This window comes from Pristiophorus japonicus, chromosome 3, assembly GCF_044704955.1.
Source record: "Pristiophorus japonicus isolate sPriJap1 chromosome 3, sPriJap1.hap1, whole genome shotgun sequence".
Classification (NCBI taxonomy): domain Eukaryota; kingdom Metazoa; phylum Chordata; class Chondrichthyes; family Pristiophoridae; genus Pristiophorus; species Pristiophorus japonicus.
The window spans coordinates 61202231-61778946 of record NC_091979.1 but is presented as its reverse complement, the minus strand read 5'-3'; the positions used below and the strand labels follow the sequence as shown (position 1 = coordinate 61778946).

General features: G+C 45.4%; 1 protein-coding gene across 1 annotated transcript; it reads right to left on the bottom strand.

Moving 5' to 3' along the window:
* Positions 1-90262: 90262 nt before the first annotated feature.
* Positions 90263-536450, bottom strand: LOC139259736 (von Willebrand factor D and EGF domain-containing protein). Its single transcript, XM_070875369.1, has 31 exons — positions 536214-536450; positions 435235-435419; positions 430205-430439; positions 419305-419370; positions 386127-386359; positions 366510-366599; positions 360959-361103; positions 354044-354261; positions 340783-340856; positions 325988-326261; positions 320959-321173; positions 318608-319566; positions 290356-290492; positions 281091-281255; positions 276417-276521; positions 264307-264421; positions 263927-264177; positions 255517-255736; positions 214408-214545; positions 139676-139840; positions 119879-120427; positions 119027-119122; positions 118787-118882; positions 110003-110098; positions 109187-109282; positions 107334-107429; positions 105066-105161; positions 102610-102705; positions 101459-101554; positions 94065-94162; positions 90263-92436 (listed from the first exon to the last, which is right to left on the bottom strand). Exons 1-31 carry the CDS (start codon positions 536311-536313, stop codon positions 92416-92418), a joined length of 5526 nt encoding a protein of 1841 aa, XP_070731470.1. The 5' UTR covers positions 536314-536450; the 3' UTR covers positions 90263-92415.
* Positions 536451-576716: the final 40266 nt, after the last annotated feature.

The following is a 576716-nucleotide window of genomic DNA, read 5'->3' as shown; positions in this document are numbered from 1 at the left end:
TCTAGCCCCTCGAGTCTGCTCCGCCACCCAACAAGATCATGGCTGATCTGGCCGTGGACTCAGCTCCACTTACCTGCCCGCTTCCCATAACCCTTAATTCCCTTATTGGTTAAAAATCTATCTATCTGTGATTTGAATACATTCAATGAGCTAGCCTCAACTGCTTCCTTGGGCAGAGAATTCCACAGATTCACAACCCTCTTGGAGAAGAAATTCCTTCTCAACTTGGTTTTAAATTGGCTCCCCCGTATTTTGAGGCTGTGCCCCCTAGTTCTAGTCTCCCCGACCAGTGGAAACAACCTCTCTGCCTCTATCTTGTCTATCCCCTTCATTATTTTAAATGTTTCTATAAGATCACCCCTCATCCTTCTGAACTCCAACAAGTAAAGATCCAGCCTACTCAATCTATCATCATAAGGTAACCCCCTTCATCTCCGGAATCAGCCTAGTGAATCGTCTCTGTACCCCATTCAAAGTTAGTATATCCTTCCTTAAGTCAGGTGACCTAAACTGCACGCAGTACTCCAGGTGCGGCCTCACCAATACCCTGTACAGTTGCAGCAGGACCTCCCTGCTTTTGTACTCCATCCCTCTCGCAATGAAGGCCAACATTCCATTCGCCTTCCTGATTACCTGCTGCACCTGCAAACTAACTTTTTGGTATTCATGCACAAGGACCCCCAGGTCCCTCTGCACCGCAGCATGTTACAATTTCTCCCCCTTCAAATAATATTCCCTTTTACTGTTTTTGTCCAAGGTGGATGACCTCACATTTTCCGACATTGTATTCCATCTGCCAAACCTTAGCCCATTCGCTTAACCTATCTAAATCTCTTTGCAGCCTCTCTGTGTCCTCTACACAACCCGCTTTCCCACTAATCTTTATGTCATCTGCAAATTTTGTTACACTACACTCTGTCCCCTTTTCCAGGTCATCTATGTATATTGTAAACAGTTGTGGTCCCAGCACCGATCCCTGTGGCACACCACTAACCACCGATTGCCAACCTTAAAAGGACCCATTTATCCCGACTCTCTGCTTTCTGTTAGTTAGCCAATTCTCTATCCATGCTACTACATTTCCTCTGACTCCGTGTACCTTTATCTTCTGCAGTAATCTTTTGTGTGGCACCTTATCGAATGCCTTTTGGAAATCCAAATACACCACATCCATCGGTACACCTCTATCCACCATGCTCGTTATATCCTCAAAGAATTCCAGTAAATTAATTACACATGATTTCCCCTTCATGAATCCATGTTGCGTCTGCTTGATTGCACTATTCCTATCTAGATGTCCCGCTATTTCTTCCTTAATGATAGCTTCAAGCATTTTCCCCACTACAGATGTTAAACTGACCGGCCTATAGTTACCTGCCTTTTGTCTGCCCCCTTTTATAAACAGAGGCGTTACATTAGCTGCTTTCCAATCCGATGGTACCTCCCCAGAGTCCAGAGAATTTTGGTAGATTATAACGAATGCATCTGCTATAACTTCCGCCATCTCTTTTAATATCCTGGGCTGCATTTCATCAGGACCAGGGGACTTGTCTACCTTGAGTCCCATTAGCCTGTCCAGCACTACCTCCCTAGTGATAGTGATTGTCTCAAGGTCCTCCCTTCCCACATTCCCGTGAGCAGCAATTCTGTAGGTAAAAAATGAAGGAAAGAAAGGAAACTTATTTTTGAACCGTTCTATCTTTTTCTGCACATTAGGAAAATAGCATACTGCCACATTCTGATGTTAAGTTCTATTTAAATATTAATTTCTTTGGGTTGTTAATCTTAGAATATCCCTTGGTGTGACAAGTGGCTACAGAAATAAGCATAATAATTTCAGAAAGGGACAATATTTGAAGCACTGCATCAAGCTTTAGCTATGTTTTTTAAGCCAGTTTGCTTTACAAATATCCCCGATTGACCTCAACAGTTTCCACGTACCTCATCATCATAGGCAGTCCCTCGGAATCGACGAAGACTTGCTTCCACCGTTAACATGAGTTCTTAGGTGGCTGTACAGTCCAATCTGAGAATCACAATCTGTGTCACAGGTGGGATAGATAATCGTTGAGGGAAGGGGTGGGTGGGACTGGTTTGCCGCACGCTCTTTCCGCGAAGTACCTACAGTTACATTTAGTTGCCTATTTAGAGTAAAGGCCTTAAAGATATAGGCCAAGTCAACATCTAAACATCACAACTGTTTGTTAGACTCAAGACCAATGTCACGGGTGATCTGCCTTTTGCTTTGACTATTTTTGCATTGTAAGTTTGAGACTGAGCTTGAGTTTGAAGGTCAAACAGTAGTTACTGAATGGGGAAAATATGGATCGTACCATTTTGTAGTTTTTCTGTATTTATTTGAAATTGTGGACCATCCACAAAGCTTGTCATCCTGGAAATTTTAGATGAGCCATCATTTCCTCTAGCTAAATATTGGGAAGACTGAAACATTGTTGCCTACCTTCACCATTGACTCCATCCTCCACCCCATTCACTGTCTCAGATCAAACCAGACAGTTTGCAATCTCGACATCCTATTTAGCACTGAGCTGAGCATCCAACCTCAAAAGTTTTCCATCACAGAGACAACCTAGCTCCACCTCTGTAACAATGCCTGCCTTTTTGTCCACTTTTGGACCTAGTGCTGTTTGCCGGGTCTCTCCGGCAAGTCCGGCACTAGGCATGTCTTTGCTGCTGCAGCTTAAAATGTCGTCGGAGTCTGAATGACATCATCAGAATGACTTGGGAATCTCAATGAGGCTCTTGCCTGATTGGGACGAGGGTCTCTCACGCTGCCTGAAAAACGCTCGTTAAAATGGTGCGTGTGCCAACTTTTTTTCACACTCTTGTACAGTAACTTATAATGAAAGGAAAGTACCTCTCACTACACTACAAAAAGAATTGGTCATCTTACTGAATGAAAGCTGCTTTTATATTGCCACCAATTCTAAACACTGTTGATCTCAGCAGCTGGCAGCAATTCCAAAGTAAACTTGCTAGGCTCAATAAAGTTGTCTATAAAATGGTTCTTCCTATCCACCGACCGTGGCAAATCCTGTAGGTTTACTTTGGCATTGTCATGCAGTGGGAGCGAGCATCACGAGTCCAGCACTGTAGCAATACAAAAGCAGTTTGACACACGCAGTTCATATTTTCTTCCAGGTGAAACAGTGATTTCCTTTAACTTCCTTCAACTTAGTACACTGCATTGTCTTTTCACGATGCGGTCTCCTCTATATCGGCAAGACCAAACGCAGATTGGGTGATTGCTTTGCTGAACACCTCCATTCAGTCTGCAAGCGTAACCCTGAGCTTACCATTTTAATTCTGCATCCCACTCTGACCTCTCTGTCCTTGGCCTCATGCACTTTTCCAATGACGCTCAATGCAAGCTCGAGGAACAGCACCTCATCTTTCAGCACTCTTTACAACTTTCCAGCCTCAACATGAGTTCAACAATTTCTGATCATAACCATACTCCCATTTTTCTTGGACAGTGGGTGCTGGTAATGGTACTGCTATTGCCATTCACACCTCCTCCAGATTCATCTTTTGTTCCTTTACTTCTCCCATTGCCATTCCGTTTTGCCTTGCACGCTCATTCCTTTTGTTATTTAATCACTCCTGCCACTCTATCACAGACTTTCCCTTTTGTTCTTTCCTTTCACCCCTCCCCCCTTTACCCCAGCTCTGTACCTGTTTATAAACTGTTAACTCTCTAACCTGTTTCATTTCTGATGACAGGTAATCAACCTGAAATGTTAACTCTATTTCTCTCTCCATAGATGCTGCCTGACCTGCTGAGTATTTCCAGCATTTTCTGCTTTTATTCCATATGTCCTAACTCGCACCAAGTCCCATTCATCCATCTTCCCTGTGCTCACTGACCTACATTGGCTTCTGGTTAAGCAACGCCTCAATTTCAAAATTCTCATCCTTGTTTTCAAATCCCTCCATAACCTCGCCCCTCCCTATCCCTGTAATCTCCTACAGCCCCACAAACCCCCGAGATGTCAGCGCTCTTCTAATTCTGCCCTTTTGTAAGTGGTTTTGCCCTTGGTAGTTTCGATTCACCCCCCTTACAACAGTTCTAGACACCGGAATTATAGTGGTGAACAGAAATACACAGTTATAGCCTGATCATTTGGTCTCAACCGTCACAATGCTTTTATTCAAGTTAAAGCACGCACCTGCACCCAGTAAAACACACCCTGTTGGTGTCAAACAAACAAACACAGTACAACACACAACCCTGGCCCATCTGAACAGGCCCCTAATGCGAAGTACCCACGACTAAAACACCGGTGCTCGGATTCAAAAGTGCACCACCGAATCTATCCAACAGAATGTGCATATGCCTAATGATCATTGCAGAAAATCACCCCATTAAACCCCTAAGGCTTGGTTGGGACACACAACACTACTTCACACTATGCGGTGGTCTTAAAGATGTGTGGGCTGGGTTAAATGCTCACCAATTACCCCTCTGGCTTACTCGCTCCTTCTCCCGATGAGGTTCTGTACCAATCTGTGGTATTCAAGTTCAGTCTCAAGGTCAGCTTCCCAGTCGAAATAGCGAGGCTCTCTTTGCTCGTAAATGGTGGTTTCTTCTCTCCATCCCAGAAGGAGTGCTCAGTCCTTGTGCATTGAACGAAACGAGTAAGTGTTGAAGAGGAAAGAGAAAGAGAGATGGCAGCCAAAACCTACCACTCTTATACCTGCAAAATGCTTCTTCTTGCGCCAAAAGTTCAACTGTCCTTTCGTCTGAGGCAGTACAACTGAAAGAGCAAAATCATGTCTTCGGCCTGTTCCTTTGTTACTGGGCTGTTTCCTTGATAAGGCTCCAACCAATCTAGGTGGTCGAAAAGCTTTCCTTTGTGTCTTTAGCACTGACCAATCTTGTTGATCTTTCACTGATCACATGACAAAGGGGTCTGTCCATCAACCATCTTCCTGCCATTTCAGCCATTGATTCCATTCCACCTGATGTGTATTCCTGTGGGACATGTTTGGACCTGTCCCATTTCAGGCTGCCTGCTTCTCTGCAGTAACAGTAAATGTGTCCAAGCAATGTCCAAAAATTTAAGTCCAAAAGTATATGCTTTTGCTGTCGATGTTTATGCCGAATTCTTACACTCTTGAGCATCCATGATTATAATCGCTCAACCATTGGTGGCCGTGCCTAGGCCTTAAGCTCTGAAATTCCCTGTCTAAACCTCTCTGCTTCTCTACCTCTATTTCCTCCTTCAAGATGCTCCTTAAAACTTACCTCTTTTATCAAGCTTTTGGCGATCTGCCTTAATTTCTCCTTATGTGGCTCGGTGTCAATTTTTTTTTTGTCTTATAATACTCCTGTGAAGCACCTTGGGACATTTCACAACACTAAAGACACTATATAAATACAAGTTGTATTTGTTATAGCTTAGACTTCCGCTGCAAATTCCCAGCTTCTAATCAAACATTGAAGTGATAAAACTCTGGCCCCCATAACCCTGGCTGAAATAAAAAGCAAGGAAGAGAATGTTTAATTGGTATCACGTTATGTGACTGTCCCGGTAGCAGGAGTCTGCAGAATGTACTTTTTTGTTAAAAGTGTGCAGTCAGCACGGAATGTTTAATCTTTCTTTCGTCGGCTACAATTGTAAAGTTAAATAGCCTGACCATCATTGTTCGAGCTACCATCATAGGGTAGAAGGATGGTAGCACAAAATGGACGGATTGAATTGGTCGCCTGTGTTATGCCCCTCGACCAATATTCAGCCTGATTGATGTCAATAGAACTGGGGTACGGTAGCATAGTGGTTATGTTACTGTCTAGTAATCCAGAGGCCTGGACTAATGATCCAGAGACAGGAGTTCAAATCCCAGTTAATTAATTAAATCTGGAATTTTAAAAAAAGCTCGTACAGGTATCAGAAACTAACGGATCATCGTAAAAACCCATCTGGTTCACTAGTGTCCTTTTAGGGAAGGAAATCCGCTGTCTTTACCCTGTCTGACCTATATGTGACTCCAGACCCACAGCTATGTCATCATCATAGGCAGTCCCTCGAAATCAAGGAAGATTTGCTTCCACTCTAAAAGTGAGTTCTCAGGTGGCTGTATAATCCAATGCTGGAATTACAGTCTCTGTGATAGGTGGGGCAGACAGTGGTTGAAGGAAAAGGTGGGTGGGAAGCCTGGTTTGCTGCATGCTCCTTCCGCTGTCTGCACTTGCTTTCTGCATGCTCTCGGCGACAAGACTCGAGGTGCTCAGCGCCCTCCTGAAATGCTCTTCCTCCATTTTGGGCAGTCTTGGGTCAGGGATTCCCAGGTGCTGGTGGGGATGTTCCACTTTATCAACGAGGCTTTGAGGGTGTCCTTGAAACATTTCCTCTGCCCACCTGGGGCTTGCTTGCCGTATAGGAGTTCCAAGTAGAGCACTGGTTAGGGAGTCTCGTGTCAGGCATGCGGATGATGTGGCCCGCCCAACAGAGCTGGTCGAGCGTGGTCAGTGCTTCAATGCTGGGGATGCTGGCCTGAGCAAGAACAATGACGTTGGTGTGTCTGTCCTCCCAGTGGATTCGCAGGATCTTGCAGAGGCAGAGTTAATAGTACTTCTCCAGCACTTTGAGTTGTCTGCTGTATATGGTCCACGTCTCTGAGCCATGTAGGCGAGTATCGCTACTGTCAAGATGACCGCTGGGATGGCAGCTCCCTACGGAGCTCTCCCTGAACAAACTTACCCCTGGCCATCCATTGCCATCCTTCACTCTTTATCCCCCAATCCCCTCTCCCTCCACTGTTTAAGCTTCCCCTGGCCCTAATAGTGGGTGCATTTCTTACCCCTAAAATATATTCCTTACCCCTAAAATTCCATACTGTAAGGGCAGGTACCTGAGCCCACTGCCTATCCCTCAACCATGCCTTATCTCCATCTGTGAGTGCTGGATTTACCTTCCAAATCGACCTTCCTGCTACCAAGATTCTTCACCTGGACCTTCCTGCTACCAAGACTTTCGCTCCCCCACTGGATGTGACCAACTCAGCTGCTCCACTTGATCCCCGACAGCATCCGGTGAGCCTCCGACCAGCTCCGTCCACAGGTTTGGACCCGTGCTTCTCGCTCCACCCTCAAGTTCTGGCCTTCCAACGACAACGTTCTGGCCTCCCTCCGGCGACGTTGCTGACCTCCCTATGGCAACATTCTGGCCCCATCGCCTGTGACGTTCCTGACCTCCCTCTGGCGACAATCTGGCCTCCCTCCAACCGACAACCCCAGAGTTCTTTTGGCCAGCTCGGTGCCAGCCTCGGTGACGACCCCCACAGAAATGTGGTTGACTCTTAACTGCCCACTGAAATGGCAAAGAAGTCACTTAGTTGTAACAAACCACTATGACAAAGTCAGCACTGTCGGAGTACCTTCACCACACAAACTACAGCGGTTCAAGATGGTGGCTCACCACCACCTTCTCAAGGACAATTAGATATGGAGCAATAAATGCTGACCTTGCCCACATCCCATGAATTAATAAATTTAAAAAATGAATATGGGGCATATTACAAGTGGCATTTGCGACACTGCCCATTTAGCGGGATCAGCCAAAATGAATTTTACCCTGTTTATAATGTATGCACATGTGAGTATGCTCACGGGCTGGTGGAAACATAGAAACACAGAAAATAGGTGCAGGAGTAGGCCATTCGGCCCTTCGAGCCTGCACCGCCATTCAATGAGTTCATGGCAGAACATGCAACTTCAGTACCCCATTCCTGCTTTCTCGCCATACCTCTTGATCCCCCGAGTAGTAAGGACTACATCTAACTTCTTTTTAAATATATTTAGTGAATTGGCCTCAACAACTTTCTGTGGTAGAGAATTCCACAGGTTCACCACTCTCTGGGTGAAGAAGTTTCTCCTCATCTCGGTCCTAAATGGCTTACCCCTTATCCTGAGACTGTGACCACTGGTTCTGGACTTCCCCAACATTAATAAGAACATAAGAACATCAGAACATAAGAACATAAGAATTAGGAACAGGAGTAGGCCATCTAGCCCCTCGAGCCTGCTCCGCCACCCAACAAGATCATGGCTGATCTGGCCGTGGACTCAGCTCCACTTACCCGCCCACTCCCCACAACCCTTAATTCCATTATTGGTTAAAAATCTATCTATCTGTGATTTGAATACATTCAATGAGCTAGCCTCAACTGCTTCCTTGGGCAGAGAATTCCACAGATTCACAACCCTCTGGGAGAAGAAATTCCTTCTCAACTCGGTTTTAAATTGGCTCCCCCGTATTTTGAGGCTGTGCCCCCTAGTTCTAGTCTCCCCGACCAATGAAAACAACCTCTCTGCATCTATCCTGTCTATCCCCTTCATTATTTTAAATGTTTCTGTAAGATCACCCCTCATCCTTCTGAACTCCAACGAGTAAAGACCCAGTCTACTCAATCTATCATCATAAGGTAACCCCCTCATCTACGGAATCAGCCTAGTGAATCGACTCTGTATCCCTTCCAAAGCTAGTATATCCTTCTAGTAAGGTGACCAAAATTGCACGCAGTACTCCAGGTGCGGCCTCACCAATACACTGTACAGTTGCAACAGGGCCTCCCTGCTTTTGTACTCCATCCCTCTCGCAATGAAGGCCAACATTCCATTTGCCTTCCTGATTACCTGCTGCACCTGCAAACTAACTTTTTGGGATTCATGCACAAGGAGGGGGCACTGGAAAAAGGAAAAAATGTGATTTTAGTGCTCAAAAAAAAAACACAAAAAAGAAAAAAAAGGGCCTTGTAAATGTCTGGTGTGTCATCCAGGTCGGGTGGCATGGATAAATGTTTTATGTTTTTTCAGATGGATTCCAAAAAGAGTTTCATGCACAAGGACCCCCAGGTCCCTCTGCACTGCAGCATGTTGTAATTTCTCCCCATTCAAATAATATTCCCTTTTACTGTTTTTTTTCCCAAGGTGGATGACCTCACATTTGCCGACATTGTATTCCATCTGCCAAACCTTAGTCCATTTGCTTAACCTATCTAAATCTCTTTGCAGCCACTCTGTGACCTCTACACAACCCGCTTTCCCATTAATCTTTGTTTCATCTGCCAATGTTGTTACACTACACTCTGTCCCCTCTTCCAGGTCATCTATGTATATTGTAAACAGTTGTGGTCCCAGCACCGATCCCTGTGGCACACCACTAACCACCGATTTCCAACCCGAAAAGGACCCATTTATCCCGACTGCCTGCTTTCTGTTAGCCAGCCAATTCTCGATCCATGCTAATACATTTCCTCTGACTCCGCGTACCTTTATCTTCTGCACACCATTTGTGTGGCACCTTATCGAATGCCTTTTGGAAATCTAAATACACCACATCCATCGGTACACCTCTATCCACCATGCTTGTTTTTTCCTCAAAGAATTCCAGTACATTAGTTAAACATGATTTCTCCTTCATGAATCCATGTTGCGTCTGCTTGATTGCACTATTCCTCTCTAGATGTCCCGCTATTTCTTCCTTAATGATAGCTTCAAGCATTTTCCCCACTACAGATGTTAAACTAACCGGCCTGTAGTTACCTGCCTTTTGTCTGCCCCCTTTTATAAACAGAGGCGTTACATTAGCTGCTTTCCAATCCGCTGGTACCTCCCCAGAGTCCAGAGTATTTTTGTAGATTATAACGAATGCATCTGCTATAACTTCCGCCATCTCTTTTAATACCCTGGGATGCATTTCATCAGGCCCATGGGACTTGTCTACCTTGAGTCCCATTAGCCTGTCCAGCACTACCCCCCTAGTGATAAGGATTGTCTCAAGGTCCTCCCTTCCCACATTCCCTTGACCAGTAATTTTTGGCATGGTTTTCGTGTCTTCCACTGTGAAGACTGAAGCAAAATAATTGTTTAAGGTCTCAGCCATTTCCACATTTCCCATTATTAAATCCCCTTTCTCATCTTCTAAGGGACCAACGTTTACTTTAGTCACTCTTTTCCATTTTATATATCGGTAAAAGCTTTTACCATCTGCTTTTATGTTTTGCGCAAGTTTACCTTCGTAATCTATCTTCCCCTTCTTTATTGCTTTCTTAGTCATTCTTTGCTGTCGTTTAAAATTTTCCCAATCTTCTAGTTTCCCACTAACCTTGGCCACCTTATATGCATTGGTTTTTAATTTGATACTCTCCTTTATTTCCTTGGTTATCCACGGCTGGTTATCCCTTCTCTTACCGCCCTTCTTTTTCACTGGAATATATTTTTGTTGAGCACTATGAAAGAGCGCCTGAAAAGTCCTCCACTGTTCCTCAATTGTGCCACCGTTTAGTCTGTGTTCCCAGTCTACTTTAGCCAACTCTGCCCTCATCCCACTGTAGTCCCCTTTGTTTAAGCATAGTATGCTCATTTGAGACACCACTTCCTCACCCTCAATCTGTATTACAAATTCAACCATACTGTGATCACTCATTCCGAGAGATTCTTTTACTAGGAGATCATTTATTATTCCTGTCTCATTACACAGGACCAGATCTAAGATAGCTTGCTCCCTTGTAGGTTCTGTAACAAAATGTTCTAAGAAACAGTCCCGTATGCATTCTATGAATTCCTCCTCAAGGCTACCCCGTGCGATTTGATTTGACCAATCGATATGTAGGTTAAAATCCCCCACGATTACTGCCGTTCCTTTTTCACGTGCCTCCATTATTCCCTTGATTATTGTCCGCCCCACCGTGAAGTTATTATTTGGGGGCCTATAAACTACGCCCACCAGTGACTTTTTCCCCTTACTATCTCTAATCTCCACCCACAATGATTCAACATTTTATTCATTAGAGCCAATATCGTCTCTCACAACTGCCCTGATATTTTCCTTTATTAACAGAGTTACCCCACCTCCTTTCCCTTCTTGTCTATCTTTCCGAATTGTCAGATACCCCTGTATGTTTAATTCCCAGTTTTGGCCACCCTGCAACCACGTTTCTGTAATGGCCACCAAATCATATCCATTTGTAATGATTTGTGCCGTCAACTCATTTACTTTATTTCGAATGCTGCGTGCGTTTAGGTAGAGTGTTTTAATACTAGTTTTTAAACCATGATTTTTAGTTTTGACCCCTCTTGCAGCCCCTTTATATTCATACATATTGTCCCTTCCTATCACCTTGTGGTTTACACTTACCCCAGTGCTACTCTGTTCTGTTGCCTCCTGCCTTTTGCATTCTTTCTTGGGGTTCTGTTCATCTGAGCTCTCACCCACTCTAACTAGCTCAGAGCCCTCTCCTGGGTTCCCATCCCCCTGCCAAGCTAGCTTAAAACCCTCCCAACCGTACTATCAAAACCACCCGCGAGAACATTCGTCCCATCTCTGTTGAGGTGTAACCTGTCCGACTTGTACAGGTCCCACCTTCCCCAGAAGCAGTCCCAATTGTTCAGGAAACTAAACCCCTTCCTCCTACACCAACGGGAGAGTGGAGAGCACCAGTTCCAACTGTCACAGGACGGGAGAGTGGGGAGCACCAGTTCCAACTGTCACAGGACGGGAGAGTGGAGAGCACCAGTTCCAACTGTCGCAGGAGAGAGAGTGGAGAGCACCAGCTCCAACTGTCGCAGGAGAGAGAGTGGAGAGCACCAGCTCCAACAGTGGAGCTGTTGAGTAGGGAGTTGCTTAGCCATTCATGTGATGTTCAATAAAACCCCAGCCAGTTGGGTTCAGGGAATCCATGATGAGGCAGGTAGGTGTGAGCCTGGTGGATGAACTGGCAATGTGTAGGGTGATTGATAAACCTTTTGCTAATAAACCAACTAGTCCTTAATAGCAATGCATTACTATGAATTCTTAAGCAAAGAACCCATGAAGCAAATACATTACACCATTGTCGTTTATAAAAAAATAAAAGCCTAAAGCCGGATTCCCTTTCTTATAGTAATTGAAATTGCAATTTGGCTTCTTGCAGAAGTGGCATCACCAGGTAAAATAAATAGGAGTACAGAGCACCAAGGTTGCAGATCTCTTTTTGAGTGCTGTTCCCCTGAGCAAATATAAAACTGCCTTGAGTTGTAGGAGTACAGGTTCCCCATCCTCCATTCAGAGAGATGGTAGTGTCCTGCACTGGTGTCACTTTCCGACAGCACAGTTCCAAAGTAATGAGAAATCACTTAATTTCCCTTCAAGAGTAGAGAAAGGCTTTTTTGATTACCCCCTGGGGCGCCTGCAATTATTTTTAAGTGCTGTATTGTAGGCAGACCATTCACATAATACCTCCCTTATTAGCTGTTAAAATGAACTCTGGCTTTCAACAAAAACCTTTTTGCTTTTGAGGTAATCTTGCTATCTTTCAGACCACACAATTGGAAACTGCAGTTGGCAGTTAAAAGTCAATTTGAGCACCTCACATACTTTTAACATTGTGGCAGATTAAATTTACTCCAGTGTTAACATTACATTTTACCTGAGTTGCAGCTGTTAAATCATAATGGAGGATTGTTTTTATATATATTGCACTGATCAAACCGAATTGTTGCTCAGACTTACTGATAGTTGATTGTTTTTTTACACCACACGATGGCAGTAAAGGCAGGCAGTATAAAAGTGCAGTTGCTTTGATTAATTTCCACTGAGTGCCAAACATGAAAATCATGGTTTACGACTACAAAAAATTATTTTCATATTTTACTTTTCTCTCAGCATTACAGGTACTTGTGCATCATAAAGATATTCCTTATCATTATTATCTGGTTTCTTGGCTCAGTGATCACAAATATTCAAACCAAATATGTGTACAAAAGTACCAAATACATTTACAAGCAGGGCAGGCAATATTTAAAGTCAATCATATCCTATTATGTAATATTCTATTAATGAGACTGAAGATGTTAATTTGCTTGTTCTTTACAATAAAAAATGTAGAAGCATTTGTGTGAGGAAACATGTTTCAAATCTGAGCAAATGTAAATACACACTTGGTCCATCAAGATCTGTAAAAAGAAGAGATAAGTTAACACTCTTGATGAAACTCTTCAATTACCTGCTCGATTTTTGGCTGCTGCCCAATCCGTAGCGCTCCATAGAGCACCGTGCTGGGACCGCCTGTGAAAGCTGTAGCACTTGCAGTGAGGTAAGTAATGTCGACCTCAGGTAAGTGTGATTGTTTTTTTTGTGATTTATGTTGTACCCCACCATGAATCACAACCTTTGAGAGGATGAGTGTGTGGCATGGGGGCGGAGGGGGGGGGAGAGGTGGGGGGGTGGTGCAAAGAGGAAATGAAAACAACTAACACACTGCAATAGCTTCTCTTCCCATGCCCGTATCGTTACCTTTGGTGTCCCCCAAGGATCTATCCTTGGCCCCCTCCTATTTCTCAACTGTAAGCTGCCACTTGGCAACATCATCTGAAAACACAGCATCAGTTTCCACATGTACGCTGACACCCAGCTCTACCTCACCACCACTTCTCTCGACCCCTCCATGGTCTCTAAAATTGTCAGACTGCTTGTTCGGTATCCAGTACTGGTTGAGCAGAAATTGTTTCCAATTAAATATTAGGAAGACCGAAGCCATTGACTTTGGTCCCCACCACAAACTGCGTTCCCTAGCCACCGACTCCATCCCTTTCCCTAGCATCTGTCTGAGGTCGAACCAGAATGTTCGCAACCTAGGTGTCATATTTGACCCTGAAATGAGCTTCCGGCCACATATCTGTGGCATAACTAAAACCGCCTATTTCCACCTCCGTAACATTGCCCGTCTCCTCCCCTGCCTCAGCCCATCTGCTGCTGAAACTCTCTTCCATGCCTTTGTTACCTCTAGACTTGACTATTCCAACACACTCCAGGCTGGCTTTCCACATTCTACCCGACATAAACTTGAGGTCATCTAAAATTCGGCAGCCCGGGTCCTAACTCGCACCAAATCCCGCTCAGCCATCACGCCTGCGCTAGCTGTCCTACATTGACTCCTGGTTAAGCAAAGCCTCGATTTCAAAATTCTCATCCTTGTTTACAAACCCCTCCATGACCTCAAAACTCCCTATCTCTGTAATCTCCTTCAGCCTCACAACCTCCTGAGTTGTCTGTGCTCCTCAAATTCTGCCCTTTTGAGCATCCTTTATTATAACTGCTCAACCATTGGTGGCAATGACTTCAGCTGCCTGGGGCTTAAGCTCTGCAACTCCCTCCATAAACCTCTTCGCCTCTCTACCTCTCCTTCCGCCTTTAAGCTGCTCCTTAAAATTTACCTCCTTGATCAAACTTTTGGTCATCTGCTATAATTTCTTATGTGGCTTGGTGTCAAATTTATTTGTTTTATCTTATAACATGCCTCTGAAGCACCTTGGGATGTTTTACTATGTTAAAGACGCTATATAAATACAAGTTGTTGTTGTTGTTGTAAGATATGAACTTTAGTCGTATCTAATTGACATCTTTCTCAAATGTTACTAATCATAGAATCATAGAAACTTACAGCATGTACGGAGGCTATTTCAACTCATCATGTCCGCGCCAGCTGACCAAGAACTATCCACCCTAATCCCACTTACCAGCTCTTGGCCCATAGCCCTGTAGGTTACGGCACTTTATTTGCACATCAAATACCTTTTAAATGTGGTGAGGGTTCCTGCCTCCAACATCCTTTCAGGCAGTGAATTCGAGACCCCCACCACCCTCTGGGTGAGGAAATTTCTCCAAATATCTCCTGTAAACCTCCCTGCAATTAATTTAAATCTATGTCCCCTAGATGTTGACTCCTCTGTCAAGGGAAAAAATTCCTTCCTGTCCACTTTATCCAGGCCCCTCATAATTTTATACACCTCAGTCACGTCTCCCCTTAACCTTCACTGTTCCAAAGAAAACAGACACAGCATCTCCAATCTTTCGTCATAGCCAAAATTTTCCAGTCCAGACAACATTGTTGTAAATCTCCTCTGCACCCCTTCCAGTGCAATCACATCTTTCCTGCAATGTGGTGACCAGAACTGCACACAGTACTCCAGCTGAGGCCTAACCAGTGTTTTATACAGTTTAAGCATAACCTCCTTGCTTTTGTATTCCATGCCTTGACTAATAAAGGCAAGTATTCCATATGCCTTCTTAACCACTTTATCTACCTGGCCTGCTACCTTCAGGGACATGTGGACCTGCACTCCAAGGTCCCTTTGTTCCTCTGTAATTTTCAGTGTCGTATCATTTATTGTGTATTCCCTTGCCTTGTTAGACCTACCCAAATGCATTACCTCATACTTCAGTGGTGTTGCGATCAGTGATCAAGATTTCGTCTTGGAACACCACGATGCATGGAACCGATTTCAGCAGACTCTCCATGTTCCTCTGGAAGATGGCCACAGCTGAGCGAATCCCAAAGGGGCATCTGTGGTACACAAACAGTCCTTTGTGCGTGTTGATGCACATCAATTTCTTTGACGGTTCAGCCAGCTCCTGTATCATGTAAGCAGAGGTTAGATCTAGCTTGGTGAACGACTTTCCCCCTGCTGGCATTGCGACTAGGTCCTTCACTTTAGGTAGTGGGTACTGCTCCTGTAACGAGACTCAGTTGATCATTACCTTGTAGTCCCTGCAGATTCTGACCGTCCCATCGCTCTTTAGCACCGGCACGATTGGACTGGCCCACTCGTTGAACTCGACTGGCGATATAATTCCATCTCGTTGAAGTCTGTCCAGTTCGATCTTGACTTTCTCTTGCATCATATATGGGACTACTCGGGCCTTGTGACAAATGGGCCGTGCCCCAGGAAAAAGATGAATCTGCACCTTGGCACCTGTGAAGTTGCCGATGCCTGGCTCAAATAACGCCGGGAATTTGTTTAGCACCTGGGTTTACGAGGCGTCATCCACCGAAGACAGTGCTTTGATGTCGTCCCAGATCCATCAGATCTTTCCTAGCCAGCTTCTACCGAACAGCATTGGGCCTTCGCCTGGTACAATCCATAGTGGTAAATCATGCACCATTCGGTTGTATGATACTTTCACTGCTGCATTGCTGATAACAGGTATGAGTTCTTTGGTGTAAGTGCGCAGTGTTGTGTGAATTGGGCTCAGTTTTGGCCTCTGGGCCTTGTTGCGCCACAGTTTCTGAAAAGCCTTCTGGTTCATGATTGATTGACTCGCCCCCGTGTCCAATTCCATGGAGACTAGAATGCTGTTAAGTTTGACTTTTAACATTATCGGAAGGCTTTGGGTAGAGAAGGTGTGTACCCCATACACTTCCTCTTCATCCTCAGGTTGAGTTGCTTCTCCTGCTCGTTCAGCGTGATTCGCGCTGGATCGGTCACTCTCTGCTGACTCTGCCACTTGGTGAGTCAGAGCTCATTTGCACATTCGCTGGAGGTGCCCCATTGTTCCACAGTCCTTGCACACATAGTGCTTGAATTGACATTGATAGGCTCTATGACTGCCCCCGCAGCGCCAACATGGTGTTGATGGATACGCATTCACACCTCACAGCGGCCTCTGAGTCACCCTAGGCCTGGCCTCTGTGGTCGTGTAGGCCCTGCCATGTACAGTTATGCCTGCTGAAGGCATTCTTTTATGCGCAGTACTTGCCAATGAGCTTCGATTCTGTGAAGCTATCTGTTTCGTGTTGTAGCTTGTGGATATGAAAGCCTGAGCTATCATGGTGGCCTTGCTCAGATCTAGGGATTCGGCAGACAGCAGTTTGTGAAGAATTACCTCATGGCCGATTCCAAGCACGAAAAGGTCCCGCAACATTTCCCCCAAAGACCCAGCAAATTTGCACTGTCCCGCGAGGCGTCTTAGGTTGGCGACAAAGCTCGCCACGTTCTGGCCCTCGGAGCGATGGTGCGTGTAAAAGCGATACCTGGACATTAGGATGCTGTCCTTCGGCTTGAGGTGTTCCCGAACCAGTGTGCACAGCTCTGTGTAAGTCTTGTCCGTTGGTTTGACCGGTGCCAGCAGATTTTTGATGAGGACATATATCGAAGGCCCACATATGGTGAGGAGAATTGCCCTGCACTTGACCGCCGTCTCCGCCATGTCCAGCTCATTGGCCACGAAGTACTGGTCGAGACGCTCAACAAAGGCTTCCCAATCATGCCCCTCAACAAATCTCTCAAGAATACCAATGGCAGCCATTACCACATGAAAGTTTGTGATCTGTAACTCGTCGCCAATTATTGTGTTCATAATAACTCCACAAGACTGTTGTAAGCTCAAACCATTGTGACCTTGGTCTCTATAATGTAACTCCAAAGTGAGGAAGCAGCCTGGTGGATTGCCTTTTATATCTACTTGCACAGGTGACCCTTAGATCTCCCACAGGTGTGCCCCCTGGTGGCAAGTCTTGCACATTGGTGAGGTTTGCATACATAACAATTTTATTTTCAATTTTTGTCATACAAGAACCATTGCATTGCTGTATAAATTGTGTAGTTTAACAAAATGTACATGAGCATTTTCCAATTGCAATGTGCAGTGAGCCAAGATCGTGCAGAATAGGTCTACGAGTATGAAAACCAAAGATTGCAGCTAGACTCCTGATATGCACGTCTTCCCTTATGAGGTTTCCAGAAACAAGTTTCTGAGTGGTGAGGTATTATAGTGACAGTTAAGGCAGTTGTCTGTATTATCCACATAACGTGAAAACCCACATGATTTACAGTTAGTTTTTCTCTTGATTAGGTGCTGACAGACAAGTCATCTTCCTCAAGGTTGACAGCAGTGACTTAATGATTCATCTAAGCTTTGCATTTTAAATAACTGCTATTCCATGTCAGACAATCTCTTTGTTCCTGGACATCAGGATGAACAATCATGGGATGGAGTGAGAAGTAAGTGATGCAAACATAGAAACATAGAAACATAGAAAATAGGTGCAGGAGTAGGCCATTCGGCCCTTCGAGCCTGCATCGCCATTCAATAAGATCATAAGAACATAAGAATTAGGAACAGGAGTAGGCCATCTAGCCCCTCAAGCCTGCTCCACCACTCAACAAGATCATGGCTGATCATTCACCTCAGTACCCATTTCCTGCTTTCTCTTCATACCCCTTGATCCCTTTAGCCATAAAGGCTATATCGAACTCCCTCTTGAATATATCTAATGAACTGGCATCAACAACTCTCTACGGTAGAGAATTCCACAGTTAACAACTCTCTGAGTGAAGAAGCTTCTCCTCATCTTGGTCCTAAATGGCTTGCCTCTTATCCTTAGACTGTGACCCCTGGTTCTGGACTTCCCCAACATCGGGAACATTCTTCCTGCATCTAACCTGTCCATTCCCTCAGAATTTTATATGTTTCTATGCGATCCCCTCTCATTCTTCTGAACTCCAGTGAATATAGGCCCAGTCGATCCAGTCTCTCCTCATATGTCAGTCCTGCCATCCCGGGAATCAGTCTGGTGAACCTTTGCTGCACTCCCTCAATAGCAAGAACATCCTTCCTCAGATTAGGAGACCAAAACTGAACACAATATTCCAGGTGAGGCCTCACTAAGGCCCTGTGCAACTACAGTAAGACCTCCTTGCTCCTATACTCAAATCCTCTAGCTATGAAGGCCAACATACCATTTGCCTTCTTCACCGCCTGCTGTACCTGCATGCCCACTTTCAAGGTCTCGTTGCACCTCGCCTTTTCCTAATCTGCCGCCATTCAGATAATATTCTGCCTTCGTGTTTTTGCCCCCAAAATGGATAACCTCACATTTATCCACATTATACTGCATCTGCTATGAATTTGCCCACTCACCTAACCTGTCCAAGTCACCCTGCAGTCTCTTAGCATCGTCCTCACAGCTCACACCGCCACCCAGTTTAGTGTCATCCGCAAACTTGGAGATATTACACTCAATTCCTTCATCTAAATCGTTAATGCATATTGTAAAGAGCTGGGGTCCCAGCACTGAGCCCTGCGGCACTCCACTAGTCACTGCCTGCCATTCTGAAAAGGACCCATTTATCTCGACACTCTTCTTTCTGTCTGCCAACCAGTTCTCTGTCCACATCGGTACATTACCCGCAATACCATGTGCTTTGATTTTGCACACCAATCTCTTGTGCGAGACTTTGTCAAAAGCCTTTTGAAAATCCAAATACACCACATCCACTGGTTCTTCCTTGTCCACTCTGCTAGTTACATCCTCAAAAAATTCCAGAAGATTTGTCAAGCATGATTTCCCTTTCATAAATACATGCTGACTTGGTCCGATCCTGTCACTGCTTTCCAAATGCGCTGCTATTTCATCCTTAATGATTGATTCCAACATTTTCCCCATGTCAGGCTAACCAGTCTATAATTACCCGTTTTCTCTCTCCCTCTCTTTTTTTAAAGTGGTGTTACATTGGCTACCCTCCAGTCCATAGGAACTGATCCAGAGTCGATAGACTGATGGAAAATGATCACCAATGCATCCACTATTTCTAGGGCCACTTCCTTAAGTACTCTGGGATGCAGACTATCAGGCACCGGGGATTTATCGGCCTTCCATCCCATCAATTTCCCTAATACAATTTCCCGCCTAATAAGGATATCCTTCAGTTCCTCCTTCTCACTAGACCCACTGTCCCCTAGTACATTTGGAAGGTTATTTGTGTCTTCCTTCGTGAAGACAGAACCAAAGTATTTGTTCAATTGGTCTGCCATTTCTTTGTTCCCCATTATAAATTCACCTGAATCCAACAGCAAGGCACCTACGTTTGTCTTCACTAATTTTTTTCTCTTCACATATTTATAGAAGCTTTTGCAGTCAGTTTTTATGTTCCCTGCAAGCTTCTTCTCGTACTCTATTTTCCCCCTTCTTAATTAAATCCTTAGTCCTCCTCTGTTGAATTCTAAATTTCTCCCAGTCCTCAGGTTTGTTGCTTTTTCTAGCCAATTTATATACCTCTTCCTTGGCTTTAACCCTATCCTTAATTTCCCTTGTTAGCCATGGTTGAGCCACCTTCCCCGTTTTATTTTTACCCCAGACAGGCGTAACATTCAAATAACATTCCCTACTTGAGTTTATTTCCCTTTGAGGAAAGATTGGAGATGCTGGGTCTGTTTTATTTCGAACTGAGGAGGCTGAGGGGGGACCTGATTCAGGTGTATAAAATTATGAGGGGCCTGGACAAAGTGGATAGGAAGGACCTGTTTCCCTTGGCAGAGGGGGTCAACAACCAGGGTGTACAGATTTAAAGTAACTGGAGGGAGGTTTCTTCACCCAGTGGGTAGTGGGGGTCTGAAACTCACTGCCTGAAAGGGTGGTCGAGGCAGAAACCCTCACCACATTTAAAAAATACTTGGATGTGCACTTAAAGTGCTGTAACCTACAGGGCTACGGACCAAGAGCTGGAAAGTGTAATTAAACTGGATAGCTCTTGGTCGATCGGCGCAGATACGATGGGCTGAAATGGCCCCCTTCCGTGCTGTAAATTTCTCTGATTTGATGAAGTCTGCAATCCCCCATCGGAGAAGTGGTCTCTTCAGCTTTATGTTCCTTGCTATGATCCATGCACAAGTCAGGAAACACACAATACGTTTGTTCATTTTAATTCCACATTTATTTCTTGATGTTACATTTTACAACAATATATAGACACCCCACCCCATAACCCAAGACCATGTGATCTCCTGGGAGAGGCAAAAAATCAGACATAAAAACCCAGGCCAATTTGAGAAAAGAGAATCTGGGAAATTCCTCTCTGACCCCCTTAGGCGATTGAAACTAGTTCTGGCCCTGATAAGACCATGCATTTTAAGACAACTACTTTTCTACTTCCACTCTTAAACATTCACTCCCTCCATCATTGGTGTACCGTGGCTGCAATGTATACCATCCACAAGATGCATTGCAGCAACTCGCCAAGGCTTCTTTGACAGCACCTCCCAAACCCGCGATCTCTACCACCTAGAAGGACAAGGGCAGCAGGAGCATGGGAACACCACCACCTCCACGTTTCCCTCCAAGTCACACACCATCCTGACTTGGAAGTGTATCGCCGTTCCTTCATCATCGCTGGGTCAAAATCCTGGAATTTCCTCCCTAAAAGCACTGTGGGAGCACCTTCACCCCACGGATGCAGTGGTTCAAGAAGGCGACTTACCACCACTTTTTCAAGGGCAATAAATGCTGGCCCTGCCCAGCGATGCCCACATCCCGCGGGGCAATTTCCCTCGTGGGGTGGTAAGGGGTCGATGCGTACCAGTATTATTTCTACAGGACTCCTTTGATGCAGCATTTGAACTAGAGCTGTTGAACCTGGGAGCACTGTGCTCTCCAGGCATTGGTGCTACAGCTATCAGTCTCTTCGGGTAATGCTTCAGCATATGGGTGGGAGCCGCACTTAGGATGAATGGTCCTCTAGACAAGTGCGTTCACTTGACATTTCAGCAGGCTCGGGGTGTGAGCAAGGCCTTACCACCCATTACCGCATCTTAGAGGCGGTAGTGGAGCTTAAGGAGGGGGGTCAATTTCAGTCCTATTGACTTACCCCGCACTGAATCTGAAAGCGGAAAATGTCTTATAATACCGCTCACACCCCGAGTCTGCTGAAATGTCAAGTGAACTCACTTGTCTAGATTATCCAATTCCCTTTCGAAGGCCACTATTGAATCTGTGTCCACCACTCTATCAGGTAATGAATTCCAAATCCTAACCACTTGTTGCAGAAAAACGTTTTTCCTCATGTGGCCTCTGATTCTTTTGCCAATGACCTTAAATCTGTGCCCTCTCGTTCTCAATCCTTCAGGCATTGGAAACAGTTTATCTTTAGTTCCTCTATCTAAATCCTTCATGATTTTAAATCAAATCTCCTCTTAGCCTTCTCTGCTCCAAGGAGCACAAGGCCAGCTTCTGTAGTTTATCCATGTCCATGTTGGAACCATTAGGAGCATTTGCTGAGCCCTTAATGCTCTAACAAAGCAGTGAAAGTGACTTTTTAAGACCCCAATATTTCTCTCTATGGCTATTCTGATAGAAGCGTGTACCTTATGGTAGCACTCCTTAGCTGCTACTTTTGGAACTCTTGGCGGGAGGCGGGATAGGGAAGATCGGGAATCATTATCCATGGCAGGACAGGTTACGCCTGGATTCCCAAAAGCCATCTGTTGTCTTGACTATCTTTTATGAAGAGCTTGAGAATGGCAGAATTCCTGGGGGCAAAGGCATCATTGCAGCCCCCAGCAAGTGTGACACTGACATAGAGGGTTCTTCATGGCCTTGAAATTCCAGTCAGAGGCTTTCTTTGGACGAACTCCTCCAACCCAAAATTTCTCTCCGAATGTACCTGGTGGTTCAGGAGGCGTCTTGTATTCCGGTTGGAGGCCTTCTTTCCACGCACTTTGCAGCACGTCCCTATCTTCTGGATGCGGATGGAGAAGCTGGAGTCACTTGGGCTCGGACAACCAATCAAGGTACAATATTCTCATTGATAGTAATGGGAACTCTGATTTTATGAGTTCCCATTAATATCAATGAGAATAACCCTCTAAAACACCCAAACATAACATAATAAATAAAAAATATATCATCTCATATTTAAAATTAATTGAAATTAAATTTAATTAACTGTTTTAGAAAAAAAATATTTGGGGTATTTTTTTTAATGTGTTTTAATAGGGTTTAAAATAAACTTACCTTAGTTATGTTTTTACTGTAAAAATGTGTATTTAAATTTTATTTTTATATATTTTAAAACTAACGCTGATAAAAGTAGGCTATATGCCTGCATTTACCAGGCGTAAGAGTTTGAAGGACATTCGCTGGACAAATAGCATAATCTCGCCTGTGCGGATGTCCTTCTCTCGGGAATGTGGAAGATCTGTCAAGAGATATCTTGACAGATCTGAAAAGCTGGTTTTCGGCGCATGCGTATTGCGTGCCAAAAAATGGCTTTTGTGAGGCCTCGCCGGGTCCGTACGTATTCCGTACAGACATGGCGAGGCCGAGATTTCAGGGCCAATATATTTTCACACACAATCTGGACATTGTGAATGGTATCCTTTTATATTCAGAAAATTGAGTGGGGATCAACTACATCATTTTCACAGTCACAGGTAGCATGTTCGGGCAGCTGATCTTAGTGACGGATTTTCATGCAGAAGCTAATACAGCTCTTCTATTACCTTTTTGGTCAACTCAAGTAAACCACACTCATCTCAGGTAGAGCTTATTAAAATCTTCAAAGGATCTGCATGTCTTGTAAATTGTTTGGGGGAGGGGCATTATCTTGTAGGGAACATCTTTGAAACACGCTGCTTCACTCTCCTTACCTCCGTCATATACTGCCATTCCTCCTTCTCCATTATAATTGCAAATTAAAAGATGCCCATTGGATATTCAGGACCTCTTACTGTGGGTGGGGGCAAAATATCTCTGTGGTCTTTCAGGTTGTCAGAGACAAGTGCAGCTCTGCCGAGGTAGAAAGCAAAAATAAATCACTGCAAAAGATTTTTTTTATAGCTCCAGCAATCAGTGTTTATAAAGTAAAATCTCCTCCTCCTCCTCCTTAGATCATTCCTTCTCTCAACCTCAAATTATCGGGTTCTTGTGCATTCCTCTTCTCTTCTCGACACCATCATTTGTGGTGATATCTTCAGCTGCTTAGATTTATTTTTGCTTTCTACCTCGGCAGAGCTGCACTTGTCTCTGACAACCTGCAAGACCACAGAGATATTTTGCCCCCACCCACAGTAAGAGGTCCTGAATACCACTTTCTGGAATTCCTTCCCTAAAGTGTCCACCTCTTTACCTCTTCATCTTTAAGCACGTGGCTCAAAGACTGGTGTGGGAGAAATGGGTTTGGGTTTGTGGGACACTGGCACCAATACTGAGGTAAGAGGGAGCTCTCCTTTGGAATGAGCTCCACTTAGACCGTGCTGGGCCTAGGGTCCAGACGAATCGAATAACTAGGGCTGTAGGGCTCAATTTTGCCCAAGTCTGTTTTCTGGCATATTGTCAGAGTTACGCCTATTCTTCTTGGCCAGAAATACACCAGAAATATTTTGCCAAAATTTCCCCAATGTATAATTCAAATTTGGCAGCGCGCAGCACCTCGAGGGGTGGAGCTTGCTGTCTGCGCCGAAAAACCAATGCCGCACCTTCTGCGCAAGCGCGACAAAAAAAGTGATGTTTTTGATGTTATTTCAATGGACGCCCATGCGCAGTACAGCTCCGGATTGGCTATTGACCATTTTTAAAGAGCCAGTTGTGTGAGAAGGAGTACTGTGTGAGAGCAATGGAAAAATCAGATCTGCAGCAATACAAGATGCAATGTGGTGCAAGGACCAAGAATTTCTTACAGGATGAAGTGGAGGCACTAGTTACTGTGATTGAGATGAGATGTCAGGAACTGGACATCAGCAGAGGTCATATAAAAGTTCCACCCAAAGAAATGAGGAAATGCTGGAACCAAGTTGCAGAAGAGTACTGTGCAATGGTGACCACTCCGAGGTCTGGAGGTCAGTGTAAAAAGAAGTGGCAGGACCTTGGTCAAGTAGTTAGTGGAAGTAATATTTTAATTTATTCAATGGAATTGCAAATATAAATGTGACCATCTGTATGTTCCACTCAGCAGAAAGACACCCTCTCTAAAAAGTTATATTTTCATCTTTACAGAGGAAGGTGCCACATAATAAAAGGGAAAGAACTTGAACAGGAGGAGGCCCAGCAAATCTGCACCGACTGACACCATTGAAAGAGAGGGTTGCAGCTTTGATGGGTCCTGCCTGGAGAAAAGCAACCGCCACTGCACAAGCTGGGTCCACACTCAAGGGAGAGGGTAAGTCCTGCAAATTCCAGAGTCTGGCTTTGCTAAATATTAAGTACTGCGCAGGCTAGCCATGCTTCGGAACATGGGGATGTCTCCATCAGCTATGCTTTGGTTGATGCAATGTGCTATCATTCATCGTGGTCCTTCAAATCAGCCTGCTGCCTGCACTGTGTGAGCCTACTCATGCCACCCACCCTGCCCCCTCCTCTGCTGCTAACTATTTGTCTGTGTTCTGTTATATTTTGCAGAACTTGAGGCCGACCCTGATGATACAGAAGAAGATTCAGACGAGGATGAGCCTGAAGAGGAGAACATAGAAACATAGAAACATAGAAAATAGGTGCAGGAGCAGGCCATTCGGCCCTTCGAGCCTGCATCACCATTCAATATGATCATGGCTGGTTATGCAACTTCAGAACCCTACTCCTGCCTTCTCTCCATATCCCCTGATCCCTTTAGCCATAAGGGCCACATCTAACTCTCTTTTGAATATATCCAACGAACTGGACTCAACAACTTTCTGTGGTAGAGAATTCCACAGGTTCACAATTCTCTGAGTGAAAAAGTTTCTCCTCATCTCGGTCCAGTGGTGTGGTGCAAAGAAGCACATCCAGGGCTCCACCTTCCAAGGCTGAAGATTCCAGTGGTGTGGTGCAATGAGGCACACACAGGGCCCCACCTTCCGAGGCTGCGGGTCCTAGAAGGATGCTGCAAGTCACACCCGTGAGGAGAAGGGGAAGGAGAGCTCGACCGTGCTCTTCTGAGGTGCAGGATTTAACAGATGTGGTTCAGATGATGGCAATGAGTGGGGAGAGCATTGACCTTATGCAATCACTCCTGGAAACATCATCAGTGGGGTGTGTGATGAGGTAGCGGGACTGTCGGGAGAAGTAACAGCAATCTCACGAGAAATGGGAACGGTGTCAGTGACCATGAGGAAGGGAATGTCACAGGTTGGTGATGCGCTGCAATGAACATCAGGGAAGAAATGCCAGAGATGGTGCAAACACTATCACTGAACATGAGGGAGGGAAGGTCACAGGTAGTTGAGACAGTTTTGCTCAACCTGAGGAAGGGAATGTCGTTGAGATACTGTCAGGGCTCATGAGGGACGGCATGTCGGAGTTAACTGCTGCAATAAGGGAACACGGCCAGACCCCGTGCCCATTGACAGAATCAACTGCCACTCCCACTCCAATCCTCACACCAGCCTTGTTAGAGAGAGAGATTTTCCAATAAAGCAACAGCACCTGTAGCATAATGTTAGAACTAAATATGTAACTGTAGTATTAAATGTGTAATATTAAATGTGTGTGTAAAATGTATAAAGGTGGCTGCTCGTGGTTCAGCAAAGCCTCAAGGGATTTCAGCCAGCAGAAAGAGACTGTATTCCTAGTTACTGATAACTGCTGTTTCCCACACAGGAATACACATAAAAAATGAGTTCTGCAGATGTCCCTAATCAATGGGCTTTCAGGCCTCAGACAAGATGTCCTGGTCCATGTTAGAACAATACAACTCTGTAACAGGACTAAGATCAGTAGACTGCCCAGAGACAGCACCCAAGGACAGTAAGATAAGGGGGGCCCCAGACCATGTCACAAGACCATGAATAATTCTTTGCAACACATGAGGCAATCACGCAGCCACCTAATGTTCAGAGACCACTTCTATTGGTCTATTTGAATCTATATGTAATCTATAATCAATATGATTGGATAGTGTCCGGCCGAAATGGGCTGATATAACTGTAGTAAACTGTTGTAAAACACCTAAAAATCCATGAAACCCTTTGTTTGGCGGAGAGAGGTACCTGGACTCACTAGTGGCTTCATCTCCTCGCCGGCGTAATAAATCGTTTTGATGTATGGACCGACCCTGAGTGACGAGTGATTCTTGGAGGGTACATTCGCACTAACACTCTGAAGAACCCCAAGCCGGGCACTCCACATTGCCGCCTGGGCCCTCCACATTGCCGGCCCCCTTCCCCCTTCAACAGGTGCACAATACCTGAGATCTTAGAAAGAATAAGGTTGGTACCAACACTAGAAACACGGGCAGGGGTGCTGGAGTCTCCAAGAACAAGCGTGGTGGACAGTCTTAGAATAAGGTCGAGGAGAGATGGGTGCAGCTTTTCTTTGCTGCTGCTGCTGTTGTTGTTGTTGTTATTATTATTGTTACTGTGGTAACTGCTTTTCTCAAATTAAAAGATTTTTGTAAGTTATGTAAATTTACAAGTTTAAATGTTAGTAAATGATCTTAAAGTTTTGAAATGATCTTAGAGTTTGTAAGTGATCTTAAAGTTTGTAAGTGATTGTAACTGAAAACTTTAAAGTTTGAAACAAGAATCATTTTATAAAGTTAAGTTAAGTACAAAGAACTGTTTGGTAAACTTTTGAATAAAATATATTGTACATTAGATCTGAATCATTTTCATTATTTGTTCAATTATTAACAAAGCAGGTAGGACAGGTTCTTTGTTCTCTCTCCCCAATGTCTTTATGGATGGATCACACTCAGGTCTTGTGGTTTCTCCTCCCCCCCCCCCACCCCCACCAACTCATTGCAGTCATGTGACTTCTCCATTATCTGAATGGCGGCAGATTAGGAAAAGGGGAGGTGCAATGAGACCTGAGTGTCATGGTACATCAGTCATTGAAAGTTGGCATGAAGGTACAGCAGGCGGTGAAGAAAGTAAATGGTATGTTGGCCTTTATAGCTAGTGGATTTGAGTAAAGGAGCAGAGAGGTCTTACTGCAGTTGTACAGGGCCTTGGTGAGGCCTCACCTGGAATATTGTGTACAGTTTTGGTCTCCTAATCTGAGGAAGGACGTTCTTGCTTATAGAGGGAGTGCAGCGAAGGTTCACCAGACTGATTCCCGGGCTGGCAGGACTGACATATGAGGAGAGACTGGATCGACTGGACCTGTATTCACTGGAATTTAGAAGGATGAGAGGGGATCTCATAGAAACATATAAAATTCTGACGGGACTGGACAGGTTAGATGCAGGAAGAATATTCCGATGTTGGAGAAGTCCAGAATCAGGGGTCACAGTCTAAGGATAAGGGGTAAACCATTTAGAACCGAGATGAGGAGAAACTTCTTCACTCAGAGAGTTGTTAACCTGTGGAATTCTCTACCGCAGAGAGTTGTTGATGTCTGTTCATTAATATATTCAAGAGGGAGTTAGATATGGCCCTTACGGCTAAAGGAATCAAGGGGTATGGAGAGAAAGCAGGAAAGGGGTACTGAGGTGAATGATCAGCCATGATCTTATTGAATAGTGGTGCAGGCTCGAATGGCCTACTCTTGCACCTATTTTCCATGTTTCTATATTTCCCCTTCTCCCTTAAACTCATTGCAGTCTTGTGCCGAGTGCAGCAGCCTTCCGATCGCCACCTCCCTCCCCGGGCACAGTGCAGAAGCCTTCTGATCACCACCTCTCCCCCTGGGCTTGTTTTCCAGTCGAGCCCCGAGCCCCTGTGTCTGGGCGCGAGACCGATTCTGATGGCCGACGCTACGACCCTCCTCCAGCCTTGCTTGAAGATGTTCAGAGGTAGAGTGTAGGTTAAAAAAAAATGAAAACTTCAGATATCCAAGAAACCTCCATGTACTCCGTTGAAAGGTTAAAAAAAGTTGAACTTTATTATGGATATTTCAAGTGTTAGAGACTCCCTCCAAAAACTTTGATGAAAAATAATGGCGTCTTTCAGCACCGATTTTTCAATGTGCGCTGCTTTCTGTTAACTCACCAGAAAGTTTTTTGTGAGTGGCCAGATATTCCGACCTAGGATAAAAACCTTTTGGGCAAACTGCAAAAATGCTGAAAACTGGTGCCCCCAATGACGCTAAAATAACCTAATGTAGAAAATTCGTAACTAAACAGATTCCAGGGGGAAACTGCGAATTAAATTTGAATTAAATAATTACGCCAGAAAAAATGGCGCAAATGACCTGGGAAAATTGAGCCTGTAGAGAGGGCTTTAAAATGTTAAAAGTCAAAGATAAGGTGAAGGTAATAAAGCAAGGTAGCACAGGAATGAACAAAATGTATAAACATAAAAGTGTATCAGAAAGTGGGTCAAAGTAGGAAACCTTGGTTAAAAAAACAAATTTAAAAGCTCTTTATCTGAATGCACGCAACATTTATAACAAACTAGATGAATTGACGGCACAAATAGATACAATGAGTAAGATCTGATAGCCATTACAGAGATGTGGTTGCAAGGTGACCAAGGCTGGGAACTAAATATTCAGGGGTATCTGACAATTTGGAAGCACAGACAGAAAGAAAAAAGAGGTGAGGTAGCACTGTTAATAAAGGATGAGATCAGTGCATTAGTGAGAAACGATATTGGCTCAGAAGTTCAAGATGTTGAATAAGTTTGGGTGGAGATAAGGAATAATAAGGGGAAAAAGTTGCTGGTAGGCATAGTCTATAGCTACACTGTTGGATGGATTAGAAATCAAGAAATAAGAGAGGCTTGTAATAAAGGAATGGCAATAATCATGGGTGATTTTAACCTTCATATTGATTGGACAAAACAAATTGGCCAGGGTAGCCCTGAGGAAGAGTTCATAGAGTGTATCCGGGATAGTTCCCTTGAACTATACATTGCAGAACCAACCAGGGAGCAGGCTATCTTAGATCAGGTACTGTATAATGAGGCAGGCTTAATAAATGATCTCCTAGTAAAGGATCCTCTAGGAATGAGTGACTATACCATGGTTGAATTTCAAATTCCGTTGGAGGGTGAGAAAGTTGGATCTCAAACCAGTGTCCTAAGCTTAAACAAAGGAGACAACAAAGGCATGAAGGCAGAGTTGGCTAAAGTGGAATGGGAAAATAGATTAAAGTGTGGAACGGTTGATGAGTAGTGGCAGACATTTAAGGAGATATTTCATAACTCTCAACAAAAATATATTCCAATGAGAAGGAAAGACTGTAAAAGAAGGGATAACCATCCTTGGCTAACTAAGGAAATAAGGGATGGTATCAAATTGAAAACAAGGGCATACAAAGTGAGCAAAATAAATGGGAGGGCAGAGGATTGGGAAACTTTTAAAAGCTAGCAAAGAATGACTAAAATAATAATAAAGAGAGGGAAGATAGATTATGAAAACCAACTTGCATAATATATAAAAACAGATAGTAACAGTATCTACAGGTAGATAAAAAGGGAAAGAGTGGCTAAAGTAAATGTTGGTCCCTTAGAGGATGAGACTGAGGAATTAATAATTGGGAACAGGGAAATAGCAGATACTTTGAACAAATATTTTGTATCGTTCTTCACAGCAGAAGACACTACAAACATCCCAATAGTGGATAATTAAGGGGCTATAGGGAGGGAGGAACTTTATACAATCACTATCACTAAAGAAGTAATACTTGGTAAAATAATAGGACTAAAGACAGACAAGTCCCCTGGACCTGATGGCTTGCATCCTCAGGTCTTAAAAGAAGTAACTGCAGAGATATGGATGCATTGGTTGTAATCTACCAAAATTCCCTGGATGTTCGAGAGGTCCCAGTGGATTGGAAAACCGCAAATGTAACACCCCTATTTTAAAAAGGAGGCAGACAGAAAGCAGGAAACTATAGACTGGTTATCAGGAAACTGAAAGCAGGAAACTATAGATTGTCATTGGGAAAATTCTGGAGTCCATTATTAAGGAAGCAGTAGCAGGACATTTGGAAAAGTATGATTCAATCAAGCAGAGTCATGAAAGGGAAATTATGTTTGACAAATTTGCTGGAGTTCCTTGAGGATGTAACGAGCAGGGTGGATAAGAGGGAACCACTGGATGTCGTGTATTTGGATTTCCAGAAGGCACGCGATAAGGTGCCACATGGAAAGGTAGAAACATATAAACATATAAAATAGGTGCAGGAATAGGCCATTTAGCCCTTCGAGCCTGCACCACCATTCAATATGATCATGGCTGATCATGCAACTTTAGTACCCCATTCCTGCTTTCTCTCCATACCCCTTGATCCCTTTAGCCATAAGGGCCACATCTAACTCCCTTTTGAATATATTTAACGAACTGGCCTCAACAACTTTTTGTGGTAGAGATTTCCACAGGTTCACAATTCTCCGAGTGAAGAAGTTTCTCCTCATCTCGGTCCTAAATGGTTTACCCCCTTATCCTTAGACTGTGACCTCTGGTTCTGGACTTCCCCAACATCGGAAACATTCTTCCTGCATCTAAACTGCCCAATCCTGTCAGAATTTTAGATGTTTCTATGAGATCCCCTCTCATTCTTCTAAATTCCAGTGAATATAAGCCTAGTCGATCCAGTCTTTCTTTATATGTCAGTCCTGCCATCCCGGGAATCAGTCTGGTGAACCTTCACTGTACTCCCTCAATAGCAAGAATGTCCTTCCTCAGATTAGGAGACCAAGGTGTGGCCTCACCAAGGCCCTATACAACTGCAGTAAGACCTCCCTGCTCCTATACTCAAATCCTCTCGCTATGAAGGCCAACAAGTCATTTGCCTTCTTAACTGCCTGCTGTACCTTCATGCCAACTTTCAATGACTGATGTACCATGACACCCAGGACTCGTTGCACCTCCCCTTTTCCTAATCTGTCGTCATTCAGACAATATTCCGCCTTCCTGTTTTTGCCACCAAAGTGGATAACCTCACATTTATCTACAGTATAGTGCATCTGTCATGCATTTGCCCACTCACCTAACCTGTCCAAGTCACCCTGCAGCCTGTTAGCATCCTCCTCACAGCTCACACTACCACCCAGCTTAGTGTCATCTGCAAACTTAGAGAGATTACATTCAATTCCTTCGTCTAAATCATTCATGTATATTGTAAATTGCTGGGGTCCCAGCGCTGAACCTTGCGGTACGCCACTAGTCTCTGACTGCCATTCCTACTCTTTGCTTCCTGTCTGCCAACCAGTTCTCTATCCACATCAATACATTACCCCCAATACTATGTGCTTTAATTTTGCACACTAATCTCTTATGTGGGACCTTGTCAAAAGCCTTTTGAAAGTCCAAATACACCACATCCACTGGTTCTCCCTCGTCTACTCTATTAGTTTCATCCTCAAAAAATTCTAGAAGATTTGTCAAGCATGATTTCCCTTTCATAAATTCATGCTGACATGGACTGATCCTGTCACTGCTTTCCAAATGCGCTGCTATTACATCTTTAATAATTGATTCCAAGATTCCAATATTTTCCCCAGCACCGATGTCAGGCTAATCAGTCTATAATCCCCTGTTTTTCTCTCCCACCTTTTTTTAAAAGTGGAGTTACATTAGCTACCCTCCAGTCCATAGGAAGTGATCCAGAGTCTATAGAACATTGGAAAATTACCACCAATGCATCCACTATTTCTAGGGCCACTTCCTTAAGTACTCTGGGATGCAGCCTATCAGGCAGCAGGGACGCAGCGGCCCTCAATCCCATCAATTTCCCTAACACAATTTCCTGACTAATAAGAATTTCCATAAATGGTCACTGCACAAGATAAGAGCTCACGGGGTTGGGAGTAATATATTAGCATGGATAGAGGATTGGCTAACAAAGCGGTAAATGGGTCATTTTCTGGTTGGCAAACAGTAACTAGTGGGGTGCCGCAGAGATCGGTGCTGGGGACTCAACTATTTACAGTATATATTAATGACTTGGATGAAGGGACCGTGTGTAATGTTGACAAGTTTGCTAATGATACAAAGATGGGTGGGAGAGCAAATTGTGAGAAGGATACAAACAATCTGCAAAGGGATATAGTCAGGCTAAGTCATTAGGCAAAAATTGGGCAGAAGGAGTATAATGTGGGAAAATGTGAGGTTATATACTTTGGCAGAAAAAACAGAAAAGCAAATTACAATTTAAATGGAGAAAAGTTGCAAATTGCAGCAGTATGGAGGGTCCTGGGGGTCCTTGTGCATAAAACACAAAACGTTAGTATGCAGTTACAGCAAGTAACCAGGAAGGCAAATGGAATGTTGGCCTTTATTGCAAGGGGGATGTAGTATAAAAGCAGAGAAGTCTTGCTACAACAATGGTATTGTTGAGGCCACATCTAGAGTACTGCATACAGTTTTGGTCTCCGTTTTTAAGGAAGGATATACTTGCATTGGAGGCTGTTCAGAGAAGGTTCACTAGGTTGATTCTGGAGATAAGGGGGTTGACATGAAGGTTGAGTAAATTGGGTCTATACTCATTGGCGTTCAGAAGAATGAGAGGTGATCTTATCGAAACATATAAGATAATGAGGGGACTCAACAATGTAGATGCAGAGAGAATATTTCCACTCATAGGAGAAACTAAAACTAGGGGGCATAGTCTCAGAATAAGGGGGCACCCATTTAAAATTAAGATGAGGGGGAATTTCTACTCTCAGAACATTGTAAATCTGTGGAATTCTCTACCCCAGAGAACTGTGGAGACTGGGTCTTTGAATATATTTAAGGTGGAGAGAGACAGATTTTTCGCGATAAGGGAATAAAGGGTTATGGGGAGCGGGCAGGGAAGTGGAGCTGAGTCCATGATCAGATCAACTATGATATTAAATGGTGGAGCAGGCTCGAGGGGCCAAATGGCCTACTCCTGCTCCTATTTATTATTAAGACCTTCCTTAAAATCCACTTCTTTGACCAAACATGTGATTACCCCTACTGGTCACTCCTTTAGCTTGGCATATATTTTCCTTATGTCTCTGTGAAGTGCCTTGCAATGTTTTTCTATTTTAATGATGGTATATAAATGCAAGTTTATGTCTCTTTTCTTCAATAGCCCCATAACTCCGCTCCCCTCCCATCTCATTCTTTGGCAATTCAAAATAAAAATGCTCTGTTTAATCAAATTTGCAAGTTAATTCTGAAGTAAGCTGAGGACCTGGATGTTTCAAAAGTTCTACCAAGACTCCACGTTTGCCCAAGACCCACCTCAGACATTTTTCTTACGCCTAAACAAAATTGGAAACCAGTTGAGGCATATTAGTATATTAAATGGACAGGTTGGCTCCATTGTGCACCTGCATGCCAAACCAAATAAAGCAAAGAAGGCTTGCAATTATATTGTACTTGTATAACCTCATGATATCCCAAAGCACTTTACAGCCAATGAAATACTTTTGAAGTGTAGTCACTGTTGTAATGTAGGAAACGTGGCAGCCAATTTGTGCACAAGGTCTCACAAACAGCAATGTGATAATTGTAAAGTCCTTACTCTACAATATGAAACCACACGAGGCACATTCTGGGAACAAGGTCACTCTGTGATCTTAACTCTTTATTCACAGGACCTCAAGTGATGACCCTGCGTGGGACCACCCTTTTTATACCTGTGTGATCAGGTAAGAAGTGTCTCCCACAAGTTCACCCCTTGTGGTCAAGGTGTTCATTTAATTTGAGCGTATACAGTAAAACAGTGGCCGCAGATGGGGCTGTGGTTGTTGGACACAGACGTGAGTATCTGTCACCTGTGGTGACTCCAGCCTGTCCGGGCTGACCGCAGGGATTGTGCATTCTTCTGAATGCTCTTGTTGCTCATTCACTAGCGGTGTTGTGAGCTCCATCTCATGGTCTTCTTCAGGTTTCTCCGTGTCGATGCTGAACCTTTTTTTTAACCTGGTCCAGATGCTTACAGCATATCTGACCACTGTTGAATTTTACCATGATGACCCTATTCCCATCTTTGTCAATTACAGTGCCCTCAAACCATTTGGGCCCCATGGCGTGATTGAGGACGAATACAGGATCATTTATTTCTATACATCTCCTCCTTGCATTACGGTCATGGTAATCGTTTTTTGACTTGCGCTTGCCCTCAACTATGTCGGTGAGGACTGGGTGAATGAGGGACAACCGAGTTTTGAGTGTCCGTTTCATTAGCAGCTCTGTGGGCGGACTCCCTGAACGAGTGCGGTCAGGATCTATAGGCCAGCAGGAGGTGCGATAGGTGGTATTGTTGGGAGGGTCCTTGATTCCTGAGCATACCTTGCTTAATGATTTGGACCGCACGTTCCGCCTGGCCATTGGAGGCCGGCTTGAACGGTGCAGTCCTGACGTGGTTGATGCCATTGCCCAACATAAACTCTCGGAATTAGTAGCTTGTGAAACATGGGCCATTATCACTAACCAGGATGTCCGGCAAGCCATGGGTTGCAAAGATCGCACGGAGGCTTTCCACGGTGGTGGATGACGTGCATGAATTCAAAATGATGCACTCGATCCATTTCGAGTAGGCATCTACCACGATAAGAAACATCTTACCCATGAACAGGCCCGCATAGTCAACATGAATGCGTGGCCATGGCCTGGTGGGCCAGGGCCACGGGCTGAGCGGTTCCTCCCTGGGGGCATTACCCAGCTGGGCACATGTCGTGCACCTGCGAACATAGTGTTCCAGGTCTGAATCAATTCCAGGCCACCAAACGTGTGACCGGGCAATGGCCTTCATCAGCACAATGCCTGCATGCTCGCCTGATGAAGGCCTCCCTGCCCTTCTGGGGCATAACTACCTGGCTGCCCCATAGTAGGCAGTCGGCTTGGATGGAGAGCTCATCCATCTGTCTGTGGAACGGTCTGACTTCCTCAGGGCATGCTCCGTGTGCGGGCGCCCAATCCCCAGTCAGGACACATTTCTTAATCAGGTATAGGAGGGGATCTCTGTTTGTCCAGATTTTGATCTGGCGGGCTGTGATGGGGGAGCCTACACTGTCAAAGGCATCGACAGCCATGACCATTTCGGCGCTTTGCTCCACTGCTCCCTCAGTGGTAGCCAGTGGAAGCCTGCTGAGCGCGTCAGCGCAATTTTCGATGCCGGGCCGGTGCCGGATGGAGTAGTCATAACAGCCAGCGTGAGAGCCCATCGCTGTATGCGAGCTGATGAGTTGGCATTGATAGCCTTGCTGTCTGACAACAGGGATGTTAATGGCTTGTGGTTCGTCTCGAATTCAAACTTCCGACCAAAGAGGTACTGATGCATTTTTTTTATACCATAGACACATGCAAACGCTTCCTTCTCGACTATCCCATAGCCCCGTTCTGCTTGAGAGAGCGACCTGGAGGCATAAGCCACAGGTTGTAGTTGATCCTCAGCATTGCCCTGCTGCAACACGCATCCAACCCAATAGGACGATGCATCACATGTCAGAACCAATTTTTTACAGGGGTCGTACAGGTTCAACAACTTGTTGGAACAAAGTAGGTTTCGAGCCCAATCAAAAGCCTGTTTCTGACAGTCCCCCCAAAACCAATCGCAACCCTTACACAGGAGCACGTGTAGCGGCTCCAATAATGTGCACAAGTTCAACAGAAAGTTTCCGAAATAGTTCAACAGTCCCAGGAATGAACGCAACTCCAATGTGTTGCAGAGCCTGGGTGCTTGTCGAATCGCCTCTGTTTTGGATTCGGTGGGCCGAATCACATCTGCAGCAACCCTCCTGCCCAGAAACTCAACCTCAGGAGCTAAGAACACACATTTAGACTTTTTGAGTCGCAGGCCTACCCAGTCCACTCGGCGTAGCACCTCCTCCAGGTTGTGGAGGTATTCCTCGGTGTCTCGACCCGTGATGAGGATGTCGTCATGGAATACAATCGTTCCAGGAATGGATTTAAGCAGGCTTTCCATGTTTCGTTGAAAAATCGCGGCCGCTGATCGAATGTCAAACGGGCACCTGTTATAAACGAACAGTCCCTTGTGCGTGGTGATGGTGGTCAGTAGTTTAGATTCGTCGGCCAGTTCCTGGGTCATATAAGCTGAAGTGAGGTCCAACTTGATGAACAGCTTGCCGCCTGCCAGCATGGCAAAAAGGTCCTCCGCTCTCGGGAGCAGGTATTAATCTTGTAGGGACACCCGATTGATGGTGGCCTTGTAGTCGCCACAGATTCTGACAGAGCCATCCGCTTTAGGACGGGAACGATGGGGCTCGCCCAGTCGCTGAATTCAACAGACGAGATGATGCCCTCTCTCAACAGCTGGTCCAATTCACTCTCAATCGTTTTCCACATCACATATGGCACCGCTCTGGCTTTGTGGTGCACTGGCCTGACGTCCGGGGTGATGTGTATCACTACTTTAGTGCCTTTGAAAGTCCTGATGCCAGGTTGGAATAGTGAATCGAATTGTTGCAGAACTTGTGAGCATGAACTTCGCTCCACAGATGACATTGTATGAACATACCCCCATTTCCAGTTCATCTCGGCTAACCAGCTCCTCCCCAACAGTGCGGGACCATTGCCCGGGACAATCCAGAACGGCAGCCGATTCACTACCCCGTTGTGTGTGACAGCCAACATTGCACTGCCTAGCACCGGAATGATTTCTTTAGTGTAAGTCCATAATTGTGTTTCAATACGTGCTAATTTTGGTCTACTGGCTTTAAATGGCTATAGTTTCTCAAATTGCTGAATCCCATCAGTGACTGGCTGGCCCCAGTGTCCAGCTCCATGCATACAGGGATACCATTTAACAAAACCCTCATCATCATGGGTGGCATTTTGGTGTATGAACTGTGAATATTCGCCACATGGACCCGCTGAACCTCGGCGTCCATCAATTCGCTCCAAAACCCTCTTCTGGTCCATCCGCCTCATATATTAGTCTGGTTGCAGACTTCCTGCACATTCGAGTTAAATGGCCACTGAAATTGCAGTTCCTGCAGACAAACTGTTGAAATCTGCAAGATCTAGCTGAGTGCTTTCCCCCATGCCTCCAGCATGAGTTAAAGTTTCCATTGTTGGGAACAAAGAGACTATGGCGAGGCATTCCGCACTGACTGTCCCTTGGACTGCTCTTTAGTACCCTATTAGCAGGTGTCAATGGCCCCATCCTGGGCCGCAATGTCTGCTATGATGGCGTGAATGTCCGTTCAGCCTGCCATTGTCTCTGTTGAAGTCCTACTCTGGGGTCTATTGCTGCTTGGGGGGGTGTCGAACTTCCCCTGCCTGCCTGCGGGGCTCTGAGTCGCATTGATGATGTTGACTCCCTGATCCATCGCCGCATTAGAGGCAGAATTGCGCGCATATATTATTTTCGTCTCTTCCTCCCCTGCCATGAAAGTTTGAGCTAGCAACGCCGCCGCTTCCAAGGTCAAATCCTTGGTCTCAATTAATTTGTGAAAAATTCCTGCATGACCGATGCCCTCGATAAAGAAGTCCCTTAGCATTTCCCCCCTGCAGGTGTCTGTGAACTTACAGAGGCTGGCTAAACACCGGAGGTCCGCTACGAAGTCTGGTATGCTCTGTCCTTCCTGACGTCGGTGGATGTAGAATCTGTGTCGGGCCATACGTATGCTACTCGCCAGTTTGAGATGCTCCCCGACCAATTTGCTAAGTTCTTCAAAGATTTTGTCCGCCGGCTTTTTGGGTGCTAGTAAGTCCTTCATGAGTGCGTAAGTCTTTGGTCCGCAGCTGGTCAAAAGATGAGCCCTTCGCTTGTCAGCCGCTGTATCCCCCAGCCATTCTTTCGTAACAAAGCTTTGCTGAAGTCTCTCGACAAAATCGTCCCAGTCTTCCCCAACACAGTACCGTTCCTCTGTGCTACCGGTGGCCATTCTAGTGGGTCATGAATTCCCGTTTCTCAACGCCAATGTAAAGTCCTTACTCTACAATATGAAACCACACGAGGCACACTCTGGGAACAAGGTCACTCTGTGACCTTAACTCTTTATTCACAGGACCTCAAGTGATGACCCTGAGTGGGTCCTCCCTTTTTATAGTTGTGAGATCAGGTAAGGATTGTCTCCCACAAGTTCACCCCTTGTGGTTAAGGTGTGCATTTAGGTTGAGTGTATACAGTAATACAGTGGTGTTACATTGTGGTTACATACATGACAATAATGATCAGATAATCTGTTTTAATGATGTTGGTTGAGGACACCGGAGCGAACTCCCCAGCTCTTCTTCAAATAGTTCCATGGAATCTTTTACATCCACCTGAGAGGGCATCGGTTTAACTTCTCATCCAAAAGATGCCATGTCCGACAGTACAGCCCTCCCTCAGGGCTGCACTGGAATGTCAGCCTAGATTTTGCATGAATATACTATACACCCCTCATTTCCTCTCCATAGTTTCCTCCATCCTTTGAGCGTTCTACCACCTTTGTCATTTCAGTGCATTGTTGCAATATATGTAATAATGATTCTGTTTCCTGACTATTGGCCTACTCCTCTCCATCAACTTTACCCATTTGGAAACCTCCGAGGCAGGGTCTCCTGTATTTCACAATCATTTGGTACAAACTTTTTTCTAGGTGTCTTGATGATTGCCTCACATAATTCATTCAAACATCTTCATACAAAAATGGTTCTTTTTCAGTTTCATCTGTATTTGTTGTTTTTCTTGTTGTGCACCATTTTCTTTTGTTCTGAAGATTTCAATCTCAATTTCTGGTGCTTAAAAAAGGCTGAATGTAATGGGTATAAATTTGAATGCATTGTGCCCATTTTTGGATGTAAAATAGATGCAGAGCACACCAATTTAGCTCCAGATCTATGCAAGCGTTGGTCCCATTGTAAAATTAGTGGGGGTCCTTTTTTCAGGCATCCCGGGCAGATGCCTAAAACAGGCATCAAGTCTCTTAACTATCTGAATTATGCTCCATGGTTGACTGCATGGTCGGAATGCCTTGCTGGATGACCCCACACAAGTAAGAGCTGGACATCTCCATGCTCTGTTCTGTTGTATGTAAATATGTAAGTTCTCTGGTAGGCTTTGTAATTTGCAATGTTCTGGTGTGTAAGGATCAGTCTCTGGGACGTCCACATCCCCTGCCCATGCTCCTGCGCACTAGTGCTAGGTGAGTCTCCCAGTACAGACTCCTCTAGCCTACTTTCTACAGTTTGTGAAAGTCAGATCGAGTGACGCTGTGTCATCTTGGTTGATGCCTTCTGCCATCTCCTCGGCCTCTGGATTTTATTGACCTGAAAGGGAAGAGAGGGACAATGATTAGCTTTTAGTGTGAAGAATACGCAGAGACAGTTGAGTGTCTGCTGAAGTAGCTGAACTTTGTCATGCAACTTTGTGAGAATGTGAGATTTCAGTGAGAAGGGACAGAGCCAACATCCCTGCAGGGTGCATCCCCCAGCCTCAATACTCGCGTTGACCCTGAGGTGACCCATCTCCACAGACTGCATTACTTGCTCTTTCATTGGCGAGAGGACCTCAATGGATGCTTTCCCTTCTCCTGTCCTTGTCGCCTTTCAAATTTTGTTTACCAGCTTTGGCTGCAAGAAAGAAGGGAGTGTGTTAGATTTAGCCTAGTGAGATGCATTGTCAAGGCCGAATACTGATGGTGGTGTGTGAAGGGTGGCAGAGGTGTGAGGAGGTGAAGGCAGTAGTAGTGAGAAGAGTAAAGGGCACAGAATGTGATATTAGAAGCCGAAGAAGGTGGAGTGGAATGTGCTGCAGTGCATGGAGAAGAGAGCTGGTAATCGGATAAGGGAAGTTTTGTGAGTGCTGGGACTTTAGGTAGTGCAGGGTTATGTAGAGAGTGATGCAAGATAGGAGCTAGGAGTCTTACCCAGGATTCTTCAGTGACACTGGTGATTGACAAAGGCAATTAATTGTTCTAAAAAATGCATTCCTGTGAAGCTTGGATGAGCAGGAGTGATGGCCCTCCCCCTGTAGCTCACCCCAATTGCCCCTCCCAGGACTTACCTGAGGGCCTTTGCTGGCAGATGCCTTCGCTTGGGCTAGCTGCCTGTGGAGACATGACCAACCTGAGCCGCAGCTCCGATCAAGTATGCTGATGAGGCCTGCGAACCAATTTCTAATAAGCCTTGAACCTCTTGGTTCGGACGTGAGTATTAACAATGCTGAGTCTGTGCTTGAAAATGGGCCCAGTCCAGCATTTACCCCACTAAGACTGAAGGATTATCATTGCTGAGACGTGAGTCCGGGGTGGTATGGCCTATAGAGGCCGCGAGTTCAGCAGTCAGGAGGTGCGTCACTGAGGCGTGAGTCTGGGGTTGGAGAGTCCTTTAAAGGCCGCGAGTTCAGCAGTTGGGAGTTGCGTCGCTGAGGTGTGAGTCCGGGGTCGGCGAGAAGCCTATAAAGGCCGCGAGTTCAGCAGTCGTGAGGTGCGTCGCTGAGGCGTGAGTCCGGGGCCGGCGAGAGGCCTATAAAGGCCGTGAGTTCAGCAGTCGCGAGGTGCGTCGCTGAGGCATGAGTCTGGGGTCGGTAAGGCCTATAAAGGCCGTGAGTTCAGCAGTCAGGTGGTGGGTCGCTGAGGCGTGAGTCCGGGGTCGGCGAGAGGCCTATAAAGGCCGCGAATTCAGCAGTCGGGAGGTGCGTCGCTGAGGCATGAGTCCAGGGTCAGCGAGAGGCCCATAAAGGCCGCGAGTTCAGCAGTCGGGAGGTGCGTCGCTGAGGCGTGAGTCCAAGGTCAGCGAGAGGCCTATAAAGGCCGCAAGTTCAGCAGTCGGCAGGTGCGTCGATGAAGCATGAGTCCAGGGTCAGCGAGAGGCCTATAAAGGCCGCGAGTTCAGCAGTCAGGTGGTGCGTCGCTGAGGCATGAGTCCGGAGTCGGCGAGAAGCCTATAAAGGCTGCAAGTTCAGCAGTCGGGTGGTGCGTCGCTGAGGCGTGAGTCCTGGGGTCGGCGAGAGGCCTATAAAGGCGGCTTGTGCAGCTACAGGGAGAAGGCAAAAAGGAAGTAGAAAGAAATAGAAAGGTGACGTCACAGCCAAGTGGGTAAGTGATTGGCTGGTGATTGGTAAGTAGTTTTTCTTTGTTCTTTTCTATATCAGTGAGTAACATTTAGCATTGTTGTTGCCAACTTAAGTGTATCAAAGGGTTATGTCATGGCAGGAGAGCTCGGACACGTGTTATGCTCCTCCTGTACTATGTGGGAAATCAGGAACGCCTCTGGTGTCCCTGACGACTACGTGTGCGGGAAGTGTGTCCGCCTCCAGCTCCTGATGAACTGTGTTGCGGAACTGGAGCTGCGGGTGGATTCACTCTGGAGCATGCACGATGCTGAGAATGACGTGAATAGCATGTTTAGTCAGTTGGTCTTACTAGCAGGTAAAGGGTACACAGCCAAATAGGGAATGGAAGACCAACAGGAAGAGCAGTGCAAGGAAGGTAGTGCAGGGATCCCTGCGGTCATCCCCCTGCAAAACAGATACACCGCTTTGAGTACTGTTGAGGGAGATGACTCATCAGGGGAGAGCAGCAGCAGCCAAGTACATGGCATCGTGGCTGGAAAAAGAGTGGGAGAGCGATAGTGATAGGGGATTCAATTGTAAGGGGAATAGATGGGCGTTTTTGCAGCCACAACCGAGACTCCAGGATGGTATGTTGCCTCCCTGGTGCAAGGGTCAAGGATGTCTCGGAACGGGTGCAGGACATTCTGAAAAGGGAGGGTGAACAGCCAGTTGTCGTGGTGCATATAGGTACCAATGACATAGGTAAAAAACGGGATGAGGTCCTACGAGGCGAATTTATGGAGCTAGGAACTAAATTAAAAAGTAGGACCTCAAAAGTAGTAACCTCGGGATTGCTACCAGTGCCACATGCTAGTCAGAGTAGGAATCGCAGGATAGCTCAGATGAATACATGGCTTGAGGAGTGGTGAAGCAAGGAGGGATTCAAATTCCTGGGACACTGGAACCGGTTCTGGGGGAGGTGGGACCAGTACAAACCGGACGGTCTGCACTTGCGCAGGACCGGAACCAATATCCTCGGGGGAGTGTTTGTTAGTGCTGTTGGGGAGGAGTTAAACTAATATGGCAGGGGAATGGGAACCTATGCAGGGAGACAGATGGAAATAAAAAGGAGGCAGAAGCAAAATATCGAAAGGAGAATAGTAAAAGTGGAGGGCAGAGGAACCCAAGGCAAAAAACAAAAAGGGCCACATTACAGCAAAAATTCTAAAGGGGCAAAGTGTGTTTAAAAAAACAAGCCTGAAGGCTCTATGCTTCAATGCAAGGAATATTATTCGGAATAAGGTGGATGAATTAACTACGCAGATAGCAGTTAACGGATACGATGTGATTGGCATCACGGAGACATGGCTTCAGGGGGACTAAGGCTTGGAACTCAACATCCAAGGGTATTCAGCATTTAGGAAGGATAGACAGAAAGGAAAAGGAGGCAGGGTGGCGTTGCTGGTTAAAGAGGAAATCAATGCAATTGTAAGGAAGGACATTAGCTTGGATGATGTGGAATCGGTATGGGTGGAGCTGCGGAATTCCAAAGGGCAGAAAACGCGAGTGGGTGTTGTGATAAGACCACTAAATAGTGGTAGTGAGGTTGGGGACAGCATCAAACAAGAAACATAGAAACATAGAAACATAGAAAATAGGTGCAGGAGCAGGCCATTCAGCCCTTCTAGCCTGCACCGCCATTCAATGAGTTCATGGCTGAACATGAAACTTCAGTACCCCCTTCCTGCTTTCTCGCCATAACCCTTGATCCCCCGAGTAGTAAGGACTTCATCTAACTCCCTTTTGAATATATTTAGTGAATTGGCCTCAACTACTTTCTGTGGTAGAGAATTCCACAGGTTCACCACTCTCTGGGTGAAGAAGTTTCTCCTCATCTCGGTCCTAAATGGCTTACCCCTTATCCTCAGACTGTGACCCCTGGTTCTGGACTTCCCCAACATTGGGAACATTCTTTCTGCATCTAACCTGTCTAAACCCGTCAGAATTTTAAACGTTTCTATGAGGTCCCCTCTCATTCTTCTGAACTCCAGTGAATACAAGCCCAGTTGATCCAATCTTTCTTGATAGGTCAGTCCCGCCATCCCGGGAATCAGTCTGGTGAACCTTCGCTGCACTCCCTCAATAGCAAGAATGTCCTTCCTCAAGTTAGGAGACCAAAACTGTACACAATACTCCAGGTGTGGCCTCACCAAGGCCCTGTACAACTGTAGCAACACCTCCCTGCCCCTGTATTCAAATCCCCTCGCTATGAAGGCCAACATGCCATTTGCTTTCTTAACCGCCTGCTGTACCTGCATGCTAACCTTCAATGACTGATGTACCATGACACCCAGGTCTCGTTGCACCTTCCCTTTTCCGAATCTGTCACCATTCAGATAATAGTCTGTCTCTCTGTTTTTACCACCAAAGTGGATAACCTCACATTTATCTACATTATACTTCATCTGCCATGCATTTGCCCACTCACCTAACCTATCCAAGTCACTCTGCAGCCTAATAGCATCCTCCTCGCAGCTCACACTGCCACCCAACTTAGTATCATCCGCAAATTTGGAGATACTGCATTTAATCCCCTCGTCTAAATCATTAATGTACAATGTAAACAGCTGGGGCCCCAGCACAGAACCTTGCGGCACTCCACTAGTCACTGCCTGCCATTCTGAAAAGTACCCGTTTACTCCTACTCTTTGCTTCCTGTCTGACAACCAGTTCTCAATCCACGTCAGCACACTACCCCCAATCCCATGTGCTTTAACTTTGCACATTAATCTCTTGTGTGGGACCTTGTCGAAAGCCTTCTGAAAGTCCAAATATACCACATCAACTGGTTCTCCTTTGTCCACTTTACTGGAAACATCCTCAAAAAATTCCAGAAGATTTGTCAAGCATGATTTGTCAAGAAATAAGGGATGTGTGCAATAAAGGTACAGCAGTAATCATGGGCGACTTTAATCTACATATTGATTGGGCTAACCAAACTGGTAGCAATACGGTGGAGGAGGATTTCCTGGAGTGTATTAGGGATGGTTTTCTCAACCAATATGTCGAGGAACCAACCAGGGAGCTGGCCATCCTAGACTGGGTATTGTGTAATGAGAAGGGAGACTAATTAGCAATCTTTTGTGCGAGGCCCCTTGGGGAAGAGTGACCATAATATGGTAGAATTATTTATTAAGATGGAGAGTGACACAGTTAATTCGGAAACTAGGGTCCTGAACTTAAGGAAAGGGAACATCGATGGTATGAGGCGTGAATTGGCTAGAATCGACTGGCAAACGATACTAAAAGGGTTGACGGTGGATAAGCAATGGCAAACTTTGAAAGATCACATGGATGAACTTCAGCAAATGTACATCCCTGTCTGGAGTAAAAATAAAACTGGGAAAGTGGCTCAACCATGGCTAGCAAAGGAAATAAAGGATCGTGTTAAAGCCAAGGAAGAGGCATATAAATTGGCTAGAAAAAGCAACAAACCTGAGGACTGGGAGAAATTTAGAATTCAACAGAGGAGGACTAAGGATTTAATTAAGAGGGGGAAAATAGAGTATGAGAGGAAGCTTGAAGAGAATATAAAAACTGACTGCAAAATCTTCCATAAATATATGAAGAGAAAAAGATTAGTAAAGACAAACGTCGGTCCCTTGCAGTCGGATTCAGGTGAAATTATAATGGGGAACAAAGAAATGGCAGACCAATTGAACCAATACTTCGGTTCTGTCTTCACGAAGGAAGATACAAATAACCTTCCTAAGGTACTAGGGGACAGTGGGTCTAGAGAGAAGGAGGAACTGAAGGATATCCTTATTAGGCAGGAAATTGTGTTAGGGAAATTGATGGGATTGGAGGCCGATAAATCCCCGGGGCCTGATAGTCTGCATCCCGGAGTGCTCAAGGAAGTGGCCCTGGAAATAGTGGATGCATTGGTGATTATTTTCCAACAGCCTATCGACTCTGGATCAGTTCCTATGGACTGGAGGGTAGCTCATGTAACACCACTTTTTAAGAAAGGAGGGAGAGAGAAAACGGGAAATTATAGACCGGTTAGCTAGATATCAGTAGTGGGGAAAATGTTGGAATCGATCATGAAGGACGAAATAGCAGCGCATTTGGAAAGCGGTGACAGGATCAGATCAAGTCAGCATGGATTTATGAAAGGGAAATCATGCTTGACGAATCTTCTGGAATTTTTTGAAGATGTAACTAGCAGAGTGGACAAGGGAGAACCAGTGGATGTGGTGTATTTGGACTTTTAGAAGGCTTTTGACAAGGTCCCACACAAGAGATTGTTGTGCAAAATCAAAGCACATGGTATTGGGGGTAATTTACTGATGTGGATAGGGAACTGTTGGCAGACAGGAAGCAGAGAGTTGGGATAAACGGGTCCTTTTCAGAATGGCAGCCAGTGACTAGTGGAGTGCCGCAGGGCTCAATGCTGGGACCCCAGCTCTTTACAACATACATTAACGATTTGGATGAAGGAATAGAGTGTAATATCTCCAAGTTTGCAGATGACACTAAACTGGGTGGCAGTGTGAGCTGTGAGGAGGACGCTATGAGGCTGCAGGGCGACTTGGACAGGTTATGTGAATGGGCAAATGCATGGCAGATGCAGTATAATGTGGATAAATGTGAGGTTATCCATTTTGGGGGCAAAAACACGAAGGCAGAATATTATCTGAATGGCGGCAGATTAGGAAAAGGGGAGGTGCAACGAGACCTGGGTGTCAAGGTACATCAGTCATTGAAAGTTGGCATGCAGGTACAGCAGGCAGTGAAGAAGGCAAATGGTATGTTGGCCTTCATAGTTAGGGGATTTGAGTATAGGAGCAGGGAGGTCTTACTGCAGTTGTACAGGGCCTTAGTGAGGCCTCACCTGGAATATTGTGTTCAGTTTTGGTCTCCTAGTCTGAGGAAGTATGTTCTTGCTATTGAGGGAGTGCAGCGAAGGTTCACCAGACTGATTCCAGGGATGGCTGGGCTGTCATATGAGGAGAGACTGGATCAACTGGGCCTTTATTCACTGGAGTTTATAAGGATGAGAGGGGATCTCATAGAAACATATAAGATTCTGACAGGACTGGACAGGTTAGATGTGGGAAGAATGTTCCCGATGTTGGGCATGTCCAGAGCCAGGGGACATAGTCTTAGGATAAGGGATAGGCGATTTAGAACTGAGATGAGGAGAAACTTCTTCACTCGGAGAGTTGTTAACCTATGGAATTCCCTGCCACAGAGAGTTGTTGATGCCAGTTCACTGGATATATTCAAGAGGGAGTTAGATATGGCTCTTACGGTTAAGGGGATCATGGGGTATGGAGAGAAAGCAGGAAAGGGGTACTGAAGGAATGATCAGCCATGATCTTATTGAATGGCGGTGCAGGCTCAAGGGGTCGAATGGCCTACTCCTGCAACTATTTTTCTGTGTTTCTATGTTTCTATCTTCCCTTCATGCAGTTCACTCATGTCAGTAGACATCTTTTCTGCAAAAGTTTTGTTCTTTTGAAAAAAAGTCACATTCCTTTGTTATCTTCCTGTGCTTATTGTCAGTTCTCATTCTAATTTTGACCCTTATCTTTGTCGATATAGAGGAGCAACTTAAGGTGTATCAATTTAGCTCAGTAGCAGCTCTCTTGCTGCTGGGTCAAAGATTGTTGCTGAATGGTGATGGTTGGCTCACAATCTCGGCTAGCACTCTAATACAGTCCTATAATGAATGACTGTTGCATTGTTGGAGGCAGCTTACCTCGGACACTGAATGAAATGCCCACTGACTTGTAGTTTCCCTGATGGATGTTAAGCCAAGAAGAGCAGGTAATCCTCCTGAAGTCCTGCTTAACATTCTTCCCTCAAACAATTCCACTTTACAACATGCTAACTGGACATTCAAATCATTGACATTTACTGAATGTTTGCCTGTGTAAGATGCTATATAAATGCAAGTACTATTTAATGCACTGGTGACATGCTCAATCAGTATGAAGCCTAAAACATGCTCACAAATGAAGTGGTCCACATTACACACGATTGGTAGGGAACATGATCAAAGTGACATCTTCACTTCCTGCTTACAGCCATTTACTTGCCTGATAAACCACTTCAGGGTAATTTACACTGATTGTTGTCATTGAAAGAAGCAGGGTGTTTACTGTATATTTTATTATTCTGCACAGCTAACGCTTGCTGTGCTCATCCTATGGCCTGTACAACCGCCTTGCTTTTGTTTTGTGTTCTGCTGAACAAAAGCAATGTGCTGGAACAGCTCATCTTATCATGAACTTTTTAATCCAAATGAGGTGGAAAGAATTATCAGCGGCACCAGAAACAGAAGTGCTCAGTCTATTCACTAGAAAAGCTTATTACTTGACAACTATTTACTTCTTTTCTTAATTCTGACCTGAATCCTGTTCCTGTCTCTGCCTGGGGTAGACAGCAAGAGGACTGTTCATGCTGCAAGTTAGTAATGGCATCACTTTAGATTTGAAATAGCACATGTATTGAAACAGAGCAGAAGTAAAAGATGGTATGTTTGACTTTGAAGAAGCTGTCATCCGACAAAGTGGCTTGCAAGACATTACCAGGATAGAAGGGAGGTGGGCAATGATGTGAATAGTGATATGATATCCTTCCAGCAACAATCATAAAGCTGAGTTTAAAAAAAATGACAAGGAAAATATTGTACTCTTAAAATTATAGGCTGTGAAGTAAGGTAAACATGACTTTGAGAAGAATTTTTAAAACTGCTTTCTCAATTAGTGACACTACAAAGTACATTGCAATTATAAGAATACATGAGATTAGTCTGTTATCATCTCCAGCCAGAGATTTAGGCATTTTGAGCTCTCGGATTAAAAGGCTGAAGCTGCTATGTTCTGTAAGATATGATATACCATAGATATGATATAGGTGGAGCTATATTACAATAGATATATCTCTTGAATGAGATACTTTCTGCACATCTTTTTTCTCGGTCTTTTTTATGGCAAATGAACCCCTGGGTATGAGATAATTTTGTAAATTTAAAATGGAGCCATCATCTCGTTACAAACAGCATGACTGTATGTTGACAGGTGTGAAAGATACTACAACAGTTTACATTCGGATCAGATTCAGCTACAATGGTGATAATTGTGCAAGATGTCGGGAAATCAATACAAATTTTCATTCAAGGAAAAACCTTATGATTATGGCTTGAAAACCTTCTTTAAAAAATAAACTGCCAACTTTCTTAGGTTCTTGAAGATGTTGGGATTACAAAGGTCTTTTGACAAGTTTAGTGTGATCTTGCCTTTTTTCAAAGAGCTAGGGGCTGGATTTTCAGCTTGTTGCTGCCTCTGTTTTCACCCCGGAGGGGCGGCAGTGGCACGGTAAGCATTTCTGGGCAGGCGGCCAGCCTCCAGCGCCCCGCCGGGACTTTTGGTACCGCCCGGATGAGGCATGCCAGTGTGCCACGCCCCTGGTTGCAATACCGGCTCGATTTTTGGTTGCCGCCCGATCCGTAGCGTTCCATAGAAAATCACCTGCAATGACTTATCTTCCCACACCCACATCGTTACCTCTGGTGGTCCCCCAAGGATCTATCCTTGGCCCCCTCCTATTTCTCATATATATGCTGCCCCTTGGTGACATCATCCGAAACTACAGCGTCAGTTTCTACATGTACGCTGACGTCACCCAGCTCTACCTCACTACCACTTCTCTCGACCCCTCCATGATCTCTAAATTGTCAGACTGCTTGTCCGACATCCAGTACTGGATGAACAGAAATTTTCTCCAATTAAATATTGGGAAGACCGAAGCCATTGTCTACGGTCCCCGCCACAAACTGTGTTCCCTAGCCAGCGACTCTCCCTCTCCCTAACATCTGTCTGAGGCTGAACCAGACTGCTAACAATCTAGGTGTCATATTTGATCCTGAAATGAGCTTCTGGCCACATAACCGCGGCATAACTAAAACCACCTATTTCCACCTCTGTAACTTTGCCCACCTCCTCCTCTGCCTCAGCCCATCTGCTTCTGAAACCCTCATCCATGCCTTTGTTACCTCTAGACTTGACTACTCCAACGTATTTCTGGCTGGCCTCCCACATTCTACCCTACATAAACTTGAGGTCATCTAAAATTCGGCAGCCCGTGTCCCAACTCGCACTAAATCCCGCTCACCCATCACCCCTGTGCTCGCTGACCTACATTGGCTCCAGGTTAAGCCGTGCCTCAATTTCAAAATTCCCATCCTTGTTTACAAATCCCTCCATGGCCTCATCTCTTTCTATCTCTGTAATCTCCTTTAGGCTCACAACCTCCCGAGATGTCTGCTCTCCTCAAATTCTGCCCTCTTGAGCATCCCTGATTTATAACTGTTTAACCATCGATTGCCTTGCCTTCAGCTGCCTGTGCTCTAAGCTCTGGAACTCCCTCATAAACTTCTCCACCTCTCTACCTCTCTTTCTGCCTTTAAGACGTTTCTTAAAACTTACCTCTTGACCAAGCTTTTGGTCATCTGCTATAATTTCTTATGTGGCTCGGTGTCAAATTTATTTGTTTTGTCTTATAACACTCCTGTGAAGCCCCATGGGAAGTTTTACTATGTTAAAGGTGCTATATAAATACAAGTTGTTGTTATTGTTGTAAGATGTGACCTGATAGTCGTGACTAATTCATATCTTCTTCAAATGTTACCAATATCAAGCCTGTAAATTAAACTGGACTTTCTGATTTTATGGTTAGTGAAATATAACTTTGAGCCATTAATTCTGTTGCAAATAGGATATAGGGATACAATGAAGCTTAAACAGTAAGATTTTTCCACCATATAACCTTTTACTTTAATCCACAAAGCCATTGTGACAATCACCGGAGCTGACCCATTACTACTAAATAGCACAGTTTTAACGACTGTTCTTGTTTATTCAGCACTCTAATCATATGAAATGCTGAACAGATCGTATTTTTCTGAGGGTTTAATTGATGAATAAGCTTCCTTTTATTATTTCAGATTCTATTAACTCTGGATGCCAAGGGCTGTTTTGAATGTAGAGCATTCTATGGGGCCGTTTCAGGTGCACATCCGGCAGGAGATGGGCAGAGAGTTCTTTGTTTAAACAAGGAGAGCTGCTGATCCAAATTATGACCATAAATGTTAATATTTTATTTTCTAATTTTTTCATACAAGAACCATTGCATTGCTGTATAAATTGTGTAGTTTAACAAAATGTACATGAGCATTTCCAATTGCAATGTGAAGTGAGTCAAGATCGTGTAGAATAGGTATGAATAGTATGAAAACCAGCGTTTGCAGCGAGGCTCCTGATATGCACGTTTTCCCTTATAAGGTTTCCAGAAACAAGTTTCTGAGTGGTGAGGTATTACAGTGACAGTTAAGGCAGCTGTTTTATCAACGTAATGTGAAAACCCACATGGTTTACAGTTAGTTTTACTCTTGATTAGGGGTGTTGACAGACAGGTCATCTTCCTCAGTCAAGCTTGCCAAAATTCACTTAATGATTTGCCTATGCTTTGCATTTTAAATAGCTGCCTTCCATGTCAGACAATCTCTTTGTTCCTCTAATAGCATGATAAAAAGTGTGAGAGGGGAATTATTAACTGTCTGTTAAAATCACAGTACTATCCCTTACAAGTACTTCAAAGTATCCTGTTACTGTTATCAGCTGTGTTAGGTCTGAAAGATTTTGAGTTAGTGTTTTCAAGTGGCAGCTGCAACTTCAGAAACGTTTTAGATGATATGCACTGTATACTTTCTTCTGATATTTTTGAGTCAATTTGGCACAAGCTGTTTATAATAATTTGTGTGGTAACATTGGTATCTTAAGCATTGAGCGAAAAATGTTGAAACAGAGCTCATGAATTTCCTTGGGCTTGTCCCACTCTCTTGCTTTAACTTTGGCAGGAGATCGGTGGATCCTCTGGAGAAAATGTCAATTTTTGGCAGTTTACTCCATTTCTCCAGGATTCCAGCGATCTCTCACTGAAGAATGCTCAGGAAAATTCCAAGCGATAGTATCAAAGAAGATGTGATGAGGATCCCTGCCTGAACTGCACCTACCTCTTTCCCTCCCACATACTATTAATCATCATCATCATAGGCGGTCCCTCGTATCAAGGATGACTTGCTTCCACGCCAAAAAGGGATGAGTTCACAGGTGTTTCAATGAAGGACTTAATATTCCAGATACCGAACTACATCTTGAAGGGTGGAAGATGCCTGTGCGTGGATTTTTTTAATGTGTGGTGGCCGTTGCACACCAGCCGCCACAATGGCTTGACAGAGCTAGGTCTTGGTCCAGTGACAAGGATTAACCAAGACGACTGGAGAGCAGCTCTGCTGCACGGACCTGGTGCACACACATATTGCATTGTGAGCTGGCCCGTGCTGCCCCTGGGCCATCACCTCTTCTGGGCCCCGAACTCACGCCTCTCCTGGGCCCTGATCACGTCGCTCCTCGATTACTTACTGCTCCTGCGCCCCAACGTCGCTGCTCCTGTTGTACCTGCCCATGCTCCAATCAGCGACCTGGACCTTGGTGACCCTCAATCCAGACACCCTATTCACAGCCATCGCCCTCCAGAACCAGCTCGCGCTGTACCTTGAAGTGATATGTCTCCATGCTGCTCCCTTGAAGGCCCCGACCTGCTGATTCCATGCAGCAGTCCCGAACTGCAAGGACCATACTATTAATAGGTCATTTTCATCTGACTTATTCTCTTGCAGTTATGATATCCATTGGTCTGCCTCAAACACATGCTGCTTTTGTTAAACTTAATGTTTGAAGTCCTTAAAATCACACCTCAGTGTTAATGCCATGACTTGTCCCAACCACTTTTGCAATAGTGGATCGAAACAGGCCTCTCATGGTTCTTTTTGGCTTAAGTCTTTGGCTTGACTCTTACCACGATATCGCTTGTCTTGATTCATTTCACCATACCTGCTGCCTCTGACACAACTGCTTATTAATTGACTCACCGTAACTTCTAGTTTCTGATCTTCTGTCTGACCAATCTCATTATGTGTGACTGTCAATCGGACATAAAAATCAACAAATTTTAGGGAATTTGTCTTTTGTCCAATTGCATCAAATAGTGAAGCCCAAAATTCTATTCCTTTAAAAGTTTAATTATTTTTTCCCAATTTTATTAACAATACATCTCAGCTTATTAATTTATGTTCCCATGTGATTTCAATAATAGGCACAATGTATTATCTGAAAATTGGTGAATTTTCACTACGTGTACAGATGCTCAAATTTTGCCAATCTGCATCCCAATAGGATTTGTGTAATACATTTACTTCAGTAATGTGTGGCAGTGCTAAGAGCTTCCCTGGTGGCTCAGTGAGTTTATCTAGCGAGTGACTGAGCCATATAGAATATGAAATGCCGGGTTTGTGCTGATATAGCTAATCTCAGGCTGGGCAGTGTTAAGAGAGTTATAATTGGACTCATGTCCCAGGGTTTGACTGCAAAAAATGTTGCTTCTACATAGAATTACATAGAATTTTACAGCATAGAAACAGGCCATTCGGCCCAGTAGGTCTATGCCATTGTTTATGCTCCACACAAGTTTCCTCCTACCTTACTTCATCCCACCCTCGCAACATATCCTTTATCTCACCCTATCAACATATCCTTCTATTCCTTTCTCTCTCACTAACTTATCTAGCTTCCCCTTAAGCATATCAATGCTAACTGTCTTAACCATTTCATGTGATACAGAGTTCCACATTCTCACCATTCTCTGACTAAAGAAGTTTCTCCTGAATTCCTTATTGGATTTCTTAGGGACTAGCTTGTATTTATGGCCCCTAATTTTGAACTCCCAAAAGTGGAAACTTCTTCTTTAAGTCTACCCTTTTGAATCCCTTCATTATTTTAACGACCTCTATCTGATCATTATCCAGTAACTCCAACTGGAAATGTGCATGTAGGACACCTGCCTGCCCTTCATGAAATTCCTGCCTACATTTATTGTCAAGGCTCAAGTTATGTATTTAATCTTTTGTAACCTGCATGACACCTGACCACAAAAGGGCCCACCTGTCGGCATCACTTGGGAGCGCAGTATATAAGCAGACCACCCACGAGGTACTTGCACTCTGGAATCTTATTAAAGGAGCTAAGATCATACTTGCTCATTACAACCAAGACTCAGCCTTACCTTTTATTATGAGTGTAACAATTGGCGATGAGGTACGAACAACTGCGCAAAAATGCAAAGAACAGTTGGCATCCTGGAGAAGTTCTCAGAAGGGGACGATTGGGAGGCCTTCATGGAGAGACTCGACCAATACTTCATGGCCAATGAGCTGGAAGGGGACGAGAATGCTACCAAACGAGAATGCTACTGTCTGTGGGGCAACAACCTATGGCCTCATGAAGAATCACCTGGCCCTGGCAAAACCAACAGAGAAATCCTACGAAGAATTGTCCAAGAGACAATCCTTCGCAAATTGTTGACTGTAGAAACTCCGAATCTAAGTAAAACCATAACGATAGCCCAAGCATTTATGTCCTCCAGCGACAACACCACATAGATTTCGCAGAACAAAGAAGTTTTGGGCCAGTACTGTGAATAAAGTAACATCAGTTTTGAGCAGAAATGTACACGGCAGAACATACATGCCGGCTGCTGTGGCCCGATCTCAATTGACTCAGAGTCCTCCATCAACTGTTAATGCGAGGCAGTTAACACCCTGTTGGCGCTGCGGAGGTAATCATCGGCCCCATCAATGCTGCTTTAAGCATTATGTTGTAATGGTTGCAGAACAATGGGACACCTCTAATGAATGTGCAGGCGAGCTGCAAACCCTGCAAACCCTGCAAACCACCACGTTGCAGAGGAAGATCGATCTACAGTGGATCAGGCTGAATTGGAGACTTACTGAGGACGCAGAAGTGTACGGGGTACACATGTTCACTATGAAATGTCCACCAATAATGTTGAAAGTTGAACTGAACGACATTCCAGTATCTATGGAGCTGGACACGGGAGCAAGTCAGTCCATAATGAGTAAAAAGGCCTTCGACAGGCTGTGGGGAAATAAGGCACACAGGTCCAAGCTCAGCCCCATTCACACCAAACCAAGGACAGTGGCTGGTGCAGGTCCTGATCTGGTGGGCCGTAACGGGGGACTTCTCATTCTCGAATGCCTCCATGACCATGAGCAAGTCCACTGGCTGTGCCATTTCCACCCCAGTGATGGGCAATGGGAGCTGACTGAAAGCATCTGCACAGTTCTCTGCGACCTATTTGAGACCCTGGCTGGAGGGAAGACGTTCACCAAGCTGGACCTGACCTCGGCCTACATGACATGAGTTGGAGGAGTCTTCGAAAGGCCTCACCTGCATCAACACACACAAAGGTCTGTTTATCTACAGCCGGTGCCCGTTCGGGATTTGGTCGGCTGCGGCAATCTTCCAACGGAACATGGAAAGCCTGCTAAAGTCAGTTCCTTGTACAGTGGTCTTCAGATGACATATTGGTTACAGGTTGGGACACCGTGGAGCAATTGAAGAATCTGGAGGAGGTTCTTAGTCGGTTGGATCGCGTGGGGCTCAGGTTGAAATGCTCGAAGTGTGTTTTCCTGGCACATAGCCAGATCCCATGTGTGATGGCCCAGCATCGACTCAGATTTAGAGTCATGCATACGCCAGTGCAAAACTTGCTTTCAGCTGAGCAATGCACCCAGAGAGGCTAAGTTTGTGGTCATGGCCATCCAAACCGTGGTCGAGGATCCATGTAGACTATGCGGGCCCATTCCTAGGCAAAATGTTTTTGGTTTTCGTGAACGCTTACTCGAAATGGATTGAATGTGCAATAATGTCTGTAAGCACGTCCACGGCCACCATTGAAAGCCTATGAGCCATGTTTGCCACGCACGGCTTGCCTGATGTCCTAGTCAGCGACAATGGACCGTGCTTCACCAGTGCTGAATTCAAGGAATTCATGACCCGCAACAGGATCAAACATGTCACATCTGCCCCGTTCAAGCCCCCATCCAATGGCCAGGCAGAACGGGGCAGATGTGACATGTTTGATCCCGTGTGTCGGAATGCTCCCTGAAGACCAGGTTGTCCCAAGTGCTGCTCAGCCACCGCACCAGACCCCACTCACTCACCGGGGCTCCCCCAGCTGAGCTGCTCATGAAAAAGGTGCTTAAAACAAGGCTCTCTCTTGTCCACCCGGATCTCCATAATCACGTGGAGGGCAAACAGCATCAACAATGTGTGTACCATGATCGCGCAAATTTGTCACGTGATATTGAGATCAATGATCCTGTGTTTGTGCTCAATTATGGACATGGTCCCAAATGGCTTGCTGGCACGGTCACAGCCAAAAAGGGGAGTAGGGTGTTTCAGGTCAAATTGGCCAATGGACAAACGCACAGAAAACATTTAGACCAAATCAAATTGCGGTTCACCAATAGCTACGAACAGCCCGAAGAGGACACCACCAACTTTGACCCTCCAACACACACACAAGTGGCAACTGACATCATGGTTTACCACGAAACCGAACTCATCATCCCCAGCAGCCCGACAAGGCCGGCTGCCCAACAGTCAAGTGAAGAGCTGACCAACCCACCCACACCAGCATTTGTATCGAGACGATCGACAAGGAAGCGTAAAGCCCCAGATCGTCTCACCTTGTAAATAAGTGTACTGTTGACTTCATGGGGGAGTGATGTTCTGTATTTAACCCTTTGTAACCTGCATGACACCTGACCACCAGATGGCCCATCTGTCGGAGTCCCAAGGGATCCCAGCATCCTTTGGGAGCACAGTATATAAACAGGCCACCCACGAGGTACTTGCACTCTGAAATCTTATTAAAGGAGCTAAGGTCACACTTGCTCATTACACACAGTACTCAGCTTTACCCTTTGTTATGAGTGTAACAGCTCACAAATGAAAAATGGCTATTTGGTTAAGATATTGGAGGGCAACCAGTTCCCAAGGAGCCAAAGAATAGAAAGTAGGGCAGGCAGGAAAATTGACAAGGGGTAAAGTAGCAGCTTGTTTAAACTAGCTGCAGAGCATCTAACAATTTGCCCTTAGGGGTGTACAAAGAGAAGAATCTGTGTGGCACCTGGAATTTTTGTCTTCCTTCTGCTTGGCAAGGAAATGCTTCATCATCATTGCAGACGTTTACAACAATCTGAAGCCATTTTCCTGCTTCCTACCTTGACATTTAGCAGATAATCTGATTAGTAGCTTGATCTTTAATTTTGTTTATAATATTTCTAGCAATAGAAATTGGTTGATGCCACAATCGTTTTACAGGCTTCCAATGGGCACGAAAGCATCCAATACTGTCATGCTTGACAAATCTTCTAGAATTTTTTGAGGATGTAACTAGTAGAGTGGACAAGGGAGAACCAGTGAATTTGGTGTATTTGGACTTTCAAAAGGCTTTTGACAAGGTCCCACACAAGAGATTAGTGTGCAAAATTAAAGCACATGTTATTGAGGGTAATGTATTGACGTGGATAGAGAACTGGTTGGCAGACAGGAAGCAGAGAGTTGGAATAAATGGGTCCTTTTCAGAATGGCAGGCAGTGACGAGTGGGGTGCTGCAGGACTCAGTGCTGGGACCCCAGCTCTTTACAATATACATCAATGATTTAGATGAAGGAATTGAGTGTAATATCTCCAATGACACTAAGCTGGGTGGCAGTGTGAGCTGTGAGGAGGATGCTAAGAGGCTGCAGGGTGACTTGGACAGGTTAGGTGAGTGGGCAAATGCATGGCAGATGCAGTATAATGTGGATAAATGTGAGGTTATCCACTTTGGTGGCAAAAACAGGAAGACAGAATATTATCTGAATGGTGACAGATTAGGAAAAGGGGAGGTGCAACGAGACCTGGGTGTCATGGAACATCAGTCATTGAAGGTTGGCAAGCAGGTACAGCAGGCAGTGAAGAAGGCAAATGGCATGTTGGCCTTCATACCAAGAGGAGTTGAGTATAGGAGCAGGGAGGTCTTACTGCAGTTGTACAGGGCCTTGGTGAGGCCACACCTATAATATTGTGTTCAGTGGCGGATCAGCTGTTAAATTTAAAATGATTGATAGCGGGTCAGGACCCCGCTGTCGGTTAACACTTGAACAGATCCAACATGCAGCGGCGGGGGAGGCAACTTAGGTCATTATGAGCGTGTTAAAAGACTATTAAAAAGAATTTTGAGCTTAACTTACCATTTTTCCACGTTTTCCACAAGTTTCCTGCTGCTCGGGGATTGCATCAGGTAAGGACATCAGGAGTTGTGTGAGCATGAATTCATTTCTTTACCTGATAGCTGCAAGTGTGCTACAAAAGCTCCCATAAGAACAAAAGAACATAAGAAATAGGAGCAGGAGTAGGCCATTTGGCCCCTTGAGCCTGCTCTGCCATTTAATAAATTCATGGCTGATCTGATCATGGATTCAATTCCACCTCACTGTCTGCTCGCCATAACCCTTTATTCCCTTATCACTTAAAAATCTATCTCTGCCTTAAATATATTCAATGACCCAGCCTCCGCAGCTCTCTGGGGCAGATAATTCCAGAGATTTACAACCCTTTGAGAGAAGAAATTCTTCCTCATCACAGTTTTAAATGGGCGACCCCTTATTCTGAGACTATGCCCTCTAGTTCTAGTTTCCCCTATGTGGAAATATCCTCACTGCATCCACCTTGTCGAGCCCCCTCATTATCTTATATGTTTCAATAAGATCACCTCTCATTCTTCTGAACTCCAATGAGTATAGGCCCAACCTACTCAACCTATCTTCATAAGTCAGCCCCCCCATCTCCGCAATCAACCTAGTGAACCTTTTCTGAACTGCCTCCAATGTAAGTATATCCTTTCTTAAGTACGGAGACCAAAACTGTACGCAGTACTTTAGGTGTGGCCTCACCAATACCCTGTACATTTGTAGCAGGACTTATCTGCTTTTATACTCTATCCCCCTTGCAATAAAGGCCAACATTCCATTTGCCTTCCTGATTACTTGCTGTCCCTCCATACTAACTTTTTGTGTTTCATGCACAAGGACACCCAGGTCCCTCTGTACTGCAGCACTTTGCAATTTTTCTCTATTTAAAAAATAATTTGCTTTTCTATTCTTTCTGTCAAAGTGGATAACCTCCAATTTTCTCACGTTATACGCCATCTGCCAAAGTTTTGCCCATTTACTTAACCTGTCTATATCCTTTTGCAGATTTTTTTGTGTCCTCCTCACAATTTGCTTTCCCACCCATCTTTGTATCATCAGCAAACTTGGCTACATTACACTTGGTTCCTTCATCCAAGTCATTAATCTCACAGCTGTTCACTTTCCAAGATCAAATACTCTTGCCTACTGTATTTAGAAGGCCCATTGAGCTTTATGCAGGTTGCAAGTCTTTGGAGCAATCTCTCTATCCAGTATCACCTCATTGGAACAACCATGGAAGATCGCTTCTGTCATCTCAAGTTCACTGACCATCTATTAAATTAGCATGGGTGCCTTGAAACTATCTCAACTTGGTCCTCAGAATCCCACCATGATCAGCGCCAACACCAGCAGCATCAGGCACACCAGCAGCACCAACAACAACACCAACCTTCTCCGCAATCAACTGATGCTGCACAGGACAAAGAGCATCAGCACCAATTAAATTGCTGCCTGGGTGCCAGGAATGTCCTCACCATGGCCAGATTTACTTCACTTGAGGCTGTACACCCTGGCTGCCACATGATGCGCCAGATTGGCATCATACCACACCAACAACATAAAGCATCACTACAATGTCCAAAACATTCCTTTCACAATCATTGCCATTAAAGGGGTATACCGTTATGTCTCACCATTCACTGAAGCTCACTAAGCCACTTCCAAAAGTGCATACAAATCTGTTCAAGAATGCAAAGTGTTGAAAATAAAGATTTCAATGTTTGATAGCACATTAACAGAAACTTTGCATGAACATTGGCTAAAACACCCAAGTGCCTACCCTTGCGTGCTGTTAGTTGGTATGATCGGACTAGGATGAGGGTGAGTGTGAGGGGTGGCTAGTGAGATGGCTAGCAGGAGTAGAGTAGGAAAGGCAAAATGATGGGGATGTGATGAGTGGCACAGTAGGATGAGATTGAGTGTGACTTTGCAGTAATGTTTTGTGATCTACTGAGATCATTGAAAGGTTAGCACCACTGGAGCCTAGTCCTCCTGATGATATCCCTGCTTCTGTCCTCCTGTGAAATGTGCAACCAGGTTGCGTTGGTCTTCTGGAAAAGTCCCTTCCGCCTACTGGAAAGGAAGAGAACTTCCCTGTTTGTTGTAACTCCCTCCATGAACATATGGAGGGAGTCATGGAAGAGCCTGGCTGCAGCTGTGCTCCTTTGTGCAGTGCTTGTCGGTGTTTGCAGCACCTCAATGCTGTAGAACCATAGGCAGTCCCTCGGAATCGAGGAAGACTTGCTTCCACTCCAAGGTGAGTTCTTTGATAGCTGAACAGTCCAATATGAGAGCCACAGACCCTGTCACAGGTGGGACAGACATTCGTTGAGAGAAGGGGCTGGTGGGGCTGGTTTGCCATGCGCTCCTTCCGCTGCCTGCGCCTGACCTCTTCATGCTCTTTGCGTTGAGACTTTCTCCACCTCGGGCGATCTTCGGCCAGAGTCTCCCAGGTGTCAGTGGTGATGTCGCACTTTACCAGGGAGGCTTTGAGGGTGTCCTTATAACGTTTCCGCTGTCCTCCTTTGGCTCGTTTACCATGAAGGAGCTCTGCATAAAGCATTTGCGTCGGGAGTTTCATATCTGGCATGCGAACTATGTGGCCAGCGAAGTCGATCGAGTGTGGCTAGTGCTTCAATACTGGGGATGTTAGCCTGGTTAAGGACACTAATGTGGTGCGCCTGTCCTCCCAGGGGATTTGCAGGATCTTGCGGAGACATCGTTGGTGATATGTCTCCAGCGACTTAAGGTGTCTTCGATACATCATCCATGCCTCGGATCCATGCAGGAGGACGGCTGTTACTACAGCCCTGTAGACCATGAGCTTGGTGGTAGATTTGAGAGTAGAAAACTGACAGAACAACTGTCAAAATCAATTTGTATACGGTCCCTTTAAGGAAACCGGCTGATGATGCGTCTTCAAATGACGTAGAAACATAGAAACTAGGTGCAGGAGTAGGCCATTCGGCCCTTCGAGCCTGCACCGCCATTCAATGAGTTCATGGCTGAACATGCAACTTCAGTACCCCATTCCTGCTATCTCGCCATACCCCTTGATCCCCCTAGTAGTAAGGATTACATCTATTCAGACCCGCTTCCTTCAATTGGCTCGGGAAACCCTCTGGACGGGCTCAATAAGCTCAGTCAACGGAAAATCATTTACACACAGTAGGCTGGAGCCAGCAGCTAGGTCGGGACCCCGGCCGCACCGGACCCATCGAGGTCGAGTAAATTGCGGCCTTTGTTTCCAGCTATGTAACACCAACATGGTGTATATTTTACAGTTTATTTTACAAGAGTGCATAAATGAAATTGCTCCTTTGACAATTTGGCGAAGACAATAAGCTTTTTTAAAACAAATCGGGCAACGCTTCTGTTAACCAAACAGGGGAAGAAATTTCATAGATTGTGTTAAGTGTTCACATGCTATTATCTCACAACTTGTTTCAGAGCTGCAGAAAGTTCACATTAGTGTTTTACCCAGAGAATGTAATACTGTCACTGCTTTAGATTTTAAGTTGCTTATATATCAGTCAAAATATCCAGTAGTTAAGTGGAATTATACAAATGTAGTTGTTTTGTCCTATAATAATCACTAGTTCATATAATTGATGATCAATCTTCTGCACAGCTCTCTGTGGTGTAGGATGACAAAGTAGAGGTGAATGAGTCTCCATTCATGCCTTCAGGATGTAGAGGCAAACATTGGGCGGAAAGTAAGGCCTTCATTATTTTAGGACTGAACGATCAGCATGTTAGTTTTAAGCCATCATTATTAGAGGGTTCAAACATTCCATGCCAGTGTTTAGTCAGTAGTTGATTCAAAACACTCATTATTCTCCCTGTTTATGTTTTATCTAGCAAGTTGCCCTTCGGGCTATAGAAATAGAAAATTCTGTGTGCCACATGGAATTTTTTTGTCTTCCTTCTGCTTGGCATGGAAGCACTGTTTTGGATCGATAATAATAGAGCCAGGTTCGGGATCTGGATGAATGTTAAATAAGAGACAAGACAAATGAAGTAAAGAATAAAACACCGTTTACTGAGAGAAAAGAAATATAATAATACAGTTTACGAAGAAAAGAGAAGTATGATAAGATGCAACAACGCTCACGGCCTTCAGCCCGTCGGGAACTCCACAACGACGGCTGGTCTGGAACCTTGAGGGTCCCGGCACCGCTCGCGAATCACGGTCCAAGGTGAAGTTCGAAGGGTCACAGGACAGTGCTGCTCCTTTATACTATAAAACACACATACTATTGAACAAAACATGGGTGCATGTGGCTTATGGCCAACTCCTAATCTGTAAGGCCCCAGGTGCTTGTCCACAAAGCATGAGATCTCGAGGCGCCGACCATCTCATAACAAGCTGGTGTGCGTCCCAAGGTCGCTTCCCTCTCTCTCTATAGCAACAACATTCTACGGGGCATGGGACAGAGACACACTGTAAATGTCTAAATATCATAATTAACAGTATGTGATTAACCCTATACAATACAATCCACCCTTGATATTTAGACATTCTAAGTAATATAATCAACTTGAAGGCGTAATGCATCAGTTACACGTTGAGTATGTGCAAGCAACGCCCGCAATCTACACCTAAGAATACATACAAGCAGTAATAACGCGATGAGTAAAACAACGATAGGATGTATTAACAGCTTCAAAGCGGCGGATGTTTTTGGGGACCATCCGTAAAAAATGTTCCACCAATACAATCCACCCTTGATTGTCTTGCATATGATCAGTGTTAGCTAACCACCACCCTGTACGGCCATCCCATTCTGTGTTTGAGGATGGAAGTAGCACAGTCACAGATAACGAGACACAGAGACTTACCAGCATGAGTTGGTAAGTCACCATTTTGGCAGAATTCCTGTGGGAGGAAACATAAGTATATTAATTCAGCCCCGTTTAGTCAATTTACCCTTGTCAACACAGAGAGGAATATCTTGACCAGTCAGGAGCACCCAATAAGTGATTCCCTCTCCTTTCACTAAGAATTCTGCTTGTAAGGATTTCTGGGGGTACTGCACCCACACTTTTCCTCCTTCACAAACTGTGTCCTGAGTCTGATTTTCTTTTTCAATAATAGGGACACTAACTTTGCCTAACATGTGGCTTATGGGAGTCCCCCCCCCCGTAATGGTCGGTGATTCAGATTGCGCACTGCTTGTGATAAGACCTTTAACCACCCTTGCAATGTGTTAGTGGGAGTTAATATTTTAATCTGTTGCTTAAGTAGTCCATTCATGCGTTCTATTAATCCTGCAACTTGCGGATAGTAAGGTATGTGGAACAGCCAATAGATCCCGTTGTCTACCGCCCATTGTTGCACTGTTTGACCTGTGAAGTGCGACCCATTATCGGACTGTACTTCTGCTGGCTCACCGTAGTATGTGATTAAATTCTCCGGTCCTTTAATCGTACTTCGTTGATTCACTTTAGTCACTGGATAAGCTATCAAAAGTCCTGAATAGGTATCAACAGCAGTGAGCAAATATTGGAACTGTTGTTGCAATGGTAAAGGTCCTACATAATCAACTTGCCATATTTGTGCTGGTTGAGTCCCTCTCTTAATATGGGCACCGGGTTGTCATTGTAGGGGAAAATGCTTCACCTTTTGACAAATTTCACAGGTGTTTATGATCTGTTTAACACCGTCCGTAGTCAAATGTATTTTGTGCCCATTGTATCATACCCTGAATGCCCAAATGTCCAGATTTGTGGTGTGCCCACTTGCCTATGCCATATTCTTCCTCTTCCGCCTCTTTGACAGCCCGTACCCGGGCTATATTATCAATGGTGTTGTTATATTCAGAGGTCTTTGAAGTGTTTTTCATGTGAGCGTCCATATGATATACAGTTATTTTCATCTTCTGGGCTTTGGACCATATTTGTTCCCATAGGTGCTTTCCCCATAAGTCTTTCCCAGTTATTTGCCAGTTATGTTCATGCCAGTTTCACATCCAGCTCGCCATGCCATTGGCTACTGCCAATGAGTCAGTATATATGTGTACTTGTTGCTGTTCCTCTTCTAACGCAAGGACTACAGCTGCTAGTTCTGCTAGCTGGCTGGAGCCTCCCACGCCCTCATCATGCTCAATTGTCTGGGTTTTTGGATTGAAGACAGCGGCTCACCATCGCCGAAAGCCGTTTCGCCAGACCGCTGAGCCATCTGTGAACCAGGCATGGCTACGTTCTTCAGGTGTTAACTGTTCAAAAGACACGCCCCAGGAGATCGGTGATTCTTGGGTTAAACTGACAGACGACTGCGTAAGTTCACTCTCAGCTGTTTGTGAGTATTCAGCCACATGCTCATGTAGTCGGGTGATTCCTTCTTTTCCTTTACTTGCTCTGTCTGCGAATACCATTTCCAGCGCACTATGGAGCTTTGCTGCACTTGCCCGACCTTGTGTGTCTCATTTTCTGAGAGAACCCAGGATAATATGAGTAGGTCTGGTCTTAAACTGACTTTGTCGTCCCCTGTCTGTCCTTCTGTTTCTGTTAGGGCCGAATAACATGCTAGTAATTGTTTCTCGAGTGGAGTGTAACGAGTAGCAGCATGTGTCAATTTTCTAGACCAGAACCCTAACGGTATACGTGTGCCATGTTGAACCAGCCACAAACTCCATACTGCAGTATCATTGGTAACGGATACCTGTAGCTCAAAAGGCTGCCCAGGCACTCGCGAGGCTAGGGGTAAAGCTTGAGCTACGGCTTCTTTGGTGCATCAAAAGCCACCTGCTGTTCCTTTCCCCACTCGAAGTGGGCCTTTTTTCATGTTACAGCATACAGCAGTTTTAATAACATCGTGAGGTGAGGTATGTGTCTCCTCCAGTAACCCAATAGTCCCACGAACCGTTGTGTCTCAGTTTTATTCGTGGGGGTGGCCATTTCTTGAATTTTATTCTTCACAGGCTCAGGTATGATGCGCTCACCCTGAGACCATTGGATCCCCAGAAACTGGACAGTCTTGCTAGGGCCCTGCACCTTCTTCGGATTTATCTCCCAGCTCCTGTCTCGCATGCGTTGGACTAAAGTAGCTAGGGCTTCTGACATCACTGCCTCGGTGGGACCCCTTATTAGTACATCATCGACGTAGTGTGCCAGTGAGACATTAGGAGCCAACGTGCACATGTCCAGGTCCCGAGCCACCAATCCGTGGCATAGGATAGGGCTACGTAGGTAACCTTGAGTTAGGCGTTTAAACGTGTATTGCCTCCCTTCCCAAGTGAATGCAAACTGGTCCTGGGATTTTTCCGCTATTGGAATGGAGAAAAAGACATTGGCCAGGTCGATTACCACTTACCATTCCACACCTTCTTTAGACAGATGCTCTGTCATAGTTACTACATCTGGGACAGCGGTTGCCAGGGGAGGGGCAAATTTGTTCAGTTGTCGGTAGTCCACAGTCATCCTCCAACTTTTGTCGGGTTTCTGCACAGGCCAAACAGGGCTATTGTCGGGGGACACTGCATGTCTAATGATACGCGCCTCCAAGAGCCCTTGTATGGTTTCCCCTGTTTCTTTGTGTCCCCCAGATATTCGGTACTGTTTCATAGTCACTATACGCGATGGCCGTGGTATTACCACTGGTTCCCACTTTGCTTTCCCTGCAATCACAGTGATCGCCCATATCCCAAATGAGAATCGCCCGAACGAGGTGTTGTGTGTGGTTCCCTTTAAAAGGTCCATCCCAATAATATGTTCCTTTACTGCCGATATTAAGACTGTTACCCAGCGCAGAGGCCCATTTCCCAACCCCATTCTGATAGTTGTTCGGACAGTGGCCGTTTTTGCCCCTCCGAACCCATTAATCATCATACGGGTTCCTGTGTGTTTCCTAGGATTTCCATGGATAATAGTAACCTCTGCCCCTGTGTCTAGTAAAGCAACATCTCTTTGTATGTTCCCCCACCGCCAATGTATCGGAATCAGAATGTGTGGCCTCAGATCCCCGGGAGCTTGGGTTGATGTGGTTCTAACAGGGAGTACTCCCGGATCCCGGCCACATCCCTAGTTGAGGGGATTACTAGCCTTCCACAACTCTTCTACGTTGGGGTATAGGCTAGCGGGAGGTGGTTTCTCCGTGTCTGCAGACTTATCGCTATCCGACTTAGTCTCCCTCACCTCCCTCCTTTCAACCTTCTCTGTTCCCGGGACGCAGTGTTGCTTCCACATAGAATACATCGCTCCTGTTGGGATTCCATCAATTTTTTCCTTGGAGACCCTTGCCTTCAGTAAAGCTGCAAACATGTCCCTCCGCGTAATTCTTTTTTTTGTCTTTCCTGACCCTGTACCTTTCCCAGAGGTTGAACCTTGTTGCTGGTCCCAATCCCCCTCTACATTAGCCGTTCTTGACTCTCGCACACTATCTTCTGCATCCTCTAACTGTCCAAACAATAGGCAGGCATGCCCCACCCGCTGCCCTTGGGCTGGTCCCAATAATGCGAGTAGCGCACCCCTCATCATAGGAGGGCCACTCTTCATCAGCCTGATCCGCATTCCTGCCGTAAAGAGTTCCTGATCTGGCCCCCCCATATGGTTGGTGATATCTTCCTCCCTGTGTTGCCATGTTACGCAACTGTATCGCACCCTCCGCCATAGTATTCCAAGGTTTTACCTCCCCTTCCCAATCAACGGCAGAGGGATATTTTTGCCGGACCCCTATTGTAACCATGCCCCATAGTGAACTTGTGCCCTGGACATTCCGTAGCACTGCTGTGATATGGTGGTCCGTAGTCATAGTCCCCATTTTTGTTAACTCTTCGGGGTTAAGTATTACGCCTGATGCTCCCTGGTCCCAAATCCGGGTTAGCCATTCTGACAATTCTTCCCCGGGTTTTTGGTGAAATCGAGACCCTATTTCTTGTATCTCACTAGTGGTGAAGTCATGCACCCCTCTAGTGGTTACTGGCTGTTCCCCATCTTGCTGTTTCATCTTATTTGTCATAATGGGTCTAGCTTCTGTGCTCGGAGAGTATGGGGGAGGGTTTTTAATTTCCTCCCGTTCCCCCCCTCTCCATCTCTTCCAGTTAGTATACATTCCCCACATGATTTTGCATTGGCTTTTAAGCACTCCCTGGGGTCTGATTGAGCAAGTACAAACCACATGCAGCAGCAAATCAGTGCAGTACAAATGATATCTTTCAAATCCATCTGTAATTTCCGTGGTCTAGCTTTCTTTTTATTTTGTACTGTCGCCAGACGGCATATTAAAGTTTCTGATTGTTCATTGACCTTGTCTGCCCGCTCTCGTGGACCGCTTCAGTCAGGGTCGAGTTTTGACTTTCCAAAACCTTAACAGCTGTTTCTAACTGTAGGTTTTCTGCCTCACTTTCCTTAAGTTAAACACATCGCCCTTAATGCTGTCAACAAAATCCATCCCATTTGTGGGGGACTATTTTTCTCCTGTGGGAAGCCCGCTTCCTCCAGGAGGGACAGTACCGCGTGGGGTACGGTTCTATCTTTGCTCTGTTCCAATAACTGCATATCCCAGTGTTGCGGGGGTCCAAACTGGGCTAGCACATTGGCAAGAGAGCCAAAACCCTCATCCCTCGTGCTCCACCCTGGTATTCTATACTTCTCTCCTGCAGGAGGAGACTGCTTCCTGTCTTTTCTCTTCAACATTTTACCAGATCCTGTTCGTGACACCGAAATGTTTTGGATCAATAATAATAGACCCAGGTTCGGGATCTGGATGAATGTTAAATAATAGACAAGACAAATGAAGTAAAGAATAAAACACCGTTTACTGCGAGAAAAGAAATATAATAATACAGTTTACGAAGAAAAGAGAAGTATGATAAGATGCAAAAACGCTCACGGCCTTCAGCCCGTCGGGAACTCCACAACGACGGCTGGTCTGGAGCATTGGGGGTCCCGGCACCGCTCGCGAATCACGGTCCAAGGTGAAATTCAAAGAACTATGGGACAGTACTGCTCCTTTATACTATTAAACAAACATACTATTGAACAAAACATGGGTGCATGTGGCTTATGTCCAACTCCTAATCTGTAAAGCCCCAGCTGCTTGTTCACAAAGCATGAGATCTCGAGGCGCCGACCGTCTCATAACAAGCTGGTGTGCGTCCCAAGGTCGATTCCCTCTCTCTCTATAGCAACAACATTCTACGGGGCATGGGATAGAAACACACTGTAAATGTCTAAATATCACAATTAACAGTATGTGATTAACCCCATAGCGCCTTGTCACCGGGTAAAGTTACAATCATCCGATGTCAATTTAATGCTTCCTACCTTGACATTTAGCAAATAATCTGACTGATAGGTTGATCTTTAATTTTGTATATAAAATTTGTGATGCTTTTAAAATGATCATCAAGATAATGAAACATTGGTTTACAACTCTTTTGGAGTAAAACATAATTAACATTAAATCAAGTGCCCCCTAATCTGGGGAACACTCCAGCCACTTTTCAACTGCCCTTTTTAAAAAAATTTTTTTTTTTTTTTGTGATTTTTTTTTTGGGGGGCAATAAAATCATAAATTTTACAAGTGCCCCCTATAAAAGGGGAGGGGGACGCTAAAAATCCAGCAATTAAACAAATTAAACTTTAAAACATACATTGGTTTACATTTGGGTACAAAAACCACAGGTGATCACAAGATAATTATGGGTGAGGTAGGCAAATTAGCCCTTTTTAGTTAATCTACCCAGCCTGACCCTCTTGTGCCTCAGTGAGCAGAACTGGACACAGTAATCAAAGTGTGGACTGAGCTGAGCACTATATAGTTTTTAATCATGCTTTCCTCTGACTTTTATTCTACTGTTCTGGCTGTGTGGTTGAACATTCTATTGGCTTTGTTGATTGATATAATCATGTTATATGAAGCATGTTTCTCGGCATCAGTAATTTGGCCAATGACCCACTGACCACCAAAAACAGCAATAATGTGAATAACAACGAAATCAGTTAGTGTGGACATGATTACCAGTTTAAAATATTACGTGATTTTCCAAAATATGTTTCAGAAGCAGCAATTCTGGCTATTGTTGGGTGGGTCCAATTTATTTTAACTATGCTGCAATTCCCAAATACTGGAGAGTTACAAGTTAGAAGTAGAGCTAACTCGGTTACAAGTAGAGCTGGTAAAAATGGGTTGTGTAAGTTAGCAAATCTAGCAAGATGAAAGCAATGTGCATTTTGTCCTATTGCACCCTATGTTAGTGGTTAAAGTGGACCAGAACACTGCAACATCAGTCTTGTTTTTAATAAGCTTCCATTTCTTATCTCAAATTCCTCATGATTCATAGCAACCTCCTGAGTTCCAGAGCCTCTAATATTCCTGTGCAGCTGCCTGCTTCATGTTTCCTCATATTCTTATGCTGCTGCATCGCAGATGTTCTGCTTCCAATATCCCTTGACATCTAGGGTTGCCAACCCTCCAGGATTGTCTTGGAGTCTCCAGGAATTAAAGATTAATCTCTTGGACACTGCTGTGAGCAACCCAGGAAAATAATAATAGGGACGTTAAAAAACAATTTTTTTCATCTTGTTTGAGCACTTTTGTTTATTATATATAAAAATCTTGCAGGTGTGAATTGGAGATAAATCATGGCGGTTGGAGATGAAAGGTCATGTGACAAAACCTCCAGTAATACGGTCAACTAGAATTGGCAACCTGACTGAAACATGTTGAGGAGCCGAATAAACTGCTCTAAGTGCTTTTCACTAAGTGGATAAATAGTATTAACTATTAGCAATTTAGAACTGTCAAAGTTCATCGTGCCTGCATTACAACTTTCAGCTGCTTTGACATTACATATAGCCCTCATTAGTGCAGCTGGTTTCCAAAATTTCGATCTTCTGCAGTTGGCTGCAGGTCAAATATCAAGCTTCTGGAACCCCATAAGGATTTTAGTAAGTTGCAGAAGATTTACTATTGTCGGCTGTGCGAGGCACAATGCTTCAGGCTGCATGAACGTGAGTCTCACGCTGTGATGTATTTAATCCCTTGCAACCTGTATCACACTACCACCAGAGGGCCTACCTGTTGGAGTCCCAAGGAATCCCAGCATCCCTTGGGAGCACTGTATATAAGCAGGCCACCCACGAGGTAATGAGCAACCGCGCGAAAATGTAAAGTGCAGTTGGTATCCTGGAGAAGTTCTCAGAAGGGGATGATTGGGAGGCCTTCGTGGAGAGTCTCGACCAATACTTTGTGGTCAACGAGCTGGAAGGGGATGAGAACGCTGCCAAATGAAGGGCATTCCTCCTTACTGTCTGTGGGGCAACAACCTATGGCCTCATGAAGAATCTTCTAGCTCTGGTAAAACCAACAACTAAATCCTATGAAGAATTGTGTACGCTGGTCTGGGAGCACCTAAATCCTAAGGAAAGCGTTTTGATGGCGAGATATCGGTTCTACACGTGTCAACAGTCGGAGGGCCAGGAAGTGGCGAGCTACGTCGCTGAACTAAGGCACCTCGCAGGACATTGCGAATTTGAGGGATTCCTAGAACAAATGCTTAGAGACTTTTTTGTACTGGGCATTGGCCATGAGGTAATCCTTTGCAAACTGTTGACTGTTGAAACTCCGAATCTAAGCAAAGCCATAACGATAGCCCAGGCATTTATGTCCACCAGCGACAACACCAAACAAATTTCGCAGAGGTTTTGGCCAGTACCGTGCACAAAGTAACGCCATTTTCGAGCGAATATACATGGCAGATCATATACGCCGGCTGCTGCTGCATGACCTCAGATGGCCCAGAGTCCGCCATCAATCGTTAATGCGAGGCAGTTAACACCTTGTTGGTGTTGTGGAGGTGATCATCGGGCCCATCAATGCCGCTTCAAGCACTATGCGTGCAACGGCTACAGAACAATGGGACACCTCCAGCGAATGTACAGGTGAGCTCCAAACCCTGCAAACTTGCAAACCACCACGTTGCAGAGGAAGGTCGATCCACTGTGAATCAGGCTGAGTTGGAAACCCGTACCGAGGAGGCAGATGTGTACGGGGTACACACATTCACCCGAAATGTCCACCAATAATGTTGAAAGTTGAACTGAATGAAATTCCAGTATCTATGGAACTGGACACGGGAGCGAGTCAGTCCATAATGAGTAAAAAGGCCTTCGACAGGCTGTGGTGCAACAAGGCACACAGGCCCAAGCTCAGCCCCATTCACAACAAACTAATGACTTACATCAAGGAACTAATCCCTGTAATTGGCAGTTCAGAAGTCAAAGTTTCCTATGATGGAGCAATACACGAACTCCTGCTGTGGATCATGCCAGGGGATGGCCCCACACTGTTTGGCAGAAGCTGGCTGGGAAAAATCCGCTGGAACTGGGACGACATCCGAGCGCTTTCGTCCGTCGACAACACCTCATGTGCCAAGGTTCTGAGCAGATTTCCATCATTCGAGCCAGACATTGGAAGCTTCTTGGGGATGAAAGTGCAGATCCATTTGGTTCCCGGTACGAGAGCCATCCACCACAAGGCACGGACGGTACATTATATATGATGCATGAGAAAGTGGAAATTGAGCTGGACAGGCTGCAGTGAGAAGGCATCATCACACCGGTGGAATTCAATGAGTGGGCCAGTCCGATTGTCCCAGTACTTAAAGAGGACGGCACGGTCAGAATTTGTGTGGACTTTAAAGTAATGATTAACCGTTTCTCGCTGCAGGACCAGTACCCGCTACTCAAGGCAGCCGGTCCACGGCCACCATTGAAAGCCTACGAGTCATGTTTGCCATGCACGGCCTGCCTGGTATCCTAGTCAGCGACAAATGACCATGTTTCATCAGTGCTGAATTCAAGGAATTCATGACCCGCAATGGGATCAAGCACATCACATCTGCCCCGTTCAAGCCTGCATCCAGCGGCCAGGCAGAATGGGCAGTTCCGACCATCAAGCAAAGCTTGAAATGCGTGTCGGAAGGCTCCCTGCCGACCCGACTGTCCCGAGTGCTGCTCAACTCCCGCACCAGACACCACTCACTCACCGTGGCTCCCCCCAGCCGACCTGCTCATTAAAAGGGTGCTCAAAACAAGGCTCTCTCTTGTCCACCCTGATCTCCAGGATCACGTGGAGGGCAGGCGGCATCAACAAAGTGTGTACCATGAATGCGCAAATTTGTCACGCGATATTGAGGTCAATGATCCTGTGTTTGTGCTCAATTATGGACATGGTCATAAATGGCTCGTTGGCACGGTCATAGCCAAAGAGGGGAGTTGGGTGTTTCAGGTCAAATTGGCCAATGGACTAATGTGCAGAAAACATTTGGACCAAATCAAATTGTGGTTAACCAACAGCTACGAACAACCTGAAGAAGACACCACTAACTTTGACCCTCCAACACACACACAAGTGGCAACCGACATCATGGTTGACCACAAGGCCGAACTCACCATCCCCAGCATCCGGCAAGGCCGGCTGCTCAGCAGCCCAGTGAAGAACTAACCAACTCACCCACAACCGCATTTGCACGGGAGCAAAAAGCCGCAGATCGTCTCATAGAAACATAGAAAATAGGTGCAGGAATAGGCCATTCGGCCCTTCGAGCCTGTACCATCATTCAATAAGATTATGGCTGATCATTCTCTCAGTACCCCTTTCCTGCTTTCTCTCAACTTGTAAATAAGTGTGCTATTAACTTTACGAGGGAGTGATGTTATGTATTTAACCCCTTGCAACCTGTATCACACTACGACCAGAGGGCGTACCTGTTGGAGTCCCAAGGGATCCCAGCATCCCTTGAGAGCACTGTATATAAGCAGGCCACCCACGAGGTACCTGCACTCTGAATCTTATTAAAGGAGCTAAGGTCACACTTGCTCATTGTTCACAGTACTCAGTTTCACCCTTTATTATGAGTGCATCACACGCAATATAAAAACAGCTTCATCGGAGAATGTCATTGTTTTAGGTGAGGCACTGCCTCCTTCAGAATTGTGTGCATGCGCATGCGAGCTGTCTTCGCTCCAGTTTAGAATTAGCAATCATCCCAGATTGCTCAGGAGCCTCCCGGAATGGGATGTGGATCTAACGGGCACCGCTTCTAGCAGCCCGGGAGATCATCACGATTTAAATTTCCTGCTGCAGCAGCGACCCCCCCATCACCCCCATCATTACTCTGTGACAAGACCTCTGGCTTGTGACGTCACCCCCATCCTGCCGCCGCAGAGAGCAGGATCGACAGGTGTTCTGGAAACAATTGGGAGTCAGGGATCAGAATGGGGGTGGGTGGAGTCCTCGGGAATCCGGGAGGGCATCAGGAATCGGGCAGGGGTTTAGGAGTCGGGAATCAGTGGGAGATCTCAGGCATCAGGAATCGGGAGGTTTTAGGAGCTGGGAATAGGGGGAATAGGGGGAATAGGGGCCTCAGGTCGGGGAGTGAGAGGGAAAGGGGTTAAGGAATGGAGCTTAGGAGAGAGGGAGACTGTAAAATGGGGGCTTGGGGAGATAGAGAGACTGGGGATGGAAGCTCAAGAGAAGCGAAAGGGATAGGGGGTCAGGAGGATTGGGGCTTGAGCAATGGGAGACTGGGGAATGCAGTGGGAATGGGGGCCAATATGGAAGAGCCAGTAAAGGACTGAATGAAATCTGGGGCTCTTACTGTGATTAAATAGTGAAAGATTGTTTCCACTGGTGAGTGACTGTGGAACTAAGGGATGGAGACCTGGAAGAACCAAGGGGGATGGAAGATTTGTGAACTTAGGGCAATTAGACCTTGGGATGCTTCACCACAAGTGGCTATTGAGGCAGACTAGAACATCATTTAAAACGGAGTGGGATAAATATTTGAAAAGGAAGAATGTAAAAGGATCTGAGATGAATGAGGTTCTCGAAACGAATGCCAGCAGTGACACAGGCACCGAGACCATAAGTACAAACTATAAAAAGCCATGTTCAGCATTGATGTCAGGAAGAACTTCTTCATACAAATGGTGACTGATACTTGAAATTCTCTTCCAGATAGTCAAAATCTGAAATAATTCGAGAAGCAGATGGCCGCTGTCATCATGAACATATCCCATAGATAGATGAGCAAATGGCCTTCCTAATCTGTACTTATCTTTGAAACCTCTCTGATACCAAATTGCAATTATCTGCTGATTGATATCATTCTTAGGGAGGAGGAATGGGATGAATTAGAGATTAGGGAAAAAACTGATTGTCACCCATTGCAGTTTACAAATATATCAGCCGTGGCACAGTGGGTAGCACTCTTGTCTCTGAGTCAGCAGGTTGTGGGTTCAAGTCCTACTCCAGGGACTTGAGCAAATAAATCTAAACTGACACTCCACTGCAGCGCTGAGCGAGCGCTGCACTGTCAGAAGTGCCAACTTTCGGATGAGACCATAATCTGTTCTCTGCTTTCTTAGGTAGATGTAAAAGATCCCATAGCACTCAATCAACATAATAAAAACAGATTATCTGGTCATTACCACATTGCTGTTTGTGAGAGCTTGCTATGCACAAATTGGCTGCTGTGTTTCCTACATTACCACAGTGACTACACTTCAAAAGTACTTAATTTGATGTAAAGCATTTGGGATGTCCTGAGGTTGTTAAAGACACTAGATAAATTCAAGTATATTTCTTTTCTTGAAGGTGGCTCCACTGACCTCCATACTTCCTTGTCTTATCAGTTTTGTACTTGGGTTGCATTTACCTCTTCCATAAACTCTGAACCAGTTGAGGTAGCCAGACAAGAAACATTCTTCCCCAGTCTTGCTGGTATCAAATCAGATTAATGGACCCCCTCAAATCAATCCTACATCCAAATAAAAGATTACACGTACTTAGTGTATAGGAACTGCCATTAAGATTTAATCCATGGCATTGCATATATCAGAGGAGGAAGAATGCAGGAATGGATCTTGGAGATAGAGATATTCACCTTGGAGATGGACAACTGCATCATATTACAAATAGTAACTATGTTATTGTGAATATCTTGGTGCTTCAGCACTCTTTCCAAAATACCATGGGGGCAAAATTGCCCCATTTTTAGAGGCCTGTTAGCCACCGCCCCCCCCCCCCCCCCCCACCAGAGGTGCTAATAGGACAGAGGAGAGTTTTCACCCGGGGGTGGGTGGGGGGGGGTCGTGCTGCCGGCTCTCGGGAAATTGGTGGAGCTATATTAGAGGAACAGAGTGTTCGTGCAGGGGCATACAACTGAGGAAGATCTCTGAAGTAGGGACAGACAATGTCACTGAGGGCAAAATTACTCCTTGTTTGAGGCCTGTTAGCAGCTCCAGGGGAGAGTTTTTGCTCCGGAGCGCGGAGGCTACCAGCAGTTTGCGGAGGCACTCTGTTTTGGGTGCTGGGCTGCCGGCCCAGTCCCATGCGGCCCTGGTGATCGAGTGGAAGCCATCTGGGGCCTTGCTGAGTGCATAGGGGAGGGGCGTTGAAGCGTGTCAGCGGTACGTGGAGCATTCACGTAATGCATCACACCCCGTCCTAGTAGCACTCTGGGACCCACCCCGAAAGGAAGTGGAGTGCGCGAGATTGCGCTCCACTTCATTTGAGGGCCAGTAAACTCAATTCAGCAGCGCAGCGGGACTTCTGCGCCATGCGCAGAAAGTCCCGGCCCCAGCTGGTTACTGCCCCCAATTGGGGCACAGGGCAATTTCGTCCCCCATATCACTGTTTATAACTTGCTGCACAGTCTTGTTTTACTCTACCTCTGTGATCTCCTTCATCCCTGTGCCCCAGCCCACATGCTTCACTGTTAGAATTCTGATACACTCACAATGCTCCTCCTTCCTTCCTAACCTTCGGTGGCACAACTTTTAGCTATCCGGTTCTACACTTCGGAATATTTGCCTTAAACTCTTTTCCTTGCTATTTCATTCTCCATATTCAAAAGCTTATGTTCGCCATCCCTAAATCTTTCCTAATGCTGGTCAGTGTCTGCTTCTCCCTAGCTTTTCCTTTGTGAAGCACCTTAAAGGTGTATGACAAATGCAGATTGTTGTTTTTGTTGAAGAAAGTGTTCCCCCTTCTGAACTTTGACTTCTCAATCTTTCAGTCTTGGCCTTGGGACCAGATGTCCCCGTTACTACCTTGCCAGGTGAACATACTCCAAGTTTAATGATTACCAATGGTGCACTAGCTTTGGGAAATGCAGATGGCTTAATTTATGCTTTTGTCTGGTACAGTGATGGTGGTTCGGACATGGATTAGGTTTGTTGTGGATCCGTTGTTAAGGATCACGGCCTGCATGACGTCGTGGAGCAGGCGGAGGATGGTGACGAACTTTTGGGGGCATCCGAAACGGAGGCTGCAGTAATACCCGCCCTCCTGTATGGCTCAGAGACATGGACCATGTACAGTAGACACCTCAAGTCGCTGGAGAAATACCACCAACGATGCTGCCGCAAGATCCTACAAATCCCCTGGCAGGATAGACGCACCAACTTTAGCGTCCTCGACCAGGCCAACATCATCAGCATTAAAGAACTGATCACACTTGATCAGCTCCGCTGGGCAGGCCACATCGTTTGCATGCCAAACACGAGACTCCCAAAGCAAGCGCTCTACTCGGAACCCCTTCACGGCAAATGAGCCAAAGGTGGGCTGAGGAAACGTTACAGGGACACCCTCAAAGCCTCCCTGAAAAAGTACAACATTCGCACTGACACCTGGGAGTGCCTGGCCAAAGATCACCCTAAATGGAGGAAGTGCATCCGGGAGGGCGCTGAGCACCTCGAGTCTCATCGCCGAGAGCATGCAGAAATCAAGCGCAAGCGCCAGTGACCTCCCACCTCAGCTTCACAGACGAGGTCTAGGCACAGTGGGAAACCGGTGGGCGACCTGTCAAATTCAAAAAGCTGGGAAAAAAGCATTGTTCAGTGGCTGTAAATGAGCCACTAATGACCTGGATTGCCTCCCCTGCTGTTGCGTGTCAGGTTTGCTCAGCGCCGACAGACCCAACATTTGGTAAAGGCACATGGTGTGGGTTGACAGCGGGGTCCCGACCCGCTGTGAAAAAAAAATTCTTTCCCACCTGACCCGCCACTGATCATGCCCACTGACCCCCTTGGAAAATTCCTCCCTTGGTTTCCTGCAGGAGGTTAACTATCCCAAGTGAAACTTTCAAATGGATAAAATGTTAACATTTCTTCTTCGTCTCTGAAGATACTTGAACTAAAACTGAGGATATGACCACCTACAATAATTTTACCCTGATCCTCTATTTCCATATGGATGGATGATATACAGGGTTGTTACACAAATAAGCAAAATGTAGAGCAAGGTAAGGGGCAAGGTTTATTATTGAGAGCTTGGGGGAGAAAATCAGCCTGGTTTGCATCTCCCATGAGCGACTGCGGAGGGATGATAACGGGGCGATAAGGGGTTACCAATCAGGCGAGGAGAATTCACCGATGCCCGCAAAATTCCCTGGCAGTTTGTCGCTGGCGCTAACACTTGCTGCCTTGCTCTCTTGCGCCCCCTGGACCGTGACGTCATCCAGTCCCTAACAGCATCACCGGGCGTCAACAACGGTAACTGCAGGAGGCATTTTCACCTTGGCTGGCCGCTTGAGGAGCGATATTTAAGGAGAGTGGCGGTCAGGTAGGGCAAACTTTATAACTCTACCCAGTCTAGTGCTTTCTGATTGCTTTTGACCCTGCGATTCCTCAGCCCTCCGCTTTCTTAGAGTGCTTGGGGCTGTTGTGCATGTAGCGCAGGTCCTGTGGCTCTACAGAGACAGCATGAAGATTGATTGAACCCATCATTGGCTCTTCCCTTTAAATGAGGGACGGAGCCTCCAAAGACGGCAGCGATTCACTGAACATTGTTCAGCGCTCTGCCGCTACCGTCCCTCTCAAACACTTTGACGTTCTAAGAGAAGTGATAGTGCTTGAGTTAGCGCTCCACTTCCCTCTTGGAGTGCAAAGTTGATGTTCCTGGGAGCAGCAAATCATTTTCACCTGCCAATACTTTTGCGCTCCTTCAAAAGTTATCCCCCCAAACGGGGCACAACGCAATTTCTAGCCTTTACTTCTAGATGTGACAGATCATTAATTAAACCTTGTTCACAGGAGAGATACAAATTCTGATAAGTAACAATGTTATGTTGAGTTAATTAGCTTAATAAAAATATAAATCCTCCATTGGTTTAAAAAAAAAATCTCCTTAGTCCTTGAATTCAAAAGCTGCTTTAAATGAATTTGAATCCCACTGTTCTCATGTTCTGCCTAGGAGCAGAGACCATGAATCAGCTGGAAAATTTGACACTGTCCAGCAGATGTATTGTTTTGGGACCAATGTTGTGTAAATCCCAGGGTGATTCAATTTGGTCTCCCAGTGTAACTGATGTGTTTACCCATTATTCCCTCTGATTTTAATAAATGTGTTAAAGTTCTAGAGTAGTAGTATTGCTTTCTCTATATTTGAATTTTTACCATTCCGATGTGGTGATGTCTTCATTGACTTTAGGCCATGTGTGTGTCTTCAGTTTAAACCAGGTAACACTGCAGATGTAATGTTAAACATATTCCATGGTGTTACAGACTATGGTCAGACATTAGTCGTTCATATCTTGATTGTAAAACCCATTTAAAATGTCCTTTTGTAGCTGTTTCACCATGGGATTAAAACTGAACACTGTTCTTTCTCTGTTCTGCCATACACGGCTATAGTGAATATAATGACTTCCACTGAAGCATCTTGTGAACCACAAGAGATGATGGATTTATGTGAAGAGGATTAAATATTCTTTAGAAGATAAGCAATAAATGAACAAACAGATAAAGCAGGAGATATGGTAGACAAGGGGCTGGATTAGTGGGATTAATAGGAATAACAGTTGCTGTCTTTATAATGATATGTTTTGTGCTTTGTATTAGATTCACTACTGTTTCGAGCACATAAATACTCCTTATGAAACCAAATGCCAACTGAATAGGAAAAGAGATCCTCTCACTTTGATCTCTCCTATCCCACACTCAGTGGGAGGCTCAGTCAGCAATGTTTGGCTTATGTGCTGGTTTTCCAGTGTTTCTCTTCTTTACATTTGTACACAGGCTATGGTCAGGAAAAAGAGTTCTTGCATATTCAAAATAGATGTATTTTATACGAAAGACAATGTTTTAATTTGCAGCTCTTTTCGTGCATTCCGTTAAAGTAAACATTTCTAAATAAACTTAATTTTACACCTATTTCAACAAAATTACTTGAAAGCTATTCAAATGTAATTTTTAAAAAGCTATACTGATACTAGCTTTACTCAAGCAAAGAAGGAATTCAATTAAGTTCCTGACTGGATGGTGGAGGGGTAAACAATTGATGGAAAGTACACTGAGCAGGGGAAACCTAGAAATTCAGTTGTCTCAATTGATAGCACTCTTGCAGCAGAGTCAGAGAATTGTGGCTTCCAGTCCCACACCAGGACTTGAGTACATAATGGTCCATGTTAAGAATAGCTCACTGTTATTACAGCAACTTCTGGCATTTGCACATATGCATTGAAATGTGTAAATCCAGACGTTGCTGTCAGAGATACACAGGCTGCGTTGCTGTCAGGGATACACAGTACTCGCCGACGGATTCGGTACAGAAATCAATGTAATGGCATGAAGTTGCGGTACTTATCCACTACTTACCCACTAAACATACCAGAAAATCCAAGGAGGTTTGGAAGGTTGTGGCCAGAGCCTCCACAATTTCCATCCTTACTTCCTCACACGAGCAGGAGCGGGAGGATCGAGAAACCTATAAAAGGGGCCCGAGAGTCGGAGGAGCCACAGGGGCAGGAGCGGGAGGATCGAGAGGCCCATAAAAGGGGCCCGAGAGTCGGAGGAGCCAGCTGGTGCAGGGACAAAAAGTTTTAAAAAATCAAAATCAAAGTGTGACATCACAGCCAAGCGGGTAAGTGATTGGTTGGCGGATTGGTGAGTATTTTTCTTTTTCCTTTCGGTAGGAAACCTTTGGCATTGTTCTCAGTAGCATCTGCCAGTAAATATACCTAAGGAGAGCTGGTTAATTAAATAGGCTATTTGCTGAGTAGCAGCTGAGTGTGTTGTGCTAAGGTTTAGAATTTAGTTGTACTCGAGAGTTGCGAGTGTAACTAGAAGGATGGGAGGGCAGCTCAGTCTCATGGATTCCGCATCCTGTGGCATGCGGCTTCGCGCGGCCGGGGCGACCACATGTGCGGGAGGTGTCTCCGGCTGCACCAACTCGAGCTCTGAGTTTTGGAGCTTGAGCGGCAGCTGGGGTCACTGCAGTGCATCCGCGAGACTGAGAGCAACGTGGATAGCACGTTCCTAGAGGCAGTCACCTCACAGCTTAAGGCAGAGAGGGAGTGGGTGACCTAGGCAGGTAGTGCAGGAGTCCACTGAGTCCATCTTGCTCTCCAACCGGTACTCTGTTTTAAGTACTGGTGGGGGCGATAGTGGCTCTGGGGAGTGCAGCCAGAGCCAAGTCCATGGCACCATGGGTGGCTCAGCTGCACAGGGGGGGGAGGAAGAAGAACGGAAGAGCTATAGTGGTAGGGGATTCAATAGTCAGGGGAGCAGACAGACATTTTTGCGGCCACATACGTGGCTCCAGGGTGGTGTGTTGCCTCCCTGGTGCCAGGGTCAAGGATGTCACTGAGCGGCTACAGGGCATTCTGAGGGGAGAGGGTGAACAGCCAGAGGTCGTGGTCCACATCGGTATCAATGACATAGGTAGAAAGAGGGATGAAGTCCTGCAGGCACAGTTTAGGGAGCTAGGTGGATAACAAACAGGGTGGATAAAGGGGAATCAGTGGATGTGGTGTATTTGGACTTGCAGAAGGCATTTGACAAGGTGCCACATAAAAGGTTACTGCAAAAGATAAAGGTTTACGGGGTTGGGGATAATATATTAGCATGGATAGAGGATTGGCTAACTAACAGAGAACAGAGAGTTGGGATAAATGGTTCATTCTCTGGTTGGCAACCAGTAACTAGTGGGGTGCCCCAGGGATCAGTGCTGGGACCCCAACTATTTACAATCTATATTAACGACTTGGAAGAAGGGATTGAGTGTAACGTAACCAAGTTTTCTGATGATACAAAGATGGCAGGAAAAGCAATGAGTGAGGAGTACACAAAAAATCTGCAAAAGGACATGGACATAGGCTAAATGAGTGGGCAAAAATTTGGCAGATGGAGTATAATGTTGGAAAGTGTGAGGTCATGCACTTTGGAGAAAAAAACAAAGAGCAAGTTATTATTTAAATGGAGAAAGCTTGCAAAGTGCCACAGTATAGCAGGACCTGGGGGGTACTTGTGCATGAAACACAAAAGGATAGTATGCAGGTACAGCAAGTGATCAGGAAGGCCAATGGTATCTTGGCCGTTATTGCAAAGGGAATGGAGTATAAAAGCAAGGAAGTCTTACTACAGCTATATAAGGTATTGGTGAGGCCATATCTGGAATACTGCATGCAGTTTTGGTTTCCATATTTACAAAAGAATATACTTGCTTTGGAGGCAGTTCAGAGAAGGTTCACCTAGGTTGATTCCGGGGATGAGGGGGTTGACATGAGGAAAGGTTGAGTAGGTTGGGCCTCTATTCATTGGAATTCAGAAGAATGAGAGGTGATTTTATCGAAACCTATAAGATTATGAGGGGGCTTGACAAGGTGGATGCAGAGCAGGTGTTTCTACTGATGGGGGAGACTAGAACTAGAGGGCATGATCTTAGAATAAGGGGCCGTCCATTTAAAACAGAGATGAGGAGAAATTTCTTCTCTCAGAGGGTTGTGAATCTGTGGAATTCGCTGCCTCAGAGAGCTGTGGAAGCTGGGGCATTAAATAAATTTAAGACAGAAATAGACAGTTTCTTAAATGATAAGGGAATAAGGGGTTATGGGGAGCGGGTGAGGAAGTGGAGCTGAGTCCATGATCGGATCAGTCATGATCTTATTGAATGGCGGAGCAGGCTCGAGGGGCCGTATGGCCTATGCCTGTTCCTATTTCTTATGTTCTTATGTTCTTATGTTCTAAATGATTCGGGCTAGTGCATTCAGGGACTAAGTGATTTTTTAACGGCGTGATAATTACTGCCAAACAACCTTTCTGGCTCTGAAAATTTAATTTTACAAGTGTGTCCTCTCATTCCTTCAGAATTTAATTCATGTTGGAGATTTAAAAAAAATTACAATATATACTTTTTACTTTTTCCGTCTGTCTCTTTTATCTCTCTCTTAATCCCATCTCTCTTTCCCAATCTTTATTTTGCTTTCTGTACATGATTTTACATAAAATTAAATCTAATTTAGACTTCCTGGTTTATACTTCCTGGTTTATACTTCCTGGTTTAGACTCTGTGGGCTAGAAATTCATTTGGACAACACCCCTCACAAGGTTTGGAACAGGGGCGCTAAAGGGTTTGCAGCCGTGAGCACTGGCATTCGCGCTGCTCGGCAAATTCAGTGTGCCGGTACCGGCGGCGGTAAGGAGTGTCGCCCGGGAGTGTAGCGTTGGTATGCAACGTCCCCGGTATCGATAGGTTTGTGATGTAACCGTAGCGCCCCGTAGTGACACGCCAGAGAAAGCTGGTGTTCAGAGCTGCCCTGGGGTGCTCAGGGCATGAGGTAAGTGTGAGTGATATATATATATTTTTTGCAGTTTTACTTTATTTCGGGTGCATGAAGTATAGGGAATGTTTTTTGTTTTTGTTGCAGGGAGGCCTCTCTTAGGCTGCTATGAAGCCAGCTCTTTAGCATGGGATATTGGGCTAGAACCTCCACTTTTGTGGATATCGCCCAAAAATGGACATTATTTCCAGCGTGGGCAGTTAAAAAATGGTTTTCAGATCATCGGCTTCTCACCCATTCTCAAATCACCTAGACTCCATTTTTGAAAATGGGCGTTACCGCGAGTGATATGAAATGGGCGGTAGTGTTAAATTTTTCTGACCTTCTGCCTTAAAGTGTAGCCGTCCTTAGCAACGGCATGGCAACGCTCAATTTCCGCAATTCTGGAGGTTAAGGGTCATCATGAAATGCGCAGAAGCGGAGACAGAGAGAGAGGGAGCTCAGAGGGACTGAAGGCGTGTCTGGGTGTGGTGTGGCTGCTTTGGGAGAAAGGAGGGAGATTTTAGAACTTCACAGCAAGTAGGCAAACAAAAGTAGGTGTTACCAGCCACATATTTGACCGACTATAATGGAGAGAGAGGAGGCATCACAGCACGCTGTGGAGATTGATGCTGGAGAGAGCAGTGAGCTGGGAGAGGAACATATTGGAGGGCGCAAAAGAGCCAGGAGGTTCTCAGTCAAGGCAAATGCCTCCTTCCTGCAGGAGGTCGTGTTACGCTGGGGTAATTTGACATGGAGGGCGTGGGAAACCCACCCAAAAGGCCTACAAGAAGATATGGACCGAGATAGCAGAGGTGGTCTCGTCGGCGACCAATGCCGCAAACGATGGAACAACCTTGTGGGATCCGCAAGAAATAAACTATCGACGAAGTTTACAGATAGTTACAGAGGCGAACGGTTGGGGGGCCACCAGTCTCCAGCGACATCACTGACATGGAGGAGTGTGTGCTCACACTTGTGGGGAAGCACCCCCGGACAGTCACGGATGCATCTGCAGACCCTGAAGTGACGCCACCTCAGCCAGCAGCGCGGCCCCAAGCAAGACCACAGAGGCCAGAAGGTGGGGGCATGGGGCAGGAGTTGGCGGACGATCCTACTACATCTGGGGCTGAAGAGCTCCGATTCTCGCCCGTCAATCCGCTGGGTCCGTTCTCCACGGATGAGGGCATGGAATTCGAAGAACCTGCATCGCCACGCTCCAGAAGCCATTCCACCCCAAGGTCCTCCGGTCATTCCCGCCTCCACTCTGGAGGTACCGGCCCCAAGCACCTAGCTACAGGGCACCCCACTTGTCCCCTGAATAGTGCCGACCCCGCGGAGGCCTCATGGACGCGGCAGGTCTGTTCCACGAGCGCGACATGAGAGCGGAGAGATGGTACAGTTGTCCAGGAGTACTGTAGACACTGGTGACCAGCTCATCGAAGCATTGATCCTGACAGTTGGCCACCATGACTGAGTACATTCCATGGATGGTAGAGGCCCTGGATGCGATAGTCAGGAACACTGCTGCCACAGACTTCCCAGTGGTCCCCGAGTGCAGCACTCCACCCCAGGTTCTGCACCACCACTGCAAATGACAGATGAGAGCATGGACCAAGATCCTGCTTCTGCATCAGAGAATATTGCCCCCTTGGCATCTCCCGCTCCTGTACCCATCCAACCACCACATCTGCCTTCATCCTCCCCAATGAGGCACCGCCTGAGGAGCTCCTCGGCCAGGCGCCATGGAGTGAGGAGGGGAAGGGATAGAGGTGGGGAGAATAAGGGGAGGGGGGAAAGAAAGTGAGGTGCATGTGCGCAGGTGAAGGGTGTGTTGTATCTCTATCTGGGTTTATGCAATTTGTTGTAATGTATCGGGACTGGGGACCATGCTCCTGCTTTGCCTTTGTATTCTGTGTTGCTGGACATGTTGAACATGTGATTTATGTCAATGATGGAAAAAGTGGGGTGTGGGCGGGGGTTGGGTGTTATTGACTGTGATGCTTATGATTTCAGACCAATGTTGGTATTAACTTTTTGTTATTGAACATTGTTGCGCATTGTCTCAGGTAGCTGGACCATTACACACTGGTGATTCCTTACCATGGAAGGGTTAAATACAACTTAACATCAATCAACGTAAACTTTAACTGGCACCAAGGTGATGGGCACCATTGATGTCTGAGCTGCACACACACAGCAGTGTGTCAGCGTTGTCACTCACATCAGCGCTCTTTCAGACAAATCGTTCGGATCTCAGCTCCTCACGTAAGAGTGGGATTTAACAAATGCCAGCCACACGCAGATGCTTGTTCTGGTTAGTTCCACTTTTTGTGGGCAGTTTTTTGGGCGAGTGATATTGTGGCCGATATGTGTGTGAGGTGGTAAAATTGACGATGGGTAATCTCCATGGCCGCTAGTTTGGGTAAATATGCTCTTAACGACAAAAAAAGTGGGCAGGCATTAATATTAAATCTCGGCATTAATTCCGTGCGGAAAGTAACACTGGGCGATATTATCGGCGTTGATTTTGCCCATTCTGCTGATTCTGCCCCAAAAAAGTGGGCGGACGGTAATATTCTTTTCCCAGCGTTAAGCATATGGGGAAATTAACGCCCGGTGATAAGTTTCCTAAAAATGCCCGTCAGTTTCCATTTTGTGCCAAAATGGGCAATATATGGATGTTATACGACATTTCAGCGGTAAAATGGGCATTAAGTGGGCATTAAGCATGCAAAAAAAGTGGATGTTCTAGCCCATTGAATTGCTCACCCGGCCTCGTGCCCTAAGAGAAGTGTGGAACGCTTTCCTTTGCACTCCACTCCACTCAGGGTGCAACCACTGAATTCTTTGGTTGCCGTACCATTTTCCATGCTAAACTTAGCAACCGCCCAACATTAGTGCTTTAAACCTTCAACCGAATTTCCAGCCCTGCGTGTCTCAGTGTGGATGCTTCAATCTGATTCTTATCCTACTCACAGACACCCAGATCCCTGGAGAGGGTCCCATGCTGGAAATTATCTCTAACTAGTGCAAGTTGCCACTCAAAAGCTTACCAAAGGTTTATGATCAACTGTCAACGTGATGAACACTGTTCCTTTGCCGCTGACCACAAGATCCGGGCCAATGTATCAGTGCAGTATTGACCATCGAATGGATAAGATGTTAAATCAACATCCCATCTGAATGTCCAGGTGGGTGTTAAGATACTATTTGAAGTTTTAGGCTAACGTCTTCTCTCATCGAATACAGATTAACTGGTCATTCATGGCATTGTCTTTTTGTGGGGAATGGCTGCTGTGTTTATCTATATAACAGTCAGTATTCCAAACTAATTCACTGTGTAAACTGTTCTTAGACATGTTGGCATGGTAAGGTGCTACATAAAACCATGTGGTGCTAAAATAAGTTTCTTGGTGACACTGGAAGGGTCAAGAGCACGTCAGGCCTGCTGGAAATGTGTGCTATGACAAAGTGGCACATGTAGGACATTATTGTTGGAAACATTGGCCTCTGAATTCAACTAATTACTAGATGTATGTTCTTTTTTACTGAATTAATTTTAGAATAAATTATAAGAACGTAAGAACATAAGAAATAGGAACAGGAGTAGGCCATATGGCCCCACGAGCCTGCTCCGCCATTCAATAAGATCATGGCTGATCTGATCATGGACTCAACTCCACATTGGCTTGTGTTGAAACCCAATGGAGACCTACAATATTAATTATATTTCTGAGAAGCAATGATATCAATTATATTTCTTGTGAAGAAATGCCCTAAAGTGTATAATATTTGGTTTCCACCAAATCAAATTCACCTGACTGATCCTTCAAGTGTCTTTTTACACTATTGAGTTGATAGTAGATCCACTCTGCACTATCAGGGCTGGTGCTGTTCAGGCTTCCTTGCACCGGATATGATTGAGCTAGCCTGTCCTCATGAGGCAAAGTTGGACCAATTAAATATTTTTCCATTGCACCTACCATTTAATACATGAAGTACTGGGAGATATGTGACAGAATTTCAGGCACCTACAAATTGCTCGCTGCCTGAACATTGCTGCCACTTTTCTTTTTAGCTGCTCGAGTCTTAAGTTGCCTTTTGGTATCTGGCCATTCAAGACTGAAATATACTAAGTGTAATCCATCTACCCAAGGACTCAGCTTTAATTTGACTAACCTTAGGACTACAGGTCAGTGTTGAATTTGATGGAGAGAGACAGTTTTATCTGAATAGGTCAGCATCTGAAACTTTAACAGTTAGTGGGAATAGTAGATGCTCATGAGACAGAAACAAGGACATGATGCAACTTGAATATTAAATCAAGCAATGGAGTAGTCAGCATATAGGAAGGTTAAAATGGATACTGAAACTCAATTTGATAAATTGCAATTTAACTGCTTGGTTCATTCTTCCATTTTCAGCCTATTGTAGGTCTCCATTGGGTTTCAACACAAGCCAATGAGGGTAATATGTTGTGTTCTATGTTAAACTGGTTTACAACCTTCATCTTGCAGTCTACCTGACTTATGCAGATTTAATATTAACGGTTGCTGAATTGCAACATTATCAGAGGCTGCTTGTTAGGGGAGCGTTTATAAATGCTTACACTGAAAATTAATATGAAATATTGAGCAGTTATTTCATTATCTATAAATGTTCAAATGGTATCATTACAAATAAGTTCACTTTTGACAGCTGAAACACATCAAAACTTTATGGCTCATCGTGGCTTAATGGATGATGTTCTTGTCTCTGAGTCAGAAGTTTGTTTGTTCAAGCCCCACTCCAGCCTTGCATACATAATCTTGGCTGATCCACCGGTGCAGCACTGAGGGAGTATTGCATTGCTGCAGCTGCCATCCATTGGAATGTTTAAACTGACGTCAGTATTTAAAGAACATCAAGGTGTTCTCCTGTTATTATGGCTAGCCTCAGCAAAAATAATTACCAATCCATTCAACTGCGGGATGTTGCTGTGTGTGAGATGGCTGCTGTGCTTTCCTGCATAACAGTGACTGATGTATGAGAAGCACTTTGGAATGTTTGGGAGAGATATGATTTATTTCTCATAGAAGTGGTCTTGTTGCAGTTGTGAGGTGTTGCTGGCAGCCAGCCCACTTGCCATGAAAGAACATAATAAAAATTAGGAATCAGAAAAAAAGCCATTCAGCCTGTCACTGTTCACCCTCAAGGTTAGGCATACCACTTAAATTTCCTTGATAGTGCCAATGGTGTGCACTGGCTTGTATGTGGAGGAAGTTAATGATCTGGTGAATTTTTACTTTGTTAAATGAGGGCTTCCTGGACATTGTGTTGATAATGTTAAGAATATCAGAAATGTATTAAAAAAACTGCAGAGAGGCAAATGTTAGAGAATTTCATAATAGTCATAAAATATTTTAAAGCTTAATATCTGAAAGAAAGTGTCCATTACAAGCATTAAATATTGTCTGAGACTTTTATCCAAGAGAGCTGCTAAAATGCTTTAATGCTGCTTTTATATTGAACCTTTTGGTGCCAGTGTCGTGAAATGTGGCAGGATAGTACTTCAAAAAATGAGACTACCTCCCAGACATGGTACTATTGAGACTACCAACCAACACAAGCCCAACTACTGCCAACGCAGCCCACATTTAACTTAAAAAAATGAAGCTAAGGCTTTCTCTTGTATATTTGCCAATGAAAACTGCAAACTGCAAATCATTCCATTTCATTGGTAAAAGTTTCACTGGCAGTCAGTAGCTACGACTTTGTGAGCATGGATCTTTGCCATCCCTCGCTCCACAATTATGTTGAGTGGACAGTGTAACCACAAATAATGTTAGTGCTATAAAGTTATAATGCAGCAAAGGTGTCATTAAACACTCATTGTCAAAGTTACAAAGAACAAGTTACTTTGTTCTTTTAGCCAAGTGTTTCACAATTTTATTATCTTGATACATGTGACAAAACATGTACAAGTTTTAGGGTCTGCAGCCTTGAACAGTTATAATCAAACAGCAAAGGACTTGGCTGCCATTCTGACCTGGGGGTGGGGGAGGTTCTGCCACAGTTGTTATTTGTTGTAGTACTCCATCCTTCCTGACAAGTAGTTGGTTCTACAATTGTCTGAAATGCTTTTAGGGAGTGGACAAACTATTGTAAAAATAATGATAGCAACTTCTAGTTTAGAGCGGTAAACAACTGATCTGAGGATTATGAAAAAAGATTTGCATTTATATAGCACCTTTCACATGCTCAGAACCTCCCAAAGCAATTTACAGTCAACTAAGTACTTTTGAAGTGTAGTCACTATTGTAATGTCGGGAACACAGCAACTAATTTGCATATAGCAAGCTCCCACTAACAGCAATGTGATAATGACCAGACAATCTGTTTTAGTGATGTTAATGAGGGATAAATATTATCCAGGGCACAAGGGATAACTCCCCTGCTCTTCAAAATAGTGCTGTGGGAACTTTTGTGTTCACCTGAGAATAGACTTGGCTTAACGTCTCATCCGAAAGATGGCACCTCTGGCGAGTGTCAGCCTAGATTTTTGTGCTCAAGTCTCCTGGAGTGGGACTTGAACCTACTGAGTCACAGCTGACACTTCGATGAAAGGAATCAATAATATATTATAATAGCAAAAACTGGAAGTGGTGGTCATTATTATATACTTTCAGTCAACTCTATGGACTGAGGCAATACTTCATCTTTTATTCTGAACATTTGTTAATATTTGCTCTTATGTTTATCTTGAACACACGATTTTTCAGCTTTTCTATGCAGCCTATAGCCAGCAATTAATGAAAGCATCAGGCCAGAAAATAGTCTATGTTCTGTCGCCTACAGATGTCATTGATTTAAGAGTATTGTCCACTGATGTGAATTATTGGGTAATAGTCAAATCTATTTTCTCACACATGATAGCTCTTCAACATTTGAATCCAAAGATAAAGTGTAATACAGTAATGTGAAGTTACCCCGAGGGCTGAGCAAGCTAACCTCAGATGGTTTTCATGTCCGCTTGATTGTCCTCAGCCCATTCATCACTAACTCCAATGCAAACCACTAAAATTGCAAAGTCAGTAATTTGGAAAATTTAAACTCAGTTCTTTATGTTGGATGTGTTTGGTTTTCTTGTTGAGCGGAGAATTCTGCCATAGTTCAGTAAGCATCAGTCAGGATGTTTAGTTCAGTAAGCATCAGCACTATCCAACCAGCCTCAAATAAATAAGCTCCATTTTTTGACCTGGCACTGCACTTAACACTAGTTCTTCCCCACAGTAATTGGAGCATGTGCAGACTGTCTTGATATAGCCAGTAACTTGTCTGAATTCTAGCTTCTGTGAAAATAATGAATCTCAATTTTAGAAAAACAATTCATGTTGAATTGCTTTATATTAATATATCATCTCAATTAAGCTCTAATAATAACATTATCTGGTCATTATCACATTGCTGGTTGTGGAAGCTTCCTGTGCGTAAATTGGCTGCTGCGTTTCCCACATTACAACAGTGACTACACTCCAAAAGTACTTCATTAGCTGTAAAGTGCTTTGAGAAGTCCAGTGGTCGTTAAAGGTGCTATATAAATGCAAGTCTTTCTTTCTAATTAAACTTCTAGCTTGTTTTCCCAGCATATTTACTATGGAATGGTCAGAAATAAAGCCTGCAGCCCTGGTAAGCCCACAATCATTCCCGTGCATTCTGTAGAACACCTTTTGGTAACCCCAACAATAAGCCTGATGTATTTAGAAATTCTTGTATTATCAAGGACACAATTCCTCTGTTTGCCATTCAGGTTCATTTTTCACTTCAAATTGTGATACAGTGCAGGAAATAAATTTAACTGAAGAGCTGTTATTACTGTTTAGAACAGGACACTAAATTGTGGTGGATATGGATTTGCTGCAGTCCTTTAACAAGCTCTTCAGTGAACAGGGCATTTCCAATTATATCGACGTAAATTGCTAGCTAGCTAGGGTGATGATGAGCAATGGGCTATTGTGGTCACCTGGAGCCCTGCTTGATTGCTTCAGAGGAGAACTTGCCTATTTAAGTAAACTTTGAAGGTAGAAAATTAATTAAAGAATACTTTCTGTCATTTTCCAAAGCATTTTATTAAATTATATGAAGGGTATACAACTATTTTGGCACCAGGTCTATATACATTCAGAACTCAATAATAGCATTCACAAATGAACTAGAAGAAATATTACAAATATGATTTTACTTAAACAATACCATAAGGATACACTCAAAATTTCTTGTTATTATATACAAAAGTAAATTGTACAAAAACATTTCCATAAAACTAATATTTTCATTCAACCAATAATAAGTTAGTTATAGTTACAAAAGAGTGGAAAGTGTGGGAAAATATCCATGTATTGCTTTAGTCCCCACAATTGCTGTTGAAAGCTGATGGAGAAGCTGTATCAAATTCATGAGGCTGCCTAATTTTTCAGCATTAGTCCAGTCAGCAGTGAGTAAATGCAAGGTGAACACTCGGATGCAATGACGGCTTGCTTCCAGTACCCCTTATGTAATGAATAACATACATCAACTTCCATGTAAATCTTAAAAACTAATAACCAGTAGTCTATTGATGAAAATCGCAGCATGGCAGTCACTATGCTTAGAAACATAGAAACATAGAAAATAGGTGCAGGAGTAGGCCATTCGGCCCTTCTAGCCTGCACCGCCATTCAATGAGTTCATGGCTGAACATGCAACTTCAGTACCCCATTCCTGCTTTCTCACCATACCCCTTGATTCCCCTGGTAGTAAGGACTCCATCTAACTCCTTTTTGAATATATCTAGTGAAGTCGAGGATGATTTGCTTCCACACTAAAAATGAGTTCTCAGGTGACTGAAGAGTCCGATGCAGGACCTACAGTCTCTGTTACAGGTGAGGCAGGCGGTGGTTGAGGAGACATTGGTTGAAGGGGTCGGTGGGTGGGGTGTTTGGGTTGTCGAGTGCTCCTTTTGCTGTTTGCGCTTGGCGTCTGCGTGCTCCCGGTGAAGAGACGCGAGGTGTTCGGCGCCTTCTTGGATGCTTCTCCTGCACTTTGAGTGTATTATGGAGTGTATGAATGCTGGCTGCTTGAGTTGACATGGTTCTGTCTCTTTTTCCTTGCACTTTTTTTTTTGATGTGTGACATCTAACCAACTACTCCTTATAAGTGCTTCCCTATGTGTTGGTTGGTTGGCTGCAGGGTTCTCACCGACTCTCTGGTAGACCACCATAGGTTATGAATTGCTGGGGACCACCACATGAATGAACCAGATCTGGGACTGCTGGTGGCTACTTTGAGCTACCCTCTCCAATACCTGGCACAGCAGTACTTCGGGTGGGGGTAGGGGACTTACTTAGTATATTGATAGCAATAGGAAAATAAAATCACACTTAACCCACTACACTTCAATGTGGTGCCATTATGATGCCTTTAATTCACTGCCTCAAATTTCTACCTGTGACAGAGTTGTAAGCATCTGTACTTTACCCTTGTGTTAAATACCCCAAAATTGCCTTTTCCAGCCACAAATTTGGAAGGATAATGTGCCTTACTTCCATTACTCTTACTGTACCAGACTGACATTTCAATTTCTCCCATGACATCTTTTTGGCCTTTTTGGATATGATAGTCCAAATTAAGAGCAGTTTTGTGCTGTGGAAATTTGAAGTTGAAATACATACAGGGAGAATAACAAAACAGGGACACCTACTGCAATGTTAGTTGCATTTTATTGGAATAAAAATCAGCATGGGGTCTAACGTATTAGCGCCGATGCAATAAAAGCAAAGAGCAGAGTGGTGTTATGATACACAAATATAATGTAAGTCAACGGTCATGTGCTGCAAGATACAACTTGTAGACACTGCAGTGTGAAGTTTAATGGTCTCAGCTGAGAACATAGGTCCCATGAGAAAGCAACAATCTATATTTATGAGGTAGTCAGACTACAGGGGAATACAGGCAACAGTGATGTGGAATGAACAGTACAGTCTACCATCCTGTAACATGACTGGAAAATTACATTTAATTGAGATATATATATATATATATATAAATTATACAATAACTTACAGCAACATCTTTAATTCCTGCAATTACTATTTTCAGTTATATCATGATATATATTTTTTTGTGGAACAGTTCCAAACCACTTCTTTGAGACATATTTATGTGAAAACGTGGACATAGTGATGTTTTCTTCACACCATTTCACTGTGCAGCTTCGTGAATGCATAATCCACCACAGTAACTGATCACAGGTCAGAATAACCAGCTCCGACACTTCTGGCTCATTATCCTCGTCCGACTGGAAGCTACAGTACATACAAATTACAATGGTAAGAATAGTGTTTCAAGCATTCTACTAACACAGGAGGCTACATGATGGTTGGCATGCTAACAACACAGAGTAAACTGTCAAGAAAGTGCTTGGATAGCTGAAAGATGTTAAAGGGGCCTCATTTTAATTTGAATTAACTGGTGAGTGCTTCTGGCACCAGTGTAGAGCCCAACTGTAAAATCAGATGGGCGGTAAATATGCGGGAGTCTCGTGTAACGGATCCCCGCCCATTGTCTCATTGATTATGCTGACTTCATGCCTGTTAATTGGGCATAACTGGTTGGAAAATAAACCCTCAGGTGTTTCTTCAGAGCAAGTCATCTTGAGTCATTGTCCTACACATCCTATAGACTGGATCAAAAGACCGGCTTGGTTACTGAGATCTACAAGGAGTGATTTACACTGATTTTTTTATAATATTGAATTTTGTTGAAATGTTTATTTTATTCCTGACTTCGTGTGGATAAGCCAATCAGCAGAGGTCAGTATGCAATTGGTGATCTGGTGAGAGTGGTGGAGGGGAATGCTGAATCCACATTACCTTGTGCGATTAAAGCATTGATGAATATGGGGTGGGTGGGGGGGTTGGAGTTACAGAGTAGACGGCTGGTTATTGGGATAAATTTCCTGATACTCAAAATTCAGAGCCAGAAAGTGAATGCTTGTCACCAAACACTTCAAGTACATACATTATCAAACCTGCTGTAAAGATAAAAATAGTTACCACATGTTAGATATGTGTGGGTAAAGTTTCCCTGGATACTAGTTTGGATGTTAACAAATATTGCAGGCTTGTCAAGTCTCATTTAGTTGGAAACTCAGTAAGAAAAGGAAATGTGATTCCATGTTGCTCACTGTCTGAACGCAGCAACATTATACATATTGTGATTTACACTGTTTTAGCTATATGCCTCACTGCTGGTAATGCATGAATATTTGCAGCTCTGCTGTGATTTTTCTTAATTAAACATTAAGTAATGATTAACTATAATCTTCAGAAAAAGATTATTAAAAATGTACTTCTTAATCATGGTGACAAAGTTTGGCAAATAACAGAAACAAAGGTTCTATACTATACATTTGCTTCATGAGGATTTAATTTGGATTTAAACACCCAATAAGGCAGTAACTTTGCTAGACAATCAGTTTAGTGGGATTTTTCTTGGCAGACTTTTCTTTCTGTTGCCATTAATGGTAAATTCCATTGTAGCATGTGTTTTATCTACTGGAGCCTGATTTTTTTTCAATGGATTAAAACAACAATTCCAAAATGTTCTATCCCTCTCTACTAAAGTCAGCGAGCCATACACATCTATGGCTCTGGGGTACTTGTAGCCCTCCAGTACGTCACCCAACTGGCTCTTCTTCATTGGTGAACTGAGCCAGTGAGTGGTGTGCAGCATGGGACATGGGCTACATATAGAGGTACCAAGTAAATTAAAAAGTGGGAGAAGAATAAATGGGACCGCTAAAAATTGCGTAAATCATGGTGATTTGCCGTTTATGGAACCCCAAACATTTTAAACCCACCAGTGGGATGGAGATTCCATTCAGAACTCGGTTATGTCTAAAACACTTTCATTAAGTGATTTCCAGCTTTACCTTTTTGGCGCAGGCCAATCCCATGTATCCTCTCCTGCAGGCGCACACATTCGGTCTGATGCACTTACTTCCAAACAAACATTTCTGCTCACAGATAGCTGGAAACATAATTAGGAACAAAAATGAAGCTAAGCTTCCACATGGGAGAGGGTTACTTACACAGTTAGATCAGAAGACAAGGAATAAAACTTTCTACTATTCAAAATATATTTCAGACACAAATGTATCACAAATCTTACTAAGACTTACTTTGGGTACAAATTAATAGGGACAGATTGATTGTTGTTTTGTCTGATTGGTTCCTCTTGTTTGTCTGTTTTTAATCTATTGCTCCTTAAATTTGGTCTTGTGTTCTCTGGGTTTAATCAGTGCTTCCACCCTCCACCGCGACAGCATGATGCTGATAGTCGTGAGGGGAAAATTTTTGAGGATTCACATATTCCATTGTTCAAATTATACAACCTCCTGATTATTACTTTATCCTCCCTCACTTTTAAAGAAAAGTATTTGACTTCCTTACTGCAGTATTGTTCCACAGTGGGATACTCGCTTTCCAGCACCTCACTTAAGTTACGTGTGAGGCTAGACTGTGAGTGCCGGCGGGCTAACTGTAAGACTCTCTCAGCTGAGCCTGATCCTGTCGTCATCCGGTGTCCGCAAACCTGCATTGTCTGCAATTATTGTAGTACAGCGTTCACGAAAGAGAACCCTGGCCAATTTTCCCTGCCATCGTGTTTCTATCACTTGGTTGAAATCAACTGACAGACTGGTGACCAAACCTGGTCTGTATCGCTCAAATATAATCTTCAATATGTTTGATAGTTACTTTCATGGAGAGGTTGGGGTGTGTGGCCTTATAAACACAGGCACTGAAATTCATTGTAGATTTGACATCCATGTTCCTGCTGCATTGGGAACCCACTTATACCAGTTGCAGTTCGGAAAGCTGTGAGTGGAGAAAGAGTAGCTGCTGCTTCCCTAACAGGACCTGCTCTCCCAATAAAAGATTCTTCCCAGCACTTTTCCTCCTATTTACTTTCACTAGTATTAGTACTGGCTAAAGAAATCCAGAAATTAAAAAATAAAACTTTTTAAAAAGTTGTGTGTAAATAATGTATCCATTGCACAGTCATTTTAGTTACATGAGGTTTTGGTGTCACACAGTAAGGTTGTATTCTCCATCTGTCATCAAAAGGGTTCACGACTTCGACTGCAGCTGAGTTATCAGTATGGGAGAGCGGTGAATCAAGTGCTGTGCCGGCATTTTAATGTACACCTCTTTGACCTAGCCTATCCCCAAAGTGGTACAAGAGCAAAAAAATACTGCTGGTATATTACTGGCAAAGTGTATCAGTAAAGTTCACAAGTGCTCACATTTTAATGAGTTTCTTAAGCACAATGAAACACTTGGCCAATGATGGAACTACATTTTAGAAGCTTAGTGCTGGAGGCTATGTAAAATAAAAAATAAAAACATGACACCTATTGAAAGTCCCAAAGCAATGCTCTCAGGAAGCACTGTAGCTCCAGATCAGGACAAACCCTGAAGTTCTGATTTACAAAGTATCATGAACTATTACAACTTACTTACAGCACAGAAACAGGCCATTCAGCCCAACAGGTCCAGAAAGAAAGAAAGACTTACATTTCTATAGCGCCTTTCATAAGCACCGGATGTCTCAAAGTACCTTACCGTCAATGAAGTTCTTTTGGAGTGTAGTCACTGTTGTAAATGTGGGAAATGTGGCAGCCAATTTGCGCACAAACAGCAATGTGATAATAACCAGATAAACTGTTTTTGTTATGTTGATTAGGGGATAAATATTGTCCAGGACACCGGCATAACCCTCCTGCTCTTCTTCAAAATAGTGCCATGGCATCTTTTACATCTACTTGAGAGGGCAGACAGGGCCTCTGTTTAACATCTCATCCAAAAGAGAGCACATCCAACAGTGCAGCTCTCCCTCAGCATTGCACTGGAGATTTATGTGCTCAAGTCCCTGGAGTGGGACTTAAACCCACAACCTTCTGACTCAGAGGCAAGTATGCTACCACTGAGCCACAGCTGACAATGTGTTTATACTTCACATGAGCCTCCTCCCACCATTCCATTGTGAAGCGGGAGTAGAGCGAGAGCGGCAGCAACGATAAAAGGAGCGTGGAGTGCAGGCCCGAGACCGGAGGAGGCAGCGGACCTGAGCGAGATCTTAGTGGGAGCAGAGCAAGAGTGGCAGCAGCGGTAAAAGGAGCGTGGAGTGTAGGCTGAGCTGGGAGCAACTCAACAGAGGCAAAATTCAAAAGTGACATCAGAGTAAATAAAGTGACATCAGGACAAGGGAAGGAGCTGATTGGTGAGTGTTTTTTAAAAAAGTTTTAAAGTTTATTTCATAGTCAAATACTTCATAGTTCATAGTTTAGTTCTTAGTCTATTAAATATAGGCATGGCAGGGCTGTTCACTCCCACGGTGTGCACATCCTGTGCCATGTGGGAAGTCCTGGATGCTTGTCGCTGCCTGGATGACTACATGTGCAGGAAGTGTCACCAGCTACAACAGCTTGAGCTCGGGTCTTGGAGCTTGAGCGGCAGCTGGAGTCACTGCGGTGCATCCGCGAGGCTGAGAACTTTATGGATAGCACAGTTCTAGAGCTGGCCACCCCGCAGCTTAAGAGTGTGCAGGCAGAGAGGGAATGGGTGACCAACAGACAGAAGAGGAGGACCACGCATATTGTGCAGGAGTCTCCTGAGTGCATCTCGCTCTCCAAACAGTATTCTGTTGTATTCTGGTGGGGGCGATGATTACTCTGGGGAGTGCAGCCAGAGCCAAGTCCATGGCACCACAGGTAGCTTAGCAGCACAGGTGGAGGAAGAAGAGTGGAAGAGCAATAGCGGTAAGGGATTCGTTAGTTAGGGGAGCAGACAGGCATTTCTGCGGCCGCAGACGTGACTCCAGGATGGTATGTTGCCTCCCTGGTGCCAGGGTCAAGGATGTCACTGAGCGGCTGCAGGGCATTTTGTGGGAAAGGGTGAACAGCCACAGGGCGTGGTCCATATCGGTACCAATGACATTGGTAGAAAGAGGGATGAGGTCCTGCAGGCAGAGTTTAGGAAGTTAGAAGAAAGATTAAAAAGCAGGACCTCAAAAGTAACCTCTAGATTACTCCCGGTGCCACATGTTAGTGAGCACAGAAATAGGAGGCTAGAGCAGATGAATGCGTGGCTGGAGAATTGGTGCAGATGGGAGGGCTTTAGATTCCTGAGGCATCAGAACCATTTCTGCGGGAGGTGGGACCTGTACAAGCCGGACGGGTTGCACCTCAACAGAGCCTGGACCAATACCCTCGCGGGAGGGGGTGGGGGGAGGGGGGGTTGGTGGGTTTGCTAGTGCTGTTGGGGAGGGATTAAACTAGCTTGGCAGGGGGGTGGGAACCTGAGAATAGATTCAGAAGTGAGAGAAGCAGAGCTGAAATTGGAAAGCAAAAAAGTAGAAACTGAATTTGAAAGACAAGAGGAAAAGAGGGCTAGAAAATAGACAACAAGGGAGTTTGGCAGTGCTAAATGGTATATACTTCAATGCAAGGAGTATAGGAAATATGGCAGATGAGCTGAGAGCACAGATATACACTTGGGAGTACGATATTAGAGCCATGACTGAGACATGGCTGAAAGAAGGGCCAGTATGGCACCTCAACATTCCTGGTTACAGGGTTTTCAGATGGGATAGAGAGGGAGGGATCGCAGTATTGATTAAAGAAACAATTACAGCTGTGAGGAGGGATGTTAGAAAGATCATCAAATGAGGCCATATGGGTTGAATTGAAGATCAAAACAGGGACGATCACACGACTGGGTGTACTGTAGACCCCAAACAATCAGAGGAAGATAAAAGAGCAAATATGTAGGCAAATTTCTGAGAAGTGCAAAAACAATAGGGTAGTAAAAGTAGAGGATTTCAACTACCCTAATGTTAATTGGGATAAATGAGTGTGAATGGTATAGAGGGTATGGAATTCATAAAATGAAATCAGGAAAACTTTTTTTATCCAGTATGTAACAAGCCCAACAAGGGAGGGGGCATTTCTGGATGGTTTTAGGGAATGAATCTGAGAGCATTTGGATGCTAGTGATCATAATTCAGTTAAATTAAGGGTAGTTATGGAAAAGGACAAAGATAGACCAGGAATAAAAGTTCTCAATTGGGGAAAAGCCAATTTTGTTGAGTTGAAATGGAATTTAGCCAAAGTGGATTGGAAACGGCTACTAGAAGATAAATCAGTGTCAGGCTCCATTTAAATAATAACTTGCTCTTTGATTTTTTTCTACCAAAGTGCATGACCTCACACTTTCCAACATTATACTCCATCTGCCAAATTTTTGCCCTCTCACTTAGCCTGTCTATGTCCTTTTGCAGATTTTTTGTGTCCTTCTCACACATTGCTTTTCCTCCCATCTTTGTATCATCAGCAAACTTGGCTACGTTACACTCAGTCCCTTCTTTCAAGTCGTTAATATAGATTGTAAATAGTTGGGGTCCCAGCACTGATCCCTGTGGCACCCCATTAGTTACTAGTTGCCAACCAGAGAATGAACCATTTATCCTGACTCTCTGTTTTCTGTTAGTTAGCCAATCCTCTATCCATGCTAATATATTACCCCCAACCCCGTGAACTTTTATCTTGTGCAGTAACCTTTTATGTGGCACCTTGTCAAATGCCTTCTGGAAGTCCAAATGCACCAAATACACTGAGTCCCCTTTATCCACCCTGTTCATTACATCCTCAAAGAATTTCAGCAAATTTGTCAAACATGACTGCTCCTTCATAAATCCATGCTGACTCTGCCTGACCGAATTTTGCTGTTCCAAATGTCCTGCTACTGCTTCTTTAATAATAGTGAGAGAGGAAGTACTAACGGGCTTAGCAGCTTTGAAAGTGGATAAATCCCCAGACCCGGATGAAATGTATCCCAGGCTGTTAAGAGAAGCAAAAGAGGAAATAGCAGAGACTCTGACCATCATTTTCTAATCCTCTCTGATGCTGGAGGACTGCTAACATTGTACCTTTCTTTAAAAATGGAGAAAGGGATAGACCAAGTAATTACAGGTTAGTCAGCCTAACCTCGGTGGTGGGAAAATTATTGGAAGAAATTCTGAGGGACAGAATAAATCTTCATTTCGAAAGACATGGATTAATCAAGAACAGTCAGCACGGATTTGTTAAGGGAAGGTCATGTCTGACTAACTTATTACCCATTTGCTAATTATATGCCGAAAGAAGACTTTTGGATTCCTTTTATGTTTGCTGCCAATCTGCTCTCATACTCTCTCTTTGTCCCCCTTATTTCCTTTTTCACTTCCCCTCTAACTTTCTATATTCAGCCTAATTCTGAATTGTATTCTCAACCTGACATCTGTCAGACATGCTCTTTTTCTGCTTCATCTGACTCTATATCTCTTTTGTCCATCCAGGGAACTCTGGCTTTAGCTGCTCTACAGTTCCCCCTCGTGGAAATGTACCTCAACTGTACCCGAACCATCTTCTCTTTAAAGGCAGCCCATTGTTCGATTACAGTTTTGCCTGCCAATCTCTGATTTCAATTTACCCAGGCTAGAACCATTCTCAACTTATTGAAATTTGCCTACCACCAAGTATTTTTACTACAGATTCTTCCCTATTCTTTTCCAAAGCTAATCTAAATCTTCTGATACTATGATCACTGTTGCCTAAATGTTCCCCTAATGAGACTTGCTCCACTTGACCCACCTCATTCTCCAGAACCAGATCCAGCAATGCCTCCTTCCTCGTTGGGCCGGAAATGTAATGACCCCTCCAGAACATCCTTTCTCTCCAGCACTGTAACATTCTCTTTAACTAATACTGCCAACCCACCTTCTTTCGTTCCTTCCCTATTTTTCCTTATTTAAAACCCAATCCTGCCCTTTTTTGAGCCAGATCTCTGTTATCGCAATGACATCATATTCTCAAGTAGCTATTTTCACCTGCAGCTCACCAATCTTATTTACCATGCTTCATGTGTTTAAACACATGCACTGTAATCCTATCTTAGACCTTCTTGTATTCTCTCTTATTGTGACCCCATCTAATACCATACTATTTCTTACTCTATGCTATCTGTCCCATCAATCCTTTGTGCAATTTGTTTCTCCTTTCTACATCCTGGTGCCCATTCACCTGCCAAATTAGTTTAAACCCTCCCCAACAGCACTAGCAAACCTCCCCCCCATGAGGACATTGGTTCCGGCTCTGTTGAGGTACAACCCTGTACAGGTCCCACCTCCCCAGAATCGGCCACAATGTCCTACGAATCTGAAGCCCTCCCTCCTGCACCATCTCTCCAGCCATGCATTCATCTGCTCTATCCTCCTATTTCTACACTCACTAGCTCGTGGCACCGGGAATAATCCGGAGATTACTACCTTTGAGGTCTTGCTTATTAATCTCTTTCCTGGCTCCCTAAAATCTGCCTGCAGGATCTCATCCCTCTTTCTACCTATGTCGTTGGTACCGGAATGGACCACGACCTCTGACTGTTCATCCTCCCCCCTCAGAATGTTCTGCAATCGCTCAGTGACATCATTGACCCTGGCACCAGGGAGGCAACATATCATCCTGGAGTCATGTCTGCGGCCGCAGACGCCTGTTCCCCTAACTATCGAATCCCCTACCATTATTGTTCTACCCCCGAACCCCGTACAGCTGAGCCACCTGTGGTGCCGTGGACTTGGCTCTGGAAGAAACTAGTTATGAGGAGATTTTGGATACTGGGACAATTTCTACTGCAGTGGATGATAGGAAATTTAATAGAGATTTGTAAGAGCTTTAATAGTGAATTGGGAATTACTATTTCCACTGGTTGGGGAGTTAGTGACAAAGGGTCATCAATGTAAAATTATTACTGAGGAGTGGGGTTAGGAGAAATTTCGATGGATCACTTCACCACAGCGAATGGATGAGGCAGAGAGCATTGCTGCTTTTAAGGGAAAATTAAATAAATATTTGTAATGGAGAAGAGACGTTACTATGGAAAGAGAGCAGGGCATTAGGATTAATTTAGAATTGTTAGGGCAAAGAGTTCGTATCGGCAAGATGGTGATGACTGACATTCTGCGCTGTAAGCTTCTATGGTTCTGCAGGTTAGGCAGATTGGATCCATGAAAATTGCAGAGACCGACGAGTTTAGGTAGACTCGAATCCACACTAAGTACTGCAGGGATTAATAAGAGTCAGGCATCCAGTTTTACAGAGGTTAAGGATCTTTTTTTTCACATCACAAAGATATTAAGAATCTATGTTCAAGGGTTGTTACATGAAAAACAGGCAGCACTGGTGACACAAAATGCTATTACATTGATTGTAGACTAGTTTCAGCTACTTACAGTTCTGACACAGCATTCCTTCCCAGCCTGGCTGACAATGACAGGTACTCGGTCCCACACATTCTCCATCATTCTGGCATTTTTGCAGACAAATCGCTGTGTGCACAAGTAGTAATTGAAAATCCATTCAATGCAGATTAAAAATATAAACTCTGGTGCTATTGAGCGAACCCAAAATCTGAAGTTATAAACCCACTTGAAAGAGTTAGGCCTTTTTCACTGGAGCTGAGAAAATTAATGGTTGACTTGAAAAAGGGCTTCAAGGTTATGATAAGTTAAATAGTGGTACATTGATTCCACTAGTTGGTGAGACTACTACGAGAGCTAACAAATCACAAATAGAATTAAAGGGAAGATTAGAAAACTGGGCGAAATTGCCCCTTTTTACAGCCCCGTTAGCGCCTCTGGGGGGGAGGGGGAGGCCGACCCAGGCCGCCATTTTTTTTGTTGGTGATTCTCAGGTCGGCTCAAAGATGGCGGTCCTACCGTGGTCCGGGCCGCCATCGTGCAGCCTGGCACTCTGTCTTGGGTGCGGGACTGCAGGTCCGGTCACATGCTGCCCTGGTGGCCTATTGAAGGCCATCAGAGGTCTTGCAGAGTGCGCAGAGACCCTCCCCTTTAATCGAGGGGGAGGGGTGTTGAAGCGCTCCAGTCGCACCCCGGTTACCGCCCCCAAAGGAAGTGGCGCACGCGAGGATGCGTGCCACTTACTTTGAGGGGCGGTCAGGGCAATTCCACAGCAGGGGCGGGACCTCTGTGCCGGGTGCTAAAGGTTCCGGCCCCAAAAGATTACCGCCTCCAATCGGGGCACTGGACAATTTTGCTCCCATTACACAGACGGTGGTGAGATATAGAATTCACTGCCACAGAACAGTTGTTAAAGCAGACTTTATAAATTATTTTGAAAAGGAATTTGAAAAAGAAGGATATAATATGGTACGCGGAGTGAGAAGGTGAGTTGGATTGGACTAGATGGCTTGTGCAGAAATAGACAGGCGCAGGTTGGATGGGCCGAACAATTTGTTTCTGTGGTTATTAAATTCCTGAATTTTTATCACGTTCTACCAAATCAATTGCAGTTTTAAAAATCTGATTTAGCTTAATCAAATCCTGTGTTATTTATACTCCTACCCATTCCAGGGTGTACTTACGTCGATTGCATCGCTTCCCATTCCACCCTGATGGACAGTCACAAATATCTGGGCTCACACACTTCCCTCCATTCATGCACATTGGCTCACAGATACCTGCAGGAAGGAGAGTTTGGACAAAGGTTTCAAATTGTAAAAGACCATTTGTCTCCCAGGTTTGCAATGTGGCTGGATGTCAATCTGTTTACCTGGTCTTTGTAAAAGAAATGATAAGCAGCAAACGCAATGGCATATCAAAAATAAACTGAAGTAAGTGATTCCATGCATCCAATTTGGAGTGGCACTTTATCAGGCCGATTTTAGTCACTGTTCCAAAAATAGGCAGGAATTTCATAATAATATTCAAATGTGCTGGAACAACATCATATCACCTCTTTCATCATTTGCAGCCCTATCAGTAGTACAGTACCAGGTCGTAATGATGCCCTTATATAATGGCTGTCTCGGGTTGCTCGGTTCTGATCTAATTATGGAAGATTGAAGTCCCTAGTTAAATATTCATTCAATAATTTTAAGGTCATTTCTGCATTCATTATTTATGTTTGTTTTGCCTGCTTCAACTTAAGCTTTTATGAGCCTTTGTGATAATTGCTCTGTTGCCTTTTTTACCCCCAGTTTGATACTGTCACCACTGGAAATTCCTCCACCTGAACATTTTGGAAGAAGGAGGACCGACAGATGCATGCCAGGCAGGCCATGTTCTGTGTTCAACCGTTGGTACTTGCAAATTTGCATCTGCAGACAGAGGTGCATACACCTCGATTTGGCAAACGATGAATGCTCCAGTGACTCCTATGCTCAGGGGAGGCTGTGATATCAGATCTGATGTTCCAGGTATGATGCAACCTGGTTGGATGGTTCTTTGCAAACACCCCAATCATCGTACATTGTATGCTGACAGGTTGGCCATCAACCTCCAAAGTCTGATTGGTCACACCTGCCAAGAAGCCAATAAATTATTCAAAGGCAATGATGTACCTATCATGGGAAACTATCTTCATAGGGTCTGGATTACCAGAGAGAAAGATATAGAGCGGTGTCATCAACTATAATTGCTCCATCAGGTAAAACCTCTTCCTTTGTATTGGAATTGTGACCTCAATAAAGCTCTTGCACATTTTGTGTGAAACCACAGCCTAAGGCACCAGCAAGAAAATCATATGCAGCACTAATGTAATTGGGATTCACCAAAAGGGATGCCAATCTCCCATCTTCTTCATGACTTTTCAGTGCCATACCAGTGGTACAAATTGCATGGCTGGAAAATCTAACCTTTGGTATCGTGGACACCTAATGCAGAAATCCAACTGGATTACCATGTGATATGATTCAAATAGTATTCAAATGCAGAGTGTGAATAGTTCTGATTGGTCTTGAGGCTGAGACAGGAGGAGCATGCGCCCCTTGTCCGTCACCAGAATGAGAGGCAGTCGACACAGGAGGAGCAGCACGATCCTAACCCCGAAAGCTAAAGGGAAGGCAGGCACTCCTTTGTTTAGTAAAAAAATAAAATGCTAAGGGGGAGAAATTGGCTGCCTTTGTGCCTCCCATTAGCGCCTCCGTGGGGCGGTAACGGGGCGCTAAGGAGTTACTGACAAAGCGTGGAAAAATCACCAACGCCCGCGAACTTCCCTGTCGGATTTGCTGGTACTAAAACTAATTGCCTCGACCTCCTGCGCTGCAGAGATCGTGACATCATCTGGTGCGCAGTGCCCCGGATGTAAAATTTGCTTCTGCCCCCTTCAGCATCGCCAGGTGTCAACATCGACAGCTGCAGAAGGCATTATCACCTCGGCTGGCCGCTTGGGGAGTGATACTTAAAGGCAGTGGTGGTCAGGTATGCCAAATTTTATTTATGTCCCCAGTATGCTGCATTTTGATTACTTTGAAACCTGCGATTGTTCAGCCCTGCACTCTCGGAGTGCTTCGGACTGCTATGCGTGTATCGCAGGTGCCGTCGATGAAGATACACAGTCTTATCCTTCATTGAACGTAGCATTGACCCTTCCCTTTAATATCACGCATGCTGCACAGAACATTTTGCAGCGCTGTGCCGATACCGCCCCTCTCACTCCCTTTAGCACTCTAAGGGAAGCGGTAGCACTTGATTTAGCGTTCCACTTCCCTCTTGGAGCGCAAAAGTGGAAGTTCCCGTCAGATTCAAATATTTAGCGCCTGGTGATACTTCTGCGCCCCCGCAAATGTTATCGCCCCAGATGGGGCACAACACAATTTCTAGCCTTTAATGTCTTTTGACATTGCTACAAAATTGCATCAAAATGAGATGAAAGCAAAGAGTATGATTGCAACAAACAAGTATTACCAGCTCATCTTTTGCTATTAAGCTGACCTATAGTTTTAGATCAAAGATCAGATTGTTAAATCTTTCTGATGGTATAAAAGCTGATTGACTCTGTCTCTAAAAACATTTGGCATAAGAGGAGAGTAGAACTCACTCTTCTGACATCTTCTTCCTGTGTAACCATCGGGACAGGAGCACACATTGTTTCTCATACAGTGCCCACCGTTCTTACAGGGGGGATTGCAAACAGCTGCAAAGGAAGAGATTGGATTTTACTGTTACCATAGGTACTTCCATTCAGACTCCTTCAGTGCTATAAAAATACATTTCAGACAAAGCAATACTGTTACACAATTATTATTTATACACATTAAAATAAGCATATTTTAAACCTCCGACTTTCTATTGCAGGTGGATGGATTTGTTCTGTGGCTCGGAACTGGACTTTCATTGTTCAATTGTGGCTTCACCGTTCCAATTCAAACTCAGAGTTCGATTGCTTGGTATGTTCGCTGTGCTGATTTTAAAATTCTGAAAGTTTGTTATGGAAAGTAACGGAGCTAATGTTAAAAGGTGATTTTTCATGTGTGGCGTTGTTGGCTACCGCCCCTGAAATAATTCCTTTAAGCAGCCTCACCCTAGTTTCTAAAAAAATGGAAATGTACACTGGATTTCTATAGAAGTTACTCAATGACATATCAGCATTTCATTCCCACTGAGACCAGATTATTTGAAAATGCTGCATAAACTGTGTTTTCTAAAACTTGCTGATACGAGGAAAAAACACAAACCAGGAGAAAATACAAAAGGGAAGTTAAACATAGAAACATAGAAACATAGAAAATAGGTGCAGGAGTAGGCCATTCGGCCCTTCTAGCCTGCACCGCCATTCAATGAGTTCATGGCTGAACATTCAACTTCAGTACCCCATTCCTGCTTTCTCGCCATACCCCTTGATCCCCCTAGCAGTAAGGACCTCATCTAACTCCTTTTTGAATATATTTAGTGAATTGGCCTCAACAACTTTCTGTGGTAGAGAATTCCACAGGTTCACCACTCTCTGGGTGAAGAAGTTCCTCCGCATCTCGGTCCTAAATGGCTTACCCCTTATCCTTAGACTGTGACCCCTGGTTCTGGACTTCCCCAACATTGGGAACATTCTTCCTGCATCTAACCTGTCTAACCCCGTCAGAATTTTATATGTTTCTATGAGGTCCCCTCTCATTCTTCTGAACTCCAGTGAATACAAGCCCAGTTGATCCAGTCTTTCTTGATAGGTCAGTCCCGCCATCCCGGGATTATTTTTTTTTAAATAACAAAAAAGTTTACGCTTTTCATACAAAGTAAATCAACCAAGAGTCTCTGTTCGATTGCGTTGTTTTTTTTGGCACACTCCCCTGATATCATGTAACTGGCGCAAAAGATTGCGGAATTTTAAACGCAAATTGTGTCCAGCGCAACTTGAGTTTCCGCGTTCTTTTGCGCTAGTTTTAAAACATCACGGTAGAAGCAGGCCCTGCCTACAAAGCTGGCCACAACCCTAGGGTGAATTAATCACCATTGGGAGTTTCTGCTAATTCGGCTAATTGTGCACATTTGCAGGTCTTCGAGGAGGCTCCAAAAATTAAGGTTAATCATTTGGGCGCAAGAACACTAACAGGTACATTTTAAAAGGTTTTGAATTAATTTGTTTAAAAACTTCTAAGAGACTGACCACTGTACTCCAATTTAACTAGAAAATAGTTTTGTATATTTTAAAATAATAATTTTCAATGATTTAAAATCGGGTTACTCACAGGTGGTAGCTTGACACTGATTTAAAATGCTTATTTTTTGTGATAAACCCATTTTCAGCTGTATTGATCAAATTTTACCAAGTTATCACTCTTAAATTTATTGAGGAATATTTTTGATAGCAAAAATTAAAAATTAAAACGCTGCTCGATTGCATGGGTTCACATCAGATTTTGCGCTTGTCGACATGCAAATAAGTTTAAGTGGAAACGCGACAGAAAAAAACACTTTTCAAAATGGGTGCAATTTGGGGCACAATTTGCGACGGAATTGCTGATTGCGCCCAAAGTGGAAACTCTATCCCAGATTGTTTTAAAAAACTAAGTCAGGTTCTATAGCCGGATTCCCTCACTCAAGGGTCTGAGCTAAACGGGACCGTCGGACAAAATTCTAAGATTGGATCTCGAGGAAAGCTTTTTTTCCAGGATCGACACAATCCCCCTACCCTTAACCCAGTCCATCTGCATTAAAATGATCCCCCCACATTGATTTTCCAATCTCAGTCATGACCAAGCATCACCTTGTAGGTTGAAAGGAAAGGCACACAACGCCACTTGGCTAGATCATTTGCAGCAACCCCGTTGCATGGTGCTAAACAATAATTAATAGCCATAGGGAGAGAACTTACCATTCTGACAGTGAGGCCCATAGAAACCATGAGGACAGATACATACGTTGTGTCGAATACAGCTTCCGCCATTGAGACACACAGGGGTACAAACAGCTGCACAAAATGAGGAAGCCAGTTAATTAGTATATTACTTGAGTTGTCTGAGAATATACATCATACCTTTAAAAAGGCAGAACATTGGGCCCAAGTTTCCACATGATTTGCGCCTGATTTTTAGGAGCAACTGGTGGAGAACGGACTATCTTAGAAATCGCAATTCTCCACATTTTTTTTTCTGCAGTTCTAGTCAGGTAGAACAGTTCTACTTTGGAACAGAATTTTTTCTTCAAAAGAGGGCGTGTCCGGCCACTGACGCCTGATTTCAAAGTTTCCACAGTGAAAACGTACTCCAAACTAACTTAGAATGGAGCAAGTGAAGATTTTTGGAGAACTGAAAAAACCTGTTCTACACATTAAAAAATCAGGCGCAGGTTACAAATTAGGCGTCTAGAACGAGGTGGGGGGGGAGGGGGGGGGAAGGGAAGTCATTAAATTCTACAATAAATCCTTATTTATACTTCTACAAATATTATACAAATAAATCCAACCTGAATAAACATTTATAAGCAAAGAAAAGATTAAATAAACCATCTTCCTACCTGTGTGAAAGTGCTTCAGGCACGGAGAATGCTGCAGTCAGCCTGAGGCCCTCGTTCTTCCCGCGGGGGGGGGAGAGGAGGCGCCCGTTCTTCCCGCAGGGGGGGGGAGGAGGCACCCGTTCTTCCCGCGGGGGGGGGGAGGAGGCGCCTGTTCTTCCCGCGGGGGGGGGGAGGAGGCGCCTGTTCTTCCCGCGGGGGGGGGAGCGGGGAGGAGGTGCCCGTTCTTCCCGCGGGGGGGGGGGAGGAGGCGCCTGTTCTTCCCGCGGGGGGGGGGAGGAGGCGCCTGTTCTTCCCGCGGGGGGGCGGGGAGGAGGCGCCCGTTCTTCCCGCGGGGGGGGGGGGAGGAGGCGCCTGTTCTTCCCGCGGGGGGGCGGGGAGGAGGCGCCCGTTCTTCCCGCGGGGGGCGGGGGAGGAAGCGCCCGTTCTTCCCGCGGGGGGGGAGCGGGGAGGAGGTGCCCGTTCTTCCCGCGGGGGGGCGGGGAGGAGGCGCCCGTTCTTCCCGCGGGGGGGGGAGGAGGTGCCCGTTCTTCCCGCGGGGGGGGGGAGGAGGCGCCCGTTCTTCCCGCGGGGGGGCGGGGAGGAGGCGCCCGTTCTTCCCGCAGGGGGGGGGGAGGAGGCGCCCGTTCTTCCCGCGGGGGGGGGGGGGAGGAGGCGCCCGTTCATCCCGCGGGTGGGGGAGGAGGCGCCCGTTCTTCCCACGGGAGAGGGGGGAAGGAGTCAGTGAGAAGGCTGCAAGAAGCCTCAGTGCTGATGGCAATGTGCTTTTATTAAAAAATGTTCAAAAATTAAACAGCTACAAAGAACTACAAAAATGGCCAAGTGCCAATGTTTCCTTCACACTCCGTGTGCGCGAACGCTCCAACGCGCTCGCGCAGCGTTGCCGGCAGGAAAAAAACTAATTTAAATAGTACCCGCCCCCTCCCACTTACAAAATCGGCACGAGTGTAGGCTCCGCCCCCCTGGGCGCCGCGCCAAACAGACAAGGAGCTGCAGGGCTCTCCAGAATCGCGAGTTTTTTTTCCGGCGCCGTTTTAGGCGCGAAAAACGGGCGCCCAGCTCGGAGGGGCGCCCGTTTTTTATCGTGTGGAAACTTGGGCCCATAATGTTTAATTGAACCTCACAAATGTTTTCTTTGCAGGGACATGTAAAAGTTCAAGTTGACTTCACAAATATATACTTCCAGTTTAATATTCAAGGTTCTAGTTCATTTACCTGTTTCACAGGAGGGTCCCGACCACCCAGCTTTACATTGGCACACATCAGGGGAAACGCACTTTCCACCATTTTGACAGTGTCTGTTGCAAACCACTATAAATATAAAACAACCTCAGTTTCAGTTGCATTCATCATATCTATTGCCAAGAAGAAAATGAAGGGCTTCACAGTTTCACAAGAATAAACACTTTCAGCATCTCAAGATGATGGAAAAGCAAATCTGTGTCATTGTGTAGTTTTAATGGATAAGAACAGAAAAATACAACAAACTTTGGAAAGAAAAAAAGGCACACAGCCCATTGAGTCTGCTCCTTCCAGAGTCCACTGATGACTATCTCAATCATCCACCCCTGTACCCCCAAAATTTCTGTTTTTTTAACCCCCATATGAATCAAACAGGCCAAGCAATATTTCTATAACTCGCAACCCCCTTTCTTGACAGGCATCTAACCAATTATTTTTTAAAGGTATTAATTGACGCAAATGAACAACTTTTTCTGGTAATCTCTTCCCTCTGCCGTAGGATGAAAAGATTTTCTGATCTTGCTTATGGCTTCATGTTTTATTGGAACAAATGACCAATATTACTCCACCACAGGGTACTCCTGAGCAGTCATGTGATGTGCCAGAGTGGAGCACAATGGCCAAGTGCTAGCATGCAATACCAGATTGACAATTGAGAGACTAGAAAATTGTGTAAAGAGGATATGATTTGCACTTTATCCTCTCCTTAATAAAGCCCACCTTACATAAAATTTCCTAGTGAAATGTCTTAGGTGTGCAGAATAATACCAAACCAAATAATGCACTTACTTGTTTCACATCTTGGTCCTACAAACCCATAATGGCAGGAGCAGGTATTTCTGGTTATACAAGATCCATTATGCTCACATGGTGGAATGCAGAGGGCTGCACATAAAAGTACAAATCATCAATACAGGGTAGAATTTGTAGGAATCTTTGACTTGCATTACACTGTCACATATTTCACTGGTCTCACTAACTTCATCAGTGAAATTAAATCCAGAACAGAAGGCCTTCAGCTGGAACCTATCTTTTAGCCTTTTAGTTGCCTGCTGGAATATTATTTGTTAAGGGAATCAGTTGGGGGCTGTTGGTAATAAAATGATACACATAGATTTTTTTAAGTGTTATTTTCAGCTGAAGGGATTACAGTGGCTCAGTAGTTCTGTGACCTAACATTACACTCCCGAGCCATTTAAAATCTCAGGCTACACATTGGATGGCTTTAGTCAGTTCTATGGCTGCAGGTGGATTGTGAGCAGTAAAGACTGTTGGAATTGGTCCCACTGTGTGGGGCAATCACACGGCAGCAATCACGGAGACATCGATGTCCTGTCAATCCAATGTCAATTTGACAGGTAGCATTTACTCATTCCAAATCTCAGTAACAATTGCCTCTCTCACTATCCCATACACAAAAAATCATTTTCGAAAAATTTGAATTTGGCCGATCTAATGTAAATCAATAAAGCACATGAAATCTATGTGCAACTGCTAGTGTAAAACTTGTTCAGAATCTGTTCATCTCTTCCGGCTTAAAAAAAATAAGCTGAGCACCCAGTTGAACAAAACAATCTTATTTATTTTCATCGACCGCTGACTGCAATGTTATATCTACATTTACAAATGGTGAAATGAGAAGAGTGAATTTAGAACAACCAACAGAAAAGAAAACTGAATACACAGAAGTTGCTAAAGGTAAGAAGGCTCATTAATGCATCTGACTGAATTGCATCGGTAGCCAAACTTCTTGGCACTGGTACAGCTTGCTGGCTTTGTCTACATCAGTGACACATTGATGCGTGTAAGATTACTGTATTGGTGAATGAGCTGCACCAAGGCCAGCAAGTCTGCAATGGTAAAATAATGAACACATTAGAGAGTAAAAATCATCCTCACTTTCATTATTTCCATCTGTTCATGTTTTTCTTCTATTGCCAGTTTTTGCTCGAGTCGCTGCACGTTTTGGACTGAACAAGCTGTCACTTAAGTTGTACAATTTTCAAAATTGCAGGTCTTTAATATTAACTTATAGGATGTTACACTCTAATTGTCAATGACCTGACATGAGAAACATAAAACCTACCCACAGCTCTTATCATTAGCCAACTGAACCACAGAAAGACTCAGGATGGACCATCGGATCCCTGCAGTTAAGACACGTTACAGGAACAAAATCTACTCCTTAGTCTTTGCATTCTTTGTCAAGGGGAAAACAACTTGTAATCCTTCAGGCAGAGCTGCAACAGGAGGCAGCGCTCAAAAAGTTCAGACTTCTAATTCCGTGTAAGGACAACACATTGTGAATCCTGGGAAGTGTCATAGACGGAGAAGTAGGTAGGCACAAGAAATTCTTTTCCTGTTAGTCTAACATCTGTCATTGGGAAAATGCTGGAATCCATTATTAAGGAAGCAGTAGTCATCATCATCATAGGCAGTCCCTTGGAATCGAGGAAGACTTGCTTCCACTCTTAACATGAGTTCTTTGGTGGCTGAATAGTCCAATACGAGAACCACAGTGTCTCTCACAGGTGGGACAGATAGTCATTGAGGGAAGGGGTGGGTGGGACAGGTTTGCCGCACGCTCTTTCTGCTGCCTGCGCTCGATTTCTGCATGCTCTCGGCGATGAAATGCGAGGTGCTCAGCATCCTCCCGGATGCACTTCCTCCACTTAGGGCGGTCTTGGGCCAGGGACTCCCAGGTGTCAGTGGGGATGTTGCACTTTATCAGGGAAGCTTTGAGGGTGTCCTTGTAGCGTTTCCTCTGCCCACCTTTGGCTCGTTTGCCGTGAAGGAGTTCCAAGTACAGCGCTTGCTTTGGGAGTCTCGTGGCTGGCATGCGAACTATGCGGCCTACCCAGCGGAGCTGATCAAGTGCGGTCAGTGCTTCAATGTTGGGGATGTTGGCCTGGTCAAGTACGCAAATGTTGGTGCATCTGTCCTCCCAGGGGATTTGTAGGATCTTGCAGAGACATCGTTGGTGATATTTCTCCAGCGACTTGAGGTGTCTACTGTACATGGACATTTGGAAAAGCATAATACAGTCAAGCAGCGCCAACATGGTTTTATGAAAGGGAAATCATGTTTGACAAATTTGCTGGAGTTCTTTGAGGATGTAATGAGCACTGTGTGGTGTATTTGGATTTCCAGAAGGCATTAGATAAGGTGCCACATAAAAGCTCATGGCGTTGGGGATAAAATATTAGCAAGGAAAACGGATTGGCTAGCTAACAGAAAACAGAGAGTCGGGATAAATGTGTCATTTCCTGGTTGGCAAACGGTAACTAGTGGGGTGCCACAGGGATCGATGCTGGGGCCTCAATTATTTACAATCTATATTAATAAGATGGATGAAGGGACCGAGTGTAATGCAGCCAAGTTTGCTGATGATACAAAGATGGGTGGGAAAGCAAGTTGTGAGGACACAAAAGATCTGCAAAGGGATATATATAGGCTAAATGAGTGGGTAAACATGTAGCAGATGGAGTATAATGTGGAAAAGTATGAGGTTATCCACTGTGGCAGGAAAAATAAAAAAGCAAATTATTATTTAAATGGAGAGAAATTACAAAATGCTGCAGTACAGAGGGACCTGGGGGTCCTTGTGCATAAAACACAAAACATTACTTGCTATACCTGCATACTAATCAGGAAGGCAAATTGAATGTTGGCCTTTATTACAAAAGGGATGGAGTATAAAAGTAGGGAAGTCTTGCTACAACTGTACAGGGTATTGATAAGGCCACACCTAGAGTACTGCATACAGTTTTGGTCTCCTTATTTAAGGAGGGATATATTTGCATTGGAGGAAGTTCCTCAAGGTTCACTAGGTTGATTCCTGAGATGAAGGGGTTGACTTATGAAGAAAGGTTGAGCAGGTTGGCCTCTACTCATTGGAGTTTAGAAGAATGAGAGGTGATCTTATTGAAACATACAAGATACTGAGGAGGCTCGACAAGATAGATGCAGAGAGGATGCTTCCTCTCATGGGTGAATCAAGAACTAGGGGGCATAGTTTCAGCATAAGGGGTCGCCCATTTAGAACTGAGATGAGGATGAATTTCTTCGAGGAATTTCTTCTCTCAGAGGGTCATAAATCTGTGGAATTCTCTGCCCTAGAGGGCTGTGGAGGCTGGGTCATTGAATATATTTAATGTGGAGATAGACAGATTTTTGACCAATAAGGGAGTGAAGGGTTATGGGCAGCAGGCAGGGAAGTGGAGCTGAGCCCAAGATCAGATCAACCATGATCTTAATAAATGGAGGAGCAGGCTCGATGGGTCAAATGGCATACTCCTGCTCTTATTTCTTATGTTCTTATGTTTCTTCTCTTATGGTACCTTGCATTAAATTGTCACAAAAATGTAACATAAAATCCTCATGTTACTCCTTCTACTGAAAGTGTTGAGAACTCTGCTCCTCAGGAAACCATTTTAATCTGTCTTTCTTCTTTCCCTTCACTCAAGCTGCCAGAGCAAGAAGCCTCTTCACCTCCAGCACTTCACAGCACATACCATCACTCATTCTATTCCTCCCAGCTCGCCAGTGTTTACCTTGATAGGATTCAAGGAGTGAGCTAGAGGGAAGTGGACTGTGTGATGCTGAGCACTAGTATGTAAAAGTAAAAGCAGTGACACATGTGGAGGAGAGCATTGCTAACTGAAAAGTCAGGAGGTATTGTCTTTCAACTGAAGAGAGTGGTGACTTGGAGCTTCTGGGCTCTCTGTTTAAAAGAATAATGCTGGTATAACCTCATGCACTGAGGGCTGTATTAGACAATATCTAATGGCAGTCAGTGTTTCCTCTATGGATGCTCAGACTACTGTCATACAGGTCTGGCTTGGCAGATTGGAGAGGGTTGTCCTTCCCAGTTTTGAAAGGCTTGCTGACTGGTTTGATACAATCATCACAATGGGAGTACAAGAGGTCCATTTTGGAATTTAACTGGATGAGATGAGCGTCACCTCAGTCCCAAGAGAGTTCTAATGGTATGCAGCAGTCAACTAGTTTGCACACTACTGCCTTCATTTGGCAGTACCCGGCATTTGGCACGGCGGCAAGGACCATCAGCAGGTTGGGGCCTTCAAATGAGCATACCACTTCAAGGTACAGCGCATGCTGGAGAGCAACGGCTGTGAAGAGGACGACTGGACTGGACGTCACCAAGGTCCAGGTTGCTGATTGGAGCGTGGGCAGGTGCAGCAGGAGCGGCACGGTTGGGGCGCAGGAGTGGCGAGTGATCGTGCAGCGACGTGATCAGGGCCCAAGAGAGGTGTGAGTTCAGGGCCCAGAAGCGACGAGCGCCTAAGGGCAGTACGGGCCAGCCCACATTGCAATATGTGCGTGCACTAGGTCCGTGCAGCAGAGCTGGTCTTCAGTAGTCTTGGTTAATCCTTGCCATGGAACCAAGACCTAGCTCTGTCAAGCCCGTGTGGTGGTTGTGTGCAACGGCCACCACACGTTAAAAAAATCCACGCACAGGCATCTTCCACCCTTCAACATGTAGTGCGGGACCTGGAATATTCATTGAAAAACCGATGAACCCATCCCTTTTTGGTGTGGAAGCAAGTCATCCTCGATACGAGGGACTGCCTATGATGATGACGATGATGACCACTACTGCCACACACAGGTAGCACCTAGTATTATGAGTATTCGATGCAGTTTAAAAGTTCATACATCACACACTGACACTAAGGGAAAACACAGCGGTAAGTAGACAAGATATATACACACACTGTCAATAATATTATGATGGCACTAAAATTGCATGTTCAGACATGAGGGTAGACTTTTGACTTCATTGCCTGGATGGTAATCTGGCGAAGCGGAGCACAGAGGCCGCCTGAATTTCATTCTATTGCCCAGGCAGTGAGGTTGAAAATGTATCCCATTTTTTTGATAAGGTCTGGAAGTCGCGTTCATGAATTTGCATGTATGGGAGCTTTGTGAGTTATTGTGCATGCAAAAGAAAAGCAATTGATGGAATATTAATGAGGGGAAGAGGGGAAATATAGACTTTTAATGCACTTGCCAGATTTGGAAGTTATGAGGTATTCTGTACAAAGATTGCATGAATATATCTTATAGCCAGTAACTGTTAGTCCTCAGCATCTTCTTCAGGCTGCTGTTGTGCTTTCGGCTGATCCCCTGCAGCCCTCGACACCCTTCAATCTCTAAGCCTCCATGATAATCCTCTATGTAAGGCAAATTTGTGCTTACAACAATCCTCAAGACCATAGACAATCTGTATTGCAGGGTATCCCCAGATCAATCTAGACACCTGAAGCATGCCTTCACAAGATGCAAACCATATGCTTAATCAATGCATGTGAGAATGGGACATACGGGCATTATGACCTCAATTTGCATGTGCCTGCCCAACTATGTGTGAATTGTTCCACTTTCCACTCCATCTCTCCTTATGATCTCTCTGAATTTAGGTTGACAATTTGGAGCTATATTTAAGCAAAAAAAGAGCTGTAATGCAAGTACAAAGCACCAATGTTCTATTCATCCATGTTTAACACTACTCCGAGAATTCCTACCCATCAAAAATAGGATCAACCGCTACTCACAAAGCGTGAAGGGAAAAATAGCCGCTATTTGCTTAAGAAAATGTTGGAATTATTAATAGAGAACTCATACAGCTTTCTTTAACTACAGTTAATTGATTCATTCACTGCATGTATGGGGTTAGTCAGTAACCTCAATCAATGGGAAGATTTCAAAGACAGCAGTGCCAAAAATTAAGACATACAGCCTTGTCTGTAAAGTAGGATTTTTAAAATTGTAGGTGAGATATTTACAAAAGAAATTGTACACTTCCCAGCTGGATTAACAACTTTCTAACCTTTATCCTGGTTAACTGGATCATTAATGTTAAACGATCATTATTACAGGTGCAATGTAACGGACGGTTATATTTTTATTGCTAACAAAACCTTATTCTCAGGATGCGCATATTTCAAAACCACATGTTCCCACAATTTCATTAGTTACATGTACGTCACAGTGAAATTCATCATTCCAACTGGATTCAGGCTGTCCAAGCTCATTTTGCATTACAGCTGGCAACTTCAATTTGAACACAAATCACAGGGGTGAAAGGGCAATGCACTGACTTACTGGGGGCGATTTTACAGGTGGCTGGGGTTGGTGTATGGGGAGACCGGGGGCAAGTGGAAAGCTCGCATGTTGGTGCCGTGCCTGACATGGAGAGATTTCAGCTCCCAGGCCACATTTTCACGTTATTTTCATCGGACACACACCCGATCCTGATGGAATTCACTACCTGGACGTATGGGCAGGAGAGCAATATTGGACGGCAAAGTAATGGTCCCCCGGCACTAAGGTAAGTGGTCAGTGATGGTGGGTTGCCGGGGGCGTGGGGAGGGAAGGGGCAAGCTGTAAAAGAAAACTTACCTTCCTGGGCCTCTTCTGTCCGAGATCCACTTCCAGACAGATTTGGCCTGGTAAGGAAAGCACAAGTGCTCTCCCCACACAGGGCCTAGAGTTAAAATTGCAATCAGGCCCCAATGATGTCACTGGGACCTGACAGAGAAATTTTGGGTAAATTTATAGCACGGAAGGAGGCCATTTCGGCCCATCGTGTCCGTGCCGGTCGATCAAGAGCTATCCCGCCTAATCACACTTTATAGCTCTTAGTCCATAGCCCTGTAGGTTACGGCATTTTTTGCGCACGTCAAGTATTTTTAAAATGTAATGAGAGTTTCTGCCTCTACCACTCTTTCAGAAAGTGAGTTCCAGACCCCCACCACTCTCTGGGGGAAGACATTTCCCCTCAATTACTTTAAATCTGTGCCCACTGGTTGTTGACCCTTCTGCCAAGGGAAACAAGTCCTTCCTATCCACTCTATCCAGGCCCCTCATAATTGTATGCATCTCAATCAGGTCGCCCCTCAGCCTTCCCTGTTCCAAAGAAAACAGAGACAGCATCTCCAATCTTTCCTCATAGCCAAAATTCTTCAGGCCAGGCAACATTTTTGTAAATCTCCTCTGCACCCTTTCCAGTGTAATCACATCTTTCCTATAATGTGGTGATCAGAACTGCACACAGTACTCCAGCAGCAGCCTAACCAATGTTTTATTCAATTCAAGCATAACCTCCTTGCTCTTGTATTCCATGCCTTGACTAATAAAGGCAAGTATTCCATATGCCTTCTTAACCACATTATCTACCTGGCCTGCTACCTTCAGTGATCTGCGAACCTGCACTCCAAGGTCCCTTTGTTCCTCTACACTTTTCAGTGTTGTACCATTTAATGTGTATTCCCTTTCCTTGATAGTCCTCCCCAAATGCATTACCTCACACTTATCCAGACTGAATTCCATTTGCCACTGTTCTGCCCACCTGACCAGTACATTGATATATTCCTGCAGTCCGCAGCTTTCTTCTTCATTATCAACCACACAGCCTATTTTAGTGTAATCTGCAAACTTCTTAATCATACCCCTAACATTCAAGTCCAAGTCATTGATATATACCACAAAAAGCAGGGCACTTAGCACTGAGCCCTGCAGAACACCACTGAATACAGCCTTCCAGTCACAAAAACACCCATCAACCATTACCCTTTGCTTCTTGCTTCTGAGCCAATTTTGGATCCAACTTGCTTCTTTTCCCTGGATCCCATGGACTTTTACTTTCATGACCAATCTGCCATGTGGGACATTATCAAAAGCTTTGCTTAAAATCTATATACACTACATCATACGCACTGCCCTCATCGACCCTCCTGGTTACCTCCTCAAAAAATTAAATCAAGTTAGTCAGACACAACCTTCCCTTAACAAATCTATGCTGACTGTCCTTGATTAATCCATATCTTTCCAAATGAAGATTTATCCTGTCCCTCAGGATTTTTTTCATTAATTTCATTAACTGAGGTTAGGCTGACTGTCCTGTAATTACTAGGTTTATCCCTTTCTCCCTTTTTAACCAAGGGTACTACATTAGCAGTCCTCCAGTCCTCTAGCACCACACCTATAGCCAGAGAGGACTGGAAAATGATGGTCAGAGCCTGTGCTATTTCCTCTTTTTCTACTCTTAACAGCCTGGGATACATTTCATTGCAAAGTCTGCAACGCCCTCTCGTTTGTGAAAACAGATGCAAAGTATTCTATGTTTCTGATCTCTATATTGAAAGAAGGTTCCCGCTGATTTTAGACGGTTGTCCAGGGCACCTGCAATTTAAAATTGCAGTCGGCTGATCAGAACGCTTGGCCTGCGGGTAAATTGCTCACATCATTTTAACTGCCCCCTAACTGGTTTCATTGGACAGGGGCGGATGGAGGGTTACAATTGCCCCCATTTTATCTCCCAGGATGGCCCACTAACAGTGTTAAAAAATTGCTGTCGACAAACACCACACACTATTATCAGAATACATTCATATTTTTTATCCAAGAACACGAAAATAAATTTATTGAAAAAACATCCAGTTTAGTGTTGGAGAAATAGACTAAAATTTGAGAGGTGCACAAACAGACAGGCACACAACTGATATCATTTTTGCAGATGAACAGGGAGACGAAACAAACTGCTCCTACCATCTTCACAGGTCAGGCCGTTGTATCCCCGGGGACACTCGCACACATCTGGTTTGATGCATTTTCCTCTGTTTTTGCAGTCAGGCCGACAGATCGCTAATAAAGGTCAACAAACATAAGATTAGTGCTTGCATCAATAAAATATTCTGCAGTCAATCAGTCAGAGACAGTAACACTGCAAAGTTATGAAAAACGTAGACATTTTTTAGAAGTTTTTTTTAAGCAAATAAGAATTCCTACCTATGTGACAGTTGTACCCAGTGTAGCCAGGCTTGCAGCGACATGTATTGGGAGCGGCACATTCCATATTCTTTCCACAGGGGTACCTGCATATAGCTAACAAACATCACAGTTGTGAATTGGGCACTTCAATCTTTTAATGTCAAGCACAATTGTTACCTCTGTAACACATATCTGAATAGTCAAGGATAGAAGGTGGCATTATGAAGGTATGCAGCCAGCTTTGGTAGGACAGGATTTTCTGGTGAGAAAATATAACAATATTCTTGATCAGGAATACGTGGGTGAGGAAGAGGGTGAGATAAGGGGGGAATGGGATGAAGTTGAAGTGCAGATGGGCTGGAGATCATGGTGGGTGGAGATTTCAGGCGAGATTGGGCATGATATAATTTTACAAGGTGGTGAACAAAGAGTGGACACTGAGCAGAAGGGAACTGAGGGGAAAAGGGGGTTGGGAGGGCGAAAGCATAGTTGACAAGAAAAGAATTAAGGAGGTGTTTGAAAGCTGTGAGGGCAGCTGCTGAGGGAGGAAATTCCAGAGGGGTGGACCACAATGGCTGAGGGAGAAACCACCAATAGTGGAACTGAGTGAACAGGGTACAAGTAAGATGCCAGTATTAGAGGAGCAGAGCAGTCATGCAGAGGCATACAGCTGAAGAAGATCTCTGAAGTAGGGTCGGACTAGTTCATAGAGAGTGAACACTATTTCCACAGCCTTGAAACCACTTTTGCGGTATTTTGTGGATTTTACTCTATAAGACTAGTTGTATGGAAGGCTATATTTCCAACATGGTTGTGAACTATATGAACTCCCTCCGATAGTTTGCAGTGAATTGCAGTCAATGCATTTACCTTTACATGTTACACCATCACCAGTGTATCCAAAAGGACATCGGCCACATTTAAAGCTTCCAAACTGTGTGGGCTCACAGGGGACTCCATTAAAGCAAGGCATGTCAGCACAGGTGACCTCTTTCTCAGTAGGAACCAACTCATTACTGATGTGGGGGACAGAAATGGCTTGAGATGCTGTCACAGCTCGCAGTGCAGAGGCAGCAGGTCTCCAAAACATTGTTGTCTTTTGTGGAGCTCTGGGTTGAATAGCCACTTGGGATATGGTTCTAGAGCTCAGAGCAGCGGTACCTGTGATAGCCGTGACAATGTCCTGTGACGAAGAGGTGATGGAAGAAGATAAGCTCAAAGTCGTGTATGGCTTATCTGTCCTGGGAGCTGGAGGTGGTTTGGCTTTAGTAACTGCTCTCTCCATTGTCACTCTGCCAAACATAGGAACATGCGCAGGAGTGGTTTTTTGGCTAATTGACCGCAGCCGAATTGGCCCGTTGCTTGGTCGTGTAGTGGGAACCCAGTGTTGATGAAATCTTGATGCAACATGTGGAGAAACTGGAGGAACAGAGACAAAAAAAGGACATGAATGTACTGCAGCATCTTCCAAATCATCTGAGTTAATGTTTCACCCTTTGAGAATTCAAGAAGGCAACAATTAATGAATATGATATAATTGGCATCACGGAGACAAGGCTCCAGAGTGACCAAGGCTGGAAACTCAACATCCAGGGGTATTCAACATTCAGGAAGGATAGACAGAAAGGAAAAGGAGGTGGGGTAGCTGTAAGGTCCTTACTCTACAGTATGAAATCACACGAGGCACCTTCTGGGGACAAGGTCACTCTGTGACCTGAACTCTTTATTCACAGGACTCCAAAGACAGTGACCCTGTGTGGGACCTCCCTTTTTATACCTGAGTGATCAGGTAAGGAGTGTCTCCCACAAGTTCACCCCTTGTGGTCAAGGTGTGCATCTAGGTTGAGTGTATACAGTCATACAGTGGTGTTAGATTGTGGTTACATACATGACATCACCTCACCCTCCCACCCCCCCACAAAGACTTATTGGAATCATAGGTTGAGTCTTTCAGGTGGTCTACACTCCCTCGTGGAGCGCCGCAGTTGGGGCTCTGGTTGTTGGATACTGACGTGCGTGTCTGTCACCTGTGGTGATGCCGGCCTATCCGGGCTGACCGCAGGGACTGTGCATTCTTCTGATTGCTCTTGTTGCTCATTCACTGGTGGTGTGGTGAGCTCCATCTCATGGTCTTCTTCAGGTACCTCCGTGTCGATGCTGAACCTTTTTTTTTTACTTGGTCCAGATGCTTACGGCATATCTGACCATTGTTGAGTTTTACCACGATGACCCTATTCCCCTCTTTGTCAATTACAGTGCTCTCAAGCCAGTTGGGCACAATGGTGTGATTGAGGACGAATACAGGATAATTTATTTCTATACATCTCCCCCTCGAATTCTGGTCATGGTACTCGTTTTGTGACTTGCGCTTGCCCTCAACTATGTCGGTCAGGACTGGGTGAATGAGGGACAACCGAGTTTTGAGTGTCCGTTTCGTTAGTAGCTCTGCGGGCGGGACCCCGGTGAGCGAGTGCGGTTGGGATCTAGAGGCCAGCAGGAGGCGCGATAGGCGGCATTGTAGGGAGGGCTCTTGAATCCTGAGCATACCTTGCTTAATGATGTGGACCGCACATTTCGCCTGGCCATTGGAGGCCGGCTTGAATGGCGCAGTCCTGACGTGGTTGATGCCATTGCCCGACATAAACTCTTGGAATTCGTAGCTTGTGAAACATGGGCCATTATCACTAACCAGGATGTCCGGCAAGCCATGGGTTGCAAAGATTGCACGTAGGCTTTCCACGGTGGTGGATGATGTGCATGAATTCAGAATGATGCACTCGATCCATTTCGAGTACGCATCTACCACGATAAGGAACATCTTACCCATGAACGGGCCCGCGTAGTCAACATGAATGCGTGACCATGGCCTGGTGTGCCAGGGCCACGGACTGAGCGGGGCCTCACTGGGGGCATTACTCAGCTGGGCACACGTCGTGCACCTGCGAACACAGTGTTCCAGGTCTGAATCAATTCCAGGCCACCAAATGTGTGACCGGGCAATGGCCTTCATCAGCACAATGCCTGGGTGCTCGCTGTAGAGTTCCCTGATGAAGGCCTCCCTGCCCTTCTGGGGCATAACTACCCGGCTGCCCCATAGTAGGCAATCGGCTTGGATGGAAAGCTCATCCCTCTGTCTGTGGAACGGTTTGACCTCCTCAGGGCATGCTCCGTGTGCGGGTGCCCAATCCCCAGTCAGGACACATTTCTTAATCAGGGATAGGAGGGGATCTTTGTCCAGCTTTTGTCCAGATTTTGATCAGGTGGGCTGTGATGGGGGAGCCTGCACTGTCAAAGGCATCGACAGCCATGACCATCTCAGCGCTTTGCTCTGCTACCCCCTCAGTGGTGGCCAGTGGAAGCCTGCTGAGTGCGTCAGCGCAATTTTCAGTGCCGGGCCGGGCTGGAGTAGTCATAAGCAGCAAGCGTGAGAGCCCATCGCTGTATGTGAGCTGATGCATTGGCATTGACAGCCTTGCTGTCTGACAACAGGGATGTGAATGGCTTGTGGTCCGTCTCTAATTCAAACTTCCTACCAAATTGGTATTGATGCATTTTTTTTACACCGTAGACACATGCAACCGCTTCCTTCTCAACATCCCATATCCCCGTTCTGCTTGAGCGAGCGACCTGGAGGCATAAGCCACAGGTTGTAGTTGACCTTCAGCATTGCCCTGCTGCAACACGCACCCAACCCCATAGGACGATGCATCACATGTCAGAAACAATTTTTACAGGGGTCATACAGGGTCAACAACTTGTTTGAACAAAGTAGGTTTCGCGCCCGATCAAAAGCCCGTTCCTGACAGTCCCCCCAAAACCAATCGAAACCCTTGTGCAGAAGCACATGTAGCAGCTCCCACAACGTGCTTAAGTTTGGCAAAAAGTTCCCGAAATAATTCAGTAGTCCCAGGAATGAACGCAACTCCGATGTGTTGCAGGACCTGGATGCTCGGTGGGCCGAATCCCATCTGCAGCAACCCTCCTACCCAGAAACTCAACCTCAGGAGCTAAGAACACACATTTAGACTTCTTGAGTCGCAAGCCTACCCGGTCCAGTTAGCGTAGCACCTCCTCCAGGTTGTGGAGGTGTTCCTCGGTGTCTCGACCTGTGATGAGGATGTCGTCCTGGAATACAATTGTTCCAGGAATGGATTTAAGCAGGCTTTCCATGTTTTGTTGAAAAATCGCAGCTGCTAATCGAATGCCAAACGGGCACCTTTAGAAACGAACAGTCCCTTGTGCGTGGTGATGGTGGTCAGTAGTTTAGATTCGTCGGCCAGTTCCTGGGTCATATAGGCTGAAGTGAGGTCCAACTTGGTGAACAGCTTGCCGCCTGCCAGCGTGGCGAAGAGGTCCTCCGCTCTCAGGAGCCGGTATTGATCTTGTAGGGACACCCGATTGATGGTGGCCTTGTAGTGGCCACAGATCCTGACAGAGCCATCCGCATTTAGTACGGGAACGATGGGGCTTGCCCAGTCACTGAATTCAACAGGCGAGATGATGCCCTCTCTCAACAGCCAGTCCAGTTCGCTCTTGATCTTTTCCCGCATCACATATGGCACCACTCTGGCTTTGTGGTGCACTGGAATGGCATCCGGGGTGATGTGTATCAGTACTTTAGTGCCTTTGAAAGTCCCGACGCCAGGTTGGAATAGTGAATCGAATTGCTGTAGGACTTGTGAGCACAAACTTCGCTCCACAGATGACATTGCGTGAACATCCCCCATTGCCAGTTCATCTTGGCTAACCAGCTCCTCCCCAACAGTGCGGGACCATTGTCCAGGACAATCCAAAGCGGCAGCCGATTCACTAACCCATTGTATGTGACAGCCAACATTGCACTGCCTAGCACCAGAATGATTTCTTTCGTGCAAGTCTGTAATTGTGTGTTAACACGTGCTAATTTGGGTCTACTGGCTTTAAGTGGCCATAGCTTCTCAAATTGCTGAACGCCCATGAGTGACTGACTGGCCCCAGTGTCCAGCTCCATGCATACAGGGATACCATTTAATAAAACCCTCATCATCATTGGTGGCGTTTTGGTGTATGAACTGTGAATATTCGCCACATGGACCCGCTGCACCTCGGCATCCATTGATTTGCCCCAAAGGTCATCCTACCTCAAAGAACCCTCTTCTGGTCCATCCACCTCATATATTAGTCTGGTTGCAGGCTTCCTGCACATTCGAGCTAAGTGGTTACTGAGATTGCAGTTCCTGCAGACAAACTGTTGAAATCTGCAAGATCTAGCTGAGTGTTTTCCCCCACACCTCCAGCATGAGTTTAAGTTTCCACTGTTGGGAACAAAAGGGCTGTGGCCAGGCATTCCGTGCTGACTGTCCCTTTGACTGCTCTTAAGTAGCCTATTAGTGGGTGTCAGTGGCCCCATCCCGGGATGCATTGTCCACTGTGATGGCGTGAATGTCCATTCAGCCTGCCATTGTCTCTGTTGAAGTCCTACTCTGGGGTCTATTGCTGCCTGCGGAGTGTCGGACTGCCCCTGCCTGCCTGCGGGGTTCTGAGTCACATTAATGATGTTGACTCCCTGATCCATCGCTGCGTCGCCAATGTAAATTCTTTACTTTACAGTATGAAACCACACGAGGCACCTTCTGGGGAAAGGTCACTCTGTGACCTGAACTCTTTATTCACAGGACTCAAAAGACAGTGACCCTGCATGGGATCTCCCTTTTTATACCTGAGTGATCAGGTAATGAGTGTCTCCCGCAAGTTCACCCTTTGTGGTCAAGGTGTGCATCTAGGTTGAGTGTATACATTAAAACAGTGGTGTTACATTGTGGTTACATACATGACAGTAGCGTTGCTGGCTAAAGAGAAAATTAATGCAATAGTAAGGAAGGACATTAGCTTGGTGATGTGGAATCTGTATGGGTGGAGCTGCAGAATATCAAAGGGCAGAAAACGCTAGTGGGATTTGTGTACAGACCACCAAACAGTAGTGAGGTTGTGGACAGCATCAAAAAAGAAATTAGGGATGCATGCAATAAAGGTACAGCAGTTATCATGGGCGACTTTAATCTACATATAGATTGGGCTAACAAAACTGGTAACAATACGGTGGAGGAGGATTTCCTGGAATGTATTAGGGATGGTTTTCTCGACCAATATGTCGAGGAACCAACTAGAGGGCTGGCCATTCTAGACTGGGTGATGTGTAATGAGAAAGGACTAATTAGCAATCTTGTTGTACAAGCCCCCTTGGGGAAGAGTGCCCATAATATGGTAGAATTCTTTATTAAGATGGAGAGTGACACAGTTAATTCAGAGACTAAGGTCCTGAACTTACGGAAAGATAACTTCGATGGTATGAGTCTTGAATTGGCTAGAATAGACTGGTGAATGATACTTAAAGGGATGACGGTGGATAGGCAATGGCAAATATTTAAAGATCACATGGATGAACTTCAACAATTGTACATCCCTATCTGGAGTAAAAATAAAACGGGGAAGGTGGCTCAACCGTGGCTAACAAGGGAAATTAAGGATAGTGTTAGATTCAAGGAAGAGGCATATAAATTGGCCAGAAAAACATAGAAACATAGAAAACATAGAAAATAGGTGCAATGAGACCTGGGTGTCATGGTACATCAGTCATTGAAAGTTGGCATGCAGGTACAGCAGGCGGTTATAGAGAATTGGTTGGCAGACAGGAAGCAAAGAGTTGGAATAAATGGGTCATAGAAACATCGAAACATAGAAAATAGGTGCAGGAATAGGCTATTCGGCCCTTCGAGCCTGCACCACCATTCAATAAGATCATGGCTGATCGTTCACCTCAGTACCTCTTTCCTGCTTTCTCTCCATACCCCTTGATCCCTTTAGCCGTAAGGTCCATATCTAACTCTCTCTTGAATATATCCAACGAACTGGCATCAACAACTCTCTGCGGTAGGGAATTCCACAGGTTAACAACTCTATGAGTGAAGAAGTTTCTCCTCAACTCAGTCCTAAATGGCTTACCCCTTATCCTAAGACTATGTCTCCTGATTCTGGACTTCCCCAACATCGGGAACATTCTTCCTGCATCTAACCTGTCCAGTCCCGTCAGAATTTTATATGTTTCTATGAGATCACCTCTCATCCTTCTAAACTCCAGTGAATACAAGCCCAGTCAATCCAGTCTCTCCTCATGTCAGTCCTGCCATTCCGGGAATCAGTCTGGTGAACCTTCGCTGCACTCCCTCAATAGCAAGAATGTCCTTCCTCAGATTAGGAGACCAAAACTGAACACAATATTCCAGGTGAGGCCTCACCAAGGCCCTGTACAACTGCAGTAAGACCTCCCTGCTCCTGTACTCAAATCCCCTAGCTATGAAGGCCAACATGCTATTTGCCTTCTTCACCGTCTGCTGTACCTGCATGCCAACTTTCAATGACTGATGTACCATGACACCCAGGTCTCGTTGCACCTCCCCTTTTCCTAATCTGTCGCCATTCAGATAATATTCTGCCTTCCTGTTTTTGCCACCAAAGTGGATAACCTCAAATTTATCCACATTATACTGCATCTGCCATGCGTTTGCCCACTCACCTAACCTGTCCAAGTCACCCTGCAGACTTTTAGTGTCCTCCTCACACATCAGGAAGGTTGTGAATGAGGTATGCCACCTCACACATGAAACCCTGCAGCGACTGTCAACCACCTGCCAGTGGCAGTGAAGTTCACTATTGGTTTCAAAGTTTATGTTATGGGGACCTTGGAGCCACCTCACATCAGAAACTTTCTATATTTGACTTCTGGACATATGGGCCCTAGAATTCCATGTGGGCTGTCCCCATCTTCCACTCTAAGTTTATCCTCTGCAAAATAAAGGATGGATAGACTGCAAGATACAGTAAAAATTAATTGTGTTTTGCAGTGCTTCTGATGTACATATTTCATGTTTTGTTGCCTTGTTTGCCCCTTCTGTGTTGGAACTTCTGTCTTCCCCTCACTAGGTGAGGCAGCAGCACTGGTGGTCAATTTCATATCCAACTGATGAGCAGTGGCCAATAACAAAATGGCCACTATCTGTATTTGTGTCCAACCCTGATTGAGCTATACCGATACCATGTTTGTGCTTCTCTAAAGTTGCTGTGAACACACTGCTTTCAGAGCCAGCACTTAATATCACTTTTGCAAGGGTACAAAATGGCCCCAAACTGCCCTTGGCATGAAAGCTAACTGGATACTACATGCTACTCTAAACATGACACTGCATCTCACTCATGATGCCCACTCATCTGCCTTAACATATAACAGTGAATATCTGTGAGGACTCTCAATCCTTCTTTCATGGCTGCTTGCAACCACTCACCAAGCAAATTGAAAGCAGCATTGAGTTTGGACCCCCAAGACACCACATTAGCAGTGGAAGCATTCATGATAGGTTCACTAGATTGATTCCGGAGATGAGGGGGTTGACTTATGAAGATAGGTTGAGTAGGTTGGAACTATACTCATTGGAGTTCAGAAGAATGAGAGGTGATCTTATCGAAACATATAAGATAATGAGGGGGCTAGACAAGGTGGATGCAGAGAGGATATTTCCACTCATAGGGGGAAACTAAAACTAGGGGACATAGTCTCAGAATAAGGGGCCGCCAATTTAAAACTGAGATGAGGAGGAATTTCTTCTCTCAGAGGATTGTAAATCTGTGGAATTCTCTGCCCCAGAGAGCTGTGGAGGCTGGGTCATTGAATATATTTAAGGTGGAGATAGGCAGATTTTTGAGTGATAAGGAAATAAAGGATTATGGGGAGGGAGCAGGGAAATGGAGCTGAGTCCATGATCAGATCAGCCATGATCTTATTAAATAGCGAAGCAGATTCGAGGAGCCAGGTGGCCTTCTCCTGCTCCTATTTCTTATGTTCTTTTTTCTTATGTAGTCACTTGTTCATTGGCTGACAAATGTTGCTCTATGAAACCAGTCATGTGGGAATCAGCAATCAATATCTGAAGCTGAACTCATCACACAAGCCAAGCTATCTTTCAGTGTACTGAGAGGTTCAATAGATCTGCAATATTGTGCTGCTGCTTTTACAGCATGGCCGCTAAAGTCTGTGAATAGGAAATGCCACAAGGGTTCCACAGGTCACCTGTCAGAGTTATGGTAGACCAGGCATGTGGAACTCCCATGGAATGTCAACCCCTGTATACCAGAGTACTTAGAAGAGGCATTCAGAATGCTGGATCTCCTCGCTCACCAGCTGTCTTCTCAGTAATATCAGAGATAGAAATAAATGGGCTAATAGCCATTACAGAGATGTGTTTGCATGGACACAGAAAGGATCTTAGTTTGGAGCTAAGAAAGAGCAAGGGGCAGAAAACACTTGTGGGAGTAGATTATATGCCCCCTAACAGTATTTGTCGTGTCTGGCACAATACAAGTCAACAAATTAGAGGTGCATGTAACAAGGGTAATGAAGTAATCATGGGGGATTTTAATCATTACATACACAGGGCAAACCAAATTTGCAGTAAAGTGCGGAGGACGAGTTCATGGAATGCATTTAAGATAGTTTTCTAGATCAGTATGTCGAGGAACCAACTAGGGAACAGGCTATTTTAGATCTGGTATTATACAATGAGACAGGGTTAATTAATAATCTTGATAGAATTTTATATTGAGATTGAGAGTGATTTAGTTAGGTCTGAAATTAGGGTCTTAAATCTCAACAAAGCAAACTACATAGATATGAGGGGCGAGTTGGCTAAGGTAGATTGGAAAACTAGATTAAAATATATTACGGTACATAAGTAATGGCAAATATTTAAGAAGCAATTTATAATTCCCAACGCATATACATGTGTAGTCGGGTATCGGGGAGGTCAGGGATTGGCAGGTGCTGGGGGATTGTGGAGTGGGGCGGGGGGGAATCGGGGATCGCAAGTGGCAGGGGGAGGGGGTGGGGGCGGTGAAGGAGGTCGGCCAGGGATTGGAGGCCTCGTGCGGGGCAGTAGGATCGGCAGGGACAGCCATCCAACAGAAGATCATGGCTGGCCTCATCATCAACGTTGGGCAAGGGAGACCTGGGGCTGGGGGTGGAAGGTCTGGGAATGTGATCAGAGACCTTGTTGCGGGGGTGGGGGAGGGGTCTCCAATCATAGAGGGTGGGTATGGTAGAAGCCCTGGATCATGGAGGCAAGTATAAAACCACTTACTTCCAGGATGCAGCAGTCCCCGCCTTGGTTTAACTGCCTGTTTTTCCAAAATGTGTGAAACTCGTCCAGAGTCAGTTAAATTCAAAATGGAGGGGAAAATATACAGGTTTCCAGCTTCATTACAGTATTTAAATTGAGGTAACACCCCCTGGGAGCTTGTTGGTCCCCCGCCTCTGACAAAACCAGATGTGGGTGGGGCTTGGAGCAGGGATCAGGTCGGAAATCAGTGGCAGTGGCAGCCGAGGTGAAGGGGAGGCTCCTCCTGAAACACCATTGCGAGGCCTGGAGGAGACCCTTAATGAGAATGATAAGAGATCTACATCCTGACGGCATTGAGGACACTGAGGGCTCCAGCCTTGCTGACACCCTGGAACACACTCCATCTTTTGGGGACATGACCAATTTGGAAGAGGAAGAGGAAGACGAGGACACTGCTCGCGGCACCGCGTCACTGCTTGCACTCACACACACCAGCTCAGATACTGGGAGTACGCGGTCCGATCTAGCTCAGATTGTACAGGGGTCTGCACTGGGTGTTGCACCGGGGCCTAGAGGGCTGCATTATGGTGACGGGACCAGGCAAGTCCGCGACGGAGTTCTGCTGAGGAGGATTCAGACGAGCCCATCGAAGTTCGGGCTTATGAAAGAAGGGTGGAGGCCATGCAGTCCTAGATATTGGGTGCACTGGCGAGGTTGCTGGAGAGGCTGTCGAAAGTAATGAAGAGAATGGAGGATTCTGCCACTCGCATTGTCGACAGCTCTGCGCACTCCATGGAGCCCATCTTTGCCAGTGTGGATTCCTAGAGAGACCGTGCAGATCCTGCTGTGAGGCCGCAACTCGCAGGTGATGTGGCAGCTGCCATTTCAGCATAGGCCTGAGGGAACGAGTGCATCGGTGCTGCTTTGGAGAGGATGGCCGCAGCTCTGCAAGAGTCGACGGAGCGTCTAAGTGCTGTCATAGCTGGTGGCATTGACGCTCTGGCTGCTCTCATGCAGTCTCAGCTGGATGCCACCTAACACCTTAATGTTGCCTTTGCAGCTGGGTCCACCGCGGGCCATGGGAGACCTTCCAGTGTGGCGTCACAGCACCGACCTGAGCTGCCTCAGATTGGTGGTGGTGGGATTGTGCTGTCCCCAGTGAGTGACTCAGGCTCCTCGGACCAGGATACGGATGATGCACTCCCTCAGGATCGCAGCATTCCTGGCCCCAGACCTGTCACTCCGCCAGTGCTTCCAAGCATGGAGGTGCCCGAGCCAGGTCAGACTGAACCCTCCCAGGAGGGTACTGACCAGTCTGCAGCCGGCCCTTCCAAGGTCAAAGCTGTTCTAGGGCATCCTAGAAGGACATCTGCAGCTTCCACACAGGGAACACAGCAGCCTTCCCAGACCCATGAGGCAGCCACAGGGGAGACACTGAGGCGCAGTAGGATAGGCACGCATAAGAAGGGTTATAAGGAAATACATGTTTCAGAGATGTGGACCATATACAGTAGACACCTCAAATCGCTAGAGAAATTCCACCAACGATGCCTCCGTAAGATCCTGCAATTTGCCTGGGAGGATAGACGCACCAGCGTCAGTGTCCTCGATCAGGCCAACATCCCCAGCATCGAGGCACTGACCACACTCGACCAGCTCAGTTGGGCGGGCCACATTGTTCGCATGCCTGATACAAGACTCCCAAAGCAAGCACTCTACTCGGAACTCCTACACGGCAAGCGAGCCCAAGGTGGGCAGACGAAATGTTTCAAGGACACCCTCAAAGCCTCCTTGATAAAATGTAACATCCCCACCGACACCTAGGAGTCCCTAGCCAAAGACTGCCCTAAGTGGAGGAAGTGCATTCGGGAGGGCGCTGAGCACCTCGAGTCTCGTCGCCGAGAGTGTGCAGAAATCAAGCGCAGGCAGCGGAAGGAGCGTGCGGCAAACCAGTCCCACCCACCCTTTCCCCAACGACTGTCTGTCCCACCTATGACAGAGACTGTAATTCCCGTATTGGACTGTTCAGTCACCTGAGAACTCACTTTTAGAGTGGAAGCAAGTATTTCTTGATTTCGAGGGACTGCCTATGATGATGATAAGGAAATGCACACGGGTGGTAAATAATATTTTTGTGTTACTTTTATTGCACTGTTTTTTGTTGAGTTAGTTGTTTGCAATGATTTTTGTGATGTATTAAATCTTTATTTTTTGCACCTATATCTGGGCAGGTGTATAATTTGATGTTGAGCATTTATGAATCAAGATACTCATTGGGTTGGCTATGGAAAATAGAAGCTGAAGGGTCATGTGGGCATGAAATTATCTGAATCGAGCAGCACTGAGAAGGGTCTGCACTTCCCTTGCAGGGTTGGGACGGAGACGACGCAGATCCTGGTCCTCTTCCTCCTGTGCTTCCTCCTTCTGCTGCTGCACCTCCTCTTGAGGTGGTATTGCTGGATCGACCTCCAACGACTGTTCCCTCATGACAGCCAGGTTATGCCGCATGCAACAGATGACCACGAAGATGGAGACTAGTTCAGGCGAATACGGCAATGCGTCACCAGACCGGTCCAGACAACAGAACCTCTGTTTGAGGATCCTGATGCAGTGCTCAATGATGCACCTGGTGGCAGAATAAGCGTCGTTGTCGGCATGCTTGGCTGCTGTCCTGGGGTTCCGAAGGGGAGTCAGCAGCCAAGTGAACAGGGGATATCCCTTGTCCCCAAACAGCCATCCACAATCCTGGTTTTGCCTGGTGCAGACAGTGGGCACAAAGCTCTGGTGCAGGATGAAGGCATCGTGGCTGCTGCCTGGATGCCTGGATACCTGGCATCAACTGGTATATTGCACTCTTCAGTCACATGCCGGATGGAGCAATGGGCGGAGAACTGTGATACATTAGAAATGTCTGCAGTTGAGTTGCAGACTGGAAAGAGCCAGTAGCGTAGAAGTTGAGAGCTATGGTCACTTATGTCTCAATGCTGAGAGCTGTCCTCAGCCTTGTATGAGGCTCCAGATCTGGCTGTGGAACATTGCACAGCTCTCTCAGGATGCCCAGCCTAAATCACAGCCTTTGCACACATTGCTCATGGCTGAGCTCCAGGAAGGAAAACTGACGTTGGTACACCCTTGCATGGTAGGGCTTCCTTGCCGCAGGTCTGTGCTGGGAAACTCCGATGGCAGCTAGCTGATTGCCTTCTCCCTCTTCCTGCTGATGTTCCTCAGCCTCTGCAGGCTGCTTCTGGCAAGGCTCCTTGCCCAGGGTGGGGGTCAGTGTACCTGACCCTCCTCCTCACGCCATCTCCCTCCTGGCCAATCTCTCTACGTTGAGATCTGCAGCCATCTCCAGGCCCTTCTCCATGTTGGGCAGCCATGGCTGCTGCCTCCCTTGCCCACTGCCTCTGGACTCATTGCTGACGGCGTCGCCTTCTCCTGCGTGCTTCCCTTTCTCTCACAATGGAGACAAGACATTCCCCTGCCAACACTGAGCCCATTAAGTCTGCAAGCTCGACTCTTACTAGGTGGCCTTTGTGGAGCAGAGAATGACGCCCACAGGCCACAACTAATCACCGTGAGTGAAAAACTTTTCCAAACTCTCCAAAAGTTCTCAGAAGTCTGCGCAAAACTTTGGTGCGAAAGAACCCAATCCCTCCAAACCTCTTTTCTCCTCCGCTGGCGATCTTGAGCAGCCCGGCAAAATGCACCAACTCAAAAAGCTGGCGGGAGCACTGTCATGAAACAGGCAGGCTTTTTTGTACTGAATAGGGGTGTCCTCCGGTGGAGCGGCAGCAGTGCGCACTCTGATTGCGTCACCATGGCCGCGGAAGTCGGGGGAGTGTGGCGGAAGTGGCTATCGCCCCAAAAACTCCCGTGCTAAATATTGGTTGTAGTGGCCATTCGACTGCAAAGCGGTGGTCATTGGATTCCACCAACTGGCCGCCGCATTCCGGCAGTAACGGGCCTTATCGTGACCCTTAATTTTGGCCCCTGCAAGAAATCGTGAATTGGAAGAAATAATTTGAGACAAAAAAATCTCCTCAGACTGGTGTTAGAATTGAAGGATTCTTTCCATGGTAAAATAGCTAAAGCTACATGAACAGCCTGAACAAAAATAACTGATAACAGGCAGCTACAAACATCTGAAGGCCAAGAATGGCATGTCTGACTCCAACCTTGGGAGGATAAAGACAGGAAAGATGGGCCTTCAGAAAGTATAAACAAGAAAAACACGTGAAGAGGAGTTTCACCTTAGAGTTGAGACAAAGAACTCGACGAGCTATTGGTTTGGGAAGAACCCTTATAGGTTAAATGGTCCTGTCCATCATTTTACCCCAGACCCACTCCTAAAAGGAGAATAAAAGAGCTACCTAAAGAGCTTTTCAGAGCAAACGGTGCAGAGAAGAACAGTTCATGCCACCAGATGTCTGCCCAATCGGGACTAATACCAACTACTTGTCATGGTCGTATGTATGTCTACTATGTCTATCCTGATTGTGTATTGTGTTTGACTATATTTGAACTACCACTCCTCAATAACATGCCTTATGACTCCTAAGACCCTTTGGGAAATCTGTGTGTGACCTGTGATCCAAATCTTATAAAATGTTACAGATATTTCACAGTAATACCTTGGTTCCATTTTCTAATGCAACTTCTCACAGAGCACTAACCGGGAGCAGTTAACCGTGTTCACTCGGGGTGACACACTGGTTCATTTGTTGTCTCTTTACATATTCGTGGCTGTCCTCCTCTACCAAAAATCTCAAGTTTCTCCACAATAGGGGTCATGAGCATTTGCACAGCCTGCTTAGTAAATCTACTTGGGAGTTCAGCCAATTTCCTCAAAAACAGAGCAATTCACACCTGAATGAAACTTTGACATTTTATATTAGTTAAGTGGCTCAGCTGCTTGAGAAGCATTAAAGGATTATTGTAAGTGTGTTGTGGTTGGCTGTAGTTTCTAATTATCATAGCTAGTGAAATTACATTCCTAGTCATACCATCCTGCAATTTCACCAGTGTGTCATTAAACAAACATTTCTTCCATTTTTCATCAGAAGAGGAAAATTTAATCCTCAGTGTTTTCATTAAAAATAATTTGTAGTGTATTCCTGTGCAATTGTGCTACATATATTTTGCTAAAGATTGTTATTATGTTCAAAACTATTTGCACAGTCGCTTAGCAGCCACCGCAAACATTAAGATGTTTTAATATATAATACCACCCAAAAGCAGTGGGATAGCTGCAGAGGATGAGGGAAAAAAACCCCGACAGCAAGGGCTACCACCCGACGACAATCCCTCCCCAACCCCCCACCCTTGCGCCAGCTACTCTTTCCCTGCTTGCTGTAAACGAGCATCCTTTCCCTCAGTGACTGTCTGTCCCACCTGTGATAGGGACTGTGGTTCTCGTATTGGACTGTTCAGTCACCTAAGAACTCATTTTTAGAGTGGAAGCAAGTCTTATTTGATTCCGAGGGACTGCCTATCATGATGTATGCAAATGACATTGAGGGAGGAAGGGTGGTGTCTGGGATTTTGTGGCACCTGCTCCGCTTCCCAGAGCCACCATTCAAAAGAGAGCAGTAGCCTCGGTGAGTGGTGATAACTGCCCAGGGTCAGGAAATGGAGGTAGAGGGATTAAATGAGGCTGCATCATCGTCACGACTGTCCTCTTCACACTGATCGCACACTTTGGGAGGTAGGAATCCTGCTGGATTCTGCTGTGCCGTGACCCAGGGAAATGGGTCGGGAATGCGGTAGATCTGGAGGGGTGGGTCTCGCTGGACCTACATCTGGAAAAGTAGAATCCAGCCCAAGATTTGAGTAGGGAGCCTCAATCGACGAGAGTGCATATAGAAAATTCAAGCATCAACTACCCATAATTGTTCGAGCTTTTCAAGTAATGTGCCTGAACAATCATAGGTAGTGCAGGCAATCTGCGCTCTTGGCAGACAAGTCAAATCTGAAAAGGACCACATTTCAGATAGGCAATTCACTGGCACAACTGGTATCGATAAATTGCTATTTGCTGAAAATAGTGGATTATTTCAGTGGATTTCTTTTGAAATATTTCCTTGAATTTCCCATTAACATTTAAAATTTGAAATAATTTGAAATATATATATAAAGGGTATTGATCAATCCTAAATTAATCACTGAGTTCCCTACATGAATATTTCAATAAGACAATATTTTAATGTCTCTATGGTCAACTCTGTTGCATTTGAACAATGTATCCGTTCATTGATAAATGAATATTTATCTACTGCTATGTTATCCTAACATTGACTTTAATAAATTACTAAAAGAGCCATCAGTACCAGCTGCTAAATGCCCACAATTACCAAGATGTCAGGAAAAACTGGTAGCACTATAGGTAAAATGGTTGTGCCCAAGTGTTGAGAAACAATTTGTCATGTGACTGGATAGTAACATGGTAAAAAAGGGTCAGGTATGTTTGAACTCTAGGAATGAAATTCCTCTTTTAATGAAAACTGTGAGAATATCTATATTTGTTGTTGATTAATGACCCACTAACAAAATTGCATCAATATGTGGCTTTGAAATTAGTTCTTTCTCAGCATGTGCTTTCATTCGTGAATTGTGAATTGGAAAAAGATCGGCATTCTTATTTTTTATTAAAACAGTAATTTCATCCACAATTACCAAGTGCGTTGATTTAGTCTGAAGCAATCCAATTTAGGACAATCCACTATAGGAGCTCCCTATTAGGCTGTTAGCTTATTAAAAGCTAATTATAAGATAGTGAATGTAGATCATCGTGACTATAAAAAAGAATGTGTGGCACACAGAAACAAAAGCATATCATATTACTACAGTGAGTGGATTTAAAACACAGATGGTAAACATCTGCAAACAATCCATCCTGGAAGAGGTTTTAATAGGCCCAGTGAGTTCCAGGTTTACATACACTTGCAACTGTGCCATTTTGATTCAAGGTCCCTGGGTCATAGTAAAGTTGTTATTACTAAAAGCTCTACCTGCATTGTGGCTTTAGGAATCTAGGCTTAGTCAAGCCATGTAAAAATTCCTATGTGACCATTAAAGTAAATTTGTATTTAATTTATGTTTTACTTATTGTAGCGTAGAATCATAGAATAGTTACAGCATGGAAGAAGGCCATTTGGTCCGTCGAGCTCGTACCGATTAGCCACACACCCCTGCCCTTTCCCCGTAGCCCCGCAAATTCTTTTCCTTCAGATACTTATCCAATTCTCTTTTGAAAGATAAGATTAAGTCTGCCTCCACTACCCTTTCAGACAGTGCATTCCAGAATCCAACCACTCGCTGCGTAAAAAAAGTGTTTACTTACATTTGGTTCTTTTGCCAATCACCTAAATTTGTGTCCTCTGGTTCTCGACCCTTCTGCCAATGGGAACAGTTTCTCTCTGTCCAGACCCCTCATGATTTTGAACACATCTATCAAATCTCCTCTCAATCTTCTCTGCTCCAAAAAGAACAACTCCAGCTTCTCCAGTCTATCAACATAACTGAAGTCCTTCATTTCTGGAATTATTCTTGTAAATCTTTTCTGCACCCTCTCTAAGGTCTTCACATCCTTCCTAAAGTTTGGTGTCCAGAATTGGGCACAGTACTCCAGTTGGGACCGAACCAGTGTTTTATACAGGTTCATCATCATTTCCACACTTTTGTACTCTGTACCTCTATTTATGAAGCTCAGGATCCCGTAAGCCTTTCTAAGTGCTTTCTCAACCTGCCCTGTCACTTTCAACAATTTGTGTACACATACCCCCAGGTCTCTCTGTTCATGCACCCTCTTTAGGATTGTACCATTTAGTTTATGTCCTCTCCTTATTCTTTCTACCAAAATGTATCACTTCACATTTTTCTGCATTAAATTTCATCTACCATGTGTCTGCCAATTTCACCAGCCTGTCTATGTCTTCCTGAAATCTATCACTATCCTCCTCACTGCTCACTGCACTTCCAAGTTTTGTATCATCTGCAAATTTTAAATTGTGCCCTGTACACCCACATCCAAGTCATTAATATATATCAAGAAAAGCAGTGGTCCTAGTATCGAACCGTGGGGAACATCACTGTTCCCCAGTCTGAAAAACAATCGTTCGCCAGTACTCTCTGTTTCTTGTCACTTAGCCAATTTTGTGACCATGCTGCCATAGTCCCTTTTATTCCATGGGCTTCAACTTTGCTGGCAAGCCTATTTTGTGGCAATTTGTCAAACGCGTTTAGAAATCCATGTACGCTACATCAACTGCATTACCCCCATCAACCCTCTCTGTTACCTCATGAAAAATATCTATCAAGTTGGTTAAACATGATTTGCCTTTAACAAATCTGTGCAGGCTTTCCTTAATTAATCCACACCTATCCAAGTGACTGTTAATTTTGTCCCTGATCACGATTTCTAAAAGCTTCCACACTACCGAGGTTAAACTGACTGGTCTGCAGATGCTGTGTTTATTTTTACACCCTTTTTTGAACAATGGTGTAACATTTGCAATTCTCCAGTCTTCTGGCACCATCCCCGTATCTATGGAATATTATGGCCAGTACCTCCGTGATTTCTGCCCTCAATCCCCTCAGCATCCTAGGATGCATCACATCCGCTCCTGGTGATTTATCTACTCTAAGTACAGACAGTCTTTCTAATACCTCTTCTTAATCAATTTTTATCTTATCAAGTGTCTCCACTACCTCCTCCTTCACTATGTTTAGGGTAGCATCCTCTTCCTTGGTGAAGTCAGATGCAAATTACTTGTTTAGTACCCCAGTCATACCCTCTGCCTCCATGCATAGGCCTCCTTTGTGGTCCCTAATCAGCCCCACCCCTCTAACTATTTATATGCCTATAGAAGACTTTTGGATTACCTTGTATGTTGGCTGCCAATCTATTCTCATACCCTTGTATGTTAGCTGCCAATCTATTCTCATACCCTCTCTTTGCCCCTCTTATTTTTTTTTCACTTCTCCTCTGAACTTTCTATATATAGCCTGATTCTCAGATGTATTAGCAACCTGACATCTGTCATACGCGCTCGTTTTCTGCTTCATCATATTCTTTATCCATATCATCATCCAGGGAGCCCTGAATTTAGTTGCCCTGCCTTTCCCCCTCATGGGAATGTACCTCAACTGTACCTGAACTATTTCCTCCTTAAAGGTAGCCCATTGTTCCATTATCATTTTGCCTGCCAATCTTTGATTCCAGTTTACCTGGGCCAGATCTGTTCTCATCCCACTGAAATTGGCCTTCCCCCAGTTAAATGTTTTACACTAGATTGCACCCTGTCCTTTTCCATAGCTATTCTAAATCTCATGATACTATGATCACTATTCCTTAAATGTTCACCTACTGACACTTGCTCTACTTGACCCACCTCATTCCCCAGAACCAGATCCAGCAATGCTTCCTCCCTCGTTGGGCCGGAAACATACTGATCAAGAAAGTTCTCCTGAACACACTTCAGAAATTCTTCCCCCTCTCTGCCTTTAACTCTATTACGATCCCAGTCTATATTAGGATAGTTGAAGTCTCCCATTATCACTACTCTATAGTTATTGCACCTCTCTGTAATTTTTCTGCAAATTTGCTCCTCCATATCTTTCCCACTATTTGGTGGTCTATAGAATGCACCTAGTAGTGTAAAGGCACCTCTGTTATTTGTTACAGCTGAAAGTAACAATTGAGTGATTGATGAGTCTTCAGGGGTACTCATCAGCACTGAAGGATTTGTTGATCATTCTCTTTTACTCGAGCAACTATATATTTTGTTACACATTCTTACGATGTGTGTGTCGCTGACAAGACAGGCGTTGAGTGTTCATTCCTAGTTGCCCTTGAGAAGATGGTGGTAGGTCACCCTTTTCAACATTATATCCATAAATCTCAAATACAGGAATGATTTTGATATTCAGAGTGGATGACTTATCAAATGGACTGTCATCTAATAACAGTGAATAATGACTGTTAAAACATTCAAAAAAAGAACTGCATTGATTCCTGAATCAGCAAGGGAGTGAAGGGATTTCGATTTGGGTTGAGATGAAGTATGGTCAGATCAGATCCTGATATAAATATAACATTTATTCAGCCACAAGAATACGACACATTTCCATTTCATTATTTTTTGACATAAAATGCTTTGAAATTTAGATAAGAAAGATTACGCAATATTCCTATCGATTTAAAAAAAAAACTCTTTCCACGTAAGAAACACTTAGGACTGCGAGATGCAAGATCCAGCCCATTCAAAATGTATTTTTATTCTTTGATAAAACTTATCAAATAATCTTTATTTCTTTTATCTAAAAGCATTAAAACAAATAAGTTTTTAATAGCATTTTAATGAAAACAAAGTAATATCAGTTTAGGTGAGGATGATCAAATGTATCAGTTGCAGCACATAAAGACCTGAATTTATCATCAAAACAGTATTATATCAAGTACAGTTGCTCTCATATATTCTACTCTCATGTATTCATGGGTTTACAGTGCTAAAATCACACTCACCAAGTCGCGGGATCTTCATACATGTCCGCCCGGTGCCAAAGAATCCTGCAGGACAGCGACCACAAACAAAACCTACATAAGGTGGTTTCCGATTGAAACACTGAACTCCTGGGAAGCAAGGTTTATTTGCACAAGAAATTGTGTTCTGTGGGACAGTGGTTAAACCTAAATAAAAAGCAGAAAGCTGGTTTAGAAATCAGAACAGCTCATTATATTGATATGCCTCAGTTGCCAAGCCATAAAACATACAAACAACTGGATTAAACTTTTTAAAAACGTGTTTATATTAATTATAAGAACAGAAAATGCTGGAAATACACAGCTGGTTAGGCAGCATCTGTGGAGAGAGAGAGAGAGAGAGAGAGAGACACAAAGTTCATCAGAACTGGAAAAAGTTTGAGGTTTTAAGCAAGTACAGAGGCAGGGACAGGAGGGATGTGAGGAAAGAACAAAAGGGAAGGTCTATGATAGGGTAGAAGGCAAGAGAGATTAAATGACAAAAGGAAGGCAAAAGGGCAAGAAATGGGACAAGTAAAGAAACAAAAGATGGGTCTAGAGAAGGTGTAAATGGGAATAACAGAAGCATTGCCAACAGCTGTCTGAAAAAATAGGAGCGGTGGTGATGATCTGACATTGTCGAACTCAACGTTGAGTCCAGAAGGCTGTAAAGTGCCTAATCAAAAGATGAGGTGCTGTTGCTCAAGTGTCTGTAGAGCTTGATTGGAACAGTGTAGGAGTCCAAGGACAGAGAGCTCAGAGTGTGAACAGGACGGAGAATTAAAATAATAGGCAAACGGAAGCTCAGGGTCAGACTGTGGCCACAGCCTTCCTACCATCACAACCAACACTAACCCATAGAAACATAGAAACATAGAAAATAGGTGCAGGAGCAGGCCATTCAGCCCTTCTAGCCTGCACCGCCATTCAATGAGTTCATGGCTGAACATGAAACTTCAGTACCCCATTCCTGCTTTCTCGCCATACCCCTTGATCCCCCGAGTAGTAAGGACTTCATCTAACTCCCTTTTGAATATATTTAGTGAATTGGCCTCAACTACTTTCTGTGGTAGAGAATTCCACAGGTTTACCACTCTCTGGGTGAAGAAGTTTCTCCTCATCTCAGTCCTAAATGGCTTACCCCTTATCCTTAGACTGTGACCCCTGGTTCTGGACTTCCCCAACATTGGGAACATTCTTCCTGCATCTAACCTGTCTAAACCCGTCAGAATTTTAAACGTTTCTATGAGGTCCCCTCTCATTCTTCTGAACTCCAGTGAATACAAGCCCAGTTGATCCAGTCTTTCTTGATAGGTCAGTCCCACCATCCCGGGAATCAGTCTGGTGAATCTTCGCTGCACTCCCTCAATAGCAAGAATGTCCTTCCTCAAGTTAGGAGACCAAAACTGTACACAATACTCCAGGTGTGGCCTCACCAAGGCCCTGTACAACTGTAGCAACACCTCCCTGCCCCTGTACTCAAATCCCCTCGCTATGAAGGCCAACATGCCATTTGCTTTCTTAACCGCCTGCTGTACGTGCATGCCAACCTTCAATACTGATGTACCATGACACCCAGGTCTCGTTGCACCTTCCCTTTTCCTAATCTGTCACCATTCAGATAATAGTCTGCCTCTCTGTTTTTACCACCAAAGTGGATAACCTCACATTTATCCACATTATACTTCATCTGCCATGCATTTGCCCACTCACCTAACCTATCCAAGTCACTCTGCAGCCTCATAGCATCCTCCTCGCAGCTCACACTGCCACCCAACTTAGTATCATCCGCAAATTTGGAGATACTACATTTAATCCCCTCGTCTAAATCATTAATGTACAACGTAAACAGCTGGGGCCCCAGCACAGAACCTTGCGGTACCCCACTAGTCACTGCCTGCCATTCTGAAAAGTACCCATTTACTCCTACTCTTTGCTTCCTGTCTGACCAGTTCTCAATCCACGTCAGCACACTACCCCCAATCCCATGTGCTTTAACTTTGCACATTAATCTCTTGTGTGGGACCTTGTCGAAAGCCTTCTGAAAGTCCAAATATACCACATCAACTGGTTCTCCTTTGTCCACTTTACTGGAAACATCCTCAAAAAATTCCAGAAGATTTGTCAAGCATGATTTCCCTTTCACAAATCCATGCTGACTTGGACCTATCATGTCACCATTTTCCAAATGCGCTGCTATGACATCCTAATAATTGATTCCATCATTTTACCCACTATTGAGGTCAGGCTGACCGGTCTATAATTCCCTGTTTTCTCTCTCCCTCCTTTTTTAAAAAGTGGGGTTACATTGGCTACCCTCCACTCCATAGGAACTGATCCAGAGTCAATGGAATGTTGGAAAATGACTGTCAATGCATCTGCTATTTCCAAGGCCACCTCCTTAAGTTCTCTGGGATGCAGTCCATCAGGCCCTGGGGATTTATCGGCCTTCAATCCCATCAATTTCCCCAACACAATTTCCCGACTAATAAAGATTTCCCTCAGTTCCTCCTCCTTACTAGACCCTCTGACCCCTTTTATATCCGGAAGATTGTTTGTGTCCTCCTTAGTGAATACCGAACCAAAGTACTTGTTCAATTGGTCTGCCATTTCTTTGTTCCCGGTTATGACTTCCCCTGATTCTGACTGCAAGGGACCTACGTTTGTCTTTACTAACCTTTTTCTCTTTACATACCTATAGAAACTTTTGCAATCCGCCTTAATGTTCCCTGCAAGCTTCTTCTCGTACTCCATTTTCCCTGCCCTAATCAAACCCTTTGTCCTCCTCTGCTGAGTTCTAAATTTCTCCCAGTCCCCGGGTTCGCTGCTATTTCTGGCCAATTTGTATGCCACTTCCTTGGCTTTAATACTATGCCTGATTTCCCTTGATAGCCACGGTTGAGCCACCTTCCCTTTTTTATTTTTACGCCAGACAGGAATGTACAATTGTTGTAATTCATCCATGCGATCTCTAAATGTCTGCCATTGCCCATCCACAGTCAACCCCTTCAGTATCATTCGCAAATCTATCCTAGCCAATTCACGCCTCATACCTTCAAAGTTACCCTTCTTTAAGTTCTGGACCATGGTCTCTGAATTAACTGTTTCATTCTCCATCCTAATGCAGAATTCCACCATATTATGGTCACTCTTCCCCAAGGGGCCTCGCACAATGAGATTGCTAATTAATCCTCTCACATTACACAACACCCAGTCTAAGATGGCCTCCCCCCTAGTTGGTTCATTGACAGATTGGTCTCGAAAATCATCCCTTATGCACTCCAGGAAATCCTCCTCCACCGTATTGCTTCCAGTTTGGCTAGCCCAATCTATGTGCATATTAAAGTCACCCATTATAACTGCTGCACCTTTATTGCATGCACCCCTAATTTCCTGTTTGATGCCCTCCCCAATATCCCTATTACTGTTTGGAGGTCTGTACACAACTACCACAAACGTTTTTTGCCCTTTGGTGTTCTGCAGCTCTACCCATATAGATTCCACATCATCCAAGCTAATGTCTTTCCTAACTGTTGCATTCATCTCCTCTTTAACCAGCAATGCTACCCCACCTCCTTTTCCTTTTATTCTATCCTTCCTGAATGTTGAATACCCCTGGATGTCGAGTTCCCAGCCCTGATCATCCTGGGGCCACGTCTCCGTAATCCCAATCACATCATATTTGTTAACATCTATTTGCACAGTTAATTCATCCACATTATTGCGGATACTCCTTGCATTAAGACACAAAGCCTTCAGACTTGTTTTTTTAACACCCTTTGTCCTTTTAGAATTTTGCTGTACAGTGGCCCTTTTTGTTCTTTGCCTTGGGTTTCTCTGCCCTCCACTTTTCCTCATCTCCTTTCTGTCTTTTGCTTTTGCCTCCTTTTTGTCTCCCTCTGTCTCCCTGCATTGGTTCCCATCCCCCTGCCATATTAGTTTAACTCCTCCCCAACAGCACTAGCAAACACTCCCCCTAGGACATTGGTTCCGGTCCTGCCCAGGTGCAGACCGTCCGCTTTGTACTGGTCCCACCTTCCTGTCTGAGAATCAGCCAGACTGTTTCCTACATTGCAAAAGCGACTACGCTTCAAAAAGTACTTCATTGGCTGTAAAGCGTTTTGTGAAGTCCAGTGGTTGTGAAAGGCGCTATATAAATGACAGTCCAAGGACACAGCCTGTGAGGGAACAACACAGGCAGCGAGGATATATAGAGGAGCCAGCCACTGCAGGGAGCAGCGGGAGCCAGCCTGAGAGGGCGACAAAGACAAAGTGGGTGACAAATCGGACGTCACGGCAACCCAGGTAGCTGATTGGTGGTGTCTCTTGGAGCGAGGTCGAGCCTAGCGGCACGGTTGGGGCCTAGAAGAGGTTGGCAAGCAGCGGGAACAGCGGGAAGCCTAGAGGTCAGTGAGCAGCGGGAGGCCCAGAGGTCGGCGAGCAGCGGGAGGCTCAGAGGTCGGTGAGGAGCAGAGGTTGGCGAGGAGCGGGAGGTCCGGAGGTCAGCGAGTAGCGGGAGGCCCGGTGGTCGGCGAGGAGTGGAAGTCGGCGAGCAGTGGGCGGTCCGCAAACCGGCGGGCAGTGGGAGGTCTGGTGGTCGGCAAGGAGTGGAAGTCAGGATCGGCGAGGCCTGGAGGTAGGAAGCAGCGAGGAATGGAGGTCAAGGCCCAGGAGTGGTGCAGCGTGGGCCAGCAGAGGGGTCATGGACCAGGGAAGGAGCAGCACGGGCCAACAGTGAGTTTGTTAGGCCTACACTGCATCCTGTGAAACCCAGGGAGAAACGACCTGGGAGAAAGAGAAAGGAGGGCAGTAGGAGTATGTGTGTGTGTGTATGTACTAGACCCATGCAGCGGAGCCTGGTCTCCAGTCGTCTTGGACCCCCCCTTGCCACTGGACCAAGACCTTGCTCTGCCAAGCCCGTGTGGTAGCTGGTGTGCAATGGCCACCCCACGTTAAACGAATTCACGCACAGACATCTGCCACCCTTCAAAATTAAGTTCTGGACCTGGAACATTAGGACCCTCATGGACAACCCCAACAGCGACAGACCAGAAGGCCATCCTGCTATTGTTGTCTGGGAGCTCAGACGTTTCGACATTGACATCGCCGCCCTAAGCGAGACCTGGCGGGCAGAGGAAGGCAAGCTCAAGGAACAAGGTGGTGGTTACACATTCTCCTGGAAAGGTAAACCAAAAGAAGATCGTCACCTCCATGGAATAGGCTTCGCTATAAAAAATGAACTAGTCGGCCGTCTCAAAGTCTCTCCTTGTGGGATACATGAATGCCTCATAAGTCTTCGGCTCACCCTATCCCGGAACCATGCACTATGGTCTTCAGCGCATTCGCCCCAACATTGGAAGCTACAGACGAGACCAAAGAGGAGTTCTATTCCAGCCTCGAATATTCCCTATCCTGATTACCAACGGGCGACAAGCTGATCCTCCTGGACAACTTTAACGCCAGAGTTGGAAAGGACACAGACCTCTGGGGAGGTGTGATTGGCAGAGAGAGGGTAGGGAAAACCAACTCCAACGGTCCACTCCGCCTGACAAAATGCTTAGAACATGGCCTTGTCATAACCAACACACTTATTCTATCAGAAAAACAACTATAAGGCTTCATGGCAGCACCCTCGCTCCAAGCAATAGCATCTGTTAGACTACGTCATCGTCCGAGCGAGGGTCCGCAAGGATGTGCGCATTACCCGCGCCATGACAGGAACTGACGACTGCTGAATGGACCACCGCCTGATCCGTTCTGTCATCAACATCAACGTAGCCCCAAAACACCAATGGCAGCAGAAACAATGCCGCAGGAAAATCAATGCTGGAGCACTCCAAGACCCTGCTAAGAAAGCCCTAGTCAGCCAGCACCTCACTGCCAACCTGACGACTCCCAGCGACCCAGAGATGTAGAAAGTCCATAGCGCCTGGTCTACCCTCAAGGTCTCCATAATTAGTCCCTGCGAGGAGACGCTCGGTCACTCGACCAGAAAACACCAAGACTGGTTCGACGAGAATGACCAGGACATCCAGGAGCTAATTAGCTGCAAGCAGAAGGCATTCTTGAACTGTAAACAGCAACACAACTCGAGAGCAAGAAAGCAGCTCTACAGACTTCAAGGCTGAGGTCCAACAAAAAACCCGCGACCTAAAGAACAGATGGTGAAAAGAAAGAAACACAGGAGATCCAGCAGCTGGCCGAAAACCAGAACGTGCGAGGATTCTTCAGCACAGTCAAGGCCACGTATAGCCCAAGCACCTAAAGCCCTACTCCAATGATGGCCAAGAATGGAGAGGTACTCATCAAGGACAGAAAGGCAGTCAATGCCCGCTGGAAGGAGCACTTCAAAGATCTCCTCAACCCGAGACTCTATCTTTGACGTGAGTGTCCTCGACTCCATTCTGCAGCATGCTACCCGCCACCATTTCAGCACAACCCCAGCCTGGCATGAGGTAGAAAAGGCCATCCGACAACTGAAGAATAGGCCTCAGGAGCAGATGGAAACATCGCCGAAGCACTAACACATGGTGGAGAAGCACTATTGGCGTGAATACATGATCTCATTTCTTTCATTGGAAGGAGGAGAGCATGCCAGAGGATCTCAGAGACGTGGTAATCATGACCATCTTCAAGAAAGGCGACAAGTACGATTGCGGGAACTATAGAGGAGATTTCCTGCTGTCTGCCACAGGGAAAGTCATCGCAAGAATTCTCCTCAATTGCCTTCTCCCTGTGGCTGAAGAGCTCCTCCCAGAGTTGCAATGCAGATTCCATCCATTAAGGGGCACAATGGACATGATCTTCACTTCGCGGCAAATCCAAGAGAAATGCAGGAAACAGCACCAACCCCTGTATATGTGTATATGGCATTCTTTGACCTCACAAAGGCCTTCGACACTGACAACCGTGAGGGATTATGGAGCGTACTCCTCAAATTCGGCAGCCCTCAACAGCTTGTCACCATCCTTCGCCTGCTTCACGACAACATGCATGCTGTGATCCTGACCAACGGATCCACCACAGACCCAATTCACGTTCGGATCGGGGTCAAGCCAGGCTGTGCCATTGGGCTCAATTTTCCCCAAAGCATTTTTTTGGCGTACTTGAAGAGTTATGCCCGATTTTTGGGGGCCTAAGGACGCCCAAAAAAACTATTCTAAGTTTCCCCGTTGGATCTCTTCATTTTGGCGTGGCGTAACCCGACCTTTAGTTTTGGAGGTAGAGCCTTGATCTGTGCCAAAAAAGATTGGGCTGCCATGGTAACCAGGGACACAATGTGAGCTGAGGCTGCAAAATGAAGCATACAGCCAGCTCCCAACACATTAAAAGAATTGAAAAACACATAGCAGCAACTTAGCTCCAACCCTGTTGGAAGGGCTTGCTGGTCCGGTGCCATTCTCCCGGCCTGGTCCCATTCTCGATCCCCGGATTTCTTTCTCTTTCTCTGTCTCTCACTCTCTCTCTGTCTGTGTGTGAACCGAGGACCGAGAATGGGACCAGCCAGCCTTCGGGCGGGGTTGGAGGTAAGTTGCTGCTATATAATTTTCAATTCTTTTAGTGTGTCCGGGCATCTGCTGCACTGATTTCCTTAACTCTCCGGAAGGTTTTTCTGGAGAGGCCACATACGCTGGCCGAAGCAGAACTGGAGTAACTCTCAGCTGGCTAAACTTCCCTAAATGACCAGAATTGGCATAGTTGGATGGTTACGCCCCCTTTTGCTGAAAAAAAAACTGACCTAAAAAAATCGTAACTGAGTTATGCTGGTGCAAATTGATTGGGGAAATTGTGGTTTTTCAACTTAGGTCAAAAAGAGCAGCCTGCTCAAAAATAACGGGCAAATCACTGGGGAAAATTGAGCCCATTGCACTAAGGCTCTTCTCAATCTTCCTTGCCGCAATGCTCCATCTCACCCTCAGCCAGCTCCCCGCTGGAGTAGAGCTAATCTACAGAACAAACAGGAAACTGTTTGCCTCCAAGGCAAGATCCAAGGCCATCTCATCCTCTGTCATTGGAATACAGTATGCAGACAACGCTTGCATCTGCGCACACTCGAGGCCGAACTCCAAGCTATTGTCAATACTTTCACCGAAGCGTACGAGAGCATAGGCCTTACATTAAACATCCGTAAGGCAAAGGTCCTCTACTAACCTGCCCTCGCCGCACAGCACTGCTCCCCAATTATCAAAATCCACGGCGAGGCCTTGGACAACGTGGACCATTTTCCAAAACTCAGGAGCCTACTGTCAACAAGGGCAGACGTCGATGACAAATTCCAACACCACCTTCAGTGTGCCAGTGCAGCCTTCGGTCGCCTGAGGAAGAGAGTGTTTTAAGACTAGGGCCTCAAACCCGGCACCAAGCTCATGATCTACAAAGCAGTAGTGATACCGGCCCTCCTATATGCTTCAGAGACATGGACTATGTACAACAGGCACCTCGAAGCACTGGAGAAGTATGACCAATGCTGCCTCCGCAAGATCCTGCAGGTTAGGCACGCCAACGTCAGCGTTCTCGCTCAGACCAACATCCCCAACATCGAAGCACTGACCACATTCGATTCGCTCCGATGGACGGGCCACATCGTCCGCATGCCCGATACGAGACTCACAAAACAAGCACTCTACTCGGAGCCCCAGGTGGGCAAAGGGAATATTTCAAGGATACCCTCAAAGCCTCCTTGAAAGAGTGCAACATCCCCACCGACACCTGGGAATCCCTGACCTAAGACTGTGCAAAGTGGAGAAAAAGCATCTGGGAAGGCGCTGAACACCTCGAGTCTCTACATCAGGAGCAAGCTGAAGCCAAGCATAAAACAGCGGAAGGAGCACGCGGTAACCCAGGTATCCCACCCACCCGTTCCTTCAACCACCGTCTGCCCCACTTGTGACAGAGACTGTAGGTCCCGCATTGGACTCATCAAGTCACCTGAGAACTCATTTTTAGTACGGAAGCAAGTCATCCTCGACTCTGAGGGACTGCCTAAGAGAGATATAAATGCAAGACTTTCTTTCTTTATTACTTTCTTTCTTTCTTGCTTATCCTGTTTAACACTGGCCACCTACTTTTACCTCTATAACATCGTCCACCTACCTCAGCCCATCTGCTGCTGAAATTCACACCCATGCCTTTGGCACCTTCAGAACTGATTACTCCAATACTCTCCTAGCTGGCCTTTCAGTGCCCTCAGTCCATTCTGTGGTATTTTCTTGGACTTGTTTACAAAGCATTTATTGCAAATGCTAGGAAACAGATTGCCTGCCTACCAACTGAGAGGGGGAAACGTGACAATATGGGAGGAGGCAGAGTCAGAGAACTAACTTTAAATAGGAGCACAGAATTAAAAATAAAATAACAGAAAATAATTGACTGGGTTTTAATACAGATCATCTTCAAAGCAGAAAAGCTTGTTAATCCTATGTATGTTTCATGCCTATTGACAACATAGTTGTTAAAGACCATGACCAGATGCTTTAAGGATAGCTCTTTTATTTGGATGACATACAGAATGTGGTGTACAATTAACTCAAAGCATAGTAACTTAAATACATACTTATGAGAATTACTGATTCTATTTATTCAACACATAAAGCCAGCGAGTGTTGAATCATCTTGGAAAAATAAAGTGATGAAGAAAGCCAAGAGCTGAACCCAATGAGAGTAACTTCAAGAGACAATACGATCCTGTTGAAATCTTTTCCCACATGCCACCTTTACATCATTGGTGGAAAAACAAACAAATATAAATACGAAGCATTCTGAGACCAGCTGGTTTCACCCAGCACCTTTTAATAAACCAAAGTATGTGTTTTATGCTTTCTTGTTGTTTTGGAATTTCAGCAACTAATACCTACACTTCCTTAAAATTAAGTTTGCCTGGTATTTGACATGCACAAGCATGGAATTGGATGAAAATTCCAACTTTTATATGCTGGGATTCAAGGAAACAAGTATTTTGACACCGTGCTTGGGAAGGAGTGGAACAATATCAGGTACAAAGTTGGTGATTAAAATAAATTATAATTTCCTGATTTTTTTCCATGATTGCCAATATTCAGGCACATATAATGTAGACTGGAGGGACAGGAGAAACTTTTTAAAATTGAGTTATTTGTTTGCAATTGCTATGTATTGGGAGCATCAACATCCAACTCCAGTTTGTGCCCCATTTCAATGAGATTTCTACCTCAATCATGCTATAGAGATGATGCTTGGTGGGACTGGGCAATTCACTGAAGGAGAAAGGATAATTGGAATATACGTCCGCAGCAAATTGCTATTTTTTTCTCTGATTGTTGGTGAAGAATACAAGAACATAAGAAATAGGAGCAGGAGTAGACCATTTGACCCCTCGAGCCTGCTCCACCATTCAATAAGATCATGGCTGATCTGATCATGGACTCAGCTCCACTTCCCTGCCCACTCCACATAACCTTTATTTCCTTATCGCTCAAAAATCTGTCTATCTACACCGTAAATATATTCAATGACCCAGCCTCTACAGCTCTCTGGGGCAGAGAATCCCACAGATTTACAACCCTCTGAGAGAAGAAATTCCTCCTCATCTCAGTTTTAAATGGGCAGCCCTTATTCTGAGACTATGCCCCCTAGTTTTAGTTTCCCCTATGAGTGGAAATAACCTCTCGACATCCAACTTGTTGAGCCCTCTCATTATCTTATATAGATCACCTCTCATTCTTCTAAACTCCAATGAGTATAGTCCCAACCTACTCAACCTATCTTCATAAGTCAACCCCCTCATCTCTGGAATCAACCTAGCGATCCTTCTCTGAATTGCCTCCAATGCATGTATATCCTTCCTTAAATACAGAATAGCTTTGTGCACAGATGGAAAGCAGGCTCTCTTCTGTGCATTCTTGTCCCCAGGAGCATGTGGACTGAGGAAGGACCTGTAGGTGGAGAATTAGGTAAATGGTCGCTTGCCCTTCATTAGAAAGTAATGTACTCTCACTTGTTTGTCCATTATTTTAATCACTATATTTGTTATAAACTCAACTTAGTTAGGCTTTTATAGCGTTTTTTTAGATATGAATACTTGTTATCATTTGTTTCCCACAGATTGAATGTTCAGTGTGAGGTTGTTGGAGTGCACTCTTGCTCACCAATTGTTTAACTACAATTCATAAAATCCTGCAGATTGCTAGCATGCAACTCCTAACAGATATTACAGTCTGAAATATCCAGGAGGTCACGGCCATGCAACTCATTCTGCCTCACTATCTAATGCACTGCACTAGATCGGAGCATCTTGACGACTTCTAGCAGGTGATTTCCACTGGCCAAATAACAAATGAACTGCTCAGGACAGAAGGATCCTAAGAATCATTGTTGTACAGTTTCCAATAGACTGATTTCTAACACAATGCTGGTGGGCAAAAGGATTCCTGATCATGTTGGTATGTGAGTTCTTGCTGGGCCAAAGTCCAGCGCAATTACCAAACACGCACTGTATGGAACAGAATCATAGAATCTTCCAGGAGAGGGCCATTTGGTCCGTAGTGTCTACGCCAGCTCTTTGAAAGATCTGTCCAATTTAGTCCCATACCCCAGCATTTTCATAAGGACATAAGAACATAAGAAATAGGAGCAGGAGTAGGCCATTGGCCCATCGAACCTCATCCGCCATTCCATAAAATCATGGCTGATCTGAACTTGGCCTCAATTCCACTTCGTTGCCTGCTCCCCATAACGTTGACCCAGTTATTATTCAAAAATCTGTCTATCGCCACCTTAAATACATTCAATGACCCAGCCTCCACAGCTCTCTGGGATAGAGAATTCCAAAGATTCACGACCCTTGAAGAGAAGAAATTATTTCTCATCGTTAAGAGGTCAAGTGAGAAGGAGGAACTGAAGGATATCCTTATTAGGCGAGAAATTGTGTTAAGGAAATTGATGGGATTGAAGGCCGATAAATCCCCGGGGCATGATAGTCTGCATCCCAGAGTACTTAAGGAAATGGCTCTAGAAATAGTGGATGTATTGGTGATCAGTTTCCAACAGTCTATCGACTCTGGATCAGTTCCTATGGACTGGAGGGTAGCTAATGTGACACCACTTTTTAAAAAAGGAGGGAGAGAAAACAGGGAATTATAAACCGGTTAGCCTGATATCAGTAGTGGGGAAAATGTTGGAATCAATCATTAAGGATGAAATAGCAGTGCGTTTGGAAAGCAGTGACAGGATCTGTCCAAGTCAGCATGGATTTATGAAAGGGAAATCATGCTTGACGAATCTTCTGGAATTTTTTGAGTATGTAACTAGCAGAGTGGACAAGGGAGAACCAGTGGATGTGGTGTATTTGGACTTTCAAAAGGCTTTTGACAAGGTCCCGCACAAGAGATTGGTGTGCAAAATCAAAGTGCATGGTATTGGGGGAAATGTACTGACGTGGATAGAGAACTGGTTGGCAAACAGGAAGCAGAGAGTCGGGATAAACAGTTCATTTTCAGAATGGCAGGCAGTGACTAGTGGAGTGCCACAGGGTTCCGTGCTGGGACCCCAGCTCTTTGAAATATACATTAACGATTTAGATGAAGGAATTGAGTGTAATATCTCCAAGTTTGCAGATGACACTAAACTGGGTGGCGGTGTGAGCTGTGAGGAGGACGCTAAGAGGCTGCAGGGTGACTTGGACCGGTTAGGTGAGTGGGCAAATGCATGGCAGATGCAGTATAATGTGGATAAATGTGAGGTTATCCACTTTGGGGGCAAAAACATGAAGACAGAATATTATCTGATGATGGCAGATTAGGAAAAGGGGAGGTGCAACAAGATCTGGGTGTCATGGTTCATCAGTCATTGAAAGTTGCCTGCAGGTACAGCAGGCGGTGAAGAAGGCAAATGGTATGTTGGCCTTCATAGCAAGGGGATTTGCGTATAGGAACAGGGAGGTCTTACTGCAGTTGTACAGGGCCTTGGTGAGGCCTCATCTGGAATATTGTGTTCAGTTTTGGTCTCCTAATCTGGGGATGGACATTCTTGCTATTGAGGGAGTGCAGCGAAAGTTCACCAGACTGATTCTCGGGATGGCTGGACTGTCATATGAGGAGAGACTGGATCAACTGGGCCTTTATTCACTGGAGTTTAGAAGGATGAGAGGGGATCTCATAGAAACGTATAAGATTCTGACGGGACTCGACAGGTTAGATGCGGGAAGAATGTTCCCGATGTTGGGGAAGTCCAGAATCAAGGGACATAGTCTTAGGATAAGAGGTAGGCCATTTAGGACTGAGATGAGGAGAAACTTCTTCACTCAGAGAGTTGTTAACCTGTGGAATTCCCTGCCACAGAGATTTGTTGATGCCAGTTCATTGGATATAATCAAGATGGAGTTAGATATGGCCCTTACGGCTAACTGGATCAAGGGGTATGAAGAGAAAGCAGGAAAAGGGTACTGAGGGAATGATCAGCCATGATCTCATTGAATGGCAGTGCAGGCTCGAAGGGCCGAATGGCCTACTCCTGCACCTATTTTCTATGTTTCTATGTTATAAATGGGCGACCCCTTATTCTGTAACTATGCCCCCTCGTTCTAGATTCCCCCATGAGGGGAAACATCTACCCTGTCAAGCCCCCTCAGAATCTTATACCTTTCAATAAGATCACCTCTTATTCTTCTAAACTCCAATGATGCAGACAGGCAGGCTGACAGAAGGCAGGGAACTATAGACCGGTTAGCTGAACATCTGTTGGGAAAATGCTGGAGTCCATTATTAAGGAAGCAATAGCAAGACATTTGGAAAAGCATAATTTAATCAAGGAGTCAGAATGGTTTTATGAAAGGGAAATGACGTTTGATAAATTTGCTGGAGTTCTTTGAGGATGTAACAAGCAGGGTGGATAAGGAGGAAACCAGTGGATGTGGTGGATTTGGATTTCCAGAAGGCATTCGATAAGCTGCCACATAAAAGGTTACTGCACAAGATAAAAGTTCATGGGGTTGGGGATAATATATTAGCATGGATAGAGGATTGGCTAACTAACAGAAAACAGAGAGTCGGGATAAATGGCTCATTTTCCGGTTGGCAAATGGTAACTAGTGGGGTGTCGCAGGGATCAGTGCTGGGGCCTCAACTATTTACAATCTATATTAATCACTTGGATGAAAGGACCGAGTGTAATGTAGCCAAGTTTGCTGATGATACAAAAATGGATGGGAAAGCAAATTATGAGGAGGACACAAACAATCTGCAAAGGGATATAGACAGGCTAAATGAGTGGGTAAACATTTGACAGATAGAGTATAATGTGGGAAAATGTGAGGTTATTCACTTTGGCAGAAAAAATAGAAAAGCAAATTAAAATTTAAATGAAGAAAAATTGCAAAGTGCTTCAGTACAGAGGGATCTGGGGGTCCTTGTGCATGAAACACAAAAAGTTAGTATGCAGGTACAACAAGTAATCAGGAAGGCAAATGGAATGTTGGCCTTTATTGTAAGGGGGATAGAGTATAAAGCAGTGAAGTCCTGTTACAACTCTCCAGGGTATTGGTGAGGCCATACCTAGAGTACTCTATACAGTTTTGATCTCCGTATTTAAGGAAGGATATACTTGCATTGGAGGCTGTTCAGAGAAGGCTCACTTGGTTGATTCCGGAGATGAGGGATGTAAGGGGATAAAAATTTTTCACTAAAGTGGATACTGAAGGTTGTGAATTGATCTGACACATGGTCCAGATTGTAGGGCTTATCAGTATTAGGAGGTTCTGAGGAATGCATTGACCCTTAGCATAGATTGATAGAAGATGAAAACATATACTCAGTACTGAATAACACATCCACCAAGGGCAGTGGAGAGTCAACAGTCTAGAAACACAGAAAACCTTGGAAAGCAAGGTTACTTCACTTGTCATGAGGAACTGAGGCAAAGTTGACACTACTGAGTAACACATTCCAGAAAGGTGACATGTGATGGGAGATGGACAGGTGGGGAAGAACCATTCAGAGCGAGTCTGACAAGGGTCAACATATCAATGTAACTGCGCTGATAGCAGATCGCCAATCGATGGTTTTGTAGGAGGGTCGCACACCTCGAAAAATGTATAACTGTAATTGGAAAACCTTTGTTCTGAGAAGTGTTCATCGGAACCCTTCCATAGCATGCTTGAATAAAAACCGGTTAAACCAAGATTTCGTTTGAGTGATTCCATGGTCGCTATACGGGCAGGCGGGTGTCGATTCCTTATATCAGGGAGTCCACCTTGAGGAAGAGAAGTCTTCCTTTTTACCCCAACAAGGGGGTTGACTTATGAAGATAGGTTGAGTAGGTTGGGATTATACTCATTGGAGTTCAGAAGAATGAGAGGTGATCTTATCGAAACATATAAGATAATGAAGGGGCTCCTATTTCTTATGTTCTTATGACATGGTGGATGCAGAGAAGATATTTTCTCTCATAGGGGAAACTAAAACTAGGGGACATACACTCAGAATCAGGGGCTGCCCACTTAAAACTGAGATGAGGAGGAATTTCTTCTCTCAGAAGGTTGTAAATCTGTGGAATTCTCTACCCCAGAGAGCTGTGGAGGCTGGGTCATTGAATATATTTAAGGTAGAGATAGACAGATTTTTGAGCGATTAGGGAATAAAGGTTTATGGGGAACAGGCAGGGAAGTGGAGCTGAGTCCATGATCAGATCAGCCATGATCTTATTAAATGGCGGAGCAAGCTCGAGGGGCCAAATGGCCTACTCCTGCTCCTATTTCTTATGTTCTTATGATCCCTGGGAGACCCCACTGCATAATTCTTTCAAATCAGAAAAATATCCATTCACCACAACCCCCTGCCGCCTATCCAACAACAACAACTTGTATTTATATAGCATCTTTAAAATAGTGAAACGTCCCAAGGCGCTTCACAAAAAAAACATGAACATTAAACCGTGCCACCCGCCCTGGATGACACAGCAGACATTTTCAAGGCCCCTTTTTTTTTCTTCCTTTTTTTGTGTTTTTTTTTGTTTTTCTTTTTTTGGGTTTTTTTTGGGGGCGCTAAAATCACATTTTTCCAAGTGCCCCCTATAAAAGGGGAGGGGTACACTAAAAGCACCGGCAATTAAAACAAATTAAACTTTAAAACGTAAAATCAAATTAAAATTTGGTTGCCGGGCGTGATGATGCACTCCAGTCCCTCCGGTGCCCACCTCTCGCGGAAGGCCGCGAGCGTACCGGTGGACACCGCGTGCTCCATCTCCAAGGACACCCTGGACCGGATGTAAGAGCGGAAGAGAGGCAGGCAGTCGGGTTGAACGACCCCCTCGACCGCCCGCTGCCTGGACCGGCTGATGGCACCCTTGGCCGTGCCCAGGAGCAGTCCTACGAGGAGGCCTTCGGACCTACCCGCTCCCCTCCGCACAGGGTGCCCAAAGATCAGGAGAGTGGGACTGAAGTGCAGCCAGAATTTCAGGAGCAGCCCCTTCATATAATGGAACAGGGGCTGCAACCTTCCTTGTGCACGAATCCCAAAAAGTTAGTTTGCAGGTGCAGCAGGTAATCAGGAAGGCGAATGGAATGTTGGCCTTCATTGCGAGAGGGATGGAGTACAAAAGCAGGGAGGTCCTGCTGCAACTGTACAGGGTGAGGCCGCACCTGGAGTACTGTGTGCAGTTTTGGTCACCTTACTTAAGGAAGGTATTTCTAGCTTTGGATGGGGTACAGAGACAATTCACTAGGCTGATACCGGAGATGAGGGGGTTACCTTATGATGATAGATTGAGTAGACTGGGTCTTTACTCATTGGAGTTCAGAAGTATGAGGGGTGATCTTATAGAAACATTTAAAATAATGAAAGAGATAGACAAGATAGAAGCGGAGAGGTTGTTTCCACTGGTCGGGGAGACTAGAACTAGGGGCCACAGCCTCAAAATACAGGTGAGCCAATTTAAAACCGAGTTGAGAAGGAATTTCTTCTCCCGGAGGGTTGTGAATCTGTGGAATTCTCTGCCCAAGGAAGCAGTTGAGGCTAGCTCATTGAATGTATTCAAATCACAGATAGATAGATTTTTAACCAATAAGGGAATTAAGGGTTATTGGGAGCGGGCGGGTAAGTGGAGCTGAGTCCACGGCTAGATCAGCCATGATCTTGTTGAATGGCGGAGCAGGCTCGAGGGGCTAGATGGCCTACTCCTGTTCCTAATTCTTATGTTCTTATGTTATCTATGACTTGCACGGTAAAATAATTTTATAAATTTGTTGGGAATGAAAAATCAAATACAGGTTTAACCTCACTTATCCACTGCCCTCGGGACCTGGCCTGTGCTAAATGGGGGATTTAGCCTGATGAGGGGAAGTCATCAGCCCGAGGCGGGGGTGGGGGTGGGGGGGGGGGGAGGCGGCCCGAGCGGGCCCAGAGAAGTGTTGGTGGGACGGCGGGCCCCGAGAAGTGATGGCAGGCCGGCGGGCCCCTGAGACGTGTCTGCGCATGCGTCACCCGGCAGCCGGGAATAGTGCCGAATGAGGGGTGGTGCCGGATAAGGGAGCCCCGGATAAGAGAGGTTCAACCTGCAATCAGTACATATAGATTATTATCAGGTTAGTAATAGTGCTACCAAGTATATGTAGTAAGGTTGATTTCCAGTCAATGGAAGTGCAATCGGCTGCTACCTTTACCACATGAGCTGAATTTGTACGTTAAACTACATGCCCTGAGCTACAAATATCCTTGGCAGCTTTCCAATTTGGTGAGAGGTACCATAATTGGCTACCAATAAAAAGGTGAAATCTGAATGAGCTGTGTAAACTAGCACAAAATATAAAAACAGATAGTAAGAGTTTCTATAGGTATATAAAAAGAAAAACAGTGGCTAAAGTAAATGTTGGTCCCTTAGAGGACAAGACCGAAGAATTAGGAATGGGAAACATGGAGGTGGCAGAAACTCTAAACAAGTATTTTGTATCAGTTTTTATGGTAGAGGACACTAACAATATTCCAACAGTGGATAGTCAAGGGGCTATAGGGGGGAGGAACTTAACACAATCACAATCACTAAGGAGGTTGTGCTCATTAAGATAATGGGACTAAAGGCAGATAAATCCCCTGGACCTGATGGCTTGCATCCTAGGGTCTTAAAAGAAGTAGGGATTGTGGATGCATTGGTTGTAATTTAGCAAAATTCCCTGGATTCTGGAGAGGTCCCAGCAGATTGGAAAACGGTAAATATAACGCCCCTATTCAAAAAAGGAGGCAGACAAAAAGCAGGAAACAATAGACCAGTTAGCCTAACATCTGTGGTTGGGAAAATGTTGGAGTCCATTATTAAAGAAGCAGTAGCAGGACATTTGGAAAAGCAAAATTTGGTCAGGCAAAGTTAGCATGGATTTATGAAAGGGAAGTCATGTTTGACAAATTTGCTGGAATTCTTTGAGAATGTAATGAACAGGGTGGATAAAGGGGAACTAGTGGATGTGGTGTATTTGGACTTCCAGAAGGCATTTGACAAGATGCCACACAAAAGTTTACTGCACAAGATAAAGGTTCACGGGGTTGGGGTAATATATTAGCATGGCTGACAAACAGAAAACAGAGAGTCGGGATAAATGGTTCATTCTCTGGTTGGCAAACAATAATGAGTGGGGTGCCACAGGGATCAGTGCTCGGACCCCAACTATTTACAATCTATATTAACGACTTGTTACAGCTGTACAGGATTTTAGTGAGGCCACACCTGGAATACTGTGTGCAGTTTTGGTTTCCATATTTACAAAAAGATATACTTGCTGTGGAGGCAGTTCAGAGAAGGTTCACTAGGTTGATCCCAGGGATGAGGGGGTTGACTTATGAGGAAAGGTTGAGTATATTGGGCCTCTACTCATTGGAATTCAGAAGAATGAGAGGTGATCTTATCGAAACGTATAAGATTATGAGGGGGCTTGACAAGGTGGATGCAGAGAAGATGTTTCCACTGGTGGGGGAGACTAGAACTAGAGGGCATGATCTTAGAATAAGGGGCCGCCCATTTAAAACAGAGATGAGGAGAAATTTCTTCTCTGAGAGGGTTGTAAAATCTGTGGAATTCGCTGCCTCAGAGAGCTGTGAAAGCTGGGACATTGAATAAATTTAAGACAGAAATAGACAGTTTCTTAAATGATAAGGGGATAAGGAGTTATGGGGATCAGGCAGGGAAGTGGAGCTGAGTCCAAGATCAGATCAGCCATGATCTTACTGAATGGCAGGGCAGGCTCGAGGGGCCTTATGGCCTACTCCTGCTCCTATTTCTTATGTTCTTATGTGTCAGATTTGTTCAGTGTAAGACCAAGGGATTAATGTCTGTAGAAGGATTTGTATCTCTCAGTTTCAACTGTGTCTCTGCCTGCCCTGTGTAACCATTATTATACACTGAAGTGGTTCAATTTTACTCATCCTGATTAAATTTCCATCGTCCCAGCCAGAATTCCTAAAACTTTGATCTGGGCAAACAGCCATAAAGATATTTTGCTCGACTCATCCAAAACTCTGCTGCCCGTATCCTCAAGAGCTCTTGTAGGTTTAAGCAGAGACAAACAAGCAAGCTAGCTTAGTTAATTAGGCAGCTAGTAAAAACTGGTTCCCTAAATAGGCCAGTGAGTCAGCCAGGAACAGTATAAATAGAGAGAGCTTGGTGCAGTCTTGCTCAGAGTGCAGCGGCAGGTCAGAGTGCAAAGGTAAGAGTTTGGTAAGTGGGAGAGTTTGGGCAAGTAGGAGCGGGGGATGTTGCTTTGTCTTGTTTTCCCCACCAGTGCTGACTCCCCAACCTGGGAGGAAAAGAAAACGAAGTGTGACGTCACAGCAAGAGGTTCGGGGACGTCGGAGCAGCCTATAAAGGTCAGCTGGTGCAGCTGCAGCAGGGAGATAAGGCACAAAAGAAGAAAGAAATCGAAAGGTGACGTCACAGCCAAGGGGGTAAGTGATTGGCTGGTGATTGGTGAGTAGTTTTTTCTTTTTCTTTATCAGTAAGTAACCTTTAGCATTATTGTTGTCAAATTAAGTTAATCTAGGGGTTAAGTCATGGCAGGAGAGCTCAGACACATGTTATGCTCCTCCTGTACTATGTGGGAAGTCAGGGACGACATGTGCAGGAAGTGTATCCGGCTGCAGCTCCTGACAGGACGCATTGCGGCACTGGAGCTGAGGGTGGATTCACTCTGGAGCATCCACGATGCTGAGAATAACATGAATAGCATGTTTAGTGAGTTGGCCTTACCGCAGGTAAAGGTTACACAGCCAGATAAGGGATGGGTGACCAACAGTAAGAGCAGTGGAAGGAAGGTAATGCAGGGGTCCCCTGCGGTCATCCCCCTGCAAAACAGATACACCGCTTTGGGTACTGTTGAGGGGGATGGCTCATCAGGGGAGGGCAGCAGCAGCCAAGTCCATGACACCATGGGTGGCTCTGCTGCACAGGAGGGCAGGAAAAAGAGTGGGCGAGCTATAATGATAGAGGATTCTATTGTAAGGGGAATAGATAGAGGTTACTGCGGCCGCAACCGAAACTTCAGAATGGTATGTTGCCTCCCTGGTGCAAGGATCAAGGATGTCTCGGAGCGGGTGCAGGGCATTTTCAAGGGGGAGGGTAAACAGCCTGTTGTCGTGGTGCATATAGGTACTAACGATATAGGTAAAAAAACAGGATGAGATGCTACAAGACGAATTTAGAGAGCGAGGAGCTAAATTAAAAAGCAGGACCTCAAAAGTAGTAATCTCAGGATTGCTACCAGTGCCACGTGCTAGTCAGAGTATGAATCGCAGGATAGCTCAGATGAATACATGGCTTGAGAAGGGAGGGATTCAAATTCCTGGGACAGTGGAACCGGTAACCGGTTCTGGTGGAGGTGGGACCAGTACAAACCGGACAGTCTGCACCTGGGCAGGACTGGAACCAATGTCCTAGGGGGAGTGTTTGCTAGTTCTGTTGGGGAGGGGTTAAACTAATATGGCAGGGGAAATGGGAACCTATGCAGGGAGACAGAGGGAAGTAGAATGGGGGCAGAAGCAAAAGATAGAAAGAAGAAAAGTAAAAGTGGTGGGCAGAGAAACCCAAGGCAAAAATCAAAAAGGGCCACATTACAGCAAAATCCTAAAGGGGCAAAGAGTGTTAAAAAGACAAGCCTGAAGGCTCTGTGCCTCAATGCAAGGAATATTTGGAATAAGTTTGATGAATTAACTGCACAGATAACAGTTAAAGGATTTGATGTAATTGGCATCACGGAGACATGGCTCTCGGGTGACCAAGGCTGGGAACTCAACATCCAGGGGTATTCAACATTTAGGAAGGACAGACAGAAAGGAAAAGGAGGTGGGGTGGCGTTGCTGGTTAAAGAGGAAATTAATGCAAGGGCATTAGCTTGGATGATGTGGAATCCGTATGGGTGGAGCTACGGAATACCAAAGGGTAGAAAACGCTAGTGGGAGTTGTGTACAGACCATCAAACAGTAGTAATGAGGATGGGGACAGCATCAAACAAGAAATTAGGGATGCGTGCAATAAAGGTACAGCAGTTATCATGGGCGACTTTAATCTACATATTTACTAGGCTAACCAAACTAGTAGTAATGCAGTGGAGGAGAATTTCTGGAGTGTATTAAGGATGGTTTTCTCGACCAATATGTTATTTGTCTCTTCTAATGAGAAAGGACTAATTAACAATCTTGTTTTGTGAGGCCCCTTGGGGAAGAGTGACCATAATATGGTAGAATTCTTTATTAAGATGGAGATTAAGACTAGGGTCCTGAACTTGGGGAAAGGTAACTTCGATGGTATGAGACGTGAATTGGTGAGAATAGACTGGCGAGTGATACTTAAAGAGTTGACGGTGGATAGGTAATGGCAAACATTTAAAGATCACATGGATGAACTTCAACAATTGTACATCCCTGTCTGGAGTAAAAATAAAACGGGGAAGGTAGCACAACTGTGGCTAACAAGGGAAATTAAGGAAAGTGTTAAATCCAAGGAAGAAGCATATAAATTGGCCAGAAAAAGCAGCAAACCTGAGGACTGGGAGAATTTTGTAATACAACAGAGGAGGACAAAGGGTTTAATTAGGAGGGGGAAAATAGAGTCTGAGAGGAAGTTTGCTGGGAACATAAAAACTGACTGCAAAAGTTTCTATAGATATGTGAAGAGAAAAAGATTAGTAAAAACTTGCAGTCAGATTCAGGTGAATTTATAATGGGGAACAAAGAAATGGCGGACCAGTTAAACAAATACTTTGGTTCTGTTTTCACGAAGGAAGAGACAAATAACATTCCGGAAATACTAGGGGACCGAGGGTCTAGTGAGAAGGAGGATCTGAAGGATATCCTTATAAAGCGGGAAATTGTGTTAGGGAAATTGATGGGATTGAAGGCTGATAAATCCCCGGGGCCTGATAGTCTGCATCCCAGAGTACTTAAGGAAGTGGCCATAGAAATAGTGGATGCATGGGTGATCATTTTCCAACAGTCTATCGACTGTGGATCAGTTCCGATGGACTGAAGGGTAGCTAATATAAGACCACTGTTTAAAAAAGGAGTGAGAGAGAAAACAGGTAATTATAGACTGGTTAGCCTGACATCAGTAGTGGGGAAAATGTTGGAATCAATTATTAATGATGAAATAGCAGCACATTTGGAAAGCAGTGAGAGGATCGGTCCAAGTCAGCATATGAAAGGGAAATCATGCTTGACAAATCTTATGGAATTTTTTGAGGATGTAACTTGTAGAGTGGACAAGGGAGAACCAGTGGATGTGATGTATTTGGACTTTCAAAAGGCTTTTGTCAAGGGTCCCACACAAGAGATTGGTGTGCAAGATCAAAGCACATGGTGTTGCGGGTAATGTACTGACGTGTATGGAGAACTGGTTGGCAGACAGGAAGCAGAGAGTCGGGATAAACGGGGCCTTTTCAGAATGGCAGGTAGTTACTTGTGAAGTACCGCAGGGCTCAGTGCTGGGACCCCAGCTCTTTACTATATACATTAATGATTTAGATGAAGGAATTGAGTATAATATCTCCAAGTTTTCAGATGACACTAAACTGGGTGGCGGTGTCAGCTGTGAGGAGGATGCTAAAAGGCTGCAGGGTGACTTGGACAGGTTAGGTGAATGGGCAAATGGAAGGCAGATGCAGTATAATGTGGATAAATGTGAGGTTATCCACTTTGGGGGCAAAAACACAAAGGCAAAATATTATCTGAATGGCGGCAGATTAGGAAAGGGGGAGGTGCAACGAGACCTAGGTGTCATGGTTCATCAGTCATTGAAAGTTGGCATGCAGTTACAGGAGGTGGTGAAGAAGGCAAATGATATGTTGGCCTTCACAGCTAGATGATTTGAGTGTAGGCGCAGGGAGGTCATACTGCAGTTGTACAGGGCCTTGGTGAGGCCTCACCTGGAATATTGTGTTATATTCTTATGTAGGAGACCAAAACTTAAGAATTAGGAACAGGAGTAGGCCATCTAGCCCCTCGAGCCTGCTCTGCTATTCAACAAGATCATGGCTGATCTAGCCGTGGACTCAGCTCCACTTACCCGCCTGCTCCCCATAACCCTTAGTTCCCTTGTTGGTTAAAAATCTATCTATCTGTGATTTGAATACATTCAATGAGCTAGCCTCAACTTCTTCCTTCGGCAGAGAATTCCACAGATTCACAACCCTCTGGGAGAAGAAATTCCTTCTCAACTTGGTTTTAAATTGGCTCCCCAATATTTTGAGGCTGTGCCCCCTAGTTCTAGTCTCCCCGACCAGTGGAAACAACCTCTCTGCCTCTATCTTGTCTATCCCTTTCATTATTTTAAATGTTTCTATAAGATCACCCCTCATCCTTCTGAACTCCAACGAGTAAAGACCCAGTCTACTCAATCTATCATCATAAGGTAACCTTATCTCCGGTATCAGTCAAGTGAATCGTCTCTGTAACCCCTCCAAAGCTAGTATATCCTTTCTTAAGTAAGGTGACCAAAACTGCACATAGTACTCCAAGTGCGGCCTCACCAGTACCCTGTACAGTTGCAGCAGGACCTCCCTGCTTTTGTACTCCATCCTAATCTGAGGAAGGACGTTCTTGCTATTGAGGGAGTGCAGCGAAGATTTACCAGACTGATTCCCGGGATGGCGGGACTGACATATGAAGAGAGACTGGATCAACTGGGCCTTTATACACTGGAGTTTAGAAGGATGAGAGGGGATCTCATAGAAACTTACAAGATTCTGACATGACCAGACAGGTTAGATGCGGGAAGAATGTTCCTGATGTTGGGGAAGTCCAGAACCAGGGGACACAGTCTTAGGATAAGGGCTAGGCCATTTAGGACTGAGATGAGGAGAAACTTCTTCACTCAGAGAGTTGCTAACCTGTGGAATTCCTTACCGCTGAGAGTTGTTGATGCCAGTTCATTGGGTATATTCAAGAGGGAGTTAGATATGGTCCTTACGGCTAAAGGGATCAAGGGGTATGGAGAGAAAGCAGGAGAGGGGTACTGAGGGAATGATCAGCCATGATCTTATTGAATGGTAGTGCAGGCTTGAAGGGCTGAATGGCCTACTCCTGCATCTATTTTCTATGGTTCTATTTTCTATGTCTCTCAATCGCGACAAGTCCTGTTCACCCATCACTCCTGAGCTTGCTCACCTACATTGGCTCCCGATGTGGCAATGTCTCGATTTTAAATTTCTCATCCTTGTTTTCAAATCCCTCCATGGCCTCACCTGTCCCTATCTCTGTAGTGTCCTCTAGCCCTACAACCCTACGAGAAGTCTGCACTCCTCCAAATCTGGCCTTTTGCGCATCCCTAATTTAGTCGCTTCTGCCTAGGCCCTAAGATCTGGAATTCACTCCCTAAACCTTGCTGCCTTTCTACCTCTCTCTCTCCTCCTTTAAGATGCTCCTTGAAAAGGATAGTATGCAGGTACAGAAAGTGATCAGGAAGTGATCAATGGAATCTTGGCCTTTATTGAAAAGAGGATGGCGTATAAAGGCAGGGAAGTCTTGCTACAGCTATACAGGGTATTGGTGAGGCCACACCTGGAATACTGCGTGCAGTTTTGGTTTCCATATTTACAAAAGAATATACTTGCTTTCGAGGCAGTTCAGAGAAGGTTCACTAATTTGATTCCGGAGATGAGGGGGTTGACTTATGAGGAAAGGTTGAGGAGGTTGGGCTTCTACTCATTGGAATTCAGAAGAATGAAAGGTGATCTTATCGAAACGTATAAGATTTTGAGGGGGCTTGACAAGGTGGTTGCAGAGAGAATGTTTCCACTGATGGGGGAGACTAGAACTAGAAGGCATGATCTTAGAATAAGGGGCCGCCCATTTAAAACTGAGATGAGGAGAAATTTCTTCTCTGAGAGGGTTGTAAATCTGTGGAATTCGCTGCCTCAGAGAGCTATGGAAGCTGGGACATTGAATAAATTTAAGACAGAAATAGACAGTTTCTTAAATGATAAGGGGATAAGTGGTTATGGGGAGCGGGCGGGGAAGTGTAGCTGAGTCCATGATCAGATCAGCCATGATCTTATTGAATGGCGGATCAGGCTCGAGGGGCCATAAGGCCTACTCCTGTTCCTATTTCTTTATGTTCTTATGTTCTTATGTTAAACCTACCTCTTTATCGGGCATAGTAGCATCGTGGTTATGTTACTATGTTACTGGACTAGTAATCCAGAGGCCTGCACTAATGATCGAGAGACGCGAGTTCAAATCCCAACATGGCAGCTGGGGAATTTAAATTCAATACCAAAAACAATAATAAGAATAAAACCGGATGGACCACCTGGCATTGATCTAGGCACTGACAATGGCACACCTAGCACAGTTGACCCTGCAAAGTCATTCTCACTAACATCTGGGGATTCTTGCCAAAATTGGGAGAGCTGTCCCACAGACTTGTCAAGCAACAGTCTGACATAAGCATACTCACAGAATCATACCTCTCAGCCAATGTCGCAGACTCCTCCATCAGCAGCCCTGGATATGTCATCTCCCACCAGCAGGACAGGCCCACTAGAGGAGGTAGCACAGTGGTATACAATTGGGAGGGAGTGGCCTTGGGAGTCCTCAACATTGACTCCAGACCCCATGATGTCTCATGGCTTCAGGTCTAGCTTGGGCAAGGAAACCACCTACTGCCCTCCCTCAGCTGATAAATCAGTACTCCTCCATGTTGAACAGCATTTGGAAGAAGCACTGAGGGTAGCAAGGGCACAGAATGTACTCTGAGTGGGGGACTTCAATGTCCATCGTCAGGAGTGTCTCGGTAGTACCATTACTGTCCGAGCTGGCCGGGTACTGAAGGAAATATCTGCCAGACTGGGCCTGCGGTAAGTGGTGAGAGAAGCAACACCAGGGAAAATCCTCCTTGATAGAGTCTTCACCAATCTATCTTTCACAGATGTGGAGACGAAATCCCATCTTTGTGTTGTGTGGCACTACCACCGTGCTAAATGCGATAGATTCAGAACAGATCTAGCAGCTCAAAACTGGGCATTCATGAGGCGCTGTGGGCCATCAGCAGAGCCAGAATTGTACTCTACCACACTTTGTAACTTTATGGCCTGGCATATCCCTCTCTCTACCATTACCATCAAGCCAGGGGACCAAACGTGGTTCAGTGAAGAGTGTAGAAGAGCATGCCAGGAGCAGCACCAGGCGTACCTAAAAATGAGGTGCCAACCTGGGGAAACTGCAACACAGGACTACATGCATGCTAAGCAGCAGGTGCAGCATGCTATAGACAGAGCGAAGCGATCCCACAATCAACGGATTAGATCAAAGCTCTGCAGTCCTGCCATATCCAGTTGCGAATGGTGGTGGATAATTAAACAACTAACGGGAGAAGGAGGCTCCTTAAATATTTCCATCCTCAATGATGGCAGGGCTTAGCACAAAAGTGCAAAAGACAAGGTTGAAGCGTTTGCAACCATCTTCAGCCAGAAGTGCCGAGTGGGTGATCCATCTCGGCCTCCTCTTCACAGAAGCTGGTCTTCAGCTAATTCAATTCACTTCACGTGGTATCAAAAAATGACTGACCACACTGGATGCATCAAAGGCTTTGGGCCCTGACAACATCCTGGCTGTCATGCTGAAGACTTGGGGGCCAAAATTCAGCACTGCTGGAAAGCTGGTGCTCCTCCTGATTTTTTGGGGCCATTAGCGGCAAAAACTTTTTTGCCGTATTCAGCTCCAAAAGTGAAAAAATGGGTTCCAGCGCTAAGGAACCCTTCCCAAAGTGGATTTTTCAGCGGTGTGGCTGTGTTAATTGGAGCGTTATTACCACGGAGAAATTCAGCATGCGGGTAAGGGTTTCTAACGAGCCAGCTGTTCCCTGGCCTTTTTAAAGGCTTAGGTTTGAAGCAAGGCCCTGAGGGGGAAAGGAGTTTGGAAGGATGGCTGGTGTAAGAGGTGCAAGGAGAGCCACCAGGTTCACTGAGCTGGAGCTGGAGACACTGATGGACGAGAGAAGACTATTGTTTCCAGACGTGGGGAAACCTGGCAGGCAGTAAATAATGCATGGAGGGAGATTGCAGGGGAGGTGTCAGGCACCTCCATATATGAGGACACCTGTGCAGCGCAGGAAGAGGTTCAGTGAACCGGCTTCATCCGGCTTGTGAAAGTGAGTACTTCTTCCACCAACTGCTGACCTTGCATCTGCGAGACTCTCCAACATGCTCTTATTTCCAATACTCACTGTTTAGTCACTCAAGCTGCATCTCATTGTTCACACCTCGATACATATGTGTGTGTGTTCTCGCAATGGAGGCTCCCTTTCATCTCACTTTCAGCTGCATGTTACAGACAAACACTTGGGCACTCATTTCTCACATGTCATCACAGTGGTACTCACCAACCATGCTTTCTTTTACAGGCCAAACTGGCACATAATAGAGCTGAGCAAATGATGACCGGGGGTGGAGAAGCGCAGACACAGGTGCTCACACCTCTCGAGCAGAGGGCTCAAGCGTTGGTCGGTGACCATGCTGCATTCCCTGTGGCCGACGGTAGTACTGACACCGACACCTGGGAGTCCCTGGCCAAAGACCGCCCTAAGTGGAGGAAGCGCATCCGGGAGGGCGCTGAGCACCTCGAGTCTCATCACCGAGAGCATGCAGAAATCAAGCGCAGGCAGCGGAAAGAACGTGCGGCAAATCTGTCCCACCCTCCCTTCCCCTCAATGACTATCTGTCCCACCTGTGACAGGGACTATGGTTCTCGTATTGGACTGTTCAGTCACCTGAGGACTCATTTTAAGAGTGAAAGCAAGCCTTCCTCGATTCCGAGGGACTGCCTGTGATGATGATGAGGCTAAGTGAAGGCCCTCCGTGAATAACTCTATCCTTCAATGCACCAGCGTCTACTGTTCCTTACCTTCATGGAAGTGTGCTAGTTGCATCCTCCATGCCTTCATCCCCCACTTCCCCCTCACGGCAGCCCTTCTCCCATTTCTGCTTGCAGATGACAGGCTCCCCATGGGCAGTGGGAACTGGCAGCAGCGATGAGGGCAGCATTGACAAGTGAGGCCGTCATTGAATGTGCTCGCTACTTGAATGTGCCAATGCCTACTGTGCTTTTCCATCCAAAAGTGTGCTAGTTGCAGGCTCCATGCATCAATTCCCCACCTCCCCCTCATTGCAGTCCTTTTCCCATTTATGCTTGCAGATGAAACACCACCAAGACAGATACCTGTGAGACCACATGCAGACCTGAAACATAGACTGCCTGATATCTCCCCAAGCAGCGATGAGGACACTGAGGTCTCCAGTGATGAAGGCATGATATTCAGCACTCCCGGCTCATGCCAAGAAATAATGAGGAAGAGGAGGATGAGGATGAGACGGATAGCACAAGCGTGTCACTGCTTCCACCCATACGTGTCAGCTCAGATACTTGTGGGAGTGCGCGGTCTCAAGCTCATCGATGTTGCGGCTTATGAAAGAAGGGTGGAAGCCATGGATTCACAGATGTTGGGGGCACTGACAAGGATGGCAGAGAGGTTGTTGAAAGTGGTCAGGAGTGTGGAGGAATCCGCCTCCCGCATAGTCGACAGCTCTGCGCACACCATGGAGTCCACCATTGCCAGTGCGCAGGCAATGGTGGACTCCCAGAGTGACTGTGCGGATCCACCTGTGATGCAATCTGCAGGTGATGTGGCAGCTGCCATGTTGGCACAGGCGCGGGCGAAAAATCGCATCAGTGCTGTATTGGAGAGGTTAGCTTCAGCACTGCTCTTATGCATTCTGACCAACAGACCACGGAGCATCTCAGTGCTGCCATGGAGTGTCCAACTGCTGCCATCACTGGTGGATTTGAGAATCTGGCTGCTCTCATGCAGTCTCAGCTCAATGCCACCAGACACCTCAGTGTTGCATTCGCAGCTGGGTCCAACACGGGCCGCGGGGGTTCTTCCAGTCTAGCGCCACCGCACCGACCTGACCTCCCTCAGTTTGTGCTGGTGGTCAATATGCAATCCCCAGGGAGTGACGCAGGCTCCTCGGACCAGGATCCTGGTGATGTGCTCTCTCAGGATCACAACATTCCTGGCCCCAGACCTCCCACGCTGCCAGTGCCTCTACGCACGGTTCCACCTGAGCCAAGCCAGACTGCACCCTCCCAGGAGGGTGCTGGCTAGTCTGCACCCAGCCCTTCCAGGCTCAGACATGTTCCAGGACAGCTGTAGGTCCCATACAACAACCACAGCAGCCTTCCTGGACCCATGATGCAATAACACTTGGGCATGGTATTAGGGTAGTCATGCCTAAGAGGTGTTATAGTGAGATGCACAGGGATAAAAAATGATTAGAGTATTATTATATTGTTGTTTATGTTCTGTTTTTGCACTGATTTGGATAATTTGACAAATCTTTATTTTTGGCACGTATATCTGGCCAGGTGTTTCATCTGGGAGTGGGCAATTCTGCGTGAAGCGATGGCCATTGAAAGTGGGAGCTGAAGGGTCATGTGTGGATGGGATTATCTGAAGCGAGCAGCTATGAGACGCAGCTGCACCTCCCTTGCAGTGATAAAAACAGATAGCAAAAGCTTTTACAGATATATAAAATGGAAAAGAGTGACTAAAGTAAATGTTGGTCCCTTAAAAGATGAGAAGGGGGATTTAATAATGGGAAATGTGGAAATGGCTGAGACCTTAAACAATTATTTTGCTTCGGTCGTCACAGTGTAAGACACAAAAACCATGCCAAAAATTGCTGGTCACGGGAATGTGGGAAGGACCTTGAGGCAATCACTATCACTAGGCGGGTAGTGCTGGACAGGCTAATGGGACTCAAGTTAGACAAGCCCCCTGGTCCTGATGAAATGCATCCCATGGTATTAAAAGAAATGGCAGAAGTTATAGCAGATGCATTCGTTATAATCTACCAAAATTCTCTGGACTCTGGGGAGGTACCAGCGGATTGGAAAGCAGCTAATGTAACGTCTCTGTTTAAAAAAGGGGGCAGACAAAAGGCAGGTAACTATAGGCCGATTAGTTTAACATCTGTAGTGGGGAAAATGCTTGAAACTATCATTAAGGAAGAAATAGCGGGACATCTAGATAGGAATAGTGCAATCAAGCAGACGCAGCATGGATTCATGAAGGGGAAATCATGTTTAACTAATTTACTGGAATTCTTTGAGGATATAACGAGCATGGTGGATAGAGGTGTACTGATGGATGTGGTGTATTTAGATTTCCAAAAGGCATTCGATAAGGTGCCACACAAAAGGTTACTGCAGAAGATAGAGGTATGCGGAGTCAGAGGAAATGTATCAGCATGGATAGAGAATTGGCTGGCGAACAGAAAGCAAAGAGTCGGGATAAATGGGTCCTTTTCAGGTTGGAAATCGATGGTTAGCGGTGTGCCACAGGGATCGGTGCTGGGACCACAACTGTTTACAATATACATAGATGACCTGGAAGAGGGGACAGAGTGTAGTGTAACAAAATTTGCAGATGACACAAAGATTAGTGGGAAAGCGGGTTGTGTAGAAGACACAGAGAGGCTGCAAAGAGATTTAGATAGGTTAAGCGAATGGGCTAAGGTTTGGCAGATGGAATACAATGTCGGAAAGTGTGAGGTCATCCACCTTGGGAAAAAAAACAGTAAAAGGGAATATTATTTGAATGGGGAGAAATTACAACATGCTGAGGTGCAGAGGTACCTGGGGGTCCTTGTGCATGAATCCCAAAAAGTTAGTTTGCAGGTGCAGCAGGTAATCAGGAAGGCGAATGGAATGTTGGCCTTCATTGCGAGAGGGATGGAGTACAAAAGCAGAGAGGTCCTGCTGCAACTGTATAGGGTATTGGTAAGGCCGCACCTGGAGTACTGCGTGCAGTTTTGGTCACCTTACTTAAGGAAGGATATACTGGCTTTGGAGGGGGTACAGAGACGATCCACTAGGCTGATTCTGGAGGTGAGCTTATGATGATAGATGGAGTAGATTGGGTCTTTTCTCGTTAGAGTTCAGAAGGATGAGGGGTGATCTTATAGAAACATTTAAAATAATGAAAGGGATAGACAAGATAGAAGCGGAGAGGTTGTTTCCACTGGTCGGGGAGACTAGAACTAGGGGCCACAGCCTCAAAATACGGGGGATCCAATTTAAAACCGAGTTGAGAAGGAATTTCTTCTCCCAGAGGGTTGTGAATCTGTGGAATTCTCTGCCCGAGGAAGCAGCTGAGGCTAGCTCAAGTCACAGATAGATAGATTTTTAACCAATAAGGGAATTAAGGGTTACGGGGAGCGGGCGGGTAAGTGGAGCTGAGTCCACGGCCAGATCAGCCATGATCTTATTGAATGGCGGAGCAGGCTCGAGGGGCTAGATGGCCTACTCCTGTTCCTAATTCTTATGTTCTTATGTTCTTATGCTCAGGTATGTCCTGTCCACAAAAAGCAGGACAAAACCTGCCATGTATGTAACCACAATGTAACACCACTGTATTACTGTATACACTCAACCTAGATGCACACCTTGACCACAAGGGGTGAACTTGTGGGAGACACTCCTTACCTGATCACAAAGGTATAAAGAGGGAGGTCCCATGCAGGTCATTGTCTTTGGAGTCCTATGAATAAAGATTTAAGGTCACAGAGTGACCTTGTCCCCAGAATGTGCCTCGTGTGGTTTCGTACCTTAGAGTAAGGACTTTACATTGGCGACGAGAAACGTGAATTCATGACCCACGAGAACGGCCACCGGTAGCACAGAGGAACGGTACTGTGTTGGGGAAGACTGGGATGATTTTGTCGAGAGGCTTCAGCAAAGCTTCGTTACGAAAGAATAGCTGGGGGATGCAGCGGCCGACAAGTGAAGGGCTCATCTTTTGACCAGCTGCGGACCAAAGACTTACGCGCTCATGAAGGACAAAACCTTTGAAGAACTTAGCAAATTGATCGGGGAGCACCTCAAACCGGCGAGTAGCATACATATGGCCCGACACAGATTCTACACCCACCGACGTCGTGAAGGACAGAGCATACCGGACTTCGTAGCGGACCTCTGGCATTTGGCCAGCCTCTAAGTTCACAGATGCCTGCAGGGGGAAGATGCTAAGGGACTTCTTTATCGAGGGCATCGGCCATGTGGGGATTTTTTACAAATTAATTGAGACCAAGGATTTGACCTTGGAAGCGGCGGAGGAAGAGACGAAAATAATATACGCGCGCAATTCTGCCTCTAACGCGGCGATGGATCAGGGAGTCAACATCATCGATGCGACTCAGCGCCTCGTAGGCAGGCAGGGGCAGTCTGACACTCCCCAGCAGCAATAGACCCTAGAGTAGGACTTCAACAGAGACAATGGCAGGCTAAACGGACATTCACGCCATCAAAGTGGACAATGCGGCCTGGGATGGGGCCATTGACACCCACTAATCGGGTACTTAGGAGCAGTCAAAGGGAAGTCAGCGCAGAATGCCTGGCCATAGTCCCTTTGTTCCCAACAATGGAAACTTTAACTCATGCTGGAGGAGTGGGGGAAAACACTCAGCTAGATTTCAACAGTTTGTCTGCAGGAACTGCAATCTCAGTGGCCACTTAGCTCGAATGTGCAGGAAGTCTGCAACCTGACTAATATATGAGGCGGATGGACCAGAAGAGGATTCTTTGAGGTAGGATGACTTTTGGGGCAAATCGATGGAAGCCGAGGTTCAGCGGGTCCATGTGGCGAATATTCACAGTTCATACACCAAAACGTCACCATTGATGATGAGGTCTTTATTAAACGGTATCCCAGTACGCATGGAGCTGGACACTGGGGCCAGTCAGTCACTCATGGGCGTTCAGCAATTTGAGAAGCTATGGCCATTTAAAGCTAATAGACCCAAATTAGCACGTATTGAGACATAATTACGGATTTGCATTAAAGAAATCATTCCGGTGCTAGGCAGTGCAATGTTGGCTGTCACACACAATGGGTTAGTGAATCGGCTGCCGCTCTGGATTGTCCTGGGCAATGGTCCCGCACTGTTGGGGAGGAGCTGGTTAGCCGAGATGAACTGGAAATGGGGGGATGTTCACGCAATGTCATCTGTGGAGTGAAGTTCGTGCTCACAAGTTCGATTCACTATTCCAATCTGGCGTCAGGACTTTCAAAGGCACTAAAGTATTGATACACATCACCCCGAACGCCAGGCCAGTGCACCACAAAGCCAGAGTGGTGCCATATGTGATGCGGGAAAAGATCGAGAGCGAATTGGAACGGCTGTTGAGAGAGGGCATCACCTCGCCTGTTGAATTCAGCGACTGGGCGAGCCCCATCGTTCCCATCCTAAAAGCGGATGGCTCTGTCAAGATCTGTGCAGACGACAAGGCCACCATCAATCGGGTGTCCCTACAAGATCAATACCCACTCCCGAGAGCGGATGACCTCTTCACCACGCTGGCAGGCGGCAAGCTATTCACCAAGTTGGACCTCAATTCAGCCAATACGACCCCGGAACTGGCCGACGAATCTAAGCTACTGACCACCATCACCATGCACAAGGGACTGTTCGTTTATAACAGGTGTCCGTTTGGCATTCGATCAGCAGCCGCGATTTTTCAATGAAACATGGAAAGCCTGCTTAAATCCATTCCTGGAACGATCGTATTCCAGGACGACATCCTCATCACGGGTCGAGACACCGAGGAACACCTCCACAACCTGGAGGAGGTGCTACGCTGACTGGACCGGGTAGGCCTGCATCTCAAAAAATCTAAATGTGTGTTCTTAGCTCCTGAGGTTGAGTTTCTGGGCAGGAGGGTTGCTGCAGATGGGATTCGGCCCACCGAATCCAAAACAGATTCGACAAGCACCCAGGCCCTGCAACACATCGGAGTTGCGTTAATTCCTGGGACTGTTGAACTATTTCGGGAACTTTCTGCCAAACTTGAGCACGTTGTTGAAGCCGCTGCATGTGCTCCTGCGTAAGGGTTGCGATTGGTTTTGCGGGGACTGTCAGAAACGCGATCGGGCGCGAAACCTACTTTGTTCAAACAAGTTGTTGAACCTGTACGACCCCTGTAAAAACTTGGTTCTGACATGTGATGCATCGTCCTATGGGGTTGAGTGCGTGTTGTAGCAGGGCAATGCTGAGGGTCAACTACAACCTGTGGCTTATGCCTCCAGGTCGCTCTCTCAAGCAGAACGGGGATATGGGATGGTCGAGAAGGAAGTGCTTGCATGCGTCTATGGTGTAAAAAAAAAATGCATCAGTACCTCTTTGGTAGGAAGTTTGAATTAGAGATGGACCACAAGCCATTAACATCCCTGTTGTCAGACAGCAAGGCCATCAATGCCAACGCATCAGCTCGCAGACAGCGATGAGCTCTCACACTGGTTGCTTATGACTACTCCATCCGGCACCGGCCTGCCACTGAAAATTGCACTGATGCGCTCAGCAGGCTTCCACTGGCCACCACTGAGGGGGTAGCGGAGCAAAGCGCTGAGATGGTCATGGCTGTCGATGCCTTTGACAGCGCAGGCTCCCCTATCACAGCCCGCCAGATCAAAATCTGGACAAACAGAGATCCCCTCCTATCCCTGATTAAGAAATGTGTCCTGACTGGGGATTGGGCGCCCGCACACGGTGCATGCCCTGAGGAGGTCAGACCATTCCACAGACGGATGGATGAGCTTTCCATCCAAGCCGACTGCCGACTATGGGGCAGCTGAGTAATTATGCCCCAGAAATGCAGGGAGGCATTCATCAGGGAACTCCACAGCGAGCACCCAGGCATTGTGCTGATGAAGGCCATTGCCCGGTCACACGTTTGGTGGCCTGGAATTGATTCAGACCTAGAACACTGTGTTCGCAGATGCACAACCTGTGCCCAGCTGGGTAATGCCCCCAGGGAGGCCCCGCTCAGCCCGTGGCTCTGGCCCACGAGGCCATGGTCACGCATTCATGTTGACTACGCGGGCCCATTCATGGGTAAGATGTTCCTTATTGTGGTAGATGCGTACTCAAAATGGATCGAGTGCATCATTCTAAATTCATGCACATCATCCACCACCGTGGAAAGCCTACGTGCGATCTTTGCAACCCATGGCTTGCCAGACATCCTGGTTAGTGATAACGGCCCATGTTTCACAAGCTACGAATTCCGAGAGTTTATGTCAGGCAATGGCATCAACCACGTCAGGACTGCGCTGTTCAAGCCAGCCTCCAATGGCCAGGCGGAACGTGCGGTCCAAATCATTAAGGAAGGGATGCTCAGGATTCAAGGACCCTCCCTACAATGCTGCCTGTCGCGTCTCCTGCTGGCCTATAGATCCTGACCGCACTCAGTCATGGGAGTCCCGCCCTTAGAGCTACTAATGAAATGGACACTCAAAACTCAGTTGTCCCTCATTCATCCAGTCCTGACCGACATAGTTGAGGGCAAGCGCAAGTCACAAAACGAGTACCATGACCGTAATTCGAGGGGGAGATGTATAGAAATAAATGATCCTGTATTCGTTCTTAATCACGCCATGGGGCCCAAATGGTTTGAGGGCAAGGTAATTGACAAAGAGGGGAATACGGTCATCGTGGTAAAACTTAACAATGAGATGGAGTTCACAACACCGCCAGTGAACGAGCAACAAGAGCAATCAGAAGAATGCAGTCCCTGCGTTCAGCCCGGACAGGCCGGAATCACCACAGGTGACAGACAACCAGAGCCCCAACTGCGGCGCTCCATGAGGGAGCGTAGACCACCTGAAAGACTAAACCTATGATCCCAATAAGACTTTGGGTGGAGGGGGGGAGGTGATGTCATGTATGTAACCACAATGTAACACCACTGTATTTCTGTATACACTCAACCTAGATACACACCTTGACCACAAGGGGTGAACTTGTGGGACACACTCCTTACCTGATCACACAGGTATAAAGAGGGAGGTCGCACGCAAGGTCATCGTCTTTGGAGTCCTGTGAATAAAGAGTTAAGGTCACAGAATGACCTTGTCCCCAGAATGTGCCTCGTGTGGTTTCATACTGTAGAGTAAGGACTTTACAAAACCAATCTGGTCAACTTTACAAAACCAATCTGGCCAATTACCGCCCCACCAATCTACTCTCAAGCATCAGCAAAGTGATGGAAGATGTCATTGACAGTGCTATTAAGTGGCACTTACTCACCAATAACCTGCTCACCGATGCTCAGTTCAGGTTCCGCCAGGATCATTCAGCTCCAGACCTCATTACAGCCTTGGTCCAAACATGGACAAAAGAGTTGAATTCCAGAGTGAGATGAGAGTGACTGGCTTGACACTAAGGCAGCATGTGACCGAATGTGGTATTAAGGAGCCCTAGTAAAATTGAAGTCAATGGGAATCAGGGAGAAAATATTCTACTGTCTGGAGTCGTACCTAGCACAAAGGAAGATGGTTGTTGGAGGTCACTTAGCTCAGCCCCAGGTCAGCGCTGCAGGAGTTCCTCAGGGCAGTGTCCTAGGCCCAACCATCTTCAGCTGTTTCACCAATGACCTTCCCACCATCATAAGGTCAGAAATGGGGATGATAACTGATGACTGCACAGTGTTCATTGCCATTTTCAACTCCTCAGATAATGTATGTAGCAAGACCTGGACAACATTCAGGCTTGGGCGGCTAAGTGGCGAGTAACATTCGCACCACACAAGTGCCAGGCAATTATTATCTCCAACAAGCGATAGTCGAACCACCACCCCTTGACATTCAACGGTATAACCATCGCTGAATCCCTCACCATCAACATCCTGGGGGTCACCATTGACCAGAAACATAACTGGACTAGCCACATAAATAACGTGGCTACAAGAGCAGGTCAGAGACTGGTATTCTGTGGTGAGTGTCTCTCCTGACTCCCCAAAGCATTTTCACCATCTACAAGGCACAATTCAGGAGTGTGATGGAATATTCACCACTTGTCTGGATGAGTGTAGCTCCAACAACACTCAAGAAGCTCGACACCATCCAGGACAAAGCAGCCCTCTTGATTGGCACCCCATCTTAAACATTCACTCCCTCCACCACTGGTGCATTGTGGCTACTATTGTGTACTATCTACAAGATGCACTGCAGGCAGCAACTTTCCAAGGCTTCTTCCACCACCTAGAAGATCAAGGGCAGCAAGCGCATGGGAACATCATTAACTCCAAGCACCCCTCCAAGTCACAAACCTCTTGACTTGAAAACATATCATCGTTCCTTTATTGTCACTGGGTCAAAATTCTGGAACTCTCTCCCTAACAGCACTATGGGAGTACCTTCACCACACAGTCTGCAGGCAACTCACTACTACCTTCTCAAGGGCAATTAGGGATGGGCAATAAATGCTGGCCTTGCCAGCGACGCCCACATCCCAGGAACAATTTAAAAAGCTTTTGGTCATCTGTCGTAATATCTCCCCATATGGCTCGGTGTGACATTTTGTTTGATAATGCTCATGTGAAGTGTCTTGGGATGTTTTACTATGCTAAAGGTGCTATATAAATGCACATTGTTGTTTAATATGGGCTGTATCATTCACCCACTTCATGAGCAGAGTCTCAGCCCTATAATCAATCTGTAATTTGCGCAAAGCAAACTCTATTAGTAAAGCACATTAAATATTTTAAGTATTACTCATACAAAATAATGCAGCTATCGCGCTCAATGCTTGTTGCCATTTCACGTTGCTCATAAATGAAGTGAGAAAGTCGTCAAATAGGAGCTCCTCCATATTTCAAAGTACTTATTAAAAATTAATAACATATTCCAATCATTTACAGACTAGAATAATTCTGTCTTTCCAGCATTTAAAATGTTTTATTAATTATTCTGCTAGCATTACTTTATTAAATGTATGTCACTGGAAGATTATTTAAATGCAAAACCAACATCTTTATTATTAGTTGAATAAAACAATAATCATAGAATCAACCATTTGCATTTGAAGAATTCTAATACCAATGTCTGCACCATAGCCTATGAAATCAAATTAAACATTCCTGTTGTTTTCTTAATGTCTTTTCTAGTATATCTGATTGATATGTTAAAAAAGGAGATTTAATATTTATAACGTCAAAAGGTCTCTGTGTTTCAGTAAAAAAAAAATCAACAGAACTTTGGAATTAGATTATATATTGCAGCTGGAAGGATACACTATGGGGATGCATGCTGGGAATCCAGCCTGTAACTACATTGCTGGAATTCAGTTAGATGATTGTGAACATACTTAAGTTATACTGAAAGGCAGTGATTAATGGCAAACTGCAACGCAGGAGATAGTTACAGCTGTTTTTGTAATGCACTAGGACAAAGCAATATTACACTCGACTAGAGGCAGATGGTTTAAGGACAGATAACATCACGCCCAATGAGTTGTCAGTATCATCTATTCATTCTTTAACTCTTTCCATCATACAGTTTCTTCAGTAAACTGAGGCTTATTCTCAATACTTAGACAAATTAGACCTAATGGTGCTCTGCATTTTATGCTGCAAGTGAAGGTAGAGTTGGGATTTAAAGAATCTTTGAGTGCTGAGATGCTATCATAGCAACCAAGGGCCCGAAATTGAAGAACTTACCGCTCACTGCCACCGACTGCCACCGACATTGCTCTTGTCGAACCGCCCAGTGCCACTTTCAATGTGGCCTAGAGCAGGCGGGAGGGGAGAGCTGTCGGGAAGCACCCGCTGACATCAGCGAACGGCTGAGTCGCGCAACTGACCTCCTGTCCACCGAGCTGCGATATTGATGCAGAACGGAGGTGGACCGCTGGCTGGAGGCTGGTCTGTCCCCAATGGTAGGTAAGAAGATGGGGGAAAAAAAGGTTTGTACACTTTTTGTAATTTTTTTCTTTACAGGGACTTACCTGGATGGGGCCCCTGAATGTCTTTAGATGGTTTTTACGTTTTTTTTGATGCTTTTGCTTTTCAGATCTTCGACTCTCCATGGGCCCAACTCCATCCTCGGCGGCACTTGGGCGGCAAGCGTCTTTGCCGCCGAGAATGAGAGCTCCCGCCGGCTGCCGCCCAGATTAGCGGTGTACATCGCTTATTTGCCGCCCACCTAACGTCGAGGGACTTCGCCGATGAAAACCCCACTTAAAGTACTGTCAGGTACCTTGGTGGCCATCGGTGGTCCTGGGGTGGCACTTGGTGGGAGGAAGCCTTCATCAAATTTGGGCCCCAAATAACTAACTAATCTAAGTGGGTCTGACATAATTAGACAGCCCTGTTTGTGTCAACCCCTTTCTTGTAATGGAACAGGTCCTAAATTGTGCATTTCATAATTAATTACTTGGTATAAATTATTGGAACAGCAGAAATGTAACTCTAGTGCAATGACCCAGTTTGGAAATAACCACTTCGTAGAACATTTTTCACACCTTTAATTTGTGGTTCTATTTTTTAAAGTGATTGATGGCTGTAATTGATAGACCTGATTTTGAGGTGTTAAAAGAGATTTTGTTTTTATGATTACAGGGCAGATTTTAATTATTAGGCAGCTGACCTAGCGAGAGCACCAGCTGTCTGGTCCCTGAGGCAAGGTGACTAGTCTACTTCGATGGCCATACCTCATTAACATGCCACTAACAACCCCCAAAATGGCGTTGCGCTGCAGAAACATCAGGAAGCCCAGAGGCCGCCCCGGTCAGCAAGAAGGGAGGTCCGAGAGGGAACGAGGGGGTGGGGATAGGGGGTTTGGGTGCCTGAGATGGCAGCAGCCCACATTATTTTTGTGGAGCCAGGAGGAGCATTCCTGATCCTCGTGGCCCCACAAAAATAACTTTAGCACTTCACTTTTCGGGCCTTTTCTGCTGCAATGTCAGCTTTTACTGAGAGGAGTGCTCGTGGCGCACGCCCCACACAGTAGGCCCGTAAAATTTGAATTGGGATCCTGTGTATGTTATTGTAGCTTGATGAGGCCTCCGTCTGATTCAGTTGGGTGTCTCAGTCACCTAGCACAAGGCCCACGGAAAATGCCGGAAGAGCAAGAAATGGGCATGAGGTCCACCACCTCTATTTTAATTCCACTACTGTCTCGTTTCTACCGAGTGGAGGGAGTTCAAATCTCCCCTTACATTCTATTAAGTAACCATTTTCCCAATATTTAACTATCTACTTCGTATAGTATCTTCTTGAACTATTAGATTATTTTTGCATCTTTCTATTACTATTTCTCATGTGGCCTTGCTGGCATTTCTTTTGCACTACTTCATACATTCTATATTCAAAAGGGAGCTAGATGTGGCCCTTACGGCTAAAGGGATCAAGGGGCATGGAAAAGAAACAGGAATGGGGTACTGAAGTGCATGATCAGCCATGATCATATTGAATGGTGGTGCAGGCTCGAAGGGCCAAATGGCCTGCTCCTGCACCTATTTTCTATGTTTCTTGATTTTTGGTCTTTTTAAAAAGATCTCCTTTTTTAGGCTCCAGCATTGTTCTGCTTCTTTTGACGGGATATTGGATGAGGACAGACGGGCTAAGTTTTTACACACTCCTTGATCATATAGCCCGCCAACTCTCATGGTCTGAGCTTATTTATGAAATATGAACACTTGACTGAAGCAGCAGAGGGCTTCCAGCTGTGCCTCCCCAAGAGCTCATGTCTTCAAGAGGTGGACCAAAAACTGGAGGAGAAAAAAAGGGTAGTGCACCATTGGATTTGTACCCTGCTCTTTAGTCTTGAGGCTAGAATTCCAATCCCGCTGCAGTTCCTCTCGGGGGAGGTAAACCCAATATAACGCGCGGGTCGGGACTTCCGTGCCTGGCGCAGGAACTCCCACCTTGCAGCTGTTACGGGTACCGAATTTCGCCCCATCATTCTCCTCCATTTGACATTCCTACATGAAATTAATTGAACCAGTCTCTCAATTATTTCTTCGTGGGCATGAGTTCACACTACAAATTGTCAATCTCTCTTCCAGAGATTGTAAGGAAATGCAGCAAGGGAAATGCATCTGGCTAAACTATACCTTATCTTGGAGTGTTTGATGTTGGCACTGGTTTGATGTTGGCACTGGTTTGATGTTGGCACTGGTTGAATTACATGTCTGACCTTTAATAAGTAAGTCGCTGCAATAAAAGGATAATTACATTTTGCAAAGATCACTCAGTTCACTTTTGCAGTTGTGCTGAGACTCGTAAAAAGGCTGCACCATTTGACAATGCTCTAAGATCATGGTTAGCCATTTTGTTGTTTAGCTTTGATGATTTTGTTTGTTTATTTTGGCCATTTTCATTTGTGTGTTTCCCCAGCACTTTTCTTTTCCCCTCGTCTTAAGAGAAAAATAAACAAACATAACTGAAACAAAATTGGAAACCGTATCAAACTCACGCTGTAATACAGTCTGGCCACCAAACATTAAAACAACAATCTTGGACTTGCACAGCGCTCGAGAATGAGAGAAGGATGGAGAGCTAGCATTAAAAGAATGCATTTTACCCTAAACTAGAAAACCCTTGGTAAGCTGCAGGATCCTCGCAAAGACCAGCATTGTTGCTGGTGTGTTTTTGTAGATCTAGGACAATCCCAGCAAAAATAAATCACGCATTTCATGAGCTGTTTTCTAAGCGGTCTCTAGCGGTCGGCCCCTTTAAGAACCCCTGGTCAGGCCACTCATGTTTGGTACAAATTGGCAGAGCGTATGTGATGCAGGCTCTGCACCCTTGGACCTCAAAATTGCAATCAGAGTCATAGGTCCCCCATTTGCATTTTACAAGTGGCCTCCTACCTGAAAAAGGTAGGTGCTCCAGCCACCTTATCCAGGATGGCAGTAGGTGAAGTGAAAGCATAAAACGAGGTGATTAAATGACCCAATATCAATTCTGGGCTACAACCACCCAGTTTACACTAGGGAAAGCAAGTTAAAATATCGTTCCATTGAGCAAACCAATTAAGATTAATGCCTGGCCAACCTGTTCTGCATGAAGAAAGTATTTTTTGCAAAGCGTTTTTCCCAATTGTTTACAAACACTAGGGGCTGGAAATTGGCCAGCCTTAAGCCCATTTTTTCAGTGATATTTTGCCGTTTTTGGTGGAAGAAGGAAATTCTTTATTAAGATGGAGAACGACACAGTTAATTCAGAGACTAGGGTCCTGAACTTAAGGAAAGGTAACTTCGATGGTATGAGACGTGAATTGGCTAGAGTAGACTGCCGAGGGTTGCCGGTAGATAGGCAATGGCAAACATTTAACAATCACATGGATGAACTTCAACAATTTACATCCCTGTCTGGAGTAAAAATAAAATGGAGAAGGTGGCTCAACCGTGGCTAACAAGGGAAATTAAGGTTAGAGTTAAATCCAAGGCAGAGGCATATAAATTGGCCAGAAAAAGCAGCAAACCTGAGGACTGGGAGAATCTTATAATACAGCAAAGGAGGACAAAGGGTTTAATTAGGAGGGGGAAAATAGAGTATGAGAGGAAGCTTTCTGGGAACATATAAACTGACTGCAAAAGCTTCGATAGATATGTGAAGAGATAAAGATTAGTGAAAACAAATGTAGGTCCCTTGCAGTCAGATTCAGGTGAATTTATAATGGGGAACAAAGAAATGGCAGACCAGTTAAACAAATATTTTGGTTCTGTCTTCACGAAGGAAGACACAAATAACCTTCCGGAAATACTAGGGGACCAAGGGTCTACTGAGAAGGAGGAACTGAAGGAAATCCTTATAAAGCGGGACATTGTGTTTGGGAAATGATGGGATTGAAGGCCGGTAAATCCCCGGGGCCTGATGGTCTGCATCCCAGAGTACTTAAGGAAGTAGCCCTAGAAATAGTGGATGCATTGGTGATCAGTTTCCAACAGTCTATTGACTCTGGATCAGTTCCTATGGACTGGAGGGTAGCTAATGTAACACCACTTTTTAAGAAAGGAGGGAGAGAGAAAACGGGGAATTATAGACCGGTTAGCTTGACATCGGTAGTGGGGAAAATGTTGGAATCAATTATTAAAGATGAAGTAGCAGCACATTTGGAAAGCAGTGACGGGATTGGTCCAAGTCAGGATGAATTTATGGAAGGGAAATCCTGCTTGACAAATCTTCTAGAATTTTTTGAGGATGTAACTGGTAGAGTGGACAAGGGAGAACCAGTGGATGTGATGTATTTGGACTTTAAAAAGGCTTTTGACAAGGTCCCGCACAAGAGATTGGTGTGCAAAATTAAAGCACATGGTATTGAGGGTACTGTACTGATGTGGATAGAGAACTGGTTGGCAGACAGGAAGCAGAGAGTCGAGATAAACGAGTCCTTTTCAGAATGGCAGGCAGTGACTAGTGGGGTGCTGCAGGGCTCAGTGATGGGACCCCAACTATTTACAATATACATTAATGATTTGGATGAGGGAATTGAGTGTAATATCTACATGTTTGCAGATGACACTAAGCTGGATGGCGATGTGAGCTGTGAGGAGGACGCAAAAAGGCTGCAGGGTGACTTGGACAGGTTAGGTGAGTGGGCAAACGCATGGCAGATGCAGTATAATGTGGATAAATGTGAGGTTATCCACTTTGGTGGCAAAAACACGAAGGAAAAATATTATCTGATTCGGAAAAGGGGAGGTGCAATGAGACCTGGGTGTCATGGTACACCAGTCATTGAAAGTTGGCATGCAGGTACAGCAGGCGGTAAAGAAGGCAAATGGTATGTTGGCCTTCATAGCTAGAGGATTTGAGTATAGGAGCAGGGAGGTCTTACTGCAGTTGTACAGGGCCTTAGTGAGGCCTCACCTGGAATATTGTGTTCAGTTTTTGTCCCCTAATCTGAGGAAGGATGTTCTTGCTATTGAGAGAGTGCAGCGAAGGTTCACCAGACTGATTCCCGATATGGCAGGAGAGACTGGATCGACTGGGCCTGTATTCACTGGAGTTTAGAAGGATGAGCGGGGATCGCATAGAAACATAAAATTCTGACGGGACTGGACAGGTTCGATGCAGGAAGAATGTTCCCGATGTTGGGGAAGTCCAGAACCAGGGGACATAATCTAAGGATAAGGGGTAAGCCATTTAGGACTGAGATGAGGAGAAACTTCTTCACTCAGAGAGTTGTTAACCTGTGGAATTTCCTATTGCAGAGAGTTGTTGATGCCCGTTCACTGGATATATTCAAGAGGGAGTTAGATATGGCCTATATGGTTAAAGGGATCAAGGGGTATGGAGAGAAAGCGGGAAAGGGGTACTGAGGTGAATGATCAGCCATGATCTTATCGAATGTCGGTGCAGGCTCAAAGGACCGAATGGCCTACTCCTGCACCTATGTTCTATGTTTCTATGTTTCTATCAGGTAAATTGGCCAAAGTCTTGCGCAGGTGGATTTGTAATACTGCTGAAAAGCAGACCGCCGAGTAACCAACATGCTACCAAAACTATTCTTTACAGTTATATAATTTTCCTCATGTAAAAGCATGTTTCAATGTGTGTTAAAAGGGAGAAGCATTAAACAAATTAATAAACAAAACAAAACAAAAAGTATCACACCTAAAACTACAATTTCATTTCACTGAGGAAAGTACTTGCTAATTTGGTCACTATTGCAGATCATGGTCAGCAGCCTCCTTGCGTCTATCATAGACATAGAAACATAGAAAATCGGTGCAGGAGTAGGCCATTCAGCTCTTCGAGACCTATGATCATGGCTGATCATGCAACTTCAGTACCCCATTCCTGCTTCCTCTCCATATCCCTTGATTCCTTTAGCCGTAAAGGTCACATCTAACTCCCTTTTGAATATATCTAATGAACTGGCCTCAAAAACCTTCTGTGGTAGAGAATTCCACAGGTTCACAACTCTCTGAGTGAAGAAGTTTCTCCTCATCTGGGTCCTAAATGGCTTACCCCTTATCCTTAGACTGTGAGCCCTGGTTCTGGATTTCCCCAACATCGGGAACATTCTTCCTGCATCTAACCAGTCCAATCCCTTCAGAATTTTATGTGTTTCTATGAGATCCCCTCTCATTCTTCTAAATTCCGTTGAATATAAGCCTAGTAGATCCAGTCTTTCTTCGTACGTCAGTCGTGTCATCCCGGGAATCAGTCTGGTGAACCTTAGCTGCACTCCTTCAATAGCAAGAATATCCATCCTCAGATTAGGAGACCAAAACTGTACACAATATTCAAGGTGTGGCCTCACCAAGGCCCTGTACAACTCTAGTAATACCTCCCTGCTCCTACACTCAAATCCTCTCGCTATGAAGGCCAGCATACCATTTGCCTTCTTCACTGCCTGCTGAACCTGTATGCCAACTTTCAATGACTGATATACCATGACACCCAGGTGTCATTGCACCTCCTCTTTTACTAATCTGTCACCATTCAGATAATAATCTGCCTTCCTGTTTTTGCCACCAAAGTGGATAACCTCACACTTATCCACATTATACTGCATCTGCCATGCATTTGCCCACTCACCAAACCTGTCCAAGTCACCCTGCAGCCTCTTAGCATCCTCCTCACAGCTCACACTGCCACCCAGCTTAGTGTCATCTGCAAACTTGGAGATATTACATTCAATTCCTTTGTCTAAATCATTAATGTGTATTGTAAATAGATGGGGTCCCAGCACTGAACCTAGCGGTACCCCACTAGTCACTGTCTGCCATTCTAAAAAGGACCCGTTTATTCCTACACTTTGCTTCCTGTCTGCCAACCAGTTCTCTATCCACGTCAGTACATTACCCCCAATACCATGTGCTTTAATTTTGCACACTAATCTCTTGTGTGGAACCTTGTCAAAAGCCTTTTGGAAGTCTAAATACACCACATCCACTGGCTTCCCCTTGTCCACTCTACTAGTTACATCCTCAAAAATTTCTAGAAGATTTGTCAAGCATGATTTCCCGTTCATAAATCCCAGCTGACTTGGACCGATCCTGCCACTACTTTCCAAATGCGCTGCTATTACATCTTTAATAATTGATTCCAACATCTTCCCCACCACTGATGTCAGGCTGACTGGTCTATAATTACCTGTTTTCTCTCTCCCTACTTTTTAAAAAAGTGGTGTTACATTAGCTTCCCTCCAGTCCATAGGAACTGATCCAGAGTCTATAGAATGTTGGAAAATGACCACCAATGAATCCATTATTTCTAGGGCCACTTCCTTAAGTACTCTGAGATGCAGACTATCAGGCCCTGGGGATTTATTGGCCTTCAATCCCATTAATTTTCCTTACAAAATTTGCAGACTAATAAGGATTTCCTTTAGTTCCTCCTTCTCGTTTGACCCTCGGTCCCTTCGTATTTCCGGAAGGTTATTTGTGTCTTCCTTAGTGAAGACAGAATCAAAGTATTTGTTCAATTGGTCTGCCACTTCTTTTTTCCCCATTATAAATTCGCCTGATTCTGACTGTAAGGGACCCACATTTGTCTTCACTAATCTTTTTCTCTTCACGTATCTGTTGAAGCTTTTGCAGTCAGTTTTTATGTTCCCTGGAAGCTTACTCTCATATTCTATTTTCCCCCTCCGAATTAAACCCTTTGTCCTCCTCTGATGAATTCTAAATGTCTCCCAGTCCTCAGGTTTGCTGCTTTTTTGGCCATTTTATATGCCTCTTCCTTGGATTTAACACTATCCCATATTTCCCTTGTAAGCCACGGTTGAGCCACCTTCCCCGTTTTATTTTCACGCCAGACAATTGTTGAAGGTCATCCATGTGATCTTTAAATGTCTGCCATTGCCTATCCACCGTCAACCCTTTAAGTGTCATTCGCCAGTCTATCCTAGCCAATTCACGTCTCATACCGTCGTAGATACCTTTCTTTAAAATTATTGCTGTCATCTTCAAATTGCTTGATGGCTTCATCCCAGCCTATCAAATCCTCTTTTAGCCATATATCTTCTCCTGCACACTTTAATTCTCTAACTCGAGCCTTTGTGCATTCCTACCTCACAACCACTTCTTGGTTGCAGAGCTTTCATTTGCCTCAACACTAGACTCTGAAACTTCCTCGCTAAACCCTTTCACTTCTGCCTCTGCATTTAAAAGCTTTCTTGAATTCTTTCTTAAAGATCAAGGCAAACATCAGCCAAAAGGTGTAGTTGAATGGTCTGGAACTGGTTCTTAATGAATATTTTGCATCTGTTTTCACAAAGGAGAGGGACGATACACACATTGCTATCAGGGAGGAGGAGTTTGAAATATTAGATGAAATAAACATAGTGAGAGAGGAAGTAATTATGGATTTAGCAGCTTTGAAAGTGGATAAGTCCTCAGGCCCAGATGAAATTATCGCAGACTGCTAAGAGAAGTAAAAGAGGAAATAGCAGAGGCTCTGACCATCATTTTCCAATCCTCTCTGGCTACAGGTGTGATGCCGGAGGACTGTTAACATGGTAACTTTGTTTAAAAAGGGAAAAGGGATAGACCAAGTAATTACAGGCCAGTTAGCCTAACCTCGGTGGTGGGAAAATAATTTGAAAAAATTTTGAGGGACAGGATAAATCTTCATTTAGAAAGACACAGAGTAATCAAGGACAGTCAGCATGGATTTGATAAGGAAGGTCGAGTCTGACTAATTTGATTTAATTTTTTGAGGAGGTAAAAAGGAGGGTCAATGAGGGTAGTGCATTTGATGTAGTGTATAAAGATTTTAGCAAGGTCCCACATGGCAGACTGGTCATGAAAGTAAAAGCCCATGGGATTCAGGGCAAAATGGCAAGTTGGATTCAAAATTGTCTCAGAGGCAGGAAGCAAAGATGGGTGTTTTTGTGACTGGAAGTCTGTTTCCAGTGGGGTTCCGCAGGACTCAGTACTAGGTCGCTTGTTTTTTGTGGAATATAGCAATGATTTAGATGTGTATGTAGGGAGTATGATTAAGAAGTTTGCAGATGATACTAAAATCGGCTGTGCGAATGATAATAAAGAAGAAAGTTGTAGACTGCAGGAAGCTATCAATAAACTGGTCAGGTGGGCAGAAAGTGGCAAATGGAATTCAATCCAGAGAAGAGTAACATAATGCATTTGAGGAGGGCTACCTAAGGAAGGGAATATACAAGGGCTAAATTTTGGGGATTTCGGGCATTAGTGCCTGAAAATAGATTGCACCTTCGACCGCAAGTTTAGGTGAAAAAGTAAGTTAGAGGAGCATTGACGTTAAGTCAGGTGTTGCACAACGGACTTTGTGTGCTCAAGCCAAATGCGCAGTGCTTTTTTTCCCTCCCGGTCATAAACGCTAATGCAGGACGCGGCAGCTTCCTGCGCGCATGCGCATATAAACCACTTCAGCCACTTCTGCAGAGTTGGAGGAGCGGAGGGAAGGCGGCATGCCAGGTGCTTCAGTAATGAGGCAAGTGAGGCCTTAGTCAACTCAGTGGAGAGGAGTTGGTCCTCACTCCATATTGCTGGGGGAGCCAGACTACTCCCTCCTATATTTAGGAGGCTGTGGCGGGACATAGTGCGGAGGTCTCTGCTGTAGACACTGCGCCCATAACTGGGACACAATGTTGGAAAAAGTTCAATGACCTTACAAGGTCATCAGGGTGAGTACCATTCACATTTATGTATGCCTCCTTTCCTTCTAATATGAATCACAGACACTATGTGAAGTCCTTCATGCATATGGTCCCTTTCAAAAGTCTTGCTGTCTGTGGGGTGGGTTTCACAATGCATAAGAAAGATGAAGGCTTTCTTCTGCACCCATTGCCTTCTAATGATCTATGCACATGAACTCACTAATTTACATCCTTCCTCACAATACACTCCCACTGCTAATATGGCTCTCAGAAAGATCGCTGCAGCCCTTAGGTGTTACATCCCTCTAACCTTCTAGCAATCTCTCATGAAGCTCATGCAACATCCAAACAACTTGAACGGAAGCCACTGGAACATTCACACAGTCTATGGTTAGCATATGCGCAACAAGAGACTAACCCTTTCTAAACCCTTCCTATTTTTCTCTTTGCAGTCAAAGCACTCCCACACAGGAGGGAGCAGCTGCGCACAAAAACTGGAATTGACTGATGTCGAGGAACGGGTGTTGATCCTAATTGGAGGAGCAGCTCGGGCAGTTGCCGGGGACGATGCTGAGCCCCCTTTGGGTAGTGAGGGTATGTAAATGGATAGGGCGCCTGAAGACACTGCATTGAGTGGCGGCGGCTCTTTAAATGAACGTGTACAATGCCACCTTCCTCATGTCACCCTGCCCCCTCCCTTGCTGCTAACCCCCATGTATGTGTTTTTGACCTTGCAGAAAATCAGCCACAATTGTGCCAGCCTTCCCGGGATGCATCAACCTCTGGCCATGGCAGTGATGATGAGGCAACGGACACAACCAACATCACTGAGCCGCAGAGCCCACCAGTTGCCCCGTCTCCACATTCGTCATCTGGCGGCAATTAGATTTTGGAGGGGTTTGAGTTTTCAGAGGTTCCTGGCCCCAGTGACCTACAGCAACGCAGTGCGAGAGGGTAATCTCACAGGCCAGCTGTCCGAGGGTGAGTCGGCAAAGTCGGTCTGCTCAACGACAGGCAGACATGGAACTGGACTTGGTGGAAATGTCCAGGGAAAACACAGGAATGCACTGTGAGCATTGGGTCGGATCCCAGTGAGCATCGACAAGCTTACTACGACTGTTGCGGAGGCAACGTCACGGATTGTCAATGCAACTCAGGACTCCGTCGAGGCCATCATTGCCCACACACAATGAAGCTGGTGGCCTCGAGCAGCGACAGTGGAGCTCCAGAGTGTGTGGCACGTGCCCTTGAGCACATTGCAGCATTGCACGAATCACAGGCACAAGCTACGCTTCAGTTTGGTGCTGTGATGCGGTCGATGACTGCTGCCATCCTCTCTGCATTCCCCATTGTCCAACGGGGAAGGGACAGTGCCGAAGCAGACCAGCAAGTTGTGGAGGCACATTGTGCTCCGAATGCTGAGGCCCAGCCCTGTCAGCGAGTCAGTGGCTCCCGGGAAATGGAAGGTGCTGTCCTTCCTCAGGATGACAGCATTCCGGCTCCCACCAACACACCAACCAGGCACCATTCACGGTTGACGCCCCAGCCACCAGTGACTGCTCCCACCGATGATGACGAGCATTATTCCATAGCCATGCCTTCCAGGCCAAGAGCTGATCCAGGGCATCTTCAGACACCGCCTGCATTGTGTGCTCCCCACAGACCTCTCGCATGCCTTGCTGTAGGCACTGAGGCCTCACTGAGGAGGAGCAGCAGGCATTGGAGGATGCTGACAGGAAGGATCGGAGTGGCGGGGGGAGCGGGGAAGTGTGGCTGAGCCATTAAGGCCTGGCACAAGTTTCAGCTCATGTGGAAATGTTGATATCGTAAATTGTTGTATCTTAAGAAATGGGGTAGTTTGCATTCACTTGCTGCAGGAAGCAGTTTTATGTTTATTTAGTTTTGTTTTATCATTGTATCATTTCGAGTTGTTGGGTGGGGGGGACATTGTTCATTATTGATGTTCATTAAAATGTTTCTTGGACCTTTGCCATTGGTGTCTTGTGCCCCATTGCGGAGTTCAGTGTAGATGAGCTGTAATGGTGGCACAGAGTCGCGAGTCAAAGTTGCAACACCACCTTCCCCATTCAAGCAAACCAGTCAATGATGAGCTGGCGATGTAAGGCTTTTGCTGCGGCTGCATCTCCACATTGCCTCCCCTGTGTTTGTGGTGGATCCGCAATGGGTTCCTCGCCATGCTCGTCTTCCTCATCCTCCTTGTCCTCCTGAGGTGGTCCTGCCATCCCCAATGGCAATACCTGGCCCCTCATGATGACTAAGTTGTGCAGCATGCAGCACATCACAATGAATTCTGAGACCTGTTGAGGGGAGTATTGAAGGATACCTCCAGAGCAGTCCAAGCATCGGAAACGCTGCTTGAGCATGACAATTGTTTGTTCGATGAAGTTGCAGATGGCTGCATGGCTGTCATTGTAGCGCTGCTCGTCTTCTGTGGCGAGGTTCTGGAGGGGGGTCATGAACAAGGTGGCCAAGCGTAACCTTTGTCCCCAATCAGTCAGCCCTGTCCTTGTCACTGCTCTCACGCAAGATGAAAGCATTATGTGCGCTTCCTGGATAGTGGGCATTCACTGTGAGGATGCCCTGCGTGTGGTCGCAGACCAGCTGTACGTTTAGGGAGTGGTATCCCTTTCGGAAGTGTAGAGGAACAAAGGGACCTTGGGGAAGCTGACAATTCTTCCAAAGCATAAAGCCCTCTCATTCTCGGTGTCCCTGCTCATTGGGAACTTTATGACATCCATTCTGCGTGTGTACAGTGCCCTTGTAACCTGGCGAATGCAGCAATGTGCAACGTGCTGAGAGATGCTGCATATGTCCCCTGCTGCTGCCTGGAAAGAGCTGGAGGCACAGAAGGCCATCTCCACAATCACGGGCATCGCAGTCCTGTTGGTGCTGGTAGGCTGTAGATCTGCCTGTATAAGCTGGCATATCTCTGTCAGCACCTCAGAGATGTGGAGACATGAACGATGTTCCCTGTAAAAATGTGGGGGGTAAGGCCTCCTCCCCTGCGACCGCTTTGAACCCGTGGCCCAACATGGCCAATACACCTTCTTTCAGCTTGAAGCCGCCTGCCAATAGCAACTAGCATGATATGCTGGCGAACTAGAATTGCCCCCCCACTGAAATCTCTCACTGATCTTGTAAACAAAATGTCATAGCTTAAAAGTGCCGTTTGGAACTCGGAGCCTCGCACTGCGTTCTGCGCGCAACCGAAGCAGTCGCTGACAATTGTGATATAAGATCCTCCAGCCTCTTTTTAAATATGCTGCCAATAGCGCCTGCTGCACCCTGGGACCACTTGGTTTTTTTAGGCGCTTCCTGGGATGGCGCTAAATGAGGCGTGAAGGCCGAGGCGCCAGCGGGGCCTTGCACGATGATTGATGTCATAATCACGCTGAAAATGGAGGGCAAGGCTTTACATTCTTCCAACCGGGAGCTAAATCCTGGACGCCTGGCATCATGTCCAAAAACAACATTTAATGCCCAGTAAGGGTGCTAAACGAGACGCAAATTAGCTGAAAATCCTGAATGGTAGCACACTGAGAAGTGTAGAGCAACAAAGGTGTAGTGAATGGAGAAAGAGTCAGACTGAATACTGTGAGCTCAAATTAAAGTGTGACCTTGTCTTTTATTGCAGGTCTCCAGAGTGCCTCTCCAACCTGTGAAGCCTCCTTAAATACCTGTGCTCCCAAGGGATTATGGGATCCCTTGGGACTCCAGAGGATGAGCCCTCTGTTGGCTGTACAGAGTAAATACAAGTCCACATATATAACAAAAGGGACCTTGGAGTGCATGTCCAGAGATCCCTAAAGGTAGCAAGTCAGGCAGATAAGGTGGTTAAGAAGGCATACGGAATACCTACCTTTATTAGCAGTGGCATTGAATACAAGAGCAGGGAGTTTATGCTTGAACTGTATGAAACACTGGTTAGGCCACAGCTAGAGTACTGCATGCAATTCTGGTCACCACATTATCGGAAAGATATGATTGCACTGGAAAGGGTACAGAGGAGATTTATGAGGATGTTGCCTGAACTGGAGAATCTTGGCTATGAGGAAAGATTGGATAGGTTGGGTTTGTTTTCTTTGGAACAGAGAAGGCTGAGGGAAAACCTTATTGAGGTATATAAAATTATGGGGGGCCTAGATAGAGTGGGCAGGAAGGATCTATTTCCCTCAGCAGAGGAGTGAACAACCAGGGGGCATAGATTTAAAGTAATTAGTTTAGAGGAGATTTGAGGGGAAATTTCTTCACCCAGAGGGTGGTGGGGGTCTGGAACTCACTGCCTGAAAGGGTGGTAGAGTCAAAGACCATCATCACATTAAAAAGATACTTGGACGTGCACTAGAAGTGCTGTAACCTGCAGGGCTATGGACCAAGAGCTGGAAAGTGGCATAAGGGCTGGATAGCTTTTTATTGGTTGGTGCGGACACGATGGGCCAAAATGGCCTCCTTCCGTGCTGTAAATTTCTATGATTCTATGATCTTGCTGATATCACCCTAGCGCACTAATAATGTCTTGAAACTTAACAGATGTAAAGCAGTGCTGCTCACAGTTGACAATTGGGAAACAAAGTGGTTACTGGAGTCTAGCGTCAAATCAAAAACTGCAATTAATTAAATTGGCACAAACAAGTGCAAATCCAGAGAAATGAAACATGTATACCTTGCAATGAATCCATGATTGAAAAGCAGCATAGAATAATAATTATCAGGAAAAATAAACAATCAAAAAGCTGAAGTGGTTGCATGGAATTTTTAGCTGGAATAAATTAATGCACCTCCAGAGTTGGATGTTGGACACAAGTGCTAATGAAAAGAACTGGGGCTGCCCATAGGTCCCAGCCAAATATGGGCCCCTTGCCAGGGTGCAGTTTCATTTAATCATCGTATATTGTGATATCATTTTCTTTATTATTAATGTATTGTGTATATATTCTACGGGATTATTTCTTCATGCATTTTACTACATGTTTGTGTTTTAATGGATAGGGTGGGGGATGGACGGTGGGAAGGTTGTGCAGAGGTGTTCCCTCCTGTATGTTCTTGGCACCCAGGCCCTCAAGAATTCTTAATCTAGCTATGGAAAAGAATGAGTTAGGCAGCAATAAAATGTATTTTACAGTAAAGCCACTTGTAGGATTTTATTATTAACTGAATAGCAATAGTATTTAGTTTTCAGCTAATTTTCATGGGCAATTTTTCATTTGGTTCTTAAGGGCTCCCGTTCACTTTCTGACAGTGAGATGGGACCGCAAATTGTTGTCCCTTTCTTCAAGGTTGGAAGTACAGTGAAAGTGTTACTCATGATAAAAATAACAGGATGATTTAAATAACATGGCGTATATACAGCACCTGAGAAGCAGATATAAACCTGCATATTGCAAAATGAACCACATTTTCCCCCTAAAATTTGCTTGATAGAACATTATGCTCTTGTTGTTATGTAGAAATTGGCAGCTTTTTATTTTTTGTAGGCAGGGAAGTTTCTCTGTAAATTAGAAATGATTGTATTCTTTCCCCTTTTATAAGTAATAAACAGAAAATGGTATGTTTGACAATGTGGTGACATCTCAAACATTATTGTATACTGGTCAATCTCCCGTAGCACTGCACATCAGGAGTCGTGACTAAATGTAGTCTTGAAGTGAAGCAGGGTTAGCGGGAAGGGGATAATTGGACATAATTCAGTCCCCATTTTAAAGTCACACATTCAGTCCTTAATTTCTTGCAATACTTTTGAATTAATATTATTTATAGTTAAATAGCTAAACTTATGGCAATTTAGGCAACAGAGAAGTAGTGTTGGGTGGAGTACAGGAGCTTCTCTGCAGCAGAAGCTATAAGGAGCAGTGAGATGCAAAACCTCTGATTGGAGGGTGTAATTATCGGGTGGCATGCTTAAATGCACAGTCTCCATTGTAAATGTAAATACTCCGTGTGTTCCTTCCAACAATAATTCACAAAGGAAGACATGAACAACATGCCTTCCCCCCCCCCACAAAGAAAGAGAAGACATAGTTCACGACTTTATTATAAACAACTTGGGTTCAAAACAAATAAATCCCCAGAGTTAGAAATTACTGGGGTCATTTTAACTGATCCGCATGAGAGGATTGCCAACCCATTGTTGAGTATATTCAAGACTGAGATCGCTAGATTTTTGGACACTCAGGAAATCAAGAGATATGGGGATAGGGCGGGAAAATTGAGATAGAAGATCAGCCATGATCTTATTGAATGGTGACGCAGGCTCGAGGGGCCATATGTTGAAATCAACGGGATTGAAAAGTGGGCGGGTTCTACAATGGGCAGGCGATCCACTTCACCAGGGCACCGTCCAGAGAGCTTTGCTGAAAATGACCCCTGATGTATCCCAGAATGTTGAAAGAGACTGGCGAGGAGATTGGCACAGCACTGACAATTATTATGAATGAGTCAATGAACACTGAGGAAATACCAATAGATTGGAACAAGGCTAACTTGGGTGCCCAACTAAAAAGGGTGACAAAACAGACACACATTACAGACCTGTGCACTGTGGCTCTTAAAATATTTAACTTTTTGTCAGCAAGCTGAAATCTTGAGGCAGCAGCTGAATGAAACGCACTTCAATTTGTGCATTCGATACAAGGTTACATGTCACCTGGATTGCAGGGTAAAAAAGCATAAAAAAGCACAAAGAAATTCCAACTCTCAGTATGTGGATTTTTGTAATATGTTATGTGACATCGCAAAAGAGGAATGCCAGAGAGAATTATAAAAACGTGGATGGTTCAAAATTGACCTTGTAAGTTGTTAGGAGTGCATTTGCCATGGGGGAAATGACACATCGGCTGGAATTTTTGAGCTTCTGACCCGCCCGCAGGGGGTTAATGGCCCCAACTGAAAGACACATGCGCATTTCCTGGCCCTATTAAATGGTGGATGTGCTTATTTATACTGCAAAAATGGCCACCATGCTCCACTCTTTGTCTATGATTGGTTCCCTTGGAGGATAAGCCACACCCTTAAATTTCAAAGGAATGTGTTACTGGAATGGCCCATCCCAAGGTCTCACTGACTTCGCAAATTGTAACTCAATCCACTTTGACTTTCTGAAGCGACAGAGGACAGAGCTCCCCAGAAAACAGCAAGGGCGAGCCGAAGTGCCTTACCCCAGTCCAAGTGCATGCCTCCCCTAGCTGAAGTGCCTTACCGCAGTCCAAGTGCATGCCTCCCCCAGCTGAGGTGCCTTACCTGAGTCCAAGTGCATGCCTCCCCCCCCCCCCACCCCACCATAAATGGGGCAAGCATTGTGTACGGATTGTTAACCGGTTTATTGGGTTTGAAGTGAATAGTGACAGTGTTGTGACTTCTGGATATCATCCACTCCAACGGCGTCCCTTGTAGGGGGTTGGAAGAATGTGATCCGTCTTCCCTGACTTCCCTCTCTCCCCACCGATTTCCCCCCCACCCACCCGTGTCGTTCCCCCCCACCTGTATTTCCCCCCCCCAAGGCTCTTCCCTCCCCCGTCTCTCTCTCGCCCTCAGTCTCTCACTCTCCCCCTCCCCCAGTCTCTCTCTCTCTCTCTCCCCCAGCCTCTCTCACCCTCTCTCTCTCTCTCTCTCTCTCTCTCTCTCTCCCAGCCTCTCTCTCTCTCCCCCTCACCATGTCTCTTTCTCCCTCTCCCTCCCTCTTGGCCCCATGGCCGCCACTCTTGACTGCACGCCGGCCCTCTTGGCACCCCACCCCCACCCCCGCCCAAGAGACATCGGGGTCACAGTGGGGGAGAGTCGGAGGAGGGGGTAAAGAGAGTCAGGAAGGGGGAAAGAGATTCGGGGGGTGGGGGGAGGAAAGAGGGCTGAGGGCCGTGGCCTGAGCGGAGTCTTGGGCCTCAGGTCCTGCTTCTCGGCACTACGTGGAGGAAATGATTCAGCTGGGAGTGAGGGGGATAGGGGGTGGGGCCGGCAGAGCTTAACAGGAAGCGGGCTTGACAGACACATGTCTGTCGAAAAAAGTGTAGTACAAATAGTTACACTGTTAAATGGTGAGACATCTTCGATGACTCATTTCCAGCACCGATATTTAAAGCAGTCTTGCACTCAACTCATTTGAAGGTTGCTAGAGGAGGGTGGAGCCTGACAAACAAAAGCCACAGTACTCTTAAAAATTTGGGAGGATGGATAGCCAAAGGTTGCACCACGCTTCTCAGACGCGTCCCTGCATACTCTGGTGGAAGCAGTCAGAGTCCGCAGGAAGGTCCTCATCGCTGCTGATAGGTGAAGGAGACCTCCACAAGAGACCAAAAGAACCTGGCTGGGTATAGCAGAGGAGGGCAGCAGCAGGAAGATGGTGAAGAGGACCTGGATACCATGCAGTGTGTTCAATGATCTCATGATGTCAGGAAAGGTGAGTGCAAAACCACACTCACCTTCATTCTGATGTGCCTGTCAACACATCCCTTCACTCTGCTTTCCCAAGCCTACTCCTGCACATCATTCCTCACACCAGCATACCTTGTACGCAAACCCATTCCTCTCTCTGTACATACTTACATCCCCATCTGACTAACCACCCCTCACACTCATCTGCATCCCAATGCAATCATAGCAAGTAACACCACAGAAGCAGGCCATTTGGAACTGGCACCACACTTCCTCCAAGTCACCCATCCATTCCTTACACTCATTCCATCACTCTCACTCAAACATCTCTTCTTTCCCTCCTTGCAGGAGAAAGGAACCCAGAACAACAGAGAGAGTCATTAGCATGGATAGAGGATTGGCTAACTAACAAAAAACAGAGAGTCGGGATAAATGGGTCATTTTCCAGTTGGCAACAGTGACTAGTGGGGTGCCGCAGGGATCAGTGCTGGGATCTCAACTATTTACAATCTATATTAATGACTTGGATGACGGGACTGAGTGTAATGTAGCCAAATTTGCTGATGATACAAGGATGGGTGAGAAAGCAAATTGTGAGGAGAACACACAAAATCTGCAAAGGGATATAGACAGGCTAAGTGAGTGGGCAAAAATTTGGCAGATGGAGTATAATATGGGAAAATGAGAGGTTATCCACTTTGGCAGAAAAAATAGAAAAGCAAATTATAATTTAAATGGAGAAAAATTGCAAAGTGCTGCCGTACAGAGGGACCTGGGGTCCTTGTGCATGAAAAGGTTAGTATGCAGGTGCAGCAAGTAATCAGGAAAGCAAATGGAATGTTGGCATTTATTGCAAGGGGGATAGAGTATAAAAGCAGATAAGTCCTGCTATAACTGTATAGGGTATTGGTAAGGCCACACCTGGAGTACTGCATACAGTTTTGGTCTCAGTATTTAAGGAAGGATATACTTTCAGAGAAGATTCATTAGGTTTATTCAGGAGTCAGGGGGTTGACTTATAAAGATAGATTGAGTAGGTTGGGCCTATTTTCATTGGAGTTCAGAAGAATGAGAGGTGATCTTATTGAAACTTATAAAATAATAAGGGGGCTTGACAAGGTGGATGCAGAGAGGATATTTTGACTCATAGGGCAAACTAAAACTAAGGGACATAGGGCTCAATTTTCCCCCAAAGCATTTTTTTGGCGTATTTAAAGAGTTACGCCCAATTTTTGAGGGCCTAAGTATGCCAAAAAAAAATATTCTCAGTTTCCCCGTTGGATTTCTTCATTTTGGCGTGGCATAACCAGATTTTTAGTTTTGGGGGTGGAGCCTTGATCTGCTCCAAAAAGATCGGGCTGCCATTGTAACCAGGAATACAATGTGAGCTGAGGCTGCAAAGTGAAGCATACAGCCAGCACCCAACACATTAAAAGAATTGAAAAACACATAGCAGAAACTTACCTTCTCTCTCATATTCTCACTCTCTCTCTCTCCCCCGCGCTCTTTCTTTCTTCCCCCCCACCCCCCACCCCCACTCCCCCTCTGTGTGTGCAAACCAGGGACCGAGAATGGGACTGGACCGGGAGAATGGAGACCGAGAATGGGACTGCACCAGCAAGCTCTTCGGGTGGGGTTGGAGGTAAGTTGCTGCTATATATTTTTCAATTCTTTTAGTGCATCCGGGCATCTGCTGCACTGATTTCCTTAACTCTCCAGAAGGTTTTTCTGGAGAGGCCACATACGCTGGCTTCAGCAGAACTGGAATAACTCTCAGCTGGCCAAACTTCCCTAAATGGCCAGAATTGGCGTAGGTAGCTGGTTACGTCCCCTTTGGCTGAAAAAAAAACTGACCTAAAAAAATCGTAACTAACTGAGTTACCCTGGTGCAAATTGATTGGGGAAACTGTGGTTTTTCAACTTAGGCCAAAAAGAGCAGCCTGCTCCAAAAAAAAATGGCGCAAATCACTGGGGAAAATTAAGCCCATTGTCTCAGAATAAGAGGCCGCCGATTTAAAACTGAGATGAGGAGAAATTTCTTCTCTGAGTGGGTTGTAAATCTATGGAATTCTCTGCCCCAGAGCTGTGAAGGCTGGATCATTGAATATATTTAAGGCAGAGATAGACAGATTTTTGAGTGATAAGGGAATAAAGGTTATGGAGAGCAGGCAGTGAAGTGGAGCTGAGTCCATGATCAGACCAGCCATGATCTTACTGAATGGCGGAGCAGGCTCAAGGGGCCAAATGGCATATTCTTGCTCCTATTTTTTATGTTCTTATGTAGAACCAGAGGTGGCCCTCCAGCCTTCACCCAACTAATAGCAGCAGTGGAGGGCTCTCTGGACATCTCGAAGCTTGAGAGATGCTGGCAGTGGCAAATGGAGGCGGGGTGGGACGGGGGTTGGGGGGGAACAACTCAGTAACTTGATGACAGAATCAGACCTCAAAGCCACATGGCATACAACAATCATTCATATGGTGACTGATGTCAGCAGCCTGTGAAATGTCATCATGTGCTTAATGGTAACATTACCTATTCTCATTATAACACTTCTAATTCATCTCTTTGCTATCCCACAGGTCCATCATCTGCCCACTCCCACTGACCAGCCAGAGGAGGAAGACAATTCCTCAGAGGAATCTCCAGCCTCTGAGATCACCATCAGCAGACCCATGTGCAGCCAGCACCAGCGCAGATACGCACACCTGGGTGGGTCCTTTGAGCCATGGAGTAGAGTTGTCACCTGGTGTCTCACAATTCACAAGTCAGCAAGAGCAGGTGTTTTTGGCAGGGACAGCAGTGGAGACTCCTTGCTGGAGGGTGCAGGACGCTCCAGGCTCTCTGAGCTGCATGCAGACGCTGACCCTCGGGGGCCATCAAGAAAGAGGGTGATCCTGGAGGGGCAGCAACAATTGCATGAGGCTCTGGCATCTTTGTAGCCACGATGTCTGCAAATGTGCAGAGAATGGAGGAGTCCACCTCCAACATGAGCACCACCATTTTACAGACGATGGTGACGATATGCTCTTCCATGGAAAGGATGGTCATCTGCATGGAGCAGCTAATGTGCCACTCACATGAGCATTTGCTAGCTCTGGATAACGGATGGCAGGTACACACAGACCTGCTGTTGAAGAGGGATGTCAATGTAGACCACAAGAGGTTTATTTCCTCTTCAGAAATGGTGGGAGTGAAATTGGATTAAACTCAAAAACGGGCACAGGGATCGCGATGCAAGATCTATGTGTACCTTTAGAAATTGTTGCAGGCAGCACACAAAATTTGTGCTGCCTGCTCATTCTAATGATTGGAGTGCAGTCTGCTATCCAATAACATTTTGTCGAGGCTCTCTGCACTTCTTAAAGGGGAGGTACTTTGTTGCAGAAACACTTTATTGTCACTTAGCTGCAGCAATATTGCAACAGGGAAGAAAAAGCGCACCTTGCTGCTCAAATTCAGCACTGGAGGCTTAGGTCCTGGGGGTATACAGAAGAAGCCAAATCCTCTATCCGCAAGGGGGCAGGAGGCCTTCGAGACAGAACGCCAGAAGGCAGTGAGAGGAGATAACTCACCAATTTTGCCAGCAGGACCTGGATCCAGTGCGGGAAGAAGTTTAATGACCTCATGTGAGTGGTCAAAGGGAGTGAATGCACCTTCGAATGCCATATCCCACCAACTGCATCACTAGCCTCACACACTGCTCAATGCACCACATTCCCATCACTCACCTACCAACAATCTCTACCAATCACGACTCATACCTCACTATTATAATTTCACCTCACCCTCACACTTAGCACTGCTGCAAGCCTCACACCCACATCTCACACCTTGCGCACAATGTCAGCTATTTAACCATGATAGGCACATCACCCAAAGACATTGCACCACACTCACTGCCACACTTACCTTTCTCTTGCAGGCCAAGGTGGCTCACAACTGGCATAAGCAGCAACAGACAGTCGGGGTGAAGCATGTCTGCACAATCTTACTACACTGGAGGAGACTGAGCTGGAGATCATTGGAGGGGCCGTCACTGAGGCAGTAGTGAGTGACGAGGTTGAAAGCATTGCTGATGATGGTATGCTCATACCTAATCCTTCTTCTGACTTCCCACTTCCCCCTCATCGCACAATCTCTTCTCACTTATAAACTGCTAATGGTGTAAGCATGCACATCTCACATTCCCCACCCACCCCTCACCATAACCCGACTTATGTGCCTTTCTCCGTTCAGATACCCAAGAACTGCCAGCAGCTCAGCCTGTGCAGCAAGAGGTAGAGGAGGAGAGTGATGGAGAAGAAGAGGCACGTCACTTGATCTGACTCTCCCTGGCACCAGTTCAGAAAATGGCACTGCACGAACTTGAGCGATGTATAGTGGCAGGATCTGCACGTGGTGAGTCACCCGGCATGAGTGGGCTGCAGCCAGGCCAGGAGGAAAGGATACCTCAGGATACCCCAGCTTCCCAGAGGGCGAATTCGAACATGAGTTCTGCTAAACAGGACTCAAATAAGGACTTCGATGGGGTGGCCTTCAGAGGCAGGGTGATGGGCAGGCACACAGAAATTCTTGGTGCAGTGGCAAGCCTGCCAGAGAGCATCTCGTCAGTGTCAAGGAGCATGAAGGAGTCCGGCTCCAACATTACACGGAACTTTGCACGGAGCTTGGAGCCAATGATTTCCAGGGTGGAAGTGATGGGCAATTCCGTTAGAGCACTTTTGGACCCAGCCATAATACTGGGTGTGATGGGCGATGTTGCAGCTTTGATTGCTGCACAAGTGGAAGCAACCCAGAGGAAGGTCAGAGCGCTCTCTTGCAAGCTCAGTTTACTGCCACGCAAGCTTAGGCTGCTGCCATCATGGCCCGGTTTATGAATGTGGAAAGTGGCTTGCAGGGTCTCACAGCAGTCCAGCAATCTTTGCTCCAACAGATAGCTAGGAATGCTGAGGCATCGCCCCGGGGGAGTGGTCGTGGCTCCGTGGAGCAAGAGCCTGTTGTCCTCTCTCAGGATGACAACATTCGTACTCCCACCCTTGCCACTCCGCCAGTGCCCGTTCAGTTCCCTGTCAGCCAGGCAGCCCAGACTGCTGCCGTCCATGACAAGGTGGTGCAGTTTACAGCCGAGCCTTCTAGGCCCAGAGCTGCTCGAGGTCATCCTGCAAGGCCATCTGCAGTGCCCCCCACAGAAAGTCAGCAGCCTTCCACCAGCCAAACTGCAGCCACTGGGGTAGCACTGCGTAGGAGCACAAGAATAGGCAAAGGCAGACACTAAGGGAATGCACAAGTGTGATTAGTTAACTTTATTATGTAGTATTGGACTGAATCATTTATAAATTATGTTTGGAATGTTTGTTCAGTGGTGGCTCTCATTTCAGCTTTGTGCCCAAGAGGACACTGTTACTTTCAGTGACAGAGGGATGGTAAGGTGGGGAAGTGGTGATCTGGGGTTTCATTCATTGGAACCGGAGTCTGATAAGGCGTTCGGAACATGATTTTCTGTCTGCCTCCTCCCTCCCTCGTTCCACTTCTCCTCTACCTCCTCCTCCTCCTGAAGTGGTCGTGGAACCCGTGATGACAAGGGCTGCGCCCTCATGATGGCCAAGTTGTGAAAGATTCAGCAGAGCACCAGGAAATGGGGCACACTCTCCGGCATGTACTGAAGGCTCTTCCCGAACGGTCAGGGCAACAGAATCGCTGCTTCAGCACCCCGATGGTCTGCTCAATGAGGTTCCTCATGGCTCCATGGCTGTGATTATATGATTGATGGCCTCAAGTGCTGGGGTTGTGGAGGGGAGTCATCAGTAAGGTGTAGAGCGGACAGCCCTTGTCTCCGAGCTGTCAACCTCGAGTTCGATGTGGTGGTTGGAAGGTTGCTGGCACAGTAGTTTGGCGCAGGTTGAAGGCATCATGAGCAATGTTTGCTGTAAGCATTGCCCTGTTTCTTTTAATGTATGGTCCCTTTAAATTTCTGTGGATGAATGGTATTTACAATGTAAAAGCCAGTGAGCAGCCTGCACCGGACCTTGTAAATGACTGAGTGGCCGCTTCTATGTAGCTTACGGGAACATTAATCATGACTGCTGCCGAGATACCAGGCATTCACCATCATGATGTACTTGGTGTGGTCGCACACCAATTGTACATTAAGTGAGTGGTAGCCTTTGCGGTTATGGTACATCTCAGCATTGACATGCGGTGCCCACAAAGCCACATGTGTGCAGTCGATGGCGACCTGCATCATGGGGAAGCCTGATATTCTGGCAAAGCCACATGCGCACTCAGCCTGCTTCTCTTTATTCAGACTACAAGGATCCGCTGGTGAAATAATTCAGAGCCACGGTCACCTTGAGGGTCATTGCCGTCACTCTGCTCTAAAGCTGCAGATCTGCTTCCAAGAGGTGGCAGAATTCTGTGACCACCTCTTTGGTGAAATGGAACGTCCGAATACACTGCTCCTGGCTTAAGTACAGGTAGGAGAAGTGTTACGTATGTAAACTTTACTAGTGTGTAAGACTTGCCACCAGGGGGCGCACCTGTGCGAGACCAAAGGGTCACTTGCACACCCCGGGCAAGCAGGAATAAAAGGCAGTCCACCATGCTGCTTCCGGACTCTGGAGTTACATTAAAGAGACCAAGGTCACAACAGTTTGAGCTTACAGTATACAATCTTGTGGAGTTATTCTGAACATAACAAGAAGTGTTCTTGGAAGACCCTAGACAGGTAAGGCTTCCTGTTGAGAGCCCTTCTCCACTTCCTCCTCGTGCCTCTGCAAACAGTTTGTCCTCATTTTTGCTGCCTCTGCTCCACCTCCCTGTCATGCTGCAGTGCGAGGGGGACTGCAAGTAGAGCCCCCATCACTGGGAACAAATGGTCTGACCAGAACTCTTATATTCAGAAGCAAGGCCTTCTCCACTTGCAACACCGTTCCCTGTACCTCACCAACTTTAAAGAACTCTTCCACAAATGTACACAGAGCCAGTAGAAACCAAAAAGCAAGTTACCTGAAAGTTGTTGATAATCCCTTTAAATATCGCTGGTTGGGGGGGTGGGGGGTGGGCATCCCTCGTGTGACTAAACACACGTGCAGCTGAATGCGTGCTTTTGGAGAGTTCGTGCAGTCGAGCGCCGATGTCCAAATTAGCAAGCCGTGTGAAAAATCAGTGTTGCACACTCTGTCATGCTTGGCCTCCTTTGCATTCTTCTGCTGAACACCGGCAATGGCCCCACCAGCGATCTGTTCAAAATGGCGACCACTGTGGCCCGCACCATAAGTGGCCGGAAGCAAGATTGCCGCCATTTTTCTGCCGAAACCAGCCTTAAATGCCGACGCTAAGAGGGGAATTTCACGGCCGGTGTCTCTTATAGAATCTGACAAGCAACAAGACTTGAATAAAGCAGTCAGGTTTGTCTCTTGGTAGATATTGCATATGAATGATGTGACTTCTAATTCACAAATGTAGTTCAAATACAGCCCGAACTGTGATTTGCGTCATCAGATTTCCTTCACATTACATTTTTTTTTCAGTAAGCAGTGTTGAACAGATTTTACACCATATGGGATGAGATATCAATTATTATATATTACTTCTTCCATTTCTAATGGATTTTCCTAATGACTCGTTATTCAGAGAGAACAGAATCATTTCTACCATAGTCTGCCAACCTCTATATATATATTAGCATCTGCAGATTTGTTCCTAACCTACAAAATTATTTTAAATTTTAATCTGCTCTCTTTCCCCACGGCCAGTAATTCCGTTGCTGAGCCTGCGTGTTTGGGGGCGGCTCAGCGGTAAAAATCCCAGGAACCCACCATCACCCCGCCGCCTCGTGCATTTAACTCAGGCGGCTTTGAAGGCGCAACAGGGGCCCGATCGGGAGAGGCAGGCGACTTCTTTCAAGTAATTAACTGCTTGTTGAGAGACCCTTAAGTGAGTTTATAATGACAGTTTTTAAGTTTAACTTCAAGAGCACAGGATTCAGGTAGCTCAGATACCTCACCTGTGAAGGGGAGGCAGGAGCTCAGTGGTGAGTCCATTCATTGGGCTCAAATTTGGCCAGTACAGATTTCTGGCACACTCACCGGAGGTGTGTCACTTTTGTAGACCAAAAAGGGCGCCAAAAATCTTCAGGCCGAGTTTGGCCGCTCCTCAGCCTCTCCTCGATGGTGGCGCAGCGTGGCAACTGGACTTGAGGGCGGAGTCAGATCCCGGCGCTGAAAACAGTGCTGGGACCGCTGCACATGCGCGCTAGAGTATGCGCGCATGCGCAGTAGCTCCTCGTCCCAAGAATCTGTGAGTTTGCTCTGCAGGCTGTGTGGGAAGGGCCCGAAGCGCACCGCTCTATCCCTGGCCGAATGGGCTCCCTCATCGGCGGCCCGTTGCCTTCCCTTCACATAAAGGTAGGACTTCTATTTTTTATTTGTTATTGATTGATTGCTTATTACTTTGGTCTTGGTGCTTTAGGTGCAGGGGTCCTTCTATTTTTTATTTGTTAATTAATTGCTTATTACTTTTTGTGCTTTGTTTAGTGCTTTGTAAATCTTGGTGCTAGGTGCAGGTCCTCTCAGCTTCCTTGTATTTTTTACTTGTTATTGAATGCTTATTTTTGTGCTTTGTTTAGTGCTTGGTGCTTTAGAATGCACTTACCTGCGCTGATTTCTTAACTCTCTGCAAGGGTTTTCTGTGCGGGCCACAAGTGGCCACATACGCTGGCCTAAGTTAGTTTGGAGCAACTATTAGCTGTCCAAACTGGCTTAAATGACCAAAACAGGCGTAGGTGGCTGGTAATGCCCCCTTTTGAAAAAAAAATTAAACTAAAAAAAATCCTAACTAACTCACTAACACTAGCGTAAATTAAATGTGCAGAATTGCGATTTTTAAGAGACGCCAAAAAAACCAAGTTGCTCGAAAAAAAAACAGAGCAACTCCTGGCCAAATTTGGGCCCATTGAGAGCTGAGAAAAGCATTTAAATACTGCAACATTTACACCGCGTTACTTGTCTCATGGAAAGGCTCTTGCTCACTCCATTTTGTCCACAGATTTGGGAGTCAGCAGCTTGCAGGCCGTTTCTGCAACCTCGGAAGCCACTCTCACCACATTGCTACTCAGTATTATAACATTGAGGGATTGGCTTTCTGATCTCCACTTTACCTGCCATCTACTACATCAGCATGGGTGCCGCTTATACTGTCTCACCTTGGACCTCAGAATGAGCCCCACCAACAATAATCACACCAGCAGTAGCAGCAACCACAACAGCAGCCTTCCATATTAGGACGTTCTTGCTATTGAGGGAGTGCAGCGAAGATTCACCAGACTGATTCCAGGATGGCTGGACTGATATATGAGGAGAGACTGGATCGACAGGGCCTTTATACACTAGAGTTTAGAAAGATGAGAGGGGATCTCATAGAAACTATAAAGATTCTGACGGGACTGGACGAGAATGTTCCCGATGTTGGGACAGTCCAGAAACAGGGGAGACAATCTTAGGATAAGGGGTAGGCCATTTAGGACTGAGATGAGGAGAAACTTCTTCACTCAGAGAGTTGTTAACCTGTGGAATTCCCTGCCACAGAGAGTTGTTGATGCCAGTTCATTGGATATATTCAAGAGGGAGTTAGATATGGCCCTTACGGTTACGGGGATCAAGGGGTATGGAGAGAAAGCGGGAAAGGGTTACTGAGGGAATGATCAGCTATGATCATATTGAATGGCGGTGCAGGCTCGAAGGGTCGAATGGCCTACTCCTGCACCTATTTTCTATGCTTCTATGTATGAAAACAATTTGCATTTTTATAATATTTTTAGCATAGAAGATGTCTCAAGGTGTTTTACATAGGGGACAGAAGAAAAACAGATGACAGCAATAAAGAGGTAGACATCATGCCATTATGTGAGAATTATGAGAGTTGACCGAAAGCTTGCTTAAAAAGATGGGGTCGGAGGTTTTTAAAGATAGAGAGAGAAGTGGTTGCTCCCCCTAAACTCTGCTTCTTTGGCTTGGCCTCTGCTTTACCTTGTGTCTCTGTGAAGTGCCTTGGAGCATTTTTCAACATTAACAACACTATGTAAATGCAGTTAGATGGTTATAAAGATTATGATAAAATGCCATATAAATGTAGGTCTTTCTTTGTAACATGCTTAGCTTTCTTGTATCTGACTGTAGTAACAAAATAACACAGTAATGTTTTGGGCAGGATGAGACAGGTGGATCATGGAGTATATCCTTCCAATTTTCCTTTTAGGTTCCTTACTGTGGTTCTAGAATTAAAAGCCCCAACTGTTACTTACTACCAAGAATTCCTCCAGGCCATTTAAAAAAATCTTATACAGTTTTCTGTTACACCTCACTGGAACTCAATCCCATACATCTAGAGGAAAAAAATGACTCCTAGATTTCTTATTTTCTTTGACACCCTTAAGTAAACCATGGCCCCTGTTCTTGAATCCTGCTTTCGGCAGAATTATTTTACTGGATCTAATTTCTCGATACCTCTGAAAATTTGAAAGACGTCCAACAAATTCCCCCTCATAATCTTCCTCTTCTCAAAAGTGTAAAGTCCAGGTTAGACAATCATTCTTCACAGCCCAGCCCTCTACCTTCGCGAACCAGCCTCACAGCCTCCTCTGGATGCCCTACAATTAATCAATATTCCTTCTGTAATATGGAGATCAAAACTGAACATAATACTCCAGATGCGGTCTCATCAATTCCTTTGACTTATCCGTCACACGCTTAGCTGTAGATCTCAATAATTTCCTTTCTTTATTGCCAGTAAATATGAATCAATGGTTTTAATGACCTAGCCACCAAACCTTAGATCTCTTTACGGTTCTATTAATCACATTACAAAGGAAAACAGGTATTGTTAGACAAAAAAAAAATCCATCTAGTTCGCCTTCTACCAACCTGGCGTGGCATGATACGATGTTAATGAAATTGTTGATTAATCATAGCAATCAAATAGTATTAGGCAGTCCCCTGAGGTCGAGGATGACCTGCTTCCATACCAAAAAAAAAGAATTCTTCGGTGTTTCCATGAGGGACCTGACATTCCAGGTCCCGAACTTCATTTTGAAGGTTGAAAGATGCCCGTGCATGAATTATTTTAACGTGGGGTGGCTGTTGCACACTAGCCACCACAGGGGCTAGACAGAGCAAAGTCTTGGTCCAGTGGCAAGGAGATCCAAGATGACTGGAGACCAAGCTCTGCTGCATGGGTCTAGTACACACACATTCTTCTACATAGGACGCACTGTGGGCCTCGCTGTTGGCCTGTGCTGCACCTTCCCTGGGCCCTGACCCCATTGCTGGTACACGGTGCGCTACTCTTGCTCCTGGGCCATGACCCTGCCGCTCCTGGGCCATGACCCTGCCGCATCTGGGCTACGACCCCGACGCTCCTGGGCCACGACCCCGCTCCCCTCCTGGGCCACAACCGCGCTCCGCTCCTGGGCCACGACCACGTTATTCCCCCGCTCCATGCTGTCTCCGATCGCCGCTCCCCGCCGGTCCCAACCTCCACTCCATGCTGTCTCTAATCACTGCTCCTCACCGGTCCCGACCTCCACTCCACACCGCCTCCGATCACCATCGGTCCCAACCTCCACTCCACACCGCCTCCGATCACCACCAGTCCCGACCTGTACTCCACACCACCTCCAATTGCCGCTGGTATTGTGCTCATCATTCTGAAGTCTTCTACATATGTAATATCTTCAGGTATTACAGGAACACACACACAACCTTAAGATGGCAGAATCTTCCAGAAGTCACCAGTCAGGTGACCTGTTCCCTTTATTATAAACAGCACTGACTGCAGTGCCACAGGTGGAGCTATATATATTATATTTCTCCCTCCTTAATGAAGAAGTACTTATAACAAACAATCATCATACATAACTTGCATGATTATACATAACAAAAGATATGGACTTATTTTGCCATATTTACAAATCAAGCTTAACCACTTATTTTCTGTTTCAAAGAGGAAACCTTCACTCTCGAACAGAACCTTCCAAATGTGGTGTTGAATTTAAACTCAGTCGAGGCTGATCCTGAGGAAAGTTTTCCTCCAAGGGATGCCCTTGATTTCCATTTGAACTCTCTCTAACTTCAGACTGTTTGTCTGCCTGACTCAGACTCAGACTTAAACTGACTTTCTCTTGGACTTTTTTCCAATACATTGGATGTAGAATATGCTACTGTTATATCAAAACTATCTGATGAGTCAGAAATAATTGAATCATTCTAAATTTCAACTTCTTCCACATCATTAAGTAAAATATGATCAATGTGAACAAACCTAACCTGTCCATGATCAAACATCTTGACCATATATGTGCGAGGACCACATATCTTCACCACTCTTCCTAGTAACCACTTTAAACATTTATGGTGATGGTTCTTCACACACACCTTCTGATTTAATTTCACACTTCTCTCTTTTACTCTACCTCTATCATGATTCTCTTTCTGTCTTAATTGTGTCTCTTCTACGGACAGTGCCAAGTTTGGTTTTAACACGATAATCTGGTTCGTGGCTGTCATTTGAGAAACAACTCTGCTGGTATTCTATCAGTAGATGTGTGAGGGGTATTACGATGTGTAATTAGAAAATTAGCCAATTTGTGGTCCAATGACAACTGTTGTTTCTTTGGATTTGGATCCAACATCTGTTTGATGAGGGCACATTTTACAATTTGTAAATTGTAAAATGTGCGCTCTGTTGCACCATTTGAAGCAGGGTGCTACGGTGGAACCTTGGTATGTTTCACACTATTTTTGCTCATGAACTGTGCAAATTTTTCTGAACAAAATTATGGTCCATTATCAGAAACAATTTCTTCTGGGAGGCCAAATGAAGAAAATAATCTTCGTGAAATATCTAATGTTTTACTTGTTGTTATTTTCCACATTGGAAACATCTTGACCAACTTTGAATGGCGATCAATCACAATGAACAATTGTGGTCCTTCTAGCTCAGCAAAATCAATATGTAGCCTTTGCCACACCCTGGGAAACCATTTCCATGGCTGTAATGGTACTGATGGTGGTTGCTTGCTTACCGATTGACATGTCGTACACTGACTCATGATGCACTTTATATCTTTATCAAGACCTGGCCACCATAAGTAACTGCGTGCAAAACTCTTGGTCAAGCACATTCCCAGGTGCTGGTCATGCAGGTCTTCTAATAATTTGGACCTGAATTTATTTGGTATAACCACTCTTGCACCCCACACGATACAATCTTTATCGACTGATAATTCATTCCTACCGAATGAAGAATGGATGAATATCTTTGTCTGTTACCTGGTTTGGCCAGCCATTTGCAATATAATCATATACCTTTGATATAACTGGATCACGTTTGGTTGCTCTACCAATCTCTTCAGCTGAGACTGGCAGTTCATCAATGTATGAAAAATAGAACACTTCTTCTCTATCGGGTGTAACTTGTGATGGGGAAGGCAATCTAGACACAGCATCAGCATTACTGTGATCAGCTGATCATCTGTATTCAATATCATATGTATATGCTGACATTATCAAAGCCTCTCTCTGCATTTGGGCTGCAGCTAATGTTGGAACTGGGGACTTTGGATGGAGGATTGCTGTCATGGGCTTATGGTCCATAATGATGGTAAACTTATGACCATACAAGTAGTTATGGAACTTCTTGACCCCAAAAATTAATGTCAAAGCTTTCCTTTCGATTTGTGCATAATTACGCTCACTGGCACTGAGAGTGCATGAAGCAAAACCAATTGGTCTCTCCTCCCCAGTATGTAGTACATAAGAGATCACTGCTCCAACTCCATATGAAGAGGCATCACATGCTAGCTTAATCTCCTCAGATATGTCATAGTGAACTAACATGGTGCTCTCTACCAATTTGCTTTTACACTCCATGAATGCTGTATTTCAATGTACCTGATTTTTGAATAGTTCATTCAGTGGATGTAATACTGTAGCCAAATTTGGTAGGAACTTCCCATAATAGTTCAAAAGACCCAAAAATGATCTAAGTTCAATAACATTCTTGGGTGTGGGCGCATTTTTGATTGCATCCAGCTTTCCCTTGGTTGGATGTAAATCATCTTTCTGTACCCTAAGTACTCCACGGAGTTTTGAAATAACTCACACTTGGAGCAGACACTCGTATTCTGTGCTTCTCTAGCCGTTTGAGGATTTCATTCAATATGTTATTATGAATTTGCCTATATGGTGCTGAAATTAGTATGTCATCTAAATAACATACTACCCCTTCAATACCTTGCAAAATCTGATTCATCACCCCATGGAATATGGCAGGGGTGGAAGACACTCCAAATGGTAGCCTATTAAATTGATATAAACCTAGGTGAGTATTTATAGTCAAGCATGACTTGGACTCCTCATCTAGGTTCAAGCTGTAAGTAGGCATTCGTAAGATCCAACTTTGAAAAGATCTGACCACCTGTCAGTGTTGTGAACAAATCTTCTACATTTGGCAATGTACTGGGGACATTACCCTCTGGAACTTGGATTATGGTTACTTTATAATCACCACACAATCTTACCTTACCATCGGACTTAGGTACAACAACAATGGGTGTAGCCCAATTACATCGATCTATCTTAGAAATAATGTTCTCAGTCTCTAGTCTTTTGATTTCTTGCTCAACTTTCTCCTTGAGTGCATATGGTATGGAACGTGGCTTGCAATAAACCGATCTAATGTCCTTCTGTACCCTGACACTCACCTCGAAGCCTTGGATGGGACTGCCTGTTTCGCAGAACACCTTCAGATAATTCTTGATGACATCATCCTTTGACGCAAATCTCATTTCAACACGAAAAATCTCACTCCAATCCAGCTTCAATAATTCCAACCAATTGTCTCCTGCCACTACTATTAGAGGCAAGCTATGAAATTGATCCTTGTATTTCACCGGTACGGTGATGCGACCTACCACAGGAATGTTCTCTCCCGAGTAGCCTCGCAGTTCTATTTTGGATTTCTCTAAAGGGAAATCCAGCAATTTGTCGAGGTATAGCGACTCCGGTACTACACTCACAGATGCACCAGTGTTGATTTCCATGGGTAACTTAATTTCTGCAACATCTATGTGGATTATTTTCGAATCGCTGTTAGTTAACCTCATGCTCCTGATGATGTTTAGCTTGAACATCTCCTCGTCCTGTTGTTTTTTTTCCATGCTATGTAGTTTCTGGGGATTTCTACTCATAACTTTGAAAGCTGATTTACCCTTCAGTTGGCATGCCTTCGCAAGATGCTCAGTTTTCCTGCAGAAGAAACACTCTGCCTTCACATATGGACAACTTTGAGCAATGTGTTGTCCCAGACACTGATAGCAGGACTTCAATGCCCTGTTACCATTGCCAGTTTCTGAGACTTTGGGGCCCAGCTGCCTTTTACTTTTAACCTGCAGGCGATTCACCTCAGTTGTCTGACGACTGAAAATAGTATGAAATTCTCGGGAATATTTGTCAGCCATGTTCATTGACATAGCTGTCTGACACGCTAAATCAAAAGTCAAGTTAGGCGTTGTCAATAACTTTCTTCTGATCGCATCATTTTTCATCCCACAACAAACTGGTCATGCAATGCTCGCTCCTGAAAGTTTCCGAAATTACAGTGAATAGATAGCTTTTTTAATGCTACAATGTACTCACTGATAGTTTCTTCGGTTAACTGATCTCGTATTCCGAAACGATAACTTTCAGCAATTTCCAAGGGCACAGAGCTGTAATGCTGTTCTAATTTAGTTAGAATCTGCTTAAGAGTGGTGTCCTTTGGCTTGTCAGGCACAAGCAAATTTTTTAAGGTCTCATACACCTCAGGTCCTGTTTCAGTTAAGAAAATAGCCCTTTGTTGTTCCAACACCACCCGGTTATGGTTTTCATCATCGGGGACTTTGATGATATTATTTGCAGTGAAAAACATTTCTAGCCGCTCTACATATGCTCTGAAACTTTCACGGTCATGTTGAAATTCCCCCAAATGCCCTAATATTCCCATAGGCATGGCTATCTGGACTCTGACAGTTCAAACAAGCGCGCTTGTAATTTATCTTGGATTTGTAGCTGTTAATCAAAACAGAGAAGCTCTCAAAGTCACTCTGTAGGCTGGCTGAATCCTCCACCAACAAAAATTGCAGCTTTGTTTTATCTGCTTAATCCCATCTTCGCCGCCATGGTGATATTTACAGGGAGCTCACAGCACACACACAGCCTTAAGGTGGCAGAATCTTCCAGAAGTCACCAGTCAGGTGACCTGTTCCCTTTATTATAAACAGCACTGGCTGCAGTGCCACAAGAATTCACAGATGGAGCTATATATATTACAAAATAATTTCATGATTTTATACTAATCTGTGTTGAATTCCATCTGTCCATGTCTGCTCATTGATCTAACCTGCCCAGATTGGTTTGGCTTTTGGCACATTACTTTGGCGTCATCCACAAAATCAAGGCACTAATATCCCATCCTCTAAGTCATTTCTAAAAATTATAAACAACAGCGACCCCACTGGCAACTGGTTTCCGCTCTAATAACTGTCCACTTACCACCATCATTTTCTGTCTACTTTCCAGCCATTTCTTCAATCCAATCTAACACCTTGATATCTATTCCATGGACACATATCTTGCAAATGAGTTTGTTATGGGGTTGTGCCAAATGCCTCTCTGAAATCCAGATAGATGACATTTACTGCTGTCTACCAGATGTTTTTGGTTAAAAAAAAAATCCAGTAAATGGGTGAAAACACAAACTCAGCCCATATAGGCTCTCTCTAATCATTCCCAGTTCTTCCAGATGATCTCTTACACTATCCCTTATCAAAGTCTCAACACATTCCCGACAATCAAGGTACTGCTCACAGGTCTGTAACTTGAGACTTCCTCCCTTGTTTGTTTTACAAAGATTATATTCTCTGCTTTCCAATGGGATGTTCTGATATGCTTTGAAAGATATTGTAGAGTACCTGTAATCTTCTTAGCCACGTCCACTAAGACTCTTGGATAGAAAATGTTAGACCCTGGTGGCCTGTTTATCTTAAGATTTAACCTATCTAATATGCCTCTTTGTTCCAATGATAACATTGAGTCTCTGACGTCTTGTTATCCATTTGCTAACCACTGGAAGCAATCTTTCACTATTTACCCTCTCAAAAACCTTTTATAGTTTTGAAGATATCTAATTTTGTGGGAAGTTTAATTTATCACTATTCATATAACTGCACAGAATAGCCTTTCAAAGTTCGGTACAGATGCTGTGCAGATGTTTTACATTTTACAGACTAAAGAAGAAACAGCAGTCAATCTAAATTACAATAACAGTGATCACATTTATATCATGAATTTGATTACAGGAACCAAAAGAATTTGGATGGCACTTTGCCTATAAAAATGTCAGCTCTTTGTGAACTTCAATTAAATCGGTACAATATGATACTCACGTTTGCAGGATCGACCGTCACCCTGCATTTTGCCTGGGCAACTTCCACATTTGTATGATCCAAAGTTATTGAAACAAGGGACTCCAGGAAAACACAGAGTTTTCTTGCATTCATTAACATCTTCTTGACATGCAATTCCTGCAATACAATATAGACCAGATGAGGAACTGAGCATTTGACAAAATAACATATGGGAACAAAAACAGATTCTCTCCCAGCAAGAAAATTCACCAATTATCATTTTTACATTGACACACAATTTGTTCAAGTCAGAATAATAATAGAACTTGTTGGAAATACATAGTCCGTCCGTCAGTATCTGTAAAGAGAAAAGATAGGTTGTTTTGTGTCTTTTTAGAACTTATTTGGTCATTGTAGCTAGTGTGACTCCACTAGTCAGAGTGTAATATTTGGTGAAACAAAAGCAAAATACCGAGGATGCCGGAAATCTGATCTAAAAACAGAAAATGCTGGAAATACTCAGCAGGTCAGGCAGCATCTGTGGTTATATTTGGTGATTTCATTATCAATTCACTCTTCCTTTGCATTTGCCCCAAGTAGCTCCTTATCATCAGTGATTATAACCTTCACCTATATTCCATTACCCTTCTCTTCTGATTACTTTACCCCTGCTCTACAACCTCATGCAGTGCTTGGTCCCTGTCTGTGCTCTGCAATTTTCCAACCCTGCCCTCCTGTGGACCCCCCTTCTCACTCTGTCTCTCTGCTTCAACATCACTGGTTGAGTCTTCAGCAATCATAGCTCTACTCTCTGAAACTCGCTCTTTAAAGCCCACTGATTTTTCTGCTGCCTTTAAAAGCCATCATAAAACTTTCAGCCATGCTTTAAATCACCTCTCCTAACTCTCCTCTACTACTCCATTTCTCCTCTGATATCATCTTGAAGTGTCTTCACTGTTAGAGAAATTATTGACGTTGCGGTTGTTGTAGTACAGGAGCAATTGAGTGCTCCCTCGAATCCCCCAGTATTCTTGCTCGTCATTCATGCTAATAATCAAAAACTAAAGCTACTCGGGGGAAAAACAGAGCTTGTCCAGAATTGGCTTGGAAGTTCCCATTTCAAGGGCTGTATTTTTCTTTGTGAATAGCTTGCCCAAAATGATAACTATCAAAGTGTCTCAATTTAAACTGCAAGGAAACTTGACACATAAAATGGGAAATTTTTGAAGGAAACTCATAAACCTGAAAAGGTTTATAATAGCAGATTCCTAAGCAAATACAAAGAACTGCCCTGTACTAATAAGTACCTGGGAGGCACTGCTGGAACACAGCACTCTGTAATCCTGACCCGCTCATACTTTTCTCTGGTGCAATTTGCATCATATTGTATAATGTTCTCATACTGACAGGACATGGCAAAGAACGATGAGCTTCCACTTCTGATATTGATACTGTCAGCAGAGATCAGTCAACTTTATCCAGCTTCTCTTCAGCTTAACGTTTAAATATTAAAGCCTTTGTCACCTCTAGATTTGATTATTCCAACGCACTCCAGGCTGGCCTCCTACATTCTGCCTATGTCCCAACTCGCACCAAGTCCCACTCACTCATCACCCCTGTGCTCGCTGACCTACATTGGCTTCTGGTTAAGCAACGCCTTGATTTCAAAATTCTCATCCTTGTTTTCAAATCTCTCCATGGCCTCGCCCCTCGCTACCTCTGTAATCTCCTCCACTCCCACATCCCCTCCGAGATGCCTGCGCTCCTCTAATTTTGCCCTCTTGAGCATCCCTGATTATAATCGCTCAACCATTGGTGGCCGTGCCTTCTGTTGCCTAGGCCCTAAGCTCTGGAACTCCCTGACTAAACCTCTCCGCCTCTCTACCTCTCTTTCAAGACGCTCCTTAAAACCTACTTCTTTGACCAAGCTTTAGGTCACCTGTCCTAATTTCTCCTTATGCAGCTCGGTGTTAAATTTTTTATCTCATAATACTCTTGGTACTTTTCACTAATTTAAAGGCACTATATAAATACAAGTTGTTGTTGCTAATTCCCGGTGTGGCTCCATAACAGAGACGTATAGGTAATTACAGCTTAAGGAGGTGCAAGCTACACATTTAACACCAAATTAACTGGTGACACTGTAATTGAGAATAATGGTTATTGAAATGGCTTGCGCTATTTATCTGATTTAAAAGGTGGGCAGTTTAAGTGGTGGGGACTGTACTTTGTTTTCCTTTATAGATTTTATATCATGTTCGATTCCCATTACCTATTGTATATTTACATTCCTACCCATCTTGCTTTAATAAGGCAGGTTTAGCACATGGTTGTGCTAATCAGTGTAAAATGTTAACTGATGTGTATGAACATCCAGCCTTCTCGAGCTCAGATTTGGAAGCTTGTGTTATAAATGAATACCTCAAAATAAAGCACTTAACTCAAGCAGTTAGAAATCTCCCATCCACATTTAGGTTGACATTTTGTGCAAACTTGTATTTTGTAAATTTTAATCGGCATTTCCTTGCGAGTGTGTAAATAGAAATTGATGTGACATATGCAATGTTCATTATGCATGATTTACAGATTTTCCATGGTGTATTGATGCCCGTTGCAATGATGAAAAGGATAATCAATGAGAGTCAGCAGAAAATCTGTGACATACTGGCATGCCTTCCATGCACACTGTGTCACTTTTGCAGAGATAATGGAGGAGTCCAGCTTAAGCATGAGTGCATTGATCTCGCACTGCAAAGAAGTCTTTTTCCATGGAGTAATTGGACAACTCTATGCAACATCAATTGCAGCAATCAAATAATTCCATGCAGGCCTTGACCATGGCTATACAGAATTTCAATACCACCATGTCTGGTGCCTTAAATAGGATGACAGGCACCTTAGTCTTTGCCTTATAGCGCATCATTGATCTCCTCCAAGCTGCTCCCCTGTAAAGTGGCAGGAATGAAGTGTGGCTGGCCCATGAGAGGGATGATGGCGAAAGGGGACATGGAAGTGTGGACTCCTGTCAAAGCGCTCCCACTTTCCATACATTACCCCACTCCTCATCTGACAAAAGGATATAGATAGGCTCAATGAGTGGGCAAAAATTTGTCAGTTGGAGTATAATGTGGGAAAATGTGAGGTTATCCACTTTGATAGGAAAAATAAAAAAACAAATTACTATTTAAATGGGGAGAGATTACAAAATGCTGCAGTTCAGAAGGATCTGGGGGGTTCTTGTGCATGAAACACAAAAAGTTAGCATGCAGGTACGACAAGTAATCAGGAAGGCAAATGGAATGGAATGTTGGCCTTTATTGCAAGGGGGATGGAGTATAAAAACAGAGAAGTCTTGCTCCAACTGTTCAGGGCGTTGGTAAGACCAACCCTAGAGTACTGCGTACAGTTTTGGTCTCCTTTTTTGAGGAAGGATATACTTGCATTGGAGGCAGTTCAGAAAAGGCTCATGAGGTTGATTCCTGAGATGAGGGGTTTGTCATATGAAGAAAGGTTGAGCAGGTTGAGCCTGTACTCATTGGAGTTTAGAAGAATGAGAGGTGATCTTAAATGAAACATAAGATTCTGAGGGGTCTTGACAGGGTAGATGCAGAGAGGATGTTTCCCCTCATAAGGGAATCTAGAACTAGGGGGCATAGTTTCACAATAAGGGGTCTCCCATTTCAGACAGAAATGAGGAGGAATTTCTTCTCTCAGAGAGTCGTGAATCTTTGGAATTCTCCACCCCAGGGAGCTGTGGAGGCCGGGTTATTGAATATATTTAAGGTGGAGATAGCCAAATTTTTGAATGATAAGGGAGTCATGAGTTCTGGGAAGCGTGCGGGGAAGCAGAGTTGAGGCCAGGATCAGATCAGTCATGACCTTATTGAATGGCGGAAGAGGGTCGAGGGGCCAAATGACCGTCTCCTGCTCCTATTTCTTATGTCCTTATGCGGTTTCTTCTCCCGATGGCCAAGTCTGCCCCTGCACAGGTGCAGGAGGAGCTGTCTTTGGCGGGGCCCCCATGGGTTCCAAGACCCAGAGTTCGTCGGACAAGAGCATCTCAGTAGTCAGACCAGGGATTTGAGCAGACTGCCTCTAATACAGCTGAAGCCACAGGGGTTACACCATGCACAAGTGGTAGGAAAATGAAGAGTAAAGCTTTGAAGTTTAACAAGGATATGCACATAAGTTTTTGAGAAAATGTTAGGTTGTTAATTTTCTGTTATTTAATAGAATCACATAAAATGTATTACTTTGCATCACTTTCCAGTGTTGCATGGTTGCCGAGTGGCAACTCGTCTTTTTATTTGCTTGTTGATGGATGAGAAGACATGAATTGCCGAGGACCAATGGGGGATGTGCAATGGTGGATGGTTGGTTACAGGTCTGCTTTGTGTCAGTGAGGCTGGTAGGAGATGGGGGATTGCGAAGAAAGAGCGTGGCCGCTGGATGGAATTGTTAATTCTCTCCAGTGGTAGTAACAGATCCTTACACTATAAGGGAATCCCTGGCCTCCCGGGCAGCAATGTGAGCAGCTGGTGCGGCATTTTCATCCTCGTCCTCCTCTTCCTTTTCATTAGAATCGTCTGCAGGCGATGTGTGCTCAGCACCTTGTTCCTCCTGCAGCTCCAATCGTCACTGCTGCGCAATATTGTGCAGAGCGCAGCACACCATGATCATGCTGGAGACCCTTGCTGGCGAGTACAGAAGGGCACCTCCAGATCTATCCAGGCACCTGAAGCGCATCTTGTGCACGCCGATCGCTTACTCATCATATCACTATCGTTGTGCCGCTCTTGAGCGTCATTGTCGGGTTCCTCATAAGTTTCATCAGCCAAATTTGAAGGGGGTATAATTTGTCTCCTTGCAACCACCCCTTAAGTCTGCTTGCAGGCCCAAAGAGGTCAGGGAGCTTGGACTGCCACAGGATGGAAGCATCATGGCAGCTCCCCAGGAATCTGGTGCACACCTGCATAAATCTTTCCTGTGGTTGCACACCAGCTGAACATCGATGGAATGGAACCTCTTGCGGTTTATGAATACTCGTGGTTGATCTGGTGGTGCGTGGATTGCCATGTGTGTGCAGTCGATGACACTCTGCACCTGTGGGAAGCCATTGGCGGCCATGGCAAACAATCCATCAGTCACCTGCCTTAAGCATTTATCTGCAGCCGACTGAGAGATCCTTGATATATCTCCGGTAGCATCCTAGAAGAATTCAGAGGCAAAAAAGTTGAGTGCGGTGGTCACTTTCACAGCTACTGGCCACCAGGTCCAGCAGGTCTTCTCGGCGACTGCAGATGTCTGCTATCATTTGATATGACAAAGAGGTCAAGGTAGCTGAGCCTGTATCTGTACACCCTGTTATGTGACTAGTGCCTCCTGCGAGCGCAGTCCCCTCTGCTGCTTCCCTCTTTGCTGCTGCTTTCTTCTCTGCTCACCACATCAGGCTTTTGTTGCTGGTGATGGTTATTTTGCTTCTCGTCCGAGGTCCAATCTAAGATAGCCATGGTGCCCCACCCATCCTGATCTTGTGAGTCTCACGATCTTCAAAATCTACACATTAGCCGCTCAACACAAGTACTCACAACAAACTCTTTCACACTGAGAGGTAAGAAAGTAGCTTTGAGCACTAATTATTTATTGATGTCCATATTCATGTCTTTTACTCAGCCCCATTTTTATGTTCAGAATAAATCCACAGGACTATATCGCAAGCTCAAACTGTTGTGACCTTGGTCTCTTTATTCAGACTCCAAAGTGGAGAAGCAGCATGGTGAATCACCTTTTATACCTGCTTGCTCCAGGGTGCACAGGTGTGCCCCCTAGTGGCAAGTCTTACATTTTGGTAAGGTTTACATACATACATAACATCACTCCCCCCCCCACCCGCCAAAGTCTTATGTGCAAGTTATTTGCAAGTTGAGGCGATCTGGCGTGGTGGGTTCATCCTCGTGGTTGACGGCAAAGTTGATCGTGTTCGTGGGTCGCTGGGAATTGTGGGAGCACAGTCCCACATTTCTGAACTCTTTGCTTCAGCACACGGTCTGAAGTTTGGATTAAGAAAACAGAAAGATTGAAGTTTAGATTAAAAAACAAGAAGATTGGAAGTTTGGATCGAAAAGAGACCGTTAGACAATGTGGCACCTTCCAGCCATTGAGATGAGTGACTGGTCATTATCTGGATGTTAATAGATAGAATAGAATAGAAAATAGGTGCAGGAGTAGGCCATTCGGCCCTTCGAGCCTGCACCGCCATTCAATAAGATCATGGCTGATCATTCCTTCAGTGCCCCTTTCCTGCTTTCTCTCCATACCCCTTGATCCCCTTAACCGTAAGGGCCATATCTAACTCCCTCTTGATTATATCTAATGAACTGGCATCAACAACTCTCTACGGCAGGGAATTCCACAGGTTAACAACTCTCTGAGTGAAGAAGTTTCTCCTCATCTCAGTCCTAAATGGCCTACCCCTTATCCCAAGACTATGTCCCCTGGTTCTGGACTCCCCCAACATCAAGAACATTCTTCCTGCATCTAACCTGTCCAGTCCCGTTAGAATCTTATATGTTTCTATGAGATCCCCTCTCATCCTTCTGAACGCCAGTGAATAAAGGCCCAATTGATCCAGTCTCTCCTCATATGACAGCCCAGCCATCCCTGGAATCAGTCTGGTGAACCTTTGCTGCACTCCCTCAATAGCAAGAACGTCCTTCCTCAGACTAGGAAACCAAAACTGAACACAATATTCCAGGTGAGGGCTCACTAAGGCCCTGTACAACTGCAGTAAGACCTCCCTGCTCCTATATTCAAATCCCCAGCTATGAAGGCCAACATACCATTTGCCTTCTTTACCGCCTGCTGTGCCTGCGTGCCCACTTTCAGTGACTGATGAACCATGACACCCAGGTCTCATTGCACCTCCCCTTTTTCTAGTCTGCCGCCATTCAGATAATATTCTGCCTTCATGTTTTTGCCTCCAAAATGGATAACCTCACATTTATCCACATTATACTGCATCTGCCATGTATTTGCCCACTCACCTAATCTATCCAAGTTACCCTGCAGCCTCTTAGTGTCATCCTCACAGCTCACACCACCACCCAGTTTAGTGTCATCCACAAACTTGGAGATATTACACTCTATTCCTTCATCCAAATCATTAATGTATATTGTAAAGAGCTGGGGTCCCAGCACTGAGCCCTGCGGCACCCCACTAGTAACTGCCTGCCATTCTGAAAAGGACCCGTTTATCCCGACTCTCTGCTTCCTGTCTGCCAACTAGTTCTCTATCCGCATCAATACATTACCCCCAATACCATGCGTTTTGATTTTATACACCAATCTCTTGTGCGGGACCTTGTCAAAAGCCTTTTGAAAGTCCAAATCCACCACATCCACTGGTTCTCCCTTGTCCACTCTTCTAGTTACATCCCCAAAAAATTCCAGAAGATTCGTCAATATTTGAGTGCCTTGCTATGGTGGGAATAATGGAAATTCATGACTAAATGATTTGATGATGTCTATATGTTAAGTATTTGAGTGTAACTTTGTTACTATTTAATGACATCTGTAGGTTAAACAAGCAATGTTAAGTATTTGAGTACCTTGTTACGGTGGGAATAATAGTCTGTATGTTAAACGATTCAGAAAGCAGTTAGTCATGATTGTCTAAATGCAAAGAATAAGAGTTCAAAAGCTTTTTAGATATAAAGAGACTCTTATGGACTGTAGAGACACTGAAATCACAAAAGGTGCATTACTTCTTGAAGAGCTGCCTTTGCAAGTAGAGTTGTTGGCTTGTGAATGTCTGAATGTCTAAATAAAGAACTACAAATGAGTGTGCGCGGGTAATTCGACGTTAAAAGCAATGAAGCGAAAAGAGCAAGACAGCCGTTTACAACAGGAGCCAGGTCCTTTCACAGTGGTTCCTGGTTATCTGTAGTTCGCAGTTTGGTCTTGTCCAATTGCATTGCTCGTTAGCCCGGTATGTGGTTTCACAATCAAATGCTCCGTTTTCATCACATACACTCCATTCGCCCCCCGCCCCCCCCTTGGCGAATGTGGTGCTAGCGGCCCATCTGGGGCCCTGAACATGGTCTACATCACTTATTCTGATGTCGTGTGCAGGAGCCGTGCGATCATGGTACATTCTCTGCTGATGGCATACGGAAGGCTTGGTTCTGAGTGATTCTGTCCGGTGACTGCACAGCACCCAGGATAGCTGGATCTGTGGGGAGTCTATCGTGACACGCGTGGTGCTAGGTTTAGTGATTTGGGCTGCCTGCTCCGGGCTATTGTCACTGACCCCGAGGTCTAGCAAGTACAGAATGGCCGCAATGGCCTAGAGACTTTTGGTAGTGGCGGGAGGCCTAGTGGTCCCCATGGATCTAGGGCCGTAGTAAGGGGGCCCCGGACCACCGAATGTGTGTAGCCGCCTTGCCTTACGTTGCAACATTGAGATGGGTCTTTCGTCTCTGCGATGGATGAGTTGCCATATTCCGTTTAGCAGTTCACCTTTGGCAGACGGTAGCGTGGGATCCTGGCTTGTCCAGGTCCTAAGCTGGGTGGGCCGTTATGGTTGACCCCTCGTTTTCTCGCACATTCACGACCACGAGTGGGTCTGCAGGCTGTGCCGTTTCCACCCCGGTGGTGGGCAACGGTAGCCAACTGAGGGCATTAGTGCCGTTCTCAGTGCCTGACCCATGGTGGATCATGTTACAGTGCACAGACAGTGTTAGACATTCTCGAGACAATGCATCGATAATGGTGCCTCTGCTCTCCCAAGCTCGTGGGATGAGCAGCTTGTCTGACTCGAGCACATATTGGGACACTCTTTGGTACGTCTCTTTAATCCCGTGAACACAGGCTGCTGCTTTGTTTAACTTATTGGATACGTGTTCAATCGTTTGGGACTCGCCCGCTACTTTGGCTTGCTGTACAACACTCCTGACCCCATGTGATAACACATCACTTGTTACAAGTACTTTGTCAGATGCATATACGACCGGTTGGTGTTCGCCCACTGCTTTGGCTTGTTGTAAGGTTCCCCCGACCCGATATAATGGTATATCATTGGCCGCGAAGGACTGCTCACATGGGTTACATAGTGTAAACAACTTATTGGAACGTGATGGTTCCTGACCTTCTCAGCGGCCGTCCCTTTACCTTTGCCCCAAATCCAGTAGTCTTCCTTGTTGGGCGACACATTGCCCTGTTCCGTTGTGGTGACCTCCCGTGGTCTGGACGTTCTCTCATCCCATGGTCTATACGCTCTCTCGTCCCATGGTCTGGATGCAACTTCGTCCCACGGTCTGGATGCCTTCTCGTCCCGTGGTCTGGACGATCTAGGGCCATAGTATGGGGGCCCCGGGCTCAATGGCAGCAAGAGGCGGCGGCAGTCCGAGAGGCGGGAGTTCCTGGCGTTGGTGAGGCCTATAAAGGCTCAGCGGCAGCGAGAGGCGGCGGCAGTCCGAGAGGCGGGAGTTCCTGGCGTTGGTGAGGCCTATAACGGCCCAGCGGCAGCAGTCCGATGGTGAGGCCTATAAAGGCCCAGCGGCAGCGAGAGGCGGTGGAAGTCCAAGAGGCGGGAGTTCGTGGCGTTGGTGAGGCCTATAAAGGCCCAGCGGCAGCGAGAGGCGGCGGCAGTCTGAGAGGCGGGAGTTCGTGGCGTTGGTGAGGCCTATAAAGGCACAGCGGCAGCGAGAGGCGTACCTGTGCAGCTGCAGCGGGGAGAGAAGGCAAAAATGTAGAAAGAAATCAAAAGGTGACGTCACAGCCAAGGGGGTAAGTGATTGGCTGGTGATTGATGAGTAGTTTTTCTTTTTTCTCTTCTATAACAGTGAGTAAACTTTAACATTGTTGTTGCCAATTTAAGAGTATCTAAGGGTTAAGTCATGGCAGGAGAGCTCGGTCATGTGTTATGCTCCTCCTGTACCATGTGGGAACTCAGGGACGACACCAGTGTCCCTGATGACTATGTGTGCGGGAAGTGTATCCTCCTCCAGCTCCTGACGGACCGCGTTGCGGAGTTGGAGCTGAGGGTGGATTCACTCTGGAGCATGCACGATGCTGAGAATGACGTGAGTAGCACGTGTAGCGAGTTGGTCGTACCGCAGGGAAAGGGTCCACAGCCAGATAGGGAATGGAAGACCAACAGGAAGAGCAGTGCAAGGAAGGTAGTGCAGGGGTCCCCTGTGGTCATCCCCCTGCAAAACAGATACACTGCTTTGGGTACTGTTGAGAGGGATGACTCATCAGGGGAGGGCAGCAGCAGCCAAGTTCATGCCACCGTGGCTGGCTCTGTTGCACAGGAGGGCAGGAAAAAGAGTGGGAGAGCGATAGTGATAGGGGATTCAATTGTAAGGGGAATAGATAGGCGTTTCTGCGGCCGCAACCGAGACTCCAGGATGGTATGTTGCCTCCCTGGTGCAAGGGTCAAGGATGTCTCGGAGCGGGTGCAGGACATTCAAAAAAGGGAGGGAGAACAGCCAGTTGTCATGGTGCACATTGGTACCAACGATATAGGTAAAAAAAGGGATGAGATCCTACGAAACGAATTTAAGGAGCTAGGAGCTAAATTAAAAAGTAGGACCTCAAAAGTAGTAATCTCGGGATTGCTACCAGTGCCACATGCTAGTCAGAGTAGGAATCGCAGGATAGCACAGATGAATACGTGGCTTGAGCAGTGGTGCAGCAGGGAGGGATTCAAATTCCTGGGGCATTGGAACCGGTTCTGGGGGAGGTGGGACCAGTACAAACCGGACGGTCTGCACCTGGGCAGGACCGGAACCAATGTCCTAGGGGGAGTGTTTGCTAGTGCTGTTGGGGAGGAGTTAAACTAATATGGCAGGGGGATGGGAACCAATGCAGGGAGACAGAGGGAAACAAAAAGGAGGCAAAAGCAAAAGACAGAAAGGAGATGAGGAAAAGTGGAGGGCAGAGAAACCCAAGGCAAAGAACAAAAAGGGCCATTGTACAGCAAAATTCTAAAAGGACAAAGGGTGTTAAAAAAAACAAGCCTGAAGGCTTTGTGTCTTAATGCAAGGAGTATCCGCAATAAGGTGGATGAATTAACTGTGCAAATAGATGTTAACAAATATGATGTGATTGGGATTACGGAGATCAGGATGATCAGGGCTGGGAACTCAACATCCAAGGGTATTCAACATTCAGGAAAGATAGAATAAAAGGAAAAGGAGGTGGGGTAGCATTGCTGGTTAAGGAGGAGATTAAGGCAATAGTTAGGAAGGACATTAGCTTGGATGATGTGGAATCTATATGGGTAGAGCTGCAGAACACCAAAGGGCAAAAAACGTTCGTGGGAGTTGTGTACAGACCTCCAAACAGTAGTAGTGATGGTGGGGAGGGCATCAAACAGGAAATTAGGGGTGCATGCAATAAAGGTGCAGCAGTTATAATGGGTGACTTTAATATGCACATAGATTGGGTTAACCAATCTGGAAGCAATACGGTGGAGGAGGATTTCCTGGAGTGCATAAGGGATGGTTTTATAGACCAATATGTCGAGGAACCAACTAGGGGGAGGCCATCTTAGACTGGGTGTTGTGTAATGAGAGAGGATTAATTAGCAATCTCGTTGTGCGAGGCCCCTTGGGGAAGAGTGACCATAATATGGTGGAATTCTGCATTAGGATGGAGAATGAAACAGTTAATTCAGAGACCATGGTCCAGAACTTAAAGAAGGCTAACTTTGAAGATATGAGGCGTGAATTGGCTAGGATAGATTGGCGAATGATACTTAAGGGGTTGACTGTGGATGGGCAATGGCAGACATTTAGAGACCGCATGGATGAACTACAACAATTGTACATTCCTGCCTGGCGTAAAAATAAAAAAGGGAAGGTGGCTCAACTGTGGCTATCAAGGGAAATCAGGGATAGTATTAAAACCAAGGAAGTGGCATACAAATTGTCCAGAAATAGCAGCGAACCCGGGGACTGGGAAAAATTTAGAACTCAGCAGAGGAGGACAAAGGGTTTGATTAGGGCAGGGAAAATGGAGTACGAGAAGAAGCTTGCAGGGAACATTAAGACGGATTGCAAAAGTTTCTATAGATATGTAAAGAGAAAAAGGTTAGTAAAGACAAACGTAGGTCCCCTGCAGTCAGAATCAGGGAAAGTCATAACGGGGAACAAAGAAATGGCGGACCAATTGAAGAAGTACTTTGGTTCGGTATTCACTAAGGAAGACACAAACAACCTTCCGGATATAAAAGGGGTCGGAGGGTCTCGTAAGGAGGAGGAACTGAGGGAAATCCTTATTAGTCGGGAAATTGTGTTGGGGAAATTGATGGGATTGAAGGCCGATAAATCCCCAGGGCTTGATGGACTGCATCCCAGAGTACTTAAGGAGGTGGCCTTGGAAATAGTGGATGCATTGACAGTCATTTTCCAACATTCCATTGACTCTGGATCAGTTCCTATGGAGTGGAGGGTAGCCAATGTAACCCCACTTTTTAAAAAAGGAGGGAGAGAGATAACAGGGAATTATAGACCGGTCAGCCTGACATCGGTAGTGGGTAAAATGATGGAATCAATGATTAAGGATGTCATAGCAGTGCATTTGGAAAGAGGTGACATGACAGGTCCAAGTCAGCATGGATTTGTGAAAGGGAAATCATGCTTGACAAATCTTCTGGAATTTTTTGAGGATGTTTCCAGTCGAGTGGACAAGGGAGAACCAGTTGATGTGGTGTATTTGGACTTTCAGAAGGCTTTCGACAAGGTCCCACACAAGAGATTAATGTGCAAAGTTAAAGCACATGGGATTGGGGGTAGTGTGCTGACATGGATTGAGAACTGGTTGTCAGACAGGAAGCAAAGAGTAGGAGTAAATGGGGACTTTTCAGAATGGCAGGCAGTGACTAGTGGGGTACCGCAAGGTTCTGTGCTGGGGCCCCAGCTGTTTACACTGTACATTAATGATTTAGACGAGGGGATTAAATGTAGTATCTCCAAATTTGCGGATGCCACTAAGTTGGGTGGCAGTGTGAGCTGCGAGGAGGATGCTATGAGGCTGCAGAGTGACTTGGATAGGTTAGGTGAGTGGGCAAATGCATGGCAGATGAAGTATAATCTGGATAAATGTGAGGTTATCCACTTTGGTGGTAAAAACAGAGAGACAGACTATTATCTGAATGGTGACAGATTAGGAAAAGGGGAGGTGCAAAGAGACCTGGGTGTCATGGTACATCAGTCATTGAAGATTGGCATGCAGGTACAGCAGGCGGTTAAGAAAGCAAGTGGCATGTTGGCCTTCATAGCTAGGGGATTTGAGTACAGGGGCAGGGAGGTGTTGCTACAGTTGTACAGGGCCTTGGTGAGGCCACACCTGGAGTATTGTGTGCAGTTTTGGTCTCCTAACCTGAGGAAGGACATTCTTGCTATTGAGGGAGTGCAGCGAAGGTTCACCAGACTGATTCCCGGGATGGCGGGACTGACCTATCAAGAAAGACTGGATCAACTGGGCTTGTATTCACTGGAGTTCAGAAGAATGAGAGGGGACCTCATAGAAACGTTTAAAATTCTGACGGGGTTGGACAGGTTAGATGCAGGAAGAATGTTCCCAATGTTGGGGAAGTCCAGAACCAGGGGACACAGTCTAAGGATAAGGGGTAAGCCATTTAGGACCGAGATGAGGAGGAATTTCTTCACCCAGAGAGTGGTGAACCTGTGGAATTCTCTACCACAGAAAGTTGTTGAGGCCAATTCACTAAATATATTCAAAAAGGAGTTAGATGAAGTCCTTACTACTAGGGGGATCAAGGGGTATGGCGAGAAAGCAGGAATAGGGTACTGAAGTTGCATGTTCAGCCATGAACTCATTGAATGGCGGTGCAGGCTAGAAGGGCCGAATGGCCTACTCCTGCACCTATTTTCTATGTTTCTATGTTTCTTCTCTCGTCCCGTGGTCTGGACGCCCTCTCGTCTGTGTCCGTGATGCCAACTGCCCTGATCTTCCTCTCCAGGTATTTTGCCTCTGGCATCAGGAAGACGCATTTGGAGCATTTTGGCCGGAGTCCCACTCCGCATGGTCGACCTGGAGCCTCTTCCATTGTCGCAAAGAGGTCGTCGGCTTCGGGTGATCGGTACCGCACCTGTACCACTGCTCGGTTGATCTTAACCTCATCATGGTCATGATGAGTGGCCTGTGCCTCAGGGATCTGCAATTGGATCTGCACTTCGATGCCTGGTTTAGCTGAAGGTGGGGGTTTGCTCAGCCTTTGAGAAGGGGAGACCTTGTTCACCAGAGAAGGTACACAGAGGTCTTCCCAGTTCCATCACATCTTCCCCATCCACCTCCTGCCAAGCAGCGTTGGCCCATCACCTGAAACAATCCACAGTGGTAATTCGTGCACTGCTCCCTCATGGAATACTCTTATGTCCGCACTACCAATAACTGGTATCATTTCCTTGGTGTAGGTGCGCAGCTTTGCCTGAATCGGGATCAGCTTGGGTCGCTGTGCTTCATCGCTCCACAGCCTCTCGAATGCCTTCTTGCTCATTACTGATTGACTCGCTCCAGTGTCTAGTTCCATGGAGATTGGAGTGCCGTTAAGTTCAACTTGTAACATTATCGGAGGGCTTCTGGTGGTAAAGGTGTGTATCCCATATACTTACCCTTCATCCTCAGGTTCAGTTGCCTCTCCTGCTCGTTCATTGTGATCCTCGCTGGATCAGTCGTCCTCTCCTGACTCTGCCACGTGGTGAGTCAGAGATTGTTTGCACATTCGCTGGAGGTTCCTGATTGTTCCACAGCCCTTGCACACATAGGGCTTGAATCGACATTGATGATTTCTATGGATGCCCCCACAGTGCCAACATGGTGTTAATGGATACGCATTCACGCTGCACGGCGGACTCTGAGTCACTCTAGGCCTCTGTAATTGTGTGGGCCCTGCCCTGTGCTGTTCTGCCTGCTGAAAACATTATTTTATGCACAGTGCTTGCCGGTGAGCTTCGAATTCTGTGAAGATATCTGTTTCGTGTTATCGCTCGTGGATATGAAGATTTGGGCTATCGCGATGGCCTTGCTTAGATCTAGGGATTCAGCAGACAGCAGTTTGTGAAGAATGACCTCGTGGCCAATTCCAAGCACGAAAACGTCCCGGAACATTTCCCCCAAAGATCCTGCAAATTTGCACTGCCCTGCAAGGCGTCTTATGTCGGCGACAACACTCGCCATGTTCTGGCCCTTGGAGTGACAGTGCGTGTAAAAGCGGTACCTGGCCATCAGGATGCTCTCCTTTGGCTTGAGGTGTTCCCTAGCCAGCGTACACAGCTCTGCGTAAGATTTGTCCATTAGCTTGACCGGTGCCAGCAAATTTTTAAGGAGGTCATATACCGATGACCCACATACGGTGAGGAGAATCGCCCTGCGCTTGATTGCTATTTCAGCCATGTCCAATTCGTTGGCCACTAAGTAGTGGTTGGTGCACTCAATGAAACCTTCCCAATCATCACCCTCAACAAATCTCTCAAGAGTACCAACGGCAGTCATTATCGCATGAAAGTTCGTGATCCATTACTCATCATCAATTTGTTATGTTCAGAATAAATCCACAGGACTATATCACAAGCTCAAACTGTTGTGACCTTGGTCTCTTTATTCAGACTCCAGAGTGGAGAAGCAGCATGGTGAATCACCTTTTATACCTGCTTGCCCCAGGGTGCACAGGTGACCCTTAGGTCTCCCACATGTGTGCCCCCTAGTGGCAAGTCTTACATTTTAGTAAGATTTACTTACATACATAACATACATGAACTGCCATACAACCTTCTCATCTTCCTTTCAATGGCAACTTTCAGGAAGTCCGGGAAACCCATGAATGCGATGTTAAATTTAAACGCCGGTCAAATCTCGTTGAAATTGTCTCATTTAAATATTATAAGCAGTAACTTGTCTCTCTGGACAGGGTTATGCACACGCATCAAAGTTAAACCCACAAACTGGTTTCCGGATGAGGTGGCATTTTCGCCCATATTAACAACTCTCTCAAACCCTCCAAAAAAAGCTCTTCACTCTTAAAATGCCCCCCAGTGTCTCTGTGAATTGGATGTGGAAGAGGTACAATACCTCTGTGTCTTGGGCGGGGGTGAAATATGGGAATATGTATGTTGAGGTACCTTATGTGAGTAAGATGCTGGTTCACATTATAAACTTTGACAGGATGCTAAAATGTTAATGCCAGTGGATAATCAGGAGAAATTAAACTAATTATTGGAGAATGGGTCCAATAATCTTTTGCAATTTCTAGTTGCTAGGAGGCATACTTAGGAGTTTTTGTATTTATATAAAATTTGGTATGGTTAGAAATCAGCTTTAGTGCTTTACTGCAACAAAATGTGTCATATAAATTCAGCGGAACTGGCAGCAGTTCAGAATTTAGTCCCGGTTGTAAAACCACCTGGAGGAAATTGCATCAAACCACTTCAGGTTCACTTTGGCTGCAGTATAACTGCAACCAATATGAAGTCAAATTTTACACTTCAAAATGTAAGTTTTAAATCCCCACACATCTGCATCTGATTGTCCGAAAAGTTTTCCTGTTAGATAACAGCCAGTAAGATAGCAGCGCAGGCACCACATAATGTTCTCCTCTTCCGATGATTAAATCTGCTTGTATGTGAATTATTTTGCCTGCCCAGATCTGTTGTATGTTGTAAGGTCTCCACTGTAAAGTTTTACATCACCCCACGTATGCACTGTAAACTGAACTATTATGTTTAAAGACCTCTGTTTCTGAGAGGAACAGATACATTTTGCTGAAACATTTATGACAGCATTCCAGAATTCCTTTTCTATTCCATGCCAACGGTGCAAGAAACTACCATTGGAACACGTTGAATTTTGAACCCACTAGAATACTAATTGACTCATAATAGTTATGAAGAAAGGCACAATTCTTTTCCCCAGCAGAAGAGGAGTATGAAACATTTCAAGAAGTGAACAATTCTTTTCACTGGTTGGCAAATCAATAATAAGGGATCATAACCTCAAGAACCCCATTAGAAATGTCAAGGCGAAAGGTAAAAGATTTTGTTCACAGAGGACTAGTGGAATATGGAATGCTTTTACCACAAGTAACTATATCATTTGAGATGGAATCCGATAAATTTTTGAAAAGGACGAATATAAAAGGATATGGGGAAAGGGGAGGGGAATGGGTTTGCAGTAGACAGCAGCAATTGAAAGGATTAGTTTGCACAACTTCAATTGAAGAGATAGCACCAGGCAGGTAGTGTGAGCTGAATGGCCTCCGCTTTAACTGATCATTCTATTATACACATGAATAATGCTACACTATTATAATTACTTTTGATGCTTTTTGAGGCCATAAGGTTATCCCTAGTGTCAGAGTTATGATGAAAGGTTAGTAAAACTCGGAATGCCCCAGCCTTAAAAGGTGCAAATGAGAAGGGACTTTGTATAAGTAACTCATGGAAAAGGTCAATCCAATGCAATATTTCAAGTTAAACTATGTCTGTAGGACAAAGGGATGTGGACACAAACTGGCAAAAGACAAGTTCAGTATTGATGACAGGGAGCCTGTCACACACAGAATCATGAATACATCGGAATGTGCTTCTTCTGCGTGGGGCAGTGGATATAAACACTCAAGAATCATTCAAGAAGCAGTCAGATGTTGTGATGCGGGGGGGAGGGAACTGTAAGGAAGAATATGAGCTCGAGGAGCCAAATGGCTTACCTAATCTGTACTTATTTTTGTAAAACTTTTTCTTCCTGTTGTGGCAAAGCCTAATATGAAGAAAGTGCACTGCAGCTTTATGAATCTGACCGCAGAAATTTAAAATAATACCCTGAAACTCTGGCAAAAAATGATAATTAAACCTCAGGCATGCCGAGCAATTGGAAACAGGCTGAGCAGCTGCTGGCAGTTTTTGAAGGATGTGAATGAATTCTCAGCTGTCATCTGTTGCTGCAGGTCTCCATTTGTCCCAGAATTCTGCCACAGATTATTACATTTTTAATAAAGACAATCTAACTGCAGGGATTTGCAAATATTACCCAAAATACCCTTCAGTTTCTTCAACCCTGTCAACACAGCAGCTCTGCCCTATTTTGCCGGCAGTTACTGCTAATCTGTGTTTGTTAAAGGGCTATAAGTATAGCTTAATGAGTTGTTTTATCTATGTTCAAGGGCACGGGTACGATTGGGAGTGATTTTCAGCCCAATGAGCCCTTTCTAATGTTAGTTGTTATTGAATACCTTCAATTACAGCCCACACAGGAACACAATATTTCCTGATGAATAGTAGCTTGGCTTACCGTAAGTGGTGAATGAAGACATCCAATTAATACAGTCTCTTAATCGACATCATCATCACCTTCATCATAGGCAGTCCCTCGGAATCGAAAAAAACTTACTTCCACTCCTGAAGTGAGTTCTCTAGTGGCTGAACAGTCCAATACGAGAGCCACAGACTCTGTCACAGGTGGGACAGATAGTTGTTGAGAGAAGAGGTGAGTGGGGCTGGTTTGCTGCACACTCTTTCTGCTGCCTGCGCTTGATTTCTGCCTGCTCTCGGCGATGAGACGCGAGGTGCGCAGCGCACTCCCGGATGTACTTCCTCCACTTAGGGCGCTCTTTGGCCAAAGACACCCAGGTGTCAGTGGGGATGTCACACTTTATCAGGGAGGCTTTGAGGTTGTCCTTGTAGCATTTCTGCTGCCCACCTTTGGCTCGTTTGCCGTGAAGGAGCTCCGAGTAGAGCAATTGCTTTGGGAGTCTCGTGTCTGGCATGCGAACTATGTGGCCTGTCCAGCGGAGCAGATAGAGTGTGGTCAGTGCTTCAATGCTGGGGATGTCAGCCTGGATGAGGACGCTGATATTGGTGCACCTATCTTCCCAGAGGATTTGTAGGATCTTGCGGAGACATCGTTGGTGATATTTCTCCAGCAACTTGAGGTGTCAGCTGTACATGGTCCATGTCTCTGAGCCATACAGAAGGGCAGGTATTACTACAGCCCTGTAGACCATGAGCTTGGTGGCAGTTTTGAGGGCCTGGTCTTCAAACATTCTTTTCCTCAGGTGGTCGAAGGCTGCACTGCCGCATTGGAGGCGGTGTTGGATCTCGTCGTCAATGCGACTATGTCATCATCCGAGCCAGGGATCGCAAGGATGTGCGCATCACCCGCGCCATGACAGGAGCCGATGACTGCTGGACAGACCAACGCCTAATCCGAACCATCATCGACATCAACATAACCCAAAGTGGAGGGGGCAGCAGAAGCAGTGCTGCAAAAAAGTCAATGCCGGAGCACTTAAGGACCCAGCTAAGAGAGCCCTATACAGCCAACGCCTCACAGCTAACCTGGTGTGCCTTGACGACCCAGAGACGCAGAATGCCCACAGCGCTTGGTCTTCCCTCCAGGCCTCCATAACCAGTGCCTGCAAAGAGATGCTGGGTTACTCAACCAGGAAACACCAGGACTGGTTTGATGAGAATGATCAGGAGATCCAAGAGCTAACAGATTGCAAGCGCAGGGCAATTCTGAGCCTTAAACAACAACCCAATGCGGGAGCAGCAAAGCAGCATTACAGACGGCTCAAGGCTGAGGTCCAACAAAAAACCTGGGACCTAAAGAACAGGTGGTGGATGGAGAAAGCACAGGAGATGCAGCAGCTGGCCGACAACCATGATGTGTGAGGATTCTTCATCGCAGTCAAGGCCACCTACGGTCCAAACACCCAGGGCCCCACCACACTGCTGGCCAAGAATGGGGAAACACGCATCAGGGACACCGCGGCAGTCAGGGCCCGCTCTAAGGAGCATTTCAAAGATCTCCTTAATCGAGACTCTGCCTTAATCGACATAACACACCAAAGTAGACAGTAGAGCAGAAGTGCTGATTGGAAAATTTAAATCTCGCATGTCTCCCAGAAGCTGTAGAGGATCAATACCGCTGCAATGGATGTGGCAGCCATTGGAGCGAAATTCAAAATTTTTGCTGAAAAAGGAGCGGTATTGGTAGTGGTAATTGGCTGTTTGCAGCGGTGTGGGTGTGGAGTGGCCGATTAGGCCGAGAAATTCAGTTGTTGCCGATTTGCTGCTAATGAGGCAGCTGCTCCCTGGCTTTCTTAAAGGGCTGGGTTTGCAACGAGGCCCTGAGCAGGGAAGCAGTTTGAATCAAGGCATGGCGAATCCAGGAGGAGCAAGGAGGACCAGCAGATTTTCGGACGCGGAACTGGAGACCCTCATCGAGGCTGTGGAGGGAAGGAGGCGCATTCTCCACCTCGACACAGGCAGACCGACTTGCACTGTCTTCATTAATGCCTGGAGAGAGATCGCTGTGGAGGTGTCGGGGATCTCCATTCATGACCGCACCGTGGCCCAATGCCGCAAAAGGCTCAACGGCATAATTTGCCTTTGAAAGTTAGTACATGTTCCCCCAACTCCTCACCTTCCATCTACGAGCCTCTCCTTCACCTTCTGTGGTGTATTTGGATTTTCAGAAGGCATTCGATAAGGTGCCACATACAAGGTTACTGTACAAGATAAAATTCACGGGGTTGGGGGTAGATAGAGGATTGGCTAACTAACAGAAAACAGAGAGTTGGAATAAAGAAGGGAGAGAGAAAACGGGTAGATCGGTTAGCCTGACATCAGTAGTGGGGAAAATGTTGGAATCAATTATTAAAGATGAAATAGCAGTGCATTTGGAATGCAGTGACAGGATCGGTCCAAGTCAGCATGGATTTATGAAAGGAAAATCATGCTTGACAAATCTTCTGGAATTTTTTGAGGGTGTAACTAGTAGAGTGGACAAGGGAGAACCAGTGGATGTGGTGTATTTGGACTTTCAAAAGGCTTTTGACAAGGTCCCACACAAGAGATTGGTGTGCAAAATCAAAGCACATGGTAATGGGGGTAATGTGCTGACGTGGATAGAGAACTGGTTGGCAGACAGGAAGCAGTGAGTCGGGATAAATGGGTCCTTTTCAGAATAGCAGACAGTGACTAGTGAGGTGCCGCAGGGCTCAGTGCAGGCACCCAGCTATGTACAATATACATTAATGATTTAGATGAAGGAATTGAGTGTAATATCTCCAAGTTTTCAGATGACACTAAGCTGGGTGGCGGTGTCAGCTGTGAGGAGAATGCTAAGAGGCTGCAGGATGACTTGGATAGGTTAGGTGAGTGGGCAAATGCATGGCAGATGCAGTATAATGTGGATAAATGTGAGGTTATCCACTTTGGGGGCAAAAACACAAAGGCAGAATATTATCTGAACGGCGGCAGATTAGGAAAAGGGGAGGTGCAACGAGACCTGGGTGTCATGGTACATCAGTCATTGAAAGTTGGCATGTAGGTGCAGCAGGCGGTGAAGAAGGCAAATGGCATGTTGGCCTTCATAGCTAGGGGATTTGAGTATAGGAGTAGGGAGGTCTTACTGCAGTTGTACAGGGCCTTGGTGAGGCCTCACCTGGAATATTGTGTTGAGTTTTGGTCTCCTAATCTGAGGAAGGACATCTTGCTATTGAGGGAGTGCAGCGAAGGTTCACCAGACTGATTCCCGGGATGGCAGGACTGACATATGAGGAGAGACTGGATCGACTGGGTCTGTATTCACTGGAGTTTAGAAGGATGAGAGGGGATCTCATAGAAACATGTAAAATTCTGATGGGACTGGACAGGTGAGATGCAGGAAGAATGTTCCCGATGTTGTGGAAGTCCAGAAGCAGGGGACAGAGTCTAAGGATAAGGGATAAGCCATTTCGGACGTGGATGAGGAGAAACTTCTTCACTCAGCGAGTTGTTAACCTGTGGAATTCCTTACCTCAGAGAGTTGTTGGTGCCAGTTCAATGGATATATTCAAGAGGGAGTTAGGTATGGCCCTCACGGCTAAAGGGATGAAGGGGTATGGAGAGAAAGAAGGAAAGGGGTACTGAGGTGAATGATCAGCCATGATCTTATTGAATGGTGGTGCAGGCTCGAAGGGCCGAATGGCTTACTCCTGCACCTATTTTCTATGTTTCTATGTTTCTAAATGGGTCATTTGCCGGTTGGCAAACAGTAACTAGCGGGGTGCCACAGGGATCAGTGCTGGGACCGCATACTGTTTACAATTTATATTAATGACTTGGATGAAGGGACCGAGTGTAATGTAGCCAAGTTTGCTGATGATACAAAGATGTATGGGAAAGCAAATTGTGGAGGACACACAAAATCTGCAAAGTGATATAGGCAGGCTAAGTGAGTGGGAAACATTTGGCAGCTGAAGTATAATGTGGGAAAGTGTGAGGTTATCCACTTTTGCAGAAAAAATAAAAAAGCAAATTATAATTTAAATGGCGAAAAATTACAAAATGCTGCAGTAGAGAGACCTGGGGTCCTTGTGCATGAAACACAAAAAGTTCGTATGCAGATACAGCAAGTAATCGGAAGGCAAATGGATTGTTGGCCTTTATTGCAAGGGCGATGGAGGATAAAAGCAAAGAAGTCCTGCAACAACTGTACAGGGTATTGGTGAGGCCCCACCTAGAGTACTGCGCACAGTTTTGTTCTCCTTATTTAAAGGAGGGATGTACTTGCATTGGAGGCAGTTCAGAGAAGGTTCACTATGTTGATCCCTGAGATGAAGGGGTTGATTTATGAAAAAAGGTTGAGCAGGTTGGGCCTCTACTCATTGGAGTTCAGAAGAATGAGAGGTGATCTTATTGAAACATATAAGATAATGAGGAGGCTCGACAAGGTAGATGCAGAGAGGATGGTTCCACGCATGGGGGAATCTCGAACTAGGAGGCATAGTTTCAGACTAAGGGGCCGCCCATTTAAAACTGAGATGAGGAGGAATTTCTTCTCCAAGAGGGTTGTAAGTCTGTGGAAGTCTCTGCCACAGAGAGCTGGATCATTGAATATATTTAAGGCGGAGATAGATTTTGTTGTGTATCTGTAAAGCATGCACTCCCATGTTCCACCACCAGGGAGCGCATCCCCTAAAGTCCCAAGGGATCCCAGCATCCCTTGGGAGCACTGTATATAAGCCGGCCCCTAAGGCCTGTTCCTCATTCTGGAGTGTCTTAATAAAAACTGAGGTCACTGCTCCTTAAACCTCCCTGTGTGCAGTCTCATCTGTGTTAGGAACACAATTACTGGTGACAAGTATACGAATCCAACACAAAGATACAGCAAACTGTGGGCATCCTGGAGAAGTTCTCGGAGAGTGAGAATTGGGAAACCTATGTCGAACGGCTAGACCAGTACTTTGTAGCCAACGAGCTGAACAGAGAAGGAAGCGCTGCAAAAAAGAGAGTGGTCCTTCTCATGGTCTGCAGGGCACCAACCTACAGCCTCATGAAGAATCTTCTGGCTCCGGTGAAACCCAAAGATAAGTCGTATGAGGAGCTGTGTACACTGGTTCGGGAGCATCTTAACCATAGGGAGAGCGTGCTGATGGCGAGGTATCGATTCCACACATGCCAGTAATCTGAAGGCCAGGAAGTGGTGAGCTACGTCACCGAGCTAAGGTGACTTGCAGGACAATGTAGGTTTGATGGCTTCCTGGAGCACATGCTCAGAGACTTTTTTGTACTGGGCATTGGCCATGAGACCAGCGTATGAAAACTTTTGACTGTACAGACACCGACCCTCAGTAAGGCCATTGCGATAGCACAGGTGTTTATGTCCACCAGTGATAACACCAAACAAATCTCTCAGCAAGTGCTAGCAATGTTCATAAATTAACTGGAACTGTGTTTACGAGCAGAAATGTACAGGGCAGAAACCACGAGTCTGCAGCTGCCAGCAGGCCTCAGATGACCCAGATGACTCAGAGTCCCCAACAAAGAATGAATGCAAGGCAATTCACACCTTGTTGGCGTTGTGGAGGCTTCCATTCAGCCCATTCATGCCACTTCAAAGGGTACGTTTGCAAGAGTTGTGGAATAATGGGGCACCTCCAACGAGCTACCTGCCAACCTGCTAACCACCACATGGCAGAGGAAGATCGGTCCATGGTGGATCAAAGCAATTTCAAGCCTCAGAGGAGGCAGATGCTGAAGTACATGAGGTGCACACATTTGACGAAATATCCACCCATAATGCTAAATGTAAAATTGAATAGCTTACCCGTAGCCATGGAACTGGACACTGGCGCGAGCCAATCCATCATGAGTAAAAAGATGTCTGACAGACTGTGGTGCAACAAGGCATTCAGACCAGCCCTGAGCCCCATCCACATGAAACTGAGAACGTACACCAAAGAGCTTATCACTGTCCTGGGCAGTGCCATGGTCAAGGTCACCTACGAGGGCACGGTGCACGAACTGCCACTCAGGATTGTCCCGGGCGATGGCCCCACACTGTTTGGAAGGAGCTGGCTGGGCAAAATCCGTTGCAACTGGGATGACATCCGAGGGCTATCACATGTCGATGAGGCCTCATGTACCCAGTTCTTAACAAATTTCCTTCCCTTTTTGAGCCAGGCATTGGAAACTTTTCCGGGGTGAAGGTGCGGATCCACTTGGTCCCAGAGGCACGACCCATTCATCACAAGGTGCGAGCAGTACCTCACATGATGAGGGAGAGAGTGGAAATAGAGCTGGACAGGCTGCAACGCGAGGGCATCATCTCCCCAGTGGAATTCAGCGAGTGGGCCAGCCCAATTGTTCCAGTACTCAAAAGTGATGGCACGGTCAGGATTTGCGGTAATTATAAAGTAACTATTAATCGTTTCTCGCTACAGGACCAATACCCGCTACCTAAGGCAGACGACCTATTTGCAACGCTGGCAGGAGACAAGACATTCACCAAGCTTGACCTGACTTCGGCCTACATGACGCAGGAGCTGAAGGAGTCTTCGAAGGGCCTCACCTGCATCAACACGCACAAGGGACTGTTCATTTACAACAGATGCCCGTTTGGAATTCGGTCGGCTGCAGCGATCTTCCAAAGAAACTTGGAGAGCTTACTCAAGTCGGTACCACACACAGTGGTTTTTCAGGACGACATATTGGTCATGGGTTGGGACACCGTCGAGCACCTACAAAACCTGGAAGAGGTCCTCTAGCGATTGGATCGCGTAGGGCTGCGGCTGAAGAGGTCGAAATGCATCTTCATGGCAACAGAAGTGGAGTTTTTGGGGAGAAAGATCGCGACAGATGGCATTCGGCCCACAGATGCCAAGACAGAGGCTACCAGGAATGCGCCCACGCCACAGAACATCACGGAGCTGCGGTCGTTCCTGGAACTCCTCAACTATTTTGGTAACTTCCAACCGGGGTTAAGCACCTTCTTGGAGCCCCTATATGTGTTATTGCGTAAAGGTGAGAACTGGGTATGGGGAAAAAAAACAAGTAATTGCTTTTGAGAAAGCCAGAAACATTTTAGGCTCCAACAAACTGCTTGTATTGTATAACCCGTGTAAAAGACTTGTGCTAGCATGTGATGCGTCGTCGTGCGGAGTCGGGTGTGTATTACAACAAGCTAACATTGCGGGCAAGTTGCAACCTGTCGCCTATGCCTCCAGGAGCTTGTCTAAGGCCAAGAGGGCCAACAGCATGATTGAGAAAGAGGCATTAGCGTGTGTGCTCGGGGTAAAGAAAATGCATCAGTACCTGTTTGGCCTCAAATCTGAGCTGGAAACCGATCACATGCCCCTCATATCCCTGTTCGCTGAAAACAATGGGATAAATACTAATGCCTCAGCCCGCATACAAAGGTGGGCACTCATGCTATCAGCGTATAACTATACCATCCGCCACAGGCCAGGCACCGAGAACTGTGCGGATGCTCTCAGTCGGCTACCATTGCCCACCACGGGGGTGGAAATGGCGCAGCCCGCAGACTTGTTGATGGTCATGGAAGTGTTTGAAAATGATAAATCACCTGTCACGGCCCGCCAGATTAGGATTTGGACCAGCCAAGATCCTCTGCTGTCCCTCGTAAAAAACCGTGTACTACATGGGAGCTGGACCAGCATCCCGGTTGAAATGCAACAGCTAATCAAGCCGTTCCAGCAACGAAAGGACGAGCTGTCCATTCAGGCAGACTGCCTGTTGTGGGATTTCTGCGTAGTGCTACCCAAAAAGGGCAGGGAGACGTTCATCTCGGATCTCCACAGCACACACCCGGGTATAGTAATGATGAAAGCGATAGCCAGATCCCACGTGTGGTGGCCCGGTATTGACTCTGACTTAGAGTCCTGTGTACGGCAATGCAGCGTTTGTGCTCAGTTGAGCAATGCGCCCAGAGAGGCACCACTAAGTTTGTGGTCCTGGCCCTCCAAACCATGGTCGAGGATCCATGTCAACTATGCGGGCCCGTTTCTCGGTAAAATGTTCCTGGTGGTGGTGGATGCTTTTTCAAAATGGATTGAATGTGAAATAATGTCGAGAAGCACCGCCACCGCCACCATTGAAAGCCTGAGGGCCATGTTTGCCACCCACGGCCTGCCTGACATACTGGTCAGTGACAATGGGCCATGTTTCACCAGTGCCGAATTTAAAGAATTCATGACCCGCAATGGGATCAAACATGTCACCTCGGCCCCATTTAAACCAGCCTCCAATTGGCAGGCAGAGCGGGCAGTACAAACAATCAAACAGAGCCTTAAACCAGTCACAGAAGGCTCACTCCAAACACGCCTGTCCCGAGTACTGCTCAGCTACCGCACGAGACCCCACTTGCTCACAGAGGTGCCCCCGGCTGAGCTACTCATGAAAAGGACACTTAAAACCAGACTCTCGCTGGTTCACCCCAACCTGCATGATCAGGTAGAGAGCAGGCGGCAGCAACAAAATGTAAACGATGGTCGCGCCACCGTGTCACGAGAAATTGATCTGAATGACCCTGTGTATGTGCTAAACTATGGACATGGTCCCAAGAGGATCGCGGGCATGGTGATAGCTAAAGAAGGGAGTAGGATGTTTGTAGTCAAACTAGACAATGGACAAATTTGCAGAAAGCACCTAGACCAAACGAGGCTGCGGTTCACAGACTGCCCTGAACAACCCACATCAGCACCATCTTTTTCGAGCCCACAAAACACACCCAAAGAATCAACGACACCACCCCGGACCAGGAAATCGGACCCATCACGCCCAACAGCCCAGCAAGGCCAGGCTCACCTCGCAGCCCTGCAGGGCCAACAACACGCCAGCCCAGCAAGGGCACAGCCAACACACTAGAACAGACATTTGTACCGAGGCGGTCCACCAGGGAAAGAAAGGCTCCCGACCGCCTCACCTTGTAAATAGTTTTCACGTTGAACATGGGAGTGATGTTGTGTTTCTGTAAAGCATGCACTCCCATGTTCCGTCACCAGGGAGCGCATCCCCTGAAGTCTCAAGGGATCCCAGCATCCCTTGGGAGCACTGTATACAAGCCGGCCTCCAAGGTCTGTTCCTCACTCTGGAGTGTCTTAATAAAAGCTGAGGTCACTGTTACGTTAAGCTCCCTGTGTGCAGTCTCATCTGTGTTCGGAACACAATAGATTTTTGAGCAATAAGCGAGTAAAGGGTTATGGGGAGCAGGTATGAGCCCATGATCAGATCAGCCATGATCTTATTGAATGGCGGAGCAGACTCGAGGGGACAAATAGCCTACTCCTGCTCCTATTTATTATTAAGACCACGGGGGACCTTTCGGTGTTGCGCCACACCATCAACCTGTGCTCCCTCAGATTGGTGGCGATGGTGAGGTGCTGCCCTCGGGGAGTGGCGCAGGTTCCTCAGACCAGGATGATGATGATGTGCTCTCTCAGGATCACAGCAGTCTTGATCCCGGACTTGTCACTCCGCCATTGCCGACAAGTATGGACTCGCCTGAGCCAAGGCCGACTGAATGCACCGAGGAAGGTGCTACCCAGTCTGGAGCCGGCCCTTCCAAGGCCAGAGCTGGCTGAGGGTGTCGGACACCTGTAGTTTCGACACTTGAAATACAACAGCCTTCCCAGATCCATGATGCTGCCACAGGGGAGACACTGTGACATAGTTCGTGAATTGGCTGGCGTAAGAGGGGTTATATGATGCACAAGGGTGAGAAATGATTGAGTGTATGTTTTTTGCACCTTTATTTCTCATGTAATAAATCTTTATTTTGTGTTTCCATATCTGTGGAGGTCTCTCATTTGACTGTGGGCAATGACGTGTAAAAGGGCTGATTGGGATGGCCATGGAGATGCAAAGATGACGGGTGAAGTGGGCATGAGTTCATCGAAAACTAATAGCAATGAGACGGTTCTGCATTTCCCTTGCAGCGTCTGAATGGCAACGCCGCCTACTGTGACCTCCTCCTGCACCCCCTCCTCCAGCACCTCTTCACATGGTACTGGTGTCTCGTCCTCCAATGGTTGTGCCTTCATGATTGCCAGGTTGTGAAGCATGCAGCAGCTGACCACGAATAGGGAGACCCACTCAGGTGAGTACTGCAACACTCCACCAAAGCAATCCATCCAACGGAATCTCTGCTTAAGGATCCCGATGTACTGCTGAATTAAGCACCTGGTGGTTGAATGAGATTAATAAAAGGCTTGCTGCGCAGCAGTCCTGGGTTGCGAAGGGGAGTCAACAGCTAAGTGCACAGTGGGAAGCCTTGGTCTCCAAGGAGCCAGCCGCAATCTTGGTTTGGGCCAGCAAACACGCTGGGCACACCGGTCTGGCACAGGATGGAAGCATCGTGGCTGCTGCCAGGATACCGGGCATCAAGTGCCATGATTTTGAGATGGTGGTCGCACACCAGCTGAGGGAGTGGAATCCCTTGCGGTTTCTGAACATCTCAGGATTATTTTGTGGCGCCCTCAAAGCGACATGGGTGCAGTCGATTGCGCCCTGAACCCTGGGGACGTCCACAATTTACACAAAACCGGTCTGCCACTCCAACTGCTTCTCCCTGTTCATCGGGAAGGAAATGTAGTCATTCCTTCTCTTATAGAGAGCATCTATCACTTGACAGATGGAGCTATGTGTGTCGAACTGTGAAATGTTCGATATGTCTGCTGTCGCAGATTGGAAAGAGCCAGTGGCAAAGAAATTGAGTGCTATGGTCACTTTGGTTGCGGTGCTCAGAGCTGTCCTCCGCCTTATCTGAGGTTGGAGGTCTGGCTGTCGGAGATTGCACAGCTCCCTGATGATGTGCTTCTGCAATCGAAGTCTACGGAGACATTGATCATCCATCAGGCCCATGAACAATAGAGCCTTCTCCCCCCATGTCTATGGTCGGGTCTTCCTATGACAGCTGCCTCACTTCCTTCTCACTCATGCTCTTGCTGTTCCTCACCCTCTGCAGCCTGCTGCTGATAGGCATCTGCTTCCTGTGCACCTGCCGTCTCTCGATTTCACCCACTATCTGGTGTGGGGGGTCAGCGTACCTAACCCTGCTCCTGATGGCAGGTCCTTCCTGGGCCACCTCTCTGGGTTGAGGTCTGTCGCCATTTCCATGGCCTTGTGCATGTTGGGCAGCCATGTCTGCTGCATCCCTTGCCCACTGCCTCTGAAGCTGTTGGAGACGGCGCTATCTTCTCCTGCGTGCCTCCCTGCTGTGCACAATGGGCTGGAGGCATTCCGCTGCCAGCACTGAGCCCATTGCGTCCGCAAGCACAACAAGGCCTCTGTATTGGACAGATTGAGGACCCTAGCCCACTAGCACTAAATGCTGCTCTGCAAGCACAACCTGCATAATGAGATCTCTGTGTTGTACAGATTGAAGATCCTAGCTGATGCACGATGCTGAGAATGACGTGAATAGCACCTTTAGTGAGTTGGTCTTACTGCAGGAAAAGGGTACACAGTCAGATAGGGAATGGATAACCAACAGTGCAAGGAAGGAAGTGCAGGGGTCCCCTGCTGTCATCCACCTGCAAAACAGATACATCGCTTTGGGTACTGTTAAGGGAGATGACTCATCAGGGGAGGGCAGCAGCAGCCACGTTCATGGCACCGTGGCTGGCTCTGCTGCACAGGAGGGCAGGAAAAAGAGTGGGAGAGCTATAGTGATAGGGGATTCAATTGTAAGGGGAATAGATAGACGTTTCTGCGGCCGTAACCGAGACTCCAGGTTGGTATGTTGCCTCCCTGGTGCAAGGGTCAAGGATGTATCGGAGCGGGTGCAGGGCATTCTGAAAAGGGAGGGTAAACAGCCAGTTGTCGTGGTACCAACGATACAGGTAAAAAAAGGGATGAGGTCCTACGAGACGAATTTAGGGAGCTAGGAGCTAAATTAAAAAGTAGGACCTTAAAAGTAGTAATCTCAGGATTGCTACCAGTGCCACATGCTAGTCAGAGTAGGAATCGCAAGATAGCTCAGATGCATTCGTGGTTTGAGGAATGGTGCAGCAGGGAGGGATTCAAATTCCTGGGACATTGGAACCGGTTCCGGGGGAGGTGGGACCAGTACAAACCAGACGGTCTGCACCTGGGCAGGACCAGGACCAATGTCCTCGGGGGAGTGCTTGCTAGTGCTGTTGGGGAGGGGTTAAACTAATTTGGCAGGGGGATGGGAACCTATGCAGGGAGACAGAGGGAAGTAGAATGGGGCCAGAAGCAAAAGATAGAAAGAAGAAAAGTAAAAGTGGAGGGCAGAGAAACCTAAGGCAAAAAGCAAAAAGGGTCACATTGCAGCAAAACTCTACAGGGGCAAAGTGTGTTAGAAAGACAAGCCTGAAGGCTCTGTGCCTCAATTCGAGGAGTATTCGGAATAAGGTGGATGAATTAACTGCGCAGATAGCAGTTAACAGATATGATGTAATTGGCATCACGGAGACATGGCTCCAGGGAGACCAAGGCTGGGAACTCAACATCCAGGGGTATTCAACATTTAGGAAGGATAGACAGAAAGGAAAAGGAGGCAGGGTGGCACTGCTGGTTTAAGAGGAAATTAATGCAATAGTAAGAAAGGGCATCAGCTTGGATGATGCGGAATCGATATGGGTGGAGCTGCGGAATACCAAGGGGCAGAAAACGCTAGTGGGAGTTGTGTACAGACCACCAAACAGTAGTAGTAAGCAATAAAGGTACAGCAGTTATCATGGGTGACTTTAATCTACATATTGATTGGGCGAACTAAACTAGTAGCAATGCGGTGGGGGAGGATTTCCTGGCGTGTATTAGGGATGGTTTTCTAGGCCAATATGTGGAGGAACCAACCAGGGAGCTTGCCATCCTAGACTGGGTGATGTGTAATGAGAAAGGACTAATTAGCAATCTAGTTGTGTGAGACCCCTTGGGGAAGAGTGACCATAATATGGTAGAATTCTTTATTTGGATGGAGAGTGACAAAGTTAATTCAGAAACTAGGGTCCTGAACTTAAGGAAAGGTAACATCGATGGTTTGAGGTGTGAATTAGCTAAAATAGAGTGGCAAATGATACTTAAAGGTTTGACGGTGGATAGGCAATGGCAAACATTTAAAGATAACATGGATGAACTCCAGCAATTGTACATCCCTGTCTGGAGTAAAAATAAAATGGGAAAGATGGCTCAACTGTGGCTAACAAGGGAAATTACGGATAGTGTTGAATCCAAGGGAGAGGCATATAAATTGGCCAGAAAAAGCAGCAGACCTGAGGACTGGGAGAAATTTAGAATTCAGCAGAGTAAGACAAAGGGTTTAATTAAGAGGGGGAAAATAGAGTACGAGAAGAAGATTGCCGGGAACATAAAAACTGACTGCAAAAGCTTCTGTAGTTATGTGAAGAGAAAAAGATTAGTGAAGACAAACGTAGGTCCCTTGCAGTCGGATTCAGGTGAATTTATAATGGGGAACAAAGAAGTGACAGACCAATTGAACAAATACTTTGGTTCTGTCTTCACGAAGGAAGACACAAATAACCTTCCGAAAGTACTAGGGGACCGAGGGTCTCGTGAGAAGGAGGAACTGAAGGATATCCTTATTAGGCGAAAAATTGTGTTCAAGAAATTGATGGGATTGAAGGTCAATAAATCCCCAGGGCCTGATAGTCTGCATCCCAGAGTACTTAAGCAAGTGGCCCTAGAAATAGTGGATGCATTGCTGATCATTTTCCAACAGTCTATCGACTCGGGATCAGTTCCTATGGACTAGAGGGTAGCTCATGTAACACCACTTTTTAAAAAGGGAGGGTGAGAGAAAGCGGATAATTATAGACCGGTTAGCCTGACATCAGTGGTGGGGAAAATGTTGGAATCAATTATTAAGGATGAAATAGCAGCGCATTTGGAAAGCAGTGACAGGATCGGTCCAAGTCAGCATGGATTTCTGAAGGGGAAATCATGCTTGACAAATCTTCTGGAATTTTTTGAGGATGTAACTAGTAGAGTGGACAAGGGAGAACCAGTGGATGTGGTGTATTTTAACTTTCAAAAGGCTTTTGACAAGGTCCCACACAAGAGATTGATGTGCAAAATCAAAGCACATGGTATTGGGGGTAATATACTGACGTGGATAGAGAACTGGTTGGCAGACAGGAAGCAGAGAGTCGGGATAAATGGGGCCTTTTCAGAATGGCAGGCAGTGACTCGTGGAGTGCCGCAGGGCTCAGTGCTGGGACCCCAGCTCTTTACAATGTACATCAATGATTTGGATGAAGGAATTGAGTGTAATATCTCCAAGTTTTCAGATGACACTAAACTGGGTGGCGGTGTGAACTGTGAGGGGGATGCTAAAAGGCTGCAGGGTGACTTAAGACAGGTTAGGTGAGTGGGCAAATGCATGGCAGATGCAGTATAATGTAGATACATGTGAGGTTATCCACTTTGGGGGCAAAAACGCAAAGACAAAATATTATCTGAATCGTGGCAGATTAGGAAAAGGGGAGGGGCAACGAGACCTGGGTGTCATGGTTCATCAGTCTTTGAAAGTTGGCATACAGGTATAGCAGGTGGTAAAGAAGGCAAATGGTATGTTGGCCTTCATAGCTAGGGGATTTGAGTATAGGAGCAGGGAGGTCTTACTGCAGTTGTACAGGGCCTTGGTGAGGCCTCACCTGGAATATTGTGTTCAGTTTTGGTCTCCTAATCTGAGGAAGGACGTTCTTGCTATTGAGGGAGTGCAGCGAAGGTTCACCAGACTGATTCCCGTGATGGCTGGACTGACATATGAGGAGAGACTGGATCAACTGGGCCTTTATACATTGGAGTTTAGAAGAATGAGAGGGGATCTCATAGAAACATACAAGATTCTGACGGGACGGGACAATTTGGATGTGGGTAGATTGTTGCCGATGTTGGGGATGTCCAGGACCAGGGGCCACAGTCTTAGGATAAGGGATAGGCCATTTAGGACTGAGATGAGGAAAAACTTCTTCACTCAGAGAGTTGTAAACCTGTGGAATTCCCTACCGCAGAGAGTTGTTGATGCCAGTTCATTGGATATATTCAAGAGGGAGTTAGATATGGCCCTTACGGCTAAAGAGATCAAGGGGTATGGAGAGAAAGCAGGAAAGGGGTACTGAGGGAATGATCAGACATGATCTTATCGAATGGTGGTGCAGGCTCGAAGGGCCGAATAGCCTACTCCTGCACCTATTTTCTATGTTTCTATGTTTCTAGCTCACTAGCACTCAATGCCACTCTGAAAAGAGCAACTGACAAACTTGTGAGAAGTCCGAAAAATTCTCGGCCCAAAAAATGGCGATGCATGCAACACGCCTTTAAAGTCTGCTGGTCGTCTTGAGCCGGCACTGTGCACCGACCCAAAAAACTGTCGGGGGCACCGACAGGCGACCAGTAGACCTTATGACCAGAAGACTTTCCTTCCGGGGCGGAGCCGCTGCGGTGTCTCTGATGGCGTCGTTAAGGACGCATCCGCAGGAAGTGGGGGGGGTGGGGGGTGGGTGGGCAGCGGGGTGGATCTTTCGAGGTCAATTCCGCGAATGTCGGCCAGTCCACCGCAAGTCGGCGGCCATTCCGTGCCGCCCCGTGGCTGCCGCTTTCAGGCGGCCAGAGGCCTTACCGGGAGGCCGAATTTCAGCCCCAAGCTCTAAAAGAGGTATAATAGAAAAAATTGTGTTCCATCTATGAGGTCGGGACGATCACAGACAGATAGTCACACAACGAAACACCCTTACAGAGCTGGAAAAGGCAGAAGGTTTCATCGTGGGAACAGGAGGGGTGATAGTGACAGAAGGTGATGAGCTATCTACAACTGTATCATAATCACCTCCCCTTCTATCTAATGTCTTCTGATATCAACTAATATGAAGCATATATGTACAACATGTTAGCAACCTATGAGTGCTTTATGTATAATATCTGCCCTTCAATATTTAAACATATGTAATAATTTTGACTGTGAGGTAACATTTCTGTGGTATATTGTTAATATATATCCCTTTCTGCCCTAAAGATCAATTGCAGCAAACAGGACTGCTTTATCATACATCCCAATACAGGTCACATGAAACCACTCATCATCATAGGCAGTCCCTCGGAATCGAGGATGACTTGCTTCCACTCCTGAAGTGAGTTCTTTGGTGGCTGAACAGTCCAATACGAGAGCCGCAGACTCTGTCACAGGTGGGACAGATAGTCGTTGAGGGAAGGGGTGGGTGGGACTGGTTTGCCGAACGCTCTTTCCGCGGCCTGCGCTTGATTTCTGCATGCTCTCGGCGACAAGACTCGAGGTGCTCAGCGCCCTCTTGGATGCACTTCCTCCACTTAGGGCGGTCTTGGACTAGGGATTCCCAGGTGTCAGTGGGGATGTTGCATTTTATAGCGTTTCCTCTGCCCACCTTTTGCTTGTTTGCCGTGAAGGAGCTCCGAGTAGAACACTTGTTTTGGGAGTTTCGTGTCTGGCATGCAGACTATGTGGCCTGCCCAGCGGACAGACACTAACACAGATACAGATACAGTACTTCCAGCAGTCAATGAACCAATAGCATATGAGCACAGGAGGACATAACCCATCCACCAATTAAAGTGCCTTGGACAAGCCACAGTTCTGATCTGTGTTTATTATTGCAGGATGTATGTTAAGAATTTTTTCCCTTGGTGTCTTTTGTGTTGGACTTCTAGTGCCGCTAGTCTTTGCTCTGGATCTCTCTGGCTTTTCAGTACCCTACACATCTTGGTTGAGGAGATGGCAATAACATGCCCCTTAAGAAGTGTTTTGGTAGCTTCTCAGGCTAATGCTGGGCAACTATTGGGTCTCCAACAGTACAGCCGAAAATAGATGAGCAGGATTCACAGGGAAGATGTATAAATTCAGGGTCGCCAAAAAGTGTGGGAGTTAGGCATCAGTACTGGAGATGGGGTAGGTTACAAAGGCGAGCTGAAGGGTAATTGATGGATGATCAGGCATGATTAAGAGCCTGTTATAGCAGCAAAAAAAAACAAGGTGTTAGGCTGACTCTCAGGATACAAGCTTAAATATTACTAAACCATGTGCAGATACCTCATTGAAAATACCCCTCCTCTCACTCACACACGATCAGGAATCGTACTGATTTTCATAGTGAAGATCTGACTTTTAATACCTGTTGGGTTATACAAAAAAATTTTGGCCCAACACTGCCCTAGCATATATGTTGATCTAGATAGATGGATGCTCATACTCTTTCTGGGGAGAGAAAGCACAACAAATATGAAAGTACATCTCTAGCTCCCCTACATTTTTCAGATGTTGGGTCAAGTCAATTCAAAGACATGAATGGGCCCATCTTCATGTTCTTATGATCAGGCAGGAAAACTGAAAGGGGCCGAAATGTCCTTGTTTTGCACCTCCTGTTAGCGCCTCCGGGGGCGCAAAATTGTTTTCGCTCAGGTTGGGGGCAGGGTGAGGGGAGGGGGGTCGTTACCGGCTCCCGTGAAACTGTGTGGGAGTTAGCAGAGGCGCGAACACGGCAGTGCCGTGCCCCACTGGCAGCGTCCCGGGCTGCCATGACTCTGCTAATGATGTCATCGCCCTGCGTCGAACCCTTTCCGCCTCGCAGCTGAAATTGGCCAGCGCCCTGCGAGGCTGCCGTGGGCGATATCAACGCCAGCCTTGTGGGTCACGAACTAGGCCGACCTCCGCTCGTGGGGCAGACATTAAAAGGGGAGGTAAGCTGCACCGCGCACCGCCATTTTTTTTCTTGGGCTGACTCACCTGTTGGCCTGTGTTGCTTTGCTGTCGCATAGTCCGGACCACCATCGTGCAGTCTGGCACTCTGTCTTGGTGTCGGGCTGCGACCACTACACTATGTAGCCCTGGTGGCCCAGTGATTACATAGGATTATATAGGATTTATGGCACAGCAACAGACAATTTGGCCCAACCAGTCCATGTCGATGTTTATGCTCCACTCGAGCCTCCTCCAGTCTTTCCTCATCTAAATCTATTCCCTTCTCCCACATATGCTTGTCTAGCCTTCCCTTAAATGCATTTATACCATGTGCTTCAACCACTCCCTGTGGTAGCTAGTTCCACATTCTCACCACTCTTTGGGTAAATAATTTTCTTTTGAATTCCCTATTGGATTTCTTGGTGACTACCTTATATTGATGGCCTCTAATTATGCTCTTCCCCACAAGTGGAAACATTCTCTCTGTATCTACTCTATCAAAACCTTTCATAATTTTAAAGACCTCTATTGAGATGAAAGAGACTCAGCCTGCCCATCCTTTGCTGATATATATACCCTCGCATTTCTGGTATCATCCTTATAAATATTCTCTGCACCCTCTCCTATATCCTTTTTTATAGCATGACGCCCAGAATTGTATGCAGTACTCGGTGTGGTCTAACCAAGGTTCGATACAGGTTTAGCATAACTTCACTACTTTTCAATTCTTTTTTATGGCCTTGCTAACTTGTGTTGCAACTTTTAGCGTTAGCTTTGAAATGGCTGTGCAGAGTTTGCAGCATCTCTCCTCTTTAATGGATTCCTCCCCTTTAACGGAAGGGGAGTGGCGTTGAAACGCGCCAATACAATGTGGAGAAGCCATGTAGCGCCGCTGAACCCGCCCCAAAGGGAATAGGAGCACGCGACATTGCGTTCCACTTCCTGTGAGGGGTGTTAACCGCAATTCCGCGGCCGGGACGTGACTTCCGTGCCAGGCACAGGAAGTCCCGTCCTCCTCGGTTCCCGCCCACGAATGGGGGCAACCCAATTTAGCCCCCCAAACACTCTTCAAACACCTTCACCTCTTAAACATGAAGCTCGGCATTCTCAGGCATTATTACTAGATAGCCAACTCTGGGGAAGTATGGCCTGGAATCTAGCAAGCACACACAATTCATGGCTGGGCCAGAGCTTCGAAAATAGCCCCTTTACATAGTCTGTCCTTCACAGACCCCCAGAGAAAACAAACAGAAGACCAGAAGTACCTAGAGTTGTAACAATGTTATCAGCTTGGGAAGAAACCTCTGAAAATCCTGTAAAGCCTATTGGTCCTCTGCCCAATTTGGTGCAATGGAGAATTCCCAGAAAATATTCTCAGTGGATGGATTTTGGACCTGGCACAAGAATGGCTAGGCCATGTCCTTGACTGGGACCAGATTATCTATTTTCAACAGCTAGAGAATGAATCCCACCTCCATTTAAATTTTTAAAATTTGTCTCCTGCCCAGTAATGACATCAGGCCAGCCGGTGGGAGTGGGAACGAGACACCATCAAGGTCCAAAGGGAATGGTCTATGGCATAAGGCAAGTGCTGCTGGAAGACAGGGGGGCGGATTGCAAGCCAAAGCTGGTTGGAGAGGAAGAGTCAAGGCCAGGGCTTGGGAGGCCTAAAGACTTGTTTCGGGTGCCGGAGGAGCACTCTTGCTCTTCCTAATAGATTTCCACATAAGTTTTTAAATAAAAATCTCATCTTAGCCTTTCAATTCGGCACTTTACAATCTTTGGGTCTCAACAACTGAGTTCCAACAATTTCAGATCATAACCACTGCCCTGATTTTTGAGGACAGCAGCTGCTAATGATTCTGCCATTCCAATTTATACCTCCTCTAGACCCATCTTTTGTTTCTTTACTTGTTCCATTACTATCTCCTGAGAGATGCCACTAAATTATCCGAATTCTCAAAGGATGTAGTTTTCAGCATGTGCTGAACAGTTACAACAACTTTAATGTACTGTTAGTACTGTGTAACAAACCTGTAACAATACTGCATACCATCTTTTTATATAAGCTCTCCTTTCTTTCCCTGGCCCCAAAATTCCTTAAGTTCAGGACCCTAGTCTCTGAATTAACTGTGTCACTCTCCATCTTAATAAAGAATTCTACCATATTATGGTCAATCTTCCCCAAGGGGCCTCACACAACAAGATTGCTAATTAGTCCTTTCTCATTACACATCACCCAGTCGAGGATGGCCAGCCCTCTAGTTGGTTCCTCAACATATTGGTCCAGAAAACCATCCCTAATACACTCCATGAAATCCTCCTTCAGTGTATTGCAACAAGTTTGGTTAGCCCAATCTATATGTAGATTAAAGTCGCCCATGATAACTACAGTACCTTTATTGCACACATAGTGAGAAGGAGAAACTAAAGGATATCTTTATTAGGTGGAAAATTGTGTTAGGGAAATTGATGGGATTGAAGGCCGATAAATTCCCGGCATCTGCATCCCAGAGTACTTAAGGAAGTGGCCCTAGAAATAGTGCATTGGTGATCATTTTCCAACAGTCTATCAACTCTGGATCACTTCCTATGGACTGGAGGGTAGCTCATATAACACCACTTTTTAAAAAAGGAGGGAGAAAGCAAACGGTTAACTATAGACCAGTTAGCCTGATGTCAGTAGTGGGGTAAATGTTGGAATCAATTATTAAAGATGAAATAACAGCGCATTTGGAAAGCAGTGATAGGATCGGTCCAAGTCAACGTGGATTTATGAAAGGGAAATCATGCTTGACAAATCTTCTGGAATTTTTTGAGGATGTAACTACTAGAGTGGACAAGGGAGAACCAGTGGATGTGGTGTATTTAGACTTTCAAAATGCTTTTGACAAGGTCCCACACAAGAGATTGGTGTGCAAAATTAAAGCACTTGGATGAAAGAATTGAGTGTAATATCTCCAAGTTTGCAGATGACACTAAACTGGGTGGCGGTGTGAGCTGTGAGGAGGACGCTAAGAGGCTGCAGGATGACTTAAGACAGGTTAGGTGAATGGGCAAATGGATGGCAGATGCAATATAATGTGGATAAATGTGAGGTTATCCACTTTGGGGGCAAAAAACGCGAAGGTAGAATATTATCTGAATGGCGGCAGATTAGGAAAAGGGGAGGTGCAATGAGACCTGGGTGTCATGGTACATCAGTCATTGAAAGTTGGCATGCAGGTACAGCAGGTGGTGAAGGCGGCAAATGGAATGTTGGCCTTCATAGCTAGGGGATTTGAGTATAGGAGCAGGGAGGTCTTACTGCAGTTATACAGGGCCTTGGTGAGGCCTCACCTGGAATATTGTGTTCAGTTTTGGCCTCCTAATCAGAGGAAAGCCATTCTTGCTATTGAGGGAGTGCAGCGAAGGTTCACCCGACTGATTCCCGGGATGGCTGGACTGACATATGAGGAGAGACTGGATCTACTGGGCCTTTATTCACTGGACTTTAGAAGGATGAGAGGGAATCTCATAGAAACATATAAAATTCTGACGGGACTGGACAGGTGAGATGCAGGAAGAATGTTCCCGATGTTGGGGAAGTCCAGAACCAGGGGACACAGTCTAAGGATAAGGGGTAAGCCATTTAGGACTGAGATGAGGAGAAACTTCTTCACTTAGAGAGTTGTTAATTTGTGGAATTCTCTACCGCAGAGAGCTGTTGATGCCAGTTCATTGGATATATTCAAGAGGGAGTTAGATATGGCCCTTACGGCTAAAGGGATCAAGGGGTATGGAGGGAAAACAGGAAAGGGGTACTGAGGTGAATGATCAGCCATGATCTTATTGAATAGTGGTGCAGGCTCGAAGGGCCGACTGACCTACTCCTGCACCTATTTTCTATGTTTCTAAAATGCAAAGCCAATAGCAAAGTGAGAAGATTTTAAGTCCTACACCTCATTTTTTGAGAGTGAACGGGGAGGGTTTGTAAAATCGGACACTAGGCACTGTATACTGACCACAAAATGCAATTAAAAATCAATATTAGATAGCAGAAAATGAATTGGTGTGCATTGCTTATATTAGAATCTTTTCAGACAGATTTTTTAGACCCTTTTTCAAAGGATTGCATATAGTTATGTAGCTGCATTGTTCGAACTAAAACATCCAGCTGGGTTTAGGACTATTAAAAAGCTGAATTAAACAGCTTAAACAGCAGGAAGAGGTGTAACTGCTGTCAGAACTCATTTAGTCTGGAAAGCTTTTGTTAAAAAAACTGCCAGACAAGAGATTTGACATTTCATATCAATTCAACAGTGCAAACCCCTCAGAGATTTTGTTGATCCATGCAGAAAAACAGACAAGTGAATGATATGGCAAGAGTAATTTATTACTTTGTACATAAAATAATTTGTGAATGGCTGTCGAAGAGATGTTTCACTGTAATTTATGAATAGGTGAACTATTTTTTCCAGATCTATCGTCGGATCAGGCTGCCTTTGACGCAGCTTGTGATTAATGACTTTGGTGGTTAGGGCTATGTTAGCACATTCAGAGATTATCTTTCATTGGGTCGCATAGAAAACAGAGATGCCAACAACAGCAATATCTTGCACCTACATGGCACCTTTAACGTAGAAAACAGACAAAGGTGATTCACTTCAGGGAAAAAACACCAAGCCAAAGGAGCAGATATTAGAATGGTCAGCGCCCACCCCCTCCACTCGCAAAACAATGACATTCAAGCATGAGATGTAGGCCTGAAAGTCTTCCCACTTTGCTATTGGCTTTGCATTTTAGGGCCAGGGAAAGAAAGGATAGCTTGTATACAAAGAAGTCTTATGCAAATCGGACAAAATCTTTAAAATTATTCATAAGACGAGAACTGTCCTTGGATAACCACCTAATTACGCCATATAATTACAGCAATGCTACCACAATGTTATAATCATGGTCATTCCTGGAGATAAATGTCCTCTGCCTTTAATGCAAAAGGGTTAATGAAAGAAGGAGCAGATCATCATTATTTGTCAGATCTCTTTTGATTTCTATTCATTTTTACAAAAGATTCAACATATACTGGATCACATCTATTCATATTTCATCGAACTTGCACTTTTATCTGTGGTATTATTTACACTTAGTAATATGGCTTACTACCTGTGAGACCAGCTGGACATTTGCATGAGTAGCTGTTGACACCATCCACGCAGGTGCCCACACCACATGGATTTGATTTGCATTCATCTATGTTTTCCTGGCACAACTTCCCTTCAAAACCGACAGGACACACACAGAGGTATTCACCACTTCCTGGGGGGAAATTGATATTTGTAACACATGTTCCACCATTTATGCAGCCACATGGTTTCACTGCAACCTATAAAGGAAAATGAGGAACACTTGAGCCAGCTTAGGCAGCAGTGCAATGACAGACCATCACAATTGAAAACAGGTGCTTTTAAAAAAAATAATATCCATACGAAGTAGATTTGAGTTTTTAATGACCCCTATGAGTTTGTTGTTTGATTTGTGTAGTTTGTTTTACTGCTCAGGGTCGCTGGTACCACTATGGCCAGTATGTCTATGGCCATTTCACTTTTTATAAGTTACCCATACTAAATAAAACAGCATTTTTCTTCCAAAAAATCAAATGGCAGCAGATACACCTGCTGTAACAATAATTGAAGCTCAATTTCCTCTTTTACAATTAATTAGTTACTTTGATGCTAATCCTCCTCCTGCAGGGAGGTAGTGTCCAGGTTAAGCATTCCAGCACTGCTCATTTCTCAACCAGCAGGAGGTCTACTTTCCTCACAGCTGGATGCATAGTACCATGTCTATGGTGAGAGATACAGCAATCACTGTCTCATGCAAGACCTAGTAAAATGCTATGAATAGATTAGACAAAAAGAGCTTAATTACTGTTGGAATTTTTACTTCTAAGACAAAAAGGGGAGGCATTATCGTTGTAAAGTAGTTAGCCAAATATGCAGCCATTTATTTTTAAGACATAGTCCGATTTCATTAACGACAAACCTCTTCTAATTGTAAGACCTGTTAAATGTCTAATTTTATAACCCCCTTTAGAGGCAGATCGGCTGCCCATAATACACCCCACCCAATTTGTCTTATTTTGATGCCACGTGATGTTGGAAACCTGGGTTGAGTACTAAACTTACATATTTCACTGCCCAGCCTTGAGAGAGGCATGAAGACACTCACCAGATTAGAAACTCGTCCAGTGCAGCATCATATTTTTTTAACTCGGGAGTTACATTTTTAAAATAAAAAGGGCCATTTTATTTGGCCTAGTACTCATGGATACGTTCCTTCATCGTATTGCACACTAGCCATTGTCCAACTGAACACTCCCTACATAATAACCCAATGGTTCAAGGAGCAAATTTGAATGCGGTCAATACAAATTCTATCTCCCAAGAAAGAATTTTAATTGTACAGTACAATGCTATTTGCTGCTGCAGGCACCCTGGGCAAAGAAATGAGAGGTTTCGGAGCTCTGAGGAAAATAAAACTAGTGTACAGCTAGCTTAAGAGGCAACTGGGGGTAAATTGAACCCACCTTTGCCAGGCCAGAAACCCACGAATTCCAGTGCGACACTGGTTTTATTCCACACCCAATATTATTCTCTATTGATTTCAATCGGATGGGGTGTAAAACCAGAGCTGTACCCGATCTGGCCAGCTTCCCGATGGGCAGGTCAGGTTAAAATTGCCCGATTTAATCGACTTTTACAGGTCAGCTCGAATGTCCCCATACCAAGAGCTAGAACCTCCACTTTTGTACTTATCACCCAAAAATGGGCGTTATTTCCAGCGTGGGCATTAAAAAAGGGTTTTCAGATTGCCATCTTCTCACCCATTCTCAAAACACCTAGTTTCCATTCTTGAAAATGGGCATTACCGCAAGTGATATCAAATGGGTGGTAGCGTAAAAGTTTTTGACCTTCTGTCGTGAAGTATGGCCGTCCTTAGCAAAGGCATGGCAATGCTTGATTCCTGCGATTCGGGAGGTCAAGGGTCATCATGACATGCATGAAGAGGAGACAGAGAGAGGGGGAACTCAGAGGCACTGAAAGCATTATTGGCTGTGGTGTGTGTTTGTCTGCACGACGTAGATTCACCAGTAGCAAAAAGCCTACTAAGCACCAAGAACATAGTTGGCACCGAGTTTTTGTCCAACAAATAAGATATAACATGGAAGGGATGGAGAAGGCCCTGGAGTTGGTAGCCAGGAACACTGATGGCAGAGGGCTCCCAGTGGTCTCGGAGCGCCGCACTGCACCCCAAGGTGACGCACCCCCATTGGCAACCACACATAAGAGCCAGCAGCAACATCTTGCTTCTGGCTCAGAGCATGTTCCCACCTCGGGACCGTCCTCTCCCGTATCTGTCCAAGCAGCGCTTCGGCCGTCACCCCCCCACCCCCGCCCAATGAAGCATCGCCTGAGGACCTCCTCGGCCAAGCGGCTTGGAGTCAGGCAGGGAAGGGGTAGAGGTGGGGAAGAGAAGCGGGGGGAAGGGTTGATTTGTACAGAAATACTGATGATTTCAGACTAATGTTCAGTTTAAATATTTTTTATTTAACAAAACCTTGTAGCACATTGGCTCAGATAGCTGCACCATTACACACTGGTGATTCCTTATCATCAAAGGATATAATCACACTTAACTTCAATCAATTTAAACTTTAACTGTCACCAAGGTGATGCCCACCATTGATGTATGACCTGCACACCCAGCAGTGTGTCTGCCTTGTAAATAACACCAATGTTCTTTCAGGCAAAGCAATCATTGATGAGCTCCTGATGTAAGGCACTTGCAGCTATCATGCCACCATGGGCCCTTTCATGAGGTCTACAGGGGGGTGGGGGCATGGCTTCAGCATCAGCCTGATTGTCTGGGCCAAATGTCAGCATCCGCCTTCTCGTCCTCCTCTTCCTCTCTCTGGTGAGGTGTGCTGTCAGACTCATCAGTCAATTCTTGTCCCCTCCTGATAGCCAAGTTGTGTAACATGGAACACACCACCACGAATTGAGCTACCTGCCCAGGGTGGTATTGGAGCTCGCCTCCTGAGTGGTCCAAGCATCTAAAGTGCTGCTTCAGCATTTCAATGGTTTTCTCTATGATATTGCGAGTTGCTCTGTGACTCTTGTTGTATCACCTCTTGGCCTCGGTGTGGGTGTCACGCAGGGGGGTCATCAGCCGGGTGGCGTGGCCATATCCTTTCTCATCAATCATACAGAATTGACATTGTGGCTCATAGTTAAACAAGTCAGATACAGTGCTCTCACGCAGGATATGAGCATCATGGATGCTGCCCAGAAATTGAGCATTCATTGCCAGTATAATTTGTTGGTGGTCGACAACCAGTTGGACATTCAGGAGTGGAATCCCTTGCAGTTCCTGAAAACCTCTGCATCCTGAAAAGGTGCCTGCATCGCAATGTGCGTACAGTCTATTGCTCCCTGCACCTTGGGGAAGTTTGCAATTCTGGAGAATCCTAGAGCCCTCTCACTCTGTGCCTCCCTGGTCATAGGGAAGCTGATTAAGTCCCTCCTGTGTATGTACAGGGCTTCAGTGACCTGTCTAAAACAGCGATGTGTGGCATGCTGAGAAAGTCCGCAAATGTCTCCAGCTGTGGCCTGAAAAGAATCCGAGGCGTAGAACGACAGTGTCGCGGTGACTTTGACCTCGACTGATGGTGCTGGCAGGCCGCAGATCTGCCCTTATCAGCTGGCATACCTCAGTGATAACCTCTTTGTGGAAGCACAGTCTCCAAAGGCAGTTGGTGTTGGGCAAGTCGAGGTAAAAATGCTTCTCCTTGTACTTGCGGGGGTGTAATATCTGGTCTTCTTCATCTGTCTGTCACTTCTTACATTGGGCACATAATGCAGTGGAGCATTCCTTCGGCGATGTCGAGTCTGCTGCATGTATTTGGTCACCAAAAGAGGTGAGAAAGGACAGGCCCCATTGCAGTAGCTCTCTATTTTCCACTGATTGCTCACAAACAAGGAATGTCCCGACGAAAACAACCATTCAATTCCAGTTGGTCACAGTATGGTCAAGATGTTTGTACAGATGTTCACATTAACTCCAACGACCTGCAGAGTACATTCGACCTCCACCGAGATTGAAGCACGCAGCCTTTTAAAGGACATGGCATGTGATCTAGAACATGGCATCCATGACGCTGTGATTAGTTCCCGTTAGTTCCACTTTTTGTGGGCGGTTTTCTGGGTGAGCGATATTGTGGGTGCTATGTGTGCGAGGTGGTGAAATTGACTCTGGGCGATCTCATGGCCGCTAGTTTCGGTAAATATGCACTTTACGACAAAAAAATTGGGCGGACATTACTATTGAATCTCGGTGTTAATTCCGTGTGGAAAGTAACGCTGGCCGATATTATGGCCGTTGAATTCGCCTATTCTGCTGATCCCACAAAAAAAAAGTGGGCGGGCGGTAATATTTTTTCTCGCCGTTAAGCACATGGGGAAAGTAACAATCGACGATAAATTCCCGAAAAATGCCCACCAGTTTCTATTTTGTGCCAAATTGGGCAATATATGGGCGTTATTCGTCATTTCAGCGGTAAAATGGGCGTTAAGCATGCAAAAGAAAGTGGAGGTTCTAGTCCCAAATCTTTGCAGTATTACCTTTATATTCTGTGGCACTGAAAACTGATTAAGTACATGGCACTTGTATCCAAATCTAACAATAATGTTTAGCAATTTATTGTGTGTCATATTTACACATCAAAACTATGACTTCAATAGTAATATGTAGTACATGGTTTCAAATGTAATATTGCTTTTCTACTTATACATAAGAGCATATTTCCACAACAAATATATTTCTACAACAGTGAGAGCAAGACAACAGAGAAAGAGGGGGAGATGCACTGAAAAGCACAGTTGCATTTACTGACTCATAAGAACATAAGAACATAAGAATTAGGAACAGGAGTAGGCCATCTAGCCCCTCGAGCCTGCTCCGCCATTCAACAAGATCATGGCTGATCTGGCCGTGGACTCAGCTCCACTTACCCGCCCGCTCCCCATAACTCTTAATTCCCTTATTGGTTAAAAATCTATCTGTGATTTGAATACATTCAATGAGCTAGCCTCAACTGCTTCCTTGGGCAGAGAATTCCGCAGATTCACAACCCTCTGGGAGAAGAAATTCCTTCTCAACTCGGTTTTAAATTGGCTCCCCCGTATTTTGAGGCTGTGCCCCCTAGTTCTCGTCTCCCCGACCAGTGAAAACAACCTCTCTGCCTCTATCTTGCCTATCCCTTTCATTATTTTAAATGTTTCTATAAGATCACCCCTCATCTTTCTGAACTCCAACGAGTAAAGACCCAGTCTACTCAATCTATCATCATAAGGTAACCCCCTCATCTCCGGAATCAGCCTAGTGAATTGTCTCTGTACCCCCTCCAAAGCCAGTATATCCTTCCTTAAGTAAGGTGACCAAAACTGCACGCAGTACTCCAGGTGCGGCCTCACCAATACCCTATACAGTTGCAGCAGGACCTCCCTGCTTTTGTACTCCATCCCTCTCGCAATGAAGGGCAACATTCCATTCGCCTCCTAATTACCTGCTGCACCTGCAAACTAACTTTTTGCGATTCATGCACAAGGACCCCCAGGTCCCTCTGCACCGCAGCATGTTGTAATTTCTCCCATTCAAATAATATTCCCTTTTATTGTATTTTTTTCCAAGGTGGATGACCTCACACTTTCCGACATTGTATTCCATTTGCCAAACCTTAGCCCATTTGCTTAACCTATCTAAATCTCTTTACAGCCTCTCTGTGTCCTCTACACAACCCGCTTTCCCACTAATCTTTGTGTCATCTGCAAATGTTGTTACACTACACTCTGTCCCCTCTTCCAGGTCATCTATGTATATTGTAAACAATTGTGGTCCCAGCACCGATCCCTGTGGCACACCACGAAACCACCGATTTCCAACCCGAAAAGGACCCATTTATCCCGACTCTCTGCTTTCTGTTAGCCAGCCAATTCTCTATCCATGCTAATACATTTCCTCTGACTCCGCGTACCTTTATCTTCTGCAGCAACCTTTTGTGTGGCACCTTATCGAATGCCTTTTGGAAATCTAAATACACCACATCCATCGGTACACCTCTATCTACCATGCTCGTTATATCCTCAAAGAATTCCAGTAAATTAGTTAAACATGATTTCCCCTTCATGAATCCATGCTGCGTCTGCTTGATTGCACTATTCCTATCTAGATGTCCCGCTATTTCTTCCTTAATGATAGCTTCAAGCATTTTCCTAACTACAGATGTTAAACTAACCGGCCTATAGTTACCTGCCTTTTGTCTGCCCCCTTTTTTAAACAGAGGCGTTACATTAGCTGCTTTCCAATCCGCTGGTACCTCCCCAGAGTCCAGAGAATTTTGGTAGATTATAACGAATGCATCTGCTATAACTTCCACCATCTCTTTTAATACCCTGGGATGCATTTCATCAGGACCAGGGCACTTGTCTATCTTGAGTCCCATTAGCCTGTCCAGCACTACCCCTCTAGTAATAGTGATTGTCTCAAGGTCCTCCCTTCCCACATTCCTGTGACCAGCAATTTTTGGCATGATTTTTGTGTCTTCCACTGTGAAGACCGAAGCAAAATAATTGTTTAAGGTCTCAGCCATTTCCACATTTCCCAGTATTAAATCCCCATTCTCATCTTCTCAGGGACCAACATTTACTTTAGTCACTCTTTTCCGTTTTATATATCTGTAAAAGTTTTACTTTCTGTTTTTATGTTTTGCACAAGTTTACTTTCGTAATCTATTTTTCCTTTCTTTATTGCTTTCTTAGTCATTCTTTGCTGTCGTTAAAAATTTTCCCACTCTTCTAGTTTCCCACTAACCTTGGCCACCTTATACGCATTGGTTTTTAATTTGATACTCTCCTTTATTTCCTTGGTCATCCACGGCTGGTTTTCACTTCTCTTACCGCCCTTCTTTTTCACTGGAATATATTTTTGTTGAGCACTATGAAAGAGCTCCTTAAAAGTCCTCCACTGTTCCTCAATTGTGCCACCGTTTAGTCTGTGTTTCCAGTCTACTTTAGCCAACTCTGCCCTCATCCCACTGTAGTCCCCTTTGTTTAAGCATAGTATGCTCATTTGAGACACTCCTTCCTCACCCTCAATCTGTATTACAAATTCAACTATACTGTGATCACTCATTCCGAGAGGATCTTTTACTAGGAGATCGTTTATTATTCCTGTCTCATTATACAGGACCAGATCTACGATCGCTTGCTCCCTTGTAGGTTCTGTAACATACTGTTCTAAGAAACAATCCCGTATGCATTCTATGAATTCCTCCTCAAGGCTACCCCGTGCGATTTGATTTGACCAATCGATATGTCGGTTAAAATCTCCCATGATTACTGCTGTTCCTTTTTCACATGCCTCCATTATTTCCTTGATTATTGCCCGCCAAACCGTGAAGTTATTATTTGGGGGCCTTTTTCCCCTTACTATCTCTAATCTCCACCCACAATGATTCAACATTTTGTTCATTAGAGCCAATATCGTCTCTCACAACTGCCTTGATATCTTCCTTTATTAACAGAGCTACTCCACCTCCTTTCCCTTCTTGTCTATCTTTCTGAATTGTCAGATACCCCTGTATGTTTAATTCCCAGTCTTGGCCCCCTGCAACCACGTTTCTGTAATGGCCACCAAATCATACCCATTTGTAATGATTTGTGCTGTCAACTCATTTACTTTATTTTGAATGCTGGTTGCATTTTGGTAGAGTGTTTTAATACTAGTTTTTAAACCATGATTTTGAGTTTTGACCCCTCCTGCAGCCCCTTTAGATTCATACATATTGTCCCTTCCTATCACCTTGTGGTTTACACTTACTCCAGTGCTACTCTGCTCTGTTGCCTCCTGCCTTTTGCATTCTTTCTTGGGATCCTGTTCATCTGAGTTCTCACCTATTCTAACTAGCTCAGAGCCCTCTCCTGTGTTCCGAATACTCCTTGCATTGAGGCACTGAGCTTTCATGCTTGACTTTTTATTACACTTTGACCCTTTAGAATTTTGCTGTACAGTAGCCCTTTTTGTTTTTTGACTTGGGTTTCTCTGCCCTCCACTTTTACTCATCTCCTTTCTGTCTTTTGCTTTTGTCTCCTTTTTGTTTCCCTCTGTCTCCCTGCATTGGTTCCCATCCCCCTGCCATATTAGTTTAACTCCTCCCCAACAGCACTAGCAAACACTCTCCCGAGGACATTGGTTCCGGTCCTGCTCATATCATTGTTCCTGATTATTTTTAAATACACTCTTCTATATTCATAACTTTGTTTGGAGCGTTATCTGGAAGAGGTTATTTGGTACTTAAGTGCTAGTTCAAGATGGAATTTTAGCCAACTCTTTAACTACTCGTCATAATAAGCTGCTGTGCCATTATTTATTTTGTATCAAAATTTATCAAGATGGTTTGGACCATTAATAAAAATATGCAAGAGTTGTTGAATTCAGTGGAACTTACGGTACTCACCTGAACAGAATATGTGTTTTGTGCATTGCACTCATCAGACACAGTAAAGCCAAAGTTGCCAGACTCTTGAGAATTCACTTTCCAGATCAGAAGTCCTGCAGGTGATAGACTGCTATTCTGTGGTCCAGACTCCAACAAGAATAGTACAGCCGATCCTTCTGGATCCACAGCTGTGAACTGGTAAACAAAATTTTCACCGAAGAATGTCTGGAGCTTAGCAGTGGGCACTTGGTAAATTGGTGGCTGATTGTCTTAGAGGAATACAAAAAGTCAGATGTTAAGAGAAAATCCAAATAAAACATTTGCTCCCCATTCTCCTCGCCAAAACATACAAAAGCAAGTTCCTTAATTAAATTCAAAGGCTATGGATTTAAACTTACTATCATTTATAGACCAGGTGAACTTGGATATGTCAGACCTGCATAGCAAACAAAGGCTGGTTGGGTTTGCGTCTCCGTCACCATAGCACAGTCCGTCTATATTACAGGTTTTTTCCTATGGAAAAGAGTGATATTTGTAATTTAAGATAAGGGCTCATGAACACAAATACTGCAACATTTGATTATAATCATATTAAGCAACAAATATACATAAAAGCAGGCAATAAACTTATCTAACCATATATGAAATTTTGTGTTCTTTATGACAATTTTATCTTTGTAAATATGACCTTTTTCCAATTAAAAGTGATGAATGCTGTTACTGACTCACTGTGTTCCAACTTTTAGTTGTTCTTATCACAGTTTTGCAGCCATTCTGCAGTTTTTCATGTCTAGCTGCTATTCTGACCCTTTCATTTATGACTTTTAGGAGCAGCACCTGATTCTTTTTGATTTAATATTTTCAGTGTGTATATTATCAGCTCCATGGGCTCAATTTTCCCCAATTATCTGCGCAGTTCTTTTGGTGTGCGCAGCTTTTTTGGTTGGAAATTAAAATCTCCCAGTTTCCCCAAAGTTTCAGTGCCAGCGTAACTCAGTTAGGTACGATTTTTTTTAGTTTAATATTTTTTGCGTCATAGGGGACATAACCTGATGTCTGCGCCAGTTTTTCACATTTAAGCAAGTTTGGCCAAATTACATTATTTCGAGGACGGTGTATGTGACTCCCCAAAAAACCTTCTGGGCACTTAAGAAAAACCAGCGCACATTAAAAAATCGACACAAAAAGACGCCATTGGTTTTAGGCAAAGTTTTGGAGGGAGTCAAGAAGACAAAGAATATGCATTATGAAGCTAATTTTTTCAAAGTCAAAAGGGAGAAAATGGAAGTTTAATGCAATTCTTTAATATTTGATTTTTTTCCAAAGTACCACACCACCACCTAACATCTCCCCACTGGGCTCAAGGGTTGGAGCGTCTGCCGGCAGAATTGTTCCCTCGCCTGGACACAAGGGTTCGTGGCTCGCCTTCAAAAGAAGCCCGGAGTAGGTGATGTGAGGTGGAAGCCGAACTGAAGGGATGAGAACCCTTAGGTCCCAGCAGATTGGAAAACTGTAAATGTAACACCCCTATTTAAAAAAGCAGGAAACCATAGACCAGTTAGCCTAACATCTGTGGTTGGGAAAATGTTGGAGTCCATTATTAAAGAAGCAGTAGCAGGACATTTGGAAAAGCAAAATTCGGTCAGGCAGAGTCAGCATGGATTTATGAAAGGGAAGTCATGTTTGACAAATTTGCTGGAGTTCTTTGAGGATGTAACAAACAGGGTGGATAAAGGGGAACCAGTGGATGTGGTGTATTTGGACTTCCAGAAGGCATTCCACAAGGTGCCACATAAAAGGTTACTGCAGCAGATAAAAGTTCACGGGGTTGTGGGTAGAGGATTGGCTAACTAACAGAGAACAGAGAGTCGGGATAAGTGGTTCATTCTCTGGTTGGAAACCAGTAACAAGTGGGGTGCCGCAGAGATCAGTGCTGGGACCTCAACTATTTACAATCTATATTAACGACTTGGAAGAAGGGACTGAGTGTAAAATAGCCAAGTTTGCTGAAGCAATGTGTGAGGTGGACACAAAAAATCTGCAAAAGGACATACACAGGCTAAGTGAATGGGCAAATAATTGGCAGATGGAGTATAATGTTGGAAAGTGTGAGGTCATGCACTTTGACAGAAAAAAATCAAAGAGCAAGTTGTTATTTAAATGGGGAAAGATTGCAAAGTGCCGCAGTACATCGGGACCTGGGGGTACTTGTGCATGAAACACAAAAGGATAGTATGCAGGTAAAGCAAGTGATCAGGAAGACCAATGGTATCTTGGCCTTTATTGCAAAGGGGATGTAGTATAAAAGCAAGGAAGTCTTACTACAGCTATATAAGATATTGGTGAGGCCACACCTGGAATACTGCGTGCAGTTTTGGTTTCCATATTTACGAAAAGGATATACTTGCTTTGGAGGCAGTTCAGAGAAGGTTCACTAGGTTGATTCCAGGGATGAGGGTGTTGACTTATGAGGAAAGGTTGAGTAGGTTGGGCCTCTACTGATTGGAAAGCAGAAGAATGAGAGGTGATCTTATTGAAACGTATAAGATTATGACGGGGGCTTGACAAGGTGAATGCAGAGAGGATGTTTCCATTGATGGGGGAGACTAGAACTAGAGGGCTCTATCCTTGCTAATATATTAGAATAAGGGACCACCCTTTTAAAACAGAGATGAGGAGAAATTTCTTCTGTCAGAGGGTTGTAAATCTGTGGAATTCGCTGCCTCAGAGAGCTGTGGAAGTTGGGACATTGAATAAATTTGACAGAAATAGACAGTTTCTTAAACGGTAAGTGGATAAGGGGTTATGGGGAGTGGGCGGGAAAGTGGAGCTGAGTCCATGATCAGATCAGCCATGATCTTATTGAATGGTGGAGCAGGCTCGAGGAGCCGTATGGCCTACTCCTGTTCCTATTTCTTATGTTCTTATGTTCTTAGGCTATACATCAGCTTCAAAAGAAACCCATGGGTGGGAGATGGATGGCGAGCCTGTGTGTCCGGGCGAGGGAGTGATTCTGCCGGCCAACCCTCGAACCCGGTGAGGAGACGTTCGGTCAGTGATGGGGTGGTACTTTGAAAAGAATCAAAAATTAAAAATTTCCCCAATTGCCCCAAATGCCTAGCTTCCCGTTCTAAGCAAGCCAATTGCGCGTGCGCAGACCAGGGTGTGGTCCATACTAGGGCGTCCACCTTGGGGAGAGAGAGAGGAAAGAAGCTATGAGTGTTTTGTCCTGCTGTTTTGAGCATCTTGCAAAGCTACAATTTAATTATGGGGGCAATATTGATAATGCCATACCTCGTGCAAGGCGTCTGCATGATTGTGCTGCGGAGGAGAAGATTGATTCGACATCACTGCATGAGGAACCTCAGTGCACATAGGATGATGGGCAGGAGGCCTTACCCACATCGGGTATATCAGGACAGGCATTCATACCTGCACCTGAGTGATGCAAACTGTGTGAGAAGGCTGCGTTACCACGAAGAAGTTGTAACCGAGATCTGAGCATTACTAAAAGCAGACCTGCACCCAAGAAGCGTCAGGAGGACTGCTTTTTCAGTCGAAGTAAAGCTTACAGCTGCACTTTCATTTTATGCATCTGTATCATTCCAGGTCACAACTGAGGATGTGTGCACCATTTCTCAACATGTAACATATATCTGCATTCGGCAGGTGACTGCTGCACTATATGCCCGGAGGAGTGACTACATAAATACATAAAGTTCCCCGGGCAATGCGGGACAGGACTGTGGGCTTCTCCAGGATTGCTGGCTTGCCAAAGGACAGATCTGCATTGATTGTACCCACATTGCCTTGCAAGCACCTTCGGAAGATTCCGAGATGTACAGGATCAGAAACAGCTTCCACTCTGTGAATGTGCAGCTCGTCTGTGACGCCATGCATCGAATCATGGCAGTTGATGCGAGATACCCTGGGAGCACCCATGATGCGTTCATCCAACGTGAGAGCGCTACATCTGCCATGTTTCAGCAGCAGCTGGAAGGGCAGAGCTTAATGCTGGGTGTCAAATGGTATGGCCTCGCCGCCTGGCTCATGATGCCCCTATGTGTAACCCGAACGGAAGCTGACCAGGAATACAACATGTCGCACGTTGTGACGTGCAGCATAATAGAGAGGACCGTTGGCATCTTGAAACAGCGTTTCCGATGCCTGGACCATTCCGGAGGCTACTTGCAATACTCCCCTGAGATTGTCGGTCAGTTCACTGTTGTGTGCTGCATGTTGCAGAACCTAGCCATCATGACACAGCAGCAGCTGGTGGTGGAAGAGCCAACTGAGGTGAGAGTGGCTGATGATGAGGAGGAACATGCAGATGACGAGGAGGAGGAGAAGGTGGAAGCCATGCAACTACCTGAACCCGGAGCATGACGGCAGAGGAGGGTGGGCCGTCGTGCCTCTTTAACGATTGCTCGAGCCTTGTGCCAGCAGCTCATCCATGAACGCTTTGCTGCCTGAAGGCTCAGTGGCAACTAATCCAAAAGGATCATGTTTACTGTTTGGACCTGTTCTGTAATGATGTGTTGTGTTAATTGAACAAATAATGGAAATGATTTAGTTATATAATTTAAAATAGATTTTATTCAAAAGTTTAACACTTGTATGTGCTTAACCTAACTTTAATAAAAATATTCTTGCATTAAACTTTAAAGTTTTCAGTTAAGATACTTACAAACTTTAAGATCATGTACAAACTTGTAAATTTTCATCACTTACAAAAAACTTTTAATTTGAGAACAGTTACAACAGTAACAACAATAATAACAACAACAGCAAAGAACTGCATCCATCTCTCCTCCACCTTATTCTAAGACCGCCCGCTGCGCTTGGTCTTGGTGACTTCACCCCTGTCCGCAGGCCGTGGCGCAGTGTTTCTCAGGTTGGTACCAAGCTTATTCTTTCTAGCATCTTGGGTAATGCTCACTTCTTGATGAGGGGGCATGGACAGTCGGTAATGTGGAAGGCCCGGCTTGGGCCTCTTCAGAGGCTGGTCTGCGGATTGGAGTGGGAATGGCAGTTGATTCTGTCAATGGGCGCAGGGTCTGGGTGTGTTCTATTATTGCAGCAGCTAACTCCGACATTCCCTCCCTCATGTGCCCCGACAGTGTCTCAACTACCTGCAACATTCCCTCCCTCATGTTCACCAACAGTGTCTTCACTACTTGCAACATTCCCTCCCTCATGTTCACCGACCGTGTATCAGCTACCTGCGACATTCCCTCCCTCATGTTCACCGACAGTGTATCAGCTACCTGCGACATTCCCTCCCTCATGTTCACCGACAGTGCATCAGTGGCCTACGACATTCCCTCCCTCATGTGCCCGGACAGTGTTCGCATTTTTCATGAGAATGTTGTTACTTCTCCAGACAGTCCCGATATCTTATCACCCACCCCTGATGGTATCCAGGAGTGATTGCATAAGATCAATGCTCTCCACATTCATTGCCATCATCTGAACCACATCTGTTGCATCCTGCACCTCAGGAGAGCACTGTCGAGCTCTCCTTCCCCTCTTCACCCTGGGTGTGGCTCGCTGTATCCCACTGGGACCCGCAGCCTCAGACTGTGTGAAACCATGGAATGTCCCAACACTTGTACAACTCAGGAAAGGGACTGGCACCTCAATGGGCTGCACCTGCACCTCCTCCAGAGTGAGTACAACAGTGGGGGCTTCATCCTCCCCCTCCCCCTGCCCCTCTCCTCTGGCCCCCCCTCATCCCCATGCTCTTTATCTGGAAGGTGGGATTGGAAGATGTTCTCTTCTTCAGGCTCTTCTGCATCGGCTTCAGCCTCATCAGGGTTGGCCTCAAGTTCTGCAAAATATAACAGAACAGACAAATGGTTAGCAACAGAGGAGGGGGCAGGATGGCATGAGTAGGCACACACAAAGCACAGGCATCAAGCTCATGTGAAGGACCACAATGAATGATAGCACATTGCATCAACCGAAGCGTAACTGATGGAGACATCCCCATGAACCGAAGCATGGCTAGCCCGTGTAGTACTTTGACTTTTAGCAAAGTCAGAATGAGGAATTTGCAGGACTTACCCTCTCCCTAGAGTGTGGGCCGAGCTTCTGCAGTGGTGGTTGTTTTTCTCCAGGCAGGACCCATCAAAGCAGCGACCCTATCTTCCAAGTGTGTCAGTGGGTGCAGATTTGCCAAGCCTCCTCCTGTTCGAGTTCTCTGTCTTTTGATGTGTGCCACCTTCCTCTGCAAAGATGAAAATATAACTTTTTAGAGAGGGTGTCTTTCTGCTGGGTGGGACATACAAATGGTCACATTTACAATTGAAATTGCAGTGAATAAATGAAAATATTACTTACACTAACTACTTGACCAAGGTCCTGCCACTTCTTTTTGCATTGGCCTCCCCACCTCGGGGTGGTCACCATTGCACAGTAATCTTCTGCAAGTTGGTTCCAGTGTTTCTTCACTTCTTTTGGTGAATCTTTTATATGACCTCTGCTGGTGTCCAGCTTGTGCCATCTGGCCTCAATTACAGTAACTAATACCTCCACTTCCTCTTGTGAGAAATTCATGTTCCTTGAGCTGAGTTGCATATTGCAGCGCCGATTTTTCCACTGAGAATTAAAGTTCTCACACAGCACTCAAAGTTCTCACACACAACTGGCTCATTAAAAATGGCCGAATGCAGACTGGGAGCTGTACTGGGCATGCGTGCCCATAACAGTCACATAAAAAGCGTCATTTTTTTTTGAGCATGCGCAGAAGGGGGGCATCCTTTTTTTGGCGCAGATATTAGGCTCCACCCTCCAAAGCTAAAGGACAGGCTGCATGGCGCCAATTTTAAAAATGAGAATGGGGAAACTTGCAAGTTATTTTTTTTGGAATAGTCAGGGCCAAAAGAAATGGGCGTAACTCTTGAAATACGCCAAAAAATGACAATGGGCAAAATTGAGCCCCATGAAACTAAATGTACAGTATTCTTTGTCCACTTATAAAACCTTTTATTTGAATCATAGAAATTTATAGCACGGAAGGAGGCCATTTCGGCCCATCGTGTCCGTGTCAGCCGACCAAGAGCTATCCAGCCTAATCCCACTTTCCAACTCTTGGTCCGTAGCCCTGTAGGTTACGGCACTTTAAGTGCACATCCAGGTATTTTTAAAATGTGGTGAGGGTTTCTGCCTCTACCACCGTTTCAGGAAGTGAGTTCCAGACACCCACAACCTTCTGGGTGAAGAGATTTCCCTTCATATCTCCTCTGAACCTCCCTGCAATTGCTTCAAATCTATGTTCCCTTGTTATTGATCCATCTGCCAAGGGAAACAGGTCCTTCCTGTCCACTCTATCCAGGCCCCTCATAATTTTATATACCTCATCAAAGAAAGAGACGAAGAGAATTCTAGCTCAAATGAATTGGTGCACACTGATTGGGTATTCATTTTGTGACACTTCAGGAGACCATGTCAGATTACACTTCAGCATTCTTACAGGTCATCGTACATGCAGAATGTGGCTCTGGTGTATAAATCAGAAGCCCGTAATTAGGGTTAACAAAGATGCACCCAGATCTGCTAAACAAAATGTCAGGAAGATAAGACAATGACATAAAGATGGCAAACACCCTGGAGGCAACTCCGCAGTTAGCACAAGGTGAGGGGAGGAGAGGTTTGGGATGGGTAGCGCACATTCCAGCATGTGATAAGGTGCCCTGAAGGGAATGGTAGCAGGAAGCATGGAACAGTTGAGATTAAATTGCGAGGCATAACAACCTGTGCCGGCCAGGTTTTATAATATTCGCCAAGTGGAATAAAAGCAGGGCAAAGGGCGGTGCCCTTTCTGGCAGTCAAAAGCTCATCATTTTGTGTAACAGAACAGAAACAGGAAAAGTCAGCATGTTGTCATCCCGGCTATTTCCTGAACCATGCACCCAGCAAATTAGCTATTAATAATATTGAATTTGCACTAAACTTTGAATAAAAGAGCATTTAAAATTAAGGGATGTTTCCAAGTTCTGCATAATTTTAAAAAGACAAATTTAAGTTTTCCTCTGGTGTCATATAGCCAGGAATTATATAGCAGTACAAAGCCAAATTCAGCAGCTAGCTTAACCAAATTCTTCGGCATGATAATGTAGAATCTAAGGTAGATCATTCGAGAGTTGGAGCACGGCTCAATGCAATAAAGAATTTATAACCACCCCTTCAATATAATAAATACTTAAATACGGTACAAAACAGTATATGTCATGTATCTTACATTATTATATATAACATGTATCCTAACATGCTATACATGACTGTAATAAGATATGACCTGTAACGACCAGCATACCTTACCACCAGGGGTGCACTTGCAAGAGACAGGTATATAAGGACAGGTACGACAGGCGACCCTGCAGCGTGGGACCTTGGATTTTGAGCATGCCTTGTTTAATCTCTCCGCCTGGCCCTTGGAGGCCGGCTTGAACAGTGTCGTCTTGACGTGATTTATGCCGTGGTCAATTATAAAGTCTTGGAATTCTGCGCTGGTGAAGCACGGACCATTATCACTGACCAATATGTCAGGGATTCCGTGCGATGCAAACATGGTTGCGAGGTTCTCCACAGTGATGGAGGTTGTGCTCGAAATTAAAATGGTGCATTCGATCCACTTTGAAAATGCATCTACAACTACGAGGAACATTTTGCTCATGAATGGGCCCGCATAGTCTACGTGAACCTGCGACCACGGTTTGGTAGGCCAGGGCCAGGGGCTCAGTGGCGCCTCCCTGGGGGCATTGCTGAGTTGGGCACAAATGGTGCACCTTCGGACGCAGAGCTCCAAGTCCGCGTCAATACCAGGCCACCAGACGTGGGATCTGGCTATGGCCTTCATGAGAACGATCCCCGGGTGCTCGCGGTGGAGCTCCCGGACAAATGTCTCTCTGCCTCGCAGAGGCATGACTGCTCGGCTGCCTCACATCAGACAGTCTGCTTGTCGTGATAGCTCATGCATGCGCCTGTGAAAGGGTTTGAATTCCTCGGGGCAGGCATCGCGAGCCTCTGCCCAGTTACCGGTTAGGACACATCTTTTTACTAAGGATAACGTGGGGTCGCTGGCCATCCAGGCTCTGATTTGACAAGCCGTCATGGGCGAACCTGTGGACTCAAAGGCATTGATTGCCATGACTATCTCACAGTCCTGTTCGTCAGACCCTTCCATGGTCGCCAGGGGTAGCCTGCTGAGCGCATCGGCACAGTTGTCTGTGCCTTATGGTGTAGTCATAGGACGCCAGCATGAGTGCCCACCGTTGAATTCGCACCGAGGCGTTGGCGTTTATTGCCTTGCTCTCAGATAGGAGGGATGTGAGGGGCTTGTGGTCGGTTTCTAATGCGAACTTGGCCCTGAAAAGGTATTGGTGCATCTTTTTGACACCATACACGCACGCGAGCGCCTCCTTCTCTACCATTCCGTACCCGCGCTCTGTCCGCGAAAGTGACCTGGAGGCATAAGCTATGGGTTGTAATCTGCCCGCACTATTGACATGTTGCAAAACGCACCCGACCCCATACGTTGACGCATCGCATGTGAGAACTAGCTTTTTACCTGGATCAAAGAAAGTCAAAACACTTTTGGAACACAGAAGGTTGCGTGCCTTATTGAAGGTGCGTTCCTGGGCGTCCCCCCAAAACCAATCGCACCCCTTCCTGAGTAGCACGTGGAGAGGCTCCAGCAGCGTGCTTAAGTTCTGCATAAAGTTCCCAAAGTAATTGAGTAGCCCGAGAAAGGCGCGCAGTTCTGAGACATTCCGGGGTCCGGGTGCCAGGCGAATTGCTTCTGTTTTGGACTCTGTTGGGCGGATTCCATCAGCGGCAATCCTTCTGCCCAAAAATTCAACCTCGGGTGCGAGAAACAGGCACTTGGATTTCTTGACTCGTAGGCCTACCCGATCCAACCACTTTAGTATTTCCTCCAAATTACGGGGATGGGAGTCGGTGTCCCTGCCCGTGATAAGTATGTCATCTTGAAATACAACCGTCCCCGGGATGGACTTGAGCAGACTCTCCATGTTGCGCTGGAATATGGCAGCTGCCGACTGTCATGTATCTTACATTATTATATGTAACTGTATCCTAACATGCTGTACATGACTGTAATAAGATATGACCTATAACCACCAGCATACCTTATCACCAGGGGTGCACTTGCAAGAGAGAGGTATATAAGGAGAGGTCTCAGGCAAGTGCAGCATTCCAGAGCTGTGAAATAAAGGTGCAGGTCCAGAGTGACCTTGACTTCACTACATGCCTCGTGTGAATCAGTACTGAGGGGACAAGACTTTACCGTATACTTGCTAGAAAATCAGTTTAAAAGCACTGTTTAAAAGCACTTTCCGATAGTCAGGGTTGCTCAGCAGTGCCAAAGACCCTTGCTCGTATCACTCACTGCTGCTCGCTTCCACTTACCCTCCCTTCCGATTATTTCCACCCTTCTTTCATTCGCAGTTCCATTATCCCTACTCGGTGACTCCCCTCTTCCTCCTCCAATCACTTCCCCTTCTCCCAGTCAATCCCCTACCTCTGTTCCTGTCCCCTCCCACAGCCGCTCTCCCATCTCCCAAACATCCCCCTCCCTCTGCTGACTACCCCTCCCTCTCCTGACTGCCCCTTCCTTCTCCCAATTGCTCTCACCTCACTCTCCCTATCGTTTCTCCACTCCCCCATCTCCAAAAGGCCCTCCTTTCTCTCCCTACCGTGGCATCCCCGCCCCCTCTTTCCCGATCTTTTCCCTCCTGTCTCCTGGGCCACCATCAACGACCTGAAATTAAAATACTCGTTGTTCACGAGTTGCCTAGTGATGCCAAGTAGGCATTTGCAGCTTGCTGGTCTCAAGGCAGTTCAGAGAAGGTTCACTAGATGAGGGAGTTGACTTATGAGGAAAGGTTGAGTAGTTTGGGCCTCTACTCATTGGAATACGGAAGGGGAGACTTGAACTAGGGAGCATAATCTTAGAATAAGGGGCCGCCCATTTAAACCTGAGATGAGGAGGAATTTCTTCTCTCAGAGGGTTATAAATCTGTGGAATTCGCTGCTTCAAAGAGCTGTGGAAGCTAGGACATTGAATAAATTTAAGACAGAGATAGACAGTTTCTTAACCGATAAGGGAATAAGGGGTTATGGGGAGCAGGCAGGGAAATGGACCGGAGTCCATGATCGGATCACCCTGATCGTATTAAATGGCAGAGCAGCCTGGAGGGGCCTTATGGCCTACTCCTGCTCCTATTTCTTATGTTCTTATGTTCTTATGTAAATGTGGCCGGAGGCCCAATATCAGTGCGCCACGGGCTTATCCATTCCAAAACAACAACAGCAAAAACTTGTTTATATAGTGCCTTTAACATAATAAAACAACCCAAGGTGCTTCACAGGAGTGTGATCAAACAAAATTTGACACCGAGCCACACCAGGAGATATTAGGACAGATGAGCAAACGCTTGGTCAGAGGTAGGTTTTAAGGAGTGCCTTCAAGGAGGAGAGAGAGTTAGAGAGGTGGACAGGTTTAGGGAGGGAATTCCAGAGTTTAGTGCTTAGGCAGCTGAAGGCATGACCACCATTGGTGGAGTGATTAAAATCGGGGTTACGCAAGAGGCAGACTTGGAGGAGCGCAGAGATCTTGGAGGTTTGTAGGGCTGGAGGAGATTACAGAGGTAGGGATGGGCAGGGCATGGAGGGATTTGACAACAGGGATGAGAAGTTTAAAATTGAGGTGTTGCTTAACCGGGAGCCAATGTAGGTCAGCGAGCACAAGGTGATGTGTGAATGGGACTTGGTGTAAATTAGGATATGGGCAGCAGAGTTTTGGATGAGCTTAAGTATATGTTGGGTTTATTTTGGTTCAGGGTAAAGGACTTTGGGACATCTGAGGTCATGAAAGATGCTGTGTAAATGCAAGTCTTTATGCAAGTACACAAAATTCAAACAGCAAACCAGCGAATAAGATATATAAATACAAATAAGACTGAGTTGCCTGGGCTTTAATGGCTGGATTTGAAGTACACAAGTGCCAAGGGATGCAAGTTAGATACTTCTTCCCTAAAGGGTAGAATGATCCTTGGCTGGACAAGCATTGTGAAGCCTAGCAGTGCTCTGAGCTTGGTTTTAGTTGGTTAAAATTGAGCCGTAGTCCCGAGTACACTTGGGACCCCAAGCCTTGGCTCTTGACAACCTGTGCCTAACCTCTCTAGACTTGGATACGTGTGGTGCATTCCTACAGGGAGACAATTTTGCAGTTTCTATCAGAGAAACAGATTTCATTGTATGTGCATTTCTCAACTGCTTGTTTTGGAAAGCTTTGCTATGGTAACGGGTCTTCCCTAGTGTCATCCAGACAACCAGCTGGCCAAAAATGACCACCTCAATTTTAATAAGTGAATATCTCATTGGCATGTCTTTTCAAGCATTCTACCACTTAAAGCTGCAACATTACATTGAGAAACCACATTATCTGTTGTACAGGTATCAATATTCAAAAATCTCAAATTACCTTCAACTTACAAGGTCCAGTTGTCACGCTATTGCAGATCTGGCAAACACCATCATAAAGTGTCAGGACTTTCGAGTCACTGAACAAGGATCCGTCATTTGTAATCTGCCGAATAGGAAAAAAAATGGTATTTTAGCAATATAATTTGATATTATTTTATCTGCAATCATTGATGCATTGCAGATTTTATATTTGGGGAAGTTGAAAACAAATCTTAACCCCATAGCTAAACAACAGGAAAATCATCAAACAAATTTTTAATCATTACATTTACAAGACAAATATGAATGATTGCTTTCACAGGGTGCTGTCTAATTGCTTCCATAGCCAAGGCTCATGTGCAGAGCTTATACAGAAACTGGGAAGCAGCTGTTGCTGGAGAAAGATGCACCGTAAAATTAAGCTCGGAATTAAACCCCAGTAGGGAAGTCATTTTTTTCCTATTACATCGCTCAGCCTTCTCCCCATTTGTTTCCCAGCTGTTGCTTATTCTTCAAGTTTCTTGTGGGTTCATTTTTATCCCACCTCCAGTGGTATGAGCTGCAACCATGACAACTTACATTGACTCTGAGCAGAGGTGGACGCAGGGCAGGCAAATGAGGCATAAGAACAGTGACGGACAGGTAAAGAGCATCTGGTCCATCAAGCCTGTCCCATACAATTGCGATACCTTGTGTATCACAACATATACACTCCACCCCACCTGAAACCATTTGAACTACTGAGAGAAGCAAAAAACCAGATCAGTGGAGGAGGATGGAAAGGGGAACTGAAGGCAGAGATGGGCTTCTCGTAGATTTTTGAAGACAGGGAGCTTATAAAATAAAGTGCTTTGGGAGATAATTCCATCGAGCTGGGATGCAGTAACTGAAAGATTGTCCTCTGATGGTGGATCAGAGGGTGCACGGAACAAACAGTAGTCCAAAATCAGAGTATACAGATGGAGGAGATCAGTTAGATATGGTGGAGTGAGGTCATGGAAGGATTTGAAAATGAGAATAAAGAACTTGAAAACGTTTCGCTGGGGACACAGGAAGTGAGTGGAGCTTGGAATAGTTGGATGGTGGATGTGTGAGACTATTGGGAGAGGTCTTGGGTCACAGTTCTATATTAGTTAAAATTTATGAAGGATGAAAGTGGGAGGTGATGAAATTTATCGAGATAATGAAAGCATGGTCTAGGTTTTAGCAGTAACACGGAGAGGTAGGAGCATAAAAAGACAATGGGCCCAAGTTTCCACACGCGCCTAGAACGGCGCAGTCCCGACCTGGACTCCCGTTTTTCGCGCCACAAAGTGCGCCTAAAAAAATCCTCCGTATTCTCCACCTCCCTGCAGGTCCTCTGGCCCTCGGCGCAGCCAGCACGAGCTGTAGGGGGACGGAGCCAGGTTCCTGCGCTGAAAACAGTGCCGGGACCTCTGCACATGCGCGCTACAGTCGGCACGCAAGTGCAGTAGCTCTAGGTGCCGAACTGTGTGGGAGGGGCCCGAAGCACGCAGCCCCTAGCCCTGGCCGAATGGCCTCGTTGGGGCTGCGTGAATAAGGCTCCTCCCACGGCCTGCTCCTGCTTCCCCCCCCGACCAGACCCGACACCCGCTCCCCCCTGCCTCCGGACCAGACCCGACACCCGCTTCCCCCCCGACTGGACCCGACCCGACCCGCGCTCCTGTTCCCGCTCCCCGCCTCCCCGACTGGACCCGACCCGACCCGCGCTCCTGTTCCCGCTCCCCGCCTCCCCGACTGGACCCGACCCGACCCGCGCTCCTGTTCCCGCTCCCCGCCTCCCCGACTGGACCCGACCCGACCCGTGCTCCTGTTCCCGCTCCCCGCCTCCCCGAATGGACCCGACCCGACCCGCGCTCCTGTTCCCGCTCCCCGCCTACCCGACTGGACCCGACCCGACCCGACCCGCGCTCCTGTTCCCGCTCCCCGCCTCCCCGACTGGACCCGACCCGCGCTCCTGTACCCGCTCTGCACCACCCCCCCCCCGACCCGACCCGCGCTCCTGTTCCCGCTCTGCACCACCCCCCCCCGACCCGACCCGACCCGACCCGTGCTCCTGTTCCCGCTCCCCGCCTCCCCGACTGGACCCGACCCGACCCGTGCTCCTGTTCCCGCTCCCCGCCTCCCCGAATGGACCCGACCCGACCCGCGCTCCTGTTCCCGCTCCCCGCCTCCCCGACTGGACCCGACCCGACCCGACCCGCGCTCCTGTTCCCGCTCCCCGCCTCCCCGACTGGACCCGACCCGCGCTCCTGTACCCGCTCTGCACCACCCCCCCCCCGACCCGACCCGCGCTCCTGTTCCCGCTCTGCACCACCCCCCCCCGACCCGACCCGCGCTCCTGTTCCCGCTCCCCGCCTCCCCGACTGGACCCGACCCGACCCGCGCTCCTGTTCCCGCTCCCCGCCTCCCCGACTGGACCCGACCCGACCCGTGCTCCTGTTCCCGCTCCCCGCCTCCCCGAATGGACCCGACCCGACCCGCGCTCCTGTTCCCGCTCCCCGCCTCCCCGACTGGACCCGACCCGACCCGACCCGCGCTCCTGTTCCCGCTCCCCGCCTCCCCGACTGGACCCGACCCGCGCTCCTGTTCCCGCTCTGCACCACCCCCCCCCGACCCGACCCGCGCTCCTGTTCCCGCTCTGCACCACCCCCCCCCCGACCCGACCCGCGCTCCTGTTCCCGCTCCGCCCCCCCCCCCCCCACTGGACCCGACCCGACCCGACCCGACTCCCGCTCCCAGACTGAATCCAACCTGACCTCCCCCCCTCCCTCCCTCCCTCCCTCCCGACCCGAACCGAACCTCCCCGACCCGACCCAACCCAACGCCACCTACCTGTAAATCTGGTGCTGGTGACGGGCCCTGCCCGAAGTCTCGGGCCGGCCCGTTCAGCCTTCGGTCCCGAAAGGCCTGCCTGAAGCACTTTCACACAGGTAGGAAGATGGTTTATTTCATCTTTTCTTTGCTTATAAATGTTTATTCAGGTTGGATTTATTTGTATAATATTTGTAGAAGTATAAATAAGGATTTATTATAGAATTTAATGACTTCCCTTCCCCGCCTCCCCTTCCCCCCCACCTCGTTCTGGACGCCTAATTTGTAACCTGCGCCTGATTTTTTAATGTGTAGAACAGGTTTTTTCAGTTCTACAAAAATCTTCACTTGCTCCATTCTACTTTAGTTTGGAGTACGTTTTCACTGTGGAAACTTTCAAATCAGGCGTCAGTGGCCGGACACGCCCCCTTTTGAAGAACTGTTCTAACTGACTAGAACTGCAGAAAAAAAAATGTGGAGAATTGCGATTTCTAAGATAGTCCGTTCTCCACCAGTTGCTCCTAAAAATCAGGCGCAAATCATGTGGAAACTTGGGCCCAATGATTCAGAAGCGGAAGAACTCCATCTTGATTTCATACCATATGTCGGATAAGAAGTTGAATATTGAACAGAATGCAGAGGTTGGGCACCACTAGATTCCCAAAGTGGGCACAATGGTAATATTGCATAAATGGAAAGGCACTCTGCTCCATAAAGGTCCATACCCACTTTAATTTTAAAACAATTATGTCAAATTATTTTAAGGCAAAGGCAGAGTGGTAAGCCCGAGCTAAGGAAGGAAGTGAGGTTGGTGAGAGTGATACAGAGTGATGTGAGATGTTGGTTTGTTCACAGCCATGAATATAGTTAAAATAGTTTATTATGATGAATTATTGCTAAAAATCAGCATTTGTGAACAGACAGGCAAATCAACAGTACCATATTATTGGTTGCAGTTGAAAATGGGAGGGATTATAAATATGATTTTTGGAACACCCAATGTCTCATTGCGTTGAAGTACCTCATATTATAGTATTGGTGATATTGAGTCTTACAGATCAGAAAGGTCCTCTGACCCCTAGCCTGCTGTGAATTATGTGATCTCACCCATTGGTGACATGCCAATTTATTCATTAATTCTGCTTTAGGAAGGGAAAAATCTGTTACTTACTACTGCTGCAAGTGTATGTATCTAGATATAGACACGGCTGAATAAGATCATAGGAACTACTAGATGAAAAAAGACCTAGGTCCATCAAGTTCACTATCAATTATCCTGGTAGATACATGATACGATAATGGATTTGTTCGCTCGTCATAGCAATCAATCTCAATCAACTAGTATACAACAGATCCAGACATGACACAAGGACAACCTCAGTGGTGGAAGTTTTGGGAAACATAGGTCCAAAGTCACCTATTACTTCCCAGGATGCTACACTTACTGCGTCATATCTCAAATGACTCATATACTGTATCAAAAAATATTTTCTGAAAGAAATCTGTCTAACTAGCATTTGAATAAATCAATACCAGTTGCTTCCACCGGCTCCCTAGGAAACCTGTTCCATTGATTGACCACTTTCTCGCTGAAATATTGTTTTCTCAAATTAGTTTTGAATTTACACCCCTTCAATCACAGGTTGTATCTTCTGCTTGAGCTACTTGGGTGAGTTACCAGTGCAACCTTGCACATTCAGCAGAGCGGAAGTGAGGGTAGAAAAGTGAAATAGGAAAAAAATAGGACAGGTTTGTTATTTAAGCTCCCTTGTTAAGCACAAACAATTCAATTATTTCAATCAATTTATATTATTAAATTATAGGTCAGTTTTTGATTCGATAAGTTTAAAAATCTTACCTTTATTTGCCACCTGGCAAAAGGTTTATCTGAAAACATGAAGAAGTCCACAGTCTCAGCTGCCATACTTGTTAGTGCTGGAATTTGGCAATCAACAGCTTTGGTACTGAGAAACGTTGCCTTTGTAATCTGTGTAGCTCCTGAAACCCATTCATTATTCACATACTGCTCTCGATATTAACCGGAAAAACAAACAAAAATCAATGTTTACATTGTAGTGTGTGAGCTCCATAATTACTAGCAACAATCTTAAATTTTAATTCTTAACGCTAATGATTTCTAACAATCAAAAGCAATGGCCGATTTTCACACGCCAAAAGGGACATGGTGATAGACTCAAATTGGTGTCAGTAGACTTATTATTGCCAATGAATCAGTCACTGCCATTTTTAACAGCTTACCTACCTCTGGATGACCAGAGTGCTTGGCTGGTTCAGCCGGTAGGTCTCTTTTAATATTCAAAACATGTGCATTGGATATCTACTGAAATTTAAGACAGAACTGGTCGGAGTGTGCACCAGTTTTATGGGCAGCGTGACCGAAGAGGCTCCAAAAATAAAAGTTTTAAATCACGTCTGTGGGACCAGGGGGAGCCGGAGCACTGGCCCAAATCTAGCAATCTGTACATGGGCACCCATTTGGGGCAGGGAGCTCGCCGGGTCCAGTTAAGTGAGGTCAAAATTGCTCCATCCTCTCCACTGCCGGAACTGGCAGGCAGCTGCCAGTAATACAATCCGTCTGATTAGGAAAATCGGGCGAGTTGTATAACGGGCATCTGAAAGTTACGCCCAATGTATATTTAACACACAGTTATATTTTCACTTCTTGACACAGACTACAATGCTAAAGTAACCCTGCATATGTCACCTTCATGACTTCCATCTCATTTTTTGAATTAAGTACAATCTCCATTTAATCATCTGTAGGGTCTGCTTATAACAATATTTTAATTATGCATCCCAACATTTCTCTCTGTGCATTAGTTATAATTAATCTATAAATGCAATTACAGAAATGATATTTACTAAAGTGTTAAAACTAACATACTGTGAAAACCAGCAGGGTACATATTCAACTTTGCAGATTTGAGATAGCAAAGATAGAAAGGAACAAGGAGCTTGTATTTATACGGTGCCTTTCACCTCCTTGTGATGTCCCAAAACACGTTACAGCCAATGAAGCACTTTTGAAATGTAGTCACTGTTGCAATGCAAGAAACATGCCAGCCAATGAGTGCACAGCAAGATCCCACAAACAGCAATTGAGATCATGACCAGATAATCTGTTTTTAGATGTTGGTTGAGGGATCACTGTTGGCCAGGACACTTTGAATAGTATCACGCGATCTTTTCGTCCACCCGAGACGGCAGATGGGGCTTCGGTTTAATGTCAAAAATACAAAGAAGTAAGAATTCAAAGTAACATTAAGGACCAAATTTCCTGACTGTTCTGACACCGAGAAACATTGTCACCATAATACTGGAAAATCATGGCACTGCTTTCCTGATGTGCACTGGCGAGGGACAAGGCTCCTCCAAAGGTGCAACGTTACCCTATGGGCTATGCCACATGACAGAATGACTTTGATAGACTATTGCTGCAATCAGAACTGAACTGAAGATATTTTAAAAACATTAAGGGTTCTATTTTGTATTTTTATTGTACAATCAACTTGACCTGAATATGTTATGTAAATGAGGTTCCATGTTGACAGAAAAGATAAATAATCTTGTTTCATATTCTCTAACTAGGGCAAATGATTTAGTACAACTCAACATCCCATGATGAATCCCATGAATTTCTGCACTTGAGTTGCTGTCAGAATACTCCAACTTTGCATAAAAAGTCCCCGATGCAGTGAAAAGTCTAGGATTTGAGCTGATTAAAGCAATAACAAACCACTTGCCGTAACAAATCATTTGTCCTATTTACGAGAATCCCTCATTGAAAAGTCCGACAGCATAATTTAACAAAATGCATAAATCAATCAATACAGTCCAATAAAATTAATTTACTTTGAATTTTAAATTCTTCAAGGTCTGCCATGGTAGTAGTGAGAACACTTTTCCTACTTGTTCACCAAAATGTCAGCATCAGTCAGTCCTTTTACACTGCACCATTAGAAATCCTGAAACTCAACTTCAGAAGAGCGCCCTCTACTGCGTCAGCATGGGTTTGTCCACTATCCTCTCCAGGTCATTTTATCACATAGAATATAGAACAGCGAAGCAGGCCATTCAACTCACCAACCAGTCCATGCCAGCATTTATCCTCCACTCGAGCCTCCTCCCATTCTTCCTCACCTAACTATCAGCATAACTCTCTATTCACTTCTCCCTCATCATCATAGGCAGTCCCTCAAAATCGAGGAAGACTTGCTTCCACTCTAAAAGTGAGTTCTTAGTTGTCTGAACAGTTCAATATGGGAATTACAGTCTCTGTCACAGGTGGGACAGGTAGTCGTTGAAGGAAAGGGTGGGTGGGTAGTCTGGTTTGCCGCAGGCTCCTTCCGCTGCCTGCGGTTGTTTTTTGCATGCTCACGACAACGAGACTCGAGGTGCTCAGCGCCCTCCCGGATGCTCTTCTTCCACTTCGGGTGGTCTTTGGCCAGGCACTCCCAGGTGTCGGTGGGGATGTTGCATTTTATCAAGGAGGCTCTGAGGGTGTCCTTGAAACGTTTCCTCTGCCCACCTGGGGCTCGCTTGCCGTGTAGGAGTTCCGAGTAGAGCGCTTGCTTTGGGAGTCTTCTGTCAGGCATGAGAACGATGTGGCCCGCCCAAATGAGCTGGTCGAGTGAGGTCAGTGTTTCGATGCTGGGGATGTTGGCCTGATCAAGGACACTAACGTAGGTGCGTCTGTCCTCCCAGGGGATTTGCAGGATCTTGCGGAGGCATCGTTGGTGGTATTTCTCCAGCGATTTGAGGTGTCTACTGTATATGGTCCACTCTCTGTGCCATACAGGAGTGCGGGTATCACTACAGCCCTGAAGACCATAAGCTTGGTGCCAGATTTGAGGGCCTGATCTTCGAACACTCTTTACCTCAGGCGGCCGAAGGCTGTGCTGGCGCACTGAAGGTAGTGTTGAACCTCGTCGGCGATGTCTGCCCTTGCTGATAGTAGACTCCTGAGGTATGGAAAGTGGTCCATGTTGTCCAGGGCTGCGCTGTGAATCTTGATGACTGGGGGGCAGTGCTGTGTGGCGGGTCAGGTTGGTGGAGGACCTTTGTCTTACGGATGTTTAGTGTAAGGCCTTGGTTTTCGTACGCCTCGGTGAAGATGTTGACTATGACTTGGGGTTCAGCCTCTGAATGTGCGCAGACCCAAGCTTCATCCGCGTACTGTAGCTCGATGACAGAGAATGGGACGGTCTTGGATCTGGTCTGGTGGCGACAAAGGTTGAACAGGTTCCCACTGGTTCTGTAGTTTAGTTCCTCTCCAGCGGGGAGCTGTGTTGAGTGTGAGGTGCTTATCTATACTCCCCTTCTATCTTCTGACTTCCCTATTTGATTCTTTGGTGACTAGCTTATATTGATGGTCTTTAGCTTTGCTCCTCCCCACAAGTGAAAATACTCTCTGTCTGCTCTATCAAAACTTTCAATAATTTTAAGACCTCTATTAGGTCTTCAGCCTTCTCCTTTAGACCCAGGCTGTTCAACCTTTCCTGATAGATATAACTTTGTATATCTTTTTTCCACCCTCTCCAGTGCCTCTATATTCTTTTAATAATATGGCGACCAGAATTGTACACAGCACAACAAGTATGGTCTAATCAATGTTCGGCACAAGTTGAGCATAACTTCTCTACATTTCAATTCTATCCCTCTATAAATAAACTCTAGTGCTTGGTTTGCTTTCTTTTGGCCTTATTAACCTGGGTCATTACTTTTCGGGATTTGTTTATTTGTACACCGAGATCCCTTTGCTCCTCTACCCCATTCAGATTCTTATTTTCCAAGTAATATGAGACCTCATTATATTGTCTCACCAAAAGGTAATACCTCACACTTATCTATGATGAAATTCATTTGTCAATGATATGCCCATTCTGCAAGTTAATTAATGTCTTCTTGTAATTTGTTGCAGTCCTCCTTGGAATTTACTATTTCCCCCAATTTGGAATCATCTGCAAATTTAGAAATTATCAGGGCGAAATTGCCCCTTTTTGAGAGACCCATTTGTATGGGCGCAAGACACTATTCACCTGGGGGGGGGGGTGCTACTGGCTCCTGGGAAATTGCCCACGAGTTTGCGGAGGTGCTGCCATGGCAGTGCGTGCCAACCCCTTTCCGGCCCTTGGGGGACATTGCCCGCGGCCTGTGAGGCTGGCACGAAGTCACGAAGCTGGCCGACATCTGCTCGCGGGGTGGAAATTAAAGGGGAGGTTGCCATCGCGCCGCAATCTTTAACGTTCTGTCAACTCTCGAGTCAGCTTCAGGTCGTTCCCCCTAGCATAGTCGGGGCTGCCATCCTGCAGTCCAGCACTCCATTTTGGGTGCACTGATCGTCCAGCCGCATCTATCAGAGGCCTTGCAGAGTGAGCAGTGGCCCTCCCCTTTAAGCGAAGCGGAGGGGCGTAAAAGCGCATTAGTGCTAAGCGGGCTGATCAACTCGCCCAGTTGCAGCCGCTGGAACTGCCCCTAAAGGAAGTGGAGCGCACGAGATTGTATTCCACTTCCTTTGAGGGGCAGTAAGCCCAATTCAGCGGCCAGGACAGGACTTCTGCGCCGGGCGCATGAAGTCACGGAACCCGGCAGGTTACTGCTCCCAATTGGGGCACAGGGCAATTTTGGCCCTTATGTTTTTGATTCCAAAGTCTAAATTCGTTGATATAAGTTGTGAAGAACAGTGGTCTCAGCAATGATCCTTGTGGGTCCCCACTTTCTACATTCTGCATTAGGAATAGCTACCTTTTATCCCTACACTCTGCTTTCTGTCTTGCAACCAGCTAGCTATCCATTCTGCTACTTGTCCCTTGACTCGGCATGCTCTGACCTTATTCATTAATGTATTATGTGGCACCTTAATGTAGACCTTTTGGAAATCTTGATAAATTACATCGACTGCATTAACCTCGTCTACTCTGTTACCTTTTCCAAGAATCCAATGAAATTGGTCAAGCATGACTTTCCCTTTTGTAATACATGCTGACTATTAATTGTTATATATTTGATTTCTAGATTTTATTCTATTTTCTCCTTTTGTAGGGATTCCATTGTTTTTCCTACCACCAATGTTAAGCTGACTGGTCTATAGTTCCCTGGATAGTTATATCTCCCTTCTTAAATATAGGTCTAATGTTAGTTATTTTCCCAAGTTCAATCCTTTTTCTAATGAGTTATTAAATATGTGTGAAAAGTGCCTCTGCTTTCATTCCTTTAGATTATTTTAAAATGTGCGGATCCAATCTGTCCAGACCAAGGGTTTTATCCTCCTTGAGTTTGATTAGATTATTTAATATTTCTCCTCTTTATTTTAAATGTGGTTATATCATTTCTAATCTAATATTTCTGATGTCATGTCACCTCCTCTGTCTTCCTGGCAAAATAACTATTTAATATTTCTGCCATCTCTCTATCACTGCCTATTATATTATCCTGTCCATCCCTTAGTCGCTCTATTCCCATTCCCACTTCCCTTTTTGTTCACGTGTCTGTAGAATATTTTACTATTTTGTTTTATGATCTTTGATAATTTACTTTCATAGTTCATCTTTGCCTTCCTAATTGTTTCTTTAACTTCTCTCCTACTCTCTTTGGATTCTCCCTTATCATGCTCTCCGCTGCTGTCTATGTACTCAGTGTATGCCTCTTTCCTTAATCTCGGTTTGTTCTTGATCTTTAGCAGAATATATTTTTTGGACTCTGTTGGGCACCGTTTTAAATGTTTCCCATTGCTGTTCACCATCATTTGCCAATAATGTTGTCCACTTTATTTTCCCAAGTTCTATTCTCAGCCCCTCAAAATCGGATTTTCTCCAATCTATTACCATGGTCTTTGTCAAGCTTACATCCTTCTCAATTAATTAGCTTCGGCCCACTGGGCCACCAGGGAGGGTTTTGACCATGCCAGGGGCCTGTTGGCTGCCGGCAAAGAGCGGAAGGAACGCACAACAACCCAAGCACCCCACCCACCCGTCCCTTCAACCACCGTCGGCCCCACTTGTGACAGGGACTGTAGTTCCTGCATCGGACTCATCAGTCACCCGAGAACTCATTTTTAGTGTGGAAGCAAGTCATCCTTGACTCCGAAGGACTGCCTAAGAGAGATATAAATGCAAATCTTTCTTTCTTTATTGCTTTCTTTCTTTCTTGCTTATCCTGTTCAACACTGGCCACCTACTTCTACCTCTATAACATCGTCCACCTACCTCAGCTCATCTGCTGCTAAAATTCACACCCATGCCTTTGGCACTTTCAGAGCTGATTACTCCAATACTCTCCTAGCTGGCCTTTCAGTGCCCTCAGGCCATTCGGTGGTATTTTCTAGGACTTGTTTACAAAGCATTTATTGCAAATGCTAGGAAACAGATTGCCTGCCTACCCACTGAGAGGGGGAAACGTGACAATATGGGAGGAGGCAGGGACAGAGAACTAAATTTAAATAGGAGCACGGAATTAAAAATAAAATAACAGAAAATAGGAGCACGGAATTAAAAATAAAATAACAGAAAATAATTGAATGGGTTTTAATATAGATCATCTTCAAAACAGAAAGGCTCGTTAATCCTATGTATGTTCCATGCCTATTGACTGCATAGTTGTTAAGGACCATGACCAGATGCTTTAGGGATAGCTCTTTTATTTGGGTGACAAACAGAATGCAGTGTACAATTAACTCAAGGCATAGTAACTTAAATACATATTTATGAGAATTATTGATTCTATTTATTCAAAACATAAAGCCAGCAAGTCTTGAATCATCTTGGAAAAATAAAGTGACGAAGAAAGTCAAGAGCTGAATCCAATGAGAGTAACTTCAAGAGACAATACAATCCTGTTGAAATCTTTTTCCACATGCCACCTTTACATCATTGGTGGAAAAACAAACAGATATAAATACGAAGCATTCTGGGGCTGGCTGGTTTCACTCAGCACCTTTTAATAAACCAAAGTATGTGTTTTATGCTTTCTTGTTGTTTTGGTCTTTTGGCAACTAATACATACACTTCCATAAAATTAAGTTTGCTTGGTATACGACATGCACATATTAGTGTGGAAGCAAGTCATCCTCAACTCCGAGAGATTGCCTAAGAAGATTTAGGCTTGTTTCATTTCTTATCGATTGCTCCACCCACATTACTAATTTAAAACCTTTGGTACCTCCGTATTTACCGTTTCCGCTAAGACACTGGTTCCATTCCGGTCCCATCGGTACAGCTCCTTCCTGTCCCAGTACTGGTACATAAGAATTAGGAACAGGAGTAGGCCATCTAGCCCCCTCGAGCCTGCTCCACCATTCAACAAGATCATGGCTGATCTGGCCCGTGGACTCAGCTCCACTTACCCGCCCGCTCCCCATAACCCTTAATTCCCTTATTAGTTAAAAATCTATCTATCTGTGCCAGTGTCCCATGAAAAGGAACCCCTCTTTCTCACATCAACCCTTTAGCCAGGTGTTAATTCTGCTGATCTGTCTGTTTCTATGCCAATTTGCACATGGCTCAGGCAATAATCCACAGATTATTACCCTTGAGGTCCTGCTTTTAATTTATCCCTTACCTTGGCACTGGGGAGGCAACACATTCTCCAAGACTCTCATTCATGGCTGCGGAGGATGCTATTTCTGATCCCTCAGCGAAATTTAAAATCAGTTTTTTTACTTCTTGCCATTTTTTTCAGCAAATTCCCTACCCCACCCCCCCATCCCCACAGGCGCTGACACCTCGTACTGTTATCGTCAAGCAGTTTGCCCTATGTGGGAGCCTTGAGTGTTGGTCGAATGTTTCATCATGGAGGGCCATCACAACTGAGTTCAATCCTGTCTTCACAGAAACGCACTTCCAGCAGTGATTGCTTGATAGTAACCAGGAGTAGGCACCCTGCCTGAATTCTCCTCCCTAACTCAGGAACACCTAGAGGAATTGTAGTACCAACTGAAGTCAGCACATACACACTAAGAACAAACTTGTCATCTTCCTGGTCTGTGTGGCTCAATGTATTTAATCCAGTGAATGACTAAGCCATACTGACCAGTGAAGATCTGTCCCTAGTCAGTATATGCTTAGTTAGTTGGTACCAGATATTTTGACATTACTGAGGTGGCAAGTGAGACTCACAGCAAACTTGTTACGGTACGGCATCTGGGGTTTTATTGCAAAAAAACATTTATTAATAAATTATTTGATTAGCCAATTCTTACACAATTAAACTGCTCCTGTGTGGTCAGAATCAGGAGATAATAAACCTTGCTCTTAAGACTACAAGATTAATACCAGATGGTTAGGATATAGTTGAAAGTGGATGTGGCCTTTATTGGTTTTCAGTTTATACTGCATGCGCACAAGTTGTGCAGCCAAACCTACTCAGCAACTCATAGGCCCTTGGAAAAGATCTGTCATTTACTATCCCCGAAATCTTTGCAGAAAGAAAATAATTTATTTCCTTAAATATAGATCACATCTTTGGTTGTAGATGTTTCACAATGAAAGTATTTAATTTTTAAAAGTGCTCATCACATCTTGCAGTTTCTGTTACTGCCAAATTTTATTTACAGTTTTACTCACTCTACGGATGTGAGATGTCTAAAGAAAGACTTGGATTTATATAGTATCTTTCACAAACACTGGATGTCTCAAAGCTCTTTATAGCCAAAAAAGTACTTTTTGGAGTATAGTTAGTGTTGTAATGCAGGAAACATGGCAGCCAATTTGCACACTGCAAGCTCCCACAAACATCAATGTGATAATGACCCGATAATCTGTTTTTCTTATGTTTTTTGAGGGATAAATATTGGCCAGGACATCAAGATCAACTCCCCTTGTCTTCTTCGAAATAGTGCCATGGGAATGTCTTATATCCACCTGAGAGAGGGAGATGGGGCTTTGGTTTACCATCTCATTCGAAAGATGGCACCTCCGACAGTGCAGTACTCCCTTAGTATTGCACTGAAGTGTCAGCCTAGCTTTATGTGCTCAAGTCCGTGGCGTGGGACTTGAACAAACAACCTTTTGATGAAAAGGCGAGTGTGCTACCCACTGAGCCACAGCTGACACATGCCACAGCCAAAGGGACACATGCTTCCAAATTACTGTATATATATCCCTTACCATTAGACTGGTAACTTCACACTGGAGATGACGAGATTCCCTGAAGCCCAGGCCAAATACTCTGATACTATTGCACTCGTAGATTCGAATATCACACAGTCCACCGTTCTCCAGATCAGTAATCTCAGGAGGCTGATCTTAAAAATGCAAAAATAAATGTTCACAATAAATTTGAAATGCAGGAAACATTAACTAGATGTGCTGAAAAATAATCCATTTCAGAATTATTCTGACAGCACATAAATTTTGCTTGTCAGTGTTTTAAAAGAGTTAATTTCCATTAATTTAAATCCAAACACAGACAGAAAGGCATAACTTGTTTTGAATAATTTCAATTTTAAACTACCTATACCTTAACCTATCCAACCGATTACAGTTCTGAACAAGATGTACACATCTGCCATAAAAAGGAAAAATAAAATTGATGATTATAGTGATGGGAAACCCATTGAGAATCGGATACAAATTAAACCTTGCAAGGGTTTAACCATAAAGTCCAGCAGGTCACAAAACCTTAGAGCTTTGTCTAGCCCTGGATGCAATGAATAGCAGGTGCACTTGCTCTACTGCCAAGAAAGACATCGATCATGTCAGTTTAATGCTGGAAACCAAGTTTGCAAGTAGATAAAGAAAAGTGCATATAACATTTACTGGGCAGAGAGTTTATGCTAATCACCTGCAGATTATTGAACAATAACGCTACAGTAATGTCATGTATTTTCTTGTGTGAATGTCATTGTGCATCAAATCCATGAAGCACACTGACAGTTACTTTTGCAAATGCTGACACTATACTAGACTCAAAAGTGAATAAAAACTCAACATAAGAAATTTCATGAATAAAACCAATACCAATGAGTAACCTAATTGCAACTCTAATAATCTGCTTCGGGTGATGGTGATAATCCACTCAAAACTCTATTCTTGCAGTACATAATGTCATGTGAACTCTTTAAATAGCTACTGTTTTGTAAACACCGCCACTCCCAGCCATCCAGTACTCCATAAATTACTACAGCACTGTAGACCATGAGCTTGGTGGCAGGTTTGAGGGCCTGGTAAACACCTCAAGTCATTGGAGAAATACCACAAACGATGTCTTCACAAAATCCTACAAATCCCCTGGGAGGACAGACGCACCAACATTAATTAGTGTCCTCGACCAGGCCAACATCCCCAACATTGAAGCACTGACCACACTTGATCAGCTCCACTGGGCAGGCCACATTGTTCGCATGCCAGACACGCGACTCCCAAAGTAAGCGCTCTACTTGGAACTCCTTCACTGCAAATGGGCAGAGGAAATGTTACAAGGACACCCTCAAAGTCTTCCTGATAAAGTGCAACATCCCAACTGACACCTGGGAGTCCCTGGCCAAAGACCGTCCTAAGTGGAGGAAGTGCATCTGGGAGGGCGCTGAGTACCTTGAGTCTCATCGCCGAGAGCATGCAGAAATCAAGCGGAAAGAGCGTGCGGCAAACCTATCCCACCCACCCTTTCCCTCAACGACTCTCTGTCCCACCTGTGACAGGGACTGTGGTTCTTGTATTGGACTGTTCAGCCACCTAAGGACTCATTTTAAGAGTGCAAGTAAGTCTTCCTCGATTCCGAGGGACTGCCTATGACAACTCCATAAATTATTCACCGCTGAACACAATCTACCAACAGAGCAGTGGTTTCTCATCAAAGTTGTGGAGATACAATGGAGAGAACATTCCAAGCCCTCCTGCAATGGCCGGGGTCTCGCGTGCAGCAACCTTGGGAAAAGCATCCACGATTTTCTGATGGGTTGTCCACTTTAGGTGGAGCCCCTGTCAGAGGTACGAAGCCTCGGAAATTCAGCTCCAGCAAATCTTGTCAGTTAAATACTATACTCTCCCCAGTAACTCTAGATTTGAGAAGAGGAAGGGGGGGTGGGGGGAGTGGTGATGATAGGAATAAATGGCAAAATGTTAGTAACTGCGTAATAAAATTTGTTGTTCTTCTGCTGTGCTAATTAATGTGATGAACGGCAATCTTTGCCTGTAGTGCATCATACCTTACCTTGGAGTGCTTGAACAAAATTAGAGAGTATTCTCCAGTAATATCTTTCCACAACTTATTTAGCACGAATAAAAATATAAATTTGCAAAAAAAAAGACATGGGTAATATTGACACAAAGTACCGTACTCCTACTGAAGCAATTCAGAATTAGTCGGGAGAATCTTGGATTCATTAGAGTCAGGCGAGAGGAGTTGAAGTGTCCAAAATATGATAAGGGCAGGGAATCGTATGGTGCATATACTGCTGACAATAGCACCAACCTCATAAAAGTACAGTAAATGAATTAGCAAAACTACTTTGGGAGGTGGCAAAACTGACTGACAGGCACTTCCTTCCACATCTTTGGAGGAACAAGTGTCACAGCAACAATGAAACCACTTCCCCTATCTGCACTTTTACATTCTTAATTTTCGTTACTCTAGATTTTTTTTTGCCTTTTGTATCTTAGACCACTTTCAAAGGTGAGTCCTAACTCCCTACGTCTTCACAAGTGTCTTCACTCGTCTTACTAGCGAGGTAAATGTTCAGTAACTTTTTGATTTCCTTTATTATGGTATGCATCTGCCTTAATTACCATAGAATCATAGAATAGAATCATAGGATGGTTATAGCACAGAAGGAGGCCATTCGGCCCATCGATGCAAGAGTGCTTCAGCTAGTCCCACTCCTACCATGGGGCAGAAATCCGTCTTGGGTGGGCATACAAAACGGGCAGCATCGTAACGGGCGCTCGTTATATGCCCTGCCCGATATTCAGTTCCGTCGGTGTCAATGGAACTTGCTATGGGGTTATGGGTAAACAGGCGGACAATTCGATGACGTCCATTCGGGACTGTTGCCAAGACAACTTTCTACCCCCATGACTTTTAGTCTACTTCTTTGGCATGCTATAGCAAAAAGGAACTTTAAATCAATGTTCTAATCAATACACGAGTGTTGTTCATATATAATTCAGAAAGGTATAAAGTCAGAGTTTGAAATCTGCATTTTCTATATTGGGAATGCAGTACCTGTATTTACTCCCAGCTGCTGCTGATTTCTGAGTTGCAGAAGATATCAGAAGCCACATGTGTTAGTGTTTACGGTGCTGGGAGGGTTAATGGATGAATGTAATACCAGAAGTAGAGCTTAGTACAGCATTAGAATCAATTGTAAAGAAAGAAAATCTAGCAAATGGTCACTATATCCTACTAAATAATTTATAAAACACCAATTATGTATTGAATTGCTGCCTAACAATAATTATTAGCAGCTGAACCAGAGGCTATATTAACCATTTCCAAATGGAACAAAGCACTTCTGGTGAATGTATTAATATCCAGAAATTTCATATAAAATAGACAGTATCTGCCAATTAACATTTTCTAAATAATTAATAAACAAGCAGTAAATGATACAAGCAATGCTGAGGTACATGAGGTTCACAGAAAATACAAAATAAGTAGTTGTTCCAAATATATTTAATGGGTCAAATTAACATGAAAGAATAGAAGAAACTAAAAAAATGTAAAGATAATTCACAAAACTATACATAAAATGTGACAGTATGTCATTCAAATATTATGACATGTAAACATACAAACACATATTCAAAGAGGCCACTTTTCAAAATGTAGCATTTTTTTGACCAAAGTGCTTCTGTGTTAGTTTATGATTTGCTTGGGATTTTAAAATGTCTGCTTTGAGCTAGTGCTAGTGAGTAGCTTGTCAATGTTGCAAATTTAACACGTAGAGAATTTCTCGGCAATTTACACATCAAACACAATTTTTCAAAATGTGAAAAATGTCAGTCATTGTGATAAATGCATTGTTCAGTCTGGCTGCTGACAGCTGTTATAAAACATTACAGAGTAACTGACCTATGTGTTGCTCATTGCTAGGAGTGCTTACAGCTTTTAATGAACATGCTGGAGTAGGCTAGAGTTTGCCCAAATGGCCTTTCTCATGCATAACTATCTTGTGTGAATTTTTGAATTTAGTTTCCTGCTTTTTTTAATCCTTCATAGGTTGGTTAAAGTCACTGGAAGTATGTTTAATGCAACAATAAACAGATTCCTTGCGAGGCATCTTATTAAAATTACATAGTATGAGCAAAATTCTGTCCAAGTAAAGGCACTGAAGAAAGGCAAAATTATTTAGCACTTGTGTACTCCAGCTAATATTTATTTGTCACATAAGCACAACTATTAGGGGAAAAAAATGTCCCCGAAATATCAGCTAGACCTTTAGTGAAAAGACAGGAAAGTCAGTGCAAGTCCCAAATTACTTAGAAGGAGACAAACAATGGAGGTGCACTTCAAGGAATTCTCCCAGAAGGAATTCTTTGAAAATTAAAAATTTAGTATAAACATTTACAATTTTATTGAATTTTAATTTAAAATGGATTTCCTTTATGGGATAAAATTCTTTGGAAAGTCGAAATGTAAAAATCCAGATTATTTGCAATCACGGTATCATAGTGGGCTCAGAATGCACTAGTTGAAGTGTTACAAGTTGATCCCATAGCACAGACGTGCTCAGTTCATCATGATTTGCAGAAAACTATCATCATTAAATTACTGAAGTAAATAAAGAGACCACTTTAAAGAGTGAACAGCCCAAATATTTGTCTTCTTTCACTTCAATAGTAAAACTCCTAAAATGCATGGAAAGGTTTGCTTCTTTGGCTCATGGACTACCAATTAAAATGCAGAAAATCATTACAGCTCAGTAGAATGCTTATTCTATCTCATAGGAACTGTGTGGCGTAATGGCTTATTACATCAAGTATCACTTTGGGGCCAAGGTTTTGTGTGAAATGAGTTAAGACAGTCTTAATCCAATTCCTCGTGGGCATATGCCTCGTGGCAAGCTTCCCATAACTTGTCATGAATTGCCAATCTTAATGAGACTTCAGTTTTGGAAATGGAAAAGTTCATACTGTTGTCAGTGCAGGCTGTTTTTGTGAAGCTGGAGTTGAGACTGCAGCACAGCAGAGGGAGCTTAACTGCACACACCAAAGACTAACTTCAAGGAAATGAGGCAACATCATAAGCAAATTGTTCAATGACACCTCAACAGATGCCAAGTGGAACAATTTTAAAGGTGCAAAGTTGAGCATGCTCAACAAATAGATACCACAACCAGCAAGCTCAGACTAGACAGCATTAGCTAACTGAATTAATAAACAAGTCAATATGAAGTAAAGGAAACATTATCACAAAATCCTGAAGGAGAAATGGAATGGACTGGGATGAAGGTAAGAACACACAGAAACATGTTAAAAGGATGACCAGAGGCAAAGTTCAACCTGTAAACAAGCATAGCTGTAAGCGCATAATAAATCTGTAAACAATTATGTCTCTGTTTCAGTAAGAGGGCAGTCAGTGAAGAGGTGATAAACATAAACTAACAGGCTCCAAATAGAGGAATAACACAAGATTGTAAACATTTTGAGTGATTGCTTCCTCCAAATATTCACAATGGAAGACAAGAGCAACATGACCTCCTCCAATTCCTTGGTAACATTACTGACTTTGATATATTTATATATATATATATATATATGTGTATGAGACAGAACTCTTAGACAGGCTAAAAAGACTCAAAACCAATAAATCCTCAGGGAATTATGGTATTTATTCGAGTGCTGAAAATGACTAGGGAGATTTGTGAGGTACATAAATCATTGCGAGAGTCGCTGGAAATTGGGGAAGTACCAGTAGATGGGAAACAAGCTAATGTGGTGTTCATATTGAAAAGGAATAAAGTTTGGGGATTATCTGAATAATAATAACACATAGATTCAGAAGCATGTTTGACCAACTTCTTCAACTTTTTGAAGTGAAGTCCCAAATGGACTATGGAAAGCCCTACGACATGACATACCCAGACTACCAAAACACATTTGACGAAGTTCCATATGTAAGACTTTAAGTTAAGCTCAGAGATGTGGTGATTAAGGGCAAATCTTGCATACAGTTAAGAAATGTCCTTAAAGCAGGAAAACTTGGGGCAGTTATGGCAAAGTAGGGGGAGGAATACTGAGTGGGTTTCCCAGGAATTAGTGTTGGGGGCACCCACAGTTTCTAATTTGCATCGACTTGGATTCAGAAACCCAATGCAAAGTCGTCAAATTTGCAGATCATACAAAACCAACAGAGGCAATTCATTTGGAGGAGGTTGCTCAGAAATTACTGAATGAGTTGGACAAAATAAGTATATGGGCAGAACAGTGACAAATTAAATGTAATACAGACAAGTGTAAAGTACTGCAAATGGATGACACAAATACTCCATAAATGGTGTTGAAATAGCTAAGGATGAATTTGATAAAAACCTAGGATTCTTAATACATTTTATGCTCAACATAGCCAACTAATGCAGAGCACCAATAGGATGTTGTACTTAAAAACCAGAACAGTAGATTTCAAGTCTGTGAAAGTCATTATCAAACTGTATAGTGCTCTGGTCAGACTGCACCTTGAGTGGTGTGTGCAGTTCTGGTGACCGAGATACAAGGAAAACATTCAACTATTGAATGCACAAGGCTGATGGCTAGTGTTGCACAAATGCAGACACTGGAAGGCTGATTTGACAAAGTGTTGCTCCTGAGGCCCTTCGCCACCTGGTGCCCACATCAGGAAATCACTGATGCACTTCCTGCTTTTTCACTGCAGTAAAATCATACCTAGCTCGAAATGGCGGTCAGCAATATTATTGTATGAACCCTAATGCACTTGTATCAAATTCCTCTCCACTATTTTAACTGAGGTATGAATCGTTTAATTGCTTCTTATTTGTTCTCAGGATATGAGTGAGGCTGCAAGGACACATTTATTGCCCATCTCTACTTGCTCTAAGAAAATGGTGGTGGGCCTTCCCCTTGAACTGCTGCAGTCCTTGTGGTGATGGTGCTCCCAGAGAGGTATAAGGCAGGGAATTCCCGAATAGTGACCATATATGTTCAAGATAGAATGGTGTTTGTTGGTGTTCCCACAACATTGTTGCTCTTGTCCTTCTTGCTGGCAGAGGTCGCAGAGAGGGAGGTGTTTGTGTTCAGCGTTCAATAACATTTTTGACACTTACTTCCAACTCATGTAAGGTCTGGACATGTTGCATTTAAGCAGACCTGCATATAACTGGATTTACTGCACATGACTGCAAAGGCATTGTTGGGCGAGTGGGGGAAATCTCTTTGTGCATTACAACGTTTTAACAAAAGAGCTGAAAGAACTAAATGCTAGAAAATAATGATTTATTGAGAAGCAGTTCATGGTCAACACTCTTATCAAGAAAGCAGAAAACTTACAACACCAGCTTAGGGCATGTCAAATTCCAGTGAATAGTATGTGGACTGTCCTAGGCTGGATGTAGTTCAAGGAACGGAGACATTTACAAATGTCAGTATTTAACTCGTGCTTTTTCAATATGTTTCCACAAATAGACATAAATCACCAATATGTTTTCCTGTCACACCCACCAATGAAAAATGTTTTTCTTTTCCTGCCTAGTTTTTGTTGAGTTCACCATGTCACGATAAGGGTGCTGCAGTTGGCCTCAAGCCCTCGATTCTGTAGCGGAAAAATCAGCCAGAGTTCCAACATCAATGGTCCCAGCTGGGAATGCGCATGTGTGGACATTAAGCAATAATTGCATTCGGCTTAGTTGTGCTGATCCTCTCCTGGTGGAATACCCTGCCAAACTCACTGTCTAGAAAATAGGACTATTGAATTCGTCAGGCCATTAATATTGCATTAATAAGTGTTCTCCTCTCTTATCTCTTCACTTGTCTAATTCTCTCTTCCTCTGTCTCCTTTTTCCTCCCTTCCTGTCTTTTCCTTTGTTTTTTTAGTTCTCTTTCCTTTTTCCCTGTTTTTTTATCCACTTTATGTCTTCACAGCCTGCCTCCTGTCAGTGCAAGTTTGCTTTCCTTTCTGGGTGGGGGATGGGGCTCGGTGCTGTGTCCTGATATCAGCGCACACTGGGGCACAGCACCCCTGATGTAATGTGGCCAATCAGAGCCAGATTAGTCCCCAGACTGACCAATCACATTTTGATAAGCCCTAGACTGGCCAATCAGCTTCCTCAGACTTCAAAATTGAACATTTCTTACCCCAAAATTGACCATTTCTTACTCCCCCAAATTGACCATTTCTGACCCCCCAAAATTGACCATTTCTGACCCCAAAATTGACCAATCTTGTCATTATCACATTGCTGTTTGTGGGAGCTTGCTGTGCACAAATTGGCTGTCGCATTTCCCACATTACAATAGTGACTATACTCCAAAAGTACTTCATTGGCTGTAAAGAGCTTTGAGACATCTGGTGCTTGTGAAAGGAGCTATATAATTCCAAGTCTTTCTTTCTTTCTTTGTTTTCATTCACTTTTGCAGTAGAATTATTAATTTGATCTTCTTGGCATTGAAAATAACACACCACCTTATATCCCACTGCCAAATTCTGTCCCTATGTGCCCTTCAAAAAAGTCTGCTTCACAATATTAGGATCAATATTTGCCAATCTCAGTATAGGTCTATGTGGATATTGGAACCAAGTGTACCTAATGTATTCATGAAAAGTAAAAATATTAAATGAGACCCTGGTGTAATTTATAACTGTTGTATATACAATAACTCAATAGACTGAATACTATAAACTCCGAACAGGCACAAACCTGGCTCTACTTTATTTGGCCCAAAGTGATTACATTACAAGTTGGCTGGCCTTTTATATCTGGGCCGCACACATGTGCGCACAGCCCAATGACCTCCATCAGTGGCGCCACCTGGTGGCTAGTAAACTCAAGCATACATACATGACAATATCCCCCTTTAAGATATTAGTAACAGTCTTTTTACAAATTGAGACGGTCCGAGGCTATCCGCTCCCGAGTTGAACGTCTCAGTTCAACTCCAGCCTTGGGCGAGCATACTGAGTCTGTTATGACTGGGGGCTGGGTAGCCGATCTGATGGGAATGGCAAAGACCATGTCAGAGATTGAAAGTCCAGATTCATTGATGACAGCGGAGTCCTCTGATGACTGAGGGTAGGTTGGTTGGTCACTGATTGTGTCTTCTTCAGACTGTTTCGGTTCATCCGTGTGCTGCAGCTTTGTCTGATCAACATGCTTCCTGCATGTCTGCCCTTTCTTGAGCTTAACGATAAACACTCTGTTACCCTCCTTGGCTGTAACAGTACTGCTGATCCATTTGGGACCTTGACCATAATTCAGTACATACACAGGATCATTGATAGAAATGTCGCGTGACACAGTAGCGCGATCATGATACCCTTGCTGACTTTGACGTCTGTATTCGACACGATTATTCAAGTCAGGGTGGACAAGAGAGAGTCTGGTCTTGAGATCTCTCTTCATCAATAGTTCAGCATATGGGGTCTTGTCCTGTAACTAAGCAATATGCGTGACAAGCGAGTTTGCAGTGAACCTTGAGTTACACGTTTCATACTCTGCTTGATGGTTTGGACCGCACGCTCTGCTTGTACATTGGATGCGGGATTGAATGGTGCTGACCTCACATGTTTGATACCATTGAGTTTCATGATCTCTTGAAACTCCATACTGGTGAAGCAAAATCCTTTGTCACTTACAACGATGTCAGGCAGAGCAAGCGTAGCAAACATGACACGAAGGCTCTCAATGGTAGCTGTGGTTGTGCTGGATGACATGATTGTACACTCTATCCACTTGGAATAAGCATCCACCACAACAAAGATATATTTCCCAGAAAGGGACCTGCAAAGTCAATGTGGATCCTGGACCATGGTTTCGATGGCCACGACCACAGACTCAGCAGCGATTCCGCTGGTGCTTTACTAAGCTGCATGCAAGTGTTGCACTAATGCACACATGACTCCAGATCGGAGTTAATTCCAGGCCACCATACATGAGACCTGGCAATGGCTATCACCATGACAATACCGGGATGTGTGCTATGTGGATCATGTACAAATTTCTCTCTGCCTTTCTTGGGCATACGACACGATTACCCCACAGTATACAATCTGATTGAATGGATAGTTCATCTTTGCGACGGATGTAAGATTTGGTCTCCTCACACATTTGCTTGGGTATAGCAGACCAATCACCACTATGGATACAACATTTCACAACCGATAATATCGGGTCTTGGCTGATCCAGGTCTTAACTTGTTGGACCGTGACAGGGGTTCCTTCACTTTCAAAAGCATTCATGACTAACAGTAGATCTGCAGGTTGTGGTGTTTCCACCTCCGGTGTGGGCAACAGCAGATGGCTCAATGCATCGGCACAATTCCCGGTGCCAAGTCTATGGTGAATGACATAATCATAGGCAGATAATGTCAGCACCCACCTCTGGTTGCAGGACGATGCATTGGTATTGACACCTTCATTTTCCGAAAACAATGAAATAAGTGGCTTGTGATCTGTTTCCAGTTCAAACCGAAGACCAAACAGGTACTGATGCATCTTTTTAACTCCATACACACAGGCTAGTGCTTCTTTCTCTACCATGCTGTAGGCTCTTTCCGCCTTTGACAAACTTTTTGAAGCATATGCAACAGGTTGTAATTTGCCCGACTCATTAGCTTGTTAGAGCATGCAATCAACTCCATATGACGAAGCATCACAGGCCAATACTAGACGCTTACACAGATCATAATGTACCAGCAGCTTGATAGAGCAAAGCAGATAAGTAGCTTTCTCAAAAGCTCTATCTTGAGACGCACCCCAAACCCACTTGTCGCCTTTTCTTAGCAGCATGTGCAGTGGTTCTAATAAGGTGCTCAATTTAGATAAGAAATGAACAAAGTAGTTGAGTAGACCAAGGAATGAATGCAGCTCCATCACATTCTGAGGCTTGGGTGCATTTTTGATGGCCGTGGTTTTCGAGTCCGTAGGCCTGATACTGTCAGCAGCAATTTTCCTCCCCAGGAATTCGACTTCCGGTGGCATGAAGATGCACTTCGAGCATTTCAGTCTGAGTCCCACTTTGTCCAGATGATGTAGACCCTCTTCCTGGTTGTTCAGATGTTCGGCGGAGTCACGACCTGTGACCAGTATGTCATCTTGGAACATGACGGTTCTGGAGATGGACTTCAGTAGATTCTCCATGTTCCTCTGAAATATGGCTTCAGCCGAGCGAATTCCAAAAGGGCACGTGCTGTAGATAAACAGTCCTTTATGAGTGTTGATGCACGTAGGTTTCTTTGACGTGTCGACCAGCTCCTGTGTCATGTAGGCCGACGTCAGATCCAGTTTTGTGAATGACTTCCCCCCGGCTAGCATTGTAAACAAGTCATCAGCCTTCGGTAATGGGTATTGATCCTGTTTCAAAACTTGGTTGATCGTAACCTTGTAGTCTCCACAAATCCTGGCAGTGCCATCACTTTTCAACATGGGAACAATGGGGCTGGCCCATTCGTTAAATTCAACCAGTGATATGATCCCTTCACGCTGGAGTCTGCCCAGTTCAATTTCGACCTTCTCCCTCATCATGTACGGAACTGTCCGAGCTTTATGATGGACGAGTCTTCCATCTGAGTCCATGTGGATCTGCACCTTGGCTCCCATGAAATTTCTGATGCCTGGTTCAAACAGCGAGGGGAACTTGCTCAGCACTTGAGCACATGGAGTATCCTCCTTCGACGACAATGCTTTGATCTCGTTCCAGTTCCATTTGATTTTTTTCTAACCAGTTCCTACCGAACAGTGTTGGACCATTGCCTGGAACAATCCATAATGGTAAATCGTGAATGGCACCATCATACGACACCTTGATTACTGCACTGCCAATCACCGTTATGAGTTCTTTAGTGTTTGTACACAACTTGGCATTGACTGGACTCAGCTTAGGCCTCACAGCCTTAGTATCCCACAGCCTGTCAAATGTCCTTTGGCTCATTATTGATTGATTCGCACCGTGTCCAATTCCATCGATACCGGCACAACATTAAGTTTTACATTAATCATTATCGGTTGGCTCTTTGATAGGAACAAATACAGTCCATACACTTCCTCTGGTATCTCGGATTGCATATCCGGATCCGCGCTGGACTGGTCATCATCCTCCACCTGGTGTGTCGCAGCACACTTGCTCAGTTGCAGACACATGCGCTGGAGATGCCCCACTCTCGAACAGCCTTTACAAATATACTGTTTAAACCGACACTGATGATGCCAATGATTTCCCCCACAATGCCATCATGGTGATAACAGATTCATTCCCGTTGGCGGACTTTGAGCAGCCACAGGTTTCGCGTACGCAGTTGGGTAGGCCCTGCCATATGCAGCTCTGCCAAACGACGATATTATCTTGTTTACAATACTTGCCGAGTTCCGATTTTTCAATGATATCTGCTTTAAGCTTTTGTCCGTCGTCATGCATGATTGGGTAATCGTGATGGCCTTGCTCAAATCCAGCATCTCCGTCGTCAGTAGCTTACGCAGGATCACCTCGTGGTTGATGCCAATTACAAAGAAGTCCCGCAGCATGTCTGCCAACGCAGTTTCGAACTTACACGGTCCAGCTAGACGTCTTAGGTCGGCAACGAATTCTGATACATCCTGGCCCTCAGAACGAACATGCCTATAGAATCGATATCTTGAGATGATGATGCCTTCATTTGGTTTGAGATGGTCACATACCAGAGCACACAATGTTTCATAGTCCTTGTCCGTTGGACTTAAGGGCGAGAGGAGATTCTTTATGAGTCCATAGATTTTTGGACCTCAAACCGTGAGGAAGACTGCCCTGCGCCTAACTGTGTCAGTGGGTTCCTCCATTTTGTTGGCCACGAAGTACTGGTTCAAGCGGGCTACAAAGTCTGCCCAATCTTCTCCCTGCATGAATCACTCCAGAATTCCAATTGTGCTCATTTTTGCTTGCGAAGGTTCTTGTTACCTCATCACTAAATGTTGTGTATGCAATAACTCAATCAACTGAATACTGTAAACTCCGAACAGGTACAAACCTGGCTCTACTTTATTAGGGCCCAAAGTGATTACATTACAAGATAGCTGGCCTATTATACCTGGGCCGCACATACGTACGCACAGCCCATTGACCTCTGACAGTGGCGCCATCTGGTGGCTAGTAAATCGAAGCATACATACATGACAATAACTAAGCACTGTTTATTGATATTAATCGCCTGCAGAGCAGACTCGAGGGGCCAACTGGCCAACTTCTGCTCTTATTTCTTATGTTCTTATGTTATGTCTTTCACTTTCCAAGTAGACATAATGGGATTAAACGGGAATAAGTACATGTGCATAATTCACCCTTGCTAGCATTGACAGTTTCTGAAAGATTATAAATGCCTTTTCCTTTTACATCATTTGGTTAAGTGCATTAAACTGTTGAAATGAGATGTAGTTTACCTGTGTGAATGGGAGGGAAATAAAACTCAGAGCATCCCCAATTCATAAAGGAAATGGGAATACCATATTTAATGATAAGACTCTTACGAAATTAAGTCAAAATCTGCAAAGTACATTTGACTTATTGAGGTAATAAATTGCTATCCATCAAGTGACAAATGGACATCTTAGAAATGCTAATTTTCCTGCTGTTAATGCTGGGGAATTATAAAGCAGAACTATTGAAGTCATAGTATGTATGCATGTGTGAATACAAAGATGAATCAGCTTAATTAAAATTCTAAGAATACAAAGTCACTTCCCCATGGACTAAACATAGTTGCCAACACCCGCATCTTATTTACCATGTTTTTTTTTAATGCTCACAGTTCATGTGGAAAATTTAAACATGTGGCAAGCTCTGTTTTTATGTGAAGCACAAGCATTTATAATCTTTCAGAAACTGCCAATGCTAGCAAGGGTGATTTATGCACATGTACTTATTCCCGTTTAATCCCATTATGTCCACTTGGACAGTAAAAGACATAACATAAGAACATAAGAAATAGGAGCAGGAGTTGGCCATTTGGCCCCTCGAGCCTGCTCTGCCATTTAATAAGATCACGGCTGATCTGCTCTTGGGCTCAACTCCACCTCCCTGCCCGCTCCCCATAACCGTTCACTCCCTTATCGTTCAAAAATCTGTCTATCTCCACTTTAAATATTTTCAATAACCCAGCCTCCACAGCTCTCTGAGGCAGAGAATTCCATAGATTTACAACCCTCTGAGAGAAGAAATTTCTCCTCATCTCAGTTCAAAATGGACGACCCCTTATTCTTAAACTATGCCCCCGGTTCTAGATTCTCACACAGGTGGAAACATCCTCTCTGCATCTACCTTGTCGAGCCTCCTCAGTATCTTATATGTTTCAATAAGATCACCTCTCATAGGGCCCAAAATTGCCCAGGAGTTGCTCCATTTTTTTTTGGAGAAACTTGCTTTTTCTGGAGTATCTTAAAAATCCCCAGTTTGCACTTTCAATTTGTAAGTGAGTTAGTTAGGATTTTTTTAGTTTTGTTTCGTTTTGTTCAAAAGGGGGCTTTACCAGCCACCTACGCCCGCTTTGGCCATTTAAGCTAGTTTGGACAGCTCATAGTTGCTCCAAACTAACTTAGGCCAGTGTATGTGGCCACTTGTGGCCGCACAGAAAACCCTTGCAGAGAGTTAAGAAATCAACGCATGTCGGTACTTAATGACTTGACTAAAGAATGTGAATAGGATCAAACAGCTATACAGGACTGACAAACTTCACAAAGTTAATTTACTATACAACAGAAGCATTCATGGAAGCTTAAACTACAAAAATAAAAGAAGTAAAGAGACAAAACATATTTATATCATTTTTTCAAAATATTCAAATAAAAAATAGAAGTACCTCCTGCTCGTAGGAAAGTATTTTCATCAACAGGGTTAAGGAAAGTCTTGAGTAAGCTCATTAAAATTACTGGCTGCACAGTTATCACACCCTTCCTCCCCACCCCCCATCAAAACTCTCCTCTCTTCTCTCCCCCAGATCAAAACTCTCCTCTCTCCTCCCCCCCCAGAACAAAACTCTCCTCCACCCCCAGATCAAAACTCTCCTCTCTCCTCCCCCCCGAGATCAAAACTCTCCTCCACCCCCAGATCAAAACTCTCCTCTCTCCTCCCCCCCCAGATCAAAACTCTCCTCCACCCCCAGATCAAAACTCTCCTCTCTCCGCCCCCCCCAGGATCAAAACTCTCCTCTCTCCTCCCCCCCCCAGAACAAAACTCTCCTCCACCCCCAGATCAAAACTCTCCTCTCTCCTCCCCCCCAGATCAAAACTCTCCGCCACCCCCAGATTAAAACTCTCCTCTCTCCTACCCCCCAGATCAAAACTCTCCTCCACCCCCAGATCAAAACTCTCCTCTCTCCTCCCCCCCCAGATCAAAACTCTCCTCCCCCCACCAGATCAAAACTCTCCTCTCTCCGCCCCCACCAGGATCAAAACACTCCTTCTCCGCCCCCCCCCATCAAAACTCTCCTCTCTCCTCCCCCCGGATCAAAACTCTCCTCCTCCCCCCACCCCCCTGCCCACTCCCCATAACCAATCAAAATCCTTCCCCTTCCCCCGATCAAAAGTCTCCCCGCACCAACCTGTTTCTGTAACCCTCAGCACGGGAAAGTCAGCGGGCTGGCCTGTGCAGCAGGCCACTTGGCCTGGGATAGGGGCGGGATGCGTGTGTCCCACGCTGCAGGCACGCATCATCATAATCATGGGAGGAGGTACTGTGCGTGTGCGAACCCTCTACTGCACATGCGGACAGCTGCCAGCATTCTTTTAGGTGCAGGGTCCTAGCTCCGCCCCCCAATGGACTCACCACGCCGCGCCAAGCCCGGGAGAGTCGGCAGCGGGGCCAGAATCCGGGGACATCTTTTTTGGTGCCGTTTGGATTGTAGGAAGTCAGCGCATCTCACGTGAGTGCACCGAAAAAAATGGGTGGGTCAAATTTGGGCCCGTTCTTCTAAACTTCAATGAGTATAGGCCCAACCTGCTCAACCTTTCTTCATAAATAAACCCCTTCATCTCAGGAATCAACCAAGTAAACCTTCTCTGAACTGCCTCCCATGCAAGTACATCCCTCCTTAAATAAGGAGACCAAAACTGTACGCAGTACTCTAGGTGTGGCCTCACAAATACCATGGACAGTTGTAGCAGGACTTCTCTTTTTTTATACTCCATCCCGCTTGCAATAAAGGCCAGCATTCCATTTGCCTTCCTGATTACTTGCTGTACCGCTGTACCTGCATGCTAACTTTTTGTCTTTCATCCACAAGAACTCCAGGTCCCTCTGTACTGCAGCATTTTGTAATATCTCTCCACTTAAATAATAATTAGCTTTTTTATTTTTCCTGCCATCTAGTAATATAATTACAGATTTTGGGGGGCGAACTTCAGTGCGCTCCATTAGGGCAGTCATTTTTTACTCTGAGAAATTTCAGTGCCCAGCAAGATGGGTTGCCAAATTGTGAAAAATTGGGAATTTTCGCCCCAGGGTTGAGGGGGACAGTAAATGAGGAGCTAATGGCCTCAGCTGGGTACTGCAGGGGCACTATTCACTGCCACTAGAGGTGGGCACCGGAGGGACTGGAGTGCATCATCACGCCCGGCAACCAAATTTTAATTTGATTTTATGTTTTAAAGTTTAATTTGTTTTAATTGCCGGTGCTTTTAGTGTCCCCCTCCCCTTTTGTAGGGAGCACTGGAAAAAATTTGATTTTAGCGCCCCAAAAAAAAAAACCAAAAAAAAGAAAGAAAAAAAAGGGGCCTTGTAAATGTCTGCTGTGTCATCCAGGGCGGGTGGCACAGTTTAATGTCTTTTTATGTTCACAGATAAACTCAAAAAGAGTTTCACTGCCACTTACCCAATTTCAGCTGAGTTCCATTTATCAATCACCTTCAATCCTTAACTCCAGCTTCATCTGGCTCTTAAAGAGGTGGCCATTTGAACCTGCTGATGCTCGTTTCCAGCATTGCTGAAGTTATTCACTCTTCTCTGGAGTTCAGGAAGGAACTGAAATGGCTGCTGGAAGTCCCCCTTCATGGGAGAGGGCCACAAGATTCAGCAATGTGGCTCTGGAGGCATTGGTTAGGGCACTCCCTGTTCCCTGCCTTGAGAAGGCAGCTATCACCGCAGGTTTTCCAGTCCATATGACAAGAGGTGGCCCGGGAGGTGGTGGCCAGCACAGTGGTGCAGCGAAGCCTCACCCAGTGTCGCAAGAAATTCAACGACTTTTGTCGGGTGGTGAAGGTGAGTACAAGCTTCCACACCTCCTCCATACCAGCCTCTCAACCTCTGACTGTGCACACTGTGCAAACCACCACTTCCCCACCACTCAACCACCAAGCATCAGCAGATACTCACACTCGCATCCTCATCTCACACGTTGCCTACATTCACAGCTATTCAACCATGGCAGGCATATCTTCTACATACTGCTGGACTCTTACTCACACGCGTTCCTTTCTTTTGCAGGTCAAGGTGGCACATAACAGACGGGAGCAGCAGAGGACTGGAAAAGGGTAACCTGACCTGCGACCCCTCTCCGACCTTGAAGAGCAAGTGTTGCAGCTCATGGGTCCGCAGGTGACGGACACTATGGCCGGCAGAGACATCGACCCCGCTGGGGGGCAACAACGGTATCATTATCTCCTCTCTTTCTCTCATACCACTCCCCCACCTCCCCCCGCCCATCGCCCCCACACCAGCATGCTTTATCACTATCCAGCTCCTGGTACTGTCTGCATTCCTTGCTCCATTCGTGCCCCACTGTCCTCACCTTAATGCAAATCTTGTGCCATTTATGCTTTCAGAGAACCAGGCAGAAGCTATCCTTCCTGCACCTAAGCCCCCCCCCCGCAACACATTGTAGAGGGAGATAAAGAAGAGGAAGATGAAGAGGAGGAGGAGCCCAGCATTACATCATTGCTTCTCTCACCCGCTGGCACCAGCTCAGATACAGGCACTACGCATACTTTAGTGGTTAGGCTAGTAAAGGAGTCTGCAATGGGTGATGCACTGGGGCAAGGCCAAGGGGAAAGGGAACCTCGGGAGGGCAAGATCGCAGGTAAGTTTTGCTCCACAGGAATCAGATGAGGACCTCGATGGGGAAGCATTCACACAAAGGGTGATGGCCATGCACTCTGAAATCAATAGGTGCAATGGCAAGGGTGCCCGAGATACTCTCGACAACGGTACGGAGCGTGGAGGATTTCACCTCCAGCATTGCATAGAGCTCTGCGCACACCATAGAGCCCAACATTGCCAGTCTGCAGATGTACTGGACTCCCAGAGAGACCATGCGGATCCAGACCTCATGACTTCTGTCATGGGCGATGTGGCAGCTTCCACCAGTAGATGCAATACAGGTCTTAGTGCTGTAATGTAGACAATGGTTGGTGGCATCAAAGCTCAGACTGCTCTCATGCAGTCTCAGGTTGATGCCACGCAATGTCATGGTGCTGTCATGTCGTCAGTGAGTGCTGACATAAAGTCTCTCACGCAGTCTGTGCTGGATGCCACACGTGTGCTCTGACTGCTGCCATCACCGCCGGGTCCACCACAGTCCACCAGGGATCTCACGGTGTTGCAGCAGCCCATCAAACTGTGCTCCAGCAGATTGCTGAGGATGCTGAGGTGCTGCCCCGGGGGAGTGGCACTGGGTCAGTGAAGCAGGAACCTGCTGTCCTCTCTCAGGATGACAGCATTCCTGAGCCCACCACTTGCATGCCGCCATTGCACTTGTTGCTGTCCGTCACCCAGCCTGAGGTGGTGCAGCCTACAGCCAGGCCTTCCAAGCCCAGAGCTGGTGGAGGGCGTCCTGCAAAGCCATAACATAAGAACATAAGAAATAGGAGCAGAAGTTGGCCATTTGGCCCCTCAAGCCTGCTCCGCCATTCAATATGATCATGGCTGATCTGCTCTTGCGCTCAACTCCACTTCCCTGCCCGCTCCCCATAACCCCTTATCCCCTTATCGTTTAAGAAACTGTCTATTTCTGTCTTAAATTTATTCAATGTCCCAGCTTCCACAGCTCTCTGAGGCAGCAAATTCCACAGATTTACAACCCTCTGAGAGAAGAAATTTCTCCTCATCGTTGTTTTAAATGGGCAGCCCTTATTCTAAGATCATGCGCTCTAGTTCTATTCTCCCCCATCAGTAGAAACATCCTCTCTGCATCCACATTGTCAAGCCCCCTCATAATCTTATACGCTTCGATAAGATCACCTCTCAATTCTTCTGAATTCCAATGAGTAGAGGCCCAACCTACTCAACCTTTCCTCATAAGTCAACCCCCTCATCTTTGCTGTTGACTCTCACTTCAGTTTTGGGGCTTTGATATGGAATGGAAAATGGACGTGGTCATGAGGACATCCAGAGGGAGTGGGAAATGGATGGAATTCATCTGGTGGCAATGGCTGTGCCCTCATAATGGCGAAGCTTTACAGCATGCAACGGATGACGACGAAAGCAGAAAAAAGTAATGGCCGACAGAAATGTTGTTTTAAGATGGCGCATTTAAATAGCACTGCTCCAGCTGATTTCCAACTGCAACTCGACAGCTGAAGCTGTCATTGCCACCACCAGCCAGTAAATGAGGCTGCGTGGGCAAATTTCACTTTCGGGGCGATAACGGGATGATGCACATGGCGATGACGTGCAGCCGACAGGGCGTTCCTGGCAGGAGCGAGGCATAGCGCCTCCACAAAATCCCTGCCCAATTCTGCGGGGGGTGATTTTAGCGCTGCGCCCAGGCGAAAACCATTTTGCGTCCTGTTAGCCTCACGGAGGCGCTAACGGCAGGTGCAAAACAAGGCAATTTCGGCCCCTTTGTCCCGTTAAACTTGACTTGTGTCTGGAGAGACAATTTTAAGCTACAGCGGTCGAGTGGGTGAAGTATGGGTGTTACAGATCTGTTGCTCATGGCAGGGTGCACTGTCTGAGATTATGTACTAAGAGAATCACCCAAGCAATGCTTTACACAACACTGACATATATTGGTTTGAATGTCATTGTTCTCTGTCATGTGTTAGTACCAACACCCTAACAACATCAGTGACAACACTAATAATGTAAAGTAAAACTCCCAATACAGAATAAATGATGAAAAAGAGTTTTTGAAAAAGACACCAGTAGGGGAGATATACCATGATACTCCTACAATTGGGAATAGATTGGGCTCCCCCTAATTTATGATCAGCTTTATTTTTCCTTAAGGGTGAAAGTGGCTATTTTTTGGTTTATCCAGTCTTCTTCATTAATGTGGTGTTACAGGATTGAAGGTTGCCTGCAAACTGCTACATCACTCACAGTGACAAACTAAGGCTGTATGCTTTAGACAGGTTTTATTAAAGTTGATGTCCTGCAGATAGCATGATGGATTGTTGTTTGTCGTAAAATATTCCACGCAGCAGTTCCACTGAGTTTGATTTTATTTTGGTCAAATGGGTCTCTTACACACATGAAACTCATCACCGTGCTTTAACTGTCTCCATGCTAAACTACTGAGAATCCCAGGAAGTAGAGTTCCATCTGCCCCATTTGGAGCGCACACTAAAACATATCTCACTCATCTAAGCCTGGAGCAATTCAGCGCATTTAGGCAAGAGGGAAGTGCTTGCAGGCAGCCTGTTGAAGTTTAACCAGCAAAAACATACAATGGTAAGTTTTCTGCTGTCTATTAAGCTAGCACAACCTCCGCTCGGGTTTTGCTTGCTAGGTTATCTGGAGCTGAACGTGAAGAATCTGAGCTACATGACAGGTCTATCCCTGCAGGTTCCATTTACAAGCTGACTGATCAATCGTTAATAATTCCTCAAAGTACTGTAGATCTACTTGACTCAGTTATCAGATTTAGAAGCCTGCCAGACAGGCTCACAAAAAGCAGCAAATGCCAGCTCAATTAATCATTTTAAATCTGATATTGATAGATCTTTGCTAGCCAAGGTTATTAAGGGAGATGGATGGAGTTAGGATACAGATCAGCCATGATCTCATTGAATTTCGGAATAGGTTCGAGGGGCTGAGTGGCCTGCTCTTGTTTCAGTGATGAAAGAAAGTGAACTGAGGTACATCCAGCCCAGTAATAAAATATGTACGAGAACATTCCTGCGGGGGAAAAAAGGTTCCCTTGTTGCTGTTATTTCATGTGGTTGGAGCCCTGGCCTCGGAGGACAAGACTTGAAGCATTAAAGCGGGAGGGGAGAAATACCTCATGCATTCTCTTCCACTATCCTGCCCATAATCAGGTGGGATAATATTAGAGAATCATAGAAAATTTGGACGCTGAGGCCTATGGCGCTTCACTGCCTGGCCTGCATTTTCCACCACCCGCCATGACCGTTGCTGGCCGCTCTTTCCCTGCTTGCTGTAAATGGTGGTGGAGGAGGCACTGGTCAAGGTCCCCCAGCTGTTTTCCTTAACATCCGTCCAGTGTTATTGCTGCTTCCTGGTTCCACCAAGGCAAGTTGTGCTAACAGTCCTGAGGTTCCTCCACAAACAGAGAGGATCTTTGAACAGCCCCCTTCCCTCCATTCTGGCTACAAGACAGCCAATTTGCTGAACTTTGGGGCTCTTCTGCCCATTTAACTGCCCAGCCGCATCATGTAGTGCTGCAGCAATGGTTGGGCATTGACGGGTTCCCTACGGCAGCGGGAATCCCACAGGGAGCCTGCCATGCAAACCAGATGAACTCCGACCCAGGAAACGGGGTTAGGGTTCAGGCATTATTGGAAGGGTGGGTGGAAGTGCAACCCCGCCTGAACATCACCACTGGAAGGAGAAGCCGGCCCAATTCTCAACAAAGTAACATTTAGTTGGGTGGAAAGTTGCTGAAGGCAATATGCTCTTTCCAATTTGCAAATCCTAATCACCCACCACACTCCTGCATGGCGGGATTCTATTTGCCTCACAATCTTCACCCCAGATTCAAAAGCCTGCTGAAAACTCGCCGCACCAAGTACTGCTTTAGTCACCCTTTCTCTAAATTCTCTTGCTCAAATGTCCACTGTTCCCCTTCACAGCGCTTTGGATTGATTCGTTCGGTGAAATGTGCTGCATAAACACAAGTTGCTGATGCACCCGTATCCAACCAAGAGGTTCAAATTCAGCACCATTCTGGGCTTCATCCAACCCATGCAGCTGCTCTTCCACACACATCCTAATGCCACTACCCAATTCACCCACCTGTCTTGTCTTTGGCCTCTGGTCCTGACAGTTCAAATTTAAAAATAAATGAGTAAAAGTGCAAAAATGTATGGTATGTTTACCCAAATGCAAGTTACCTTGAAAGAGAATCAATTTGGAGCCGTTGGGATGGAGCCAGGTTTCTGACACATTTGAACTTCACATTTACATTTCCTAAGAGACACTTAACCAACACCAGCTGCCAGCTTTGGAAAAGTCACAAATAGCTATGTGAAGCTTAATGTGTTAGAAGTGCTCAACAGGAAAAGTTATCCAAGTATCGAACAATCCCAGCTAAAATACAAATATATCAAAAGGCAACATCTATTCTATCCCAAGGAGGGCAAAGGTTTTAGCAGTGTGCAAGCAGTTCTCAGTTTTACTTCCATTATTTTTGTCTAACTATTCTTGATTCATGCAACAAATTACAGCTTCAGTATTTCTTCTGTGACGGCAAAATATCTACGTGAAAATGAAATCATATGAAGCCATGGTTAATGTTGTGTATCTGTAAAGCATGCACTTCCATGTTCCGACACCAGGGAGCGCATCCCCTTAAGTCCCAAGGGATCCCAGCATCCCTTGGTAGCACTAAGGCCTATTCCTTACTCTGGAGTGTCTCAATAAAGACTGAGGTCACTGTTACTTTAACCTCCCTGTGTGCAGTCTCATCTGTGTTAGGAACACAATAACTGGTGACGAGTATACGAATCCAACGCAAAGATGCAGCAAACTGTGGGTATCCTGGAGAAGTTCTCGGAGGGTGAGGACTGGGACGCCTATGTTGAACGGCTAGACCAGTACTTTGTAGCCAACGAGCTGGACGGAGAAGGAAGCGCTGCAAAAAGGAGAGCGGTCCTCCTCACGGTCTGCGGGGCACTGACCTACAGCCTCATGAAGAATCTTCTGGCTCCGGTGAAACCCACAGATAAGTCATATGAGGAGCTGTGTACACTGGTTCAGGAGCATCTCAACTTGAGGGCGAGCGTGCTGATGGCGAGGTATCGGTTCTACACGTACCAGCGATCTGAAGGTCAGGAAGTGGCGAGCTACGTCGCCGAGCTAAGGCGACTTGCAGGACAATGTGAGTTTGATGGCTACCTGGAGCAGATGCTCAGAGACTTTTTTGTACTGGCCATTAGCCACGAGACTATCCGACGAAAACTTTTGACTGCAGAGACAACCACCCTCAGTAAGGTCATTGCGATAGCACAGGCGTTTATGTCCACCAGTGATAACACCAAACAAATCTCTCAGCATGCAAGTGCTAGCAGTGTTCATAAATTAACTGGAACTGTGTTTGTGAGCAGAAATGTACAGGGCAGAAACCATGAGTCTGCAACTGCCAGTAGGCTTCAGGTGACCCAGGTAACTCAGAGTCCGCAACAAAGGATGGATGCAAGGCAATTCACATCTTGTTGGCGTTGTGGAGGCTTCCATTCAGCCTATTCATGCCGCTTCAAAGGTTTTGTTTGCAAGAGCTGTGGAACAATGGCGCAACTCCAACGAGCTTGCAGTGCAAAACCTGCTAACCACCATGTGGCAGAGGAAGATCGGTCCATGGTGGATCAAAGCAATTTCACGCCTCAGAGAGAAGAGGCAGATGCTGAAGTACACGGGGTGCACACATTTTCGACGAAATGTCCACCTATAATGTTAAATGTAAAATTGAATGGCTTACCCATAGCCATGGAACTGGACACTGGCGCGAGCCAATCCATCATGAGCAAAAAGATGTTTGACAGACTGTGGTGCAACAAGGCATTCAGACCAGCCCTGAGCACCATCCATACAAAACTGAGAATGTACACCAAAGAGCTCATCACTGTCCTGGGCAGCGCCATGGTCAAGGTCACCTACGAGGGCACGGTGCATGAACTGCCACTCTGGATTGTCCCGGGCGATGGCCCCACATGCTCAGAAGGAGCTGACTGGGCAAAATCCGCTGGAACTGGGATGACAGCGAAGCGCTATCACATGTCGATGAGGCCTCATGTACCCAGGTTCTTAACAAATTTCTTTCCCTTTTTGAGCCAGGCATTGAAAACTTTTCCGAGGCGAAGGTGCGGATCCACTTGGTCCCAGAGGCATGACCCATTCACCACAAGGCGCGAGCGGTACCTCAAATGATGAGGGAGAGAGTGGAACTCGAGCTGGACAGGCTGCAACACGAGGGCATCTTCTCCCCAGTGGAATTCAGCGAGTGGGCCAGCCCGATTGTTCCAGTACTCAAAAGTGATGGCACGTTCAGGATTTGCGGTGATTATAAAGTAACTATTAATCATTTCTCACTACAGGACCAATACACGCTACCTAAGGCAAACGACCTATTTACGACGCTGGCAGGAGGCAAGACGTTCACCAAGCTCGACCTGACTTCGGCCTACATGACGCAGGAGCAGGAGGAGACTTCGAAGGGCCTCACCTGCATCAACACGCACAAGGGACTGTTCATCTACAACAGATACCCGTTTGGAATTCGGTCAGCTGCAGCGATCTTCCAGAGAAACATGGAGAGCCTACTCAAGTCGGTACTACGCACGGTGGTTTTTCAAGATGACATATTGGTCACGGGTCGGGGCACTGTCGAGCACCTACAAAACCTGGAGGAGGTCCTCCAGCGACTGGATCACGTAGGGCTGCGGCTGAAGAAGTCGAAATGTGTCTTCATGGCAACAGAAGTGGAGTTTTTATGGAGAAAGATCGCGGCGGATAGCATTCGGCCCACAGACGCCAAGACAGATGCTATCAGGAATGCGATACCAGGCCACAGAATGTCAAGGAGCTGCGGTCGTTCCTGGGACTCCTCAACTATTTTGGTAACTTCCTACCGGGGTTAAGCACCCTCTTGAAGCCCCTAGATGTGTTATTGCGTAAAGATGAGAACTGGGTATGTGGAAAAAAACCAAGTAATTGCTTTTGAGAAAGCCAGAAACATTTTATGCTCCAACAAGCTGCTTGAATTGTATAACCCGTGTAAAAGATTTGTGCTAACATGTGATGCATTGTCGTATGGAGTCGAGTGTGTATTACAACAAGCTAACGTTGCGGGGAAGTTTCAACCTGTCGCCTATGCCTCAAGGAGCTTGTCTAAGGCCGAGAGGGCCTGCAGCATGATTGAGAATGAGGCATTAGCGTGTGTGTTCGGGGTAAAGAAAAAGCATCAGTACCTGTTTGGCCTCAAATTTGAGCTGGAAACCGATCACAAGCCCCTCATATCCTTGTTCGCTGAAAACAAGGGGATAAATACTAATGCCTCAGCCCGCATACAAAGGTGGGCACTCGCGCTATCAGTGTATAACTATACCATTCGCCACAGGCCAGGCACCGAGAACTGTGCGGATGCTCTCAGTCGGCTACCATTGCCCACCACGGGGGTGGAAATGGCGCAGCCTGCAAACTTTTTGATGGTGGCGCAGCCCGCAGACTTGTTGATGGTCATGGAAGCGTTTGAAAATGATAAATCACCTGTCACGGCCCGCCAGATTAGGACATGGACCAGCCAAGATCCTCTGCTGTCCCTAGTAAAAAAACTGCACTGCATGGGAGCTGGGCCAGCATCCCCGTTGAAATGCAAGAGCTAATCAAGCCGTTCCAGTGGCAAAAGGACGAGCATTCAAGCAGACTGCCTGTTGTGGTGTAACCATGTAGTGCTACCCAAAAAGGGCAGAAAGATGTTCATCTCGGATCTCCACAGCACACACCCGGGTATAGTAATGATGAAAGCGATAGCCAGATCCCATGTGTGTTGGCCCGGTATCGACTCTGACTTAGAGTCCTGTGGACGGCCATGCAGCGTGTGCTCAGTTGAGCAATGCGCCCAGAGAGGCACCACTAAGTTTGTGGTCCTGGCCCTCCAGACCATGGTCGAGGATCCATGTCGACGAGATGGGCCCGTTTCTCGGTAAAATGTTCCTGGTGGTGGTGGATGCGTCTTCAAAATGGATTGAATATGAAATAATGTCGTGAAGCACCGCCACCGCCACCATTGAAAGCCTGAGGGCCATGTTTGCCACCCACGGCCTGCCTGACCTACTGGTCAGTGACAACGGCCCATGTTTCACCAGAGCCAAATTTAAAGAATTCATGACTCGCAATGGGATCAAACATGTCACCTCGGCCCAGCTTAAACCAGCCTCCAATGGGCTGGCAGAGCGGGCAGTACAAACAATCAAACAGAGCCTTAAATGAGTCACAGAAAGCTCACTCCAAACCCGCCTGTCCCAAGTACTGCTCAGCTACCGCACAAGACCCCACTTGCTCACTGGGGTGCCCCGGCTGAGCTACTCATGAAAAGGACACTTAAAACCAGACTCTCGCTGGTTCACCCCAACCTGCATGATCAGGTAGAGAGCAGGCGGCAGCAACAAAATGTAAACGATGGTCGCGCCACTGTGTCACGGGAAATTGATCTGAATGACCCTGTGTATGTGCTAAACTATGGACATGGTCCCAAGTGGATCGCGGGCACGGTGATAGCTAAAGAAAGGAATCGGGTGTTTGTATTCAAACTCGACAATGGACAAATTTGCAGTAAGTGCCTGGACCAAACGAGGCTGTGGTTCACAGACAGCCCTGAACAACCCACAGCAGACACTACCTTTTTCGAGCCCACAACACACACCCAAAGGATCAACGACATCCCGCCGGACCAGGAAATTGAACCCATCACGCCCAACAGCCCAGCAAGGCCAGGTTCACCCAGCAGCCCTGCAGGGCCAACAACACGACAGCCCAGCAAGGGCACAGCCAACACACCAGGACAGACATTTGTACCGAGGTGGTCCACCAGGGAAAGAAAGGCTCCCGACCACCTCACCTTGTAAATAGTTTTCACTTTGACTTTGGGGGTGAGTGATGTTGTGTATCTGTAAAGCATGCACTCCCATGTTCCGCCACTAGGGTACGCATCCCCTGAAGTCCCAAGGGATCCCAGCATCCCTTGGGAGCACTGTTTTTAAGCCGGCTCCTAAGGCCTGTTCCTTACTCTGGAGTGTCTTAATAAAGACTGAGGTCTCTGTTACTTTAACCTCCCTGTGTGCAGTCTCATCTGTGTTAGGAACACAATAGTTAACACTAGAGTATTGAGGCAAAACTATTACAGAAATATATAATGTGTGACCAGATTTGGTTTTGACTGAAGATGATATGAGACAAAGATGTTACAATTCTGAAAGTTCCCACTAAACATCCCCAGTATGGAAGTGTACAATAGGATCCATTACATCATGTAAGATAAGTAAAAATTCTAACTTGTCATACTGGATGTAATGCATCCTATGTAAAATCTGTTCTTTCTTGGATTCGGACTCTGTGAAGTGTTTTGGGATTACCTGCTGTGACCTTTCCCTGTTGTGAGAGTGCTTGTCCAAGATCCAGTCTTTGATGAAACACACTTTTCTCCCGTTAAACATTGGGGAGACAAAAGCGTGTAGTTTAGCTTTGATGCAATTTGGATGGTCTAATGCTAAATCTTAATCCAAACATTGGATTTATTTGATTAACTTTCTTCTCTCCAGCCAAAGTTTAGATCATCCTGATCGTACAGTGTTTATATTTGACCATCCAAACTACATATCAACTTTCATGGATAAATCATGAGGAGTGAGAAAAATGGAAGGCCAGCTATTTCTCTGTACTGATCCAGCTAAAACAAATGCAGTATATTCATCATATGTAATAGTAGGAATAAGGAGAAGATAAAATCTGAACTTGTGTCATGTAGCAGAATCAATCAACAAACAAGTATTGGTATTTACTCAAATGGAAAAATATAGAATTAAAGCAAAGCAAAATGTTTACATTTCCACAAAGCTGAAATTCAGGACTGTGATTTTTAACAGCCTAGATCTGGTTCTGATTCTCTTACAGTCCTGGTAGACTGGTTTATACATCGGATCCACTAGGACATGAACATCTGTCTACTGCAGTATGATTTGCAAAGCAGTAATGCTTACAACTAACTGTTCCAGTAAAGCAAACAATTGAAAGAACAGTTTGATTTTGTGAACCTTCAATTTCTGGCACATAAAGTGCACTTTGAAGGTTATTATTCTGCTCAAGAAGTTAACAATGATTAAAATATTTTTATGCTTACCATTAGAAATGCTGCAGTCATAAGAGCTGTATTTAGCAAAGCACTGGCAGCCCCACGCTGTACACTGTCCATTCTCACTGCACAAATTAGGACATCGGAGAGCTGTAACAATCTCATCAACATGTGGACCATCTCTTCCATGGGCCCATTTAACCCTATTTTCCAAAAGCTTTCTTTCACATTCATTGTCAAGAAATGCCAGCATCCCTTCCTCCCAAGCAAGATCATCTTTAAGTTGCAAGTCTGAAATACACAGATCCACAGCCTCAATCAGCCTTCTTCCAAGAAGGTCTTGACACACTACACCAATTGTAGAGTTTCTTAGGGCTTGTTGGCATACATCTAAGGCCTTGGCTGATGTCAGTCCACTTGGGGTTGGCCATGTTGGTTGCACGTCAGGTCGTTTCCCGGATAAATGGTCTTCTGGGAAAAAGTAAGTAAAGCTTTCCAGATCAGTTTGACTTAGGCTCTGGAATGTGAATATTGGTAGGTATTCGTAATAACCCTGCCTTTTTACCCTACTTAATTTAACCGTTGGTTCAACAAAATCAATTATGTCTGGCCATCTGGAATATCCCACTGACTGATCAGTAAAAGTAAATGGTTTGCCTTTTGAGGTCATTTCTTTGGTGCCTTGTGTTTGAACATATTTCAGCAGATCCGTATGTCTTCCTGACTTTTCAGAAGACTGGGTTACATCACGCTTTTTGAACACTGACAGTTCAGGATTGCTTATGTATTCTGCAGTAATATCCAAAAAAGGAATCATTGAAGTAAAATCCACATTGTCATAGGCATGGCAACTAGACGATAGATGAGAATGACCATACCCAGTGGTCAGCTTGTTAACTGAATGGAGAGACATTGTATATTCCTTCTGACAGTTGCAATAATTTCTTCTTTTCTCTCTCACAGAAGGTGATGGAGTCTTATCAAACAAACTTTCCCCTGGATGTATTCTAAAACAAGCACACCAAGTAAGTTAGATAATGAACATTCTTTTCAAACCACTGGTCTAATCTAAATGCAAACATTTTTCTTGAGCACATGTATTTTATTATTACGATTTGTCTTGTTGTTTTAGATTAAACTCTAAATTACTAGGAGTAAAATGCTACTACAGATGTTTTATGTCTGATTGCAATATCAACAAGAAGTGTACATTAGCACATTAAGTTCTTGTCACCAAACATGTGATATTTTTATTATCAACATAAAGGAAGACCACGGGACACTGAAATATTAAAATCATGTCAGCAATTCATATTACACCACAAGATGTTTAGCAAATGCACAACAGTAATGTAAAGGAACTACAAACAGTACGAGATTTATTTTAACAGACTCTTTAGTCTTTATAAACAAATGTAAGTAGTTGCTACGTGTTTAGCAATACTATCCACTAACAACATTTTACTGCTGGTACAGTCTGAATTGTGAGTTTGAATTGTGCAAATATTTGAATTGTAAATTCAATGCACTGTAAGTCTCGGGTAAGCAGATTTTTACAGACCTTTTAGTAATTGTACACAAGAACAGTGAACATTAATCATAAAACAAGTAGCAACATCGATCAATATACTTCACTGATGGTTTTGTGCTGACTAAGTTATATTGACCATGTTATAAGTAATTTACTTTTTGTAAACCATACTCCTGGCATATGCTATGTACTTACAAAAGGTTGGAGCTTAAAGCATTTTTCATTCAGTGTAAATGCATTTTTTTAAACTTAGTTTTCTGCCAATTACAAGTTGATTTGACAGTGATGTAGAGTAATGCATCTCTGAGAAAGTGCATCATGTGAAGTGGCTCAGATTTCGTCCAAATCCAAGAAAAAAAAGTAAACCCTTAAAATAAGGGTTATTGTTTAAGTGAAACTATTCAAAATGAAATACATATCTGGAACAAGTGGAATTTAAACCTGAATGTTCTTCTTTCTTGATGGTTTGAGGCCAAGTATTTCCAGCAGCGGCTAGATGAAGTCATACATCACCAGTCAATCCATCACAAAAGTTGTATGATCCATTAATACAAAAAGCAAAATACTGCAGGTGCTGGAAATCTGAAATAAAAACAGAAAATGCTGGAAATACTCAGCAATTCGTGGAACATCTGTGGAGAAAGAAACAAAATTAACGTTTCAGATCAATGACTGATGAAAAGTCATTGACCTGAAACGTTAACTCTGTTTCTCTCTCCACAGATGTTGCCTGACCTGCTGAGTATTTCCAGCATTTTCTGTTTTTATTGTATGATCCATTATTATGTACAGTTTAACTTTTCACTTGACATTGCATCCTTTTTTAATTAAAAAAAATCAAAAATTGCAGTTTTGGGCAAATGCATACCTCCATTCTTCGATGAAATCATTAGGGTCATTATTCCAACGTGTAGCTCCCATTGGATTCCCATCAGCACTGTGGAAGTCATTATTACTGTTTCGGTCAAAGGTCCCACAAAGACCTCTAGTGTGGTTGAAATCAATGCTGGGAGCCCGTACTGTTACACTCATTCCCCAGTCGCTTACATCTGCACGGACAAATACCCCTGAAGGGAACATGATCTGTGGAAATGGATACGGAAAAAGCTGCAAACTGTAACAAAACTGCTTGAAATATGTTGGGTTATTTATTTTAAGTTACTGTTCAAAATAACAAATGAAAGTTGGAAAGTTGGAATACATTACAGTGAAACGAGTGCTAACATATCTGCAGATGTCACTTTTTGGTCAAGGGCATTACAGAGTTTCCCTGTACTTTTCATATGTCAATACACATGCGGCTTTCTTCCCCGCTTGTCTCTAAACAGCCTCATCAAAAGATTTATGAAACATTAGAATGGCACAGCTAATCCTGGTTGGAGCAGACTGTGGTACCTTCTGATCTGTACATTGCGGGCAGTGACTTGGATAGGTTAGGTGAGTGGGCAAATGCATGGCAGATGAAGTATAATGTGAATAAATGTGAGGTTATCCACTTTGGTGGCAAAAACAGAGAGACAGACTATTATCTGAATGGTGACAGATTAGGAAAAGGGAAGGTGCAACGAGACCTGGGTGTCATGGTACATCAGTCATTGAAGGTTGGCATGCAGGTACAGCAGGCGGTTAAGAAAGCAAATGGCATGTTGGCCTTCATAGCGAGGGGATTTGAGTACAGGGGCAGGGAGGTGTTGCTACAGTTGTACAGGGCCTTGGTGAGGCCACACCTGGAGTATTGTGTACAGTTTTGGTCTCCTAACTTGTGGAAGGACATTCTTGCTATTGAGGGAGTGCAGCGAAGATTCACCAGACTGATTCCCGGGATGGTGGGACTGACCTATCAAGAAAGACTGGATCAACTGGGCTTGTATTCACTGGAGTTCAGAAGAATGAGAGGGGACCTCATGGAAACGTTTAAAATTCTGACGGGTTTAGACAGGTTAGATGCAGGAAGAATGTTCCCAATGTTGGGGAAGTCCAGAACCAGGGGTCACAGTCTGAGGATAAGGGGTAAGCCATTTAGGACCGAGATGAGGAGAAACTTCTTCACCCAGAGAGTGGTGAACCTGTGGAATTCTCTACCACAGAAAGTAGTTGAGGCCAATTCACTAAATATATTCAAAAGGGAGTTAGATGAAGTCCTTACTACTCGGGGGATCAAGGGTTATGGCGAGAAAGCAGGAAGGGGGTACTGAAGTTTCATGTTCAGCCATGAACTCATTGAATGGCGGTGCAGGCTAGAAGGGCTGAATGGCCTGCTCCTGCACCTATTTTCTATGTTTCTATGTTTCTATGTAAGATCATTCAATATATGGCTATCAGTGAGGTATCTTAATACCAGAAAAATATAACAAGAATGGCTGATACATTAAGGATATGTCAGCCTTAAATGCTTGTAAAAATTGCTTTACAGTTAATGCTTGATCACATTGCTACATTTCTGCTTACTTTCAATAAACTAATATTCATCAATTCCGCATGTATCAGGGAATAGATGACAGAAAGATTTGGTCAAATTTAAATCTCACTAAATTTGAAATGACACCCCTGAAGTAAGTAAAAACAGAAAATGCTGGAAATACTCAGCGGGTCAGGCAGTATTTCCAGCATTTTCTGTTTTTATTTCAGATTTACAGCATCCGCAGCTTTTGTATCCCTGAAGTAATTATTTGTTATTTGTGAGGTGTATTGTATAAGGATTTTTGATATAACACTTTTGGTACAGAGCTTTACACCTCCACATTTGAGAACTATTACAACACTATGCTTTATAAACTGATTTGTATATAGTTTACAAAGATTACCTCACTAAGGTCAACTGTATTTATATTTTTACATAGCACACATCCCTAGAAAACTTGGACAATAACAAATTAGTTATGTCATTATAAGCATCTTTGCTTTGCACCAATGCTGCAGTTATGGTATAAACACAGCCTGAATCTGGAGTCATTGCCAGTGCGAAGGTGGTGAAACTAATTGGAGGAGATAGCCTCATTTTGTTTTGTAGTCAGTTTGTGTCTTCGCAACCCGATTTATACTTTATAAATCTATTTTTGGTGTGAAGGCTAGACTTACAGTGTGAATGAGCCATCACATACCAATCCACACAGCTACCTTATATATCTTTCTATTCACTTTATGAACATTCCTTATCTACACTGTAGATGCTCATTAAAATGTGATGCAATTTCATCTTTTACATCATTTAATTAGTAAAGACCTCTGCAGATTTCCACCTATGTTTAATGTTGATGGGCATAGAGAACAAGAATCCTGATTTTAACTCTTCATTATATAGGGTGTCAACAAATCACTTTTACTTGATCAATTTTATCTATGATAATATCATGTCATAGTTAAATCTATTTCCCTACCCAGATCGATAGATTTTTGGGAATTTCAGTGGTGTTATAAAGCCTAATAAAGGAGGTCATTTCTGTAATCCAAATGGCAATGGTTTACCTTGCAGCCTAAGAGCTGAACACTTATTTCAATATATGCAAGAATTTATTTTAAAAACACAGAGAACGGGACAAAATGAGTCAGAGATAAGAAAGAATACCAATATATACCACCAAATCCTTAACAGTTATCAACAGTACTTCAAAGTACGATGTCTTATGGTCACTGTATGGCAGTATACAATACCAATAAAAATTAGGATAAATTTTCAATCAATTTGTGAAGACCTTATCTGCTTTGTGATGTAATTTAACAGCATAAGTAATGAAAACTCTATCATAACCAAAGGTCATGGTGAATCTTTGGAATTCCCTATCCCGGAGTGCTGTAGAAGCTCAGTTGTTAAGTATATTCAAGACAGATAGATTTTTTGGATATTAAGGGAATCAAGGGATATGGGTATAGTGCAGGAAAATGCACTTGAGGAAAAAGATCAGCTATGATCTTAATGAATGGCTGAGCAGGCTCGAGGGGCCGAATGGCCTACTCCCGCTCCTATAACTAGTACTATGGAATTCTAGCTTTTATCTCATCAGGCACATATTTGAATGGAAACATTGGGCCCAAGTTTCGGGCCGCGCCTAGAACGGCGCAGCCTCGACCTGGACGCCCGTTTTTCACGCCACAAAGTGCACCTAAAAAAATCTTACAGATTCTCCGGCTCCCTGCAGGTCGTTTGCAACTCGGTGCGGCGCAGCACGAGCTGTGGGGGGCGGAGCTAGGTCCCTGCGCTGAAAACAGTGCCGGGACCTCTGCACATGCGCGCTACAGTGGGCGCGCAAGTGCAGTAGCTCCAGGCGCCCAAAACTGTGTAGGAGGGGCCCGAAGCACGCAACTCCTAGCCCTGGCCGAATGGCCTCACTGGGGCTGCATGCATAAGGCTGCCTCCCACGCCCAGCTCCTGCTTCCTCGCGACCCGACCCGACTCGCGCTTCCCCCCCCTGCCCCGGACTGGACCCGACCCGCGTTCCCCCCCGCCCCCACCCAACCTGACCTCCCTCTCCCTCCCTCCCTCCCTCCCCCACCCGACCCAACCTCCCTCTGCCCCCACCCCCCCCCGACCCGAACCGAACCGACCCGACCCGCGCTCCCTCCCTCCCCCCTACCCGAACCAACCTGACCTCCCTCCTCCCGCCCCCCCCGACCCGACCCGTACTCCCGACCGCCGCCCCCCCCCCAGACTGGACCAGACCCGACCCGCGCTCCCGACCCCGGACCCCGGACCTGACCCGACCCAACGCCACTTACCTGTAAATCTGGTGCCGGGGACGGGCCCTGCCCGAAGTCTTGGGCCCGGCCGGGCCCGGCCCGTTCAGCCTCCCTCCCCCTCCCCCTTCGCCCCCTCCCCTTTCCCTCCCCCTCCCCCTTCCACCCCCTTCACCCCCCTCTCCTTTCCCCCCTTCTCCTTCCCCCTTCTCCTTCTCGCCCCCTTCCCCTTCTCGCCCCCCTTCCCCTTCTCCTCCCCCCCTTCCCCTTCTCCTCCTCCCCCTCCCTTCCCCTGCTCCTCCTCCCCCTTCTCCTCCCCTCTCCTCCCTCCCCTTCTCCTCCTCCCCTCCCCTTCTCCTACCCCCCCTACCCCCCATTCTCCTCCCCCTTCCCCTTCTCCTCCCCCCTTCTCTCCCCCCCTCCCTCCCCTCTGCCTCCCTCCCTCTCCTCCCCCTGCCCCCCCTCTCCCTCTACCTCTCTCCTCCCCCTCCCCTTGCTGTCAGAAACACAGACACTGACAGACAGAGAGTGAGAGACACACACAGACAGACAGACAGAGAGATAGAGACACTGACAGAGACACACTGGGGGGGGGGTGGGGGGGGCATCCCAGCACGCTGTTGGAGGGCTTCCGGTGCTGCAGTCGGTAAGTAGAAAATGTTTTATTTATTGATTTAAAAAAAAAAATTATTTCTTATTACATTTTTTTGATTGATTTATTGATGTTTTAATCATTTATTATTGATGATGGCTCTTTATTTGTAAAACTGAAGTGTTTAATGTTTGTAAACTTCCCTTTAACCCCCCCCCCCCCCATATTCCCTACACTGATTTGTAACCTACGACTGATTTTCTAAAGTGTAGACAAGGTTTTTTCGAGCGTACAAAAAGCTTCACTTACTCCATTCTAAGTTAGTTTGGAGTAAGTTTTCACTGCCGAAACTTTAAAAACAGGCGTAAGTGGCCGGACACGCCCCCTTTTGAAAAAAAAATTCTGTTCCAAAGTGAAACTGTTCTAACTGACTAGAACTGGAGCAAACTAAATGCCGAGAATTTGAATTTCTAAGATACTCCGTTCTACACCAGTTGCTCCAAAAAATCAGGAGCAACTGAGGCCGAAATTTGGGCCCATTATTGCTAAACTTATGAGCTAAACTGTATATCTAATCAATAAAAACAAAAACATTAAGATGGACAATTGAATAATGATTTTAAAAAATACTCACAGTGATTTTCTTTCCCTGGTGTGCATCCATTATTTTGACATGATGTGGTTCTGATCCACTGCTTTTGACTGACAGATGAGGCCTGGTCTCTTGAAAATTCCCATTGCACATGTCAAATGCAATGATGTCATCGCCCTCCCTGGCAACCACGCCACAGTTACAGGACACAGCATAGTGGCGACTCCCACAGTCCCACTGACGTACGTGAACTTCAAATTCTCGCAAAAAGCTTTTATACAGCACAAAAGTTCCAGTTTTATGGTTGTCATAACGTCTGCAATAAAATGACATAAATTTGTTAGTTCACTGGAACCTTCCCAGAATGAATAAAATTTAACAAAGAAAAATATGACGTAAGTCATGAGTTGGTCTTATCTAGTGCTGGCAGAGTGCACCTCACAGATTCATAGTGATACAATTCTGAGATTATCGAAAGAGAACAATACCAAGTTATAGTGCCAACCAACATTCTTCTTTAGTCTAGGAAAGCAGAACTCTGTACTTTAGAAAGAGTGGGAAAAACAGATATACATGACTTCAAATCTTCGACAGTGGGAAGAAAAGTTGCTAAAGCTGGAAATATACATATGGGATCATGGGTTTTATAAACAAAGGCATAGAGTACTAAAGCAAAGTGATTATGCTAAAGAGACATGTCATTGGTTAGGCTACAGCCAGAATGTTTCCAGTTTTGTGCACCCTACTTTAAAGAAGTTGTTAAGGCCATGGAGAGGATACAGAAGATTTTGATATCGATGAGAGATTTTAGCCATGAGGAGAGACTGGAGAAATTGGGGCTTTTAAAATTAGAACAAAGAAGGTTAAGAGGAGATCGAATGGAGATGTGAACAATTATGAGAGATTTTGATAAAAACAAATCTGGAAAGACTATTTGGCTCAGTTGATAACTAAGGTTAAGATCATCACAAAAGAATGAGGGAAGAAGTTAGGAGATTGTTTGTATGCTGCACATTTTTAAGACAGGGAATGCTCATGGGTAGACATTCTACCTGCTTAGTCTGTTGAAACATGTGTGGGGTGGGAAGGTCTGAAAATTTTGCATGCACAGAGACTGACTGTATTTTGGTTAAATATAGTGTAGGCCTCAGTAAGAAAAATTGAAAACTCCATATTTTTCAGTTATGGTGCTATCAGGTGACTTTGGGCCGTGCCGAGCAAAAACGTTCAGACATAAAAGTACACCAGCCATCTACTGGCATAAATACAGGAAACTCACATGAGCTGGCCTTTTGCATGGGGGACAGAGCGGCAGAGGACTCAGTGAACATATTTCGGAAACACCACAAATAATGGAGAGAATTAGCACAAACCAGTTTTCAGCATAAACCAGTTGTGTGTAAATTTCCTCAAAGAAAAACAGCGCAACACTGCAGTTACGCTGAAATAATCCAGGAAATTCCAGGCCAGTAAGTTGGAATTTGCTGGAAATTATAAACGGCGTATGACATTACTATGGCACAGATTGCTGAGGAAGTTGTGACATAGGTGGCGCAAGCCATTACTTGCCCCACGCAAAATTTCCTGGGATCCTTTGTGCCATTCCACCATGACCAACGTTCACGCTAAGCTGTGCAGTTGCGCAATCAGGCAGCAGTCTCGAGGTCCCACGAGGCTGCTCACAGGCTTGTAAATAGAAAAAAAACGCGAATGCACGAAAATTTGAATGAGTCCGCAGCCAGTTAAAGGGGCTGTGCATCAAAAGATAAATTAGCGGAAACATTGACCATAACCCTCACCGAAACAGTGAGTATGCTATTATCATAGGTCGATCTCCCCACACCCCCCATCCCGTACAATAAATGGCAATATCCAATTTGCTTCATAAAGCCTGTTTTATGAAGCAAATTGGATGCTGCCACTTAGACTGAACTGGAACAATGCTTGTAACCTGGCAACGATGTGATTTGTATTGAAGGAAAAGGAATAACAAAGGCCAAAAGCATTAACTTAATAAGTGTTAAACTAGCTTAACCACAATTATATTTATATTTAAATAGTGAGTAGAATAAGCACAATAAAAACAAATTGAGACATGTATGTGCAGATAGCAGAGTCGGTCGAACATCCTGCAGTTGAAGATGCTGCTGACCCAAAGCAAAATTTCTACCCTTTGCAAATATCAAGGCCTTGGAAAATTACTTTTTAAAAGACAATTATAATTGTTTTATGTTAATGGCTCATTCACTCCCTCTGGAAACACAGGATGTGAAATGAGTTGGCAGTGGGTCTCCAGGTATCTCCTTGCTCTTTCTGATTGGACGCTTGCAGTTGCCAGTAGATCCTCCATCATCCAGCTCACTTCAACAACTTATGCTTTTATGTTTAACTTTGGATAAACACCCAAATGATTGATATAATACAATCTCTTAGCTTGAAATTGACGTAGATGCCTAGGTTTTTAGCCGTTAGTGTTAATGGACAAATGCATTGGTCACTGTCTGCGCCTCTTTCTAATCGCCAGTCGTCGCTGTGGCGTATTCTATTGGGATCTCCACCAGATTTTGCAGTAAATTCACCACTGGATGATCAGGATGCACAGCAGTCTAACTTATGGTGTTTGTGGCCAAAGGCAGCATTCTTGCAAACTCTAGGCCACTGTAATATTCTGAAGCTTTTTTTATCATCCGGTAACTATGACTGCCATTGTATTACACTACTCTCTTGAACTGCTTTCTTGAGAATTTCTATCTGTAGCATGCAGCAGCTGGAATCACTTCTATTAGCAGGAGCAGGACTTTGGTAGGAACAGGGCAGAGTGGAGAAGGGAATGAATGGTTTGTGCTGTCATGCAGACTGGTCCCCCAAAAAGCTAAGTGGTGGCATGTCTGGCTCACCATCCATTTAATTCCATATCTTGATTTGTAAACACTTTTCCAAAGATCAGTAATAATCCCCTGTCGACAGCTTTACAACCCCTCTCTCAGCTTCCAGGCAATATGCTTAAGGCTAGCTTTGAGCACCTTTATCTGCTTCTTCTCTACATCATTATCTCCCAGATGAATAAAACCTCTACACCAGCACATCCATCCTGGACAATCACAAATCTAGCCCCTGACAGACATGTCACTGCCGTATTAACTTTATCTTTATAACAAAAATAACCGCGCACAAATCACACCACTGAGCTTCCAGCCATTATAATACCCTTTTTCCTCACGAGAACTTTCTCCCTAGTTCTACTAATACCCCTGCCTTTTCCAAACACACAATACTTCTTTTCTCTTCTTGCCTGTCTTACTTTCTTTTCTTACTGTGACCCAATTCTTCTTTCCTTCACCAGCTTTTTTCTCCACTGTCATATGCAAACTATGAATTTATATTTAGTTATAGAAAGGTGAAAAGCCTCCTTATGTACAATACACATATGCACCCATACACATGCACAAATGTACACTAACACACATATCACCTATGATATTTATCCTATTTTTCTTCGACATCAACCAAATAAGTACCAATGAAAAATGTCACTGTTACCCAACAGTTTTACAATTATCATCCTAAGAATTTGTTCTGTTTTCTTATGCAAGATTTCAGATACAAAAAAATATTAGAGGGTGACACCTACTATATGAAATAGATATAGGCACCTTAAATCAAGCTGAAAAGATTAGGTGACAGAAATATGTCAAAAGAAGCTCACAGTTTGAGCATACATGTCAAATCAAGTCAGGCTAAAGATTCCATTTAACGTAATTTCAGGAAAAAAAAACAAGAAAATAATTCATGTTATTTCATGTTAAGTTTTTAATTTAAACACAATCTCATCGAACAGTAGTATATGTGGACCAGCCACATAAATACAGTGCTCCAAAAGCAAGTCAGAGGCTGGGTATCCTGTGTCGAGTGTCCTAACTCCCCAAAGCCTTTCCATCATCGACAAGTCAGGAGAGTAATGGAATATTCTCCACTTGCCTAGATGAGTGTAGCTCCAACAGCAACTCAAGAAGTTTAACACCATCCAGGACAAAGCAGCCCGTTTGATCGGCACCCCATCCAACACTTTAAACATTCACTCCCTCCACCACCGGTGCACCATGGCTACAGTGTGTACCATCTACAAGATGCACTGCAGCAACTCGCCAAGGCTTCTTCAGCAGCACTTCCCAAACCCACAACCTCTACTACCTAGTAGGACAATGGCAGTAGGCACATGGGAACATCACCACCTCCAAGTTCCCTTCAAAGTCACACACCATCCTGACTTGGAAGTAGATCGCCGTTCCTTCATTGTCACTGGGTCAAAATTCTGCAACTCCCTCCCTAAAAGCACTGTGGGAGTACCTTCACCACATGGACTGCAGCACCTTCTCAAGGGCAATTAGGAATGGGCAATACATGCTGGCTTTGCCAGCAATGCCCAAAACCCATGAATGAATAAAATAAAACTATGAATGACAAGAGTGTCTCAACACTATCATTATGACCAGTAAATATGGACTGTTTATCTTGTAGAAGATTCTAATAGAAATTTGACGAACAACTCACTGCAGAACAAAATGTTCCTTTACCCCATCATTCATATTTTGCAAATCTGTGGGATGTATGGGAGATAATTCGTGCCTGCCTAACTATTCCCATCAACAGGATTCCCATTACCAAGTTTTCATGTTGTGAATGATCAAAAACAGCAACTCCTTCAGGGGAGTTTTGAACCTCAGCTGAAGTTTCATCACAGCTGTGACAAATTACAACATTATCTCAACACAAATCTAAACATCTTTGTTATTTTGAAACAAGCCAAAGCAAATACTAATATGGGGCCCAAATTTCGGCAGCCGTCAAGAGCGGTGCAGTTAGGGGTGGCATGCTGACTTTCTAAGCCAAAAAAAGTGCCAAAAACTTACCTTCCACTGTGGCCGCTCCCTCGTCGTCCAGATCCATCGGCGTGGCTCTGCAGAGCCTGCGGTGGGCGGAGCTTAGGCTCAGCATCTTGTGGAGTATCGGCAGGAGAACGCATATCAGTTTGAGCGTGCGCACATGCGCAATGGACGTTTCAGCCATGCGCACTGCAGCAGGAAGCTTGGCAATTGGCCAATTCAAGGGAGAGCGTCCTCAGTATCATTGGTAATGGACCATAAATAAAGGTAAGGCTTAAATATTGATTTTTGTGTGACTGAGGGAGTGGAAAGGAGTGCTGGATAGGTGGAAAAAAGGTGAGACGTGTGATTTTTGAACATTACCTGAGTGTAAGTCCAATACACAAATGGTGCAAGAGCGTGCAACATGAACAAAGAGTTTCCTCCATGAGGAAGTGGACAAACTAGTGACTATCATTGAGTAGAAATGGCTGGAGCTGGATATCAGCAAAAATGGTCCATCAAAAGTTTCACCCAAGGAAATGAAAAGAAGGTGGAACCTAGTTGCAGAAGAATACTCTGCAGGGGTCAATACCGCAAGATCTGGAAGCCAGTTCAAGAAGAAATGGCAGGACGTTGGTCAAGTAGTGAGTGTAAGTAATATCTTCATCTTTAAATTGAATTGCAATTGAAAATGTGACTATCTGTATGTGTCCCACCCATCAGAAGCGCACCATGTGTGAAAATTAATATTTTCATCTTTGCAGAAGAAATTGGCCCACAACAAAAGGGAAAGACTTAGAACAGGAAAAGGTAGGAGTTAAATTAAAAAGCAGGACCTCAAAGGTAGTAATCTCAGGACTGCTACCAGTGCCACATGCTAGTCAGAGTAGGAATTGCAGGATAGCTAAGATGAATACGTGGCTTGAGGAGTGGTGCAGGAGGGAGGGATTCAAATTCCTGGGACATTGGAACCGGTTCTGGGGGAGGTGGGACCAGTACAGACCGGACGGTCTGCACTTGGGCAGGACCGGAACCAATGTCCTAGGGGGAATGTTTGCTAGTGCTGATGGGGAGGAGTAAAACTAATATGGCAGGGGGATGGGAACCTATGCAGGGCGACAGAGGGAAGTAAAATAAGGGCAGAAGCAAAAGATAGAAAGAAGAAAAGTAAAAGTGGAGGGCAGAGAAACCCAAGGCAAAAATCAAAAAGGGCCTCATTACATCAAAATTCTAAAGAGACAAATTGTGTTAAAAAGTCAAGCCTGAAGGCTCTGTGCCTCAATGCGAGGAGTATTCGTAATAAGGTGGACGAATTAACTGCGCAAGCAGCAATTAACGAATATGATATAATTGGGATTACGGGGACATGGCTCCAGGGTGACCAAGGCTGGGAACTCAACATCTAGGGATATTCAATATTCAGGAAGGATAGACAGAAAGGAAAAAGAGGTGGGGTAGCGTTGCTGGTTAAAGAGGCAATTAATGCAATAGTAAGGAAGGACATTAACTTGGATGATGTTGAATCTGTATGGGTAGAGCTGCGGAATACCAAAAGGCAGAAAACGCTAGTGGGAGTTGTCTACAGACCACCAAACAGTAGTAGTGAGGTTGGGGACAGCATCAAACAAGAAATTAGGGATGCGTGCAATAAAGGTACAACGGTTATCATGGGCAACTTTAATCTACATATAGATTGGGCTAACCAAACTGGTAGCAATACGGTGGAGGAGGATTCCCTGGAATGTATTAGGGATGGTTTTCTAGACCAATATGTCGAGGAACCAACTAGAGGCTGGCCATCCTAGACTGGGTGATGTGTAATGAGAAAGGACTAATTAGCAATCTTGTTGTGCAAGGCCCCTTGGGGAAGAGTGATCATAATATGGTAGAATTCTTTATTAAGATGGAGAGTGACACAGTTAATTCAGAGACTAGGGTCCTGAACTTAAGGAAAGGTAACTTCGATGATATGAGATGTGAATTGGCTAGAATAGACTGATGAATGATACTTAAAGGGTTGACGGTGGATAGACAATGGCAGACAAGGATGAACTTCAATAATTGTACATCCCTGTCTGGAGTAAAAATAAAACAGGGAAGGTGGCTCAACCGTGGCTAACAAGGGAAATTAGGGTCAGTGTTAAATCCAAGGAAGAGGCATATAAATTGGCCAGAAAAAGCAGCAAACCTGAGGACTGGGAGAAATGTAGAATCCAGCAGAGGAGGACAAAGTGTTTAATTAGGAGGGGGAAAATAGAGTATGAGAGGAAGCTTGCTGGGAACATAAAAACTGACTGCAAAAGCTTCTATAGATAAGTAAAGAGAAAGAGATTAGTGAAGACAAACATAGGTTCCTTGCAGTCAGAATCAGATGAATTTATAATTGGGAACAGAGAAATTGCAGACCAATTGAACAAATACTTTGGTTCTGTTTTCACGAAGGATGACACGAATAACCTTTCAGAAATATTAGGGATCAGGGGATCCAGCGAGAAGGAAGAACTGAAAGAAATCCTTATTAGTCAGGAAATTGTGTTAGGGAAATTGATGGGATTGAAGGCCGATAAATCCCCAGGGCCTGATAGTCTGCATCCCAGAGTACTTAAGGAAGTGGCCCTAGAAATAGTGGATGCATTAGCGATCAGTTTCCAACAGTCTATCGATTCTGGATCAGTTCCTATGGACTGGAGGGTAGCTAATGTAACACCACTCTTTAAAAAAGGAGGGAGAGAGAAAACGGGGAATTATCGACTGGTTAGCCTGACATCAGTAGTGGGGAAAATGTTGGAATCAATTATAAAAGATGTAATAGCAGCGCATTTGGAAAGCAGTGACAGGACGGTCCAAGTCAGCATGGATTTATGAAGGGGAAATCATGCTTGACAAATCTTCTAGAATTTTTTGAGGATGTAACTGGTAGAGTGGACAAGGGAGAACCACTGGATGTGGTGTATTTGGACTTTCAAAAAGCTTTTGACATAGTCCCACACAAGAGATTGTTGTGCAAAATTAAAGCACATGATATTGGGGGTAATGTATTGACGTGGATCGAGAATTGGTTGGCAAACAGGAAGCAGAGAGTCGGGATAAACGGGTCCTTTTCAGAATGGCCGGCAGTGACTAGTGGAGTGCTGCAGGGCTCACTGCTGGGACCCCAGCTCTTTACAATATACATCAATGATTTAGATGAAGGAATTGAGTGTAATATCTCCAAGTTTGCAGATGACACTAAGCTGGGTGGCGGTGTGAGATGTGAGGAGGATGCTAAGAGGCTGCAGGGTGACTTGGACAGGTTAGGTGAGTGGGTAAATGCATGGCAGATGCAGTATAATGTGGATAAATGTGAGGTTATCCATTTTGGTGGCAAAAATGTGAAGGCAGAATATTATTTGAATGGCGGCAGATTAGGAAAATGGGAGGTGCAACGAGACCTGGATGTCATGGTACATCAGTCATTGAAAGTTGGAATGCAGGTACAGCAGGCGGTGAAGAAGGCAAATGGCATGTTGGCTTTGCGTATCGGAGCAGGGAGGTCTTACTGCAGTTGTACAGGGCCTTGGTGAGGCCTCATCTGGAATATTGTGTTCAGTTTTGGTCTCTTAATCTGAGGAAGGATGTTCTTGCTATTGAGGGAGTGCAGTGAAGGTTCACCAGACTGATTCCCGGGATGGCAGGACTGACATATGAGGAGGAACTGGATTGACTGGGCCTGTATTCACTGGAGTTTAGAAGAATGAGAGGGGACCTCATAGAAACATAAAATTCTGATGGGACTGGACAGGTTAGATGCGGGAAGAATGTTCCCGATGTTGCGGAAATCCAGAACCAGGGTCACAGTCTAAGGATAAGGGGTAAGCCATTTAGGAACGAGATGTTGAGAAACTTCTTCACTCAGAGAGTTGTGAACCTGTGGAATTCTCTACCGCAGAGAGTTGTTGATGCCAGTTGGTTACATATATTCAAGAGGGAGTTAGATATGGCCCTTATGGCTAAAGGGATCAAGGGATATGAAGAGAAAGCAGGAAAGGGGTACTGAGATTAAATGATCAGCCATGATCTTATTGAATGGTGGTGCAGTATGGCCAACTCCTGACCTATTTTATATGTTTCTACATTTCTATGTTGGGAAATGTCAAACACTTAATGGAAGATTGCAGACATTTGTGATTCTTGTTCAAATGTGAATGGTCAAATGAGGAGCAGAGGCTTGGCAGCAGGTGACTGCCATATTCCCCTTCACGACTACAGCATGGTGCATGCTGAGGATAGCGGGATAAAGAATGAAACTAAGTACATATACTTAAAACTTAACTTGCTAATATAACCAACCATTCTTTGGGTTCCAAGTATACTCATAGGAATATGCTAAATTCACAGAAGTGGATGCATCAGGCCATCCTGATGGCTCCTGAAGCCAAAACATGCTGATTGTCTTCCTGTTTGGATGTTCCAGGCCTCTGATATATACTTCATTCCATAAAACATTACCACTTGACTGACTCCAGGCCCTGATAAAGTAATCTTGAGTGCCACAGGCCAATAGTTCTCAAGCAAAAATCAAAGACTTTTGTCCAAACAATAATAAAAACTTATCAGAACAAAAGTATGGTCTAATTAGCTTTTGCTTGGCCCAAATATACTGTCAGGTAAAGGACCAGTTTTCTGAACCTATTCAACTTTGCTCAAGCCTTTATTCCAACAAATATTGAAGTAGAATGCTGTGACAAATTAAATCTGGCTGCCATAAAAATGATAGCCAGATGTGCAATATTTTATACATTAGACTACAATGGACAACTAAAAAAAACTATTATACAGTCCTGCATACTCTCAAAATAGATATCTGAGTGTTTTTCAAAAGTATATTGACAGTATTCCTTATTGAAAAAAACATTTTGGGAACAGACGATTCCAGTTGTTAAAGGAGATATGCAGGCCCAATATCACTGGGAATATGTGGACATTTTCCCCCAGCTGCCAGTCCACATAAATAAGATAAACTACATGCAAGTTGTCAACTGCAAAGAAAGAAAAATCCTCCACTCACTCATCACATTGAAAGTCTACTGCTGTACCATAGATAGCTAATGATGTCAGGCAACAGCACTGCATTCCTGACACAAACTGTGTTTGAAATTAAGTTCTCCTTTTCACACTGCAAGGTGCCAGAGTGACTAATAGCAGTACTGTTAAGTCTATAATGTCATTATAACCTTCAGTCCGTACTACAGTTTCTTTAGTAGTCTGGTTTACTTTCTTTAAATAATAGGCATGTTCTCCACAGCACTAAAGTGGGTGAAAAAATGTGAAAGATTGGTTGGTGCAGTGAATTTGAACATTGTATTTTCTTGCTTGGACCTGGATTTCAATCCACCCCAAACTACTGAGATGAAAGTCACCTCTCTCAACTAGCAATATATTGTAGCTTTGTCCACCACATACAAGGCAAATGGAGTCAGTGGCGTGGGGGGACCCTGAGGGCAGCGACTCCCTAAAAGAGAGGTTTCTGCTTTTTCCAACCCAGTCAGGACCCAACATTGGAGGCCTAGTTGTCAGACTGTTTGTCCGACATCCAGTGCTGGATGAGCATTTTCTCCAGCTAAACATTAGGAAGGCTGAAGCCACTATCTTTGCCCCTTCCTCCCCGCCCCCCACCCCCTTGTTTCTTGGCATGCAATTCAACTCCAAGTTGAGCTTCTTACCTTATCTCCATCAAAAAGGCTGCCTGCTTGCACTTCGATAACATTTTCCATCTTCTCACCTACTTTAATACACCTGCTGCTGAAACCCTCATTCAGGCCTTTTTCACCTCCAGAGTCGACTAATCCACCGCTCTCCTCATCCTCCACCTGCCATGAACTTCAATTCAATCAAAGTTCTGCTGCTCACACCCTGTACTCCACCAAGTCCCCCCCCCCCCCCCAATAGCCCTGTTCTCAGTGATCTACATTGGCTCCTAGAACTTCAAATTTAAAATAGTCTGGCATGCAGGTACAGCAGGCGGTTAAGAAAGCAAATGGCATGTTGGCCTTCATAGCGAGGGGATTTGAGTACAAGGGCAGGGAGGTGTTGCTACAATTGTACAGGGCCTTGGTGAGGCCACACCTGGAGTATTGTGTACAGTTTTGGTCTCCTAACCTGAGGAAGGACATTCTTGCTATTGAGGGAGTGCAGCGAAGGTTCACCAGACTGATTCCCGGGATGGCGGGACTGACCTATCAAGAAAGACTGGATCAACTGGGCTTGTATTCACTGGAGTTCAGAAGAATGAGAGGGGACCTCATAGAAACGTTTAAAATTCTGACGGGGTTAGACAGGTTAGATGCAGGAAGAATGTTCCCAATGTTGGGGAAGTCCAGAACCAGGGGACACAGTCTAAGGATAAGGGGGAAGCCATTTAGGACCGAGATGAGGAGGAATTTCTTCATCCAGAGAGTGGTGAACCTGTGGAATTCTCTACCACAGAAAGTTGTTGAGGCCAATTCATTAAATATATTCAAAAAGGAGTTAGATGAAGTCCTTACTACTAGGGGAATCAAGGGGTATGGTGAGAAAGCAGGAATGGGGTACTGAAGTTGCATGTTCAGCCATGAACTCATTGAATGGCGGTGCAGGCTAGAAGGGCCGAATGGCCTACTCCTGCACCTATTTTCTGTGTTTCTATGTTTCTATATTTAAATCACTTCAAGGCTTCACTCCTCCATTGATGCATTACCCCCACCCCCTCCACAACCGAACTCTGTTTCTGTGACTCTGATCTCATGTGTATTCTTCCCTTCCCTTGCCCAATAATTGCTGGTCATGTTTCCAGCCGCCTGTATACCCCACACTCCTCCCTAAGCCCCTGCACTTCTTTACCTTTCTCCCCTCCTTTAATATCTATCTTAATACATTGACCAAGCTTTTAGTCACTCCTCTTAACATCTCCTTCTTTGACTCGGCCTCCATTTTCTTTCCTTACATCTCCATGAAGCGCCTTGTGATGTTGCTGTTGTTGTAAAATAGAAATATCGTCACTCGTGCAGTATGGGTGTCTTTCTAAATTTTAGTTTATGGCAAGGACTTTACCTTGTGCCATAAATGTGTGGATATGCTGAATTCATTTTAATTGGAGTTCAGATGGTGATTTCTGATTAAGAGATCAAAAGGGAACCTTTTTTTTATCTGAATGTTCAATGAGTTCCTTATTTAACAATCAGTTTGATCAATATGCAGAGCAGACACTTCCTGTAATCTGAACAAAGGATTGCTTATCGACTGTGAATGTTTTGTTCCACTCAGCTGACAGCTGTAATTTAGTATGTGCTGAGCTATCTCTAAATAAGTTATGAATACATATTTTAGACGCTGGAGTCTGTACGATTTGGTCTGAGTTTAACGTGCACAACAACAATAACTTGCATTTATAGAGCGCCTTTAATACAGTTAAATGGCCCAAGGCCCTTTACAGGAGAGTTATCAAAAAAATTCTGACAGACACATAAGGAGATATTAAGGTGTCCAAGAGGTAAGCTTTAAGGAGCATCTTAAAGGAAGAGAGAGAGGGGGAGAGGTTTAGCGAGCGAATTCCAGAGAAAGGAGTCTGGACAGCTGAAGGCATGGCCGCCAATGGTAGAGCGATGCGCAAGAGGTGAGAATTGTAGGAGCATAGAGATCTCGGAGAGTTGTAGGGCTAGAGGAAGTTACTGAGGTCGGGACGGGTTGGGCCATGCAGGGATTTGAAAACAAGGATCAGAATTTTAAAAATCGATGCGTTGCTGGACCAGGAGACAATGCAGGTCAGCGAGCACAGCAGTGACTGGTGAGGAGACTTGGTGTGAGTTAGGATACGGGCAGCAGAGTTTTGGATGAGCTCAAGTTTACGGAGGGTGCAAGGTCGGAAGCCGGCCAGCAGAAGTGAGTCTTGTATTGTTGCAAAACATTCGGGGGAAAATCCAGTGTCGCCCCATTTGGGGGCAGTAACAGTCAGGAGGCGCGAAACGTCGTCCCTTTCCTGAAATTCGGGCCACCGTCTCTGGAAGGAAGTGAAGCACTAAATCAAGCGCTCCACTTCCTTCCTGGGGCGCTAACAGGGTGGATGCCCCAGCAGTGCTGTGTATGGGGCCCTGCAGCGCAGCCGCATCCGAGGGGCCCTTCCCTCACTTAAAGGGAAGGGCCCATGCTGCCGACTCCACCAGGGAGCACTCAAGCAGGGTGCCGGGCTGATCGATCGTGGCCAGCACCCCACGAAGAAACCGGATCAGGAGCGGGAAAACAAGGTAAGTTTATATTTTATTTTTGACTCGGCCTTTAGTTTTCGCCCTAGTAGCGGCGGGCAGTCCGAGACGTGCCGACTGCAGCTGCCGGTGCTTTTGCCCGGCGCTGCTGCAGGAGGGGACAGTGAATTTTGGGGTCTAACAGGACGACGCACATGGCGACGACGTCACGATCTTCGGGCGCAGGAGATCGGGGCACAACGCCGTAGCGCTGCCGCTAAACTCCCACCCAATATGGCGGGTGCTAATGAGTTGAATTTCTAGATTATGTTTAATCCAATAAATAGATCACTGTAAGTAGGATCATCGTTCATTCTGAGGCTAAACACTTTTGCAATTTCAGAATATAGAAAAACTACAGATTTTTGGTGAAAGGGTTAAGGTCCACTTAAGGGACTGGTGATTAAATCAGTGGGAGAACACATTTACATAAAGCCCCAAATTGTCACGCCTTGGGCCCAAGTTTCGGTTGGGGTTGCTCCTATTTTTTTGGAGCAAGTAGTTTAGTTTGGAGTATCTTAGAAATCGCAATTCTCGGCATTTAGTTTGCACCAGTTCTATTGAGTTACTTTAGTGTCGTTGTAGTTCAGTTTTTTTTTCAAATGGGGGCGTTACCAGCCAATTACGCCTGTTTTGCAAGTTTAGGCAGCGAAAAGTTACTCCAAACTAAATTAGAACGGAGTAAGTGTCGACTTTTGTACACTCAGAAAAACCTTGTGTACACTTTAGAAATTAGGCGCAGGTAGCCAGAGATCGGGTGTTGCGGGGTGGTGGGGGGGGGGGGGAGGTAGGGGGGCGAGAAGTTAGAGGGAAGTTAGGGGATTTTCCAAAGCATTAAACAGTTCACGTTTAGCAATAAAGAGCCATCATCAATACTAAATGATAAATAAATCAATAAATCAACCAATCAATACATAAATCAATAAATCAATAAATAAAAAATTAAAAAAATTAAAAATCAATCAATCAATCAGTAAATAAAAAATTATTACTGCAGCACCTATCCGTTTGGGAGCACCGGGAGCCCTCCAACAGCACACGCAGCCCTGCCTGCCGAGGAGGTGGTCGGGTGGGGCCCGCTGAAGAGCTGGTCGGGCTGCCCCATCACGGAGGAGGTGTTTGGGTGGGCTGGCGAGGAGGCCTCGAGGTCAGGGCAGTGGTGACGAGACGAGGCCCAAGGTCGAGCAACAGCGAGACGAGTGACGGTAAGGCAGGCAGACCACTCGGCCCGGGATAGGGGCAGCGAACATCGTGATGTCCCTTCGGCCAGGGATAGGGTCGCCCGGGGACAGGACGCGCTGGGAGGGCCAGGAGCTACTGCGCACGCACACAGATTCCACTGTGCACGCGCGTAGCTGCCGGCACTCTTTTCGGTGCAAGGCTGTAGCTCCAGCCCCAGCTGCTTGTGCTGCGCCGTGCCGACTGCAAAACAGGCCTGCTGGACTCGGAGAATAGCGAGGCAAGTTTTAGGCGTGCTTTTAATTCTACAAAATAGGCGGACCTCTCATGGTGCGCCGTTCTGCGGAACAGCCGAAACTTGGGCCCCATGTATCTAACCTCCATTAGCAGAGAACACCTAAATTTGGCAGTCCTGTTACTGAAACTAGGTGCCAACAGGGATTAACAAAAAGTTACATTCCTAGCAATGGCTTCCTGCACCTTGATAAGCACAAAATTCATCACAAAAAATGCAATTTTGATGTTATTAAAAACTGACCTTCCATCAAAAGTAACAATATGGGGATCAGTGAAAGAATAGCAGTTTCCTGTTGGGATGTCTTGAACAGTCACCTATGTGCAGAAAAATAAATAAGAGGAGAAATTATAGAACAGAGTATATTCTATGAAGCAACTATTAATATTCCCATAAATCTAAATTTACTAATGGTGCACACAACTGAACTGCTGACTATATCATATTACAACCTCGAAGGGACCTGAGAATAAATCTTTATTCAGTGTAAGATGGGCACTTTTTCATAATGCCAATTCTTTTTCCAGCAACACAGTGTCAAATATTTTGGGTGAACGCAGACTGATTCAAAGCATAGCCTGTTTTAAATTTACACACATTCTACTTTCATTAGCCTATTGTTCCATGCAGATAAATTATTTTACAGCTGCTCAAACTCAAGTTTGTTGTTTCTTTAACAAGCTGTTTAAAAAGCTTCCACAATACGCGTCTCTGCATCTAACACTGCTTAAGATGAGAGTTCAAAATGTTTCTGTTTAAAATGTTACATGCACCGGTGAGCAGAGCCACTGTTAAAAGTAGCAGCAGCTGGTTACATTCAACAAAACATATTCCGCTCAGCAGCACTTTAAATATTTGGAATTTTCATTTTAAACAGGAGCATTTTGCACTCTGAGGAATTAAACACTGTCTGTTTAGAATTAGAGTTCAAAATGAACTCACTGAAGTGGCACCCATTGACTTCAATAGCAGATCAGTCAAATGCACAGCTTGGTTTAATACCTAATTTTAGTTGCCAAAAAAAAGATATACAACTAAGCAGGGTTCATTACTGTTGTAATATTGTAATGCTTCACAAACTCTGCTTTGTAATTGTTTCTCCAGAGTTGATACAAAGTGAAATGCTTTCCTCTACAATTAAAATCCTGGTGCCATTAGGAGATGTGTGCAGCCGAGACTGAAGGAACGATTTTAACCCTTACCCGCCTGGCAGAAACTGGGCAGGCAGTGGCCAGGTGCCTTGCTTGCCGACATTTTTGAATGTTAATCTGCTATCCTAAACTGCCTGAAGCCAGTGGGGTTCCTCTTTAAATATGCAAATCGAGGTCTGATGGTGTTATCGGGCCCCGAATTCAATTTTAACTGGTGGCCTGAGTGAATAAGTTGTTATGGATTTGCCACCAGGTGAAGATAGTGGGATGAAGATCCAGGATCAGAAGAGACCCAAATAGATACTTTTTTTAAACTTCTTTTTTATATTCTTTGTGGGACCAAGAGGAGCGGGACCCTTCCAAAACTCCCACCCTGCGACTCATCCGAGTACTGGCTACTGTTCCTTCGGTCCCGGCCGACAGCTTCTTGAGATTCCACTCCTGCCTGTTGGCCAGCTGCCGTTTCCTACCCATTTCGGGCTGGCTGCTGAACGGGGACATGCAGAGGAGGCCCTGAAGTTAAAAACGTTCAGGTTCAGGCTGCCAAGTTTGGGGGTATGGGGGTGGTGGGGGGTGTCTGGTTTTCACATGCCACATCCTCAGGATAGTGGTTCAAAGCCAATGAATTACTTTTAAATTGATGTCACTATTGTAATGCAGGAAATGTGGTTGCTAATTTGTGCACAGCAAGCTCCCACAAACAGCAAATGACCAGATTATCTGTTTTAGTGGTGGTAATTGAGGGTTAAATGTTAGTCAGGACATTGGGAGAACTCCCCTGCTCTTCTTTGAATAGTCTTATAAGGTCAGTTATATCTACGTGAGAGGGCAGACGGGGCCTCAATTTAACGTCTCGTCCAAAAGACAGAACAACCAACAGTGCTTTGAAACATCTATCTAGTAAGTGCTTAAGTCTTTGGAGTGGGACTCAAACTACAACCTTCTGACTCAGATAAGAGCACTACCTCTGAGTCAATACTGATTAAAGCTCCCTCTACACTGTCCCATCAAAGATTCCTAAGGCACCAAACCAAGGGAATACAAACTAAAGTTTATATATGTCAAAGTACAGAGCATAAGAAACACTAGGAACTAGAATCACTGACAAAAGCAGAAAATCCTGATCTAATAGCAGTAACTGAAATGTGGTTGCAGCTGGGATAGATTTGCCAATTATATATTTCAAGGCATAACATTTTCGGCATAGAAATGGAATGGAAAAAAAAGCAATAAGCATAGTGGTATTAATAAAAAAACATACCATAACACCAGAGCATAAAGATTTAAATAGAAAATTCACTCAAACATAATTCCTTTGGACTGAGTTGAAGAATAGCAGATTGGTCACATTACTGAAGCATATGTATACTTCCAAACAGTGGAAAAGAAATTTATAGACAAATTAGAAAGCGTTCGGAGATTTTCATTGTCAAAATACATATTGTAATATTAAAAATGATTGGATTGAAAAAAGGGCAGTGGATATGCTGCAGCTCCAACATGGACAGAAGCACTGCTTGGCCTCATTCTCGTTCACGAAGCAAAGCTAGACGGCAAACTAAAAAAGTGCATTTGGAGAAACAGTGACCACAATATAATTAGATTGTGAAACTGAAAAGGAAAAATAAAGTATTGGAGCTTGAAAAAGAAAATGAAAGCAAGATAAAAAGGGACCATTTCAAGGTTAAATGGAATGAAAAATTGGCAAATATAACCTTAGATAAGCTATGAGAAATACTTAAACGTGAAATAGAAAGGATAGAAATCTTTGGAATTCTCTACTCCAGAGAGCTAAGGAGGCTGGGTCATGGAATATATTTAAGGTAAAGATAGACAGATTTTTGAATGATAGGGGAGTCAAGGGTTATGGGGAACGGGCAGGGAAGTGGAGTTGAGGCCAAGATCAGATCAGCCATGATCTTATTTAATGGCAGAGCAGGCTCGAGGGGGCCAAATGGCCTACTCCTGCTCCTATTTCTAATGTAAATAAAGAATAATTACAGTAACATAGAAACATAGAAATTTACAGCGCAGAAGGAGGCCATTTCGGCTCATCGTGTCCGTGACGGCCGACAAAGAACCGCCATGGGCCTTGGTCAGCAGCCTTGAAGGATACATATAAACCTATGAACAATGAACAATGGTGGAAAGGTAAAGAGCATCCAGCCCAACCAGTCCGCCGCACACAACTGCGACACCCCCTGCACCGCAACATTCTACACTCCACCCTATCCGGAGCCGTGTGATCTCTGGGAGAGACAAAAAAAGATTAAAAACCCAGGCCAATTGGGGAAAAAAATCTAGTAAAATTCCTCTCCGACCTATCCAGGCGATCAAAACTAGTCCAGGAGATCACCCTGGCCACTTCCCTGCAATACTTACCATCGTATCTGCGCCAGCCAACAAGAGGTTATCCAATCTAATCCCACTTACCAGCTCTAGGTCCGTAAACCCGCAGGTAAGGAGGAAAGAAGTCTATCGGAGGCTGGTGTCCCATAGATGAATAGGGTGATCAGATCAATTTGCCACTAATAAAAGCATTAATGAGTTTGCAGCGCTGTTAACGACTACCGCCATATTGGGTGGGAGTTTAGTGGCGGCGCTATGTCTTTGCACCTGATCTCCTGCGCCCGGAGATCGTGACGTCTTCGCCGTGCGCATCGCCCCTGCCCCGAAGCAGCACCAGGTGTTAACACTGACAGCGTCTCAGGCGGCTGCCCGCTTACAGGGTAAAAATGAAAGGCAAAGTGGCCGAGTCAAAACAAACGTAACTTTGTTTTCCCGCTCCTGATCTGTTTTTGTCATGTATCTTACATTAGTATATATAACTGTATCCTAACATGCTATACATGACTGTAATAAGATATGACCTGTAACCACCAGCATACCTTAACACCAGGGGTGCACTTGCAAGAGACAGGTATATAAGGACAGGTCTCAGGCAAGTGCAGCATTCCAGAGCTGTGAAATAAAGGTGCAGGTCCAGAGAGACCTTGACTTCACTACATGCCTCGTGTGAATCTGTACTGAGGGAACAAGACTTTACAGTGGCGACGAGTTACGGGATTACAGAATCCACAGAATGGCGAACAACGGATCAGATGAAAAGTACAATGCGGGAGACAATTGGGAGGACGTTATAGAAAGACTCCAGCAAAGCTTTGTAACCAAAGACTGGTTAGGCGACGATAAGGCAGATAAGAGAAGAGCCCATCTCTTGACCAGCTGTGGCTCGAAAACATATGCTTTAATGAAGGATCTGCTGGCACCCGAGAAACCAGCAAGCAAGTCCTTTGAAGAATTGAGCACACTGGTAAGAGACCATCTGAAGCCAGCGAGCAGCCTACACATGGCCAGACACAGGTTCTACAACTACAGACGCTGTGTGGGCCAGAGCATACCCGACTTCGTGGCGGAACTTCGGAGGTTGGCTAGTTTAGGCGAGTTCTCTGATGAACTGAGGAGAGAAATGCTGAGAGACTTTTTCATTGAAGGAATAGGCCACGCAGGCATATGCCGAAAGCTCATAGAGACCAAGAACCTGACCTTAGAGGCAGCAGCACTAGTTGCACAGACATTCTTGGCAGGGGAAGAAGAAACGAGGTTGATTTACAATGCAGGTACGACAACTAACGAAATATCGGAACAAGAAGTTCACAGCACTAAATAAGTTGCTACCCCCACACACAGACAAAACTGGGAGAACAGGCTCTCGACAGCAGGCAGTGGTGCTAGAAGCCATCAAGGGCCACAGGAACGGCAGTTCACACCTCATCAACCCACAATGCGAGTAATCAACTACAAACTGAGAGAAGCTCAAGAGAGATCAGCCAGATGCAGCTCATTCTTTGGGAACACTTTGAACAATGGAACCGGTCTGTGCTGGAGATGTGGGGGTGAGCACTCGTCAAGGGGATGTCGATTTCAGCAGGCTGTTTGCAGGAACTGTGAATATACAGGGCATTTGGCCCGCATGTGCAAAAAAAGGCAGCTCGGCTGGTGTACGAATCGGATGTGTCGGAAAGCGGACCAGAAGACAGTGGGGACAGTACCCGGGACACCGATGTACAGCGGGTCAACACGATCAATGATCGCTGCTCCTACAACAGGATGCCTCCTATAATGATGAGGGTCCTACTCAACGGGATACCTGTCAACATGGAGCTGGATACGGGAGCGAGTCAATCTCTCATGGGCGCTCAACAATTTGAACAACTGTGGCCGCATAAAAGAGACAGACCAAAACTCACAAGGGTCGACACCAAACTAAGGACCTATACCAAAGAAATTGTACCAGTCCTCGGCAGCGCCATGCTCTCTGTCACACACAAAGGGATAGTGAACTGACTTCCCCTGTGGATTGTCCCCAGAGACCCCTCAGCACTGCTGGGGAGAAGCTGGCTGGCAAAACTAAACTGGAAATGGGATGATGTCCATGCCATGTCATTAGAGAAATGGACCTCCTGCTTAACCGTTATAAAGCGATTTGAACATCTCTTTCAGCCAGGTGTGGGCACTTTCAAAGGGGCCAAAATCAAAATCTACATCACACAGGATGCGAGACCAGTCCATCACAAGGCCAGAGCTGTACCCTATGTGATGAGGGAAAAAAATTGAACACGAACTAGACAGGCTTCTGCGGGAAGGCATTATATCACCTGTGGAATTTAGCGACTGGGCAAGTCCCATCGTCCCAGTCATGAAGCCTGATGGATCCATACGAATCTGTGGGGACTACAAATCTACCATAAACAGAGTCTCCCTACAGGACCAGAGCGGAGGACTTATTTGCCACATTGGCTGGAGGTAAACTTTTCTCAAAACTAGACCTCACATCTGCGTATATGACGCAATAATTGACCGAGGAATCCAAGCTACTCACCACAATCAACACACATCGAGGCCTTTTCATGTACAATCGATGCCCATTCGGCATCAGGTCGGCAGCTGCCATATTCTAGCGCAATATGGAGAGTCTGCTCAAGTCCATCCCGGGGACAGTTGTATTTCAAGACGACATACTTATCACGGGCAGGAACACCGACTCCCATCTCCGGAATTTGGAGGAAGTACTAAAGCGTTTGGATCAGGTAGGCCTAAGAGTTAAGAAATCCAAGCGCCTGTTTCTCGTACCCGAGATTGAATTTTTGGGCAGAAGGATTGCCGCTGATGGAATCCGCCCAACAGAATCCAAAACAGAAGCAATTCGCCTGGCACCCAGGCCCCGGAATGTCTCAGAACTGCGCGCCTTTCTTGGGCTACTCAATTACTTTGGAAACTTTATGCAGAACTTAAGCACGCTGCTGGAGCCTCTCCACGTGCTACTCAGGAAGGGATGCGATTGGTTTTGGGGGGACGCCCAGGAACGTGCTTTCAATAAGGCACACAACCTTCTGTGTTCCAACAGTGTTTTGACTTTCTTTGATCCAGGTAAAAAGCTAGTTCTCACATACGATACATCAGCGAATGGGGTCGGGTGCGTTTTGCAACATGTCAATAGTGCGGGCAAATTAGAACCCATAGCTTATGCCTCCAGGTCACTTTCGCGGGCGGAGCGCGGGTACGGAATGGTAGAGAAGGAGGTGCTCGCGTGCGTGTACGATGTCAAAAAGATGCACCAATACCTTTTCGGGGCCAAGTTCATGTTAGAAACCGACCACAAGCCCCTCACGTCCCTTCTATCTAAGAGCAAAGCAATAAACGCCAATGCCTCGGCGCGAATTCAATGGTGGGCACTCATGCTGGCGTCCTATGGCTATACCATAAGGCACAGACCAGGCACAGACAACTGTGCCGACGAGCTCAGCAGGCTACCCCTGGCGACCACAGAAGGGTCTGACGAACAGGACTGTGAGATAGTCATGGCAATCAATGCCTTTGAGTCCACAGGTTCGCCCATGACGGTGCGCCAAATCAGAGCCTGGACAGCCAGCGACCCCACGTTATCCTTAGTAAAAAGATGTGTCCTAACCGGTGACTGGGCAGAGGCTCGCGATGCCTGCCCCGAGGAATTAAAACCCTTTCGCAGGCGCTTGCATGAGCTATCACTACAAGCAGACTGCCTGATGTGGGGCAGCCGAGTAGTCATGCCTCTGCGAGGCAAAGAGACATTTGTTCGGGAGCTCCACCGCGAGCACCCGGAGATCATTCTCATGAAGGCCATAGCCAGATCCCACGTCTGGTGGCCTGGTATTGACGCGGTCTTGGAGCTTTGCGTCCGAAGGTGCACCATTTGTGCCCAACTCAGCAATGCCCTCAGGGAGGCTCCACTGAGCCCCTGGCCCTGGCCTACCAAACCGTGGTCGCGGGTGCACGTAGATTATGTGGGCCCATTCATGGGAAAAATGTTCCTTGTAGTTGTAGATGCATTTTCAAAGTGGATCGAATGCACCATTTTAAACTCGAGCACAACCTCCACCACTGTGGAGAGCCTCGCAACCATGTTTGCAACGCACGGAATCCCTGACATATTGGTCAGTGACAATGGTCCATGCTTCACCAGCGCAGAATTCCAAGACTTTATAATTGACCACGGCATAAATCACGTCAAGACGGCACCATTCAAGCCGGCCTCCAACGGCCAGGCGGAGAGAGCAGTGCAAATCATTAAACAAGGCATGCTTAAAATCCAAGGTCCCACACTGCAGGGTCGCCTGTCGCGACTGCTGCTGGCATACAGATCTCGTCCGCACTCGTTGACTGGGATCCCCCCCGCGCAACTGTTGATGAAAAGGACGTTAAAAACAAGACTCTCATTAATCCTCCCAGACATGCACGAAATCGTTGAGGCAAAGCGCCGTAAACTGACTGAGTACCATGACAGAAATTCGAGGGGGAGATGGAATGAGATAGGGGACAAAGTGTTTGTACTAAACTATGGCAGGGATCCCAAATGGCTTGCAGGGACAGTAACGGGCAAGGAAGGAAACAGGCTACTGGTAGTACAAATGGACAATGACAAAACCTGCCGGAGGCATGTAGACCAAGTCCAAAGCAGATTTACCAACAACACTGCGGAACCAGAGGCAGACTACAATGTGGAACTCGCACCACACCTGGTGGACAGACAGAGGGAACAACCTGAGGAAAGGGCAATCCCAACAGACAGCCAAGGCGAGTCAACAACAATCACACCAATCAAAACAGACAGCCCAAGCGAGATACCAGCAACCACACCCAAAGAAAAACAGACACCAAGGCAAACAACTGAACCACAACTCAGACGCTCCATGCGAGAGCGTAGACCACCTGAGAGACTGAACCTATAAAGACAATAAGCCCTTGGGGGAGAGTGATATATATATATATATATAACTGTATCCTAACATGCTATACATGACTGTAATAAGATATGACCTGTAACCACCAGCATACCTTACCACCAGGGGTGCACTTGCAAGAGACAGGTATATAAGGACAGGTCTCAGGCAAGTGTAGCATTCCAGAGCTGTGAAATAAAGGTGCAGGTCCAGAGTGACCTTGACTTCACTACATGCCTCGTGTGAATCTGTACGGGACTTTACAGTTTTCTTCACGGGGTTCTGGCCGAGATCGCTCAGCCCGGAACTCTGCTTGAGTGAGGGACGAGCCCCTCCAACGTGTCAGCGCTGTATGGCCCCATGTGCAGCACTGCTGAGACATCCGCCCCATTAGAGCTCCAAGAAGGAAGTGGAGCATTTGATTTAGCACTCCACTTCCTTCCGGGGGCGGTAACCCGAATTTCTCGAGGGGGCGGACATCCGCGCCTGGCGCTAAGTCTCACGCATCCCGAATATTATGGGATGATACCGAATTTTACCCACTTAGTGTTTACAGAGCAGAAAATAAAAAATGAAAATCATGAAAAATATAAAAAGTGTGGGCTCAATTTTCCCCGAGCTCGTTTTCTAGCGTATTGCCTGAGTTGAGCTGCTTAATTCGGTAAATAGATGCTCCAGAAAAAAATCTCCGAAATTTTCCCGATGTTTGGCGGGTATAAATATATTAAGAGTAACAGGGTAACTAAAGAAAGGGTAGGGCCTATTAGAGACCATGAGGATAATCTTTGTGTGGAGGCGGAAGATGCTGGTAGGGTTCTTAACGAATACTTTGCATCAGTTTGCATCAAAGGAAAGGGACAATGCAGATACTGCTATCGAGGAAGAGTGTGATATTCTGGATGAAATAAATATAGTGAGAGAGGAAGTATTAAGGTGTTTAGCAATTTTGAAAGTAGATAAGTCCCCAGACCCGGATGAAATGCATCCCAGGCTGTTGTGCGAAGTAAAAAAGAGGAAATAGCAGAGGCCTTGACCATCATTTTCCAGTCCTCTTTGGATCTGGGCATGGTGCCGGAGGATTAGAGGATTACTAATGTAGTACCCTTGTTTAAGAAGGGAGTAAGGGGATAGGCCTGTCAGCCTAACCTCAGTGGTGGGAAAATTATTGGACAAAATCCTGAAAGACAGGATAAATCTACATTTGGAAATGCAAGAATTAATTAGGGACAGTCAGCATGGATTTGTTAAGGGAAGATCGTGTTTGATAAACCTGATTGAATTTTTTGAGGAGGTAACCAAGAGGGTCGATGAGGGTAGTGCGTATGATGTAGTATAGAAGGACTTTAGCATAGAAACATAGAAAATAGGTGCAGGAGAAGGCCACTTGGCTTTTGATAAGGTCTCACATGGTAAACTGGTCATGAAGGTTAAAGCCCATGGGATCCAGGGCAAAGTGGCAAGTTGGATCCAAAATTGGCTTGGTGGTAGGAAGCAAAGGATAATGACTGATGGATGTTTTTGTGACTGGAAGGATGTTTCCAGTGGGGTTCCACAAGGCTCAGTACTGGGTCCCTTGCTTTTTGTGGTATATATCAACAATATAGGGAGCATGATTAAGAAGTTTACAGACGACACTAAAATTGGCTGTGTGGTTGATAATGAAGAGGAAAGTCATGGGCTGCAGGAGAATATCAATCTACTGGTCAGGTGGGCAGAGCAGTGGCAAATGGAATTTAATTCAGAGAAGTGTGAGGTGATGCACTTTGGGAGGGCTAATAAGGAAAGGTTATACACATTAAGCGGTAGGCCACTTAATAGTGTAGACGAACAAGGGGACCTTGGAGTGCTTGTCCACAGATCCCTGAAAGTAGCAGGTGAGGTTGATAAGGTGGTTAAGAAGACATCCGGAATGCTTGCCTTTACTGGCCGAGGCATAGAATATAAGAGCAGGGAGGTTATGCTTAAATTGTATAATACTTTGGTTAGGCCACTGCTGGAGTACTGCGTGCAGTTCTGGTCGCCGTATTATAGGAAGGACGTGACTGCACTAGAGAGGGTGCAGAGGAAATTTACTAGGATACTGCCTGGAATGGAGAATCTTAGTTATGAGGACATATTGGATAGGCTGGGTTTGTTCTCATTAGAACAGAGGAGGTTGAGAGGAGACCTCATTGAGGTGTACAAAATATTGAGGGACCTGGACATAATGGATAGTAAGGGTTTATTTCCATTGGTGGAGGGTTTATTACTTCAGAACATAAGAACATAAGAAATAGGAGCAGGAGTAGGCCATACGGCCCCTCGAGCCTGCTCCGCCATTCAATAAGATCATGGCTGATTTGACCATGGACTCAGCTCCGCTTCCCTGCCCGCTCCCCATAAACCTTACCCCATTATCGTTTAAGAAACTGTCTATTTCTGTCTTAAATTTATTTAATGTCCCAGCTTCCACAGCTATCTGAGGCAGCGAATTCCACAGATTCACAACCCTCTGAGAGAAGAAATTTCTCCTCATCGCAGTTCTAAATGGGCGGCCCCTTATCTAAGATCGTGCCCTCTAGTTCTAGTCCCCATCAGTGGAAACGTCCTCCCTGCATCCACCTTGTCAAGCCGCCTCATAATCTTATACGTTTCGATAAGATCACCTCTCAATCTTCTGAATTCCAATGAGTAGAGGCCCAACCTACTCAACCTTTCCTCATAAGTCAACCTCCTCATCCCCAGAATCAACCTAGTGAACCTTCTCTGACGGCCTCCAAAGCAAGCATATCGTTTAGTACATATGGAAATGAAAACTGCATGCAGTATTCCAGGTGTGGCCTCACCAATACCCTGTACAGCTGTAACAAGACTTCCTTGCTTTTATACTCCATCCCCTTTGCAATAAAGGCCAAGATTCCATTGGCCTTCCTGATCACTTGCTGTACCTGCACACTATCCTTCTGTGTTTCATGCACAAGTACCCACAGATCCCAATGTACTGCAGCACTTTGCAATCTTTCTCCATTTAAATAATAACTTGCTCTCTGATATTTTCTGCCAAAGTGCATGACCTCACACTTCCCAACATTATATTCTATCTGCCAAATTTTTGCCCACTCACTTAGCCTGTCTATGTTCTTTTGCAGATTTTTGCGTCCTCCTCACACATTGCTTTTCCTCCCATCTTTGTATCATTAGCAAACTTGGCTATGTTACACTCAGTCCCTTCTTCCAAGTCGTTAATATAGATTGTAAATAGTTGGGGTCCCAGCATTGATCCCTGCGGCACCCCACTCGTTACTGATTGCCAACCAGAGAATGAACCATTTATCCCGACTCTCTGTTTTCTGTTTGTTAGCCAATCTTCTATCCATGCTATTATATTACCCCCAACCCCATGAACTTTTATCTTGTGCAGTAACCTTGTCAAATGCCTTCTGGAAGTCCAAGTACACCACATCCACTGGTTCCCCTTTATCCACCCTGTTCATTATATCCTCAAAGAATTCCAGCAAATTTGTCAAACATGACTTCCCCTTCATAAATCCGCAGGCTTCACCTCCTGAGGCGAGGGGGCATAGCTTTAAGGTGGTTGGTGGAAGGTTTAGAGGGGATTTGAGGGAGGGCTTCTTTATACAGAGGGTTGTGGAGATCTGAAACTCGCTGCCTGGAAGAGTGGTGGATGCAGAAACCCTCACCACTTTTAAGAGATGGTTGGATGGGCATTTAAAGTGCAGTAACCTGCAGGGTTACGGACCTCGAGCTGGTAATTGGGATTAGACTGGATGACCTTTTGTTGGACGGCGCAGATATAATGGTAAGTACTGCAGGGAATTAAATACGGCCAGGGTGATCTCCTGGCCTGGTTTTGATCGCCTGGATGGGTCGGAGAGGAATTTTCCCAGATTTTTTTCTCTCTAAATTGGTTTGGGTTTTTATCTGGTTTTTGCCTCTACCAGGCGATCACATGGCTCCGGTTGGGGTAGAGTGTAGAATGTTTCAGTATAAGGGCTGTCGTAGTTGTGTGTGGTGGACTGGTTGGCTGGGTGCTCTTTGCCTTTCTGTCACTGTTCATAGGTTGGTATGTAATCTTTATAGCTGCTGACCAAGGGCCGTGCGGCTCTTTGTCGCCTCGGGGGGGGTGGAGCATGTGGTCTGCGCTGGAAAAAGGAGCCGGGCCTTCTGCGCATGCGCGGGGGGAAAAACTGACATTCTTGACGTCACTGAAATGGCCGCGCATCTGCAGTAGAGCTCCGAGTTGGCTGTCTGCGACCCTCTCTGGTCCCCAAGTGAGGTGCCTTCTTGGTACGCTGTGGTGAGTACCCACCCCCGCTGAGCCTCTCCGATGCCTTCCCTCTGCTCTGTGGCCCCCGATTTCATGCCGGCCAGCTTGCTCCCTCCCCCGCTGAGCCTCTCTGGTGCCTTCCCCCCCACCGCTCTGTGGCCCCCGATTTCATGCCGGCCAGCTTGCTCCCTCCCCCGCCGAGCCTCTCCGGTTCCAATTGAGTGCCGGTCCAGGTCCACTCCGCTTCTCACCCCTAGCCCAGGCTGAATGGCCTCCGATGTACTTACCTGCGCCTATTTCTTTTACTCTCCACAAGGGTTTTCTCGAGAGGCCACATGAGTTGGCCTAAGTAGAAATGGAGTAACTATTAGCTGGCCAAAGTTGCCTAAATGGCCAGAATTGGCGTAGGTGGCTGGAAACGCCCCCTTTTGAGGAAAAAAAAATTATCTAAAAAAAATGGAACTAACTGAGTTACGCTGGTGCAAACTGATTGGGGAAACTGGGGATTTTTAAGTTAGGCCAGAAAAAGCAGCCTACTCCAAATGGTCTGCTTCTGTGTGTAACATTCTCTGATTCTGTGTAATGGAGGGACCAAAGGGGCTAGGGTTTAATATATTTCCAAGATTACAACTTGTTTGAGTAGTCAATAACATAAAGCTTCTCAGGTTTAAATGTAAATATAGAGATACTTCTACTTAATGTATTTCAATGTCAGTACATGATTTACAATTTCATCGGTTGATAGCTGTTGATTATGTTCATGGTGTCTGAGATTAAAATTCAGAATAATCTGTTGAAGCTACTAAAAAGGTTTTTTTGATACTGACCTTCATGTCCTTCGGGGAGTAACCCCGCCACAGGAGATTGTTTGATTTAATAGGCTCGATCCTAATATTGCTGACACGATTTCCATCTCGGGCAAAGTCTGTCACAGCCATCACTGATAGCGTGCTTCTTGCACAGCTGCCACCCATACAAGGCATCTGTACTAAATCCACCTGGCATGAGGAGAGTGCTACGTTTAGGATTGTGGAACCCAGACTGTCTGAAAACACAACAGCAAACAGAATTTTTGAAAGACATTGAACAGGCGTGAGTTTTTTCCACAGATAGAGAAAGTGGACGCGCAAAATGCATTGAAACATTTAATCTAAGTAATTTTAACACATGATATGGCAAAAGCTTATTCTGCATTTTTGCAAAATTTCCTCATGAAAACATGAAATTCTAATTTTGTGAAGTAGCAGAGATATCTCTGATGACAATTTGTTTCTGGTAACTGTTCCTTATTTTTATATACACACAGATGTTGGCTGAATGTAATAACAGATAACAATAATGGCTGATGTTTAGCTCTGACAAGGGAGGGATTACAAATGCAGTAACTTTCCCTGAAATTCAATATATTTTAGGTCTCATACATGCTGTGATCACTATACGGTACTATGCTTCAACTCTGAATGGAATAAGAGTAGCACATGGGCAGACTTTTTATATTTCAAAGGAGAATGTTACCAATGTTGGGGGAAGTCCAGAACCAGGGGTCACAGTCTAAGGATAAGGGGAAAGCCATTTAGGACCGAGATGAGGAGAAACTTCTTCACCCAGAGAGTGGTCAACCTGTGGAATTCTCTACCACAGAAAGTTGTTGAGGCCAATTCACTAAATATATTCAAAAAGGAGTTAAATGTAGTCCTTACTACTAGGGGGATCAAGGGGTATGGCGAGAAAGCAGGAATGGGGTACTGAAGTTGCATGTGCAGCCATGAACTCATTGAATGGCGGTGCAGACTCGAAGGGCCGAATGGCCTACTCCTGCACCTATTTTCTATGTTTCTATGTTTCTAACCTATAAACGGAAAGCTATTTCTGGAATCATAGAAAGCTACTGCAAAGAAACAGGCCATTTGAGCCATCAAATCTGTTATGGCTTTTCATCGATGAGCTGCTTCATCATATCCCAATCTTCTGTTTGCTCCTCATAGCTTTTAATAATTCCCTTTTTCAAGCAAATTAGTTCCCTTCTAAAAAGTACCTCTGGACTCTGCTTCAAGAACTGTTTGTGGCAGAGAATTCCATTCTAGCAAACTCCTGTGTAGGGCAATTGTTTTTTAACATCCTCTTTAATTCTTTTTTGTGATTATCTTAAATTTGTGCTCATTACAGTCTCACTGACCAATGGACCTCATCTAACACTAGTTATCTATCATAACGCTTCATAATATTGTACACGATAACAGTTTTCCCATACAGGTGCAGCGCCTAAAATCCGGAACCCTCGGGACCAAAGCCATTACGGATTCCGGGCTTTTCCGGACTTCCGATTTGCTTTCTGACGTCACGAATCTGGGAACACCCGAGCCCAGGTTCGGGTATTTCCGGATATTGGAATGTCAGAAAGGGATGTGGGAGTGGGGGGGGGGGAATGGGGGGGGGGCGGGGATGGGCAGGGAGAGGAGAGATTCCCACCGGGAAGCTGTTCGGGCCATCCGGCCCCGCCAAGGAAGTTGTTGGGCGGGCCCTAACAAGGAGGTTGTCAGGTGGGCCCCGCCAAGGAGTTTGTTATCGGGCAAGTCCTGCCAAGGAGGTCATCGGGTGGGCCAGATTGCCAAAGACGTCGTCAGGCAGGGCCAGCCAAGGAGGTGTTCGGGCAGGCCCTGCCAAGGAGGTTGTCGGGCGGGCCAGATTGCCGAGGATGTCGTCCGGCAGGGCCCGCTGAGGAGGTGTTCGGTCGGGCCCCGCCATGGAGGTCGTCGGGTGTGCCTCGACAAGGACATTATCAGGTGCGCCCCGCCAAGGAGTTAGTTGTCGGGCAGGCCCTGCCAAGGAGGTCATTGGGTGGGCCAGATTGCCGAGGATGTCATCAGGCAGGGCCTGCCGAGGAGGTGTTCGGTTGGGCCCTGCCAAGGAGGTCGTTGGACGGGCCGGCGAGGAGGCACCGAGGTAAGAGCAGCGGCGGTGAGGCGAACGGGGTGAGGTGAGCGGCGGCGAGGCGAGGCCTGAGGTCGGGCAACAGCAGAGCCCCAAGATCGGCAGGGTTGGCGGATCCGGATTCCAGAACATTTTACGGATTCCGGACGATCCTGCCACCGATCAGTCCAGATTCCGGAACGCCAGATTCTCGAAGCTGCACCTATATACATATTTGTCCCAACTTTCATTTTTGTTACTTGCCCTGTAAGCATTACTTATTTTTTTAGTTGAAGATTTGATCTTAGTTCCCGATTTATCTATGGAATCTCAGCCTTCTATAGACTCCCTTTTTTAAAATGAATAAGTACCTGATTTCTATCCTTTCCAAACCTTCAACTATTTCTGATTTACAGTTCTATTTGCCAATTTTTCATTCCGTGTTATCTTGTTGTAAGTTTTGTTTTCCAGCCAAATCCTCTTATCCTTGACTTTGTTACTTCTTTATTTTTAGAGAACCTAATTATATTGCTGATGATACAGCCCAAACATTCCTCAGTTTTAGGTTGCCTACTTGCTCCACTTATTTATCCAAAACCAGATTTACTCATCCTTCCTTGTTGGGCTAACAACACACTGACTGAGAAAACAGTGCTGCTAAATGATCTTTCACTGTAACATTCTCAATTATGGGATAGAAAACAGAGTTGTGGTGAATGGCTATTTTTTGACAGGAAGAAGGTATTCAGTGGCTTTCTCCAAGGTTCAGTTCTAGGACCATTGCTGTTTTTGATATACATTCATGACTTGGACTTGGCGTACAGAGCACAATTTCGAAATTTGCAGATGACACAAAACTTGCAAGTAAACAGTGAGGAAGATAGTAATAAACTTCAAGAAGACATAGACAGGCTGCTAGAATGGGCAGAAAAGTGTGAATTTGTTGGTAGGGAGAATGAGGAGTAACCATATGCACCAAATGGTACAATTTTAAAGGGGGTGCAAGAACAGAGAGACCGGGGGTTGCTTGTCACAAATCTTTGAAGATGGCTGAACAGGTTAACAAAGCTGTTAAAAAAGCAAATGGGATCCTGGGCTTTATAACTAGAGGTACAGAGTACAAAAGCCAGGAAGTTATGCTAAACCTATATAAACCACGAGTTCAGCCCCAGCTGAAGTAATTCTCATGTTCAACCATGATCTCATTGAATGGCGGAGCAGTCTCGAAGGGCAGAATGGCCTACTCCTGCTCCTAATTATTATGTTCAATTCTGGGCACCACATTTTAGGGAGGACATGAAGGCTTGGGAGAGGGTACAGAAGAGATTTTGTAGACTGGTTCCAGAGGTGAAAGAATACAGTTACGTGGATAGACTAGAGAGGGTGGGATTGTTCTTCTTGGACCAGAGGAGGCTAAGAGGAGATTTGTTAGAGGTGTTTAAAATATCATCATCATAGGCAGTCCCTCGGAATCGAGGAAGACTTGCTTCCACTCTTAGAATGAGTCCTTAGGTGGGTGAACAGTCCAAACAAGAGCCACAATCCTTGCTACAGGTGGGACAGACAGTCATTGAGGGTAAGGGAGGGTAGGACAGGTTTGCCGCATGTTCTTTCCGCTGCCTGCGCTTGTTTTCTGCATGCATTTGGCGATGAGACTTGAGGCGCTCAGCGCCCTCCCGGATGCACTTCCTCCACTTAGGGCCGTCTTTGGCCAGGGACTCCCAGGTGTCGGTGGGGATGTTGCACTTTATCAGGGAGGCTTTGAGGGTGTCCTTGTAACGTTTCCTCTGTCTACCTTTGGCTCGTTTGCCATGAAGGAGTTCCAAGTAGAGCGCTTGCTTTGGGAGTCTCGTGTCTGGCATACAGACTATGTGGTCTGCCCAGCGGAGCTGATCAAGTGTGGTCAGTGCTTCAATGCTGGGGATGTTGGCCTGGTCGAGCAGGCTAATGTTGGTGCATCTGTCCTCCCATGGGATTTGTAGGATCTTTCGGAGGCAAGGAGTTTAAAATAATGAAGGATTTAGATAGACTAAATAAAGAAAAACTGTTTCCAATGGCTGAAGGGTTGATAACGAGAGGGCACAGATTTAAGGAAATTGGCAAAAAAAAAACAGGCGACAAAAGGAGAAACATTTTTACGCAACAAGTGGTTAGGATTTGGAATGGACTGTCCGAGTGATGGGTACAGGTTCAATAGTAACCCCCCCCCCCCCTGGACACTGGATAAATACATGAGGAAAAAAAAAATTGCAGGCATGTGGGGAAAGAACTGGGGAGTGAAACTAACTGGATTGCTCTTCGAAAGAGTCAGCGCAGACTGGATGGGCCGAATGGTCCCCTTCTGCTGTACTATTCGATCATTTTATGATTCTTATACATGTCTCTCCAATTTGGGATATTGCTGTGTGCAAATTGACTGACACATTTCTTGCATTACAACAGTGACTACACTTCAAAAGTAATTCCTTGGCAGTAAAGCTCTTTGGGATGTCGTGAAAAGCTCTATATAAATGCAAGTTCTTTCTTTCTTTCAGGAGAGCAAACTATGTGCACTGTTCCCTGCATTTATGCAGGGAATTTGTCCCAGTCTCTGTAATCCAGCTATTGAAACTTTTATTCTTCGGGCCAGGAAGAGCTAGCTGCTCCTCCAGATCCCAAAAGGGAAGTTTTGGTCTACCCGCAGACCGCTCACTGCCTAGGAACCCCCGTCCCTGTACTTACTTTGCACTCGACAGGTTGCCTCTGGGGCACCCGACCTTCCACCGCTTCCCGCTGGCTTCCCAGCCGTTTTGGTCGGGAAGTCGGCCAGCAGCGTTGATTGCCAAGATTTTTTATGCTTGGATGAGTGTTCATGGATCCAGATTTATATAAACTGCGGCTAAATCTTTGTATCATTGCCCAGTTAGTCATCCATTCAGCAATTCAATCTAAACAATAATAGACCCACTTCTCAAAAGTGTTTGGACATTCAAAACACAAAAACCTGACAGATCATTTATTATATTTAATGTTCTGGGCACCAAAAGTAGAAATTGAGATCAGTCCCAACTCTGATGAAAATTGTAAATTTAATTTCTATGATTGGCTTGGAATTCTACGCAGTGGGATTCAATTAGACATGGTTTGGTACATTGGGATTCTATGCTTGGATTAGATGCTGATTCAGCAAGAGTTGGCAATAGTCATGCAGTGTTATTAATGTATTTCAAATTTTACTCTGCTCTACTTTATATTAAAAGGAAGAGATGTCAAGGTTAGATATCACAGATATGATTGCAAATCATTCTTTTTAACCCTAGCAACTTATTTTTATTTTGGTTTTGAAAAGCAAACTGTACTGTGGTGGATAACCTGATAGCACAGGAACAGGATTTACTGGAGTTTGCTATTTCTGGCGGAGATGCAGAATGAGCCTATTTGTAATACACAATTTGAAGTAAACAATATTTTCTGCTTTTTAGGCCATAATGCTTGTGTTTATTTTCTGGTACAAATTAAGTCGGTGATCTCAGCGTATTGTTTGTAAATGAGAACTGATACATAAATGTTCTTGAGAAATACCACTGTGAGCTTTGGCTTTTACAACACAAAACTTTACTGGCTTTAGTAAAAGTCAAACTACTTGCCATTAAATGGTATAAATTAATCTATCGAAACAAACATTATCGTTTCATTGTGAAAAATCTAATTCCAATATCCATGTCTAAATTGCTAAGTGATTTAAAAAAAATACTTTGCATAAGTGTGACATATCAAAGGCCTAGTTTGGCTTTATTTACGATTTCTTTTAATGGAGTTTTTCGAAATAAATATAAATCAGAAAAGGGCAATCAGATATCTATTATTCATTGTCATAAGTAGTTCTGCATATAAACTAAAGCCATAGGGAAAAACGAACAACAAAAACCATTATACCAAATTAAAGGAATCGGGGATGAATGAACTGATTCGGTACGACATTGGCTGGGGGACATGAACAGATTACTTGCTCACTATCTTGTTCAAACATTGCTACATTGCACAAGGTCCCTAAAGGACGGAGCCTGGAAATTATCCTGTGCAATGATCAGTTATGAATGCTTCACGTCTTCATATAAAATGACACTATCCATTATTTTAACAAATGGGTTAGCCTATTTATTTCAAACCAACAGATCCAAGAGTTTTCCTATGAACATGTTAAGCATTTGTATGCCATAATTTCCAGACCAGAGCAGATAACGTTGCAGTCCATTCTCTGTTATCAGAGAGATAGACGATGCATGCTGCTAAGTATTACATTATTTTCATACAGCCTTAAGATACATTAATCCAAAAGAACTTCTATATCGGATTAAAATAAATGGGTTTTCACATGCATGTCGGAAAATCTTTTCACAACGTCTTCAGAGTAAGCAAAGGAGCTTTAAAAATCTTAAATAGTGACACACAGATGATACAACGCTTAAATTGCATATCTCATGGATAATGAAGATCTGCTCAAAAATATTCTGGTTGTATCTTGTCTTCCATTTTTAGATAACTTTTTTTAGTTTATTATCAAAGGGAATGAGTGAACCATTTCTGCCGAGGGCAGGCTAAAGCTAGGTAACATCAGAGCGAAAGAACAAATGAAGTAATGCATGCGAGAGTGCGTTGCTTAATGAGAAGGCTTAATATAAAACATTTTTTTTTTATTGTAAAATTTTGGGTAGGCAGCCTCTGGTTATTGTTTCTTTGTGGGTTTATTTTAAATTAGAAGACATGTTCCAATTAGTTGCTTAGCCACTGTTTATAGCACATGATATACAAATATACAATCTGTGAGATTCATTCACAAGCTTAAGTCTTACCTGAGTCATTGGTGGTTAGCTGCAAGGTTATTTTACAATTGTTTAGATTCTGACTATCTTCCAGACAAGATATAGGGATAGTGCTTTGGATCAACAAAGAATGCTCCTTTCCATCTTCTGCGATTTGCAAAGACTCTGGCTCAAACTGAAAGAAAGAGATTTCAAGAGGCAACCTTTAGCATCCAGAAAAAAATGGTTCATCTTAAATATTATAAATCATTGCAGTTATAAAGGTCGCCAGTTAATTACTTCCCAGTTAATTAATTCCCAGTTAATAAAATTCTCCTAACCTGTGACTTTGTTCTAGTTACCAACTCACTAACCTGTGTAAAATTTTTCCTGATTAACTTTATCAAAACCTCTTAGAATTTTGATTCCCTCCATTAGTTCTCTTAATTTTCATTGTTTTAATGAATAGAGTCCCAATTTCTCCTCGTAACTAAAGCCTCTCAACTATGATATCATCTTAGTCAATCTTTTCTATCATCATCATCATCATCATCATCATAGGCAGTCCCTTGGAATCGAGGAAGACTTGCTTCCACTCCTGAAGTGAGTTCTTTGGTGGCTGGACAGTCCAATACGAGAGTCACAGACTCTGTCACAGGTGGGACAGACAGTCATTGAAGGAAGGAGTGGGTGGGACTGATTTGCCGCACGCTCCTTCCGCTGCCTGCGCTTGACCTCTGCACTCTCTGAACGTACAGAAGACACCTCAAGTCGCTGGAGATATATCACCAACGATGTCTCCGCAAGGACCTGCAAATCCCCTGGGAGGACAGGTGCACCAACATCAGTGTCCTCTTCCAGGCTAACATCCCCAGCATTGAAGTGCTGACCACACTCGATCAGCTTCACTGGGCAGGCCACATAGTTTGCATGCCAGACATGAAACTCCAAAAGCAAGTGCTCTATGTGGAGCTCCTTCACAGCAAATGAGCCAAAGGTGGGCAGCAGAAACGTTACAAGGACACTCTCAAAGCCTCCCTGATAAAGTGCGACATCACCACTGACACCTGGGATCCCTGGCCAAAGACCGCCCTAAGTGGAGAAAGTGCATCTGGGAGGGTGTTGAGCACTTCGAGTCTCAACGCCGAAAGCGTGCAGAGGTCAAGCGCAGGCAATCTTTTCTATACCCTCTCCATGGCCCTGATCCTTCCTAATGTAAAGTGACCAAAAGTGAACTCAATATTCAAATTGTAGCTTAATTTGTCGAGGTTTAGGATACCTCCTTTGCTTTTGTATTGTATGCCCCTATTTATAAAATGTAGACTGTAAATGGGACAGTCAATATGTTTCTGAAATGAGAACATTGAAGGATATAATGAGAAGACAGGAGGTGGGGGTTGATATTTGAAATGGGTTGGACTTGTTGGGCCTAATAGCCTTTGCTTGTTCGTAAAAATTATTTCTTCGGATTATTTTCTATTAATCATTACAGTTGATTTTGAGTCTTGAGGAACATACTGATAAACTAGAGAATAGTTAAGTTTTGCCAACACTCACAGATACCTCAATCCTTATGTTTGCATCTGCTCATAAGCAATGACTCCAGCTTGTCAGTGAGTACCCTTTCCCGTAATGTTCTACGGTGTATAATTATATATGACTTTCACTGCAGTTACCAACCAGCAAGCATTGAGAAAAAATACTGTGGCCTGTTCACAATGAAACCATGTGCAGACATCATATACACTTCTTGTATAACTCCCCCAACCCCTCCTCCCATGTAAATATTTGAAAAAAAACACTGGAGAAAATACACTAAAAAGCATCACTTGCATGCAATTTTAAATTTCTCATCCGAGTTTCCAAATCCCTCCATGGCCTTGCCCCTCCCTATCTGTGACCTCCTCCAACCCCACAACCCTCGGAGATCTTCCCCGATTTTCATCACTCCAACACTGGCGGCTGGGCTTTCTGCTGCCTGGGCCTTAAACTCTGGAATTCCCTTCTTAAACCTCTCTGCCTCGCTCTCTCTCCTCCTTTAAGACATTCCTTAAAATCTACCTCTTTGACCAAGCTTTTGGTCATCTGTCCTAATATTTTCTTAGGTGTCAAGTTTTGATTGCAAACACACCTGTGAAGCGTCTTGATACATTTTATTACATTAAAGGCACTATATAAATGCAAGTTGTTGTATTGTTATTGAATGCCCGACCATAAACAGTTGTGGCAGTAGAATTCATAATAGCTCTTAAAGGGGATGTGGATAAATATTTGAATAATTAAAATCATAAATGTATGGAGAATGGGAAAGAAGAGACGGCTGAAATTGCCCACCACCCGAAAGGAGGCACACCTACTGTTTTCGATGTGTTCTGGCTGCCCCATGCATTTCATTCAGCATTGTAGAATTTACCAATATTTCGCAAAGATTCCTTGTACCTTTTCCCCTGCAGAGGAGAAGAATCCCTTTCTGGACTTTTAAAATGGAAGTAAAAACTTTGGGACACAAATGAGTTTAAAGGGGCAGACGTGGCCTGCAGGGGATAAAAGGGGATGCATTCATGGAGACCCCCTCCTCCCCAGTGTTTGGACTCATAGGAAAGAAAATTTAATTTGGAACTCGATGAACATTTTTGATATCCTAGGAAAAACTCTGAGGAAGATACCTAAGAGCTGTACAAGTTTAAGATCTCTAAAGGAATATTTTGGAAGAGACTGCCAGAACAGAGAGTGGAACTTCACTCAGGAATTGGGTATTGGAGCTAATTTACTTTGTCTGGGAGAATGAGTCGATCGATAACTAACAAGAACTGTGAGACATAAAAATTCACTCCCTAGGACATAAACGCATCAAGAGCTATCAAGCTAATCACCGGAGACCATTGTTGGCATGCATGTGCAAATAGGCCCATAGAAATCACGGGCATAGCCCAACGGCCCAAGAGTTTAAACACTGCTTCAACAATGCAACTAGTGATTTTCCACATTAACACATCATAATCAAATTACTGCTGAATGAGCCCGACAAATTCTGACAAAGAGAGCTCAAAACGAATGAGCAGTTCCGTTGAAACAAAGAGCTGAGCCAGATTTGGCAGGAGGTAAGGAAGCCTTTTTGGGTTTATCTATTCCCAGTTTTACAAGAAAAAGAACACAAGCAGCCGGAGGTGGGGAGTGAAGAAATGGAGTAGTGGAGAAAACGATAAGAAATCATCAAGGACCGACCGAGCACGAGGCCCACGAAACGGAAGGTTGTCAGCAACCAAATTGACAACCCGGGCCACCACAACCAGCGAAACAACCAACCGAAAACAACTCAGCAAAAAACAAAAAATCGTCATTTTTTTCCACTCTATAATCTACTTCTGAATGACCAACGGGTGAGAAATTACCAAAAAGGACGAACTAAAACTATTCCTAACCAAAAAAAGTGGGTACTTACCCCATATATCCAAAATGCAACTTACCGCATCAACGGACTCACCCCAACTGAAGATTATGCAGCCCAAATTCCTCTCTCCGTCCAGGGTACGGCTCGCCTCGAAGGCCAAGTGCAGTGAACCCCGAAACCGCGATTCACCGGCAACTGTCAAAAGGGATTGGTGAGCATAGCCCCTGAACCCCCAGAGCTATAACTTAGTTGGTTAGGGGAATTGGGAGGGGGAGGCTGGGATAACTTGTGTAAATGTATCTGCATTCTCCTCTTTACCCCATTTAGAGTTTAAGCTGTATTCTTTTCCCCAAAGGCTGTATGTTGACAATTTATTCAATGTGTATTGGTATCACTATTCAGTGTGTGTTATTAAAGTTGTGCCTTTTACTTCCTTTTAAACACAATAAAGCCATACCTGCTTCCTACCTTGAAACAAATTGTCTGTCCAAGTCTGTCACCGTCCATTCATTATTCCAGAGTCTAGAACCAAGGGTGTGGGAGCGATTCGAAACCGCTCATATAAGGCCAGAAGGGAAAGCTGACCCCCCGAAAAACCACCCCTTACAGCATTTCAGTGATTTTTTTCAAGCAGGACCGAAGTGGCCTTACTATGGGGGTTGAAATGGGGGTGGAACGGAGTGGCCAAGACGGTCAGTCCTCAGCACCGCGCTGATGACGTCATCACGCTGGCACGTCACAATGTCTCTCCCCTTCAGTTAAAGGGGACAGTCGCTGCAAACCTGCAGCCAATTTAGTGACAAACATTGGACCGCCAGGGAGGGTTTCGGCCGGGCCAGTGGCCTGGCACACAAGAGGGGGTGACAGGCTGCCTGTGGGCAGCCCGGCCGAACCCACAGCCAACACATGGTGACTGCGGCACTGCGCCCTCCCCTTTCAGGGCGACCGGGCCACCATGCCACAGACACCAAAAGCTGTTGGGGGCACTGATCGGCGGCAGGGCAATATCGGGAAAGGGGCAATTTCCCGAGGGGCAATTTCATGCGAGGGTCCCCGCCAGTCGGTAAGGGGTTAACGCGTGCACACCGCAGCGGGAAAACAGGCGGAGCCGTCCCGGGCATCACTATAAAACTCACAAAGGACAATTTCCAAAATGGCGGCCCCTCCGCGGAGAGTTGGTGCCTGTTCTGCGCCAGCCCGTGGCCGCTGCTTTCAGGCGGAGAGAGGTTTTATTCGAAGGGACTAAGTGAACAGCTCTATCAGTGAGCCAGCATGGGTGAAATAGGCCAAATAGCCTCCTTTTATGCTGTGAAGTTTTATAATTCTATAGATCTTGCCTGCTTCAATGGCCTTCCCTGGTCACTTGTTCTAGAATTCTACTGACCCCTGATCACTCTCAAATTACTAATTTTTGCCTTATGTTCCTTTATACTTGAACCCTTCACCACAGCAAATGATTTTCCTGGATTAATTTTGGCAATTCCCTTCATAATCGTTACATCAATTATGTCAACTTGAAGTCTCCTCTTTACAATGTTAAACAACTCCCTTAACATTTTCGCATGACTTAAATTTCTGTTACCCAGAATAACCTATATTACAGACCGCTATATACTCTCAAGAGCAATAAGGAGAGATTCTCCTATGTGTCCAGCTACATTGGGCTGGCTAAGTACAGCAAAGATCGAAAAATGGAACAAAAATCAGACAAGTTCCTTTGTAGGCGTGTCCTTTGATCTCCCGTATTTCTCAATATTTGCGACATCCAGGTGATACATTGTGCCTGGATGCAGACCCAGTAATATTTTCCCTGTTATTGTTTTATTCCTTAAGTAAACTATTGGTTAGAAATTACCTTTCCACTGTCCCCCCACCCTGCCACCCCCCCAAAAAAAAAGTTGAATAGGATAAAGCAAAATTTTACTGAAATGATTTTCCCTCAAAAATTGAAGGTGTTGAATCATGTCACTGGGTGGTATAGAACTGTACACACCTTCATCCTATACAAACTTCCCTTATGCTACTTACACAATAAGAGCTGCTCTCTATCTTCTCCAACTGATATCAGCACATAATATCACAGATATTTCCTCTGTATCCACTCTTGGTTAGAATTTGGCTTACAGCACCTTTCACATTTGATAATAATGTGAGTGTAATAAAAGTTACTCAGTTTTTGCAGTAATACAAAGAGAACATTTTTTCATTCACCTTAATTCCAGCAAAGAATGGCTCACTATCCCTGGAGAGACTGCGTATATCTGGAGAATCCCGCGAGAAGGTTGATACACTACAGTAAACCTGGAGGGAGAAAAAGCATAAGTAGCAGTAAACCCTGACTTCCGTTAGTCTTCCGAGCAAACATTTTAAGTTGATGCTATTTGGGATGATACCATGATCTGCTTAGAAGGCGGCCATTCAGCCCATCATGCCGATGCTCATAAAAATTATAAGCACTGATCCCCACTGGGAGCACCAGATGGCACAATCACTCTTATTGTTATAACCTGGGCTGTTTTCCAAAACTCTTAACTCATGTTCTCCACTAAATGCAGCTTCTATTGGCAAGCTAGCATGCCCTATGAACCAAAACTTGACATTGTATGCAAAATATCTGGGCGAGCAGACCACACAGTAAACAATGAACCATTTAATGGGGTTAAGTTTCGGGCTGCGCCATGAGTCACGCCTGATTTCCACGCTCAAAACCGCGCCTAAAACTTACCTCGGTATTCTCCCCGCTGCTGGAACGTTCCAGGTACTTGGCGCAGCGCAGCACAAGCTGTGGGGGGGCGGAGCCAGGTCCCGGCGCTGAAAACAGTGCCGGGACCTCTGCACATGCGCGCTAGAGTGTACGCGCATGTGCAGTAGCTCCAGGTGCCCGAGGCTGTGTGGGAGGGGCCCGAAGCACGCCATCCCTAGCCCTGGCTGAATGGGCTCACTGGGGTGGCGAAGATTGGACTGGACCTCCCTTCTCTTGAGCTCCTGCTCCGGCTCCCACCACTCCCCCCCCCCCCCCCACCGTCGTTCAGCTCCTGCTCCCTCCGGCTCTCTCCCGCCCCCCCCCCACCCCGGTTCAGCTCCCGTTTCCGGACCGGTCCGCTCCTGCTCCCCCCCATTCAACTTCTGCTCCCACCACGCCTTCGGCAGGGCCCACCCGCCCGGCATTTTGCTGGGGGCGGGCCCCGCCCGAAGTCTTCGGCCCGGCTTCCTCTCATCGGCCGGGTCTGTTCAGCCTCCTCCCCTCCCTCTCTCTCCTCTCCCTCCCCTCCCTCCCTCTCCTCTCCCCCTCCCTCCCTCTCCCTCTCCTCTCCCTCCCTCTCCTCTCCCCCTCCTCTCCCCCTCTCCTCTATCCCCTCCCTCCCTCCCCTCTCTCCCCCCTCTCCTTCCTCCCCCTCCCCTTTCCTCCCCCCTTCCTCCTCCCCTCCCCTCGCTGTCAGAAACACAGAGAGTCACTGACAGACAGAGAGAGAGAGACACTGACAGACAGAGAGAGAGAGACACTGACAGACAAGAGAGAGAGAGGCACTGGAGGGGCCCCATCCCAGCACGCTGTTGGAGGGCTCCCGGTGCTACAGGCGGTGAGTAGAAACTTAATTTTTTATTTATTGATTTTTTAATTATTTTTTTTTATTCTTTATTTTTTTTAATTTTTTGATTGATTTATTGGTTGATTTATTGATTTATTTATCATTTATTATTGATGATGGCTCTTTATTTGTAAAAGTGACGTGTTTCATGTTTGTAAACTTCCCTTCCTCACCGCCCCCCCACCCCCCATCTCTCTTCCTTACGCCTGATTTTCTAAGTGTAGGCAAGGTTTTTCTGAGCGTACAAAAATCTACACTTACTCCATTCTAAGTTAGTTTGGAGTAAGTTTTCGCTGCCTAAACTTGCAAAACAGGCGTAAGTGGCCGGACACGCCCCCTTTTGAAAAAAAACATCTGTTCTAAAATGAAACTATTCTAACTCACGAGAACTGGAGCAAACTAAATGCCGAGAATTGCCATTTCTAAGATACTCCATTCTAAACTAGTTGCTCCAAAAAAATAGGAGCAACTCAGGCTGAAACTTGACCCCATAGTATTGGGTTATATACTGGAAATAGCACAAGAAGTCGTCCAACCAACCAACAAAAAAAAACTGCATGGACAGGCGATGTAGCATGAATAAACTGCTCAGTAGGTTGATTAGGAAGTAAAATTTTAATGAAGCAAAAATAGATCAGTAGATTGATAGCAATAAACAATGTAACTTTTTCAGGTGCATTAATCTGTTCTTGGGGCCTAATATAAGGAATCACTTTGAGATTTTTATCCTTGGTCAAGGGGAGAGGGGCGGGTGGGCGGGAGTCATATTTACCTTGGGCAGTAAGCCAACGGAGCAGATTGCCTGGCTGTTACAGGAGCCGCCCGAGTTTTTAATTTCCGTCCATTTCCATTATGCGGTATATCCAAGGTCTCCGTCAATCTTCCATCAAAGTTACACTGGCCAAATGGGAGAAACCCCAAAGAAATTCCCAGCATAAAAATTATGAAGGAGTCAGCACTCATGTCATCAAGGTATGAATTGTGCTCTGCCCTACGTCCGATCAGGAGCATCCTCCCCAGTAGAAAATACAAACTCAGGCATAGCTGTTGAAGGAGTTGGAAGACAACAGTTGATACTTCTTTTCAATAAAGTTGCGTTTAGGAGCTCTATCTGTAGATATATGCAAGTTACAAACGGAGAAAACTATGGCTGGGGGAAGCTTCTGACTGATCAAGGAGAGAGATATGATAGAATTATTGGATCTTACAGCACAGAAGGGGCCATTTGTCTTATCGTGGCTGTGCCAATTCTATGAAAGAGCTATCCCAATTTAATCCCCATAACCCTGCAAATTAGTCCTCTACAGTACATGTCCAACTGTAGGCAGAATTTTTATGAGAGACAGCAGAACGATAGATAAAAATGAACCAATACCATATCTAACAAAGAGAAAGAATGAGGTATTAAACCTTAAAATTATATCAGTTGCTTCACTGGTTCAGATATAAGGGTCAGAAAAGTTAAAAGAATATAGTAACCATATTCTGGTTTAATCTCAGCAAACATTTGTGCAATTGTCCACTATAAGTTCAGTGGAAGGTCCACCGAAAAATTGAGTGCTTGCATAAATCCCTGTGACCTTGCCATTCATTAATCTGGCCGGCCTGTTCATTTCATTTTATTCATAAAAATTGAACAAAGCATGCATAGTGCCAAGTACTTCATATTGACAGGCAGTTACGTCAGATTAGAACTGAAATGTTAGTGGGGTCATCACTTCCATCACACCTGATTCAGCTGCTCTGCTGCTGTCAGTGTACCACTGATAGTTGGTCAGCTTCACCTTCTGTCTGAAAGTTAAGATCAGGTCTGACTCAAAGTAAACACATACCATAAATCTCTCCTGAACAATGCATAAGGAGTTCCTCCTTGTCTGACTTTAACAGCCATTTACAACGAGGTTAATAAGCCCTTACAACATAAAAGCATAAGAAATAGGAGCAGGAGTAGGTGAATCGCTCCTTCGAGCCTGTTGTTCTATTCAATAAGATCATGACAGATCTAAATAAGGTGTTTTTTTCCTCTTTTTCTCTGCTTTCATGATTTATGTTTCAGGTATTTCAGTCAATAGGAGGAATCTTGAAAGAACTGCATGATCATCCAAACCCGGGCCCCAGGGGCAAACAGATAGCATTCCAACCCACTATTTTACCATGTCTCTTTAAGCAGTATTTTTAAAACAATAGTTATTACTGAACCACAGATCCAAAATGTTTGAACTAGTTCTGTGACCAGCTGTAAAACTGAATACCTCAGTATTTAGATCTATAGAAGTCCAACATTTAAATCTAACCTGCGGATTCTAATGGCAGACTTTATTTAATGATTTGCGCATCCTCTATCCATGATGTCACGGTTATTATATTTGCAGCCACCAGCATCAGCATCAATTGTTGAGAAGTTAATTTCTTAGGTGAATTATATCAAACTGCACAGTATTCATTGAATCTTTGGAGGATTATGTCAGTAATAAGTCTCATTCCTTTCCTGCATTGTGTCAATGTGGCAAAAAACTAATTTTCATGGGATCAATTCATGTTGAAGTAATACGATTCAAATACTGTACTCATTGAAATCTAGCATAAAACAAACAAGGCTGAACCACAATAAATGTCAGAACCACAAAATGCAAGGCTGCGAATAAAGCTAGTTTGTTTTGCATATATTTATTGGGATCCATAATGGACTTAAATGCATAAGTAGCCACTATGAGGGACCCAGTTTCATTTAGATATACATGTAAAATTATGTTTTTTCCTCCCATGGTAGAACTCCCATAGCAATTCACTGGCATCCAGATTTATCCACGTCTCAATGTTTTAGATGAGGTATCCCTGAATGAAACCCCCATGGGTATTTGTGTTCAGTATTTTGTGAAAGAGTCAAGCAGATGCAAAAGAACACATGCATATGTTGTGAGAGAAGTCTAAAGTGATTTGCAGTTGCATTGTGTATAATGATACACTGGGCCAATTCAATAACTGACTTTTATGCTGCAATCTACAATAAGTCTTTTTGATTTAACTATTCGATTATAAATAAAAATAGAATTGACATGGAGTCTGTCAATACGAATTCTATTATATCCAATTAATTAGGATAGATGAAAAATTGCTTCCAACCAGAAGTTACAGGAATTATGGGCCCAAGTTTCAGCCTCAGTTGCTCCTAATTTTTTGGAGCAGCTGGTGTAGAACGGAGTATCTTAGAAATTCAAATTCTCGGCATTTAGTTTGCTCCAGTTCTAGTCAGTTAGAACAGTTTCACTTTGGAACAGAATTTTTTTTTCAAAAGGGGGCGTGTCCGGCCACTTACGCCTGTTTTCAAAGTTTCGGCAGTGAAAACTTATTCCAAACTAACTTAGAATGGAGTAAGTGAAGATTTTTGTATGCTCGAAAAAACCTTGTCTACACTTTAGAAAATCAGGCGTAGGTTACAAATCAGGCGTAGGGAATGGGGGGGGCGGGGGTTTAAAGTGAAGTTTACAAACATTAAACACTTCAGTTTTACAAATAAAGAGCCATCATCAATAATAAATGATAAAAACATCAATAAATCAACCAAAAAAAATTTATAAGAAATAATTGTTTTTAAAAATCAATAAATAAAACATTTTCTACTTACCGACTGCAGCACCGGGAGCCCTCCAACAGCGTGCTGGGATGTCCCCCCCCCGCCCCAGTGTGTCTCTGTCAGTGTCTCTATCTCTCTGTCTGTCTGTCTGTGTGTCTCTCTCACTCTCTGTCTGTCAGTATCTGTGTTTCTGACAGCAAGGGGAGGGGGAGGAGTGGAGTAGAGGGAGAGAGGGAAGGGGGAGGGATGGGGAGAAGGGGGAGGGAAGGAGGACGGGGGAGGGGGGGGAGGAGAAGGGGGGAAGGGGAAGGGAAGGGGGGAAAGGGGAAGGGAAGGGGGAAAGGGGAAGAGAAGGGGGGAAAGGGGAAGGGAAGGGGGAAGGATAAGGGGGGAAAGGAGAAGGGGGGAAAGGAGGAGAAGGGGGAGAAAGGAGAAGGGGGGAAAGGAGAAGGGGGAAAAGGAGAAGGGGGGGAAGGAGAAGGGGGGGAAGGAGAAGGCGGGGGGGGAGGCTGAATGGGCTGGGCCGGGCCGGTCCGGGCCCAAGACTTCAGGCAGGGCCCGTCCCCAGCACCAGATTCACAGGTAGGTGACGTTGGGTCGGGTCGGGTCCAGGTCCGGGGTCGGGAGCGAGGGTCGGGTCGGGGGGGGGGCGGGGGGGCGGAGGGAGGTCGGTCCGGTTCGGGTCGGAGGGAGGGAGGGAGGGAGAGGGAGGTCAGGTCGGGTGGGGGGGGGGGAGCGCGGGTCGGGTCGGGGTCCGGTCCGGGGGCAGGGGGGGAAGCGGGAGTCGAGTCAGGTCAGGAGGAAGCAGGAGCTGGGCGTGGGAGGGGCAGCCTAATGCACACAGCCCCAGAGAGGCCATTCAGCCAGGGCTAGGGGCTGCGTGCTTCGGGCCACTCCCACACAGTTTTGGGCACCTGGAGCTACTGCACATGTGTGCCCATTGTAGCACGCATGTGCAGAGGTCCCAGCACTGTTTTCAGCGCAGGGACCTAGCTCCGCCCCCAACTGCTCGTGCTGCGCCGCGCCTGACTCAAGAGGACCAGCAGGGAGCCGGAGAATCCGTAATTTTTTTTTAGGCACACTTTGTGGCGCGAAAAATGGGCGACCAGGTCAGGGCTGCGCCGTTCTAGGCGCGGCCCGGAACTTGGGCCCATTATTACTAATGACTTAAGCCTTTGCACATGGCACATTTGTGATTCCTAGCACTATTTTAAGCACAAAGCTCTTTATGGACTTTATACTTGCAAAGTATTCATTAAGTATGATACTGCAGAAATGGTAACTGCTTATCACTAAACTAAAAATATCTATTAAACCAATTATTAAAGGTCGGAAGGGAATTCAAGTAATTTAAATAAGCCTGCCATTTCCCAGTATTTTGAATCCTTAAATTTCTGGTATAAATTCATCAATCTCATTCTCCAAGGTAGTGCAGGTTGGAAACAGGATTACAACACTGTAGCACTGATTCTCCAACCCACACTCCACTTAGGTGTGGCTCTATGCTCAGACCACAGGATCGGTGCATTTACCCGTACATCACAAGCGTTGTTCCCTCTAAGCTGCATGGCTGCACGACTGTCTGCCAGTTCCGCACAGCCCGGCACCGGCTTTTCAAATGTGAAATTTCGCGCATGTGCAAAAATTTTAATGGATCGCACAGTCTGTTAAAGGGACCGTACACCCAAACCAAAATTAAGGGGAACATTGATCATAAGGTTGGTTTGGTTGAAGGAGGCCCTTAAACCCATTTGATTCATCTTTTCTGAATGTGACCGTACAATCAGATTTTATTACTGCCTATTATAGAATGAAACAAAGTATAGGTAGAGATAGTTAAAAAAAAACTCAACGGGAAACTGAAACTTCTGTAGTCTTCCAAACTGAGCAAACGTTTGCAGTCGAAACACTGTTGTGAAGAAAATAAGTTAAATAAGTCAACTGGTACAAGCCAAGCCAATATCTACATGAATACATTCATGGAAACAAGATCCAGGGACATTCGATCCCCTGAATAGCAGCAGGTCGGATATGGAAGCTGTTCTGAAAGGCAGAGCGGAGAGTGGCACTAGTTTTTCGATTGAGATGCTCTTGAGTCTGTTAAAGGTTTTGTTTTCAGGATTATGGGGCACCATCTAGTTCCATAGTGGTTGTATAAATAATTTAACAAATCAGATTCAGAAAGCAGAGAGTACCATTCCATGTCTACAATAGCACACATTTTGCCAGCAAACGCCCTCAATTGTCATGCCACAATCTTTCATTAAAAGTGATGGAATGTTGGGTATAGCTGTACTTAAATTAACGACAAGTCCCTGTTCCACTGCACTTTCAGTGTAACTACATCTCATAGGTCTATATTCAGAGCTGTTTTTGAGTTCTCAGCTTTTTTGAGGTTGCTGGTCACCTTTTTCTAGTATTTCTAGTATTCCATTGGTATCAAGACAAATTGTAGAGATAAAAAAATAATCAAATGCTGGAAATCTATTATAAAAACAGAAAATGCTAGAAATGCATAACAGGTCACATCTTAAAGAAAAAGACAGACTGAAGTGTTGACGGATGTATTATGTATATATTTATGAACTATATGCCGCAGCGTTCCAATATAGTAAAGTGGTCATGTCTTTAAGGGAAGGTGCTGAGGGTTGTAGGGGAGGACGAAAACCCCCTCATTTTACCCAGAAGGAAAAGGGCTGTGGGATCAGTCTGTGCTGTGAATTGAAACCGATGGAAGGAAAACTTTGGGACACAAATGGAGACCCCCCCCCCCAGTGTTTGGACTCATAGGTAAGGGAATTTAATTTGGAACTATCTACCAGAAAGTTTGAAATCCTAAAGTGCACATGGAAGAAACTACGAACTTTAATCGAATTTTGGATTTTTTTAAAGGTCTGCAAGAAAAGGGGTGGAGTCAATATCAAAAGGGCCAGTTTGGACATTGGAACTAATCAAATTGTCTGGGAACTGTATACCCTCGAAACTTGCCCCTTGAAAACAATAGCATTTAAACAATGCCACATACATATTCCAACACCTTTTTCATCAGGCATAGAAATATCTGGCTCAGGCCAGACTAGCACAATGGCTACAGGAGGCCAATGCAATCAACACCCACTCAAACCTTGAGTAGGTTAAGATCAGTGGGAAAAAAACCTAAAAACCTCAAACTGCTGCATTTTTCAAAATCAAAAGTCCACCAATGAGAAGAATCGACTTCAGCAGGAGAGGCGGACTGGATAATCTGGCTATAAAAAAGGGGTTTCTGACGTAGTGAAATAGAGGAGTGATGATTTTCCCTGCCCTCGTGATTCAACAACCACAACCACAGGCCTCTCGACACTGAAGGAAAACCAGTGTCCGAAGACACCAAAGATAGAAGAAACAAACCACCAGACTGCGGAAGGCACAGTAGTGAGTATAACCTCTGGTCCCCAGAACTCCCAACTCAGTTAGGCCAGGAAAGGTGGGAGGTTGGGCATTGTACTGCTAAACTGGTGTAAAGATTTTCGTTGTGTCCGTTTAGTGGGATTTAGGGGGATTGTTTTGTTGGTGTATTGCTGTTTGTTGAGTTACACCTTGCCAAATAAATTGGAAGCCTAAAGTTCCTCTTGGAATCACCTTGTCTCAGTTCTATTGTATTACATCTCCTGATCGTGAGTCTTATGTCAGAACCGTGTAAGGGAAGCTAGGAGCGCCTCGAAAACGCTCAACTGTGTGTCACAGGCTAGGGAAGAAGGGGTTAGGAGTGTTTGACACTCACAGATGCCTCACAGGCTAGGCATAAGCTGTGGGGACGCACGAGTCTCAAAACCCCCTTCATAAGCTGTGGACACAGTCGCTCCAGGGGTGCTCTTGCAGCACTCAGGGTACCTCACAGGCCAGGCATAAGCTGTGAGGGCAGAAGCCCAGAGAGAGACACCCAAGGCACAACAACAACCCTGTGAAAAACCCCTTACAGAACATGGCGACCACGAAGGGACTTAAGCAAACAGGAGATGTTAATATAACAGATGAGGTGATAAGAGAGGAAACTAAAATGGAGGAGAGAATTTCCTCATACATTTTTGGCAAGGTGAACCTCACCAAACCTTGGGTACAAGCCCTCACTCGGGCAGAGCGCCCAGTGGATGCTGCTGCCCAGTGGACAGCAGGGAAGGACCACAACCACAAGGTGGAAAAGGCCATCTGGCTTATCTGCTTCACCCGTCAAGTCCGAAAGCTCGATCAGCGGGTGAAGGACTTGGAACAGAGTCTTCAGAAATCAGAGGAGCTCTCTGCTATCCGGGTTGTGGTTGGGGACAACCTGCTGGCTGAATTAGCTGGGGAGCAGCAAAGGAACCGGCAGTTGGAGGAGACCTTCCGAAATAGCCGGGACTATCTTCAGTGTCAGGTCACTGAGGCCAAGGGTAGTGAGGGGTCCCTCCGGGAACAGAATTCTCGGCACACCCAGAAAATTTGGGAACTGGAGAATAAATTAAAAGACGTACAGGCAGCCTATAAAGTGGCCAGTAGCAGTGAGTTTGCAGATCACGGTCCCTGCCAGGAGAGGATTAAAACTCTCACCCACGCTCTATCCCAGGCAAAGGGGATGGTCGCCCTGATAGGACCTGGAGGGTCCACAGGGGACAAAGGAGAGTATTGGGGGGTAGAGGAGAATCCAAAGGCAAGAGACGCCCGACCATCTCCTGAGGCACCGGTGGTTTGTCCGGTGGGGTACCAGGAGGGGCGGGGCACGCAGGTAGTAGCATACCCAGGGCTGGGGGCAGGACCAATGTCCCGCTCGGCAGCAGGGATGTGAGGCTCCAGCCGAGGGTCAGTTAAGGGCTGGATCAGGCGACCAGGCACTGTCTGCTGCACCGGGTATGGTGGGACAGCCGGAGGTAGAGGGACCAGCGCAGAAAGATCCTGAACCAGGGCGGATGTGCCCGGTCAGGCAGCGCAAGTACGGTCCTCCACAGGGACGTGGCCAAGGTCGGGGAGCGCTGGAGAGCGACTTTATTATTCCCCATGGAGTTCAATCACTCAGGGCCACGGTGGCCCATTTGGCCAAACTCACTCGCAGTGGGGACCCGTCTATCCACTTCATGGAGGTGATGCAGGCAGGGGAAATTAATGGGTGCGACGAGGAAGAGACAGCCAAGCTGCTGCTCTTCTCTCTGGACAGCAAATTGTACCAGGCCCTACCGGCAGAATGCCGGAGGGGGCAGCGCACATTTACTGAGGTCCAGAGGGCCGTCCTTGAGGCTATGGGCTTCGATGATGGCAGTCCTTTCGAACGGGTCGAAAGGACAAGGCAGCTCGCAGGGGAAACCCCGCAGGCGTTTGCGGACAGGCTGTGGGTGGTATACCTCGACCGGGCGAATCTTTCCGCGGTACAGACTGGCCGCTGGCTGAGGATGCTGGTGGCAAACTGCTTGCCCCGGCTCAAGGCCAGGGCAGAACTGTGGTTCGATTCCCGGGACCCCAACCTCACCGAGGAAGCAGTGGTCAGGCAACTGGCACTGGTCCAACGGAATGGAGGAGGGGAGGAGGAGAAAACCTCCAAAGGTCGGGTAAATGAAGTAAAACCCAACTCGATTCCCAAAGGGGAATGGCACCAGGAGGGTGGCCGCTCGTCTGATAAGGAGGGAGTGTGCTACGGGTGCGGGAAAGCTGGGCATTTTAAAAGGGATTGCAGGAGCCCAGTAAAGAGATATGGGGGGAGAAGTCCTTCAGGAGCCGCCCAGAGTGGGGGAAGTGGAGGGAGCTCCTCACCATCCCTTGATGAGATAGTAGCTGCAGTGAGGACAACTCTGGAGGGGACTGGGAAGGTAGCCACAGCAACAGGCAGGGAAGCACCAGCAACCCTGCCAGTACAGAGGCCGTGACTAGCCCAGACCCAGCCTGCATACCTGTGCCCACTAGAATATGACCCCTGGGGACGACCCTGGGTCAAGATGGAGGTTGAGGGTGTATTGGGTACCTACCTTTTGGACACTGGTGCTTCCAGCACGATAGTCCATTCGGAGGACCTCGCAACCTCACCTCTATCAAACGGGGTGCCGTATCAACTAGTTGGGTTCACAGGTAATGAGAAGGCTGGGTTTTTCTCAGTCCCGCTCGCGGTTCATTTAGGAGCACTCCAAACACAATGGAAGTGCGTCCTAATGAACTGGGAGCAGGTGGGAAAAGGGATTTTGGGGGCTGATTTTATCATCGCTCGCCAGATCCTAGTAGACTTGAGGAATCACTGTCTATGGGGCACAGTGAGCACGGGAGCAGAGGGAGAAGTCATGGTGATTGATAAGAAACAGGGAAAGGGGACTCTGTGTACAATGAAGCCAAAAGGGGGTTACGACCTGGAGATTCTGGTCTGTAACACCCCGGCCGAGTACCGGGCCTATGTGCAAGCAAATCTTGCAGCATTTGCCACCCATAAACACGACTGTGGGAGAGTCACAGAAGTGGAGGTTAGAATAGATGGGGATCCCATGTCCCGCCCGCAAAAGCAGTATGGCTTTCCCCGAGAGGCAGAAGCAGACTTGGAGACAGCTTTAAGCTTGCTTGTCGAGCAGGGTGTTTTGAGACCCATAGCCACCCATGTCAACTCCCCGCTTTGGCCGGTTAGGAAACCGGACAATTCTTGGAGGGCTACGGTGGATTATAGGGTGCTCAATAAAAACATCCCAGCTTGTGCCCCCACAGTAGCGGCAGTTGCGGATCTGATAGGGGAAATCCCTGCATCCACAACCACGTTCACAGTATCCAACGGGTTCTGGTCTATCCCTGTACGGAGGGAAGACCAGTACAAGTTTGCCTTCACCTTCCGGGAACAGCAGTACACATGGAGCTGCCTCCCAAAGGGCTTTCATAATAGTCCCAGCATCTTTCACCAATGCATGGCGAACTGCTTAAAAGGCTTCAGCCAACCACACCAACTGGTCCAGTATGTGGACGACCTGTTGTTGTTCACAGACAGCAGTGAGGAACACGGTCCACTGCTGGCCGAATTGCTGGTCTTACTGAAGGAAGGGGGTTTTAAAGTTAACCCCAAGAAAGCCCAGATAGGTCTAGGAGAGGTAAAATTCCTGGGCCTGACGATAAGGGCAGGAGAAAGGGCCATTGATGAGGCTAGAAGAAAGGCAGTGCAGGAACTCCCTGTCCCTAGGGATGTGTCGGGGGTAATGTCTTTCCTGGGAATCAACGGCTACTGTAGGGACTTCATCGAGGACTATGCAGCCACTGCCGCCCCTCTGCTCAGACTCCTACATAAGGGGGTCGAGTGGGAATGGGACGAGGGCTGTGACGCAGCATTTGTCCATCTTAAGAGAACTGCAGGTAGCATCAGCCCTAGGGGCAATTGATGGGGGGGAGGAATTCTTCCTGGAGGTGGCAGCCAGTGGTGACAGCTTAAGTGCAGTGTTGCTCCAGGAGCGAAACGGTCAGCTGAGACCAGTGGTGTACTCTCCAGGGTCCTCACGGAGGTAGAAAAGGGATATTCCAATTGTGAGAGGCACTTGCTTGCCACCCACTGGGCAGTAAAGAGAGCTCAGATCTTTACCGGAATATCCCCCATTACACTCCTCACCCATCATACCCCGACGCAGATGCTGTTGGACGGGAGGATTAAGGACGGGACAGTGAGCAGTGCTAGAATCACTCGCTGGACTCTCCTCCTCTCCCAAATGACTTTAAAGGTCAAGGGCCTCTGCGAGCCCAGGCTCGCAGCAAATTTAATCTATCCAGGGCAGCCGCATCGATGCTCTGTGGAGGGAGTATGGGACATTAACTTTGGATTTCGGGCAGGGATACACCCCACAGGCCGCGAGATCTACGTTGATGGCTCCAGTTCAGTGTCCGCGGGTACAAGACTCACGGGCTGCGGAGTTTGGGATCCCAAGGCAGGAATTGCCTTGGTTCTTAAACTTCCATGCACCCTGAGCGCCCAGCAGGCGGAACTCTCGGCGGTGATGTATGTGGTCACACACCCCGAGGAATTCCCTACCCCATACACGATTTGCTCGGACAGCATGTTCACTTGCAATTCGTGTACAGAGTATCTGCCGATTTGGTCACGCCGGGGGTACACCTCTGCGGATGGGAAGCCCCTTGTGACCAAACCCCTGCTAGAAAAGATCGTGGCTGCAGTGGGAGAAACCGGGGATGTATATATCCATAAGGTAAAGGCCCAATCCAAAACTGAGCCACGGGGGGAAGGTAACCAGCAGGCAGACCTGCTGGCAAGGGAAGGTGCTCACACAGGTCGCCCATGGGACCCATACGAGACAGGCAGGATAGCAGCAGCAAGAAGCAAGCCAGGGACACAAGGGAGCGTAGGGGCGGCTGCGGCCCCGGACCTTAAAGTAGTCCAGATGCAGGATCCGATCCTGAAGGCTGCCTTGGCTGCTATCAAAAGGGGGGAAAAGGCGGAGGGCCCATACAGTGCTGTAGATATTGCTGTGCGGGAAGGCATGTTGTTTAAAGGGGACAAATGGGTAGTGCCGCCACAACACCGGAGGGAATTCCTTCAGCTGGCCCATGAGGGTCCAGGTGCGGGACACCCTGGGCCGGAATCTACCTGGCAACGGGTAGAAAAGGCAGGGTGGTGGCCAGACCTCCGGGAAGACGTCCGCAACTTCTGTGCGGGCTGTCTGGTTTGCGCTGCAAACAACCCAGACCCTCAGAAAAGGAAGGCGTCTATGGGACACGTCAGGCGGGTAGAGGGACCATGGCAGTCGATCCAGATCGACTACATCGGACCCCCACCAGCCGCCCAGGGAGGTTATAAATACTGCCTCGTCCTGGTGGATGTGTTTTCCAAGTGGGTGGAAGCCTTCCCTTGCCGAACAGCTACCGCGGTGGGGACTGCATAAATCCTGGTGAGGGAGGTGTTCTCTCGGTGGGGTCTACCTCAAATCGTGGAGTCCGACCGGGGAAGCCACTTCACCGGCCAGGTGATGCAGGCCATCCTAAAGGTGCTGGGGATAAGAGCCAAATGGCATGTCGCCTACAACCCTCAGTCCTCAGGCCCCGTAGAACGCCTGAACCGGACCCTAAAGGAAAGGCTGCGCAAGGAGACGGGAGACTCACCGAACAAGTGGGTGGAGGTCTTACCGTTGGTCCTCATGGGAATCCGGGCCAGTCAGTCAAAGAGCACAGGGTACTCACCCCATGAGCTGATGACGGGCCGGATCATGAGAACCCCAGTGCATGTGCTGGCGCCGGTTCTCACGAAGGGCAGCTCCGAGAGGTGAACCGGGACCGGTTTGTCAGGAACCTGTTTGAACACCTCAAACAGATTCACTGGCAGGCTGCTAGTAACATGGGCAGACAGCATCAGAGTAACCGATTGCTGCTAGAACCCAGCAAACACCACGAATGGGAGATAGGGGACCAGGTCATGGTGAGGAACTATACTCGGGTCGGGGTTTTTGATGCATTATATATGGGACCATACAGCATAGTCGACAAGGCTAGCCCTATGGTCTATGCGGTTCGACTGCCTCGCCGGGTGAAGTGGTATCACATTAATCAGTGTAAATTGTTTGACCCCAAAAGAGGTAAAAAACAGAGGGGACGAGCAAGGGAAGGGAATCAGGCACTGGGGGAAGAACAGGCCCCGGTGGATTTGGAGGCTCCGGAGGAGGCAGCGGGCCCCGAAGCTCTACAGCCGGGGCTGGTTCATTGCTCCTGTAAGGCTATCCCACCACTGGGTAGAGGTTCCCAGCCCACTAACAGAAGTAGGGAGAAAGGCTCTACCATTAGCAAGGTTCAAGGGGAAGCTGAACCTCCCATGGTGGATCAGCTGGGGCTAGCCCAAGAGGTGGAGGAGATGGCACTGCAGCCCATAACGTGGGACTCTGCACCGACAGTAAGGAGGAGTAACAGAGTGCCACAGCCCAGGACGCCGTGGTCCCCTGTTTACTTAGCCTCCCGCCCCAGACTGATACGGCGAAAGACAACAGGGAGGGTGCTCTGTTGCACTAGTAAGGGTCTCCCACCGATTATCCGGGGCTCGGGAGGGCCTTGGAGGGCAGCACAAGACTCATTAAGGGGGACCAAACGAGCCCCTCAGCGGAGGACATCCTGGTCCCCAGGGTACGGTCAGCCAAGTGGTCGACGACGCCTGTACAGTGACAGGATATAGCCTGGCCACCCGGGGACGGGTGGCGGTGTATATATTTTCCCTTCCTGTTTTGTTACTTTGTGTTGTGAGTATATGTGTTTAGGTAAGGCAGTGACGGTTGGATACAGCATTTTTGTGTTTGGAACATGTTAAGTGGGCCGAGCCTGGAGAGGTCTCTCAAGGCAAGGCCATGTTCTTCTTGCCTTTCAGATGTCAACACCTCCCTACTGGACGTTAGTGATGCTGGTATCGCTAAGGATCTGCACCGGGCACCGAGGGGACACCGAGGACTCCCTGGTTTTCGGATGCTCCGGGGGCAAAGCGCCGACAGTGACCACAGGAGAAGGGACTCCGGCGGCGGATGGCCGGGTCACCTACTCCCACAAGGGGAAATGGCCTGGGTGGTTGGGATCGAATTCCACCAAGTACTCCAACCATAAGGACTTTACCTACGGAGAGGCCTCCGTCCACTGCCCAGAGATCACTGTGGCCACTTCCAGAGTGAGAGTGACAGAAGGCAGGAAGGTATGCCTAACTTGCCAAGGGGACATACCTCTGGGACGGTGGTGGTGGCTCAGAAAGCTCAAGGGGGACATGGGAGACCGACACTCGGACTGGGAACGTCTGGATAATGATACCTACCGAACCATCATGGGGTCATCTGGCGGGGTCACGGTGTGCTGGGAGAAATGGTGGGCGTAAGACCAAGGAATTTATTTGTGTATGTGGAGATCCACTCGCGTGTGTTCAGAGGGGGTCTCCATTGCTTTTTATAGGTGGTGGCAGGATGTCGGGGATGGGGTGGTATGGGATCGCAGCGGGGAGGCGTGTGTGACCCCCAATCCCCGGGTACCAGTAAACGCCACCGAACTTGTCGTTCGGGAAAGAAAACCCCCACCCACGGCCAAGCCCACCATCCCACACGAGTGCCCGACAACAACCAGGGGGCCGGGGAATGGTTTAGTGTTGGTCCCTACCGAGAAACTACTTTATCAGGGGGTACACTACGCAGTGGCATCAGTGGTGCTAAATCTGACAGAAGTCCGCCTACCTACGTGGTGTCCCCGGGAAACCGAGCTGTTATACCAGGCTCTGCTGCGGGAGATGTTCCGGAAGTTCAATGAACTGGGCTTTGGGGATGTGAGAGTGGCAGACTTGTAGAAACAGTGGGATAGGGCCGAACCGGGCAGGCAGAAGCGTGGCACTTTAAATTACATTCTTACAGGGTTTAACACCGGGGCGTCCGCCATAAACAGTTTGGATAACATGCAGCTGGCCCTCCAGATGGGTTAAAGAATCAGCTGCGCAAAGTCCTGGGGGACGAGAATACCGTAGTGGGATCCGCGCTCCACGAAGAGGTGGCAATGACAGTTCACTTAAAGGAGATTATCTCTCAATTGGAGGCGCAGGCCAGGGCTGTAAACGCCTTGATTCGGGAGGATAGAAACGCCTCCGATCAAGCCGCCCAAAATGAGGTGTGCGTGCTCTATGGGGCCTGGTTGCTGGGAGAGGGACGGAGTAACCTCGAGGATCTGAGACAGGGACAGGTCCCCTCCTGGATCAGCAACCAGCACTTAGCAGCACTACACCCTTACGATAATGTTTTGAGTCTTTGCCAACTTCGTGTAGCATCGGAAGCCTACCCGGTACCGGTGGACTGTGGAAAGTCAAATCATACCATCATGGGTGTGGTGGTCAGGATGCCCGTGATGGGGGCGTCCCCACGACCAGCACCCTTGTACCGAGTGGAGAATGTGGGAGTCATTCGTGGAGGGGTGCATGTTCGATTCCAAGAGGTCCCACCTTATGTCACAATGTGGGAGCACACTGTGACAGGTACAGACCTCTCGGGTTGTCGGAGCAGGGGAGCACAGGTAATCCTGTGCCCCCAGCACTTGAACGCTTTTGCAAGACCACAATGCGGGTTCAGCACTGCTGGGGCAGAGCCTATCAATTGCACAATGGAGGTAATGGCCCCTAACCACATGCCTCCACAGGTAGCATATGTAGGCGGTGGGACATATTGTGTCACCACAAGTGCCCAACGGTATGAACACGGACCGGGAAGGTGGTGTCCAATACTGTACAGCAGCTTTTGCTTTAAACCCAGGGCAGAGGTTCAAGTGGCACACACCAGAATCACACCCATCCCTGAACCTTCCACGATTCACCTCACGGTACAAAACAACCTCAGCCATCTACAACAATATGTCACCCAGTTTGGCTATCCCATTGCCCCACTACCTGAGAAACTTACAGCCCTCCTCCAGGCAGTGGATTTGTCTCAAAAACATTTTTACACCATGGAGCAGAAAACTGAAATTCTAGCAGGGGAGATTGCCCAGATTAAACCCCCAGCATGGTGGGATTTGGGAATACGGGCAGACATACCTGTATGGATCCGGGTGGGATCGCATGCCTTAGTAATCGGCCAACTCCTGATTGTAGCTTATATGCTAGTTACAAGCTGTAAGCTCAGGAGAAAAAAAAAAAGAACGCAGTTCCTCAGGCTACTACACAGCCAGGAGAGCCGTTGCTAAACACTCAAGGTGTGTAAACAAAGCTTGACCGCGACACTTAGGCGGTTTTGTTATTTCCAGGGATGACTGCGTTTTCATACATGGCCCCTGGGGAGTTTGCAGGGCAGGTTTCTTTGTTTTACGTTTGAGACCGAAATGAGACTCAATGTACAATTACTGCTGTAACCTTAAGTACATATATGTATGTTGCTGTCGTGTATTGTAACCTGTTGGATTTCTGTGTTTAGTACCGCGTTAAAGGAATTACGATATATATCGACGGGATCAGTTTAGAGTTAAACTGGGGAAAGTTGGGCAATTTGGGAGACCTAGGATTTTCTCACCGCCCTGAAATTTGACACACTCGAGTGGTGTCTGACTGTGTCAGATGGGGGATTATGTAGGGGAGGACGAAAACCCCCTCATTTTACCCAGAAGGAAAAGGGCTGTGGGATCAGTCTGTGCTGTGAATTGAAACCGATGGAAGGAAAACTTTGGGACACAAATGGAGACCGCCCCCCCCCCCCAGTGTTTGGATTCATAGGAAAGGGAATTTAATTTGGAACTATCTACCAGAAAGTTTGAAATCCTAAAGTGCTCATGGAAGAAACTACGAACTTTAATCGAATTTGGGATTTTTTTAAAGGTCTGCAAGAAAAGGGGTGGAGTCAATATCAAAAGGGCCAGTTTGGACATTGGAACTAATCAAATTGTCTGGGAACTGTATACCCTCGAAACTTGCCCCTTGAAAACATTAGCATTTAAACAATGCCACATACATATTCCAACACCTTTTTCATCAGGCATAGAAATATCTGGCTCAGGCCAGACTAGCACAATGGCTACAGGAGGCCAATGTAATCAACACCCACTCAAACCTTGAGTAGGTTAAGATCAGTGGGAAAAAAACCTAAAAACCTCAAACTGCTGCATTTTTCAAAATCAAAAGTCCACCAATGAGAAGAATCGACTTCAGCAGGAGAGGCGGACTGGATAATCAGGCTATAAAAAAGGGGTTTCTGACGTAGTGGTATAGAGGAGTGATGATTTTCTCTGCCCTCGTGATTCAACAACCACAACCACAGGCCTCTCGACACTGAAGGAAAATCAGTGTCCGAAGACACCAAAGATAGAAGAAACAAACCACCAGACTGCGGAAGGCACAATAGTGAGTATAACCTCTGGTCCCCAGAACTCCCAACTCAGTTAGGCCAGGAAAGGTGGGAGGTTGGGCATTGTACTGCTAAACTGGTGTAAAGATTTTCGTTGTGTCCGTTTAGTGGGATTTAGGGGGATTGTTTTGTTGGTGTATTGCTGTTTGTTGAGTTACACCTTGCCAAATAAATTGGAAGCCTAAAGTTCCTCTTGGAATCACCTTGTCTCAGTTCTATTGTATTACATCTCCTGATCGTGAGTCTTATGTCAGAACCGTGTAAGGGAAGCTAGGAGCACCTCGAAAACGCTCAACTGTGTGTCACAGGCTAGGGAAGAAGGGGTTCGGAGTGTTTGACACTCACAGGTGCCTCACAGGCTAGGCATAAGCTGTGGGGACGCATGAGTCTCAAAACCCCCTTCATAAGCTGTGGACACAGTCTCTCCAGGGGTGCTCTTGCAGCACTCAGGGTACCTCACAGGCCAGGCATAAGCTGTGAGGGCAGAAGCCCAGAGAGAGACACCCAAGGCACAACAACAACCCTGTGAAAAACCCCTTACAGGGTAGAAGGGAAGTGGTAGAGACTCTCATGCGTCTCCTGATAACCAACTTAAAACAGGTATTTGTAGACCACCAGGGGTGGGTTGCATTCCTGCATTGGTTGGGAAGAGTTCCTTTTTGTCAAAGAAAAATAATTTTCTTGTTCCAAGAATCTGTAACAGATGTTCATAAATGTGTACTTGACTTGCTTTTGTTACACTAATAAAATAATCTTGCTTCTAGGTGCCGATATTTTAATCATGAAGCTACACAAAGAAGCTTGAACAAACATTAAAAATGCTGCCGTGTGCCTTAGCACAACTGAATGTTGGACCAATCATTACCGTGTCTCCCAGCCTCAAAGTAATCCCATCCATCTCCACAAACGAGAACATCTGCCGGGTCGTGTCCCTCTTTATCTCTTCCTTCAAGTGCAGTGGGGAAACCCGGGACCACACCACCACATATCCTACGGTACCATTTCGAGCTGGGCTCACATAAGTGCACTTCAGGTGGATGCTGGTACCCACTAACTCTGGGGTAATCAGTGGTTTGTCAGGCAGATTGGGACGCCTCGCTGAAAAAGAAAGATAAGCATTGATGTTTCAAATGTCGTCCACAAACCCGCAAATGATATATATTTACAAAACTAGACCCACGCAAATTTTCAGATTTTGAAAAACTGCCAGAGAAGAATGTGCATCACTACGACAAGCTTCTCCTTCTTCGACAGCACCTCCCAAATCCCCAACCTTGAAGGTCAAGGGTAACAGGCGCATGGGAACACCATTATCTTCAAGTTCCCCTCCAAGTCACACACCATCCTGACTTAGAAACATATTGCTGTTCCTTCATCATCATAATCCTGGAACTCCCTACCAAATAGCACTGTGGGAGTACCTTCTCCACACAGACTGCAGCGGTTCGAGAAGGTGGTTGACCACCACCTTTTCAGGGGCAATTACGGATGGGCATTAAATGCTGGCATTTCCAGTGACACCCACATCCTGTGAATGAATTAAAAAAAAGGTGGTATGCTAATACATTAGCAAGCTGTTCCACGAACTATCGCCACATCCCGTTTTGACCTGTATTTTCCTACCCCTGCTGCAGCAGGGAAGGCAACCGGTCATCTATTCACTGACCCGCCACATGTAAATGATGGGGAGTAGGCAGCACCCAGCAACCTTTCTGCTAGCAACACTGACACTAAGGGCTGCCAGGAGAGGGGTGGCAATAGTCCCTGGGACAGTGGCTGAATGTCCCATTGATGCTGATAGTGAGCAACCCTCCTTCTCCTCGGGTCCCAAAACCTACCTCAGTCCAATGTCTAACATAAATTGAACCTGTTGATCTTCAGGGCTCTGCATCACCAACCTGATTTTTCTCACTGGCAGTGGCAGGCTCCATTTTAGTGGCATAGGTATCATCATCATAGGCAGTCCCTCGGAATCGAGGAAGACTTGCTTCCACTCCTAAAGTGAGTCCTTTGGTGGCTAAACAGTCCAATGCGAGAGCCACAGACCCTGTCACAGGTGGGGCAGATATTCGTCGGGGGAAACGAAGGGGAGGTGGGACTGATTTGCCGCACGCTCCTTCCGCTGCCTGCGCTTGACCTCTTCACGCTCGCGGTGTTGAGATTCGAAGAGCTCAATGCCCTCCCGGATGCACTTTATCCACCTAGGGCAGTCTTCGGCTATGGACTCCCTGGTGGCAGTGGTGATGTTGCACTTTACCAGGGAGGCTTTGAGGGTGTCCTTGTAATGTTTCCGCTGCCTTTGGCTCAATGGCCATGAAGGAGCTCCGCAAAGAGCAATTGCTTAGGGAGCCTCGTGTCTGGCATGCGAACTATGTGGCCTGCCCAGCAAAGCTGATCGAGGGTGGTCAGTGTTTCAGTGCTGGGGATGTTAGCCTGGGCGAGGATACTGATGTTGGTGCGCCTGTCCTCCCAGGGGATTTGCAGAATCTTGCGGAGACATCGTTGGTTATATATCTCCAGCGAATTGAGGTGTCTTCTGTACATCATCCATGTCTCTGATCCATACAGAAGGGCAGATATTACTACAGCCCTGTAGACTTACTGCCCCCCATAGGTATGAAAGTCTGCCCTGACTGAGTTATAAGCCCCAATTCAGGAAGCTGGGTGAATGTCAATGTGGCAGACCCACTCCAACCCACCTCCAGCAGGAAGAGGGAAAACCAGCCCATGCTGTGCCAGTAATTCCTCCCACCACCCAACATCTCACTACCCCATCTCTACCCACTCCTCTAGCTCAAGTGCCCACTAGCCCCCCCAAATCCTTGCCCAGCTACTCAACACATTCCCTAAACTACTCACTACTCACTCGCTAATCATTAAAAATAAAACATGGTCTCAAATTTACCGCAGGGTTTCGGAGATAAAAATTTATTGCTTCCAATTTTATGCAAGCAGGCTGTAATTCTGTCATTTGTTTTGGATGTTCTAGATGTAGCACTGTACTATATTTATTGCCCATGGTGCCAAGACAGAGTAGCACGTCCTGTTTTGATATTTTTACAGCGGCGGACAATAAATATAAAAATTACTTTTAATTTTATCTGCAGCACAATGAAAGTATTGGACTGAGACGGTTTGCTCCATAATGCGATTCAGTCAGCAGCATTTCATCTGAGCTGTGGGTGAGAATAACTCTTACACCCAGGAGAAAGCTGTATTGCTATGCAGTTGCATACAGGCAGAAAGCTCCACTACCAGCAGGTAGGTTTGAAATGTTTTGAAGAATCCATTGAGTTTTTTCAATTTTTTCCAAACATTAAATGAAAAAGGTCTACAAATGAATAAAGTACCCAGCAAGTCTAAAGATCCCCATGAAATGTCGAGGTGGTCTCAAACCACAGCATGTTGGAGTTAGACTGGGGTCTGCTGCCAAAGTTATTGCCATAAAGCTAAATTAGTAGCATAACTGGAGTTGGACTCATTATTTTTGGTTAAAAAAAAATGTCTTCACTCTTTGAAAATAAACCATTTCAATTTGTTCCAATTTGTTTATAAGAAATAAAGAACCCTAGAATATACAGCACCTTACCAAATCCTCAGGATATCCAAAATCACCGTACAACCAATTAATTTCTTTTGAAACAAAGTGGGGGTTAAATTAGTCAGCCACTGAAAATGGGCACTGAGATCACGATGCACAATTAACTCTCGCCCATTGAGTGGAATGCAGGCAGCATGCCAACTTCATGCTGCCTGCTAATTATAATCATTGCTGCATTCAGGCAGCACTCCCAGGTCTTGGTGGAGGAGAAGGAATGGAGGAGAGATGTCCTGTAACCTCCAGACATATGATGACCAGACATATGATGAGAAGGCAGTGGAAAAGATAGCCATGGAGGTCAATGCCAGGAGTTTACCCCCCAGGACCTGGATTGAGTACTTCAAGAAGTTTAATGTTCTCACACGAGCGGTCAAGGTCAGTGAATGCATCTTCAAATGATGTATCCTACCATCTGTACTGCTAGCCTCATCCACTGCTCAATTCATCACACCCATATCGCTCACTTAGCAACAATCTCTATCAATCAGGACTTACACCTAACATTCATATGCTTCACTTCATCCTCACACACTTAACATTGTCGCAAGCCTCAAAACCACGTCTCACAGTTTTCACACAATGGCAGCCACGACAGCCACATCACCCAGATTCCACAACATTCACTGACACACTTCCCTCTCTCGTGCAGCAGGAACTAACCGGAGGGGGAGAGACCCGCCTGCATGATCTTTTACAAATTGAAACATAGAATTATGGATTTATTCCACATGGAGAAGATAGTGCTGGCCATTATGGGAAGGGCCATGACTGAGCCTGTGGTCACCAGCGCAGCAGAAGACATTGAAGATGAGGGTATCCGCATACCTAATCCTCCTTCTCTCAATCCACTTCTCCCTCATCCCAGTCTCTTCTGACTGAGAAGCTGCTGTTGGTTTAAGTATGCACTTCTCACTTTTTCCTCTTCCCTCACCACAACCCTACCCTTGTCCCTTTTTCCTTTCCAATACCCAAGAACTGCAACCTGCCCAGGCAGTGGAGGAAGAGCAAGAAGACAGTGAAGATGAAGGGACACGTAACTCGATTTCACAGTCGCAGCCACTAGCTCAGATACTGACACTGCGTATAATTTAGAGGGTAGTATAGAGGCAGGATCTGCACACGGTCAGATACCCGACACAAGTGCACTACAGCCAGGTCAGGGGGAAAGGATACCGCAGGTGGCAGCTCACCAGAGGGCGAGATTGCATATGAATATTGCTGCAGAGGACTCAGATGATGACTTCAATGGGTCAGGCTACAGAAGAAGGCTGATGAGTGTACACACCCAAATGCTTGGTGCACTGGAAAGCCTGCATCCAATGTCAAAGAGCATGGAGGAGTTTGGCACCAAGTTGACTCAGGGCTTTGTATAGAGCTTGGAGCCCATCCTTTCCAAGGTGGAACCGATGGGACCTCCGTCAACATACCTGTGGAGCCAACCAGTGTCTGATGTCCGATGTCTCAGCTTCCATTGGAGCACAAGCAGTAAACACCCAATGTCTGAGTGCTGCAGTAGAAGTTCAGACTGCTGTCATGCAGGCTCAGCTTGCTGCCATGGAAGCTCAGAGGGCTGCCATCATGGCTCTGGATATCAATATGCAAAGGGGCATCCAGGACATCACAGCCCTCCTGCAATGTGTTCTCTGACAGATCTGCTTCCTAAAGTCCCTCTGCGGATATGGCCTCCTGCTGAGCCCCCTCCTCCTCCTCCCTCTTCTAGCAGCTTGACCTGCTCTGTGTGACCTCTGCCCATTCTCCAAGTCATGCTGAATGCCAAGAGGAAGCCCTACTAGGCTACCCATGTCTGGAAGTAACTGGTTTGTGCACAAGCCTTTAAGTCACCAAAAAAGTGCTTCAACACCAGCCAGACTACTCCCTGCAGACTACTGAAACATTTAACAAGTATGGAAAAGCACCCAAAATGCATAGAATTGCAGCAACAGTCAGAAGAAATAATCCAGCAACTAACCTGTAAGTGGTTGACGATCCCTTTAAATAGCACTGATGCCGTTGAATGCATGCTCAACTTTGGGAGATTAAGGGAGTGCGTAGGCTGGTGCGTTGGGCACCAAAATGGCAGTGCTACCATCAAATCAGCATTGCATGCTGATTGACATCATGATCTGCCTGCACTGCATGTTGCCAGCGGACGTTAGGGTCACGCGTGCTAATCCAATTAACAATATGGCATCCAGCGCACTTCACGTCAGAAGTTTGCGAGTTCTGCTGATTCAATTTTAAAACCTTAAAGGGCCTCGTAGTGCCCGGGCTCTACCAAGCCCAATGTCGCCCCCCCGGTAAATTATCATATAGGCAAACACAGCAGCTAATTTGCGCAAAGCAAGGTCTCACAAACAGCAAATTAGATAACTAGTCACCACCTCCAAAAAGGATAATTGACTGAGTAATGAATGCTGCTTAGGACACCGGGAAAACTGCCTGCTCTTCTCCAAATCATGCCATGGGATCGTTTTTATCCACCTGAACAGCCAGACAGTTTAAAGTCTCATCTGAAAGACAGTGGGGTAGAAATTCACCCCCACCGGAAACCTGGCTCACCTACCGTTTTCAAAGTGTTTTTACTGCCGCGATAGATGAGGTGGACTCTTAATCGATTTTCAGCTCTTTGGCAATTTTTTGTCAGCAGCGGAGCAGAGATGACGTCACGATGCGTGTGTGTCATCCACTCTCCCCTTCACTTAAAAGGGAGAGCCTTCGGCATTCAGAAACTTCAGTTCACTGGGCCACTAGGGAGGGTTTCGGCCGAGCCAGCGGTCTGGAACCCAACTTGTTGGTGGCCTGGCCGAACCCGGGTGCATAATTGCTTGGCCGATCGGGAAGTTGAATGCTCACAGCTGAGCCAAGCTAACATATCAATTTAATCAATCCAGCTCATTATGCTCACAAAATATCAAATGCTTAAGTGTTAGATCATGGTTAACAGCAATTGAATAACATTAAACTGATGGTTTACAGGGAAGTGAACATTATTTTGACTAAAGTTTCAAGTAATGTATGCTTATAGAGCAATCCTCTGACATCAGTAATGTTGGAGTATATACTGTTGGTTCTAGGACCCTACATGTACTTCAAAAAAAAGTCGATTGCCATAAATCAAATACCAGCTTTAATCTACCATTGTCCAACTGTTCTACTCATCAGTGCACAGAGGTCAAAGAGGGCATACATAAAATCTGTCCGTTCATGATCAGTTGTTATGTGGATAGACTGGAGAAGCTGGGTTTGCTCTCCTTAGAGCAGAGAAGGTTGAAAGGAGATTTGATAGAGGTGTACAAAATCATGAGGGGTCTAGACAGAATATATCATCATCATAGGCAGTCCCTCGGAATCGAGGAAGACTTGCTTCCACTCTTAAAATGAGTCCTTAGGTGGCTGAACAGTCCAATACGAGAACCACAGTCGCTGTCACAGGTGGAACAGATAGTCGTTGAGGGTAAGGGAGGATGGGACAAGTTTGCAGCATGTTCTTTCCGCAGCCTGCACTTAATTTCTGCATCCTCTCGGCGATGAGACTCAAGGTGCTCAGCGCCCTCCCAGATGCACTTCCTCCACTTAGGGCAGTCTTTGGCCAAGGACTCCCAGGTGTCAGAGGGGATGTTGCACTTTATATGGGAGGTTTTGAGGGTATCCTTGTAACGTTTCCTCTTCCCACCTTTGGTTCATTTGCCGTGAAGGAGTAGAGCGCTTGCTTTGGGAGTCTCGTGTCTGGCATGCGGACAATGTGGCCTGCCCAGCAGAGCTGATCAAGTGTGGTCAGTGCTTCAATGCTGGGGATGTTGGCCTGGTCGAGGATGCTAATGTTGGTGCATCTGTCCTCCCAGGGGATTTATAGGATCTTGCGGAGACATTGTTGGTGGTATTTCTCCAGCGATTTGAGGTGTCTGCTGTGCATGGAAACTGTTCCCATTGGCGAAAGAGTCAAAACCCAGAGGACACAGATTTAAGGTGATTGGCAGTACAACCAAAGGCGACATGATGGAAAAGTGTTTTACGCAGCAAGTGGTTAGGATCTAGATTGCACTGCCTGAAAGGATGATGGAGGCAGATTCAATTGTGGCTTTCAAAAGAGAATTGGACGAGCATCGTAAGGAAAAGAAATTGCAGGGTTACGGGGAAAGGGCGGCGAGTGGGACTAGCTGAAGTGCTCTTGGAGAGCCAGCAGGGGCTCAGCGGGCCAAATGACCTCCTTCTGTACTGTAACGATTCCATAATTCTATGATTTTATAAACAGGAAGAATACAAGAGACATTCGTTTTCCTAGTTCCAAATCACTGCAGCAAAATTGTCATAGTGAAAGTAGTTAAGAGAGAATAAGAATGCCAATGCTGTTTCATAAGAACATAAGAACATAAGAATTAGGACCAGGAGTAGGCCATCTAGCCCCTCGAGCCTGCTCCGCCACTCAACAAGATCATGGCTGATCTGGCCGTGGACTCAGCTCCACTTACCCGCCCGCTCCCTGTAACCCTCAATTCCCTTATTGGTTAAAAATCTATCTATCTGTGATTTGAATACATTCAATGAGCTAGCCTCAACTGCTTTCAGACACATAGTACAGAACAAATTCTGCTCCTGAAAGACATAACCCCAATTTAATAGGTCATTTATCACTACTTTCATACCAAAACAAAGAAAGGTGCGGTGTTTGCCCAGGTATAATTTCTCAGTTTCACAGCTTAGTTCTTAAACCAAAGTCTGACTGATATTCCAAATCCAATTAAACAGAGAAATAAGACAAGCATGCCTTATAACAAATGGATTACTTTGGCGAGGCAAGAATAAAATAACCTATCATTTTTTTTACTGTAACAAAAGCAGCTGATGTTCTAGATAGAAGATCAAAGCCACTAACTGAAACCAATGTGCCAGTGTAGATGAAAACATAAATGACAAAGGGATTGTTATGTATGTAAACTTTACTAGTATCTAAGACTTGCCACCAGGGGGCGCACCTGTTGGAGACCCAAAGGTCACCTGCACACCCCAGGCAAGCAGGTATAAAAGGCAGTCTACCATGCTGCTTCCTCACTCTGGAGTTACATTAAAGAGACCAAGGTCACAACAGTTTGAGCTTACAGTATACAGTCTTGTGGAGTTATTCTGAACAGAACAGGGATATCGACAGATAAAGTGAATGGGCAAAAATGTGGTAAATGGATTTCAATGTAGGCAAATGTGAGGTCATCCATTTTGGACCTTAAAAAGGATACAACAGGGTACTTTCTAAATGTGAAAAGCTAAAAACAGTGGACATCCAAACAAACTTGGGGGTCCAGGTACATAGATCATTAAAATGTTATGAACAGGTACAGACATAACCAAAAAGGCTAATGGAATACTGGCCTTTATATCTAGAGGATTAGAATACAAGGGGGTAGAAGTTATGCTGCAGCTATACAAAGCCCCTGGTTGGCCAGACCTGGAGTACTGTGAGCAGTTCTGGGCACCACACATTAGGAAGGATATATTGGCCTTGGAGGGAGTGTAGCATAGGTTTACCAGAATGATAGCCGCAATTCAAATGTTAAGTTATGAGAAAAGATTACACAAATTAGGGTTGTATTCCCTAGAATTTAGAAGGTTAAGGGATAATCTGATCGAAGTTTTCGAGATATTAAGGGGAACAGATAGGGTAGATAGAGAGAAACTATTTCCGCTGGTTGGGGATTCTAGGACGGGGGCATAGTCTAAAAATTAGAGCCAGACCTTTCAGGAGTGAAATTAGGAATCATTTCTATACAATGTGGGCCAGACATTCCACATTGAAAAATAGCTCCGTTTTTTGCCATTATTTCCAATCAACAGCAATTTTTTTAGACTGAAATAACACCAAAAAAAGTAAGTCCTAACTTTCACCAAAAGTTTTTAAAATTTTGACGTAGCCTTAAAATACCTCCTTTTTTAAGGATGGAGCTAAATTTTTTCGCCTTAAAAATAATGCCCGTTCTGCACATGCCCAACACGCAAAGCATTTAGGTTTCCAACGTAATGTTCTTCAATAAAATGCAAGGCACAATTGAAACTCGGCGAGTTGGTTCACAAAAATACGGGGCTCTCGACAATCTTAACATATCCTTAAATTGCATTTTCTGTTTGCATTTCGCCCCAGCCCCTTAAACTAATAACAGCTATAGTAGCCTGAATTAAACAGGAGGGATTTGTTCACAAAACCTCGAGTTGGAAGGATTCCCATTGACCCGATTATTGGATGTCAGAGATTTCAGCTACCACCGAACTATTCCCGTCCCATCTCCGAAACTTTCAATTGTGTTTTACTATTTCTAAATAACCTTTATATATTGGTTATACCTTTTGAATTAATTTGCTCCAGCAGTTATAATGGTTGACCGATGGATCAATGAATAATCAGATACAGATCACGATTAACTGACTGCACTATTCATTAATCATCACATCTCGAAATGTCAACACACAGGGCTCAATTTTCCCCAGTCATTTACGGTGTTTTTTTGGAACAGGCCACTTTTTTTGGCCTAAGTTAAAAAATACAAGTTTCCCCGATCAATTTGCACCAGCGTAACTCAGTTAGTTATGATTTTTTTAGGTTAGTTTTTTTTTCAGTCAAAGGGGGCGTAACCTGCCACCCGTGCCAATTCTGGCCAGTTAGGCAAGTTTGCCCAGCTCAGATTTACTCTACTTCTTCTTAGGCCATTGAATGTGGCCTCTGTAGAAAAACCTTCTGGTAAGTTAAGGAAATTGGAGCAGGTAAGGAAATCAGTGCAGCAGATGCCCGGACAGCAGCAGCAGGAGAGGTAAGAGAGGGGGAGCCTTTCAGGCATAGTTTGGTGCAGGGACTGGGTGGGAGGAGGCCATTTGGCCTGGGATAGGTTCGGGGACCTGAACTGGGAGGCCATTCGGCCTGGGATAGGTGTGGGGATTGGGAGGCAGGAGGTTATTCGGACAGGGCTAGGTATGGAGACCGGCATCGGGAGGCCATAGGGCCTGGGATAGGTGTGGGAACCAGGAGAGAGGCCATTCCGTCAGGGACAGGTGCGGGGATCGGGATTAGGAGGTCATTCGGCCAGGGATAGGTGCAGGGATTGGGACCGGGAGGAGGCCATTCAGCCAGGGATAAGAATATAACATAAGAAATAGGAGCAGGAGTAGGCCATACGGCCCCTTGAGCCTGCTCCACCATTTAATACGATCATGGCTGATCTGATCATGGACTCAGGTCCACTTCCCCGCCCGCTTCCCATAACCCCTTAATCCCTTATCAGTTAAGAAGCTGTCTATCTCTGTCTTAAATTTATTCAATGTCCCGGCTTCCACAGCTCTCTGAGACAGCGAATTCCACAGATTTACAACCCTCTGAGAGAAGAAATTCCTCCTCATCTCAGTTTTAAATGGGCGGTCCCTTAATCTAAGATTGTGCCCCCTAGTTCTAGTCTCCCCTATCAGTGGAAACATCATCTCTGTATCCACCCTGTCAACCTCTCTCATAATCTTACACGTTTCGATAAGATCACCTCTTATTCTTCTGAATTCCAATGAGTAGAGGTCCAACCTACTCAACCTTTCCTCACAAGTCAACTCCCTCATCTCTGGAATCAACCTAGTGAACCTTCTCTGAACTGCCTCCAAAGCAAGTATTTCCTTTCGTAAATATGGAAACCAAAACAGTACGCAGTATTCCAGGTGTGGCCTCACCAATACCCTATATAACTGGAGCAAGACTTCCCTGCTTTTATACTCCATCCCCTTTGCAATAAAGGCCAAGATCCCATTGGCCTTCCCGATCATTTGCTGTACCTGCAAATTAACCTTTTGTGTTTCATGCATGCACAAGTACCCCCAGGTCCCACTGTACTGCAATACTTTGCAATTTTTCTTCATTTAAATAATAACTTGCTCTTTGATTTTTTTCTGCCAAAGTACATGACCTCACACTTTCCAACATTATACCCCATCTGCCAAATTTTTGCCCACTCACTTAGCCTGTCTATGTCCTTTTGCAAATTTTTTGTGTTATCCTCACATATTGCTTTTCCTCCCTCTTTGTATCATCAGCAAATTTGGCTACGTTACACTCAGTCCCTTCTTCCAAGTGGTTAAGATAGATTGTAAATAGTTGGGGTCCCAGCACTGATCCCTGCGGCACCCCACTAGTTACTGATTGCCAACCCGAGAATGAACCATTTATCCCAACTCTCTGTTTTCTGTTAGTTAGTCAATCCTTTATCCATTCTAATATATTACCCCCAATGCCGTGAACTTTTATCTTGTGCAGTAACCTTTTACGCGGCACCTTGTCAAATATCTTCTGGAAGTCCAAATACACCACATCCACTGGTTCCCCTTTATCCACCCTGTTCATTACATCCTCAAAGAATTCCAGTAAATTTGTCAAACATGACTTCCCCTTCATAAATCCATGCTGACTCTGCTTGACCGAATCATGCTTTTCTAAATGTCCTGACAGGTGCAGGGACTGGGACTGGGAGGCCATTCAGCCAGGGATAGGTGCAGGGACCGGGACCGGGATGGGGGGGAGGGGGGGCACTTTAATAATTTAATGGAGGTAAATTGTTGTAATGTGCTTGTGCTTGGTAAGTTGCTGCTATGTATTTTAATGTACTTGTGCAAGTTGCAAGCTGGCTGTATGTTTCCCCATTCCAGCTTTAGCCCTCATTGTGTCCCTGGTTACCGTGGCAACTTGATCCTTTTGGCGCAGATCAAGGCTTCACCCCTAAAACTAAACGACAGACTAGACGGCGCCAAAATAAAGAAATCAAACGGGGAAACTTGGAAGATTTTACTTGGGCGTACTTGGACCCCAAACAAACTGGCTTAACTCTTCACATACGCCAAAAACAGCTTTATCGAAAATTGAGCCCCATAGCAGCAGGGAAATATATAGGCTGAACCTTGAAGATTTCATTGAATGCATAATAGTTCATTGAAGTTTGCATAAGCACAAATGACAATCCCCGGCATGTTTACATATCTCTGATTTTTTTATGTTTTTTCAGTGTATCAAATCTACTTTTTTTTTAACCACAGACTGGTACAAAATGTTGGATTTCAAATGAAGTTAAGATCCTTTCCACCTTTGTCGTGGATCACTGGTTTTTAAAAAGAGTTGCATTTAAATGTTTGACAAATATGCTTTCGGTCTCGAGTGCTAAGCTCCAGTGTCTGTTTTATTTCAAAGCTGCAATTTTCTCCTGTTGCTGGTCTTGGGTGATCAATTTGCAATCCGCTGAACATTGATTTTCAAAAAATCGCCCTTTACTGGCCCTCCATAATGTCTCAAACATATCCTGCATTCATAAACACAATAACAGTATTTAAATCTATAAGCATTTCTCTCTTTAGCTCTGTGTTGCACCATTCACTCCCCCTCAATAAAGAGCAGCAACTATCTAGAATACTGGATTTATAGGAAATGCTGTAAACATTTTTAAGTAGTTTTTATATAAAATATAGGTTTTGTTCCCTCCAAAAGCTTTAACTTTTAGCTCCCATTCCCGAGATGGCCCCGTTAAAGCTGATTTTGATTGGACTTGACTTCGTAAGGCAAGCTTTTTAAAAATGGCATTTAGCACTGTCCTTAAAAATATCCTTTTGGGGAAACTCGTAAAAACGATGTTACCATTGGGTTTGACCCCAAGTGATGTCACAAAATGGTTTAAAAAAAAAACGGCCCTTATTTTTTAACAACGGCGTTATACCATTGGCGAAACTAACAAAATCGCCTTAAATTTATTTAGCTCCAAAAAAAACTTTGATCGTTACGGTGGCGAATTTCTGGCCCAAAGGGTGGTAGAAGTTTGGAACTCTCTTCCACAAACAGCAATTGATGCAAGATCAATGGTTAATTTTAAACTGAAGATTGATAGCTTTTTGATAACTAAAGGTATTAAAGGATATGGGCCAAAGGCGGATATATGGGGTTAAGTCACAGGTCAGCCATGATCTCATTAGATGATGGAATAGGCTCGAGGATCTCAGTGACCTACTCCTGTTCCTATGTTCTTGGCTCAGTGGGTAGCACTCTAGCCTCGGAATCAGAAGGTTGTGGATTCAAGCCTGATTCCAGAAACTTGAGCACAAAATCTGGGATGACTGAGAGAGGTTGCACTGTTGGTTCACAGTGACTGTGCTGTCTTTTGGATGAGATGTCAAACCGAGGTCTTGTCTGCTCTCTCAGTTGTAAGTTTAGATCCCATGGCACTATTCAAAGAGTAGCGAAATTCTCTACCATGTCCTGACCAATATTTATGAGTGGGACTCCCATATCTAGAGCCTTCTGGATGTCAAGGAGAATACAAGGTAGGATAAGGCAAAAAAGGGAAGTTTATGTTAGATACCGTGCTAAATGCTGCAGAAAGCCGAGAGGAGTAGAGAAGGTGCAGACATGAACTTAAAAAGGCAATAAGGAAAGCAAAGAGAAGGCATGAAAAAATATTGGCAAGTAAAATCAAGGAAAACCCAAAGATGTTTTATAAATACATTCGCAACAGGATAACTAAAGAAAGAGTGCGGTCTATTTGAGACCAACGAAGGTAACCTGTGTGTCGAGGAGGAAGATGTAGGCATGGTTCTTAATGAATACTTTGCATCTGTCTTCTCAAAAGAGAGAGATGATGCAGACATCGTAGTTAACGAGGAGGAGTGTGAAATATTAGATGAGATAAACACAGTGAGAAAGGAAATATTAAGGGATTTAGCATCTTTGAAAGTAGATAAATCACCATGCCCGGATGAAATGTATCCCAGACTGTTAAGAGAAGCAAGGGGGGAAACAGCAAAGGCCCTGACCATCATTTTCCAATCCTTTCTGGCTACAGGTGTGATGGCCAGACAGAAGAGGACAAGGCAGGTAGTGCAGGAGTCTCCTGAGTACATCTCGTTCTCCAACCAGTATTCTGTTCTGTGTACTGGTGGAGGTGATGGTTCCTCTGGGGAGTGCAGCCAGAGCCAAGTCCACGACATCACGGGTGGCTCAGCTGCACAAGCCGATAAGAAGAGTAGAAGAGCAATAGTGGTAGGGGATTCAATAGTCAGGGGAACAGACAGGCGTTTCTGCGGCCGCAGATGTGATTCCAGGATCGTATATTGCCTCCCTGGTGCCAGGGTCAAGGATGTCATCGAGCGGCTGCAGGGCATTCTGGGGGGAGAGGATGAACAACCAGAGGTCGTGGTCCTTATCGCTACTAATGATATAGGTAGAAAGAGGGAAAGAAAGTCCTGCAGGCAGAGTTTAGGGAGCTAGGAGAGAGATTAAAAAGCAGGAACTCAAAGGTAGTAATCTCTGGATTACTCCCAGTGCCATGTGCTAGTGAGTACAGAAATAGGAGGATAGGATAGATGAATGCGTGGCTGGAGAGATGGTGCAGGATGGAGGGCTTTTGATTCCTGAGGCATTGGGACTGTTTCTGGGGGAGGTGGGACCTGTACAACCGGATGGGTTGCACCTCAACAGAGCCGGGACTAATATCCTCGCGGGGGTGTTTGCTCGTGCTGTTGCGGAGGGTTTAAACTAGCTTGGCAGGGGGATGGGAACCTGAGAATAGATTCAGTAGGGAGAGAAGCAAAGCTGAAATTGGAAACCAGAAAAGTAGAAAGTAATTTTCAAAGACAGAGGAAACAAGGGTTAGAAAATAAACAACAAGGAAGTTTGGCAATGCTAAATGGTATATACTTCAATGCAAGGAGTATAGGGAATTTAGGTAGACGAGCTGAGAGCACAAATAGACACTAGGGAGAATGATATTATAGCTACTAAAGAGATATGGTTGAAAGGGCAGGTATGGCAGCTCAACATTCCTGGTTACAGGGTTTTCAGGCGGGATAGAGAGGGGGATAAAAAAGGGTGGAGGTCGCAGTATTGGATTAAGGAGCTGTGAGGAGGGATGTTATATGGAAGGATCATCAAATGAGGCCATATGGGTCGAATTGAAAAACAGAAAAGGGGTGATCACACTGCTGGGGTGTACTATAGACCCCCAAACAGTCAGACGGAGATAGAAGAGCAAATATGTAGACAAATTTCTGAGAATTGCTAAAACTACAGGGCAGAAATAGTAGGGGATTACAACTAGCTTAATATTAACTAGGGTAAAATGTGAAAGGTGTAGAGGGTGCGGTATTTCTAAAATGCATTCAGGAGAACTTTTTTAGTCAGTATGTAGCAAGCGCAACAATGGAGAGGGCGGTTCTGGACTTAGTTTTAGGGAATGAAGCTGGGACAGTTGGATCCAAAAGTGGGTCAGAGGTAGGAAGCAAAGTTAAAGGTTGATGGGTGTTTTTGTGACTGGAAGGATGTTTCTAGTGGGGTTTTGCAGGGATCAGTACTAGGGGCTAGAACCTCCACGTTCTTTGCATGCTTAATGGCCACTTAAAGCCCATGATGTATAATGCCCATATATCGCCCATTTTGGCACAAAATGGAAACTGACAGGCTTTTTTAGGAGACTTATCGCCGAGCGTTATTTTCCCAATTGGCTTAACGCCGGGAGAAAATATTATCACCCGCTCACTTTTTTGGGCGGAATCAGCAGAATGGGCGAAATCAACGTCCATAATATCGCCCAATGTTACTTTCCACACGGATTTAAAGCCGAGATTTAATATGAACACCCAGCCACTGTTTTTTGTTGTAAAGAGTATATTTACCCATACTAGCGGCCATGGAGATTGCCCATCGTCAATTTCACCACCTCACACACATATCGGCCACAATATCGGCCACTCAAAAAAACGGCCACAGAAAGTGGAACTAACCAGAATGAATGCCAGCGGTGTGGCTGGCATTTGTTAAATCCCACTCTTACGTGAGGAGCTGATATCGAAAAGATTTGCCTGAAAGAGCGCTGATGTGAGTGACAACGCTGACACAATGCTGCGTGTGTGCAGCTGAGAAATCAATGGTGCCCATCACCTTGGTGCCAGTTAAAGTTTACGTTTATTGATGTTAAGTTGTACTTAACCCTTTCATGGTAAGGGATCACACATGTGTAACGGTCCAGCTATCTGAGGCAATGCGCAACAAGGTTATGTTCAATAACAAAAGTTTAATCTCAACATTGGTCTGAAATCATAAGTATTACAGCCAATAACACCCAATCCCCACCCATACTCCACTTTCTCTACCATTGACATAAATCACATGTTCAACATGTCCAGCAACACAGAATACAAAGGCAAAGCAGGAGCGTGGTCCCCAGCCTCAAGACATTGCAACAAATTGCATACACCCAGATGGAGTTATAACAGAGCCATCACCTGCGCACATGCACCTCACTTTCCTTCCCCCCTCTCCTTCTTCTGCCCACCTCTACCCCTTCCCCTCCTCGCTCCATGGCGCCTGGCCGAGGAGTTCCTCAGGCGGTGCCTCATTGGGGGGGGATGAAGGCAGATGTGGTGGTTACACGGGTACAGGAGCGGGGGTTGCCAAGGGGGCAATATTCTCTGATGCAGAAGTAGGATCTTGGTCCTTGCTCTCATCTGTCGTTCGCAGTGGTGATGCAGAACTTAGGGATGGAGTGCCGCACTCGGGGACCACTGGGAGCCTGTGGCAGCAGTGTTCCTGGCTACCAGCTCCAGGGCCTCCTCCATCCCTTCCATGTTATATCTTATTTGTTGGACAAAAGCTCGGTGTCAACTATGTTCTTGGTGCTTAGTAGGCTTTTTTCTACTAGTGAATCTCCGTCGTGCCTCCCACAACAGCCAGACAAAACTTACACACCACAGCCACACACGCTTTCAGTCCCTCTGAGCTCCCTCTCTCTCTGACTCCTCTTCTGCGCATGTCATGATAACCCTTGACCTCCGGAATCATGGGGATTGAGCGTTGCCATGCCGTTGCTAAGGACGGCCACACTTTATGGCAGAAGGTCAAAAACATTTAATACTACCACTCATTTGATATCGCTCACGGTAACGCTCATTTTCAAAAATGAAAACTAGGTGTTTTGAGAATGGGTGAGAAGCCGGTGATCTGAAAACCCTTTTTTAACACCCACGCCAGAAATAACATCCATTTTTGGGCGCTAAGCACAAAAGTGAAGGTTCTATCTAATGTTCCTCTCTTTTTGTGGTATATATCAATGATTTGGACTTGAATATAGGGGGAATGATTAAGAAGTTTGCAGATGATACAAAAATAGGCTGTGTGGTTGAAAATGAAGAAGCTGCAGAATGAACTGGCCAGATGGGCAGAACAGTGGCAAATGAAATTGAATCCGGAGAAGTGTGAGGTAATGCATTTGGGGAGAGTTAACTGGGTAAGGGAATACACATTAAATGGTAGGACACTGAGAAGTGAAGAGGAACAAAGGGACCTTGGAGTGCATGTACACAGATCCCTGAGGTAGCAGACCTTTATTTGGCTTTATTAGTCGAGGCATAGAATAAAAGAGCAGGGAGGTTTTGTTTCAGCTCTATAAAACACTCGTAAGGCCACAGCTAGAGTACTGTGTGCAGATCTGGTCACCTCATTACAGGAAAAATCATTGGAGATCTTCCCTCCACAGTCACCAACCTCATAGTTCCCCAACACTGCACAGCCTGCTTCAACCTCGTTCCCAAGATCCACAAACAGGACTGCCCTAGTAGACTCATCGTTTCAGCCTGTTCTTGCTCCACATAATTGTTTTCTTCCGATCTCAGCTCTATTTTTTCTCCCCTTATCCACTCTCTTCCCACCTACATCCTGCTTGACAAATCTTCTGGAATTTTTGGAGGATGTATCCAGTAGAGTGGACAAGGGAGAACCAGTTGATGTGGTGTATTTGGACTTTCAGAAGACTTTCGACAAGGTCCCACACAAGAGATTAATGTGCAAAGTTAAAGCACATGGGACTGGGGGTAGTGTGCTGACGTGGATTGAGAACTGGTTGGCAGACAGGAAGCAAAGAATAGGAGTAAATGGGTACTTTTCAGAATGGCAGGCAGTGACTAGTGGGGTACCGCAAGGTTCTGTGCTGGGGCCCCAGCTGTTTACATTGTACATTAATGATTTATAAGAGGGGATTAAATGTAGTATCTCCAAATTTGCGGATGACACTAAGTTGGGTGGCAGTGTGAGCTGTGAGGAGGATGCTATGAGGCTGCAGAATGACTTGGATAGGTTAGGTGAGTGGGCAAATGCATGGCAGATGAAGTATAATGTGGATAAATGTGAGGTTATCCACTTTGGTGGTAAAAACAGAGAGACAGACTATTATCTGAATGGTGACAGATTAGGAAAAAGGGAGGTGCAACGAGACCTGGGTGTCATGGTACATCAGTCATTGAAGGTTGGCATGCAGGTACAGCAGGCGGTTAAGAAAGCAAATGGCATGTTAGCCTTCATAGCGAGGGGATTTGAGTACAGGGGCAGGGAGGTGTTACTACAGTTGCACAGGGCCTTGGTGAGGCTACACCTGGAGTATTGTGTACAGTTTTGGTCTTCTAACTTGAGGAAGGACATTCTTGCTACTGAGGGAGCGCAGCGAAGGTTCACCAGACTGATTCCCGGGATGGCGGGACTGACATATCAAGAAAGACTGGATCAACTGGGTTTGTATTCACTGGAGTTCAGAAGAATGAGAGGGGATTTCATAGAAACGTTTAAAATTCTGACGGGTTTAGACAGGTTAGATGCAGGAAGAATGTTCCCAATGTTGGGGAAGTCCAGAACCAGGGGTCACATTCTAAGGATAAGGGGTAAGCCATTTAGGACCGAGATGAGGAGAAACATCTTCACCCAGAGAGTGGTGAACCTGTGGAATTCTCTACTACAGAAAGTTGTTGAGGCCAATTCACTAAATATATTCAAAAAGGAGTTAGATGTAGTCCTTACTACTAGGGGGATCAAGGGGTATGGCGAGAAAGCAGGAATGGGGTACTGAAGTTGCATGTTTAGCCATGAACTCATTGAATGGTGGTGCAGGCTCGAAGGGCCGAATGGCCTACTCCTGCACCTATTTTCTATGTTTCTATGTTTCTATCCGTGACTCCTCTGATGCCCTCTGTCACTTTAACAGTTTCCAGTTTCCTGGCCCCAACCGTCTCCTTTTCACCATGGATGTCCAATCCCTCTGCACTTCCATCTCCCACCAGGATGGCCTGAGGGCACTTATTTCTTCCTCGAGCAGAGGCCCAACCAGTCCCCATCCACACTACCCTCCTCCGCCTGGCTGAACTTGTTTTCACGTTGAACAAATTCTCCTTTAACTCCATTCACTTTCTCCAAATTAAAGGAGTTGCTACGGGAACCTGCATGAGTCCTAATGATGCCTGCCTTTTCGTGGGACATGTGGAACTTTCTTTGTTCCAGTCCTACTCGGGTCCCCTCCCTCACCTCTTTTTCCGGTACATTGATGACTGTATCGATGCCATTTCCTGCTCTCGCCCTGAGCTAGAAAATGTCATTCACTTTTCATCCAATTTCCACCCTTCCCTCATCTTCACATGGTCCATCACCGACTCTTCCCTTCGCTTCCTCGACTTCTCTGTCTCCATTTCTGGGGATAGGCTTTTGACCACTATCCACTATAAGTCCACTGACTCCCACAGCTACCTGGGCTACACTTCCTCCCACCCCGCATCCTGTAAGGACTCCGTTCCATTCTCCCAGTTTCTACATCTCTGTCGCATCTGCTTTGACGACACCACCTTTCACACTTGTGTCTCTGACATGTCTTCCTTTTTCCTCAACCGAGGATTCCCCTCCGCCTTGGTTAACATGTCCCTCGACCGTGTCAGTTCTACTTCCCGCACCTCTGCTCTTACCCCTTCCTCTCAGAACCACGACAAGGTTCCCCTTGTCCTCACCTTTCACCACACCAGCCTCCATGTTCAACGGATCACCCTCCGCCATTTCCGCCACCTCCAGCGTGATCCCACCACCAATCACATCTTCCCCTCTCAACGTTCCGAAGGGACCGCTCCCTCCGAGACACCATGGTCCATTCTGCAGTCACCATCAGCAGCCCCTCTCCTTCCCACGACACCCTCCCGTGCAAGTGCAGGAGATGCAACACCTGCTCTTTTACCTTCTCCCTTCCCACTATCCAGGGCCCCAAATACTCCTTCCAGGTGAAACAGTGAATTACTTGCACTTCTTTCAATTTAGTATACTTTATTCGCTGCTCACGATGTGGTCTCCTCTACATTAGGGAGACCAAACGTAGATTGGGTGACCACTTTGCTGAACACCTCCGTTCAGTCCGTAAGTTTGACCCTGAGCTTCTGGTCGCCTGTCACTTTAATTCTCCCCTCCACTCCCATTCTGATATCTCCGTTCTTGGACTCCTCCACTGTTCCAATGAAGCTCCACATAAGCTTGAGGAATAGCACCTCATCTTTCGTTAAGACACTTTACAGCCTTCTGAACTCAACAACAAGTTCAAAAATTTCAGAGCATAACCTCTGGCCATCTTTGGCTCCCTTCCCCCCTCTCCCCTCCTCCACATCTTAAGTTATTTTCTTCTTTCTTCTTTTTTTCTCTTTGTCTCTAATGGCAGCTGGTCATTACTCCGCCATTCACACCCTATCCAGCTTAACCTTTTTCTAACTTCTGCCATTACCCATCATCCCTTTTGTCTCTCTAATCTCTCCTGCCTTCCACCCTACCACAGACCTTCTCTTTTATTCTTCCTTCACCTCCCCCTTTCAGTGCTTAAGAATGTGCTCTTTTCGAACATTCGGCAGTTCTGACGAAGGGTCGTCGACCCGAAATATTAACTTTGTTTTTCTCTCCACAAATACTGCCTGACCCACTGAGATTTCCAGCATTCTCTGAATTCATTGCAGGAAAGATGTAATTGCACTGGAGAGGGTACAGAGGAGACTTACGAGATGTTGCCTGGTCTGGAAAATTTTAGCTATGAGGAAAGATTGAATAGGCTGGGTTTGTTATCCTTGGAACTGAGGAGTGACCTTATTGAGGTGTATAAAATTATGAGGGGCCTAGATAGTGAATAGGAAGGACCTATTTTCCTTGGCAAAGGGGTCAACAACCAGGGGACATCGATTTAAAGCAATTGATAAGTTAAGAGCAGATATGAGGGGAAATATTTCACCCAGAGGGTGGTGGTGGTCTTGAACTCATTGCCTGAAAGGGTGGTAGAGACAGAAGCCCTCACCACATTTAATGGGTGCTTAGATGTGCACTTGAAGTGCTGTAACCTGCAGGGTTATGGACCAAGAGCTGGAAATTGGGATTAGGCTGGATAGCTGTTTGGCGGCCAGCACGGACACATAAGCCCGAAATGGCCTCCTTCCGTGCCATAAATTTCTATGATTTCTATGATTCTGTGAGACAAAAATTGACCGCGAGGTTGATAGTGAGGAAGAAAATTGTAGACAGTAGAAAGATATCAATGGTCTGGTCAGATGGGCAGAAAAGTGGCAAATGGAATTCAATCTGGAGAAGTGTGAGGTAATGCATTTGGGGAGGGCCAACAAGGCAAGGGAATACATATTGAATGGTAGAATACTGAGAAGTGTAGAGGAACACAGAGACCTTGGAGTACATATCCACATATCCCTGACAGTATTAGGACAGGTAGATTAGTTGGTTAAGAATGCATGCGGGATACTTTCCTTTATTAAGTGAGGCATAGATTACAAGAGCAGGGGGGGTTATGCTTGAACTGTATAAAACACTAGTTAGGCCACAGCTAGAGTACTGCGTATAATTCAGGTCACCATATTACTTGAAAGATGTGATTGAATTAGAGAGAGTACAGAGGAGATTTGCGAGGATGTTGCCAGGAATGGAGAATTTTAGACATGAGGTAAGTATGGATAGGTCGGGGCTGTTTCCTTTTGGAACAGAGGAGGCTGATGGGAGACTCAATTGAGTTGTATAAAATTATGAGGGGCCTAGATAGAGTGGAAAGGAAGGACCTATTTCCTTTAGCAGAGAGCTCAATAACCAGGGGCATAGATTTAAGGTAATTGGTAGAAGGATTAGGGGGGAGGTGAGGAGAGCTTTTCACCCAGAAGGTGGATTGTTATTACGTATTGTTACCTTGGCCAGTTGCTGAGAGCTTGGGGCCCAACTGCCTTTTACTTTTAACCTGCAGGCGATTCACCTCGGTTGTCTGACGACTGGAAATGGTATAAGATTCTCGGGAATATTGGTCCATCGACATAGCTGTCTGACAAGCTAAACCAAAGGTCAAGTTAGGGGTTGTCAACAACATTCTTCTGATTGCTTAATTTTCCATCCCACAAACAAAGTGGTGACGCAGTGCTCGGTCTTGAAAGTTTCCAAAATGACAGTGAATAGATAGCTTTTTTAATGCTACAATGTACTCACTGATACTTTTGTCGGTTAACTGATCTTGTATTCTGAAATGATTACTTTTTGCAATTTCTAGGAGCTCAGGACTGTAGAGTTGTGCTAACTTAATTAGAATCTGCTTAAGTGATGTGTCCTTTGCCTTGACAAGCACATTTTTCAGGGTTTCATACACCTCGGGGCCTGCTTCAGTTAAGAAAATAGCCTGTTTTCTTTCTAACACCACCTGGTTACGGTTTTTAATTATCGGGGACTTCAATGATATTCGCGGTGAAAAACATTTCTAGCTACTCCACATATGCTCCGAAAGTTTCACAGTCGTGATGGAATTCACCCAAGCACCCTATTGTATCCATAGGGGCAGCCATCTGGACTCTGGCAGTTCAGCCAAGTGTACTTGTAATTTACCTTGGATTTTTAGTTGTTAATCAAAACAGAGAAGCTCTCAATCTCTCTGTCGGTTGGCTGAATCATCCACCAACAAAAATTTCAGCTAGGTTATCCAGAAGTCCTATCCTTCATCGCCAATGTGATATCTGCTGTACAACCTCACAAACACACAGGCTCGAAGATGGCTGATAGCTTAGGAACCTGTCAGGTGACCTGTTCCCTCTATTTTTATGAATAGCAATGGCTGCATTACCACAGTAGTCCACTGGATAGAGCTATATATATTACAGATATGCACTTGAAGTGCCGTTACCTACAGGGCTACGGACCAAGAGTTGGAAGTGGGATTAGCCGGATAGCTATTTTTTTGGCTGGCACAGACACAATAGACCGAATAGCCTCCTTCTATGCCACACATTCCTATGATTCTATGATATATTATGTGCAAGCTTGTAGTTTATACACTTAACATCTCTATAATACCTTAGGAAACCCTACCACCAGCAAAAAATTCAACCCAGCATGTCATTACAGCAACAAAGCATCATGGCGTACAACCTCTATATGGGTTTCACCGGAGGAAATAAAAGACCCCAACAGGGACATTCTGGAAAGGCCATTTTAATAGCATAACCGTTAGCATCTCTATACATTGAGCTTAGCTTCTTACGAGCACTGTTCATTTGTTTTTTAACTAAAACCTGTTTTTCAAAACAAACTGTGTTTCCTATAAAACTGGATGCGAAGTTAAGCCTCTAAATCACTTGAACAATTTATATTATTTTCTGAAGGGAATGCCCATAAAGCTCCATTCTATGTCATGCCGGCTTTGTACAATCTCAAATCGGAACTAGTGAGTGTCACTATCAGTCAAAGCTGAGAAGCAGTATCCAAAATGATTTTGTAATGGAAACTGTAGCTTTAACTTCCTGGTCTTCAAGGGAAAGGCCCGGTGACGTGATCCCTGACTAAGCATGAGATCCGCTTAATGTTGGGATTTCAAAACTATCCCCCAGACAACTGTAGGAGAACCCACTGTAAGACCGGTCTAATCAGAGATATATGTTCAGTTCAAATTTTAAAATATTCTAATCATTCTATGCTCAAGAATATTTCTGCACTTTAAATGAGAAACGGCATGCAGCTTACCGCTGCAATTTCTCCTGACTGAGAAAAACAACTGCAGACTGAGTTAGCTCTACATAACCGTCTATTTGAGGTGTGTCTACAACATTCTCCAACTTATTATCAGATGAAATAAACATAGTGAGAGAGGAGGTATTAAGGGGTTTAGCAGCTTTGAAAGTGTACAAGTCCCCAGGCCTGGATAAAATGTATCCCAGGCTGTTAAGCGAAGCAAAAGAGGATATAGCAGAGGCTTTGACCATCATTTTCCAATCTTCTCTGGTTTCAGGTGTGGTACCAGAGGACTGGAGGAATGCTAATGTTGTACCTTTGTATAAGAAGGGAGAAAGGGATAGATCGAGTAATTACAGGCCAGTCAGCCTAACCTCAGTCGTGGAAAAATTATTGGAAAAAAATCCTGAAGGACAGGATAAATCTACATTTAGAAAGGCATGGATTAATCAGGAACATGCAGCACGGATTTGTTGAGAGAAAGTCGTATCTGACTAATGTGACTGAATTTTGCGAGAAGGTAACCAGAAGGGTCGATGAGGGCAATGCGTATGATGTAGTGTATATGGATTTTAGCAAAGCTTTTGATAAGGTACCACATGGCAGACTGGTCATGAAAGTAAAAGCCCATGTGATCCAGGGCAAAGTGGCAAGTTGGATCCAAAATTGGCTCAGAGGCAGGAAGCAAAGGGTAATGGTTGATGGGTAAATTTGTGACTGTGAGGATGTTTCCAGTGTGATTCTTCAGGGCTTTTTGTGGTATACATTAATGATCTAGACTTGAATATAGGGGGAATGATTAAGAAGTTTGCAGATGATACTAAAATCTGCTGTGTGGTTGATAATGAAGAAAAAAGCTGCAGACTGCAGGAAAATATCAATCAACTGGTCAGATGGACAGAACAGTGGAAAATGGAATTTAATCCAGAGAAGTGTGAGGTAATGCATTTGGGGAGGGCTAACAAGGAAAGAGAATACACATTAAATGGTAGGACACTGAGAAGTGTAGAGGAACAAAGCGAACTTGGATTGCCTGTTCACAGCTCCCTGAAAGTAGCAGGCCAGGTGGATAAGATGGTTAGAAGGCGTACGGAATGCTTGCCTTTATTAGCCGAGTCATAGAATCTAAGAGCAGGGGGGTTGAATTGTATAAAACACTGGTTAGGCCACAGCTGGAGTACTGTGTGCAGTTCTGGTCACCGCATTACATGAAAGATGTGATTGCACTGATGAGGGTACAAAGGAAATTTATAGGATGTTGCTGGGAGTGGAGTATTTTAGCTATGAGGACAGATTGGATAGGTTGGGTTTGTTTTTCTTGGAACAGAGGAGGCTGAGGGGAGACCTCATTGAGGTGTATAAGATTATGAGGGGTCTAGATATAGTGGATAGAAAGGGCCTTAGCAGAGGGGTCAACAACCAAGGGGCATAAATTTAAAGTAATTAGAAGGTTTAGAGGGCATTTGAGGGGAGATTTCTTCACACAGAAGGTTGTGGGGGTTTGGAACTCACTACCTGAAAGGGTGGTAGAGGCACTCACCACATTTAAAAAGTATTTGTAAGTGCATTTGAAGTGCCGTAACTTGCAGGTTACGGACCTAGAGCTGGGATTAGGCTGGATAGCCTCTTGTTGTCCAGCATGGACACGATGGACAAAAAAGGCTACTTTCCGTGCTGTAAATTTCTATGATTCTATGATTATTTCACTGCAATGCAACTTATAAAGAAAACAAGACTTGGATTTATTTGGCACCTTTCACGACCACCGGACATCTCAAAGCACTTCACAGTCAATGGAGTACTTTTGGAGTGTAGTCACTGTTGTAATATAGGAAACACGGCAGCCAATTTGAGCACAAGCAAGCTCCCACAAACAGCAATAATCAAAAGATAATCTTTTTTTGTTGTTATTTTCTCAATAATAATACATCATAGTTGTTGTATATCTGTAAAGCATGCACTCCCATGTTCCGCCACCAGGGAGTGCACCCCCTGACGTCCCAAGGGATCCCAGCATCCCTTGGGAGCACTGTATATAAGCCGACCCCTAAGGCCTGTTCCTCACTCTGGAGTGTCTTAATAAAGACTGAGGTTACTTTAACCTCCCTGTGTGCAGTCTCATCTGTGTTAGGAACACAATAACTGGCGACGAGTATACGAATCCAATGCAAAGATGCAGCAAACTGTGGGCATCCTGGAGAAGTTCTCGGAGGGTGAGGACTGGGAAGCCTATGTCGAACGGCTAGACCAGTACTTTGTAGCCATCGAGCTGGACGGAGAAGGAAGCACTGCAAAAAGGAGAGTGGTCCTCCTCATAGTCTGTGGGGCACTGACCTACAGCCTCATGAAGAATCTTCTGGCTCCGATGAAACCCACAGAAAAGTCATGTGAGGAGCTGTATACACTGGTTCGGGAGCATCTTAACCCGAGGGAGAGCGAGCTGATGGCGAGGTATCGGTTCTACATGTGCCAGCGATCTGAAGGTCAGGAAGTGGCGAGCTACGTCGCCGAGCTAAGGTGACTTGCAGGACAATGTGAGTTTGATGGCTACCTGGAGCAAATGCGCAGAGACTTTTTTGTACTGGGCATTGGCCAAGAGACCATCCCATGAAAACTTTTGGCTGCAGAGACAACGAGCATCAGCAAGGCCATTGCGATAGCACAGGCATTTATGTCCACCAGTGATAACACCAAACAAATCTCTAAGCACACAAGTGCTAGTAATGTTCATAAATTAACTGGAACTGTGTTAGAAACATAGAAACATAGAAAATAGGTGCAGGAGTAGGCCATTCGGCCCTTCTAGCCTGCACCGCCATTCAATGAGTTCATGGCTGAACATGCAACTTCAGTACCCCATTCCTGCTTTCTCACCATACCCCTTGATTCCCCTAGTAGTAAGGAATTCATCTAACTCCTTTTTGAATTTATTTAGTGAATTGGCCTCAACAACTTTCTGTGGTAGAGCAAAAATGTACAGAGCAGAAACCACGAGTCTGCAGCTGCCAGCAGGCCTCAGGTGACCCAGATGACTCAGAGTCCACAACAAAGGATGAATGCAAGGCAATTCACACCTTGTTGGTGCTGTGGAGGGTTCCATTCAGCCTATTCATGCCGCTTCAAAGGGTATGTTTGCAAGAGCTGTGGAACAATGGGCACCTCCAATGAACTTGCAGACAAGCTGCAAGCTCTGCAAAACCTGCTAACCACCACGTGGCAGAGGAAGATAGGTCTATGGTGGATCAAAGCAATTTCGAGCCTCAGAGGAGGCAGATACATGGGGTGCAACGAAATGTCCACCTATAATGCTAAATGTAAAATTGAATGGCTTACCCGTAGCCATGGAACTGGACACTGGCGCGAGCCAATCCATCATGAGTAAAATGATGTTTGACAGACTGTGGTGCAACAAGGCACTCAGACCAGCCCTGAGCCCCATCCACACGAAACTGAGAACGTACACCAAAGAGCTTATCACTGTCCTGGGCAGCGCCATGGTCAAGGTCACCTACGAGGACACGGTGCATGAAATGCCACTCTGGATTGTCCCGGACGATGGCCCCACACTGCTTGGAAGGAGCTAGCTGGGAAAAATCCGCTGGAACTGGGATGACATCCGAGCGCTATCACATGTCGATGAGGCCTCATCTACCCAGGTTCTTAACAAATTTCCTTCGCTTTTTGAGCTCGGCATTGGAAACTTCTCCGGGGCGAAGGTGCGGATCCACTTGGTCCCAGAGGCATGACCCATTCACCACAAGGCCCGGGCGGTACCTCACATGATGAGGGAGAGAGTGGAAATCGAGCTGGACAGGCTGTAACACGAGGGCATCATCTCTCCAGTGGAATTCAGCGAGTGGGCCAGCCCAATTGTTCCAGTACTCAAAAGTGATGGCACAGTCAGGATTTGCGGCGATTATAAAGTAACTATTAATCGTTTCTCGCTACAGGACCAATACCCGCTACCTAAGGCAGACGACCCATTTGCAACGCTGGCAGGAGACAAGACGTTCACCAAACTCAACCTGACTTCGGTCTACATGACGCAGGAGCTGGAGACGTCTTCGAAGGGCCTCACCTGCATTAACACGCACAAGGGACTGTTCATCTACAAAAGATGCCCGTTTGGAATTCGGTTGGCTGCAGCGATCTTCCAGAGAAACATGGAGAGCCTACTCAAGTCTGTACCACGCACGGTGGTTTTTCAGGACGACATATTGGTCACGGGTTGGGACACCGTCGAGCACCTACAAAACCTGGAGGAAGTCCTCCAGCAACTGGATCGCGTAGGGCTGCGGCTGAAGAGGTCGAAATGCGTCTTCATGGCAACAGAAGTGGAGTTTTTGGGGAGAAAGATCGCGGCGGACGGCATTCGGCCCACAGAAGCCAAGACAGAGGCTATCAGGAACGTGCTCAGGCCACAGAACGTCACGGAGCTGCGTTCGTTCCTGGGACTCCTCAACTATTTTGGTAACTTCCTACCGGGGTTATTCACCCTCTGAGAGCCCCTACATGTGTTATTGCGTAAAGGTGAGAACTGGGTATGGGGAAAAAAACCAAGTAATTGCTTTTGAGAAAGCCAGAAACATTTTATGCTCCAACAAACTGCTTGTATTGTATAATCCATGTAAAAGACTTGGCTAGCATGTGATGCGTCGTCGTACGGAGTCGGGTGTGTACTACAACGTTAACGTTGCGGGCAAGTTGCAACCTGTCACCTATGCCTCCAGGAGCTTATCTAAGGCCAAGAGGGCCTACAGCATGATTGAGAAAGCGGCATTAGCATGTGTGTTCAGGGTAAAGAAAATGCATCAGTACCTGTTTGGCCTCAAATTTGAGCTGGAAACCGATCACAAGCCCCTCATATTCCTGTTCACTGAAAACAAGGGGATAAATACTAATGCTTTAGCCCGCATACAAAGGTGGCCACTCGCGCTATTAGTGTATAACTATACCATCCACCACAGGCCAGACACGGAGAACTGTGCGGATGCTCTCAGTCGGCTACCATTGCCCAGCATGGGGGTGGAAATGACACAGCCTGCAAACTGGTTGATGGTGACGCAGCCCACAGATTTGTTGATGGTCATGCAAGCATTTGAAAATGATAAATCACCTGTCACGGCCCGCCAGATTTGGACTTGGACCAGTCAAGTTCCTCTGCTGTCCCTAGTAAAAAAACTGTGTACTGCATGGGAGCTGGGCCAGCATTCCCGTTGAAATGCAAGAGCTAATCAAGCCGTTCCAGCGGCGAAAAGATGAGCTGTCCATTCAGGCAGACTGCCTGTTGTGGGGTAACCACGTAGTGCTACCCAAAAAGGGCAGGGAGACATTCATCTCGGATCTCCACAGCACACACCTGGGTATAGTAATGATGAAAGCGATAACCAGATCCCACGTGTGGTGGCCCGGTATCGAATCTGACCTAAGTGTCCTGTGTACGGCAATGCAGCGTTTGTGCTCAGTTGAGCAACGCGCCCAGAGAGGCACCACTAAGTTTGTGGTCCTGGCCCTCCAGACCATGGTCGAGGATCCATGTCGACTATGCGGGCCCGTTTCTTGGTAAAATGTTCCTGGTGGTGGTGGATGCTTTTTCAAAATGGATTGAATGTGAAATAATGTCAGGAAGCACCGCCACCGCCACCATTGAAAGCCTGAGGGCCATGTTTGCCACCCACGGCCTGCCTGACATACTGGTCAGTGACAACGGGCCATGTTTCACCAGTGTCGAATTTAAAGAACTCATGACCCGCAATGGGATCAAACATGTCACCTCGGCCCCGTTTAAACCAGCCTCCAATGGGCAGGCAGAGCGGGCAGTACAAACAATCAAACAGAGCCTTAAAAGAGACACAGAAGGCTTACTCCAAACCCACCTGTCCTGAGTACTGCTCAGCTACTGCACGAGACCCCACTCGCTCACAGGAGTGCCCCCGGCTGAGCTACTCATGAAAAGGACACGTAAAACCAGACTCTCGCTGGTTCACCCCAACCTGCATGATCAGGTAGAGAGCAGGCGGCAGTAACAAAATGTAAACGATGGTCGCGCCACTGTGTCATGGGAAATTGATCTGAATGACCCTGTGTATGTGCAAAACTATGGACATGGTCCCAAGTGGATCGTGGACACGGTGATAGCTAAAGAAGGGAATAGGGTGTTTGTATTCAAACTAGACAATGGACAAATTTGCAGAAAGCACCTGGACCAAACGAGGCTGCGGTTCACAGACTGCCCTGAACAACCCACAGCAGACACCACCTTTTTTGAGCCCACAACACACACCCAAAGGATCAATGACACCACCCCGGACCAGGAAATCGAATCCATCATGCCCAGCAGCCCAGCAAGGCCAGGCTCACCCAGCAGCCCTGCAGGGCCAACAACACGCCAGCCCAGCGAGGGCACCAGAACAGACATTTGTACCGAGGCGGTCCACCAGGAAAAGAAAGGCTCTGACCGCCTCACCTTGTAAATAGTTTTCACTTTGACTTTATGGGGGGAAGTGATGTTGTGTATCTGTAAAGTATGCACTCCCATGTTCCGCCACCAGGGAACACACCACCTGAAGTCCCAAGGGATCCCAGCATCCCTTGGGAGCACTGTATATAAGCCGGCGCCTAAGGCCTGTTCCTCACTCTGGAGTGTCTTAATAAAGACTAAGGTCACTGTTACTTTAGCCTCCCTGTATGCAGTCTCATCTGTGTTAAGAATATGATAATAGTAGTTGTAGCTTAGTGGGTAGCACTCTCGCCTCTGAGTCAGAAGGTTGTGGGTTCAGGTCCCACTCCAGGGACTTGAGCACATAAATCCAAGCTGACACTCCAGTTCAGTGCTGATGGAGTGCTGCACTGTTGGAGGTGCTGTCTTTCGGATGATACGTTAAACTGAGGCCCTGTCTGCTTTCTCGCATGGACGTCAAAGATCCCATGTCACTATTTCGAAGAAGAGCAGGAGAGGAATTCCCGGTTTCCTGGCCAATATTTAACCCTTAATCAACATAACAGAAACAGATTACCTGGTTATTATCACATTGCTGTTTGTTGGCTGCCGCATTTCCCACATTGCAACAGTGAATAAACTCCAAAAGTACTTCATTGTTTGTAAATCACTTTGAGTCATCCGGTTGTCGTGAAAGGTGCTATATAAACACAAGTCTTTTTTTTCTTTTTAGCAGGAAAGATTTGAATACTTTTAGCAGCAATTTTTAAATATTTGTTTCGTGAAAAAAATTGCATACCAGTGACAAACCAAGGCATTGAATTGTAAAAGCATGATGTCAGAATCAAGACTTTCATGGCGTGAGTTTCTATCATTAAGTACGTTGCTGCCATTGTACAGTCAGACAGTATTAAAATATTCAACACAGTTCTGGCTCATATCCAAATAATGATAGATTGATTTGTTTCTAACCTGATTGGAAGCAGTCCAACAAGCACTGCAACACATGCGAATAAAAGACTATTTGGTTCGCTGCCCCAAATTGGTTTGTTGTCGTTAACTTAATTTTCTTTGATTTCTGGGCTGGGTTAGTAAAGCTCATTCCGACTGAAACATCAATATAAATGAGCTCTTACAATTGTAGCTGTCTTAAGATAAATGCCCTGTTCAAAATCACAACCCTTTCATTTCAGAACAAGTACAACGCTCTGGGCACAGGAAATGGAAGGAACAAGTGCATGAAACACCTGGATTGTATGTAACCAGCCAGGTGCACAAAGTGATCCAACCTTATGCTTAAGGAACCCAAATTACAGTGATCAGTATCTGTCACCTGAATATTCACTGCTGGTAATGTAATGTTACCAACACAAGAAATATGTGTACATATTTTACAGGTCACCATGCCTCTGTAATCCCATTCTACACTACGTTGGTAAATGAGCCAAATCTCAGGATGAGCTAATAAAATAAGAATGGAAAATATCTAATGTGCTGCAAAGCTGGCCACAGCATGTTTTCCTCGTAAACAAAATTCCAGTATACCTTTAATTTAATTTTGCTTATCTTTGAATAAAGTGCTTCATTTTTTAATGAAAATATTTATTGACAGGGACCATTGTTGATGAAGTCAGTGCTCTTTTTTTTTAAACTGGGCAAGTCACAAGTAAATAAGAATGAGAGAAAGGCTGATCAGGCCTGGTCTTCCTACAGGCTATGATTCATCAACCTTATTGTGGGATCGATCTGACCTTATCTTCCGAGGGATTTGGTAATGAAGAACAATTCTGAATTTTTACTGTAAAAAACTGATTTGACAATAAACACTTTCCTTTTAAGAATATGGTGAAACTTTCCAAGGCCCACCAACACTGGCAGAATCTTGCACACAGTAGGCAATTTAATGGAAAATCTGGGATGTTATGCTTGCAGTTTTCCATCCATTGACATTAATGGACAGAAAATCAGGGGGCAATGCCCCTGTGATCTTCTGTTAAGCTGCTTGCTGTGTGTAAGGCCCTGCCAGAGGTGCGGGGCCCAGAATGTGTATTTTAAATCCTGCTTCTCAGTAGTGAGAACTCCAACTGTGCAAATTCACTCCCTGAACCCCCCACCCTCACTAAGACAAATATCACATCCTGCCACCCCCAGCCAAAGCAAAATTAGCCCCCTCCCTGCTGAGGTCAACTCCCACTTGCCCTTCTCCCTTCCCTTCACCTCTCCCCTTCCCTTCTCCAATTTTCCTCCCATCCACCCCTCATCTCCCTCTTTCCCCTTCCTCTCCTCTCCCTCTCTCTTTTTCCCACCCTCTCCTCATCTCCCTTTCCTTGCTTCCCTGCCTTGGTTTAATCATCACTCCGCCCTCTAACCTTGCTTGATGTGAAGCTGGTCTTGACTCCCCATGTGCAATGCCATGGAAAATTGACTGGTGTAATAGTAAATATGTTTAGTAGTGAAATTAATTAATGTATAAATATATCCCAAAATGGCTCAGTAAATGGATTTTGAAGTTAATACTTTTAAATATACTAAAATGCATCGCACAATATTCTGTTCCAAACTGATCATTTTATATTTTTAAATGCACATTTCAAAAATATCCCCAATTTAATATGACACATACTTTGTTGCCACCATTTACAGATATGAAAAAGGTTAAAACCTATCTATCCTGGAGTGGAAGTCATGGGCGCAGCAGGATTCCCACTGCACAACACTTACCTTGGTAGTGTAGGTCCAAGGACTATTGGCTACCCTTTGTCTAGCATTACATTCCAGACACCATACTTCAAAGTGTTGGATTTTGTGGCAAATGCAAAACAATTTTTTTAAAAAGAGAAAGAAATCCAGATCATTCATCCTGGGTTCTTTTACCTTGGAGCATGAAATTTACAATCTGCAAACTTCTCTCAACAAGCAGTAATTAAACTGAATGACCTCACCCTGTGTTTACTTAATAACAATTAGACTTTGTGGTTTAAAGAGGCAATTCATCTTAGTAACAAAATAATAAATGTGCAACATGTGGTATAATACTTCTATCTTTATAACAGAGAGTATCATTTATTTACCAACAGCAAAGCCATGGGAGATCCAGCAATCGGACTAACCTGATAACTCAAAACTTACATAAAAGAGAAGACTGGTATTTAGTCAAGTGATTCTGTTAATAAATTCATAAAAGCCTTTATTACCTTGACAGGTTCCGTCTATTACTATTTCCCCTGGAGCACAGGACTGTGTCTTTGCTTCTGCAATAGCTATTTACAATGGGAAAAAAGTGAAGCATTTAGGATGGAATGTGAAAAGAGGCAAATGGCATTCTGAATAATGTCATCTGCAAAACAATAGAAGTTGTTTGAAGAACCAGACTACACTATTGGTCAGCATTTTTTCTTCATTCAGAACTATGTATAATTAATTCAAAGGTCACTCTGACCACATGTTATAACAGAAGATTAAAGAGTTCTGCCAAAGATCTATGTCACCAGGTGGGACTGTCCAAAGGATTCTGCAATCCTCAGTGGCCTAAAGTGTGCGGCCAGGTGATGTCACCACCTCAATTCGGGCGGCACCGAATTTCCACCCCTCAGTCTCTTCTTTTGCAAAAGCAAAGCATCCATGGTTGCTACATACACCAGAAAAAAATTATCTTTCTAAAGGCAAAATGATTTCCCAGGAGATTGGAACTGATGGTAGCAAAGGGTTGGCATTCAGCTCTCAATTCCAATATGTTCCTGTAAGTGGAGGTGCGGCAGCCCGGGAGCAGCGTGGAGGCCACTTCAGGGAGCAGCGCCAGCTGGTGCAGGAGGGCGACGACTTGGAGAAGGGCGACTGGATTGGACGTCACCAAAATCAAGTTGCTGATTGGAGTGTGGGCAGGTACAACAGGAGAGGCGGCAAGGAGCGGCGAGGTCGGGGCGAAGGAGCGGCGAGAGTTGGAGAGCGACGTGATCAGGACCCAGGAGAGTTGAGGGCCCAGGGGCAGCATGGGCCAGCCCACATTGCAATATGTATTTGCACTAGATCCATGCAGCAGAGCTGGTCTCCAGTTAGTCTTGGTTAATCCTTGCCACTGGAACAGGACCTAGCTCTGTCAAGCCCGTCTGGTGGCTGGTGTGCAACGGCCACCACATGTTAAAAAAATCCACGCATAGGCATCTTCCACCTTTCAATATGTAGTTTGGGATCTGGAATGTCAGGTCCTTCATTGAAACACCTGTGACTCATGTCTTTTTGGTGTGGAAGCAAGTCATCCTCGATTCGAGGGACCGCCTAAGAAGAAGAAACTCCTGTGACACTTGACCAGCTAATAAGCTTCAAAGTGCGAGTTGCTGAAAAATCGAGATGTCATGATTCCTGCAGATAAAGGTCAAGCTGTTTCAATACATCCAGGACACATTCTTTTGTGTTGAAAACTATTCATATAATAGCCTGAGACTTATCTCCTATCAAGAACTATCTTGGGATAGTTTTAAATTGAACACCTCCGGTTTAACTAGCAGCCAGTTCTTTCAGCCTTAACTTTAAGGTTGTGAATTGAATGGCCCTCCTGGTGGTTTCCATCATCAGTCAGTTAGTTCACATTGAACTGCAGAACCATAGCAGTTTAAAGCACAGAAGGTGGCCAGGTTATTGAGTCTGTGCAGCTCTTTTCCCCGTGACAAGGCATTCCTTTCCCTAATACCTTACTGCATAAATAACTTTCTCTCACTCTATTATTTTAAATTGTTACCCCCTTGTCCAAGTGGTCTTTCCCTATTCACCATATCAAAACCAGTCATCATTTTATTTTTAAACTTTTACTAAATCTCCTCTTCGTCTTCGCTACCCCAATGGGAATAGCCACAGTCTCTCAAGTCTCTCCTCATAATTATAACTTTTCAGGCTGGGTTTTCGGCTTTGATGATTTCGGGGTGGTAATGGGGGTGGGGCGGTTAAGTTTGCGCCCAGGAACAGTTTGCGCCTCAGTCATCAAAATTGGACAGCTGGGCCCTGAGACTGGGGTGCAGCGCTAAGGGAGGCATTGTACACCTCTCCTCGGGTGTTAGCATGGGAAAATCCCGAGCTAAAGAGCCGGCCCGGGAGCACACCGAGAGACGCCTGGGGAGAAAAGAAAACTGAAAAAAATCCCTCAAAAACATTCCCAATACATAGCCCACACCACCACAACATAAATCACAAAACAAATTAAACTATAAAACAATCACACTTACCTTAGGACGGCATGACATACCTCTCTGCAGTCGGTATAGGATGGTTCGCCCGTTTTCCCAGGCAGTGACAGCAGGGTGCGCTGCGGGGCATATGGGTCGGGCGGGGCTCAAAAAGCGCACCTGTGTCGCAAACTGGAACGTTGCACACTGGCGCAGCTCTCCTGGGTGGTACTGCAGCATCCCACCACAAAACGGGCCCGAAAAGCCCCGCGGGGCGTTGGAGGCTGACCGCCCTCCCAGAAAACCTCACTGCCACCATTACCACCCCTCTGCGACGAAAAATTAAGCACAAAAGACCAGAAAGTCCATCTCTGATATCATCCCAGTGAGTTTTAGTGAACAGTGCCATCATATAGAGCTTTCCCATTCATTAGCTTTGCTGAGATCTGCTTTGCATTAAAACTGACCTTAGTGGCATTGAGAGCATCTGTAATTGGTAAAAAGGAGATTTCATGCTTGTCATAACACTTTCTCATTTTCCAACTCTTAGGAAGGGAAAATTTGATAGACTTTGCCACTTGAATGTTAAAGCCCTTGAAGGACATTAACCACAGCACAGAATGGTTCAGCCAAACTAACATTTCTCTCTCTGTTCCTTTCAAAGATTAGCTCTTCTTTTCACCTGGGATTTAGAGACAAAATTAACCAAGTCATTTAGTGCTTTTCACTATTCCATGCTACTAAAAATGTACTGAAAATGTAAATGACTACCGGTTCAGAGGCTTTTCACCATTTAAGGTACAGTTTTGGTTTCCTTATTTAACGAGGGATATACTTGCATTGGAGGCAGTTCAGAGAAGGTTCATTCGGTTGATTCCTAAGATGATGGGGTTATCTTACGAAGGTTGAGCAGGTTGGGCCTATACTCATTGGAGTTTAGAAGAATGAGAGGCGATCTTATTGAAACACATAAAATTCTGAAGGGGCTTGACAGGATAGATGCTGATAGGATATTTCCCCTCACGGGGGAATCTAGAACTAGGGGGCATAGTTTCATAATAAAAGGATGCCCATTTAAAACGGAGATGCGGAGAAATTTCTTCTCTCAGAGGGTCGTGATTCTTTGGAATTCTCTACCCCAGAGAGCTGTGAAGGCTGGGTCATTGAATATATTTAAGGTGGAGATAGACAGATTTTTGAATAAAGGGGAGTCCAGGGTTATGGGGAGAGGGCAGGAAAGTTGAGGCCAAGATTAGATCAGCCATGATCTTATTGAATGGCGGAGCAGGCTCGAGGGGCCCAATGGCCTACTCCTGCTCCTATTTCTTATGTTCTTATGTTAAAACATCCAAAAGAAAGCAAGAGCTTTAGTTGATGCTAGCACAGTACAATATCATTTATACAATATTGCGACCAGGAAGTGTCCATATTTACTGACTACTTAAGATGGCCAGAAGCACAGCAATTCAGAGATATACCAAATAATTGACTTTGCTGGCCTTTAATTCATAGCACGTGAGGATTGAAGGTTGACTGTGTCACCCCAGAGGTGGAGTCCGCTTATCAGTTTCTCTTCCCAGAGTCATAGTTCAGTGTCATCAGAGTCACCAGTCATAGGAAACATCTTGCTGCTTAAACAAATTTTAAAGTTTATACTCAGCATAAACTCATTCTCTTATTTTACTGTTGCAAATTTGGTAAATCCTCTGAGCCTACAAGTCACGTTGTGATATGAACTATTAGCGTGCTTGTATTAAATTACTTCGGCCGCTGTTTTAATAGTAACCCATTTATTTTACCAAAGTACTTTCACATGAGTGCATCAACATTTGCACAGTAATAATCTCAAAGCACAATTTCTGGCTCTTATAAATTGTATTGGTTATTAAGTTAATCCACAATAGTCAGAGGATTTGAACAGATATATGTCCGTGCTTCTGTGCATGTACTTGTGTGAGAGAAGACATGGTTAATACGATATTTCACAGTTTGAAAAATATTTTAGAGCAATACCAGCTAATTTCTTATTAAATCGCAAAATAAATGCTGATAATAGACACAGTTCTGCAGATGCTTTTTGTCTGCCTTTCATGAAAGCAGAAATAACGGCACTGGCATCAATAACAGGAGACAAAGAACTGAAAACAGACTGCTCGACAGAGCAAAGGAAGGGGAGCATGTCGTGTGATGGGATAACTTCTATTGTGAGCTACACTAAATCTAAATCATTATCTGTGATGTGTAGAGGAGAATAAAGCAAGAAGTATTATTTTCAAAAGGTTCCCAACATACCTCAAAACAAGCATTCCATGAACATTTAGGAGAAATGCCCCAAGCATGGCCTCAAATGTGTCTTCAAAATGGAGTCAGTGGTCAGACTGAATGCTGAGAAAGGGAAGGGCTAATGCTGATTAAACCATGAAGGTTTATACAAACAGAACATTCCTCAGCAGTGATAGTAAAGAAACCACCAAGACCACAGGCCCAGAGATGGATCATTAAGGGGCCATAAAGATGTCCTGCTTTATCTGGATCAATGACAGAACCTTTGTGAGCAAAGACTTAAGATGCTATGGCGTAAACAAGTCAGTCCTGTCAACCCGGGCATCAGTCTCGTGAACATTCACTGCAATCTCTCAATAGCAAGAATGTCCTCCTCAGTTTAGGAGACCAAAACTGTACACAACATTCAAGGTGTGGCCTCACCAAGGCCCTGTACAATTGTAGTAACACCTTCCTGCTCCTGTACTCAAATCCTCTAGCTATGAAAGCCAACATGCCATTTGCCTTCTTCACTGCCTGCTGTACCTGTATGCCAACTTTCAATGACTGATGTACCATGACACCCAGGACTTGTTGCACCTCCCCTTTTAATAAACTGTCACTATTCAGGTAATAATCTGCCTTCCTGTTTTTACCACCAAAGGGGATAACCTCACATTTATCTGCATTATACCTCATCTGCCATGTATTTGCCCACGCACCTCACCCGTCCAAGTCACCCTGCAGCCTCGTAGCATCCTTCTCACAGCTCACACTGCCACCCAGCTTAGTGCCATCTGCAAGCTTGGAGATATTACATTCAATTCCTTCATCTAAATCATTAATGTATATTGTAAATAGCTAGGGTCCCAGCACTGAACCTTGCGGCACCCCACTAGTCACTGCCTGCCATTCTGAAAAGGACCCGTGTATCACTACTCTTTGCTTCCTGTCTGCGAACCAGTTCTCTATCCACGTCAATACATTACCCCCAATACCATGTGCTTTAATTTTGCACACTAGTCTCTCGTGTGGGACTTTTGAGAGTCTAAATATACCACATCCGCTGGCTCCTCCTTGTCCACTCTACTAGTTACATCCTAAAAAAATTCTAGAAGATTTGTCAAGCATGATTTCCCTTTCATAAATCCATGCTGACTTGGACCGATCCTGTCACTGCTTTCCAAATGTGCTGCTATTACATCTTTAATAATTGATTCCAACATTTTCCCCACCACCGATGTCAGGCTGACCAGTCTATAATTCCGTTTTCTCACCCTCCTTTTTTAAAAAGTGGTGTTACATTAGCTACCCTCCAGTCCATAGGAACTGATCCAGAGTCTATGGAATGTTGGAAAATGACAACCAATGCATCCACTATTTCTAGAGCTACTTCCTTAATACTCTGGGATGCAGACTATCAGGCCCTGGAGATTTATCGGCCTTCAATCCCATCAATTTTCCTAATACAATTTGCTGGCTAATAAGAATTTCCTTTTGTTCCTCCTTCTCGCTAGACCCTTGGTCCCCTAGTATTTCCAGAAGGTTATTTGTGTCTTCCTTAGTTCCCCATTATAAATTCACCTGATTCTGACTGCAAGGGACCCACATTTGTCTTCACTAATTTTTTCTCTTCACGTATCTGTAGAAGCTTTTGCAGTCAGTTTTTATGTTCCCTGCAAGCTTACTCTCATATTGCATTTTCCCCCTCCTAATTAAACCCTTTGTCCTCCTCTGCTGGATTCTAAATTTCTCCCAGTCCTCAGGTTTGCTGCTTTTTCTGGCCAATTTATATGTCTCTTCCTTGGATTTAATTCTATCCCTAATTTCCCTTGTAAGCCACGGTTGAGCTACCTTCCCCGTTTTATTTTTACGCCAGACAGGGATGTACAATTGTTCAAGTTCATCCATGTGATATTTAAATGTCTGCCATTGCCTATCCACCGTCAACCCTTTAAGTATCATTCGCCAGTCTAGCCTAGCCAATTCACGCCTCATACCATCAAAGTTACCTTTATTTAAGTTCAGGACTCTAGTCGCTGAATTAACTGTGTCACACTCCATCTTAATGAAGAATTCTACCATATTATGGTCACTCTTCCCCAAGGGCCTCGAACAACAAGATTGCTAATTAATCCTCTCTCATTACACAACACCCAGTCCAGGATGGCCAGCTCTCTAGTTGGTTCCTTGATATATTGGTCTAGAAAACCATCCCTTATACACTCCAAGAAATCCTCCTCCACCTTATTGCTACCAGTTTGTTTAGCCCAATCTATATGTCGATTAAAGTCACCCATGAAGGACATGGGCAGACGAATTTTGGATGACCTTAAGCTTACGTAGGGTAGAAGGTGGGAGGCCAGCCAGGAAGTTGTTGCTAGAGGTAACAAAGGCATGTATGAAGGTTTCAGCAGCAGATAAGCTGAGGCAGTGTGGAGATGGGCGATGTTACAGAGGTGGAAATAGGCGGTCTTAGTTATGGCATGGATATGTGGTCGGAAGCTCATTTCAGGGTCAAACATGACACCAGGTTGCGAATAGTCTGGTTCAGCCTCAGACAGATGCTAGGTAGAGGGATGGTGCTGGTAGCTAGGGAATAGATTTTGTCGCGGGGACCGAAGACAATGGCTTCAGTTTTCCCAATACAGGTACAAAGTCTGAAATCCGGAATCCTCGGGTAAGTCCATGCCGGTTTTTGGGTTTTGCCAGATTTCAGACAAGAAAATCAACAATCTGAAATCCGTAATCCTCGGGAGTGAATCCATGCCAGATTTCGGATCTTTCCGGCCACTGCTTCTCCGCTCCTTGCCGTTCGGCGAAATGTCCAGTTTTCGGACAATTACTGTTTTTGAAATTCCGGATTCAGGACATTGCACCTGCATTTAATTGTACCAACATGGTTGTGTGAGGTCGTTGACACCAGAAGGGCAACATTTTTCTAATACATACAGATTGGCCAATAGAATTGAGGTGGTTTCTTTGGAAATTAAGGATATATATGTTGCTGTTCTTGACATTAAAATTTTCAATGATCAAATTTCAGTCCTTAGTTCTTAATTTAGTTCTCGTTCTTTTAGCAGTCTTTATAGTGATATATGTAGAAAGGTGTCTCTGAAAAATCAGAAAATCTATGACCAACATAGAGAGAAGAATCGTAGATTTGTTAAGATTGTAAAGTTCACCAGCCAAATACACCAGTAGGTATAAGTGTGTCACTTAGACAAACATACAAATTTCCTGAGATCAAAAGAGGTGAGATAAGCCGGTTAGTCCAGATACAACTACCAGCATGAAAGGTGAATTAATCCAACAGCAGAGGATCTAATAGAAATGGACAGCACCTCTACAGACAGAGGTTCATCACTCTCAGAAGACTAACATCATCCTCCCAGAGGAAGGTAGGCAACCAGTTCATCCAAGCAGCTCATAAGCAAGAGATCATATAAGTTCTGGAAACACTGCTAACTATAAGCAAATATAGGGGGAGAAATTCGGCGGTTTAACACCATTAGCGCTAGAGAGGGCTTCTAAGGGGCCAGTAAACACCTACCGCCTTAGCGGTGCACTATGACAATCTGCCGTGAACTTCAGTGCTTGTTTAGCAGCGGCGCTGTCATTTAGCGCTGCACACTCTAGTGCCACCCACTTAGTGACGTCAAGAATGTGCGATGCCCTCTTCGTGACACGTTTCCAAAATTGACTGTTTTCACCTGCCTGTTTTTGCCTGGTGCTACTCCTGACAGGGGGAGGCAAATGGTGCACAGAGGATCCCAGGGCGACATAGCAGTGACTTAAGAGGTAAGTGTTGAGAGTCAAATTTTTAACAATTACTTACCTCTCTTACCTGTGGAAGGCATTTGGTAGCCTCCCTTCCATTTTTTTGCAGTTTTCACATGGTCCCAGCAGATTGGAAAACTGCAAATATAATGCCCTTATTTAAAAAAGGAGGCAGACAAAAAGCAGGAAACTATAGACCAGTTAGCCTAACATCTGTCGTTGGGAAAATGCTAGAGTAAATTATTAAGGAAGCAGTAGCGGGACATTTGGAAAAGCGGGACATTCAATTAAGCAGAGTCAGCATGGTTTTATGAAAGGGAAATCATGTTCGACAAATTTGCTAGAGTTCTTTGAGAATGTAATGAGCAGGGTGGCTAAGGGGGAACCAATGGATGTGGTGTACTTGGATTTCCAGAAGGCGTTCGATAAGGTGTCACATAAAAGGTTACTGCACAAGATAAAAGTTCACGGGGGTGGGGGGTAATATATTAGCATGGATAGAAGATTGGCTAACTATAGAGGACAGAGAGTCGGAATAAATGGGTCATTTTCCAGTTAGCAAACAGTAACTAGTGGGGTGCCGCAGGGATCGGTGCTGGGTCCTCAACTATTTACAATTTATATTAATGACTTGGATGAAAGGACCGAGTATAATGTAGCCACGTTTGCTGATGATACAAAAATGAGTGGGAAAGCAAATTGTGAGGAAGGAACAACAAATCTGCAAAGCGATATAGACAGGCTAAGTGAGTGAGCAAAAATTTAGCAGATGGAGTATAATTTGGGAAAATGTTAAGTTATCCACTTTGGCAGAGAAAATAGAAAAGCAAATTATAATTTAAATGGAGAAAAATTGCAAAGTGCTGCAGTACGGAGGGACCTGGGGGTCCTTGTGCATGAAACACAAGAAGTGAGTATGCAGGTACAGCAAGTAATCAGGAAGGCAAATTGAATATTGGCTTTATTGCTAGGGGGATAGAGTATAAAATCAGTGAAGTCCTGCTGCAATTGTACAAGGTATTGGTGAGGCCACACCTGAAGTATTGCATACAGTTTTGGTCTCCCTATTTAAGGAAGAGTATACTTGCATTGAAGCCTGTTCAGAGAAGGTTCACTAGGTTGATTCCGGAGATGAGGGGGTGGACTTATGAGGATAGGTTGAGTTGGTTGGGCCTATACACATTGGAGTTCAGAAGAATGAGAGGTGATCTTATCGATAAATATAAGATAATGAGGGGGCTCGACAGAGAGGATATTTCCACTCATAGGGAAACTTAAACTAGGGGACATAGTCTTAGAATAAGGGGCCACCCATTTAAAACTGAGATGAGGAAGAATTTCTATGGAGTAAATCTATGGAATTCTCTGCCCCAGAGAGATGTGGAGGCTGGGTCATTGAATATATTTAAGGCAGAGATAGACAGATTTTTGAGTGATAAGGGAATAAAGGGTTATGGGGAGCGGGCAGGGAAGTGGAGCTGAGTCCATGATCAGATCAGTTATGATCTTATTAAATCGCGGAGCAGGCTTGAGGGCCCAGGTGGCCTACTCCTGCTCCTATTTCTCATGTTCTTATCTTCTCACGTCCTCTATAGGTGCTAGGATGCCGGTATCCTAGCGCCTCAAGTTGAGAAACACTCTCCACGCTACGGCCCTGTGAAGGGCCGTTAGCGCCCTAAGAGGGTTATGCAATGCTTCCCTTAATGCTCACCTCTCCACTTGGGGCGACACAACTGAATATCGCACTTTGAGGCGGAAGGTAGCGTCCCGGAGGCGTCACCACCCCAAAGCGGGCGATACCGAATTTCTAGCCCATAGACTTTAAACTATTCAATAGATTGGCTATCTAATGCTGTTAACAATTATCTAAGGAGTCTAATCCTAAATTAATCACACCAATTTATAACAATCTCAGACACTGATATCAACTGTAAATGAATAATTAGAATGTAGTTAATGCTGAATTATTGTGATATAACTGAACTGCCTTTGTAACCTCAGTTATTTATTTCATCAATTAATTATATCTACTAATTATCTGCATACACAATGTTTAACTGTTGCTAACTATGTTTCTATGGTTAATATACAATTCTTCTTGACTTTGTTGTCTGATTTCTTCTGTGATAATTGCTAAGAAAGGGTTAGAAAAGATAGAACTTGCATTTCTACAGCTCCTTTCACGACCTCACGACGTCCCAAAGCGCCTTACAACCAATACTTTTGGGATTTAGTCAGTGTTGTAATGTAGGAAGCACGGTGGCCAATTTGCGCACAGCAAGGTCCCACAAACAGTAGTGAGATAATGACCAGATAATCATGTTTTTTTAACTGATGTTGGTGAGAGATAAATATTGGCCAGTACACCGGGGGAACTTCCCTGCTCTTCTTCCTATAGTGCCATGGGATCATCTTTTACGTCCACTTGAGAGGTTAGCCAGTTAATTCATTTATGCAGTAGCTTGTGCAGATCCCAATGGAAGGTTGGTAGCGTAAGTGCTAATATAATCTGAAATGCTTGATGTAAGGCAGTTTGACAAGCCAAATTTTGCTTTGATAATGTGTAGGCTTAAACTCGGTGGTAAACCTTGACAAGGAGTTAACGTGAAGAGGTTAAGGATTCATCTGGTGCCCTTAATTATTATTATTTAGTGTATGCAGGGTGCCCTTGATGAAAATGCATGTCAAAATATTGATCCCAGTGATCTTACACTCTTTCAACCACAATAGACTTGTTTTTATTCACAGAAAACTTGCTCATTATCTAAAGTGTTTTTGATTATAAATATCAGTGTTACCAATTTGCAACAGGGTCCTTAAACATGCATATTTTAAAAGCTGCACAGGATATTCAGTACTCAACAGGTTCAAAAATGTGATAAATTTATCTGCTAACCTTCGGCAGCGCAGTAACCCATGCATCCCTGAGTAGGTTGAAGGTAATAAACAAAGAAGGTGCCACAGTTCCTCAGAGAGATTGGGATCCGAAATAAGCAGCAGTCCTTGGCACTGCCCAAGAAGAACTGCCATGTCGCGCAAGCTGTTAGTTTCTTTACCTCACCAGGACGAGGCAACGAATTGGAGTCTTTCAGAGAAAGCCAAACTGGAGCTTGTGTGCCACACTTATTCATCTGTGAAGATATGAAATATTATAAGAAAGGTTAAAGTTAGAACTATGAAGGAATATGCACTGTAAAATGCATGTTTACATAATTGTTATATATTCAATTCATTTACAATATATTAACCACTTGTAGTTAAACGTTATTGATTCTAAGAAACAGATTTGCAAAGATCAGAACTATAGTTCTTAAAGTAAATAGCTATTGTGCTCAATTCATTTCAATATGTTGGCAGTTCAACTAAATTTAAGACAGGTATAAATGAATAAAAAGGGGTTCTGTTGTTCATTATCTGATTTTTTTGATTATATCTTGTAAGTATCAGTATTACCAATTTGCAATGGGGTCCTTAAACATGCATATTTTAAAGCTACACATGTATTATTTCACAATGGTTTCTATAGCATTATAATTGTAACAGATTAATAAAGGTTATGTAAAGTTTAACATGTCACAATGTATTTAGAATCCTGGTGGATAGGATGAGGGTTAGTCACAGCCCTTCATCCAAGTTGCCTACTTAAAGGAATGAACAGATTCTAATTAATCTTTTTTTATTTTGACTTAAAGTAGGAAAGTAATTCCTCGCCCCACCATCAAACTCCTGATGACATTCGAAACATTAGAAACATTAGAAAAATTAGAAAAGTAAAGGACAAGAAAAATGTCCTTCCCTACATCAAGGTCACCCTCGAATTTCTTGACTATACCTGGTAGAGCGTCCGAAATCCGGAAAACTCGGGACCAAGGTCATTCAGGATTTTGGGTTTTCCGGATTTTGGAACGTCTTTGCAACATCCCGAATCTGGAAAAGCCCAGGCCGAGGTTTGGGTATTTCCGGATTATGGAACATTTTTACGACATCCCGAATCCGGAAAAGCCGAGGCCGAGGTAAAGCGGGGGGCCGGATCAGCAGAGTGGGGGCCTCGGCAGAGTGGAGAGTTGGCTGTGGAGAGTTGGTGGATTGGGGGGTTGGCAGAGCGGGGGGTCAGCGACGAAGGGTCGGCGGAGCGGTAGTTCGTTGGTGGGGAGTCGGTGGTGGGGGATTGGTGGAGCAGAGGGTCAGCTAGATCGTGGGGATCGGAGGAGCGGGGGGTGATGGGGGCAGGGAGGGAGGGGGAGTGGGGTGTCGGTGGCACAGGGTCGACGCTAGGAAAGACCTGTGTTGCAGATCTGCAAAAAAAGGCAAGTTCAAGTTCTTTTTCAGCGATTTAGTAGATAAGGGTTTTGTGAATGTTCGTGAATTTTAATTTTTTGGTTTTTTGAATTTTTGGGGGGTGTTTTTCCCCCTAGCATTGATAATCAGTTTAAAAAAATGTCTGGATTTCAGAACATTTTCCGGATTCTGGACGAACCCACCACAGATCGGCCCGGTGTCCAGGTTCCAGAATATTCTGAATTTTGGAACTCTGGATTTTGGACACTGAACCTGTACTTACTGAATTGGAAATATTGGAAAGAGCAAGTGTTACTAATCTGGTCCAAGTATTGACTTTACCAGAAACCTCTGTACTACTTAGCTCTTCCAAGTTCTGTAATGAAGGTTTCAAAGTCAGTGAAATTGGGTTTGGGTATTACCATTTGAGGCATTAACTTTTAAAAGTTTGAAAAATTAGCAGCAAGCGCTAATTACTTCAAACTTTTTAAAAAATCATCGTTTGCGCTCCAAGAAGGAATTGGAGTGCTAAATCAAGCCGTGCAGCACTGCCGTGTTGAGAGGCTCCTTCCCTCCCTTAAAGGGAAGAGCCATTATTGAAGGCTTTGCAAAGGAGTAACAACTTAGAACAGGGTGGATAAAGGGGAATCAGTGGATGTGGTGTATTTGGACTTCCAGCAGGCATTTGACAAGGTGCTACATAAAAGGTTACTGCACAAGATAAAAGTTCACGATGTTGGGTGTAATATATTAGCATGGATAGAGGATTGGCTAACTAACAGAAAACAGAGAGTCGGGATAAATGGTTCATTCTAAGTAGTCGGGTGCCGCAGGGATCAGTGCTGGGACCCCAACTATTTACAATCTATATTAATTACTTGGAAGAAGGTGACTGAGTGTAACGTAACCACGTTTGCTGACAATACAAAGATGGGAGAAAAAGCAATCTGTGAGGAGGACACAAAAAATCTGCAAAAGGACATATACAGGCTAAGTGAGTGGGCAAAAATTTGGCAGATGGAGTATAATGTTAGAAAGTGTGAGGTCATGCACTTTGGCAGAAAAAAAATCAAAGAGCAAGTTATTATTTAAATGGAGAAAAATTGCAAAATGTTGCAGTACAGCGGGAACTGGGGGGACTTGTGCATGAAACACAAAAGGATAGTATGCAGGTACAGCAAGTGATCAGGCAGACCAATGGAATCTTGGCCTTTATTGCAAAGGGGATGGAGTATAAAAGCAAGGAAATCTTGCTACAGTTACACAGGGTATTGGTGAGGCCACACCTGAAATACTGCGTAGTTTTGGTTTACATATTTACGAAAGGATATACTTGCTTTGGAGGCAGTTCGGAGAAGGTTCACTAGGATGATTCCGGAGATGAGGGGGTTGACTTATGAGGAAAGGTTGAGGAAGTTGGGCCTCTACTCATTGGAATTCAGAAGAATGAGAGGTGATCTTATCGAAACGTATAAGATTATGAGGGGACTTGACAGGGTGAATGCAGAAAGGATGTTTCCACTGATGGGAGAGACTAGAACTAGAGGTCATCATCTTAGAATAAAACTGAGATGAGGAGGAATTTCTTCTCTCAGAGGTTTGTAAATCTGTGGAATTCCCTGCCTCAGGGAGCTGTGGAAGCTGGGACATCGAATAAATTTAAGACACAAGGTAGACAGTTTCTTAACCGATAAGGGATTAATGGGTTATGGGGAGCGGGCAGGGAAGTGGACCAGAGTCCATGATCGGATCAGCCATGATCGTATTAAATGGCGGAGCAGGCTCGAGGGGCCGTATGGCCTATTCCTGCTCCTATTTCTTATGTTCTTATGTTTAGCTTCTCCACGATGGCAGCCGCGATCCCGCGTAATCAGCAAGACACTCAGGCAGCGTGCCGGGCTGATCGATCATAGGCAGTAACCCACGGAAAAAGCTGCAAGAGAGAAGGTAATTTTTTTTTTTTACTTACCTCAGGCACCTCGCCTTCAAGCATCACACGCGAAATGCCCAGCTTCCTGATGCACGTCTCCTGCGGTGTTTTCGCCCAGTGATGCTGCAGGGGGCGGAACACAATTTCGGATCCGGGGCGCTACCGGGGCGATGTACATGGCAGTGACATCATAATCTCTGCGCAAAGGAGATCAGGACGCAACATCGTACCGTCGCCGCAAAACTCCCGCCGAATTTAGCGGGAGTCGCTGATCTCAAAATCACAAAGGAACCCAATTTTACCCTGTAATTCTCCTAACTGCCTAAAGTGAAAAATATTCCTCATTTTTGTCAGATTACCTAACTTATTAAACAATGGACTAAGGCCACTATTGGAGGCTAAACAAGACTGTTTGCAACCTTGCTGTCTTATTTGACTCCGAGATGAGCTTCCGACTACATCTCCGCTCCATCACCAAGACCACTTATTCCTCCTCAGTAACATCGCCCGTCTCCAACACTGCCTTAGCTAAGCTGCTGCTGAAACCTTCATCCATGCCTTTGTTACCACTAGATTTTACTATTGCAATGCTCTCTGGCCAGCCTCCCATCTTCCACCCTCCATAAACTTGACGACATCCAAAACTCTGCTGCCCATATCTTAAATTGCACCAAGTCCCGTTCACCCATCATGCCTCAATTTTAAAATTCTCTTCCTTGGTTTCAAACGCCCTCCAGTCCTACAACCCTCCATGATCTCTGCTCCTCCAATCCTGGCTTCTTCCACACCCTGATTTTCATCACTCCACCATTGGTGACCGTGCCTAGGTCCTAAGCTCTGGAACACCCTCCCCAAACCTCCCTCTCTCCTTTAAGACACTTCTTAAAACTTATCTCCACCTGTCCTAATATTCTTTTTGTGGTTCAGTGTCAAACTTTCTTTGATAACACTCCTGTGTAGAGCATTGGGACATTTTACTATGTTAAAGGTGCTATGTAAATGCAAAGTAATGTTGCTGTTGTGGTAAGTTAATATGTTACTTGATGTTGAAAACCTCTTAAAGATCATCCAAACCAACTAAATAAAATTAACTGAAATGTGAAAGTTAGTGAACAACTTGTAAGGGGCAAAAAAGCTTCTATTTGTGAATAAGAAAGAAACTGAAGTGACAAATCCCTATAGAACAAACATTGAAAAGTTTTCATTGGAGATGCAAAGGATAACTCACATACCTAATCAAGAGCTCACAGTCTCTTTCCCCTCATAGGTGAAAGACAGTTGGAAAAGAATTGAAAATGGTGTCGACAACAGAATCAAAAAGCATGGTTTTTTGCACAAGACAGTGGAATAGATTTTCACCTTTACCACCTCGGTATGTAAAGCATCGCCTAGGTTGAACGTAGAGAGAAAAATTGGGCGGGAGAATCAGATGCCCGCAACAAAGCCTGCCCAAATTAAATGAATGAATGGGAGAACAGGTCGGTTCTCTTTGGGGCAGGCAAACCTTCCCATCCAAAGTTTCTCTCTGACCGTGCTTTACATCTACAAAGTTCAAAATGACAAAATATAAACTATTATACATAAAGCAAACAGTTAGGAAAATACAAAATTCCAGTTAGTGCCAGATGAACTGCAGAGATTTATCCGATGCTGCACTTTGATATATCCTATTTTTCAGACGTATTGTTCTTGGAATGAACGTTACACATACTACTAACTTCTATACATTTGGTTGGCATTTCTGCTGGCTTGTCTCCGATCATGAAGCGGTACCATCCTGGTGTCAGGGAATGATCACATATGAGGTCTTGGATCGCAAATTGCTGTAGCTCAACAGAATCAAAGTGAATGCTGCGGTAAGAGCTCCGAAGAATTTGATATCCTCCTGGGTAGCATTCTGGGGCTAGAGAAAAAAAAATGCAAAATAGTGAAGAGCACAAATTTGTTCTGCTGATCCTCCAACTGTACCTTTAGCATGCAAAATTACAACCAAACCTTAACTGAGATACCATGCTAAAGTCATCTCACATATCAGATACTCCTCAATTGCCATAACTAGTAATTACTGATGTAAATACAATTTAAATTGAAGAGAATGCCCCATATAAGGAAATGTCACAAATAACCATCAATATGGCATCAGCAACCACAGTTGACCATCATGCCCCAAATTTCTCAGGCAGTAACAAAGATGACTTATAATGGTTCCCTCTTTTTAAAGTGTTGTTCACTTCCACCCATATGGTTCTCCTAGCCCACGGACTGTTTGGAGGTGACCAACTCCCAGGCCTCTAACAGTGCAGCTCTGAAAGTGCCACTGAAGAGATGCATAAGAATTTGGTTCCTATGAATAGATGGTTGGTATCTGTTGAAACTTCCAAATGTGGCACAGCTCACATTAAAAACTCACTTATGGGGGCCTGTAATAACTAACCTGTGCTACCATACCACCCAACTGTAAATTCATCATTGGTTTAGACAACATAACAACTTATGTATTGGGTGCAGCGTGGCAGAAGAAGGAGGGCGGGGCAGTGCGAGAGGAAAATAGCTTTAAGGTCTTACATAGAAAAGCCAGACTAAATTGTCCAAACTGTCATAAGCTACACTTCTGCTTTTCATTCATTCCCCCCGTAACGTTTACAAAACTAGCATAGCTGTTAAGACTGCTAATGAACACATCATTCTTTTATTGATTGGTGACATCAAGTTTTAATGACTGTAGGTTTTATATCACTTATGTAACACAATTGAGGAGTTGACTAAATATTCAGTTTTGCTCTGACACTCACAATAACGCAGCAGGTAAGGTAGTGTTTTCTTTAAATTTTGCTAACAAGATATTCTCCTTTCTTGATCTCCTCATACTGTGTTTTATTTGCAGTGATAGGGTGTGCCCCAACCGACCTAGGAGGGAACACCACGGGAGCAGCGGGACATAAAGAGGAGCCTACCCATTCAGGGAGCAGCGCAAAGGCAAAGCGGGCGACAAATCGGACGTCACGGAATCTCATGTAGCTGATTGGTTGGTATCTTGTGGCGAAAAGACGAGCCCAGCAGCAGGGTCATGGCCCAGGAGTGACACAGCAAGGACCAGCAGCAGGGTCGTGGCCCAGGGGCGGCACATCAACAACGGCAGTGGGGTCATGGCCCAGGAGCGGCACAGCAAGACCGTCAGTGGGGTCATGGCCCAGGAGCGGCACAGTAAGGACCAGCAGTGGGGTCGTGGCCCAGGAGCAGTACAGCAAGACCGTCAGTGGGGTCATGGCCCAGGAGCAGTACAGCAAGGACCAGCAGTGGGGTCGTGGCCCAGGAGCGGCACAGTAAGGACCAGCAGTGGGGTCGTGGCCCAGGAGCGGCACAGTAAGAACCAGCAGCAGGATCGTGGCCCAGGAGCGGCACAGTAAGGACCAGCAGTGGGGTCGTGGCCCAGGAGCGGCACAGTAAGGACCAGCAGTGGGGTCGTGGCCCAGGAGCGGCACAGTAAGAACCAGCAGCAGGATCGTGGCCCAGGAGCGGCACAGTAAGGACCAGCAGTGGGGTCGTGGCCCAGGAGCGGCACAACACGGGCCAACAGCGGGGTCATGACCCAGGAGCAGTACAGCAAGGACCAGCAGTGGGGTCGTGGCCCAGGAGCAGTACAGCAAGGACCAGCAGTGGGGTCATGGCCCAGGAGCAGTACAGTAAGGACCAGCAACGGGGTCGTGGCCCAGGAGCGGCACAACACGGGCCAACAGCGAGTTTGTGAGGCCACCACTGCACCCTATGAAACCCAAGGAGAGAGGTCCTGTGGGAAAGAGAACTGAGGACAGTTGGTGTTTTCGTATGTGATAGACCCATACAGCGGAACCTGATCTTCAGTCGTCTTGGACTCCCTTGCCACTGGACCAAGACCTTATCTGCTAAGCCCGTGTGGTAGCCGGTGTGTGCAACGGCCACCCCACGTTAAAAGAACTCACAGAAAGGCATCTTCCACCCCTTCAAAATGAAGTTCTGGACCTGGAATGTCAGGACCCTCATTGACAACCCGAACAGCAACAGACCGGAACGTCGCACTGCTATCGTTGCCCGGGAACTCAGACACTTCAACGTCGACATCGCCACCCTAAATGAGACCCGGCGGGCAGGGGAAGGCCAGCTCAAGGAACAAAGTGGTGGTTACACCTTCTTCTGGAAAGGCGAACCAGAAGAAGAACGCCATCTCCATGGAGTTGGCTTCGCCACCAAGAATGAGCTGGTGGGCCATCTCAGAGACTCCCCCTGTGGGAAAAGTGAACGTCTCATGACTCTCCAGCTCACCCTAGCCCGGAGCCAGTGTGCCACAGTCATCAACGCGTTCGCCTCAACACTCGATGCAACAGATGAGACCAAAGAGGCATTCTACTCCAGTCTCAAACAATCCAAGTCCCTTCGGATGACAAACTGATACTCCTTGGTGACGTCAATGTCAGAGTCGGTAAGGACACAGACCTCTGGGGAGGCGTGATCAGCAGAGAGGGTGTAGGGAAAACCCACTCCAGCGGTACCCTGCTCCTGACAAAATGCCTAGAATAGGACCTTGTCATTACCAACAACTTGTTCTGTCAGAGGGACAAGTACAAGGCATCGTGGCAACACCTTCGCTCCAAGCACTGGCATCTGCTCGACTACATCATCGTCCCAGCGAGGAGGACACACAAAATCTGCAAAGGGATATAGACAGGCTAAGTGAATGGGTAAACATTTGGCAGATGGAGTATAATGTGGGAAAATGTGAGGTCATCCATTTTGGCAGAAAAAATAGAAAAGCAAATTATAATTTAAATGAAGAAAAATTGCAGAGTGCTGCAGTACAGAGGGAGCTGGGAGTCCTTGTGCATGAAACATGTAAGTGAGTATGCAGGTACAGCAAGTAATCAGGAAGGCAAATGGAATGCTGGCCTTTATTGCAAGAGGGATGGTGTATAAAAGCAGAGAAGTCCTGCTACAACTGTACTGGGTATTGGTGAGGCCACACATGGAGTACTGCGTACAGTTTTGGTCTCTATTTAAGGAAGGATATACTTGCATTGGAGCTGTTCAGAGAAGGATCACACTAGGTTGATTCCGGAGATGAGGGGGTTGACTCATGAAGATATGCTGAGTAGGTTGGGCCTATACTTATTGGAGTTTAGAAGAATGAGAGGTGATCTTATCGAAACATATAAGATAATGAGGGGCTCAATAAGGTGGATGCAGAGAGGATATTTCCACTCATAGGGCATATTCTCAGAATAAGGGGCCGCCGATTTAAAACTGAGATGAGGAGGAATTTCTTCCTGCAGAGGGTTGTACATCTGTGGAAGTCTCTGCCCCGGAGAGCTTTGGAGGAGGGTAATTGAATATATTTAAGGTGGAGATAGACAGATTTTTGAGCAATAATGGAATAAAGGGTTATGGGGAGCGGGGAGGGAAGTGAAGCTGAGTCCATGATCAGATTAGGCATGATCTTATTAAATGGTGGAGCAGGCTCGAGAGGCCAAATGGCCTACTTCTGTTCCTATTTCTTATGTTCTTATGTAGTATATTCCATTGAAATTATCATGGAAAGTATGATCATGTTTTTTAAAATGTACAACTGAATTAATAGTTTTGTATTCCAAATAATTGTCTTCCTTATACGTGGCACTGAGCTCAACCTACTGAAAGGATGTAGTTTCACACATGTGCTGATTAAAAAGTCAACTGCCCTAAATCATAGAGAAAGCAACAAACACCAGGAGCAAGAGGCATTGTGCCCTAATTGGTCAATTACCCCCACCGTTCTCAAGTTATTGGAGAGTATTCCTGTAACAAGATCCAAGTCTTTTCCTTTTTAAGTGAAATCACACAAATTCACAAGTGTGGCCAACACAGCTACATATAGAAAGTCGATGGGTATTGGAGGATGTGCCTGCCCGTCACCGTGGTCTTCTGGAAAATCTCTAATCACCCTTGAAAGTTGGAGAGGAAATTCCCATGGTTTATTTCTCAATTGGCCTAGCGTTTTTCTTTGTTTCTTTGCCTCTCCCAGGCGATTACATAGCTGGTTATTGGTGAGGGGTAGGGCATGGATAGAGGCCATGGTGTAGATAAGTTGCACTATGACCATAAGGGATAGGCTTGATGGATCAGCTGGCCTTATCCAGTCCTTTGTTTTGATATATTAATAAAAAAAGAGGGGGCCTAAACTGATATAATTCTGAAAATAATAGTAATTAGGAGTTTACTTTAATGACGCAATATCTAGTGTGACCTGGAGAATGTAACAATAAGACCCCCTGTTATATAATGGATATACTGTAATCTACTACATATGACTTCAATTTTCTGAAAGGTGGAACTGATGAGTACTGTAGTTAGAGAAAAGACTTGGATTTTATATAGTGCCTTCCATGACCACCAGATATCCCAAAGTGCTTTACCATCAATTAAGTACTTTTTGATGTAATTCCTGTTGTAAAGTAGGAAATGCGGCAGCCAATTTGTGCACAGCAAGCTCCCCAAAAAAGCAATCTGATAACGATCAGATAATTTGTTTTACAAAAACAAAATACTGCGGATGCTGGAATCTGGAATAAAAACAGAAAATGCTGGAAATCTCAGCAGGTCAGTCAGCTGAGAGGAAGCAAAGTTAACGTTTCGGGTCGATGACCCTTCGGGGTTTTAGTGATGTTGATTGAGGGATTAATATTGGTCAGGCCATCGGGGATAACCCACCTGCTCTTCTTCAAAATAGTGCCATAGGATCTTTTACATGCACCTGAGAGGGTTTGACCTCTTGGTTTGACATTTCATCTGAAAGACTGCACCTCTGACTGCAACACTCCCTCAGTAGTGCACTGGAGTGTCAGCCTAGATTTTTGTGCTTAAGTCTCTGGCGTGGGACTTAACCACAACCTTCTGACTCAGAGGCGAGAGTGCCATCCGCTGAGTCATGGCTGACACAAAGAGGTCAAGGTAATCTCAAGAAGCTAGTTTATTTTACAGCATACACGCATCTGAATTGATAATCTTCGAATCTAAATTTTTTATATATCATTTCCCACAATATATGAAACAACAGTAGCATACTAAGCCATCTTATTATTAAGCTATATACTCAATATTCTTTCTGCTTTTGGTTAGCCAAGGCTGAAATCTGACTTAGCTTAATTTCCAGGCTAGGCATTGGTTTGTCTCTTGCAACTGACTTCGCAACTGACTTTTACCATGTGTCTTAGTTCTTTTTGTAGCCTCTCTGGACTCCTTCACTGCCTGTAATTTAGCCAGTAGAGATGGCAATTTACCCAGCTATCAGCCTCCCATGTGTGGTTTCCCACCAGACCCCTCCATGTTGTCCACGCAATACACCATGCTTTGTATGCAAGAGCAGAGTTTGTCCCACCATCTCATGTGTGAATGCCTACAGGAAGTCTGTAATGAGATAAGAAATTATCTATTGTCCAAGATGATTATGGATAACAGTTTCAATGGCTGGTTCATTAACTCTCCGTGTGAGCTCATTAATGTGCCAATCTCCTCTTTGTCTCAGTGGCACCAACCAGTCATCCTCTGCCAAGGTGACAGCATAGATACTGAATCTCTGAGCATTAACCCTTAAGAATCCCGAAACTGAGTTTCACTCATAAACGTATTTTAACTTATACCAACATTTCCTGCTAGCTCAAATTGCTAGTAATCCCTAGTCATGACAGCATAATAATAATTAAATGTGGAGCTAGGTGAATGATACAAAGGACATCCTGCACCATCCACTGATCTTGGAACTCCTGCAGATTAAGCAAGGAAGCTGTAGTAATCAGAAAAAGAGGGAGCTGACAACCAGAGCTGGATTTTCCCGATGTTGCTGTCTCTGTCTGCGCCCCGGAGGGAGGGTAATGGCAACGGGGATGGTTGTCAGGTGGGCGGGCACTGTGCTGGGAAATTTGTTGCCAGTTTCGATTGCGCGGTGAAATTTGTTGTGCACTCACCCTATAACGCCTCACAGTGCGCCGTGGTGGGACTGCCTCCCGGCGGCAGTGAGTAATGGAATTGGTGAATGAGCAAAGTTTGATTGTTTTGGTTAGTTTAGTTTTATTTTTGCGATGTAGCTTTTTGTGGGGTGTTTAAGGTATTGAGAATGTTTGTTGTGTTTTTTTCCCCATAGAAGCCTCTCAGTGCACTCCGAGGCCTGCTCTTAATAAGAACATAAGAACATAAGAATTAGGAACAGGAGTAGGCCATCTAGCCCCTCGAGCCTGCTCCGCCATTAACAAGATCATGGCTGATCTGGCCGTGGACTCAGCTCCACTTACCCGCCCGCTCCCCATAACCCTTAATTCCCTTATTAGTTAAAAATCTATCTATCTGTGACTTGAATACATTCAATGAGATGGCCTCAACTGCTTCCTTGGGCAGAGAATTCCACAGATTCACAACCCTCTGGGAGAAGAAATTCCTTCTCAACTCGGTTTTAAATTGGTTCCCCCGTATTTTGAGGCTGTGCCCCCTAGTTCTAGTCTCCCCGACCAGTGGAAACAACCTCTCTGCCTCTATCTTGTCTATCCCTTTCATTATTTTAAATGTTTCTATAAGATCACTCCTCATCCTTCTGAGCTCCAACGAGTAAAGACCCAGTCTACTCAATCTATCATCATAAGGTAACCCCCTCATCTCCGGAATCAACTTAGTGAATCGTCTCTGTACCCCCTCCAAAGCCTGTATATCCTTCCTTAAGTAAGGCGACCAAAACTGCACGCAGTACTCCAGGTGCGGCCTCACCAATACCCTATACAGTTGCAGCAGGACCTCCCTGCTTTTGTACTCCATCCCTCTCGCAATGAAAGCCAACATTCCATTCGCCTTCCTGATTACCTGCTGCACCTGCAAACTAACTTTTTGGGATTCATGCACAAGGACCCCCAGGTCCTCTGCACCGCAGCATGTTGTAATTTCTCCCCATTCAAATAGTATTCCTTTTTTTTGTTTTTTTCCCCAAGGTGGATGACCTCACACTTTCCGACATTGTATTCCATCTGCCAAACCTTAGCCCATTCGCTTAACCTATCTAAATCTCTTTGCAGCCTCTCTGTGTCCTCTACACAACCCGCTTTCCCACTAATCTTTGTGTCATCTGCAAATTTTGTTACACTACACTCTGTCCCCTCTTCCAGGTCATCTATGTAACAGATTTTCAGTTGCTCAGCCGGCCTTGCGTCCTAACACCTCTCTTAGCGCTCCTTCCCACACTCAGAGCCCAGCTGATGAAGTTGTTGACTGAGGCGCAAACTGTTCCCGGGCGCAAGCTTTACCGCTACGCCACCAATACTGCCCCAAAATGACCAAAAACGAAAATCCAGCTCCCAGTATTTAAGAAGTAGAAATGTAAGAGAACAAGCCATGCAAACAATGAATAAGAAAGAAGAAGTTCATTTATATAGCACGTTTCACAACCACCGGATGTCTCAAAGCGCTTTACAGTCAATGAAGTACATAAGAACATAAGAAATAAGACCTGGAGTAGGCCATTAGTCCCCTCGAGCCTGCTCCATCATTTAATAAGATCATGGCTGATCTGATCATGGGCTCAGCTCGACTTCCCTGCCCACTCCCCATAACCCTTATCATTTAAAAATCTGTCTCTCTCCCCTTAAATATATTCAATGACCCAGCCTCCACAGCTCTCTGGGCCAGAGAATTCCACAGATTTACAACCATCTGAGAGAAGAAATTCCTCCTCATCTCAGTTCTAAATGGGCAAACATTTATTCTTAAACAATGCCCCCTAGTTCTAGCTTCACCCACGAGTGCAAACATCCTTTCTGCATCTACCCTGTCAAGCCCCCTCAGAACCTTATACCTTTCAATAAGATCACCTCTCATTCTCCTAAACTGCAATGAGTATAGGCCCAACCTGCTCAACCTTTCTTCATAAGTTAACCCCTTCATCTCAGGAATCAACTTCGTGAACCTTCGCTAAACTGCCTCCAATGCAAGTATATCCTTTCTTAAATACGGAGACCAAAACTGTAGCAGTACTGCAGATGTGGTCTCACCAATACGCTGTACAGTTGTAGCAGGACTTCTCTGCTTTTATACTCCATCCCCTTGCAATAAAGGCCAACATTCCATTTGCTTTTCTGATTATTTGCTGTACATACATACTAACTGTGTTTCATGCACAAGGATCCCAAGGTCCCTCTGTACTGCAGCACTTTGTAATTTCTTTCCATTTAAACAATAATTTGCTTTATTATTTTTCCTGCCAAAGTAGATAACCACACACTTTCCCACATTATACTCCATCTGCCAAATGTTTGCCCACTCAATTAGCCTATCAATATCCCTTTGCAGATTCTTTGTGTCCTCCTCACAACTTGGTTTCCCATCCATCTTTGTATCATCAACAAATTTGGCTACTTTACACTCGATCCCTTCATCCAAGTCATTAATATAGATTGTAAATTATTGAGGCCCCAGCACCGATTCCTGTGGCACCCCACTAGTTACTGTTTCTCAACCAGAAAAAGATCCATTCATCCCAACTCTCTGTTTTCTGTTAGTTGGCCATGCTACTATATTACCCCCAACCTCGTCAGCTTTTATCTTATGCAGTAACCTTTTATGTGGCACCTTATCAAATATCTTCTGGAAATCCAAATACACCACATCCACTGGTTCCCCCTTATCCACCCTGCCCATTGACAGTGGATGGGCAATGGCAGACATTTAGAGACCGTATGGATGAACTACAACAATTGTACATCCCTGTCTGGCGTAAAAATTAAAAAGGGAAGGTGGCTCAACCGTGGCTATCAAGGGAAATCAGGAATAGTATTAAAGCGAAGGAAGTGGCATACAAATTGGCCAGAAATAGCAGTGAACCCAGGGACTGGGAGAAATTTAGAACTCAGCAGAGGAGGACAAAGGGTTTGATTAGGGCAGGGAAAATAGAGTACAAGAGGAAGCTTGCAGGGAACATTAAAATGGACTGCAAAAGCTTTTATAGATATGTAAAGAGAAAAAGGTTAGTAAAGACAAACGTAGGTCCCCTGCAGTCAGAATCAGGGGAAGTCATAACGGGGAACAAAGAAATGGCAGACCAACTGAACAAGTATTTTGCTTCGGTATTCACTAAGAAGGACACAAACAACCTTCCGGATATAAAAGAGGTTAGAGGGTCTAGTAAGAAGGAGGAACTGAGGGAAATCCTTATTAGTCGGGAAATTGTGTTAGGGAAATTGATGGGATTGAAGGCCGATAAATCCCCAGGGCCTGATGGTCTGCATCCCAGAGTACTTAAGGTGGTGGCCTTGGAAATAGCGGATGCATTGACAGTCATTTTCCAACATTCCATAGACTTTGGATCAGTTCCTATGGAGTGGAGGGTAGCCAATGTCACCCCACTTTTTAAAAAAGGAGGGAGAGAGAAAACAGAGAATTATAGACCGGTCAGCCTGACAGCGGTAGTGGGTAAAATGATGGAATCAATTATTAAGGATGTCAGAGCAGTGCATTTGGAAAGAGGTGACATGATAGGTCCAAGTCAGCATGGATTTGTGAAAGGGAAATCATGCTTGACAAATCTTCTGGAATTTTTTCAGGATGTTTCCAGTAAAGTGGACAAGGGAGAACCAGTTGATGTGGTGTATTTGGACTTTCAGAAGGCTTTAGACAAGGTTCCACACAAGAGATTAATGTGCAAAGTTAAAGCACATGGGATTGAGGGTAGTGTGTTGACGTGGATTGAGAACTGGTTGTCAGACAGGAAGCAAAGAGTAGGAGTAAATGGGGACTTTTCAGAATGGCAGGCAGTGACTAGTGGGGTACCGCAAGGTTCTCTGCTGGGGCCCCAGCTGTTTACATTGTACATTAATGACTTGTACGAGGGGATTAAATGTAGTATCTCCAAATTTGCGGATGACACTAAGTTGGGTGGCAGTGTGAGCTGCAAGGAGGATGCTATGAGGCTGCAGAGTGACTTGGATAGGTTAGGTGAGTGGGCAAATGCATGGCAGATGAAGTATAATGTGGATAAATGTGAGGTTATCCACTTTGGTGGTAAAAACAGAGAGACAGACTATTATCTGAATGGTGACAGATTAGGAAAAGGGGAGGTGCAACGAGACCTGGGTGTCATGGTACATCAGTCATTGAAGGTTGGCATACAGGTAAAGCAGGCGGTTAAGAAAGCAAATGGCATGTTGGCCTTCATAGTGAGGGGATTTGAGTACAGGGACAGGGAGGTGTTACTACAGTTGTACAGGGCCTTGGTGAGGCCACACCTGGAGTATTGTGTACAGTTTTGGTCTCCTAACTTGAGGAAGGACATTCTTGCTATTAAGGGAGTGCAGCGAAGGTTCACCAGACTGATTCCCGAGATGGCGGGACTGACATATCAAGAAAGACTGGATCAACTGGGCTTGTATTCACTGGAGTTCAGAAGAATGAGAGGGGATCTCATAGAAACGTTTAAAATTCTAACAGGTTTAGACAGGTTAGATGCAGGAAGAATGTTCCCAATGTTGGGGAAGTCCAGAACCAGGGGTCACAGTCTAAGGATAAGGGGTAAGCCATTTAGGACCGAGATGAAGAGAAACTTCTTCACCCAGAGAGTGGTGAACCTGTGGAATTCTCTACCACAGAAAGTTGTTGAGGCCAATTCACTAAATATATTCAAAAAGTAGTTAGATGTAGTCCTTACTACAAGGAGGATCAAGGGGTATGGCGAGAAAGCAGGAATGGGGTACTGAAGTTGCATGTTCAGCTATGAACTCATTGAATGGCGGTGCAGGCTCGAAGGGCCGAATGGCCTACTCGTGCACCTATTTTCTATGTTTCTATGTTTCTATGTTTCTATTACATCCTCAAAGAACTCCAGCAAATTTGTCAAACATGATTTTCTTTTCATAAAACCATGCTGACTCTGCTTGACTGTATTATGTTTTTCCAAATGTTCCACTACTGCTTCTTTAATAATGGACTCCCGCATTTTCCCAATGACAGATGTTAGGCTAACCGGTTTATATTTTCCTGTTTTCTGTCTCTCTCCTTTTTTAAATATGGGCATTACATTTGCAGATTTCCAATCCTCTGGGACCTCTCTGGAATCCAAGGAATTTTGGTAGATTGCAGCCAATGTATCCACTATCTCTGCAGCCACTTTTAAGACACTAGGATATAAGGCATCCAGGGGACTTGTCCACCTTTTGTCGCATTAGTTTAGGATGCATTTATTTGTATGGCCAAAATGGCAGCCTTGTCTCTGATTAGTTCTCCATTATCACATGACCTATTGCTGATTGGTCCCCTTGGAAGATAAGCCACACCCTAAAGTTTCTGTGGAATGTGTAACTGGAACTGCCCAGCCCAAGTTCTGACTGATTGTAATTCGATCCATTTTGATTTCAGAAGCCACAGAGGATAGATCTCCCCAAAAGCCAGCAAGTTCCAGCCAAAGTCCCTTACCCCAGCACAAATGCTGCCTCCTCCAGCCGGTCCCTTACCCCCCCCCCCCGCTGCCCACCATAGATGGGGCATTGTGTGCAGGTCATGGATTGTTAACAGATTTATTGTGTATGAAGTGAATAGTTACAGGGTCGTGACTTCTGGATTTCATCCACTCCAATGATGTCCCTTGTAACACATGCACCGAGCTTTCTGAGAAATTGGATGTGGGTGTAAAGTGGGTTGGAAGAACGTGATCCATCTTCCCCGAGTTCCCTCTCTCCCCTCTTGCTTCCCCTCTCTCTCCCCCCCACCCCCACCATGTCCCTCTGTCTCTCCCTGCCCCCCTCTCTCCTCCCCCCCTCGTGTCTTTCTCTCTCTTCCCCCTTCCCCTGTCTCTCTGTCCTTCCCCCCTTGTCTCTCTCGCCTCCCCCCCACCGTGTCTCTCTCCCCACCCCCACGGTCTCTCTTCCCCCCGCCGCCCGCAGGCTCTGAGGAACAACATGGTCTGCTCATTGTGGGGCCCCATTTCGGTTCTGGGCCCAATTCCAGTTCCAGTTTCAGGTGGGAGGTCGCGGGGGCGGAGTCGAGAGCATGCAGGCACAGAAGGACAGAAAAAGGACAGTACAAATAAACACACTGACTATTTTACTGAGGTACTTTTTCTTTCGTGACAATGATTGTTTTAAGTTCCCCTGTTCCTATAGCCCCTTGATTATCTATTTTTGGGATGTTTTTTGTGTCTTCTACTGTGAAGACCGATACAAAATATTCGTTCAAAGTCTCTGCCATTTCCCTGATCCCCATTATTCATTCCCCAGTCTCATCCTCCAAGGGACCAACGTTTACTTTAGCTACTCTCTTCCTTTTTATATACCTGTAGAAGCTCTTACTATCTGTTTTTTATATTTCTTGCTAGTTTACTCTCATAATCCATCTTCTCTCTCTTTATTATTTTTTTTAGTCGTTCTTTGCTGTTTTTTAAAACATTTCTCAATCCTCTGGCCTCCCACTAATCTTGGCAAAATTGTATGCCATTGTTTTCAATTTGATACCATCCTTTACTTCCTTAGTTAGCCACGGATGGTTCTCTCTTTTCTTACAGTCTTTCCTTCTCACTGGAATAGATTTTTGTTGAGAGTTATGAAATATCGCCTTAAATGCCTACCACTGCTTATCAACCGTCTTACACTATAATCTATTTTCCCAGTCCACTTCAGTACTTTTCTTGTAATGTGGGAAACGCAGCAGCCAACTTGTGCACAGCAAACTCCCACAAACAGCAATGTGATAATGACCAGATAATCTGTTTTTGTTATGTTGATTGAGTTATAAGTATTGGCCAGGCCAGTGGGACAAAGGTGTAGAATTATTTTTTTATTTTGCACTTGGAATTAACCAGCATCTGTTTCCTCTGCAAAGATTTCACCCACTGGAGTTGTTCATAGCAGAGAGAGCTGGTGTAATGTATTTGCTTCATGGGTTATTTTCTAACAATTCATAGCAACATTTTGCTATTAAGAAGTAGTTGGTTTATTAGCAAAAGGTTTAACAATCACACTACACATTACCAATCCATCCACCAGGTTCACAACCACCTGCCTCATCGTGGATCCCCCGAACCCAACTGGCTGGGGTTTTATTGAGTCTTGTGAACATCACGTGGCTGGCTAAGCCACTCCCAACTCTAAACTTTGAAAATAATGGATAATTCCATGATTGTGCTTCCCAGTGATGAGCTATGCTCACAGTGAGCACAGGCGAGAGAGTCAGGTCTACAGTGCTGTCGCTCTGCCCACAATTTGCACCTGCTTCGAGCACAGCTTCCCCCGCTGGGAGCTCAGAATCACAGAATTAGCCCTCATTAGAACTGGAAAAATGTAAGAAATAAATAATTACCTGAAGACATTGAATGTAGGCTTGCTTTTTCGAAAGAAGGATTCCAGTAACTCAGAAAACAAAAATGGAACCAGATTGTAATTCCTTATTTTATTTCAAGAATATTAATGACACAACATAAATTGTGATTCTGTAATATTCTTCATGTTTGGTTAATTTTTTGGTTCATTTATCAGGAACATTTTCAATTTTGTTAATTAAAAAAATATAGAGATTCAAATTAGATCAAAAAATAACTTTACATTTTCAGACGAAAAAAAGGGGTGTTTTGTTACACAGAACGTAAGCCGTTTTATTCAAAAATGTAAAGGTAAAGCCTGGAGCATTCTGTGTTCTTTTAAATTTCTACAATATAAAGTAATAGTGCTCTATTGCCCAGCTCACTGGTACAAAAATAGGCAATATGTTCCTCATGCACCTGTTTCCCTGTCTGAAGTGCTGCTCTGTAACATACTATTGTATTCAGTTTATCTAAGTCCATTTTCAGGCAAAGCTTGCTTCAGCTATCATTTTGCACACCTTCTCTTAGACATATTGTAAGCCTCCCTCCACCGATCCAAATATCCAGCACAAAGGTTGCTCAATTAGAGTTCTGTTACGTTTCCAGTTGTTGCTACTCTCAGTGTTTGGGGATTGTAGAGAGGGGTCATCAGCTATTGTTGCAGCCCAAATTGCATATCTTTATAGGGTCAGCCCTCCATCCTTTCATCCTTCTACTTCAAAGAAGCAGCGGAGAGGGTTGATGAGGTTCGTGCGATTGATGTTGTGTATATGGACTTTCAAAGGGCATTTTGTTAGCAAAATTAAAGACCAGGGGATTAAAGGGACAATGGCAGCATGGATACATAATTGTCTATGGGACAGAAAACAGAGAGTTGTGGTGAACAGCTGTCTTTCAGACTGGAGGGAGTTATACAGTGGTATTCCCCAACAGTCAGTATTCAGACCACTGCTCTTTTTGATATATATTAATGACCTGAACTTGGGTATACAGGGCAGAATTTCAAAATTTGCAGATGATATGAAATTCGGAAATGTACCTAACAATGAGGAGGATAGTAACAGACTTCACAAGGACATAGACAGAATGGTGAAATGGGCAAACACATGGCAGATGAAACTTAACTCAGAGAAGTGTGAAGTGATACATTTTGGGAGGCAAAATGTGGAGAGGTAAATTGAACTAAATGGTACAATTTTAGAGGGGGTACAGAAACAGAGAGACCTGGGGTTGTATGCACACAAATTTTTGAAGGTGGCAGGACAAGTTGAGAAGGCTGTTAAAAAAGCATAAGGGATCTTTTGCTTTATTAATCGAGGCAAAGAGTACAAAAGCAAGGAAGTTATGCTGTGCCACTGCCATAATACCGAAACGGCTCTCATCGAAGTCACAAATGACAATCCTTTGTGACTATGTTCTTCTCGACCTGTCAGCAGCCTTTGACACGGTTGACCACTCCAACCTCCTCCAATGCCTCTCCACCATCGTTCAGCTGGGTGGAACTGCACACGCCTGATTGCATTCTTATCTAGTAACAGACTTCACGAGGACATAGACAGAATGGTGAAATGGGCAGACACATGGCAGATGAAATTTAACTCAGAAAAGTGTGAAGTGATACATTTTGGGAGGCAAAATGAGGAGAGGTAAATTCTATCTAATCGTAGCCAGAAAATCACCTTCAATGGCTTCTCTTCCCACCCCCACAGTGTTACCTCTGGTGTCCCCAAGGATCTGTCCTTGGTCGCATCCTATTTTTCATCTATATGCTGCCCCTTGGTGACATCATCCAAAAACACGGTGTCAGTTTCCACCTGTACGCTGATGATACCCAGCTCTACCTCACCACCACTTCTCTTGACCCCTCCAGTGTCTCTAAATTGTCAGACTGCTTGTCCGACATCCAATACTGGATCAGCAGAAATTTTCTACAATTAAATATTGGGAAGACCGAAGCCATTGACTTTGGTCTCCGCCACAAACTCCATTCAATAGCCACTGACTCCATCCCTCCAACCAGACTGTTCACAACCTAGGTGTCATATTTGACCCTGAAATGAGCTTCTGACCACATATCAACGGCATTACTAAAACTGCCTAATTCCATCTCCATAACATTGACTGACTCTGCCCCTGCCTCAGCTCATTTGCTGCTGAAACCCTCATCCATGCCTTTGTTACTTCTAGACTTGACTACTCCAATGCACTCCTGGCTGACCTCCCACAGTCTACCCTACATAAACTTGAGGTCATCCAAAATGCGGCAGCCCGCATCCTAACTCGCACAAAGTCCATCACACCTGTGCTCTTTGGCCTACATTGGCTCCTGGTTAAGCAACACTTCGATTTCAAAATTCTCATCCTTGTTTACAAAGCCCTCTATGGCCTCGCCCCTCCCTACCTCTGTAATCTCCTTCAGCCTCACAACTCCCAGAGATATCTGCGCTCCTCAAATTCTGTATCCCCGATTATAACTGCTCAACAATCAGTGGCCGTGCCTTCAGCTGCCTAGGCCCTAAGATTTGGAATTCCCTGCCTAAACCTCTCTGCTGCTCTACCTCGTTCTTCCTTTAAGACGCTCCTTAAAACCAGCTCTTTGGTGATTTGCTGTAATTTCTTCTTATTCGGCTCTGTGTCAAATTTTTGTCTTATGACACTCCTGTGAAGTACCTTGGGACGTTTTACTATGTTAAAGGCACTATATAAATACAAATTATATTTGTTGTTGTTGTAGTAAACCTTTATAAAACACTGGTTAGGCTTCAGCTAGAATATTGTGTTCAATTCTGGGCACTGAAGAATTTCAAGGCCTTAGACAGGGTGTAGAAGAGATTTCATAGAATGGTACCAGAGATGAGAGACTTCAGTTATGTGGAGAGACTGCAGAAGCTAAAGTTGTTCTCCATAGATCACAGAAGATTAAAAGGACATGTTCAAAATCATGAATAGTTTTGATAGAGTAAATAAGAAGAAACTGTTTCCAGTGACATTAGGGTCGTTAACCAGTGGACACAGATGCAAGGTTCGGCAAAAGAATTAGAGGCGACATGAGCATATTTACACAGCAAGTTGTTGTGATCTGGAATGCACTGCCTGAAAGGGTGGTAGAACCAGGTTCAATAGTAACTTTCGAAATGGAATTGGGTAAAAACTTGACAGAAAAACATTTACGGAGCTGAGGTCAGAGCCGGGGGGTGGGATTTCGCCAACAGAGGCGGGTTTGATGTGGGCAGTATTGGTGCAGCGTGGGAAACCCGCTCTGAAGTGCAGCCTACCCTCTCACTTCAATTGTCTGCGGTTGGGACTTGTTAAGCCCAACCTGTGGGGATCCCGGCCAATTAATTTTGTTATTTTGGCCATCCTAGACTGGGTGATGTGTAATGAGAAGGGACTAATTAGCAATCTTGTTGTGCGAGGCCCCTTGGGGAAGAGTGACCATAATATGGTAGAATTCTTTATTAAGATGAAGAGTGACACAGTTAATTCAGAGACTAGGGTCCTGAACTTAAGGAAAGGAACTTTGATGGTATGAGACGTGAATTGGCTAGAATAGACTGGCAAATGATACTTAAAGAGTTGACGGTGGATAGGCAATGGCTTAAAAATTGGCCAGAAAAAGCAGCAAACCTGAGGACTGGGAGAAATTTAGAATTCAGCAGAGGTCAAAGGGTTTAATTAGGAGGGGCAAAATAGAGTATGAGAGGAAGCTTGCTGGGAACATAAAAACTGACTGCAAAAGCTTCTATAGATATGTGAAGAGAAAAAGATTAGTGAAGACAAATGTAGGCCCCTTGCAGTCAGAATCAGGTGAATTTATAATGGGGAACAAAGAAATGGCAGACCAGTTGAACAAATACTTTGGTTCTGTCTTCACGAAGGAAGACACCGACACAAATAACCTTCTGGAAATACTAGTGGACCGAGGGTCTAGTGAGAAGAAGAAACTGAAGGAAATCCTTATTAGTCGGGAAATTGTGTTAGGGAAATTGATGGGATTGAAGGCCGATAAATCCCCAGGGCCTGATAGTCTGCATCCCAGTGTACTTAAGGAAGTGGCCCTAGAAATAGTGGATGCATTGGTGATCATTTTCCAACAGTCGATCGACTCTGGATCAGTTCCTATGGACTGGAGGATAGCTAATGTAACACCACTTTTTTAAAAAGGGGGGAAGAGAGAAAACAGGTAATTATAGACTGGTTAGCCTGACATCGGTGGTGGGCAAAATGTTGGAATCAATTATTAAAGATGAAATAGCAACGCATTTGGAAAGCAGTGACAGGATCGGTCCAAGTCAGCATGGATTTATGAAAGGGAAATCATGCTTGACAAATCTTCTACATTTTTTGAGGATGTAACTAGTAGAGTGTAGCTAGTAGTAACTAGGAGAACCAGTGAATGTGGTGTATTTGAACTTTCAAAAGGCTAATGACAAGGTCCCACACAAGAGATTAGTGTGCAAAATTAAAGCACATGATATTGGGGGTAATGTACTGACGTGGATAGAGAACTAGTCGGCAGACAGGAAGCAGAGAGTCGGGATAAACGGGTCCTTTTCAGAATGGCAGGCAGTGACTAGTGGGGTGCTGCAGGGCTCAGTGCTGAGACCCCAGCTATTTACTGTTGTGTTCCTAACACAGATGAGACTGCACACAGGGAGGTTAAAGTAACTGTGACCTCAGTCTTTATTAAGACATTCCAGAGTGAGTAAAAGGGCTTGGGGCCGGCTTATTTTGAGTGTTCCCCAGTGCTGGGATCCCTTGGGACTTCAGGGGATGCACTCCCTGGTGGCGGAACATGAAAGTGCATGCTTTACAGATACACAACATCACTCCCCCCAAAGTGAAAGTGAAAACTATTTACAAGTTGAGGCGGTCGGGAGCCTTTCTTTCCCTGGTGGACCGCCTCGGTACAAATGTCTGTTCTGGTGTGCTGGCTGTGCCCTCGCTGGGCTGGCGTGTTGTTGGCCCTGCAGGGCTGCTGGGTAAGCCTGGCCTTGCTGGGCTGTTGGGCATGATGGGTTTGATTTCCTGGTCCGGGGTGGTGTCGTTGATCCTTTGGGTGTATGTTGTGGGCTTGAAAAAGGTGGTGTCTGCTGTGGGTTGTTCAAGGCAGTCTGTGAACCGCAGCCTCGTTTGGTCCAGGTGCTTTCTGCAAATATATCCATTATCTAGTTTGACTACAAACACCCTACTCCCTTCTTTAGCTATCACCATGCCCGCGATCCACTTGGGACCATGTCTGCAGTTTAGCACATACCTAGGGTCATTCAGATCAATTTCCCATGACACAGTGGCGCGACCATCATTTACATTTTGTTGCTGCCGCCTGCTCTCTACCTGATCATGCAGGTTGGGGTGAACCAGCGAGAGTCTGGTTTTAAGTGTCCTTTTCATGAGTAGCTGAGCCTGGGGCACCCCTGTGAGCGAGTGGGGTCTCGTGTGGTAGCTGAGCAGTACTTGGGATAGGTGGGTTTGGAGTGAGCCTTCTGTGACTCGTTTAAGGCTCTGTTTGATTGTTTGTACTGCCCGCTCTGCCTGCCCATTGGAGGCTGGTTTAAACGGGGCCGAGGTGACATGGTTAATCCCATTGCGGGTCATGAATTCTTTAAATTTGGCACTGGTGAAACATGGCCCGTTGTCACTGACCAGTATGTCAGGCAGGCCGTGGGTGGCAAACATGGTCCTCAGGCTTTCAATGGTGGCAATGGCGGTGCTTCCCGACATTATTTCACGTTCAATCCATTTTGAAAAAGCCACCACCAGGAACATTTTACCGAGAAACGGGCCCACATGGTCGACATGGATCCTCGACCATGGTCTGGAGGGCCAGGACAACAAACTTAGTGGTGCCTCTTTGGGCGCGTTGCTCAATTGAGCACACACGCTGCATTGCCGTACACAGGACTCTAAGTCAGAGTCGATACCGGCCACCACACGTGGGATCTGGCTATCGCTTTCATTATTACTATACCCGAGTGTATGCTGTGGAGATCCGAGATGAACATCTCCCTGCCCTTTTTGGGTAGCACTACGCGGTTACCCCACAACAGGCAGTCTGCCTGAATGGACAGCTCATCCTAAAGACTCAGGTCACTGTTACTTTAACCTCCCTGTGTGCAGCCTGACCTGTGTTAGGAACACAATAACTGAACTTCTCCCTGCCCTTTTACAACACAGTGTCAATTGTCGATCAGTGGGTAGCACCCTCACCTCTGAGTCAGAAGGTTGTGGGTTCAAGTCCCATTCCAGGGATTTAAGGACAAACAGCTAGCCTGATACCCAGTGCACTACTAAGGGAGCGCTGCGCTGCTGGAGGTGTCATCTTTTGGAAGAGTTGCTAAACCGAGGCCCCATCTGTTCTCTCAGGTGGACTTAAAAAATTCCACGGCACTATTCTGAAGAAGAGCAAGGGTGTTATTCCTGGTGTCCTGGTTGATATATACCCATCAATAAAATCTCTTTAAAAAAATCCTGATTATCAGGTCATCATCAGTGCGAGCTTGCTGTGTTTCCTGCATTACAACAGAGACTGCACTTCAAAAGTACTTCATTGGCTGTAAAACACTGTGGGATGCCTGGTGGTCATGAGAGGTGCTACATAAATGCAAGATTTTCTTTTACCACAACTCTCTGCTTTCAGTCCCTCAGCCTATTTCGTAGCCACTGCCAATTTAATCCCATCCTCGTCGATCCAGAGTAACAGGACTTAGGGGCCGGCTTATATACAGTGCTCCCAAGGGATGCTGGGATCCCTTGGGACTTCAGGGGATGCGCTCACTGGTGGCGGAACATGGGAGTGCATGCTTTACAGATACACAACATTTACAATATACATCAATGATTTATATGAAAGAATTGAGTGTAATATCTCCAAGTTTGCAGATGACACTAAGTTGGGTGTGGGTGTGAGCTGTGAGGAGGATGCTAAGAGGTTGCAGGATGACTTGGACAGATTAGGTGAGTGGGCAAATACATGGCAGATGCAGTATAATGTAGATAAATGTGAGGTTATCCACTTTGGGGGCAAAAACACAAAGGCAGAATATTATCTGAATAGCAGCAGATTAGGAAAAGGGAAGGTGCAACGAGACCTGGGTGTCATGGTACATCAGTCATTGAAAGTTGGCATGCAGGTACAGCAGGCGATGAAGGTGGCAAATGGTATGTTGGCCTTCATAGCTAGGGGATTTGAGTATAGGAGCAGGGGGGTCTTATTGCATTTGTACAAGGCCTTGGTGAGGCCTCACCTGGAATATTGTGTTCAGTTTTGGTCTCCTAATCTGAGGACGGACATTCTTGCTATTGAGGGAGTGCAGCGAAGGTTCACCAGGCTGATTTCCGGGGTGGCAGGACTGACATATGAGGGGAGACTGGATCGACTGGGCCTGTATTCACGGGAGTTTAGAAGGATGAGAGTGGATCTCATAGAAACTTATAACATTCTGACGGGACTGGACAGGTTAGATGCTGGAAGAATGTTCCCAATGTTGAAGAAGTCCAGAACCAGGGGACACAGTCTCAGGATAAGGGGTAAGCCATTTAGGACTGAGATGAGGAGAAACTTCCTTCACTCAGAGAGTTGTTAACCTGTGGAATTCTCTACCGCAGAGAGTTGTTGATGTCAGTTCATTGGATATATTCAAGAAGGAGTTAGATATGGCTCTTATGGCTAAAGGGATCAAGGGGTATGGAGAGAAAGCAGGAAATGGGTACTGTGGTGAATGATCAGCCATGATCTTATTGAATGGTGGTGCAGGCTTGAAGAGCCGAATGGCCTACTCCTGCAACTATTTTCTATGTTTCTATGTTTCTACTGTGCTGTATCATTCTATGATTTGATGATTCTATAATAAGCTGTAGCATACTTTATTACCTCAGAATGGGACAACGAGGCGTACCCCTGTCTCTGGGTACCACACAGTGAGCTGTAGTATTTTCTCATTTGGGTCAAATAATATTTGCATAATAAAAAAGATTTCGTATTCAGTTATGCCAGAGGAACATGCAAATTTTAGGGCTCAATTTTCCCCAATGCCGTTCTTTGACCTATTACAAGAGTTACACGCGTTTGTTTTGGCCCCGACTACTCCAAAAAAATAACTTGCAAGTTTTTCCGTTCTAATATTTGAAATTAGCGCTGTGCAGCCTGTTCGTTAGCTTCAGAGAATGGAGCCTAATGTCGGCGCCAAAAAAACGATGAACCCCCTTTTGCGCATGTGCGAAAAAAAAAAGTTTTTTACGTGACTGCTTTGGGCACGCATGCCCAGTACAGCTCCCGGTCTGCATTCGGCCATTTTTAAAGAGCCAGTTGTGTGTGAGAACTTAAATTCTTAACGAAAAAATCGGAGCTGCAATATGCAATGTGGCTCAAGGACCAAGAATTTCTCACAGGATGAAGTGAAGTCACTGGTTACTGTAATTGAGGCCAGACGGCACGAGCTGGACATCAGCAGGGATCACATAAAAGTTTCACCAAAAGAAATGAAGAAACACTGGAACCAACTTCCAGATTACTTTTAAATGGTGACCACTCCGAGGTCCAGAGGTCAGTGCAAAAAGAAGTGGCAGGACCTTGGTCAAATAGTTAGTGCAAGTAATATTTTCATTTATTCACTGGAATTGCAATTGTAAATGTGACCATCTATATGTCCCACCCAACAGAAAGACACCCTCTCTAAAAAGTTATATTTTAATCTTTGTAGAGGAAGGTGGCACACAACAAAAGAGAGGGAACTCGAACAGGAGGAGGCTCGGCAAATCTGCACCCACTGACACACTTGGAAGACAGGATCGCTGCTTTGATGGGTCCTGCCTGGAGAAAAGTAACCACCACTGCACAAGTTGGTCCCACACTCAAGGGAGAGGGTAAGTCCTGCAAATTCCACATTCTGGCGTTGCTAAAAGTCAAGTACTGTGCGGGCTAGCCATGCTTCGGTTCATGGGGATGTCTCCATCAGCTATGCTGGTTGATGCAATGTGCTATCATTCATCGTGGTCCTTCAAATCAGCCAGCTGCCTGCACTGTGTGAGCCTACTCATGCCACCCTGCCCCCTCCTCTGCTGCTAACTACTTGTCTGTTCTGTTATATTTTGCAGAACTTGAGGCCAACGCCGATGAGGCTGAAGCCGATGCAGAAGATTCAGACGCGGATGAGCTTGAAGAGGAGAACATCTTCCAATCCCACCTTCCAGACCAAGAGCTTGGGGATGAGGGTGAGGGGAAGAGGCAGGGGGAGGGGGAAAAAGAAGCCCCCACTGTTGTTCTCATTGTGGACGAGGTGCAGGTGCCGCCCATTGAGGTGCCAGCCCCTTTCCTGAGTGGTACGAGTGTTGGGACATTCCATTGTTTCTCACAGTCCGAGGCTGGAGATTCCAGTGGGATGCAGCGAACCAAACCCAGGGCCCCACTGTCTGAGGCTGCGAGGCCCAGTGGAATGCAGCAAGCCACACCCGGGGTGAGGAAGGGAAGGAGAGCGACAGCGCTCTCCTGAGGTGCAGGATCTAACAAATGTGGTTCACATGAATACAATGAGTGCGGAGAGCATTGAACTTATGCGTTCACCCCTGGACACCATCAGTGAGGTGGGTGATGAGGTATCGGGACTGTCGGGAGAAGTAACAACACTCTCACAAGAAATGGAAACACTGTCCGGACATATGAGGGAGGGAATGTCGTAGGCAACTGAAACACTGTCGGGGCACATGAGGGAGGGAATGCTGCACTAAGGGAACACGCCCAGACCCCGCGGCCATTGATAGAATCAACTGCCACTCCCACTCCAATCCCCAGACCAGCCTCTGAAGAGGCCCAAGTCGGGCCTTCCGCATTACTGCCTGCTCACGACTCCCCACCAAGAAGTGCGCATTACCCAAGATGCTCAAAAGAATAAGCTTCGTAAGAACCCGAGAAACGCTGCACCATCGCCTGCAGGCAAGGGTGAAGTCATCAGGACCAAGTGCAGCGGGCGGTCTTAGAATAAGATGGAGGAGAGATGGATGCAGCCTTTCCTTGTTGCTGTTGTTGCTATTGTTGTTGTTGTTGTTATTAATATTGGTGTTAATGTTGTAACTATTTTCAGTTAAAAGTTTTTTGTAAGTTAAGTAAATTTACAAGTTTAAAAGTTTGTAAGTAATCTCAAAGTTTTTAAGTGATCTGAAAGTTTGTAAGTGATCTTAACTGAAAACTTAAAAGTTTGATACAATAATATATTTATTAAAGTTAAGTACAAACAAGTGTTTGTAACTTTCGAATACAATATATTTTAAATTATAACTGAATCAATTCAATTTGTTCCATTAACACAACACAACATTTCATTACGGAACAGGTCCAAACAGTAAACATGGTCCATTTGGAATAGTTGCCGCTGAGCCTTCAGGCAGCAAAGCGTTCAAGGATGAGCTATTGGTGCAAGTTCGAGCAATCGCTAAAGGAGCATGATAGCCCGCCGTCCTCCACTGCCATGCTCCGGATTCTGGTAGTTGCATGGCATCCTCGTCCTCCTCGTCATCTGCATCTTCCTCCTCATCATCAGCCATTCTCACCTCAGGTGGGTCTTCTACTATGAGCTGCTGCTGCCTCATGATGGCTAAATTATCATCATAGACGGTCCCTCGAACGAGGATGACTTGCTTCCACATGAGTTCGCAGATGTTTCAATGAAGAACCCGTTGTTCCAGTCTTAAACTCCAATTGAAGGGGTGGAAGATGCCTATGCGTGGATTTTTTAACATGTGGTGGCCGTTGCACATCAGCCACCACACGGGCTTGACAGACGGCCTTTATCCAGTGGCAAGGGCAAACCAGGACGTCTGGGGACCTGCTCTTCTGCACGGACCTAGTGTGCACACATATCGCAGTGTGGACTGGCCTGTGCTGCCCCTGGACCCTCAGCTCTTCTGGGCCCTGCAAGTTATGCAGCATGCAGCACACAACAGTGAACTGACCGACAATCTCAGGGAGTATTGCAAGTTGCCTCTCGAATGGTCCAGGCATCGCAAACGCTGCTTCAAGATGCCAATGGTCCTCTCTATTATGCTGCGTGTCACAATGTGCGACATGTTGTATTCCCGATCAGTTTCCGTTCGGGTTACACGTAGGGGCATCATGAGTCAGGTGGCGAGGCCATAGCCTTTGTCTCCCAGCAGCCAGCACTGCCCTTCTGGCTGCTGCTGAAACATGGCAGATATAGCGCTCTCGAGTAGGATGAATGCATCATGGGTGCTTCCAGGGTATCTCGCATCAGCTGACATGATGCGATGCATGTTGTCACATGAGCTGCACATTCACAGAGTGGAAGCCTTTTCTGTTCCTGTACATCTCGGAATCCTCCAAAGGTGTTCGCAAGGCGATTTCGGTACAATCAATGCAGCCCTGTACCTTTGGGAAGCCAGCAATCCTGCAGAAGCCCACAGCCCTGTCACACATTGCCTGGGCGGTTCATGAGAAACGTTATGTAGTCATTTCTCTGGGCATATAGTGCAGCAGTCAGCTGCCGAATGCAGATATGAGTTGCATGTTGAGAAATGGCATACATGTCCCCAATTGTGGCCTGCAATGATCCAGATGCATAAAATGAAAGTGCACTGCAACCTTTACTTCAACTGACAAAGCAGTCCTCCTGATGCTTCTAGGTTGCATGTCTACTTTTACTAACTCACAGATCTCGGTTACAACTTCATTGCGGAAATGCAGCCTTCTCACATGGTCTGCATCACTCATGTGCAGGTATGAACGCCTGACTCGATATAACTGATGTGGGTAAGGACTCCTGTCCATCATCCTACGTGCTCTGAGGTTCCTTATGCGATGATGTTGAATCAATCGTCTCCTGTGCAGCACCATCATGCAGAAGGCTTGCACGAGGAATGGCATTGTCAATATTGCCCCCCATTATTAAATTGTAGCTTTGAAAGAAGCCTAAAACAGCAGGACTATGGGCTAGAACCTCCACTTATTTTGCATGCTTAATGATCATATATCGCCCATTTTGGCACAAAATGGAAACTGACGGGCATTTTTCGGAAACTTATCGCTGAGTGTTACTTTCCCCATGTGCTTAATGCCAAGAAGAAATATTACCGGCCTCCCACTTTTTTTGGGCAGAATCAGCAGAATGGGTGAAATCAACGTCCATAATATCGCCCAGCATTACTTTCCGCATGGAATTAACGGCAAGATTCAATATTAATGCCTACCAACTGTTTTTTGTCATAAAGAGCATATTTACCCAAGTTAGCAGCCATGGAGATCCCCCAGCGTCAATTTCACCACCTCGCACACATATCGCCCACAATATCGCTCGCTCAAAAAACCGCCCACAAAAAGTAGAACTAACTGGAACGAATCACAGCGTTATGGACGTGATGTTGTAGATCACATGTCACGTCCTTTAAAAGGCTGCTGTGCTTCAACTTCGGTGGAGTTCGGATGTACTCTGCAGGTCGTTGGAGTTGATGTGAACATCTCTAAGAACATCTTGACCACACTGTGACCGACTAGAATTGAAGAGGTGTGTTCATCGGGACATTCCTTGTTTGTGAGCAATCGGTGGAAAACAGAGAGCTACTGCAATGGGGCCTGTCCTTTCTCACCCTCTCTTGGTGACCAAAGACATGCAGCAGACTCAACATCACCAAAGAAATGCTCCATTGCATTATGTATGCAATGTAAGAAGTGACAGACAGATGAGTAGGACCAGACGTTACACCCCCCGCAAGTACAAGGAGAAGCATTCTTGCCTCGACTTGCCCGACACCACCTGTCTTCGGAAACTGCACTTCCACAAAGAGGTTATCACTGAGGTATGCCAGCTGATAAGGGCAGATCTGCAGCCTGCCAGCACCATCAGAACTGCACTGTCCGTCGAGGTCAAAGTCATCGCGGCACTGTCGTTCTATGCCTCGGGTTCTTTTCAGGCCACAGCTGGAGAAATTTGCAGACTTTCTTAGCATGCCACACATCACTGCATTAGACAGGTCACTGAAGCCCTGTACGCATGCAGGAGGGACTTGATCAGCTTCGCTATGACCAGGGAGACACAGATTGAGAGGGCTCTAGGATTCTCCAGAATTGCAAACTTCCCCAATGTGCAGGAAGCAATAGACTGTACGCACATCACGATGCGGGCATCTTTTCAGGATGCTGAGGTTTTCAGGAAATACAAGGGATTCCACTTCCTGAATGTCCAACTGGTTGTTGACCACCAGCAAATTATACTGGCAGTGAATGCTCAATTTCCGGGCAGCATCCATGATGCTCACATCCTGCGTGAGAGCACTGTATCTGACTTGTATTAAAATCAGCCACAAGGTCAATGCTGGATGCTTGGGGACAAAGGATATGGCCTCGCCATCTGGCTGATGACCCCTCTGCATGACACCCAAACCAAGGCCGAGAGGTGATACAACGAGAGCCACAGAGCAACTCGCAATATCATGGAGAAAACCATCGGAGTGCTGAAGCAGCGCTTTAGATGCCTGGACCACTCAGGAGGTGAGCTCCAGTACCACCCTGGGCAGGAAGCTCAATTCGTGGTGATGTGCTCCATGCTACATTACTTGGCTATCAGGAGGGGACAAGAATTGCCTGATGAGTCTGACAGTGCACCTCACGAGAGAGAGGAATAGGAGGACAATCAGGCTGATGCTGAAGCCATGCCCCCGCCCCCCTGTAGACAGCCATGAATGGGCGCATAATGGCATGATAGCTGCAAGAGTCTTATGTCAGGAGCTCATCAATGATCGCTTTGCCTGTTATTTACAAAGCTGCAACACTGCTGGGTGTGCAGGTCATACATCAATGGTGGGCATCACCTTGGTGATAGTTAAAGTTGAAGTTGATTGAAGTTAAGTGTGATTATACTCTTTGATGTTAAGGAATCACCACCGTGTAATGGTGCAGCTATCTGAGCCAATGTGCTGCAAGGTTTTGTTAAATAAAAAATATTTACACGAACATTAGTATGAAATCATCAGTATTTCTGTACAAACCAATCCCCCCCCCACCCCCCGACCCGCTTCTCCTCCCCACCTCTACCCCTTCCCCTCCTGACTCCAAGCCGCCTGGCCGAGGAGGTCCTCAGGCAATGCTTCATTTGGGGGGGGGGGGGGGGGGGTGGTGACGGCCAAAGCATTGCTTGGACGTTTTCTAGGCCAATGTGTCGAGGAACCAACTGAAGAGCAAGCCATCCTAGACTTGGTCTTGTGTAACGAGAGAGGATTAATTGGCAAACTGGTCGTGCGAGACCCCTTAGAGAAGAGTGACCATAATATGGTAGAATTCTTCATTAAGATGGAGAGTGACACAGTTAATTCAGAAACTCGGGTCCTGAACTTAAAGAAAGGAAACTTTGACGGTATGAGAAGTGAATTGGCTAGGATAGACTGGTGAATGATACTTAAAGGATTGACAGTGGATAGGCAATGGCAGACATTTAAAGATCACATGGATGAACTACAACAATTGTACATCCCTGTCTGGAGTAAAAATAAAAAAGGGAAGGTGGCTCAACCGTGGCTAACAAGGGAAATGAGGGAAAGTGTTAAATCTAAGGAAGAGACATATAAATTGGCCAGAAAAAACAGCAAACCCGAGGACTGGGAGAAATTTAGAATTCAGCATAGGAGGATGAAGGGTTTAATTAGGAAGGGGAAAATAGAGTATGAGAGTAAGCTTGCAGGGAACATAAAAACTGACTGCAAAAGCTTCTATAGATATGTGAAGAGAAACAGATTAGTGAAGACTAATGTAGGTCCCTTGCAGTCAGAATCAGGTGAATTCATAATGGGGATCAAGAAAATGGCAGAGCAATTGAACAAATACTTTGGTTCTGTCTTCATTAAGATACGAATAACCTCCCGAAAATACTAGGGGACCGAGAGTCTAGCGGGAAGGGGGAACTGAGGGAAAGCCTTATTAGTCAGGAAATGGTGTTAGGGAAATTGAAGGGACTGAAGGCCGATAAATCCCCAGGGCCTGATAGTCTGCATCCCAGAGTAATTAGGGAAGTGGCCCTAGAAATATTGATGCATTGGTGATCATTTTCCAACATTCCATGGACTCTGGATCAGTTCCTATGGATTGGAGGGTAGCTAATGTAACCCCACTTTTTAAAAAAGGAGGGAGAGCGAAAACAGGGAATTATAGACCGGTCAGCCTGACATCGGTGGTGGGGAAAATGCTAGAGTCAATTATTAAAGATGCAAAAGCAACGCATTTGGAAAGCAGTCCAAGTCAGCATGGATTTATGAAAGGGAAATCATGCTTGACAAAACTTCTAGAGTTTTTTGAGAATGTAACTAGTGGAGTGGATAAAGGAGAACCAGTAGATGTGGTGTATTTAGATTTTCAAAAGGCTTTTGACAAGAAATTTAGTGTGCAAAATTAAAGCACCTGGTATTGGGGGTAATGTACTGACGTGGATAGAGAACTGGTTGGCAGACAGGAAGCTCAGGGCCCAAGTTTCGGGCCGCACCGGACCTGGACGCCCGTTTTTCGCGCCAGAAAGGGCGCCTAAAAAAAAACTTATCTATTCTCCGGCTCCCTGGAGGCCCTCTGGAGCTGGGCGCGGCGCAGCACGAGCTGTAGGGGGCGAAGCTAGGTCCCTGCGCTGAAAACAGTGCCGGGACCTCTGCACATGTGCGCTACAATGGCCGCGCATGTGCAGTAGCTCCAGGTGCCCAAAACTGTGTGGGAGAGGCCCGAAGCATGCAGCCCCTAGCCCTGGCCGAATGGCCTCACTGGGGCTGCGTGAATAAGGCTCCTCCCACCCGACCGGACCCGACCCGACCCGCGCTCTCCCCCGCCCCCCATCCCCCTGCCCGGCGACCCGACCTCTGCTTCTCCCCCGGACCTCTGCGACTTTCTCTCCGCCCCCCCCAACCCGGACCTCCGCGACCCCACCCCCCCCAAGACCCGACGCCACCTACCTGTAAATCCAGCCCGAGGTCTTGGGCCCGGCCGTTCAGCCTCCTTCTCTCCCTTCTGCCCCCTCTCTCCTTCCCTCCCTCCCTCCTCTCTCCTTCCCTCCCTCCTCTCTCCTTCCCTCCCTCCTCTCTCCTTCCCTCCCTCCTCTCTCCTTCCCTCCCTCCCTCCTCTCTCCTTCCCTCCCTCCCTCCTCTCTCCTTTCCTCCCTCCCTCCCTCCTCTCTCCTTTCCTCCCTCCCTCCCTCCTCTCTCCTTTCCTCCCTCCCTCCCTCCTCTCTCCTTCCCTCCCTCCCTCCTTCCCTCACTCCCTCCTCTCCTCTCCTCCCTCCCCCTCTCCTCTCCTCCCTCCCCTCGCTGTCAGAAACACAGACACTGACAGACAGAGAGTGAGAGAGACACACACACAGACAGAGAGATAGAGACACTGACAGAGACACACTGGGGGGGGGGCGGTCCCAGCAGTTTGTTGGAGGACTCCCGGTGCTGCAGTCGGTAAGTAGAAAATGTTTTATTTATTGATTTTTTAATTTTTTTAAATTTTTTATTAATTTTTTTTGATTGATTTATTGGTTGATTTATTGATATATTTATCATTTATTATTGATGATGGCTCTTTATTTGTAAAACTGAAGTGTTTAATGTTTGCAAACTTCCCTTTAAACCCCCCCCCTCCCCCCCATTCCCTACGCCTGATTTGTAACCTACACCTGATTTTCTAAAGTGTAGACAAGGTTTTTTCAAACGTACAAAAATCTTCACTTACTCCATTCTAAGTTAGTTTGGAGTAAGTTTTCACTGCCGAAACTTTGAAAACAGGTGTAAGTGGCCGGACACGCCCCCTTTTGGAAAAAAAATTCTGTTCCAAAGTGCAACTGTTCTAACTGACTAGAACTGGAACAAACTAAATGCCGAGAATTCAAATTTCTAAGATACTCCATTCGAAACCAGTTGCTCCAAACAAACAGGAGCAACTCAGGCCGAAACTTGGCCCCAAAGAGTGGGAATAAACGGGTCCTTTTTAGAATGGCAGGCAGTGACTAGTGGGGTGCCACTGGGTTCAGTGCTGCAACCCCAACTTTACATTAATGATTTAGACGAAGGAATTGAATGTAGTATCTCCAAGTTTGCAGATGACACTAATCTGGGTAGCAGTGCGAGCTGCGAGAATGATGCTAAGAGGCTGCAGGGGGACTTGGATAGGTTAGGTGAATGGGCAAATACATGGCAGATGCAGTATAATGTGGATAAATATGAGATTATCCACTTTGGTGGCAAAAACAGGAAGGCAGATTATTATCTGAATGGTGACAGATTAGTAAAAGGGGATGTGCAACGAGATCTGGGTGTCATGGTACATCAGTCATTGAAGGTAGCCATGCAAGTACATCAGGCAGTAAAGAAAGCAAATGGCATGCTGGCCTTCATAGCAAGGGGATTTGAGTATAGGAGCAGGGAGGTCTTGCTGCAGTTGTACAGGGCCATGGTGAGACCACACCTTGAGTATTGTGTGCAGTTTTGGTCTCCTAATCTGAGGAAGGATGTGCTTGCTATTGAGGGAGTGCAGCGAAAGTTCACCAGACTGATTCCTGGGATGGCAGGACTGACATATGAAGAAAAACTGGATCGGCTAGGCTTATACTCACTGGAATTTAGAAGAATAAGAAGGGATCTCATAGAAACGTATAAAATTCTGACGGGACTGGACAGGTTAGATGCAGGAAAAATGTTCCCAATGTTGGGGAGGTCCAGAATCAAGGGACACAGTCTAAGGATAAGGGGTAAGCCATATAGGACCGAGATGAGGAGAAACTGTTTCACCTAGAGAATTGCGAGCCTGTGGAATTCTCTGTCACAGAAAGTTCTTAAGTCCAGTTCATTGGACATATTCAAAAGGGAGTTCGATGTGGCCCTTATGGCTAAAGTGATCAGGGGTTATGGAGAGAAAGGCTGGGGTGGGGTACTGAGGTTGAATGATCAGCCATGATCATATTGAATGGTGGTGCAGGCTCGAAGGACCGAATGGCCTGCTCTTGCACCTATTTTCTATGTTTCTATGTTACACTGCCCCATCAGTGGATTCCCAGGCCAGGGCTGAGGAAGCCTGGAAGTTCCCTCCCCTCTCCATGCCACTCTGCCACGAGTGACCTTGTCTGGGACAGGCAAAGCTTTCTCACAGCATATCTGGCTCCTGGACTATTTCCCAGGCCATCTGTCACATTCCCATGGAAATTCAGGGCCAGCATGTCTTGGAACTAAATATAATGTAAATGCATCCTGTTTTCTGTTAAGTATCATTCAAAGTGGGAGTCACTTAAAATTTTCTGAGTCTAATTGAATAACTGTTAATTGGACAGTCTCTATCCCAGACCACATACGACCTCATACATCCAATCTAAAGAATTCAGTTGTGCAACATATTCGGAACTTATAGCCATCACTACTTTTTTAAGACTTACAATGCAGACATGGTTTGTCTGTGGGCGACTCATGAATCAAACCTATAACATTACATTAATTTGAATCGGTTTGAAAGGAAAGCCTAATAAATTACACTCTTCCTACTGTTTGAAATGCAGTACCTGAATTTTGCAGATTCGTAAATCAGGGAGTTTTGAAACTGTTTCCATAAGAAATAAATTTCATTTCACTCAGATTTCCTGAACTGTTATTAAATTTATTTGAGCGGCTGACAGTGGACAAACATTTTACCTTGAAAAAGACATTGATTTAAGTGCTTTTTAGACTTTTTTTATTAGATCACAGTGCTTCTGCTATAAACATTTTAAACTAAGTACTTTGCACTGAATTTTATGACTAAATCACAGCATAGACAAAACAATTCCTCTATTTTGATGTGTTAAAACTCTGCTACAGAGTTTTAATAATCATATTCACATGCCTGTTTCATATTGTAGCATTAATAGGTTACCACAATCCTTGGTGAATGTAGAACAGAGAAAAGCATTAGCACAGACATTGCCCTTTTGTCATTCTTTGCAGTTTTATCAATAAATTAGCATTCAGACATCAACTTTAGTTCAGTAAATTACGTGGAAATTACAACTCAGAACCAAACTGTTTGTACGTCACATGAGCAGTTGTCGTAATCCCATGTGCCTACCCCGTTCCCATATCCCTTTATTCCCCTTTCCCTCTGACCCATATCTAATCTATTCTTAAATGTTGACGTGGTTAATTTAAACCCAACTCGCCGGGCAGGAAACCCACGGGATTGGGTGGAATGCTGGTTATATACTCCGCCCAATATCACCCTTCACTTACTTCAATGAAGAGTACAATAGAGCGGGTGTAAAACCAGCGTTCCACCCGATCTCATCAGTTTCTCAATGGGCAGGTTAGGTTAAAATTGCCTGCATAGTCTCTGCTTTAATTACTAACTCAACTAGTGCATTCCTTAGCCCCACAGCCCTGTGTAAAAATATTTATCCTGCTCTCTGTCCTAAATTTCTTCCATTTAACCTTATGTCTCCCCTCATTGTTCACTGCTCAATCACTAGACCATCCATTTCCATCTACCCTGTACTATTGCTTCATAATGTTAAACAGCTCTATCAATTCACCCTAAAATCTCCTCTGTTCCAATGAAAACAGTCCTAGTTTTCCAAGTCTTTTAGTATTTGCATTTCCTCATACTAGGTAGCAACCTAGCCTCTACATCCTTCCTATGGAGCACAAAATCTCATTCAGATCTCCGAATGTGGTCTTAAGGTTTTATATAGCATGTACATCTTGACTTTCATATTCTACACCTCTTGCAATAAAATCCAGTATTCAATTGACTTTCTTTTATCCATTTCAAGTTTTTACTATCTTATGAACTTGAACCCCCAAATCCCCATATGTTGATAAATATCCCACAATGACACAGACTACACAATCTTGTAAAATAGATTCACTTAGCTCCAACAGTAACCATTGTTGTCTTTCCAATCAGATGTTAAACTAAAGCATTATGTGCCTGTTCAGGTGGAAATAAAAGACCATAAAGCTGAAGAAAAGCTGGCTATTTTCCCAGTGTAACACCAAAAGTAGATTAATTGATAGCTTATCTCATTCACTGCTTGTGTGATTTTAATTTGTGCAAACTGGCTGCTACGTTTGCCAACATAATGATAATATCACTTCAAAAATTATTTGTTGTCATGAAGTATATCCACAGGACAAGAAAGGCAGTATATAAAAGCAAGTTCTTTCTTTTTATATGAAGAAAGAAATGAAGAAAGAAAAGGCAAGAAATAAAAAGGGCCACACTACATCATAATTCTAAAAGGACAAAGGGTGTTAAAAAAACAAGCCTGAAGGCTTTGTGTCTTAATGCAAGGAGTATCCGTAATAAGGTGGATGAATTAACTGTGCAAATAGATGTTAATAGATATGATGTGATTGGGATTACAGAGACGTGGCTCCAGGATGATCAGGGCTGGGAACTCAACATCCAGGGGTATTCAACATTCAGGAAGGATAGAATAAAAGGAAAAGGAGGTGGGGTAGCATTGCTGGTTAAAGAGGAGATTAATGCAATAGTTAGGAAGGACATTAGCTTGGATGATGTGGAATCTATATGGGTAGAGCTGCAGAACACCAAAGGGCAAAAAACGTTAGTGGGAGTTGTGTACAGACCTCCAAACAGTAGTAGTGATGTTGGGGAGGGCATCAAACAGGAAATTAGGGGGGCATGCAATAAAGGTGCAGCAGTTATCATGGGTGACTTTAATATGCATATAGATTGGGCTAACCAAACTGGAAGCAATACGGTGGAGGAGGATTTCCTGGAGTGCATAAGGGATGGTTTTCTAGACCAATATGTTGAGGAACCAACTAGGGGGGAGGCCATCTTAGACTGGGTGAGAGAGGATTAATTAGCAATCTCGTTGTGCGAGGCCCCTTGGGTAAAAGTAACCATAATATGATGGAATTCTACATTAGGATGGAGAATGAAACAGTTAATTCAGAGACCATGGTCCAGAACTTAAAGAAGCGTAACTTTGAAGGTATGAGGCATGAATTGGCTAGGATAGATTGGCGAATGATACTTAAGGGGTTGACAGTGGATGGGCAATGGCAGACATTTAGAGACCGCATGGATGAACTACAACAATTGTACATCCTGTCTGGCATAAAAATAAAAAAGGGAAGGTGGCTCAACCGTGGCTATCAAGGGAAATCAGGGATATTATTAAAGCCAAGGAAGTGGCATACATATGGGCCAGAAATAGCAGTGAACCCGGGGACTGGGAGAAATTTAGAACTCAGCAGAGGAGGACAAAGGGTTTGATTAGGGCAGGGAAAATAGAGTACGAGAGGAAGCTTGTAGGGAACATTAAGACGGACTGCAAAAGTTTCTATAGATATGTAAAGAGAAAAAGGTTAGTAAAGACAAACGTAGGTCCCCTGCAGTCAGAATCAGGGGAAGTCATAACGGGGAACAAAGAAATGGCGGACCAATTGAACAAGTACTTTGGTTCGGTAATTCACTAAGGAGGACACAAACAACCTTCCGGATATAAAAGGGGTCAGAGAGTCTAGTAAGAAGGAGGAACTGAGGGAAATCATTATTAGTCGGGATATTGTGTTGGGGAAATTGATGGGATTGAAGGCCGATAAATCCCCAGGGCCTGATGGACTGCATCCCAGAGTACTTAAGGAGGTGGCCTTGGAAATAGCGGATGCACTGACAGTTATTTTCCAACATTCCATTGACTCTGGATCAGTTCCTATGGAGTGGAGGGTAGCCAATGTAACTCCACTTTTTAAAAAAGGAGGGAGGGAGAAAACAGGGAATTATGGACCGGTCAGCCCAACATCGGTAGTGGGTAAAATAATGGAATCAATTATTAAGGATATCGTAGCAGCGCATTTGGAAAGAGGTGACATGATAGGTCCAAGTCAGCATGGATTTGTGAAAGGGAAATCACGCTTGACAAATCTTCTGGAATTTTTTGAGGATGTTTCCAGTAGAGTGGACAAGAGAGAACCAGTTGATGTGATGTATTTGGACTTTCAGAAGGTTTTCGACAAGGTCCCACACAAGAGATTAATGTGCAAAGTTAAAGCCCATGGGATTGGGGGTAGTGTGTTGACGTGGATTGAGAACTGGTTGTCAGACAGGAAGCAAAGAGTAGGAGTAAATGGGTACTTTTCAGAATGGCAGGCAGTGACTAGTGGAGTACCGCAAGGTTCTGTGCTGGGGCCCCAGCTGTTTACATTGTACATTAATGATTTATACGAGGAGATTAAATGTAGTATCTCCAAATTTGCGGATGATACTAAGTTGGGTGGCAGTGTGAGCTGCGAGGAGGATGCTATGAGGCTGCAGAGTGACTTGGATAGGTTAGGTGAGTGGGCAAATGCATGGCAGATGAAGTATAATGTGGATAAATGTGAGGTTATCCACTTTGGTGCTAAAAACAGAGAGACTATTATCTGAATGGTGACAGATTAGGAAAAGGAGAGGTGCAACGAGACCTGGGTGTCATGGTACATCAATCATTGAAGGTTGGCATGCACGTACAGCAGGCGGTTGAGAAAGCAAATGGCATGTTGGCCTTCATAGCGAGAGGATTTGAGTACAGGGGCAGGGAGGTGTTACTACAGTTGTACAGGGCCTTGGTATGGCCACACCTGGAGTATTGTGTACAATTTTGGTCTTCTAACTTGAGGAAGGACATTCTTGCTATTGAGGGAGTGCAGCGAAGGTTCACCAGACTGATTCCCGGGATGGCGGGACTGACATATCAAGAAAGACTGGATCAACTGGGCTTGTATTCACTGGAGTTCAGAAGAATGAGAGGGGATCTCATAGAAATGTTTAAAATTCTAATGGGTTTAGACAGGTTAGATGCAGGAAGAATGTTCCCAATGTTGGGGAAGTCCAGAACCAGGGGTCACAGTCTAAGGATAAGGGGTAAGCCATTTAGGACCGAGATGAGGAGAAACTTCTTCACCCAGAGAGTGGTGAACCTGTGGAATTCTCTACCACAGAAAGTTGTTGAGGCCAATTCACTAAATTTATTCAAAAAGGAGTTTGATGTAGTCCTTACTATGAGGGGGATCAAGGGGTATGGCGAGAAAACAGGAATGGGGTACTAAAGTTGCATGTTCAGCCATGAACTCATTGAATGGAGGTGCAGGCTCGAAGGGCCGAATGGCCTACTCCTGCACCTATTTTCTATGTTTCTATGTTTCTATTTTTTGTGGAACCTCAGCAACATAGCTGCTCACAGGAACAGCTCTTAAAGATGAACTGCCTAAAAAAAATGGAATAACTGCCTCAGCACTAACACATGTTGCTCAACAAGCCAGGGAAAGGGCACCCAGGATCTCACACGCAGCACTCTAGCTTTGTGCAGGGGGTCAATATTGCAAGAGAGGTCCTCTACCCACAGGGGTCAGGAGGCACTCCAGAAAGAAGGATGTGGGACCAGATCACCAAGCCCGTCACTGCCAGCAATTTCACCACACTACCTGGTTCCAGTGCCCAAATAAGCTTCATGACCTCAGGCCAATGGTCAAGGTCAGTGACTGCATCTTCAAAAGCCGTCTCCTACCAACTGCACCATTAGTCTCATACACTGGCCATTGCCCAGCAGCCCCCCCCCCCCCCTCCATATCAGTCACCTACCAACAATCTGTACCAAACACAATGCACACCTTCTATTCCTAGCTTCACCTCACCCCCTTGGAGGAGACAATGCCGGCCATTCTTGGTCGGGGCATGGCTGAGCCCTTGGCAACAGCGGGGCTGAAAGAATACCATATTCCAGTTCTGACAAAGGGTCATCGACCTGAAACGTTAACTCTGTTTCTCTCTCCACAGATGCTGTCTGACCTGTTGAGTATTTCCAGCGTTTTCTGTTTTTATTTCAGATTCCAGCATCTGCAGTATTTTGCTTTTGTTTTACAATATTCTGGTAACCTCATACGTTATCCTCCTTCTCACATCCCACTTCCCCCTCATTCCATAATATTATCTGATTTCCAAGGTGTACATGGTGTAAGCATGCACCTCTTGCTTTCCCTCACCACAACTCCACCCTTATGGCATCCTCATTTCACACACCCAAGAAATCCAGCCTGCCCACCCAGTGTTTGACCAAGACAGAGAGAGTGAAGAAGAAGAAACACCGTCACTCGATTTGACACTTCCAGCCATCAGCTCCTCAACATCGACCAGCAAGATCATCTGTAGTATCCCCCACTGAAAGTCAGCAGCCTTCCACCAGCCATGCTGCAACCAGTGGGGTAGCATATGTGACATCACTAGGCTAGGCAAAGCCAGCTCTATGGATGCGGTGTTCTTCTTCCGGTTTGCCCTTCCAGAAGAAAGTGTAACCACCACTTTGTTCTTGGCCCTGCGAGTCTCACTTAGGCCAGCTATGTTGACGTCGAAGCGTCTGAGTTTCCTGGCAAGGATAGCAGTGCAACGTTCCGGTCTGTCATTGTTGGGATTGTCCATGAGGTTCTTGATGTTCCAAGTCCCGAACTTCATTTTGAAGGGTGGAAGATGCCTGTGCGTGAGTTCTTTTAACGTGGGCTGGCTGTTGCACACTGACTACCACATGGGGTTATCAGAACAAGCTATTGGTCCAGTGGCAAGGGGGTCCAAGATGTCTGGAGAGTAGGCACTGCTGTATGGGCCTAGTTGGCTGCGGTGGGATGCAAGTCGTAAGCTCGAGGCTGAGCACCGCCTTTTGGAGTGCTGGTGAGAGATCCAAGGTTTGAAGAGTGGGGATGAGAGATTTGAGGTAATGCTTCCCTCTCCCAGGTATTAGGTCCTGGCTGAGGGCAGGCATTGGGATGGCCAGAGATCCACTTCCTGGGAGGTGGAGGAGGAGCACTTTGAAGATCTCCTTAAATCGAGACTCTGCCTTCGACATGAATGTCCTTGACTCCATCCCGCAGCATGCCACCTGCCACCATCTCAGCAAAACCCCAGCCCTGCACGAGGTAGAAAAGGCCATCCGCCAGCTCAAGAACAACAAAGCATCAGGAGCAGATGGAATCCCCACTGAGGCACTAAAGTATGGCGGAAAAGCACTATTGGCATGATTGCATGACCTCATCTCTCTTTTCTGGAAGAAGGAGAATATGCCAGGAGATCTCAGAGATGCCATAATCGTGACCATCTTGACAAAAGGGGACAAGTCCGACTGCGGCAACTACAGAGGAATCTCCCTGCTGTCGGCCACTGGGAAAGTCATCACAAGAATACTCCTTAATCGTCTTCTCCCTGTGGCTAAAGAGCTCATCCCAGATTCACAATGCGGATCCCGTCCACTAAGGGGTACAACTGACATGATCTTTACCACGCGACAACTGCAAGAGAAATGCAGGGAACAGCACCAATCCTTGTACATGGCCTTCTTTGACCACACAAAGGCCTTTGACTGTCAACCGCGAGGGAATATGGAGTGTCCTCCTCATTTCGGCTGCTCCCAAAAGTTTGTCACCATCCTCCGCCTGCTCCATGACAACATGCAAGCTGTGATCCTGACCAATGGATCCACCACAGACCCAATCCATGTCCGGATCAGGGTCAAGCAGAGCTGCATCATCGTGGCAAAGTTCTTCTCGATCTTCCTTGCTGCAATGCTCCATCTCACTCTCAACAAGCTCCCCACTGGAGCGCAATTAAACAATAGAACCAATGGGAACCTGTTCAACCTTTGCCACCTCCAGGCTAGATCCAAGGTCCGCCTATCCTCTGTCATCAAACCACAGTGTACAGATGATGCTTTCGTTTTCGCACACTCAGAGGCCGAACTCCAAGCCATCGTCAACACCTTAACCGAAGCGTACGAAAGCATGGGCCTTACACTAAACATCTGTAAGACACAGGTCCTTCACCAGCCTGACCCCAACACAGAGCACTGCCCCCGAGTCATCAAAATCCACGGCGCGGCCTTGGACAAAGTGGACCATTTTCCATACCTGGGGAGCCTACTATCAGCAAGGGCAGACATCCATGACGAGGTCCAACACCGTCTCCAGTGTGCCTGCAGAAGAGAGTGTTTGAAGACCAGAACCTCAAATCTGGCACCAAGCTTATGGTCAACAGGGCAGTAGTGATACCCACCCTTCTTATATGGCTCAGAGACATTTCAAAGCGCCGGAGAAGTACCACCAGCGCTGCCTCCACAAGATCCTGTAAATCCAATAGGAGGATAGATGCACCAACGTCAGTGTTCTCGCTCAGGCCAACATCCCCAGCATCGAAGCACTGACCATACTCGACCAGCTCCGTTGCGCAGGCCACATCGTCTACATGCCTGACAGGAGACTCCCAAAGCAAACGCTCTCCTCGGATCTTCTACACAGCAAGCGAGCCCCAGGTGGGCAGAGGCAACGTTTCAAGGACACTATCATGTATTCAGCTGTCATTGTAACCCATGTATAAACTGACCTAAGTTGTACACCATGAAAACATTGACCACTAGGTGGTGAACTTGTGGGAGACACTACTAACCTGGACTTTCAGGTATAAAAGGGGAAGCTCCACCCACCTGCATTACTTCAGTGCTGGCTAATAAAGGTTACTGGTCACAGAGTGACCTTCTCTCAAGTATGGGCCTCGTGTGCATTGATACTGTATAGTAAGGACATATTATTGGTGACGGGAAACTGGGATTTAAGCCACCGAGCATGGCCACTAGCAGCACAGAAGAGAGGTACTGTGTTGGTGATGATTGGGACGATTTTATTGAGAGACTACAGCAAAGTTTCGTTACTAAGGAATGGTTGGGACAGGATTCGGCCGACAAACACAAGGCTCATCTCTTGACGGTTTGTGGATCCAGGACGTACTCCCTGATGAAGGACCTTCTAGCGCCAGAGAAGCCGGCGGACAAGACTTTTGAAGAGCTTAGTAAGTTGATCAGGGAACACTTTAAACTGGCGAGCAGCATGCACATGGCGAGATACCGGTTTTACACGCACCAGCAGCGAGAAGGGCAAATCGTTCCAGACTTCGTGGCAGACCTCCGGCGACTGGCGAGCCGATGTAAGCTCCCAGATGCATGCAGAGCGGAGATGCTGTGAGACCTTTTTATTGAGGGCATCGGGCACGCTGGGGTTTTCAGGAAACTGATTGAGACCAAAGACTTGACCCTGGAAACGGCGGCTTTGATGGCCCAGACATTTATCTCAGGGGAAGAAGAGACCAGAATGATGTTTGATAAAAACCTTGGTTTAAATGCAGCAAATAGACAGGGAGTTAACATTGTTAATGCAGCACACAGTTCTCCAGGCAGACAGGGGCAACCGGACATGCCCGAGCATGTAGTCGAACCCAAAGGAGGAATTCAACAGAGACAATGGCTAGCTGAACGGCGATTCATGCCATTGCAAGGGACAATGCGGCCAGTAATGGGGCCATCAACACCTGTCAATGGTGCACTTAAGGACAGTTACAGAGACAGTCAGAGATGATCGACTGGTAATGGACCTTTTGTTTCCAACAACGGCTCATGTTGGAGGTGTGGAGGCAAACACACAGCCAGAGTTTGCAGCTATCAGCAATATACCTGCAGAAACTGCAATGTCAGCGGTCACTTGGCGTGTATGTGCAGGAAGCCTGCAGCCAGATTGATGTACGAGGAGGACAGGGACGATGTAAGCCCCACGAGGCCAAATGAATACTGGGGGAAATCGCTGGAAGCTGAAGTTCAGCGAGTTCATGTGGCGCACATATATACAGTTCATACACCAGGACGCCACCGATAATGATGAAAGTTCTCCTCAATGGCATCCCAGTATCAATGGAACTAGACACAGGGGCCAGCCACTCCCTGATGTGTATCAAACAGTTCGACAAGTTGTGGGCGTCCAAGGCCAGGAGGCCAAAATTATTGTCAATTGACGCACAGCTACGGACATACACAAAGGAGATCATTCCGGTGCTAGGCAGCGCCACGGTAGTCGTGGCCCACAAAGATTCGGCCCACTCTGGATTGTCCTGGGGGACGGTCCTGCACTGCTGGGGAGGAGTTGGCTAGCTGTCATGAACTGGAAATGGGGCGATGTCAGTGCAATTTCTTCTGTGGAGTGAATATCATGCTCACTGGTCCTGGACAAATTTGACTCACTATTTCAGCCCGGCATTGGCACTCTCATGGGGACCAAGATAGTGATTCACAAAAACCTGGATGCCAGGCCAGGACACCACAAGGCCAGAGCGGTGCCGTACGTGATGCGGGAAAAGATACAAGGCGAATTGGACCGCCTGCTGAGGGAAGGCATCATCTCGACAGTCGAATTCAGTGACTGGGCGAGCCAGATTGTGCCGGTGCTCAAGGCGGATGGGTCGGTCAGGATATGTGGTGATTACAAGGCTACCATTAATCGGTTGTCACTCCAAGACCAGTACCTGCTACCGAGAGCGGAGGACCTCTTTGTGACACTATCCGGTGGCAAGCTTTTTTCAAAATTGCACCTCACCTCTGCTTACATGACCCAGAAGCTGGCGAGTGAGTTGAAGAAGCTGACCACCATCACGACACACAAGGGGTTGTTTGAGTACAACAGATGTCTGTTTGGGATTCGTTCGGCCACCGCGATCTTTCAATGAAATATGGAAAGCCTCCTCAAGTCGATTCCAAGGACAGTGGTTTTTCAAGACGACATCCTCATCACGGGTTATGATACTGAAGAACACCTCCGCAACTTGGAGGAGATGCTACGCAGACTGGACCGGGTAGGTCTGCGACTGAAAAAGGCAAAGTGCGTCTTCCAAGCTCCAGAGGTAGAATTCCTGGGGATGAGGGTAGCAGCAGAGAGGATCAGACCAACTGCGTCCAAAACAGAAGCGATCCAGAGAGCACCCAGACCCCGTAACATGCCGGACCTGCGTTCGTTCCTGGGGCTCCTGAACTATTTTGGTAACTTTCTTCCCAAATTGAGCATGCTGTTAGAGCCGCTACACATGCTCCTATGCAAAGGTCGCGAATCGGTCTGGGGGTCAGCCAGGAAAGGGCTTTTGATAGAGCACGAAATTTGTTATGCTCCAACAATCTGTTAACGCTATATGACCCATGTAAGAAATTTGTTTTAACGTGTGACGAATCGTCTTATGGGGTCGGGTGTGTGTTGCAGCATGTTAATGCCAAGGGTCAGTTACAGCCGGTAGCTTATGCCTCCAGAAGTCTGTCCCAGGCAGAATGGGGCTAAGGGATGGTAGAAAAGGAAGCGCTTGCATGTGTATATGCTGTAAAAAAAATGCACCAGTACCTGTTTGGCAGGAAATTTGAGCTGGAAACAGATCATAAACCCCTAACATCCCTTTTGGCCGACAAGGCCATAAATGCAAATGCATCGGCCCGCATACAGAGGTGGGCACTCACGTTAGCCGCCTATGACTATACAATTTGGCACAGACTGGGCACTGAAAACTGTGCTGATGCGCTCAGCAGAGTCCCACTAGCCACCACCGAGGGGTCTACCGAGCATGCTGCTGAGATGGTCATGGCTGCTGAAGCTTTCGAAAGCGAAGGCTCACCTGTGACAGCCCATCAGATTAAAGTCTGGACAAATAGAGACCCGCTACTGTCTTTCATCAAAAAATGTGTCCTGAATGGGGCTGGGCAGCCACGTACGGGGCATGCCCTGAGAAATTCAAACCATTTCACAAGCGCAAGGATGAACTCTCGATTCAGGCCGATCGCCTACTATGGGGAAACCGAGTAGTCATGCCCCAGATGAGCAGAGAGATGTTCATCAGAGAACTCCACAATGAGCACCCGGGCATTGTCATGATGAAAGCAATTGCCAGGTCACACGTTTGGTGGCCAGGGATAGATGCAGACCTGGAACTTTGTGTTCGCAGGTGCAACACGTGTGCCTAGCTGGGCAATGCGCCCAGGGAAGCCCCCCTTAGCCCCTGGTCCTGGCCCGCCAAGCCATGGTCACGTATCCATGTGGACTACGCAGGGCCTTTCATGGGAAAAATGTTTTTGGTTGGAGTAGACACCTATTCCAAATGGATCGAGTGTGACATTCTCAATTCAAGCACATCCTCTGCCATGGTAGAAAGTCTGCGGGCAATGTTCACCGCCCATGGTCTACCGGACGTCTTGGTCAACGACAATGGCCCGTGCTTTACAAGCATTGAATTCTGGGACTTCATGGCACGAAATGGTATCAGAACGGCAACGTTCAAGCCGGCCTCAAATGGCCAGGCGGAACGAGCAGTGCAGATAATCAAACAGGGGATGCTCAGAATCCAAGGGGGTTCCCTACAAAGCCGCTTATCACGCCGCCTGTTGGCCAATAGATCCCGACTACAGTCACTCACAGGGCTGCTAATGAAAAGGACACTCAAAACCAGGTTATCCCTTATACACCCCACCATGAAAGAAATTGTTGAGAGAAGGCGCCAATCACAATGTGACTGCCATGACGGGAATGCGAGGGTGCGATGTATTGATGTCAATGACCCTGTCTTTGTCCTCAACTACGCTGCAGGGCCTAAATGGCTCGCAGGCACTGTGATTGCCAAAGAGGGGAATAGGATTCTGGTAGTTAAACTTACCAATGGACAAATCTGCCGCAAACACGTGGATCAAACAAAAAGGAGGTTCAGCAACCCCACAGAAGAAGCAGAAGAAGAACACGATGTAGAGTTCACTCCTCCACAGGTGACCGAACACCGCAACCAAGCGGAGGAGAGCCCAGTCACTGTGGGCAGTCCGGACAGGCCTGAGGCACCGCAAACAGCAGACCCAGCACCCAACAACCGGAGCCCCAACTCAGGCGCTCTACAAGGGAGTGTAAACCACCAGAGAGACTTAACCTATGATCCCAATAAGACTTTGGGGGGAGGTGATATCATGTATTCAGCTGTCATTGTAACCCATGTATAAACTGACCTAAGTTGTACACTGTGACAACATTGACCACTAGGTGGTGAACTTGTGGGAGACACTACTAACCTGGACTTTCAGGTATAAAAGTGGAAACTCCACCCACCTTCATTACTTCAGTGCTGGCTAATAAAGATTACTGGTCACAGAGTGACCTTCTCTCAAGTATGGGCCTCGTGTGCATTTATACTGTACAGTAAGGACATATTAGACACCCGCAAAGCCTCCTTGATAAAGTGCAACATCCCCACCGGCACCTGGGAATCCCTGGCTGAAGACCACCCAAAGTGGAGGAAGAACATCCAGCAAGGTGTTGAGTACCTCGAGTCTCGTCGCCGAGAGCATGCAGAAATCAAGCACAGACAGCGGAAGGAGTATGCGGCAAACCAGGCTCCCCACCCACCCTTTCCTGCCCCACCTGTTACAGAAACTGTAGTTCCCACATTGGACTGTACAGCCACATGAGAACTCACTTTTAGAGTGAAGGAAATCTTCCTTGATTTCAAGGGACTGCCTATGATGATATGATGATGAGGCAAAGGCACACACAAAACAGTCACAAAGGGAATGAATAAGGATGCTTTAACGTATACCCAAGCAAGCACTTTTGGAAAATATACTTATATATTGGATGGAACAATTCCCTTACTGCTCTGAGATCGGCACCAATACATCTGAAAGTGATGGGTTGAACGTCTCCTCTTTCTACTCGCGGCAGCAGTGAAATAAGACTGAGCAGTTTGAACCCACTTCTTACTGGGAGTAAACACAGAGCTTCTAGATTTTGCCTTATCGACCTGACCTCCTCTCCCCTTTCTTACTGTACCTTTCCACAGCTATCATTCAGGCTATCACTCACTTATAGCATCATCATCCATCATAGGCAGTCCCTCAGAATCGAGGAGGACTTGCTTCCACTCCCAAAGTAAGTTCTTTGATGGCTGGACAATCTGATACGAGAGCCACAGACCCTGTCACAGGTGGGACAGACATTCATCAAGGGAAGGGATCGGTGGGGCTGGTTTTCCGCGTGCCTCTTCCACAGCCTGTGCTTGGCCTCTTCACGTGCTTTGCGTTGAGACTCGAAGAGCTTATCGCCCTCTCGGATGCACTTTCTCCACCTCGGGCGGTCTTCGACCAGGGTCTCCCAGGTGTCAGTGGTGATGTAGCACTTTACCAGGGAGGCTTTGAGGTCCTTATAACATTTTTGCAGTCCTCCTTTGGCTTGTTTACCATGAAGGAGCTCGACATAAAGCACTTGCTTTGGGAGTCTTGTATCTGACATGCGAACTATGTGGCCTGCCCAGCGAAGCTGATCGAGTGTGGTCAGTGCTTCAATACTAGGGATGTTAGCCTGTCGAGGACACGAATGTTGGTCCGCCTGTCTCCCAGGGGATTTACAGGATCTTGCGGAGGCATCGTTGGTGATATAGCTCCAGCGACTTGAGGTGCCTTCTATACATCGTCCATGCCTCAGATCCATACAAGAGGGCAGGTATTACTCCAACCCTATAGACCATGAGCTTGGTGGTAGATTTGAGGGCCTGGTCTTCAAACACTCTTTTTCTCAGACGGCCGAAGACTGCACTGGCACATTGGAGGTGATGTTGAATCTCCACACCAATGTCTGCCTTTGTTGATAAGAGGCTCCCGAGATATGGGAAATGGTCCATGTTGTCAAGGGCCGTGCCCTGAATCTTGATGATTGGAGGACAGTGCTGTGCGGCGGTGACAGGCTGGTGGAGGACCTTTGTCTTACAGATGTTAAGCGTAAGGCCCATGCTTTCATATGTCTCAGTGAATACATTGACTTTATCCTTATAGCAGAATAGCACTAAATACAAGTAGTGGAAGAGATTGGTAAGACAAATATAATCAGGTTCTTCAAATTAAACTCTGACCATGAGATTAAAGGAGATGAATACAAAATGAGTAATGCTCAAAATGATGACATCTCAAATCTTTTCATACTGAGCCTCTCAGTAGATCTGTGGAATAAATACCCAACAATGCTAGTTCATCCTCATCAATTAACTTCTTAAAGAAAAGAATTGGATCTCATTATGAAAGGGACTGAAGATTAAGGGGGAGAAATTCGGCATGTTAGTGCACCCAGTTAGTGCCTGGCAGGGGCGCTCAGGTAGTAGTGTGGTGGTGGAGTGAATCCTGCGCCATACGGCAAATTCGCCAGCCCTGTAGCGCCAGCGATAACATTTAGCACCTCGGCACCTTTCGCCATGCAGATTGTGGCGTCAGGCTCGCTGGGTGCCCGATCTGCAAACTTCAGTAGTGCCCCCCCCGCCTCGCACCAACAGCGCCAGGGAGCGGTGGCGTGAAGCAGCTGGTTGGCGGGGCGCTACTGAAAAGGATGTGTCCCGGCTCTCAAGGAGCTTCCGTTCCAAAAGTCAGTTATGAATGTCAGAGAGCGCAGGATGTATCTGCAGCCAAATAAAAGCTGCTTAGTTGTCGAAATGTTGCGAGCCATCAAAGGACTCTGTATTTCATCCCAAAGCATTTCACTGTTCTGTATTACCCGAATCATTGGAGGCTGGTGTGCAGACTCCAGTGACCCTCCCCTTTAATGGCTGGAAGGCGCTTTCGCCAATGCTCATTCCCGATTACACAGCACCTCATATTCGTTAACGTCATTCACCTATGCCATTAGCGCCTGAGTTAGGATTCCCCTGCATTCTTTGAGTGCTCAGATTAAATGTAGCGGGCAGTGAGATTGATTAGCGCCTGGTGCTAAACTTCCAATGTCTCAAAAGTTAGCGCCCCAATTGGGGCAATACGGAACTTCTAGCCCAAAGTGTATGCATACATGATGAAATTCTCTGTAGAACAAGATAACCCCTGTGCTCTGAGAGCCATGCAATTGTTATGTGTGGAATGCAACCAGGCAAGATAAAATAGTACATTATACAGTTATATTTATGTCTTGGAATTTCTACCAGATTGCTTTTGGAGTTTCACATAATTTATTATTTTTTTCCCCTCAATTTTGCTATTTTACATCATCAGGTGATAAAATAAACAAATGATTCTATCAAAGTACCCTTTCTTTGACCAGAGCTAAATTATTCATTGAATTACTGTTTTTTGCCTTTATACATTCTTTATGATCAAACCGCACAAAAGGTTCAATAATTTTAATCAGTGGGAAATTAAAACTGACCATTAATAAATTAGTAATTTCAATAACTCTAAAAATAACTGCAAAAAAAACACAGTAACGAAGTCCAGGATCTCTGACCAAGATTTTGTCATGAATTATGGTCAGAAGAGAACAGTATGCTATGAATTAAAATTCTCTCTGGAGCCTTGAAGACACCTTGAAATTCTTTCCCATTGGGGTCTGCTTCCTTACTAGAATATCGAGGGAGAGAAAAAAGATGGTATCATGTAAGATCCAGCAATGTATACAGCAGCAGCAGAGTATAAATCAAGAAATAATTGAGGCTTGTAAAAAAGGAACGGCAATAATCATGGGCGATTTTAACCTTCATATTGATTGGACAAAACAAATTGGCCAGGGTAGCCTTGAGGAAGAGTTCATAGAGTGTATCCGGGATAGTTTCCTTGAACAGTACATTGCGGAACCAACCAGAGAGCAGGCTATCTTAGATCTGGTACTGTGTAATGAGACAGGATTAATAAATGATCTCCTGGTCGCCTATTCTCTAGGAATGAGTCACCATAACATGGCTGAATTTCAAATTCAGTTGGAGGGTGAGAAAGTTGGATCTCAAATCAGTGTCCTAAGCTTAAATAAAGGAGACTACAAAAGGTATGAAGGCAAAGTGGACTGGGAAAATAGATTAAAGTATGGGACGGTTGATGAGTAGTGGCAGACATTTAAGGAGATATTTCATAACTTGCAACAAAATATATCCCAATGAGCTGGAAAGACTGTAAGAGAAGGGATAACCATCCGTGGCTAACTAAGGAAATAAGGAATGGTATCAAATTGAAAACAAGGGCATACAATATGGCCAAGACCAGTGGGAGGTCAGAGGATTGGGAAACTTTTAAAAACCAGCAAAGAATGACTAAAAAAAATGATAGAAGGGAGGAGATACATTATAAGAGTAAACTAGCTGAAATATAAAAACAGATGATAAGAGTTTCTACAGGTACATAAAAAGGAAAAGAGTGGCTAAAGTAAATGTTGGTCCCCTAGGGGTTGAGACTGGTGAATTGATAATGGAGACCAGGGAAATGGCAGAGACGTTGAACAAATATTTGTATCAATCTTCACCGTAGAAGACACTAAAAACATCCCAATAGTCGATAATCAAGGGGCTACAAGGAGGGAGGAATTTAATACAATCACTATCACTAAAGAAGTAGGACTCGGTAAAATAATGGGACTGTAGACAGACAAGTCCCCTGGACCCGATGGCTTACATCCTAGGGTCTTAAAGGAAGTGGTTGCGGAGATAGTGGATGCATTGTTTGTGATCTACCAAAATTCCCTGCATTCTGGGGCGGTCCCAGCGGATTGGAAAACTGCAAATTTAACGCCCCTATTTAAAAAATGAGCCAGACTAAAAGCAGGAAACTATAGACCAGTTAGCCTAACATCTGTCATTGGGAAAATGCTGGAGTCCATTATTAAGGAAGCAGTAGCGGGACTTTTGGCAAAGCTTAATTCAATTAAGCAGAGTCAGCATGGTTTTATGAAAGGGAAATCATGTTTGACAAATTTGCTGGAGTTCTTTGAGGATGTAATGAGCAGGGTGGATAAGGGAGAACCAGTGGATGTGATGTATTTGAATTCCAGAAGGCATTCGATAAGGTGACACGTAAAAAGTTATTGCACAAGATAAAAGTTCACGGGGTTGGGGGTAATAAAGTAGCATGGATAGAGGATTGGCTAACTAACAGAAAACAGAGAGTCTGGACAAATGGGTCATTTTCCAGTTAGCAAACAGTAACTAGTGGGGTGCCATAGGGATTGGTGCTGGGGCCTCAACAATTTACAATCTATATTAATAACTTGGATGAAGGGACCGAGTGTAATGTTGTCAAGTTTGCTGATGATACAAAGATGGGTGGGAAAGCAAATTATGAGGAGGACACTAAAAATCTGCAAAGGGATATTATCAAGCTAAATGCTTGGGCACAAAATTGGCAGATGGAGTATAATATGGGAAAATGTGAGGTTATCCACTTTGGCAGAAAAAATAGAAAAGCAAATTATAATTTAAATGGAGAAAAATTGCAAAAGGGCTGCTGTACAGAGGGACCTGGGGTCCTTGTGCATGAAACACAAAAAGTTAGTATGCAGGTACAGCAAATAATCAGGAAGGCAAATGGAATGTTGGGCTTTATTTCAAGGGGGATCGAGTATAAAAGCAGACAAGTCCTGCTATAACTGTACAGGGTATTGGTGAGGCCACACCTAGAGTACTGCATACAGTTTTGGTCTCCATATTTGAGGAAGGATATACTTCCATTGAAGGCGGCTCAGAGAAGGTTCACTAGGTTGATTCCGGAGATGAAGGGGTTGACTTATGAAGATAGGTTGAGGAGATTGGGCCTATACTCATTGGAGTTCAGAAGAATGAGAGGTGATCCTATCGAAACATATAAGATAATGAGGGGGCTCAACAAGGTGGATGCAGAGAGGATATTTCCACTCATAGGGGAAAAAACTAGGGGACATAGTCTCAGAATAAGGGGCCGCCCATTTAAAACTGAGATGAGGAGGAATTTTTTCTCTGAGAAGGTTGTAAATCTATGGAATTCTCTGCCCCAGAGAGCTGTGGAGGTTGGGTCATTGAATACATTTAAGGCGGAGATAGACAGATTTTTGAGTGATAAGGGAATAAAGGGTTATGGGGAGTGGGCAGAGAAGTGGAGCTGAGTCCATGATCAGATCAGCCATGATTTTATTAAATGGTGGAGTAGGCTTGAGGGGCCAGGTGGCCTACTCCTGCTCCTATTTCTTATGTTCTTATGTTCTAACAACCTGCAATCATACATCACCATTAATGCAGAAAAACATTCCAAGGCACTTCACCGATGTCTAACTGTTACTAGCAAAGTAGAAACATTGAACTTTTAGAGGACAAGGATTTAGTGTTCCATTTAGTGGAAAACTGCTTACTCATTCATAAATTAATGGCAAACTCAAATTCTCTTACAATGCAATTTTAAGGACAGATTTAAGTTTTGAAATAGAAACCAAATGGGCACGTCTCCAAAATGGAATCCCTTCAGCATTGAGGGTCTCCAACAGAACTTGTGAAACTGTGAAAATTGTGAATGCCAGGACATCTGGCTGGAGTCAGAAATAATAAGCTTCAACTAACCCCAATCTGGTTACTTTATTAACTGAAGACAAATAAATTAGGTACATCAAACATGCAAGTATAGATGAAGCACAGACTTATTTCAAAATCTGATTGTATTTAATACAAAAACAAGCTTAAGATTAGCTGCAAGGAGCCATTCTGATGAGCCTATAAGAGTGGCATGTCTCCAAGTAAACATGCTAATAGGATGATATATAAAGCTGGGAGTCAAAAGAATGTTTAAGATGTTAGAGAAGAGGAGTGAATTTGCAATCAGAGTTTAAGATTTCATTCTCAGGAGATAATCATATAATCATCATCATCATCGTAGGCAGTCCCTCAGAATCGAGGAAGACTTGCTTCCACTCCCAAAATGAGTTCTTTGATAGATGAACAGTCCGATACGAGAGCCACAGATCCGGTCACAGGTGGGACAGACATTCGTCGAGGGAAGGGGTCGGTGGGGCTGGTTTGCCGTGTGTTCCTTCCTTCCGCTGCCTGCGCTTGGCCTCTTCATGCTCTTTGCGTTGGGACTCGAAGAGCTCGACGTCCTCCCGGATGTACTTTCTTCACCTTGGGCGATCTTTGGCTAGGGTCTCCCAGGTGTCAGTGGTGATGTCGCACTTTACCAAGGAGGTTTTGAGGGTGTCCTTATAACATTTCCGCTGTCCTCCTTTGGCTCGTTTACCATGAAGGAGCTCCGCATAAAGCATTTGCTTAGGGAGTCTCGTATCTGGCATGTGAACTATGTGGCCTGCCCAGCGAAGCTGATCAAGTGTGGTCAGTGCTTCCATACTGGGGATGTTAGCCTGGTCGAGACACTGATGTTGGTGCACCTGTTTTCCCAGGGGATTTGCAGGATCTTGCGGTAACATCGTTGGTGATATATCTCCAGCGACTTAAAATGCCTTCAATACATCGTCCATGCCTCAGATCCATATAAGAGGGCGGGTATTACTACAGCCCTGTAGACCATGAGCTTGGTGGTAGATTTGAGGGCCTAGTCTTCAAACACTCTTTTCCTCAGACGGCCGAAGACTGCACTGGCGCACTGGAGGCGATGTTGCATCTCCGTATCAATGTCTGCCTTTGTTGATAAGAGGCTCCCGAGATATGGGAAATGGTCCACATTGTCCAGGGCTGCGCCATGAATCTTGATGATTGGGAGGCAGTGCTGACCGGCGGTGACAGGCTGGTGGAGGACCTTTGTCTTACGGATGTTAAGCGCAAGGCCCATGCTTTCATGTGCCTCAGTTAATATATTTGACTATATCCTGGAGTTCAGCCTCTGAATGTGCGCAGACACAGGCGTCGTCCGCATACTGCAGCTCAACAACAGAATCATAACATGAAGAAGCTGAGCAAGTATTCTTCCACTAAATGGAAAACCAAGACTGTTGATGACCATGGCAGACCCAACAGAAATTTAATTTAGTTTTGATGTCTGCCAGAACTCAAGAATTATCAAAGGATTCTAAATACATTTGGGCAGTTTTGGCATCTTAAATGCTATTGCACATAGTTCAGACAAAACAGGTCAGAAAATCCAGTGAGAATCAGGCAATGTAAAAAGAAAATCGCCGAAGAGTAAAAAAAGCTATTATAGTAGTGTGTGAGTCTTCACGATGGATTTATCTCCCATTACTTCCTCGGGAATTTAACACAACCAGCAGGGGCAATAATAGTCAAAAACCAGGGCAAGATCATCACATGGGGATATTGAGAATGGTGGAACATGCTTATAGAATGCAGTCATAGTGAATTAACCAGGAATAGAGAACACACATCAAATAAGAGGAGATCCCTGTTGTCAAATAATTATAAATGTACCCCTTTTAGAGAAGTAACTGTAAGGGTGATGTGAGCCAAATTGCTTTGTTCGCCAGAATGATACTGCTGCTTAAATGGTGAAATTATGAGAACAGGTTGGGTGAACTTGGTTTGCAGTACACTCAGTTTAGAAGATTTAGTGGTGATCTAATTTTCCCATTTGAGTAATCACTTCTAAATTATAATACTATATAATACCCATGAAAGTGCTGCATGTAAAGAGTATTTTAATAATGCTTTTAAGAAAACAGGTCTTTACTTACAGATATCAGTGAGATGAGTGTGCCACACTATCATCGAGCAACTTTTTGGCGCCCACCACCAGCCTTACTAACTGCGGGTCTACCTGGCAATCTTCATGCTGCTCTCAGTGCCGGCTGCACTGTGCTCCCGCCTCCCAACTCCGCACCCCGCTGTAAGACCAGCCTTTTTCGGTACTCACATTATATTGCAGACCCTGGAAAGTATCTGCGGACTCCCTCGGTGTCCGCGGACCCCAGTTTAAAAACTACTGATCTAATTGAGTTGTTTAAAATGATAAAGGAATTCAACAGGATAGATATAGAGAAACTATTTCCTCTGGTAGGGGAATCCAGAACAAGAGAGTATAATCTTAAACTTAGAGCTAGCCCAGTCAGGAGTGAAATCTGGAAGAATTTTTCCACACAAAGGTTAGCGGAAATCTTTAACTCTTTCATAGAAACATAGAAAATAGGGGTAGGCCATTCGGCCCTTTGAGCCTACATCACCATTCAATAAGATCATGGCTGATTATTCACCTCAGTACCCCATTCCTGCTTTCTCTCTATACCCCTTGATCGCTTTAGCCGTAAGGGCCATATCTAACTCCCTCTTAAATATATCTAACGAACTGGCATCAACAATTCTCTGCGGTAGAGAACTCCACAGGTTAACAACTCTCTGAGTGAAGAAGTTTCTCCTCATCTCAGTCCTAAATGACTTACCCCTTAGACTTTGTCCCCTGGTTCTGGACTTCCCCAACATCAGGAACAGTCTTCCTGCATCTAACCTGTCCAGTCCCATCAGAATTTTATATGTTTCTATGAGATCCCCTCTCATCCTTCTAAACTCCAGTGAATACAGGCCCAGTCGATCCAGTCTCTCCTCATATGTCAGACCTGCCATCCCAGGAATCAGTCTGGTGAACCTTCACTGCACTCCCTCAATAGCAAGAACGTCCTTCCTTAGATTAAGAAACCAAAACTGAACACAATATTCCAGGTGAGGTCTCACCAAGGCCCTGTACAACTGCAGTAAGACCTCCCTGCTCCTATACTCAAAATTCCCTCGCTATGAAGGCCAACATACCATTTGCCTTCTTCACCGCCTGCTGTACCTGCATGCCAACTTTCAATGACCTCCCCCTTTCTTAATCTGCCGTCATTCAGATAATATTCTGCCTTTGTGCTTTTGCCACCAAAGTGGATAACCTCAAATTTATCCACATTATACTGCATCTGCCATGCATTTGCCCACTCACCTAACCTGTCCAAGTAACTCTGCAGCCTCTTAGCATCCTCTTCACAGCTCACACCGCCACCAAGCTTAGTGTCATCTGCAAACTTGGAGATATTACATTCAATTCCTTCATCTAAATCATTAATGTCTATTGTAAATAGCTGGGGTCCCAGCACTGAGCCCTGTGGCACCATACTAGTCACTCATTCTGAAAAGGACCCGTTTATCCCAACTCTCTGCATACTGTCTGCCAACCAGTTCTTTATCCATGTCAGTACATTACCCCCAATACCATGTGCTTTAATTTTGCACACCGATCTCTTGTGTGGGACCTTGTCAAAAGCCTTTTGAAAGTCCATATCCACCATATCCACTGGTTCTCCCTTGTCCACTCTACTGGTTACATCCTCAAAAAATTGTAGAAGATTTGTCAAGCATGATTTCCCTTTCATAAATCCATGCTGACTTGGACCGATCCTGTCACTGCTATCCAAATGCGCTGCTATTTCATCTTTAATAATTGATTCCAACATTTTCCTCACTACTTATGTCAGGCTAACCAGTCTCTAATTACCCGTTTTCTCTCCGCCTCCTTTTTTAAAAAGTGGTGTTACATTAGTTACCCTCTAGTCCATAGGAACTGATCCAGAGTCGATAGACTGTTTCTATGTTTCTATATTTCTAAAATGATCACCACTATTTCTAGGGCCACTTCCTTAAGTACTCTGGGATGCAGACTATCAGGCCCGGGGATTTATCAGCCTTCAATCCCATCAATTTCCCTAACACAATTTCCTGACTAATAAGGATTTCCTTCAATTCCTCCTTCTCACTAGACCCTCGGTCCCCTAGTATTTCTGGAAGGTTATTTGTGTCTTCCTTCATGAAGACAGAACCAAATTAATTGTTCAACTGGTCTGCCATTTCTTTGTTCCCCATTATAAATTAACCTGATTCTGACTGCAAGGGACTTACATTTGTCTTCACTAATCTTTTTCTCTTTACATATCTATAGAAGCTTTTGCAGTCAGTTTTCATCTTCCCAGCAAGCTTCCTCTCATACTCTATTTTCCCCCTCCTAATTAAACCCTTTGACCTCCTCTGCTGAATTCTAAATTTCTCCCAGTCCTCATGTTTGCTGCTTTTTCTGGCAAATTTATATGCCTCTTCTTTGGATTGAACACTATCCTTAATTTCCCTTGTTAGCCACGGTTGAGCCACCTTCCCCGTTTTATTTTTACTCCAGACAGGGATGTACAATTGTTGAAGTTCATCCATGTGATCTTTAAATGTTTGCCATTACCTATCCACCTTCAACCCTTTAGGTATCATTCGCCAGTCTATTCTAGCCAATTCACGTCTCATACCATCGAAGTTACCTTTCCTTAATTTCAGGAACCTAGTCTCTGAATTAACTGTGTCATTCTCCAACTTAATAAAGAATTCTACCATATTACCACTCTTCCCCAAGGGGCCTTGCACAACAAGATTGCTAATTAACCCTTTCTCATTACACATCACCCAGTCTAGGATGGCCAGTCCTCGAGTTGGTTCCTCGACATATTGGTCTAGAAAACCATCCCTAATACACTCCAGGAAATCCTCCTCCACCATATTACTACCAGTTTGGTTAGCCAATCGATATGTAGATTAAAGTCGCCCATGATAACTGCTGTACCTTTATTGCACGCATCCCTAATTTTTTGTTTGATGCTGTCCCCAACCTCACTACTACTGTTTGGTGGTCTGTACACAACTCCCACTAGCGTTTTCTGCCCTTTGGTATTCCGCAGCTCCACCCATACAGATTCCACATCCTCCAAGCTAATGTCCTTCCTTACTATTGCATTAATTTCCTCTTTAACCAGCAATGCTACCCACCTCCTTTTCCTTTCTGTCTATCCTTCCTGAATGTTGAATACCCCTGGATGTTGAGTTCCCAGCCTTGGTCACCCTGGAGCCATATCTCCGTGATGCAATTATATCATATTCGTTAATTGCTGCCTGCGCACAAAACAGTGTGGATGCTGGGTCGATTAAAACTTTCAAGACTGAAACTGATGGATTTTTGTTGGGTAAAGGTATTAAGGATTATGGCGCAAAGTAAATAGGAGTTAAGGTACAGTCAGCCATGATCTAATAGAATGGAGGAACACGTTTTAGGTGCTGGATGGTCTCGTCCTATTCCTATGTTCTTATGACAAGACAATTAAGTTAATATGTGAAACACGGAGGGATATTTCCTCCCCCAAGGTTTTTTTATATTACCCCACCCTAAAAGCATCTGTCAATGTCTAGTGCAAGGACAGAATGTGGGTTGAACATGGTGTAAGGTGATAACCCTGCCACATTCCAATATTTAAACTGATACGTATGACATCTACAGATATGGTTCTCCATTTTTACTCAGGTAAGCATATCATAATTGACTAACAAACACAATTAGTGTTTATACAATTATTGTAAACTTACCAGAGTAAAAGTGTGTCAGTGTTAGGACTCCCACTACTGAGTCAGAACGTCTAGGGTTCAAGTGTCATTCCATGAACTTGAACACAGAATCGAGGCTGTCACTTCAGTGCAGCAGTGAAGCACTGTCGGTGGTGCTGTTTAACAGATGAGATGTTAAACTGAGATCCCGTCTGCTCTCTCAGGTGGACATAAAAGATCCCATCACTGTTTGAAGAGCAGGGAGTGCTCCCGGTGTCCTGGTTTATATTTATCTCTCAGCCAACATCACTAAAAACAAATTATATTGTTGTTATCTCTGTTGAGAATTAAGCTACAAACATTGTACATAAGAGGTTTCTTTGATTCAAGAGATCAGTTAATATGATTTCTGGGTTAATTAGCAATCTTGTTGTGCGAGACCCCTTGGGGAAGAGTGACCATAATATGTTAGAGTTCTTTATTAAGATGGAGAGTGACACAGTTAATTCAGAGATGAGGTTCCTGAAATTAAGGAAAGGTTACTTCGATGGTATGAGACGTGAATTGGCTAGAATAGACTGGCGAATGATACTTAAAGGGTTGACGGTGGATAGGCAATGGCAAACATTTAAAGATCACATGAATGAACTTCAACAATTGTACACCCTGTCTGGAGTAAAAATAAAACGGGCAAGGTGGCTCAACCGTGGCTAACCATGAGAAGGTTAATAGGATTGCTGATGAGGTAATATAGGGTACTGACAAGGAAAAAGCATGGTAGAAACATGTAATAAATGATAAAGCTGTTATCAGTCTGTTCAGCCATAATTCCATTATGGAAGGTCAGGTAAGCCTGATCGCTGGTCAGCAAATGACGTAAATAAACTGCACAAGGCAAACAACTCGGCATCATGGGAGTACGGACAACCATCATTGACCCAGCTAAGGTATCCTGGGTTATAAGTATTTAATACTTGTAATTTGTTACAGGTATTATAGCATTATGATCAATCTTTTAAGGTGGACTTTGGACTAAGAAAGTTATAGCTTTGTCTGTGAGAATCTTTCCTAAACCCGAGCAGAGTTATTCCAGTCAACAATGCAATTGCTCTGTGAGAACTTACTGTGTGCAAACTGGTTGTCATGTTTATCTAAATTACAGTAGTGACTGCACTTTAAAAGAGTTTCATTGGCTATAAAAAGCTTTAAGACATCATGACATCATGAAAAGCATCAAGTTCTTCCTTTAAAATCACATGATTTGAAAAATGGGAAAATTGGGGTTGTTTTCCTCAGAGCAGAGAAGGTTGAGAGGAGATTTGAGAGAGGTGTTCAAAATCATGAGAGGTCTAAACAGAGTAGATAGAGAGAAACTGTTACCATTGGTGGAAGGATCAAGAACCAGAGGCCATAGATGTAAGGTGATTGGCAAAAGAACCAAAGGCGACCTGAGGAAAAATGTTTTTTCACAACAAGTGGTTAGGATCTGGAATGCACTGCTTGAAAGGGTGGTGGAGGTAAATTCAATCATGACTTTCAAAAGGAAAAAAAATTGCAGCGCTACGGGGAAAGGGCAGGAGAGTGGGACTAGTTGAGGTGTTCTTGCAGAGAGCCGGCATGGGCTCGATGGGCCAAATGGCCTCATTCTGTGTTGTAACCATTCTATGATTCTATAAAAGGCTACAGATCAAAATGTATAAAATTAAATAAGTTTTCATCTCTATCACAGAGACCGCCTACATCCACCTCTGTGGCTGCTGAAACACGCATCCATTCCACCTCCAGACTTGACTATTCAAATGTTTTCAAGGCCAGCCACCCATCCTCCGCCCTCTGTAAACATCAGCTCATCCAATATTTGGCTGCATGTTTCCTTTCCCATGTTAGGTCTCACTCACCAATCACCTCTGTCTTTGCTAATCTACACTGGCTCGAGGTCCCCTGGTGCTTCAAATTTAAAATTCTCATCCTCATGTTTAAATCTCTTCATGGTTTCCCCTCCCTATCTCTGTAATTTCCTCCAGCCGTACAGCCCTCACCTCCCTGTCCCCGCCGAACTCTTAGGTTAATAGACTCTGTCCTTTTGTGCATCTCCCTCCTCCAGCATTGGCAACCATATCTGCAGCCATTGGGGCTCCACTTTCGGCAATTCCTTCCGCCTCACCACCTTCTTTAAAACCCTCCTTAAAACACACTTCATTGACCAAGCTTTTGATTACCCTTCTTAATATCTCCTCCTTAGTCTCGCCTTCCAGTTTTGTTTGATTATGCCTCTGTGAAGCAACTTGGGATGTTTTTCTAATATTATAGGGCTATATAAATCCAGGTTGTTATTGCTGTTGCTACCTCAGTAAACTTTTTGAAATTTAGTTTTTCTTCAAATAATTTTGAATATATTTTTGAGCACCAGCTTTTAGAAACTAAAGGAAAAATATGCCACAGTGATATTGATTGTAAAAAATGAAATTTTAAAAATTATTTTGGTTCAATACTTAGAAATGTCAGTTACTGAGGGGAAAAAAGATTCATGAAAAAAGTATACAGAAAATATTTTGATAGAATTCTACGAACCCTGAAGGAAGTGTGTACAGGTGTAAGATTTATGGTTTATTATAGATACTGTATCGATAAATATTGTCCTATAAACTAGCTTTTCTTTCTGTATAAAGATTACTGCATGTCTTAATTATCTGAATTGAAAGTAAGAAAGTAAGTGTATTTAACAAATTAAGTTGCTGACTGATGTAATGGCCCAGAATTTGCGGTTGGGATGACAGTGAACTGACAGCGTTTGCCATCATTCCGCCTTTGAAACTGACCCAAACCTCGGGATTTGATGAAGTTGTGGTCTGTTACTAGAAGTTCTGAACAGGCTGTTCTTAGCCCCCCCCACCCCCCACCCCCCCCAATGACCCCTCCCCACCCTCCCGCCGAGCCTGCAATCTGTGTCACCTTTACAGACTAGAAAAATGTCAAGTCTCAATGGGCTCAAGTTTTGGCTCGAGTTGTTCCTATTTTTTTGGAGCAACTAGTTTAGAATAGAGTATCTATTCTGAATGGTGACAGATTAGGAAAAGGGAAGGTGCAACGAGACCTGGGTGTCATGGTACATCAGTCATTGAAGGTTGGCATGCAGGTACAGCAGGCGGTTAAGAAAGCAAATGGCATGTTGGCCTTCATAACGAGGGGATTTGAATACAGGGGCAGGGAGGTGTTGCTACAGTTGTACAGGGCCTTGGTGAGGCCACACCTGGAGTATTGTGTACAGTTTTGGTCTCCTAACTTGAGGAAGGACATTCTTGCTATTGAGGGAGTGCAGCGAAGGTTCACCAGACTGATTCCCGGGATGGCGGGACTGACCTATCAAGAAAGATTGGATCAATTGGGCTTGTATTCACTGGAGTTCAGAAGAATGAGAGGGGACCTCATAGAAACGTTTAAAATTCTGACGGGTTTAGACAGGTTAGATGCAGAAAGAATGTTCCCAATGTTGGGGAAGTCCAGAACCAGGGGTCACAGTCTGAGGATAAGGGGTAAGCCATTTAGGACCGAGATGAGGAGAAACTTCTTCACCCAGAGAGTGGTGAACCTGTGGAATTCTCTACCACAGAAAGTAGTTGAGGCCAATTCACTAAATATATTCAAAAGGGAGTTAGATGAAGTCCTTACTACTCGGGGGATCAAGGGTTATGGCGAGAAGGCAGGAAGGGGGTACTGAAGTTTCATGTTCAGCCATGAACTCATTGAATGGCGATGCAGGCTAGAAGGGCTGAATGGCCTGCTCCTGCACCTATTTTCTATGTTTTCTATGTTTCTATCTTAGAAATTGCAATTCTCAGCATTTAGTTTGCTCCAATTCTAGTGAGTTAGAATAGTTTTGTTTTAGAACAGTTCTTTTTCAAAAGGGGTTGTTACCAGCCACTTATCCCTGTTTTGCAAGTTTAGGCAGCGAAAACTTACTACAAACAAACTTAGAATGCAGTAAGTGTAAATTTTTGTAAGCTCAGAGAAACCTTGCCTACACGCAGGGAGCGAGAGATAGGGGCGAGGGGGTCGGGGTGGGGAAGTGAAGTTTACAAGCATTAAACACTTCACTTTTACAAATAAAGAGCCATCATCAAAAATAAATGATAAATAAATCAATACATCAACCATTAAATCAATCAAAAAAAATTTATAAAAAATTTTAAAAAATAATAAAAATCAATCAATAAATAAAAGATTAAAAGTTTCTGCTCACCTACTGCAGCATCGGCTCCCTCCAACAGCCTGCTGGGATGGGGGCCCCCCAGGAGATGCCGGACCACTGCCCAGAACTTCAGGCGGGCCCTGCCGCCGCCGAGGACTTTGGGCAGGGCCCTGCCGCCGCCGAGGACTTTGGGCAGGGCCCGCCCCCAGGAGATGCCGGGCGGGCAGGCCCCGTCGCCGACAAGGAGTTCGGACGGGGCCTGGCCCCAGGAGATGCCAGGCAGGCCGCCGCAGAAAAGGTAAGGGCAGTCAGGCCACTCGGCCCGGGATAGGGGCGACGTCCCTTCGGCCAGGGATAGGGTCGTCGCCCAGAGACAGGACGCGCAGGGAGAGCTAGGAGCTATTGCGCACGCGCACAGCCTCCTCTGCGCATGCGCGCCGCAGCCGGCATTGTTTTTGGCGCAGAGCTGTAGCTTCGCCCCCAGCAGTTTCTGCTGCGCCGCGCCGAGCTGGAAACAGGCCTACAGATATCGAAGAATCGCGAGGTAAGTATTCAGCACAATTTCTGTTCTACAAATTAGGCGAGTCTCTCCGATGTGCGCCGTTCTAGCAGGGGTCCGAAACTTGAGCCCTTTAATGCTGCCATATTATTTCAGTTTCAACAACAATTCCCAGTTTTGATTTTAATACTTGTAATTTTTATAGAAGACTGATAATGTGATGTGAGGGCAATCATTTAATTACATGCTGTATAGCAACTTCATGCATTTTGTACTCTTTAGCACTGGCGGGAGCGTATAGCATGCAAAATCATAAACAGGAAGATCTATGTTGCCTCTTTAATAGATTCATACTACAAAATTACAGATAGCATACATCTAGAAGAGAAATATGAGAAATGTCTGCTTGATAAGTTTCCAAAGGTATGTGCACTGTATGTCAATTAACTTTCCCAGTGGTTGTTAGAAAATCTGTATTTCAAAACTGAATTATCTTACAGAACCCAGCATTTTAGAATTTCATACTCCCAAATGGGGAGCTAATCAGATGAAATTCCCAAATGCATGTATAAAATTTGTCTAAAAAGTGACTGAAGATTTGAAGATTTTGTTTTTCACCAGCTACAATTTAGACAATAGGGAAAAAGCTTCTGCTGTTTTGTAATCTCTGGTGTACAGTTTGTTGGGTGAAGCAATAATATGTCATATTGAGTAAGCATAAAATGAAATATTGGGCACTAGTGAAAGAAAAACACATACAGGACTTACATGCACACTACATAACCTCAGAATTGCAATGTTAAACTCATTAATACTGCTACTTTCTCTCCCTGTTCTTCAGCTATAATTTCATGCAGGATGCTGCGTTACTTTCAGCTTGTGAAATCCTGCTGTGTGCAATTTGTTTTTAAGGCAACGAGTTGTTATGATGTGGAATGGACTGCCTGAAAGGATGGTGGAAACATATTCAGCAGTACCGTCCCAAAGTTAATTGGCTGTATACTTGAAAAGGAAAAAAATACAGAGCTATGGGAAAAGAGCAAAGGAGTGGGACTAATTGGATGGCTCTTTCAAAGAGCCGGCACAGGCACGATGGGCTGAATGCCCCCCTTCAGTGCTGTACGATTGTGTGTGTTAATCAGGCTTCCAAAGCATCATTAGTGTGGCACCTTACAGCAACTGTCAGCGGTAGCTCTGATGTCAGCGACCCCACTGTAAGGTAGCAAAGTGCCTTCAAAGGATCACAGACTCACATTAAGAATCATTTTTGCATCCATATCTGCAGACATCAGTGCTCCCAGCAATAATAAAAACTATGCTATGAGAGAGAGAGGGGCCGAAATTCAGGGTCTCAAAGAGACCCGTTAATGCACGTTTGCGGCGGCCATTCCTAAAAATCAAATTCAGGTTGGGGATTTTTTTGGCCTGGATCCCATTCCGCCCAAGTATTTGCACCGCCAACTTAAAGCAATAAAAAAAACTTACCAGTCATTTTCAGCTGAATCCCTCAATCCTCTGCCGCGTTGTTCCCCCAGCAGGTTTTTCTGCTGGTGCATCATCTCCGCACTGAGTGCGGCCCAGCAGCACAGCCGCCCTTAAAGGGGAGGGCCCACTGTTGCAGCCGCAATGGAAGAATTTTTGCCGGCTGACCTGCCAATTGGCTGGCAAAATATTGGCCCCATGGTTCAGCTGAGCAGCCAATGGGCAGCCTGGCACCGTCTCTAGGGTGCCAGGCCACTGGGGCTGGCCAAAACCCTCCCTGGTAGTCCAATGGCCAAAGTTAAAAAACGATCGCATCTCTCCTCTTTAACAGAGGGGAGAGAGCGTGGTGATGCACACGCACTGTGATGTCACCACGACAACAGCGGACGGCCCAACTGACCCATTATCAGCCAGTCAGCCTGGCTTTGAGTCTAAGGCCTGCCCCATTATGATCCATCTCCTGCAGGACTTTGAAAAAAATTCGAAGTCCTGAAAATGGATCTTTTCACCGCACCAAGAGTTCCAACGGTGAGTACCAATTAAAAACTCATAGGTGCGCCAGCTTTCTGGTGCACCTGAATTTCAGCTCCAGAGACTTTTCTGGGTGTGGATTGATTTTACAGACCAAGAAAATGATTTTTCATTCATTGGCCTGAATTGACCTCTCTAAATTATTGGGCAAAATACAGTAACCAGAAACAAAGACAAACCAATTGCAACTTTAAAACTGTATTGTGGAAAATGACCAGCAGTATGACTGAAGTAGATTCCAGAGCATACCCTCAAGCAATGTTGCTGGAAGTGATTCTGAAGAGACGAGGGACGAAAAATAAAAGTTATCCAGATTGCTTGTCAAGTGACCCCCCCGCCCCCCACCCCGCCCCCCGACATTAAATGAGAACTTGGTTGGAATTGGCTGTGATGACTCTACATTCGAGTAGCCCCATTCCAGGAGTTGAGTGCAAAATCTAGGTTGACAGTTCAGTGCAGCAATGAGAGTGATATACTGCCAGAGATGCCGTCTTTTGGATTAGATTTTAAACCTGGTTAGGTATTCATAAAAGATCCCGTGACACTATTCGAAGAAGAGCGGGGGTGTTTTTCTGATATCTTGGACAATATTTATCCCTCATCCAACACCACCAAAGCGGCCTAAATGTTTTTTTAATCTCATTACTGTTTGTGCAAATTGGCTGCCACATTTGTCGACAAACAATAAGGACCGCACTTCAAAAGTAATTCATTCTCTGCAAAGGATGTTCTGAGGGGTTAAAGGGTGCTATATAAATGCAGGTTCTTTTTTTTCTTTTAACACTCTGTCTAAAATCACACATGATGGACAGGTACCTGGATTAGGTTCCAGAGGGCTGCCAGCCTTTGTGGAACTGTACCCTCAATATATTTAGGAGATACTGGGATGTAGTTCCATAAGGGGTGGCATCTTTCTGGGTAGAGAATTGAGGGAATAAAATCATTCAAAAAACAATTCCTTACAATGTATAAGGATATGCTGATCCACGTATGCCTTTCATTAAAATTCAAGCTACACTCCTGCAGTATTCAAAACCCTGAGGTACCCCTCACAGCAAATTTGCTCCACTTACTGTCCATTAATCAAATTATACCACATTGAAAACCTGAATGATTGCAACCCTGATTGGGGAATTGTAAATCTGTTACTTTTGTGCATGCAGCATGTAAAGTGCCAGCCTATTTCTATCTTTGTATTTTGAATGCGCTCTCCTTCTATTTTTCTCTTCACTTCCTGATCGCTAAGGGACATACACCAAACATTGTTGAGAGAAAGTGATCTGTTCACAGGCCTTGCTCACTGCTGCTCTGAGACTCTGTAGATAGCTGTGCGAATGTAGCCCTGGTTCTCTTGAGATTGGGAAGTCAATGATGCAGTGTTCAAACTGTATTGCCAGGCACGGAAGCAATAATTGAATTTTCAAAATGTTGGCATAAAACTATGAAATGAAGGAATTAAAATAATCAAGTATACTGATCAGTGAAATATAATAGTAAAAACAACAGCGGGAAATTCCACAGAGCTGCTCCCGTAAAGCAGGTAAATGGGGTTTCGATCATAGTTCTGACGAGAAAACACCCACAGAGCGGGAGCAGCACCGATAAATTTTCCAAGCCAATAGTGAGCAGCATGCTGAAACAAGAATTGCATTGGCATTGTTAGAGGACAAATGTTCAAGGTCACAGATTGTCACCATGATTATTTACTCTGCTCAGTTGTAGATTGAGTAAAACCAGGCTAGGAAACAGATCATCCACTTAAATTGTTCATTATTCCATGTTCTGTGAGCTCTTACACCTCCTCTCTACCATAAGCATCTGCCTCTTTGGCATTACTTACTTGTGATGGTAAACTTACAATTTTTGAGATATCTTCTAACAGCTTCAAGTTTTATTCTATTGCTAAAACATCCCAAAAATTTAGTTTGTTTCAGTATTCAATATCTACTATTAGATCTTTTTGCCAGAATAAATCTTATTTGTTTTTTTCTCACTTTTTTCTCACAAACTAGGCTACCGATGTTCTGTTTGTCTTGGGCAATGTTGCAAAGCAAATGATAGTGCATCATTAGCCCATTTTACACTTTGCCTGATTTTCCAGCTCCTGTATGACTGCGGACCGTTCCCTTCAGTTCTCAGCGGTGTCTGGCTCCCGGCACGATTCCCACTCCCATCCGCCGGGCATGATGTCCTTCCCAGGCAGGAGACGGAGCTGAGTTATTTAAATAATGCACTGGAGAACCCAAGGGAGGTTTCCTTCCCACCCCCAAACATGCCCAAGTTAAAATTGTGGCTAAAATTAGTTCCCATATAGACTTTGTCTTAAATAAGACAAAGGTCCTCCACCAACCTAACTCCGCCACACAACACTGCCTCCCAGTCATCAAGATCCATGGCGCGGCCCTGGACAACGTGGACCACTTTCCATATCTCGGGAGCCTATTATCAGCAAGGGCAGACATTGATGACGAGATTCAACACCACCTCCAGTGCGCCAGCGCAGCCTTCGGCCGCCTGAGGAATAGAGTGTTTGAAGATCAGGCCCTCAAATCTGGCACCAAGCTTATGGTCTACAAGGCTGTAGTGATACCCGCCCTCCTGTATGGCTCAGAGATGTGGACCATATACACTGGACACCTCAAATCACTGGAGAAATACCCACCAACACCCAGGAGTCTCTGGCCAAAGACCGCCCTAAGTGGAGAAAGAGCATATGGGAGGGCACTGAGCATCTCAAGTCTCGTCGCCGAGAGCATGCAGAAAGCAAGTGCAGGCAGCGGAAGGAGCGTGCGGCAAACCAGACTCCCCACCCACCCTTTCCTTCAACGACTGTCTGTCCCACCTGTGACAGAGACTGTAATTCCCGTATTGGACTGTTCAGTCACCGAAGAACTCACTTTTAGAGTGGAAGCATGTCTTCCTCGATTTCGCGTGACTGCCTATGATGATATACTACTCATAGCGCCTCACAGCTAACCTGGCATGCTTTGATGACCCCGAGACGCAGAATGTTCACAGCGCTTGGTCTGCCCTCCAGGCCCCAATAACCAGTGCCTGCAAAGAGACTCTCGGTCACTCAACCAGGAAACACCAGGATTGGTATGATGAGAATGATCAAGAGATCCAAGAGCTAATAGATCACAAGCGCAGAGCATTTCTTAGCCTTAAACAACAATCCAACTCGGGAGCAGCAAAAACAGCATTACAGACGGCTCAAGGCTGAGGTCCAACAAAAAATCCGGGACCTAAAGGATGGAGAAAGCACAGGAGATACAACAGCTGGCCGACAACCATGATGTGTGAGGATGCTTCATCGCAGTCAAGGCCACTTACTATCCAAACACCCAAGGCCCCACCCCACTGCTGGCCAAGAACGAGGAAAAACTCATCAAGGACACCTAGGCAGTCAGGGCCCACTGGAAGGAGCACTTCGAAGATCTCCTCAATTGAGACTCTGCCTTTGACTTGATTGTTCTCGACTCCATTCCGCAGCATGCCAATCGCCACCACTTCAGTAAAACCCCAACACTGCACAAAGTAGAAAAAGCCATAAGACAGCTTAAGAACAACAAGGCTACGGGAGCGGATGTAATCACTGCTGAGGCACTGAAGTATGGCGGAGAGGCATTGCTGCCATGAATACATGACCTCATCTCTCTCAACTGGCGGGAGGAGAGCATGCCGGGAGATCTCAGAGATGCCGTGATCGTGACCAGCTTTAAAAAAGGGGACAAGTCCAACTGTGGTAACTACAGAGGAATCGTCCTGTTATCAGCCACTGGGAAAGTCGTTGCTAGAGTCCTCCTCAACCGTCTTCTATCTGTGGCTGAGGAGCTCCTCCCGGAGTCACAGTGTAAATTTCATCTCCTACGGGGCACAACGGACATGATTTTTGCAGCGCGACAGCTGCAGGAAAAATGCAGAGAACAGCACCAGCCCTTATACATGGCCTTCTTCAACCTTACAAAGACCTTTGACACTGTCAACCTCAAGGGTCATTGGAGCACCCTCCTCCATTTCTGATGCCCCAAAAAGTTCGTAACCATCCTCTGCCTGTTCCACGACGACATGCAGGCCGTGATCCTTACCAACAGATCCATTACAGACCCAATCCACATCCGGACTGGGGTCAAACAGGCCTGTGTCATTGCCCCAACCCACTTCTCAATCTTCCTCACTGCCATGCTCTACCTCACAGTCAACAAGCTCCCCGCTGGAGTGGAACTAATCTACAGAACTAATGGGAACCTGTTCAACCTTCGCCATCTCCAAGCCAGGTCCAAGACCACCCCAACCTCTGTCATCGAGCTACAGTACGCGGATGCCGCCTGCGTCTATGCACATACAGAGGCTGAACTCCAGGATATAGTCGACGTATTTACTGAGGTGTATGAAAGCATGGGCCTTACGCTAAACATCCGTAAGACAAAGGTCCTGCACCAGCCTGTCCTCGCTGCTCATCAAGATCCACTGCGCGGCCCTGGACAACGTGGACCATTTCCCAAACAACCTGGAGCCTCTTATCAACAAGAGCAGGCATTGACGATGAGCGTCGACACCACCTCCAGTGCAGCCTTTGGCCGCCTGAGGAAAAGAGTGTTTGAAGACCAGGCTCTCAAAACTGCCACCATGCTCATGGTCTACAGGGTCATAGTAATACCCCCTCTCCTGTTTGGCTCAGAAACATGGAGCATGTACAGTAGACACCTCAAGTCGCTGGAGAAATACCACCAACGATGCCTCCGCAAGATCCTACAAATCCCCTGGGAGAATAGATGCACTAACATTAGCGTCCTCAACCAGGCTAACATTGAAGCACCGACCACACTTGATCAGCTCCGTTGGGCAGGCCACATCGTTTGTATGCCAGACATGAGACTTCCAAAGCAAGCGCTCTACTCAGAATTCCTTCATGGCAAATGAGCCAAAGGTGGGCAGAGGAAACATTACAGGGACACCCTCAAAGCCTCCCTGAAAAAGTGCAACATTCCCACTGACACTGGGAGTCCCTGGCCCTAAGTGGAGGAAGTGCATCTGGGAGGGCGCTGAGCACCTCGAGTCTCATCGACGAGAGCATGCAGAAATCAAGCGCAGGCAGTGAAAAGAACATGCGGCAAACCTATCCCACCCATCCTTTCCCTCAACGACTATCTGTCCCACCTGTGACAGGGACTGTGGTTCTCGTATTGGACTGTTCGGCCACCTAAGGACTCATTTTAAGAGTGGAAACAAGTCTTCCTTGATTCCGAGGGACTGCCTATGATGACAATGATGATGATGAAGATGACGATGACTCTTAGAAAGAAATCCTGAATTTCTCAAATAATGTTAACATTTGAACTGTAAAATTCTGTGTACAGTATAAACTTTGTAAAATAATAAATGTCCAGCTGTGAGAATCAAGGTTGGAACTTACCCTTTGGGCCGAGAAATTCGTCTCGAGCGGTGGCGCGAATCAGGCAGTATCGGATTGGCTGCCCGTTTTACGTAGCACCTGATATTCAGTTCCACTGCAGTGAATAGAACTGAATATCAGTATAATGGGCGGCCAATCTGATACCGCCCGTTTTGCGCCTCTGCCGGAGTCGAATTTCTAGGCCTTGGTTTCCACATGTCGCTGAGAATCCATGCAAGGTTTGTCTTCATGGTTTCACAATGCCGCCCTGGGAGCCTTTGAATCAAAATTTGAAATACTGTTTAAAAGATAGATATAACCTGATTTCAGTAATACTGTACTTGTATCAGTTACTCATGGAGATAAAAAGAGAATTGCAGTCCCTTTGCGATACCAAGAAATACTATCAGCATAATATTTAGTGTTGTGCAGCTTAAAAAAAAGCTGTGCAGGAGCAAATGCAGACAGATACATCCCAATTAATTTGTTGCAGCAAGTGCCATTGATGGCATTATCTGAATTGTAGGCAAAAGACCCACCGCACCAGGAATGCACTGAGTTTATCTGAGCATTCTCTGGAGGGCAAGACCAGCAGCAGTAGCAGGCTTAAAGAGTTGGGAGCTTCCTTTTAACGTATTGCTCCTGTACACCATTTAGCACTGTTCTTGCATGCAGAACAACTGATATGGAAAATGCTGATTTTGAAATAAGTGTCCAGGTTGGCTAGTCCCCCAAAAGTTGTGGAAAACACACAATATTATATTCAGGAAAATGTAATTTAGCCATTTCTTAACACTCATCATTTTTGATTGTTTTTATTGCCAATTAGCACTTGGGTTCTTATAAACCCTTGAGTATAATCAATATAAATTATTTGTATTTTTGCCCCCAGCATAATTACCGTCAATATTGAGAATACCCTATTAGCTCATTCAAAAGAGGATGAGAACCTAAGGAGGAATGGCAGATTGCATGAGGGATGCTCTGTGCCCATCCACCAGTCCCTGCACACCCACATTGACAGATAGAGGAGAATAAACTTCACTTAGGCAGATGATTACAGCTGGTGGAGCTTCTTCATTCCACGGGAAGCCAGGGCAGCAAACCCCAATGGCATGACTGTGAATGCCTGACTAACCTTAAGGTTGGCTAATTTCTTGAAAGCACACCAATCACAGCATGTCATGCTTTCAGTGAAACTGCATGAAAGAAGATATGACAAGCTGATCATTGCTCTGCGAGTCTCGAACATTTTTAACGCACAGAAGTCCTCTAAGTGATTCTGCTACATGCACTGCTTTCATAAAGAGGTTAGCAACTTTGTTAACTAATTTTGAACCACATGTATCTAATGATACCTACAAATGAATCCATGTATTGCAAATTGAAGAGTGTTGGGCTGCATTTATACAACAGCTGCAATGTCACTTCCAGGCAGTTTCACTTCACACCAGCCCTACAGTTACAGAGCAAATGCATCCTGAATCTGGAGACAGGGAGAGAAGTGTGATGCCCTGGAGGACAGGCTCTCACTCTACTTTGTTTCACTTAGTTTGGGCCTTTACATTTGATTTACACAAACTTAAAAGTGGAAATGGCTTTGAACTAAGGCTAATCACATAAAATAAATACACCCAGCTGTAGCTCAGTGGGTAGCACTCTTGCCTCTGAGTCAGAAGATTGTGGGTTCAAGCCCCACTCCAGGTACTTGAACACAAAAATAATATAGGTTGATATTCCAGTGTAATGCTGAGGGAGCGCTGCATTGTCAGAGGTGCCGTCTTTCAGATAAGACATTAAACCGAGGCCCTATCTGTTCTCTCAAGTGGATGTAAAAAAAATCCTGTGGCACTATTTCAAAGAAGAGCAGGGGAGTTATTCTTGGTATCCAGACCAATATTTAGCCTTCAATCAACATAACAAAATCAGATTATCTGGTCATTATCACATTACTGTTTGTGGGAGCTTGTGGCGTACAAATTGGCTGCCATGTTTCCTACATTATTACAACAGTGACTACATTTGAAAAGTGCCTCAAAGCGCTTTGAGACATCCAGTGTCTGTGAAAGGCACTAAATAAATCCAAGTCTTTCTTTCTTTATCTGAAATACAGGGCTGGGTTCCCTCATCACCAGTCAACACAATAAAACTCTTTTTCTTACCTTTATGTTCCATTTAATGTGCCATGATTTGGTGTACAGAAACACTGAAGGCAGGAACAATTTCCCATCACTAACCATGATTTCATCCTGGGTCTTTCACTTCAGATTACGGTAGCTCTTCAAGCGCGTGTGGTTTTATAATATGCTGGGACTCCTGATGTTATAGGTACCGCCTTATTTAATATTGTAGGGAGGACTTTATAGGCTGGATAAACAAACTACACATGTAGTTGTGGAGAGCACTGCAGGAGGCTGCATCATCTAATGGATAGAGTAAGCATTGATGGGCCTAATAGTAATTTCTGACCTTTCCATATGCTTATATAAGCAGTTATTTTAAAGTGACAATTAGTGACTTTAGTACTGTTTGCCAAATCTGCTGCGATGGTGGGAAAACTGTGACACTGGTCTGTACAGATAGACTAAGAGTTATGTAACATAAGCTTAGCATCAGTATACAGCATCTTGCTGAATTATTAGTGTAAATACATTCTTAGCTCTGATTTTATTATACTTGTAAACTCACGGAAAAATGTCAGTTTGTGTTCATGTCCGTTTAAAGACTGCCTCATTTAACTTGAGAAAATATAATCAAGAATATTGGCTAGGAGCTGTATATAACCATTTAAAAAAGATCTAATTTAATCACCTTTTTATAAATGAGCCCTACTAGGGACCAGTCTTAATTTGTACTAATAGTCCCTGCAGAATACTGAGTTTAATTTGAAATGGTCAAGGGACAATTTATATTGGATTGCAGCTTGTTAGAACCACATCGCAAATGGAAATGTAATGACCCAACTTCTTCTGGACTGCGAGTTGTACAGCAAATTCAATCACAAATAAATGCAAGCTTAAAGTGTTAACCACTTCAAATAAAACTCATTTTGTATAACAAGCTAATTTCAGTGATTGGCCGGCCATTATGTTAATACTGTTGACCACAGGTTGATTAAAAACCAAATTACATTTAATGTGGGTGGGTCTGAGAAAACTGAAAGTCACAGACCATTGATCTGTGAATCATTTAAAAGATTTTCGAAATCTTATGGGCGCATGGTTTGTTTTTTTATTAAAAGGATGTATTACCCTATTTTTCCAAAATTATAACAATAATGAATAGATAAAAGTAATCTACAGAGAGGATGTCAGGAAACATTAGGAAGTCAATAGCTTGATAAAATATATTGTAGCATTACAAAATGTACATTGAATTTCTATTAGTTACACTGAGTTTCAAAAAAGATGCTGCATCTTTAAAAATATGATAAGTGCATAATATCTATCATGCTTATATATTTGCGTGATGTGATGTTATTTATTTCTGCTGTGTAAGTGACAGAGCTCATTAGAACAGTAAAGTCGGAATTTTAATCTGGAGGCGAGTTGGGAATGGGGGGTGGGGGTTGCTAGAAAGTGGCCAGGAAAACTGGGAGAACGGGTTTCCGGCATACCCTGCCGAATTTAACAGCAGGGCCTGATTAACATTTCAGGGCAGGCCGGAGGAGCTTTGGTTGGTGGGGGTGGAGGGAGGGAAGAGAGGATAGGGCAGGGAGGAAACGATCTGGAGCGTGGGAGCATCGAGGGGCAGGATTGGGCCCGGAGGAGCATCGGGGCTGGAGAGGGGAGTCTGTGAAGGCAATCAGAGGCCTTGTGGGGCGGCTAATCAGAGGCCTCGGGGAGGGGTGGAGAGATCGAACACCTTGTGGCGGGGGGGAAATTAGAAGCGTCACGAGGGTGGAAAATCAGAGGCCTCAAGGGGGGGGGATAGCGTTTGGAATTGGAGACCTCGGGGAGGGGAGGGGGGGGGGAAGAGATCGAACGCTTTGTGGGGGGGCAGGGAAATCAGTGGCCTTGGGGAGGGGGGGAAATCGAAGGGCTTGGGGGTGGGGGGGAATCGGAGCCTTCGGAGGAAAGGAGGAAATCGGAAACCTCGGGTGAGAGGGGGAAATCAGAGACCTCGGGTAGAAGGGGAAAATCGGAGGTCTCGGGTGGGAGGGGAAAATCAGAGGCCTCAGAGGGGGAGAAATCGGAAGCCTTGGGGGGGGGGGTGGAAATTGGAGGTCGGAGTGGGGGTGAAATCGGAGGCCTCCATTGGGAGGGGAAAATCGGAGGGCTTGGCTGGCGTGGGGGCGAGGTGAAATCGGAGGCCTCCGTTGGGAGGGGAAAATCGGAGGCCTTGGAGATGAGGGAGTGGGAGCGGGGGAAAAAGGAGGTCTAGGGGTTTGTCCGCTCGCGGGGCCGGTTGAGTCAGGGACGCTGGATCCAGGAAATAAGTGTAAAGCCCAAGAAACCCGACCAGCCAAAGTTAAATTTGAAATGGTGGTTAATTCTGAGGGATGCAGCCTCATTATAATAGTTAATATAATATAATATAATAGTTAATTCTGCCCTCTTGAGCATCCCTAATTATAATCGCTCAACCATCGGTGGCCGTGCTTTCAGCTGCCTAGGCCCCAGGCTCTGGAACTCCCTGCCTAAACCTCTCCGCCTCTCTACCTCTCTTTCCTCCTTAAAACCTACCTCTTGGACCAAGCTTTTGGTCACCTACGCTAATTTCTACTTACGCGGCTCGGTGTCAAATTTTTATCTTATAATACTCCTGTGAAGCGCATTGGGATGTTTCACTACGTTAAAGGTGCTATATAAATACAAGTTGTTGTTGTTGTTAAATGGACAGCCCGCCTCCTGGGAGCAGGTTGGCTGTCTGTCTCTGCCAGAAGCAGAAGTGGGCTGGTTGGAGGCAGGTTGGGGTCGTGATTCAGTTTTTTTTAATACTTTAACTTCCCACTCGACCAACCTGTTTTTTGTGGTTAAAATTCCCGCCCTAAGAGTCGATTTGACGACGCATTAAAACGTCTATTGCGCTCACAAAACTGGAGTTGATTATTTGCTTTAACAGGCGGGACCTCGATTACCATTCTCTTTACAATTGGTATAACAGAAAGCCAATGCGACATAGTGCTCAACATCTTATTTGCCATAGATCTGTACTGTATATTTATAAGTCAAGTCTGCCTCCACAGATCTATTCATTTGGGATACTCTCTGCATTTCTTGATTTATGTAGCAAAAGACAAAGCGTCAAACAGTTGTTAAAATTTGATTTGTGATGATGTATTTCATTAATGATTAATAAGTACAGGCTGAAAAAATATGGATCACACAGTTTAATAATGTCTGCAGGACATAGGCGCAGTTAGTTGACCATTTTAGAATAAAATCTGTTAAACACTTCAAGTTAAAAAAAAGCAAAAGAACATGATGCTGTATTTATGGGCCCAAGTTTCGGCCTCAGTTGCTCCTGATTTTTTGGAGCAACTGGTGTAGAACAGAGTATCTTAGAAATTCAAATTCTCGGCATTTAGTTTGCTCCAGTTCTAGTCAGTTAGAACAGTTTCACTTTGGAACAGAATTTTTTTTTCAAAAGGGGGCGTGTCCGGCCACTTGCGCCTGTTTTCAAAGTATCGACAGTGAAAACTTACTCCAAACTAACTTAGAATGGAGTAAGTGAAGATTTTTGTATGCTCGAAAAAAACTTGTCAACACTTTAGAAAATCAGGCGTAGGTTACAAATCAGGCGTAGGGAATGGGGGGCGTGGGGGGGGGGGGTTAAAGGGAAGTTTACAAACATTAAACACTTCAGTTTTACAAATAAAGAGCCATCATCAATAATAAATGATAAAAACATCAATAAATCAACCAATAAATCAATCAAAAAAAATTAATAAGAAATATATTTTTTTAAATCAATAAATAAAACATTTTCTACTTACCGACTGCAGCACTGGGAGCCCTCCAACAGCGTGCTGGGATGCACCGCCCCCCCCCCCCCCCCCCAGTGTGTCTCTGTCAGTGTCTCTGTCTCTCTGTCCATGTGTGTCTCTCACTCTCTGTCTGTCAGTGTCTGTATTTCTGACAGCGAGGGGAGGGGGAGGAGGGGGGTAGAGGGAGAAAGGGGGGCAGGGGGAGGGGAGGGAGGGAGGCAGAAGGGGAGGGAGGGGAAGGGGGAGGGGGGAGAGAAGGGGGGGAGAAGGGGAAAGGAGAAGGGGGGAAAGGAGAAGGGGGGGAAAGGAGAAGGGGGGGGAAGGAGAAGGGGGAGGGAGGCTGAACGGGCCGGGCTCGGCCGGGCCCAAGACTTCGGGCAGGGCACGTCCCCAGCACCAGATTTACAGGTAGGTGGCGTTGGGTCGGGTCGGGTCCGGGGTCGGGAGCGCGGGTCGGGTCGGGGGGGGGGGGGGGGGGGGAGGGAGGGAGGTTCGGGTCGGGGCGGGGGGGAGCGCGGGTCGGGTCCAGTCCGGGGGCGGGGGGGAGGGCGGGAGTCGAGTCGGGTCGGGAGGAAGCTGGCCGTGGGAGGAGCCTTATCCACGCAGCCCCAATGAGGCCATTTGGCCAGGGCTAGGGGCTGCGTGCTTCGGCCCCTCCCACACAGTTTTGGGCGCCTAGAGCTACTGCACATGCGCGCCCACTGTAGCGCGCATGTGCAGAGGTCCCGGCACTGTTTTCAGCGCAGGGACCTGGCTCCGCCCCCTGCAGCTCTCCGCAGAGAGCCGGAGAATCTGTAAGATTTTTTTAGGTGCACTTTGTGGCGCAAAAAACAGGCGTCCAGGTCGGGACTGCGCCGTTCTAGGCGCGGCCCGAAACGTGGGCCCATAGAGTCGAGTTCCCAACTTGCCCAGCTACTTGGCTCCAAAACCAGTGGGAAGATCATAAGGGTGCAAAATAAAAGAATAAGTATAAGATAATACATTCAAACTTACTCCTCTAGTACTTCTATTTTTGTTTCTAGTACCCCGCCGGGCAAACTATTTGAAACATTTCTCAGCGGGTGCCATGTCATCCATCCAGAAATTAAATCACACGTCAATAGACAATTAAAAGATATTTTCTGCTGCTTCTCAGCAGTTTTTTTTTCTATATATTATTCAGCCTGCATTATGTTAAGTGCATGACTTACCAGAATTGTTGTTCTAGGCTGTGCTGGATTGCAAGATAAGAACATAATAATTAGGAGCAGGACTAGGCCATACGGCCCCTCGGGCCTGCTCCGCCATTCCCTAAAATCATGGCTGATCTACGTTCTCAACAGCCCTCTACATATCCCATGTTTCCTTATTAACACTAACTTATGCCACATCCCATGTGATAGTTGCATGACTGATAGCACGGAGGGCAATTTTAACCCACTCTGCCCCCCCGGTGGAAATGGGGCAGCAACGCATTTAAAATCACCTCCGAAAACTTCCCACCCTGCTCCTGCTCCATTGTCACCCAACTTAACTGGGCCTTGTTTTTCAGGCAGCCACAGCGCTCGCCTGACTTAGGTGGGTGCCTCGTTACTACATGCAAATCGATGTTATTAGGACCCCCAATGCCATTTTAACCGTTGACTTAGCAGAGTGCTCACTGCAGCCGCCCCACGCATTAAAACCTGTTGGGAGAAGGAGCAGAAGGCCTGAAAGGAAGTGTTAAACTTATCTTTGTGGAGCCAGTCGAACAGGAGTGCTCCTCTGGGCCCCATCATCATCATAGGCAGTCCCTCGAAATCGAGAAAGACTTGCTTCCACTCTAAAAGTGAGTTCTTAGGTGACTGAACAGTCCAATAAGGGAACCACAGTCTCTGTCACAGGTGGAACAGACAGTCGTTGAAGGAAAGGGTGGGTGGGACTGGTTTGCTGCACGCTCCTTCCGCTGCCTGCACCTGTTTTCTGCATGCTATTGGCGACGAGACTCGAGGTGCTCAGCGCCCTCCCGGATGCACCTCCTCCACCTAGGGCGGTCTTTAGCCAGGGACTCCCAGGTGTCAGTAGGGATGTTGCATTTTATCAAGGAGGCTTTGAGGGTATCCTTGAAACGTTTCCTCTGCTCACCTTGGGTTTGCTTGCCGTGTAGGAATTCTGAATAGAGCGTTTGCTTTGGGCATCTTGTGTCAGGCATGTGAACAAAATGGCCCACCCAATGGAGCTGGTCGAGTGTGGTCAATGCTTCAATGCTGGGGATGTTGGTCTGATCGAGGAAGCTAACATTGGTGCGTCTGTCCTCCCAGGGGATTTGCAGGATCTTGCGGAGACATCTTTGGTGCATCATATGGAAAGGCTGGCCGTCTGTCTTATCTGGTATTGCACATCATGGGGTAGAAATTCCGTCATCCCAGGCCCGTGCGAAGTTTCTACGGACCCGGGAAGGCATCGGAAAAGCCGGTTTTCAGCGCGCAATCTGTCAAGCTGATTCTAAGGCCTAATTTTTAAAACTTTTTTAAAAATTGGGAAAATATATATTTTTTATGACATTAATAACTTTAATTTAAATGAAACTTAAATATGGAGTGTATATTTTCTATTTTTATTAGTGTTTTGGGTGTTTGGGGGGGGTTTCTCATTCATAATAATGAGAACTCCAACTTACGGCGTTCCCATTATTATGAAAGAGAAAATACTGTACATTGATTGGCTGCCCAGAGACATGTGACTCCAGCTCCAGCTTACGGACGTCCCTACGAGCATGCGCTGCGACGCGCAGGGAGAGGGGGCCTGTGGACCGGGATCTCGAGCGGGCGCAGCAGCTTCAGGTAGGTGCGCATTTTTTCTCTAAAATCTAGTCGAACGCCTGCGGGAAGGAGAAAGCGGAATTTCTGGGCCCATATGTTCATCATCATTTGAAAGCAAGCAATATCAAAAATGATCTCTTACTACTATGGATTAACATTGGTTTTTTGAAACATAACTGTATAAAATACTGAATGTTGTTAAGGTTCTCAGTCAATATTTTAGCGCTAAATATAATTCTTTAGTCTCTTATTTTCTGAACTCTCATCTTCCTTGTCTGTGCAGTGCAAAAGCATCAAAGATAGTCCAATAGGATATACTATCCGATCCCCTCAGGATAAGGGATCAGTATTTAGGTCTGAGATGAGGAGGAATTTCTTCACTCAAAGAGTTGTAAATCTTTGGAATTATCTACCCCAGAGTGCTGTGGAGGCTCACTCTTTGGGTATATTCAAGACCGAGACCAACAACATTTTTGGAATCTAAGGGAATCAAGAAATATGGGGATGTGGCAGGAAAGTGGAGCTGAGATTGAAGATCAGCGATGATCTTATTGAATGGCGGAGCAGGCTCGAAGGGCCATATAGCCTACTCCTGCTCCTATTTCTTATGTTCTTATAGTACTAGTAAATGTGAACCATTGCCTCCAAAACAAGTATTTTATTACAAGTGTGGCGCCCGAAATTTGGAAACCTTGGGACCAAGGCCGTTCTAGATTCCGTGTATTTCTGCATTTCGGAACGTCTTTGCCTGGGTCGAGGAAGGTAGGTAGGGGAGGTCTGGGAGAGGTGGTCGGGCCACCGGAGGTCGACGGGGAGGAGGGTCGGACGGGTTGGGGATGTCGGTCGGGCTGAGGCTGGGGGAGATCGGGGGAGGCTGGGCCGAGGCCGGGGTCAGGCGGTCGGAGGTCGGGCCAAGGCAAGGGGTGGTCGAGTGGCCGGAGGTCGGGCCGAGGCGAGGTCGGGCCGCCGAGGTGGGAGAGACCGGATTTCAGAATATTTTCCGGTTTCCGGACGACCCCGCCACGGATCGGCCCGGTGTGTCCGGATTCCGGAACTCCGTATTTTGGATGTCGCACCTGTAATATCGTGAAGTTCGGAATTTTCTATTGATTTTATAAGTCTCAGCTTCCATGTTTACATGCAGCTTATGAAGTTGCTGAAGTGCAATGTGAACATTCTGAGTCGTAATCTACATGTCCGACTGTGCACTCATCCTGGCATCGCTTTGCTGTCCGATCACTGAACCTTCCCCATAGTTTAGGCTTTAGACTGGGAAATATCTGAGCTTGTTGCTTATTCAAAAAACTATTTCCTTTAAAAAATCTATGTGCAAACACTTTCAAATGCCATTATTTTTCTTTTTAAGAATGAAAGAACTTGTATTTGTAGAGCACTTTATCACATCTCAAAGTGCTTCAGAACCAACAAATTACTTCTGAAGTGGAGTGACAATTGTGATGTAGGTAAATGCAGCAGTTAATTTGCACTCAGCAAGATCCCATAAACAAAACATGAAATGAAGACCAGCTAAACAGATTTTGGTGGCATTGGTTGAGGACACCAAGTGCACACCTTGCTCTTCTTCAAAATAGTACCATGAATTTGTTTCACGTTCGCCTGGACCACTGGACCAAGCAGAAAAGGACTTGATTTAATGTCTCATCTGAAAGATAGCACCTCTGACAATATAGCACTCCCTCAGTACTGTACTGATGTGTAAGGCTACACTCTCAAGTCTATAGTAGGGCATGAGCCCAACCACCTTTCAAGAAAGTTACTAACCGAGCCAAGCCGACGCTACCTATACATCTTTTTATAGTGTTATATAAAGTAGGTGATTCTCTTGTAATTAAGCATTTAAACAATGTTTTCTAGTTTGAATCAGCATGTAGTTTCACTGTTTTTATGATCACTAAAAGCAGGTCTTCACCAAAGGCTTTTCTTATATATCTTGAAAGCTTCACTAACCCAAGATAATTAACTTTCCAAACTCAGGCTACCATTTTGAACAATAAAGACTTCTAAATTGGACAATGATTGATGCCAGACTTGTGGGAAATATAATGATAGAAAAGTGAAGTTGAAGCTACGGGAAAGTAGCTCAAAGCTATAAAGCTACAAATGTATAACAGTAAGAACGAGAAATAAAATTGGATTGCTGCTTTATGAGATCTGATCAAATTATAGTTTCCAACCCAATCATTAAAATCTCTAAATTACTGAGCAATGACTTAGCTTTACTGAGAATTTTCTTTGAGAAAAGGTACACTCATGAAACATAGAATCGTAGACTGATATAGCACAGAAGGAGGGCATTCTGCCCATCGTGTCTATGCCGACTCTTTCAAAGAGCTTTCCAATTATTCCCACTATCCTGTTCCTTCTTCATAGCCCTGCAACATTTTCACCTTCATGCATTTATCCAATTCTCTTTTGAAAGATATTATTGAATCTGCTTCCACCACCCTTTCAAGCAACACATTCCAGATCATAACAACTTGCTGCACAACACAAAACATTTCCTCATGTTGTCTCTGTTTCTTTTTCCAATTACATTAAATCTATGTACTCTAGTTACTGACCCTTCTGCCACAGAAAACAGTTTATCCTTATTTACTCTATCAAAACCCTTCATGATTTTTCTCTGCTCCAAGAAGAACAACCACAGTTTCTCGACTCCCAACACTAACTGAAGTCATTCATCCCTGGTACCATTCTAATAAATCTCCTCTGCACCCTCTCCATGGCCTTGACATCCTTCCTAAAGTATGGTGGCCAGAAGTGGCCACAATACTCCAGCACATAGAATGACAGAAGTTTACAGCACAGAAGGAGTCATTTCGCACCATCGGTCAACAAGAAGCTATCTAGCCTAATCCCACTTTCCAGCTCTAGGTCCGTAATCCTGCAGGTTACGGCACTTCAGTTGCACATCCAAGTACTTTTTAAATGTGGTGAGGGTTTCTGCCTCTAGCATCCTTTCAGGCAGTGAGTTCCAGACCCCCACAACCCTCTGCGTGAAAAAATTTCCCCTCAAATCACCTCTAAACTTCTACCAATTACTTTAAATTTATGGCCCCTGGTTGTTGACCCCTCTGCTAAAGGGAAATAGGCCTTTTCTATCCACTATATCTAGGCCCCTCATAATTTTATACACCTCAATGAGGTCTCTCCTCAGCCTCCTCTGTTCCAATGAAAACAAATCCAGACTATCTAATCTGTCCTCACAGCTTAGATTCTCCAGTCCAGGAAACATCCTCATAAATCTCCTCTGTACCCTCTCCAATCACATCTTTCCTGTAATATGGTGACCAGAACTGCACACTGTACTCCAGCTGTGGCCTAACCAGTACTTTATACAGTTCAAGCATAAACCCCCTGCTCTTGTATTCGATGCCTCAGCTAATAAAGGCAAGCATTCCATATGGCTTCTTAACCACCTTATCTACCTGGCCTGCTACTTTCAGGGATCTGTGAACATACACTTCAAGGTCCTGTTGTTCCTCTACACTTCTCAGTATCCTACCATTTAATGTGTATTCCCTTTCCTTGCGAGCCTTCCCCAAATGCATTACCACACACTTCTCTGGATTAAATTCCATTTGCCACTGTTCTGCCCACCTGACCAGTTGATTGATATCTTCCTACAGTCTGCAGCTTTCTTCTTCATTATCAACCACACAGCTGATTTTAGTATCATCTGCAAACTTCTTAATCATACCCCCTATATTCAAGTCTAGATCATTGTTGTATATCACAAAAAGCAAGGGACCCAGTACTGAGCCCTGCGGAACCCCAGTGGAAACATCCTTCCAGTCGCAAAAACACCCATCAACCATTATCCTTTGCTTCCTGCCTCTGAGCCAATTTTGGAACCAACTTGTCACTTTGCCCTGGATCCTATGGGCTTTTACTTTCATGGCCAGTCAGCCATGTGGAACCTTATCAAAAGCTTTGCTAAAATCCTTATACACTACATCATATGCACTTCCCTCATCGACCCTCCTGGTTACCTCCTTGAAAAATTCAATCAAGTTAGTCAGACATGACCTTCCCTTGACAAATCCATGCTGACTGTCGTTGATTAATCCATGTCTTTCTCAGTGAAGATTTATCCTGTCCTTCAGGAATTTTTCCAATAATTTTCCCACCACTGAGGTTAGGCTGACTGGCCTGTAATTACTCGGTCAATCCCTTTCTCCCTTCTTAAACAAAAGTACTACATTAGCAGTCCTCTGGCACCACACCTGAAGCCAGAGAGGATTAGAAAATGATGGTCAAAGCCTCTGCTATTTCCTGTTTTGCTTCGCTTAACTGCCTGAGATACATTTCATCTGGGCCTGGGGACTTATCCACTTTCAAAACTGCTAAATCCCTTAATACCTCCTCTCTCACTATGTTTATTTCATCTAATATTTCATACTTCTCCTCCTCGATAGTAGTGTCTGCAGCACCCCTCTATTTTGTGAAAACAGACACAAAGTATTCATTAAGAACCATACCCACATCTTCCGCCTCCACATACAGATTACCCTTATGGTCTCTAATAGGTCCTACCCTTTCTTTAGTTATCCTTTTGCTCTTAATATATTCATAAAACATCTTTGGGTTTTCCTTGATTTTACTTGCCAAGAATTTTTCATACTTTCTCTTTGCTTTCCTAATATCCTTTTCATCTCTACACATTCTGTACTCCTCTAGAGATTCTGCAGAATTTAGTCCTCAGTATCTGACACAAGCCTTCCTTTTTTTCTTTATCCTTTTCTATGTCCCTCGACATCTAGGGGGCTCTAGATTTGTTAGTCCCACCCAGACCACATATTTGGTCTGAACCCTACGGATCTCCTTCTTGAATGCCTCCCACTGCTCTTACACTGATTTACCTTCAAGTGGCTGTTTCCAGTCCACTATGGCCAAATCACCTCTTAGCTTAGCAAAGTTGGCTTTTCCCTAACTTAGAACTTTTATTCCTGGTTTATCCTTATCTTTTCCATAACTACCTTAAATCTAACTAAATTATGGTCACTAGCACCTAAATGCTCTCCCACTGATACCCCTTCCAACTGACCAACTTCTTTCCCTAAAATTAAATCCTCAAGCATAACCAGTGTTTTATAAAGGTTTAACATAACTTCCTTGCTTTTGTACACTATGCCTCTATCGATAAAGCCAACGATCTCTTATAGCTTTTTAGCACCTTCGCAACTTGTCTTGCCAACTTCAAGGATTTGTGTGCATACACCCCAGAACTAGAAGACATAGCTTAAGAATAAGAGGTCGCCCAGATGAGGTGGAATTTATCTCAGAGAGTCGTAAGTTTGTGGAATTCTCTGCCCCAGCGAGCTGTGGAGGTGTGGTCATTGAATGTATTTAAGGTGGAGGTGGACAGATATTTGAGCGATAAGGGAGTGAAGGGTTATGGGAAGCGGGCAGGGAATTGCAGCTGAGCCTAAGATCAGTTCAGCCATGATCTTATTAAATGGCGAAGCACGCTCAAGGAGCCAAATGGCCTACTCCTGCTCCAAATTCTTATGTTCTTATATTCTCTCTGTTCCTGCACCCCCTTTAAATTTGTACCATTTTGTTTATATTGCCTCTCATTCAAAATGAATCACTTCACACTTCTCTGTGTTAAATTTCATGTGCCACATGTCTGCCCATTTCATTAGTCTGTCTATGTCTTCCTGAAGTCTGTTACTATTGTCCTCACTGCTTACTACATTTCTGCATTTCGTGTCATCTGCAAACTTTGAAATTATGCCCTTTATATCCAAGACCAGGTCATTAATACATATCAAAAAAAGCAGTAGTCCCAACACCTACCGCTGGGAGATACCACTGCACACTTCCCTCTGCTCAGACAAATAACCGTTCATGACTACTCTGTGCTTTATGTCCCTCAGCCAATTTTGTATCCATACAGTCACTGCCCCTTTGATCCCGTGGGCTTCAATTAGACATATTGTGTAGGAAGGATGTCATGGTTCAGTTTTGCAGATTTTCCTTTAATTTTCTTTTATGAGATGGTATAAGAAAGGGTGCAGCCAAAGTTTGATTAAAGAAAAAATAGGCCCTATGGCAGAATGTAATTTGGTGATCAAAGCCATATTTGAGAAACTAACTCCTCTGCAATTCATCTGTTCTATTCTGTCAACTGGAGTTACATCTTAATAATACACAGCTGTATTTTAACTATCAGTCATATCAAAGCTAGAAACACAAAAGGCCAAAGGAGCAACCAATTCCACAGACAAGGTTTTGAAAACCTGAGCATGTGTCATCAAGGCCATTAGCTGTTCTAGGATCAAGCTGGTTTTAAATTAGATGATTGACTTGCTAAAGCTCATGTCTGTTTTGGAGGAGATTAAGAGTTCTAGTGGCTTTTCTGAAAATATGGTGTTCACTAGCTCAGCCTTGTCTACCAAGATGTAGCACTTAATTATACCCTTCTAAAGAGGTGCGATATGTGAGTTGGGCCAGACATTGGAAGCATCTTCCATCAATACCTGAATCTGTCAGAGAACCATGCAGCTTTGAACCTAGCTTGGATGCTTATCACTGGTGAGAGATACACTTCTCTGACCTTCTTCCTTATTTACCAAAGGAATTTAAAAATATCAATTTGTTCTTGAGATGTGAGCAATACTGGCATTTATTGACCATCCCTAGTTGTGCTGAGGGCATTAAGAGTTAAACACGTAGCATTTGTAACAAAATAGATGAGTTGACGGCACAAATTCAGACAAATGGGTATGATCTGATAGCCATTACAGAGACATGGTTGCAAGGTGACCAGGACTGGGAATTAAATATTCAGGGGTACTTGACAATCCAGAAGGACAGAAAGGAAAAGGAAGTGGGGTAGCTCTATTGATAAAGGATGGAATCACTGCAATAGTAAGAAACAATATTGGCTCAAATGATAAGGGTGTTGAAACAGTTTGGGTGGAGATAAGGAACAATAAGGGGAAAAAATCACTGGTGGGTGCAGTCTATAGGCCCCCGAATAGTAGCAACTCTGTTGGTCGGAGCATAAACCAGGAAATAGTGGGGGCTTGTAAAAAGGGAACAGCAAAAATCATGGATGATTTTAACCTCCATATTGATTGGACAAATCAAATTGGTCAGGGCAGCCTTGAGGAGGAGTTCATAGAGTACGTAAGGGACGGGTCCCTTGAGCAGTATGTAACGTAATCAACCAGGGGGCAGGTATTCTTAGATCTGGTCCTGTGTAATGAAACAGGATGAATAAGCAACTCCTAGTAAAGGATCCCCTTGGAATGAGTGATCATAGCATGATTGAATTTCAAATTCAGATGGAGGGTGAGAAAGTTGGATCTCTAACCAGCGTACTAAGCTTAAATAAAGGAGACTATGAAGGTATGAGGGCAGAGTTGGCTAAAGTGGACTGGGAAAATAGATTAAAGTGTAAGACTTGATGAACAGTGGTGTACAATTAAGGAGATATTTCACAACTTTCAAGAAAAATATATTCCAGTGGGGAGGAAAGGGTGTAAGAGAAAAGATAGCCATCTGTGGCTAACTAAAGAAATAAAGGATGGTATCCGATTAAAAACAAGGGCATACAAAGTGGCCAAAACTAGTGGGAGAACAGAAGACTGGGAAGCTTTTAAAAGCCAGCAAAGAACGACTAAAAAAAATGATTAAGAAAGGGAAGATAGACTATAAGGGCTCAAGTTTCCCCAGGAGTTGCTCCTTTTTTTTGGAGCAGCATGATTTTTCTGGACTATCTTTTAAGTTGCAATTGCCATTTAATTTGTGCCAGTGTAAGTGAGTTAGTTAGGTTTTTTTTAGTTCCGTTTTTTTTTCAAAAGGGGGCGTTCCCAGCCAATTATCCCTGTTTTAGGCGTTTGGTCAGCAAATTATTGCTTCAAACTAACTTAGGCCAGCGTATGTTGTCATTTCTGTCCGCACAGAAAAACCTTACCTAGAGTTAAGGAATCAGCGCAAGTAACTACATTTAAAGCACCACCAAGCACCAAACAAAGCACAAAAAGTAATAAGCCATTTATTAACAAATAAAATAGAAGGAACCCTGCCCCTAAAGCACCAAGACCAAAGTAAATTGCAATCAATAAATAAAAAATTAAAAAATTGAAGGAACCCTGCACCTAAAGCACCAAGACCAAAGTAATAAGCAATCAATAAATAACAATCAAAAAATAGAAGGAACCCTGCACCTAAAGCACCAAAATCAAGCAGTAAACAACATAAAAAATAGAAGTCCTACCATAGGGAACGCCGATGAGAGAGCCCATTCATCTAGGGCGAGGGGCGGCTTGCTTCAGGCCCCTCCCACACAGCCTGCAGTGTACGTTTGTAATAACGGCCTGCCAGAAGCTACTGCACATGCGCGCAGACTCCAGCGCGCATGTGCAGAGGTCCCGGCACTATTTTCAGCACCGGGACATGGCTCTGCCCCCAATCCATTGGGCCACGCTGCGCCATCACCAAGGAGAGGCTGGGGAGTGGCCAGAATACGGATGTCGTTTTCTGGCACACTTGGAGGCAGACAAAAGTGGCGCAGCTCAGGTGAGGGTGCCAGAAAAACAGGTTAGGGAAACTCTAACCCTGTGAAAGTAAACATAAGAACATAAGAATTAAGAACAGGAGTAGGCCATCTAGCCCCTCGAGCCTGCTCCGCCACTCAACAAGATCATGGCTGATCTGGCCGTGGACTCAGCTCCACTTACCCGCCCGCTCCCCATAACCCTTAATTCCCTTATTGGATAAAAATCTATCTATCTGTGATTTGAATACATTCAATGAGCTAGCCTCAACTGCTTCCCTGGGCAGAGAATTCCACAGATTCACAACCCTCTGGGAGAAGAAATTCTTTCTCAACTCGGGTTTAAATTGGCTCCCCCGTATTTTGAGGCTGTGCCCCCTAGTTCTAGTCTCCCCAACCAGTGGAAACAACCTCTCTGCCTCTATCTTGTCTATCCCTTTCATTATTTTAAATGTTTCTATAAGATCACCCCTCATCCTTCTGAACTCCAACGAGTAAAGACCCAGTCTACTCAATCTATCATCATAAGGTAACCCCCTCATCTCCGGAATCAGCCTAGTGAATCGTCTCTGTACCCCCTCCAAAGCTAGTATATCCTTCCTTAAGTCAGGTGACCAAAACTGCACGCAGTACTCTAGGTGCGGCCTCACCAATACCCTGTACAGTTGCAGCAGGACCTTCTTGCTTTTGTACTCCATCCCTCTCGCAATGAAGGCCAACATTCCATTCGCCTTCGTGATTACCTGCTGCACCTGCAAACTAACTTTTTGGGATTCATGCACAAGGACCCCCAGGTCCCTCTGCACCGCAGCATGTAGTAATTTCTCCCCATTCAAATAATATTCCCTTTTACTGTTTTTTTTGCCAAGGTGGATGACCTCACATTTTCCGACATTGTATTCCATCTGCCAAACCTTAGCCCATTCACTTAACCTATCTAAATCTCTTTGCAGCCTCTCTGTGTCCTCTACACAACCCGCTTTCCCACTAATCTTTGTGTCATCTGCAAATTTTGTAACACTACACTCTGTCCCCTCTTCCAGGTCATCTATGTATATTGTATACAGTTGTGGTCCCAGCACCGATCCCTGTGGCACACTACTAACCACCAATTTCCTACCCAAAAAGGACCCATTTATCCCGACTCTCTGCTTTCTGTTCGTCACCCAATTCTCGATCCATGCTAATACATTTCCTCTGACTCCGCGTACCTTTATCTTCTGCAGTCACCTTTTGTGTGGCACCTTATCGAATGCCTTTTGGAAATCTAAATACACCACATCCATCGGTACACCTCTATCCACCATCCACTAATTCCAGTAAATTAGTTAAACATGATTTCCCCTTCATGAATCCATGTTGCGTCTGCTTGATTGCACTATTCCTATCTAGATGTCCCGCTATTTCTTCCTTCATGATAGCTTCAAGCATTTTCCCCACTACAGATGTTAAACTATAGTTACCTGCCTTTTGTCTGCCCCCTTTTTTAAACAGAGGTGTTACATTAGCTGCTTTCCAATCCGATGGTACCTCCCCAGAGTCCAGAGAATTTTGGTAGATTATAACGAATGCATCTGCTATAACATCCGCCATCTCTTTTAATACCCTGGGATGAATTTCATCAGGACCAGGGGACTTGTCTACCTTGAGATCCATTATCCTGTCCAGCACTAACCCCCCTAGTGATAGTGATTGTCTCAAGGTCCTCCCTTCCCACATTACCATGACCAGCAATTTTTGGCATGGTTTTTGTGTCTTCCACTGTGAAGACCGAAGCAAATTGTTTAACGTCTCAGCCATTTCCACATTTCCCATTTATTAAATCCCCCTTCTCATCTTCTAAGGGAGCAACATTTACTTTAGTCACTCTTTTCCGTTTTATATATCGGTAAAAGCTTTTACTATCTGTTTTTATGTTTTGCGCAAGTTTACTTTCGTAATCTATCTTTCCTTTCTTTATTGCTATCTTAGTCATTCTTTGCTGTTGTTTAAAATTTTCCCGATCTTCTAGTTTCCCACTAACCTTGACCACCTTATATGCATTGGTTTTTAATTTGTTACTCTCCTTTATTTCCTTGGTTATCCACGGCTGGTTATCCCTTCTATTACCGCCCTTCTTTTTCACTGGAATATATTTTTGTTGAGCACTATGAAAGAGCTCCTTAAAAGTCCTCCACTGTTCCTCAATTGTGCCATCATTTAGTCTGTGTTCCCAGTCTACTTTAGCCAACTTTGCCCTCATCCCACTGTAGTCCCCTTTGTTTAAGCATAGTACGCTCGTTTGAGACACTACTTCCTCGCCCTCAATCTGTATTACAAATTCAACCATACTATGATCACTCATTCCGAGAGGATCTTTTACTAGGCGATCGTTTATTATTCCTGTCTCATTACACAGGACCAGATCTAAGATTGCTTGCTCCCTTGTAGTTTCTGTAACATACTGTTCTAACAAACTCGCGCAAAATATAAAAACAAATAGCAAGAGTTTCTATAGGTATATAAAAAGGAAAAGGATGGCTAAAGTAAATGTTGATGCCTTAGAGGACGAGACTGGGGAATTAGTAATGGGGAACATGGAGATGGCAGAAGCTCTGAACAAATATTTTGTATTAGTCTTTACAGTAGAGGACACTTACAATATTCTGACAGTGGATAGTCTAGGGGCTATGGGCGGGGGGAGGAACTTAACACAATAACAATCACTAAAGAGGTGGTACTTAGTGAGATAATGGGACTAAAGGCAGATAAATCCCCTAGACCTGATGGCTTGCATCCTAGGATCTCAAGAGAAGTAGTGGCAGGAATTGTGGATGCATTGGCTGTAATTTACCAAAATGCCCTGGATTCTGGGGAGGTCCCAGCAGCTTGGAAAACTGCAAATGTAATGCCCCTTTTCAAAAAAGGAGACAGACAAAAAACAGGAAACTATAGACCAGTTAGCCTAACATCTGTGGTTGGGAAAATGGCAGGTAGTGATGAGTGGGGTGCCGCAGGGCTTAGTGCTCGGATCCCAGCTATTTACAATATACATTAATGATTTAGATGAAGAAATTGAATGTAATATCTCCAGGTTTGCAGATGACACTAAACTGGGTGGCGGTGTGAGCTGTGAGGAGGATGCCAAGAGGCTGCAGAGTGACTTGGACAGGTTAGGTGAGTGGGCAAATGCATGGCAGATGCATTATATTGTGGATAAATTTGAAGTTATCCACTTTGGTGGCAAAAACATGAAGGCAGAATATTATCTGAATGGCAGCAGATTAGGAAAAGGGGAGGTGCAATGAGACCTGGGTGTCATGGTACATCAGTCATTGAAGGTTAGCATGCAGGTGCAGCAGGCGGTGAAGAAGGCAAATAGCATGTTGGCCTTCATAGCTAGGGGATTTGAATATAGGAGCAGGGAGGTCTTGTGGAAGCTCTACAGGGCCTTGGTAAGGCCTCACCTGGAATATTGTGTTCAGTTTTGATCTCCTAATCTGAGGAAGGATGTTCTTGCTATTGAGGGAGTGCAGCGAAGGTTCATCAGACTGAAGCCCGGAATGGCAGGACTGACATATGAGGAGAGACTGGATCGACTGGGCCTGTATTCACTGGAATATAGAATAATGAGAGGGGATCTCATAGAAACATATAAAATTCTGATGGGACTGGACAAGTTAGATGCAGGAAGAATGTTCCCGATGTTGGGAGAGTCCAGAACCAGGGGTCACAGTGTAAGGAGAAGGGGTAAGCCATTTAGGACCGAGATGAGGAGAAACTTCTTCACTCAGAGAGTTGTGAACCTGTGGAATTCTCTTCCGCAGAGAGTTGTTGATGCCAGTTCGTTAGATATATTCAAGAGGGAGTTGGATATGGCCTTCACGGTTAAAGGGATCAAGGGGTATGGAGAAAAAGCAGGAAAGGGGTGCTGAGGTGAATGATCGGCCATGATCTTATTGAATGGTGGTGCAGGCTCGAAGGGCTGAATGGCACCTTTTTTTCACTGTTTCTATGTTTCCATGTGTGAGGAGGACACAAACAATCTGCAAAAAGGCATAGACAAGTTAAGTGAGTGGGAAAAAATTTGGCAGATGGAGTATAATGTTGAAAAGCGTGAGGTCATGCACTTTGGCAGAAAAAAATCAAAGAGCAAGTTATTATTTAAATGGACAAAGATTGCCAAGTGCTGCAGTACAGTGGGATCTGGGGGTAATTGTGCATGAAACACAAAAGGTTAGTATGCAGGTACAGCAAGTGATCAGGAAGGTCAATGGAATCTTGGCCTTTATTGCAAAGGGGATGGAGTATAAAAGCAGGGAAGTCTTGCTACAGTTATTTAAGGTATTGGTGAGGCCACACCTGGAATAATGCATGCAGTTTTGGTTTCCATATTTACGAAAGGATATATTTGCTTTGGAGGCAGTTCAGAGAAGGTTCACTAGGTTGATTCCGGGGATGAGGGGGTTGAATTATGAAGAAAGGTTGAATAGGTTGGGCCTCTACTCATTGGAATTCAGAAGAATGAGAGGTGATCTTATCGAAACGTGTAAGATTATGAGGGGCTTGTCAAGGTGGATGCAGAGAGGATGTCTCCACTGATGGGGGAGACTGGAACTAGAGGGTACAATCTTAGAATAAGGGGCCGCCCATTTAAAACAAAGATGAGGAGAAATTTCTTCTCTCAGAGGGTTGTATATCTGTGGAATTCGTTCCATCAGAGAGCTGTGGAAGCTGCGATATTGAATAAATTTAAGACAGAAATAGACAGTTTCTTAATTGATAACGGGATAAGGGGTTATGAGGAGCAGGCGGGGAAGTGGAGCTGAGTCCATGATCAGATCAGCCATGATCTTATTGAATGGCGGAGCAGGCTCGAGGGCCCGCATGGCCTACTCCTATTCCTATTTCTTATGTTCTTATGTTCTTCTTCTTATGTGTGTGGGACTGGAGTCACATGGTAGATGTGATAATTTCCCTTCGCTGAAAGACATTACTGAACCAGTTGGGTTTTTACAACAATTCAGCAGCTTTCAGGGACATTTTTTCTGGTCCCAGCCCACAAATCACGAGATTTAATGAATTCAATTTCCCAACTTGCCATGGTGGGATTTGAGCTCATCATCTCTGAATGGCTAGTCCAATTCCATAAACATTAGGCTAGCATACCCATTTTGACTTTTTGGTAAGTACAAGCATGTTTTACATTAAACCAGTGTTTTGTACCAGTGAATATTTGCTTGGATGAGAAATACCACTCTACAGTACCAAATATGACTTGCTTCGCTGCTGAAGAAGTCTGGATCTTTCGATGGTTAGATTGGATAGCTATTCAAGGCATTAACTCCAAGCTGGAGACACATTAGCGATGTTATGCAGCGAAACCTCATGGTTGATATTTCTTTCATGATGCCAGTGAAACTCCACTTGGTCAGCTGTGCCAAGTGAAATGTGCTTTGACATGATCAGGGATTAAATCTGTAAGTACGCACTATCTGTAAAGTAAGGGTCTGAGGGATGGTAAAATGGAGGATCTTGGTAAGGTGTTTGAAGTGATTCATGTGGCCTGTGTATTTCATCTGCAATCTGACCAGAAACCTGATACCAAATGTACCCTCTGACTATTTCATTCAAATCACCTGAATAATTGTCTTTCAGTGTGGTACTAAAGTCTCCACATACAATACATATAATGATGTCCTCACAGCACACTGTCATAACATTGGTTTCCGCTGTTGGCTACAACTAATTATCCATCCTATTTTAACCAGTTTCCATAACCTATTGTGTGGAATATCCTTAATGTTAGATCAGGACACAAAACACAAGGGTAAATTTTCCACCTCGTTAGCTCACAGCCTCTCCTGCCGTAAAGGCGTATCAGAAAATTGCATGCTGGCAGTCCAATTTTCTGCCCATTCATTTTAATGGGTGGAAAATCAAAAATCCTCACCATGATTTTTTAAAAACTTCATTCTTGGGATGTAGCTGTTACTGGCAAGACTGGCATTAATCGCCCATCACTACTTCCCCTGGGAAGGTGCTGGCGGTCACGGATGATACAACTGTTTAGTTTGTTAGGCCACTAAGGCAGTTAAGAATCAACCATACCTCCCCCGCCCCGCCCCAACGATCTCTCTGCCGCACTCCCAGCCCCAAGCCAGCTAGCCCCAATATCCCCTTGCTCAGTACTTGTACCATCCAATTTAACGTGACCGCCCCTTGTTCGGCAAAACCCCTTTTCCGGCAATGGACAGGTCTCAAGGGTGCCGGATAAGAGAGGTTCAACCTGTACAGCCTACATTCTATTTGACCTTTATTGCCATGTTTTAATAATTTTATATTCATAACATCTACAATCGGCTGCCGTAATGCAGTCATGGCACACTGCAGTATCTATCCAAGGTGGCTCAACCGTGGCTATCAAGGGAAATCAGGGATAGTATTAAAGCCAAGGAAGTGGCAGACAAATTGGCCAGAAATAGCAGCGAACCTGGGGACTGGGAGAAATTTAGAACTCAGCAGAGGAGGACAAAGGGTTTGATTAGGGCAGGGAAAATAGAGTACAAGAGGAAGCTTGCAGGGACATTAAAATGGACTGCAAAAGCTTCTATAGATATGTAAAGAGAAAAAGGTTAGTAAAGACAAACGTAGGTACCCTGCAGTCAGAATCAGGGGAAGTCATAACTGGCAACAAAGAAATGGCAGACCAATTGAACAAATACTTTGGTTCGGTATTCACTAAGGAGGACACAAACAACCTTCCGGATATAAAAGGGGTCAGAGGGTCTAGTAAGAAGGAGGAACTGAGGGAAATCCTTATTAGTCGGGATATTGTGTTGGGGAAATTGATGGGACTGAAGGCCGATAAATCCCCAGGGCCTAATGGTCTGCATCCCAGAGTACTTAAGGAGGTGGCCTTGGAAATAGCGGATGCATTGACAGTCATTTTCCAACATTCCATAGACTCTGGATCAGTTCCTATGGAGTGGAGGGTAGTCAATGTAACCCCACTTTTTAAAAAAGGAGGGAAAGAGAAAACAGGGAATTATAGACCAGTCAGCCTGACATCGGTACTGGGTAAAATGATGGAATCAATTATTAAGGATCTCATCGCAGCGCATTTGGAAAGAGGTGACATGATAGGTCCAAGTCAGCATGGATTTGTGAAAGGGAAATCATGCTTAACAAATCTTCTGGAATTTTTTGAGGATGTTTCCAGTAGAGTGGACAAGGGGGAACCAGTTGATGTGGTGTATTTGGACTTTCAGAAGGTCCCACACAAGAGATTAATGTGCAAAGTTAAAGCACATGGGATTGGGGGTAGTGTGCTGACGTGGATTGAGAACTGGTTGGCAGACAGGAAGCAAAGAGTAGGAGTGGCAGGCAGTGACTAGTGGGGTACCGCAAGGTTCTGTGCTAGGGCCCCAGCTGTTTATACTGTACATTAATGATTTAGACGAGGGGATTAAATGTAGTATCTCCAAATTTACGGATGACACTAAGTTAGGTGGCAGTGTGAGCTGTGAGGAGGATGCTATGAAGCTGCAGAGTGACTTGGATAGGTGGGTGAGTGGGCAAATGCATGGCAGATGAAGTACAATGTGGATAAATGTGAGGCTATCCACTTTGGTGGTAAAAACAGAGACACAGACTATTATCTGAATGGTGACAGATTAGGAAAAGGGGAGGTGCAACGAGACCTGGGTGTCATGGTACATCAGTCATTGAAGGTTGACATGCAGCTACAGCAGGCGGTTAAGAAAGCAAATGGCATGTTGGCCTTCATAGCGAGGGGATTTGAGTACAGGGGCAGGGAGGTGTTACTACAGTTGTACAGGGCCTTGGTGAGGCCACACCTGGAGTATTGTGTACAGTTCTGGTTCCCTAACTTGAGGAAGGACATTCTTGCTGTTGAGGGAGTGCAGCGAAGGTTCACCAGACTGATTCCCGGGATGGCGGGACTGACATATCAAGAAAGACTGGATCAACTGGGCTTGTATTCACTGGAGTTCACACGAATGAGAGGAGATCTCATAGAAACGTTTAAAATTCTGAGGGGTTTAGACAGGTTAGATGCAGGAAGAATGTTCCCAATGTTGGGGAAGTCCAGAACCAGGGGTCACAGTCTAAGGATAAGGGGTAAGCCATTTAGGACCGAGATGAGGAGAAACTTCTTCAGCCAGAGAGTGGTGAACCTGTGGAATTCTCTACCACAGAAAGTTGTTGAGGCCAATTCACTAAATATATTCAAGGAGCTGGATGTAGTCCTTACTACTCGGGGGATCAAGGGGTATGGCGAGAAAGCAGGAATGGGGTACTGAAGTTGCATGTTCAGCCATGAACTCATTGAATGGCAGTGCAGGCTCGAAGCGCCGAATGGCCTACTCCTGCACCTATTTTCTATGTTTCTATGTTGGTGTGGGACTGGAGTCACTTTAGGCCAGATCCAGCAAGGGCAGCAGGCTTCCTTCCCTATAGAACATTGGTGAACCAGTTGGGCTTTAATAACAATCTGTCACTTTTACTGATTTTACTGGTATTTTTTTTAGTTCCAGATTTAAAAAAAAACTGAATTTAAATTCTCAAACTGCCAGGACGTATGGACAATTTTTTTTATCACGTCCACCTGATCCTGGTGCGGCGCATAATGCATGATTCTAGTGAGACCATAAGTTCCACATAAAATTGATCCACTGTTCTTATTTGTATATTACCAGCAAGCTGTGGGCGCCATTCATGGGCCTAGAGGCATCTTGTGGTCCCTTTACGGACTGTTGGTTTGACTGCTTTGCACCTGCATAATGCACGCTGCAGTCATTCAATATTACATTTTGCAAAGGGGCCTGAAACAGTCATTAAACTCCCAATTTTCATATACAGTTGCCACCATTAGGTGAGACTTTACCAAAGAGATGGGTATAGAATATTGGTATCTGCTACAAAGAGCAGGAAATGGGCAAAGGATGATACTAAGTGCTCCATACCCCTCCCCCTATCCCCATTCACAGATGTAAATCAGAGACTGAAGCCCCATTATATACTGAATGAAGCTGGTGCCTCAAACCGGCAATCAACAGGGCAGCTCTTCTATGACCATTTGGATGATGGTGGCGACAGTAATGAAATTGTGGCCTTCGCATCCTCCCAGCCCAACTCCCCCATGTCTCCCCCCAACCCCCCGGGTTTCTCCCTCCTCTTGTACATCTTCTCGATCTTATTGAGCGGTGGAGCAGGCTCAAAGGGCCAAGTGGTCTACTCCTGCTCTTATGTCTTATGTTCTCCATCTTATTCTCGATGTTGCTGTATTGTCCCTGCGGCCTATGACATGGTCCACCATACCATCCTCCTCCAACATCTCTCCTCCACTATGCAGCTCAATAGAACTTTCCAATCATCGGCAGAGCAACTACAATGCTGGCTTCTCTGTAGCATTACCTCCAGAATCTTTCAATAATTCTTCCTCTTCCTGATCTATATATTGCCATTTAGTGATCTCATTTGCAGAAAGGGGTCAGCTTCTGCATGTACGCTGATAGCATCCAGCGCCACCTCTCTTGACCGCTCCATTGCCTTTGTGATGCAAAGATGCTTCTTCAAATCCAGTCTTGGATGAGACAGATGTCTTCCAGTAAAATTTTGGGAAGACCGAAGCCATTGAATTTGACCCCTTCCACAAGCTCTGTACCTTTGTCACCAATACCATTCCCCATCGCGGCCACTGTCCCAGGCTGAATCAGACTGTTCGCAATCTCGGCATCCTATTCAACCTGGGACTGAGCTTTTGGCACCATATCTTCTCCATCACAAAGATCACCTACTTCGACCTCCGTAACATCACTGACCTCTGCCCCTGCCCCAGCCCATCTGCTGCTGAAACCCTCATCTATGCCTATATTACCTCCATGCTCAACTATTCCAATGCTCTCTTGGCTGGCCTCCCAGACTCCACCCTCCTTCATCACAACCAAAACCTTGCTGCCTGTGTCCTAGCCCATACCAAATTCCACACACATCACCCCTGTCCTTTCTGACCTACATTGGTTCCCAGTCCCCCTGAAGTTTTAATTTAAAATTCTGACTCCTTTGTTTAAATCTCATTGTAGCCTCTCGTCTCACTGGCCCCAAGTTTCGTGCCGCGGCGAAAACGGCCCACCTCCGAGCTGGGCGCCTGTTTTTCGTGCCGAAAACTGCACCTAAAAAAAAGTCCGATATTCTCGAGCTCCTTGGAGCTCGATGTCTGCTTGGCGCGGCGCGCTCTTCGCAGCAGGGGGCGGAGCGGGTACAATTTAAATTAGCCTTCGTGGTGCCGGCAACCCTGCGCGTGCGCGTTGGAGCGTGCACGCATGCGCAGTCTCACACAAACATTGGCACTCTGCCATTTTTAAAAATACTGCAGAAAAGGTGAAGATTTGTTTCTTGGACCCCTGCAAAGGCTTGTAATTTAATTTTTTTTGCTATTTCTGTGTGTGAGGGAGTGCTTTTAGCAGCACTGCTGAATAAATCACCTGCTGAAATCAGTGAGTTCAGCTTTTCACTGCTAAACTTGCAGAACCGGTGCTGCATTAGAAACATAGAAACATAGAAAATAGGTGCAGGAGCAGGCCATTCAGCCCTTCTAGCCTGCACCGCCATTCAATGAGTTCATGGCTGAACATGAAACTTCAGTACCCCCTTCCTGCTTTCTCGCCATAACCCTTGATCCCCCGAGTAGTAAGGACTTCATCTAACTCCCTTTTGAATATATTTAGTGAATTGGCCTCAACTACTTTCTGTGGTAGAGAATTCCACAGGTTCACCACTCTTTGGGTGAAGAAGTTTCTCCTCATCTCGGTCCTAAATGGCTTACCCCTTATCCTCAGACTGTGACCCCTGGTTCTGGACTTCCCCAACATTGGGAACATTCTTTCTGCATCTAACCTGTCTAAACCCGTCAGAATTTTAAACGTTTCTATGAGGTCCCCTCTCATTCTTCTGAACTCCAGTGAATACAAGCCCAATTGATCCAATCTTTCTTGATAGGTCAGTCCCGCCATCCCGGGAATCAGTCTGGTGAACCTTCGCTGCACTCCCTCAATAGCAAGAATGTCCTTCCTCAAGTTAGGAGACCAAAACTGTACACAATACTCCAGGTGTGGCCTCACCAAGGCCCTGTACAACTGTAGCAACACCTCCCTGCCCCTGTATGCAAATTAAGGACTGTGTGTTTGGAGAAATAAGAGTGCCAATTCAACTTTGCAATAATACGTGGTGTTGACAATGAAGCACCCATTCTGCAAATTGAAATATAAAACTGTCGTTGTGGCTGCCTCTCCCTGTCCAAATGGCCTCAGTCCCCCTCACAGCTCGAAGGCTGCTGCTGTATCTTCGGCTGCCGGCCAGCCACTGACGCCGCTGATATCTCATGGCCGAATGGCCTCGGGTCTGTCCGGTGCTGCTTCTTCGCGGCCAGCCACGAAGAGAATGAAGGCCTGCCTCAAGCACTGCAGCTCAGCTCGAAGCTTGCTGCCGCTGCCGTCGAGACACTGACGCCACACCGCTGCCTGTCTCCAACATGAAAGGCCTGCCTGAAGCACTTTCACACAGGTAGGAACATGGTTTATTTAATCTTTTCTTTGCTAAGAAATTTTTATTCAGGTTGGATTTATTTGTATAATATTTGTATAAATATAACTAAGGATTGATTGTAGAATTTAATGACTTTCCTTCCCCCCCTCCCCCCCCCACCTCGTTCCCTACGCCTAATTTGTAACCTAAGCCTGATTTTCTAAAGTGTAGACAAGGTTTTTTCGAGCGTACAAAAATCTTCACTTTCTCCATTCTAAATTAGTTTGGAGTAAGTTTTCACTCACGAAACTTTGAAATCAGGCGTAAGTGGCCGGACACGCCCCCTTTTGAAAAAAAACTTCTGTTCCAAAGTGAAACTGTTCTAACTGACTAGAACTGGAGCAAACTAAATGTGGAGAATTCCGATTTCTAAGATACTCCGTTCTACACCAGTTGCTCCTAAAAATCAGGAGCAAATCATGTGGAAACTTGGGGCCTCTATCTCTGTAATCTCCTCCAGCTCTACAAACACTACTCCGAACTCTTTGTTCCTCTGACTCTGATCTCTTCGTGCTTCCACCCCTCCCTTCACCCCAGTATTGTTGGCTGTGCCTTCAGTCACCTTGGCTTCATGCCCTAGCAGTCCTTTCCTAAACACTCTTGCCTCTCAACCTCCAGCTCATCCTTTGAGACCTTCTTTAAAATCCACCCTTTTGATCGTGTTTTTGATCACTCCTCCTAATGCATTATTATTTGGTTTGGCAGTCCATTTTGTGGCTATGCCTCTGTGAAGCACCTTGCGATGTTTTTCTATGTCAAAGACACTATACAACTGCAAGCTATTGCTGTTGTTGGTTTCTCAGTCCACTGTTTTGGTCAGCTTTTAATTCAAGAAGTTGCATGTGCTCTTCGGAAACTTTTTGGAAATAAAGTTTGGGCCATGACATTATATTGATGTCCAAAACTGTATGAAGGAATTCATTAAAGTAGACTATATCCATTAATGTAAATTTTCTTTAGCCCTGGGGGTAGGTGAGGAGCACCTGAGACCTTTTCACAACATAGTGCTCTGCCTACTGCTAACATTAGCTCTCTTTATAGCATTATAAACTACTACAGATTGTGATACTATAATAAACTGAACTTCCCAAAATTATTATTCGAAGATTAAAACTTAGGGCCTCAAAATTGGCCTTCTTAGCTCCTTCTGTTATCACCTCCGGGGGGCGATAATGGGTCGCTAACAACTTACCGACTGGGCGCGACAATATGAACAACTCCTGCTAATTTCAGCGGGAGGTCTACAGTGGCAGTAGAATGTTGCGCCCTGATCTCCTTCGCCCGGAGATTGTGACGTGATTGCCGTGCGCATCGCCCCGGTAGCACCCTGGACCCAAACTACAGTTCCGACCCCTGCAGCATCGTCGGGTGGAAACACCGACAGCGGTTGGAGACGTCGATTGGGAGGCCGGGAACTTCGGGAGCGAATGTTAAAGGTGAGGTGGTCGAAGTAAGTAAAAAAAAAAATGTCAATGGTCTTGCTCATTTTTTTTGATTCCTCTTCGCCAGCGATCGATCACCCCGGCACTCTGGACTGATCAGGCTGGATCGCGGCTGCCGTCGGGGACCAGCTAACTGGTCCCAATGCAAAGCCTGCAGCGATGGCCCTTCCCTTTAAGGGAGGGAAGGAGCCTCCGAACGCGGCGCACTGTACGGCCCATTGTGCAGTGCTGCACAACTACCCACCCGCCTGCATCCTGTAGCGTTCCAGGAAGGAAGTGCAGTGCTTGATCTCCACTTCCTTCCTGGAACGCAAACACCACATTTTTTTAAAGTTGAAAACCATTAGCGCCTGGTGCTACATTTTTCACCTTTTAAAAGTTATCGCCCCAAACGGGGCGCTCCTGAATTCCTACCCCTCGATCGTTCTGATGCATCCTGAGTTCTCATCCTGTTACATTTTATTTGCTGAAAAAGGCAGCAGTAGTATTTAGTAATCACTGATGTCCTCCCTATCTCCATTGATCTATTCTTTCCTCAGGCCACTTCTGCTCACTGTTCCAATCCAAATCATATGCAATCATAAAATTATAATAAAAACCCACAGCATCTATCCGAGATAATCTGATGACTTCTGATACACCCTTTTCCCCAACGGCCACAATAAGTGAACAATTTCTGTTGCTTCCCAAGTTAACAGAAATCAAACTGCCTCAGCTGAACTCTTAGCTTCTTTTGTTGCACATACATGAGTTTGTGGTATTCTGTGTCTAAGATAAAGACATGTATACTACAAAACCATACAGCTGTGTTGTACATAAATACCCTTTCAATTGTTTCTGTTATAAGTATATGGAGTACAGTGTCAATAGATAGCTTGATCAAAATGAATGTCTCTTCCCCGTGTTTAGATGTAGTTTAGCAAATTTATCACAAGTTTTAATTTGGCTTTTTTTACGACTAGAAGTACACATGCTTTCCTAGGTCCCGATGTGTATCTCAACAGATGTGTCAAAGCAAGCAGCGAATTGTCATAAATATCTATCTGCCGATGGCACTGCTGCAGATCAAAGTCACTGGTCAGTTATGATCAACTTTATGACTGGGGATATTTTCTATAGTTTGTTGATGGCTGTAACATCTCCCGAAGTATAATTTTAAAACAAAATCAGGTTTCTATAGCATCACAAATGTGGACATATGAAATAGTTTTTTTTAAATCCCCATTTCTGAGCCCCCACTTGCTGTGACTTGCTTGCCATGTCCCAATTGAGCCACAGAGAGGGTGAATGTATTTTAAGCTTTGAAGTTTGATCAAAAGTTTACTGCAATAACAATAAACACCTCTTTCAACTGATTGGGTGGTAGTTTCATTTTTTAAAAACACGATTTACGAAAGGATTAAATAATTGACCACGCATTTCAAGTAAACGATTGGAATTAAACAACGCCGCTAACAAATCAGCCTCAGACTTTTGGCTTTGATTTTATAATGTTGACAACACTGTTAGTACCACACAATAAACTGGCGCCTACTGTGATTAATATTGTGCCTGGTCCACACCTTACAGAAGCACGCTGACATTGTTTTGGTTCAGTCTGATATTGCAATCTGGGGAAATGCATCGAATTTTTTTAAAATCAGATCATTCTTCGAAGATTACAAGTGCACGTACATAGCCCCTCTCAAACAAAAAAAACACAGCTGACAACGTGTCCTTACCAAGAGCATTGTAAGCAGCAGCACCTTTCACTGCAAGCGGTGCTCTTTATCTAATACCCGACCCCGCATTTTGAGTCTTTTCAACTTTCTTTCGCCCTCCCGTTGTCTGCAAGTTGCGCCGGCGACCTCCCAAGATTTAGGTACAACAAAAGACAGCCGTAAAACTGCCTCCAACCTTCTCACAGGGAAAACTTGCCTCTGACACACTCGTGTATCTTTCCTGTCCGCTTAAAGTCCAACAGCAAAATACAGCTGCCAACTCTTGTAATGCAGAGTGATTAAACATTTTGAGATCCAACATCAACACAATATTTTTTGACAAACGCAATGAATCATTGCTCACGTTTCTCGGCAACATTATTTGTGTGCGACAAATATGAAAACAATTCTTATGCCAAAGTTGTATTACAAGGCACGTTCACCTTTACAAAACAAACTTAAGCTTACCAAACTGTGCAAAAGATAGACACACGTTGAGCAGGAAAAGCCCAAAAAGGTGATAGTGTCCAGATGATGCTAGCAGAGGGAAAGGGGACAGGGGATACATGGTGAATTTAGCGTTTCATTTGTGCCACGAAATTCCCCAGGAACCGCTGAGTCCTTGTTGATTCCGAGCAGGGTCCCATCAGAAAAAAGCTGCCGAAAGTCAGCGAGCGCAGTCAGTCGGCGCCATGCAATCCCGGGCTGGTGTCAGATCGCAATAATCCTGCAGAGGGCTCACAACATTCCCACATTAGCATTTCCGAGACAGGAAAAACGTGCTCGTGTGTCCAGCCCATAGAGATCTTCAGTAACAGATATGGTTAAAAAAACACACCTCACTGCATAAAATGGGACGACGCCGCATGAACAGTTCACGTCACTTTTTATTAGCTAGGTAGACCTCATTCTGTTAATTATTTTAAATTAGATTTAACATGGGAAGCGTCCAAGGCGAATACAGTGTCATTCATTGTCCAATTTACTTACTGCAGATTTTGCCTGCTACCCTACACCTCTGCAGTGAGGACAATATTTTCATTCCCCCCACCCCCAGTTATTCCCAACTACTAACAAAATGGTAAAATGCACAATTTTGAATCATGCAATTCCATTAACTAATTTCATTACAGATAATGGAAAAAAAAGACAATAACCTACTTGTAATAATGATACTGAGTTCAGTGACAGGGCCCCTACTGATCAAGCTAAGTGTTTTGTTTTGGATCTTCCAGTGCTGTGGCAGCAACTATCCAAACTAGTGGTTTTGATGAGCCTTGTAGATGGTGGAGGTATTGATGGATCAGAGGGATGGAGTACAAAAGCAGGGAGGTCCTGCTGCAACTGTACAGGATATTGGTGAGGCCGCACCTGGAGTACTGCATGCAGTTTTGGTCATCTTACTTAAGGAAGGATATACTAGCTTTGGAGGGGGTACGAGACGATTCACTAGGCTGATTCCGGAGATGAGGGGGTTACCTTATGATGATAGATTGAGTGGACTGGGTCTTTACTCGTTGGAGTTCAGAAGGATGAGGGGTGATCTTATAGAAACATTTAAAATCATGAAAGGGATAGACAAGATAGAGGCAGAGAGGTTGTTTCCACTGGTCGGGGAGACTAGAACTAGGGAGCACAGCCTCAAAATATGGGGGAGCCAATTTAAAACCGAGTTGAGAAGGAATTTCTTCTCCCAGAGGGTTGTGAATCTGTGGAATTCTCTGCCCAAGGAAGCAGTTGAGGCTAGCTCATTGAATGTATTCAAGTCACAGATAGATAGGTTTTTAACTAATAAGGGAATTAAGGGTTACGGGGAGAGGGCGGGTAAGTGGAGCTGAGTCCACGGCCAGATCAGCCATGATCTTGTTGAATGGCGGAGCAGGCTCGAGGGGCTAGATGGCCTACTCCTGTTCCTAATTCTTATGTTCTTATGTAGAATGTGAGTTGTTAATGAGGCTTCAACCAATATAATTTTTTTTTTTTGAAATTCGTAGCCAATCGTTCCAATTCTTTGTCAAATCACAAACGCCAGAGGTCACCTTGCACACGCCAAGGATCACTCTGCGCCAATGCTCTTAGCCAAAAGGCCTAGAGCCACTGCACCGTTCCTGGAAGTACTGCAATACCAGGTTCGTGCCATGGAGGTGGATGGGTCAGGTCCCCCACACACCTCCGTGGAGGTGGATGGGTCAAGCCACCCCACCCACCTTCAACCAATATAAATGACACAAAGTGGCATGCACAAGATTTATCTGAAATGGCCAAGTGACCATAGAGAGTGTGTTTTACCCATGATGTTCAGTCCCACACCAATGTGGTGACTCTTAACTGCCCTCTGAAGTGGTGTAGCAAGTGGCTCAGTTGTACCAAACCGCTTACAGCGGTTTAAGAAGGCGCCCCACTACCGCCTTCTCAAAGCAACTCACAATGAGAATTAAATGCCGGCCTCGCTAACGACGCCCACATCCTGACAATTCATGCAAATAAATTAATTTTAAAAATGCGCTTGTGAACTGTTGTGTAACTGTAAAGCATGCACTCCCATGTTCCGCCAACAGAGAGCGCATCCCCTGAAGTCCCAAGGGATCCCAGCATCCCTTGGGAGCACTGTATATACGCCGGCCCCTAAGGCCTGTTAATCACCCTGGAGTGTCTTAATAAAGACTGAGGTCACTGTTACTTTAACCTCCCTGTGTGCAGTCTCATCTGTGTTAGGAACACAATAACTGGCGACGAGTACACGAATCCAATGCAAAGATGCAGCAAACTGTGGGTATCCTGGAGAAGTTCTCGGAGGGTGAGGACTGGGAAGCCTATGTCGAATGTTAGACCAGTACTTTGTAGCCAACGAGCTGGATGGAGAAGGAAGTGCTGCAAAAAGGAGAGCGGTCCTCCTCACGGTCTGCGGGGCACCGACCTACAGCCTCATGAAGAATCTTCTGGCTCCGGTGAAACCCACAGCTAAGTCATATAAGGAGCTGTGTACACTGGTTCGGGAGCATCTTAACCCGAGGGAGAGCGTGCTGATGGCGAGGTATCGGTTCTATACATACCTGCGATCTGAAGATCAGGAAGCGGCGAGCTACGTCGCCGAGCTAAGGCAACTTGCAGGACAATGTGAATTTGATGGCTACCTGGATCAAATGCTCAGAGACTTTTTCATAATGGGCATTGGCTACGAGACCATCCTATGAAAACTTTTGACTGTAGAGACACCGACCCTCAGTAAGGCCATTGCGATAGCACAGGCATTTATGTCCACCAGTGATAACACCAAACAATTCTCTCAGCACACAAGTGCTAGCAATGTTCACAAATTAACTGGCACTGTGTTTGCGAGCAGAAATTTACAGGGCAGAAACCACGAGTCTGCAACTGCCAGCAGGCCTCAGGTGACCCAGATGCCTCAGAGTCCGCAACAAAGGATGAATGAAAGGCAATTCACAACTTGTTGGCATTGTGGAGGATTCCATTCAGCATATTCATGCCACTTCAAAGGGTATGTTTGCAAGAGCTGTGGAACAATGGGGCACCTCCAACGAGCTTGCAGATGAGCTGCAAGCTCTGCAAAACCTGCTAACCACCATGTGGCAGAGGAAGATCGGTCCATGGTGGACGAAAGCAATTTCGAGCCTCAGAGAGAGGAGGCAGATGCTGAAGTACACAGGGTGCACACATTTTTGACAAATGTCCACCTATAATGCGAAACGTAAAATTGAATGGCTTACCAGTAGCCATGGAACTGGACACTGGCATTAGCCAACCCATCATGAGTAAAAAGATGGTTGAGAGACTGTGGTGCAACAAAGCACTCAGACCAGCCCTGAGCCCCATCCACACCAAACTCAGAACGTACACCAAAGAGTTTAATCACTGGGCTGGGCAGCGCCATGGTCAAGGCCACCTATGAGAGCACGCTGCACGAAATGCCACTCTGGATTGTCCCGGGCGATGGCCCCACACTGCTTAGAAACATAGAAACATAGAAAATAGGTGCAGGAGTAGGCCATTCGGCCCTTCTAGCCTGTACCGCCATTCAATGAGTTCATGGCTGAACATGCAACCTCAGTACCCCATTCCTGCTTTCTCAGCATACCCCTTGATCCCCCAAGTAGTATGGACTATATCTAACTCCTTTTTGAATATATTTAGTGAATTGGCCTCAACAACTTTCTGTGGTAGAGAATTCCACAGGTTTACCACTCTCTGGGTGAAGAAGTTTCTCCTCATCTCAGTCCTAAATGGCTTACCCCTTATCTTTAGACTGTGACCTATGGTTCTGGACTTCCCCAACATTAGGAACATTCTTCCTGCATCAAACCTGTCTAAACCCATCAGAATTTTAAACGTTTCTATGAGATCCCCTCTCACTCTTCTGAACTCCAGTGAATACAAGCCCAGTTGATCCAGTCTTTCTTGATATGTCAGTCCCGCCATCCCGGGAATCAGTCTGGTGAACCTTCGCTGCACTCCCTCAATAGCAAGAATGTCCTTCCTCATGTTAGGAGACCAAAACGGTACACAATACTCCAGGTGTGGCCTCACCAAGGCCCTGTACAACTGTAGCAATACCTCCCTGCCCCTGTACTCAAATCCCCTCGCTATGAAGGCCAACATGCCATTTGCTTTCTTAACCGCCTGCTGTACCTGCATGCCAACCTTCAATGACTGATCTACCATGACACCCAGGTCTTGTTGCACCTCCCCTTTTCCTAATCTGTCACCATTCAGATAATAGTCTGTCTCTCTGTTTTTACCACCAAAGTGGATAACCTCACATTTATCCACATTATACTTCATCTGCCACTCACCTAACCTATCCAAGTCACTCTGCAGCCTCATAGCATCCGCCTCGCAGCTCACACTGCCACCCAACTTAGTGTCATCCGCAAATTTGGAGATACTACATTTACTCCCCTCGTCTAAATCATTAATGTACAATGTAAAACAGCTGGGGCCCCAGCACAGAACCTTGCGGTACCCCACTAGTTTTGTAGTTGCTCGACGTTGTCCCGACCCATGACCAATATGTCATCCTGAAAAACCACCGTGCGTGGTACGGACTTGAGTATGAGCTCCATGATTCTCTGGAAGTTCGCTGCAGCCGACCGGATTCCAAACAGGCATCTGTTGTAGATGAACAGTCCCTTGTGCGTGTTGATGCAGGTGAGGCCCTTCGAAGACTCCTCCAGCTCCTGCATCATGTAGGCCGAAGTCAGGTCGAGCTTGATGAACGTCTTGCCTCCTGCCAGCGTCGCAAATAGTTCGTCTGCCTTAGGTAGCGGGTATTAGTCCTGTAGCGAGAAACGATTTATAGTTACTTTATAATCACTGCAAATCCTGACCATGCCATCATTTTTGAGTTCTGGAACAATCGGGCTGGCCCACTCGCTGAATTCCACTGGGGAGATGATGCCCTTATGTTGCAGCCTGTCCAGCTCAATTTTCACTCTCTCCCTCATCATGTGAGGTACCGCTCGCGCCTTGTGGTGACTGGGTCGTGCCTCTGGGACCAAGTGGATCCGTATCTTCGTCCCAGAAATGTTTCCAATGCCTGGATCAAAAAGGGAAGGAAATTTGTTGAGAACCTGGTTACATGAGGCCTCATCGACATGTGATAGCACTCGGATGTCATCCCAGTTCCAGCGGATTTTGCCCAGCCAGCTCCTTCCTGGAGTGCATAAGGGATGGTTTTCTAGACCAATATGTCGAGGAACCAAATAGGGGGGAGACCATCTTAGACTGGGTGCTGTGTAATGAGAGAGGATTAATTAGTAATCTCATTGTGCAAGGCCCCTTGGGGCAGAGTGACCATAATATGGTGGAATTCTACATTAGGATAGAGAATGAAACAGTTAATTCAGAGACCATGGTCCAGAACTTAAAGAAGGGTAACTTTGAAGATATGAGGCGTGAATTGGCTAGGATAGATTGGTGAATGACACTTAAGGGGTTGACAGTGGATGGGCAATGGCAGACATTTAGAGACCGCATGGATGAACTACAACAATTGTACATCCCTGTCTGGCATAAAAATAAAAAAGGGAAGATGGCTCAACCGTGGCTATCAAGGGAAATCAGGGATAGTATTAAAGCCAAGGAAGTGGCATACAAACAGGGAGACGTTCATCTTGGATCTCCACAGCACACACCCGGGTATAGTAATGATGAAAGCAATAGCCAGATCCCATGTGTGGTGTACGGCAATGCAGCGTGTGTGCTCAGTTGAGCAATGCGCCCAGAGAGGCACCACTAAGTTTGTGATCCAGGCCCTCCAGACCATGGTCGAGGATCCACGTCGACTATGCGGGCCCGTTTCTTGGTAAAATGTTCTTGGTGGTGGTGGGTGCTTTTTCAAAATGGATTGAATGTGAAATAATGTCGGGAAGCACCGCACCACCACCATTGAAAGCCTGAGGGCCATGTTTGCCACCCACGGCCTGCCTGACATACTGGTCAGTGACAACGGGCCATGTTTCACCAGTGCCGAATTTAAAGAACTCATGACCCGCAATGGGATCAAACATGTCACCTCAGCCCCGTTTAAACCAGCCTCCAATGGGCAGGCAGAGCGGGCAGTACAAACAATCAAACAGAGCCTCAAACGAGTCACAGAAGGCTCACTCCAAACCCGCATGTCTCGAGTACTGCTCAGCAACTGCACGAGACTCCATTCGCTCACAGGGATGCCCCCGGCTGAGCTACTCATGAAAAGGACACTTAAAACCAGACTCTCGCTGGTTCACCCCAACCTGCATGATCAGGTAGAGAGCAGGTGGCAGCAATAAAATGTAAATGATGGTCGCGCCACTGTATTACGGGAAATTGATCTGAATGCCCCTGTGTATGTGCTAAACTATGGACATGGTCCCAAGTGGATCGCGGGCACGGTGATAGCTAAAGAAGGGAGTAGGTTGTTTGTAGTCAAACTAGACAATGGACAAATTTGCAGAAAGCACCTGGACCAAACGAGGCTGCGGTTCACAGACTGCCCTGAACAACCCACAGCAGAAACCACCTTTTTCGAGACCACAACACACACCCAAAGGATCAACGACACCACGCCGTACCAGGAAATCGAACCCATCACGCCCAACAACCCAGCAAGGCCAGGCTCACCCAGCAGCACTGCAGGGCCAACAACATGCCAGCCTAGCGAGGGCACAGTAAACACACCAGAACAGATATTTGTACCGAGGCAGTCCACCAGGGAAAGAAAGCGCCCGACCGCCTCACCTTGTAAATAGTTTTCATTTTGACTTTGGCCGGGGGAGTGATGTTGTCTATCTGTAAAGCATGCACTCCCATGTTCCGCCACCAGGGAGCGCATCCCCTGAAGTCTCAAGGGATCCCAGCATCCCTTGGGAGCACTGTATATAAGCCGGCCCCCCTAAGGCCTGTAACTCACTCTGGAGTGTCTTAATAAAGACTGAGGTCACTGTTACTTTAACCTCCCTGTGTGCAGCCTAATCTGTGTCCAGAACACAACATGAACTACATTATTGAGAAAGAGTTCAACCTCGATCAGCTTCGCTGGGCAGGCCACTTAGTTCGCATGCCAGACACGAGACTCCCTAAGCAATTGCTCTATGCGGAGCTCCTTCTTGGCAAACGTGCCAAAGGTGGGCAGCGGAAACATTACAAGGACACCCTCAAAGCTTCCTTGGTGAAGTGCGACATCACCACTGACACCTGGGCCAAAGACCGCCCTGGGTGGAGAAAGTGCATCTGAAGGGTGTTGAGCTCCTTGAATCTCAACGCTGCGAGCGTGAGTGGTTAGGCGCGGGCAGCGGAAGGAGCGTGTGGTAAATCAGTGTCACCCCCCTTCCCCCGATGAATATCTGTCCCACCTGTGACAGGGTCTGTGGCTCTCATGTTGGACTGTTCAGCCACCAAAAAACTCACTTTCGGTGTGGAAGCAAGTCTTCCTCGATTTCGAGAGACTGCCTATGAATGAATGGGAAAGAGTAGAACCTTTTTGGTGCAAGGGAAAGGTCCACAAACAGGCTACAGGCCCACTTATGCAACTATGAAGAGAGGCTTGAGATACTGGACTGTGTTCCACTGGTGCAGAGAAGACTAAGATGACACATAAAGTGAGTTTGTAAAATTATGTCGTTTTGATCGAGTGAATAGAGAATGGCTATTCCCTCTAGTTGGTGAGTTATTGACAAGGGAATCATCAATCTAAAATTGTAACTAAGAGAATGAGCAGAGAGGTTTGAATATTCTTTTAAAGCAGAGAATTGTTAGAACTTGTAACCCTTTGCCACAGGTAATAGTTGAGGCAAAAATCATTGCATCTTTTGAAGGAAGAGATCAACATTTGCAGCAGAGGAAGATACAAGTCTTACTTTTGGATTTCTCTAGCTAAGAGGCAGCACAGATACAATGGCTTCCTTATGTGCTGCAATTTTCTGCAAATCTAAACTTCTACTTTGATTTGTACAATGTTACGTGCAAAATAGTGCATATAATCATAATGTAATCCAAATTAATAAGTGTGATAAGATATATTCATAACAGCTAATCTGTTCTATTCACAGAAAAAGGAAAGCCCAGTACCCTGGGAGACACACATGAAGAGTACCACATTCACAATCATGACTATCTATAATTGAACACAGTCATCAACAAAAATACACACAACTCAGAAGAAGATTGTGTGAGATTGTGGAAAAAGCAGATCACTGTTGAGGACCGGGTGGTAGTGCTAGGGGCTTTTTGCATTTTGTTTGCTCCTCCTGAGTTGTGTATGGACACAGACCTCAATGTGGCTGCTTTCTAACTCAGAATGTTGGAACACATGATCTGTCAGTCAATTGCCAGCACAGACACGAAAGGCTGAATTGCCTCCTTTTATACCATAAATGTCTATGATTCTAATTCCCTCCATACTCATGGCAATAGAAGGCAATATGGATCGGTTAGATAGATATGGATTTGCAGTGGCAGCTTCAGTAATACAGGCCTTATACACAAAAGGAACAACCCTCACAAATGCTCCCACTGCTGCTATGGAGACTTTCAGATACAAACTTCAAGAAGGAACCAAGGCTGATTTCACTTGCTGGTAAAATGGTTGCAGGCAACCAAACAGAAGTGATTGAGAGACCTCATTGATGCCCAGTGTTCTCTGCTCACACACATCACTGGGCCTTGTGAACAGATGCCCTCTAGCAGTGTTATGCATAACGAGTGGCATTCACGTTCGCAATTTGTGATGTCGATGTGTGTTTTTATAGAAAGATTAGTAAATAAATTGCATAAAGGCTGAAAGTTACTGAGACATGAGGGTTGAAATTCGGTTGCTAATGCCAGCAGATAATGCCGACGGTAGGCATTGACTGGGCGGCAGCAGCCTCCCACTGGCGTTAGGCGGCATTGACGCCTGGTGTGAAATTCAGTTCTAGTTTTTCAAGGGTATAATGATTTGCCGCACGGCCGACGATCGCCGTAGAAATCATGATTTCTCGTCAAACTCACTTTTGCCACTTCACTTACTGGTTGGTGGCCAACACGCCACAAAAAGCTGGCATTCACAAGGCAGGTTCGGATTCTGGGGCAGCATTTAAACGGCATGGCAGCCGGGCACAGAGATCGCGTTCAGTGCAGCGTTTGGTCCTTGCACAGTGCGAAGGTGTTGGCGTGCTGCGTCTGCTGACTATTCAGCTTGACTACTAGGGTTTCCCAAACATTGGTGGGCTTCAGTTCATTGACATTGACAACTAGTATCTCTCTGTTACCTCTGGAACTCAGTGGGGGCAATGATAGAAACATAGAAACATAGAAATTAGGTGCAGGAGCAGGCCATTCGGCCCTTCGAGCCTGCACCGCCATTCAATACGATCATGGCTGATCATTCAACCTCAGTACCCCTTTCCTGCTTTCTCTCCATACCCCTTGATCCCTTTGGCCATAAGGGCCATATCTAACTCCCTTTTGAATACATCTAATGAACTGGCACAACAACTTTCCATGGTAGAGAATTCCACAGGTTCACCACTCTCTGGGTGAAGAAGTTTCTCCTCATCTTGGTCCTAAATGGCTTACCCCTTACCCTTAGACTGTGACCCCTGGTTCTGGAACTCCACAGCAACGAGAACATTCTTCCTGCCTCTAACCTGTCCAATCCCATCAGAATTTTATATGTTTCGGTGAGATCCCCTCTCATTCTTCTAAACTCCAGTGGATACAAGCTCAGTTGATCCAGTCTCTCCTCATATGTCAGTCCTGCCATCCCGGGAATCAATCTGGTGAGCCTTCGCTGTACTCCCTCAATAGCAAGAACGTCCTTCCTCAGATTAGGGGACCAAAACTGAACACAATATTCCAGGTGCAGCCTCCCCAAGGCTCTGTACAACTGCAGTAAGACCTCCATGATCGTATACTCAAATTCTCTAGCTATGAAGGCCAACATGCCATTTGTCTTCTTCACCACCTGCTGTACCTGCATGCCAAATTTCAATGACTGATGCACCATGACACCCAGGTCTCATTGCACCTCCCCTTTTCCTAATCTGATAATATTCTGTTTTCCTGTTTTTGCCACCAAAGTGGATAACCTCACATTTATCCACATTATACTGCATCTGCCATGCATTTGCCCACTCACCTAACCTGTCCAAGTCACCCTGCAGTCTCTTAGCATCCTCCTCACAGCTCACACCGCCACCCAGCTTAGTGTCATCTGCAAACTTGGAGATATTACACTCAATTCCTTCATCTAAATCATTGATGTATATTGTAACCTGCTGGGGTCCCAGTACTGAACCCTGCGGCACCCCACTGATCATTGCCTGCTATTCTGAAAAGGACACGTTTATTCTGACTCTCTGCTTCCTGTATGCCAACCAGTTCTCTATCCACATCAATACGTTACCCCCAATACCATGTGCTTTAATATTGCACACTAATCTCTTGTGTGGGACCTCGTCAAAAGCCTTTTGAAAGTCCAAATACACTACATCCACTGGATCTCCCTTGTCCACTCTACTAGTTACATCTTCAAAAAATGCGAAGATTTGTCAAGCATGATTTCCCCTTCATAAATCCATGACTTGGACCAATCCTGTCACTGCTTTCCAAATGCGCTGCTATTTCATCTTTAATAATTGATTCCAACATTTTTCCCACCACCGATTTCAGGCTAACTGGTCTATAATTCCCCAGTTTCTCTCTCTCTCCTTTTTTAAAAAGTGATGTTACATTAGCTACCCTCCAGTCCATAGGAACCGATCCAGAGTCAATAGAACGTTGGAAAATGATCACCAATGCATCCACTATTTCTAGGGCCACTTCCTTAAGTACTCTGGGATGCAGACTATCAGGCCCATGGGATTTATTGGCCTTCAATCCCATCAATTTCCCGAACACAATTTCCTGACTAATAAGGATTTCCTTCAGTTCATCCTTTTCGCTAGACCCTCGAACCCCTAGTATTTCAGGAAGGTTATTTGTGTCTTTCTTAGTGAAGACAGATCCAACATATTTGTTCAATTGGTCTGCCATTTCTTTGTTCCCCATTATAAATTCACCTGATTCTGTCTGCAAAGGACCTACGTTGATCTTCACTAATCGTTTTCTCTTCACATATCTATAGAAGCTTTTGCAGTCAGTTTTTATGTTCCCTGCAAGCTTCCTCTCATACTTTATTTTCCCCCTCCTAATTAGACCCTTTGTCCTCGTCTGCTGAATTCTAAATTTCTCCCAGTCCTCAGGTTTGCTGCTTTTTCTGGCCAATTTATATGCCTCTTCCTTGGATTTAACACTGTCCCTAATTTCCCTTGTTAGCCACAGTTAAGCCACCTTCCCTATTTTATTTTTACTCCAGACAGGGATATACAATTGTTGAAGTTCATCCATGTAATCTATAAATGTCTGCCATTGCCTATCCACTGTCCACCCTTCAAGTATCATTTGCGAGTCTATCCTTGTCAATTCATGTCTCACACCATCAAAGTTACCTTTCCTTAAGTTCAGGACCCTCGTCTCTGAATTAACACTGTCACTCTCCATCTTAATAAAGAATTCTACCATATTATGGTCACTCTTCCCCAGGGGGCCTCGCACAACAAGATTGCTAATTAGTCCTCTCTCATTACACAAAACCCAGCCTTGGATGGCCAGTTCTCTAGTTGGTTCCTCGACATATTGGTCCAGAAAGCCATCCCTAATACACGCCAGGAAATCCTCCTCCACCGCATTGCTACCAACTTGGTTAACCCAATCTATATGTAGATTAAAGTCGCCCATGATAATTGCTGTACCTTTATTGCACGCTTCCCTAATTTCTTTTTTGATGCCATCCCCAACCTCACTACTACTGTTTGGTTGTCTGTACACAGCTCCCACTAGCGTTTTCTGCCCTTTCGTATTCCGCATCTCTACCCATACAGATTCCACATCATCCAAGCTAATGTCCTTTCTTGCTATTGCGTTAATGTCCTCTCTAACCAGTAACTCCACCCCACCTCCTTTTCCTTTCTGTCTATCCTTCCTGAATGTTGATTACCCCTGGATGTTGAGTTCCCAGCCTTGGTCACCCTGGAGCCACGTCTCCGTAATCCCAATTATATCATAATCGTTAATAGCTGCCTGCGCAGTTAATTCATCCACCTTATTACGAATACTCCTCGCATTGAGGCAGAGAGCATTCAGGCTTGTCTTGTTAACACACTTTTTCCCTTTCGACTTTTGCTGTAATGTGGCCCTTTTTGATTTTTGCCTTAGGTTTCTCTGCCCTCCACTTTCACTATTCTCCTTTCTATCTTTTGCTACTGCCCTCATTTTATTTCCCTCTGTCTCCCTGCATAGATTCCCATCCTCCTGCCATATTAGTTTAACGCCTCCTCAACAGCACTTACAAACACTCCCCCTAGACATTGGTTCGAGTCCTGCCCAGGTGCAGACCGTACGGTTTGTACTGGTCCCACCTCCCCCAGATCCGGTTCCAATATCCCAGGAATTTGAATCCTTCCCTCTTGCACCACTCCTCAAGCCACATATTCATCTTAGCTATCCTGCTATTTCTACTCTGACTAGCACGTGGCACTGGTAGCAATCCTGAGATTACTATCTTTGAGGTCCTACTTTTTAATTTAACTCCTAGTTCCCTAAATTCAGCTTGTAGGACATCATCCCGCTTTTTACCTATATCGTTGGTACCTATATGCACCACGACAACTGGCTGTTCACCCTCCCCCTTCAGACTGCCCTGCAGCTGATCCGAGACATCATTGACCCTTGCACCAGGGAGGCAACATACCATCCTGGAATCTCGGTTACGATCGCAGAAACGCCTATCTATCCCTTTTACAATAGAATTCCCTATCACGATAGCTCTTCCACTCTTTTTCCTGCCCTCCTCTGCAGGTGAGCCGCCCACGGTGCCATGAACTTAGCTGCTGTTGCCTTCCCCTGGTGAGCCATCTCCCCCAACAATATCCAAAGTGGTATATCTGTTTTGGAGGGAGATGACCGCAGGGGACTCCTGCACTACCTTCCTACTCCTGCTCTGCCTGATAATGGTACACCATGTTGTCCTGCGGCAAAGACCTCAAAAGTGCCATCTACAGAGACGTCTTATGGTGAATATGGGTCCACGCCAGAGGAGAGGCCCCAGACGTGGGGCAGGAGACCTTACACATGCAGGGTTTACCTTGCGTATTACTCTTACCTTGATATGTCTGAGGAACAATGCATAAGAGCTCTGGTTCGGCAAGAAGGATGTGACGGAGCCTGACACTGCAGAGAGCGGCAGGTGCAAAGAACATAGAACATAAGAAATAGGAGCAGGAGTTGGCCATTTAGCCCCTGGAGCCTGCTCCGCCATTCAATAAGATCATGGTTGATCCGATCTTGGCCTCAACTCCACTTCCCTGCCCGCTCCCCATAACCCTTCACTCCCTTATCATTCAATAATCTGTCTTTTTCCACCTTAAATTTATTCACTGACCCAGCTTCCACAGATCTCTGGGGCAGAGAATTCCACAGATTTACAACCCTCTGTGAGAAGAAATTCCTCCTCAACTCAGTTCTCAATGGGCGCCCCCTTATTCTTAAACCATGCTCCATAGTTTTAGATTACCCACGAGTGAAAACAGCCTCTCTGCATCTACCTTGTCGAGCCCCCTCAGTATCTTATATGTTTCAATTAGATCACCTCTCATGCTTTTAAACTCCAATGAGTACAGGCCCAACCTGCTAACCTTTCTTCATAAGACAACCCCTTCATCTCAGGAATCAACCTCTTGAGCCTTCTCTGAACTGCCTCCAAAGCAAATATATCCCTCCTTAATTAGGGAGACCAAAACGATACGCAGTTCTCCAGGTGTCGTCTCACCAATGCTCTATACAGTTGTAGCAGGACTTCCCTAATTTTATACTCCCTCCCCCTTGCAATAAAGGCCAACATTCCATATACCTTCTTAATTACTTGCTGTACCTGCATGCTAACTTTTTGTGTTTCATGTACAAAGACCCCCAGATACGTCTGTACAGCAGCATTTTTAAATCTCTCCCCATTTAAATAATAATTTGCTTTTTTATTTTTCCTAACAAAGTGGATAACCTCACATTTTCCCATGTTGTATTCCATCTGCCAAATTTTTGCCCACTCACTTAGCCTATCTATCCCTTTGCAGATTCTTTGTGTCCTCCTCACAATTTGCTTTCCCACCTATCTTTGTAGCATCAGCAAATTTGGCTACATTACACTCGGTTCCTTCATCCAAGTCATTACCATGAATTGTAAATAATGGAGGCCCCAACACTGATCCCTGTTGCATGCAACTTGTTACAGTTTGCCAACCGGAAAATGGGTCTGTTTTCTGTTAGTTAGCCAATCCTCCATCCATGTTAATATATTGCCCCCAACCCCGTGAGCTTTTATCTTGTGCAGTAAACTTTTATGTGGCACCTTATCGAATGCCTTCTGGAAATACACAACATCTACTGGTTCCCCTTTATCCACCCTGCTCGTTACATCCTCAAAGAACTCCAGCAAATTTGTCAAACATGATTTCCTTTCATAAAACCATGCTGACTCTGCTTTGACAATATTAGGATTTTCTAAATTTCCTGCTACTACTTCCTGAATAATGGACTCGCAACATTTTTCCAATGACAGGCTAACTGGTCTATATTTTCCTGCTTTCTGTCTCGCTCCTTTCTTAAATAGGTGCATTACATTTGCGGTTTTCCAATCCGCTGGTACCTCCCCAGAGTCCAGAGAATTTTGGTAGATTATAACGAATGCATCTGCTATAACTTCCGCCATCTCTTTTAATACCCTGGGATGCATTTCATCAGGATCAGGGGACTTGTCTACCTTGAGATCCATTAGCCTGTCCAGCACTACCCCCCTAGTGATAGTGATTGTCTCAAGGTCCTTCCTTCCCACATTCCCGTGACCAGCAATTTTTGGCATGGTTTTTGTGTCTTCCACTGTGAAGACCGAAGCAAAATAATTGTTTAAGGTCTCAGCCATTTCCACATTTTCCATTATTAAATCTCCCTTCTCATCTTCTAAGAGACCAACATTTACTTTAGTCACTCTTTTCCGTTTTATATATCGGTAAAAACTTTTACTATCTGTTTTTATGTTTTGCGCAAGTTTACTTTCGTAATCTATCTTTCCTTTCTTTATTACTTTCTTAGTCATTCTTTGCTGTTGTTTAAAATTTTCCCAATCTTCTAGTTTCCCACTAATCTTGGCCACCTTAAATGCATTGGTTTTTAATTTGATACTCTCCTTTATTTCCTTGGTTATCCACGGCTGGTTATCCCTTCTCTTACCGCCCTTCTTTTTCACTGGAATATATTTTTGTTGAGCACTATGAAAGAGCCCATTAAAAGTCCTCCACTGTTCCTCAATTGTGCCACTGTTTAGTCTGTGTTCCCAGTCTACTTTAACCAACTCTGCCCTCATCCCACTGGAGTCCCCTTTGTTTAAGCATCGTACGCTCGTTTGAGACACTACTTCCTCACCCTTAATCTGTATTACAAATTCAACCATACTGTGATCACTCATTCTGAGAGGATCTTTTACTTCCCACCACAACAGCAGGTAAACCATTGTGCCACTGAATTATTCTCCAGATTGATTTCTATTTGCCAATTTTCTGCCCACCTGACCAGTCCATCGATAGCTTTCTGCAGTCTACAGCTTTCTTCCTCATTATCAACCACACATCCAATTTTTTTATCATCTGCAAACTTCTTAATCATGCCCCTAACATTGAAATCTAAATCATTGCTATGTACTACAAAAAGCAAGTGACCTATTACTGAGCCTTGCAGAACCCCATTTGAAACAGCCTTCCAGTCACAAAAACATTCGTCGACCATTACCGTATGCATTCTTGCTGTAATGCATTTGCTTCATGTGTTCTTTGCTTAAGAATTCATTGCAACATATTACTATTACGAACGAGTTGGTTCATTAACAAAGATTTAACAATCTCACTTCACGTTACCAGTTCATCCACTAAGCTCACAACCACCTGCCCCATCATTGATCTCCTGACCCCAACTGGCTGGGGTTTTATTGAGTCTTGTGAACATCACGTGACTAGCTAAGCCACTCCCAACTCAACAGCTCTACAACTATTTTGTTGTTGATCTGTAAATCAAATTCCCCCTGATTAAAGGGGGGCACTAAAACCGACACATTAAACAAATGAAACTTTGGACAGTAAAACTAAATTAAATGAAAATTTGGTTGGCGGCGGTGATGATGCACTCCAGTCCCTCCTCTCGCAGAATGCCGTAAGTATATCGGTGGACACTGCGTGCCCCATCTTCAGGGAAACCCTGGTTCGGATGTAACCGCGGAAGAGAGACAGACAGTCAGGCTGAACGACCCCCTTGACCGCCCACTGCCTGGACCGGTTGATGGACACCTTGACCATGCCCATGAGCAGTTCCACGAGGAGGCCTTCCAACATGCCCACTCCTCTCCGCATAGGGTGCCCAAAGATCAAGAGCATGGGACTGAAGTTCAACCAGAATTTGAGGAGCAGCCCCTTCAAATAGTGGAAGAGAGGCCGCAAACTCACACATATAACATACACATTGAACACGGACTCCTCTAGACCGCAGAAATTACAGGGAGTCCGTGAACCAACTTAAAAACTTACTGCACAGGACTGCTCCTTGCAACACCCTCCAGGCCAAGTCCCCAATAAATAAAGGGAGGACTCCCGTGTAGAGTGCACTCCATTGAGGACCCCGCCTCCTCTGGACGGAAACATGGTGTGCCATGGCATGTCCGGGCGGCAGACGAGGATGGCAAAGTGGAGAGTGTGCAAGAGCAGTCCATACAGGAATCCCCTCTGCGCAGAACTGAAAGGCACGGAGGGGATTTCCTGGGGGAGGCCCAAGTTGTGAGGCGCCGGCTCCCGAGGGAGGTTTCGGGGCCTGGCACCGATGAGGAATTCCGTCCGGACGGGGGTCAGTTCGGACAGGATCTCCCCACTTGCTTGCGCCTTCTCGACACACCTAATGGAATCAGGGCCCAATGCTATTTTTAGCGACTTGACGGCATTGGCCGTCAACAGCTCTACAACTATTTTGTTGTAATACTTTAATCAAGTGCCCCCTGATTAAAGGCGGGGGGTGGGGGGGGGGCACACTCCAAAAACATTTCAGCTGCCCCCTTGTTTTATTTGGTTTTTTTTGAGGGCACCCAACAGGTCTACAACTATTTTGTTGTGATCCGTAAAACATAATCATTAACTCAAGTGCCCTCTTGTTTTTTTTTTGAGGGCACCAGAAACACAAATTATACAATTGCTCCCTGGTTAAAAGGGGGTGGGGGGCACTAAAACCGACAACTTAAACAAATCAAACGTTAGACATTAAATCAAATTAAAATTTGGTTGCCGGGGGTGATGATGCACTCCAGTCCCTCCGGTGCTCACCTCTCGTGGAAGGCCACTAGCATACCAGTGGACACTGCGTGCTCCATCTCCAAGGACACCCTGGCTCGGATGTAACCGCGGAAGAGAGGCAGGCAGTCGGGCTGAACGACCGCTTGGACCGCCCGCTGCCTGGAACGGTTGATGGCCCCCTTGGCCATGCCCAGGAGCAGTCCTAAGAGAAGGCCTTCTGATCTGCCCACTCCCTTCCGCACAGGTTGCCCAAAGATCAGGAGTGTGGGACTGAAGTGCAGCCTGAATTTGAGCAGTAGCCCCTTCAAATAATGGAACAGGGGCTGTAACCTCGCACATTCAATAAAAACGTGGAACACGGAATCTTCCAGGACGTAGAAATTGCAGGCGGCCTGGGAGCCCATGAACCAACTTAAAAACTTATTGTACGGGTCTACTCCGTGCAACATGCTCCAGGCCAAGTCCCTAATTAAATAAGGGGAGGACTCCCGCGTAGAGTGCACTCCATTCAGGAACCCCGCCTCCTCTGGACGGCAAGATGGTGCATCATGGCGTGTCCGGATGGCAGACGAGGATGGCAATGTAGAGAGTGTGCAAGAGCAGCCCGTACAGGAAACTCCCCGCGCAGAACTGAAAGGCACGGAGGGGATTTCCCCGAGGAGGCTCAAGTTGTGAGGCGCCGGCTCCCGAGGGAGGTTTCGGGCTTGGCGCTGATGAGGAATTCCTTCCGGACGGGGTTCAGTTCAGATGGGATCTCCTCACATGCTTAAGCCTCCTCGACACACCTAACTGAGTCAGGGCCCAATGCTGTTTTTACTGACTCGATGGCATTGGTCGTCAACATCTCTGCACTCTTTTGTTGTGACCAAAATAAACGTTAAATCAAGTGCCCCCTGATCTGGGGGACACTCCAAACACTTTTCAAGTGCCCTTTTTTTTGTGTTTTTTTTGCTTTTTTTTAGGGCAGTAAAAGACACAAATTCTCCAAGTGCCCCCGGGCTAAAAAGGGGGGGAGGGCACTAAAACCGGCAATTTAAACAAATTAAACTTTAGACATATAAAATCAAATTAAAATTTAGTTGCCGGGGGTGATGATGCACTCCGAATCCCACCTCTCACGGAAAGCCGCGAGCATTCCGGTAGACACCGCGTGCTCCATCTCCAGGGATACCCTGGCTCGGATGTAACCGCAGAAAAGAGGAAGGCAGTTGGGCTGAATGACATCCTTGACCGCCCGCTGCCTGGACCAGCTGATGGCCCCCTTGGCTGTGCCCAGGAGCAGTCCTACCTGCCCGCTCCCCTCCGCGCAAGGTGCCCAAAGATCAGGAGTGTAGGACTGAAGTGCAACCAGAATTTGAGGAGCAGCCCCTTTAAATAATGGAATAGGGGCTGCAACCTCGCACATTCCATAAAAACATGGAACACAGACTCCTCCAGACCGCAGAAATTGCAGGCGGCCTGGGAGCCCCTGAACCGACTTAAACATTTATTGCACGGGACTGCTCCGTGCACCACCCTCCAGGCCAAGTCCCCAATAAATAGGAGGAGGACTCCAGCGTAGAATGCACTCCATTGGGGACGGCAAGATGGTGCGCCATGACGTGTCCGGACGGCAGACGAGGATGGCAACGTGGAGAGTGTGCAAGAACAGCCCATACAGGAAACCCCTCCGCGCAGAACTGAAAGGTACGGAGGGGATTTCCCCGAGGAGGCTCAAGTTGTGAGGCGCCTGCTCTCGAGGGAGGTTCTGGGGCTTGGCACCCATGAGGAATTCCGTCTGGACGGGGGTCAGTTTGGGCGGGATCTCCCCATGTGCTTGGGCCTCCTTGACGCACCTAACGGAGTCAGGGCCCAATGCTGTTTTTAGCGACTTGATGGCACTGGCTGTCAACAGCTCTACAAACCTACAGGTGCATACACTACACCTGTCACTGAGCCAATTTTGGAACTAACGTGCCACTTTCCATTGGATCCCATAGCCTTTTACTTTTCTGACCAGTCGGCCACGTGGGATCTTGTCAAAAGCCTTGCTAAAATCCATGTAGACTATATCAAACATATTACCCTCATCGACCCTCCTTGTTACCTCCTCAAAAAATTCAATCGTTAGTCAGACACGACCCTCCCTTAACAAATCCATGCTGGCTGTCCTTGATTAATCTACTAAATGACAATCACTACTGTCCCTCAGAATTTTTTGAAAAATTTGCCCACCCCTGAGGTTACGCTGACTGGCCTTTAATTACTCGGTCTATCCCTTTCTCCCCTTTTAAACAATGGTACAACATTAGAAGTCTTCCAATCCTCTGGCACCACACTTGTAGCCCAGAGAGGATTGGAAAATGAAGGACAGGGCTTGTGCTATTTTCTCCCTTGCTTCTCTTAATAGCCTGGGATACATTTCTTCTGGGGCTGGTGATTTATCTAATTTCAAAGATGCTAAACCCATGACTACGTCTTCTCTCGTTATGTTTATCTCATCAAATATTTCATATTCGTCCTCCTTAACTACAATGTCTGCATCATCCCTCTCTTTTGTGAAGAAAGATGCAAAGTATTCATTAAGAAACATACCAACATCTGCCGCCTCCACAGACAGATTACCTTTTTGGTCTAAAGTAGACGCCTTCGCCTTCCTTTTGCTCTTTACGTATTTATAAAACAAATTTGGATTTTCCTTGATTTTACTTGTCAATACTTTTTCATAAGAACATAAGAAAGAACATAAGAAATAGGAGCATGAGTGTAAGATTCGGCATAAACATCGACAGCAAAAGCTTAAACTTTTGGACATTGCTTGGACACATTTTCTGTTACTGCAGCGAGCAGACAGCATTGACCTGGGACAGGTCCAAACATGTTTAGCTTGAATACACATCAGCTGGGCACAAATGAGAATGGCTGAAAGCAGGAACATCATGGTTGATGGCCGCCTTTTGTCATGGAATGGGAACCCATCAGTAAGACATTAAGTAAAGTGGCCGGGGTTTCAGGCCATCAAAAGATAAAAGAAAGTTTTTTGACCACAGACTCGTTGGATCCCCACATTGAGGTACAGTCCAGTTGACAAAGGAACAAGCCAGAGATTTGCTTTTTGCTTTTGAGTTGCATAGCCTCGGGGAAGTACAGGTGGACTTTTTGGCACGAGAAGATGCATTTTTGAAACGATAAGAGAGGCAGTTTTGGCTGCAATCTCTCTCTCTCCCTCTTCTATACTTGCTTTCAACACATAAGGACTGAGCACTCTGTCTGGGACGGAGAAAAGAAACACCAGAGAGCCTTGCTACTTCGACTGGGAAGCTGACCTTCAGACTAGACTTGAAGTCCCAGAAGATACTCCTCATTGGGAGAAGCAGAGAGCGAGGCAGAGGGGTAATTGGTGAGCATTTATCCCAGCCCATGCATCTTTAAGACCACCGCATAGTGCGAAAGGGTGTCCTGTGTCCCAACCAAGCCATAGGGGTTTTAGTGGGGAGGTTTTTGCAAGGATCATAAGCATACGCACATTCTGTTGGACAGATCTAGTGGCGCAATTTTGAATCAGGGGTGTTTTAGACATGGGTACTTTGCATTAGGAGCCTGTTTACATAGGCCAGACTGTGTGTTGTACTGTGTTTGTTTGTATTGCACTACCAGGGTGTGTTTTTACTGGGTGCAAGTCAGGTGTGTTTTAACTTGAATAAAAGCATTGTGACGGTGGAGACCGAAAAGATCTGTCTATGACTGTATATTATTGTTCACGACTATAATTCTGGTGTCTAGAACTATTGTAAGAGGGGTGATTCGAAACCACCAGGGGCAAAACCACTTACAGGAGTAGGCCGTTTGGCCCCTCAAGCCTGCTCCACCATTCAATAAGATCATGGCTGATCTGATCTTAGCCTCAACTCCACTTCCCTGCCCACTCCCCATAATTTTTCATGCCCTCTTTTTGCTTTCCTAATTTTCTTTTTCATTTCAAGAATTAAACTTTTGAGCTAGAAATTCATCAGCTTAGAGCCATCCATTAGCGCCTGAGAGGGGCGCTAACGGGCCACTAAGCATCTACCGCCCGAGCGCCGCGCTGTAACAGCCTGCCACGAACTTCATTGCTGGTTTAGTGGTGACACTGTCATTTAGCGCTGTGCACCCTAGCACCTCCCATTTAGTGATGTCATGTTTGCGCAATACCCTCTTAGCACCATGTTTCCGAACTTGATGTTTTTGCCTGCCGTAGCGCCTGCCACTTCTCCCAACAGGGAAAGCAGGTGCTGCAAAGAGGATCCCGGGTATCGATCACTGAAGGACTGACCAGGTAAGCCTTTAGATTGCACCTTATTTACAGTTACTTACCTTTCTGACCTCTAGAAGACTGCTGCTAATGTTTTTTCCATTTCCTTGCAGTTTTTGCCTGTTACACCTCACCTCCTGTTTAGGATGCGGTATTCTAGCACCTCAACTTCAGTAGCTCCCGTGCTATTGTCCCGTTTGCGCCCTAAGAGGAGTGTGGAATGCTTCAGCTAGTACAAGATTTTGTAGAGGGAAGTGACTGGGTCCCAGGAGAGGCATGAGTTTGGGGCTCAGAAGAGTCGAGGACCCAGGGGCAGCACAGGCCAGCCCACACTGCGATATGTGTGCGCGCTAGGTCATTGCAGCAGAGCAGGTCTCCAGTCGTTTTAGGTAACCCTTGCCACTGGACCAAGACCCAGCTCTGTCAAGCCCATGTGGTGACTGGTGTGCAACGGCCACCACACGTTAAAAAAATCCACGCACAGGCATCTTCCACCCTTCAAGGTGTAGTTCGGGATCTGGAATGTTAGATCCTTCATTGAAACATCTGTGAACTCTTCCCTTTTTGGTGTGAAAGCAAGTCATCCTCGCTTCGAGGGACTGCCTATGATGATGATGACTCGCCTCTTGGGGTGTTAAAAATGAATATCCCGGTTGGAGGCGGTAGACATCGCCTGGTGCTGAAGTTAGCGACCAGGCTGCACTGAATTTTTAGTCTAAAATCTTTTAGAAGTTAGTAGAGCACTAAAGGGACGGTTAGCTCTCAGCAAGCAAAAAATTGCAGCCAGCTTTACCTATCCATTGAGTGGAGTTCTGAGCAGGTGTGCTTCTCTGACAAGACAGAGACAGGATGCCAACAGTATAACTCAGGTCTGCTGACTCTGGAACACTGTAAAAAGATACATACTGTATAATAAGAACATAAGAACATAAGAAATAGTAACAGGAGTAGGCCATTTGGCCCCTCGAGCCTGCTCCGCCATTTAATAAGTTCATGGCTGATCTGATCATGGACTCAGCTCCACTTCCCTGCCCGCTCCCCATAACCCTTTATTCCCTTATCACTCAAAAATCTGTCGATCTCCACCTTAAATATATTCAATGACCCAGCCTCCACAGCTCTCTGGGGCAGAGAATTCCAAAGATTTACAACCCTCTGAGAGAAGAAATTTCTCCTCATCTCAGTTTTAAGTGGGTGGCCCCTTATTCTAAGACTATGTCCACTAGTTTTAATTTCCCCTATGAGTGGAAATATCCTCCCTGCATCCACCTTGTCGAGCCCCCTCATTATCTTATAAGTTTCAATGAGGTCACCTCTCATTCTTCTGAACTCCAATGTATATAGGCCCAACCTACTCAACCCCCTCATCTCCGGAATCAACCTAGAGAACCTTCTCTGAGCAGCCTCCAATGGAAGTATATCCTTCCCTAAATACGGAGACCAAAACTGTATGCAGTACTCCAGGTGTGGCCTCATCAATGCCCTATACAGTTGTAGCAGGACTTCTCTGCTTTTATACTCTATCCCTCTTGCAATAAAAGCCAACATTCCAATTGCCTTCCTGATTACTTGCTGTACCTGCATACTTACTTTCTGTGTTTCATGCACAAGGACCCCCAGGTCCCTCTGTACTGCAGCACTTTGCAATATTTCCCCATTTAAATTATAATTTGCTTTTCTATTATTTCAGTCAAAGTGGATAACCTCACAGTTTCCCACATTATACTCCATCTGCCAAATGTTTGCCCACTCACTTAGCCTGTCTATATCCCTTTGCAGATTTTTTGTGTCCTCCTCATACTTTGCTTTCCCACCCATCTTTGTATCATCAGCAAACTTGGCTACATTACACTCGGTCCCTTCATCCAAGTCATTAATATAGATTGTAAATAGTTGAGGACCCAGCACCGATCCCTGCGGCACCCCACTTGCCAAACAGCAAATGGCCCATTTATCCTGACTCTCTGTATTCTGTTAGTTAAATAATCCTCTATCCGTGCTAATATATTATCCCCAACCCCGTGAGCTTATATCTTGTGCAGTAAACTCTTATGTGGCACCTTATCGAATGCCTTCTGGAAATCCAAATACACCACATCCACTGGTTCCCCCTTTACCAACCTGCTCGTTACATCCTCAAAGAACTCTAACAAATTTGTCAAACATGATTTCCTTTTCATAAAACCATGCTGACTCTGCTTGATTGAATCATGCTTTTCCTGCTACTGCTCCCTTAATAATGGACTCCAGCATTTTCCCAACGACAGATGTTAGGCTAACTGGTCTATAGTTTCCTGCTTTTTGTCTACCTCCTTTTTTAAATAACATACTAAATTAATGATTAAATACAAAACAGATCTTATTGCAGAAAAAAGTTGTGCGATTTGTGGGTGTATCTCAAATGTTAAAGAAAAATAGTAAAGATGTTATTTAGTAGTTGTTGTTATCAATACACCAAGATTAGTTTTAGCTTTAAAAATTCAATACTAGTCACCACATGGAATGGGTTGAAAATATTAGCGTGGTCATTCTTCTGTTTCGAATGGAGTAATCCATTTATAATAGAATTCTCGAGGATAGATTTACATTTTTGGTTAATTACATCAATAGTTAATTTGAGATTGTGTATTGGACCTGCTGTAAGTTCCAGTTATTTCCACATTTGTGCAACAGGAGGTTGAGGAGAGGCTGAGTCTTGTTTTACTTGATTGTCTGTGAATATTTTTTTCTGGTTAGGCTGTTATGCACATTACAGGGTAAATATTTGGGGACGGAGCTCACAGCAGGCATCTCCAGGGGATGGCTCTTTGAAAGAACATTTGACCGAACAAACATTATGCTTACTGCACACTTGTGAGGTATTCTGAGCCACTTGTCAATTAGCCTCAGCTGTCAGAAGCTGCAACCTGCTAATCCATCACTTATCCACACGCTGTGTGGAATTCAGTTCATTTGCTTGTGGATTAAAATGATAGAATGGATAGAGGATGTAAACTTGCTGGTTTCAAACAAACTTAATCAGCAAGGGGTAAATCGATACTGTAATATATTGCACAATTGTCTTTGAAATTCTTAAGAATCATTCCAGGCTAAAACATTATTATCAATAGTAATGAATGAGAGGGAAAATGCCACTCGGAATTTGAAAGGCCATAGCAATTTTAAAGTGTTACATTAGCAAGGTTAATTTGCAACATGTGCACACATTGAAAATATAACTGAATTTCAGTTAAAATATCATAGAAGTACATACTTAATCTTTATGTTCAGAAGCAAAGGATCTTGCTTTTTATTGCAATTATTAACTTGAAAATCTCATGCGAATTGCAATTTTATATTGCTGTTACACTGTAACTAATGATCTGTGACAGGTATCTGTCCAATGCAATGTATAATCAGCTGGCCTTTGTTATAGTGCACATTGACCGGAATCTGATCAGCATCCAGATGCAGTGACAACTTAACAGCTGTGAAAGCTCCGCACCACAACAGCTCATTTTTAATCAACAAAACAGCTGCAAGAGTGTCCATTCTCTCATAACAATAAAAACATTCCATTCAAAGTTATAAAAAACCTCCAGGAAGTCCAATGGACCACTGGACACTTTTGAAATATGACACCATACTGGGCTACAAAATATGTTGGAGCCGGCATGAACCCGAAGTGGTGCACGATATCTGCTTGGCTTTAGAATGCTCAGACGTTAGGTTGCGACCTGACACCAATGGCAGAATCTTACCGGCGCTGCGAGTGCGGGTTTGGAGGCAGGGCTGCTGTCAAAATGGCCGTGATTGATAGCGGGGCGGAAGTCTCCTCTGAACCCACTTTCCTTGTGAATTTTCCAAGTGCCGGCTCTGCCTGCGGTTTGCAGATCGGGCACTAAGCAACGTGTCAGGCAATTGAGATAGTTAAAAAGCTGCTTAAAGCTATTTAAGCAGAAGGAAGAGAAAAGTGTTAGTACAAGTAGTCAGTCCATTTAAGGAAACTCGTTGATGATGCGTCATCATATGACGTCATCAGACCCACTTCCTTTTAATTGGCCGGGAACCTCGCAGGGCGGGCTTAACAAGCCCCATGTATTAAAATCACTTGGACAGAGCAGGCTGGAGCGAGCAGCAAGGTTCCAGCTCACACCTGAAGTCGCCCGCCTCACTCCCGACCCGGTATAAAAAAATCACGACCCAAATGTATACTTCCAATTTCATGTCATTGCACAGATGAAATTGCTTTATACAAAAGGATTATTATATCACCACTTTAAATTTCTTCACTTATTTGCAGTGTGTGAAGTCCAGCACAAAATACATTGTATAATAACTGTTTTTTCACCTTTTTAAAGCATTTTTGAAATACATAGTTTTTTGGGTGTTTTTTTATGCTCACTGTTGGGAAATGGTACTGCTTAGTCCTTAAGAAATGCTGGATAAATACAACCATATAAAATAAAAACAAAAATGGCTGTCATTTCATGTTTATGAAGTATAATCTGTTTTAAACTTATTTTACTTCTATTCTGTATTAATTTATTTAAGTATTTCGTCTAAAATTATGCATCAAACATGTAAGGAGGTCAGCAGTGTAAATTGTGTTCCGACCTTATGACACTGCAGTTTGGATTTCTGCAATCTACACAAATTCTTATGTATTGAATGACACATCTAATGACTGACCTATTATAGCATTGGACTGGACTACAAAGAGGATTTAATGCATTGCAGCAGCCACCTTCGGAGTTTAGTGGGACAGTCTGACCACCCAAGATATATGTCAGCTAGTATTTATTACTCGGGCTGTTGCCCATTGTTGATGGGTTGTTTATGCTGAGGTGCCATAAACTCTGTCTGGAATAGTGACCCAATGACACCAAGATTCCATACACCCAAATAAATGGCTAAAGGACGCGAGCTTGCTACATTAGTGGGTTAAACCCATGTCAGGTTGGTCTTGTTCTGCTGCTGTTCCCCCAATATTAACAGCACTGGAAGTGGAATTATCTTGGGATATTAGTACCACTGGTCCCATATTTCCCTGTGACTTACAGATAGCTCCTAATCTCTGCCTTAGCTAGTCTCTTTTAAAGGAAATACAATTCAAACCTTGTAACAGAATGTTGGTTATGGACAGCAATGAGAGAAGACACATTTATTTTTTGAAGCAACAAAATGCAAACTTTTCTGCTATAACTCCTGCAACACATTTTGAAGCAAGCAAATTAATGACAGCAAACATCATACAGCCTTGCTGACAGGCAAAAAGGTTCCCTGCACTGCACACACAGTCCAGTTAAGTAAAGAGTTTATTTTGATTGCCGAGCCACCACCATGGAGAGTGAATTCAAGGAATATCAAAGTTCGGAGAAAGTTGATAACATGAATTAGATAACTTATCAGTCACTTTGAAACAAGAGCAGATAATATCGGAAATACACAGATCAAGTTAGCTTCTGCCGAGAGAAAAGACAAGTTAACGTTTCTGATAAAACCTTTCATCAGAAAGATGAAGGGGTCCACCCAAAATTTTAACCAGTGTTTTCTCTTTACAGTTGCTGACTGATCAGTAGATTGCCATCATTTTCTGATCCTGTTAGAGATTTATGGCATCTGCTGTTTTATTTTTCTTTTGAAGTTTTTTCTTGTCTCAATGTATTTTCAGTCCCGTGTGTGAATGCTTGACTGACAATCGATGAAAGTGATCCTGTTTAGTATGCAAGTTGGTGGTTTAAGATTTGAGAAATAAATAAAATAAATAAAAAATTCTCACATTAGGTAGTGAATGCATTATATTTGGCATTTAAGATCTCATTTCTGCTTTCTTAGGATAACTGGAGGCTTGGACCATTTAAGCTTTATACCAGCATAAACCTAATATTTTGGACTGAACGAAATGGCACTAACTTGTGTTTCTGTTTGCTGTACCTGTACTAGTTGTGTTTTGCTTCTGCTTAAATCATAACATTTTCCAGTGGGAAGGTTTTGTAAGTAAAATAGATACAATTAAATAAGAGTTTTAACATTTAAAAAGAAAACAATAATTCATTAACAAGAAAAAATCAGAACATAGGGCTATTCTGAAAGTAATGTGAATGAACAGAGTGGAGGGTGAAAGGGTTAGATTGGTAATAGTTTATAAAGATGGAAGCTCGTTCAAATTATGTGAGGGTCAGTCTTGTTTCATTGGTAGCACTCTCATTCATGAGTCAGAAGGTAATGGGTTTAAGCCCCACTCCAGAGACGCTTCTTACACATTTCTGTTTATCATTAGTGGCCTATGGTGTGTCAAGGTGAGCTAAATTCACAAGTCAGGTGGCTAGTGATTAAGAAGCCACAGCTGATTCAGATGAATGGTCATTTCTTGCATAAAATTTACAAAAAGCCATAAAACCACAACAGAAAATTTTCAGAAAATATGAAGGATAAAGTACTTAGGGAATGAAATTCGGTAACGCCCTGTTGGGGCGGTTATTTTTTACTTTTGGAAAATTTAGCACCCGGCGACATGACTTGCCAAATTGTGTGAAATTCGCCATTTTTGCCCCATTAGTGAAGGGGGTGGTAAATGAGGCACAAATAGCCTCAGCTGGGCACTGCAGGGGCACGGTTTAATGTTTTTTGTTTGCTCCTAAAAGAGTTTCACAGCCACGTACCCTATTTAAGCTGAGTTCAATTCAGCAATCAGCATTCAATCCTTGACTCCAGCTCCATTTGGCTCTTAAAGGGGAGATCATTTAAACTTGCTGCTGCTCATTTTCAGCAGTGCTGAGCTTCAGTCACTAATTTCAAGAGCTGAGGAAGCTTGTGAAATGGCTGCTGGTAATCCGCTTCAAGGGAGCGGGCCATAAGATTCAACGATGTGGCTCTGGAAACATAGAAACATAGAAAATAGAAACATAGAAACATAGAAACATAGAAAATAGGTGCAGGAGTAGGCCATTCGGCCCTTCTAGCCTGCACCGCCATTCAATGAGTTCATGGCTGAACATGAAACTTCAGTACCCCCTTCCTGCTTTCTCGCCATACCCCTTGATCCCCCGAGTAGTAAGGACTTCATCTAACTCCCTTTTGAATATATTTAGTGAATTGGCCTCAACAACTTTCTGTGGTAGAGAATTCCACAGGTTCACCACTCTCTGAATGAAGAAATTTCTCCTCATCTCAGTCCTAAATGGCTTACCCCTTATCCTTAGACTGTGACCCCTGGTTCTGGACTTCCCCAACATTGGGAACATTCTTCCTGCATCTAACTTGTCTAAACCCATCAGAATTTTAAACGTTTCTATGAGGTCCCCTCTCATTCTTCTGAACTCCAGTGAATACAAGCCCAGTTGATCCAGTCTTTCCTGATGGGTCAGTCCCGCCATCCCGCGAATCAGTCTGGTGAACCTTCGCTGCACTCCCTCAATAGCAAGAATGTCCTTCCTCAGGTTAGGAGACCAAAACTGTACACAATACTCCAGGTGTGGCCTCATCAAGGCCCTGTACAACTGTAGCAACACCTCCCTGCCCCTGTACTCAAATCCCCTCGGTATGAAGGCCAACATGCCATTTGCTTTCTTAACCGCCTGCTGTACCTGCATGCCAACCTTCAATGGCTGATGTACCATGACACCAAGGTCTTGTTGCACCTCCCCTTTTCCTAATCTGTCACCATTCAGATAATAGTCTGTCTCTCTGTTTTTACCACCAAAGTGATAACCTCACATTTATCCACATTATACTTCATCTGCCATGCATTTGCCCACTCACCTAACCTATCCAAGTCGCTCTGCAGACTCATAGCACCCTCCTCGCAGCTCACACTGCCACCCAACTTAGTGTCATCTGCAAATTTGGAGATACTACATTTAATCCCCTCGTCGAAATCATTAATGTACAGTGTAAACAGCTGGGGCCCCAGCACAGAACCTTGCGGTACCCCACTAGTCACTGCCTGCCATTCTGAAAAGTCCCCATTACTCCTACTGTTTGCTTCCTGTCTGACAAACAGTTCTCAATCCATGTCAGCACACTACCCCCAATCCCATGTGCTTTAACTTTGCACATTAATCTCTTGTGTGGGACCTTGTCGAAAGCCTTCTGAAAGTCCAAATATACCACATCAACTGGTTCTCCCTTGTCCACGCTACTGGAAACATCCTCAAAAAATTCCAGAAGATTTGTCAAGCATGATTTCCCTTTCACAAATCCATGCTGACTTGGACCTATCATGTCACCTCTTTCCAAATGCGCTGCTATGACATCCTTAATAATTGATTCCATCATTTTACCCACTACCGATGTCAGCTATAATTACCTGTTTTCTCTTTCCCTCCTTTTTTAAAAAGTGGGGTTACATTGGCTACCCTCCACTCAATAGGAACTGATCCAGAGTCAATGGAATGTTGGAAAATGACTGTCAATGAATCAGCTATTTCCAAGGCCACCTCCTTAAGTACTCTGGGATGCAGTCCATCAGGCCCTGGGGATTTATCGGCCTTCAATCCCATCAATTTCCCCAACACAATATCCCGACTAATAAGGAATTCCCTCAGTTCCTCCTCCTTAATAGACCCTCTGACCCCTTTTATATCCGGAAGGTTGTTTGTGTCCTCCTTAGTGAATACCGAACCAAAGTACTTGTTCAATTGGTCCGCCATTTCTTTGTTCCCCGTTATGACTTCCCCTGATTCTGACTGCAGGGGACCTACATTTGTCTTTACTAACCTTTTTCTCTTTACATATCTACAGAAACTTTTGCAATCCGTCTTAATGTTCCCTGCAAGCTTCTTCTCGCACTCCATTTTCCCTGCCCTAATCAAACCCTTTGTCCTCCTCTGCTGAGTTCTAAATTTCTCCCAGTCCCCAGGTTCGCTGCTATTTCTGGTCAATTTCTATGCCACTTCCTTGGCTTTAATACTATCCCTGATTTCCCTTGATAGCCACGGTTGAGCCACCTTCCCTTTTTTATTTTTACGCCAGACAGGAATGTACAATTGCTGTAGTTCATCCATGCAGTCTCGAAATGTCTGCCATTGCCCATCCACAGTCAACCCCTTAAGTATCATTCGCCAATCTATCCTAGCCAATTCACGCCTCATACCTTCAAAGTTAGCCTTCTTTAAGTTCTGGACCATGGTCTCTGAATTAACTGTTTCATTCTCCATCCTAATGCAGAATTCCACCATATTATGGTCACTCTTCCCCAAGGGGCCTCGCATAACGAGATTGCTAATTAATCCTCTCTCATTACACAACACCCAGTCTAAGATGGCCTCCCCCCTAGTTGGTTCCTCGACATATTGGTCTAGAAAACCATCCCTTATGCACTCCAGGAAATCCTCCTCCACCGTATTGCTTCCAGTTTGGTTAGCCCAATCTATGTGCATATTAAAGTCACCCATTATAACTGCTGCACCTTTATTGCATGCACCCCTAATTTCCTGTTTGATGCCCTCCCCAACATCACTACTACTGTTTGGAGGTCTGTACACAACTCCCACTAAAGTTTTTTGCCTTTTGATGTTCTGCAGCTCTACCCATATAGATTCCACATCATCCAAGCTAATGTCCTTCCTAACTATTGCATTAATCTCCTCCTTAACCAGCAATACTACCCACCTCCTTTTCCTTTTATTCTATCCTTCCTGAATGTTGAATACCTCTGGATGTTGAGTTCCCAGCCCTGATCATCCTGGAGCCACGTCTCTGTAATCCCAATCACATCATATTTGTTAACATCTAATTGCACAGTTAATTCATCCACCTTATTGCGGATACTCCTTGCATTAAGACACAAAGCCTTCAGGCTTGTTTTTTTAACACCCTTTGTCCTTTTAGAATTTTGCTGTACAGTGGCCCTTTTTGTTCTTTGCCTTGGGTTTCTCTGCCCTCCACTTTTCCTCATCTCCTTTCTGTCTTTTGCTTTTGCCTCCTTTTTGTTTCCCTCTGTCTCCCTGCATTGGTTCCCATCCCCCTGTCATATTAGTTTAACTCCTCCCCAACAGCACTAGCAAACACTCTCCCTAGGACATTGGTTCCGTTCCTGCCCAGGTGCAGACCACCCGGTTTGTACTGGTCCCACCTCCCCCAGAATCGGCTCCAATGCCCCAGGAATTTGAATCCCTCCCTGCTGCACCACTGCTCAAGCCACGTATTCATCTGCGCAATCTTGCGATTCCTACTCTGACTAGCACGTGGCACTGGTAGCAATCCCGAGATTACTACTTTTGAGGTCCTACTTTTTAATTTAGCTCCTAGCTCCTTAAATTCATTTCGTAGGACCTCATCCCTTTTTTTACCTATGTCGTTGGTACCAATGTGCACCACGACAACTGGCTGTTCTCCCTCCCTTTTTAGAATGTCCTGCACCCGCTCTGAGACATCCTTGACCCTTGCACCAGGGAGGCAACATACCATCCTGGAGTCTCGGTTGTGGCCGCAGAAACGCCTATCTATTCCCCTTACAATTGAATCCCCTATCACTATCGCTCTCCCTCTCTTTTTCCTGCCCTCCTGTGCAACAGAGCCAGCCACGGTGCCATGAACTTGGCTGCTGCTGCCCTCCCCTGATGAGTCATCCCCCCCAACAGTACTCAAAGCAGTGTATCTGTTTTGCAGGGGGATGACCACAGGGGACCCCTGCACTACCTTCTTTGCACTGCTCTTCCTGCTGGTCTTCCATTCCCTATCTGGCTGTGGACCCTTTACCTGCGGTACGACCAACTCGCTACATGTGCTACTCACGTCATTCTCAGCATCGTGGATGCTCCAGAGTGAATCCACCCTCAGCTCCAACTCCGCAACGCGGTCCGTCAGGAGCTGGAGGAGGATACACTTCCCGCATACGTAGTCATCAGGAACACTGGAGTCGTCCCTGAGTTCCCACATGGTACAGGAGGAGCATAACACGTGACCGAGCTGTCCTGCCATGACTTAACCCTTAGATATGCAACAACAATGCTAAAGTTTACTCACTGTTATAGAAGAGAAAAAAGAAAATCTACTCTCCAAAGAAAAACTGCTTACCAATCACCAGCCAATCACTTACCCCCTTGGCTGTGACGTCACCTTTCTGTTTCTTTCTACTTCTTTTTTGCCTTCTCCCTGTAGCTGCACCGGCTCGCCTCTCGCCGACCCCGGAACTCACGCCTCTCCACGCACCTCCTCGACGCTGCTCCCGACTCAGCGACACACCTCCACACGCTGCTCCCGACTGCCGCCGCGTTGGGCCTTTTGTAGGCCTCCCGCTGACCCCGGAACTCACGCCTCTCCACGCATCTCCGTGACGCAGCTCCCGACTCAGCGACGCACCTCCACATGCCTTTCGAGCCTGCACCACCATTCAATAAGATCCTGGCTGATCATTCACCTCAGTACCCCTTTCCTGCTTTCTCTCCATACCCATTGATCCCTTTAGCCATAAGGACCGTATCTAACTCCCTCTTGAATATATCCAATGAACTGGCATCAATAACACTCTGCGGTAGAGAATTCCACAGGTTCACAACTCTCTGAGTGAAGAAGTTTCTCCTCATCTCAGTCCTAAATGGCTTTCTCCTTATCCTTAGACTGTGTTCTCTAGTTCTGGACTTCCCCAACATCGGGAACATTCTTCCTGCATCTAATATGTCCAGTCCCGTCAGAATTTTATATGTTTCTATGAGATCCCCTCTCATCCTTTTAACCTCCAGTGAATACAGTCTCAGTCGATCCAGTCTCTCCTCATATATCAGTCCTGCCATCCCGGGAATCAGTCTGGTGAACCTTTGCTGCATTCCCTCAATAGCAAGAATGTCCTCCCTCAGATTAGGAGACCAAAACTGAACACAATATTCCAGGTGAGGCCTCACTAAAGGCCCTGTACAACTGCAGTAAGACCTCCCTGTTCCTATACTCAAATCTGCTAGCTATGAAGGCCAACATACCATTTACCTTCAACGCCTGCTGTACCTGCATGCCAACTTTCAATGACTGATGAACCATGGCACCCAGGTCTCGTTGCACCTCCCCTTTTCCTAATCTGTCACCATTCAGATAATATTCTGCCTTCGTGTTTTTTCCACCAAAGTGAATAACCTCACATTTATCCACATTATACTGCATCTGCCATACATTTGCCCACTCACCTAACCTGTTCAAATCACCCTGCAGTCTCTTAGCATCCTCCTCACAGCTCACACCGCCACCCAGCTTAGTGTCATCTGCAAACTTGGAGATATTACAATCAATTCCTTCATTTAAATTATTGATGCATATTGTAAAGAGCTGGGGCCCCAGCACTGAGCCCTGTGGCACCACACTAGTCACTGCCTGCCATTCTGAAAAGGATCCGTTTATCCCAACTCTCTGCTTCCTGTCTGCCAACCAGTTCTCTATCAATGTCAGTACATTTCTCCCAATACCATGTGCTTTAATTTTGCACCCCAATCTCTTGTGTGGGACCTTGTCAAAGGGAGCCATTGGTGGGGGCACTGGAGACCAGGAGGGAGTCCCTGTTCCCTGCATTGGGAAGGAGGCCATGTCTGCATGTTTTCCGGGCCATGTGGCAAGAGGTAGCCTGGGAGGTGTCGGCCGCAAAAATTCAGTGGTGAAGGTGAGTACAAGCTTTCACTCCTCCTCCATACTAGCCTCTCGACCCCTGACTATGCACACTGTGCAAACCAGCACTTACACACCATTCAACCACCAAGCATCTGCAGATAGTCACATTCACATCCTCCTCTCACGCCTTGTCTACATTTACAGTTATTCTACCATGGCAGGCATATCTTCCACTTACATAGCTGGACTCTTACTCACATGAGTTCCTTTCTTTTGCAGGTCAAGATGGCATATAACAGATGGAGGCAACGGAGGACTGGAGGATGGGAACCTGAACTGAGGCCCATCTCTGACCTTGAGGAGCGTGTGCTGGGGCTCATTGGCCCACAGGTGTTGGGTGCCCTCTCCTTCTCTCATACCACCTGCCCCTCATACCAGAAGGCTTTATCACCTTCCAGCTCCTGATACTGTCTGCATTCCATGCTCCATTCCTGCCCCACTGCCCTCACCTTAATGCAAGACTTGTGCCATTTATTCTTGCAGATAACCAGGCCGAATCTGTCGATCCTGCACCTGAGCCTCCCCCCAACGCATTCTGGAGGGAGAGGAAGAGGAGAAAAAGCAGGAGGAGGAAGATTGCGTCATTGCTTCCCTCACCCGTAGGCTCCAGCTCAGATACTGGCACTACGCGGTCGTTAAAGTTTAGGCTAGTACCAGGGTCTGCACTGGATGATACATCAGGGCCTAGCGGGTTGCAACAAGGCCAAGGGGAGAGGGAACGTCAGGAGCCATTGCCCCAGAGGGCGAGTTCGGGTGTGAGTTCTGCTCCACAGGACTCAGATGAGGCCTTTGATGGGGAGGCATTCACACAATGGGTGATGGTCATGCACTCTGACATGATAGGTGCAATATCAAGGGTGCCCAAGAGCTTCTCGGCAGTGGTAAGGAGTGTGGAGGAGTCCGCCTCCAGCATTGCAGAGAGCTCTGTGCACACCATGGGGCCCATCATTGCTAGTCTACAGACGATGTTGGACTCCCAGAGAGACCGTGCAGATCCAGACCTCATGACGTGTGTCATGGGCAATGTGGCAGCTTCCATTGCAACACAATGCAGACAACGGCTGGTGGCATGGAAGCTCACACTGCTCTCATGAAGTCTCAGCTTGATGCCACGCAATGTCTTGGTGCTGTCATGCAGTCACTGAGTGTCGGCATCGAGTATCAGACTGCTCTCCTGCAGTCTCAGCTAGATGCCACACGTGCTATGACTGTTGCCATCGCTGTTGGGTGCACTACAATCCACCAGGGATCTCAAGGTATCGCAGCAGCCCACCAAACTGTGCTTCAGCAGATTGGTGGAGATGCTGAGGTGGTGCCCTGGGGGAGTGGAACTGGGGCAGTGGAGCAGGAACCTGCTGTCCTCTCTCAGGTTGACAGCATGCCTGAGCCCACCACTGCCACTCCGCCACTGCACTTGTCATTGGCAGTCAAGCTGCCAGCACTGACTGCCGCCACCCAGCGTAAGATGGTACAGCCTATAGCCGGGCCTTCCAAGCCCAGAGCTGTTCGAGGGCATCCTGCAAGGCCATCTGTAATCTCTGGCCTTGACACATAGCAGCTTTCTACTAGCGTTGCTGCAGCCACAGGGGACACACTGTGGAGGACCACTAGATTAGTTAAAGCAAAGAGGGGATATAAGGAAATGCACAAGAGTGATTGATAAATATATTATGAGAGCATTTATTGATGTGGTAAAAATTTGGATTGGAATGTTTAATCTTTGCTGTTGTCTCTCATTTCAGTTGTCAGGCTCTGATATGGAAGGGAAAATGGATGTGGTGATGGGAACATCCAGAGGAACCGGGAAGTGGGATGGAATTTACTGGAGCCAAGCTCTGATGAGACGGTCGCGCACCTCCCTTGTAAAATCGCGATGGACTCGCTGCATCCTCCATCACTGTTGTTGCTGCTCCAGCTCCTCTTCCTCCTCCTCTTCCTGTCCTCCTCCTCCTCCTCCTCCTCCTCCTCAGGAGGTGCGGCTATGCCTGATTACAATGGCTGTGCCCTCAAAATAGCGAGGTTGTGCAACATGCAGCAGACCACTATGAAAAGGGACACCCGCTCAGACGAGTATTGGAGGACACTTCCCAAGCGATCAAGACAGTGGAACCATTGCTTCAGCACTCCGATGGTTTGCTCAATGATGTTCCTGGCATGGCTCTCATTGTATGAGTGCTGGGCAGGAGTGTTGGGGTTGTGGAGGGGAGTCATGAGCCAGGTGGAGAGAGGATAGCCCTTACCTTCGAGCAGCGAGCTTGATGTGGTGGCTGGAACAGAGCTGGCACACCGGGCTGGCACAGGATGAAGGTATTGTGGCTGCTACCAGGATAACGGGCATTCATGGTGAAGGTTCTGCGTGTGTAGTTGCACACAAGCTGCTCATTCAATGAATGGAAGCTTTTGTGGTTACGGAAGACCACAAGATTGTGATGCAGTGCCCGCAAAAAAGTGGGTGCAGTCAATGGCACCCTGCACCATGGGGAAGCCCGCAATCCTGGAAAAGCCAGTTCGAGAGGCGGAGCAGCAGCATGGGTGAGGCCTATAAAGGCCCGGCGGGAGTCCGGGGATCGGCGGCAGTTCAAGAGGTGGAGCAGCAGCGTGGGTGAGGCCTATAAAGGCCCAGCGGGAGTCCGGGGATCGGCGGCAGTTCGAGAGGTGGAGCAGCAGCCTGGGTGAGGCCTATAAAGGCCCAGCGGGAGTCCGGGGATCGGCAGCAGTTCAAAAGGCGGTGCAGCAGCCTAGGTGAGGCCTATAAAGGCCCAACGGGAGTCCGGGGATTGGCGGCAGTTCAAAAGGCGGTGCAGCAGCCTAGGTGAGGCCTATAAAGGCCCAACGGGAGTCCGGGGATTGGCGGCAGCAGACCGAGAGGTGGTGCAGCAGCTTGGGTGAGGCCTATAAAGGCCCAGCAGGAGTCCGGGGATCGGCTGTAGTTCGAGAGGTGGAGCAGCAGCGTGGGTGAGGCCTATAAAGGCCCAGCGGGAGTCCAGGGACCGGCTGCAGTTTGAGAGGTGGTGCAGCAGCCTGGGTGAGCCTATAAAGGCCCAGCTGGAGTCCGGGGATCAGCAGCATTTCGAGAGGCGGAGCAGCAGCCTGGGTGAGGCCTATAAAGGCCCAGCGGGAGTCCGGGGATCGGCTGCAGATCGAGAGGCGGAGCAGCAGCCTGGGTGAGGCCTATAAAGGCCCAGCGGGAGTCCGGGGATCGGCAGCAGTTCGAAAGGTGGAGCAGTAGCGTGGGTGAGGCGTATAAAGGCCCAGCGGGAGTCTGGGGTTCGGCGGCAGTTCGAGAGGTGGAGCAGCAGCATGGGTGAGGTCTATAAAGGCCCAGGGGGAGTCCGGGGATGGGCTGCAGATCGAGATGCGGAGCAGCAGCCTGGGTGAGGCCTATAAAGGCCCAGCAGGAGTCCGGGGATCGGCAGCAGTTCGAGAGATGGAGCAGCAGCCTGGGTGAGGCCTATAAAGGCCCAGCGGGAGTCCGGGGATCGGCTGCAGATCGAGAGGCGGATCAGCAGCCTGGGTGAGGCCTATAAAGGCCCAGTGGGAGTCCGGGGATCGGAGGCAGTTCGAGAGGTGGAGCAGCAGCCTGGGTGAGGCCTATAAAGACCCAGCGGGAGTCCGGGGATCGGCAGCAGATCGAGAGGCGGTGCAGCTGCCTGGGTGAGGCCGATAAAGGCCAAGCGGGAGTCCGGGGATTGGCTGCAGTTCGAGAGGTGGAGCAGCAGCGTGGGTGAAGCCTATAAATGCCCAGCGGGAGTCTGGGGATCGGCAGCAATTTGAGAGGTGGAGCAGCAGCCTGGGTGAGGCCTATAAAGGCCCAGCGGGAGTCCGGGTATCGGCTGCAGATCGAGAGCCAGAGCAGCAGCCTGGATGAGGCCTATAAATGCCCAGTGGGTGTCCGGGGATCGGCTGCAGATCGAGAGGTGGAGCAGCAGCCTGGGTGAGGCCTATAAATGCCCAGCGGGAGTCCGGGGATCGGCGGCAGTTCGAGAGGCTGTGCAGCAGCGTGGGTGAGGCCTATAAAGGCCCAGCGGGAGTCCGGGGATCGGCGGCATTTCGAGAGGTGGAGCAGCAGCGTGGGTGAGGCCTATAAAGGCCCAGGGGGTGTCCGGGGATCGGCTGCAGATCGAGAGGCGGAGCAGCAACCTGGGTGAGGCCTATAAAGGCCCAGCAGGAGTCCAGGGATCGGCAGCAGTTCGCGAGGCGAAGCAGCAGCCTGGGTGAGGCCTATAAAGGCCCAGCGGGAGTCCGGGGATCGGCTGCAGATCGAGAGGCGGAGCAGCAGCCTGGGTGAGGCCTATAAAGGCCCAGCGGGAGTCCGGGGATCGGCTGCACAACGAGAGGTGGAGCAGCAGCCTGGGTGAGGGCTATAAACGCCCAGCGGGAGTCCGGCGATGGGCAGCAGTTCGAGAGGTGGTGCAGCATCCTGGGTGAGGCCTATAAAGGCCCAGCGGGAGTCCGGGGATTGGCGGAAGCAGATCGAGAGGCGGTGCAGCATCCTGGTTGAGGCCTATAAAGGCCCAGCGGGAGTCCAGGGATCGGCTGCAGTTCGAGAGGTAGAGCAGCAGCCTGGGTGAGGGCTATAAACGCACAGCGGGAGTCCGGCGATGGGCAGCAGTTCGAGAGGTGGTGCAGCAGCCTGGGTGAGGCCTATAAAGGCCCAGCGGGAGTCCAGTGATTGGCGGAAGCAGATCGAGAGGCGGTGCAGCATCCTGGTTGAGGCCTATAAAGGCCCAGCGGGAGTCCAGGGATCGGCTGCAGTTCGAGAGGTAGAGCAGCAGCGTGGGTGAGGCCTATAAAGGCCCAGCGGGAGTCTGGGGATCGGCTGCAGATGGAGAGGCGGTGCAGCAGCCTGGGTGAGGCCTATAAAGGCCCAACGGGAGTCCGGGGTATGGCAGCAGATCGAGAGGCGGAGCAGCAGCCTGGGTGAGGCCTATAAAGGCCCAACGGGAGTCCTGGGATTGGCTGCAGTTCGAGAAGTGGAGCAGCACCCTGGGTGAGGCCTATAAAGGCCCAGCGGGAGTCCGGGGATTGGCTGCAGAACGTGAGGCGGTGCAGCAGCCTGGGTGAGGCCTATAAAGGCCCAGCGGGAGTCCGGGATCGGCTGCAGAACGTGAGGCGGTGCAGCAGCCTGGGTGAGGCCTATAAAGGCCCAGCAGGACTCCAGGGATCGGCTGCAGTTCGAGAGGTGGAGCAGCAGCGTGGGTGAGGCCTATAAAGCCCCAGCGGGAGTCCAGGGATCGGCTGCCGATCGAGAGGTGGTGCAGCATCCTGGGTGAGGCCTATAAAGTCCCAGCGGGAGTCTGGGGATTGGCTGTAGTTCGAGAGGTGGAGCAGCAGCTTGGGTGAGGCCTATAAATGCCCAGCGGGAGTCGAGGGATCAGCTGCAGTTCGAGAGGTGCTGCAGCAGCCAGGCTGAGGCCTATAAAGGCCCAGCGGGAGTCCGGGGATCGGCAGCAGTTCGAAAGGCGGAGCAGCAGCCTGGGTGAGGCCTATAAAGGATCAGAGGGAGTCCGGGGATCGGCAGCAGTTCGAGAGGTTGAGCAGCAGCCTGGGTGAGGCCTATAAAGGCCCAGCGGGAGTCCGGGGATCGGCAGCAGTTCGAAAGGCGGAGCAGCAGCCTGGGTGAGGCCTATAAAGGCCCAGCGGGAGTCCGGGTATCGGCTGCAGATCGAGAGCCGGAGCAGCAGCCTGGGTGAGGCCTATAAAGGCCCAGCGGGAGTCTGGGGATTGGCTGCAGTTCGAGAGATGGAGCAGCAGCGTGGGTGAGGCCTATAAATGCCCAGCGGGAGTCCGGGGATCGGCTGCAGTTCAAGAGGTGGAGCAGCAGCCTGGGTGAGGCCTATAAAGGCCCAGCGGGAGTCCGGGGATTGGCAGCAGATTGAGAGGTGGTGCAGCAGCCTGGGTGAGGCCTATAAAGGCCCAGCGGGAGTCCGGGGATCGGCTGCAGTTCGAGAGGTGGAGCAGCAGCCTGGGTGAGGCCTATAAAGGCCCAGTGGGAGTCCAGGGATCGGCTGCAGATCGAGAGGCAGTGCAGCAGCCTGGGTAAGGCCTATAAAGGCCCAGCAGGAGTCCGGGAATTGGCTGCAGTTCAAGAGGTGGAGCAGCAGCGTGGGTGAGGCCTATAAAGGCCCAGCGGGAGTCTGGGGATCGGCTGCAGTTCGAGAGGCGGAGCAGCAGCTTGGGTGAGGCCGATAAAGGCCCAGCGGGAGTCCGGGGATCGGCTGCAGATCGAGA

Bases quoted from the DNA above. Each gene is read 5' to 3' on its own strand.
- LOC139259736 (XM_070875369.1), bottom strand. From the start codon at position 536,313: ATGTATCCCCTGTCCCCTTTCCCTCTGCTAGCATCATCTGGACACTAT. The intron at 419,371-430,204 runs GTTAGCAGATAA...CATTGTAAATAG, and splicing joins GGGTTACTGCGCTGCCGAAG to CTATTGCAGAAGCAAAGACA. The intron at 361,104-366,509 runs GTGAATGAAAAA...TCTTTCTTTCAG, and splicing joins CATTCTTTGCTGGAATTAAG to TTTGAGCCAGAGTCTTTGCA.